The sequence below is a fragment of the Phyllostomus hastatus genome, unplaced genomic scaffold, assembly GCF_019186645.2.
Source record: "Phyllostomus hastatus isolate PE091 unplaced genomic scaffold, TTU_PhHast_1.1 phas_contig_551, whole genome shotgun sequence".
NCBI lineage: Eukaryota > Metazoa > Chordata > Mammalia > Chiroptera > Phyllostomidae > Phyllostomus > Phyllostomus hastatus.
In genome coordinates this window covers 2,255,773-2,806,154 of record NW_025333909.1, presented here as the reverse complement: position 1 = coordinate 2,806,154, position 550,382 = coordinate 2,255,773, and the positions used below count along the sequence as shown (strand labels likewise).

General features: G+C 41.8%; 4 protein-coding genes and 3 pseudogenes across 12 annotated transcripts; 2 read left to right on the top strand and 5 right to left on the bottom strand.

The window, feature by feature from the left end:
- Window positions 1-46,368: 46,368 nt before the first annotated feature.
- On the bottom strand, window positions 46,369-46,970 carry LOC123824252 (annotated as a pseudogene).
- A 54,890-nt stretch (window positions 46,971-101,860) lies between these two features.
- Window positions 101,861-355,719, bottom strand: OPHN1 (oligophrenin 1). 5 transcript variants are annotated; one of them, XM_045847507.1, is made up of 25 exons: window positions 355,372-355,719; window positions 354,675-354,845; window positions 267,962-268,057; window positions 259,614-259,675; window positions 254,605-254,676; window positions 246,487-246,588; window positions 239,541-239,651; window positions 236,441-236,545; window positions 234,939-235,068; window positions 232,398-232,498; window positions 228,511-228,602; window positions 224,005-224,083; window positions 221,011-221,044; window positions 220,199-220,261; window positions 219,166-219,240; window positions 180,523-180,607; window positions 174,858-174,916; window positions 173,653-173,758; window positions 156,124-156,283; window positions 130,385-130,532; window positions 120,750-121,073; window positions 108,603-108,768; window positions 106,749-106,799; window positions 104,348-104,389; window positions 101,861-102,930 (listed from the first exon to the last, which is right to left on the bottom strand). In XM_045847507.1, exons 2-24 carry the CDS (start codon window positions 354,826-354,828, stop codon window positions 104,356-104,358), a joined length of 2,409 nt encoding a protein of 802 aa, XP_045703463.1. In that variant the 5' UTR covers window positions 354,829-354,845; window positions 355,372-355,719; the 3' UTR covers window positions 101,861-102,930; window positions 104,348-104,355. The 5 variants fall into 5 exon arrangements, with proteins under 5 accessions (XP_045703463.1, XP_045703467.1, XP_045703464.1 ...); XM_045847511.1 differs by having other exon boundaries at window positions 108,603-108,765; XM_045847508.1 differs by having other exon boundaries at window positions 355,417-355,719.
- LOC123824241 lies at window positions 168,575-169,322 on the bottom strand (annotated as a pseudogene).
- A 26,802-nt stretch (window positions 355,720-382,521) lies between the features above and the next one.
- Window positions 382,522-404,509, top strand: YIPF6 (Yip1 domain family member 6). 2 transcript variants are annotated; one of them, XM_045847404.1, is made up of 7 exons: window positions 382,522-382,659; window positions 393,102-393,230; window positions 394,406-394,484; window positions 397,913-397,955; window positions 400,637-400,762; window positions 402,031-402,188; window positions 403,933-404,509. In XM_045847404.1, the coding sequence occupies exons 1-7, from the start codon at window positions 382,603-382,605 to the stop codon at window positions 404,046-404,048; spliced, it is 708 nt and encodes a 235-aa protein (XP_045703360.1). In that variant the 5' UTR covers window positions 382,522-382,602; the 3' UTR covers window positions 404,049-404,509. The 2 variants fall into 2 exon arrangements, with proteins under 2 accessions (XP_045703360.1, XP_045703361.1); XM_045847405.1 differs by having other exon boundaries at window positions 382,565-382,693.
- A 22,400-nt stretch (window positions 404,510-426,909) lies between these two features.
- LOC123824236 (germ cell-less protein-like 1) lies at window positions 426,910-428,445 on the bottom strand. Its single transcript, XM_045847364.1, has one exon. The coding sequence runs from the start codon at window positions 428,443-428,445 to the stop codon at window positions 426,910-426,912; it is 1,536 nt and encodes a 511-aa protein (XP_045703320.1).
- Window positions 428,446-478,035: 49,590 nt separating this feature from the next.
- Window positions 478,036-479,060, bottom strand: LOC123824251 (annotated as a pseudogene).
- A 31,105-nt stretch (window positions 479,061-510,165) lies between these two features.
- STARD8 (StAR related lipid transfer domain containing 8) lies at window positions 510,166-549,651 on the top strand. 4 transcript variants are annotated; one of them, XM_045847420.1, is made up of 14 exons: window positions 510,166-510,344; window positions 536,666-536,737; window positions 538,896-538,977; window positions 539,966-540,029; window positions 541,358-542,772; window positions 543,436-543,609; window positions 544,571-544,730; window positions 545,200-545,398; window positions 545,676-545,886; window positions 546,189-546,303; window positions 546,592-546,816; window positions 547,768-547,985; window positions 548,082-548,258; window positions 548,410-549,651. In XM_045847420.1, the coding sequence occupies exons 1-14, from the start codon at window positions 510,227-510,229 to the stop codon at window positions 548,525-548,527; spliced, it is 3,348 nt and encodes a 1,115-aa protein (XP_045703376.1). In that variant the 5' UTR covers window positions 510,166-510,226; the 3' UTR covers window positions 548,528-549,651. The 4 variants fall into 4 exon arrangements, with proteins under 4 accessions (XP_045703376.1, XP_045703379.1, XP_045703378.1 ...); XM_045847423.1 differs by lacking the exon at window positions 510,166-510,344 and adding an exon at window positions 517,281-517,478 and having other exon boundaries at window positions 536,669-536,737; XM_045847422.1 differs by lacking the exon at window positions 510,166-510,344 and adding an exon at window positions 517,281-517,478.
- Window positions 549,652-550,382: the final 731 nt, after the last annotated feature.

Below are 550,382 nucleotides of genomic sequence, written 5' to 3'. Positions count from 1 at the left end.
TTGCACATGTTATAAATTTGACCTGTGTTGGCCTTAGCATAGGTTGACCTAGGACAATGAACTATCAAAGGGTCTGAGCTAGAAAGTACTGATGGATACCCATGGACCATTACAACCTCTCACCAAAAACCCTGAGCTTGCCAACCAGGAAATAAACCACACAAAACCCAGCTGTTCATCCTAATTGTCATCTATCTGGGAGCATAAAATGGGTGCAGTCTTCACTGCCCAGGCGTGTTTACATCTTCACTCTTTTTCAGGAGCCATGTCATCCTTGACCACCCAGATAAAATTTGAGACAGAATTTTTGGGGGGGGGGGGTTTCAAAAGTTCAAGCAAGGTCCTTTCCTGTCTTATCTCAGTGTGAACACTTATGAGATCCCAAAATGAATTTCTGAGCTCAATATATAGGCCATCAATTAGGTGGAACAGATATGTTAAAGAATAATATGAAAGCTCTTTATGCCTCAATGTGCTCACTTGTAATAGAGGTTGACACAGTGTCTCTCTGCTGGACTGGGTTAAGAATGTATGTGACCCAGCTGGTGGGCTTATTTCTCTGGCTCTGCCCTGTGTTTAAATGCTAGCATCCCTAAGAGGGATCCCTTATTGGGCCATGTTTGTCATTGACCACCTCAGAGTCTATGGATTTCTCAAAATTTTCCTGAGAACAGTGCTTAATGGACAGAAGAAAATGAGATTGTTGGCATATGTCTTTGCGTGTGTCTAAGTAAAAGACACAGTGAGAGAGAGAGAGAGAGAGAGAGAGAGAGAGAGAGAGAGAGAGAGAGAGAGAGAGTAGAGCCTCCCTCCTGAGGAACCCCTCTGACTATCATTGTTTAGATTCTCTTCTGTTGGATCTACTGACAGTGACCTAATAGCAACCCCACTTGGTTTCATTTACAACTCAGCCCCTGCCTAAATTGAAAACATAGTTAGCATCCACTGTAGATTTCCAAAAGAGTAGCAAAGCACACAGGTCAGAGAGACAAGGACACCTAGTGGATTAAAAAGAGCCTGGAATCAGGAGTCCTATATATGAGCTAGTGAATAACTATGATTCTGACCTGCTGATATGATGCTGGGAAGCTCGCTTTCCTTTTCTGGACCTTAGTTTTTTTCTCATTTATGAAATGAGTGTGTCTGAAGGTATGGAATAGGACTACATGAGATGGAAAACTCCTTTCAATTTGGACACCATGGTTATTACAAACAGCAACACCTTTCTTAATCATGACATTAAAAGAAAAGGAAAGGGCCACTTGTTATTCCTAGAACATACAGTTTTGAAACTAAAATCCACATGTTTGTACTCAACAAACATTTACTAAACATCTATGTGGTCAAAACAACAATTGAGTTCTGTATAATAGATTCTATCATCTATTGATGAGAACGTCTTGATGGATGGAGAAAAGGCTCAAAAATGAAATAATTTGTTTGTTTAAATAATGTCACAAATAAAGGAGATAAATAAGAGTTAAAGCACAGTCCATGCTTTCAGTGAGTTTATAGTCTATTAAATGTGTAAGGTCAAGCTAGTCCAGGATTTCAACCTATCACAGCCATCCCTCAGACAATACTGGGGTAAGCTTTGATTTACTTTTGCTGCCTTTGGAACTAGAAGGTCTCTTAGCATCTAGCCAAAATTTTTATTCTTCACGTGAGGAAGCAAGGCCAAAAAATTTGTTGAATTTTATAAATTAGGACTCATGGTAAGGGTCTAGCCCTAGAACATTCAGGTCATGGCCCCTTTATGTGCCTGCAGGTAGTATGCTATGGTGGCAGAGCACATGAGAACCTCTACCATCCACTTGCACATTGGCCCAGACCCCTGGTGAGAGACCATTTCTCATCTGTGGTTCCCACATATACAGCCCAAGGATCTCTACTTCTAACACAGCACCTACTTCACCTACCACACACTTCCAGAGGTTTTTTGCATAATACTTCAAAGAAAGGCTAAGAGAAGGAAAGAATTACTATAGGGAACAGAGTAGGGATTACAGAAACAGTGAGAAACATTTAAAAAACACACTGAAGCATGAAAACTTAATTTTTTTAGTTAATGGGCAGATGCAAATGATTCAAATCCTCAGATTCTCCTGCCTCTATTGTTTGTTTTATTTTTTTCAAGCCACAACCTTCCTTCTTCCCTCAACTTCTTTCCCAGGGTGCTTTAGGCAAGGAGAAGGCTATTTGGGGAATTTGGTATGGCTGCCAACCAGCAAGGCTATGCCAGATAAGCTGATTTAAGTGAGAATCTATGCAAACATCCCCCCAATACCCATTGGGTCACTTCAAATCTCAGACCAGAAAACAGGCCAGCAGAGCAGGCAGATGCTCTGAGAGGCACATTCCCTGCCAATTGGACAGTGACACTTGTTGCTAAAGGAAGCAAGCCCTTTTGATGCTTATATAAAATGCCAAGAATGGCTAATGCCAATGATGAACTAATCTTGTAGGAGGATGCCTCCACTTCAAAAAATTGCAGGGACTCCTCACATGGGCACAATATCCAATCATCCCCTCATTTATTTGTTCTTTCTTCTATTCAATAACTATTTCTGTAACCACTATGTATCCCACACACATACAAAACAGACATAGTCACTGTCCTCATGGAACTTCCAGTCTAGTGGAAGAGACAGATAGAGACAGACAATTGTAATATAATGTAATGGGTGCTATGGTAAAGGAAGTTCAACCTTTTGTTGGAGTGCAAAAGAAGGATGCCTAGGGCAGTCTAGTGGAAAGATCAAGGAAAGCTTCTTAGACAACTCTAAGCTGTGATCCAAGTTGAATGAATATGAAGCTGAGGTGGGGGAAAAGGCATTCATTTTTAGACAAGAGACAGCAACCTTGTAAAGAAAACTATAAATACTTTAGTCTGAAAGAAATGTTTAAAGAAGACTATGGTTGTGAGACAGGAGGGTGGAGAAGGAGGCACAAGCAAAGCCACTGAGGGGCCTATGTGTCACACAGCAGACTTTGGCCTTTATCTCAAAGTAAATGTGGAGCCATAGAAATCATTGCCAGCATTTCAATTTCTGGAACACATGATCTCATCTAAACTTCATAACATCCTGAAAAGGCTGGCAGGTCAGGGATCAAGCTCATTATGAAGACAGGAAAACTGAGGCTCAGCATGGTAAAGTAATTGGCCCAAAGTCTGTTGCTGAATAGTTAGTAGCCCTAAATCTAAATGGGAAGACCAGAATCTCCTAATTTCCAGTTTCAGGCCTCTCATATTAGACCAATCTATCAAAGACCTTGGTATCTGGTGCAGTTCTTGGAATGTGTTCAAAAGTCTTTGTGGTGACAGCATACTATCCCATCTGTACCCGCCATGGCCTTGAACTGACACTAGCATGGGGTTCCTGGATAATAAACAGGACATCCCAGAGAGGAGTAGCAGCATCATCTTAAGAGGTAGTGCAGGCTGTGTGAATCCAGCCAAGTTGGTATTCTGTGGTTTTGGAGCCTCATTCACTCATCAAAACAGGAGGTCAAACAATGCTGGAGAAGAAGAGACAGTATTACATCTTAGAGGAGAGGGCATTGGCATCAGAATTTGGCCTTGAACAATGAGATGAAATTGCACAGGAGGGAAAGGCAGCTGAGCAGGCAACCAAAGCAGAAGGAAGAACATAGATAAATGCCAAAGAGGCAGAAAAGAGTATGATTTCTGCTTTGGTACAAAGAATTGAAGATGAGTCTGGACTAGGGGCCACTGTTAAAAGCTTGATTGTCCTGCAAAGTGGAATTTCTTCTGCAGGCCCATCATTCTCAGTTGCCACGTGTGAAAAATAATGGTCACATGTGTGACATATTTTGAAGGGGGCCTCCAGGGTTATATGCAACTCCTGATACACAGCTATCATTTTGCCTCTTTCTCTCCCACTTAAGTAAGCAAATACGAATACAAGTGAGACTGACAGTATTGAAAGGAAAAATTTGCACCTCCTTTAGTATAATTTTAAGAAAATTATCCACCAACTTCAATGTTTAAGATATTACCAATAAATTATTCTCCATACTTCACAACTGATTACAGAATACCAGCTGAGATAATTATGGGTGTTGTGTGTTTTTTTTTTAACAAAGCTGTAATGCAATTAGTTTTGGGAAATAGAAGCTATGCTAAAACATGCTAAAACTATATAAGAATATAGTAAAGTGTAACACAGAGGTTGAATCAAGGGGATAATAATAAGATGATGATAATAAACATATTGAGCATTTACTATGTGCCAGGATATGCTAAAGATAAGCTCTTTATATTGTGTCTTACATAATCTTCATATCAACCTTATGATTTGAGCACAGTTACTCCCATTATATAGATAAAGAAACTAAGGCTCTGACTCAACATTATTTTTTGCTCCCATTCAAGATTACTTCTAAGTAATGAAGCTTGAATTCAAACTAAAGTATGTTGGTTGTCAAAGCCTACAGTGTTGATCACTGCACTATATATTAGCTTTTTCTGAAAAGCTGGTTGAGTTTTTACAAAGAGGCCCAAGAAACTCAAAAATAGACAACATTAGAAATAGTAATAAAGAAGGAACTATGTCACAATGCAATTGTCCTCACAACCACCTACTCCAAGAGTAACAGTAATGTCGAGTTTACATGAGCCAATGGTTTCCACAGAGCAGCCACTTCCTCCCCAAATTTTAGAGAAGTCGTGTTGGAAAAAAAGAAAATGGTCTTCTCCAGCAATACAGTCTTACCAAGTCTTGCCAAGTCTTGCTTTCCTTTCCTGTCTCTGGTTAGAGGTACCTGGAGTACAGCAGTTCACCAGATGTTCAGAGAACTTATGATCATATTTGTCCATAAAGGCAGGCAGGGAAAAGAGCATTGGATAAGGAATCAGGATACCAGGTTTCTGCCACTAACTTACAGGTCCCTCCTCCCTTCTGGGCCTCAATCTTCCCACTTATAGAGCAAGAGAGATATTAGCTGGGCTAGTTTCTTCTTATTCTAACATGTCTTTTTAGATTCTGTGAAACTTTTTCCTAAAACAAGAATTTTGTCAATCTGCAAATTTCCAGCTTTATCTCACTCTAATCTATAGTGATCTTATTCCTAAAATTTAGAATCTGTATCATAAAATAAAGACTAATGATAAAATTTGCTCTACTTCAAAATGTTGAAACACCAGCCTCCTTGACAATACACCCAATATTTCAATGCTTGTTGTTCCACAACAGCCTCCAACCAAAAGTGTGCCATCTCGCCTACCATTCATGCACACCTCTTAATCTCTATAGGAGTATATATTTCTACTAATGCTTGTTGGGGCATTCTGTACCTGGACAATTTTGATATGGGCCAAAGATCCCAGTAGATGTATCTCTTATCCAGAATAATTGTGGACAATTATGGCTGCTTGGGGAATATCTAAGATGGGGATAGTATGGACTTTATTAATTCTGTACCTCATGAACTAGCATATGCTACTGGATAAATACTAATGGAAAAGAGATCAGGTCAAAGGCCTCCCTTTCAAAACAAGGAAATACATTCTATTACCCTTTGTTTATGTGGTAACCTTCATAGGAAATGCCCTCCATTTCTGCCTAGGCAAATTCTTCCAACCCTTTAAGGCACAACTCAAACACAAACTCCAGGATGTTTTTCCCTTATTGCCTCAATTGGAATAAGCTCTCTCTCTTTTAAATTTTGATTCTCTTTCCCCTAATCCCAAACCACTAATTTGGCTTACAGTTCATTATAATAGTGACTCACTGCCATTTACATAGAGCATTATATCTTACAACACTTTGATATCCACTATCTCATGGGAAACTCAGAGGAACACTATTAAGAAAAGGAGAGAAGGGCCCTGGCTGGTGTGGCTCAGTGAATTGAGTGCTGGTCTGCACAGCAAGGGGTCACCGGTTTGATTCCCAGTCAGAGCCCATGCCTGGGTTTTGGGCTGGGTCCCCATTGGAGGGTGTGAAGAGGCAACAACACATTGATGTTCCTCTCCTCTTTCTCCCTCCCTTCCCCTGTCTAAAAATAAATAAATAAAGACTTTTAAAAGGAAAAGCAAAGAAGGAATTATTAATATCTGAGTTAAATACGTGACAAGAGGGAAGCATTGTTATTTTAGAAGTTGGATGGAGACTTCTATTTCTAGCAGTATGTCTTGCTAGATACCCTAAATGACCTTCCCAATAAAACAATTAAAATGCAAAACAAAATATAAAAATAATCTTTTTCTTTTTTTTAATTATTTTATTGTTGTTCAATTACAGTTGTCTGCATTTACCCCACACCACTCCCCACTCCCGCCATCCCCATCACCCTCCCCTGATTCCAACCCCTTTGGTTTTGCCCATGTGTCCTTTATAGTTGTTCCTGAAACCCACCCCCCCTACATCATTCCCTCCCACCTCGCCTCTGGTTACTGTCAGATACTTCTTAATTTCAATTTTTCTGGTTCTGTTTGGCTTGCTTGTTTTCTTTTGTTGATTATGTTCCAGTTAAAGGTGAAATCATGTGGAATTTGTCCCTTACCACCCAGTTTATTTCACTTAGCATATGCTCTCCAGTTCCATCCATGCTGTCCCAAAGGGTAGGAACTCCTTTCTTTCTGGTGCATAGTATATTTTTACTTATTTTATTGTTGTTCAGTTACAGTTGTCTGCATCCCCCCCCACCATTCCCCCCCACCCAGCCAAACCCACATCCCTCCCCTGCTTCCACTCCCTCTTGGTTCTGTCCATGTGTCCTTTCTAGTTGTTCCTGATAATATTTTAAAGAATCCATAGCCAAAATGGAAATGACAGCAGGAATTCTTCAGTGACAAAGCCAAATTTTGCCCTGAGGATTTTACCAGACCCTGGGAGACTGAACTTCTACTTTGATTATTCTAAGAGATGAGGGAAGAAGGCGATAATGACTAGGGCTTGCCCAACATGAGAAGTCTTATAGGAGACTTCCACATACTCTCAATGTAAGGGTGAAGAATTAAATCTGTCTCACAAAAAGAGATAGTAAGTATATTTGGCACTGGGTGGAGGGGAAAAATTAACTTCTGATCAGAATTTAGGACCATAGGTGGTCTTTGTACAGCTTTGTAGTCTTATCAAAAATACTTAACAAAGTCTGAAAAACTAAAAGCTGAGATCCCAGATCAGCAGTTCCCACAAGTTATTGGATAGGGCAAATATTCTTTGGAAGAATGCAACTTTCATGTGGGCCTCAGAAATTCTAATATATGAAGATCCAAAGAAAATGAGCATCTCATGGTCAAAAGTTACAAAACACAGAAAGAAGCAAGACACCCTGAGTAAAATCCCATGGAAACAATAATCATAATCATACCTACAGACTATAGAATGTAAAACTATCACACATAGAGCCCTGGCTGGTGTAGCTCAGTGGATTGAGTGCCGGCCTGCAAACCAAAGGGTCACTGGTTTGATTCCCAGTCAGGGCACAGGCCTGGGTTGCAGACCAGGTCCCCAGGAGGGCGGCGCATGATAGGCAACCACACATTTGTGTTTGTCTTGCTCTCTTTCTCCTTCCCTTCCCCTCTCTCTAAAAATAAACAAGATCTTTTTAAAAAAAGAACGTGAAACTATCACACATAGAATATAAAGTTAGCTTTATCAAAAGTTGTTAAAGAGACTTATAAAATGCTTGAAATATAAATAAGGAACAAGAGACTCTGGAGAACAAGCAAACATTTCAAAATATAAAATAGAATAACTGTAACTAAAAAGTAGAATATTATATTTAAATATATATTGGTAAACAAAAGAACATAAAATACATAACTGAAGAATCAGTAAAACTGAAAATAGATACAAACTATTTATAAGGTAGCACAGAAAGATAATAAAATGAAAAAATATTAGAGGCTCAGAGACATGAGGGTAGAATACATAGATCTAATATATCTAATTAGACTTCCAGAGCACAGTCATGGAATAAGAAAGAGGCAACATCGAAAGACAAAATAGCTGAGCATTTCTAAAGAGTGTTGAAAGATATTAATCTTTAAGACCTGGAATCCTGACAAATCCCATGCTACACAAAATAAATGCACATTAGATACATCATAGTGATTTTACAAAACTCCAAAAAAATAAGAATATTATAAAAGCAGTCACCAAGGAGGGGAAAATAAGAACAAAATAGAATATCTACAAAGAAGTAGCTATTACACTTAAGATTAACTTGTCAATAATAATAATGATAGCAGAGGACAGTGGAAAATTAATTTTTATGTAGTGAGAAGATTCTCTACCTAGAACTATCTTTCAAGTTAGAATAAATATATTTTAATATATATGTATGTATAATCACAACTTCTTCATCTATTCACCTGTCGATGGACATATAAGTTGTTTCCAGGTCTTAGGTATTGTAAATAATGCTGCTATGAACTTGGGGGTGCAGGTATCTCTTCAAAGTACTGATTTTATTTCCTTAGGATTTTTTTCTGCATCTGTAAAAAAAAAAGCTATTGGAATATTGATAAAGATTGCATTGAATTGATCTGCACATGGTTTTGGGTAGTATGGACACTTTAACAATAATTATTCTTCCAATCCATGAGTATAGAATATCTTTCCATTTATTGGTGCCTTCTTAGATTTCTTTCATCAATGTCTTTGTGATTTTCAGTGTAGAGACGTTTTACCACCTAAATATTTTATTGTTTTTGGTGGTGCTGTAAATGGTATCATTGCCTTTATTTCTTTTTCAGATCATTTGTTGTTAGCATATAGAAATGCTGGTTTTTCTATGTAAATTTTGTTTCCGGCAAGTTTACTCAATTTATTGATTAGCTCTCACAGTTTTTTGGTGAAGCCTTTAGGATTTTCTATATAAAAAGTTGTCATCTGAAAATGGAGACAATTTTACTTCTTTGTTTCTTTTATTTTCTTTTATTGTTATTCAAATACAGTTGTCTCCATTTTCTCCCCACCACAACCCTCCACCCTAGCCACCCCCCCTCGAACTTATGCCCTTTGGCTTTGTCCATGTGTCCTTTATGCATGTTTCTTGATGGATTTCCACTCTTTTCCCTCATTATCCTTCTCCTCCCTCCCCAGTGGATACTGTCAGTTTGTTTTTTATTTCAATGTCTCTGATTATATCTTGCTGGCTTGTTTGTTTGTCTTGTTGATTAGGTTCCACTGATAGGTGAAATCATAAATCTGTGGTATATTTACATGATGGAATACTATGCAGCAGAAAGAAAGGAGCTCCTACTCTTTGAAACAGCATGGATGGAACTGGAGAGCATTATGCTAAGTGAAATAAGCCAGGCAGTGAAAGACAAATACTGTACTTTCTTTCTAATTCAGTAGCCTTTTATTTTATTTTTTCTTGCCTGATTGCTCTGGACTTCTAGTATTGTGTTGAATAGGAGTGGGGAGAGTGAGTATACTTATCGTGTTCCTGAACTTAGAGGAAAGGCTTTCAATCTTTCACCACTGAGCATGAGGTTAACTGTGGGTTTCTTATATATAAATTTTTTTAAGTATATGGAATTCACTATGTTGAGGCACATTCTTTCTATATCTGTTAGGAATTTTTATCATAGATGGCTGCTGAATTTTGCAACATTACACTTAAATATCTACATAATATTTTTTTTGGTTTTTTAAAGGTTTCATTTATTTATTTTTAAACAGAGGAGAAGAAAGAGAAAGAGAGGGAGAGAAACATCAATGTGTGGATGCCTGTCATGCGCCCCCTACTGGGGACCTGGCCCTCAACCCTGGCATGTGCCCTGACTGGCAATTGAAATGGTGACCCTTTGGTTTGCAGGCCGACACTCAATCCACTGAGCCACACCAGCCAGAGCTAAATATTTACATAATATTCTTAAAATGACCAGAAAGTCTGGAGGTCAGAAAATGTGAAAATATATACTAGGCAAATACAAAGCAAAGACAAAGAAAACTTGTACATTTATATTAGTGAAATAGAAATAAACTTTAAGCTAAAAGCATTAATATAAATAGATAATAAATTTGTGATGATAATAAGCCTAGTTTACCAGGAAGATAACATCATTTTAGACTTGTATGCCTCTAATAACAAAGTCTCAAAATATAAAAAAGCAACATATGAAAAAAGTAACAGACTTGATATTATAGTGGGATGTTTTAACATATTTCACTCAGGAATTGATAGATTAAGGAGACTAAAAAATTAATAATGAAGTCAAAGGCCAAATAGCAAACTTAAGGAAGTATTTTTTTGCCATATGTACAGCTTTAGATACAACACTGGAAAATTCATGTTTTTTAAAGCACATATCAAACATTTTTTAAAATAGTCCATGTGCTAGGCCATGGGTTAGAAAATTACGGTATTTGGGCAAAATCCAGCCTGATGCCTGATTTTTATTTTATTTTCTCAATAACTTTATTGTGATATAATTTACATACCACATATTTCAGTCATTTGAAGAGTATAATTAGGTAGCTGTTAGTATATTCACTGAGTTGTGCATCCATTGACAGTTAATTATAGAACATTTTATTAATTCAATAAGAAACCCATAGCTGTTAGCTATCACCCTCCAGTCTCTCCATACATATTTCCTCCAGCCCTAGACAATAACTAATCTACTTTTTATAGTAGATAGATTTGCCTATTATGGACATTCCATGTAAATGGAATTATAAAGTACTTGTTTTTTTGTGACTGACTTCTTTCTGTTAGCACAACGCCTTCAAGGTCCATCCATGTTGGAGCATATATCAGTATATTATTTCTTTTTATTGCTAAATAATGTTCCATTGTATGGACATACTGCATTTTGTTTATCCATTCAGCAGTTGTTGGTTTTCTTAAATAACACAAAATTTTGTGTGGACATCTGTTTTCACTATTTTTGTATATATACCTAACAGTGGATTTGCTGAGTCAGATTAATAACTTTGTTTAAAATGTTTATAACTGCCAGCTTGTTTTCCACAATTGCTATAACAGTTTACATTCCCACCAACAGCGTATGAGGGTTCCAATTTCTCCACAGCCTTACCAACACTTATTATCTTTTTGATCACTGCCATTTTGAAGAGTGTAAGCAGTATCTCATTGCAGTTTTGATATACATTTCCTTAATGGCTAATATGTTGAGCACCTTTTCATGTGCTTATAAGCCATTTGTATATATTCTTTGAAGAAATTTACATTTGGATCATTTTCCCATTTCAAGTTGGGGTATTTGTCTTTTTATTATTGTGTCATAATATCCTTTATATATTCTAGATATAAGGTCCTTATCAAATTCCAAAATTCCCTCTGCCCCATTCTGTAGAATATGTTTTCACTTTCTTTTTTTCCTTTTTTAACATTGTAAGTATAGTAGGTATACAATCTTATATTGTTTATATTAGTTTTAGGTGTACAATATAGTGATTCTACATTTTTATAACTCACAATGTAATCCTCTTTTCACTGATCTTCCTGTTCCTCCCATCTGGTAACTATCCATTGATGGTGTGCTTTGAAGGGCAAAAGTTCTCCTAGTTCTGTCTCTTAAGTACTGGTCAATCCCTGTTAGGTGCCTGTGGAAAACCATCTAAAGAATGTAGTTAGCTTTGAATTATACTAGAACCAATATTAACCTCAAATAAATACCACAGTTTGCCTCAAATATTTAAATTCAACAAATATGTGTAGAGCAATCACATGTATCTGACATTATGCTTGATTTTATTATGCTTACTTTCATTGACAACAACCTTCTAAAAAAGGAAGAAGAAGGAGCTATTATTCCTTCTTTACAAAGAATAAAAACTAAGTATTTAGGTTTAGGAAGGAAAGGGATTATGCATACTAAAACTGCATACTAGGAAGATGTGGAATTAAGGTTTGCGTCTTGTTCCAAAGTCTATGCTATTACTGTACCAGCTTGGGAATGATCAATAGTTACTCCTAGAGCTAAAATCAAGTGTAGAAGTCGGGGGGGGGGGTGTAAGAAGGGGTTGTAAGAGAGGAATGGACAGGTGGTATAAGCTCCAGTTTCCCCCTAGCCCAGTTTTCCAACCCAAATTTGCTACCTTCTTGACCTCACTCTCAGACCTTTTCCTGCCCCAGGTCCTGCAACAGTTTTGACCAAGACAGAGTGAATCTAAAATTTTTATCCCCTCCAGTCAATGGAGCCTGGCAAGAAGTTACATTCTTCAGACATGAGACCTTATAGAGTTACTGTATTATTTCTATCATTTTCTTGACACTTGGTGAGTGAGGATGGAGAGAAAGGCATCAATGTAGCACTTAAGTTTCAGTATTTTCTCCCCCACCTCATGCTTGCCCAGTGTGTAAACCCAGCCTCCTGTCTGGTTATCCTGCTTCATGTAGCTCTAGGCCTGGGGCTATAGACACATGCTCATAGCCACCTCCTTCCTTAACCTTATTCTTCTGAGGACAGGTTCTACTGCTAACCCTTCCACTTCTCCCATCTGTTACCCATAGCCAGATCTTGCATCACCTACCCTGCAAGAGGTAGGGTAGTCTTCAATTCTTTTCTGCCCTGTTCTGCCCTTACCAAGCTACCTATTATCTACTGTGTCCTAACATTGCAGTCAATAATGTCTTCCTCAGGGCTATTTTCTCCACACCAGGCCCATGTTACCAAGTTTTTTGGAAGCTTGGAACTCTTATAACTGAGTTTCAAAGAAACCCAAGTTTAGTCTTAAAGGAAGGCCTAGCCTGGTCTCCTCCACCGCCACATTATCATGTTTTTATAGCCACAGTGCAGACTGTAATTAATTAGGTAGTACACATTTTTCAGGTACAGCATAACCTTTCCATGGGGAACTCTGACTGACAGATTCTAATTTATAAGCTTTATTCCAGTGCATAGACAAATACTGTTGAGCTCAGACTGTATCTTTTGAAGGTTATAGCATTTAGACCCCAAAGCTCTTAATTTTAGTGGAAATAGGACAAAAATGTCATACAAATATTTCATTTTGAAACATAATGATTCCAACACACACTTCATACTGCAGTAATTGCCACCCACCCACTTTTATCGTGATCTGAGAGTCAGTCACTGGAGGGCCCAGCTCCCTATTATGTCTGTTTTTTGGTGTCCCAGAGTACTAGAAGTGTTTTTCTTCTTCCTCCATAAAGTTCTGCAGAATATCACCTTCCTTGTGTGTGTGTGTGTGCACACACACTTGTGGGAGCTTTGTTGATTGCAAGTTAGTATTTTGGGCTATACACTGTAAACACATAAGTATCCTTACAAATATGGAGTCACTGAGCCTTGTTTTTAGCCTACAGTCCCCTGGTGGGCCAGCTGACAGAAGCACCCTGATCATTTCAGTCTAGATGGAGTAAATGTTGCTTAGAATGAAGAGAAACCAACAAGCAGGAGGACACAAAATTTGGTAACAAGAGAGCTGAGGGGAGAAAACTGGGAATCCCAGGGGAGCAAATGAATAAAGAGTACCACTGAGAAAGACTGAAAAGTGAGCCTTTAACAATGCTGGTTAAAGCCAGAGTAAGATAAGAATGGAGAGGGAAATAGTGGCACAGGTGTCTGGAAAAGACATGAATTGGGAGAAACACTGGGCATTAGGACTGGAAAGGGTAATAAACAAATCAGAGCTGGCAGAGCTGTCTGAGGGGCAGTTGTAGCCAGAACTCTAGTGGTGGCATCCCAACTTACCAGAAGGAACCATGTTTCTTTAAAGATGAAAAGGGAAAAGTGAACCACCCTCAACAATGAGCTAGAGATAAGGAAAATGAGAAGGCACACTTGCTTCTGAGGTTTTGTATCCAAAAGTTTGGTCTGAACTGTCTATCAGAGTGAGTGCATACGAGTCACTACAAGGAAAGAATTTGTCCTTTTCAGTAATAGAGGCCATGGCTTTGCCCACCAAAACTTTTGCAAAACAGAAAGTTTTAAGGACAAAGGGGGAAGCTTTTCCCACCATTTAATTTCTTATGGGGACACCCCAGAAGTCTTTATTATAGTCTAACATACCTGAGTTCCAGTCCCAGTTTCATCACCAGATGACTATAAGTGAGTCATTTTATCTCTATGAGCATCATTTTACCCTTATGAAAACTGAAAATAATATCACAATGCTGTCCTTTAGCTTTCTCATTAAGTGTTAAGTGAATTAATGAAGTTCAGACTCTCTCCTGCTGGCCACAAGAGGGCAGATACATTAAATCTCAAGAGTATAGGATCACCTGCCTTTTGTTGTTGTGTTGTCTGTGTATTGGGTCAGTTGACTCCTTTATTAGACAAATAGAACAAGGGTCTGACAACCCCGATCAGGTTAAGGATAGGATAGATGTCAGTCAGGGTAATTGAAAAATTACCATAGTTCAAGTTATTCTCAAATTGAGGTGGAGGAGAGATGGCAGTTACAAGAATGCCCAATGCAACGGACAGATTACCTATCATCGGCTCCCCATCTTTACTACTTTTTACATGGAAATAGAAAGTGCTTTGACCTCCATCAGGTGGGAGCTGTCTCTCTCTGAGTCATCTAGGGTTCCTGATACTTGGCTCAAATCCCTCCACTATTCTCATCTGCCTCCATTGCTCTTCTCTGCCTCTGTTCCCACTCATTGGAATAGCTACAGGAACTATCCTCTGTGGAGCTCTGCCAGACCTTCAGATTTCCATTCTCTGTACTAACATTTATAGTCATGTTAGGGAGGGTGCATGGCTACTGGCTTCAAACCTCTCTACTTGTTCTCTTAGCTTAGTAAATGTAAGGAGGCAAGCACCAGAATTTGTTGAGTGCTAAATATATGTTGGACACATTACCAAATATATTATACTATATATCTCATTTAATCATGAAAGGAACCTATTACCATCTTACAGATGAGAAAACTAAGGCTGGAAGGAAGGTGATATACTCATGCAAAGTCACATAGGTAAGAAGCAACAGACTCATGACTTTGGCTTTCTGGCTCCAAATCCAATGCCCTTGCCACTATGAACAACTCTGGGAAAGCCTACCTCTCTTTTTCCACCTCAATCAGGTCTATGTGGCAAAGAGTTCCCTTCTAGTTTCATATATATGTAGACCACCATGTGTGGTAAAGATAAGGAGACACAAGTGACTTTCACTCACACATACACACATACACTAACCATTCTTTTAGTTACCATGCCTCACCTCAGGTAATCAGGGAACAGGTATTGATGACTTCTGTTTTCATTGACACCCTGTGGTCTCTCAGTCTCTCAGCATCTGCCTGAATAAGGTACCTTCCCTGACCTGAATCAGAGACCAGGGACCAGACCCCCTTTTTCCTTATTCCCATCCAGATGCTACTCGCCTCTAGTAATACCAGCTCTCATTCTAATTCTTAGCCTAGAGTTCCCTGACAGGAAGACTGGCAGAAGCACCCTGATTGTTCAAGCCTGGATGTAGTAAATGATGCTTACAGGGAAAGAAATCTCAGTTCTGTACCCATGGGTGCCAGAAATGGAACCTAAATGTTCACCTTCCATGCCCCTCATTATTTTCTCTGTATGAAGCTAGTCAGCAGTTCTAATAAGATAGGCCACCAAAGTCGACTAATTTCTGCCATTTGGCTGTGGCCTGGCCCAAACCTGCACCTTGGAAGGATCATGAGCCAGCCAGGCCTGAGAGTTCAGTCACAGCTGTTCTGGGAAACCACAGCCTGTGCCTGGTGCATTCCCTAACCCTGCAGTTTTATTAGCTTCATTTTTATGTGCTTTTTAACTCCCTGAATGCAGCCAAAACCAACATCAAATAACATCAAGGAACACAAGGTCATGATTCCCCAAAACCCCAGTACTCAGCTCCCAACTCACTTAGAGGCAGGGTGGGCAGAATATGCTACAGTTTTTCCCCTGCTTGTCTTTTCAAAGGGTGTGGAAAACTGCCGTTGCTCTGTGAGCTATTCTCAGACACTGCCGCCTCAGAACTCACTGTGAGAGACGTTTTGGGTCATCATAACCCAAGGAACAGAAGGAGGAAGTAAGGGGGGAAGAAAGAAAACCCAGCCTGCAAGCAATCCCCAGATCTCTGCTCCCCCTGCACCCCACCGAGGCCACAAGAGCTGGACCTAGTGGTCCTAGTCAGTGCCTGCTTGGAGGGACAGTTAAAGAAACCAATCCCCTGCCTCTCTGCCTCCTTCCTTTCCTCTCCATTTTCCCCTTCCTCTTTTTTTAATTTTAATCCAGGGCCAGTTAGGAACAAGCTTTCCAACGGGCCTCCTACATGGGCTGCAAATCCCAGCTACACCAAACAGATTCACTAATCCTTTCCCTTGAGCTTTTAGGTTGGAAGCCAAGAGCTGCAGAGAGGTCTGGGAAGTTTACCAGTACTGAAAACTCAACAATGGGCCTGAAACCAGATGGAAGAGCCAAGCTGCCTGAGCTGAAGGAGTTTCTCCACCTTGATAAATTCAGAAAACCAGTTCAGATTATAGCTTTCCTGATCCATTGTACTGGGAAGTAGGGGCAAGTACCTAGGATTGACTGGACAGAGTCCTGGCCTTTCAGTTGGGAGACATGGGCTCTAGACCTACAGGTATGTTCTTAACTCATTTTCCTCTCTTTGTCGCAGAATCTCCTAAAAATATTGCAATGCTTCTTGAACGTATTATCCTAAAGTGGAAACTTTCTAACTTTTAAAACAGATATGTTGACACTTTATTTGGTAAGACCTTAGTGAAGAGTAATGTAAATCAGTAATGTAAATCAACACCATTTCACAAAAAAATAAAGTAATTCTAGGACTTTTCTGTGCTTCATCCCTTAGCAAACAAGGGCTTAGGCCCTGTTGCTGTGCCCTACTCCCTGTTAGAGTCTGTCTAACTCTCTGGTGTCCATATTTGTAATGTAGCCAGATGGTCTCTAGATGCCCTACCACCCTAACATTCTATTATTATCTAACCTCTGCATTTTCTTCCCTGTCTTTCATATTGTGGATATTTAAATTCTTAATATTCTCCTATGGGGGATAATTATGAATTTATGTATTTACAGTAACTATCTAGATAGTTATCTTTACTATAACTATCTAGATATCTACTTTTCTACCTACTTGCTTACCTACCTACTACCTATTTATGTCTGTTAAACATAACATTTAGAGCATAAATTATTTATGCTAGTGGAAAATAAGATCAATAAACTATATGGCAATTCTTCTCTTGATTGCAATCTCTTTTTTGTGGGCCTTTTTTCTCATAAAATGAGCTCAAAATGTAAGTTAATGAGTTCATCTTGTCCATTGGTAATGGGAACATATAAATAAAATCCCTCTCCTGGCAGGAGATATTTAAAGTATTCAAAGAAAGAAATCTACAACCTAGAATACTTTATTCAGTAAGGTTATCATTTAGAATTGAAGGAGAAATAAAGAATTTCTCAGACAAGCAAAAACTAAAGCAGTTCACCAACTTGCAGGAAATGTTGCCAGGCCTTCTTTACTCAGAAAAGAAAGGGCCATATCCAGAAATAATAAAATACAACAAAGGAAAAATATCTCACTTGTAAAGCAAATATACAACAATCACAGTGAGTCAACCATCTAAAAAGTTAATAATAAGGTTAAAAGACAATAGTAGCAAAATTAACTATAACTACAATAAATAATCAAGAGATAGACAAAACAAAGATATAAAACATGATGTCAACAACATAAAGAAGGGTAGAGAGATTCAAAATGGTGGTGGGGTAGGTAGAAGGTACACTCACTTCCTCCCAGGACCAAACTGGAATTACAAGTAAAATATAGAAAAATTATCCTGAATAATCAACTGAAGACTAGTTGAACAGAAGTCTTATAAGCAAGGACTTACAGAAGAAACCACATTGAGACAGGTAGGAAGGGTGGAAACATAAAAAGGACTGGCCCATTCCCATAGATTGTTGAGATTCCAGAGGTATATGTCAACTAAAAATTTTCCCCCTGAGGGACATGGGGTATCAACCCCATGCTGGGCTCCCCCAGCCCAGGGCACTAAAGGAAGATAGATGCACCCACATAGCATCTGGTTGTGAAAATCAGTGGGGATTCTGTGTGCCAGGGAGAGACAGAAGTCTGCTAAATGTACAGGGATTCTCTTAGAGGACCAACATGAAAAATCTCACTTTCATCTACTTACCCTGGGCCCTGGCAGAAGGAGTGCAGAGTGGACTAGAGTCCTATGGGGAGAGCCTGGGGTTTGTGGCTCTGGGAAGAGAGCTTAAGTGTCAGCCATCAGAATAACTGTGCTAAGTCCATCTCCCACACTCCAGATGCCATCTTTCTTAGGTGGAGCGCTCTATTCTTGCACCATCAGCCTGGGGGAATGCAATAACCCCAACCTCTAGTCTCTCTGTTGTCTTACCCTTAGGAGCTATCTGGACCAGGGATCAGAAATCTGAGCCAACTCAAGGATGTCAGTGACTGAGTTGTGTGGTTGTGGTGTGGGAACTAGTGCCCTCACTTTTTCATGAACTTATGATGTACTAGCTACACCCTCCAGGTTCCCAGTGGCCTCACCCCTGTAACATCTGGTGGCCCCTCCTTGGCAGGAAGCCTGAGCAAAATCTGGAAAAGACTGAATTGTGTGGTTCTGGAGAAGAGCCACAACTCCCACTTTCCCCCTGACCTGTGCCTCCCCTTTGCAGGAAATTCACTAGCCCCATCTTCCTGATTCCTGGCAACCTGCAATGATGAGGTTGGGCTCCTGACAGAATCTTGGACAGGCTGAATTGAGTGGTTCTAGGGAAGGGTCATTTTTTCATTGCATGCCACATGGGTGCAGAGACTTCCCTTCACACAGCCAAATCTCAGGCTGATTGGGCCTGATAAACCCTGACAATTTCTGAGACCCCACCCCAGATAAGGGTCACCTTGGGAATTTTATTGAGTGGCCTCAGACTCAGCACTGGCACCAACTGTGAACCTGTATCAATCTCATGAATACCACTTGCTCCTGCCTGGTGACTTACTGAGAAATTTCCTCATGCAATTTGAGTACTGCCAGAGGCTCTTCCAGTGACTGACCCTAATAGGCAGCCAGCATAAGGATGCAAGCAGAGGCCAATCTTGTGGTATCTTTGGTCTTTTGCTGACCTGCCCTTGGGTTTGGTTGGTGCTGGAGGACTCTGGCCTTGGTGAGCTGTTTGGTCCTTCCCAAACATAGCCAGGAAGAGCAGAGGTAGCCACAGACTGTGGATCACTTTGTAACTACAAAAAGATTTCTCAGGGCCAGTCACAGGCAGCATCTGGCATTGGCCTTCACCAGGGTCCCTCTCAATAAGCTTCAGAACTAGCCACACAGTGGCTAGTTACAGACAACATCAGAGCAAGATTAAATTAGCTTCACAAGTGGCATATCCAAAGAGAAATTTTGGCAGGCACCAGACCCCACTGAGGCAAATTCTGTTCAGACTGGTCAGCACCTGCACAGCAGATCATACACTGTAGTCAGGGGTGATTCTCAAAGTCAGCCAGGCTTAGGGTTTATCTCATATACAAATAAACCAATAAAAATCAAGACTCAATTACAAGAAGAAGGCTCAAATAACCCACACAAGGAATATTCATGGAGCACTCAGCTCAGGTGATAAAGGAGACTTCCCCACTGGGTTCCACAGGACACCTGCCATATAAGGTATCCTACCAAGACTGAGAGAAATAGTAGATCTACATAACACATAGAAACAAACACAAAGAGGTAGCCAAAGTGCAGAGACAAAGAAGCATGCTGCAAATAAAAGAACCAGAGAAATCTCCAGAAGAAGAGCTGAGTAAAATAGAAAAATACAATTTACTATATAGAGAGTTCAAAATATAGTTATAATGGTGATCACAGAATTTAATGAGAACTTCAATAAAAAGATAGCAAATATAAAAGGGGCATAGAAGTCTATAAAAATAACCAGTAAGAAATGGAGAATACAATATCTGCAATGAAAAATACACTAGAAGAAATAAACAGTAGGTTAGGTTAAGCAGAAGATTGAATCGGTAATTTGGAAGACAAGGTAGCAGAAAATATCCAATTAGAGCAACACAATTAAAAAGTAATCTGAAAAAAATTTAGGATAGTTTAAAGGACTTTTGGGAAAACATCAAGAACAAGAATATTCACATCATAGAAGTGTCAGGAAAAGAAAAAGAGCAGGGGGGCTGGCATAGCTCAGTGGATTGAGCACGGGCTGTGAACCACAGTGTCGCAGGTTCGATTCCCCGTCAGGCCACATGCCTGGGTTGCAGGCCAAGGCCCCCAGCAACCGCACATTGATGTCTCTCTCTCTCTCTCTCTTTCTCCCTCCCTTCCCTCTCTAAAAAATAAATAAATAAAATCTTTTAAAAAAAGATATATATAAAAAAAGAAAAAGAGCAGGGGAATGAGAACCTATTTGAGGAAATAAAAATAGAAACTTCCATAACTGAATAAAGGAAGAAGACACACAAGTCCAGGAAGCACAGAGAGTCCCAGAAAAGATGAACCCAAAAAGGCCAACAAAACACATCGTAAATAAAATGGCAACGTTAAAGACAAAGACTCTTAAGAAAGGCAAGAGAAAGACAGTTAGTTACCTACAGGGAGTTCCCAAATGACTGTCAGCTGATTTCTCAACAAAAACACTTTGGGCCAGAAGAGATTAGCATGAAATATTCCAAGTCATGAATAGCAAGTACCTACAACCAAGAGTACTTTGCCAAGCAAAGCTATCACTTAAAACTGGAAGGGAAATAAAGAGTTTCCAAGATAAGAAAAGCTAAAGGAGTTCATTACCAACAAACCAGAATTACAAAAAATATTAAAGGGTCTTCCTTAAAAAGAAAAAAAAAACATAGAAACATAGTTATAAAGAATAAAATGGCAATAAATTTGTAAATGGCTTAACTGCTCCAATCAAGAAAGAAAAAAAAAAGCTCAAAAAACACCAACTTAACTTTACAATTACCAGAACTAGATAAAGAACAAAGAATGCCAAAGTGAGTAGAAGAAAATAAATAATAAATATTAGAGCAGAAATAAAAGAAAAAGAGTCTAAGATGGTGGCATAGGTAAACACAGCTTGCCTCCTCACACAATCAAATCAAAATCACAACTAAAGTGTAGAAAAACTGTCACCTAGAATTATCAGATATCAAGTTGAGTGGAAGTCTGACAACTATGGAATTAAAGAAACCACATCCATCCAGACTGGTAGGAGGGGCACAGGCGTGGAACAGGCTGGCCCCACATCCATGCATGGTGGATAAAAATTTGGGGAAGATATCTCAGGAGCAGAGTTCCAGCCCCACACCAGGCCCTACAGCCAAGGGTACGAGTGTCAGGAAGATAAATCCCCATAACTCCTGGCTGGAAAAAAAAAACACAGCAGGGATTGAGTCCATGGAATAAGCTTTTGGAGTCCCAAGCAGTTCCCCTTAAAGAGCACACACATGGGCTTACTCAGATTCACTCTTTATCGGCTCCTCCAGCACCAGGGTAGCAGCTTGAAAGGCACTGTCATATGGGGAGGAACTGAAGTAGCTGACATCCAGGTGAATACTGGGGGACAGCTTTCTCCCAGAAAGAAAGGTGGACAAAGCCACAGAGCCAGTAAGTGAATGCATATCTGAAAATCCAGCAACCTGGTTAACACTGTTTGCTCTTACCTGGAGATCACCTGAGGCTCCAACCCACCCAACTTATAGCTGTTAACAGTAGCTTTTCCATATGAATGGCTAGTCTTGGTTCAAGGTTCACAACTTCCTAAATCCTTTCAAAAAAGCAACAACTGGCCTCAGTAAGCCCCCAGCCCCTGTACTTCTTGCTAAGTGGTCCCAGGCCTGGTACTAGCAGCAGCCAGCCTTGATTCACACCTTGGCTTTGCCTGGGAATTTTGAAGTCCAGCACAAGTAGCAGCCATCTTAGATTGCTTTATATCTCAGGCATGGCGGCCCTGGGCCCAGGGGCTGACCTTGGCCTGCACTACCCAGAAAACCCCAGAACATGTACACCCAGTGGACAGCTACAGACCACATTGGAACACCACCACCCTGACTCTGAACAGCTGATCCTCCACAAAGGGTGGATGTTGGTGGTCAGGGGTCACAGCCAGTCCTTGCTGCTGACTGGCTTGGTCAAATCTCTTCCATTGATCATCCAACAGAAATCAAGGCTCAAATACAAGAGGAAGGAATACTCAGCTCACACGAAGGGCACACCTCAAGTACCCAGTTAGGGTGATAGCGAAGGCTGTGTCACTGGACCCTAAAGGACACTTATTACATTAGGGTACACTACCAAGACAGAGAGTTATAGCATCTCTACCTAATACATATAAACAAACACAGGGAGGCTGTCAAAATTAGGAGACAAAGAAACAGCCAAATGAAAGAATGGATCAAAACTCCAAAAAAAAAGAACTAAACAAAATGGAAATAAACAACTTAGATGCAGAATTAAAAACACTGATTATAAGGATGCTCAAGGAATTTAGTGAGGACCTTAGTGGCATAAAAACACCAGTCAGAAATGAAGGATTCACTAATTGAAATAAAGAACAATTAACAGGGAAACAAGAGTAGAGTGGATGAAGCTGAGGATCATATCAGTGATTTGGAACATAAAGAAGAAAAAACAACTAATCAGAACAACAAGAAGAAAAAATAATCCAAAAAAAATGAGGATACTATAAGCAGCCTCTGGGACAATGTCAAGAAGTCTAACATTCCATTGTAGGGGTGCCAGAAGGAGAAGAGAAAAAGCAAGAAATTGGAAATCTATTTGAAAAAATAATGAAAGAAAACTTCTGCAAATTGGTGAAAAAAATAGACATGCAGGTCCAGGAAGCACAGAGAGTCCCAAACAAGATGGATGCAAAGAGGACCACACCAAGACACATCATGATTAAAATGCCAAAGGTTAAAGATAGAGAAAATCTTAAAAGCAGCAAGAGAAAAGCAGGTAGTTATGCACAAGAGAGTTCCTGTAAGACTGTCATCTGATTTCTCAAAGGAAACTTTGCAGGCAAGAAGGGATTGGCAAGAAATATTCAAAGTCATGAAAATCAGGGACCTACAGCCAAGATTGCTCTACCCAGCAAAGCTATCATTTAGAACTGAAGGGCTGATAAACAGTTTCCCAAATAAGAAAAAAACTAAAAGGGTTCATCATCACCAAACCATTATTATATGAAATGTTATAAGGACTTATTTAGAAGAAAGATCAAAACTATGAAAAATAAAATGGCAAAAATATACATCAATCAACAATTGAATAAAAAAATAAGCTAACAAGAACAGAAAGGAAATCAAGGATATGGAGAGCATTTTGATGGTTGCCAGATGGGAGGGTTGTGTGGGGGAATAGGTGAATAGGTGAAGGGATTAAGAAGTATAAATAGGAAGCTACAGGATAGCCATGGGAATGTAAATTACAGTATAGGAAATGGAGTAGCCAAAGAACTTATACACATGACCCGTGAACATGAAAAATGGTGGGAGGATTGCCTGAGGGAGTAAGGGTTGCTGGTTGGGGAGGGGAAAGGAGGTGAAATTGGGACAACAGTAATAACACAATCAACAAAATATAATTCAAAAAAAGAAAAAGCAGAAGAGTCTAGAAACACAAAAGATCGATGAAATCAAGAGCTGGTTCTTTAAAAAGATAAACAAAACTTTAACCAGTCTCATCAAGAATAAAAGAGAAAGGACACAAATAAATTAGATCAGAAATGATAAAGTCATAACAACTGACACTACAGAAATACAGAGGACTGTAAGAAAATATTACCAACAATGATATGCCAACAAATTGGACAATCTGGGTGAAATGGATAAATTTCAAGAAACATGAATCTTATCCAAAAATGAATAAGAAAAAATAAGAAAATCTGAATAGACCAATTACAACTAATGAAATTGAAGCAGAAATAAAAAACAAACACTCTACAAACAAAAGTCCTTGGCTGGATAGAATCACAGGTAAATTTTATCAAATATACAAAGAAAAACTAACACTTATCCTTCTCAAACCATTACAAAACTTCAAGAAAGGCAAAACTTCCAAGCTCATATTATGAGGCCAGCATTATCTCAATTTGAGAACCAGATAAAGACACTACCAAAGAAGAAATTATAGGCCAATATCCTTGAGGAGCATATGCTAAAATCCTCAATCAAGTATTAGCAAACCAGATCCAGCATACATTATAAAGATCATACACCATGATCAAGTGAGATTTATTCCAGGGATACAAAGTTGGTACAATATCCACAAATCAATAAAGGTGGTACACCACATATGCAAAATGAAGTATAAAAATCATATAATCATGTCAATAGATGCAAAGAAAACATTTGACAAAATCCAGCACCCATTTATGATAAAATCTCCCAACAAAGAGGGAACATATCCCAACATACTAAAGGCCATAGATCACAAAAACACAGCCAACATCATACTCAATGGGCAAAAACAAAAAGGGTTTTCCTTAAGATCAGGAACAATAGAGGGATGTTGGCTTTCACCACTCTTATTCAATATAGTACTGGAAGTCCTAGCCACAGTAATCAAATAAGAAAAAGAAATAAAATTCACCCATATTGGAAAGGAAGAAGTAAAACTGTCATTATTTTCAGATGTCATGATACAGTGTATACACAACCTTAAAGATTCCACCAAATACCTATTTGAAATGATAAATGAATTCAGTAAAGTAGCAAAATACAAAATAAATATCAAAAAATCAGTTATATTTTAGACACCAATAGTGAACTATCAGAAGTGAGAACCAAGAAAACTGTCTCATTCACTATTGCATAAAAAATAAAATACCTGGAAATAAATTTAACCAAGGATGTAAAAGACCTGTGCTTGGAAAACTATAAGACACTGAAAAAAGACATTGAAGAAGATAAAATCAAGTGGAAGTATACGAGTATACTGTGTTCACGGATAGGAAGAATTAACATCATTAAAATGTCTATACTACCCAATGCAATTCTTTTCGAGATACCAATGGCATATTTCACAGAACTAAAACAAATGTATCAAAAATTTATATGGAACTACAGAAGACTCCATATAGCCACAGCAATCTAGAGAAAGAAGAACAAATTGGAGGAATCACTACTTGATATCAAATAATATTTCAAGGCCATAATAATAAAAAAGCATGGTACTGGCATAAAATCAGACATATCAACCACTGAAACAGAATAGAGAGCTCAGAAATAAACCTATACTTTTCTAATCAATTAATGTTTGATAATTAATTGCCTACAAAGGAGGCAAAAACATTCAATGAAGCAAAGACAGTGTACTCAATAAGTGGTGTTGAAGAAGTTGGATAGAATCATGCAAAAAAAGAAACTAGACTACCTTCTTACAGCATACACAAGAATAAATTCAAAATGGGTTGAAGACGTAAATGTTAGATTTGAAAGCATAAAAATTCTAGACAAAACCATAGGCAGTAAAATGTTGGACATTTCTCATGGCAACATTTTTTCTGATATATCACCTTTGGCAAGGGAAACAAGACAGAAATAAACAAATTGGACTACATCAGGGGTGTCAAACTCATTTTCACTGGGGGCCACATCAGCCTCATGGTTGCCTTCAAAAGGCCTAATTAATTTTAGTACTGTATAAATGTAACTACTTTTTAACTGTCAATGAGTTGAAATTACATTCAGCTCTTTGAAGGCAACCATGAAGCTGATGTGGCCCCCAGTGAAAAAGAGTTTGATACTCCTGGACTACATCATACTGAAGAGTTTTTGCACAGCAAAGGAAACCATCAACAAAATGAATAGACAACCCACTGAATCAAAGCATATATTCATAAATGATATGTCTGATATGTGGTTAATATCCAAATTTTATGAAAAACTCAACTCAACACCAAAACAAACAAACAAACAAGCAATCCAATTAAAAATAGGCAAAGGACCAGAATAGAAACTTCTCCAAAGGACACATAGAGATGCCCAGGATACATGAAAAAATGATAAATGTTGCTAATCATCAGAGAAATGGATATTAAAACCACAAGGATAAAAGGACAGAAACATATGTCATGAATACATTATTTTGAAAAGCAAAAATAACCATATTGACATAAGATAAAGTATACTTCTGAGCAAAAAATTTATTAATGACAAAACAGCATTTTACATAATGATAAAAGGACCAGTGCACTAGAAAGACACGTATTCTTAAATGTGTGTGGATCAAAACACAAAATGCAAAAATAAGAGGTAGAACTGAAAGTAGAAATAGACCAATCCACAACTGTAGTAGAGAACTTCAACATCCTACTGTCAGAGATTGATGGAACCATTGGACAGACAAAAACTAACAAGAAATTCAATTCCAAGTATTATATATATACATATATATATATAAATATAATCTGACAAGAAGTAGTATCTATAAAGAATTCTAAAGATCAATAGTTAACAAACAACCCAATTAGAAAAAGGTCAAAAGCCATGAGGTGGCATTTCACTGAAGAGGACATACAGATGACAAGCACAAACAAAGATGTTCAACATAATCAGACAATGAAGAAATGCAAAATAAAAACCACAATGACATATTACTGTACATCTATTATAATGGCTAAACTAAATGGTGGCAACATGAAATGCTTGTGAGGACATGGAAAACTGGGTAACTCATGCATTTCTGGTGAGAATAAAAATGATACACTGGAAAAGAGTTTGGAAATACCTTAGAAAAATAAACATGTACTCCTCATACAGCCCAGAAATTGCACTTGTGTGTATTTATCACAAAGAAATTAAAACTATGTTCGTACAAAAACCTGTACAGTAATGTGTATAGCAGCTTTATTCTTTTTTAAAAGTTTTTATTTTTTTAGAGGGAGATAAACAATTGATGTGTGAGAGAAACATCAATTCGTTGCCTCTTGCATGCTCCAAACTGGGGACCTGGTCCGCAACCCAGGAATGTGCCCAACTGGGAATCAAACTAGCAACCTTTCGGTTTGCAGACTGGCACTCAATCCACTGAGCCACATCAGCCAAGACAGCAGCTTTATTCTTAATAAGCCCAAACTGGAAACAACCCACATGTGCTTCAATGGGTGAACAGTTAAGCAAAATGTATACCTGTATCATGGAATACAATAAAAAGGAACAAACTATTGATATACTCAGCAATCTGGATGAATCTCCAGGGCATTATGCTGAGTGAAAATAGCCATTCCAAAAATGTCACATACTGTATGACTCCATCAATAGATGAGTCAATAAAGATGTGATACACACACACACACACACACACACACACACACACACACACAAACACAATTCAGCCTTGAGAAAGAAGAAAATCCTGCCATTTGCAACAATGTGAATGGACCATGAGCCATTTCACTGAAATGGCTCATGGTCCATTTCATTTACATTATGCTAAGTAAAATAAGTCACACAGAGAAAGACAAATACTGCATGATATCACTTATATGTGAAATCTAAAAAAACCAAACTTGTAAAAGCAGAATAAAATGATGGTTACCAGGAGATGGGGGATAGGGGAATAGGAAAGATGTTGTTTAGGGGTACAAACTTGCAACAAGTAGTAAACAAGTCCTAGAGAGCTAATGCACAGTGTAGTAAATATAGATAATAGTATTAAATTATAATCGTCAAATGTGCTAAGAAACTAAAACTTAATTGTTTCAACCATTGAAAAGAAATGATAATTATATAATGTGATAGAAGTACAATCATATTATGATATATAAATATATCAAATTAAGATGTCGTATATCTTAAATTTATACAATATTATATTTCAAACATAATTCAAAAATTCAAAATAAAATAAGGTATAACAGGAAATGGAATAAGCTGCCTAAGGAGCTGATAAGAAGGTGGTTGTGATATAATATCCCTCGCTGCATTTAGTCTTTCGTCTAATAGAGTCATAGATAGGGTTGGTGTGAAAGAGAAATAAAACAACCTGAGTAGTCGGGGTCTTTATTACATTGAGTTATGTTCCCTCTATTCCCACTTTGCTGAGAGTTTTTATCATGGATTGGTGCTGGGTTTTAGCTAATGCTTTTTTTGCATCTAGTGATATGATCATGTGGTTTTTATCCTTCATTTCATTTACATGGTGTATCACATTTATTGATTTTGTGAATGTTGTACCAACTTTGCTTCCCCAGAATAAATTCCAATTGATCGTGGTGTGTAATCTTTTTAATATATTGCTGGATCTGGATTGCTAATATTTTGTTGAGAATTTTAGCATCTATGTTTATCAGGGATTGGGGCCTATAATTTTCTTTATTCTAGTGTCTTTATCTGGTTTTGGATATAGGATAATACTGGCCTCGTAAAATGATCCTGGGAGTCATCCCTTCTCTTGAATTTTATGAAATAGTTTGAGAAACAGAGGTGTTATGTCTTCTCAGAATGTTTGGTAAAATTCACATATAAAGCCATCTGGTCCAGGGCTTTTGTTTGTTGGGAGTGTTTTGACTACTGCTTCAATTTCACTAGGTGCAATTTGACTATTCAGATTCTCTGACTCTTCTTGATTTAGTTTTAGAAGATTGCATGTTTCTAGGAATTTATCCATTTTGTCCATGTTGTTCAATTTGTTGGCATATAGTTTTTCATAATACTTTCTTACAATTCTTTGTATTTCTTTGGTGTCAGTTGTTATTTCTCCTCTTTCACTTCTGATTATTTATTTGAGTTCTCTCTTTTTTTTCTTAGAGTCTGGTTCAACGTTTGTCAATCTTCTTGTTCTTTTCAAAAAACAACCTCTTGGTTTCTTTGATCTTTTGTATTTTTTAAACTCTATTTTGTTTATTTCTGCTCTGATCTTCATTATTTCCTTTCTTCTACTCACTTTGTACTTTGTTGTTATTTTTCTAGTTTTTCTAAGTGTAAGATTATTTATTTTATATTTTCCTTTTTCTTTAGGTGTGTCTGTAATGCTCTGAATTTCCCTCTTAGGACTGCTTTTGCTTTTTCCTATAGATTTTGGTTTGTTGTGTTCTCATTTTCATTTGTTTGAAGATATCTTCTGATTTCCTTTTTGATCATATTGTTCACATATTCATTGTTTAGCAACATGTTATTTAGCCCCCATGTCTTTTGTGTTTTTCAGTATTTTTCCTGTGGTTGATTTTATCAAGATTTTATTTTATTTCTTTTCAGAGAGAAAGGAAGTAAGGGAGAAAGATAGGCAAAGAAACATCAATGTGTGGTTGCCTCTCATGTGTGCCCACTACTGGGGGACCTGGCCTGCAACCCAAGCATGTGTCCTGACTCAGAATCGAACCAGAGACCATTTGATTCACAGGCTGGCATTCAATCCACTAAGCCACACCAGCCAGGGTTCCCATTGTTGACCATTGTTTCATACCATTATGGCCAGAGAAGATGCTTCATATAATTTCAATATTTTTAAATATATTGAGACTTTTTTTGTGTCATAACCTGTGATCTATTCTAGAAAATGTAAACCTTAAAAGATTATATATTCTGCTGCTTTGGGGTAAAATGTTCTGAAGATATCAATTAAATCCATCTGGGCTAGTGTGTCATTTGAGGCTGCTGTTTCCTTGTTGAATTTCTGTATGGAAGAGTTATCTACTGATGTCAATGGGGTGTACGATCCTCTACTATGACTGTATTACTGTTACTATCCCCTCTTATGTCCATCAAGATTTGCTTTACATATTTAGGTACTCCTATATTGGTTGCTTAATTGTTTATAAGGGTTATATCCTTTTCTTGGATTGCTCCCTTTATCATTATGTAGTGCCCTTCTTGGTCTTTTACCATTAGCTTTGTTTTAAAGTCTATATTCTCAGATTTTAGTATTGCCATCCCAGATTTTTGCCTTTCCATTTGCATGAATATCTTTTTTGATCTCTTTATTTTAGTCTGTGTGTATCTTTTGTTCTGAGGTAGATCTCTTTTAGACAACATATATATAGGTCTTTTTTCTTATACAGTCAGCTACCTAATGTCTTTTGATTGGAATATTTAAGCCATTTACCTTTAAAGTTATTATTGATGGGTACTTGTTTTTTGCCATTTTATTATTTTAATTATGTTCCCTCCTCCTCCTCCTTCTCCTCTTCCTCTTCTCCCCCCCTCTTCTTCTTCTCCTCCTCCTTCCCTCCTTCTTCTTCTTCTTCTTCTTCTTCTTCTTCTTCTTCTTCTTCTTCTTCTTCTTCTTCTTCTTCTTCTTCTTCTTCTCCTCCTCCTCCCCCTCCTCCTCCTCCTCCTCCTCCTCCTCCTCCTCCTTCTAATGGCCTTCTTCATGGAGGCCCATTAACATTTCCTGTAATACTATACTGATTTGGTGATAACAAACTTCTTGCTCTGTAAAGTAGTGTTGGTTGTAGATCCTTGTTTTTCATCACTTTGAATATTTCATGCCAATCCTTTCTGACCTGAAATATTTCCATTTAGAAAGCAGCTGACAGTCTTATGGGAGCTCCCCTGTAGGTGATCAACTGTTTTTCTCTTGCTGCATTTAAGATTCATCCTTTGACGTTAACCATTGCCATTTTCCTTATAATGTGTTGACCTCTTTGAGTTCGTCATGTTTTTCTGCACTTCCTGGAATGTACTTCCCAGTGTCTGTTTCCTTCACCAGGTTAGGGAACTTTTCAGCCATTATTTCTTTAAATAGGTTCTCAATCTCTTGCTCTCTCTCTATTTCCTGCTTCTGGTACACATATGATGTGGATGTTGTTATACTTCATGTTGTCTGAAAGGTCCCTTAATCTATCCTCATTTTTAGAAAATTCTTCTTTCTTTTTGTTTCTCTGGTTGTGTGTGTATGTGTGTTTTTTTTTTACCTAGATTGTTCACCTTGTGGCAAAAGAGAGAGTGTCTTGTATTAGGGCACAAGATTAGGGAAAAAAGTAATGAGGCCTAAGAAGCCAGCAGTTAACAGTTTTGTCTGCTGGCCAAGGCTTCAAGCTTCAAAATGAAACTTTGAACACCATCCCAAATGGGACCAAAGAAATTTAGGAGCTGTTCAGCATGCTAAAGGGAGCTAGTATTCATATATACATCTGGAGTGTAGTTCTAGCTCTTTAATTCTTGTGATGGCAGGTTCATTCCTTTTACTGGCTGGGTCACAAAACCCCATTCATATTATCAAGGAGTTAGACTTAAACTTTCTAAGATCTCTTCCACCTCTGACATTCTATGGGTCTCTGAAGTTAGTAAAAGAACTACACCAGTTCATCAGAAAATTCTGTAAGATTTTTAGTTATTGTAGTTTCCCCACGGCCTAAAAGGAGTAACACCAACATCCAAAGTGACTGGATGCTTACTTTGGGGGCAGGCAAAAAAAAGGAAATATCTGAGAGGATTATGTTCAAATCCACAGATAGACTCCAACTAGGTATATGGGAGTAGAACCCCAGGAAATCTATTTACTGATAATGTCAGGAGAAGTAGGCAGATACAATTCTGAGGCCCAAGGAAAAGAGGAAAGGGATCCCTCAGAGATACATGGATAAGGCACTCCAGTAATTTTCACAGCAGACTGTTTGATTCACTGACCATATTCTCCTCTCCAGCCTCTCCTATGTCTTACAAAGATAGTCTGAGTTTCATTTGCTGCCCAACCCAACCTTACCACTGTCTTCTTCAATGTGCCCATGGAATTACAGTTTGAAGAGACAAGGTTCAATATATCATTGTGTAGTACAAAGAGTATCTGCTTTTGTGTTAGAGGCTTGAGTTCTAGTCCCAGTTCTGTTCCTGAGCAACTCTGTGGCTTTGAAAGTCCCCCCGACCCCACCCCACCCCCACACAGTCTTATCAGGGAGTCCTCTGTAACTTAAAGGGATTGGATTGCTACTTAATCTTTGTTGTATCACAAACTTGTGAGAATCTGATGAAATTGTTGAATGCAGATGTCACAATTTTGTGTATCATTTCAGGAGACTTATAGACACCTAGGCTAAGAGTTCCTGCATGATAACTAAGGGCTCTTTCAGCTCTGAGTCTGCGGTTCTGTAATCTAGGCATAAAGCCAAGGTCTGCCTGCCCCTTCCAGAGGAAGAAGAGGAGAGTCAACCTTCCAAATATATCCCTTGGCTTGTGCTTCCAGCTGCTTTTTACTTTAACCCATGATACTCTGGGGTATGGAGAATTCTTGCTTCTATCAGAAGTCCTGAAACTGAGTAAAAAGAGAAAGGAAAGGTGTTCAAGCTTTCTTCCAAGCCCAGTGCCTCTGGGCTCCCTTCCTAGTGCCGTTGGTCCCAAATGAAAATTAAAGGCAATAATAGGAGGGCATCTGGTCCAGGCAATAAATTACTACAGGAAGGCTGGTTTGCATTGCTGGCTGACAAGGCTTGTTCCAGACTGTACTGTCCTCTGGTGGCTGTTAACATGTACAGGACCTTAGTTGGAGGCCCTAAGCTTTAATGGCAGTATAGAGACAGGGACCAGCTGGTAGCAAATCCAAGGGAAATCCTACAAGGTGCTTGGATTTTGTCCACAGCTACTGCTATAAAGCAGACTAAGAATGTGGTTTGTGAGGAGTGAGAAATGGGAGCAGTACTACCATCACATCCGGAGGTTAGCCGATGCCAGAACCAAATTTCAACCTTGAAGGCATCATCACTAATTCTGCTGAGACCCATTTTTGTAGCTTCTTGCTATTCTTTTTCTGGGGCCCTGTAGAGCCCCCTATTATGACTGTGCCAATATTTCACACTTAAAGAATGAGGGGGTAGTCATAATGGATAGCCAAACCTCCAATTACAATGGAGACCAGGCCTCCTTCCCCAGTATTAAGACCAATCTCATGTCATCTTTTGGGCTCAGATCTATTTAGCCAACTGCCTGTTGGGCATCAGAAACCTAGATGTGTCACAGATTTTTCCAAACTTAACTCATCATTTTCTTTTCCTAGCCAATTTGTATCACTTAGGAATCTTTAAGGTAGAAGTTACAGAAATTTAAGTAAAATGGATTGAATTATGATAAAGTATATAAACATTTATTATCTTTAACAAATAATCTAGAGATGCTCAGTTATAATGTTGCTCAATTTGGTGGCTCAATAATATCAAGGATTCAGGTCCTTTATATCTGTCTACTCTATTACCTTCAGCATACACGCTATACCTCTTAATGGCTGCAGCAGTGCACAATGTCAAGTTTTCATACAATCATGTCCAAAGGCTAAAAGATATGAGAGTCCTGCATTCTGATCCTTTTAAAAGAGGGAAAAACCTTTCCAAGAAGTTCCACAACAGACTTGTCACAAGTCATTGGTAAGAACTACACCATATGCTTTACGCTTTAGGAGTTAGTATTAGATTTAGCACAACATAGTAGAAATACAAGCAAACAAAACAAAACAGATGACCTAAATATGATAAAATTTTATTTTTGTATAGAACAGAGGCAGGCATTCCAGGGCTGATATGATGGCTTCATGAAGTTATCAAAGATCCAGGATCCTTCTAGCCTCTGTTCCGTTATCTTTAAGGAATTCCCCATACCTATGTGGTCCCAAATGGTTAATGGAGATCTAGTCATTATATCCATGTTCTTGAAGGAAGATAGAATAAATAAATGAAAAGATACATCCTCTCCCTTTTCAAAAGTGTTTCCAGAAGTCCATACAACACTTCCACTTAAATATCACTGGCCAAAACTTAGTGTCATTGCTACAAGCAGCTGTAAAGAAAAATCTGGCAGCAATGTCCCAGCTAAAACTTGGCACTCTATTGCTAAGGAAGAAGTGGAGAATTGATATTGGAGGTTTACCAGCCCTCTGAAAAACATGCCACTTCCTAATCAATCACTAGCGAAGGAAATAAAATCATCGTGATTAGTTTATACCAGTGGTTCTGAACCAGAGGCAATTTGTCCCGAGACAAAAATTCACAATGTGTGGAGACATTTTTAGTTACAACAACTTGGAGAAACTGTTGTTACTGGCACTTGGTGGAGAGAGGCTCTGAATGCTGCTGAACATTCTACAAAGCACAGGACAGGCACCACAACAAAGAATTATCTAGCCTAAAATGTGAGTAATGCTGGGGGGTTAGAAATCCTGGCTTATGCCATACTTTGCCATGTACAATGCACACTTTTTTCTCCCAATTTTTGAGGGAAAAATAAGGATATGCATTATACATGGGTATAATGATTGCATACCATGGGTACGATAATGACATCCATAGTGCACACAAAAACATGGTTGTGCATTATGCGCAGTAGTGCATTATACAGGGCAAAATATGGTATGAGCCAGAGCTTCTAATCCCCCAGCATTATTCACATTTTAGGCTAGATAATTATTTGTTGTGGGGCCTTATGAAGATCTACCATATACCTACTTTTGGCTCTTGGGCTGTAAAAGGGTCCAGGCTTTTTTCTAGGTTTACCTATGTCAGTGAATGGTACTATAATCTATCCAGCTGCTTAGAGTAAAATTCTGGAGGTTGTCCTTCCTCTGATTTAGACTCTACAGTGGCTTCTCCATGCTCTCAGAGTAAAAATGAAAACCCTTAATATGATCTGCATGCTTCTCCAGACCCTACCCAATTTATATACCCCTACTCTCCCTTCTCACTCTTGTGGTCCAGCCATACTAGCCTTTTGTTTTAGTTTATCAAATGTGCTGTATTATTTCCCATCTCTCCTATTTCACTTTATCCCTCAGATCCAACTGTAGTTGATTGATAACATTAATGGTCTCAATTATTCATCTTTCCCTCTACACATACCCATTGGCATGTAACATTATAGTGTCCTTCATTGTGACTATAGGCCTGGCTATATGATTTGCTTCAACCAATGGAAAGTTAACATAAATAACAGTGTGTTGATCTTCAGGCTAGGCATTATGCATTGTGTGTGACTTCTCATCCTTGCAGCCAATGTAAGACAAGCCCAGACCAGATAAATAAAAACATCAGATGACCTGCAGACATTTGAATGAGAAATAAATTCTTATTGATATATAACATTGAGATTCTGCGATTGTTAGGTATCATTATTATGGCAGAAGCTGAGTGATAAATACCTCAGTTCAATATTACCTAGATTTTGTTCATTCTACTGTCTAAACATCTTTCCTATCTGTTGGATTGATTCAGTTCTGACCTTAAAAATGTTCTATCTGGTCTCCCCATTTCTAGGCCTCTCTTCCTCCAGCCAATCCTCCATACTGCTTCTATAATTATCATACAAAACAAAACAAAACAAAACAAACAACAATGATCACATTACTCCCGTGCTTAAAATGTATTGATGGCTCTCCATTGCCTCCAGGATAGGATCCAAATCCTTTAGTCTGGTGTTGCAAGCATCCTTTCTATGCCACTTTTACCTTTAAACTTTTATCTACCTTGTCCTCCTTGGCATACTCCAATCACAAAGCTCAAAAATGCTATGTACTTTCAAGCCTCTAGACCTTTACTCCTCCCTTTGTTTCCTTCCCTCCCCTCATTTCATTAAAATCATTTTTCACAATTCTAACTGGAATGCGAATCCCAGCTCTTTTGTGCAGCCTTCCCTGACTCCCTTTACCTCTTCCCAGATGGAAGATATCAAGCCCTCCCTTTGTGCTTCCATGAGCAGCTGTTTAGCTCACACTTCTTTTACCCTTACATTGTAATTAGTTATTTTTCTTGCACTGTAACAATAGCTTATTTCTATATGACTTTGTTTCAATGTAATATATTATATTGAAAGTTGATTTCCACCAATCCTTTAATTTTACTTTTAATAATTATAATAATTACAATTATAATTGATAGCTGCCCTACTCCCTGTGAGCTTCCTTGTGTTATTTTTCCAACCCCCTTCCTCACTCTCACTCCCTCCCCATACTTAACACGAAACCTGGAACAAAATAAGCACCCAGTAATGTGCTGCAGAGAAAGAATTCTCTAATTTTAAGTTTGTAATGATAGATCTATAAGGTGTTATATTAAAGGCAGCTATATTTCCCAAATTATCTTCCCTTCTGCCTTCACATTTCCAACCATAATCATCCATTGGGCATGATGAGTTCTCCCTTGAAAGTCATGTAATACCAGGGAAGAGGAAGGATTTTATTAATGTGTACTTTTGGTCTTTACTGTCATGTAAGTACCTGAGGTAAGGCAGATAAGCATTTTGTTGTAGATAAGGGTGGTGCAAGGATACTTCACAAAGTTGCCACTCAGATAGACTTGGGATAGGGTGGGATGTGGTGGGGGCTAAGGATAATGACTGATACAAAGGTAACAGGGGAGACAGAAACCAGAGCATACTAAGGAGACCAAGAACGGAGAGTAGAAGTAAAGAGAGATAAGAATACAAAAGGTATGAAAACTGAGGGCTGGAGGCTATAACAATTTTACCATGTGCCGAGTCACTGAGACTGTATTCTGTAGCAATCTTTTTTTTTAACATATTTTATTGATTATGCTATTACAGTTGTCCCATTTTCCCCCCTTCACTCCCCTCCACCCTATACACCCTCTCCCACCCATATTCCCCCTTTAGTCATGTCCATGTGTCATACTTACAAGTTCTTTAGCTTCTACATTTCCCATACTATTCTTACCCTCCCCCTATCTATTTTCAACCTACAATCTGTGCTACTTATTCTCTGAGAACATGATCCAGGATAGGATTGCCTTAGAGAGAGTAAACATACACTATGTGGGTGCTCTGCCTACTAACCCCATAGTGCCAAATACCCTCCACCTTTGCTTTCATACCCAACTTTATGTTTCAAGAAGTTTCCAAATACCTTCTGCTTTGTGTCTCGATTCCCTATATCACCACTGACTCCCTGTGTGACCTTGGGTTCATTCTTTCTTCTCTATGGGCTTCTGGGTCCCCATTTATAGCACAAGGGAGGTTTGATAAGATGTTTTAGAAAGGTTCAACTTGAGAACACTATGTATGTATGATTCCAAAATTTTAAGGTGTGCTTGTGAGTATATATGCATTTGTGTGAATTTGGACATACCTCTGCCCCTTGGGCTCCAGTTAACTTATAAAATGGGGGTACTTGATCCAGATAATCTCTTAAGGCCCTTCTAGTTTTTAGAGGTCATAATTCCAGAAATCTGCAGCCTAGATGACCCCAAGTCAGAACTTAAGGATCTTCCTCATATTTTTTTTGTTTTTTATCATCCTTTTATTCATTTTTTTCTGTAACCCAAGGATGCTTCCGCTCTTGCAACTCTGAGAAAGAAACAAAAATTTCCAGGCCCTGCCCCAGAGCTAGGAAGACAAATTCTTTCCTGGCCACACCACTGTCAGCTCAAAAGAATTATAAAAATGCCAGCTGCTTAGAACCGTATCTCACATTGCTAAGAGGTACCCCCCGCCACACCATTGTCTTGAGAAACTAAATTATTCTCCAAATACACTCCACTTAGGTCTATAATAAATGTGCTTTAAGTGAGAAAATTATCACCATCTGAGGCTGAAGAAAATCATTCCAATCTCTACAGGGAAGAAATGCCATCATTAACCAGAGGGCCCTGGAAAAGGAAAAAACCTTACCCTAGAGATAGAACTCAGAAAAATATAACGGCTGAGGGACTGGAGCGGGCTCACAATTTTCCCCAGCACTCTTGGGGAACACAGGCATTTAGGGCCCATTGATCCTTCAGGGGGATCATCCTACATAGCTCCCATCCCTCACACTGAGCAGCATCTCTTACAACTGAGACAAACGAGATCTCTCTTGTTTGTAAAGGTCTTTGAAAATCTTATTCCACTACTTATGCCATAATTTCAACATCTGTATGATTTTCTAAAGAACGTCAGATCTAACTATCTTTCTGAAGATATGGGGAGACTGAGGTCTAGAGAAGAAAGAGGACTTACCCAAAGTCACACAGTGAATCAATGGCAAAGCTGGAGTATTCCCAGCCTGTGAAAGAGCAGCAACCACATCGTAGTCTAATTTTGCAAATTCTCCCTACCTCATTCTTTGCCCTATAACCTAGTGCTCCAGTGTAAGTATTCCTTGTTAGAATTCTTGGTTTTCTGCAAGTACCCAATCTTTGCATAGAAGGGGAACTTTGTTCAGTCTGGTTCAAATCACTCACCAGCCATACTTGATTGTGCTCAAAACATTGGTAATCTAGCACCACAAGCTTAATACAAACCCCTGGTATTTTTTAATGATTTATCTGTGTTCCAAGCCTCTGTATCAATAATTAGGGACAGCTGCCCCATTATTTCCATAGACAGAAACTACTGTGGTTCCTGAAAGATCCACCTCTGCCCAAGAAACACCTCTAAGAATATGCTTCATGGAAAAAGAATAAAATGGAATGTGTCCTCTATGGAGATCTTGGTGACTTACCCCTCTTCCACCCTAATTTCTGTCTTCCCTCTCATAGCTAGCCCAGTGCATTCTGGCACCATACATTGTCACAAACAAGGCAGGAGTCCTGGAGATACATTTTAGGACAACATGAAAGACACATAAATTGCCATTGGCAAGTCAAAGGTACAGAGATAACATGATTTCTATTGCTGCATTCCTTATTCACCCATTCATCATTCATTCATTCATTTCTAAACAATCACCAAGTGTCTATTATCTGTCAGGCCCCATGCAAGATGCTGGGAATAAGGAAATAAGGCACAGATTGTTGCCTTCAAACAGTTAACAGATTAGTGGGAGCAGATGTGACAATGTTATAATATACAGTGATTAGTGTCAGGTCAGAGTTACAAAGTATTGAGTAAACATATTTAAATCTCTGATTTTGCTTAAGGGACTCAAGCAACACAAAAGAGATAATTTTTGAGTGATTTTGGAAAGATGAATGAGAGTTTGCTGACAAAATGGGAACAGGTGCTCCAGGCAAAGGGACTGCCATATCAAAAGCCCATGGTCAAATTATAGTAGCAAACATTTATTGAGTACCTACTATGTGTCAGATGCTTTATGTACTAACTCATTTAATCCTAACAAACCATATGAAGTAGGTAATATTGGCAGAGAGGTAAAAATGACTTGTCCAATGCTATTTTAACTATATAATAAGAAAGGTTATTGGATTTTAGAGCTGGAACTCTTAACTACTACATTTTGCCTCTTTCAGATGCTGGTGGGAAACATCTTGACTGTCATTTAAGGTTGAAGGAGTGAGGACAGAGAGGATGAAAACGGCAAGAAGCAGGTTGGAGAGATCATAGTCAAAGGGCCATGTGAACAAATATTGAGAATCCATTAGAATGGAGGAGGCATTTGCATTAGGTATGACTCTTGGTCACAAATTCAGGTCTATTTGGAATACCCCATTTATTCATCTTTATGTAATACATTATTGTCAACTCCCAGATTGGCTCCCAAACCCAGAACACTTATGCAATATCCAGAAAAGGGAGAAAAAAGGCCTATAATCTCCATTTTTATGCCACTGCTGACACCCTTGTTATCCAAGCCTAGTCAATGGGCTAAGAATGAGGCAAGATGGAAAGTAGCTAAAGAGACTGAGCCCCAGGTAACTGGTGTCTTTGGCCTTGATTTAGAAAGAGCTTGTGAGGTGCAAGAGAGATAGTATTTGAGATTTGGAAGGGAGCTAGGAGAACAGAGATGTTTCCTGAGTGGTGGTGCCAGCGATGCACCAATGAGTTGCCTCAGTGAGGATATTTGTTTTCTGGCGACAAAGCCATGCTTTGGAAATGAAATAGTACTAAGGTTTTCTTTTTTCATCATCCTTTCTGCCTTTTTCCTTTTTTCACTAGCTACTATTTGTGTGTGTATGTGTGTGTGTGTTTCTGAGTGTAATAGGAGCCACTTTCATTTGTGCTACAAAGAAGCAGAAAAAGTGTGTGGCAGACACTGCTTGTCCTTACTCAATATCAGTTCTCCCCTTCTTCCTAACAGAACTCTGATTTGGGGTAACAGAAGTGAGTCCGGCTTGAAAACAAAACAAAACTACGTCTCTCAGCTTCCTTCATCTCTCAGAGAGGTGGAAAGATAACTTAGTTCTGTAGGAGGTAGACTCAGTGGACACATAATGTTTGCTTTTTCCTGTCCTTTCTTCCCTCAATACAGACATGATGCATGATGCTACAGGAACTAACTCTCTTGTAGATAGACTCCTATACCTTGAGGATGATACCACAAGTAAGAATGGTAGAGCACAAAGACACAGTGGCCTGGATATCCAGTTGGTCTTGGACTCTAACTCTTGATTTGTTGTTATTCCAAAAAATAAACCCCTTACTTGTTTAAATCTCTGGAGTTGTTTATGTGTTTGCTTGCTTTTATTATTTGTGGCCAAATGCAATCTCAAATTGTTGTAGTTTACATACCTTCTTGAGCTGGAGTTTGAAGAGTGGTGGGGCACTGAGGAAGAGGTGATTCTGAGGGGTGACTTGTGGGCAGCCACTACTTGGCTCCTGAAGGCCTTTCTCTCCAGGCTCCTCTTTGTCCAAACGTGGAAATTTTTTGTTCTGATTATATCAGGAAGGCTGTTCCCTTACAAGGGGTAACAGTGTGAACCAGAGCCTTTGAGGGAAAGCAAAACTGAGTAGATAAAATATGGGCATCTGATACAAGCTGTGCCTTTGCTCCTACATCTCTGTCTTTTGGAACTCTTCTCTGGCAAAATCTAGGATGTTCCCTGTTCTGTTTTTTAAAAGTTACAAATGTAATGATTTAAAGACTATAAAAAGATGAAATGATAGAATTGTGCTTCTTTTACACTGGTGACAATGAGATGTTTAACTACAGCTTTCCCATGCAAACTTTAAACAATATTCATGTTGAATAAGGACGCTGACAAATAACTTACAGGTGATGAACACACAAAGTTTGACCAAAACAAAAGTTAAAAAATGTTGGAGTTATTCATATTTTAAAATCATGCTTGCTCTATTTAAAAATTAATAACTATAGAAGATCACAAATTTTATTTTCAGACATTACAGAGAAGGTGTATTCCATTTTCTATATATATTTTTTCCTTTGGCCATTGTTGTTGTCTCCATTTTCCCACCACAACTTTACCCTGCCTAACCTATAGCCACCTCCCACCCTTGATCCTACCCACCTTTGGCTTTGTCCACGGGTCCTTTATACATGTTCTTTGAAGTGTTCCCCTTCTTGCCCTCGTTATCACTCCCCCACCCCTGTTACTGTCAGTTTGTTCTTTATTTCAATGTCTCTGGTTATATTTTGCTTGCTTGTTTGTTTTGTTGATTAGGTTCCACTTATAGGTGAGATCATATGGTATTTGTCTTTCATTGCCTGGCTTATTTCACTTAGCATAATGCTCTCCATTTCCATCCATGCTCAAAGGGTAAGGATTCCTTCTTTCTTTCTGCTGTGTAGTATTCCATTGTGTAAATGTGCCACAGTTTTTTGATCCACTCATTTACTGATGGGCACTTAAGTTGCTTCCAACACTTAGCTATTATAAATTGTGCTGCTATGAACATTGGGGTGCATAGGTTCTTTTGTATTGGTGTTTCAGGATTCTTAGGATATAATCCCAGCAGTGGAATTGCTGGGTTAAAAGGCAGTTCAATTTTTAGTTTTCTGAGGAAATTCCATACTGTTTTCCACAGTGGCTGCACCAGTCTCCATTCCCACCTCCAGTGTACTATGGTTCCCTTTCTTCACAGCCTCGCCAGCACTTGTTTGTTGATTTGGTTATGATTGGCTATTCTGACCAGTGTAAAGTGGTGTCTCATTGTGGTTTTAATTTGTATCTCTCTGATAGCTAGTGATGCTGAGCATCTTTTCATATGTCTCTGAGTCCTCTGTATGTCCTCCTTGGAGAAGTGTCTGTTCAAGTCCTTTGCCCATTTTTAAATTGGATTGTTTGTCTTCCTGGAGTGGAGTTGGTTGAGTTCTTTATATATTTTGGAGATCAAACCCTTGACTGAGGCATCATTGGCAAATATATTTTCCCAAAGAGTTGGTTCCCTTTTCATTTTGCTGAGGTTTTCTTAAGCTTAGCAGAAGCTTTTTAATTTGATATGTTCCCATTTGATTTTTCTTTTCTTTATATCCCTTGCTCTAGGGGGCATATCTGTGAAAATATTGCCACATGGAATATCTGAGATATTCCTGACTATGTTCTCCTCTAGGACTTTTATAGTGGCATCACTTATATTTAACTATTTTATGTATCTTGAGTTTACTTTCATGTATGGTGTAAGTTAGGGATCGTCATTCTTTCTTTCTTTCTTTCTTTCTTTCTTTCTTTCTTTCCTTCTTTCTTTCTTTCTTTCTTCTTTCTTTCTTTTCTTTCTTTTCTTCTTTCTTTCTTGCATATACCTGTCCAGATCTCCCAATGCCATTTTTTGAAGATGCTATTTTCACTTCATTTTATGCTTCTGCCCCCTTTGTCAAATATTAATTGACCATAGAGACTTGGATTTATTTCTGGGCTCTCCATTCTGTTCCATTGATCTGTGTGTCTGTTCTTATGCCAGTACCATACTGCTTTGATTACAGTGGCCTTGTAATATAGTTTGATATCAAATATTGTGATCCCTCCTACTTTGTTCTTCTTTCTCAAGATTGCTGAGGCTATTCAGGGTCATTTATGGTTCCATATAAATTTTTGAAATGTTTGTTCCATATCTGTGAAATATGTCATTGCTATTTTAATAAGGACTGCATTGAATGTATGAACTGCTTTGGGTAGTAGGGCCATTTTGATGATGTTAATTTTTCCAATCCATGGACATGGTATATGCTTCCATTTATTTGTGTTTTCCTTAATTACTTTCATAAGTGTTGTGTATTTTTCAGGTACCAGTCCTTGGTTAGGTTTATTCCTAGGTACTTGATTTTTCTTGCTGCTATAGCAAGTGGAATTTTTTTCCAAATTTCTGTTCTGCCATTTCACTGTTGATGTACAAAAATGCCTTTGATTTCTGCAAATTGACTTTATATCCTGCTGTTTTTACAAATACACTTCTTAGGTTAAGCAGTATTTTGGTGGCGTCTATAGGGTTTTCTATCTACACTATCATGTCATCTGCACACAGTGACAGTTTTACTTCCTCCTTTCCAATTTGGATGCTTTTTATTTCTTTTTCTTGTCTGATTGCTGTGGCTACAACTTCCAATACTATGTTGAATAGAAGTGGTGAAAGCAGATATCCTCATCTTATCCCTGATCTTAGTGGGAAAGCTTTTAGTTTTTGTCCACAGAGTATGATGTCGGTTGTAGGTATCTCATATATGGCCCTGATTATGTTGAGGTATGCTCCCTCTACTCCCACTTTGCTGAGCATTTTTATCATAAATGGGTGCAGTACCTAATCAAATACTTTCTATGTATCTATTGATATGATTATGTGATTTTGTCTTTTCTTTTGTTCATGTGATGTATTACATATATTGATTTGTGCATATTATACTATCCTTGCATTCCTGCAATGAATCCCACTTCATCATGGTATATGATCTTTTTGAAGTATTCCTGGATGTGGTTTTCCAGTACTTGGTTGAGGATTTTAGTGTCTATGTTCATCAGCGATATTGCCCTGTAGTTTTCTTCTTTGTTGTGTCTTTGTCTGGTTTGGGAATCAGGATGATGTTGGCCGGGAGTCTTCCCTCTTCTTGGACTTTTTGGAATAGTCTGAGAAGTATAGGGGTTAGCTCTTTCTTAAGTGTTTTAAAAAATTCTCCTGTGAAACCATCCAGTCAATGGATTTTTTTGTGATGGGAGTTTTTTGATTGCTTGTTGATTTATTGATGACAGCCATACTGACAGGTGTGAGGTGGTAACTCATTGTGATTTTAATTTGCATTTTTCTGATATTAGTAACATTGAACATATTTTCATGTGTCTGTTGGCCATCCATATGTTCTCTTTGGAGAATTATCTATTCAAGTCCTCTGACCATTTTTTAATTGGATTGTGGTTTTTTGGTGTTGTCTGAATTCATTAAAACTTTTAAATACTAAATGCTTTTTTGGATGTATTATTAGAGAATATGTTTTTCAATATCTCTTTGTTTTATTGATGGTTTATTTTGCTGTGAAAAAACTTTAGTTTGATGTAATCCCATTTGTTTATATTTTGTTTCCCTTTTCTGAAGAGACATGTCAGAAAAAGTATTGCTATGAGAAATGTCCAAAAATTTTCTGCCTATATTTTCTTTTACTATTTTTATGGTTTTGAGTCTTACATTAAAGTCTTTAATCCATTTTTAGTATATTCTTCTATATTGTGTAACAAGGTGGTCTATTTTATTTTATTTTTTTGCAAATATCTGACCAGTTTTCCCAGCACCATTTAGACTGCCTTTAACCCATTGTATGTTTGTTTTCTGTGTTAATTATTAATTGACTATAAAAGCATGTTTTTTTTGAGAGCTCTATTTTGTTCCATTAAATTATACGTCTCTCTTTATGGCAGTACCATGCTATTTTGATTACTATTATCTTGTAGTATAGTTTGATATCAGGTAGTATGATATCTCCAACTTTATCCTTCTTTCTCAAGATTGCTTTGACTATTTGTGGCCTTTGTGGTTCCATATAAATTTTTAGATTACTTGTTCTATAAAAATGCAACTGATTTCTGATTATTTATTTAGTATCCTGCTACATTACTAATTTTATTTATCAGTCCTAGTGGTTTTAAGGGGAGATATTTAGAGTTTCTGTATAGCGTATCATGTCATTTGCAAAAAATGACAGTCATATTTTTTTCTTTCCACATTGGATACTTAATTTCTTTTTTAAAGATATTATTTATTTATTTTTAGACAGAGGGGAAGGGAGGGAGAAAGAGAAGGAGAGAAACATTAATGTGTCATTGTTTCTCGTGCACCCCCTACTGGGGACCTGGCTTGCAACTGAGGCATGTGCCCTGACTGGGAATTGAACTGGTGACTCTTTGGTTTTTCAGGCCAGTGCTCAATCCACTGAGCCACACCAGCCAGGGCCTATTTCTTTTTCTTGACTGATTTCTGTGGCTACAACTTTCTGTACTATGTTGAGTAAGAGTGGTAAAATTGGACCTCTTTGTCTTGTTCTTGATCTTCATAGAAACCCTTTGTTTTTTCTTCATTGAGTATGAAGTTAGGCGTAGGTTTGTCCTATGTGGCCTTTATTATGTTGAGATTTGTTCCCTCTATTCCCACTTGGCTGAGATTTTTTTTTAAATAATAAATGAGTGCTGGATTATGTCAAATGTTTTTAGTTCATATATTAGTATGATCATATGATTTTTATCCTTCATTTTATTCCTGTTGTGTGTTACAGTTTATTACAATATGGTGGATATTGAACCAACCTTGCATCCCAGAAATAAATGTCAGTTGATCATTGTATATGATTCTTTTAATATATTGCTAACTTGGGTTTGCAAAAATTTTGTTGCTGATTTTTACATCTGTGTTCATCAGGGATACTGGCTTATAATTTTTTTTTCTTTTTAGTGTCCTTATCTGATTTTGGAATTAGGATAATGATGGTCTTGTAAAATGAGCTTGGGAGTCTTTCCTCCTCTTGAATTTTTGGAATTGCCAAACTCTGTTTCATTTCATTTTATTTTTTATTGAATATATTGGGGTGACATTGTTTTGTAAAACCATGCAGGGTTCAAGTGTACAACTCAATAAAACACCATCTGCACAATGAATCATGTTCCCATAACTCCAAGCAAACTCTCTTTCCATCCTTCTTTCTCTCCTGCTTTGCCCACCTCCACCTACTCCTCACCCCCTTTTCCTCTGGCTATCACCACACTATTATCCATGTCTATGTATTATGTACACTATGTATGTAATACATAGCCACAGATAATACATATTATATATATAATACATATTGCTTAATCCCTTCACCTTCTTTCATCCAGTCCCCCAAATCCCTCCCCTCTGACAGCTGTCAGTCTGCTGCATGTATCCATGCCTCTTTGTCTATTTTGTTCATCAGTTTATTTTGTTCATTAGATTCCACATATAAGTGATATTATATGGTATTTGTCTTTCTCTGACTGGCTGATTTAACTTAGTATAACAGTCTCTAGGTCCATCCATGCTGTCACAAAAAATAAGCCCAATTACAACTAAAGAAATTGAAGCAGTTATCAAAAGTCCTCCAGCAAACAAAAGTACTGAACCAAATGGCTTCACAGGCAGATTTCACCAAACATTGGAAGAACTAACACTTTTCCTTCTCAAACTAATCCAAAAAATGCAAGAGGAGGGAAAACTTCCAAGCTCTTTTTACAAGGCCAGAATTATCCTTATTCCAAAACCAGATAAAGACACTACAAAGAAAAAATATAGACCAATATCCTTGATGAACATAGTTGCTAAAATCCTCAACAAAATATTAGCAGACCACATCCAGAATAGTCTATATTTTAAAGAAATATAGAGGTTCACTCCTTTTCCAGATAACAATGTACACAACTTCTATTAGTGTATATTCCTTCTTTTAAGATTCTTCTTTATACATAACATAAATCTGGAAAGTATTAGGTATGTATATTTTGTTTTTGAGAAACTTCTTTAGGTTCATTACAGTTATTGCTGCTGGATATTGTTAAGTATCATTCATCATTTGCTTCCTCCTTATATTTCTTTTTGCCTTTGTTAGACTTACTGATCTAACATGTTCTGGTTAAAATTTCAATGGATAAATTTATTGTCTCACCAGTTATAATTCTCTTATCTTCACATGCATTCTCTCCATTTTTATTGGAGATGTTGGCAGCATCAGCTAAAGAATGAGCTCCATAAAAATTCCTTTTTGTTTCATTTGTTAAAATATCTGAAACTAATTTGTATAGAGTACATTGGATAGTTTATCCGACCTTATATTCAGGAGTAGAATGGCTTTGTAAACTTGGACATCACAGATGAAACAATATTTGCTGGTCTATAGGTAGCCCATAGTATATATTTTACAGAAGTGTAAACATTCTCTTACAATTTGACATGACCAAAGTACGCTACATAAAGCACACACATTAAGTGGGACTTTAGGTCTGTGATTTTGGTTCTGGTCATTTGATGTAATTTTGCATAATAAAACATCCTGGAAAAGCAGCTGGTGAAAGGCCATTAAATATGAAAGAGATAATAAAAGTTAAAAGTCATTTAACACAAAATGAATATGCACCAAGTGGCCATCTTCAAGTGAGCTGCAGAAGCCACTGTCCATAGGCAATGAGCCTAGCCAGAGAGAAACTGCTACAGCAATACTCATTTCAGGCTGTCTTCCAAGCCCACCCACTCTTCCTCTCACCCCATGTTCCATGTGCCCATGGGAGGGAGCCTGAAGAAGGGGCACAATCATCTATCAGTATTATTCTGTGGGAATGGAAGGTGTTTTTAATACCAACCAAGACTTTCTAACCAACATCTCCCTTATCTTCCTCTCAGCCAGTTTTCTTTTTCACAAGGGAGGATATTTCCTTTGTATCAAGTCAAGAAAAAGAGAATGGAAGGCCCAATAACCTGGTTAGAAAGTGGAGGAAGTATCTAGAAGACAGAAGGAAGGCATAATAATATGAATTATGGTTGCCATGGATTAATCATGTTCTATTTCACAGCTAGTATTCTGTGAATTTTGTTATGTTCATTTATCATTAACCCTACTAAGAACACTATACCATAGGTACACTTGTTGTTTCTCCTTTACAGAAACTGACATATAGAGAGGCTTAAGAACTTTCCAAAGATCACACAATTAGGAGACTAGAAAGCTGCAGTTTAAAACAGAAGTATTACTCGAGTGTATCCTCAAAAATGTCTCCAGGTGCATATTGTCTGTCAGGGAAGTCCACACATTATAATAGATATTCAGGTTCTATTATGATCTGGCCTTAAAATACCTTTCCAACCAAAGGATGCTGGCCAGTCAGGGCTTTAAGTTCCCTTACAGACTATCTAGTCCAATATATCCATCCCCTTGTATAAATGGGGAGACTGAGATCTAAAACTCATACATTAAGTTAGCAGTGATACCAGTACTAGGGTTCAGATCTTCAGGCTCATAGTCCAGTTCTCTTTCTAGTATGCCTGACCCAAGGAAGGTACCTGAAAAATAAATAGGTAAATGAATTAATGTTACACCTGAATGGAAATAAGTGGCTCTAACAAAGTTGTGAGAATAAAGAGAAATGTTTAGAGCAGGATTATTGATCTCAGACCAAAAGATTCCTAGAAAGTAAGAACAAGGTTTTCTGGTCTCTTCCTATATACCTATCTTATTTGAATATGACCCACATACCATCAGGAACCTAGAAAATGCATAATAAATACAATGAGTGATTCTTCTCTCAAAAGATTCTAAGATTCTCTCTCCCTCTCTCTCTCTCTCTCTCTCTCTCTCTCTCTCTCTCTGTCACACACACACACACACACACACACACACACACACACACACACACACACACACACCAATCCCTCTCTTCCCAGTAAATGGGATATTATGTAAGGAAGTTGGCACAGGATGGAATATAAGAAAGAGCACAGGAACTTGAGTCATACAAATCTAGATTTGGATCCAAGCTCTGCTGTTTATAAGCCATGTGACAGACAAATCTCTTAATATTTCTGAGCCTCTGTTCCCTCTACTGTCCAATAGAATAATAAAACCTTCCCCACAGTATTGTTGAGAAAATTTAATGACATGATTTTATCAGTTAGGGTTGTGTTGAGTTTCTGTGAAAGAAATGCAAGTAAAGTGACAAATAAATAGGGACTTTTTATGTCCCAAACCAAAAGCCTGCAAGTATACTACAGAGGAGTGGGACAGGGGTTCCACAGTCATTAATGATCAGATTTTAGTGCTTTTTAGTTAGTACTATCATCCTAAGCATAATTCTCTCTTCCTTGTGCTCTCAAGTTTGCATCACTTTCTAAGCAGGAAAGGGAGAAGGGCAAAAGGCAAAGGGTGTATACCAATGGATTCCATCCATTTTCATATGGGAAAAAAATCTTCTCATTCAAGAATACTTTTCCTTATGCAGAATAGACCAACCAGAAAACTTTTCCTTATGCAGAGTGGACCAAAATTACAGTTGTTCATATGGAAAATAATACAATAATTAATAAATAATAATACAAGAATAAACTCTCTGTTTCAGGTACTCACTACTGTCAACCTACTTTTGCCCTACCCTGTATTTCATTGGCCACAACTCACATTGGCTGCAGGGAGTCTGGTAAGAGAGCATTTTAAGTGGGTAAATTGTTGATCCAAACAAAATCATCATTCTGGAAGAAAAGTGGAGAATGGGTAGAGGGATAGGCAACTTGCAGAGTCTGTCACAATGGTGTATGTGAAAATTTTTACACGTAGGACTAATCTGGCATATGAAAGATGTTCAATAAATGCAAGTCGAAGTAGGGAAATTGGGACAACTGTAATATCATGAATAATAAAATATATTTTAAAAATCTAAAAGTACAATGCAAAAAATTAATTTAATTTATTGGGGTGACATTGGTTTATACAATTATATAGATTTCCGCTGTACAATTCTATAATACATCATCTGTGTATTTCACTGTGTTTACCAATCTATTGATATGATCATATGATTTTTACCCTTTGTTTTGCTAATGTGGTATATTACATTGATTGATTGATTTGTGTGTATTGAACCATCCTAATACCTCTGTAATTAGCCCTACTTGATTGTGATGTATTATCTTTTTAATATATTGTTGTATTCAATTTGCTAGTCTTTAGGATGTTTGCATTTGTATTGATCAATCAGAGATACTCTTCTGTATTTTTCTTTTTGTGTTATTCTTTTTTAATTGAATTCATTCTATTTTTCTTGACAAGTTTTGGTATCAGGGCCTCATAAGATGTGTTAGGAAGTATTGTCTCATATTCTATTTTTTGAAAGAGTTTGAGAAGACTAGGTATTAACTATTGTTACTTTTGGGAGGTTGTTGATAGTTGTTTCAATTTCTTCAGTGTGGATCAGTCAATTTAGGTTTTCCATTTATTTATCATTCAGTCTAGGAAGGTCACATATTTCTAAGAATTTGTCCATTTCTTCTCAGTTATTGAATTTTGTGACATATATTTTTCATAGTATTCTTTTAAATTTAATCTCTATTATATTTTCCATACCATTTAGTCCCCTTATATCCCCCCCTAGCAATCACCACACTCTTGTCCATGTCCATGAGTCCTTTTTCCTTTTTCCTCAATCCCTTCACCCACTAATCTCCCCCTCCATCTGTCATCCTGCTCTCCATCTATGATTCTGTCTCTGTTTTGCTTGTTAATTCAGTTTATTCATTAGATTCCATATATGAGTGAGATCATATGGTATTTGCCTTTCTCTGATTGGCTTATTTCACTTAGCATAATGTTCTCCAGGTCCACCCATACTGTGGCAAAAGGTAAAATTTCCTTCTTTTTTACAGCCAAGTAGTATTCCATTGTGTAAATGTCCCATAGTTGTTTTATCCACTCATCTACTGATGCAAACTTGGGCTGCTTCCACACCTTGGTGATTGTAAATAACACTGTGATGAACATAGGGGTGATTATATTTTTTTGAATTAGTGTTTTGGGTTCCTTTACATAAATTCCCAGAAGTAGAATAGCTGGATCAAAAGGCAAGGAACTCATCAACAAAATAAAAAGGCAAACCACAGAATAAGAGAATATATTTGCTAATGCATCTGATAGATGGTTAATATCCAAAATTTATAAAGAACTTACAAAACTCAACACCAAAAATCCCCACCCAATTAAAAATGGGCAAAGAACCTAAATAGATATTTCTCCAAAGAAGACATACAGATGGCCAAGAGACATATGAAAAGATGCTCAACATCACTAATCATTAGAGAGATGCAAATTAAAACCACAATGAGATATCATCTCACACCTGTCAGAATGGCCATCATAAATAAATCAAACAAGTGCTGGCAAGGATGTGGAGAAAGAGGAACCCTTTTGCATTGTTGGTGGAAATGCAGATTGGTGCAGCCAGTGTGGAAAGCCGTAAGGAGACACCTAAAAAAATGATAGTATTCTTATGTGATTCTTTGTATTTCTGTGGTATTTTTCCTAACTTCTCATTTTTCATATCTGATTTTGTTTGAGTCTTTTCTATTTTTCCTTAGTGAATCTAGCCAGAAGTTTGTCAATTTCATTTATCTTTTCAAAGAACCAGCTCTCTGTTGCATTAATTTTTATATTGTCTTTTTCTTCTTTATTTCACTTAATTGTGCTCTGGTTTTTATTATTTCCTTTCCTCTGCTGACTTTTGGCTGCATTTTTTCTTTTTGTGGCTCTTTAAGATGTAATGCTAGCTTGTTTATTTGGGATTTTTCTTGTTTCTTAAGCCCATAATGATATAAACTTCCCTCTTCTTATTTCTCTTGCTGCACCCCAGAAGTTTTAATATGTTGTATTGTCATTCTCTCTTGCCTTTATGATTCTTTTGGTCTATCCCTTTGTTTCTTCTTTGATCCAGTTGTTTTTTAGTAACATGTTGTTTAATCTCCATATATTTGTGGTTTTCCCACTTTTTTGCAATTGATTTTGTGTCTCAACTGATCGTCTATTCTTTGGAATGCTCTATGTGCACTAGAGAAGAATGTATAATATGCTGTTCTGAGATGAGAATCTGTAAATGTAGATTATGTTCATTTGGTCTAATGTGTCATTAAAGACTGATATTTCTTTATTGACTTTCTGTTTGGAAAATCTATTGATAGCTGTCAATGGGATATTTAGGTCCCCTAGAATAATTGTTTTTTTATCAGTTTTTTTTTTGTTCTGTTAGTAGTTTCTTCATATATTTCTGTACTCCCTAATTGGGTGAATATATATTAAGAATTGCTATGTCTTCTTGATGTATTGACCCCTTTATCATTGAAAAATATCTATTTTTATCTCTTGTTACCTTTTTTACCTTGAAATATATTTTGTCACATGTAAATACAGCTACATTCACTTTTCTTAGGACTCCATTTTCTTGTAGAATCATTTTCCACCCTTTTGCATTGAGTCTATATTTTTCCTTACAACTGAGATATGTCTCATGAAGGCAGTATATGGTTGGGTTTTGTTTTTTGATCCAATATGCTACTCTCTACATTTTTTTAAATTCTCATCTGAGGACATTTTTTCATTGCTTTTAGAGAGAGAGGAAGGTAGAGGAGGAAGAGAAAGAGAGAGAGAGAAAAAAAAACATTGATATGAGAGAGAAACATTGATTTGTTGCCTTCTCATATATGCCTTGAGAGGGGATCGAACCAGCAACCTGGGTATGTACCCTGATCAGGAATCAAACCAGTGACCTTTCATTCCATGGAACAATTCTCCAACCAACTGACCCACACTAACCGGGGCTACTCTGCATATTTTTTATTGGTGAGTTTAGTCCATTTACACTTAGGGTGATTATTGATATATAAAGATTTCCTATAACCATTCTATCTTTTGTTTTCTGGTAGCTCTGTGTTTCCATTGTTTATTTTCTCTTATGTTTCTGCCTGTTGTTTTATTTTCTTGATATTCTGTGATTTTTCTTTCTGTTTCTTCTTTTGTGTGTGTGTTATGTGTCTCAGTTCTGGATTTTTTTAGTTGGTTACCATTAGGTTTATGCAAAAGAAAGTTTTATACATACAATATTCATTTTTCTTCTTAATATGTCTTATCTCCATTCCTCTTTGCAAATTCAGACCTTTACTCCATCCCCTATTATATTTTTATCACAAATTACCCCTATTGATGCTGTGAGTTTATTTCTGAATTGCAGCAGCTATTGTCTTCTTTTTTTTTAAGTTTTTACCTCCTTTAAACTTATGTTATATTTAAGTGTATAATACCCTATTCTGAAAAAGGGCTGTAACATCCTGTTACTTTCTGTCTGTTAGTATTTTACTCATAGTTTTGTAACCTTTTGTTTTTCATTTCAGGTAGAATAATGCCCTTCAGTGTTTCCTATAATGGAGGTCTCAGGGTAGTAAATTCCCTCAGCTTCTGTATGTCTGGAAAAGTCTTTATTTCTCCTTCATATATAAAGGATAACTTTGCTGGGTATATTATTTTTGGCTGGTAATTTCTTTCTTTCAATAGTTTGAATATTGGATTCCACTCTGTCCTAGCTTGTAGGTTTTGGGCTGAAAAAATCCAATAATAATATAATGGGATTTCCTTTAGAGATTAACATCTTATTTTCCCTGGCTTCCTTGAATATTCATTCTTTGTCATTAATTTTTGACAGTTTTAATATAATGTGCCCTGGAGAAGACCTTTTAGGATTGAGGTAATTAGGTGTTCTGGTTGCTTCTTGGATTCGGGGGTCTAGCTTTTTTCATAGGTTTGGGAAGTTCTCATCAATTATTTTTTTGAATAGGCTCTTTGTTCCCTTCTCCCTCTCTTCTTCTTCTGGTATGTTTATTATTCTTATATTGCTCTTTCTAATAGAGTCAGATAGTGTTTAGAGAGTTATTTTTTTTTTTACTTTCAAGTTTCTCCTTCCATCTATGTAATTTCTAGATTTCTATATTCAACATTACTAAATCTTTTTTTCTCTTTGGTTACCTTTATTTTCCAAGCTCACTAATTCATTTTCCATCTCTTTCATTGAGTTTTTGTCTCCAGACTTTTTATTTTTATTCCTTTTGTTTGCTAATTTTGTTTCTGAGTTCATTAAACAACCTATCTCTGTTCTTCTGTCTCATCGACTTTTTTCAGAAGTGCAGTCTTGAATTTTGTGTCATTTAAATCACATATGTCAATGTCTTTAAGTTTATTTTCTGGAGATTTTTAATTTTCTGTCTGACCTGCCTTGTTAGCTTGCTTATTCATGATACTTGATGGATTTCTTCTCTACCTAGACATCTATGGGGATGAAATTTGCTCTTTTATAAGAATGGCACTTTTCTATTTAGGAGGTTGATAAGAAGTTTTTCTTTTGTTTTCCAGCAGGTGGCATTGAATCACAAGTTTTTCAGTTTCTCTTTCACTGCTCTGGCTTATGAGATCTCTACAAGGTGGTAAAAAGTGTCATATTCTCTGGGGCCATTGGCATCTCCTCTGTAACCAGGTCCCCTTAGTCTTAGGACACCACTGTTGTGGGGAAATATGGTGGGAGAGGCAGTTCTCAGCCTGGGAAATCCCAGCATAGTCCCCTGAAACCAGATACCACTGGCAGTGCAACCACGATTGGTGGTGGTGAGGTGAGCTGGGAGAGGCTGGCTGGTGAGTTTGTGGCTTTGTTCTCTTTTCAGTAATGGTGACTGCCAGACCTCAGCTGCCTCACCTCTTATCTCCACCCTTGTCAGTAGGATTAACCACAGTATACAACTGCCACTCAGGGAAAAGTTCTTCTATCTCTCTAGTTTTCAGGACTACAATTAATGTGCTGTGTAGCCTCACACTCACTGCTACCACTTCTTCTGGGTCTTGCTGCTACCTCTGGGAGGGTGTGGGGAAATGAGCCTTGGGAGGATGAAAAGAGGTGGCCAGGATCCATGGCTTTGTTTTTCTGCCTGACAATGGCAGCCACCAGACAACAGTGGCTGCACTTCTGTGCCTTGTCTCTGCTCAAGTCACTGGGTTAAGATACAGCACATATCAACTACTTCAACAGGAAGATTCACCTCACTATATATATTTGCTCCTCTAGGCTGCAGCAAATATAGACGGCAAGCTGATTTCTCCCCTCTTCTAAGACCCACAGTGAGCTCCCAGCTGCACTTAGGGCACCCATCTCGTGTTTTTCTCTTCCTCCCCCACTTGCTTTGACTCACTCACCTTGACGTGTTTCAACATGTGGATCTCTCAGACATGTCTGTGTGTTCAGCAGAGAATTCTATATTGAGTTATAACTATTCAAATTGTTGTGACTTCAGAGGGAGAAACTGGGGAGCCCTCTCTCATAAAGGCAGCTTTTCAAATCAATAGGGAAAGTATAGGTTGCTGAACAAATGGTACTAAAACAATTTATTCATTATTTGCATATACAGTCATGCACTGCTTAATAAGGATACTTTCTGAGAAATGTGATGTTAGGTGATTTTGTCATTGTGTGAACACAGAATATATTTACACAAACCTACATAGTATAGCCTACTACACATGCAGACTACATGGTATACCACTATTGAATATGCAGACTGTAACTTTGTTATGCAGTGCATGGCTATATGTACATAATAAAAGCTATATATGAAAAACTTACATCCAACATTATACTCAATGGGCAAAAACTAAAACATTCCCCCTAAGATAAGGAACAAGACAAGGGTTTCCTTCCACTTTCACCACTTCTATTCAACATAGTATTGGAAGTTCTAGCCACAGCAATCAGACAAGAAAAAGAAATAAAAGGTAATCAAATTGGAAAGGAGGAAGTAAAACTGTCATTGTTTTCAGACAACATGATAGTGTACATAGAAAACTCTATAGGTTCTACCAAAAAAAAACTACTCAATCTAATAAGTTAAGTTGGCAAAATAGTGGGATACAAAGTTAACATTCAGAAATCAAACGCATTTGTATATACCAATAATGAAATATCAGAAACAGAAACTGGGGGGAAAATTCCCAGTCACTATAGCAACAAGAAAGTACCTAGGAATAAGCTTAACCAAAGAGGTAAAAGACTTGTACTCAGAAAACAACAGAACACTGAGAAAAGAAATCAAGGAAGAAGCAAATAAATGGAAGAATATACTGTTTTCATGGATTGGAATAATTAACATTATTAAAATGTCCATAATACCCAAAGCAATCTAAAGATGCAATGCAATACCTATTAAAATAACAATGACATACTTCACAGATTTAGAACAAATATCTGAAAAATTTACATGCAACCAAAAATGACCCTGAATAGCTTCAGCAATTCTGAGAAAAAAGGACAAGATAGAAAGGATCACAATACCTAATACCAAACTATTTTACAAGGCCACTGTAATCAAAACAGCTTGGCATAAGAACAGTCACACAGATCAATGGAACAGAATAGAAAACCCCAAAATAAATCATGTCTCTATGGTCAATTAATATTCAACAAAGTGGGTAGGAGCAAAAAATGGATAAAAATACCCTCTTTTATAAATGATATTGGGAAAACTGGAATGGTACATGCAAAAAAAAATGAAACTCAATCACCAACTTACACCATACACCAGAATAAATTCAAAATGAGTAAAAGACTTAAACAGCAGCCATGACACCATAAAATTCCTAGAGGAAAACAGGCAGTAAAATTTCTAGCATCCCATTCAGCAATATGTTCACCAATATATCCTCTGAGGAAAGGGAAATAAAGGAAATACCAAGCAAATGGGACTGCATCCAATTAAAAAGCTTCTTCATGGCTAAAGAAAACATCAGCAAAATGAAAAGAGAACCAACCATATGGGAAAACATATCTGCCAATGATATCTCAGACAAGGGTTTGATCTCCATAATATATAAAGAACTCAACCAACTCCACTCCAGGAAGACAAACAATCCAATTGAAAAATGGGCAAAGGCCCTGAACAGACACTTCTCTGAGGAGGACATACAGAGGACTCAGAGACATATGAAAGGATGTTCAGCATCACTAGCCATCAGAGAAATGCAAAACCACAATGAGATACCACTTCACACCAGTCAGAATGGCCATCATTAACAAATCAATAAGCAAGTGCTGGTGAGAATGTGGAGAAAAGGGAACCCCAGTACACTGTTAGTGGGAATGCAGACTGGGGCGGCCACTATGGGAAAAAGTATGGAATTTCCTCAAAAAAAACTAAAAATTAAACTGCCTTTTGACCCAGAAGTTCCACTGCTGGGACTATACCCTGAGAATCCTGGAATATCAATTCAAAAGAACCTATGCACCTCAATGTTCATAGTAGCACAATTTACAATAGTTGCGTGCCAGAATCAACATAAGTGCCCATCAGTAAATGAGTGGATCAAGAAACTATGGGACATTTACACAATGGAATACTAGGCAGCAGAAAGAAGGAACTCCTACCCTTCATGACAGCATGGATGGATCTGGAGAGCATTATGCTAAGTGAAATAAGCCAGGCAGTGAAAGACAAATACCATATGATCTCACCTATAAGTAGAACCTAATCAACAAAACAAATAAGCAAGCAAAATATAACCAGGGACATTGAAATAAAAAACAAACTGACAGTAACCAGAGGGGAGGAGGAAGGGGATAACAGAAGAAAAGGGGGAAGATCATCAAGGAACACATATAAAGGACACATGGACAAAGCCAAAGGGAAGTAGGATCAAGGGCTGGAGGTGGGGGAGTGTAGGAGGTGGGGGTAGGTGGCATGGGGGAATTGTGTGAGAAAAATGGAGACAACTGTACTTGAAAACTACATATATATATATATATATATATATATATATATATACACAATATGAATTTACCTAAGTGCAAAACAACAAAAATCTAAATTTACTGAAAAAATTAAAAAATAAATAAATGGCTTTTTAAACACTGAAAAAAAACTACTGATGAAGTTTTTTGTTATTCACAGATAAATACAATGCTTAATGTATACAACTATGGGCAAGGCTCTTTGAGCATGGCCACCATTCCTAAAATAAGGAGAAATGCACATCATTTTGTGGGCACTTGGTAAAAGTAAATTTTCCTGAGAGTTGTCAAGCCTAGTTGTAAAAAAAGTAAAATATACTCTTTATTTCTTAGGAGTCTTTACCCTCTGGAATGCCTCATAAGGAAAAAAAAAAAAAGAAAAAAAAAACCCAGTCCCTGGCTAGTGTAGCTCAGTGGATTGAGCGCAGGCTGCGAACCAAAGCATCACAGGTTCAATTCCCAGTCAGGGCACATGCCTGGGTTGCAGGCCACAGCCCCCAGCAACCGCACATTGATATCTCTCTCTCTCTCTCTCTCTCTCTCTCTCTCTCTCTCTCTCTCTCTCTCTCTCTCCCTCCCTTCCCTCTCTAAAAATAAATAAAAAATAGGAAACATTTTTTTAAAAGAAAGAAAGAAAAACATATTGTTGGAATGATGAGTTCTGATAATAGCCCAATAGGTATTTGAGCCTGGACATGTAGACTGAAATTTCATATAAGATGGCAATTTTGCATTCTCTTTATCCTATCAGCCCTGCCCTGGCACTAGACTAGGAACACACAAACCATATGATACATAATGGCTGTAGCTTTTTTATCCTCTGTACCTTGCACTTTATCTCTGCTTTTCCAACATCTGCCTCCTAGGCAGAAGCCCAAAGTTCTGGTTCTGGCTGGGTCATGGAGTCCTAACAGTTTATTTAGTATTCAAGTACATTTTTGTACAGGCTGTCCTAAAGTGAGTGGGACAAGTAAAGATGAGGGTAAGGTTGAGATTGATTCAAAAGTCAATAATTCAAATAAGCCCAAATCAAAGCCTAGGACAGTCTCAAACCATTTATCCAAAACATTCATCCCAGTCAAGAAATATACAGACTACACACTGCTACTCACAGTCCCCGATCAACTCATACTCTTATTATATACAGCACTACTCAGTCGTGGAATTCTCTCCCATGAAGGCCAGATAAAGCCACATAATCTTTTCCAACATGGTGTATCAAGCAGCCACAACTGCTTAATTTGTCAGTACATGAAACATTATCTATATGTCACTCTTGCATTGGGTAGAAAGGGAGAATCTGGATATGAGGCAGTCAAATGATAAGTGGGGATCAAGACAAATGCAAAAGGAGTAAAATGGAATGCAGAAGTATAGCCTCCAGCAATCATCTGAGCCAAACAGGGTAGGTACAGAAGCTTTGTGGAAAGTAACTAAAGCTTGGCAGGGGTAAGGAGGGATTTGTTAAAGTTGCTGGCCCAGCCTAGATAGCAGCACCTCAACAGTGTTATCTCACCGGACCCTCTGGAGACAAGACTCCTGAGAAATGCAGGGATGAAGGTCAAGTCAGAGAACTGTGATACTGGGATTATGGAGAGGAGAAAGGAGAGGACTATAGGTTTCTAGCTTATGTTTGCTCTATTTTCAAAGAGTTTAAACATCCAAATCCTGCCTCTAGTCTGCCATCACTGGACTGTGGCCTATGACATAATTTTATTCTTATTTCCTCAAATCCTCTCTGAACTGGTTCCTGCACTCTTGGGCCCTGCTTATAAGGCTGTTTTATGTTTTGTTCCTTTAGTTTCTTTGGAGCCTATCAATATTGATTTATCATTCTGTTTCAAGCTCTGAGGCTGATTCTACAAAACTGCATCTGCTCAACTGCTCCTCAGAAAGATATCTTTCTAAAGGAACTTCAGTTCTCAAGGTTAGAACTTGGAAAAGTCCTTCTTTATGAAATCACAGTTATTTGGAGGCCACCCAAAAGCATCCATGTTTTTTTTTTTTTTTTCAGAAACTTGTCAAAACAAGCTTTTTAGAGACAGAGCACCATCCTTTGTTATGCCCCCAAACATCTTTCACAAAATGTGTAATTTAAGGTTTTATGATTGAGTACGTGATTGTTTCTTTTTCCTACTTCTTCTATATGAGCATGCTACCCTACTGGAGGAAATGTTGCCCCCTTGCCTAATTCACTCATTTGTTGTCCTCTGTGTCTCACAGTCTAATGTTTATTGATGATTACAAAGTTGCTTTCACTGTATTTCCCAGAAGGGTTTAAACCCTGATTTAAATAATTCCCTTGGTTTTGGGCTTTGCTACCTCAAAATTCCAGAGGCAGGTATTTATATTAAACCCTCTGCAATAAATAATAATAATAATAATAATAATAATAATAATAATAATAATAAACACAGATGTAAACAGAGTACTACAGGTTTTAAGGCATAATGCTTCCCTGTGAAATAAGTGAATTAGAGCTTATTATCTTCATTTTCAGAATGAAGTAGCTGTTCCAGAAGGGTTATGACTTGTGCCAGGCCACATTGTATGACTATGTAATTCACACTCTACTATATTCTTTGTTCTGACATGGGCCTCTGGATCAGGGTATCTTATACCCATAGTGGGATCAGCTTTCTCCTGAGAAGCCCCTTTTTAGAGGGCCAAGAAGCTGATGGCCTTAGAGCTCATCTGGTATCCAGTGAACAAAGCTTTCAGTGATTGGTGATAGCCCCAGTCTCCAGTCCATTCCATTAGGAGTGTCTGCTTGAATGGCTGGAGGCATGCAGATCTTTGCAGTATGTGAGTATGCAGTGGAAATCTGCTTTGCATTTGCAATTTGCAGACTGAAAACCCCAAAGTACTGGTTTGTGTCTCAAGAGGCATGAGAATATTTGAGTGTGCCTATACTCCAAGAAAATAGCAACATTTCCAGTGCCAGGTACTTGGAAGAAGAGAAGGAAGACACATTTAAAACAGAAACTAAAGAAATGGAAGCAAGTGGATACATGGTTTACAGAAACCCACTTTATACCATTCTCTAGATGACAGTATATTGACTCTCAGAAAGATGAAAGGACATGATTGAAGTTCTACCATCAATGTTTCACAAGTGGTGAGATTTGAACTCAATCTGTGTCCCCCAAACTGGCTCTCTCAACATTGTACTCCACTGCCTCACTAGATAATCTCAAAGGAAATTTCCTATTGTAATTCACATCTTTGTTTCTTTTGAATTTTTAAAAATATGTTTATTGGATTGTTTCAGAGAGAGAGGAAGGGAGAAGATTTGAGGAAGAAACATTGATTTGAGGAAGAAACATCAATTGGTTGTCTCCCATAAGTGCCCCAAACAGGAATTGAACCTGCAACCTAGATATGTGCCCTGAATGGGAAATGAACCACCAACCATTTGGTGTACAGGATGATGCTTCACCAACTGAACCACACCTGCAAGGGCCCTTGCTTTCTTTAAATCAAGGCCTAGAGTGCTCAACTTTCAAGTCCCCAAGAGAAATTTGATAAGGAGTAATGTGGAGCAATGGTGGATGACTTTGTATTCTCCTGTATATGTAATGAGAGATGAGGGTTTCTGCTTCTAGCATGCTCAGAAGGGAAGCAGTTTCAGCTGGTTTTCAGGCTGGATTATTTTATCACTTTTAAATCATTTAATAATTCATAACAAGTGATTTATAATGTGTATGACACAGATAACCAAAAGAAGAGATTTCCAGTAACTTAACTTTGTAAGTGAACTAAATAATAACATAGTATTGGCAAGTTCATACTTGAGGCTTAAACTAGAAGACCTCATAAGTGCTTGCAGCTACGTGTCTGAAGGAGGGTGTTCTGGCTGCATTAAGAACATGAAGGGGTCTCTCACTTCCTTTGTCATTTTTGGATAGTCATTGAAGTCTCTTTGGCCTTTGAGGAGGAGGAGATATTGCTCATTCCTTCAGTGCAGGGTTATGAAGTATCAGAATTAGGTCACATTTGATTTTGCAGTACAACATAAATGTCCAGCCTGTTCCTTGGAGTCAGTGAATATAGTTTCCCAGGCAGTTGCTGCCCCTTCCCAGCTAAGTTTACACTCAGTTGTTTGATTAAATGTGGTAGAAAGAAAGATTAGTGAGCTAGAAGTCAGGAAATCAAAATTCTAACCTTCACCAAGTCTCTTCTTTTCTTTGGGCCATGATTTCCACATCAGAACATACATAGGTAGATTAACTAATATCTAAGGGCCTTCCTATTTCTGACAGACCCCCTTGGGCCTTCACTGTACTCTCATAGATTTAAGAATTTTTTTATCATGGACATGGACAACAGTGTGGTGATTGCAAGGGTGGGGGGAGTAGTATAAGAGGGATAAATGGTAGTGGAAAAATACAGTAAAAATAAATTCTAAAAAGAATTTTTGAAACACTTTATTTTAATTTAAAGAAATTATATAGGAATTACAAGTTCACTGTATGACAATAAAAATGTAAACAACAAAATAAAAAGGATAATTTTTTAGAATTGTACTGTTAAAGATACCTACTGTTAAAATTGAGCACTATCTACCCTTCTGAACTTTTTATATGCATACTTATCTATACTTACATATTGTGTTTTAATTTTATGTTTAAAGTACAATCGAATCATGGCATAAAGACTATTTTGTAATCTGCTTTTGTTACTTCACAATGCATCATGAATGTTGTGCAGAGGTGGAAAATTTATGCCACTCTATTCATTGCTGTGGATTTGAAACACAGGAGATTTCTGTTCTCTCTCCCCATACAAGTTCATACCAGACCGATTTCACCCATTCTTTACTATTTCACTAACTCCTTCTTTGTTCCTTACAATTAATGTAGTTGTTAACTAAGAAAAATTTGGGAAGCCATATATATTGATGAGCAAGATTGCAATACTTGAAGAAAAGAAGTATTCCTCCTTCCTTTCATTTCTTGTGCTTATGCATTTGTGGATTTCCTCCACATCCTATTTCTATAAGGTAAGGACACTAGATAAGAAGATAGAATCTGCCTTTTATCTATCTTTTTCATTCTTTTTCTTTAGCCTACAATTGATGTTTGTGGAAAACTTTTATCCTCTTCCACAGAACTGGTTCTGTAAAGTTACCCAAGCCCATTTTTCAGAGTTAATAGACAGGGAAATACAGCAATTCATCCTTCAAACCTGAATTTCTTTCTGTAAACCATAGCTCTACATTGGGGGTTATATCTATCTTGACTAATTGAATACAATTAGCACTTGTTTCCCATTTGGCTAGTGATCTCTTTGTGTGTTTTCCATTTCTCAGAAATCCGAGGAAACAAAAAAGATGAATAATATTCTAATATTTAACTATATATATGTCAATAACTATCTTTCTACCTTGTCATTTGAAGTGGCTACATGGTATCACATTATAAAGATGTTTCACATTTACTTAAATAATTCTCTATTGTTGGACACTTAAACTGCTTTCCCTCACACCGTTGGATTTATATGATGAAAATTACAAAATACTGCTAATGGAAATCAAAGAAGACCTAAAGAAATGGAAATGAATACCATGTTCATGGGTTGGAAGAATCACTGCAGTAAAGATGTCAATTTTCCAAAAATTGATATGTAAGTTAAATAGAATTCTTATAAAACATCCAAAAAATTGTATATAGATAAACTATTATTTTAAAATGTGAATTAAAAGACAAAAAACTAGAATACCTAAAATAATTTTGAAAAAAGGTATAATATATAGGTGGAAAAATTTTGTCAGATATGAAGTCTTTCTATATAGCTACAGTAATCAAGATTGTGGGTATTGGCTGAAAGATAAACATATAGATAAGCAAAAAAGAAGAGAGAAACCAGAAATAGACCTACACCAATATGTTCAATTTATTTTTGACAAACATGCAAAACAATTCAATAGAAGATGGATAGCCTTTTCAACAGATTGTGCTGCAGCAATTGGATATTCATGGTCCAAAAGTGAACTTTTACACAAACTCATACCTTATACAAAAATTACCCAAAATGTATCACAAACTTAAATGTGAAACATAAAAGTCTAAAACTCTTAGGAAAATATACAGGGAAAACTCTTCACAATCTAATCCTAAATAATTTTTAGAATTGACAACAAAGCCTAATCCATCAAAAGAACATTTGATAAACTAGACCTCATCAAAATTATACAATTTTTTTCTGTGAAAGCACATGTGAGAAGGATGAAAAAACTGCAGAGTAGGAGAAAATGTTTGCCAACCATATATCCAACACATGTGTGCATGTGTGTGTACATACATATATATACACATGTGTATATACACACATATATTTATATTCCCTTAATATCATTAATAGGTTCTGTAACATTAAGTGAAACAACATATAATGAAACCAATTTTATCATAGGCTACTTGATATAAGTAAGAGTTAAATTCCTGTGGTACCTCATTAACATTATAACAAAAAACATTAAATGAAACAACATGATTAAAGGAGTTGCTCTCTATATAATTTCAAAACTCATCAGTGGAAAATTTGCTTTTGGCATGACAGTGTGAAGAGCTCCACTGACCTACTCCCCAGTGAAACTCATGAACATTATTTTAAAACAATCATTTAAAGATTCTACAAATGGTCCCAAGGGCAAAGAGCAAATGAAGCAACATCTATTCAACAAAAAATATGAAAATTAAGAGTCTGTGATAATTGAACCAAGAACACTCCCTCTCATTCTGGTCTCAGATTAACAAGGTGAATACTCCACCAATCAGCTGCAGCCGAGAACACAGAGCTCGCTTTTCTCCCAGCTACTACTCAGAAGGCATTCTTTCCTGGAGAAACAGGGCTTCAACACTTGTCACATTCCCCTCTACCCAGATGCTTGTTCCTGAGTTTAAATACAAATGGAGTTCTGCCTACAGGTGGGGACTCCCTCCTTTTGCCTAACCTCCACTTGTACAATGGAGATTCCTTCTTGGGTCTGACATGCTGAGAACACTGAGGCACCAACAGCTTTTCCCCAATGTGTGAGATGGTGGTTCACCACCCGGAAGAGAAAGATGAAAAGACCTCAGGCTTACTGTCCTGACTTCCCACCACTACTGAGCACTCAGCTCCTAAAATGGGAGTGTCATTCAGAAAGGTGATTGCCATTGTCCCTAGGTCCAGAGCCCCTAGTTCAGAATTTTTGTTTGGTTGGAGAAGCATGGTCTGAAACTGTGAGCTTGTGGTGAAGGGAATCAAGATTAGATTTATATTTCAAGTGAAGATACAGCCTAAACTGTAGACTGGCAAGTTTGCAGGAGAGATCTAGGGAATAAGACAGCTGTGAGGAGCTCTGCTGAGGTCAAAACAAATATGAAACATGGACCACTGAAACCACTCCATAAAATAAATTATAATATGATTATATTAGTTTGTAGATGAAGTTTATGCCCCATTGCACTGTTGTAAACAACAGAACAATAGGAAAGCAATTGGCGGAGCTTAACAAATTGGTGTGATCATAGAAAAAGTAGAAAATTACCTCTGCCATCCCCTTGTGACTATGGACACACCCAAAATTTCACTTCCTTGAGGGTTGAAAGGAAGTAGATGTCACTAAAATAACCCAACCATTCACTAAACAAGTAAATAAGTCAATGATAATAGCAAGCCCAAAAGGTTGGATTATCAGTAAACAGAAATGCTACAATATGTTATCTAAAATACCCCTTTTCCAACAAAAAATATTGCAAGAAATGCAAAGAAATAGGGAAGTATGACCCATGCACAACAAAAAAGTATGGAAAAGAAGCTACCTGTAAGGTAGATTTCTCTTAAATCTCTCAGATTAAGGAAGTTGTGGGACTCACTGGTGCAGTTTCTTTGATCACCTGAGCTGGTGCTCCAGGAATGTCCCTTGTGTGGGTTATGTGGGCTTTCCTATTATAATTGAAGTCTCAATTGGCTTATTTGTGTGTGTGATCAAACCTCAGACTGGCTGACTCTGAGGCTCAACCCCAACCATGGTATTCAACTTGCTGTGCAGGTGCTGACCACAGGGAACAGAATTCACTTCAGCTGTGTTTTGTGCCTTCTGAGATCTCCCTTTGTATATAATGCTTTTGAAGCTTATTGGATCCTGCTGTGATGTCTGAAGCTGGCCACTCAGCGCGTTGGTTCTGGGCCTCTTAGGAGGGACTGTGGTACAGGTCAATATAAGACATTGCCTGTGACTAGCCCTGGGCTACCTGTTTGTACCTAGAAGCAATCCACAGTTTGTAGCTGCTTCTGCTGTGATTAGGCATGTGCATGAAGGAAGAAGCTGCACACAAAGCCAGTTCTTACTAGCACTGGGCCTGGGGGCAGGTCAGTAACAGTCCCAAGGCACCCCAAGATGTACCTTTACCTACCTCCGATTGCCAGCTGCTTGTTAGACTAAGTCACTGAAAGAGCCTCTGGTGGAGTTGGAAGGATGGGTCTAGTGGATCTCTTGTGGGGGAGGGGAAGTGGAGTTCAGGCTTCAGGGAAGGTGATTGGTGAGGTCCTTTACCCAGAGCGCCACAACTCAATCTGTCCCAATTTTGCTCCAACCTCAGCAGGGAAAAGGCACTAGGAGTTTGGCATGTGGGGCCTCCAGAGCCCAAAAGTTGGGTCTGCCAGAAGCCGAGAAGGTGGTTCTATCAGATCTCCTGTGAGAGAGAAGCACCAGTAAGGTTCACAGGGAAGTGGAGGGAATGGCCCCTACCCTAAAGCCAGACAACTCACTAGCTGACAATCCCTGAGTCTGCCCAGACCTCTACACTCTGGCCTAGCAGGGTGTAGAGGGTGTAAGTTTAGCAGGATGGGGCAACAGGGAATCTGGAGTGTGGAGCAATTACTTTTCCCCAGGTTGATGTCACATGTAGGGGAGTGCTTCCCCCTAGAAAGATGGCATTTGCTTTATGAAAGAGGGACTCAGCAAAGGGATTCTGGCAGATGTCTCACAGCTCCCTTCCCAGAGCCACAAACCCCAGACTCTCTCAGAAGACTCTACTCTGCCCTCCTTTTGCCAGAGCCCAGGGGGAGTGGCTGTGAATGCATTTCTGTGTATTGACCTTTTAACAAGGTGCCTATGTCTCTAGTAGACTCCTGTTTCTCCCTGATGGACAAAAACCTTGATGCTTTTCACAACCAGATGTTATGTGGGTACCTCTTCTTGTCTCTGATGCCCTGGGCTTGGGAGTCCAGATTGGGATTTAGATTCCATGCTTGTCAGGAGGAATCCCCCAAAGCTCAGATCCCTTCCAAATCTCAGCTGTGGCCCATGGGAGCAGGGCCAGCCCATTTCGCATCTTTGTCCTTCTTACCAGTCTAGACGTGTCTTCTTCTGTAAATCCTTGATTATAAGACTCTTCTTCAGCTAGTCTTCAGTTGGTTATTCAGGATACTTGTTCTTTAATTTGTTGTAATTTCAGTTTGGTCCTGACAGGTTAGTGTATCTTCCACTCACTCCACTGCCATCTTTAAAATCTCCCCAAACTACTTTTTAATTTTTTATGATTTATTTTTAATTTGGGATCAAGTTCATTAATTTTTAAGTAGTTGTTCTAAGGATTGTGATATGCACACCTAACTTTTCATCATGTACTTAGAGTTAATATTTTTCAAATTCACATAAGACATAGATTAATAAATATCATTGCATTAACTCTTCTGGGGATGAGTTGGACTCTAAGCAGTTAATTTATATTCACCAATACATGAGAGAAGAACTGGTAAACTAGAGTCTATTTATTAATTTTAAATGAGCACTATCACAACTAGAAAATTTTTTAAATGTATGTCAGCTTATTCTCCTCTTAGGAGTGAAACACATGTGAGAAAGCAAATCAAGATCAAAAGTCCCTGAGTGGATACAGTCAGGACATACTAAGTGAATGCTTTGAAGGAGACCATCACATTCTGATAGCTGTGAGTTTCTGCCCTCCCTAGCCACTTTCAGCTGAAGTCATGAATTCCTTCTGCCTGTCTTACCCAGTTTTAGAACTGCAGAACAAAATTCAATAAAACAGGTTGGAGTGTGGGCTTAGTGTTCTTTCCTGCTTGAGTTTTGACAAGATTTATCCAGACACTTGTTGAATCTGAGGTTCTGCTCTGATTGGCCTCCATTCTACCTAGTCAGGCCCTCTTCCAGGGCTGCTCCCTACTGTTCTTTCCCCACTCCAGTCTGTTAGGGCCTTGATGATATGGCTTGTCTACAATCTGGGCTTTCACTGCTGCCAATTACCCCCTCACCAATGGAACCTACAAAAATTATGCTAAAGATCTGTTGAGTCATCTTTTTCTACTGTCATCATCATCATCATAATCATTTTATTCTAGTAATTTCAGTACAGTGTCTTTTACTTACGTGATCTAATGCTATCTTCCTAGTAGCTCTATGAAGTAGGAAAGGCAGATGTAAATGACTTCACTTTATATGTGAAACATCAAAAGCTCAGAAAAGTTATTTACTCAGACAAGTGCAGCTAGCTAGCAATGAAGCCAGAACTGAGATCCATGTCTCTTACTTTTTAATGTCACTTTTCCCTGCAATAGTGTTTCACCGAAGATGCCTATTATAATGATTCCTAAGCCTCATGGTCTTTCATCAGAAAATCAGAAAGGAATTCATCAAAGGATCTTTAAAAGGCCCCTAAGGTCTTTCTTATGAATAGGCAAAATGACAAACATTGTGTAATACCCTGTCTACCTATCAGGGTTAGAAATTTGTGCCTCCTTTCACACATACACTGCTGGAAATATTCTGTAAATGTATTCCTGTTGTCCCAGGTCTTTGAATTACATCATTTCTATTTATTTAAATGTTTATTTATTTATTTTTATAGAGAGGGTATGGGAGGGAGAAAAAAGGGAGAGAAACATCAGTTGGTGGCCCCTCACATACACCCCAACCAGGGAGCAAGCCCACAACTCAGGCATGTGTCCTGGCCAGAAATCAAACCAGTGACCTACTTTGTAGGATTATGCCAGTCAGGACTGAATTATATCATTTTTAAAAGCTCATTTTCTTTGATATGGGCCACTCCAGCTAGGGAATCATGACAGGACAAATGATATATGTTCAGATGTTCAACTAAAGTCCCTATACACTTTTACTTCTAGGATTTCAGTTATAGAAACCTCCAACATTTCTGATTATTTTCAACTCTAGTTTTGCATGAGTCTCAGGTAACTCATATTGTTGTCTTTTTTCTACCCAATGTAAAGTTGATCTCTCTAAATGTTATAGGTTTTGTAGCCAACTTATGTTCTATCATCCAAGGCCTTAGTTTTCCTCTTAATATAAGGAAATTTCCATTGTCCCCCATGGATCTAAAAAGTGCTGGAGAGTTAGAACACCTGCCATAATTTTAAGGAGAATCTGTAGATAAGCTCTTGAGAAATATTGTTTGAAGTGCCCTTCAAGCTGGCTCTTCCAACTTTATAGCTTCCTCTTTCAGGAAAGATATACTCATCTACTTGAGAGACCCATTGTTCTGTCTATCCTTTTAGAAAGCCAAGTGGGAAATAAAAGGAGGACTATGATCAAGAAAGCCACTTAGACCAGCATAGTCTAGGGAAAACAAAGTCCTCCTCATTCTGTAAAGTTTAGTCTCACTAGCACTAAAGTTCAACAGTAAGATTTGGTCATCAAGTCTTCCTTTATCTCACACTGTTTCTTCTGCATATATTTCCTTCTGGGACCTCACAGGCTGACTGAGGACAAGATTTTAGGATCTTATGACCATATTCTCTCTACTCTTTTCCCTCCTTCTCCCCTCCTCTCCTTTTCCCTCCTTTCCTCTCCTCTTCTTTCCAACCCTCCCCTCCTCCCCCTACTCTCTCTCTCTCTCTCATTCTCTCTCTCTAATTTATTCTAATTACAACAGACATGTTCATACAATTCTGTCTTGAATAGATATTCCCATCTTTCTAGAACCATCCCCAAGGATTATAATACATGATAAGATCCAATCTCTCCCTTCCTACTCAGTGCCCTGGCCTCAATATCTTTCCCAATCCCTAAATATAAATCATATAAATCTCCCAGTGTCAGATATTTGCACTCTAGGGCTCAAAGAGGCAGCTGGCTAAACTTAGGGCCAAACTGAGCTTTAGATTAATGAGGAATGTTTAGCTGGTAGAGGAGCAAATTAGAAGAATTGACTGTATTACTCTCTGGATCAATGACCTTAGATAAGTCACTTGAGGGCAAGTTCATGTCATTAAAAAATTATTCTAGTGCATGACCAGCTCTGCCCTTATGGCATTCATCCAATAGATACTGAGCTCACCATAACTTATGTTAACAAAAAAAATCATCTCAATAAATTTGAAGATTGAAATGATTTTATTGAGCAATTCATTAATTGGGCAACATCCCATTTTAATGTAGCATGTCGAAAGGAGCCTGAGAAGTTTTACAATAAGGCTTTACAAGGAAGGCTTTATAGATAGAAACTAAAGAATGACAGTTATTAGCAAAAGAAAATAAAGGATTGTTTTAGGAAAGCTTACTTTCCCTTTGAGGAAGGCAAGGTCTCATCATGCAGATTGCCTGAGATTCCTTTTGGAGAAAAGAAGGCCCAATGACAGATTACTTCATTGGTACCTACCAGATAATACCAGGTTGGCTCATTAAGAGCAAAATAAATGAACAAACAAAATTAAAACAGACTCATAGATATAGAAAACAAACTGATTATTACCAGATGATGGTTGGAGGTCTGGGTGAAAAAGGTGATGGGGTTAAGAACTACAAATTGGGCTTTGACCAGGTAGCACAGTTAGTTAGAGTGTCACTCCAATACACCAAGGTTACAGGTTCCAACCCCAGACAGGGTACATACAAGAATCAACTAATGAATGCATAAATATGTGGAAAAATAAATCAATGATTTATTTATTTCTCCCCCTTGCATTCCCCTTTCTTCTGCTCTCTGTAAAAATCAATAAATATTTTTTTGCCCTAGCTGGTGTGACTCAGTGGATTGAGCGCTGGCCTGTGAACCAAAGGGTCGCTGGTTTGATTCCTAGTCAGGGCACATGCCTGGGTTGTGGGCCAGGTCCCCAGTAGGGGATGTGCGAGAGGCAACCACACATTGATGTTTCGCTCCCTTTCTCTCTCCCTCCCTTCCCCCTTTCTAAAAATAAATAAATAAAATCTTTAATATTTTTTTAAAAAGAACTACAAATTTGTACCTACAAAATAGTCATGGGGATATAAAGTAGAGAATGGGGAATATAGTCAGTAATATTGTAATAACTCTATATGGTGCCAGGTGGGTACTGTAAATATCAGGGGTAACACTTTTTAAAGTATATGATTGTCTAAACACTATGCTGTACACCTGAAACTAATACAATAATATTAAATGTACACTGTAATTTTAAAATAAACTTATTTGTTCATTTGTTGCTTTCAGCTTTATATACCCCCATAAATGCAATTAAAAATAAAAATAAATAAAAATTAAAGTAAACTTTAAAAAATAATGTTGTTATGAAAAGAGATTACAATCCTGAAAGTTGAAATTGAAACTGGTCAGGTACTAAGTCTAGTTTTGCTATTACGATTTTTAGCACAAATGACTCCATTTGGGGCCTCTGGTATTCTTAACAATTTCTGCCTTTTGATCACAGCTCTCAGCTTGAGTGAGAGCTGTGATCGAAATTTGAGGCATTAGTGTCATTGTGAACTATTCCTCTGTAGTTCTCACAGATTTTGTTGATCCTCTGCCTGATATTTACTGGTCATGATGTTTCTGCTTAATCCCTGTGATTTTCAAAGGCTAGGGTTTGCGTTTCACAATCTTTAAGTTGGTCTTTCTCATCATTCCTTTTTTGGGGTTCCAATCTCAGCGAGATCACTTGCTTGGTGGTTGGGAGCTACAAACACACATTTAAAGCTTTTGAAAAAATACAATGCACTAAGGACATTATTATGACACCTATAAACAAGACGATTCTCAATGTTTGGAGTGCCCCATGCAGTCATGGTCCCCAAGACCCAAACCAATGAAAATCAAATAAGTCAGAGAAAGAACCCAATGAAAGAGTCACCCTTTTAAGCCAAGTGGCTTTCTCAGTGATCATATGAAACTGAATCTCAACTTCCCCAGAAGTAGTAATCAAGGTGCAGCAGATAGTGTTTTCCACAGCACAGACACGTTCTTGTTTAGGTAAAAGATAATTGAAGCTTATCCTATTGTCCAGTGGAACTTTGGCCAGAGAATCTAATGATTTTAGGGGGTAGTTATTGCTTTAACAATGGATTCTACAATATTTCAAGAGCTAAGGAGAAGTTCCTGATTATAGCCTCATTTGTATTTACTCTTAACCAAGTTCACAGACTACTAGGTACCTGCCAAAGGTAGTGAATACTGAATCATAAATAACCTTCTTGTAGGTCCTTTCTAATTTAACAATGTAAATTTTGAGGAGCTGATCAATGAGGTATCTCAGTTTGTTTGTGAACAGTTAGGGACACAAATAACCTAAAAAGCATTACCTGATTTCCTGCCAACCATCTAGGCATTCATAGCCCAAGGAGAATGAGAACCACCACAGAAAAAGATAAATCCTGTTGGGCATAAGTCACTTCCACTAAGGCTGCACTGTTAATGGATAAACCTGAGTTTTCAATGAGAAGACCCATGCCTGAAAGGTTAGCCCACCTTAACAATGACCTGGGGTATATAGATAATGATGTTATCTTTCCAGGCCCATGGCAAAGTAAAGAAAACAAGAAAAGGTTTCATGTTTACTTAAAGTATAAAGTCTTGTTCTGGTGTCTTGGGTGGGAACAGTCTACATTGATATCAGCTACTTTTCTTCCTCATCAATTTGATTCATAGGTCTCCAGCATCATCTGTATAGGTCCAGATTTCAAGTGGAGCTTTTTCAGTTGTGAGATGTGTTTCCAACACTCAATGCCTTTTTTGTTTTGCAGCAATGTCAGTGCATAGGAGTACTTGGTAAGGTCCTTTGTAATGGGTCTTGAGAACTATCTTCCTCTGATGATGCTTCCAGAATACCTAGACACTAAGCTTTAGGCTCAGATCAACAGGATGCCTTGCATTGGGATCTGGAAAAGTTTCTTTAACTAGTTGATGATAGGCATGAATATAAGACATTAAAGACTTGCAATAGAGACTTCCAGCCAAGATGGAGGCATAGGTAGACACACTGTGCCTCCTCGCACAACCAAAATAAGGACAATAACAATTTAGAAACAAAATAACAACCAGAACTGACAGAAAATTAAACTGTATAGAAGTCGGACAACCAAGGAGTTAAAATAGACATTCATCCAGACCGGTAGGAGGGGCAGAGTCAGGAAGCCGGGCAGAGAGGGGTTGCAGCACAAAAAGCGGTGGCACCAGGCATGCAAGACCACCGCAGGTGGACCCTGGGTGCACAGGAAGAGGCTGGCAGACCCCAGGCATGGGGTGGCAATGGGCAGACCCAGCAAGATGGCAATTGTGAAGCAAGGCACTGTGCACAAGGCAGCTGGCTGACCGAGTGGTCCCACATTTGTGCGCAGATAAACCAGGTGAAATTGGGAAATGAGACAGACTGCGCAACCCTGGGTCCCAACACTGGGATATAGAGCCTCAGGACACTGATTAAAAATACCTGTGGGGGTTGCGGTGCAGGAAGACACTGCCAGCCTCACAGGAGAGTTCATTGGAGAGACCCATGGGGTCCTAGGGTGTGCACAACCCCACCCACATGGGAATTAGCACCAGAAAGACCCAGTTTGCTTGGGGGAAGCAGCGGAAGGGACTGAAATTCGACAGAGAGTGGAGCAAGCACCATTGTTCCCTCTCAGACCCTGCCCCCACATACAGCATCACAACCCAGTGACTGGGTTGCCCCACCCTGGTGAACAACTAAGGCTCTGCCCCTCATACATAACAGGCATGACAAGACAAAAAAAGGCTCAAAAGGAAGAACAGATCAAAGCCCCAGAGCAAATACAACTAAGTGACTAAGAGATAGCCAACCTATCAGATGCACAGTTCAAAGCAGTGGTGATCAGGTTGCTTACAAAATTGGTTGAATTTGGTCGCAAATTAGATGAAAAAATGAAGGTTACACTAAATGACATAAACGAAGATGCAGAGGGAACCAATAGTGATGGGAAGGAAACTGAGACTCAAATCAATGGAGAGGACCAGAAGGAGAAATAAACAACCACACAGAAAAGAATAAAAAAACAAGAATTCAAAAAAATGAGGAGAGGCTTAGGAACCTCCAGGACATCTTTAAACATTCCAACATCTGAATTATAGGGGTACCAGAAGGAGAAGAGGAAGAGCAAAAAGTAGAAAACTTATTCGAACAAATAATAAAGGAGAATTTCCCCAATCTGGCAAAGGAAATAGACTTCCAGGAAGTCCAGGAAGCTCAGAGAGTCCCAAAGAAGTTGGACCCAAGGAGGAACACACCAGGGCACATCATAATTACATTACTAAAGATTAAAATTAAGGAAAGAATCCTAGAAGCAGCAAGAAATAAGGAAACAGTTACCTACAAAGGAGTTCCCATCAGACTGTCAGCTGATTTCTCAAAAGAGATCTTGAAGGCAAGAAGGGGCTGGAAAGAAGTATTCCAACTCATGAAAAGCAAGAACCTACATCCAAGATTGCTCTATCCAGCAAAGCTTTCATTTAGAATGGAAGGGCAGATCAAGCGCTTCTCAGATAAGGTCAAGTTCAAGGAGTTCATCATCACCAAGCCCTTATTTTATGAAATGTTAAAGGGACTTATCTAAGAAAAAGAAGATAAAAAAAAACATGTACAGTAAAATGACAGCAAACTCACAATTATTAACAACCACACCTAAAATAAAAACAAACTAAGCAAACAACTAGGACAGGAACAGAACCACAGAAATGAAGACCACATGGAGGGTTAGCAACAAGGGAGTGGGAGGAGGAGAGAGGGGGAAAAGGTATGGAGAATAAGTAGCATAGATAGTAGGTAGAAAATAGACGGGGGAGAGCAAGAATAGTATGGGAAATGTAGAAGCTAAAGAGCTTATAAGTATGACACCTGGACATGAACTAAAGGGGGGAATGTGGGTAGGAGAGGGTGGGCAGGGTGGAGAGGAATAGAGGAATGAAGGGGGGAATGGGACAACTGTAATAGCACTATCAATAAAATATATATATATTTTTTAAAATGTACAAATTGGTAGTTACAGTATAATCACAAAGATGTGAATTATAGCATAGGGAATATAGTCAATAATAGTGTAATAACTATGTGTGGTGCCAGATGGGTTCTTGAAATATCTAGGGGACTGCTCTATCAAGTACATGATTGTGTAACAGCCATGCTATATACATCTGAAACTAACACAGAACAATATTTAATATAAGCTGTAATTAAAAATTAAAAATATTTTTTTTAAAGTGGCAATTTTGGGTTTCTCATAGCCTTGACTCTTCATTTATTTTGAAACCATTGTTTACCCATGTGAATTTCTTTGATTTAGGATCTAATCATTGCCACGTTACAAGTACATCAGGATAGCAAAATTCTAGCAATAGGGTCCCTTTTTGTAGAAGCAGAATGGATTTCATCCACATGTGCCACAACCTTTATAGATTCTATGGCTGCTGCCATTACATGAAAGTCAGCTAGGGTATTTCCCTGATACTCAGATTCAGCCTTTTTAGTTTGTGCCTCAATTTTAATGGCAGTAATTCCAGAAGGTAAGAGAATAGCAGTAAGAACATCATTTACTCATTGATCATTTTTATTGCAGTCCCAGATAATATAAGAAAACCCCTTTGTTTCCATAACATTCCAAAATCATGGGTGACCCGAGAGGCATACCAGCTATCAGTACAAATATCTACAGTTTGTCCTTCTGATAACTGGAATGTTTTGGTAAGGGCATGAAACTCTGCTTGTTAGGCTGATTTAGCTTGTGGGATGTTTCCCCTTTTGAGTAAGTCATTTTAGGTAGAAGTAGAATAAACAGCTTGAAACTTTTCTCCTCCAGTTCTATAGTGTGACTCATCAAAAACACGATGAGATCAGGATTAGTTAGAGGGATATCTCATAAATTAGGACCCAGTGTTATGGTGCTTGCCTTCATCAGGTAGAGGTAGTAACATAATAGGATTAAGGGTACTGCAGCATTTAAGAGGTAGATTAGGTGGTAAAAGAAGATGGACCTCATAAGAAGTTAGCTTACTTGAAGAGAAACGTTGAGTCAACTCAGAGTTAAGAAGACTTTGGACAGCATGCAGAGCGTACAAATAAACATCATTTTCCAGGTTTAAATCTGCTGAGACTTAGACTAACTTTGCAGCTACAACTATAGCCTGAAAACAGCTTAGATAGGCAAGAACGACTAAATGAAGTTGTATGCTATAATAGGTAACAGGCCTATGTTTATTACCATGTTCTTGTATGAGCATTCCCAGAGCTTGATTATCTCTTTCATGCACAATTAAAGTAAAAGGTTTTGAATACTTAGGTAGCCCTAAGGCAGGAGGTTCTTGCAGTGTTTGTTTTAGTCATAAAATCTTGCTCATGTTTATCTTTCCAGGGAAGGAGTCCAAGGATTCAATGTTTAATAAGTTTATAGAGTGGAGAGGCTAATAGAGAAAAATCAGGAATCTATAATCTGTAATAACCTGTCAAACCTAGAAATCCATGAAGCTGTCACTTCATTGTGACAAGTCTAGGAAACTCCTGGATTAGTTCAATTTTTTTTCAACACAACTGAATTCCTTCAGTGCTTAGATCATGACCTAAGTAATGACAGTGTCTAAACATAAATGTAATTTTCCTGTAGAGACTTTGTGTCCTTTTTCAGCTATTTATTGCAGCAAATAAATGACATATTTTTAAAAGATTTTATTTATGTTTTAGAGAGAGGAGAAGGGAGGGAGAAAGAGAGAGAGAGAAACATGGATGTGAGAGAAACATCAATTGGTTGCCTCTCACACACCCCCAACTGGGGACTGGGCCCCCAGCCCAGGCATGTGCCCTGACCAGGAATTGAACAGGAGACCTTTTGCTTTGTGGGATGATGCCCATTCAACTGAGCCACACTTGTCAGGACAATAATTGGAATCTTTTATGGATATGTTTTGGGTAACTGAACACATCAAGAGGTCATCTACATATTGTAAAAGGGTTGACTTTCCTGGGAACTAGCAGCAGGTGCTCAAATCTTGGTGAAATACTTCAGAGAAATAAGAAGAAGCCTCAGTGAACCCATGATGCATAACTGTCTATATACATTGCCAATTGTTTCAACTAAATGCAAATATATATTGGCAGATGGAGCTTACAGCATTGCTGAAAAAGGTGAACAAAGGTCTCCAACAGTGAATCATTTTGAGTCTCATGGAATTTGTGACAAAAGGGTGTTCAGGTTTGGAAGCACTGGGACATGAAGAATAACTATCTTATTAATAGCTCTCAAATCTTGGACAGATGACCATTCTCATACATTAGGTTTCTGGACCTGTAAGTTTGGCATCTTGCAGAAGCTAGTACAGGAAATGATTATCCTCTGGACAGCTAGGTCTTCTGCTATAGGTCTGTGGCCTTGTATGGACTCTGGCTTTAATGGATATTGTGGTAATTTGGAGAGAGGTTTAGTTATATCTATGTGAATCTTCCAATGTCAATGTTAAGTCAGCCTACAGATACTTGGGCACCTTTATTAAATTTGGAGACCTTTGTTGGAATTCTTCCTCTTCTATGTCAAGGATAAACTGTATGATTAAGTTCAGTTTGGTCAGGAAATTCTAAGGTGAGGTCTCCTTTTAATTTAGAAAGGAGATCTCTACCTAATAGATGGACTGGGGCTGTATCACATAGCAAAAGAAAACGTTTTTCAGAAAAAGATGCCAGTATCATTTGTACTGTTGAGATAAAAATTGTCTCTGAACTGTGTTAGATACTATCACTATGGAAACCTTTTTACTCCAAGGGATTTGTTGTTGTATGAGGATGGATTTTAAAGTAGAAAATGCAGCTCCAGTATCAACTAGAATTTGACAAGGTTTCCCATTAATTTTAGTTTCTCCTTGGCTCATTAAAGAAATTACAGGTAAACGTTTACTGGAGAGCACGTCAGATCCCTGTAAATTGTGAGGGGGTCCATGTGAGGGCCCTCCTTCAGAGGTAGATATGGAAGTATTCAAGCTGATGTTGAAGAATTTGCATGGGGCCGTTGAGGAAAATCTATTTTCCAGTGTCCCTGTTGATTACAAAGAAGACATTGATTTCTGGATAAGTGATTTAATATAATCCCAAGGGGTTGCAAGGTGAGAGGGTAAGGTGTTGTTTTGTGTCCGAGGCCTTAGAGATTTTATAGCTGTAAAGTTAAAAGCATGGTAGATTTTTGTTAACAATCTTTCTTCAGGATCCATCCAAAATGCTCGCCTATTGTCATGAATTCAGTCAGGTCTGTGACTTTCCGCCCTATTTTATGCCTTTTTAAAATCTACTAATCTCAGCAAATAATTCATTTACAAAGAGGGCAGCTAGGACAATTTGGGGGACCCTATTTATTGTATGGAACCAGAATGTCATCGGAAAAGGACTCCCAAGCGGGCTTTAAAGTCTGCCACAGTTTCATCTTTTTTGCATGTTTAAATAATAGACCAGTTGGTACAGGCAAGGAAGACTCTAGGGAATGCCTTGTAAGAGTTTAGTTTCTATTTTGCAAGCTCTTTCTAAGGATCTCAAATATCATCTTCAGGGTTTTGACACTTTGCTTCCTGCGCCTATTTTTTGGGTTTCATGAGGTCCTACCAGCATGTGAGTAAGCTTATAAAGATCTGGAAGCCTGGGGTTATGAGCCCTGATAACAACACTATATCCGCCAAAATTTTTTTGCTTTCCTCCCTGAGTTTAAGAAATTCCTTAACTATCATTGCCTTTAGTTCAGTCTTTCACCAAGGGTTAATGGATACCTGAGGAAGCTTTTTTCTTTTAAAGGTAACTATCTAATAGCCTCTTCAAAGTGGAAAGGTTGTTCAGAGAATTAGTAAAACATAAGTACTCAGGTGTAAAAGGAAAGTGGGGAGCAGTACGGGTCATGTTAGTATAATTATCTTTTTTCATTTAATCTTTACTATATTTTTTCTATTACCCTTTAGTCCCCTTATACCTTATACTACCCTCCCCCCAGCAATCACCACACTCTTTGTTGTCCATGTCCACGAGTCCTTTTTCTTTTTAGCTCAATGCCTCTACTCCCTAACCCCCCCCCCCGCCACTAACTGTCATCTGTTCTCCACCTATGTGTCTGTCTCTGTTTTGCTTGTTAGTTCAGTTTGTTCATTAGATTCTACACTTGAGTGAAATCTTATTTGTCTTTCTCTTACTGGCTTATTTCACTTAGCATAATATTCTCCAGGTCCATCCATACTGTTGCAAAGAGTAAAATTTTCTTTTCTTTTTTGTATGGCTGAGTAGAATGCCATTGTGTAAATGTCCAATAGTTGTTTTATCCACTCATCTATTGATGGTCACTTGGGCTGTATACAGTACCATTGTCTTTTACCTTAGGTATCTTTTGTGCCTTTAACTTTTTATTAGGCTTTTCATAGTGAATCTTTTAATGCAATTATTTTGTAATCTCAAAGGCTTTTAAAAGCTTCTGCATAGCAATTATAGTAAGCATCCCATTCTGCATGTTCAACCTGGGGTACTTTGGTCTCAAATACACTTCTTTTATTTATTTTTAAACATATTTTATTTTTAAGATTTTATTAATTTACTTTTAAAGATGGTGGGGGGAGGGAGAAAAAGTGGGAGAAAAATATCAATGTGTGGTTGCCTCTCATGCGACCCCTACTGGGGACCTGGCCTGCAACTCAGGCACGTGCCCTGACTGGAAATCAAACTGGTAACATTTCGGTTCACAGGCTAGTGCTCAATCCACTGAGCCATACCAGCCAGGGCCATTTGCCATTTTTTAATTTTTCAATTACAGTTGACATATTTATATTACTACATTAGTTTCAGGAGTACATCCTGGTGATTAGGCATTATATAACTTACTAAGACATTATCCTGACAAATCTCACACCCATCTGACACCCATCTGACATAGTTATACAAATACTATTGGCAATATTGTCCATGTTGCACTCTACATCCTCAAGACTATTCTGTAACAACCAATTTGTACTTCTTAATCTCTTTACCCCTTTCACCCATCCCCCAACGCCCCTCCTGTCTGGCAACTATCAAAATGTTCTCTGTATCCATGAGACTGTTTCTGTTCTTTTTGTTCATTTATTTTGTTTTTTATATTCAACTGTTGATCCATATGTATTCATTGCCAATTTATTGTTTATATTTTTAATTTTTAATTGAATTTATTGGGATGACTTTGGTTAATAAAATTATATAGGTTGCAGGTGTATGAATCTATAACACATCATCTGTATATTGTATTGTGTGGTTACTACCCAAGTCAGGTCTCCTTCCAGCATCATTTATCCCTGCTTTACCCTCTCCTACCTCCTTCCACCTCCCTTTCCCTCTGGTATCACCATACTGTTGTCTGTCAATGAGGTTTTTCCTTAATCCCTTCTCCTTTTTCACCCATAACCCCAACCCTCCTCCCTTATGACAACTGTCACTGTTTTCTGTATCTATGAGTCTGTTTTGTTTTGTTTTGTTTTTAGGAACTCTTACCTTTTCTAACAGCATGGATAGACCTGGAGAGTATTATGCTAGGTGAAATAAGCCAGTCTGAGAAAGACAAATACTATAATATTTTACTTATGTGTGAAATCTAATGAACTAAATAAACTGACAGACAAGGTTCTCCCCGCCCCCCCCCCCGCCGCCGACCCCATTCTTTTTCTTAAAGAAAATCCTTTAACATTTCATATAATACTGGCTTGGTGGTGATGAAGTCCTTCAGCATTTTTTTTTCTGGACAGTTAATTATCTCTCCTTCAATTCTAAATGATAGCTTTGCTAGGTAGAGTAATCTTGGTTATAGGTTCTCACTTTTCATCAATTTGAATATTTCTTGCCAATCTCTGCTAGCTTGCAAAGTCTTTGTTGAAAAATCAGGTGACAGTCTTATGGGAACTCCCTTGTAGGTAATGAACTGCCTTTCTCTTGCTGCTTTTAGGATTCTCTCTTTGTCTTAACCTTTTGCACTTTAATTATGATGTGTCTTGGTGTGAGTCTCTTTGGATTCATCTTGTTCACTACTCTCTGCACTTTTTGGACTTGTATGTCTGTTTCCTTCACCAAGTTAGGGAAGTTTTCTGTCGTTATTTTTCGAAATAGGTTTTCAATTTCTTGCTCTCTCTCTTCTCCTTCTGGCACCCTTATGATGCAAATGATGGTATACTTGATGTTGTTCCTGAGGCTCCTTACTATCATCACTTTTTCTTTTTTTTATTGTTTATGCTATTACAGGTGTTCCCACTTTGTGTCGTTTCTCCCACCTCCACCCAGACCCACCCTCTCTCCTCCCTCAGTCAATCCCCATATTGTTGTCCCTGTTCATGGGTCATGCATAAATGTTCTTTGGTTAACCTCTTCACCATCTTTCATCCAGGCCCCAACCCCTCCCCTCTGGCAATTGTCAGTCTGTTCCATGTATCTATTCTGTTTCTATTTTGTTCATTGATTTATTATGATCAATAGACTCCAGATATTAAAAAGGCTTCAATTTCAAGATAAAAGACAAGCTTCCACTTGATTCACTCATTAACAATCAGTTTATTCAGGACCATAACTTCTTTAAAGTTTTCTTTATAAAATTGTATTTAAATAAAATAATTATAATGGATGTTGTTTTAAGCATTTATTTTAAATGCTACAATTTATAAAGACCTAATGTGTTGACTACTTTTTATTTTTTAAGATTTTATTTATTTATTTTTAGAGGGGAAGGGAAGGAGATAGGGAGAGAAACATCAATATGTGGTTGCCTCTTCTGCACCCCCTACTGGGGACCAGGCCCACAACCCAGGCATGTGCCCTAACTGGGAATCAAACCAGTGACCCCTTGCTTTGCTGGCTGGCACTCAATCCACTGAGCCACACCAGCCAGGGCTGTGTTAACTGAATTTTAATTCCTAGATTAGTTAACTTTAATTAGACCTAAGTTAATTAATATGTAATCTTTAAATGTCTACATAGTTTCTAAAAAGAAAAAACAACATATGCAAAACTTTTGGATAATAATCAATATGTCTGTTTTGGCCCTCTTAATTTTAAATAATATATGATAAATATAGCTGGGAAAAGTAACTGGATGATTTTTAACTTTCTGTCATCTTTGTGTGTGTTCCTCAAAGAAAAAAGGAACAGATTGTTTAATTAAAGATAGTAATTAATGTGGATGATTGTAATAGGTATGGTAATTACAGATTATTACAGATATGTGAGCAGGATAATAGGTGTGATTTTGTTTATTTATTTTAAAAGTTAATGTTCATTCAAAAGATAAATATAATATATATTCTTTAAATATGCCAACTAATTAGTTATATTTTAAAGCTATACTTAAAGCTTTACATTATTACCTATTAGTATGTTTTCATATCTGTGCATGCCTAAATGTATATAAACAAAGGTATATTCATAGAGCCTTTACTACAATTTGTTAAATAATATATCAAGGAAAAAAAGAATTTGGGTTTTTCCTATAAAATTCCCAAATTAGCAAGATGTTCCTTTTTGTTACCAAATTATTCTGATAACTCTCAGTGCTCTTATCATAATTTTTTAAGATTTTATTTATTTATTTTTAGAAGGGGAAGGGAGGGAGAAAGAGAGAGAGAGAGAGAGAGAAACATCAATGTGCGGTTGCTGGGGGCCGTGGCCTGCAACCCAGGCATGTGCCCTGACTGGGAATCGAACCTGCGATGCTTTGGTTTGCAGCCTGCACTCAATCCACTGAACTACACCAGCCAGGGCCTCTTATCATAATTTTAAGTCGTTTGTTAGAAATTCCCTTGGATAGCCCTGGCCTAGATTTATTTGCCCATTTTTTTTTCTTTTTATAATTCTATAAAGGTGGCACTGATTAACAAAATTCTATTAGGGTGACACTGATTAACAAAATTATACAGGTTTCAGTTGCACAGTTCTACAACACATCATCTCTATTGTTTGGTCACCACCCCAAGTCTCCTTCCATCACCATTTATCCCCCTTATACCCTCCTCCACCTTCCCCACTGCCCTCCCAGCAATCAGCACACTGTTGTCCATGTCTATGAGTTTTTTTCTCTTTTTTCTTTTTTGTTCAATCCCTCCACCTCCCACCCAGTCCTCCTATTCGGTCATTTTTAGAAGTGCTATCATAGACCTAAATTAGCTCTTAAAAATATAAGCCACACCCCAGAAATTCAACCATCTCAAATAACTAAAATAATTTCCCTTACTTGGGCCCGCCAGCTGGAAGAATGTAAAAGCAAATATTGACAGTGATAGTAGATGTTCTTTTGGGTTACTCCACCAATTTGGAATGCTTTGGAAACAAAGAAGTTTTTACCCTTAATAAAAAACCAAAGGAAAAAAGGATGACTAATCGAAGAATTCTTAATGCTTTGCTGTTACCTAAGGACATAACTATAATAAAAATAAAAGGTCAATTGAAGTACAAAGACCCAGAATCTCGTGGTTATGCTTCTGAGGACCACCACACTAAATAAACTGCATTAACCAAGATAATTGCTCCTGTAATCTTACAGGAAAAAGGCTATTTACTAATAGTCCAAACCAAGTCCCTGATTCAGAGAAAATAAAATGGAAAAGTTAAGATGTTTGTTGCATGAAGATAATATTTGGCACTCTTAGTGTAGCTGACTTGATAGTATCAACTAATTTAAAAGGGAATTTAGTAAAAATGCTTCATGTCATTACCTGTAATAGAAGATATAAACTGGTAACTATATTAAGTAATCTTTGATTGGGCAATGTTATAGGTATTGCCAAGGATGACCCAAAATATATCCTCCTGCCAACAATTCAGTTCTGAAAAAAAAATTGGTAAGGTAGAACATGAACAGAAACCAAAGCCTCAAAGGCCCTTTAAATACTTTTGAATAGATTTCATGCAAATGCATTCTGCAATATACTATAAATATGTTCCAGTTATCATTTGTTTATTCTCAGGGTGGGTTAAAGCTTTTCCTTACTGCTTTGCAGAAATGTTTTGATTTCATTCAAAAGAATATACGCACCTCAAGGGACATACCATTTACTCACTCTTATTATAGTAAATGACACTGATGCTCTCAATACACTCCACTAGGATACTACTTCATACATGGATATCAGGCTTATACGTGTCAACTGTACACTAACTTATTCTGTGTATTAGGAGTAATTGTTAGAGATTTGCAGACATTTAAAACTACCATCCCTCTAGTAAATCAAGTTTCTTTTTAAAATATTGGCCAGAAGTCTCCATAATAAAACAAGCACAGATTATTCTAGAAATCTTCCAGGAGGTATACTTAATTTCTTTCTCATGTGACCTATAATTCCCACACTGGGAATAATGTGACTAGAAAAGGAACCTAAAATGTGTCTCTGCCTTTAAGCAGAAGTCATTAAATGACAGTATTTCTGCTCTTGAAGTCCAACAAATTCTGATTCTAAATCCATCAATGAGTGTTTTCATGGACAGTGGTATAGCAAACACTTGTTGCATCTGTATAAATACTAAGGACAAATAGAGCAGTCTGTGACTAGGATGAAAAAAAGAACCTGGCTCTATAAAACAGAACCTGCTGGCTTCTGGAACATTTTATTGCCTGAGTTACATATTCTAGGCTTTTGGTTTCAAAATCTGTTACAAGTACTAATAATCATTTTGTTTCTTCCAACTGAGTATATTATATATAGTTGGCTGATATATCCTGTTCAGAATCTCAACTGCTACTCAACAGCCACAGTCATGTCCAGTGGTTCAAAAACTCATCCTATAACAGAAAGAGAAGAAAGATTAACCTTGGGCCAACTACAGATGACATTCAGTGGACACTTTTTTGATACTAATTAAGAAAATATTAGTAGTGGTAAAAATCTGGATATCATGTGTATTTGGCCATAAGGACAAGACAGAAAACAATAGTCAGCCTCTGACATCAAGAACTGATTTGGCACTTGCAGTTGGACTTCAGTATTACTACAGTCTGATCTGATATCATAATCAGGCCATTTCATCCACCTGTTGCACATAAACAATCTTAAATGACACAACCTTAGACAAGGTTACTCTGAGACTACAACATAACAAAACAAGGTCACTTCATAATTTTGTTTAAGCACAGACTAAAACCATTCATAAAATTTGCCCCATTTTCTGACAGCATCTAATCTAGAGCAAATCCCCCCTTCCTGCAACCTTTCACCAAATCACCCAACAAAGCCTAAATCCTGTAACAGTTTCTATCTAGCACCGTCTTTCTAAGAGGAAACCCCACAGTGTGTATCTTCCCTAACTCCAAGGAATAATAAAGTCTAATTCGTTTAACTACAGATGTGTCCCTGGTTACTTTTGGCTAAAGATCATTAATATTTACCTAGCAGGTATTCAATGAATATTTGTTAAATAACTTGTAAAATCTGCTTCTTTTTTCCAACTTGTTCTATACAAGATGACTTGGAATTGCCAAGTCCAGTGCTTATTTATCAGATTAAACTCTCCAACCAAATGCAGCCCTTCACACACTTGACCACTCTATCACCCTCCATACCACCAATATAAGGGTACCATCTTCTGGTTCTCCTCATACCTTTCTGATTTCTTCACTGCCTTCTCCCCTAAATCCATTCTTCAATATTGGAGATTTATTAGATTCTACACATTCTTCTTGGGAGATTTCATTTACTCCTAGGGCTTCAACTACCAACAATATGTGAATAACTAAACATTTTTTTTATTTCCTACCAAGATTTTTCTCCTGCCTGCCCATTAACTCCACCTGGATGTATCAACTTCACAACTGTCAAGTCATTGCCTTATATACTATCCTTTATAATCTTTGCTCTCAACTTGCTGCTTTGGAATCCATGCCTCCATGCTGACACATCATCATCTCTTAGAACCCAGGACAGTAAGATAACACTTTTTATCATCTAAAACATGGTGTGCTAGAGTCTGAAAGCTATTTTCGCTCAAGATTTTCTTTCTACATTCTGAGAAATTAGAACACTGAAAGAAAACATTACCTGTAGTAGTAACAGTCTGCCTTCTAAACTGCTATATAATATAAGGAAAGCAGACCTTGATATTAAAGAGAAAAAATCCACCAAACATGTAAGAACTTCCAAATTATAAATACTGATAGAGAATACAATATAAAATAAAAATAATAAATATTTATTGATTACTTGTTATGTGTCTTGTGCATCTATATAAAGGCAAACTACTTTACATTCATCTTATTTAATCTTAATAATAACCCTATGAAGCAATATTCTAATGAAAAATTAAAGTTTAGAGGGATTAAGTGAATTTCCCAAAGTCATATAGGTAGAAAGTGGTGGAGCCATTATTCAAACCTTGGCTGTCTTGAAGCAACCAGCAGTATTTTAAGCAGTAAACAAAAAGTGTTAAAGACATTTAAAAATAGATAAATTAAATTGTATTAAGATTGATGACTCTGTTAATCTAAAGACATCAACAAGATAGAAGAAAAACCACTCTAGCCTGATTGGGGGGAGACGTTTGCAATGCAAACGTTTAACAAAAAATACATATTCAGATATGTATAGATCAATGACCAAAACGTAGACTAATAAAAAAATGAGCAAAAGTATCAGACACACTTTACAAAACATTTCCAAATGTCCAATAAACATATAGAAAAGGTGCTCAATTTCATTAGTCATCATAAAAATGCAAAAGAAGACCATAATATGTTGCCACTCCAGAAAAACCATGACACATAAAATAAAATAAAAATCTCAAGTATTGGTGAAGATATAAAGGAACTAGAACTCTCACATACTATGGATAGAAATTCAAAAGTGTATAATTGCTTTGAAAAGCATTTTGTAGTATCTACTAAAGCTGAATATATGCACATTCAATGACTCAGCCATTCTATTCCTAGGTATATACCCAACAAAAATACACATTTGTTCACTGCAAGGCATGTAAAGAAATGTTCATAGCAGCACTATTCATAATTACCAATAATCAGAAATAACTTTATGGTCACTGGTAGCCTAATGAACTGGATAAGTATATTGCAGTACATTCACACAATGAAATATTACAAAGCGATGAGAGTAAAACAATAGCTATTAGAACAATGTGGATAACTATTACAAACATACCATTGAGCTAAAGAAGCTGGAAAAAAACAGTAAAGATGGTATGATTCCATTTGTATAAATTACAAAACCAGGTAAAATTAATCTATGGTGTTAGAAGCAAGGATAATATTTTCCACTGGGAGGGTGTGGAGTTACTATGAGGGGACATGAGGGCACCCTGCCAGGGTGCTGATAATATTCTGTCTATTGGTGTAAGTGCCATTACATGTGTGTTCATTCTGTGAAATTCAGTAATCCATACATGTATGATTTATGCACTTTGGGGTATGTATGTTATACTTCAACTTACAAAAAAGGGAGTCTGCCTCCAAGTACCTCACATGTAACCATGACACCCACACAGCCAAAGAGGAGAAAACTGCAGAGCCAAGCTGAGATACAGATGTTGGACCTATGCAATAGCAAGTAACTCATGCCACCAGACCACATTTCATTTAATTCTTTTCTTGGAAATTGACAAATGACTACATGTCATGGTTTCTTGGAGTCACATGCAAGTATCTAAAGCCCTGATTTGTTGAATTTTCAAAACCTAAGAGTTCTGCCCCAGTCATCTGGTAACTGAGAAAGGAGAGCTGGAGCTCTCCTCACAATCCTTGGGTGAGACAGCTCTTACATAATCACAACAATAAATGCAGAATTGTACATTCAATGGAGTGATAGATCACAACAAGGAAATTGCCTGGTTTAGATTAGAGCCTAAAAGCAAGATTTTCTGAGAAATTAACATCTAATCAGTGAGCTACAGCTGATCGATAAAAAGTTACTCATGTAAAGAAATGGTTACAAAGTGTCTAAGTCAAAAGAAAAGTGTATGTGCTAAAACCCTGAGACAGAGAGAGTGACATGTTTGAGAAAAAGGAATTAAGCCTATGTAATTGCAGGAGGGTGAGATGGGGAAAGAATGCTGTGAGAGGAGGCTGGAGAAATAATCTTGGAGGTTAATGAAGAGCTTTGTAGGGCATATGAGGATTTTGGATTTCAAGGGCAAAAGGAAACTATTCCAAGCAGGGGTATGGCATGATCTGATTTACATTTTTACATGATCACTCTGACTGCCATGTGGTGCACTGATTATAGGATGAGATGAGAGTAAATGCGATGACCAGTTAAGACGCTATTAAAGTATTCCAGGCAAGAGATAGTGGTGGCTTAGACTTAAGTGATCACTACAGAGAGGGACAGAGTGCAGACTTTTCAGATACATTTTGCATGTAGATTTGTCAGGGCTGGTGAAGCACTGGAGTGGTAAATGAGAGTGAAGGAGATACAGTATCTACAAGATGCCCAGGTCTTTTGGCATAAGCAATTGGGTAGATGAAGCTACTATCTACTAATATAAGGAAGATGGCAGAAGAGTAGATTTAGACAAAGAAAGAATAAATCAAAAACTCATTTTTGAAGATGTGAAGTTTGAAATGCCAAGGAGACATTAATATGGAGACGCTAACTAGGGAGTCAGATTAGAATATCTAGAGCCCAAAAGATGTATGTGAGCTGAAGAGAGCCTTGAGAGTTGTTGGCAAAAACATACTATTTAAAGTCATTAGCATCTATGAGGCCCTGGGGAGAATGTTCATAAGAGAGATGGAAAGGGCTCAGGACTGAGCTCTGAGGAAAGTCCAATGAGAACCAAAAGAGGAGACTAAGAAAAAGTAGCCAAGTGGCAGAAGGAAAACCAAGATGTTGTCCTGGGAAGACTTTCAAGGAGGAAGGAGTGGACACTGGTATCAAATGTACCACAGAGACAAATAAAATCAGCCCTGAAAAAATGTTGTTGGATTTAATATCACTGAGGTGCATGGTGACCTTGACAAGAACAATTTTTGTCAAGTGGAAAAGAAAGCAAGATTGTAGTGGATTGAGGTATAAGAGGAATGTGAGGAATTTGAGACTATGAGAATAACTAGCTCTCTCAAAAGTCATGAGTATGTACAGAAGAATAACAGGGCAGGAACTAGAGGGGAATAGAGATAGAGGAGAATGAGAAGGATGCAACAGTTGAGGAAGAATTTTTATTTAAGATGGTAGAGATTTGAGTGTATTTTCAGGGATGCACAGAAGTAGTCAATTTAGAGGGAGTTACTAAAACAAAACAGAAAGACGAAGGCCTCATTGGTTGAATATTTTAATTTTTTTCATCAGTACCTGCCACAACATTCACATTGGGGTTTTCTTACTTCAAGTCTTCATTTCTCACTTGTATTATCGGGGACCATCTTTTAACTTGTTCTCTTGTCTCCAGTCACCTCTCCCTTCAAAATATCTCTATACCACAAGTTCTCAAAGAATAGTGTATGGTCTCCTGGAGGTCCCTGAGATACTTTCAGGGTGTCCGTGACGTCAAAACTATTTTCATAGCAATCCTAAGATTTCAGTATTTTAGTATTAGTCATTGACTTTGTTACTATATGAACATTTGCATGGATGGCGACTCAGCATGAATCAAGGTGGTAAAACCAAATGGTACTAGTAGTCACTGGATTCTTTATCTCCACTAAATCTCATAGAAATAAATACCAGTTTCACTTTAAAAAGTCCTTGATTAAGCAGTAAAAATTAGTAATTTTGTCAAATCTTTGTAATAGTCTAGGTGACAAAATTAAAAGTACTCATAAAATACCTCTGCTGCACAACAAAGTATGATGGTTGTCTCAGGGAAAAGCACTTGTGAATTGTGGGCTGAACTAACTGGATTTTTCATGGAACACCATTTTAATTGACAGAGCAAGTAACAGATAAATTGTGGTTATTCAGACATTGGTATTTGGCAGACATTTTCTTGAAAATTGAACGATGAGAGCTTTCCACTTCAAGGAAAACAACTGACTATATTTGTTATCAATGATAAATTTAAACTTTCAAGTGAAAATTAGAATTTTAGAAAATTTGCATCTGCTAAGATAAGCTTGATGGTTTCTCGTAACTTTTTTGATAAGATCAGCGGTCATATTAGAAGATGATTTTAAAACTATTATATAATAATATGTACATGCAAGTCTGCATGACTAAGTGCACTCATATTTTTCAGAACACCAATACATGATGCTACAAAATCACGCCTCAGTAAGCGAAGCATTCGTAGTGCAAGATAGACCAATGGATTTTAATATAATAAAATATGCAAAGCTCATTGATGTGGTTTCTGGTTCCACATTGCAGCTAACTTTTTAAGAACTACACATGGTGAGTTTCAGTGTAGTCTCAAAGAAGACTACCCATGTAGTTGAGTGAGATCAGATTTTCTTCATTTCCTTCAAACAAAACAACACACCATAATAGAGTGACTAGAAACAGCCATAAGAATCTGGCTAACTTCTGTTGAACCAGACAATAATGAGTTTTGCAAAGATCTAAAATGATACCATTCTTCTCATCATGTTTTGTTTTGCATATATATATATATATAATGATATATATATATCATTACAATGTTATTTGTGTTAATAAGAAATTAGTTTATTACTGTTATTTTAAATTAATCAAATTTTTTAAAAACTCCCTAGTTTTAATTTGTAATATAGTAAACATCAATAAATATCGACCACAAAAACAAAGGCTCTCTGAGGTCCTCAATAATTTCTAGGGGTATAAATTGGTCCTGAAACCAAAACATTTGAGAACAGTTCCTCTACTAAACGTGGCATCTCACTGGTTCTTATGCCTCAGTGCTTTACAAGCATTGAAGCCTCTTCACAGATGTGGCTAAAGCTTCCATTCAAGCCTCATCTCCTGTCACCCCCATCCATGCACCCTGTACATCAGCTTCATCTGCATCAGGGAACTTGCTAGTCCTTCAACCTTCCATGCCCTTCCTCACCTCCATGCCTAGCACATCTAGCCCAATTCAAACATCACATTGTCTCTGGAGCCTTCCCTCCTGCTTGGCAAATTTATCAATCTCTTCTTACTTTCTCCAGTGCACTTTATAAGGTTGGTTTCAGAACTGCCATTTTCCCCATTTTTGAAAATAAAGGATCAGGTCAAGAGAAAGACTTCAGTGAGTGAGTGAGTGATAGAACTAGAGCCTAAATTTCCAGCATCTTTTCAAACTTTTCTTCCTGGAAGCTATTGCAGAGGCTTAGAATGTGTTGGAAGCACTGGAGGGAAGGGGAATTAAGTTAAATTGAGTTAAGTAAATGTCCTGGGTTGGAATATTCTTAAAAGAAGTAACTCGGACATTGGCCTCATCTAAGAACTAAACCATGTTGACAGCAGATTAAAAGCAGCTCATGGGAAATATCCTCTCCTTTTTTTTTTCTTCTTCAATTTGTTTCCACACCATACAGTCATTATTCTTAAGTGCAATGGCTGAGGAGCCTTCGGGCATTCTGGAGTCCACCTGAAGAGTATTGTTCCCATCTGAAGAAGTCTACTTAAGGTGATGTTGTTCTGTCAACACTGCCTGGTACAATGTTTGCCCTTATTTGGCTCTTGAGGCTGGGATAAGAAGTCTAGGTGAAGCCTAAAGCAACATTCAGGGATTGATAGAAAATGTAACTGCCTATTTCAGAGCACTTTGCTTTTCCTATAAATTGTCAAGTGGTGGGTATTAGAAATTTTGTCTTTAGAGAAAATTGGTTTTAAAACTTTGGTAAATGTCAAGAGAGAGTTTCTGTGAGGCGTCCAAATGAAGCTAAGCCTAAGGAATTTTGCTTGTTCCACAGCATCTAGCTAGCTAGGAAAGACTGCTGCCAGAGACGAGGGAATACAGGATGTTAATGAAAATTAACTTAGTGTCTAAAGGTATTAAAAACACTGTGCCATGGTAAAGCTGTTAGGGTAGAGATGATCAGTTCAGTTTGACCCACACTATTGCAGCACACCTGAGCCAGATCCTGTGCTAAGAGATTGGAATGCACAGTTGAATAAAATTAGGCCCCTGCCCCTGAGAAGTTCATTGTCACTTCAGGGATCCAAACAAAAATACAAATAGTTACTGCATAGGATTATCAGTGCTTGAATAAGTATAACTGGGGAATGAGTGGCTATAATAAAACAGAGAAGGCTTTCTTAGGGAGGTAATATTTGAGCAAGGACTTGAGATGAATAGGTTCACAGAAAGCCATTAGTTTTAGGGAAACAAATGTTAAGGGCATAGAGGTAGGAAACTTGGTCTTGTTAGCTATTCTCTGGTTATCATCTGCACACCCCAGAATAATTCTCTGCCCTTCTCTTCCCTCTTCTGTGTCCCAAGAGGCTGCCCCTGTAGACTGTATCAACTTCTCTGTTGGATTCTGGCAGGGTATGGCTAATGGGAAGCACTGATAGAACAAGGGTGGGAGGAGAAAATGGTCTTAGCATTTCTTTTCTACTCCTTCCCTGCTTTGGGTCTCATTTCAGGCACTGACTGGAATCTTCCCTGATGATAACTCCTACTAGGAACTTCTCCATAGCTCCAGCTCTCACTAGGCTCAGTTAATACTATCCTGTTGCTTTAGCCCTCTACACCAAGGGTGTAATGGCTTCCCAGTATTCCTAGACCCTGAGTGCTATATTACTCTTCTTGGTAACCCTGAACATGCCTGTACTTCTGAAATTTGTTTATTTTATTCCTTGCAGGACTTTTACCAATATAAGAACACCTATGGGTACAGCTTTCACAGGATATAAAGTGCATGGCTGTGGGTAAGGTGAGAGGAGACAGGAAGATGAGATCAGATCTACACCATGGAGTCTCCTATGTCCCTTTTTATAAAAGACCTTGTGTGAGGAGGTCATGAAGAGCCTTTAAAAATGTTGGCAATTTGAGGCCTCTTTTTAAATTTTTATTTATTTATTCTTTCAATTACAGGTTGCATTCAATATTATTCTGTATTAGTGTCCAAGGAACTCTTGAGATTTGTTGTTGTGTTGCTCCCATGATGCCAGAAGTAATAGCTTCAATTTATTGAACATTTTTTGTGTTAAACACTTTACTTTCATCATCTCATTGAATCCTAACAATAACTTTTGTAGATGAGCATTTAGTGATCTCTATTTTACAAGAGAAAAAACTAAGGCTTAAAGAGGAGAACTAACTTGCCCTCTTGATTGGTAATGAGTTGAAAAGGAAGAATTTGAACACATGCTGGCCAAGTCTAGAGCTTGGGTGCTCCACTATACCCATTTGGGTGGTGAATTGGTCTACAAGGTCTTTAAGGTGTCTTCAGCCGTAGGACTTCATATATCTATGGGGTAAACAGGCATTTCCAGCTGAGGCTGTGGGCTCATCCATTAACAAAGGGTGCTGGTAGCAGATTTGTCAGGTATATGCAAGATGTGAATGAGACCTCTTGGTTATTTCCTGCAAATGTCCCTCCTGCTGGCCATGTCATCCCAATGTCTAGGCAGAGACAGAACCATATGGCTAATTATTCCTGGAAGAATTCCAGCTTTAGAATTGCCAGCCACATCAGCTCCTCTGGTTGAAATCTGGCACTCTAGTAGGAGTGAATGCCATCCGTAGTGCCAGTCAGTGCTTGCTTAGCTCTGCCACAGGCTAAGTTGACTTGGCTAGAGTGTGGATACCACATCATAATTTGGTACCAAGTCTTAGAAAAATGGAAAGAGGAACCACCTTGGAACACCTACTCCAGGCTAGACACTTTCCCTTGGAATCCTCACCATGAAATTGAGAGGCATGTGTCATCACCTTCATATTATAGGTGAGAAAACTAAGTCTTAGAGAAGGTAAGTTACTTGCCAGGATTTAAGATAGCTGTCAAGTATCAAAATAGGCATTGAAATCCATACTCTTCTGACTCCCAAAGCCCATATTCTTTGCTACTGTATCGTGTGGGCAACGTAACAATTAAAAACTTCAGAATTGGGAACTTGGTTTTGAAACCTGGCCCCACCATTTCATAGTTATGTGACTGTGGGGAAGTCACATAACTTCACTATGTCTCAGTTTCTTCATCTCTAAAGTGTAAATGACAATATCTACGTATAGGGTTGTTATGGGGATTAAAAGCATTCATATTTGTAAAGCACTGAGTACAGTGCCTGACATGGAGTCAATGACATATATTTCTTAAATAAATGGAGACTCCTTTCTATCCCTTCAAAATCTCTCAATTCTTCCATTCTCAGACCTGGAGAAGAAAAGGAAGGAAGTAGCTCAGGAGGAAGACTCTCATAGAACGAAATCAGTTTTTTTCCCCCCCTGAAGCTGAGGAAAGGCTAAGGCTATTGAGTGACCTGGACACACCCGAAGTGCAAAGCTTGGGAGGGCTGACAGAGAATGTACATGGTGTCCATGGGTTGTTGTAAATTCCTGTGTCCACCCACAGTTGGTCCCTCATTGCAGCTAGATGTTGCTTGCTCAGCTCTCTCTGACCTCCCCTTCTGCCCTCATATCTGGAGATGGCTGCTAAGATGATGGATAGGAAGAGCAGAGGTAGTTATCTGGAGAACTGGGGTCATTTTTTCTGAAATGATAGAATGTAACTTACAAACGTACATCCCAGAATATAGACTTTTCTTTCTCCTATCAGAAACTACATCTACTCACTTGTATTAGACATATTTTCACATTAATTTGTTATATTTCTCCATCCTTGGCTTATCTGCTTAGTCTTTGGAACACTGGTCTCAGCTCTGCCTGCAAATTAGAATTACCTGAGTGCTTTTGTGTTTTTAAATAAAGGACTGGGACCTTGACCATAGGTTACAGAACTGGGTTGGAGGATCATAGCACTGTCTGGCTCAGCTACATAAGGATTTCAGATCCTTTCACAATGATACCAAGTTAGCAAGAGTAAAGTGGTAGCTCTGCAGCCACACCTCCCTAACCCACAACCAAAGATATATAGATGTGTGTGTGTGTGTGTGTGTGTGTGTGTGTGTGTGTGTGTGTATCTCCATAGAGGCCCTAGGGTTTTCTGGAAGTCTGGGGTGGATAGGGCAGGAATTATGGTCTGCATGTCCCACTGCAGACAATTGTGTCAGCTGATGATCACCAGGGAGATCCTGGCTGCACCTGTATCCCCTCCATCACCATGGCTGGGGTATTACTATTACCCTTTGCCAGGGATCATGGTCCCTTGAACATGATTTGGACAGCTTCCTTATTCTCCAAGACCTGTTGATTGGAAACACACTCAAATGCCCAACAGTTATGTTATGAAGGGACAAAACCACTATATTTGGTGTTAGACATACCTGGGGTCAAATCCCAGCACTGCCAGTTAATATCTGTGTGATCTGAAATAAGTCATTTAACCTTGTAGAGCTTCAGTTTCCTTACATCTAAAATGAGGATAACAGGATCTCTCCCAAGGCTGTTGAAAGGAATGCGAGATTCAGTGTAAAAGTACCTAGTAAAGGGAGTTTCCTTCCACCATTGCCTAATTCTCTCAGCTACCAGCCAGTATCCTAAAGTTTTCAAGCCTTTGAAAATATAAGGTGATACCGGGAATTGAAAGCCCCTCCTTCTCACTAAGTCCCCATAATTCCTTCTCCCTTAGAATCATGCAGACCTTGGTCTGTAAATGACCTTCTAGATCTTATATGGATCTGAGGTAATCAGTCCCATGATTATTTTACCTCCTTTACATTTCTAGGCACCTTCCAGGGTTTTTTTTTTTTTCCTATTGGCATGTTTATTTAGAACACACCCAGGGTTTTTGAATGTGGTTGAGATGGACCCATTAGGGGTGCCTCTGACATTTCAATCACAGATTTGTATATTTATTACAATTTTCTGGCAGATGGCCATAAAGTATCTTGAACAAGGGGTGCTTTTTCTAATTCACACAAAAGGCTCCATATAAGCTAGAGATGGTTATGCACCTTCCCTATCCTCAACTTGCTTCAGGCACTAGCCACACCCTTATTTATTCCCCCTTTTCCCATCCCTAGCAGCACAGCACAAACAATGAAAAGCTGGGGTTTTTTTTCCCCAAACACCAGTTCAACAGTGGGTTTTGGGGTCTCCCACATTAGAGAAGTTCTCAGTAATGAAATTATGCCATCTTTGCGCAGGCTCGGGACTCCCACAGGTCTCCATTTCTATCTTAGCTTTCCCCATTGACTTTTTAAGTATATTTTATTGATTATGCTATTAAAGTCCCATTTCCCCCCTTATTCCCCTCCACCCTGTACCCCCCCTTCCCACCTGCATTCTCCCTAGTTCATGACTATAGGTCGTACATATAGGCTTCTTTGGCTTCTCCATTTCCTATACTGTTCTTAACCTCACCCTATCTTGTACCTACCAGTTATGGTTCTTATTCCCTGTACCTTTTTCCCCCATTCTCCCCCTCCTGTTCCCCACTGATAACCCTCCATGTGACCTCCATTTCTGTAATTCTGTTCCTGTTGTACTTGTTTGCTTAGTTTTAGTTTTTGTTTTTTAGGTTCAGTTGTTGATAGTTGTGATCACCATTGACTTTCTATGGGACTTTGGGCAGGAACAACCTTCTGGGTCTCAATCTCTTTATCTGTAAAATGGGACTAAAATGAGATGGTGGAGCCCTGTCTGGTGTGACTCAGTGGACTGAGTGCATGCTGGGAACCAAAGGGTCTCCTGTTCCATTCCAGCCAGGGCACATGCCTGGGTTGCAGGCCAGGTCCCCAGTAGGGGGCGTGTGAGAAGCAACCACACATTTATATTTCTCTCCCTCTCATTCTCCTTCCCTTCCCCTCTCCCTAAAAAAATAAATAAAATCTTTTAAAAATTAAAAAGACAAAATGAGGTGGTAGAGAGACTCAAATGAAACAATGTACAGCGTTGGACAAGAGTAGGTTTACAGGTGTTTGAGTAGGTGAAACATAGTTCATTCTTGTATATTATTTATTAGTTGTCATATTATTTATTCGTATTACAACTGCAAACCTACTTTTGCCAAACCCTGTATATAAAATGTAGGTAATGTGTCTGCCAGGTGGCCATACCTTATACTTGGGCCAAATCTCCTGGGAAGGCTCTCCCATTTCATGCTGGGTACATGACGGATACTTAACAATGTTTGTTTCCTTCTCTTAGTCCCAGAGGATCCCTAACTCCATTGTGGGGCTTTTTTCAATTCTCAAGGCCCTGAATTCTAGAAACATAAATCATGCAAATGCTCTGGATCAAATCTTCATAACCTGTCCACTTCAGAGTGGAGTCCCTTTTCCCCTGTGTCAGAGTTGGAACAACCTTGCTAATTGGCTGCCAATGCTTCTTTCTCAGAGCTTTTCAAATCTATTTAAAGGATCTTTAGAACCATTTCCTAAGGCATTCTGTGATGTCTTATTCACTTCAGGGAAAATAATGTGATTTCCTGCTGGATATAAATACAACCTGGACAGTCAAGAGCCCAGGGTTAATTTCCAATTAAGTATAAAATCACTCACATCAGGATAGTGCTTCTTTCCTATCTCCCTACAAAGACCACCTACCCCCTCACTGAGTACCTTTGAAGAAACACAATAAGCACAATTGTAATGACAGTAGGAGTGCAAAATATAAGAGGGAGAGATAGGCAAATGTGGGAAAGGTAGGTGCTCCTCTGAATAGCATAAGGGGTACTCAGGAGAGTGAAGGTACTGCAGCCATATCACCCAGAATTGAACTGTTGTAGGAAAGAGCCCATGTCAGACCTTAAGACAGAGGTGGCAAACACAAGGCCCATGGGCCAAATCCGGCCCTCCACCTTCTTTTATCTGGCCCGGCACCTTGTTTCTACCTGGCAGCAGCACTGAGCTCCTTGCCCCTAGTTAAGGAGTAGTTACATTTATACAGTCCTAACATTACATTAAGCCCATTTGAAGGCAACCTTGAGGCTGCTGTGGCCCCTAGTGAAAATGAGTATGACACCCATGCCTTAAGACATAGGAATCCTCCAGACCTGACTGTTGGCAGCTGCACAGTACAGAGTAGCTGGGCCTGGGATTAAACTTGTGCATGAGAGAAGAAAAAAATTGGGTAAGGGAAAACTGAGCCAGGTTTGGGGCCAGATGCGATAGGGTGATGGGGAATCAGGGTGGCTAATTACGGGGCCAAGGGACATGACAATTTCTAGCTAATCGGATTACACTGCATTGAGGAATACAAGAAATCAGGTGGTGGATGACATTTGGAAAGATCTTGAATCATCCACCAGCCTTCAATGGATATATAAAAGATTCCATTCCTGAACAGCAAATGAGGCAGCCACTACCATCACTACTAACACTATCACTGCTGAACAATAATTGAGCATTTATTAAGGGCCAATCATGGGTATTTGGGTTAAATAACATGCCCATGGTGATTGAGACATAAATATAGATGATGGTGTTCAGGTCCCTTCCAGGGTGGTTGAGACCAGGTGTCTTATCAGAAAAGGCTAGCAAAAAAGACACAGAAAGCAGCAAGGTGTCTCTAATTGAGTCTCTAATTGAGTCTCAGTTAGATTCTAATTGAGTCCCTCTAGACCACAAACCCAGAAGGGAGACAGAATTGAGTCCCACAGGATGGTAGTAGGGCTGGAGAAGAGGTAAGGGACCGATGGGATACCCCACCTTCCTCACATTCTGATGGCTCTGGAAACTATTGGGCTGGCCAAAAAGCCCATTTACTTTTTTTCTGTAAAACATAGGACATATTTTTCATTTTCACCAATAACTTTAATTGATTTGGATAGTTTGAGTATGTTGGCTATCTCCCACCTGAGAGAACATTGATTGTTCTCAATTAATGTCTTGATTTGATCGCTATCAACTTCAACTGGTCTACCCAACTGTGGAGCATCATCCAGTGAGAGATGTCCAGCATGAAACTTCGCAAACCACTTTTGATACATTCAATCAATAGTCACAGTACCTCTTCCACACTCTGCATGAATCTTTGTGTGTGTGTGTGTTTCAGCTGCGTGTTTACCTTTCTTGAAATAATAAAGCATAATATGCCAAAAATGTTCCATATTTTCTTCCATCTTCAATATTAAAATGGTTACACAAAAATTCACCAATTTTGATTAGTTTTTTAAAAGGCATGCCGATATGACAGCTGTCACAATAAAATCTAACAAAACTGTTTCAAATGAAGTTAAAGACAACTAAGTGCTACAAGAGCCATTTTACAGAGGAAAAACCGAATTAACTTTTTTGGCCAACCCAACAGAATAGGATGGCATCTGCCAGCATCATGGAACCAAGATGCGAGTAGCTGAGGAAGCAAAAGCTAGAGGGATAAATCCAGGGCTGACAATATTAGTGAAAAACTCAGTTCCCACAGGCTTGCCAAGGGCTGGGAAGTGTGGGCATACAGAAGGCAACTGCCTATTTTTGTTCCCCAGAACTGGGAAAGCTGTCTTTGCAGTCTTAGTTTCAGGCACCGTTTTGGCATTCTGAGGCTGTGTGTTTTCAGGAAATGGGCTTATAGAGGAAATTATACAACTTGAATGCATACCGAAATAGGGAGATCCCCCATCTCATGGGGAGGGTCCCAGGAAGAAATACTGCTCTGGAAAAAGCATTTCTGGGGTCTGACCCATCATGACCCGAACCACCTGGACTGGCAGTCTCCTTGTCTTTAAGCCTCCGAGAAAAAGTTAGGCACCTTCACTTTGCACTCCACTGGCCCCATAAAACCCACCAAGTCTCTAAATTTAACAGACTTTAAACTTCATTAAAACTCAGCAGGGCCGATCTGAATTACCAGAATACCAGGATCCTGTGGACAAACTTAGAGGATCAAAGGTACAAGGGACTTTGAAATCCACTAGGCCTCAATCTTTCCTCTAGGAGAATTTCCCCAGTGTGATGGAAACCACAAGGGATTAGTAAGAGAATGGTATGGGTTTACATCCTGAATTCACCATGTCCTCAGCTGTGGGATCTTGAGTGAACTGTGATAACTATTCTCTGCCTTAGTTTTCTCATTTGTAAAATGGGGTCAATACCAGTACTTACATCACAAGATTATCAGAACAAACTTAGTAAACCTATGTTAAGCACTTAGATATATTCAGCATGTAGCAATGTCAAGCATCAAATGATCAAATGATATGGGGAACACACATCACATCTTGGGCCTTTAGGGAAACTGCTTCTGCCCACCCCCGCCTAGACAGAATGAGACGAGTTAACGGATTGATAACCAGCATCAAGGTGCCATCTAAGAACACATATAATATATGCAGCTTCCAAAGAGCTCATCACCCCTTGTATTCCAGTTACCAGTTTCTTTGGCGTGTTGCCTGTGTGTAGACTATTTCATATGGGAGAAGTTGGGCAACAGCAGGGTTTCTAACTGGCCATATAGACTGTACCTCATCATTAGGATGTTGACAACCATGTGTCTTTATACTGAGAGACGGGGCTTCGGTAGGCAGCTGTTTCATGCCTGTTGTAAGCAGCAGTATGGCCTCCAAGAAAATCCAATGTCCTGTCTCCAGGACTGTGAGTACATGGTCGAGGAGATGTTGAAGAGGCCATTTAGGTTATTACTGACTTTAAAATAAGAAGATTGTCCTGGATTATCTGTGTGAGCCCAATAAAATCACCCCAATGAAAAGTGAGCCCCTAACAGCAGAGGCAAGAGAGGAAATCAGAGGAAGGGGAAACAAATAGATTTCATGTGCCATTCACTGTTTCCTTGAAGATGGAGGGGGCTACATATCAAAAATAGGACGTCAGTCCTACAACAAGGACATGAATTCTGCTAACAAACAACAACAGGTGAACTTGGAAAAGGGGTCAGCCCCAACTGACAACCACGTCCTGGCTGATACCTTGATTTTAGCTCAGTGAGACCTTAAGAGGAGAATCCAACCACACCATGCAGAACTTCTGACCCATAAAAACCCTGAGAAAATAAATGGATGTTGTTTTAAGCTGCTACATTTGTAGTCATCATTTGTTACAGCAGCAGTAGAAAAGCAAAACAATGGTCTTGGGCCTTAATTTGTACATCTGTCAAATGGGGACAAACTCCCTGGTTTTAGCTACTTGATGGGACTATCATGAGGACAAAATGATGGACAAAAGAGCACTCTGCAATTTCAAGCCGTAAATTGGTGGGGATATACACCAATGGGGGGGAGAGTTCAATGTGTTTTGATGCAATTGGGTTGAAGCAATTAAAAGCTTAGAGCTCCTGACACTTCCCAGAAGTGCTGAGTTGGTTTTTTTTAGTATATTTTATTGATTATGCTATTATAGTTTTCCCCAATTTTTCCTTCTTAGCCCCCCTCTGCCAGGTATCTCCCTTCTCTCCAGCAGTACCCCCCTTAGTTCATGTCCATGGTCTGTGCATCTAAGTTCTTTGGCTTCTCCATTTCCTATACTGTTCTTAAGGGGATATTATGTGCTGAGGATTTGGAGGGCTGCGCCTCCTCTCCCAAGGAAGCAGCACAACATAGGAAAACAATAGAAAGCCTAGGTCCCAATCTATTTCCTACCTGTGCAACCTTGAGCAAGTTATGTCACCTCTATGAGCTTTAATGAGGTGAGATAAAACTTCTGGTCACTTCCCCTCTTCCACTGATCTTGCTGGGTAATTCTCACATCCATTAGCTAAAGCCAACTGGCAATAATCTAACCCTTTAAAATGGAGAAACAGACTCAGAGGGAAGGAGAAGGGAAGTGTCTAAGGCCACGCAGTGGAGCTCTGCCTGGATGATAGGGCTGTGTGAGGCCCACCTTATGCAATGAGTGTGCACGTGTGGAAACCAAGTAGTGCCCAGATGAAAGGCCTATTCATCCTCCCCAGTGTGTGCCTTGCTACTGGAAGCAGATATCCTGATTCTGGTAAACCAGTCACCCAAAGAAGTAGAGTGCAAAGACCCTTGGGTGGTACTCTGAGCATCTGTCTTGTGCCAGTGGCATCAGCAAAGTAACACAAGCAACGACACTTGCTCTAGCAGCTTCCCTTGAACAAACAGGAACCAGAAAGGTCTACTCCTCAGATTTCTCACTCATTAGCCCTTTTGTGTTTTCCCATTGATTTAGATGGCAAACAAGGAAGACTAGGAGCTTTTGTCTGGGAGTATTTCACTTGGTGGAAAATAATGTGGGGGTCAAGAAAGAGGGTAAAAGCCAAACTCTCAAACAATAACCAAAATAATAAGCCAAAATAATGACCACTAAAGCTGTCCATCATAATACCCCTGCTAGGTAAGTGTGGTATAAGTGTGGTATAACTGAAACAACCTTGGGTAGAAGTCTTCTTTAGACATGGCTCCTTAACTTGCCCTGCCTGTTTCCCCAACAGTAAACTAGACAGTTAGAGTAAATGCTTTTGCAAGGCCCTTCCAATCAAATACTTTATGGGTTGTAAAAAAAGAGTCTTTTATCTCAAGGCTGTGGTTCTTAACCTTTATTGGGTCACAGGCCCATTTCAGTAGAATGTTATGGACATCTCTCCAGAACCAGCACGTTGTCCTGGAATTCTATATACCATTTCAGAGGCTCCATGATGTTCCTGCATGCATGGGCACTGGGTTAAAAACTGCTTCTTTCAGGAGATAAAAGAGCTTAACTGCAGAAGGCAAACACAATGTAACATGACAGCTGCCCGGCCTCAATCCACCTTGACAATTTTTCCCAGCATTTGACCCCAAAATGGAACTCCTGAAGGACAAGCACAGTCTCCCTTTTTTAAAGAACTGTTTTCAGCTTTTCTTTCCTGATTTCTTGGAAAGGAGGCTGCTAGGAGAAAACAGGCAGACGATTAATTCAAAGAGTCGGAGACTTTGACATGCAAAACGTGCTTTGCAGATTTGTCCTAAGTGGCTGTTGGCAAGAGCAGGAAGGCCACCTTCCTGAGTCCACATGGAAGGTTGTGGGGGGCATCATCCAAGCTGTCTAGCCCCATGGGAGTAGACAGGTTCTTGGCAACACATTGCAGGGCCAGAGCTCCAAGCTGGCACCAGGCTCCATCTCATCAGTAAGAGGCATGTTAGGATTCTCCAATGTTTAGCAAACAATCCTACTTCCCTGCTTCCAGGGTAATCAATGGCCCCAACCAAAGTAGCTTTTTGTTCAGGGTAAGACCTTTGATATCAGTGGTTAGCCCCAAATCTTTGCATTTGATGACCTTTTGAGGAGGCAGGAAGTTCAGAGAAGAGTTGAAAACTGAGCTCCACTCTCCAGCTCAGGTGAATGGATAACTTGGTTTCTGCAGAGTTTGGCTTGAGGGAGGTCTGACATTCAGTCTACAGGAGCTCAACGTAGACTTTCTGAGGGGATAAAGACAGAATACAAAGGAGAAATAAACCTGTTCTAGGACATGTGCACTCTATTTATAGTATCCAAGAGCCTGATGGGGCAGGCCAGGAAGGAGATGCTCTTCAGCACAAAATGACTCAGCACACAAGTGTTTGAAGAAGACCCTTTTAGAACTGGGACAGGGTCTTATGAGGCCAAGGCTTTTACAACCTGAAAGGGAAAGAAGAGAATAGGAATTAGCTAGCTTGGGTCAAGCACTTAATAGCCACTTAGCAGTGAGGCTTCTCTTGGTAGGCAGCTAACCATAAAACTGGTAGCTAACCTTCTGAATAATAGGGGCTGGCTTGGAAAAGGTCCCTGTGATTCTGATCCCATGAAACAGGCTTAAGATGGTGCTATACTCAGGAATAGAAATGTGTGCCTTTGGCCTCAATTCTAATTCCCAAAAAGTCTACAGGGGATTCAGAAGCCTGATGCCTCTGAGATTACCCACCCCACCCCACCATGACATGACTACTGCCTTTAGATCATTTAGAGCACTACAATAATTCCAAGCTTCCTTTTACTGAGACTTCACTTCCATGAAGGCGGATAGAGAAAAAGTTTATGTACCTATGCACCTCTGAAGGCTGGCAGTGATAAAAAAAAGGAAGCCTGGGGAGCATATGGTAAGCTCTGCTTCAGACACTGCGATCTCATTTATGTGTATATTGGTTCATATTATGCCAGCAATCTGATAGTCAAACAATGATAACTCCTTGATAAAGAAATTTCCATCATCTCCATGGCTCCTGTTGACCTTAGCAGTTACTTATCCCCTCTGAAATTCAGTTCCTTTATTTGTTGAGTTAAAAATACACAGTATCCTCCCTATATCTGGCATTTGATGTGGATCAGGTGAGCTGATGAATGTGAAAGTGCCTTACATTAGACAAATATAAAGGCCTAAGAAGGAAGTTTCAGGGGGTAACATTGAAATAGTGATTTACAAAAATTAAGGTTGGACTCTTGGTACCTGCTATAATTCTGAAAGAGAGGTTACTGATCTTCTTATAGACCCAAAGATTACCAGAGTTAGAAGGTTCCAACCTTTTCATTTTATAGGTTGGGTAATTGAGACTCTGAGAAGGAAGTGTACTTGCCTAAAATGTCACACAACCCAGGATTCCTAATGAATTCGATTCAAAGGCAATTTATAAAACTATACTGTAGTCTTGCTAGGGGAGGAAGGAAGGGAGGAAGGAAGGGAGGGAGGGAGGGGGGAAGAAAAGAAGGAAGGAGGAAGGAAGGAAAGGGGAAGAGAGAAAGAGAAACAAGGAAAGAAAGAAACAAGGAAAGAAGGAAAGAAAAGAAAAAGAAAAGGAAGAAAAGAAAAGAAAAGAAAAGAAAAGAAAAGAAAAGAAAAGAAAAGAAAAGAAAAGAAAAAAGAAAAACAATTAACCAAGAATCTCAGAATTGGAAGGCAGTAAGGTTAAGGGTCATATCATTATAGGGTAATGAACTAAGGAATGGAGATAAGTTTCCTCCCTCTGAACTGACACAGTATTCCAGTCTTCAAAAACTCAGATCCCACAGAGAAGGCTCATGTGTAACAAAATTCTGTAACCAGGGGTGGGAGACTACATACCTGAGGCCTCAACTCTCATCTCCAGGAAGTTTGCCTTGAGAACTGTGGGTAAAGGAGGAAAAGACATTTTACTAAGACTCGAAATCAAAACTGGAAAGGCAAAGCAAGGGTAAGGGTAGTCTTTCCATGCCAGTGCCAATGTGGTAATTTTAAGAAATGGCTAAGTGATTCCACCCAAATATTTCAAAGAGTCTAGCTCCATGCTTACAGCTTGGGCTGCCTCTGGCAGATTTAGAGAACCCAGACTCCTGGACACAAGGACATCTTTCATGCACTGGACTTTGAGTGCCAGACTATGGAAGCCTAGGGGAGCCCAGAGAAATCGCCCCAAGACCAGACACTACATTCTGTAATTATCTCTAAAAGGGAGAAGGGGCAAGGAGGGAAGGCAAATGCCATGCAAATCATGAATCCTCCTGTGACTTGAAGACCAAAGCAGCCCTGCCTGGCCTCTTGATGTGCTTAGATCAATCCTGCGTTAGCCTCATCTAGGGATAGCTGGAAGGAAAATGCAATCCTGAAGAGTCAAACCCCATATGGTGTGGCCAGAATATGCAGACAACAGTTGGTCCCAGGGCTATATCTTCAGCATTGTTTTTTTCTTAAGTCTATTTACACCTACTCACTGAGTGATCATATTCCCACCCATGCTCTCAATCACCAACACATACTGAGGACCACGCCCAAAAGAGCATCTATTCACATTTTGGTATATGTGAATGCCTCCATCTCAGAAGTTCTATCCCTAAATCTCTGTAGGTACAGCCCCAACTACTAGTATGAGTTGAGCGACCTAGTGGACATCTCTACCTGGATGTCCCATAGGGTCTTCAAAAACAGTGTCTAAAATTGAACAGAGCAACATTTCCACAAATGCTATTCCTCCATGATTTATTATTGGTACCATCTACTTAATTACCCGAGTTCGATTTTTCTCTCTTAATCCTTCTCCAATGTTCCATGTTTGAAAAGTCAGCAAGATATTATTGAATCTACCTCAAATCTCTCCTTCCAGCCCTGGCTGGGTGGCTCAGTCAGTTGGAGTGTCATCCTGCACACCAAAAGGTTATGGGTTTGATCCCCAGTCAGGACACATGAGAGGCGGCTGGTTGACGTTTCTCTTGCACATTGAATTCTGTCTCTGTGTGTGTGTGTGTCTATCTCTCCACCCCTTCCCCTCCCCTCTCTCTAGAATCAATATATCCTCAGGTGAGGATTAAAAGAAAAAAATCTCTCCTTCCATTTCATGCCTTGAGATCAGGACCTCAGGCAATATCATAGATCAGGACCTCATCAACTCTTGCCAGGATGATTCGCCTCCTAATTGGTCTCCATGCCTCCAGTCTTGACTTTCCCATCTATCTTTCCAATTACTAACAGAATGATTATTTTTACAATTCAGCCAGCTCTGAACATGCATTAAAAGTCTTTCATAACTTCCAATGGACTACTGTATAAAGACCAAACTCCTTAGTATGTCATACAAGGCCTTTACAATCTGGCTGGCCCCAATCCATCTTCTTGGCCTCAGCTCCAGTTAAACTTTCCTCTTCTCACCCCCATATTCTAGCCAAAGTAGAAAGCTAATCAATTCCTTAACCTGTGTTGCATAAGCTGTTCTGCCTTACTGAGCCATCTTCCCCTCCCTTCTTAATGAACTACGTCCCATTTTCTTTTGAGTTTTTTTTTTTTAATTGTCATGGAGGGGAGATGAATGAGGGAGTGAGGTCATTCAAATGTCAGGTGTACAAATGGGAAGCAAAAAGGGATGGAGCACACCTTAAACAGATCATCATTTTCATCCCCACAGATGGATATAGTACGTTCTAAATAAGTAAACTAACAAAAAAATAAGACCTACATTGAGTGCAAAGTTTTTGTAATACCACTTGGCATGTGAGTGCTGAGAGAGAGAGAGGGGGAGAGAGAGAGAGAGAGAGAGAGAGAGAGAGAGAGAGAGAGAGAGAGAGAGAGAGAGAGAGAATGGAAAAGAAACCAGGGAGGCAAAGAGACAATATACAGAGACAGATAAAGAAAGAGAGACACAGGGAGAGATAGAAAGATTGAAATAGAGAGACAAAGACAGAAGCATAAACATAAGTAGAAAAACACAAAGAGAGACAGCAAGAGGCAGAAAGATAGAGACACAAAAAGAAAGAGAGTGTAAGAGAGACAAATAGACTGACAAAAGACAGACCAACAGGTACAGAAAAAAAAAAGCACGGGGAGAGAGACAGAGCTGTGGGAAAGAAAGGGACAAACATAGACAGGAACAGAGAGACACAGAGATACAGATCTAGAGAAACAGAGAAAGAGAATGTAAAAGAGCAAATCAGATGCTAATGATGCATTTATTATTAAAAAGTGATTTTGTTTCTTTTCTGTCGCCTATATCGCTTACCTTCCTGTTTTCCGGGAAGCTGTTTCAAAGAACCTGGTCCTGGAAGCCACCCTGTAAACAGAAGCCAACCAAGCCCCTTGAGTTTCTCTAGAATATGTGTGAGAGCCAACAGCCAATGGAAAAACAAGAGAATATGAACCAGATGGGCCACCAATGCCAGGCCATGGCTTAGCTTGCAAAGGACCTGGGTCTGGGGAAAAACCCAAGTATTAGAACATGAAATGGCTCAGAGACCATAGGCACCTTCAAGGCTCCGGTTAATACCGTGTGTTCCCCACTGGTTCAGAATGGACTAAGTATGTTGCCCACTTAGGCTATTCCTGTGAGAAATAACTGAAAGAAGTCCTAGGTTTCAAAGTATAATTTTTGGCATTGTGTGAATACGAGGGGGGACCTCCAAAAAACTTGAAATTAATTTCTGGAGGGCGGGCCCCCAGTAGAACAGGCTCCTCCTGCTAAGTGAGTGTTGTAGGGACCCATCTGTATCAGTGTACCAGCTGGCCTTGGTGTGAGAGGCTGCGTTCTGCTTGAGTGAATTTTTTTGAAGACCCTTTCGATGGGTTTGCCCATTTCATGATGGGGGATTTACGAGCACCCCTGCCGACACCATGCGGAGTGCTCAGCAGTTTCGGACCAAAAATGGCATGACCCCTGTGCCCTACGCTCCCCACTCACCTGATCTCTCCCTGAGCAACTTTTTTGTTTCCCTGGATGAAAAAAGTCCTCAAAGGGAAAAGTTTTGCCAATGCGGGAGAGGTGAAGCAAAAACAGCCAGAAGCACGAAAAGGCATCCAAATCAATAAGTTCAAAAAACTGTTTTGAGCAGTGGAAAAATCCTCTTGATACGTGTATTGCATCAAATGGAGAGCACTTTGGAGGTGACTGACATTTAAACACGTCAAGATAAATACACAATTTTTATAACTAAATTCTGGGGTTTTGGGGGATTGCCCTTTGTGCAGTTAGCAGTATAATGAGTCAAAATGGTGAAACTTTTTAAAAAATTTACCGCATTTCATAATTATGGAAAACAAGAGACACAAGAAAAAGAAACCCCAGGAGGAAGTATACTGAGATGGATCCCGGGCGCCGACTGAGGAGAGGTCAGCCAGGCCAGCTGTGGCCAAGCCAGGCTGGTCCCTGGGAACTGCTGCGACCCCACTGTAGCAGCTTTAGCTCTGGCTCCTTGGTTTGCAGCCCAGCCTCAGAAAGGCTCACACCCTGCAAGAGGCTCTCTGGAGGATCTGAATCCTTTTGGAAGATTAAAAAAATCTTCATTAAATTACTTTTAAGGACCAGTAGCAATAACAAAAAAAAAAAAAAAGAAAAATTTCCAGAGCCAAGGGAGCATGAAAAGTGAAGGTAATCGTATCACCCCTCGGAGTTCAGGACAGCTAGAAACAATGGGTCTCCTATTAGGCACTAAGGTTCAAACTCTTCAGCTTTGGGGAAATCTCTCCATCTTCAGTGCTGGGTGGAACACTCTAAACAGGGCTGGTCCGTACATTCCCCTAGAGTCCCAGGGGTATCCAGCCTTTTGGCATTTCTGGGCCACACTGGAAGGAGAGTTGTCTTGGGCCACGTATTAAATACACAAACAGAAACGAAAACAAAAAAAATAATAATCTCATAATGTTTTAAGTGAGTTTTCTATTTTTTGTTGGGCCACATTCATAGCTATGTTTGGCCACCTGCAGCCCGTGAGCTGGACACCCCTGCGAGGCTACACTATGAACTGATGGTGCCCCAGGGCTGTGCACTGTCTGCCCTTCACAACCACAGTGGTAATGCTGACAGCATTCCTGGTGGCCTAAAATGGGCTTTAAGTCAAGAATGAGGAATAATTCTACTTACACGGATGATGGGATTTCCCCTGCATTGCCAGCTACAATATCTGGCTTTGGTTCTGTTTTCTGGGGAGTAGGCGCCCTGCAGAAAGGGTCAGGAGGCCTCACCGGGGGACGGATGATGGTTGGCTTTTCTCCTGGAGGCCGCACTTTGCTGAAACTGTCAGAGTCTGCTGGAAGAGAAAACAACAGCAAGAACTTGGATGGTTAGCCAATGGAAAACTACGCAATATCAGAGTTATCTAGGCCACCTCCTTTGGCACCCATGTCTTTTTGGTCACTAACAACTCTGGATTTTTAAAAAATCATTCTTCCAGCAGCTATTCCTGCAGAAAGTCTGTCTGAGCACCAGCTCTGAAGTTCATATTTGTGTGACCTAAGGCATGCCGCGTCCATTTGCCGAGTCTCACTTTTGTTATCTATATAATCGAGACCAATAATATATTATTTCATGAAGATATTGAGAGAATTTAATTAGGTGCTAATATGTTCCATATAGTGCCTGGCACTTACTAGGTGTTTAGTCAATGCTGGATGATGAATGTGAAATTGTTAAAGTCACCATCACCAAACCCCAGGCTTTTTCGCTTAGGCCTTGACTACTGCGGCAGTCTCCTAACTCACCTGCCTGCCTCTGTGTCTCCAGTTTCCAGGTCCGTCCATACAAAATAAATATACATCATTTTTTAATCATTTTTAATAAAATACAACCTTTCCTTTACAGGACAAGGGGACAAGGAAAAAATATGCATTTTTTTAATTGTTGTTCAAATACAGTTGTCTCCATTTTCCCCCTGCCCCACACCCCTCCCACCTCCCACCCTCGATCCTACCCCCATTGTCATCATCCGTGGGTCCTTTATACATGTTCCTTGATGACCCTTCCACTTCTTCCTCCCGTTATCTCCCAACCCCTGGTTACTATCAGTTTGTTCTTTATTTCAATGTCTCTGGTAAAGTATATACCAGTTTTATAAGACCTTTCTGGCAGCAGTGTGGTGAAATGGATGCACTCACACATTGCTGGTGACGCCGTACCCTGGGCTTATTCTGTTTAGACAGCCATCAACAATTCTGGAACAATGTGGATGACATGCAAAATCATACATATGAGACAGTTCACACTCATTGATCCAATTGATCCACTTTGGGGATCAGGTCCAAATAAATTTAACCCCCCAAAAATTAAAAAAATAAACAATTGGCATAAAACCATGCTTAGAGAGTCAGACCCAGCCACAAAGGCTAATAAGCATATGAGCCAATTCTTACAAGCATTTAACTGATATGTATCATGAATGAACTGATAAAGACTTGGGCCCAGTCAAAAAATATATGCATATAAAATAATATAAATGAACAAAAGTCCACAGGAAGTATTCATGGCCTGATGAACACTATCTGGAAATAGACACAACTACGCACAACTATGTAAGGGTGTTAGTAGATCTTAATATTCATTCCATTTTTGTTAGTAAATCTTGATATTCATTAAGCTTTCTCCTATTAAAAAAGTTTAAGGTAAATAGAAAAAAAATATTAACTTTAATCCATATAATACTGTTGTCAGATTTACCCTAAGTATTTTTACATTGTTTTTCTCCTCCTTAGAAAAGTTCTCAGTTGCCATTAAACGTACAGAATAAAGTTCAAACCCTTTAACATAAATTCAAGGCCCTCTGTGAGCTGGTCCCCAATTATCATCCCAGGCACTAATTCTGGACCAACTCCACTCCCATCAAATTGGTCTCCTCACTACCCTGTCAAAGCAAGCCCTTGACTGTTACTTCTGGGTGAGACAGTCTGCTATAGTGGGAAGTACACAGAGTCTTGGGTTGGGCAGACCTGGCATTGAGGCCATGCATTGCGACTTCCAAGCTGTGGGACCCTGGGTGGTTATTTCACCTCCTTGACTCTCAATTTCTTTATCTTGGAAACGGGTAATAACTTCTCCTAAATTAAATGGCCTATAGAGAATGCCTTGCATACAGCAGGGTAAGTAAGTGTTAGACTCTGTCCTACTTGTTCCATATATGCCCCTATTCTCATGTCTTAACTGTATGGCAGGGGTGTCAAACTCATTTTCACTGTGGGCCACATCAGCCTCACGGTTGCCTTCACAGGGCCAAATGTAATTTTAGGCCTGTATAAATGCAACTACTCCCTAACTAGGGGCAAGGAGCTCTACATTCGGCCCTTTGAAGGCAACCGTGAGGTTGATGTGGACCCTGAAGAAAATGACTTTGACACCCCTGCTGCATGGTAACCATTCATCAACACTTGACTCAAATCTTACCTCTCTGAACACTCGGGCTGACACAGCTAACTCCCACCCACATAAACATTCACAAAGGGCTTATACAGGGTCCGGCAGAAGTAACACCTGCTTCAGTGTGGTTGGTAGGGTAATAATATGGGTGTAATAATTTATACTTTTAATTTGAACATTTCACCTAAAATGTCCTATGGTGTGCTTGAGCGTGATATTGTTATGTTACAGAATTCCATGCTTATGATTTTGTAAGAAAACATTTTGTAATAAAAAGGGGCATTATTTGTGACAGACCCCAGCTAACCATTCTAATGAGGGAGACAGATATGAAAAGAAACAATGCTAATAATACAGTGAGATTGGTGTTCTAATGGAGGAATGAAACAGGTCCTATTCATGTACACACATATAAATTCTGTCTCCTCACCTAGACTGTGTCTTGCATTTCTGGCCATGCCAGTCCCCTTAGCACCAGGCTAGGTACACTGGAAAAAAAAATTACCCAAATTATAATAACAATCTGACTTTTCTAACACACTTTATACCAGATCAAAGCACTCTCCCAGGGAACTATTTGATGTTCACAATAAGCTTGGAAGGGAAGATCAGACGGATTTTACTTGTCATCTCCATTTTACAAAGAAGGAGACTGAGGTTCAGAAAGGTGAACTGACTCACCCATAATCACAGAGGTAAATGGTAGAGTGATGATTGCATCTACTGTTCTTCGTAGTGTCTGCTGTTTTGCTATTACAAATCATTAAAAATTACAAGTAATAATAGCAGTAGTCGTAATAAAGTAACAGTAAAATTTTCGCCACCTCTTTACTGAACACCTGCTCTGTCCCAGGCACTGTGATACCATACTCAGTACTTTACGCATAGATTCTCATTTATTACTGGCTACAACCCTGTAAGGTACAAAGTATTATCTCTGTTCTACAGTCGAGGAAAGAGGGATGCAGAGATGAGAGGTAACCTCACAGTTAACTGGCAACAGATCCAGGCCCATCTAATTTCTGAAGCCCATGTATTCCCAAGGATGAGTGGCTTTCAACTGTGGATTCACACTGGGTACATTAAAACCATACAGTACCTGGGCCCAATCCTCAGAGGTCCTAGTTTAACTGACTAGGGTAGGACCTGAGTATAGGTATTTTTAAGAGCTCCCCAGGTGATGTAGTGTGTGGTCAGGATTGAGAGCCACTAGGCTACATGATGCAGCTTGCTCACTGCAGATCACAGATTACCAGAGCTGACAACGTTCTTCCATTTCTACTAGTTACTGGAGGGGATGTTGGATGGGAAGCCTAGGCTGCAGTCAGAGCCAAAAACATTTATCCTAAAGCTGTGTTCACCCTGGGGCTTCCCTAGATGAGAGAACCAGATATCCATCCCCCCAAATATGAACCCCATTCCTTCCCAAGTTACAGCCATATCTAGATGGACATCAACCCAAGGCCTTGGAAAACAAATGTCATTAGCCATGTGTCCTCATAGGTCCTTTACTGGGAGCTCCAACTTGATGATGAATTACAAGTCAAACTTTGAAGTAGCAGCAAAGGGTTTTCTTGGTTGAAAGAGCCCCATGTTTTTCTCTCCTGACTCTTACTCGCCACAATAAAGCCATAATGTCAAACTAAGGAGGCAGGGAGAGAAGAGTAATTTAACTGTGAGTCAAGAGAGCTGGATTCTACTTCCGGCCAAGATGGAGACATAGGTGGACGTACCGTACCTCCACGCACAACCAAGATTGGAAGAACAACAATTTAGAGGCAGAATAACACCCAGAACTGACAGAAAATGTATCTGAATGGAAGTCAGACAGCCAAGAAGTTGAAATAGACCCGTTCATCCAGACCGGTAGGAGAGGCGGAGACAAGCAGCTGGGCGCGGGTTGTGGTGCGGAGAACAGGGAGAGTTGGGCACATAGGGCAACTGGGAGTGCATGAGGCATCTGGGGCACGCAAGATCGCAGCAGGTGGACCCTGAGTACGCAAGCGGCAGCTGGCAGACCCAGTGAAGCGGTGATTGTGGAGCAGGGCAGAGTGCGCAACCCAGGATCCCAGAGAAGGGACTGAGGTCCCACGGAGAAGGGAGCTACCGCCACTGTTCCCTCTCGACCCCGCCCTCACATACAACGTCACAATATAGCGACTGGGGTGCCCAGCCCTGGTGAACACCTAAGGCTCCGCCCCCCCACCGTAACAGGAGCGACCAGACCAAAAAAAAAAAAAAAAAGAGAGAGAGAGAGAGAGAGAGAGAGAGAGATGGCTCAAACAGAAGAACAAATCAGTGCCCCAGAACTCATCCTTCTGAGCGACCAAGAGATAGCTAACCTATCAGATGCACAGTTCAAAACACTGGTGACCAGGAAGCTCATAGAATTGGTTGATTTTGGTTGCAAATTAGATGAAAAAATGCAGGTTACCGTAAAAGAAATGAAGGAAAATGCACAAGGAACCAACAGTGATGGGAAGGAAACTGGGACTCAAAACAATAGAGTGGACCAGAAGAAAGAAAGAAACAACCAAACAAAAAAGAATGGAGAAATAAGAATTCAAAAAAAAAATGAGGAGAAGCTTAGGAACCTCCAGGGCATCTTTAAACATTCCAACATCCGAATTATAGGGGTACCAGAAGGGGAAGAGGTAGAGCAACAGATTGAAAATGTATTTGAACAAATAATAAAGGAGAACTTCCCCATTCTGGCAAAGGAAATAGACTTCCAGGAAGTCGAGGAAGCTCAGAGAGTCTTGGACTCAAAGAAGTCCAAGAAGAAGTTGGACCCAAGAAGAAACACACCAAGGCACATCATAATTACATTAGCCAAGGTAAAAATGAAGGAGAGAATTCTAGAAGCAGCAAGAGAAAGGGGACAGTCACCTACAAAGGAATTCCCATCAGACTGTCAGCTGATTTCTCAAAAGAGATCTTGAAGGCGAGAAGGGGCTGGAAAGAAGTATTCCAAGTCATGAAAGGCAAGAACCTACATCCCAGATTACTCTATCCAGCAAAGCTTTCATTTAGAATGGAAGGGCAGATAAAGTGCTTCTCAGATAAGGTCAAATTAAAGGAGTTCATCATCACCAAGCCCTTATTTTATGAAATGTTAAAGGGACTTATCTAAGAAAAGAAGATAAAAAAATGTATAGTAAAAGGACAGCAAACTCACAATGATTAACAATCACACCTAAAGCAAAACCAAAAGAAACTAAGCAAACAACTAGAACAGGAACAGAGCCACAGAAATGGAGATCACATGGAGGGTTAGCAACAGGGGAGTGGGAGGAGGAGAGAGGGGGAAAAGGTACAGAGAATAAGTAGCACAGATTGTAGGTAGAAAATAGACAGGGGGAGGGTAAGAATAGTATGAGAAATGTAGAAGCTAAAGAACTTATAAGTATGACACATGGACATGAAGTAAAGAGGGGGAAGTGGGTGGGAGAGGGTAGGGTGTACAGGGTAGAGGTGAGTGAAGGGAGGAAATGGGACAACTGTAATAGCATAATCAATAAAATGTATTTAAAAAAAGAGAGCTAGATTCTAGTCTTAATACTAAAACTAACTTGCTGTGTGACCTTGAGCTGACCACTTCCCTACTTGTACAATGTGGACTTGGATTGTTTTCCAGATCAATGCATCCATGATATGTCTGTAGACACATGTTTCTCCCTGCTGATTTTATGTGCTGCTTTTGAGTATCCTGGAACCCAGTTCTGATCATGTACTTAAGCAGCTTGAAAACAAATTTAGATAGACAGATAATTAGACTTAGACTTAGATCTGGTTTCATAGCTCCCTGTTGCCTGCAGAATAAACTAAAATATTTTTTACTTGGAATTCACTATCCTCTTCCGTTTGGTTTCAACTGATGTTTCTGATCTACATTTCCATCACAGTTCTTCACATAGCCTACAGTCCACACAAAAAGTATTATTCGTTGTTCCACGTACATTTCTTACAGTTAATCATCTCATTCCCAGATGCCCTTTACCTTATTCCCACATGCCCAAATTTGCATCATCCATCAACATTCAGCTTAAGTGAAGTATCTTCAGAAGCCTAAGATGTTCCAAGTTCTTTTGTCTGATTCTTAAGGCACTTGTTATCTTGTGCTGTGACTCAGACCTCTTTGTTTTGGTGGCTGTATCTCCACTATTAGGATGTGGATAACTTGAGAGCAAGGTCCAGGTAGTATTCATCTCTGTATTCACCAGAGGCCTAAGCAAATTGCTTTTCATGCAACTGGTATTTAAAAAATATTAATTGAGTCAAGAAAAATGTAGTTCTGCACATTGAAAGGACAATGAAAAAAGCTTTCCTTTTTTAAGTCCCCACTTGTGGCATCTGTGATACACACCTACATGATATACCCAAATTCTGGGGCTATTCTAAAACCTAAATGGAAAGGTGTTCAATATACTGATATTTCTTGAGGGCTTTTGTGCCCAGCCTTATGTTCTCATTAGAAACCCACACAAATGATCTAACATAGACTTCATCCTCCACAGGCTTACAACTGAGTTGGAAAATGAAGTTACTCTTACACCCATATTAGAGGACTAAACTGGGGTGCAAAAAGAAGTAAGGTAAAGGAGAATTTCTGGGGCAGGATTGTCAGAAAGCTTTGTGGAAGGAATCAGGCTTGAGCTGGACTTGGAGGGAGGGCTAAGAATCTTTCCTTGCCTCTTCTCCTCAACAATGGCCTTCCTCTTTCTATTTGTCTGTGACTTGGTCAGAGACAGGCTGAGGGTGGAAAGAGTAGCTCTGAGCTTCAATGGCATCCATATTTGAGGCCTGAGGTTTCTTTTCATAAGTTCCAGAATACAGAAAATTATACCTCTGCCATCTTCCATGTCTGCCATTTCCTGGGAGGATGTTACTCACCCAGTAGCACCACCATTTGTTTAACTCCTATTATATGACCAAATACTTTGTACACCTAATTTATAATTAAACCTCACAAAAACCCTGCCTGCAACATAGGTACTGTCCCCACTTACAGCTGAGAAAACTGGCTCAAGGAAGTGAGGTTTGCCTAACAAAGATCATGTAGTTAGTAATTAGACTCCTATAAAAGCAAAACAACTGCTGCCATTTCACTGAGTACACATCATGTGCCAAGCAAGCATTCAGATATTTCATTGTTACGGCAGCCCTATGGGCACAATTATTATCTTCATGTTACAAATGAGAAAATGAAGGCTCAGAGAGACTGTGGCCTGTCTGAGGTCCCACAGCAAGGATGACGCAGAACTCAAACTAAAATGTCAGAGACCCTAGAGTCCAAGGCCCATTTGAGACTCCACTAAGCCTTTGAGCCTATGGTCTTTTAACCAAACTGTCCCTTTAACTTTGGTCCACAACCTGACTTTTACTACACATTTGACCTCCCTCTCCAGCCCAACCTGCTCCCTCCTTCCCCATTCTGTTAAATGACAACCAAAGAATCTTAGCATTCATAGACCTGATGGCTATCAGTCTTCAACCTTACACAACTGTCTTCCACCTTTCTTTATAGCCATCTACACCCAACCTGAGGGCAAAGAGTAGGCGAGACTGTTTCCTCATGTACATTCCCCCAGTATTCTAGAATTATATCTTTCTTTCTATGACACTGCCCCGACCTCACCTAAAAGCCTTTTACCTCCTTTAGCCACTAATTGCCCTTTTGGATCGATCTGGAGGTAGGCTTCAGGAAAGGCAGAGAATGAAAACCAAACACAGTAGATTTTTAAAGCATAATGAGTCCAAACAAGAAAATCCAGATAATAGCCGGCACAGCCCAACACTGCAAGAGCAAGTCTGTTCTTAATACTTTTAGAGCAGATGTAAATGGCACTTAGAACATGAAACACCCCAGTGGAGAACCACTGGCCCTGGGGCGGGGTAAGGCCTAAAAAGCAGTATTTCTTCAAGCCCAAGAGCACATCATGAGAACACAGTCTTTTCTCTCCCATTAGACAGAGGAAAAGAGCTAAGATGCCCCCATCCCGCCAAACCCTTATGGCATTGGGTCCCAGTGTGGATGTATTCCCCACATTCACCTGAGAATCTCAGACACAGACAAGAGCTCCTTGCCCTCTGCTCTTGCTGGAATTTGCTCTCACCCCTCTGGAACATGGGTCTCACTGGAGTGGGACTGACTGCGTACATGCCAGCCTCACCAACAGCCTCTGGAAAACAGGAACCAAGGACTCTCATCTCTGTCTCTCCCATTGCACAGCACTGTCTGAATAAGTTAACAAATATGTGCAAGTATATGTCTTCCCCTCCCATTCCCCAAAGGAAAGCCTGAAGCCCCTTTGCAGAAGCTACACAAATGCCCTTTTTCCAAAGCCAGGCCTGGTAACAGACAGTAACCTCAAAGGAAGAGGCGAAATTGGGTTTGCATAACTTTGTTTCCCCCAAATGAAAGGTTCTTTCTTCTTCTTATTATTACTTTTATTTTTAAATTTTTTATTGTTATTCTATTACAGTTGTCCCAATTTTCTCTTCTTTGCCCTCTGCCCAGCCCACCCCACCCCCCACTCCCACAGTCCATTCCCACACCACTGTCCATGTCTGTGGGTCACTCATACATGTTCTGTGACTAGTCCCTTCTTAAAAATCAGGAAAGGGAAGGTAGCTAAAACCACTTAAAAATAAAACTGTAGTACCCAAGGAGTCTAGGTTCCAGCCCCATAAGAACATCTTACTACCTGGTTGGCTAGGCAATTTATTTCACTTTGCCGAGCCTCAGTTTCTCCATGTATGAGATAGGGAGAATAAAACCTATCTCATAGGCCTATCATAATGATTAGATACAAGAGAAGAAGAGAAAGCCTGTGGCCCCATGTCTAGAATAAAAAAGAGCCCTTGACAAAGTTACATCAGCAAACAATACTGATCTTATTATAAAGTTGACTTCCACGGAACAAAGCAACTTAACGTGCACCTTGCTGTTGCTATTTTTAATTGCTATGAACAAATATGGAGACTATCAAGTCCACTCGAATGTTGAATCAATACAAGGGGCAAAGGTAGAGGACTGGCATAGTTGGATCACTAAAGCAATGGGGTCTATGCAGTGACCCTCAGGATGACAAGCAAAGCTCTGAACACAGGTGAAAAGGAGTGACAACTGCAAGGTGTAGAGTAGGTCAGCTGGGGTAACAGCTCCCTCCCTCTGACACTGCCATTCAAGCTGCTGGCTAGCATCTGGGACTGACAACTACCACTTACAGCTTGGAGTCAGCTTTTTACAGCTTCAGCTTGATTGATATCTGCTCTCATGCCTATAATCTATCATCGGAGGTACAGCTGAAATGGGAGAATGGGGAGAATAGGAGGTGGGAGCGGGCAAGGTTCAAAAAGGCAACAGCGGAGGTTTGATTAATTTCCCATCAAGGCCAGACCTACCATCTCAGTCACGCTTTCTGTGACCGAGGCTGGAGGCATGGGACTTCAAAAACAGCTGCGTCAGAGCAGCCTGTTGCTAACTTATTTGAGGCAAAACGCAAAGCCAGGCGATGCTGTGGCAGAAATTTCTATAGTCTGGCTGACGCTGAACAGTTACTGTAAGATCAGTACTTATAGTAACTGAAACCATTAGATCAGAGCAGAAGCTACCAGCCATGTGGAGGAAGGGGATGAAGGGAACGCCGCAGGGATTTAGCTTTGCTGCAGAAGTTGGCTTCAGTGGAACTGATAGGGAGGGCTAAGTTACTGCGTGTGCTGAGTTCACAGGATCTGGCTGACTGACCTTAAGGCTTGGCGACAGGCAAGACAATCTTTACTGTGATGAACATAAGCTAAGTTACACAAACTCTCTACCAGATTGATGTGAAGGTCAATATAGGACATAAATTGAAGCAGATGTCTACATAAGAAGTCTGGCCTTACTTGGCTACTTCCCAGAAGAGGCAAATCTTATAGAGCGAAAGGGCAGGGGCAGGGAATTAATAGCACATTTTGAATATTGATTTACGTCAGAAATTTTTTTTGTTATTCATTTTTAACCGTAGCAATAATTCTGAGCAGTGAGCTGTTTCTCCCATTTATAGGCATGGAAACCAAGGCGCAAAGAGGTTAAATAGCTTAACTATAACCATACAGATGCATCAGCGGATTGAGCCAGAGAAGAAATGCAGAGTCACTTAAACATCGGGAAAATCTTAAGGGACCCCCAGTGAAGAGCTTTCAGTGAATTGTGCCCTGTTATATGCAACAGCCTATGGAAGAAAACGCTTCTCAGAAACATTCTCTGGCCTCAAAAGCAGAAGAGTCGTGCTTTACTTGAACAACTGGCTTGTTGTTGTTACCTTTAAAACTTGGACTTAGATAACCATTGTGTTTTTTTCCCTCTTTTTGTTTTCTCTAGAATGTTTGGAGCCAAATGTTCCAGCAAGCGGGGAAGGCTTCACAGCAAACATTCTGAGTATGAACTCCATTCTTTCCATCTTCCTGCTATTATACCATCTCTCCCTCTTGGCCTCAACTTGTCTTACCTGTATTCTAGAATCTAAAGCTGAGGTCAGTAAACTTTTTCTGTCAAGTATCAGATAGTTAACACTTTAGGCTTTGAAGGCTCCAAAGTCTTCGTTGCTGGTGCTCAATTCTGCTATTGTAGTGGGAAAGCAGCTGCAGGCAATATGTAAATGAAGGGGCCTGTGTCCTTGCACATGGAAATGGGAATTTCATATACTTCTCTTGTTATGACGTTATTTTTCTCTTGAGTTGTTTCAACCATTTAAGGCCACGGTTTAGCTAAATCCTGATAAAAGCCTCAAGCAGGCAGGGACCTTGTCTGTCTTACTCTGACATCCTCAACACAGAGATCGGGGCCAGGCACACAGGAAGTACTCAATAAATATGTGTTTATTGAGTAAATCGCTCTTACTGTTTTAAGTTCTTATATTTTTCTACATGATGAAGTACCTTAAACCATTTTTGGAACAAGACAGGATATAAAACATAAGGCATGTTTTTACAAGTTTATCTAGCTAGCAAGTAAAAGAATCAGGGTTTGGATCTAAGCCTCTGAGATATGAAAGTCCACATTTCTTTCCATTATACCATACTATCTTCAGACATGTATACTCCCCCCAAATTCCCTACCTCCCTACATGAGTCTCTGCGTGTAGTAGCTGATTACATTTGCAGAACCAGCCACATCTTGAATTTGTAATTTTAAAAGTTCAGAGTTTTGCAGAGTTTGTGGCCCTGTGTCCCTATTTCTATGAAACTGGAGAGTGAGAAGAAGAAAACAACAGTTCACAGATTCAAAGCTTCTCATATAAAGCTAAAGTGGTAGTTGTACCTGATCGGGAAAAAAAAACAAAAACAAAACAAAACCATAGGCTTCGGTGCCTACCAGACTTGGTGATATTTGGTACACGGCTCTGCCAGTTAGTAGCATCTGGCAAGTCACTTACCATTAGCAGCCTCAGATTTCTAGTAGAAATAAAAAACAACAATAATACATTCTTCACGGTAAGGTTCTGAGGATCAAACATAGCGTTCCAGTACCTAGTACAGTGCCAGGCATGTAGAAGATGTTTAATACATGACAAGAGCAGCAATAATAATGTTAATAAATAATAACATTATTATTAATTTACTCCAAAACTAATGACTGCCCACTATGTGACAGTTAGGCATTGTTTTGAGCACTTAGAATACAGAGGTAAGTAAAACGGGCTAAATATCCCTGTCCTCCTGGAGCTTACATTCTGGTAATCATTGTGAATCGTTTTTATGTTCCTTTACTACCATTCCAATATTAGTGCTAGTAAAATGGAACAGATTTCTACTTAAATATCTCCCATTTTAGAAAGATCTCTAAGTGCAAAGTGGTTATGTTCAGTTCTGGTTCCCATGGGATTTGTAGGCACTTACCCTCCTTGGGATAAGGCTGTGGCCGAGGAGCTGGTCTCTTTATGTGGAAAGAGGGGGCTTTTGTGGGCCCAGAGCCCGGCACAGGTCCATTGGTGGCCTTCGGCATGGCCTTGGTCCCTCCATCCTGCAGCCTAGACACCAACTTCCCGACATCCACTTCAGGGCAGGAATCCAATTTGCCGTCTGAAACAAGCCTGCTTGGCGACTTCCTCCCAGGATCAGCTTCCCCAGTCTTCTGAATAGGCAGGTTGGGATACTGTGGCAGTTTGGGGGGTTCTATACTGTTGGCGATAGTACCATTGGGTGTTTGATGAGGGATTTCACCTAGGGAAAGTTGGTGCAAAGAGGGAAGATTAATGATAACCTTTATCATGTTTTTGTTTTATACATGCATACATGGTATTGAAAAATTATATATACTGGGTGGATAAAATCAACAATATTCCACAAAATCAGTCTGTTCATACCCCAGTTCACATGGGGGGGGGGTCACAAGTCAAATCAAATAGGGAATTCCATTCAAGATCCAAGTATGATTTTCACCACAATACACCAAGATGCCTTTTTTAAAAGGTACATGTAATTGAAAAGGAAGTTAAGAGTCCCTAATCAACTGTATATTCTATTAACTTTTTAAAAAAGACATCGATTACACCTTAACTATTTATATTGCCTTGAAAAGTAATTTGTAAAGATCTCTCAAATTTCAGGTTAATAAATTTGACAGAATTTAACTTCCTTCCTCATCCTCGTTAAAAAAAAAATACCCAACTAGCCATTTTATGTTCTTGTAGCTTTTGTTGTCTATAATTCCCTGTGACAATAGCGCACGCTTCTGTTGTTCTGAGTTTTACTTACTTAAACATTTCAGACTGTAATGAGAGCCAGAGGTACTCTCCCTAAAAAAATTAAACTACAGAAGTACCTGCAAAATTTTTAAAACTAATTTTCAAAACAATATAGTACCCAGAAACTCTTCCTGATTCCCTGCTTGAGAACTCATTCTATAAGGAGACTGTCACCTTCCTTAGTAACAGAAAACCTGGGTCAGAGTATAGTGGTTAAGAACACAAGTTCTAGTCCCTTAAATGAGACCCAGGAGACATGTCAACCAATTGCAATACCTGGATCTTATTTAGATCCTGGTTTTTAAAAACGGGAAATATGAGAAAATGAGAATTTGAATCCTAATTAGATAGGTAGTGATCTTAAGAGATTACTGTTGTTGTTGTTGTTGTTTTTTCCTTTTCTTTTAGGTACAGTGATGGCATTGTGATTTTGGTTAACAAGGGTGTCAATCATTTAGAGCTACACACTGAAACATTTGTGGATGGAGTGGCATGAGGAATGGGTTGGGGCAGCAGGTAGGGGTGTAGATAGAACACGACCAGATGGAGGGTGCTAAATGTCAACGCTGGGTAATAGGTATGCAGGGAGAATGTTATCGTTTCTGTTTTTCAACTTATGTTTATGCTTGAAACTCCGCATCACAAAATGTTCAAAGAAATGCAGGCTCTGAAGCTAGGTACCCAGGTCTGATTCTTAGTGCTGTGTCTTACCGACTCTGGTATCTTGGCAAAGTTCATAATCTCTCTGTACATCAGATTTTCTCCACAGTGACATGGGAATAACAGTACCTACCTCTCAAGGTTGTGTCGAGGATTACAAGAGATGGTACACTTATTTCAGAAGCTGATACATAATAAACACTCAGTAATTGTTAGGTACTATTTATACTCTCATGCCCCAAGTGGGCAGTGAGGCAAAAGTTTCCATGTGGGAATGAAGGGCTAAGTCTTGCTACAAAGATTTCCCCCCACCCGCCCCAAAGAGACTTCTCCTCGGGAACCTCTCCCCAGTCACTACTGCCATCAGCACAGGGGTCAGGGCCAAGAGGAGTTCCGCCACACTTCCCCTGCTCTGGCCCCAGGGTAGATATACTGCCCTGACTGTCTTAATCCTAACACAAATGCTACAACACTAGAGCAACCAAACAAGAAAATTACCAAAGGCTCACAAATATTAGCAGGGACATAAACACAGGAGTGCCGTGTAACTAGGTCACATGCTTCCAGGACATGCCTTGTGGTGAGTGCCACCTTTAAACCTCCAGCACCCAGGAGTGCCTACAAGCACATTTGCCCTCAAACCAAGGAAGTGATCGGTGACAGGAATTCCTTCTCCCATATGCTCTGGGCCCAACACCTCAGTTACATGTTTCCATCTGAATGCTTCTGGATCCTGGTGGAGAATCCCTATAAAGTTCCATCCCTGCTCTCTTTGAGGGGCTACAACAAGGACTGGCCATGCCCTACAGGTCCTGACAGAATCATCATCATCTTAATACAGTGTAGGAGTACGGTCCCACCAAGCTGTTCACCTACAGCATCAGAGATGTCACTACTTCCACATGGGAAAGGATCCTTTCCTAGCTCACAGAAAAAGGGAATGGAAAGACAGCAGCAACGGGGACTCTGGAATTAGGCCCTTAAGCTCAGGGTAACCATTTCCAGTTTTTGCATTATGTTGATTATTAATGATAAAGTGGTGATGATAATTATACTGACAGTGGTAATTATGGTAATGATAACAAATACCATTATTTGAGCACTTTCTCTGTGCCAGGCCCTGGTCTAAATACTATATATGGATTAGCTCATGTAATCTTCAAAACTAGTCTATAAAGTAGTAAGTAAACTCTTATTAGTGTCCCTTTACAGATAAGGAATCTAGGGCACTAAGAGGCTCAATGTTACAAAACCAGTGCTGCAGACCTCATTTTCAAAGCTTGAAGTCTGTTTCCGGAGTCCACACTCTTTCTGAAGAGAGAGCTCATCGCTCCTTCAAATAATGAGAGCTCAGTATCATCCCTTTTTCCTAAACAGACATCTGTTTCCAAAGGAAAACACACAGAGCAGCTTCAGAAACTGCCGAGAACGGGGAATAAATCCTTATCAAGCAGGGAGGCCTCACTAGGCAAGTCGCCAAGTGGGGGCCTCTCTTCTATGTGTGGGTAAGTGGTGGGGAGGAACTTTGAGAGGCTGCACACTAGTCCAGCAAGAGAGATAAATCAACTATTATCACACAAGTAGAATCATGAAAATAAGTGCTATGAGGAGGACAGTACTAATTCTGCCTGATGGGCTGTAGAAGGTCTTGTAAAATAGGTCACATCTGAGCTGGCAGTTCCAGTATTACAATAGGTGGACAAAAGGGAGAAAGAGATTTCAGACACAGAACAACTTGGAGGGGTGAAAGATCATGGTCTAAGTAAATGTAAAATAAAAACAAAAAGCTTAGTGTGGGATGATCATAGAAACCACTTTTTTTTAAGATTTTATTTTTATTTATTTTTTAGAGAGGGAAGGGAGGGAGAAAGAGAGAGAGAAAGAAACATCAATGTGCGGTTGCTGGGGGCCATGGCCTGAAACCCAGGCATGTGCCCTGACTGGGAATCGAACCTGCAACACTTTGGCTCGCAGCCTGAGCTAGAAACCACTTTTAGATGAAAACTGTTGGTAGCTGGAGATGAGGGTTTTCAGGAGGGTTGCAGGCTACATTTTGAAGGGCATAAATGTTATGTTCAGAAATATGAACTTTGTCATTGGAGTGCAGAGGACCCTAAGTTTTTTGCATGGAAATGGCATTATTACATGTGTTTTTAGAGTATCCTTTTAAATTCATTATGAAAAGTAGAGTGGGTTAGAGAAATCAGAGGTAGGAAGACCAGATAGGGGACTGTTGATGAGAAGGATCTAAAATGGGGCAGCAGCAGCAAAGAGAGACAGATTCAAGACATGTTAAGTGGGTGGGCAGACAGAGCTTGTATGTGCAGATATGAAGGACTCCATGATGCTGGTGGAAGCACTGACTAAAATGCTATTGTATATACAATTGGGACAAAAAATTTAGGGGAAAAATAATGAACAGCTACTGGTAAAGAACCATGGTGAGTGCAGGTGAGTCGACAAATTGGTTCCTTCTAAGAACAGTGTTCAGGTAGGTTAAGGGAGTATAATATTATAGTACACAAAGGAGCTCTAGAATCAGATGAATACAAACTGTTACTCCATCATTTAGTAGCTATGGGAATTGGGCAAACTACTCAACTTCTCTAAGCCTCTGGTGCCTTCACTATAAAATGGATTTCAATATACCTACCTCACATGGGAAGTGATGAAGACTGAGTGAGTACGGATTCATACCCACTTAGGATTTCTATAATTCAAAGGATAATAAGTCATGGAAACAACATAAGAGTCTATTGACAGATGAATGGGTCAAGAAAATTGGCTATTTAAGCCTCAAAAAGAATGATGTCCTATAATTTGGAACAATATGGAAGAAATTATGCTAAGTGAAATAAGCCAGACATAGAAAGAAAAAACAACAACAACATGAGCTCATTTATATGTAGGGTCTAAAATGTTGAATGCATAGAAGAAGGGAGAAGAATGGTAATTACTAGGGGATAGGAGGGGTTTGGGGAACAGGGAGATGTTGCTCAAAGGACACAAAGTGGCAGTTATGGAGAACGAGTAAGTCTGGATATGTAATGTACAGCACAATAACTATTGCTAATAACACACTTTGAACAGTAGAAATTTGCCAATAAAACAGATTTTGGCTGTTTTGGGGTATTAAAAAGTAGTATCTATGCCCTAGCTTGTATGGTTCAGTGGATTGAGTGCCAGCCTGCAAAGCAAAGGGTCACTGGTTCAATTCCCAGTCAGGAGACATGCCTGGGTTGCCAGCCAGGTCCCAAGTAGGGGGCCATGTCAAAGGCAACCACACACTGATGTTTCTTCTCTCTCCCTTCCCCTCTATCTAAAATTAAATAAAATAGACTTCATCTTGGTCTGGGGTATAAAGACAGCTTTTGCTAACAGGAATTGCTGATGGATTAGATGTAAGGTAAAAGGGAAAGAAAGTAATCAAGGAAGATTCTAAAGTTCTTGACCTTAGCAACTGGGTGACTTAACAATTGGATGGGGGAGACCAGAGTAAGAGTAAGTTGAGGAAAACTATGGAATCAACAATTGTGTTTTTGTATATTTTATTTTAATATTTTTATTTTATTAAATTTATTGGGGTGACATTGGCTAATGAAACCATACAGGTTTCAAGTGTACACTCAATTATAATTATACATCATCTGCATACCCCATTGTGCTTTCACCACTTAAAGTCAAGTCTCCCTCATGTCCATTTACCCCCCCTGCTGGCTTCTACCTCCCCCACCCCCTTTCCCTCTGGCTATCACCACACTTCTCTGTGTCTATGTGTCATATATATATGGCTAATCCCTTCACCTTTTTCACCCAGCCCCCCACCTTCCTCCCCTCTGAGAGCTGTCAGTCTGTTCTATGCATCTATGCCTCTGTTTCTATTTTGTTTGTTCATTTATTTTGTTGACTAGATTCCACATATAAATGAGATCATACAGCATTTATCATTTCATTTTATATTTTAGTCTTTGAAAAATTTTATTGATTGATTTGAGAAAGACATCGACTTTTTGTTCAACTTATTTATGCATTCATTGGTTGCTTCTTTTATGTGCCCTGACCGGGGATCGAACTCACAACCTTGGCATATCATGATGACATTCTAACCAACTGAGCTACTCAGCACAGGCTGGCATTTGTCCTTTTAAATTGGAGATTCCCATGAGTTATCCAAGGATAACTATTGGACAGGGATTTGAGATAGAAATAGAGGGGCAATAACAGTCTAAGATACATAAATTTGAAAATAATCCTCAAATTTAAGATACTTTAAAGTTGTGAAATTGAATGAGGTCATACAGGAAACAAACAGAGAAGTGGACTTGCAAAAAAATCTGGGACCTTCCAACATGTAGGAGTTGGAAAAAGAACGAAAGCTAGAAGAGCAGACTAAGACAGATATGTCCAGTGAGGCAGAAGGAGCGTTTGGTGTCCTGAAAGCCAAGTAAATAAAATGTTTCAAGAAGGAAGAGTTAATCAACTGTGGCAAATGCTGTGCACAAACTGAGTATGATGAGAACAGGGGAATGGCTGGCCATTTGGTTTGGCCACATGGAGATTGCTGGTAACCCTGACAAAAATGGTCTCAGTAGAGTGGTGGGGAGGGATGCAGAATGAGTGCAGTCTGCATACTAAGCAATTATTCCATTGAATGGCATTTATTTTTTTCACATATATCTCTCTTTATTTAGTCTATAAACTCCTTGAGCACAGAGACTGTATCTTACTTCTACGTAGCACTGTACCTGACAGAGAGTAGTTACTGAATCCACGCAAGCTGATTTTCTCCCCACATTTACTGATATAATTGACAAATAAAAGTTGTATGTATTGGGTTGGCCAAAAAGTTTGTGTAAAAAACAGGACACATTTTTCATTTTCACCAATAACTTTATTGGCTATTTTCAGTATGTCTGCTATATCCTGCATGGTAGAATGTTGCTTGTTCTCAGTGAATGTCTCTATTTGATCGCTGTCAACTTCAAATGGGTGTACCCAACTGTGGAGCATCATCCAGTGAGAAATCTCCAGCAAAAAACTTTGCAAACCACTTTTGTTTTTGCAAACCACTTTTGACACATTCCATCAGTCATAGAACCTTCTCCATACACTGCACAAATCTTTTTTTGCATTTCAGTTGCACTTTTACCTTTCTTGAAATATAAAGCATAATATGCTGAAACATTGCTTATTTTCCTCCATCTTCAATATTAAAATGGCTGCACAAAAATTCACTGATTTTGATAAGTTTTCTTAAACATGACAGCTGTCACAATATAATCTAACAAAATTGTTTCAAACAAAGTTAAGGACAACTAAGCACTACTAGAGCCATGTACAGAAAAAAACAAATAAACTCTTTGACCAACCTAATATTTAAGGTATATAATGTGATGTTTTGATATATGGATATGTTGTGAAATGATTACCACAATCAAACTAATTAACATCCATCACCTCACATAGCTACTGAGTTTTTTATGTGATGAAAATATTTATCTAACCTCTTCACAAACTTCAGGCACACAAACAGTATTATTAACTATAGTCACTACGGTATACCTTAGCTCTCCAGAACTTATTCAGCCTGCATAACTTAAATTTTTTAGTGTTTCATCAACACCTTCTCATTCCCCATCTCCCAATTCCCTGGCAACCACTACTTTATTCTATGCTTCTATGATGTGGACTTTTTTCGATTCCACATGTAAGTGAGATCGTGCAGTATTATTGGTCTTTCTGTCCTTTGCTTATCTCATTTAGCATAAATTTTTCCAGGTTCACCCTTGTCACAAGTAACAGGATTTCCATCTTTTTAATGAGTAAATAGTATTCCATTGTGTGTGTGTATCTCCCATATCTTCTTTATCCACTCATCCATCAATGGACACTAGGTTATTTCCATGTTTTCATTATTGTGAACAATGCTGCAATTAACATCAAAGTGCATTTATCTATTTGAGATACTGATTTCATTTCCTTTGGACATATACCCAAGTGGAATTGCTGGGACATATGGTACTCTTATTTTTAATTTTTTGAAGAAACCTCCATACTATTTCCATAATGGCTATATGAATTTACATTCCTACCAACAGTACATAAGGGTTTCCTTTTCTTTATATCCTCACCAACACTTACACTTTGTCTTTTTGGTAAAAGCCATCCTAACAAGTGTGAGGTGATATCTCATTGTGGATTTAACTTGAACTTCCTTGATGATTAGTGAGGTTGAGCTTTCTCTATATACCTGTTGGCTATTTACACGTCTTCTTTTGAGAAATGACCTATTCAGATTCTTTGATCTTTTAAAATTTGAGTTATTTCTTTTTTGTTATTGAGTTGCATGGGCTCCTTATATATTTTGGATATCCTACCCTTATCCGATAATATTGTATACAAATATCTTCTATCTGTAGATTGTCTCTTTATTCTGTTAACTGTTTCCTTTGCTATGCAGAAGCTTTTTAGTTTGAAGCAATCACATTTCTCTATTTTCCTTTTGTTGTCTATGCTTTTGGTATCATACACAAAAATATAACTGCCCAGACCAATTTCAAGGAGCTTTCCCCCTATTTTTATCTTCTACTAATTTTACAGTTATAGGTCTTACATTTAAGTTTTTAATGCATTTTTGAGTTGATTTTTGTATATGGTATGAGATAATGGTTCAATTTCTTTCCATTACATGTGGATGGATATCCAGTTTTCCCAACAGCATGTACTGAAGGGACTATACTTTTCCCATTCTGTATTTAAACTTTGTTGAATACCAATTGACCATAAATGTGTGGATTTATTTTGGGGTTCATTATTCTCATTCACTGGTCTAAATGTCTATCTTTTTTTTCTTAGCCATTTGGGGTTTTTTTCATCACCATTTATCCCCCACTACACACTCTTCCATGCCAGTATGATACTGTTCGGATTACTATATCTTTGTACTATATTTTGATCTCAAAAAGTGTGATGCCTCCAACTTTGTTCCTCTTTCTCAAGATTGCTTTGGCTATTTGGGGTCTTTCTACTCAGTCATTTGAATGCAATGGTGTCTACCGCCCCCACTGACTAGTACAGTGAAGTCATCATTGTTCACACATGAGCATTCCAGTCCACTCTCCTTGGCTGCCAGGTCACATCGATGTCACGCAAACCATTCGTGTTATATTAACAATGGCTGGACATTTTCTGGACAGACCTTGTATATGTGTGTCAGGTTAAATTGGTTTTATATTGTTAAAGTGAGCTGTTTCCTTATGGATTTTCTGTGTGGGTGACCTATGCATTGCTGAAACTGGGGTACATACTGAAGTCCACTACTATTATTTTATTACTGCCTATCTGTCCATTCATTTCTGTTACTACAATGTTTGCTTTACATACTTAGGTGAGCTCAGAAGTTGGGGGAGGAGTGGCATGAGCAGTGTAAAAATGTCTTGCTGGTCAGGGCACATGCCTGGGTTGAGGGTTCAATCCCAGGTTAGAGCATGTACAGAAGGCAATCAGTTGATGTTTCTCTCTCACATTGATGTTTCTCTTCCTTTGTCCCCCTCCCTTCCCCCCTCTCTAAAATAAAAAAATAATAACTTTAAAGAATTAAAAAGTATGTTCTTCCTACCATATACAATGAACCTTTTCTTATTTTTGTGCTCCACCTCGATGCTATAATCTCTCAGCTGGCTACCATAGCCTTCATGAAGATATTTTGATGCATGGATGGTTGTTCAAATTGTTGTTACTGGGAGAGGACGTGCTCTGGAAACTACTATTCAGCCATGTTTGCTGACGTCACTCCTCCATGTTATTTGCATTTGAAATTAAAATCTAGAACATTCAAAAAGTACATTTCTCACCCATTTCAATGTACTGAGGCACAGATCTAAGAACATCTTGGACCCTCCACTGGCCCCCTAAGGGACCATGGTAACTGGCTTTGCAGGTTTATCCTCGTCCTATCCACTGCCAATGGACTAATTTGCTCTCTGGGCACAAATTTTTAAAACCTTGCTTTGTGTGGCCCAGGAGACACGAAAAGTCTACCTTTGCATGGAGTCAAATGGCCATACCTTTACTTCTGCCCTCTTTGTGTCTAATTACTGTTTTCTTAAGGTGAATTGTAGTACTGACCTTCACCTCCATCCAGGGGAGGAGCATAGAAAATTGTCCTTTCCCGCAGCAAGCGCTTTGAAATCGTGATTGGTTTGTGCCTTCTTGCTGTCACTCGAGGTGGAGGCACTGGGGGTGCAGCACTCTCCTCAGGTGGACCTGAATAGATCTGTAAAGGGGGAATATTTCCAGGAAACAATTAGAAAGGTCAAGTTTTTGCCTCCCTAATGCTAATTACTACTTGACACCCACCAGGATTACATCTATAGTCAGCCATAGCAATTCTAAATGAGTCAAGGAATTGGGGGGACTGTCTTAATCACTCTAGCTACTAGGCTAGTATATAAAAGTATCCCTCCACGTTGGAGGTACAGCACCTGGCATTTCTCAGTGGAGGAAATAATAGGGACAAAAACTCCAACATCAGTACTGGATCTTCCACTTACTGCCTGGAAAACCTTAGCAAAGTCACCTCCCATCTCTGGCAACTGAATTTATGGTTCTCTTTGCCATAGGAGGTTAGTCTGCACCTTAATTAATCCACTTCTCTTTAACTTTCAGGACTCAACTCATGATCCTCTGTATGAAGCATATTCTGACTCTCAAGACAGAGATATGTTTCCCCTTCCATGTGTCCCCACAGCATCTGATGTACATCCTCATCATAGTAGTTATCACATTGTATCCTGAGTATTAGTTGGTCCAACTTCCCTGGCAGTATCATGAGTTTCCCAACAGGAGAGAGTTCTGTTGCATACATCTCTGGAAGGTAGGGCCCTAACAGGGCCCCAGGCAAAAGGTAGCAGCTCAATAATAATTTTTAGACTGAATGGATGAACTTTGGCTGCCAGGCCCCTCAAGGCCTGTGAAATAATAGAGTCTTTTCTCACTTATTCCTATTGGAATTAGGAAAAGAGAGTATAACATCGAGATTAAAGAGTCAGCTATGAAACTGGACCACTCTCTTATACCATATAAAAATAAACACAAAATGGGTTAAACACTTAAATGTAAGGCCTAAAACCATAAAACTCCAAGAAGAAAACATAGGAAGTAAACTGCCTGACATCAGTTTGAGTAATATATTTTGGGATACATCCTCTCAAGCAAAGGAAACAAATGCACAAATAAAAGAAATATGACTTCATTAAACTAAAAAGCTTGTGCACAGTGAAGGAAACTTTAAACAAAACAAAAACACAACCTACTGAATGGGAGAATGTATGCAAATAAGGTATCTGATAAGAGGTTGATATAAAAAAAAATATGTAAGAAACCTATACAACTCCATAACAAAAAAGTAAACCATCCAGTTGAAAACTGGGCAGAGGACATAAAAAGACACTTCTCCAATGAAGGCATATCGATGGCCAACAAAGAAACATATGCAAAGATGCTCAGTATCACTAATAATAGAAAAATATAAATCAAAACCACAATGAGATACCACCACCTATCAGACAGAATGGCTATTATCAAAAAGTCAACAAACAATAAGTACAGGTGAGGATGTGGAGGAAAGGGAACCCTTGTGCACTGTAGGTGGGACTACAAACTGTTGTGGCCCCTACGGAAAGCAGTATGGAAATTCCTCACAAAACTAAAAACAGAACTATTATACAACGTAGTGATTCTACTTGTGGGTATTTATCCAAAGAAAACAAAAACACTAATTTGAAAACACATATGCTATGTTCATTGCATCATTATTTACAATAGCCTAGGTATATAAGAAACCTAGGTGTCCATCAATAGATGATTGGATAAAAAAGATGTGGTATATATACAACAGAATATTACATAGCAATGAAAAAGAATGAAATTGTGCCATCTGTGACAACATGGATGGATCTAGAGGGAAAGTGAAATGCTAAGTGAAATAAGTCACATAGAGAAAGATGATCACTGTATAGTTTTACTTACATGTAGAATCCAAAAAAAAATGAAAACAAACAAACAAAGCAAAACAAAAACACTTACAGAAACAGACCAAAGGAATGGTTACCAGAAGGGAGAGTGGGGGATGATGGGTGAAAAGAGGGAAGGGGTTATAGTCACCAATGTTATGGTAAGTTTACATACTGACAAATGATTACTAGAATCAGTTGAGTGATCACATTGTAAGGTGTATAAATGTCAAATCACTATACTGTACACCTGAAACTAATTTAACCAACATAAGATTGTATACCAACTATTAAAAAAAGAGTCAGCTCTGAGTCAGATTCAGTTGTATTGAGGCTTTGCTGCTTACTAGCTACATGATTTTGGAAGAGGTACTTATTAAACCTTATGAGCCTCAAACTTGAGGCTCACTTTGCACTTCCCAACCTTAGTTGCAAAATGAGTATAATGATACCATCTATCTCATAAGGTTGTTATGATTGATTGAGAAAATATACATAAACAGTTTATTCTAGAATATATAAAGTGTTCAATAAATGGAAAGTATTCTATTAGCAACCCTAACAAGGATTTAAACCCATGATTCCTTAGAGGAAGAGGGAGGGAACAAGGAGATGAAGAAAGAGAGTGGAGTCCTAGCTGATGTGGCTCAGTTCATTGGGTGTCATTCTGTAACCAAAAGGTTGTGGGTTCAATTCCTGGTCAGGGCATATGTTTAGGTCGTGAGTTTGATCCCTGGTCTGGGTGCATATGAGAAGCAATCTCACAATGTTTCTCTTTCACATGGATGTTTCTTTTTCTCCCTCCTTTCCTTCCTCTGTCTCTCTAAAAGCAATGGAAAAAATATCTTCGGGTGAGGATAAAAATGACAAAAAAATAAAAGAACGAGGGTGGAGGAGGGTGGGAGGTTGATATTGGAGCAATAAGGGTTGAAGTGGTTTTGTGGTATGCAAATCAGGAATTATGGACTTGATACCTGATGGCTCTTCAAGGTCTCTTCCAGGTTAAATTATTTCATTTCCCTCCTCCAGTAATACAAATTATTTATTTCTCATTAACATATATCTTTCTTTATGGTGCGGTCTTTTTCATGGAGCTGCCCAACCCCCAAGATGGGCTCATTAACTTCTAGGGTTAGTAGTGAGAGCTGCTAATGCCATCTGGAAAGGGTGCTGTCTACAGGCCCTGCCTCCTCCAAGTAGACTGAGACATGGTTTGGGAGTCTTTTAAGATCAGTTCTGCCAATGTGGCAGTAGGCGGGTCTCAGAGAAGATGCTCAAAAAGTCTAGAAACAAAGAGGAGGCACTTCATAACGTGTATCCCCTCTAAAATTAAAACATGGCCTGGATAACCCTACCGTCAACATGGATTGCAACATCTTCCCCAAAGCTGGCCTACAGATGTAAGCCTTGGAGCCAAGCTTTAATGGGGAAATGTTGGCAATTACTGTGGTAGGAAGATTCCATTTATCTGTCTCTCTGTTCTGCGGGCCCTCTAAAGGCCACACTTCATATCTCTTTTAAATGATAAGCTTTAACCTATCTGTTACTGCTATTCCCTTTGAGAAGAATAATGGAGTAAATGATCGTTCCCAGGAAAGTGTAGGTTCCATGAAATAAAGGCCTCTGCTTTGTGTTCAGGTGTATCCCCTGTGCCTACAACATTGCTGGTATGTAAAAAAAAATCAGTAAGTATTTATTAAATTAATGAATATCATTAGTTCTTTGGAAACAGGACTACCAAGTACAGATATAACTCATGAGTGGGCTTGGGAAGAAAAACCTGGGAAAATCTCCATAGTTTTTCTTAGGCGATGAGAAAAGAAAGAAGATGGGCCCATGATCTCTGAAGTTACTTTTGATAGCCCAATTTTAATGAGGAGAAAACTTTTAGAGATGAAGAAGCAGTTAAGAGGAACCCAAGAAAAGAACTCAACCTGTTCTATTCAGTTCCCTATTGACTTCTTTCTTTAAAAGGTTTTATTTATTTATTTTTTAGAGAGGGGAAGGAAGACAAAATGAGAGAGAGAGAAACATCAATGTGTGGCTGCCTCTTACTAAGGACCTGGCCTGCAATCCCCTACTAAGGACCTGGCCTGCAACCCAGGCATGTGCCCAGACTGGGAATTGAACCAACGACCTTTTGATTAGCAGGCCGGCACTCAATCCACTGAGCCACAGCAGCCAGGGCTGAGCACTGTTTATAATAGTGAACTCCTTCATATACAATCTCTATTATGTGTCAGTTACAGTTCTAAGTGCTTTGCATATATTAATTCATTTAGTGATTGTTTACAAAGTCCTTTCTCTGAACTTCCAAAGAGAATTTGGGGCTAGCACATTCCCTAAATTCCACTACAGAATAAATCCCTCTATCTACCTTTTTCATAGGATTAAAGGAGGAGAGAAATAACTGCAAACATAAATGAAACACTGAAGAAATCATTAAAACTTGACAGAGTATAAGCCCTCACTTTCATTCCTCTGGACACTCGAGTGGCTCTTCCACAGCTGAAGAACCAGGGAGGAATTCTTAGCTTGTGTATATACTAAGTCAATTCACTAGCAAGAAGACTAGAGAGGGGATTTGATGCCAAAGGGTGAGCTAAGAATAAAGACCGTGCACTGCCCAAGGTCACTTGATAGCAAGTGGCAGGGCTATGATATGAACTCAGATGTGCCTGACTTCAAGGTTAACACTCTTTCCACGGGATAACATAGAAAGAAACATTTTACGTTCAAACAAATAATCCCTTGGGGGAAAACAGTATCAGGCAAAACTTATTTTCCCATTGTCCCAAACTCCAGCGAAGAGGACAGAAAAGATTCAGCTCTCTGCAGACTGGCTAAGAACTCGCAGGGGTTTGTCGTCTTTGATAGTGACTTTGAGAAATAGCCCAGAGGATACAGAGAACAGAATAAGGCAAGGCAGTGCTGTTTATTTTCAAAAAACATAGTTAGCACTGAGTGAATGTTAGCTGATTGAATTTTAAAGTCCTGGTCTGAGAGAACGAAATACCCAAGGAAAACGACTTCAACTCTGCTGAGCCTTGGCTAGCTCGCCTGGGGTTGTAGTCAGGAGTCCAATTCCTGGGAATCCTTTTTCTAAAGTTTCATGAGGACTAAAGTTGGATGATAACATCTGCTGGGCTTTGAGACACAACCAAGAGAAGTATGTCCTTCACTGGGGGAGGAGGATCATGAACTGATTGCCTGAATTTGGTCATCTATTAACCCCCCTCCAGTTTCTTCTTTGTCGGGCCTTCAGGTATGAAAGAGAACAAATTTAACATAAGGCATTTTTCAACTGCCCAAAGCCCAGACTCATTCAAACTCTTGGAAATTTTGAACTGAGCCACTGTCCAGATTCTCCCCAGATGCAGCTTCAAGCTGCAAATATCACATTGTTCAAAAAGTACCTTGCCTTTCCATAAATCAGAGCTACAAGACTTGGCCCTGATGAATCCCAGATTTCCACCAAGTCTCCATTTACACTCTGGCTGAGGCTGTGTTGCACTTTCTGGGGGCTGGTTGTATTAGCAAACACTGTACTCTGAACTTCATTAAAAACAAAGGTGGCGATGGGGTCAAAACAACGAGCTCTTAGCATTTGGCAGAAACCACTTTCAACATCAAGTGTGTCACCAAGTTTCCGTGCAGTATGCAAGGAACTTTGAAAATGTCATGTCTGTTGTTATCAAGAGCCAACTTTTTTGTGAGAAAAGTTGTCGCCTGGTCTGTCTTTGGTCTCTTCAAGTGTTTAAGGCCCTTCTAGATGTAACATTCTGGAAACCTATCTACTCTACCCGTATGTTATACTTACAGTGACACCAATGTCCAAAGAGAAGTGATTTACCCAAGGCTCCAAAGCCAGTAGTAGGTGGTAGAACTGAGACCAGAACCCAGTAATTCAAATCCCTAATCTGGTGTCCTATTTCCTTAAAACACGGTGCCTCCTACTCGGAACAGTTTTTCACTCCCACTGATCATACCGGATAGGCCTATAACCCATGCTCTGTCTGCTGATCCACTCACTCCCCTGGGCAGTTGCGTTGGAAAGGGAATACAGTACTGACAGAGAGAAAGCATGAAGTCAGATCCCGATAAGGACACCTCCATCCATTTGCCATGGGTTATGTGGTTTCTGCCAAGAACAGCATGGCAGATTTCAAGTGAAATTTTACTTTTAGACCTGTTTGGGATGCTTTTAGGATTGGGAAGTGAAGAGTTTCTGTATTGTTAACAACCATGAATTAAAAATTACCTAAGGACTTTTAAGAAAAGCCCCTTTGACTATATAAAGACTTAATAAATACCAAGGTAAAAGGATTGGAAGAATACCATAATGAAGATAAAGTTAATCCTGTCCATACAGTCCATGGGTGGTAGCATAGAGCACAGGAGATATGAGAATTTGGTGGGAAATGCTATGTACAAAGTACTTGCCATACTTATCTCACTGAATCCTCCCAACCGAGTGAGGAAGGTCTAATTATTAGCTCCCTTTTTAAAATGAGGCGGGAAAGGCTCAGGGAGGTAGAGTGGCTTGCTGAAGACCACCCAGCTAGCAAAGGATGGGGGTGGAATCCAACTTCAGGGTCGTTGTCTGGTTCCAAAGTTATTTTTTCATTCTTTCCATAATAGTCTCACCTCCAAGGATATTTGGAAAGCCTACAGAGGTAGCCTTGGCATTTCAAGGTTATTTCAAGAAGTCTTAATGCCAGATAATAGCAGTGATCCAGTCATAATCCCCCAAATCTCAGAGCTTCCCCCCCCTAGTGCTCTTCCACTGATTTCTGGATTCTGAAATTCCCATAGGCAGTTATCACCAGACTGAGGAACCTGAGTCTGCTTCAAGTCCTGCTGCCGAAGTACACCTATCTGGCCCTCAAGCTCACTGGCCACAGTCTTTCTGAATTATCCAGACTCTGATGTTCAAATCTGAGACTCAGACCACTCAAAGGAGAATAGCAAAGGTGAAGATATATGATATGAGAAAAAGCACTGGCCATTGAAAGAAATGGACTATAGATCTTGGACATCTTTTTCAAATTCTCAAAAATCTGATCCTATATTTATTCTCTCTGTCTCTCTTTCTCTGCCTCTCTCTCTCTCTCTTTTCTCCTTCCTTGCTCAAGATATAATAAAAACAGATACTTAACTTTGATAGTCCATGACAAATTGAATCCGTCTTGGCCTCAGTTTACCTTTAAGTACAATTAGGGATTATCTGATAAAAGTTGTGAGGATACAATAAGAAGTTAAATGTCAAAACTGTAGCACAGTGCATGGCACATAGCAAGCTCTCAATAAATGCTACCTGTTACAGTTATTTCACTGTTCTTATTATTATTTCACTGCCATATGAAGAGAAGAAAAGGAAGCAGAAGGTATTTCTACCTTTTGCTGAATCTTGAGGATAATTCTTAGGGTGACGAGAATCAAAAGGGTGACTCACAGGACATGTTTCAGCTCTTTGAATGTTGGGGTGGGGTAAACCCTAGCTGCATCCTATACTTACTGCACTATCTCATCAGGCTTGGAGAGACTTATTCATTTCAAACAGGTCTTGACCTCAATTCAAAGTTAAGAAAACTAGGTCTTTGCAAAATATGTGAAAGATCTTCTTGATGTAGACAAAATTAAAAACTTGAAGGTGTTTTCAAAGATTCACTATGACTAATAAACACATCTGTAATTTCTCAATATTAATAATTTTCTGCTGAAAGATATTCTCTTGAAGTTACACGTTGCTCTTAACATTTACTACTTAAAGATATTTTTTTCTGAAAATTCATTTGAAAATGTCTGCCAAATCCCCACCTAGCTACATATTAGAATCTGAAAAAGTCATCCGATTCTTTTAAATAACATACAGGCTAGTAAATGTTATTTTAAATAACTTTTAGTTTAACTTTATCATTTCATAAATGAAAGGCAATGGAGAAGATATCTGGCTTAATTAGATTTTCTGTCTCTCTCCGTGTGTGTGTGTGTGTGTGTGTGTGTGTGTGTGTGTACACAGAGATATATTTTAAAATACATAAAATATAAATCTATAAAGCATAAACCTAAATTTGTATGTACTCCCATTTTTAAATATCTACCTACCTATCTCTTCAAAAAGCAGTAGAGGGAAATATATCTCTATTCTCTTGTTGCCCTCTAGTGGCACACCAAAACCCATATAAAACCACATTTTAGAGAGAAAGGAAGATCGGGCCACGACTAGAAAAGACTGTTTCTTCTGGGTTGCTAGACTGTGTATCTGAAAAATACATAAATCACAGTTGTTCTTTAAAAGGACTCTTGTTTGCCTCTCCAAATCCATTACATGGCTATGATGTTGGGTTTTTCCTGGCCGAGGTCCCATTTGGCCATTTGGGAACATAGGCAGCATTTGAGTTCCCACAAATCCAGCTACCTCTGGCCAATTCACAGGACGAATTGCCCTTAACCATCTCCATGTATACCATTCAGTTCCTTCAACCCTGGCTTCTAACCATACGTCTTTAGAGATAAGGCCAAAATGCACTTTCACACACATTGGTAATAGATTTTCTAATTGCCTTAAAAATGATGAGTTATTCTCCCAGAAAACCATATTTAAGGCAGTAAAGTAAGACCCTGCAGGATTATAAAGTAGCCTCCAACCCAGTGAAAGAGAAAGATTGGCAATAAGGAGAGAACTCAAGGGAGATTAGAAGAGCTAAGTCAACATTAGTGATGCAAAGACAAGTACAACTCGCTGTTGTCTGTAACATCTCACACAAAACAGCCTGTTCCCTGAGCTGCAGGCTAAACCCAACAGAGCGAGACTGAAGTCTTGGCTTTGCCACTTACCACAATTCATCCCTCTGTGTCCAAAGCCAAAAAATAGAAATAATAATATTTATCATTCCCAGAGTTAGAATAAGGACTAAATGAGATAAAAGTACACTGCTCCACTCTGGGCACATAGCCTGATTCCACGTTCCTTGAACAACAAAAAAAAAATCCAAATCTAAAGAGGCAGAACTGCTGGTTCCTAGCTCCAATTCAATGATCTCGGCAGTAGCAAAGGAGGAAAATGGCCAATGCTAAGTTGTGTAACTGAGAAGATGAGTTTGCAAAGGACGAGAGACAACTGGAAGACTTTAGGGCTGCTACCCGAGTTTTTTTATAAATTAGGTGGGGAGAACTATGGGGGTAGGTGGGGGTGTGGTAAATTTCTAAAAACTAGATGAAGAGGAACAGAGTTGGAGAAATACAAATTTGTCATCACTACTGCAGTGTAGAAGAAGGGACCTCATCTGAAAGGAAGAGCCTGGACCAGAAGGTTGTCATTCTCTCTTTCCCATTCTAATATTGAAATGCATCTGTAGTATTTTTCCCTTTAAGTGAAATAACTCGCTGCTCTCAAAACTAAATTGCTAAAAAGTCCTTGCAGAACTGACCTTTCCCTTTCTCTGTAATTACTGATGGTCCCCCCAGCTCTGCAAACTTCTGAAAACACAAGTCAATGCAAATCTCTGGGTCTCACAGTAGTAGCAGGGAGCCCATAGCCCTCAGTAAGATGGGAAAGGAGAGAACCTAAGAATGATGCTGTTCTGGCGGTCAGTGTAGCACTAGATCCTCCCATCACTTACTGCCCCACCAGAAAACATATCATTTAGAGAAGTTGATTTAAATTGCTTTCTAAAAGCCTTTTTTAAAGGACTTAGAAATGGAACCCTTTAAGTGCCAATTATTGTGAAGCATTTAAATTTCATTGACAGACTCTGGATATTCTTAAAAGGGAAGCTGAAGGGAGGGGATGACAGAAACTTAAAACCAGTATGTTTAAGCCCTTTTCTATTAAAGAGCAAGTATAAATGGGAAAAACACATTACCAAAATTATAATATGCCGACTGAAAATCATATCCCATTAAGTGAACGACTTGGCGGGAACATATAATCCCCGATACTTGCAGAGCAGCATCGGCTCTCATATATACTGTCTGTTTTAATCCCCACAACCATCCTATGAGGTTACACCTACAAGGTCCAGAATTTCTGGCACCTATTACTTTGCTCTTTTTTCTAAATAAACAAGTTGATGAATGTATAATAACCTGGGATTTGTTTCCTATCTCCATATATTTCATATGAATAAATTCACAAATGAGGAAAGATCCTTGGTTACCATGTCTTTGTTTGGCAAACACGGTCAGAGTACATCTCTGATATCACACAAAGGTCAAGACTTTGATTATTTAACACTTATGACGGTTGTTTATGCAAGGGCCTAACAACTTCACTCAAAAGCTGACCACCAGGTAGTAAAATTAATCTCCTGTCGGATCATGGGGATAACGGGCAACTAGTACTTTAATTGCTCTTCACATCACCCCACAGATTATGCTTTTCATATCCTGGCCAAAGGCACAGCAGAATCATGCTTTTATGAACTCAGTAGGGAATGTGGTCATTCATTGAGAAATGGATTTTCTGGTAAAATTGAAGTTGGCATTTCCCCTAAAAATTGTAACAACAAAAAACTCTATTTTGTTAGCCTCATGGTAGGAGACTAAGCATGCTGGGGTTAGTCTTGGGTCTACTTATAAATTTATTAGAACATTTAAAATGCCATGAATCATACGATGAGCTTCCATGGCTCTGTACCGCCTGCAGGACAAAGACCAAAACTGCTCATCAAGGATGCAGGGTGTATGGTCTGAGCCCCAAATGCTACGCTTGGAAGAATATCCTCTAATACAAATTCATGGCCTATATGAATGACCCTCAGCAAATCTTGCCTCAGAGTTCTTTGGCCTTCTCATCACCAATGATCTGTACCTCTGTCTCAGGTACCCATTTTCATGAATGGAACAAATATCTGGAGGTAGGATAGTACAGATCTAAGCTGTTTAGTTCCAAATCTGAGCTTCAATACTTACTCTGTGACCCTGGACAAGTCACAGCTTTTCTGTGCCTTGGATTTTCTTATGTGAAATCAGGTATACATGTCCTAAAATGTGTAAAGAGCTTCAAACAGTGTTTGACACATAGTAGGGCTTTATAATTGTTAGCTAATACTTTTTTGTCATCACATGGAAATTTGCTTCATCTCTGATGGTCAAAATACTAGTCTCCATCTCTGATGATAACTTCCTATCCTTCTAGAAACCCCATGCTTTTACTCTCCCTATTCCTGGTCTTCAACACTGAGACCTCTATTCCCTTGATTCTTCCACTTTTTCTCTGTCTACCAATTCCCACACTTCCTCCCCCTTTCTCAGTTTGGTCTAACGGGTGGATAATAAATAGCTACCAACACCCTCACCATTTTTGGCCCCTGTTCATTTCCCACAAGTCCCTAAAAACACCAACGCTGAAAGCAGCACGTAATTCATCTTTTCTAGTTCCACATACTGGCTTTTGAGCAGTGTCGTGGGGTGTGAGGCCTCACCAGGGATGGTGCCACTCTACATTTATGGTTTACATTGTCCTTTAATAACAACTGTTTAAAATGTCCTTCGTCAGCTCTCTCTCCATTCCTTTCCTAGACTGTTTTAAAGCTTCTCTTACTCTCCTTATGCCTTCGGCCCTAGATCCATTTCCCTTACCCTCAGCAGATAAAAATAAGCTTAGTTCTACTTGAGAAAACAAAGTGCAGGAATCCTAATCTTCCTCAATTTTCACAAACACTGCTTCCTCGTGCCCCCAGCTGGCAAACTCATATGCATCTATTCCTATTTCCCCCTCCCTCTTCCATAAAACGCTGTCCAAAGCCAATCTTTCAAGTAATGTGGAGGCCATCTGCTCAAAGCTCCTCAGAAACTTCCGTCCATCAATTATCCTCTCTCTCACTTGGGTCTTGTTTTTTCAATTACAGTTGACATATAATATTATATCAGTTTTAGGTGTACTGCATAGTGATTAGTCATTTATATGACTTAGGAAGTGACTGATCCCCTCAAGAAGTCTAGTACTCATCTGACACCGTACACAGTTATTACAATACTACTGACTATATTCCCTATGCTGTACTTTACATCCCCATGACTGTTTTCTAACTACCAAGCTGTTATTTCTCACTTCCTTCACCTTTTCACCCAACCCTCCACCCCCCTCCCATCTGGCAACCATCAGTTTGGTTTCTGTATCTATGAGTCTGTTTCTGTTTTGCTTGTTCATTTATTTTGTTCATTAGATTCCACATATAAATGAAACCATATGAGTCTTTCTTGGAATTATTTCACTTAGGATAATACCCTCTACATACATACATCCTGTCACAAATGTAAGATTTCATCCCTTTTTATGGCTGAGTAATACCCCATTGTATATATGTACCACATCTTTATCCATTCATCTATCAATGAGCACTTAGCTTGTTTCCATATCTTGTCTACTGTAAATAATGTTGTGATAAACTTAAGGATGTATATATCTTTTCAAATTAGTGTTTTGGATTTCCTCCAATATATAGCCAGAAGTGGGACTGTTGAGTTATATGGTAGTTAGTTCTCTTTTTAAATTTTTGAGGAACCTCCATAGTGATTGTACCAATTTGTGATACCACCAATAGTATACAAGGCTTCCCTTTTCTACCCATCCTCACCAATACTTGTTGTTTGTTGATTTACTGCTCATCGGCAGGTGAGAGGACAGATGGCCAACAGACATGAAAGATGCTCAATGCCACTAATCATCAGAGAAATGCAAATTAAAACCACAAATAGATATCGTCTCTCACCTCAATCTCTTCCTCCACACCAGTTCTACTCCTGGTTTATAAACATGCACAAGTTTCCCAGCCTTAAAAAGATGCTCTCTTGAATCAATGTCTCTCTAGCCACTGCCTCCAATTTTTCCTTCCTTTACAACCAAGCTACCTGACGCTCACTTCCTCACCTCCCATTAGATATTTTAAAATAATTTATTATGAAATATTTCAGATAAATAAAAGAGATTAAAATATTATAACAGAAAGTCCTGTGGAACCACTTCTTGCTTTAAGATCATTAACCTTCACCAGTTGCACGCCCTTTCTCCGCACAGAGGTAAGTACCATCTCCAATGGGCTTTCAGTAACTGAAGATTAAATGGTTGCACAAGAATGATGGGTACATATTCAAATGTCAGCTCAATACAATCTGCCACCCCCATCTCTCAACTCTAACAGACAGCTGTTACGAACTAAAATGTGTCCCCCTGAAGCTCATGTTTTGAAGACTTTACCCGCCACATGACTGAACTTGCAGATAGGGTCTTTGAAAGGTACTAAGGGTTAAGTGAGGTCATAAACGTGGAGTCTAACCCAGTATGACTTGTGTCCTTATGAGATGAGGAAGAGACACTCGGGAAGCACAGGCACAGAGGAAAGACTACATGAGGACACAGCAAGAAGGCAACCGCCTTCGAGCCAAGGAGAGAGGCCTCGGGAGAAACCAGAGCTGACTTGTTTAGCACCTTGGTTTGGGGCTTCCAGCCTTCAGGACTGTGGGAAAATAAATGTCTAAGGTTCAAGTGACCAAGTACATGGTATTCCCTAGCAAACTAATATACCAACTAAAAGGGTGTGGAAAGATACCCAGTTTCATTAATAATTTTTAGTTGATAAATTGAAAATGTATTTGAAAACAGTGAAATGCTTACTTCCCAGCTGGATCACATCAAAATATTTGGTAATACTCAGTTTACTGAAGATGTGAGAAAATAGGCCAGATACTGACGGTGCCAGTAGACATCAGTAAAACTTTTTTTAACTTTATTATTTTGAAATAATTTCAGGCTTACAGAAAAGTTGAAACATAGTACAGTGTTGCTGCATACTCTTCATCCAGATTCCCCTCATGTTAACATCTTATAAGCACAGTGCAATTATTAAGCCAAGAAATTAACATGGGCACGATAATATTAGCTAATCAACAGGTCTGGTTCAAATTTTATCAGTTTTTCAAATTAATGCCTTTTTTATAGTCTAGGGTGCAATCCAGGGTCCCATATGACATTAAGCTGTCATGTCACTGTAGTCTCCTCCTCACTGTGATACTTCGTCCATGTTTCTTTGCCTTTTACAACCATAGCACTTTTGAAGAGTACTGATACTCTTGAAAATAATGATACCCTTCAGAATGATATCCATGATGTCCATAACCCACAGAACCTGTTATTATGTTACCTACATGACAGAAGAGACTTTACAGATATGACTAAAGTAAAAAGTTTTGACATGGGAAGATTATCTTAAATTATCTGCGTGGGCCCAATATAACACAAGGGTCCTTATAAGAGGGAGGTAGGAGGTCCAGAGACATAGGGGATGTGCTGATAGACGCAAAAGTGGGGGAGAGAGAGGAGAGAGGAAGAGAGATAGAGATAGAGATAGAGAGATAGAGAGAGAATGAAATTGATATGAAGATGCTATGCTTTGGGGGAAGGGCCCACAAACCAAGGAATTCAGGGGACTTCTAGAAGAGGGACAGGGCCTAGAAAAGGGAGATGCAGCCTGCCAACTGACTTTGTACGTCTGACCTCCAGAACTATTAAGATAATTACCATATTTTTTGGACTGCAAGACACACTCCCCACCCCCACCCCCTCAAAATTTGGGAGGAATTCTGGTTGTTAATGCTGCTGTTGAGTTGTTTACTTTTACACTGATGAAATATCATGTTATTTATATTATTAAATATTTTACCACTTTTTATGCTTCAAATTTTTTTTCCTATTTTCCTCCTCTAATATCTAGGTGCGTCTTATGGTCCAAAAATGTTATATTTGTTATGCTTTAAGCCACAAAGTTTGCGGTAATTTGTTACAGCAATGATAGAAAATTAACATAAATTGTGGTACCTGAAAATAATATGCTGTTGTAAGAGATACTTAAAAATTTTGGAAGTAAAGATTTTTTAAATATTGTAGAAGTGGCTTTGTAATCAGGCAATGAGCAGATGCTGGCAGAATTTGCAGGAGCATGATCGAAACAGCCTAGAATTCCTTGAATAAACTGTTAGCAGAGATGACCCTGCTAGTGAGGGCTCAGAAAAAAGTGAGGATCACAATAGAAAAAAACACATAAACAGAAGGAAGTATATAGTGCGTAACCTTTGAAATAGGCTTTTTCAGTCAGTAGGATGCCCTTGAAATCTGTCCAAGTCATCGTGTATATCAATATTTCATTCTTTTATATTCCTGAGTAGTAATCCATGGTATGAATTACTGCAATTTGTTTAACCATTCACCCATTGAAGGACATCTGGTTTGTATCCAGTTTTTGTCTATTACAAATAAAGCTGCTATGAACACACTTGTAGTGGTTTTGTGTGGACATGTTTTCATTCTTTGGATAAATGCCCAGGAGTGTAAATAACAGGTTGTAGAGTAAATGCATGTTATATTTTTTGAGAAACTAAATGTGTTTTTTTTTTTGCAGAGTAGCTGCAACATTTTACATTCCCAACAAAGAGTATGACAGATTCAATTTCTGTGTACTGTGGTCATCATTTGTATGATCACTATTTTTAATTATTCTAGCAGATATATAGTGATATCTCACTGTGGTCTTAATTACCATTTCCCCAAGGCTAGAGATCTTAAATGTCTCTTCATATAGTTATTTGTCATCCATACAACCTTTTTATGTCTTTTGCTCATTTTCAAATGGGATTGTTTGATTTTTATTGTTGAGTTTTGAGAGTTCTTTATACATATTCTAGATATAAGTCCTTTATCAGATACATGATTTGCAAATATGTTCTCCAAATTGGCAGCTTGTTTTTTTCTCCTTATTTTTGATAGGGTCATTCACAGAGCACAGGTTTTTAATTTTGATGAAGTCTAATTTCTTAACTGATTTCTGTAATGGTTTGTGCTTTCAGTGTCATATCTAAAAACTCTTTAAAAAGACTTCAAAAAGTCCTGTAGATTTTGTCTCATGTTATCTTCCAAAAGTTTTATAGCTTTATGTTTAAATGTATAATTATTTTGAGTTAATTTTTGGATGTGATGTGAGGTTTAGGTTGAAGTTCACTTCTGTTGCCCGTAGATATGCAATTGCTCAGGCACCATTTGTTGAAAAGCCTATCTGAAATACTTTTCTACCTTTGTCAAAAACAATCTGGCCACACTTTGTGAGATTATTTGTGTATTCTCTTCCATGGACTTATATACTTGTCTATTTGGGAATCTCAAAAGGTCTTGATCACTGAAGCATTAATATTAATACAGTAAATATTAATATATCAATGCCTCCCAGTTTATCCTGTATTTTTGGAATTGTGTTAGCTCTTCTAGCTCCTTTATGTTTCCATATATATTTCAGAATAATCTTGTCTCTACAAAAAATCTTGCTGAGATTTTGCTATTAATTGCCTTAAGCTTAGATATCAAATGGGAAAGAACTGACATTTTCACTGACACCTTCCATTCCAATGAGCACAGAATGTCTCTCAATTCACCTGTGTTTTCTCTGACTACTTTCATTAGCATTCTGTAATTTACAGCATATAAACCCTATAAGTGATTTATTACAATTATACCTAAGCATGTCACTTGTTTTGAGAGGCTGTAAATGTAAATGGTACTTGCATTTTAAATTTCATTTTCCACACATTCATTGCTAGTATATAAAAACACAATTGATTTTTGCATGTTGGCCTTGTCTCCTGTAACACTGATAAACTCCCTTATTAGTTCAAGGAATATTTTTTATGGACTCCTGGGGATTTTGATCCTTTCTGACCTGTATGTGTCATATTTCCTTTTCTTACTAAATTGCACTGGGTAGAAATCCCATTACTGTGCTGAATAGCAGTGGTGAGAGCATTATTGCATTATTCTCAACTGTAAAGGGAAAGCATTCAATTTATCACCATTAAGTATGATGTTAGCTATAGGGGTTCATTTGTGTATGTTCATTACCAAGTTGAGGTCATTATCCCCTATTGCTAGTTTGCTGAATTTTTTTGTTTCTTTTTAAAAATTTATGTTGATTGTTTCAAACATTTAGTCTGCATAAATTGATGTTTGTGTGAGTTTGCTTATTTTGCCTGTTAATATGGTCGATTACATTGTTTGATTTTCTTTGTTTTAATTTCTTCTTCAAGTATAGTTGACATAAAATATATGTTAGTTTCAGGTGTACAACATAGTGATTAGACATTAATATACCTTATGAACTGATCACTCTGGTAAGTCTCGTATCCATCTGGCATCATACAGAGTTATTACAAGATTCTCTAGGCTGTACTGTGTATCCCAATGACCATTTTTTATAACTGCTAACTTGTAATTTTTCATCTCTTTCACCTCTTTACTCATGCCCCCACCCCCTGGCCATCTGGCAACCATCCCTTTGTTTATCCAGCCATAAAAAAAGAATAAATGTATTCCTTATGTTGATTTTGTATCCTGCAGCTTTACTAAATTTGTTCATTAGTTCTAGCAGTTTTGGGGTGGAGTCTTTAGAATTTTCTAAATGTAAGATCATATCATCTGCAAACTAAGACAACTGCACTTTTTCCTTTCCTATTTGAGTAGCTTTAATTTCTTTTCCTTGCCTGATTGCTCTGGCTAGGACTTCCAGTACTATGTTGAATAACAGTGGTGCAAGTGGCCACCCTTGTCTTAGTCCTGATCTTCCAGAAAAGGCTTTCAAACTTTCACTATTGACTATGGTGCTGGCTGTGGGTGTGTCATATATATCCTCTATTGTGTTGGGGTATGTTCCTTCTATACTCAACTTGGTGAGTGGTTTTTATCATGAGAGTATGTTGAATTTTGTCAAAAGCTCTTTCTACCTCCTTTGAGATGATCATATAATTTTTCTTTTTCTGTTTTTAAAAATTTATTTATTTTTAGACAGAGGGGAAAGGAGAAAGAGAAGGAGAGAAAAATCAATGTGTGGATGCCTCCCACGTACCCACACTGGGGACCTGGCCCACTACCCAGGCATGCACCCCAACTGGGAATTGAACCAGCAACCCTTTGGTTCACAGGCTGGTGCTTAATCCACTGAGCCACACCAGCCAGGGCATAATTTTTCCTTTTAATGTGGTGTATCACATTTATTATTTCCCACATATTGAATCATCACAGGGATGATTGATCACAGGGATAAATCCCACTTGATCATGTAAAATGATCCTTTCAATGTGCTTTTGTGCTTCCATTTTCTTTTTTTTTCAATACATTATTGCAATTATCTATTGATTTCTTCCTTGACCTATTGGTTATTCAATAGTATGTTGTTTACTCTCCATATTTGTAAATTGACCAGCTTTGTTCTTGATATTGCTTTCAAGTTTCATACCATTGTGGTTGAAAAAAATACTTAGTGTGACTACAATCTTCTAAAACTTGCTAAGACTTCTTTTGTGACCTATCATATGATCTATACTAAGGAATATCCCCTGTGTGCTTGAGAAGAATGTGAATTCTGCTGCAATTGGAAGTGTCCTGGATATGTCTGTTAGTTTTATTTAGTTCAAAGCATGGTTCAAGTCTATCAGTTCCATGTTGATTTTGTCTGGATGACATATCTATTATTGTTGAAAGTGCTGAAGTCCTCTGCTATTGTATTTTTGTCATTCTCTCTTCAGATCTGCTAGTGTTTGCTTACTATATTTAAGTGTGCTGATGTTTGGTACATACATATTTATGAATGTTATATATTCTTGATGATTCGATCTCATTATCATGTAAGGACCACCTTTGTATTTTACCATTTGGGGCTTAAAGTCTGTATTGTGTGGTAAGTATAGCTACCCCTGCCCCCTTCATTTCCACTCCTATGAAATATCTTTTCTACTCCTTGTGTCAGCACTGGTAGCTAGATGTTAATATAGGAAAGGAGCAAAAGGAATCAGACATTGAAAAGCCTAATCAACTAGGGAGCTAATTTGGACAATAAGCCTGATTAAATCTGGCAGTCACAGCTTCAGACACCCCAGGGGATTTCATGATTGCCTTGCTAAGGGGATTAACATCTCTCTCTCTCCCTTGTAAGGAGGAAGTACCAGCTTTCTTATCTCCCCAGGGTAAAAACAGTCCACTTGTAAGAAAGTAAGTCTATTGAATTTACCTATAATTCTGCTCTTTCTTTTATTCCTTCTTGCTTCATGATATTCCATGATTCCTTCTCTTATTGTATCCTTTCTGTTTATAAAACTTCCTTTAACTATTCTACAATAGGTGGCTGGTAACAAATTCTCTTAGTCTTCTGTTGCTTGGATTGCATAATTTCTGTTATTCTTTTTTTAAATGTTTTCTTTCTTTTTAAATTTATTTATTTTTAGAGAGAGGGGAAGGGAGGGAGAAAGAAAGGGAGAGAAACACCAGTGTGTGGTTGCCTGTTGCACACCCCAACTGGGGTCCCAGCCTGCAATCCAGGCATGTGTCCTGACTGGGAATCAAACCTTTGGTTAGCAGGCTGGCACTCAATCCACTGAGCCATACCAGCCAGGGCTAATTTCTGTTATTCTTAAAGTTCACTTTCTTTCCCCTGTCCTCTCCATTCTACTGTTTAAGCACATCCACTGCATTGCAAATTTTCATTTATTGCATTTTCCAGTTCTAGAAATTTTTAAAAGATTTTATCTATTCATTTTTAGAGAGAGGGGAAGGGAGGAAGAAGGAGAGGGAGAGAAACATCAATGTGTGGTTGACTCTCACACACCCCCTACTGGGGACCTGGCCCACAACCCAAGCATGTGCCCTGACTGGGAATTGAACCAGCAACCCTTTAGTTTGCAGTCTGGGTCCACTGAGCCACACCAGCAGGGCTACAGTTCTAGAATTTTAACTTGGTTCTTCTTTTTACCTTTTATTTATTTGCTAAGTCTTTGTATTTCTCTGGAGAAACTTTCTATTACTATGCTGAGATTTTATATTTTTTCATTTGTTTCAAATGTAGTCCTAATTGCTCATTAAAATGTTTTTATGATGGCTACTTTAAAAATGTTTGTCATATAATTAACATCTGTGTCATCTTGATGTTGCTGTCTGTTGATGGTCTTTTCTCATTCATGTTGATATCTTCCTGGTTCTTGGTAGGGTAAATGGTTTTCAAAGCCTGTTAATTTGCATATTATGAGAGGGAGGTGGGTGTGGGTGCAGTGGGGAGGGGAATGATAGCAGGAAAATGGAGACAACTGTACTTGAACAATAAAAACAAAAGAGTCTTATGCTTACTTATATTTCCTGTTATAACAGGCCTCCTCAGACCCTACCACTGCAGAAGAGGAGAACAGCCAGGATGGGATCTAAGTCCAGGTTTCCTACTTGGCCTCCCTTGGCATACTAAAGGGAGTGAAAGACTCCTTTTCCTACTAGGCAGGAGTAGGAGTTTAGGCTTCTCGATAGCCCTCTAATGGGACCACTCTGGCTGGAGGAAAGGGGTGTCTCATTATTGTTCCCTGTAGAGTCTCCTCTCCATTCACACCCCAGAGTGGCAGTTGTATTACCACTGAGTGGTGGTAAAAGTCACGTATTGCTAACAGGCCTCCTCTGACATCACTTCAGTGCTTTTATGGGGATGGGAATCCAAGTGCTTCACATGGTCACCAATGACAACATAGGGAATGAGAGAGATTGTCTCATTACCACCAGGTGTGGAAGAAAGCTCAGTGTCCCACTTGGCCTTCTTGACACCACCACGTGGGTTTGGGGGAGGGGCGGTCAGCTGCCTTGTTACAGACCATGAAATGTGGAAGTCTTGGGTCCCCATTCATCTTTTGCAGGCAGGGGCAGGGTGGAGCCACATTTTTGTCTGTGGTGTTTTACTGGAGTAGAGTGTATTATCTAACATTTTTCTGTTTTAGGCTGTTCCTTTCCAGGTTCTTTGGCTAAAGAAAGTAGGCTTTTGTTGGGAACATTTTAGACTGCATCTGCTGGTTTTCTTAGGTTGTCAGCTTCCAGACTACACAACGTGGGAGATATGAGGCAAAAACAAATAACAACTGACTCATGGCCATGTCACTGCTCGGGTTACAAGGTCCCTAGCCAGTCTGGTCTGCCTTCTTCCCTCCATATTTCAGTTTTCTTGTGCTGCTTTTATAAATAATGTCCTACAGGTGCCAGGCTAGCTCAGCTGGTACTCTTATAATTAATGTCCAGGGTTTTCAGCTGTAGGCACTAGAGGACTAATGTACATATTAAAATCAATCAAATGTATCAATGCATGTATATGTGTATATATGCAATTTATTCATATGAGAAGCAAGAAATTATTGACTAAGAATTATAACTAGGGGTTGAACATAGGTAAAGGGTGGAATTGTTTCTCATTCCATATTTTCTCTATGGCTTGAAATTTTTACAATAAGTGGTATATGTACCACTTATATTTCACAACTTTAAAGACATTGAAAGCAGTAGATACTTTTCAGTGTTTAAACTACATGACTTAACCTGGGCAACTGAAATTACCATCCACTCTTTCCCTCTAAAACTCTGTCTTTCCAGGAGTCTGGGGCTCCCCTATCTTTTAGTTCTGCTGTTACTGACCATTCTTTCCCAATATGGTTTGTAGTCTCTCCTATCGGCCCTTCAAATATCAGTGCTCTCTAGATGTCAACGCTTCATCTAATATTCTCTTGCTACAAGTAATCCATAAGAAAGATTATTCATTCACATGGTTTTCACCCGTCCCTTCTCTGTTATTGAACACCAACTCTATTTTTCTAATCCTGCTCTCTTCTCTGACCTCAGATGTCTCACAGGCAAATCTATCTTAATTTGTCCCCAACTCCTACTCTTTACTTTCAAACCTGTTCCCCCACAGTCTTATCCATATCAGTAAATGGCAACTTCATCCTTCCAGTTGTTCAGATAACAAAAAAAAAAAAAACTTGAAGCTACCCATGACCCTTTTCTTTTCCCCACATTCCACATATGATTTGTCAGCAAATCTATTGGCTCTACCTCCAAAATACATTGAGAATGTGACTTCTCACCATCTTCACTGTTATCACCCTCATCCAAGGTACAATCATTTCTTGACTGAATTCTTGAAAGAGACTCATAATTAGTTTCCGTGCTTCAACCCTTGTTCCCCTGCAGCTATTTCCACACAGGAAGCAGAACTGTTCTGCTAAACCTAAGACAAATAATGTCATTTCCCTGGCCAAAAACTTCTATCTTATGCAGACAGCAAAGTCAAAGTCCTTCCAATGGATTCTAAATCACTATAGTATCTACTCTGCTTGCCCTTTCTATTTCCTTTCTTAACCCACCTTCTATTTCTTCTTTTGCTGAATCTTTTCTAGCTAATATGGCCACTTTGAACATGATAGCACAATTCTGCCTCTGGGACTTTGTATTTAACATTTGCTCAGCCTAGAATGCCTTCCAACCAGTTCTCTGAATGAACCACTCCTTTATTTCCTATGGTCCTCTGCTCAAAGGTAGTTTTCTCAATGAGGCCTTCCTGGCTATTGTATTTAAAATTGAAAAACCACTGACTTCTGTCAAGATGGTGGTAAATGTTAGACTTGCCTCCTCCCACAACCATGTCAAAAGTAGACCTAAAATACAGAACCGCACTTGCAAATCACCTGAAGACTAGCCAAACAGAACTCTTATATCTAAGGACATTAAAAAAATGTATCAAGACTGGTAGAAGGGGCACAGATGCAGAACAGGCTGGGTACACAACTAGGTGTGGCGATTAAGATGCTGGAAGATTATCTCAGCTGTGGAGGATCACCTGAGCAGGGAGGGGTCCCAGCCCCACATCTGGCTCACCAGCCTGGGGCACCAGTGCCAGGAGGAAGACTCCCCCACAACATCTTGCTATGAAAATCGGTGAGGATTCCCTCTGGGAGAGATGGAGTGCTTCTGGAGTTCCATATGGTCCTCTTAAAGGGTCCATACATGGAATTACCTGCTGACAGATACACTCGCCCTAAGTTTTAGCACTGGGGAAGCAGGTCGAAAGGTGCCAGAGACTCAGGGGGAGGAACTAAACTGTCTGGCTTCAGGTCAAGACTGGAGGGGCAGCTTTCTCTGACATTGTGTTTTTTGTTGAGCCCTCCCACAATAGAGCTGGCAGGCAGATGCCATTTTCACTTTGCTGAACCCTCTCCCTAACCCAACCTTCACATGGTTACCAAATCTGAATCTCCATCAAACTCACCTCACCCTGGTGATACCCAGAAAACCCACTCCATCTAACAGATACACAAGCCTGAACCTCCTTCAGTGGCTGTTATTTATAAGAGGCTAGCCTCAGCCCACACTATGGAATTCCTTGGCCCACAGCATGGAAGCAGTGACAGCTGGCCTCAATTCACAGCATAACCACTCCTCAGTGTCTCCAAGCCCAGCACAGGCAGCTGCCACCATAAATCACTTTGTAGCTCCTACTATGTGGACATGGGACCAGCACAGGTAGAAGCTGACCTAGGTCTGTACTAGTACCCCTCCCAAGAGACCCAAGAGCCAACACACCCACTGACTGGATTCGGAACACACCAGGGCACCACCCAATTAGCTCTACAAATGGCTCACCCACAGGGCCAACTCAGCAGGCACCAGAGGACCACTAAAGCAAATCCCACTCCATGAGTTCTGCCCCTACGTGATAACTCATCCTCTGTAGTCACAGCCAGTCAGCTTGAGGGTTAATTCCACCCACTCATGTGCCAATAGCAATCAAGGCCCAATTACAACAGGAGGGCACAAACAACCCACAAAAAAGTATACCCCTAAAGTACCCAGCTGAGATGGCCAGGGATACTGCACAACTTGGCCCCACAGGACACCTACTATATAATGTCACCCTGCCAAGACTGGGAGACATAACAGATCTATCTAACGTGTAGAAACAAACACAGGGAGAATGCCTAAATGAGGAGACAAAGAAACATGTCCAAATGAAAGAACAGGACAAAGTTCCAGAAAAAGAACTAAACAAAATGGAGGCAAGCAATCTGCCAGATACATAGTTCAAAACACTGGTTATAAGGTTGCCCAATGAACTTAGAGTAAGAGTAAATGAACTCAGTGAGAATATCGACAAAGAGATGGTAAACATAAAAAAGAGCACAGAAACCATAAGAAAGAATCAGAAATGAAAAACACAATAAGTGAAATAAAGAATATATAAGATGGAATCAACAGCAGATTAGATGAAGCAGAGGACTGAATCAGTATTTTAGAGACAACGTAGGCAAAAACACTCAATCAGTGCAGCAAAAAGAAAAAGAATAAAAAATATTAGGGTAGTTCAAAGCAGGAGTCCCCAGTCCCCGGGCCATGGACCAGTAAAGGTCCAAAGCCTGTTAGGAACCGGGCCCAAGGGAAGCTCCTCTGAGCTCTGTCTCCTATCTCTATCCCCTACTCCTCCATAGCAGGAGGTGAATGGTGGTGAGCAAGTGAAGCTCACCTGAACTCTGCCTCCTGTACCTCCCTCCCCCAACTCTCCACCTTCTGTCCCAGCCCCATCCCAGCCACCAGTCAGTGGAAAAACCAGTTCCTGGTGCCAAAAGGTTGGGGACCTCTGGTTTAAGGGATCTCTGGAATAACATCGACTGTAACAATAATTGCATCACAGGGTACCAGAAGAAGAGAAAGAGCAAAGGACTGAAAACCTATTTGAAGGAATAATGACTGAAAACTTCCCTATTCTGGCACAGGAAATAGACATTCAAGTCTAGGAAGCACAGAGAATCCCAAACAAAATTAATCCAAACAGGCCCATACCAAGACACACTGAAATTAAAATGCCAAAGGTTAAAGACAAAGAGATCATCTTTTTTTTTAATCCTCATCCAAAAATGTTTATTGATTTTAGACAGAGAGGAAGGGAGAAAGAAACATTGATGTGAGATAGAAACATCAATTGGTTGCCTCCTGTATGTACCCCAACTGGAGATTGAACTCACAACCTAGGTATGTGCCCTGACTGAGACTGGAACCAGCAAACTTTGATGTATGGGATGATGCTCGAACCAACCTGAGCCACCAAGTCAGATCCAAATAGAGAATCTTTAAGAGCAGCAAGAGAAGAACCCATAGTTATGTACAAAGGGAGCTCTTATGATACACTCAGCTGATTTGTTAACAGAAACTTTGCAGGCCAGAAGGGACTGGCACACAATATTCAAAGTGACGAAAAGCAGGGACCTACAACCAAGATTACTGTTACCAACAAGGCTATCACTTAGAATGGAAAGGTAGAAAAGAGCTTCCCAGACGAGAAAAAGCTTATGAAATTCATCACCCCCAAACCAGTAGTGCAAGAAATGTTAAAAAGACAAGAATAATAAAGAAGGAAGACGAGGAAGACAAGGAGGGAGAAAGGGGAGGGGAGGGGGAAGAAAAGGAGAAGAAAAAGAAGGAGAAGAAAGATTTAAAAATACGAATAGCCCTGGCTGGTGTGGCTCAGTGGCACTCGCCGGCCTGAAAAATCAAAAGGTCACCAGTTTGATTCCCTGGGTTGCAGGCCAGGTACCCAGTTGGGGGTGTGTGAGAGGCAAGCAATCAATGTATCTCTCCCACATTGATGTTTCTATCCCTCTCTTTCTCCCTCCCTTCCTCCTCTCTAAAAATAAACAAAATCTTTTAAAAAATTAAAATACAAATACTAAAATGGTAATAACCACATACCTATCAATAATTACATTAAATGTAAATGTAGATAGTGATATTTTTCTTCTCTAGACTATCTAGCATGGTGTCTGGTAATAAAATAGTTACATAATAAAGCACTATTTGCTGAATAATGAATTTCACAGGGGCAGAAATGCTATTAAATGTCATTGTGCCAATAATGGAATGTCCTCCCATTATCAACTTGAGCCAGGAAGGGAGACACAACTCTAAAAGGTACTAAGGAAAAGTGTTACATGTCTGGAAGAGTGATGGCGTGGACAGGAAATACATACCTTGACAAAGTGCTCAATTAGGATTTCTACCACAATGTTCTGGAATTTGATGTTCATCATGGCAGCCACAGTGTCCTCCTGAGCTCTCATCAGCGTGGGACCAAAAATCACCCCCATGTTGGAGGGGGTCATAAGATTCTCTTTGCTGTGCTCACATACACTGCCAAAAGAGAAAGAAAATGATTAACAAGATTTTCTCCAGGACTCCCACGTAACCAAGACTGTTAGTTGACATAGGGGGTGAGTGAAACTAAAACATAGAAGAAGAGGCCCAAGATGGGAAGAAAACATTAAAATACAAACAACTGGCAAAGAACACAAGACACCATATAGCTAGGGGCCAAAGTGAGACATAGCTCACTTAGTAGCACTGTAGAATAAAGGCAGGTTGTAGGGCTATAGTTACAGAATATTTGGAAAGAAAGGAAGGAAGCAATATGACATTCCAGGCAAGAGGTATAGTATGTATATAAAGTACATAGAAAAAAAAAAGTACAGAGAGAAAGAAAAAAGTACATAGAGAAAGCATATATCGTTAGGAATCCAGTTAGGAATCCAGGCCCTTTCCTACCCTGAGTTACAAGCAAAAAACTCAAATAGCTGACAGGGATTCTTAAGCTTAGCCCTTTATCATCGTCCTCATTTTACAGATGAAAAAACAGAAGTCCAAAGAAGGAAAAATATTTGCCTGAAGTTATGAACAGCCGAACTCCAATAGGGCCTTTAACCCCAAATTTTCTGATCCCTAGTTACCTCCTTGGTTAATTTTCCTTTACTGGTGTCCTGTTTTTTTATAGGACAGGACAAACTCTTATGAAAGTAGCAATTAAGGCCTTCTATGACTGGGGCTCTGAAGCTGATGTGGGTGACTCATTAGCTGTGCAAGAGTGACTATTAGTGACCTAAACTCTCTGGACTTCAGTTTTTCTATTTGCAAAAATAGTATCTACCTCAGAGGGTTGTTGAATAGACCTAAATGGCTTAAGCATGGTATACTGGAAATAACCCATTAAAAGTATCTGCTCTTATTATAACCTCTCCAGGAGTCTCCATCTAGGCACTGCTGACCGTGGACATTTCACATACTATACTGCTGAGGTCAGATTTTCGGGCTAAACCATGTTGTTTCAAGCTCCATGTCTTTGAATTCCTTGTGCTTAAAATGTCCCCGTCCTCCTAGACCTAAAGAATGTGTCTGTGTCCATTGAGATTCACTTTACCTGGTATCTCCTTCAGAGCCATCCCAGCCTACTGTCCTCATCTTGACTTGAAGCAGAGTATATTGCAATTTTTTGTTTATTACCTGCCTCTCCCACTAGGTGGTAAACAACTTCCAAGTGTGTGTGCCTTGCACAGAGCAGGTACCAATTAATTATTTTTTTATTTTTTATTTTAATCTTTGTTCAAGTACAGTTTTCTCCCTTTTACTCCCACTCCAGCCCACCCACCCAACCCTCCCCACTTCCCTCCCAAATTATTATTTTTTAAGGATTTTATTTATTTATCTTTAGAGAGAGGGGAAGGGAGAGAGGGAGAGAAACATCAATGTGTGTTTGCCTCTCCCATGCCTTCCAAATGGGGACCTGGCCCGCAACCCAGGCATGTGCCTTAATTGGGAATTGAACTGGCAACCCTTTGGTTCACAGGCCAGCACTCAATCCACTGAGCCACACAAGCCAGGGCCAATTAGTTATTTTTAATAGACCTGAATGTCTCTACTGCTCTTTCAAATAGTACTAGAGGCATCAAAGTAAAGGATGTGCTGTCCTCTGGTCAAAATAGCTATGAGGGAAGAGAGGTGAGGAGATAAGACAATCCATAACAAACACTAATTTTGAAAACCCATCCAGATCAAGAGAGATCCAATTGGCAGAGTAAGTAGAAGTTGCACTAACCTCCCATGACCACATCCAAATGACAACTAAATCACAGAATAATCAACCTGTATAACCCTTTGAAGACTGGCTGAACAGAAGTTGTAAGGTTAAGGATGTACAGAAGACCAGAAAGAAACCAGTAGGAGGGGTGGAAACGCAAAATGGACTAGCCCTTCATCCATGTGTGGTAGTTGAGGATCCAAAGGGATATCTCAGCTGCAGAAGTCCCCTCTGAGAAACGAAGGGTCCCACCTCTACTCCAGGCTCCCCAGTCTGGAGCACCAGCAAAGAGAAGAGGGGCCCACATGACATCTGCCTGTGAAAATCAGCAGGGACTAAATCGGTTTGGGTGACACAGGATGCTGGAAACCCAGGCATCCACTAAAAGGGACAGCACAGAAAACTTCACTAACTGGCACTCACCATAAACTCTGGTGAAGTTGCCAGCATCATACAGGCTGAGACTCAGTTGTGTGGCTTCAAGGAGAGGGCTGGAGGGATAGCCACCAAAGTCCATGTGTTGAGTCCCTCTCCCACATCGCCCATGGATACCATTATTTCTGGGTTGACCACTGGCCTATGGGGCATTAGTCTGAGGAGCTACTTTAGCCCCATCCTGATGACTCCCAGAGGCCTTGCCCTATGCCCAGGTCACACACAGCTGTGGGCTCTACCAGCGACAGCCTGCCTCAGCCTGTGATGCAGTCCTTTAAAAATCTTGAGGAATTACAGATGAGCTCAGGGAGCAGGGGCTGTGCCCGAGATACACAGGGAGAGGCTGAGTTGTGTGGTTTTAGGGCAAGGGCCATCTTCCTGTGCAGAGCCCTCCCTCCACAGGCTTGTGTTAATCTGTGGTTGCCCACTCTGAACTCTACTGGCTCGACCCTAATGACTCCCTTAGATCTCATTCCACCACAGAGGTCGACAGGACCCAAGTAGGTGGTGGCTGACCTCAGTATGAGAATTTGTGAATGGCCTCAGACCCAGCACTGATGCATTCTGAGTCTGTACTAAACTGATGAACACCACTTGCTCTTATGTGGTGACTCACTGATAACCTACCCCATACAAATTATGTACCACATGAGGCTACTTCAGGGCTGAGGTTAATGGACAGCTGGCAGGTAGATGAAGGATTTGAGGTGCTGTGTGACTTTTGCTGACATGCCCCAGGCCTGGTACTGTTCGCAGATGGCCCTCAGTACACAACTGGGCACTCACACATACACCCAGCACCGGCACAAACAGCTAGTTAAGAGTGGCTCCTAACAAGAAGGATCTGACATTGACCTGCACCAGATTCCCCCTCAAGAGTCTCCAGAATCAATATACCCAGTGGCTGGTTTCAGACCACAATACAGTAAGACGTGATAAGCTGTACAAGCGGCACATCCAAAGGGAGGACTAACCAGTCACTAAACCAGGGTTTCCCAACCCCTGGACCACAGACCAGCACTGGTCTGTGTCCTGTTAGGCACCAGGCCATACAGCAGGAGGTGAGCACTGGACAAGTCAGTAGATCTTTGCTCGCATTACCACCTGAGCTCTGCCTTTTGCCTCCTCCCCACTCCCACCCCACCCCCACATCCATGTAAAAACTCTGTTCCAAAAAACCTGTCCCCGGTGCAAAATAGGTTGGAAACGGTTGCACTAGACCATGCTGGGATAAAATCTGTTTCTGGAGTCAGGGTCTGCCCAGCAACTGGCACACTGGGCTCAACGATCAATCCTCACAGTCAGCCAGACTGAGGGTCAACCTCAGGACAGGCAAAGAGCAACCAGGACTCAACTACAACAGGAGGGCTCATATAACCCACACAAGAAACCAGCTCAGGTGAGCAAGTAGGTTGAGCAATTGGGCCCACAGGACACCTCCTAAATGAGGCCACAATACTAATCCTGGAAGACACAGCAGATCTACTGAATACAGAGAGGAAGCCAAAATGGGGAATCAAAGAAACGTGCCACAACCAAAAGAACAGGAGAAATCTCCAAAGAAAGAAGTGAATGAAATGGAGGCAAGAAAACTACCAGACACAGAGTTGCAAACAATGGTTATAAGGATGCTCAACGGCATGAAAAAGAACATCAAAAGAAAAAAGAATATGAAAAACTAAGGACAGTTTAAAGAACCCCTGGCACAATATCAAGCACAAAAACATCCACATCATGGGGTTGCTAGAAGAAGAAAAGAGAGGAAAAGGGATTGAGAAGCTATTTGAAGAAATAATGACTGAATATTGCCCTAACCTGGTAAAAAAAAAAAAAAAGGCTCACAAATCCAGGAAGCACAGACATTCCCAAAATGAACCCAAGGAGGCTGGGAAAAAGACACATCACAATGAGAACAGCAAAGAATAAAAACAAAGAGAATCCCAAAAGCAGCAACAGTAAGATAGTTACCTCAAGGGAGCTCCAATGAGATTGTCAGCTGGTTTCTCAACAGAAACATTTCATTCCAGAAGGGACTGACATTAAGTATTTGAAGTGATGAAAAGCAAGGACTACTCTACCAAGACTAGTCTACCAAAAGCAATACTGTCATTTAAAGTCGAAGGTAAATAAAAGAGCTTCCCAGACAAGAAAAAGGATAAAGGGGTCCATGACCCCCAAACCAGTATTACAAGAGATGTTAAAGGGCCTTCTTTAAGAAGAAAAAGAAAAACACAGAGAAACACAGTTATAAAGAATAAGATGGCAATGAAAACAAAAAAGAATGGGGGTACCAATAGTTATATATCAGATGAAAAAGACTTTAAAAGAAAGGCTATGACAAACTAAGCAAACAACTAGAACAGGAACAGAACCACAGAAATGGAGATCACATGGAAGGTTATCAACAGGGGAGTGGGAGGAAGAAAGAGGGAGAAAAGGTACAGATAATAAGTAGCACGGATGGTAGGTAGAAAATAGACAGGGGGAGGGCAAGAATAGTATGGGAAAAGTAGAAGCTAAAGAACTTATGACACATGGGACTTCCGGCCAAGATGGAGGCATAGGTAGACACACCGTGCCTCTTCACACAACCAAGATAGAGACAACAATAACAATTTAGAAACAGAATAACAACCAGAACTGACAGAAAATTGATCTGAATGGAAGTCGGACAACCAAAAACACATTTTAAAATAGACACATTCATCCAGAATGGTAGGAGGTGTGGAGTCAGGCAGCCGGGCGCGGATCGCACGCAGCACAGAGAGCAGAGAGCGTTGGGACCGGGCAGGTAAGACATCCGGGGCGCGCAAGTGGCAGCTGGCAGACCCAGCGAGGCGGCGATTGTGAGGCAAAGCACTTTGCGCAGCCCAGGATCACAATGCTGGGAAATAGAGAGCCTCAGGACACTGACTGAAAACACCTGTGGCAGTTGAGGCGCCGGGAGAGACTTCCAGCCTTGCAGGAGAGGTCCTTGGAAAGTCCCACTGAGTGCACAAGCCCACCCACATGGGAATTGGCACCAGAGAGGCCCAGTTTGCTAGGGGGAAGCAGCGGAAGGGACTGAGGTCCCACAGAGAGCAGAGCAGGTGCCATTGTTCTCTCTCGGACCCTGCCCCCACATACAATGCCACAACCCAGTGATTGGGGTGCCCCGCCCTAGTGAACACCTAAGGCTCCGCCCCTCATATGTAACAGGCATGGCCAGACCAAAGGGGGAGGGGGGGAGATGGCTCAAACAGAATTGAAAGCTCCACAACCAGTTTTTTTAAGCAACCAAGAGATGCACAGTTCAAAGCACTGGTGATCAGGATGCTAACAGAATTGGTTGATTTTGGTCGCAAATTAGATGAACAAATGCAGGTTACCATAAAAGAAATGAAGGAAAATGCACCGGGAACCAATAGTGATGGGAAGGAAACTGGGACTCAAAACAATAGAGTGGGCCAGAAGGAAGAAAGAAACAACCTAACAGGAAAGAATGGAGAAATAAGAATTCAAAAAAATGAGGAGAATCTTAGGAACCTCCAGGACATCTTTAAACATTCCAACATCTGAATTATAGGGGAACCAGAAGGGAAAGAGGAAGAGCAACAGATTGAAAACGTACTTGAACAAATAATAAAGGAGAATTTCCCCATTCTGGCAAAGGAAAGACTTCCAGGAAGTCCAGGAAGCTCAGAGAGTCCCAAAGAAGCTGGACCCAAGAAGAAACACACCAAGGTACATCATAATTACATTAGCCAAGGTAAAAATGAAGGAGAAAATCCTAGAAGCAGCAAGAAACAAGGAGACAGTAACCTACAAAGGAGTTCCCATCAGACTGTCAGCTGATTTCTCAAAAGAGACCTTACAGGCAAGAAGGGGCTGGAAAGAAGTATTCCAAGTCATGAAAGGCAAGAACCTACATCCAAGATGACTCTATCCAGCAAAGCTTTCATTTAGAATGGAAGGTCAGATAAAGTGCTTCTCAGATAAGGTCAAGTTAAAGGAGTTCATCATCACCAAACCCTTATTTTATGAAATGCTAAAGGGACTTAGCTAAGACAAAGAAGATAAAAAAATGTATAGTAGAATGACAGCAAACTCACAATTATTAACAACCACACCTAAAACAAAAACAAAAAGAAACTAAGCAAACAACTAGAACAGGAACAGAACCACAGAAATGGAGATCACATGGAGGGTTAGCAACAGGGAAGTGGGAGGAGGAGAGGGGGTAAAAGGTACAGAGAATAAGTAGCATAGATCGTAAATAGAAAATAAACAGAGGGAGGGTAAGAATAGTATGGGAAATATAGAAGCTAAAGAACTTATGACACATGGACATGAACTAAAGGGAGGAATGTGGGTGGGAGAGGGTGTGCAGGGTGGAGGGGAATGAAGGGGGGAAATGGGACAACTGTAATAGCATAATCAATAAAATATATAAAAATAAAATAAAATACAAAATGTAAAAAAAACCTAAGAGACAAAGAAGGACATTACATAATAATAAAGGGACCCATCCTATGAGAGGATATAACCCTTGTAAACATTTATCCACACAACATAGGAGCACTTAAGTATGTAAAGCAAATCTTGATGGACGAAAAGGAAGAGAGCGACAGTAGTACAGTCATAGTACAGGATTTTAATACCCCACTGACATCAACGGACAGATCTTTCACATAGAAAATAAACAAAAAAACAGCAGACTTAAATGACACTTTAGACCAGGTAGATTTAATTGCTATTTTAAGAGCATTACACCACAAATAACAGAATATACATTGTTTTCAACTGCACAATGAACATTTTCCAGAATAGACCATTCTATGGCTGCAAAACAAGTCTCAACAATTTAAGAGGCTGAAATCATATCAGTCACCTTCTCTGACCATAAGAGTATGAAACTAGAAATCAAACTAATTCGAAAGTATATATGCACCCCTATGTTCATAGCAGCATTATTTACAATAGCCAAGATTTGGAAGCAACCCAAGTACCCAGCAATAGATGAGTGGATGACGTACGAGTGGTGGTATATATATACAATGAAATACTACTCAACCATAAGAAAGAATAAAATCTTAACTGTGTGAGAGCATGGTTGGAGCAAAAGGGTGATATGCTAAGTAAAACAGTGAAAGAAAAACAAATACTATGGTCTTACTTATATGTGAAATCTAAATAGCAAAATAAATGAACCAAGCAAATTGAAACAGACTCATAATTGCAGAGAACAAATCGATGGTTGCCATAGGGTTTGGGGGCAGAGGACCGAGTGAAAGAGGTAAAGGGATTAAGAATCAGAGATTGGCAGTCGCACAACAGTCACAGGGATGTACAGTACAGTATAGGGAATGTAGTCAATAATACTGTAACAACTATGTATGGTGCCACGTGAGGACTGGAAATATTGTGGGGATCGGTCTGTAAAGTATATGATTGTCTAACCACTATGCTGTACATCTGAAACTAATGCAAAATATCACTGAACATCAACTGCAGTTGAAAAATAAGATTTGTTTTAGAAACCCACCCATTTCAAAGTCCCTGTAGGAATGACCCAATTAATGAGCAGGCTCCTGTCACTAAGTGGATAATTGACAGGGACAGAATATTTCGACAAATCCTAATGAAGTCCATTAAACTTGTGTCCAAGTCTGTGCACTATTCAGATGATAATGAACAGCAACCATTCACCAGCCTTTGGTGTTTCTGAGTTGTCGGTATGTCCCTTTCAAAAGTTTAAATAATTCTGAAATTAACCCTTGTTGTTTACTGACAGAATTGTTTCAGATGTCACATTTTAAAAGGAGGTCCATGAATGTCACCGAAGGATCCAGAATGGTTAAACTAACAACAGCCTCCAGCAGATGTGAACCCTCTTCTCCTTTTGGGAGCTTTGAAAGTAACTGCCTTTAGCTGAATGTGTCAGAGCTCATTTAATTCTCACAACTGCAAGTGGTGGAGTATTTTATCTCGGAAGCCTATGTCTATGGTGGAGGATAAAGCACTTCATCCAAGTCAAAGGGTTTATGAATACATGGCATCACAGGGATACAAACCCACATGTGTGGAGCTCCAAGTCTTACATTCTTCCATCACATCCCAGTGCCTGCTTGTCTAGTTCCTCTCATGGAACTGAAGCCCCTATAGGGACCCCTGTAAATTCTACTCACCTTCTATTTCTCTGAGGGAGGTTCCTTGCATATGTCTTAAGACAGTTACTTTTCCCTTCTTATGAGATTTGGAAGGTATCCTCTTCTTTGAGGAGATTTCTTTGCATTTGATATCTTTCTTTTTATTACTCATTCTTTTTTTACCTTAATTTTTCTTTCCGAAATTAAGTATTGGTTTTGGGTATACAGCTTAGTGCTTGGACTATTATGTACCATCTGTTCAGAAATAGCCCAGCCATTGTTAATACAAGGAAAATGGTTTGTGTGACACAGATGTAACCTGGCAGCCAAGGAGAATGGGCTGTCATTGTTCATGCATGCATACATGAACAATGACAACTTCACTGTACTAGTCAGTGGGGCATGGTAGACGTCATTGACTGAGCACATGTATTGTGTGGTCATTGCATTTAAATTGTCTGAGTAGAGCAATGACTCTGCATCAAATTTTGCATTAAGCTTGAACATTCCTCTGTGGAAACTATTTGGATGATTCAGAATGCTGCAGCTATGGGCAACTGGTGATTGGCAGCTTCATCATGACAATGTGCCCACTCATGCATCACATCTTATGCAGAGGTTTTTGTGAAATGTCCAATCACCCAGGTGACTCAGTCCTACTACAGCCAAATTTGGTGCCCTGCAACTTCTGGCTTTTCCCCAAACCCAGAATCATCTTTGAAAGGGAAAAGATTTCTGACCATTGATGAGATTCAGGAAAATACAACAGGGCAGCTGATGGCAATTGGGAGAGCTGCGTGAGGTACCTAGGTGCCTACTCTGAAGGGCACTGAGGCATCATTGTCCATATACAGTGTTTCTTGAACATTCTTCGATAAATGTCTCCATTTTTCATAGTACATGACTGGATACCTTCTGGACAGACCTGATATACTCTATACAGTGTTCCCCTTGATAATTCCAATACTCCACCTGGCACCACACATAGTTATCACAATATTATAGACTATCTTTCCTATGCTTTATTTACTTCCCTGTCACAATTTTGTAACACAAAATTGCACTTCTTAATTCCTTCATCTCTTTCACCCAGTGCCCCAACCTCCTCCCCTCTGGCAACCACCAGTTCCCTCTGTATGTATGAGTCTGTTTCTATCTTGTTTGTTTATTTTGTTCTTTAGATTCCACTTATAAGTGAAATCATATGGTATTTGTCTTTCTCTGACTGAATTATTTCACTGACCATAACACCCTCCACATCTATCCATGCTGTCATAAATGGTAAGATTTCATTCTTGGCTAAGTAATAGTCTATTGTGTAAATGTACCACTGATTTTTTATGCACTCATCTATTGATGGGCACTTGGTTTGCTTCCAAATCTTGGCTATTGTAAATAATGCTGCAATAATCATAGAGGTCCATATTTCTTTTGGATTAGTGTTTTGCATTTCTTCAGGTATATTCCCTGGAGTGGGATTGCTGGGTCATAAGGCAATTCCATTTCTAATTTTTTGAGGAAAGCCCATATTGTTTTCCATACTAGCTGCACCCATCTGCATTCCCACCAACAGTACAAAAGGGTTCCCTTTTCTCAAATCCTCACCAGCACTTGCTGTTTGTTGACTCTTTGATGGTAGCCACTCTGACAGGAGTGAGGTGATATCTCATTGTGGTTTTAATTTGCATTTCTCTGATGAGTAGTGATGTTGAACATCTTTTCATATGTCTACTGTCCATCTGTATGTCCTCTCTGGAGAAATGTCTATTCAGATAACATTCTGAATACTATTAAGAGGCTTAAGTCACTCCAAAACCACACCAAAGTGTGGTTTAATAAGATGAATGAAATCAAACAAAGCAATTGAGTAGTGAATTAGAGAGGACCTTGCAATATGATTTGACAGCAAAGAAATCTTAAATTCTTTTGTCCATATGAACAACAGAAAATGAATATAACGTCTTAAATGTACACATTTAAAACAAAGGAATGGGTATCAGGTGGAGGTTGTAAAAACCTCCAGTTTAGGAAAAAATGATTTTGATTAAATGGTTTAGGTCAGGGGTCATAAATTATAATGCCTATAGCTAGCACTACCTTACGATCCAGCAATTCCACTTATGGATATATATCCAAAGCAAATGAAATCTGCATCTCGAAAAGATATCTGTACACCTATACTTATTGCAGCATTATTCCCAATAGCCAAGATATGGAAACAAGCTAAATATCTACAGATGGATAAATGGATAAATATATAGACACAGTGAAACATTAACCAGCCTTAAAATAGAAGAAAACCCTGCCATTTGCAATAAAGTGGATGACTCGGGAGGAAATTATGTTAAATAAAATAAGGAAGACACAGAAAGACAAATACTGCATGATTTCACTAACATGTGGAATCTAAAATAGTCTAACTCTCAGAAGTACAGGGTACAATGGTGGTTGCCAGGGGCTGAGGAGGAGGGAAAAATACAGAGATTTCAAGAAGTACAAAGTTTCAGCTATGTAAGTGGAGTGTGTTCTGGAGATCTAATGTACAGTGATGTGAGTACAGTTAACAATACTGGATTGTATACTCAAAATTTACTGAGAGGGTACATGTGAAGTGTTCACAAAATTAGAGAGAGAAAGAAAGTGGTACCCAAGTGAGGTGATAGAGATATCACCTAGCTTTATTGTGGTGATTCTTTCACATTGTATATATAAATAATTTTTGTCAATTATACCTTAATAAACAATAACAACTAAATAGATTCATCAAGACTGGTGCCATCACTAATGTGTTGTGTGACTTTGGGCCTCTTTTTCCATCCATTCATATATGTTCCCTCATCTGTAAAATGTGATTTTTAGGTAACATAAAGGGACTGCCCACTTTGCCTTTCATTGAATCTAAGTCTTTCTCTTGAAAATAATGAAGAGAAAAGACAGTCACACATTATGAACATACTGTTGGGAGAGCACAAAACCATCTCTTAAGTATGCTTGCCTTCCCCACTCTACACAGCAAAAAACAAACAAAAAAACACCCCCCACCCAAAACACAAATAGAAAAAAAAAAACAGAACCAGAACAAGAGCATGCCTTTTGATCCAACTATGGTAAACTTTAAAACACCAATGACCTATTTTCTTTTTTTTTTAAGATTTTATTTACTTATTTTTAGAGAGAGAATGGAGGGAGAGAGAGAGAGAGAAACATCAATGTGTGGTTGCTGGGGGTCATGGCCTGCAACCCAGGTATGTACCCCGATTGGGAATCGAACCTGCAACACTTTGGTTTGCAGCCTGCGCTCAATCCATTGAGCTACGCCAGCCAGGGCTTATTTTCTTTAACTCAAAAATTACAAGAAAAAAAGAAAGGCATGGGTGGAAAACCTAGAGATTGGGAACACACTAAAAATATAGAGGCTATCCTATATTGCCTGAAGCTTTGGCATCTGCATTGTTTATTAGCCCTCCAAGTGATTCTGATACCCACAAAAGAACTACTTTTATAGATAAGGAAGTCACCGAACTACAACTCTTAGGCCAAATCCAACCTTCCAACTGCTTGTGTAAATACAGTCTTACTGGAGCACAACTATGTCCATTCATTCACATATTAACAATGGCTGCTTTTCTACTGCAAAAGGAGAACTGAGTACTTGTGACAGAGTCCATAGAGCTCACAAAGCCAACAGGGATGTCCAACCTTTTGGCATCTCTGGGCCACACTGGAAGAAGAAGAGTTGTCTTGGGTCACATATTAAATATATTACAAAACGTAATCACACAAAAAAAATCTCAGTATTTGTCCTGGCTGGTGTGGCTCAGTGGGTTGTGTACCAGCCTGTGAATGAAAGAGTCGTAGGTTTGATTCCCAGTCAGGGCACATGCCTGAGTTGCAGGCCACATCCCCAGTAGGGGGCACACAAAAGGCAACCACACACGGGTGTTTCTCTCCCTCACTTCCCCTCTTTAAAAATAAATAAATAAAACCTTTTAAAAAGGAAACTGACTCAAGTCAGTTTGCTTCTTTCTTGGAAACCTCATCAAAATTGCCCACAAGATCCGGAACTTCATCCCCGTCCTCTTCTCTGGTAGCAAGCGGTGCTTTTCCATGCATGGATTGTTTGGGCAGAGCCTCAACCAGTGCCCTTCAACTAGTCCGACTGTCTGCACCAAGCTGGTTTAGGGCGCTGGGCAGCACTTCCATCAGCCACTATGTGTCAGCACGGCAGTAATGCTGACAGTGTTCACTGCCAGAGGCCTGAACTGTAGGGTTGTTAAAGCGGGTAACTCTTCCTTGGTCTGTAACATATGTACATCTTCAATACCAGAGACATTGTTTACCCCTACTTTCTTTAAGGAGAACTGGATTTTTTTTTATCATCTGCTGCAGCTGTTCTGTGAACCACCTTCCTTTTTCTACAAATACGAGCAGCCCCTTTCCCACCAATGCGCTTGTGCCTGCAGTTTGGTGAGTTTCTTTCATCTTGTTGGAGAGGAAGCAGGGCCTCACAGGGGACTATGGTTGGTGCTCAGGGGGTCTGGGGCAGACCAGATGACAATAAGCTTGCACACACTTGGGGACTCAAGATGGCAGCTCAGCAATGCTAACTTTGATCAGTTCATTAAAATGATTTTCAGATAGCTTCACTGTAAAGATACACTTTTCCATTTGTAGTTAGTAAGTAGTCTGTGGGTGATACATTAAAACTATGTGAATATCTTGTTCCTCAACAATCTTTTACCCAGTGGTTTCGATCCATTCCTAAAAGAGCTAGGACACTGAGGTTGCAAAGCAATAGTTTTTCTAATTCTATCATTCCTTCCATATTTATTAGCTTTCATTCTTCTTTAATAAAGAGCTTTTTGTTTTAAAGATTTCAGTTACTTATTTTTAGAGATAGGGAAAGGAGGGAGAAAGAAACATAATGTGCAATCGGTTGCCTCTTGTGTGCCCCCTACTGGGGATCTGGCCTGCAACCCAGGCATGTGCCCTGACTGGGAATCGAACCAATGACCTTTTGGTCCACAGGCCAGTGCTCAGTCCACTAAGGCACATTTGCCAGGGCTAATAAAAAGCTTTCTTCATTCCACCTACTCCCCATAAATTTTTATTTGTTGAAAGTTTATGATCACATATAATATTTACTATTTTTGATATTCAGAATGCCCCCAGATATAATCAATGCCAGCATTTTCAAGTAGATTCCTGTGTTCTTGTGATATGATGCGCTTATTAGTTCTTCAGCTGTCCTTTGCTTACAAAGGCACACATTATCCAAGGCTCTCCCTGTATTTTCATTGCCCCAGAGCTGACCTCAGCCATTTCTCTAAAAAGTCTTGGTCCTTTTGAAAAGGGAATGTTATTTATAAACAAAGATCAGGGCATTATGTGTACCCATTATCTTGCTTTTTGGGGTAGAATCACTTCAGGACTGATTCACAGTTTTTGTTGCTTTGTTTTAAAATTGGGAGTTTGTATACAACTTACCATTATAGAATTTTTTCCTTTACATCTTACAATTTGTATTTTTACCTCTTTTTCTTATACCATATATCTTGGCATCTGATAATATTAATTTAGTTACTTCTTTGCTTTATTCTCGTGAGATATATATATATATATATATATATATATACATATATACACACACACACATTAAATAGTTTCAAATTATAACAATAATATTATAGTACTAATAAATGTACTGGTAGATGCTTACAATTTCTTACAGTTCTGTTTTAGAATATATCTCATTAAAAATGAGTCAGAGAACTGTGTTAATAAGTAAGTTGAAATAACTCTTCTCTGTCTCTATATTATCAATTTGATGAATATTTAGATTTGTTTGCCTTGTGTGTTCAATTTTAGGGTTCGTAATGTTTTACTTTTGATTAGATTTTACTTTTTGGTTCTGTGAAACATCAATATGGCTGAAAAGTCAAATGCACAGAAGGAGGTGGACTTAGAGAAATCGAGCTCTCATTCCAGACCCACTTCACTCTACCACCTGCCCCCCTTAGTAACCAGTTTTATTGATTTGCTGTCATAACAGCTTTATTGAGATCTATTTCACATACCATACGATTCACCATTTTAACAGGGAAAAGGTATAATTCAATGTTTTTTGTATATTCACAGATTTGTGTAAACATCACCACTAATTCTAGCATATTTTCACCACTCAAAAAAAAAAAAAACAAAAACAACTCATAAGCATTGGTATTGGTCCCCATTTCTTCCCATGTCCCCACATCCCAGCCTGAGGCAACCACTGATCTATTTTCTGTCTTCGTAGGTTTGTCTACTGTGGACACTTTGTGTGAATGGAATCACATAATATGTGGTCTTCTAAGTCTGGCTTCTTTCACTTAGCATAATGTTTTGAAGGTTTAGCCATATATCAGTGCTTTATTTCTTTTCATGGCTGAATAATGTTCCACTCTGTGTTTATACCACATTTTTTATGTCTCCATTCATCACTTGATGGTCATCTGGGTTGTTTTTCACCTTTAAACAACTAAGAATAATGCTACTATGAATATTTGTGCACCAGTTTTTGTGGGGGCATATGTTTTCATTTACCCTTAGTAGGAGCAGAATTGCTGGGTCATCTGTTAAATATGTTAGGAGTTTGAGTCATCAATTTATTCATCTTACTGTGCTTCATTTGACACAGAAAGAAAATATGTGTTTATATATTTTTTTAATTTTTTATTTAATTATTTATTTAGAGGGGAAGGGAAGGAGAAAGAGGGAGAGAAGGCATGTGCCCTGACTAGGGCATAGAACCGGCAACCCTTCGGTTTGCAGGCCCGCGCTCAATCCACTGAGCTACACCAGCTTGTGTTTATATTCTTATATATTCTCATTTCTGTCTTTTTTCTTACAAGAAAGATAGCATATTACATGCCCTGCTTTACACCTTGGGCTGTTGTTGTTGTTGTTTTTTGTCTGTTTTACATGCTGGAAATTTGCAATGCATCCTGGAAATCACTACAAAAACAAAGTCAATAGATTTTTCCCATTCTTTGCTATGACTGTGTAATACCACACCATCTGAATATGCCATTACTTACTCAACTACTCCCTTATTATCAAACATCTATGTTGTTTGCAATCTTTTGCTATTAAAAATCGTGCCACAATGATGGACCTTGTGCATACGTTGTTTTTTCACTTGTGGATGTGTCTGCAAAGTAGAGGCCTAGAAGTGGAATTGCTGAGTCAAAGGGTTAACAATATGCAGATTTGTTACATATTGCCAAATTCCCCTCCTCTAGAGGGGAATTAATCAATTAATTCATTCATTAATACTGACAATGTATTAGAGCGCCTGGTGTCCCAAAGTCTCAGCAACAGAGAATGGGATCAAGCCTCATCATTTACCAATAGATGGTTGAGGTTTAATTTCATTTTTGTCTTATTATAAGTGAATTTGAGCAGTTTTTCATCTATTTCAGGTTATCTGTCTTTCTATTTCTGTGTCTTGTATGTTTATGTTGTCTGTCGTTCATTTTGCTCTAGGGATTTTAGGGACCAAGATCCTTAAAGCCGGGCAGGTAGCCAAGCCCTTGGGTAGATGGAGGAAGGTGATGCTCACCTACTGCTAACAGAAGAGTCCCCGACCAAATCCTTGCCTCCTGTCATGTATTCATACTCTTTGAAAATCAGAACTGGAAGAACCTCTCAAGATTTAACTAGTCCAGTTCCCTCATGGTATAGATGAACAAAGTGAGGCCCAGGGAGGAGGTGGAACTTTCTTAAGGTCACACAGCCAATTAGTGCTACAGCTGCAACTTGAACACAAAGTCTGTTTCCCCCAGGGCAACTTCAAATTAACACGCAAATGGCTCATGTGCTGAATTTTGTGCTTTTCCTGAGATTATCACCAACAACTTTTTCAAAAGAAAATGTCTCTTAATAGTCTCTATTTGCCCAAACTGCAAACGTTGGCAATAAATATAAAAACCGGATGGTTTTATATTTACTGTCAGTTCTGCCTATTTATCAACATTAGTGTCTATCATACTCATCAAAAATGAAGAATGTCAGAGCCGGATCAGATCTCAGAGATATCTCATTATATCACAGGGAGCCCAAGGCCCAGTGAGGCAGAGTGAGCAGCATTTATCACGGAGGGAGGCCCAGAGGGCCACCTGGCCTGCATCCTCACCTTCACCAATGGCCTGAATTCTCGGTATTGGAGATCCTTTCCAAATGAGGTTAAAGCATATCATCACAGCATTTTTTGTAAGTGTGTGGATAGCTTTATTTTCTTACATACACTTAAATGCATACATTTTTTTCTAAGCTTATTGTCTCATTTCTTAACTTTTTATGATACCAAGAATGGCCTTGAAACTGGGATCCAGGTTTGTTGATTCTTGGATCAAGTGCTCTCTGTGGCACCATACTGCTTCCAGAGAGGCAGCAGCTGGCTGCCTTTATGAGTCGAGTAAATTCATCTTCATTCACGTTATTGAGCCCTCTGGCCAGGAAGCACCACAGTCGGGCACATGCACCCCTTACACCTACCCAACTTAGACCCCATCAGCAGGCCTACTCTGCGGAATGCTGCTGTCTGTCCAGGCCTGCCACACTCAAGCAAGGAGTCAACCATAAGCTGAACAATGACTCCCATTTCTTGAAGACCACCTATGCACCATGCAGTTTACCTGTGTCCTTCACATCCACACTGCAGTCCTGTTGCACAGTGATCAATATTCTCCACATTTTACAGATGACCAAACAGAGTGTGAGAGAGGTTTGCCTAACATTTTCCAGGTAAATAAGTGGTAGAGTTGGAATTTGAAACCACATTTATCTGAGAACAAGGCCTCTGTTCAGCTCAGTCTACCTGGAGTTGCCCCCCAACTGAGACAACCCCTCAAATGAGATGCTCAACGACTCTGGGAGGATATAGACACGGGTACAGGCAAAATCACCTTCCTTACAGAGCATGCAGCACGCCCAGGATGAAGCAATTGATGGCTAGGACTTAAGAGATGACAAGCAGTTTGTTTTGCAGAGCTACCCTGTGGGCCAGTCCTCTAATGGGAACTCTGCCTGAAGCCCCAGAAGTTACTTACTTGACCAAGTGTCTTATAAGAAGTTCCAGCATCTCCCGGTTCTTTTCTGGTAGCTTATATACCAAGGAGTGAATCGCTCCCAGTCGATAATCCAGGTTGTCAGACTCTGAGAGAGAAGAGAGACACAGTTTTGCCTTCTGGCCAATTGGATCAAGCAAACACACACACACACACACACACACACACACAGATAAACAAGAGACAAGAGAGTGTTATAGAGATGAAAAGAGAGAGAGAGATAAATAGGCACAGAAACACAATGACAAAAATATACGAAGACACAAGACACTGAAACACGGGGGGGGGAGAGAGAGAAGGAAACAGACCTAGAAAAACAAAGGAATTAGAAGAGAGGAGGAAGATGAGAAGAGAGGACAAGACTGTCTCAGGGGCATTCAGAATTCGGGGTATAGCAGGTTGCTCCTAATGTTCCACATGTAAATTTCCAGATGGAAACCCTTGCCCACCCACCATCCTTGTGTTACTGGCAGGTGTGGCTCCTGCCTCTGGGTTCCTAAGAAAATTGCTAACAGGGCTCAAAGGTCATAGGTATCTTGTCTCAACAAAGAGTTATTATGAGGACAAGTCCCCTGACTCTCTTCCCTGTACAGCACACAGGCACAAGGTGGGAGAAGGGTCACATCAAAGTAAGTAGAAATGCTTATACAGGGGCCTCGGCCAAAAAAAATTTAATGCTTCTTCTACTGCCAACTTTTCAGATGATTCTTTATGCCTTATTTCCCATGCACCTCTCCACCCTCACCTGCAGTGTTAACATCCAGAAAAGGTAACCCTAGCAACAAACAGATTAGGACTATTGATTCACAACTCAATTGAAAAGCATTGGAAACAGCAAAGTGCTGGAAACAACCCGAAACAGCAACCATTGCGCTGGCCCCTGGCCTTGTGAGCCAATGTTCTTCCACAAATGGAAGAGGTGCAATCAATCACTCAAGTCCTCACACCTGTCACATCCCTCAAGGTAGCTAGTTCCCTCCAAACCACTCAACTAACGATGACTTATGAAAAACTGTACAATGCCTGAGTGAGACAGCAAGCACGAATACTTTCATTTGGCAGTGAATAAAATCTGTGTGTATGTGTTTTTCCCCTCAATTACTTTCCCTCAAGCAGTTCTGTAGGCTTACTGCTGTAGATATTAAGAAGCCAGGACAACACGAGTAACTGGTAACATCAATACTTACTGGCAGCAGACACCAGCTCTTTATGTAGTCTATAGGTCATGACGGGTTCAGAAAGATTCCTGAAATTAATGAAGACGGTAAGTTCCTTTGGAAAGGGAGTAGCCGACCTCAAATTCTCAGTTCTGTGGTATCAAGGCTGAGGTTACTGAGCCCCAGTTTGGTGTGACTACATACCGTCCTCTCTGCACCTGAAACTTTGAGGAATCGTATTTGCTAGTAATTCAACAGAAGCCCTGCAAAAGTATGGGCTGAGGCCTTCAGCAAGCTCTCCAATTCCTTCCCCCAAATGAAGACAGGCACAGCAATCCTGCGAATTCCAAGTGGACCCCCTCCGAGTGCTACTGTGAAGTCTTTCCAGTTTGATAGTGGCTTAGTTGCTTTCACATCTATCCTCCCATTTGATCCTTCCAGTGATCCCGTGTGGCCTAGCAGTTACACAAATCCCCATCAAATAGAGGAGGAAACTGAGGCTCAAATGGGTTTATTTAGTAAAAATAATAATAATAATGATGATGATAATGATAATAATAACTTAGCACCTATGGCATTTGTGTATAGCATTGTGGCAATATTGGGAATCCAGAGGTAAATTTGATGTAGTCCAAACCTCCAAGGAGGTCATAGTCTAACTGACCACAATGCCAGATACAAAATCTGCAATGCAGTGGAACAAGTGTGACGATAATATAAAGAGAGGTGGTGGGTGGCTCAAAAAAAGAAAGGGATCCACTAAAAACAATAACAAACTCTTCACTGTTCTAAGTGATTTACATCCATTTAACTCATATAATCCTCATGACAACCTTATAAAGTAGATATTCTTAATATCTCCATTTTATAGATGAGGAAACTGGGGTTCATACAAGTTAAGTAATTCATCCAAGACCACACAGCCAGTAAGTGCAAAACCAGGCAGTCTGCCTCGAGTCCGCGCTCTGAATCACTATGTTATACTGTCTGCAACGGTTATTACTACAGTAATCCAGGTGAGAGATATTAAAGGCCTAAATAAAAATTGTGGCATTAGGGACAGAAAGAAGAGATTAGGGGAGTTACTGAAAGACAGTAAGGATAGAAAGAGTAATATGGCTCGGGTGGCTGAGTAGGACAGAAATTGATTCTGAGGTAAGAGGAGATGCTAAGTCAGAGAGGCCATCGGAACAGCCGAAGGGAGCTGTCTTTTAGGAAGATGGATGAACTGACCTTCCAGATCTGAGAAGCAGACATAAAAATCATGAACCTAGGAGAGTGGTTAAAACCATGAGAACAGATCTCTGCTCAAGGAGAGAGAGCTATCTGGCTGCCAAAAGCTACATGAGACTTTCCAACATTTATTTGTGCAGAACAGTGTATAAAAAAAGAAATGGAATTGAATCAGTCACCAGAATATGAAAAATTGAGATATTTCACCCAAAAATCCAGATTTTATGCCTCTATTGAAAAAAAAATGGAAAGATATGGCTGCACTGGGCCCATATGGTTATTTGTGGAAGTAAATATTGCTGTTTACATATAAACAAAGGGATAGCTATACAAATAAAGGTTCCATATGCAATATGTTTAATATGAAAGTAGTCTATTTCACACTCATTTTAAACATGTCTTGGGTCCTGTGGATATTTAAATTTTCTATCCTTCCAGTGCAGTAAAAAGAGAGGAAAGCCCTGGGAAATAGCAGATAGAAAGGTCAAAAATAAGTAGGACTGCCAAAAATGGCCAAAGAGGTGGGAGAAAATCCAAAAGCAAGTGATAGAGCAGACTCCAAAACAAGAGAAAGTTTCAAAACAGGCTGCTAACAGCTTTAAATGATACAAAGAGGTCAAATAAGGTAGAGACTGACAATTGTCCTTTGTGTTTGGCATTGAGGGAGTCAGTGGCAACCCTGACAAGAGCAGCTTCAATGGAGCAGAGGCTAGGAGTCAGAATGCAAACGGTTAAACAGCAAACTGGGAGATTAAGTAGACACAGGGTGAGTATATTCCTTCATATCCTGAAGTTTGGTTTGGAAGAGGGTGAAGTATCTTTTTCATTAGGCAATCGCATCTAAGCTCCTGCCTCCAAATATCTTCTGCATTGTCAATGATTCTCAATTTTTTTTATCTGAAGCCCAGAACTCTTCACTGAGCTTCATTCCTCTATATTTCCCAGTTCCAACTGCCTATTTTAGATCCTGTCCTGATTTCTTCAAAGACATCCTAACTCGACACATCCAAATCCTAACTTGTCATCTCAAATCTAGTATTTTTCTTGTGTTTCCCAAATCAGTAAATGCATGACTATCATTTAGTTGTATGGGCCAGAAACATGGAAGTCATTCTTTTATCTCCCCCATCTTAATATCCAATTTTACTCTCCAGATCTCTTTTTTTTTAATTAAACATTTTTTTCAACTACAGCTTATACTCAGTATTATTTTGTATTAGTTTCAGGTGTGCAGAATAGCGGTTAAGACAATCATAGAGCTAACTCTCTTGACCACACTCATTTCTCCTAACGCCCACTGCTACCCCTCATCCAAGGAGAGGCACAATGTCCTTCCTGGATTTCCTAACAGCAATACCCTGCTGATAGGTTTCCACCTGCACCCATTTTGCTTCCCTCTAATATGATCTCTATTTGTTTTCGTTTTTGTTTTTTCAAAATACAAATCTCATCATGTAATCTCCTGCTTAAAGTCTTTCAATACAGAGTGGGCAAAAGTAGGTTTACAGTTGTTGGTATGGAAAATAATACAACAATTAATAAGTAACAACGCAAGAATAAACTGTTTCATACACTCACAACCATAAACCTACTTTTGCCTACCCCTGTATATTCCCAGTCCTTTTAAGATAAATCCAGACCCCAATACTTTAAGATTTTATTTATTTCCTTTTAGAGAGAGGGGAAGGGAGGGAGAAATACAGGGAGAGAAACATCAATATGAGGGAGAAACACTGACTGGTTGCCTCTCCCCGACCCCAACCAGGGCATGTGCCCTGACCAGGAATGGAATCAATGACTTTTTGCTTTGTGGAGCAATGGCCAACTGACTGAGCTATACTCGGCAGGGCCAGACCCCAATTCTTATAATGTCCTATAAGGCCTGGCATGAAATGGCCTATACATATCTCTCCCTCCCTCTCTACACTCTGTACTCCACCTATAAAAAGGTACATGGAGTTACTTCAAGCAGTCTTCCTCCCTCTTACTTCAGAATTTTGTATGCTCGGTTTTGTCTGGAGCAGCCTCCCACAGTTGCCTCCCATTATAATTCAAATCTCCATTCAAATAAACAAGCAGAATAAATCAGGTCTTCTTGTTCCTTGCCTCCACAATACCTTATGCCTTTCTTTCAGAGCCCTTATTATAGCTTGTTATATTTGTATAATTATTTGTCTTTTGTCTGCCTCCTTCACTGTTCTATAACCTTTTTAAGGTCAGTGACCATATCTACTCACAGCTGTACAACTACACCCTAACACTATGCTAGACTTAGAGTAGGCACTCAGGACATGCTTACTGAATGATTTAGTGAATGGTGGATTGAATGAAGGAGATGGCGCACTACTGGAGTATGTTTATATGCTTGGAGGAAAGAGCCAGATGAATGAGAGAGGTCAAAGACACAGGAGAGAGGAGGGATAGTTTTTAGAGTATTTTTCTGGAAATGGTGCAGATAATGAATGAGTTACATAGCCAAAACACGGAGAAGGCCCACTCTAAAAATACTGATATCTTTGAGAAATCTTAAGAGTGGTGACTGGCTAGTGCCTATTAAAGGCCCATAAATAAAAGTCTTAAGGATTAACATCTCCTATTGGGCGTGCTACCCACTCACACTTTCAGCCTCGATCTTCCCACCTTTCACAAGGGCCACACTTTTATTGAGGGATGAATGGAGAAGATGTAATGTGTGAAGTGATTTAAGCCACACAAAACTTTTAAAAAGTGACTCCTTTAAAGAAGGTTACAGACAGAGTCACTTACACTCACTATTCTTATCATCACAAGTCTCTTGAAAGTATGCATCGTAGATTTTTCCCTATCTTTAATAAATTACCCAAGCAATTCCAAGAAGACCACAGTCCCTGGCGGTAAGGAATAAGGGAAGAAGAGGCTCCAATACACATGGCCTTACAAGACAGAGATATTTAGATTTAAATAATGTGAGCTGTGACCCTGGATACTGCTTAATAGGGGAGGAGATGCACTTCAATTTCCTTGTCTGTAAAATGAGTACTAGTGCCACCTACCTTTTAGAGGGACACCATGAGAAAAAAAAAATGATGTCATCAGTGTATGCAAGGAGAACACTGCCTGGCAGAGAATATACGCTCCAACAACAGTATCTTTTTTATTTGGCAGATGCAAGAGAAATACTTCTAGAGAAAATATTCATGCTTATATAACGTTCTAGAATTACACCACAGCAGGTCATTTAACAGCGATATCTGGAACCCAATCTATTTTGGATTAATGATACTTCCCAGAGCTTAAGTATCTATTTTAATGACTAAAAAGTACAATAATTGAAAAGAAGATTTTAGCACATAAAGTATGGTACATACTATGGAATATAAAGAATGGCTGAAGGGTTTTCAGGAACAACTACAAATGACACATGGACAAAACCAACCGGGATAGAATGGGGGTGGGGGGAAGGTGGGGATAGATGGGGTGGGGGAGAGGTGGGGGGAAGAGGCAGAGAACTGTACTTGAACAACAATAAATTTTTTTTTAAAATAAAGAATGGTAAGAAATGAATGTGTTTAAAAATATTATGTAACACCTGGCTGGTATGGGTCAGTGGATTGAGTGCCAGTCTGTGACCCGAAGGGTCACCGGTTCGATTCCCAGTCAGGGCACATGCCTGGGTTGCAGGCCAGGTCCCCAGTGGGGGGGTGCGTAAGAGGTAACCACACATTGGTGTTTCTCTCCCTCTCTCCTTCCTTTCTCCTGTCTCTAAAAATAAATATGTAAAATATTTTTAAAACTGAAAATATATATGTAACAAATACTTTTATATAATATAAATTTATGCTAATAAACTGAACAATATCTTCATCGTTGTGAATCCCCCAAATGTGCTGGAAAGTAAACTTTTTTCCCCTACCACTGTCACTTAATTTAATTCCAATATTTTTAAGGTTGCATTTTATTGTTTTTTTCCATTATATCAATTAAAGCATGAGATATGAAATCCACACACAAACACATACAGACAAAAGTAGGGTGATTACCAGGCAGAAAGTGGGGTGGGGGCAGGTAGAAGAAGGTAAAGGAGGGATGAATGGTGATGGAAGGAGACTTGACTTGGGGCGATGAACACACAGTACAACATACAGATGATGTGGTATAGAACTGTACACCTGAAACCTCTATAATTTTAGTACCCAATATTGCCCCAATAAACTCAATAAAAATAAAATCAATAAAATAATTTTCTCCTAAAAAAGTCAGTTTTCAATAACAGTTCTATTATTTTGAGGCTTCCCTTGCTTAAATTCCCAGATGTAAAAAAATGTTTTCTAATGCACATTCTTTAACAGAAATCCTTTTCGCTCACTTTTTCTTTAGCAATCTGATCCAATATCCTGAAATTGGGACCACAGTAACTCCAATCTCCACACAGACACATTTTATCAACTGTGAAAAGCAAGGCCCCCAGTCCTATCAGGCATACCTGAGGTAGAATTTCAAGGAGCTGGTGATTGTCTTAATGTCCCAGTCACTATTATGAAAATCAACATCTCCTGGACATTTAGGATCTATTTGACAAAAAAAAATAAAGGGGGGGGGGAGAAAAAAAGTTAATGTTCCAAAGATCTTACCTTTTACCCCTTTAAAAGAAGAATAAAGTGCATCAATTAAAAGATAGTTACTCTAAACAGTTTTCAAGAAATGAAAACTTTACAAAAAATGTATTTGATGTCTTCAAAATTCCCTTGGATTTATGTCAGCAAGGCATGGAAGGAGCTTGGAAATCATCTCTCCCATTCACACAACAAGAAAAAAGAAGTATAACAAGCAAAAAATAAACTTGGTTTAGATCAGAGGACTGAGGTCATACGTAGGGTGAACTACTATCCCCAAAACTGAAGAGGTAGACAGGCATATACAGAGAATCAAAACTCACTAGAGTAGAGGCCCAAGAGCAGAAAACTCCTTGGAAACAAATAGAGGGTTAGGAAAGCCTGATCTGTAACTGATGAATTGCTAGAGGCTTGGTGTGGACAAGTTTGAGATTGAAAAGTTCTACAGGTGCCTAGTCCTAGGGGAAAGGGACCCCATACTTTGGTGAGTTTTACCTCCAGGGGCCCTATCAAGTTCTCACAACGAAGATCTGAGAAAAATCTCTCATGTTCTCATGCTTCTGAGAGGAGGAGAGAAAAAGCAGCCTTTTAAATAATATGCACAGAGTATTTCATTCTTCTACACAAGCCCTGCCCTCCAGAGAAACTATTTCACCAGACCCGAATATACTGGGGTTTTACCAGAGCTTAACTGATCTAGGAAAAAGGAAATTCTCAACTACAGACCAGCTTCCTTTCCTGTCTCTTCTAAGTAGGAAAACCAAAACAAAACTGAGAAGCACTTGTGAAGGTCACAGGCCAGGGGCACAGGCTCACTAAAAGACTAAGCTGTAATTAGAGGACTGTAGAATGCTACCCCTCTCCTGATACCTTACCACCAACCACATCAACAGGCTTCCTGGATGATAACATGGAAATATGACTAAAATAACTATGCTTCTCAGATAGTATTTAAGAAGTCTCTAGGGAAAGCCAAAGAAAACAGGGGAAATAAAAACAAGGGCACCAGAGGTAAGTTTGGCCCCTGACCTATAAATACAGCAAACAGTTAACCCAGACTAGACCCTAGCCAGATAAACAACACATCACACTTAAGGTCTGTTTACCTCAATTCCTTTTACCCATTATATCATGTCTGGCTTGTAACATAAAATTACAAGAGATACTAAAAACAAACAAAAAAAACACATAATTTGAAAACACAGCAAACATCAGAACCAGACAGAATATGAAAGAGATGTTGGAGTTATCACACTGGGAATTTCAAACAACTATGATTACTATGCTGAGGTCTATAATGTAGGCAACATAAAAGAGGAGATGGATAATATAATCAGACAGATGGAAACTATAAGAAAAAAACAAAAGAGAATTCTAGAATCAAAACCACGGTAATAGCCGTGGCTGGCATAGCTCAATGTACTGAGCACCAGCCCGCGTACCAAAGGGTCACTGGTTCGATTCCCAGTGAGGGCACATGCCTGGGTTGTGAGCCAGGTCCCCAGTAGGGGGCATGCAAGAGGCAACCACACACTGATGTTTCTCTCCCTCTCTTTCTCCTTCTAAAAATAAATAAATAAAATCTTTTTTTAAAAAATGCGGTAATAAAAATGAAGAATTCCTTCACTATGCTCATCAATGGACTAGACACAGCCGAGAAAACAATCAGTGAGCTTGAAGAAATGTTAACAGAAACTTCCAAAATTAAAATGGAAAGAGAAAAAAAAGAATGAATAAAAACAGAATATCCAAGAACTCTGGGACAATAACAAAAGGTATAGCATACATGTAATGGGAATACCAGAAAGAGAAGAAATAGAAAGGAAACAGCAGAAATATTAGAAGGAATAAAGAGGGAGAAATTTCCCAAAACTGATGATAAACAACAAACCACAGATGCAGGAAGCGCAGAAAACACCAAGCAGAATACATACTGAAATATCTACACCTAGGCATGTCATATTTACACTAAGTATCAAAAACAAAGAAAAAATCTTGATAGAAGCCAGAAGAAGAAAAAAAATAAACCTTACCAAAGGAGGAGCAAGGATAAGAATAACATCACACTTCTCTTCAGAAACCGCACGAGAAGAGAATGGAGGGAATTATGTAAAGTGTTAAAAGAAAAGAATACCAGACTGAATTCTGTACCCAGTGAAATTATCTTTCAGAAGTGAAGGAGAAATACTTTCTCATTTAAACAAACATTGAGGAAATTTGTTACCAGTACGCCTGCCTTGCAAAAGACATTAAAAGAAGTTCTTTATAGAGGAAGCTATAGGTCAGTAATTCATATCTACATAAAGAAAGGAAGAGTATGAGAGGAGGAATAAATGATGGTAAATAAAACCTTGAATTTCGCTTATTCTTAATTGATCTAACAGGTAAAAGTTGAAAGTAATAGGAACAAGGCATTCAGTGGTTATAGCTTATAGATAAGGGAAATGAATAAAAACAACGTTATAAGGGATTAAAGAGAAGACCTAGGCGTACTCTGCTATAAGGTACTAATACTACTTGTGTAGTGATATATTGTTATTTAAAAGAGGACTCAGGCCCTGACTGGTGTGGCTCAGTTGGTTGGGCATTGTCCCACAAAGGAAAAGGTTGCTGATTTGATTCCCGGTCAGTACATGCCTGTGTTGCAGGTTGAATCTCCAGTCAAGGTGCATACAAGAGGCAACCGATCCATGTTTCTCTCTTGAATCAATGTTTTACTCCCTCCCTTTCTCCCTCCTGCCCCCTGTCTCTAAAAGTAAATATATAAAAATCTTTTAAAAAATAAAAGAGGACTTGGATAAGTTGTAAATGTATGTTATAAATGCATGGGAAAATGCTAAACAAGGTTTCACAAAAAAAGTATCATTGATATGCTAACAAAAGAAACAACTGGAATCGTACAAAATACTCAAATCCAGGGAAGGAAGAAAAAGAGTGGAAGACAAAAAGAGAAACAAAGAATAAGGATAATGAATAGAAAGCAATAAAAGATATGACAGATTTTAATCCAACTGTAACAATAACAATTTGAAATGTCAATGATATAAATATACTGATTAAAAGACAAGAAGTGTCAGAGTGTATTAAAAAAATCAAGACTCAATTGTACATTGCCTACCAGAAATCCACTTTAAATGTAAAGACACTTATAGATTAAATATTAAAAAACAGAAAGATATACCATGCTAACACTAATCAAAACAAAGCAGGAGTAGCTCTATTTATTCCAAACAAAGCAGACTTCAGATCGAGAAAAATTATCAGGGATAAAGAAAGCCATTACATAAAAAGATTAATTCTTTAAGAAGACAACAATCTTTGCCAGGTATACAAGCAACAACAAAGCATCAAAATACGTGAGAAAAAAAAACTGATATAACTGCAATGATGTGAATCAGCTATTATTTCTGGGCACTTCAACACCAGATTCAACAGGCAGAAAATTAGAAAGGATATAATTGAATTGAATTGGACCACCAATAAGCTGGATGTAATTGACATGAATAGACCACTTCATCCAGCACAGCAGTATACACATTCATCTCAAGTCCAGATGGAACATTCACCAAGATAGACCACATTCTGGGCCATAAAATACACCTTAACAAACGTAAAGAATAGCAGTCATGCAAAATCTGTTCTCTGATTACAATGTATTAAACTAGAAAGCAGTAACAGTAAGATATCTGAAAACTCCCAAAATACTTGGAAATTACACAATACGCTTCTAAATAACATGTCAGTCAAAGAAATCACAAGAGAAATTTTAAAACATTTCAAACTAAAGCAAAATAAAAATACAACTTATAAAAACTTGTGGGGTACAACAAAAGCAATGCTCAAGGAGAAATATATAGCATTGTATACATATATTAGACAAGTAGGAAGAGCCAAAATCAGTACTCTAAACTTCCACCTTATGAAACTACAAAAAGAACAAATAAAACCCAAAGGATGCAAAAGAAAAGAAATAATAAAAATTAGAGCAGATATCCATGGAATTAAAAACAGGAAATCAATAAAGAAAATCAACAAAACCAAAGGACAGTTCTTTGAAAACATCAAGAAAATTGATAGCCCTTTAGCTGGGTTAATTGAGAAACAAAAAGAGAAGAAACAAATGACTAATGTCAGAAATAAAAGAGTGACATTCACTACTGATCCCATGGACACTGAAAGGGAAATCAAGGGGTATTATACGGAGCTCTATGGCTATAAATTGGACAACCTTGATGAAATGAACCAATTTCTCCAAAGACACATTCTACCAAAATTCACACACACACACACAAAATAGAAAATCTAAATAGATTGATATCTATTAAAGAAATTGAACCAATGATTAATAACCTGTCCAAACAGAAAGCATCAGACCCAGATTTGTTGACTCATAAATCCTACCAAATATTTAAGATAGAAATTATGCCATTCTTTGCAGTGTCTTCCAGAAAATAGAAGCAAAGGGAGTATTGTCTAACTTATTCTATGAGGCCAGCATTACTCTAATACCAAAACCACACAAAGACATAACAATCAGGGGAAAACTGCATGGAATATCTCTCATGAATATAAATGCAAACATTCAGAACAAAACATTAGCAAATACAATACAACACCGCATAAATCCCACAACCAATTGGGATTTATTATAGGTATACAAGGCTGATTAAGCTTTCAAAAATCAATTCATGTTATACATCACATTAATAGACTAAAGAAAAATATATATGATCATGTGAATAGAAATAGAAAAAGCAAGTGACAAATCTAATACCTAATTATAATAAAAACTCTTAGTAAACTGGGGGTGGGAGAGAGAGAGAGATGGAGAGAGAACACAACTTGATAAAGAACATCTATTAAAAACATACAGCTAGCATTATACTCAATAGTAAAAGAGAAAATACTTCCTCCTCTAAGATCAGGAACAAAGTGAAAATGTCCTCTTTCATCACTCCTATTTAACACTGCAGTGAATACTAGTTAATGAAATAAGAGAAGAAAAGAAAAATGAAAAGAAAAGGCATACAGACTGGGAAGGAAGAATCAGAACTGCCTTTGTCCACAGATGAAATGAACGCCATCACAAACCATCAACAATGACAACAAAATTCCTGGACCTAAGTAACTGCAAGGTTGCAGGGTACAAGGTTAATAAACAAGTCAACTAATTTTGTGTATAGCAGCAACAATTGAAATGTGAAATGAGAAACATAACATCATTTACATCGGCACCCCAAAAATGAAATTCTTAGATATAAACTTAACAAAATATGTACAAGAGCTATATGAAGAAGAGTATAAAACCCTGATAAAATAAATCATAGATCTCTATAAATGGAGAGATATTCCATATACATGGGTAGGAAGTCTCAGTATGTCAGTTCTTCCTAACTTCATCCATACATTGAATGCAATCCCACTCAAAATCCCAGCCAGTTACCCTGTGGATATCAAAAACTAACCTGAAAGTTTATATGGAAAGGCAACAGATAGGCAATGCAATATTGGGGAAGAAGAACAGTCTCAGCACTAATACTATCCAACTTTAAGACTTACTATAAACCTACAGTAATCAAACAGTAAGTGAGTGCCTTGGTTCAGGCTATGATGACAAAATACCAGAGACGGAGTGACTTATAAAGAGAAATTTATTTTTCATAGTTCTAGATGTGGAAGTCCAAGACCAAGGTGCCAGCATGGTCAGGGTCTGGTGAAGACCATCTTCTGTGTTATAGCCTGCAGGCTTCTGACTCTGGAATCCCTTATAACAGCATTTATCTCATGAACCCACATGACCCCCCATCACCTCCAGAAGAGTCCATTGACTAACATCATTAATTCTGGGCAGGGAGGGGGTCAAGATTCAATATGAAGTTTAGGGAAACACCTTCAGACCACAGCACTCTACCTCTGCTGACTCCTCAATTTCATGTTGTTTTCACACGTAAGATACATTCATTTCATCCCTACATTTCCAAAAGCTCATTCTTCCCCACATCAATTCGAAAGTTCAAGGTCAAATGTCACATCTAAATATCATCTAAACCAGATATGAGTGAGATCATTCATCTTGAGGAAACTGCTCTCCACCTGTGAACCTGTTAAACAAGTTAGGTGCTTCCAAAATACAATGGTGGAACAGGCACAGAACAAACACTCCCATTCCAAAAGAAAGAGGAAATAAGAAAGGAATAACAGGTCCTTGTGCATGTCTAAAAGCTTAAGGGCCCACTGGGGTGGGGCTCCCTCCTTCTGCACCCACTGGGGTGCTGCTTCTGCTCCCAAGGTTTTGGACGGCCCCACTCCCATGTGTTTGTCAGGCACAGCCCACACTTCGGCTCTCCTGGGTTAGAGGTCAATGCGTGGGGTTCTCCCAGGCAGGAACTGCAGACAGGTGGTTCGGCTAGTCTGGAAACATGGTGGCAGCCCTGCTCCCACAGCTTTCCTGGGCATCACGCTAGTGGGGGGCTCTCTGTGATGGCTGTGGCCATCACAATGACCATTTGCTTCCATACATGAAAATATACATGGAGATAGCCACACCCACATAACTCTTACACTCTGCATCATGGCAGAGAAGCCACTATGGCAATGCCCCCAAAGGTTTACTGCCTGCACCCTCCAGAGGGGCAACCACTCAGTCTGTGCCTGTGTGTCTCCAGTACACCTACAGAACCCTTTTCTCCCAGAACAGTGTCTGGCATATAGGAGGTAGGCTTCATCTTTTGCAACGGGAAAAGGCAAAGGAATCCTGGCTACAGGAATCAACCTTTCAATTGCTGGAATGAGAAGGATATATCCTCCAATATAAAATGGAGATTGGTGTGCTCTGAAGCACACTGCAGCCTTATTTGTGTAAAATCTTGGCCCCATCCAAGGTCTGGTTCACTTTCAGTGAAAGTTCAGTGGCCATCAATTTAGCCAGGTGTCTGTCCTATTGAGGCTCCTTAATTGGCAATTAAGTGAGTCCATCCACCCCAATTTTACCTCACTTGATTGTAAAGCACATGTAGCTGACAAGATTATGATTCTGCATTCCAATTACTTCTCAGAGAATGCAAATTCCAGCTTTAGATAGCCTAATTCTTTTTTGAAAAAAAAATATTTACTTATTTTTTTATTGTTGTTCAAGTACAGTTGTCTCCATTCTCCCCCCACCACTCCCTCCAGCCCCACCCAGCCCCACCTCCCACTCTCAATCCTACTCCCCTTTGGCTTTGTCCTTGTGTCCTTTATACATGTTCCTGACAACCCTTCCCCTATTTTCCCCCATTACCCCCCTCCGCTCTGACTACTGTCAGTTTGTTCTTAATTTCAATGTCTCTGGTTATATTTTGCTTGCTTGTTTGTTTTGTTGATTAGGTTCCGCTTACATCAGACACTTCTCCAAGCATGACATACAAAGGGCCCAGAGACATATGAAAGGATGCTCAGCATCACTAGCCATCAGAGAGATGCAGATTAAAACCACAATGAGATAGCCTGATGCTTATATACATCTCCATAACATGAGAGCATTTACAGAGGGTTATCTGAACAACGTGCAGTCCATCTCCCCCCTAGGTTGGTAACTGGACTGCTCTTTTCCACCCAAATACAATGCCTGACTCTGACTCTGTGACTTACCACAGTAGCGTCTGTTGGAGAAATTATTTTTCCCCTTTTTTACCCATTTGATCTTGAAGGTTTGGGGCAAGAACTCACATTGATATCTTACAAACCCAAATATGACTCCTGTTTGTCTATAATGCAATAGACCAAACAAACTGAAATGTTATCAGGTCTAGGCAAAGTCGATGTTCAAAAAAAGGAAAATACCCTGATGAATCAAAATACAAGCATCCTCCCTGGAAAAAACATTTACTGTGAGAAAGATTTTAAAACTTTGCTGATAGAAGTTGTCAGTATGATTGAAGGCGACTGCAGTGAAATTCAAATAGTAATAAAGATAAAAATCATTCTTAGCCTAGTAATAGAAGGATATTTCTTCAACCCAATAAATATCTACAGTAGTGCACTGGCAAATGACTAATGGCTATGTTGGCTCGGGGAGGAAAAAAGCCTTGGTTTGTAGCATTTGCCAATTTCCATGGTATGGGGCCGATTAAGCTATCAACATGATGTTAATGAACTTGAAGCGGCGAAAAGAGGTACACGGTAAGGTCTTATAAGCCAGTATGAGCTGCCGCCAGCACCACTGAATGTGTCTCAAATGATCAGTACATGCCACAATTAACGGTGAAACACTGAAACTCAGGACCAGAAGCCAGAAAGGAATCCTGCTTTCACCAGTATGATTTACCATTGAGCCAGAGTGTTTGGACCAATGATTCTCATGGAAACATCTGAGAAGCTTTTAAAAAGGACAATGCCCAGGCTCTGCCTTACATGAATTAAATCAGAATTTAAGGAGCTGAGTCTTGATTTTTTAAACTCTACTGGTGACTTCAATGAATAGCAAGAGTGGTGAACCACTGGGCTATCTAGTGGAATTAAATAAGAAATAGAAACAGAAAAGGTAATAGAACTAAACAACAAAGAGCCAACTACATGTTCTTGTTAGAAAAAAAGAGTAATCATTATTTAACTATGACATAATTGTCTACGTGAAAAACCAACACAAACAACTAAAAATTTGTTACAATTCACAAGAAAGTTTATTAAAAAATTTCTGGTCAGAAAATAAAGATACAAAAAATCATAAACATCCTATATACTAGCCACAATCAGTTCAAAAACTTGATCAGAAAGAAACAATGAGACTTTGTGTGTTATTTATATAATCAAACCTAGGAATAAAGTGTCTATAATTATTCAGGACTTATCGAAAGAAAAGTATAAAACATAAAAATAAAATTTGCATAAATAAAAAATACTGTGATTCTAAATAAAAAGACTACATATTGAAAATGTATCAACTTGGTTCCACTTAAGCTTTAGATTTAATACAATTCATATCAAAATGCCAACAAACATGTTTTCTAGAACAGGATACAATATGTCTAAAGTTTACATAGAAAATGAACTAGCAAAAGTAACAAACAATTTTTTAAAAAAGAGTAATTGTTGAGAATTTGTGCCACTTAATAGTGATACTGTCAGTATTTAACTATAGATACTGATAAAAGGAAAAGGAGCAAAGCAGTAAGACATTGAATTTAATAAACTGGGAAGCATAAGCCTGTTTGCTTCACCAAGAAGCTACAGCTTTTCACGCTCCAGGGAAACACAGCATAGTGCTCTGCCAAGGGGAGTAACACCACTCCTCCCCCCGACCCAGATTATCGGAGGGGCACAGGCAGAGATGCTAGACTAGAGGCCTGTCAGTTCAACTAGGGGGTTGCAAACCATCCAAAGCTTATGAAAGCTTGGGAAGTTGAATGGTCATCTTGAGAAAGCACCTGATTCATCCCAAAAGCAAACTCCTGCTTATAACCCTAGAACAAAGAATCTCTCTCTCTCTCTCTCTCTCTCTCTCTCTCTCTCTCTCTCTCTCTCTCTCTCTCTCTCTCTGTCTTCCACCTCCCCTCTCTCCCCGCAACCTGGAAACACACTTATCCCATGAGCTCACGTGTTCTCTATCGTTAGCTATGTGGCCTTAGCGGCACCAAAGCCAGTGACCACATGGACTCTGCCATTGTACTGGAGCAGCATGGAACAGGCCAGGCTAGCTGGATAGAGACTGAGAGCACTTAGCAGCTGCCTGTGGACTCCAAAGGACTAAGCTTTAATATGAAACAAAAACTCTGGACCCTGGCTTTTGAGTTGGCACCACTGAGGACAAGACTGGACTTTTTCCATGGCGGATGGACAAAGGTAGAACACTGGGAACTCAGGAGGGGAACCCCCTTAATTTCACATCATCAATAAGCCACACCGCAGAGCCACATCCTTCCATGCGGGTCTTGGGATTTTTTTTTTCCTCTAGATATTGCAAAACTCATTTTCCACTTATAACAATAGAAAACTGATTAATATGCTAGTCATACTAGTACAGGAATAGTCAGACCCGTGGAAAAAAAATGAAAAGCTCATGAAAAAGATGATCATGGTAAATATAAGAACTTAATATGCAAAAAAAGCAGCATTATAAGTTAGTGAAAAAAGAAGACATGTTCAATAAATGGAGCTTAGAAAGTTAACTACTTGTGAAAGAGTAAGATAGACTCTTATTTCACAACCAAACAATATATTCAGTGTCAAATAAATGGAAGAGTTAAAGGTAAAAAATAACCTTCAAACAATTCACTGAAAACACAAGTGAATTTTTCTAAGCTCTTGGTTAGGAAATGACTTTCTGAGCATAAAGGAAATGAAGCGTCCAGTGCACTCTGGAGCACACCATGGATATGTTACAAGGCCAAAAAGTTCCAGAAACTGGCAAAGAGATGACCACTCAAGAGCTGTACTGGGATCATGATTTGAGGGGGGAGCATGCAGTGAAACTGTACATGTCCCAAGTTGGCATACAGTCAGGGGCCACACAGCATCGGAGTCATGGGGGAGCTATGTAAAATGTGGATCCTTGGATCCCAAGACAAGAGATTGGCTCACTGGGTCCAAAATAAGGTCTATGAGTTTATTTGTTTGTTTGTTTAAGCATGTTTTTTTAAAGATTTTATTTATTTTTAGAGAGAGGGGAAGGGAGGGAGAAAGAAAGGGAGAGAAAGATAGATGTCAGAGAGAAACATGGATCAGTTGCCTCTCACATACCCCCAACAGAGGACCTGGCCCGCAACCCAGGCATGTGCCCTGACTGGGAATCAAACCTCTGACCTTTTGGTCAGCAGGGCAATGCCCAATCCACTGAGCCACACCAGTCAGGGCCTGTTTGTTTTTTAGTAAGAGCTTCTCAAAGGTGATTCCAGAGTCAGATTGGTTTCCTGTCCTGTAATGTGACCGATAATAAGATTAAGAGTAAAAATACTCACATAAATATCTTGTCAAAGTTATAACCACTCCAAGTGAGGGCACAATGGTCTTTGCCTTACTTTTAGAGGCAAGAAATAAATGTTTTTAAAAAACAAAATAGTAAGAAAGGTACAGCAGGTCCTCTAATACACATGAGTCATGTCAGAGTGTCCAAAGTAATCAAGAAAAGTGATATTACTGTGAAAGTTCTGGATGAATAAATAGTAAGATCAGCTTTGATTACTTGCAGTTGATAAAACTGATCAAGTGAGAGAAAGAGAGAGAAGTGACTAACAGAAATTATAGGCAGAAATGAACCCGTCAGGCTCTGACACAAGTCATGAAGGCAGTAATGACTAACGTGAGGACTGATCAATTTCAACAAGGAACAGGCTCTTGCTCATCCCCCTTCTTTGGTTATAAAATCCAGGCATGTCATCAGACTAAAGGAAAGCTGAAAGAAAGGTCACTTGTTTTGTTATTGCAGTTTATAAGGCATGTTTGTCACAGTGAAAATGGTGAAGGGATTAAGCAGCACAAATTGCTAGTTACAGAATGGTCATGGGGAGGTAAAGGACGGCGCAGGGAATATAGTCAATAATACTGTAATAACTATGTATGGGGCCAGTACTTGAAATATCGGGGGGACCACTCTGTAAAGTACATGACTGTCTAACCACTATGCTATACATCGGAAACCAATGCCAAATAGCATTGACATAAACTGTAATTGAAAATGAAAAAAAAAAAAAACAAACAGGAAAGAGTATTTGGTTGCAGCAACAAAGAGATATGTCATACATTTAGTTTTAAATGGTAAGACAGAAGAGACCCTACAAACAGAGGTTGAAAGTCAATTCCATAGTGAGGAAATACAGCTGTTAAAAGCCCTTCCTCCAAGGGTTTTGAGATTGTACTCTAGAGAGGCTGAACAGCCTCCTGTTGACCTCAATGAGCACCTAGAAACGTGCAGTGACAACAGATTGCACAATATATTGGGTCACGGACATAAAGTGCCTTATAAGTCCATGAAAAAAAACAGCAATCCATCCATAGAAAAATAAACATTATAAACTATGGCAGTGGGAGACCTTTGAATATTTACTAATGAGTCATGGTCCCCAGTTCCATCAATCAGCACACAGTGGTCATAAATGCCAGAAATGGCCACTCCGGTGCCTCCCAGCTATTTCGGTCTTGGTCCACACTATATATGTAGGAGAGAGAGGGGCTACCCGAAAAAAGGTGAAGGCTACGTCACTCAGCAGCTTAAAATAAACACTGCAGTTTTGGGACTATAAGACGTACCCCCCCATACACAATTTAGGAGGAATAACGGTTGTTACTGCTGCTGCTGAGTTCCGTTTATATTTACATTGGTGAAGTATTATGGTATGTACGTTATTAAATGTTTTACCACATTTTTTGCTTCAAAAATTTTTTTCCTATTTTCGTCCTCTAAAACCTAGGTGCGTCTTATGGTCCAAAAATACGGGACATCTGTGGCCTACTGGTTTTCCCTGGATTCAAATTATATCAAGATTATTAATAATATTTGTAGCCCTGACACAACAGCCCTGCTTTGGCAAACCTACCCAAAGAATATGTTGGAATTAACTCATCCATAAATGTATCTTCACAGAAAGGGAAACCAGTGAAATGTTCAACAGAAGAAAATGATCTGACACATTTTGGTTCTTTTAGCTATCGTAGTAATACATAGGCACTAAAATCTTTGAAAAGCATTTGAATTGTATGGGATGTGCTTATGTCAAGGTACTGATGGCCATGAAAACCTAAACCTTCCTCATTCTCCCTAAAACAAAATAGAAACACTGGAAAAACTTAAAAGGACACAAAGCCATGTCCTCCGCATAAAAAAACAACAACAAATTACTAATTACTAATTACTTGTAAGTAGGAAAATAAACACCAAATCCCAGTGAGGTATCACTCATATTCCCCGTCCACTAACGTTTGCAGAGAGCAAAAGTAATGCTGGGAAAAGTTCATTCATGAGAAATGAAGGGCTTAGGGGACTACGATTAATCTAAATGCAGCACCAGAATGAGAGAATCCACACAAAGGGTAAAATTACTGCAAAAATGGCCAGGGTAGATCCCAGCACTTAGAGAAGGGTGTTCTAAGCAGTCTTCCAAAGGCAGTCTCTTAAAGGTATTGCTTCTAGAAAAGATGATGGCAAAACATAAGAGATGCCCTTTGGAGATTGAGTCGACAGAGACACGAAGTAAGAGGAAAATTAAGGAAGGAGCAAAGATCTATGAGGCAAACGGAATCAATATCTGACAAAGTAGCTTCCAATATGAAAAAGCATTAAATGAGACAAACGGTACTTTTTAATGCCGAAAGCCATACTCGAAATGAAAACAGAATAGTTGTAAGTATCTGTGCCTCAAATAGCATAGCAACCAACTCAAAGACACAGGGTACAAGAAGACAGCAATAGAAACACAAATAATAAGAGACTAACATACCATCTTCATTACACAACAGATAAGGTAAACAAAGAACAAGTTAGGATATACGAGGTCTACATAACAAAATCAATAAGGTCATTCTTACAGACACACAGAAATATCTCATTCTCTTGCGCTTTGTTTTATTGCGCTTCACAGATACTGTGTTTTTCACAAACTGAAGTGAAAACTCTCCACCAGCAAAAAGATTATGACTCACTGAATGCTCCCACGATGGTGAGCACTTCTAAGCAACAAAAGTATTTTAATTGAGGTATGTACATTGGTTGTTATACATTATGCGATTACACACTTAGGAGACTATAGTATATACAGTGTAAACATCAGTTTTATATGCACTAAGAAATCAAAATATTCATGTGACTGACTCAGTTGAGATGCTTGCTTTATTGTGCTGGTCTAGAACCAAACCTGCAATTTCACTGAGGTATCCCTGTACATCAAATAATAAACCCACGCCTTTATGGTCAATTAATATTTGACAAAGGAGGCAAAAACATACAATGCATAAAGACAGTCTATTCAATAAATGCTGTTGGGAAAAATTGGACAGATACATGCAAAAAAAAAATGAACCTTCACCACCTTCCTACACTATACGCAAAGCAGATTAAAGACTTAAAAGTTAGACTCAAAACCATAAAAATCCTAGAAGAGAACATAGGCAATAAAATCTGGGACATTTCTCATAACAATATTTTTTTCTAATATATCTCCTTGGGCAAGGGAAACAAAAGAAAAAAATAAACAAATCGGGCTACATCAAATTAAAAAGTGTTTGCACAGCAAAGGAGACCATCAACAAAATAAAAAGGCAACTCACTGACTGGAAGAACATATTCACTGATACATCTGATAAGGTTAATGTCCAAAATTTTATAAAGAACTTATAAAACTCTACATCAAAAAATGCAATTAAAAAATGGGCAGAGGACCTGAATAGACACTTCTCCTTTCTTTTAATTCCATTTATTCATTTTTAAAGAGAAGGGAAGGGGGGGAGAAAGAGAGGGAGAGAAACATCAATGTGTGGTTGCCTCTCGCATGCCTCCACTGGGGACCTGTTCCACAACCCAGGCATGTGCCCTGACTGGGAATCAAACCGAATACCTTTTGGTTCACAGGTCCATTCTCAATCCACTGAGCTACACCAGCCAGGGCTGAATAGACACTTCTGCAGAGGATATACAGATGGTCCATAGACGTGTGAAAAACTGCTAAACGTCACTAATCATCAGAGAGATGTTCATTCAAACCACAATGACGTATCACCTCACACCTCTCAGGATGGATATTATCGATAAATCAACAAAAAACAAGTACTGGCAAGGATGTGGAGAAAAGGCAATCCTCATGCTACTATGTGGAAGCTGACCCCACAAAACAGAAATTGCTACAGCAGTGTTAATTAAGTGCCTTCCAAGACCTCCCTTGGGGTATGCCACTTGCAGAGCTAATTGGGTGGTGCTCTGTCGTGGTCTGAAGGCAGCCCCCAGGTGTGTTGGTTCTGGGGCCTCTTGAGAGGGAACCTGGTGCAGGTCAATATCAGGCCCTGCCTGTGACCAGCCCTGGGCTACCTGTTAGGAACTACAAAATGATCCATGTTTGGGAGCTGCCTGTGCTAGGCTTCGGTGTGTGTGGGAGGAGACAAATGTGTACCATGGCTAGCTGCCAACACTACTAGGTCTGGGACAGGTCAACAAAAGGCCCAAGGCACTCCAAGGCCCACCACCGCGTGCCAGCTACCTGTTAGGTTCAGGCACTGAAAGAGCCTCAGGTGGTACTCGAGTTGCACGAGGCAGGTTCTGAGAGTCATCAGGTAAGGGCGTGGTGGTCATCAGATTAGTACAGAATGAAACTCTGCGCCAGTCCTGGGCGCCACCACTCATCAAGTCTTAGGGTTCACCAAAGCCAGCCACCACCTGACTGAGGTCTGGGGACCTTTGTGGTGGGGTGGGGTGGGGTCTCAGCAAGTTGTCAGGTAGAACTAGTAGAATTCATAAGGCCAAAGGAGATGAAGATCTGACCCTGTGGATCGGGAGCTTATCACAGGAAAGTTGTTGGTGCCTGCTGGGCACAGGGAAGACGGCCCTCATCCTAGAGCTACACAACTCGGTTTTTCCTCTGTCTCTGACACCTGAGCTTGCCTGGAATTCCTCATGAGTTTTTTAAGAAAAACTGCAGTATGAGTGTAGGCTGGTTACTGCTGGCAGAATCTATAGCCATGCATGAGTTGGTGAGTTGGGAACTTGGAAGTCACTGGTGTGGTGCTAATTATAGCTCCCCAAGCCCATGGCATTTGGAGGGAGTGCTTAACCCAGGAAAGATGGCATTCTTGGATAGTGAGGGAGAGGGACTCAACACAGGGAATTTGGTGGCTGTCCCTCCAGCCCTCTGCCCAAATCCACACAATTCAGTGTCTTCCTGTGTGACTCTGGAACCTCCCAAGTCACCGTCTTTCTGCCAGAGCCCAGGATGAGTACCTGTGAGCGAGAGTTCATGTGCAGGCCCTTTAAAGAGGATGCCTGGGTTTCCACAGCCTTCTGTCTCATCCGAGTGGATGGAACCGCAGCTGATTTTCACAGCCTGATGTTATATGGGCTCCTCTTCCTGGCACTGGTGTTCTGGGCTGGGAAGCCCAGTATGGGGCTGAGATCCCTCACTCCTCAGGGGAGACCTCTGCAGCTGCCATATCTTTCCTGATCCTCAACTGCCACACGTGTGCATGGGTCCAGCCCACTTCATGTCTCTGCCCCTTCTATCAGTCTTGACCTGCCTTCTTCTGTACAGCCTTACTTGTAAGACTGCTGTTCAGCTAATCTTAAGACGGTCATCCAGGTTGATTGTTCAAAAATTGAGTGGTCATTCTGATGTAGTCATGGGGAGAGGGGAACACAGCCTCCACCTACTCCACCATCTTGGACTGAACCTTGTTTTTCTAAATAAAGTTTTATGAGAATACAGTCACTCACACTAGTTTTTTTTTTAAAACTTTTCCATATTGTTTTATTCTTCAACAAAAATATCTGTCTTAAAAATAGAAGAAAAGTAAATTGACGCCGCTTACGTTCATCGTTGGCCTAGGCTCCTCTGGCAACATTAGCAGACACATGTCTATGGCCGCTCTCTCGCTACAGCAGCACAGCAGCAGGGGAGTTGAGACAGAGACCATATGGCCCTCAATGCCTACACCATGTGCTCTCTGACCCTTTGCAGAGTTTGCCAACTCTTGTAGTAGCTCATTCACTAGAATTGCTGTGTAGTGTTTCACTGTGCCAATTTACAGCATGCTGATAGACATTTTCATTTCTTCCATTTTGCACTATTTAAAACCTCACTTGTGTTATTTTTGCCTCACCAGCCTCTGTTGTCATGTTTCCTCCCTGCTGCCAGCGGAGATCAAATGGACACCAGACTGAATCTTCTGAAATATCTTTAGCCAAAGGTTGCTGTGCCAAGCCAAAGGCCTGATGTGAGAAGAGCGCTCCAACAGTTGACAGCTCAAATGGTCACAAGCAAGGTATGAAGTGAAAAGTGAAATTTAAAATGACCAAACAAGCTGAAACTTTACAATAGTTTTGAGTCCATGACGAAATGGAGGGAAAGAAAGGACAAGTTTAATATGATCTGTTATATAAGATAAGTGGTACTAAATAGTTGTGGAGAGCACATAATCATTAGGGAGGAAATCACTTTATCTGTTAAGAATTCATGTGTCAATGACAATAAAAAAGTCACAAAGGGTTGTAGAGGATCATGAGGGATGTGCCCAAATATCCAGGCCTGGCATCTACAGCAAAGAGTAAATAAGCACCATGTCTAAGGCCCATGAGATCTTTAAATTCTTTTAAATATTTTATTTATTTATTTTTAGAGAGGGGAAGAAAGGGAGAAAGAGAGGGAGAGAAACATCAGTGTGTGGTTGCCTCTTACATGCCCCCCCCTCCGGGGACCTGGCCTGCAACCCAGGTGTGTGCCCTGCTGGGAATCAAACTGGTGACCCTTTGGTTCCCTGAGCTATACCAGCCAGGACTTTAAATTTCTTTTGAAATCACAATAAAATGTTATATAACCCAGTCTGACTATTCATCCTTATAACAGCCACAAAATAGACCTTTTAATATTTTTATGGATGAATTGACCTAGGAAAGCAAAAGTACCTAGGCCCATGGAAATGATAATGTGGCCTTCCAGACCTTGTGCAACTTCTCAAATTTGCGAGCATCATTATGAAGAAAAACAAAACCACAGTTGAAATTTGGATGATTAAGAATGCCAGACTCCACTAAATAATTCCATGATTCTGTACCTGCATCCATAAAACTCATACAATTGAAATAATTGATTCAGCCAAATTAAAAATTACCACATCCACTGACCTTTACAAATTGCTTTAAAATTATCAAAATAACTATCATTACCTCCATGAGTGGCAGGCTCTAATGAGTGTGGGAAGAAACACATTTAAATGAAATTATAACAAAGTTTTAGCCAACACGCATTACATTAATCTCCAGGCACATCGTTCACGGCAGGTATAAAGGCTGTGGCCCAAAGACTCCAAATTTTCCACCCGCTAGAATTTCCTTATAATCCCTGTGTTTATATGCACCCTGTTCCTTTCTGTTGCAATGGAAAAGTAGAAATGTGTACAAGGATATATCGGCAAAGAGATACACAAAAGGGTAACAAGCACATGAAAAGATGCACATATCATTAATCATTAGAAAAATGTACATTAAAACCACAATGAGATGCCATTTCACATGTACAATGATGGCTATAATTAAAATTAGAAAATTACAAGCATTAGCAAGGATGTGGAAAAATTGGAAACCTTGCACAATGCTGGTAGGAATATAAAATGGTTCAGCTGCTGTGAAAAACACTTTAGCAGTTCCTCGTAGAATTATAGAATTACTACGTCAAACAGAAATTTGATTCCCTGTTACATAACCAAAGAATTGCAAAGTGACTCAGATAAGTACATGTACTGTACATATATGTTCATAACAGCACTGCTCCAAACAGCTAAAAGGCAAAAACAGCCCCAAATATCCATCAGTAGATGAGTAAACAAAATGTATATCCACTCATACAACTGGATATTATTTAGCCACAGAAAAGCATGAGCAATTCATACATGTTACAATGTGGATGAAAATCAAAATATCATGCTAAGTGAAAGAAGCAAGACAAAAGATTGCATATTACACAATCCCACTTACATGGAATCATCTAAACACGGAATATCCAGAATAGGCAAATCCACGTAGATGGAAATCAGATTCGTGTTATCAGGCAAAGTGGGAAGGGGAGAATGGGAAGCAGCTACTTAATGGGAATGGGGTTTTCTTTCGGGGTGATGAAAAAATTTTGGACCTAGACAAAGGCAGTGGTTGTATGACATTGAAAAGTCACTAAATGTCACTGAACTCTTTAGTTTAAAATGGTCAGTTTTATGTTTATGTGAATTTTCCTTCAATAAAAAAGCACTAAGTCACTTTGAAAATGTACATCATTCTCCACAGTTAACTTGAAGAGAGAGTGCACAATTTAGGGTAGAGTGGGTTACAATGGAACAAAATAACATGTTTTTCAGACTACAAGATGCACCTCCCTGCCCCCAAATTGGAAGGAATAATGGTTGTTAATGCTGCTGTTGAGTTCTGTTTACATTTCATTTACATTGGTGAAATATTATGTTATTTATGTTATTAAATATTTTACCACATTTTTTGCTTCAATTTTTTTTCCTATTTTCCTCTACAACTTTGGTGCGTCTTATGGTCCGGAAACTACAGTAATCATAAATAATAGCATAAATCTAACCTATCACTATATTAGTAAGTAGTAAGGTACAACTGCAAAGGTTTGATCAGCAGTGATAAAGAAGTTACTAACAAAAGACTCTAGAGCAGGGAGATTTATAAGAAAGGAAAAAGAACTTCCAAAACACTGTCTGGATTTGAAATGGCATTTGTTTACTTAGTACTAAATTAAGATAAAAAGTCAATAGACAAACGATTGCCCTTGAACTTACCAGGGATTGATTGATGAAATAGATTAGTGAAGATAATTAATTAAGTCATTAGAGTCAGCTAAGTAAAAAAGATGGTAGGACTTTGAAGGAATGGCTATAAAATAGAAGCTTTTAAGGCAATTTCCTCTAAATCACTCCCCAAAGGTGAAACAAGTTGACTCTATGAAGCAAATGAAGTAACTCAGAAAACTCTGTATAGAAGAGTAGCTATAAATACATCTCTGAATAAAATTTTGGGATAAGGAGTGACTTCAAAATTGAAATTCCATTATTATCCTAATACTTCCTATTTATACTTTCACATTGGTGGAACTTACACTGAAATGGCTTGTACTCACTCAGAGAGAGAGAAATGAAATTTCATATACATATATGAAATTTATATTCATAAAAATTCATATACATATATGAAATTTATACATATAATTCGACAGAGAAATTAAAAGTATATGAATTACACGTCGAGTGGGGTTGAAGAGGGTAAACGGGGTCAAATATATGGTGAAGGAAGGAGACTGAACTTTGGGTGATGAGCACACAGCGCAATATACGAACGATGTATTATGGAGGGGGACATTTGAAACTTACATAATCTTACTGACCAATGTCACCCCAAGAAATTTAACTTGAAAAAGGAAAAAAAAATTTAAGTACATGAATTATATCTAACTAAGGAAAAGAATTACAATCCAGAAGTGCAGGACCATTATACCATGTCAGTAAAATAATGGCAGTATGTATGTATAGTACAGCTGTGGCTTCAGTATTCAGACCCCCTCTTTAAATCCAGGGGTTGGCAAACATTTTCTATAGAGCGGCAGATAGCAAATAATTTCTATTTGCCAGCTGCAAAGTTTCTGTTGAAACTGTTCAACTCTGCCATTGTCCAATGAAAGGAGCTGTAGACAATAAGTTTTAAAAAATGGGTGTAGCTTTATTTCAGTGGAATTTTATTTATAAAACAGGCAGTAGACCACAGTTTGCCAAACCCACCTAAGAGGACGCCTCACTGGAAAATATTATCTTTACAGCCTCTTAGAAAGCATGAGTTAACCGGGGCTGAAAAGCTCATGATGAAACACATTCTCTATCATAAAACTATGATAAAACTATTCTGCATCATAAAACTATCATAAAAATGATCCTAAACAAAGGGAGACCCTAAACTCCTTTTATATTCATACTTCTTGTTATTCTCTGCAGTTTTTGAGGAGAAAAACAAATAGTAACAGGGTTCCTTGGGTGAGGTGAGCCCAGCATTACCCACTCCTGCACAGAAACAGCTGTGTTGCTTCACCTGTAGCGATGCGGAAACCAACAAAACTGGGACGCCGGAGAGCAGCTAAGAACAAAAAAAAAAGGGCTGGGTTGCTTACTGCAGCTGGCCTGCCTTTGTGAAACTGTAGAAGTGACACAGCTCAGAGACTTCCCCCCCCCCGAGGCTTGAGGAGGGATGGAACATGCCCATCCACAGAAAGGCTTTGGGAGGCTCCGAAAGTCACTGTCAGGCTGATTGGTGACTTTTTACTTCAAAGGGCCAAATGTAATTTCAACTCCTTCACAGTTAAGGAGTAGTTACATGTATACAGTCCTAAAATTATTCCAGCCCTTTGAAGGCAACTGCGAGGCTGACGTGGCCCCTAGTGAAAATCAGTTTGACCCCCCTGGTCTATGCAATAAATGGTGTTGGGAAAAATGGACAGATACGTGCAAAAAAAAAAAAAATGAAACTAGACCACCTTCTTATACCACATAAAAGAATAAACTCAAAATGGACTAAAGACTTAAATGTAAGACTCAAAAACCATAAAAATCCTAGAAGAAAACATAGGCAGTAAAATCTCCGACATTTCTCATAGCAATATTTCTTCTGATATATCTCCTCAGCAAAGAAAACAAAAGAAAAAAATATAAGCAAATGGGACTACATCAAACTAAAAACACTTTGCACAGCAAAGGAAACCACCAACAAAATGAAAAGACATCCCACTGAATGGAAGGACATAGTTGCCAGTGATCCAACTGATAAGGGTTTAATACCCAAAATTTATAAAGAACTTAATAAAACTCAACACCAAGAAAACAAAAAATCCAATTAAAAATGGGTGAACGACCTGAGTAGACATTCAATTTTTACAAGACTGGTATATGCAGAGGTTGTTACATGTGAAATCTCATGGTAACCACAAACCAGAAATCTTAATAGATACAAAAAAATATAGAGAAATGAATCTAAATATAACAATAAAGGCATCAAGTCACAAGGAAACACAGTAAAAGAAAAAAGAAAGAACTATGAACTACAAAAACAATCAGAAACTATGAAAAATGGCAGTAAGTGCATAGCTATCAATAATGACTTTATGTAAATGGACTAAATGATCAACTCAAATGATAGCGGGTGTGAATAGATAAAGAAAACAAGATCCATATAAATGTTACCTGCATCCCTGGCTGGTATGGCTCAGTGGACTGAGTGCTGGCCTAAGAACCAAAGGGTCACAGGTCTGATTCCCAATCAGGCCCATGCCTGGGTTGTGAGCCAGGTCCCCAGTAGGGGGCACACAAGAGGCAACCACACATGGATGTGTCTCTCTCTTTCTCCCTCCCTTACCCTCCCTAAAAATAAATAAATAAAAATCTTTTAAAAATAAAATAAATTTAAAAAATTTTAAAATCATTATCAGGCATCTTTTCAGACCACAAAGTTATGAAACTAAAAATAAATTACAAGAAGAAAACTGGAAATAACAAAAAACATGTGGAGGCCAAACAACATAGTATTAATCAACAAGTGGGCCAAGAAAGAAATCAAGTAGGAAACTTTTAAAAACCTGTGAGAAGTATGAAAATGGAAACATAAAGTTCCAAAATATATGGTACACAGCAAAAGCAGTTCTAAGAGCTAATTCTATAGCATCACAAGCCTACTTCGACAAACAAGAAAAACCTCAAATCAACAGATGAAATTTACAACTAAAGGAACTAGAAAATGAAGGGCTAATTATAGCCCGATGTTTGTAAAAAGGATATAATAAAGATAACAGCAGAAGTTAATGAAATAGAGACTAAAATGGAAACAGTAGAAAAAATCCATAAAACTAAAAGCTAGTTCTTTGAAAAGATAAATATAATTGATAAGCCTTTAGCCAAACTTATAAAGAATAAAAGAGAGAGGTCTCAACTAAAAACAGAATTAAAAGAGAATTGAAAGAGAAGTTACAACTGATACTGCACAAATGGAAAGATTGTAAGAAAATGCTTATGAACAATTATACACCTAAAATTGGACAACATAGAACAAATGGATAAATTCCTAGAAACATGTAATCTTCCACAACTGAATCAGGAAGAAACAGACAATCTGAACAGATTTCTTAGTAACAAAATTCTGACAGTGATTTACAAACTCCCAACAATATAAAGTCCAGTTCCAGATGGCTTTATAGGTGATTTCAACTAAATATATCATGAAGAATTAATGGCTATCCTCCTCAAACTATTCCCAAAAAAACTGAAGAGAGAAAATGCTTCCAAACCCATTTTACAAGGCCAACATTACCTTGATAATGAAACCAGACAAAAATACTACCGAGAAAGAGAATATCCCTAATGACATAGGTACAAAAATTCTCAACAAAATTAGTCAGCGGAATTCCACAATATGTTAAAAGAATCAGACCTCACAATCAAGTGGGATTATCGACAGGGATGCAAGAAAGTTTCAAGATCTGGAATTCAAGCAACATGATACACTACATTAGCAAAACAAAGAATAAAAATGATATGATTATATAAATAGATACAGAAAAAGCATTTGAAAAAATATAACAAACATTTATGAACAAAACTCTCAACAAACTACATATAGATGGGTAATACCTCAACATACTCAAGGCCACATATGACAAACTCACAAATAACATACTCAATCATGAGAAGCTGAAACACTACCGCTAAGATCAGGATGCCCACTCTCACCACTTTAATTCAACATAGTATTAGAAGTCTAGCCACATCAATCAGACAAGAAGAAGAAATAAAAGGCATCCAAACTGGGAAGGAAGAAGTAAAACTATCACTATTTGTAGGTGGCATGATATTATATATAGAAAAACCTAGAGACTACACCAAAAGTCTATTAGAATTAATAAACTCAGCTCTGGCTGGTGTGGCTCAGGGGATTGAGTGCCAGCCTGTAAAGCAAAAGGTCACCGGTTCGATTCCCAGCCAAGTCACATGCATGGGTTGTGGGCTGGAACCCAGTTGGAGGCCTGAAATTGATATTTCTCTCACACATTGATGTTTCCCACTCTTTCTCCCTCCCTTCTCCTCTCTCTAAAGATAAATAAATAAAATCTTTTAAAAATTAAAAGAACAAAAAGTAAATTCAGTGACATTGCAGGATACAAAACTAATATTCAGAAATATATTGTGTTTCTCTATACTCACAACAAACTACTAGGGAAATTCACAAAACAAGGTATTCACAGTTGCATCAAAAAGAATAAAATACTTCAAAATAAATGTAAATAAGAAGGTAAAGATGTATACTCTGAAAACTATAAGACATTGATAAAAGAAATTTAAAATGATACAAATAAATGTAAAAATATACTGTGCTCATGACCTGAAAAAAATTACTATTGTTAAATATCCATACTACCCAAAGAAATCTACAGATTCAATGCAATCCTATCAAAATATCCATGGTATTTTTCATAGATGTAGAACAAAAAATCCTAAAATGTGGGGCCTTTTGAAGCTACAAAAGATGCCAAATAGCCAAAGCACACTTGAGAGAGAACAAAGCTGGAGGAGTCGTGCTCCCTAATAAAATTATAATAATCAGAACAGTTGGCACTAGAAAAAAGGCAGATAGGTCAATGAAAAAGAATACATGTCTCAGAAATAAACCCACACATATACGGTCAATTAATCTATGACAAAGGAGACAAGAATACACAACGGGGACGAGGCAGGTTTCAATACACAGTGTCAGGAAGACTGAAGTGATGCATGCTGCAAAAAAATGAAATTAGACCATGTTTAAATACCATATTCAAAAGTAAACTCAAAAGAAACTAAAGACTTAAATGTATGACCTGAAACCATACAACATCTAGAAGAAATCATAGGCAGTAAAGTCTTTGATATCAGTCTTACAAATGACTTGCTGGCTATTTCTTGGGCATGGGCAGCAAAAGCTACAATAAACACAGGGGGATATATTAAACTACAAAGATTTTTCACAGCGAGAGAAACCACCAACACAATGAAAAGACAACCTACCAGAAGGGAGAAGATACTCGTGAATGATATTTCCCATAAGGGGTTAAATATCCAAAATATATAAAGAACTCATATAACTCAATACCAAAAAAAAATCAATTAAAAATGAACAGAAAACATGAATCAGTATTTCTCCAAAAAAGAAATACAAATGGCCAGCAGACATATGAAAAAAGATGTTCAATATCACTAATTATCATGGAAATGCAGAACAAAACTCCACTGAGATATCATCTCGCACCTGTCAGAAAGGCTGTCATACAAAAGACAAATAATATCATAACTATGTATTGTGACAGTGGTTTACTAGACTTATGGTGATTCATTTGTCAGGTATATAAATGTCTAATCACTGTGTCGTATACCACAAACTAATATAATATTGTATGTTAACTATAATTTTTAAAAATAATTAAAGAAAAACTCAAATAAGTACTGGCAAGGATGTGGAGAACAGAGGCCTCTTGCATACTGTTGGACGGATTACAAATTAGTGCAGTCACTACACAAAACAGTATAGAGATTCCTTAAAAAAATTAAAAATAGAACTACCATAGGACCTAGCAAGTACACTTCTGGATCTTTACCTGAAGAACCTGAAAACATACACATACCCATAGGTTCATTGCAGCATTATTTACATTAAGCCAAAATATGCAAGCAACCAAGGTATCCATCAGCAGACGAATGAACAAGATGTGGTGTGCGTGTGTGTGTGTGTGCGTGTGTGTGTGTACACATGTGCATGTGTGCACACAGTGCAATACAACTCAGCTAAAAAAAAAAGAATGAAATCTTGCCATTTATGACAACATGGATGGACCCAGAGGATAGCATGCTAAGTGAAATAAGTTGGGCAGTGAAGACAACTAGCATTTGATTGCAGCTTGTATGTGAAATCTGAAGGAGAAAACAAATGTCAAGCGGAACAAAACAGAAACAGACTCAGATACAGAAAACAAACCAATGGCTGCCAGAGGGGAGGAGAGTGGGGAGCCAAAAGGAAAAATACAAACTTCTGGTTATAAAATAAATAAGTCCAGAGGATGTAATATGCAGTATAGAGATATAATCAATAATATCATAATACCAACAACTTTTTAAGGTGACAGGTTATTAAAATTCTTATGGTGATATTTTCATAACATATATAGATGTCAGGCCACTATACTGTAACCCTGAAAGTAATATAATATTTTATGTCAAATATATATTAATTAAAAAAAAACATGTAGAAACTTAGCAGCCACAATAATGCACACACACAGAACAGTATTTTTCCACAGAACAAGATGAATTCCATACTGCCCATGTTAATCAGCGTGGAAATCTGGGTTGTGGTTGGATGGAAATTATCAGAAGCATACCTAGAGAGTGCAGAGTACAGTTTTATTAAAACGGCAAGATCAAGTCAATCTAAAAGAAAAACAATAATTTCAAGTGAGGCAGCTAAATTCTACCGTTCAAAGGAAAAGCAAATACACTGCACAATATAAGAATGAGATGAAATTTGAAAACTCTTCTTAGGCTGTGTATTAGAAAATTCAAATAAAGATCACTACCTAAGCCAATGGTTCTCAAATATCAGCATGCATTATAGTCACCCAGGTTCTCAAGCTCCACCTTCCGAGACTTGGAATCTTAAGTCGCTGCACATTTAACAAACTGTGCAGACCACTTAGACACCAGCTGCCCACCACTTACGGACACACACTGCCCTCTGTAGGCAGTGCTTCTGATATTCTACCGGAAAACTCAAGCCACTTTCTGAGATGCACGCCACAAAATAGGAAGACTAGGAAAATGTAGAAAAATATTTTACCAGTTCTTTGAAACCTATTGCAGAGGGTATACTGTGGCAAATCATTTTATTTTGATAGAAAAATAGAAATAATTAGAAGAGATTTTAACTGAGAAGATAAAGCCTTCTGAGTAACATACAGCAATTGTTATTATCTGCCCAAAGTTGAGTGATGGCCTATCATATACAGGGAATATGTGCCAGCATCACCCATATCTGAAAAGTTTAGTTCCAAATACAACCATGAGATAACAGAGGCCAGGATATAGGTATATACTATGGTTAAGATATGCATTTTCCTATTTTATCACAAATTTCTTTCCTTCTTTCTTTCTTTTATTTTTTTAAAGTTTTATTATTTTTAGAGAGGGGAAAAGGGAGGGAGAAAGAAAAACATCAGTGTGTGGTTGCCTCTCATGCACCCCCCTGTGGAGACCTGGCTGCAACCCAGGCATGTGCCCTGACTAGGAATCGAACCAGCCACCCTTTGGTTCACAGGCTGTGGCTCAATCCATTGAGCTACACCAGCTCAGGCACAAATTTCTTATACTTATCACAGAATTCTTAAAGGAAGTAAAATAAGAAATATGACATTGCCCAAGGCAATGTTTCTGAACAACAACCTTTTCCCTCCCTGCATCAGACTCACCTGGGTTGCTTGTTTAAAATGAAGATTTCCACCTTAGTTCTACTAAATATTGGAATTCCTAAGGAAAGAGGTCAACAAGCGATAGACACACAAACACAGGTATGCACACATCCACAAATATTTAACTGTACAATTCAGCAGCTTTTCATACATTCAGAAAGTTGGGCAACCATCACCACTATGAATTACAGAACATTTTCTTAATTCCAAAATGAAAATCCACACCCTTTAGCCGTCACTCTCTGCTTTCTTCTCCCCCACTGCCCGCCACACTAGGCAACCACTCATCTACTTTCCCTCTCTCTACATTGGTCTATTAGAGAAATTTTGCATAAATGCAATTCTACAACATATGGTCTTTTATTACTTTCTTCTATTAGTATGAGGTTTCCAAGGTTGATCCATGTTATATGTATTAGTACTTCATCCCATTTAATTGCAGAAAGTATTGTGCCGAATGAATATACAAAAATGTCTACTTCACACAAGTATCACATATGAAAGAGGCAATGAAGAGAAAATTGAATGCTTGTTTCCAAAATCAAGTAGAATTCAGGACTTAATCTCATTTCTAGACAACTCTGCAGAACTCCTGCCCTTGTTTATTGACAGCAATTATAACCAAAGGCTATCTGTAAGGACTCCAGAAGCTCAGAGAACACACAGTATGTAGGATAAATGATAACAATGCCAGGAATGCTGAACACAAATAGAAAGTAAAAAAAAGTAAGCTATAAAAAGAGAGCGACCTCGTGGCAAGGCATATGACTCTCTGGAACTGTGCTATCAAGTAGCCATAGCCACATTTGGCTACTTTAATCTAAATTTAAATTAACTTAAATTTAAAACAGAGTTCTACAGTTGCACTAGCCACATTTCAAATCCACAATGGCCAGATGTATATCTAGTGGACCACACTGGACAAATCAGACAGAGAACATTTGTACCATTTCAAAAATTCTGTTGGACAGTGCTCCTGTAGAGAGAGATAAAACTATCACAGCATGACCCACTCATTAACTCAAAACACGGTAAGTGTACTATGTGGCCCTGGCTGCTGTGTCTCAGTTCATTGGCGCATCATCCTGTAAACCGAAAGGTCACAAGTTTGAATCCCAGTCAGGACACATGCCTGGGTTGCAGTTTTGGTCCCCATTTTGGGGCATGGGAGAGGAAACCAATGGATGTTTCTCTCTCAAATCGATGTTTGTCTCCCTCCCTTCTCTCTAAAAAGTCAATAAGCATGTCCTCAGGGGAGGAAAGAAGTCTACTGTGTGCAAGGCACTGTTCTACATACTAGGGATACCGTAACACACAGCACTGATAAAATTCCTACCACTGTGGCGTTTAAGTGTCAATGATGTGAAAGAGAGGATAAACAAATAAAACATATCACACACAATATATAAAAGGGTCAAAATATAAAAAATGTGAGGGAACATGAAAAAAGAGATACTCTCTTAGTTACAACGGTCTAGGAAAGTCTCAGCAATAAAGTGAGATTTATGTAAAGAAGGGTATGAAGACAATGACTCCTCAAATAGAAAATGTTAAAAATAAAAGCAATAGAAATTACTTTCTTATTGAATTTATTGGGGGTGGCATTGGTTCACAAATCCATACAGGTTTCAAGTGTACAACTCAACAAAACACTGTCTACACATGGCATCCTGTGCCCATCGCCCCAAGAGAAGTCCCTTTCTGTCCCCCCATTTCCTCCCCTTTGCCCACCTCCCCCCCGCCAGACTTCCCTCTGGCTATCACCACACTGTTATCTGTGTCTGTGTGTTTCATATATAATGTCTTTTTTTTTTGCTTAATCCTTTCATCTTCTTTCATCCAGAACCCAATTCCCCCCAAAGCTGTCAGTGTACCCAGGTGTCCATGGTTGTTTTTATTCTGTTTGTCCATTTAATTTATTCATTAGATTCCACATGTAAGTGAAATCACACAGCACTTGTCTCTCTGACTGGCTTCTTTCACTTAGCATTACTTTTCAATTACAGTTTACAGTCAGTATTATTTTGTATTAGTTGTAGGTACACAGCACAGTGGTTAGACAGCCATATGCTTTACAAAGTGATCCTCCCGTTTCAAGTCCCCACCTGGCACCATACATGCTTATTACAATATCGATGACTGTATTTCCTATGCTGTACTTTACATCACCCTGACTATTTTGCAACAACCCTAATTTGTACTTCTTTTTTTTTAGCCTCACCTGAGGACATGCTTATTGATTTTAGAGAGGGGAAGGGACGATGAAAAAGAGGGAGAGAAACATTGATGTGGAAGAGGAACGTCAATCAGCCGCCTCTTGCATGCACCCCAACCAGGGACCCAACTCACAGCCCAGGCATGTGCCCTGATGGGAATCAAACCAGCGACCTTTTAGTGTACAGGATGATACTCCAACTAACTGCTCACACTGGCCAGGGCCAATTTGAATTTATTAATCTTTAACTTTTTCACCCAGTACCACAACCTCCCTCTCCTCTGGCAACCACCAGTCCTCTCACTATTTCTATGTATGAGTCTCCTTGTGTTTTTTTGTTCATTTATTTTGTCCTTTAGATTCCAGGTACAAGTAAAATCATACAGTATTTGTCTTATCCTGTCTGACTTATTTCATGTTACATAATGCCCTCTAGGTCCATCCATGCTGTTGCAAATGGTAACAGTCCATTCTTTTTCTTGGCCAAGTAATATGCCACTGTATATATGCACTATGGTTTTTCCATTTATTCATCTATTGATAGGCATTTGGGTTGCTTCCATATCTTGGCTGTTGTAAATAATGTTACAGTGACCATCAGGGTGCATATATTTTTCCAAATTAGCATTTTGGGTTTCTTCAGATATATTATTCCCAGAAGTGGAATCACTGAGTTATAAAGGCAGTTCCATTTTTCATTTTTTGAAGAAACTCCATACTGCTTTCCACAGTGGCTGCACCAGTCTGTATTCCCACCAATAGTGCACTAGGGTTCCCCCTTCTTCACATCCTGGCCAGCACTTGTTCTGTGCTGATTTATTGATGATGGCCATTTTGACTAGGTAGTAAAATGTTTGTTTTATTTAATCCTCACCAGAGGACATTTTTCCACTGCTTTCAGAGAGAAAGTAAGGAAGACAGACACAGAGACAGACACAGAGACAGACACAGAGACAGATAGAGACAAAGAGAGAGAGAGAAACATCAAAGTAAGAGAGAAACAGAGACTGGTTGCCTTCTTGTATGCACACTGACCAGGGATCAAACCCACAAGCTGGATATGTGCCCTGACTGGAAATTGAACTCGCAGCCCTTCGGTCTATGTGACAACGCTCCAGCCAACAAATGAGCCACACCAGCCAGGGCTCTGACAGTTTTCTCAGTAATATTTTTTTCCTACATATCTCCTCAGACAAGCAAAACAAAAGAAAAAATAAGCAAATGGGTCTACATCAAACTAAAAAGATTTTTCACAGTAAATGAAACCATCAACAAAAAGGAAAGACAACCTACTGATTGGGAGTAGATATTCACTAATGATATATCTGATAAGGGGTTAATATCCAAAATTTATAAAGAACTCAGACAACTCGACACCAACATAACAAATAATCCAATTAAAAAGTGGGCAGAAGACCTGAACAGACACTTCTCCAAAGAGGACACACAGATGGCCAATAAACATACAAAAAGATGTTCAACATCACTAATCATCAGAGAGATGCAAATTAAAACCACAATGAGATATCACTTCACACCTGTTAGAAAGTATGTTTTTAATAGGAAAACGAGTCAGCTACTTTTGAGAGCAAGAAAGTAGTTTCAATAATTCAAGAATAGGAAAAAATAGAACTTTAATATTTTGGATTATAAAAATGTAAGGTCAGTGTTGCTAAGAATGGTTCAGAACCATTCCTCAGGACCTAAAACCTCAGAAAACTGTTAAAAGCCCTGGCTGGTGTGGCTCAGTGGATTGAGCGCCAGCCTGTGAACCAAAGGGTCACCAGTTTGATTCCCGGTTGGGGCACATGCCTGGGTTGAGGGCCAGGTCCCCCGTAGGGGGTATGCAAGAGTCAACCACACATTGATGTTTCTCTCCCTCTCTTTCTCCCTCTCTTCCCCTTTCTCTAAAAGTAAATAAATCAAATCTTTTTTAAAAAGAAACTGTTAAAATATTCAGAATTGTGTCGAAAAAAATTAGAAGTCTTATCTTGCATAGTACGGATACAAACATTACTATTTGTGAGACTGTTTCACCTATAAAAATGGAGAAAGAGATTTAGGAATAAACTTTGCACTGTAAACTTAATAATTATGTTCCCTGAGTATATAAAAAATGTCTTCTGAGTCACATACCAAGTATTTGGAAGGCAGAGAGTAATCTGAGTTCACATTTGGTTATAGGTTTAACTTATTTGGCTGGAAAAAATAAAATGTAGCATGATTACAAAAAAACTGTAAGTATTTAAGCCAAAGCAGGTTTTTTCTTCTTTAAATATCTGAGTAGAAAAACAACCTAATTGTTTTCTGTTCAAAATCCAAGATAATATTTTACCCAAAATTTTGGCAAGAAAAGGAGTTTACTTAACTATATGACAATCATGAACTTTACCTGAACCCTGTGCTCTAAGGAAACAGGGATGGTCTAGAATTTTCCCCATCTTTTTGCTCCCAAGAAAAAAACTAACTTCAGTGGACCCCCTGCCCTCACTTAATAAGGCACATCTCCATCCTTTCATATGACTCATGTAAAATTCATGAGAGCTGCCTTTTTATCTGCTTCCATAAAACCACAAATTTCATTCCTCTCCTATGAGATGCATCTTATTTATAAAGGTTCTCCCTGTTCCAACAGTCTGAAAAAAATCATCCCCTTAATTGGTTTGTCTTTGACAAAGCTACTGTAATCAAAATAGTGTGGTACTGAGAGAGTAGATCTTAAAAGTTCTCATCACAAGAGATTTAAAAAATTGTAACTGTGGGGGGAAAAGTACAGTACTGGCATAAAGAGACAGACTAATAGACAAAACAGAGATGCCAGAAATCAATCCCCCCATATAAGTTGAAATGATTTTTGACAAGGGTAGCAGGACTATTCAATGGAGAAAGGACAGTCTTTTGAATAAATGCAGCTGGGAAAATGGGATATCCACAGAATTTGAAATTCCTTATGGAATGTTCCAGCAAAGTATACATAAAGATGTCTGTGTAGCCAATTACCATTCTTGCCGCATTTCTTTAAATAATCAGGTCAAATCTGAAACTAGGCTTTATAAAAAAGAGCCAAAGGAGGGATGACCCTTCATGAGAGATCTTTAGGTTTCAATGAAAAACTATATATCACACCTTTAAGGATCATTACATTTCTAGTTCCTTTCATTGCCTTTGAGCTCCTTTTTCACTCTTGGTAAATTCCATTGTGTGAGTATTTACCAAATTCTCTATTATTCTAGTTTCCTTCAGGATCTGGCTCCAACTCTCCAAATTAACATTTCCAATTTTTCCTAGCCTTCTGTCTTGGCATCACTAAGGACTAAAGCTGTCAACTTCCCAAAGCCCTGCAAGCTCAAACTAGACAACTTGATTAAAACTTCCAAAAAAAAATCAACACAACAGATCATGTATGGGCAACATTCATGCATGCAGGTGCTGCTTGTGTGCCGCTCAGGGCCCTATGAGTTCAACACCTAAAAAACCTCACAACTGGTTGCCCAAATACCAAGTGTCAACAGATGCTTCATCTGCTCCTTAATGCACAAATGGTGACCAAATGACATTGTTCAAAGAATAAAGAATGTCTATTCTTTCCTTGATCAAGGAAAAGGACAGACAGGAAATCAGGGTCAAGATGGAGAATCGGAACATCCTGAGTTCACCTCCCTCCACAACACAGCAAAACTACAATCACATATAGAACTATCACTGAGAAATACTTGAAGACGAGCAAAACACATATTCTGCAACTAAGAATGTAAAGAACAGGCCACCTCCAGACGGAGAAGGGGGCAAAGTCACAGTCTAATGAGGACCCACACTGACAGTGCAATGACCCACAAGTGGTAGGGCTATCACCACAGCAGAGATTTGCCCTGAGGCGTGAGGGATCTGAGCCCTACATAGGCTCCCCAGCCCAACAACCTATAATATCCAGCTATAAAAAACAGTGGACCTTACGTTCAGGAGAGGTGAAGGGCTGTAGGAAAGCGAGACTCCACCTCCTAAAGAGCTCATGCACAAAATAAGTCATAGTGAGGCCGAGCACAGAGGCACCAGTCTGAAAATTGCCTGGGTTATACACAAAGGACATAACATTGACTAATCATAGGGCAAGTGCTGGAGAAGCACGTACTTTCTCTGGGGACGGAAGTGCTGATCGGCACCATTCTTTTAAAGCCTCCTTCAACCAGAGACATTGACATTAATAACAAACTGACAGTACCCAGAGGGGAGAAGGGAGGGGATAATGGGGAGAAAGGGGGGAAGGGTTTTCAGGAACATGTATAAAGGACATATGGACAAAACCAAAGGGAGGCAGGATCAAGAGGGGAAAGTGGGGATGGCTGGGGTTGGGGGAGTGGGGTAAATGGAGACAACTGTACCTGAACAATAATAAAAAATGTGGAAAAAAAGAAAATGAGCAAATATACTATTAATAAATAAATAAACAAACAAATAAATAAATCCTCCTTCAACCTAGCCGGCCTGGTGCTGGCAGGTGCCATTTCTGACACTCCATCTTGCTAACCCTCTTCACCCCACACTGGCACATTGGAGGTCTGGGACACCCAACCTGCCTGCTCCAACTGGCACCCCTCCAAAGTGGTTCCCACTCCACCACAAAAACCAAGCAGCCTCAGCCTACACCAGGACCCACACAAAGCGTTTCTAGCCCTACCCCCAGCGTGTGGATTCAGTAGGCACCGGTCTCCTCAAAAACGCCTCTCATCCATTCACAGTGGAGGAACAGGCTCCTATCTGAGCCTGCACTAGGCAGGCGGCCTCAGCTGGTATCAGCACCCCTCAAAAGTGGCTGCTAACTCGGGAGTAAGCCCCCAGACACCACTGCACCCTCAGCAGTCAAGGCCAAGCCTTCCAGAGAGCAGCAACAAAGGCCAGCTGTTCACATAAGTGTGCCAGAAGCAGCCATGGTAAAACCTAGCAGCAAGCAAGCAACACCAGGGTTCTGACCTGCACGCAAGTGTTCCCACAGCAACCACAGCCAGGCCACACAGGCAGCCAGGGTGCAGGATAGCCCCATCAATCAGAACATGGGCAGCAGTTGTAGCTGGGCCTTGCAGACAACCGGGCCAGAGGCCAACCCTCCCCAACAGTGCACCTACAACAGCCACAGCAGGCCTCACAGGCAGGCAGACCAGGGACCAGCCCTGCCCACCAGCATGTGGGTAAGTGTCAACGCTGAATTTCACAGCTTATGGGCCTGGGGCCAAATCCTTTCCGCCAGCATGCCCCCAAAATTACACCAAGCCAAAACAGCTGAGCATGCACAACATACACAGCGGAAACCGCTGGAGCACCTGGAGCTCATGAGCAGGACAGGCTCTTCCACCAGGCCCCACAGGACACCTTCCATGTCAGGCCACTCTTTCGAGACTGGCAGACATAACTGATCTACATCATACATAGAAACACAGGGAGCTAGGCAAAATGAGGAGATAAAGGAATATGATCCAAATGAAAGTTCATGACAAATCCTCAGGAAAATAACTAAACAAAACAGAGATAAACTGCCTACCAGATAAAGAGTTCAAAGTAATGATTATCATGATGTTCCCCAAATTCACCAAAGAAAAATAAATGAACACAGTGAGAACTTCAACACAAACATAGAAAATATAAAGAAGGACCAAATGAGACTTAAGAATAGAAAAACTACCATGAAAATTATACTGAAGGGAATTAAGAGCAGATTGGATGATGCAAAAAGAATATTTCGTGAACTGGGAGAAAGAGTAAGTGGAAATCACTCACTGGAACAGCAAACAAAAAACATTTTCAAGTGGGGTGAGTTTATGGGACCTCTGGGACATCAAGTGCACTAAATGTGCATTATAGGGATTCCAGAAGGAGGACAGAAAGGAACGGAAAACTTATTGAAGAAATAAGAGCTGAAAACTTCCGTAACGTGGTGAAGGAGATATGCCAGTTCAGGAAACACATAAATTCCCAAACAAAATAAACCCAAAAAGACTCACACCAAAACACATCATCATTACAGTGTCAAAAGTTAAAGATATACCAATTGTCCATCAGTGGATGAGTGGATAAAAAAGCTGTGTACATTTACACAATGGAATACTACTCAGCCATAAAATAAGAAGGAAATCTTACCCTTTGAGGCAGCATGGAAGGATATGGAGACTACTATGCTAAGTGAAATAAGCCAGTCAGAGAAAGACAAATACCATCTGATCTCACTTATATGTGGAATCTAATGAACAAACTAAACTAACGAGGAAAAGAGAAACATAGTCATAGATACAGAGAACAGACTGACAACAGTCAGAGGGGAGATGGGTTGTGGGGTGAGTGAAAAAGGTGAAAGGATTAAGCAAAAACTGATAGACACAGATAGCAATATGGTGAGGACCAGAGGGAAAGGGGTGGGGGTAGCAGAAGAGGGTAAAGGGGGAATAAAATGGTGATAGATGGAAACTTGACTTGGGGTGGTGAACACACAGTACTGTGTACAGATGATGTGTTGTAGAATTGTATACCTGAAACCTGTATAATTTTCTTAACCAATGTCATCCCAATAAATTCAATTAAATGAAAGAAAAAGGTAAAGGTATAAAGACAAGCTTAACAGCAGCAAGAATAAAACAACCAGTTACACACAAAGGAACTCCCATACGACTGATAACTGATTTCTCAGCAGAAACTTTGCAGGCCAGAGAAGATAGATAGCACAGAGATAGCACAATATATTCAAACTGATAAGGGGGGGACCTACATCCAAGACCACTATATCTTGGAAGGTTGTCATTCAGAATTGACTGAGAGATAGAGTTTCTGAGACAAGTAAAACCTGAAGGAGTTCAGCGCCACTACACTGGCATTTTAACAAATGTTAAAGGGATTTACTTAAGCAGAAAAGAAAAAGCCACCTTGGCTGGTGTGGCTCAGTGGGTTGAGTGACAGCCTGAAAACTGAAAGGTCACCAATTCGATTCCCAGTCAGGGCACATGCCTGGGTTGTGGCCATGTCCCCACCTGGGGGTGTATGGGAGGCAACCGGTGGATGTTTGTCTCTCACATCAATGTTTCTCCCCCTCTCTTCCTCTCTCTCTAAAAATAAATAAATACAATCTTTTTAAAAGAAAGAAAAGGCCACAATGATAAATGAAAAATTCATGTCAGAGAATGTCTCACTGGTAAACATCAACGTACATGAAAGGTAGTGGATCAATCACTTATAAACCTCATGTGAAAAGTAAAAGACAAAAGTAGTAAAAACTCACCTATATTTACAATAAGTACTGAAAAGATACACACACAAAAAGATGCAAAATATGACATCAAAACCATAAAACATGCAGCAGCAGTAACAATGCAGTGCTTTCAGAATGTGGTCGGACCTAAGAGACAATCAACTTAAAATAAACTGCTGTCTACATAAGTTACTATATATGAATCTCATGATACCCAGAAACCAAACACCCGTAATAGATACACAAAAATGAAGAGAACAGAATCCAAGCATAATACTAAAAAGTCAACAAATCCCACAGTTAAGAAAGAAAAGAAAGTAAACTAGAACTATAAAAACAATCACAAAATTATTAACAAAATGGTAATAAATATATACTTATCAATAATTACTTTGAAGGTAAATGGACTACATAATTAAATCCCAAGACACAGGATGTCTGAATGGATTTTTAAAAAGCAAGAGCTATACATGCGCTGCCTACAAGAGACTCACTTCAGATCTAAAGACACAGACTAAATGTGAAGGCACAGAAACATATATTCCATGCAAATGGAAATGAAAGAAAAGCTGGGGTAGCAATATTTATATCTTACAAAACAGACTTTAAAACTACCACTGTACAAGAGATAATCAAAGGTACTCCATGATGATAAAGGAATCAATTCAACAAGGGAATATAATAACACTTGTAAGCATCTATGCACCTAACATAGAAGCACATAAATACATGAAGCAAATATTAGTATGTATAAAAAAGAGATGGACAGTGTAACAATAGGGGAGTTTAACACCCCATCTACATCAGTGGATACACATCATCCAGGCAGAGAACTATCAAGGAAACATTGGCCTTAAAAGGTACATTAAATCAGGTGGAATTAATAGATGTATGAGGGGGACCCAAAAAACACCAGAATTATCTTCTAAGGGCAGACCCCTTGTAGTTCAGGCTTCCCCCGCTAGTGTTTTGGAAACCCATCTGTTTCAGGACACCAGCAGGTGTTGTGAGAGGCTGCGTTTGGCTACAGTGAATTTTGTTTGAAGAATCTTTCAGTGCATTTGCCCATTTCATGATGGGTGATTTACGAGTGCATCTGCCCACACCTCGCTGAGTGTTCAACAGTTTTTGACCAAAAACCGCATGATCGCCATGCCCCACCCTCCTTATTCACCCAATCTCACCCTCAGTGACTTCTTTTTGTTTCCTCGGATGAAAAAAGTCCTCAAAAAGGAACATTTTGCAGATGGAAACAAGTGAAACAAAAAACAGCAGAAGCACTAAAAGGCATCCAAATCAATGAATTCGGAAACTGTTTAGTGCAGTGGAAAAAATGTCTTGATAGGTGTATTGCATCAAAAGGAGAGTACTTTGAGGGTGACTGAAGTTTAAACATATAAGAATAAATATACAATTGTTTATAAGTAAATTTGAGGATTTTTTGGGTCTCCCCCTCATATACAGAACATTCCTTCCCAAAACAGCAGGATACACATTATTTTTCAGTGCATGTGGGACAGTCTTCAGGACGGATTACATGCTGGGCCAGAAAACAAGTCTGAATAAATTTTAAGAGATTGAAATCATATCAAACATCTTTTTCTGAGTTCAACGGTACAAAATTAGAGATCAAATACAAGAGGAAAGCTGGAATAAAACACAGATATGTGGGGACTAACCAACATACCTACTACCTTTTTAGAAATCAAAGGGCAGTGAGAAGCTGACGTCCCAACAGTACGCAGAGCTATAAGCACCCAGTTGGAACTGGGCAATAGATAACAGACTGAGTTGAGGGCTCGTTGGAGGCACTGAAGTTGCCTCCTAATACATAACCAACCCCAAATAAGAATTATGAAAATAAAATCATTACCAAAAAAGGCATTCAGCAGCTTCTGAACCTGAATGTTGCTGCCCACGGTACGGTACAATCCCTCTGTCTTGATTCCTAGGAAAAGAAAATCAAATCGAGTTTGCTTATATAGCTAGAGAGCTTTCAGGTACCTCAGGGCATTTCAGAAAGTAGGTGCTCACACACTGGACTGAGTTCAAACAGGAAAGGTTCTTGCTACGCTCTCCAAGCTCTCCGGCCCTCCCCTGACATAAGGGAGCAGTCCTGAAGCATCTCTCCAGCTTGTTCTCTTCATATTTCATTTGGATCGTACCAAGCCCTCATTAATCTAACAGAAGTGAACACACTCTATAATAAATTATAGGATAGGCTCAGGTGGGTAGCAGACGGAGAATGGTGCTGCCATCTTGGAGAGGAGCTTGGATCTAATTGAAAATGTAGCAATATCAACCTTCGAGATGTCCCTGAGCAGTGATATAAAGGAAGGAAAGGCTGGAGTATGGTAGATGTCAAACAAAGGGCCATTTTTTTGTGCATGGAGAAGACTGAGGCAACATTTCAAAGGAAAAAAGGACACTGCTCATACAGTACACTGGCCCCTATTCTACATACTGTCGGAGAGAAACTAGAGAGTATCGTCAACCTGGAAAAATGCTTACACCACATTTGTTTGAGTTTAGCTTTGCCCCCTGTAATTTTTGAACCCATCGCGTTGTGGCAGAAACTAAATTCTTACTTATTTAGGGACTACCATCATAATACTAGTTGAGGTGTGCCAGGTAGTATTTAAGAATATTTTATAAGCCATTTGAAGCTCTTTCTCTTTCAAAGCAGGAAGCCGGAAATGATCCAAATATGCTTGGGCACCACTGGTTCGGAATTCACTCAAATTATACAAATTGTGCCTGATGGTCAAGGTTTATAAACAGTGTCTATTCCTGAAATGGATTCTGACCAATAGGTGACATGATTGGTACTTTCGAGAAACTGCCCCAGGGTAACTTCAGAGTGGTGGGTTGAAATACCGCCAAGGCGAGACGGTTCACTATCTTACCTGTGGTCTCAATGACATTGATGCACTTTCTAACGAACTTGAAGCCCACTTCATTCAGCTCCACTGTTTCAAGCAAAGGAAAGCAGAGTTAGATCCTGCTGCAATGAGCTTCACCAACCAAGCATTCAACCACCATGCTAAGAGACTGCAGTCCGAGAACAGGGGGTTTGTTTGGTCATGTCCAACCACCGCTAAATGAAAAGGTCCTTTTCTTGGGTCAGGGGAAGGGTTTTTACTCTGTGTAACACAGAGTGCTCTTAGTTAGCCCTTTGCATTGTTTCTGCTTTAGGCACGAGCAACATCAAATATGAAATGTTAGGCTGGATATGCACAGGACTTCTATCATGTGTGAAGAACAAGAAGGATATAATGTGCTTCTCTTTATTAGTCTAGCTACTCCCGCCATAAGCTAAGATAAAGAGACTTCCTTAGTTCAATCAATAGATGCATTTTAAAAAATACCGTATTTTTTGGACTATAAGACTCACCCCCCCACCCCCAATTTGGGAGAAATAATGTTTGTTAATGCTCCTGTTGAGTTCTGTTCACATTTACATTGGTGAAATATTATGTTATTTCTGTTATTAAATATTTTACCACATTGTTTGGCTTCAAAAAATTTTCCCCTGTTTTCCTCCTCTAAAACCTAGGTGCATCTTATGGTTCGAAAAATACGGAGGTGTGAGTTTCATTCCACACCGCGACATCCGTAAACACACTGGCATCAATATCACATATCATCGATGACGGCATTCACTATGATTAAGACAGCTGGCAGTTTCTAATGTCAGTAGATCAGAAATTTGACTCACTTTCTTCCTGTTTCGTTATGGGGCTGTGGTAGATCTGCAAAAGAAGAGAAACAGATAATGTTAAACCAAGACCATTAACGACTCAAAGGCTTTAACAAGAAGGAAAAGTGGGCTCAATAGAATCATCTCTGCCTAGGCCCCTAAGCAACAGTTGAAATAACAATCCCTGAAGATTGCAATGGATTTCAAACTGCTTGCTACCACCGAAGTTATAGCCCTCTTAGATATTTACTTAGGGAAAGCTCAGAGACTTTTTCCAATGGAGCAAGAGAGTACAAGAGAAAGAAAGTGGATTTTTTTCATGCATACCTGGGTAATGGGCATTGATGGTGAAATTTACATGTTCCAAACCAACCTCCCATACCCCAAAGGCTAGCTAATAACTGTTTCTCTGAGGAATGGCAATTATCCATCTGGAAGAGATCCACGCACTGACCAAGATTTCTGTGCATCATCTTGAAGTCCACATTGTGATAGCTATGGGGAGACCAAACACCAGATCCTTGGCTCTTCAAGTCTAGTCCCGGTTCTGCCTCTACCTCATTATAAAATCTAGGGCTTGTTATTTTCACTTTCTAGACTTCAAAATTCCTATTTCTAAGATGATCGGGACCGGGGTACATGTTCCGTCAAGTCCCGATCTTCTTCAACACTTGAAAAGCGAAGGCACGCATAATGTGTGTAAGATGAATAGGTTGGGGTGTTAAGTACAGGAGCAATGACATTAGCACTCTGAGGCTGCAAGAAATAAGCCCTCAACACGCCATGTTACAGCCTGCTTTAACAAGCTCTCCTTCTAAAAAAAACGTGTTTGCATATATGTGTAAACGTGTGAGTGTTTCAGTGAGAGAGGTTTCCATGCTGGCCAGCCCTCACTGACACTTCAATAAATAAGATATTTGTGATAAGTCTGCCATAATCAAGTTGGTAAGGATCCACATTCAGTGGGCGCGTGTTCTGACATCCTTCTGCACACAAAGCCTTCAACATCGTTCAGTCTTTAAATCCTGAAGGGAGAGCAAGTTCAGGAGAGGGGATTCAAGAGTCAAATGCCTCGCTGAGCCTCCTAGCATCCGCCCAGAGAAACATCAAAGACATGTAATAGTTAAGCTTCAGATCTCCGGGAGGAGAGGGAGGGGGGACAGGTCCAGGATCACCTTTTGTTGTGGATGGCAGTCCTCACAACATCATTTGTCATTTAAAACTACCTTCTTGGTGGCTATAAATGCAATCTGGGATTTTTGCATTTCCTCTTTGGATTCCAGGGCACCAGGGACACACACAAAGAAAAGCCTAGGATATATTTCCCCTCCTAGCAAGTTTCGGCCTTGAATAAAGCAAGTAGGGTAGAGTGCATCCAAATACTGCTGAATCTCAGCAGCTTTGCACTCACGCTTGACTCGTTAGAAGCACCTAAAACTAATACATCACATTATGGTTGACAGACCGGCTTTCATTTGATTTGTAAAGCAACCCTGTGAGGTAGGTAGAACAGAGATTATTAAAGCCATTTGACTGCAGAGAAGGAAACCGAGCCTCAGAGAGATGAAATAACTCGCTCAAGGTCACACAGCCACTGCCTGGCAGGACCAGGATCCAAATCTAGGTCTCAGGGATTCTGACACTACGAAGCTGATATTATTTCATACGCCACTAGGAGAAAGCTACTGGGAAGACTCTGTAGAAAGGAAGTGGTTTTCAATGGTTTCTGACTGTTCATATTGGTCTTTATAGGATAATCACAGACACTTTTAAAGTATCGCCTGTCCTCCTATGCAACAGCCTCCTAAATAGAGCGGTACATCTTCGGGGCCAGGATAGCAAAATCATCCCCTTCACTACTACAAAGATAATAAGCTGACCTGAGGGTGGAAGAAGGGGCAGCAAAATGATTCTGCATAAAATCTTAAAAAATGTTTGTTCATCACCAAGCCTTTATTTTATGAAATGTTAAGGGGACTTATCTAAGAAAAGAAGATAAAGAAAAAACATGCACAGTAAAAGGACAACAAACTCACAATTATCAACAACCACACCTAAAGCAAAACCAAAAGAAAGTAAGCAAACAACTAGAACAGGAACAGAACCACAGAAATGGAGACCACATGGAGGGTTATCAACAAGGGAGTGGGAGGAGGAGAGAGGGGGAAAAGGTACAGAGAATAAGTAGCATAGAATGTAGGTAGAAAATAGATAAGGGGAGGGCAAGAATAGTATGGGAAATGTAGAAGCTAAAGAACTTATATGTATGACACATGGACATGACTAAAGGGGGGGATATGGGTGGGAGAGGGTGTACAGGGTGGAGGGGAGTGAAGGGGGGAAAATGGGACAACTGTAATAGCATAATCAATAAAATATATTTTTTAAAAAATGTTTGTTCAGTCCCTGACTGGCATAGCTCAGTCGATTGAGCATGGGCTGCGAACCAAAGTGTCGCAGGTTCAATTCCCAGTCAGGGCACATGCCTGGGTTGCAGGCCACGGCCCCCAGCAACCGCACATTGATGTTTCTCTCTCTCTCTCTCTATCTCCCTCCCTTCCTTCTATAAAAATAAATAAATAAAATCTTTAAAAAATGTTTGTTCACAGCCATGCCAATTATTTTCAGTCCTTCTGTATGAGCACATATTAATTCTATAAACTGAGAAGAGGCTTAGTTTTCCTTAAGGAGGTCTTGTCGGCACAGCTGCATAATCTGAAACTGGAGAAAGATGCTCCAAACTCTGGATTCTAGGCCCAGCTTCCATGTCTTCTGTGAGGTTTCTCCTAGAGAAGGCCTCACCCTGTCTGGAACTCAAGTTGCCTTGCTTGTTAAACACAAGATGGTGAATCAATAAAACTGTTTCTAGCTCTAACAATTGTGAGCCAGATGTTGCTGTTGTTACCCTTTAACCACTACACCCTTTAACTGTGCTAAACCCACTTATACCACTAGAGGGCACTCATACACCAGGCTATGCTGCAGAGCATCCCCCAGTGTGAGGTAACTTACAGGCTCTTTCCCATCCATGGCCTCCATCCACAGCCTTCTGTTAGCTTCTGAAAGGGCTTGCAGCGTGATGGTTCCTGGCCTAGGGGGAAAAAAACAAGAAGCTTAAAGCAGAAAACTCACCTGAGAAAATGGAGTCTTGTGATCTCAAGTCCCTCACTGAGGAGGCACAGGCATACAGAAACTCCAATTTTTCAAAATCTCTTTTACTCAGAAAAACAGCAGAACATGTACGGAATAGTAACTTTGGGAACCCGGAGGGAGGTGGTATCTTGGCAGCTTCATGCTAGGGTTGGGCATGGAAATAGGAAGGCAGATGCCAAGATGCCTTACTATACTGTACACTGAAACTGGCCCTATACTGCTGGAGCCCAACTGAGGCTCCCCCTGCCTCTCTCAGAAGCCAGCCATTGGGGCTAGGCTCTAAGGCTGAGCATGCTGGTCACAGACACATTCATCTTCAGGAGAATGGCTTTGCTACTCCCACCACCTAGGATATTGAGGAGCATGTCCAGATGGTCAGAACTCAACAGCATGCTCGGCCCCAGGGACAAGGACAAGGCCTTTTGGCTTAGTTACGCAATCCTGTAACTAGTAACAACTAAGAGTTATTAAATACCCACTAGGTACCAGGTTCTGTTCTACGTACTTTATAGGTATTAATTTATTTAATCTCCCCAGGAAGCCTATAAAGCAGATACTATGGATTTTAAGAATCCTATTTGACAGAATGGGTGAGTGAGGAATAAGAGGTTACTCGCCCGACTTCCCATAGCAGGTAAGTAGAGTGGATGAGGATTTGAACTTGGTAGCTCTGGCCTGACAGCCATGTTCTTTCTTAACCACTGTATTCTAAGGCCTCTCCTGCATGGCAGAGGGCCTCAACTCCAATTTTATTCTGTTTTACTATATTTTGCCACATATAATGCACACCCATGTTTTTGGCCCAAACTTTCAGGAGGAAAAAAATCTTTCATTTTAACTTTTTAATTCAATTATTTATTTATTTATATTTAGAGACAAAACCAATTATCATATTCCAGGGTATTATTTTGCATACGGATGTTATTACTGCTTTCTAGAGTTACACTTGTAACGCATAAGTGTAAGTAAAAGAATTACAAACATTTCTATAGATATGGAATTAGTACTACCCATAAATAATGCACATCCTTATTTTTCCTTCAAAAATTTGGGCAAAAATGTGTGCATTATACATGGTGAAATATGGTACTTGCAGGCTACCTATATCCAGAGATATCCCAAGTTAATATACTATGTATTGTGTTTTTAGACCTTCCAAAACCAAACTGAAAATGTGGGACTAACCATATTATTGCAAGCATGAAGCCTCCTTGCACTCTCTGCCTCACTGGGCCTTTATGAGAAGCCTGTTCTTACTACTTCTATAAGATGAGGTCTCTCAGAGTCATGAAATGATAAGAACAATAATAATATGAGAACTTGCAAAAGTCATTGGGCCTCTCTGGGCCTGTTTCATTACCCATAAGGCTGCTGGAAGATAAGCTGGAGGTCCTTTTCAGTTCTGATATCATGGGATTCCTCTTCCACCTGCCCTTCCAGCTCTTACTTCATTAAACTACTCCTTAAAAAAGCTCCCCAAATTATCTTTAATCAACAATCCACTGAAAACCACGACTTGGCTTTGTACACTACATTTTTTCACTACATTCTTGGCATCTGCCTTCCTATTTCCTTGCCCAACCCTAGCACGCCTTTCAAGTTTACCTTTCTCTTAGAAACACGCAACCTTTGAGATATATCTTCCGGGGCTGGAAAGTCTAAAAATCTTTGTAAAGGCATCTATGCAGCTGAATACCAAAGCCAAAAGGAAGGTGAGCCAGCAAATGGACAACAGACAGAAATGCAGAAAATGAGGACCAGACATGACATTAAAACCATTCTGGAACTCGGCTTCCCTATGTGGGAAATCAAAAACCCGATGTGTGTCTTTTTCAGGCCTTACAGAGAAGCTGAAAGAATAAATAAGTGACTCTTCGCTATGTATTTGGAGATTCCTAAGTGCTACAGAAAGTCAAATTCAAAGAACAATACTGTTAACAACAGGCTGACAAAGTAGAAAGAGCACTGACTTCTAGTCCTGAATCTGCTATTAGGACCTTAGACAAATCCTTTGCCCTCCCTGAGTTCTCAGCCACCCATCTGGAACAAAAAGGCACAGACAGTGTATTTGCAGGAGAATGTACTAATTCTGAGTCCGAGTTTGGAGAGAAGAATGTCTGGATTTACATACTGGCTCTACCACTTTCTAGCAGTGTAATCTGAGATGCTTACACTTCTCTCCATCTCCGGGTCTTTCTTTGTAAAATTGGGATAAAAGTACCCCCTACCTTAGGAGATTGCAGAGACTAAAGGAAATGATTGCTTAAAGGGCTGAGAACAGTGCTTGGCACACAGGAAGCATTCAGCAAACATCAGCAGTTGTGCTGCTGCTGCTGCTGCTATTATTATTATTATTGCCATTCAAACTCAGATGGGCTACGAGCCTGTGGCCTCAAACACTGGTAGGAACACTAATATAAAAGTTATTCTGTATTTCTGAAATATAAAAAAAAGACTTGAACGAGTACAGGTGCCTGATGCCCACGGGGAAGCGCGGCTCTGTTCCTTCTATCAGAATGAATGACTCACCAGGAAAACAGAGGTCACAGCCCTCAGAAAATGCCACGTGTGCGGAGGTGCCTCAGCACCTGCTCAAGGTTATGTTGATCCTGTTTCACAGTATATGTATTTAGTTTATAACAGGCAACAGAATACAACGGAAAAGAACATGGGCTTTGGAGACCTAGAGACCAAGGTCTGACCTCAGCCTTGCCGCTATATGACCTTGATGTGGCAAGTCAACTAAATGTATTCGAGTCTCCTTGACAGTGCCTGGAAAACAAGGGCAAGGATTAAGTGAGGGCGTTTGTTTTAAAGTGCGCAATGGGTGGTGACTAAAATCACAGACACATCAAAACTTGAACTCCTCGGTTCTAGACTCAGAAATCCTCAGCACTCCAGGGTAGGAAAAAAAATAGATTCAAAAAGGAACACCAAATGTATTCTCTACCATGAGCCATGCACAGCACTAGGTACATGATACATAAACACGAATTGGTCTCAGCCTCTAGCCAAATGACCTGCAATTGTTTTGATTCCATAGGAATACTGTTTGCAAATGGCTGACAAATTTAGGTTGAAAGGTAATAAGAATGAAAGTAAAGGCAGAAAATTTTAATTTCTTGTAAGCACCTTCATGCTGCAAAGCCAGCAACAGGTGGCAAACACGAGGCCCATGGGCCAAACCTAGCCCTCCACCTTGTTCTATCCGGCCCAGCACCTGGTTTCTGCCAGGCAGCAGTGCCAAGCTCTCGCTTAACAGTTAAGGAGCAGTTACGTGTATACAGTCCTAAAGTTACACTCAGCCCTTTGAAGGCAACCGCAAGGCTGATGTGGCCCCCCGTGAAAATGAGTTTGACACCTGTGCTGAGTAAAGGTCCATGAAAGGAAAATCATCTTGAATTAGAACATCCATTTTTAACAGCAAAAGAAATTCACATAGATTCACGAACAGAAATTTAAAATGAGGGAACTGGCCAGTAGTTATTTATTCCCAGACTGAAAATTTAAAAAGCCCTCACCTCTTAGACTAATATTTATGATTGTAGTCACTCACTGATAGTTTTGTTCATATAACATTGTAATTCAACATTCAAGTTTTTTTTCTAGGACTCGGATCATTTTGTTAAATTCTATTCTATTACTCAGTACCTAATACATAGAAACAACAGACCGAAATAAAATATAGAAACGCATTCACTGAATTTTGGATCAACCTCCCACCTACGTAACATGTCTTTGGCCAAAGTACTGCAAATGCTCTCATTTTAAAATTTAAAAGCTGAATTCTCCTCTGATAACATTTCCTCAAGCCAGAAAACAAACAAAAAAAGGCACTGGAGAGAAGAAAAAAAGCAACCAAGTTCAAAGTGTACAAGCCTTGGCTGAAATCAGGAAGTTCATAATCAAACTACTTCCACTTACATAACATCTGCAAACTAGGGAAAGTCTGTATGATGTTTGTTTGTACCAAGTCGTGGGGCAGGAGGGAGACTCCCCAGTACCACTACAACCCTCTGTCTCATCTATCTCCTTTTAAAAATGTGTTCCAGGTCACTTGTTCCTATCTGTTACATTTGTAACATCATCAAATGCTGACGTTTTGCATGTTTGATAGCAAATTAAATCCTAGGGATGACTTCTTGTCTAGAACAGATGACGCAAAGCTGACTGAAGCTTATACAGAGAACCAGCTCTGGGCCAGGTCACAGGGATCCCCGTGAAGGGCCACCAGAAGAGCCCGGATGACAATGTCATGAATAGATGTGCTCAATTTCCTGAACAGGAGGTGATGGGGGAAAAGACCTACCCAGGCTCAGCACCTGGCACATGGGGACACAGCAGATCCACACCAGCACAGCTTACCTTTCATTAGTTTCTATATCAAAACAGAACCTCTTGTCAATTGACTCCGTCTTCCTTCTCACGCAGTACTTCAGGGTTAAGTCCAAAGGCCCCTGATGGAAGAGAAGGATTAACAGACCATTTGAAAACGTGCACAAAAGCTTCTTCTGCCTCTGGCAGTGTCCTTAGTGTCACTTGGAAGGCACCTGTCCACCTGTCGTGGCAGCAGGGACAATGTGTAGCCTCACTGAGAACCTTTGTCACTTCAAACAATAGTGGCAGCAAGATGGCAGATGGTTTCTCCCTGCTCCAAAAATCAATGAATGGCTGAGACGAAGAGAAAATTACATGCAGGGTAGGCCATCACTCATTTTCAAGTGGGGCAGATTAAACAGGAACCTCACTGCACATCATGTAGGGAGGGTGCAGGAGAAATAGGCTGCCCAGGTCACATTAAGGGTGCAGAATAAGTATTTTACTGGATGTCTAGGTAGGGAGATTGCAATGGGTAAGCGGTTTTCTGTAACCCTCCTTCCATTTAAGTGGCTGATGGAGGAGGGGAGACAAACATTTGTCCTCCCTACCTCCAGACTCTTGAGAGTGGCAGGGATTGCAAAAGCACCCTCTCCAAAGACAGGGCAGGAGTAGGGAAAATAAGACAATGTGTAATTAGCCAAGGCGGCATCTGGTATCTGATATGTGCACGACAGTTTGTTCCAGTTTAGTCTTGTAGGTACTTCATAAGGCCATTGAAATTCACTTTGTCCAGATGAAAAGTCTCCAGTCCCACATTGTTCAGTTTCCCTCTAGTGTCTCAACACAGGTAATGTGGTACAGGTAAGAGAAGTAACATTTATTGATTACCTAGCAGGTGCCACATATTACACAAGGTATTTAGTCTGCAACTTTCTTTGTAACGACCCTTGGAGGAAGCTCAGAGAGGTAAGATGGCTTACCCACAGTCACCCCAGTTGGTATCGTGGAAATAGCAATCAACTAAGCAACTGAAACCCAGGGTCCTATCTCAGTTATGCCATCCACAAGCTATTTACCCAGGGCAAGTCATTTTCACTTAACTTCACAGACTATTAAATGGGAATAATACTTCCCACCTTGCTGTCTCAAATTCAGAAACACCACCCAAGCGCCAAGTCTATGGCTAAGCAGTGCACCACCTACACTGGCCTGTACTCTCAATACTTTCCTTCCACTGGCTACTCTACCCACAAAAGCCTATTCTTGTGCTGCTCCTGCACCAGAAAACCTCAGCTCTAAATTCATCTTTCAATCTGCCTTCTGTGCCCCAACATTTAGAACATCAAGCAGGGGCAGTCGCTCAAGATGAGGGTGATGAACCACAGCATCATGGACTCACCTTCCCTCTTTAAATGCGCAACTTCCTCCCGTGCGGTGGGATCACAGCTCAGGGGCCTAGGCCTTGCCACCCACTCCAGGTTCGCCTCCAGCCACCCCGATCAGTGTAAAACTACTTCTTTCACACATCCATCATGTGCCTTCATGACTCTATAACTCTGCATATACTATTTCCTCCACCTGAAATGACTATCTCTGCTCTTTGTCTGGCTCAGCTCTTACTCGTTCCACAAACTGCAGCTTCACTTCAATTTCCTCCAAAGCCCTTCCCCAACCCCATACATTGCCCACTATGTGTTTTCCACATTATCCGAAAGCCTTGTTTCCATGGCTGATCTCCCTACTCAACTGAGAACCCCCCAAGAACACGGGCAGTGTGTTCCTCACCTTTATATCTCTAGTACCTACTACAGAATTAGTGCTCGATAAATGTTTGTGGACTACATTATCATCCTTGCCAGTTCTCTAAGAAGGAAGATGACATTGGGCAGCAAGTCATTTCTTCCAGATCAAAAAGCTAGCAGGCCACAGAGCTAGGATCTAAAAGCAGTTCTTGAGACTCAGGAGGTGGCCCTGTTTCCTCTTACACAGCCGCCTGACAGGAAAGGGATGAGAATCTTATAGATCGGTGTTGGGAAAGGCGATCTGTAAAGTGAGCAGCAGCACACAAATGGAAGTCGAACAGACTGAACTAGTAAGGAACAGAGGTGGCTACCATAGTCAGAAAGAGTGTAAATTCCTCCATCTTCAAATCCGGCTAAGCATCTGTCACAGTCCCGCTGGGGGAGCAAATGAGACACGCGACAGAAAGTATTTACCTCGGTCCCTGGCACATCACAGACATTCACTCCACGGTGGCTTTCTACAATACTATCACCATCCTCGTTGACTTACAGCATTTGCCTTTCTAGAACACAAACTGGCAATAGGAAGTGAGTCAGAGAACTAACAAGAAGTCATTTCCAAGTCCAATTGAGAGAAATTCAAGTGATTACTGCCACCTCCGCTTCCTTCTAAATGGAGAAGCGCGTTCCTCTTCTCATTTTGTAAGGAATCCCAGAGCCAAACTGCTGAGGCTGCAGCACGATGGCAGTTTTGCAAGCAGCCACTCAATGAAAAGGGAAGAGAGGAAGAAAAACTCAAAGGAGGACTGGCTCTCTTCTGCCAGGAGGATGTGAAAGTGGCATCTGCGGCCTCTGTGTTGAGCTTTACAGCAGGCACCTCTGAACAGGGGAGACGGGGCCCAAATGAACGTTCTGTCTAAGAGAGGAACTTTCAGGTCCAGCATCTGGGAAGTGATGCGTGTATAAAAAGAAAAGGAAGGGCCTGCAGGTCAGTGTTGCTTATAAACCCTTGCCGGCCAGACACAACGGCTCAGTTTGCACAGAACAGGAACGAGTTCTGTGCTGCAGCACAAGCGGAATTTGACAGAATCACATCGAAAGGTGCTTTGGCAATCAGCAGACTGGAAACCAAGGAGACTTTCGGGGTCATGGATGACTAACTGGGCCACTAAGAGTCATGAACGAAGGTCGTGGAAACCCTATCTGCTACACTTCGTTGGACCGGCATCCCATCTCCAGTCCACATCCGAGGCAGCGAAACAAACAGGTGGTTAAAGACCCCCCAAAAGCAGTTTTCAGCAGCCTGCCACTAAATCCCACTCCCCTCTCGTTTTCTGTGAACAAGCCCCACAAGAGAGATCTGCCATGGAATTAAAATCCTTAAATATCACAACTAAGACCCTGTCGGACAGCCAGTTTCAAAGGACACACTGAACTACTTTAGAACCGTAATAGTCTATCAGCTTTTATCTTAAGAAAGACTTGAGTGTGAGTGTGTGTGAGTGTGTATTTATTCCCAAAACTCGTACAAAGACAGGCACAAGTGAGATGACAGAATACATTTTTTGGCTGCATGGTGTAACGTAACAACATAACGTAACATAGCAGGTTCTTCCAGGTGAATAAACTACATTCTCAGTGTATTAAACCCATCTTGTCACTTTGGGGTGGGGGGGAGGTTTGGAGGGCATAAGAAGATGCATTAACTGCTTACAGATATTTGAATATTACACAGACTGCATAGTATAGGTTATTTGAACTTTAGGCAACAGACTAACTCTTTTAAAAAAAGATTTTAGCCAAAAGGTTTATATTTTAAACACTTGCTATTTAAATATATCCCACAGTACAGCCTTCTTAAAAGCAAGTCATACTCTCCATGCACAATTCACCCATAGTTTTGCAAATTTTCTTTGTACAATGTGACAGGCAGTTGTGATAATTTAATAAATGGTATGAAAGGGTCCAGGCACTGGACAGCAAAGGCCTGACATAATTAACAGAGATCTTTCACTCAACTGAGAATTATCAGTCCCAATGCAAACTTAGGCCAAGGAGAACAAATGAAGTCACGGCTTTACAAGACAGTGACGGATTTATTCTTCGGCACTATGTCAACATACACTCTTTTCTGAGATGCGGTCACAGACAGATGCATTGCAAAAAAATGTGGCACACGAAAGAACTGACCTGCTTAGCACCTGGCTTCTGTTCCATTGGTGTCATGGTGAGTGTTTTGGTCTCTTTCTCATACTGGCAGTAGTATTTCACCCAGGATATTCCCAAAGCCCCTATAAAGACAGGCAAAAGTGAGCTGACAGATTAATTTCTGCATTGCATGGCCAGTCTGCCCCTAAGAGGGAAGCTGCCTACAGCTTGCTCTTCAGGGTTATGCTCCAGACCCAGCCTTCCCCTTCCCCCGAGCTCCAGGCCCGCACTGCTACCTGCCCATTGCACATAAGGAGGTCCGAACCCTCATCCACTGCTTTCCACATCTGCTCTGCCTTGCTCTGAGCCACTCACCTTGCCACACTCCCTATGACTGCTGAGTGCTACCACTGCACATCTTATCGTATGAGCTCAGCACCTGTAATTTTCTGCTCCTACTTCCCTGTTATGTGCCCCGTTTGACTGCTGCTTGGGTTCTGCCCATTCTCTCCCCTAAATGTCTCTCCTTCAGCTGTCTCCTCCGCTCCATCTCTTTTAGAACTCGCATAGTTCAGCACCCTATTGCTGACTTATATTTTTCATACTTTATAGGACATTTAAAGCAAAACAAAAATTCACTATTTCTCCAATGAATTATTTCCATGGCCTGCTCTCTGGTTGCCCCCATCTCCAATCACTCCTTTTTAATCCATTCTCCACTCTTTTGCTAGAGGAATATTTTTAACTATATTTCTATGCCATCCCTCTCATCAGAAACCACCCATGGCTTTTCCAGTCTCTCCAAACACCTCAGATTGGCCCACAAAACCCTTCATAATAAGATCATATTTACCTTTCAACTTTGTCTTCTGCAAACCTTACCTCTATGTTCTTGTCTCACTGAATTGCTTTCAGTTACCAAATTAATAGGTGATCATATAATTTCTCATCCATATTCAAGACATATTTAAGAGTGAATAGGGCACTACTGATAATTATATCAGGGCAATGGATATAAACCAGGACTATTGTTGGCAAACCAAGACCCTACAAATAAAGTATATGCTCACATGCCTCTGTGTGCAGTGGTGTACACCTGTAATTTTCTTTCCCTTTTTCTTTACCCGTCAGGATCCCACTCATAATACAAGTTCCAGTGTGAACACCACTTTCTCAGTGAAGTTATAATGTTCTCAATGAAATTATAATTTCATTATAATTATTGATATACTTTTCTGTCTTCCTCATCACACTGTGTATGTACTTCCTGAGGGCAAAAACGAAGGTTGATTCACTTTTTTGTATGCCTAAAGCACTCAATACTGTCCGGGGGAAAAGGATGCTCAGTAAGCATACATTCAACAGAGTAGCAATTCCGTATCCATTTGACAAATTAGAAAAATGAGGCACAGAAGGATCACATAGCTAACTGCTATTAGAGCCAAGATTTTAAATGTATTAGTCTGTACCTCTTTCATAATACAACAGTGGTTCTCACAGCTGGGGAGAGATGCTGCTAAACATCCTATAATGCACAGGATGCCGCCCCCCCCCCCCCGCCACTGCAGAACCAAGAACTGCTCAGCCCAAAATGTCAATAGTGCTGAGACTGAGAAATCCTGCAATGAGGAGTTCAAGTGATGAACCTGACAAACAGAAAAACACATCTCTGAAAACCATCAAAATTCATTGCTCTCAGGGAGGAAAAGCAAAATAGTATCACTGCTACAGTATCATGTTTTGCAGATTGCTATGGTTTTTGCCACTGGTGACCTCTGGGTAGCCTTTTTGGCCTACTCTCCAGATAGAATCATTCTTGGCAGGGAATGAAATTACAGGCTTTCGGGGCCTTGGGTCATAGTTCATAACACAAATCAAATAGCACACACAGGTCAGCCTAATGTAATTTAGGAAGCAGGAAAGCCTGAGTCATCTGCAGTATTTGGTGACTGCAGAAGTTAACCCATTTTCCTTAGTTATCAACGAACAGCTATCTTGCCCACTGAAATCACAGTGGCTATTTCATGCATTAAGAGCCACCACGTAGTCCTAAGGCTGTGAAACGTACAGAGTACAGTGGGAGAAGCATAGGTTTTGACATTTTTCAGACCTAAGTTTACTCTTAGGCCTGTTCCTTGATAGTTGGGTGACTTCCCAGTGGCCTCATGGGTACAATGGGTATTATAAAGTGGTTTCAAAGATTAAAGGACCTGGTGTATTTAAAGTAGTCAGCACCACACCTAGCACATAGTATATATATATAATAAATACTGTTTTTCTGCCTCCTATCCCCTACTTCCCTTCTTCCCCAGTCAAAGGATTAAATGATTAACAATCCCCATTTGGAATCTCAAAGAAAACCTGACGTCATCACCCCAGAGCCTTCATTAGACAAATCCTCAACTTCTTCCTCCAGCTGCACCATCCTCTTCATGTTTTTCACTATTTCCCAGGCTGCTCTCGAAAAGAGGTGCAGCTGTCAGGGGTCTGTGATCATTGTCAGTGCCTGGGGCTTGGGAAGGCCAAGAGGCGGTAGGTGCCAGCCCACTGAAACCCAGCAGGTATCCCCATATTCCCACTCACATTTCTCTTGAGTATAGAGATAGCCTTCAATGGTTGGCTGTCCTGGAAGTTTGCATGTCTGGGGAGCCTCTTTCATCCTTTTCTTAAGTTCTTCCATCTCTTCTCGGGTACTAGAGAAATGGTTTCTTGTCTGCCAAGACACGATCATCACAATCATTACCGTCATCACCAGCATCATGAATAAATGATTTCTGGCCAGACGCCCAGAGTTTTCTTGGCTTTCGTCAGGTGTTACAACACAGCAAAAGCAAGTGCTGAATGCCACACAGAGTACGAAACCATTATATGGAGTATAACTACTAAAGACTAAAAGCAAAACAAACATAGATGGCGATCTACCCATAAAACCACATTTGGGAGACTTTTTTCTAACAGGCATCACATAAGACTTCAATAAATAAGGACTCTTACAATTCTGAGCCTGAGACTGACCGCTGCTTCACCCAAAGAAAGGCGGTCCCCGAAGAGAATATTATCATGGCAACAACGTCTAAGTTCTGCCTCAAGTAAAGTTACTGCCTACTTGACTCCGAATTAAATTCTGGCCATTAGGATAAAATATGGAGGGTACTGTCTTCGAAGACAAGGGAACGAAATCTTCTGTTTTCATAATCATGAATAACAAAAGCTAATGGTAAGAAGTAATATTTTAAAAATACACAACTAAAGCACAAGGGCAAAACGCAGCTTAAAATATGGGGATGCAAATCATTAGAGCCCTGACTGGTGTGACTCAGTGGATTGAGTACCAGCCTATGAACCAAAAGGGTCACCGGTTCGATTCCCAGTCAGGGCACATGCCTGGGTTGCAGGCCAGGTCCCCAGTTGTAACCACACACTGGTGTGTCTTTCCCTCTCTTTCTCCCTCCCTTCTCTTCTCTCTAAAAATAAATAAATAAAATAAAATATTAAAAAATACAGTGCCTGGCACAGAGTACATGTACACTACATCTATAAACATTCATTACATGTGAGTTAAATAAATAACAAAATATATATGTGACAAGAATGGGAAAGTTGTGCTTATGCCCATCTGTAAGGACTACTACCATGGGAGAGAAGGTGGAAAAAACCTTTAAAGTTAACTTAGTTAACTCTAACAATAAGTAATGAAAAAAGGAAGAGAGGGGAAAATGCGCATTCAGGGTAATAAAATCCACAATGAAAGCATCATGACTGACAAGCAGGGAATTAGCAAAAAACCTGTGCTTCAACAAGTCCACAGCTGGGTTCTGATCTGGGAGCAATGCAGCAACTCAGCAACACTTCATAGACATTGGACAGAGGCATCAGTGGGTGGAAGGCTGGGCTGGAACAACAATCAGCCCCAAAGACAGAGAAGAGCTAAGGACGGTACACTAAAATATTTGTGATCCACACCAGTGTGCCCTGACAAACCGGCTGAGCTGCAGAAACCTAGAATTCCAAGGTCAAGGTCATCAGGGCTTAAATCCAATTGGAATGCAGAGACGGGTGGAACAAAAACTCTTAGGGCAACTTACGTTCTGCAAACTGAGCTGGAGTTTTTGTTTGTAGGGGAGGAAATCCTGTGTGAGCTCCACAGTCAGGTTGTTGGAAATGAAGAGGCTGTGGAGAAAGGCCAAGACCTAGGGAAAACATGTGAAAATAACTTGATCACTGGCACCTTCTCCTTGATCAGATAAGGAAAACAGAAGCACAGAAAAGAAACTCCACACAGCGTTTAGCTAGTGTAGTGGTAAAAGCAGTCATGCAAACAGAAACATGTCTACACACAGCTATTCTCTTACTGGGTTAAACATGGACACTGAACTCAGTTCGAGAAAATAAGAACCACTGACAAATTAATTCTTCATTCAGATCCTTTTCAGGTAGCACATAAAACCATTCATACTGTGGGCAGTAGGGTGATAAACTGTCTTTTCTCTCTAAATCCTCAGGATTGGCACAGAGTAGATATTCAATAAATATTTGTTGAATAGATAACTGAATGGATAAATGAATAAGGTAGGAATGTGCATGTTTATGAAGACTGCCATAATGCTAAAGAACCCAAGGAGCCTGAACCCAATTTCAAATTAGAAATGTCTTGCCCTGGCTGGCGTAGCTCAGTGGGTTGAGCACTGGCTGCGAACCGAAGTGTCGCAGGTTCGATTCCCAGCCAGGGTACATGCCTGGGTTGCAGGCCACGGCCCCCAGCAACCGCACATTGATGTTTCTCTCTCTCTCTATCTCTCTCCCTTCCCTCTCTAAAAATAAATAAATAAAAATCTAAAAAAAAATGTTTTAGGGGGTTGGAGAAGACACACAAATGATCAAGAAAACATTGTAAATGTCCAAAATGTTCAACCTCACTAAAAATCAGATGTCCATAAATAAAGACAAAGCAAATATGACTTTCATCTCTCAAATACAAACATTTTAAAAATAATGCTCAATGCTGCCAATAGAGATATATAACAAGTAGTAGTAAAAAATGCTCTATTCTTTTTAGAAAGTAAAAGGCAAGCACACATGAACATGCACACACACCATACACATATAAACACACATGTACATATAAATACAGACTATCATATTTTGCCATGTATAATGCACACTGTTTTGCCCAAATTTTTGATGGGAAAAATAAGGATGCACATTATACATGGGTAGTACTAATTCTGTATCTATAGAAATGTTTTTAATTCTTTTATTTCTGCTTGTGCGTTAAAAGTGTAACTGTAGAAAGCAATAACAATATCTGTATGCAAATAGCCTGGGATACGATGATTGCTTTTGTTCCTAAATATAAATAAATAAATAACTGAATTAAAAAATTAAAACAAAAAGATTTTTTTCCTGAGCATGGGCCAAACCTGTGCATGTGCATTATACACGGTGAAATACAGTACATGTGTATATATACATAAACGTATATATACACACGTGTGTATATGTGTGTCATGTGTGTGTGTGTGTGTGTTTACTACACACACAATAGTATACACAATCTTCCTGTTACTTTCCCAAGCTTTCCCATCTCAGGAAATGATAACACCCCCCAATCAATCAATCAAACCAGAACGTAAAGAATCACACCTGATTTCTCTTTCACTCACATCTCAATCCAATGCCTCAGTAATTTCTGTCAGCTTTGCTTCCAAACATACCTCTAGTCCAGCCATTCTTTTCTATTTCCACTGCCACTACCTTAACCTAAACCAATCTCTTCTCTTGCTGAGATGACAGCAATAGCCTCCTATCTGGTTTCCTCACTACCAATGTTGGCCTCTTCCAAGCTATTCTCTAAACAACAAAATCAGCTCAGGTCATACCCTCTTTGACACCCCTCAGAGGTTGTCCACTGCCCTTCAACAAGCATCCAAACCCCTTACCATAGCTACAGGCCCGATGCCTTCCTTTCTAACACTATTTGCTGCCACCCCCTTATCTCTCACCATTACCTAAAGGCTCATTCTTTCATTCCTTGATTAGACCATTCTTTCCTAAGTTAAGAGCTTCTTTCTGTGCCTGGAATGTTCTTTCCCCATTATTCACATTGCCCCATCTTCGCTTTCTTGAGATCTGCGCTGACACTTTCAAAAGACCTCCCTGACTACTTGATCTAAAGTAGCTGCCCTGTTTTGTTCTTTGTTTTAGTGCTTATTGCAACTTACCATTATTGTATTTATGTATATATTTTCTTTCCCTTCTGTCCACCTCATGAGAGAGGAGTATGCATAAAGAGAGAAACTGAGTCTGTCTTGTTCACTATAGAATAACCAGTGTTTAGCACAGTGCCTGGCACATAATAGAAGCACAATAAATGTTTATGGGATGAATGACTAAATGCTTGTTAGGACATATACATATACAGATAAATACAAATGACAGATACACATGAACACAGATGTACATATACTCGTGAGCAATATATACATGTCTATGCACACAGGTGTACATACACCCAAATCTACAAGTACCTGGATATAATTAGACACAGGAATAAATATAATAGATACACAGAGAATATGGGAATAAAATACCACAATATAAACAGTGACTATCTCTATATAAGGAATTTGCTGTTTGTTTTGTTTTTCCTATAATTTTCTCTACCTTTTCTGCAACAAGAATACATTCTTTATAATTAAAAAAAGTTGTTAAAATTCAACATAGTGGTCAAATCAAAGCACATCATATTTTATAAGAAAGTAAGGAGATTTAAGTAAAAAGATTAAAGATAGAAGTAAAAATGGTAGAATGGGTAGTTACTGAGTACAAGAGACATGAGTTCCTAGCACAGCATCTGGTATATGAAGGGTATTTTCAAAAGCTTTATGAAAGCACAAGAGGAAGACAGGAAGGAGAACAAGGTAAGAAGAAGGGTTACAGGGAAAGCTAGGGAAAGAAAGAAGAAGAGAGGAAAACAGAGAGAAAGAGAGAGAGAGAGGGAGAGAGGGAGGGAGGGAGGGAGGGAGGGAAGGAGATCGTAACAGAGAGAACAGGGGAGGAAAGAGATTCATTATTAAACACTGACTATCACAGTCTTTGAGAATCCAATTTTATAATCTAAGTTCTCCACATTTGCCAAATACTCAATAAATATTTTTAGAGCATTAATCAACAGATAGAACTTACTGGCTCCACAATATTGAACTTCTTAGATTCCTGAACTTCCTGGATCTGATAGACATAATCGAGGGAGGACTCGAAAAAAATGTGCCTCTCCTTGTCCACCTGCAGGTCCGCCTGTAGAGGAAGGGTAGGTAGCACATGTCACAAACTGGTGTAGTCATTCATGCAAGTCGGTGCTTGTGGAATCAACAACGCTACAGCTAGGGGAGAATTTAAGCACCCAGTGGTGATCTTATACCCTTATTCTACAGATAGGGAACATGAAGCCAAGAGATACAATGGGACTGATGCAAGACTTCTGCTTTCCGGTCCTACGAGTAAGAAGCTTAGAAGTTATCATGCCCATCCTCACACAAGAAAAAAGCTGAACAAGATGGAAATTAACAACTCTTCTTAGATCCAAAGTCGTGGGGAAAACCAATGCCTCGAAATTGTATAGACCTTTGAATATGGAGAATCAGGGCACATCAACCAGAGCAGAAGCCTGGTGCTGCAGCCAGTATCAGACTGTAAGAACTCTGTAGTGGGTCCAAGGTGCTGGCATACATGGATGCTGAGCTTGCACCCTTCCCAAAACACATCCAATATATCCCTATATTTACAGCAATTCCCCCTGAAAGACAACTGAGAACTAATTGAATAGCTTCTGCACAAGAAACAAGAAAGGAAGGGGTTGGTGCATGGAGAAGGCTGAGGAACCGCGAGAGAACTCCGGAAGCTGAGGGAACCCAGGACCAGAGGAACCGGTAATGCCATTGTTTACATTTTCTGGGTATGTGGATGGCAGACAGGAGCTCCATCCAGGTTCTATGACCAATAGCCTGCAGGGCGCTGCAGCATATCCCTAGCCACCACTTTTGGAGTTGGATCCAACAGAGACAGGAGGCCTGTAGCTTGCATAAAAGGAGCTCCTCCACCCACAGACAGATCCAGCAGGTATGACGTGGTTGTGCTTTGCCCAATGGGCTACATATGCGTAAGGGGCTCCCCACCTGGAGAGAGTGCAGAGGTAACAAAACACTGTGGTACCTGGCTGCAGGGCTATCACATCCAGAGGAAGTGCAGAGACAGTGGGGTGCTACTGTGTGCTCATGTGGCACTACCCCTCCTGGAAAGAGTTTGGAGCTGGCCAATGGGCTGTGGTGCCTGGCCACAGGACTGCCCCATCAGAGAAAGTGCGGAGACACGGGAGCACTGCCGCATGCAAACGTCAAATGACTATACTGTCCACCTGCAATTAACGCAACTAGCATAATCTTGTATGCCAACTGTACTTAAATCTTTCAAAATTAAATTTTAAAAATCAAAAGCATGATCCATGAAAGGAAAATTTTATAAGTTGTATTTCATTAAAATTAAAAAACATCTGCTCTGTGAAAAACTTCATTAAAAGACTAAAAAGACAACCATAGATGGGAAGAAAAATCTTTTTAAAACATGTATTGGATACCGGACTGATATCTAAAATATACGGATGCTTCTTAAATGTAACAGTAAGAAAATTAACCAATTAAAAGTTGGCAGAAAATTTAAAGACACCTCAACAAAGATGACCTAGAAATGACAATCATATGACAGATGTTCCGCATCCTATGTCATCAGGTAAATGCAAATTGCAACAGTAATGAGATAATACTACCTACCCATTAGAATGCCTCAAGTAAAATTAAAAGTAAGTAAAATAAATGCTGTGATGGATAAGAAAAAAATAGACACCAAATGGTGGCAAGCATGTGGTGCAATAGGAGCTCTCATTCCTTGCTGGTAGGAATAACAAAAATTGTACAGCCACTTTCAAAGATATTTTGGCAGTTTGTAACAAAACTAAATATTCTCTTATCATGAAATTCAGCAAATTTACTCTTTGCTATTTTTTCAAATGACTTGAAAAGATATGTACGTAAAAACCTGCACACATATGTTTATACAGCAGCTTTATTACTATTTGACACAATTTGGAGGAAGCCAAGACATCCTTCTGTAGAAGAGACTCAACGGCTCAGACTTACTCCCTCTGAGCTCCAGGACCAAAGTAGCACCTTGAAAGGCACCAGTGGCATACTGGGAGAAACTGAAATGTCTGGCATCAAGGTGAGCAGAGGCCATTGTCCCTTTGCTTAACCCTACCCCCACAGAGCCAGTAGGCTAGTGCCATATCTGAGACTCCATCAACCTGGCTAACACTGTTTGGCCCACCTCGGGAGATCCCCAGAGACTTCGCCCCACCCAACTTACAGGCCCACCCAAGCTGCTTCTCCATATGAATGGCTGGTCTTGGCTCCTGCTGCACAACTTCCTACATTCTGTCAAAAAAGCAACAGCTGGCCTGTGTGAGCCCCAGGTCTGGCACTAGCAGCAGTCACATTAGAATCACAGCGTGGCTTCCCATGGGAATCTCCAAGCCCAGCACAAGTAGCAGCCATCTCACATTGCTTTATAGCTCAGGCAGGGTGGCCTCGGGCAAAACACAGGTGGGGGCTGGCCTTGACCTGCACCATCCTGGGATCCCCAGAGCCTGTGCACCCAGGGGACTACAGACCATACTGGAGCACCACCACTCTGCCCCTGCACAGCTGATCCTCTCAGAGGGTAGAAGTTGGTGGTCAGTGGTCACAGACAGTCCTTGCAGCTGATTGCCTGGGTAGATCCTTCTCATTAATCTGCCAACGGCAATCAAGGCTCAACTACAAGAGGAAGGTGAACTCAGCCCACAGGAAGGGCACACCTCAAGTACCTGCTTGGGTGATAGGGGAGGCTGTGCCACTGGACCCCACAGGATGCCTAGTACATTAGGACACACTACGAAGACATGGAGTCAAAGCAGCTCTACCTAATACATAGAAACAAACACAGGGAGGCTGCCAAAACAAGGAGACAAAAAAACATGGCCCAAATGAAGGAACAGAGCAAAACTCCAGTAAAAGAGCTAAACAAAGCAGAGATAAGCAACCTGTCAGATGCAGAGTTCAAAATACTGGTTATAAGCATGCTCAAGGAACTTAGTGATGACCTCGGCAACATAAAGAAGTTCTAGTCAGAAATTAATGATTCACTAATTTAAATAAAGAACAATTTACAGGGAAACAACAGTAGACTGCATGAAGCCAAGAATCAAATCAATAATTTGGAACATAAAGAAACAAAAAACAACCATGCAGAACAACAAGAAGAAAAAAGAATCCAAAAAAAAAATTAGGAGTATAAGCAGCCTGTGGGCCAACTTCAAGAAGTCCAACATTCACATCATAGGGGTGCCAGAGAAGAGAAAAGGCAAGAAATTGGAAATCTGTCTGAGAAATAGTGAAAAAAAAGTTCCCTAATTTGATGAAGGAAATAGACATGCAGGTCCAGGAAGCACAGAGAGTCCCAAACAAGATGGATGCAAAGAGGCTCACACCAAGACACATAATCAGAATGCCAAAAGTAAAGGTAAAGAGAGAATATTAAAAGCAGATAGAGAAAAGAAGTTAGTTATAAGATGGTTGCCAGATGGGAGGGTGATGCAGGAGAATGGATGAAGAGGTGAGGGAATTAAGAAGTACAAATAGGTAGTTACAGAATAGCCACAAATGATGTAAAGTACAGTGTAGGAAATGGATTAGCCAAAGAACTTACACACAGGACCCATGGGCATGAACAATGGTGTGGGGATTGCCTGAGGGAATGAGGAGTGCTGGGTGGAGGGGGGCAAAGGGGGAAAATTAGGACAACTGTAATAGCATAACCAATAAAACATAATCATTTTTAAAATCTAAAAAAGAGAAAAGATGCTCAACATCACTAGCTATCGGGGAAATGCAAATCAAAACTGCAATGAGCTACCACCTCACACCTGTTAGAATGGCTGTCATCAACAAGACAGGTGATAACAAGTGTTGGAGAGGTTGTAGAGAAAAGGGAACCCCCATTCACTGCTGGTGGGAATGTAAACTGGCACAGCCACTATGGAAAACAGATGGAGCTACCTCAAAAAATTAAGAACAGAGTTACCATATGACCCAGTAACCCCTCTTCTGGGTATCTACCTGAAAAATTTGACAACGTTTATTTGTAAAGATATATGCACCCCTATGTATGTTCCAGCATTATTCACAGTGGCCAAGACATGGAAACAACATGACTGGATAAAGAAGATGTAGTACAAATACACAATGGAATACTACTCAGCCATAAAGAAGACAAAATACTGCCATTTACAACAACATGGATGGATCTTGAGAATATCAGGCTAAGTGTAGTCAGAAGGAAAAATTGAAGAGCCATATGATCTCACTCATATTTATAAAGCTGAAAGCAACAAATAAACAAGACAAACAAAAACTCACAGACATGGACAACGAACAGTAAGGTGGCTAACAGCGGGATGGGGTGGGGGTGGTAAGGGGGTCAAAATATATGGTGATGGAAGGAGATTTCAGTCTGGGTGGTGAACACATAATGTAATGTGACTTGAACACTTATATATTTTTATTAATCAATGTCACCCCAATAAATGTAATTCAAATGAATCAATAACAGGAGAAACTGTACGTAGGGTAGTAAGAATGTAGAGGAACTCTCTGTACTTACCATTGAAATTTTAAAACTAAAACCACTCTGAAGATAAAGTCTCTTAATATTTTTTTAAATGTCGCTGACCCAAGGATCCCCAGCATTTTTGTGACTGAACAAGTACAAAGGCCACATCCTTGCTCACAAGGAAAGTTACCAGGGACATGTACAGACAGCATCAAACTGCTGGAACACTCCAGAAGCTTTCATTGCATCTTCCTCAAAAAGACTAAAGTGTGGACAAGTGTCCAGAGTTCCAAACGCCCAGGTTTGGTAATTCCCTAGGATAACTCACAGGACTCAGGATACAGTCCTACTCAGGGCCAAGATTTATTTTAGTGAAAGGACACAGACAAAAGCATCAAACGAAAGAGGTACATGGGGTGAAGTCCAAAGGAAACCAGGTGCATGCTTCCAGGAAGTGGCGTCACACAGGTCAAACTCAATGCCTCCAGCAAGAGGTTAGGACAACTCTCGAAATGCTGTCTACAAAGGAAGCCCATTAGAGACTGAAGGTCCTGGGTTTTTCCTGGGGGATGTACACAGGCACCCTCTGCTGGATGTGTACCAAATTCCAGACTCCAGGAAGAAAAGAAGGTGTTTAGCATAAAGCACAATGTTTGTACAGGCAGGCTAGGCACTCTGAGTCACTCCGTTTAGGGAAACATATCCGTGTAGGAAATGCTTACCAGCCAAGTTCCCAGACACCAGCCATGAGCAATTCCTGTAAGCAGACGTTTTGATGCACAGTGGTCTCCAGGCTGTTATGTTAACTCTTTTGTGCATGGGAACTTTGGCACAGAATAGATGAAAAAGGAAGGAAACCAAATTGTGTGAAAGTAAATGGCAGAAGACCCCAGACTAGTACTCAGTTCCAGTTTATGAGAAACAAATAGTCCTTTGCCTTCTCAATACTAAGTCCATCCATCACTGAGGCTCTTGACTCATCACCTGGAAGCACATCACACGATGTGACGGATACTCACTACATCGGGTGTCCAGGGATGAGCTTCAACTTTGCCACGACATGTGTGACCTTGGACAACATGATTTCTAAGAATATTCACAGCTCATGTGTATTACCTTACTCAATTGGGTTCACCTTTCATATCTGAATCTTATAATATTTCCATGTTACAGAATCTTCTATCCAACACATAGATCCAGTTTTCCATTTAAACAAGTCTTAGTTAATTCCTTCATTCCCTTCCCCAGTGCTTCTCTTCTGATTCAGTCCCTCTCCCCTAGATCACTGTAATAGTTTCCTAAATTGATTTTCCAGCTTCCAGTCTCTCCCTGATCTGATTCATCCTATAGCCCCCACCAGTTTAAGATTCCTGAAGTAGCCCTGGCTGGTGTGGCTCAGTGGACTGAGCGCCGGCTTGCGAACCAAACAGCTGCTGGTTCAATTCCCAGTCAGGGCATGCACCAGATCCAGGTCCCTACTTGGGCACATGTGAGAGGCAACCACACATTGATGTTTCTCTCCCTCTCTTCCTAAAAATAAATAAGTAAAAATTTTAAAAAGGAAGATTCCTGAAGTAAAATTCCACTCATATTGCTTGCACAACCAAAGGCCTTCACTGATCCTCCCAGCGTCAACAGAATTCAATACAAACTCCTGACCCTATTACTCCACAATACGGCCTCAACTTACGCGATCTTAACCTGTATTTCATTACCCTCCAGTAGTAATGCAAATTCTGGTCGAACTATTTCCCAAACAGCCTCTATGTTTTGCATCCTTGGGACCATTACCCTCCACTTGGAGGGTCCATTTCTCCACTTCTATCCATCAAACAGTTTCCCTGTTATTCAATGACCACCTCAAACTGGAAAGCAGCATTCTTCCACAAAGGCAATTCTCCACTTTCAATGTTGTTTATCCTGCAAATATTTTCCCAGCCCTACAAGGGCACCACATACACATTCATGTTACAGTACGTAAAAAATTCCACTTGTGTGAGAGTCAGGTGTATTATGATGGTCACGGTAAACTGCCCTTATTGTCTCTGTAGTCCTGGTGCATCCAGCATAAGGCTGGCCTGTAGTAGGCACTCAATGAGTAGTGACTTCTTTGAACTGAAATCAACGCAAGTCCCATATAAGCTGACTGAATGGGATTCTGGAGATCACTGAGTACCACTCCTCCTTGGACAGATAGGGGAACTCAGACCAAGACAGGAATATCTTATTCAGTCATACCATGAGACCATGGAGGAGCTGGCTTGAAAACTCAGGGTGTCTGAGTCCCAGGCCATGGTTTTAACTGCAAACACAACTATTATAAATGACTCTCAGCTGGGGCGCGGTATGAGGAAAGCTTTGCAACAGGAAGCTGCCATTATTACCAAGGTATAGTTGGCAAGGAAAGGTGGGGACACGCTTCTGAACATACCTCTTGTAACTGAGATTCTTTCTTTTTGGAAGACAGATGTAAGTGCCGATCCAGCAAAGAATAAAACCTCTCACCATCCTTTTCAAATTTCTTTTTCCGCTCCTAGACATGGGAGAGAAGGCACAGATTAAGATGTCTTTAGTTTTAATTCAGTTTGCTCAGAACTGAGAATGAAGAACACAGTGCCAAGTTTCATGTGCCCAATCTCTCTATTTCCCAAGTAGAAAAAGAAAGATAAGAGTATTTGCTTTTGTGTTGGTCTTGGCAGTTTTGATTTCCTCAAGCATAGTCCTGAATCACTCCGCCTATGAACAAAGGGCAGTTCATAGCTAAATTAAATAAGGTAGAGAGTTCCCATATACGCCCTGCCCCCACACAGGAAGAGCCTCCCCCAGTATCAATATCCCCCACCAGAGTAGTACATTTGCTACAATTGATTAATCTACATTGACACATCAAAATCATCCAAAGCCCATACTTTACAATGAAATTCACTCCTGGTGTTTTACATTCTAGTGGTTTGAACAAATGTATCATGCCTATATCCATCATTATGGTATCATACGCTGTATTTTTGCTGCCAAAAGCTCTGTACTCTATCTATTCATCCCTTGCCTTACCAACCTCTGTTCTTTTTACTATCTCCATAGGTTTGCCTTTTTCAAAATGTCATGTAATTGAAATCACACAGTATGTAGTCTTACTGGATTGAATTCTTTCACTTAACAATATACATTTAAGTTTCCTCTGTGGATGTTCATGGCTTTATAGCTCATTTCTTTTCAGTTCTAAATAGTATAGCACTGTCTGGGTGTGCCACACTTTACATTTCACTCATCCCTACAGAACATCCTGGTTGCTTCCGAGTTTCAGCAATTATGAAGAAAGTTGCTAAAAACATCCATATTGAGCATTTTGCATGGACATAAGATTTCAGCTCCACTGGGTAAATACCAAGGACTGCAAGTGCTGGATCACATGGTAAGAGTATATATAGTTTTCTAAGAAATTGCCAAACGGTCTTCCAAAGTGGCTGTACCACTTTGCATTCCCATCACCACTGAATGAGAGCTCTTGATGCTCCTCATGCTCACCAGCATTTGGTGTTGTTGGTGTTCTGGATTATACCCTTCCAATAAGCTTGTACTGGTATCTCATTGTTATTTTACTTTGTCCTTCCCAAATAACATATGATGTGAAACACCTTTTCATATGATTATTGGCAATTTGTATATTTTCTTTGGTGAGGTGTCTGTTACGTTCTTTGACCCACTTTTTAATCCAGTTGTTTCCTTTCTCATTGTTGAGTATTAAGAGGTTTTTGTAAAGTTGTGGTACATATATGCCATGGAATATTACTTGGCCATAAAAAAAATAATGAAATCTTACCGTTTGCAACAGTATGGATGGACCTAGAGGATATTATGCTAAGTGAAGTAATTCAGGCAGAGAAAGACAAGTACCATATGATGTCACTTATATGTGGAATCTATTGAACAAAATAAATGAACAAACAAAACTGAAACAGACTCATAGATACACAGAACAAATAGATGTTGCCAGAGAGGAGGCGTTGTTCAGGTACTGAGTGAAAAAGATAAGCAATTAAGAAGTACAAATCGATAGTTATAAAACAGTCACAGGGATGTAAAGGACAGCATAGGAAATAGAGTCAATAATATTGTAATAACTATATATGGTGCCAGGTAAGAACTGAGAATATCAGGAGTGATCACATCATAAAGTAAATGACTATGTAAACACTATGCCATACACCTGAAACTAATACAAAACAATACTGAATCCAAATTGTAATTGAAAAATAAAATTTTTAAAAACATTCTTTGTATATTTTGGATTGCACTCCTTTATCAGACATGCATGTTGCAAATGTTTTCTCCTAATCTATGGCTTGTCTTCTCATTCACCTGACATCATTTTTCAAGGGGCAGAACTTTTTTTAAAAAACTTGAATGAAGTCTACCTGATATATGAATAATTTGTGGCTGCAAGTGAACAAAAAACCCAACTGACTGATTCAGTCACTTTGTCCCCGGCCACTTTGTCCCTCCTCAACATCTTACTAGCCCTTAAGTTTTAATATACTGAAGCTTCAACAAACCCATTTGTTCATGCAAATTAACAGTTAAGAGTCTGGAATTACCTGTTAGAAGGCATTTAATTTTACACCTTTCTGGTTTATAGTGGGAGTCAAGCAGCAGTAAGAAAATTATACCCATACCATAGAGAACAAAGGGATTAGCTTTTGAAACTGGGGAGACCAGACAGACCTGATTTTAAATCATGGCCTTGCTATTTTTGTAGCCTGTGTGACTGTAGACAAGTTCTTACCCTCTCTGATCCTTGGTTTCTTCATCTATAAAACATGGATAATATCTTCCTCACAGGGTACTTGTGAGAACTGAATTCAGTATAGGCCCCAATGCATAGTAAGTACTAATGAACTAATGTTAGTCCCCTTACCTTCCTCTATAAACAAAATTTTTTCAGTTTTTTCTTTTTTGCTCGATCCTTCCACCATCCCCCTGATCTTCCTCTCCCCCCAGAGCTGTCAGCCTGCTCTCTATCTATGAATTTGTCTCTATTTTGTTTGTTAGTTCAGTTTGCTCATTATATTCCACATATGAGTGAAATCATATGCCATTTGCCTTTCTCTGACTGGCTTATCTCACTTAGCATAATGTTCTCCAGATCCATCTATGCTGTCACAAAGAATAAAATTTTCTTAACGTTTATGGCTGAGTAGTACACCATTGTATAAATGGACCATAGCTATTTTATCTACTCCATTTACAAAATATTTTTAAGTCGATTGGATCTAAACAGTGGCTACTAACCACAGGTAGCTATTAAATTTAAAGTAATTAGAATTAAATAATCTTTAAAATTCAATTCTTCAGTCACACTAGATACATATCAATTGTGCACTAGCATCGTGTGGCTAGAAGCTACTTAGTGGACAACTCAGATATAAAACATTTGACATTTCTTTTATGAAAAACATCCACAAATTATAATCCAATTCAAGGGGTTACGTGCAGTTGAGGTCCATCGTCAACTACCGACTCCGGAGGTGACTTTGCAGGCAGCTGCTATCAGAACGGGGTTACAAGCTTACTTCAGTCTAGCTCATTTGAGCAAGGTCACCCTCGTAAGTACAAATACACCCTAAAACAGTTCACAGAGAAAGGGCACTGAGGTGGAAGAGAGGACTGGATAGTAGCCTCATATTCTTTGCAGAAGGGGGAAAAGCACTTTTGGTATCTTTCTGTTCAATGATGCAATTCCCTTCTGCTGTAGTGAGGGATGGCAAGGGAGCTACAAAACAGACGTGACCTCCTCCCGGGGCAGGGTCCATTCTATACCATTAACAGTGGGGATGACACTCCCTTTTAACTCCCTACTCTCCAAGCTAAATGCAGCTGCTTTTCTATTTTTAGGGGCAGACTACCTTGTAAAAGGATGTGATCAATAACATGATCACATTAGCCTGTGTTTGCAAGAGAGGAGATTTGTCTTCTGTATACAGAGTAGAGACATATGTGCTGAACCAAATCCCCTTGCGTCTTCCTGAATAGGCTTATTTTGCCTTGGATGTGGAGTAAAGACAGCATTTTCGTGCCACCAGTGATGACATCAATTGGCACAACCACTTAGAGATCATGTTGGCAATATATCTCATAAAGATGTGCATGCCCCACAACGCAGGCATTCTATTTCTCGGTTATAAAGTGTCAAACATGCACAAGAAGTCATGGACACCACTTTTATAGGAGAATTGCTTGTACTAGCATAAAATGGAAGCAACTGACTCATCAATCAACAAGAGAATGCTTAAAGAAATCATGATATAGTCTCACAATGGAATACTGTGTAGCAGTGAAAATGAAAGAACTCCAATTAAATGTATGAACACAGGCTGGGCATCACAGATAAGGGTGGGCAAAAGAAGGTTTACAGTTGCAAGTGGGCAAATACAGCTTATTTTTGTATTATTATTTATTAATTATTGTATTATTTTCCAGATGATCAACTATAAACCTACTCTTGCCCACCCCTGTCTATAATTTGGAGTGAAAAAAAAGTACAAAAAGAATACATACAGAATTTTTTCCTTTTTTATAGATGTGAAAAGCAATAACAGCACAGTATGTTTACTATGTGTCAGACATTGTTCTAAATATTCTATAGTAACACTTTTCACTGCTCACAACAACTCTATAAGGTAGGTACTATTATTCAATATAGATAAGGAAGCTAAGGTTCACAGAAGTGAAGTGACTTGCCGAAGCTCAACACCTAGGAAGTTGAGGAGCTGGGATGCAGACCCAGGTCATCATCTGGATCCAGAGTCCGCAGAGTAACGACTGTCCTACGTAGAACAACACTAAATATTGCTTAGGGAAATTACCTCTGTGGGGAAAGCAGCGAAAGCCTAATAGGAGAGGAAGGTTCTGTGAAGGTTATGTGGAAATTATGAGGAGAATAAACCATAGCGCTTCCCTCAACCACTGTCCCCTTACATGGACACACACACCAGAATTTCAATGGAAGACGTGTGGCGAAGAAACGTTAATGTTCTTTTGTGAATGTTTAAAAAATTATGACATGTTATGAAAAATACTCTGCACAAATCTGAATATTCACAGCTGACCACACTCGTGTAATCAGCACTCAAATCAAAAAACGAAACATTAACAATACCCTTAAAGGCTCCCTCGTGCCCGTTTTTGTCACGAACACCCCCACGTTGGCCTAACCGCTATCCTGGCTTCTAACACCATCACTTAGCTTTACCTGTTTTTGAACTTTATAGAAATGGCTCATACAGTAGGTACTACTGCTTTTAGGACTGTTTTTCCCCTCAACCTTGTACAGGGCAGGGCAAAAGTAGGTTTACAGTTGTGAGGACGCAAAACAGTTTATTCGTGTATAATTATTCATTTATTGACTACTGTATTACTTATTATTAACCTACTTTTGCCCAGCCCTGGATTTGTTAGTTTCATTCATCTCACGGTAAACAGCAGCTCTAGTTCACTCATCTCATGGCTGTAAAGTAATGCAAATGCATCGTGATGCATTTACCCACTCAGTCCTTTCATAAGCATTATTCATCTTTTCTTTGCAAGCCTGCCATAGCATCCCCACAAAGCTAGGCTTAGAGTGCGGTGCAGTGGGAAGTGCACAGTTTCTGGAGTAACAAAAATCTGGATGAAACTCGCTTCTGTTAACAACCTGATATTATATATCACGTATGTGTTACTGAACAGTTATTTGGGCATTGTGCATCTTGACTTTCTCATCAGTAGGATATGGATGATAATACTTAGCCATGATAACACAGAGCAAGTACCTAGTAGGCAGTAATCACTATTATCAATCAGGCTTGTAAAATATTTGCTGTTGGCTTGGAAATCACTTATGGAATACTATCACCTAGTTTAGCTCCTGTAACATTTTCCCCTCTCCCAGGGCATGCACTGGCCTTTGGATTGCAGGGCACACTGATACCTTGGGCTGCATCTACCCTATCAGGACTGTAGCTTGTTCCATCTTCTGTATTGTTTTCAGCCCCATCTACCTCCAGAGCAAGTGCTTCTCCTAAACTTCTTTCTATAATCTCTGTTCCCGGAGGAGAAACAGCAACACGCCTGACAATCCCACATCTTGCTGCCAAGGCCTTCTTGGGTGAGAACACGCTATCATAGCTTCCACAACAGTTCCAACTCTCCAAAAAGTGGGCTAAATACATCCTCAGATGTGTTAGACAGTTTGGCCCTGGTCCCACCAGAGACCACACAAAGGCTCAATTCAGTGGCAGTTCCTCTCTGGCAAGGGCATCCTTGAAAGGGAACTGAAAACATCATACTGTGGGCAATTCTGACAAGACCTCAAAAATATGAATCAAAGAGTACAAATGCTCTCCCTGTCATGTGTCTAAGGGGGATGACTGAGTCTTTATTCTGCAGCCTCCAATGGACGGCCCAGCATTCTGCACTGCAGGATGAAAGACCCATTATGAACCGAGATGGACTGAGCCTTATTTGTCCTCCCTTGACCTTGGGGGGGGATCACATGGTGGTGAGAAGGGAAGTCGTGGTGGAAAGGGTTCTACTAATTAAGTGAGAGCTAAAACATACACATGGGTGAGGACCCACAAACCGTGCATGTGCTGGAACTTTTGAGAGATGAGAGGGAGAGAAAGAGTTAACCAAACAGAAGTTTAGTGTAAGTGGGCAAAGAACTCTAAAGCCAGCAGACAAGAAATAGGGAGAGGAGGGTAAAGAAGGGGATCATCCTTGACCTATCCTAGTCACCAGAAATAAATACTTACATTAACCCAATATAAGAAATGTCAAAATGCATAGGCTCAGAGCCAAGAAACCTGAGTTCAAATCCTGGATTTGTCACTTGCTTTTGCCACTGTAAAATGTGCCTAATAATAACTGCCAACAATATTTAACTGAGGTTCCAGGCTAGAAAAGGAACGTCATCAATGCGAACAGTGACAAGTGAGGATGTGGCTGATGGGAGTCGAGGGTTAAAAAGCAGTAAAGAAAGACAGAGGTGCTAATATCTTCATCTTGCAAAGCTATACTCCAAAGTTGACAGAGTAAGGAATAGCAGTTTAAGTATATTATTTAAAGTAACAAGGGAAGCAACAGAACAACGAAAAGGATGTTATAATCATCAAAAATTGGAAGAAGAAGAAAAGAGGGTATGAGCAATGATGTCCTGTATTCATAGCATGAAGAAATAATTTCTGAGGTTGATAAAGCAAGAAATAGCCATAAGCATATTTTTCAAATATATGAAAGCATCAAAATAATAAAAATAAAAATGGTTAAAAATGAATGCCTGTGAGGAGTATAGAAAGACGAAGACTGGTGAGCTTTTCCACGCATCCTATTATACAATTTCCATTTAATTATATGTGGATGTGGATCATATATAATTTAAAATTTCAGAATGCAAAATCTAAGCACCATTTTTAAAAAAGTTAATGGTGGTAAAATGCAAGCAGTCTGATGAAATTGCAGATTACGCATTACAATTAAAAGAAAACCAATGTCACCTAATTGCATAAATATGCAAACTGCCATACACAGGTTGAAAGACATATCCTATTACATTGGAAAAGGAGAGCTATCAGGTTTTTGCATAAAATGGTTTGCAAAATTTTTAACCAATAGACTCTTCTTTTAAAAGAAATATTGCCCCAAAAATCTACCACATAAAACAGATCCAAGGGAAACTGCTCTGGGTAAAGTAGGAAGTTAGTTAGGAGCTGCACCTAAACAGTTTCTCCTGGGTCGGGGGAAACCCTCTAATGGAGATGACACCTGTGAAATCACCTGGCGCATGATTCCACGCTTGGGAAGTCAATCATCCATAGCAATTCAGAAGCTATTGCCTAACATTGTAGGAAAGAAAAATCACTAGCTGGTGTGGCTCAGTGGACTGAGTGCCAGCTTGCAAACTAAAGGTCACTGGTTCAATTCCCATGCCTGGGTTGCTGGCCAGGTCCCCAGTAGGAGGCACGTGAGAGGCAACCACACATTGATGCTTCTCTCTCTCTTTCTCCCTCCCTTCCCCTCTGTCTAAAAATAAATAAATCCTTAAAAGAATAAATAAATAAATCCTGGCTCCTGTCACTTAACTAACTATATAGCTGTGGCCATGTCCTTTACCTTGTCCAAACCTCAGGGCTCATTTGTAAATAGGTCCTAAAATCTAGTCCTTCAGATGTATCTGCTGTTAACGCCAGAACCTTACAGGGTTGTGGGATTAGAGAATGAATGTAGAGCATCTGGCCTGGTGCTCAGTATGTAGTAAGTAGGCTTTAAATAATAGTTATTATTATCAAGCTCCTCATTTGCCAGATGGAGAACCTGAAGCCCCAAAAGAGAAGAGTCTTGTCCACAGATACACAGCTAGTTGAAAGCACAGCCAGAAGCCAATTAATTTTCTCTTTTTTTGATTATGAGGTTTCTTACAAACTCTTCTCACTGCAAAAGACTTAAAAAGTGATTGCCAAACAACTATTAAATTGCTGTAAAAAGCATGTATCTTATGCATGAGGAGAAAATGTACCTTGGTGAAGCCTATTTGCTCCTTCCGAAAAGTTTCCAGGGGTTTGATCAGCAGATCACTAGCATTGTGTACCTAGAGAAAAGAAAGGACACACAAAACAACTATTAAATTAGCGAAAATCACATTCCTTGGTACTAGGGCATGTCCTTGTGACACACCATCCTGCAAAATGTAAACTACTGAGCTGGCTTGTTTAGTTTTGTTACCGTTTTCTTCCTATCTTGGTCTCTTAAAATCAAATGCTTTGAGAGGACATTGGAGAAGGAATATTAGGGGCATTTCTCTGTAATTCTACAATTAGTCTGGTCAGAGATTTTCGCTGATACATATCCAGAGTCATCCAGAAGCGGACACAGGAGGCCTGAAGTGTGTGTAGTAAGAAGTCAAAGGGAATGAAAAATAAATGAAAAGGCCAAGCACAAACCATTTCATGGGAGGCAAATGTGTTGGCAGTCATAGCATCAGGATAAATCCCGGGATAAATTGTTTCCAGTCCTGTCCCAGTGTACCATCAAACCAGAACATCTCCTTTGGAATGTGCCATGTATGAGAACATTACAGAGAATGCTAGACCAGGCCTTCCAATTTCCTCACTGTAGCTGTTCAGATGCTGATAGAAACACCCTGTCCAGGTACTAAAATACTGATATTGATATGCTTCTGGAAATATAAAAACATCATCTCCAAAATGGACCCCTTGCTCAGCGGGCACGGAGAGATACAAAGCTTTGTTTTCATGTAAACCTCTTGGGAGGAGGCATCTGTCCAAGGCAACGAGTAGGGTTTGTTTCTTCAGCGCTGTGAATTATTGGCACGTCATCAGAGGACCTCAGCAAACACATCTGAAGGGCTGGATTTTAGGGCCCACTGCATTAATTTTGATTTATTACAAGATGAGCAAATGAGTAACTGGCTTCCTAGTCAGATGAGACATAAAGTTATCAGTCGGACAAGATAGATCTTCACAGAAATAGAAGACAGAGTAGAAAGCCAATTTTGACTAGTCCCATATACTCCAAACTAGGAAGCCATTTTTAAATTACCACCAAAACGCATGGCGAATTGGGGTATTAATACAGGTATTTTATCCAGGTCCTGAAGGCACTTTGGACCTCCTATTTTGTGTCCAGGTATGATTCAAGGTTCAATTCAGTGGGCAAACTCTTACCCAATCAAAGCCCCACTAGGAGAAAAGTTCCTACCTGTTATCTCAGGGTAGGATCTGCAGGATAATAAATGACATTCTCAACACATTAGTGAGTTTATCTAATCAGGTTTCTATTGAATGAGCCTGAATTAACAATAGATAAGGCATTTAGTGGGATATAGATGGTATTCAATCCCATAGTGCAAGATTGCTTAGGAATCGATGATTAACCAATTACTAAAAGAAGGCAACAAGGATACACTGTTTTAAATACCATGGGCCTCTTTAGGCTATTCTTGGCAGTCCTCAAACACAGACCCTTATACACTGCCTATAAAGTCCTCTTCAGAGTCATAAAGACATCTAAGCACGCATCCCATCTTTAATCACAGAGGAAGTCTGTCGTCCAGACTTTTAAAGGCCACTCTCTGAAGTTCTACAACCTCCCCTAGGATACTGTGGAAGAAGTCACAGCTGGGATGTTCCCCTTCATTACTTTGACACACAGTTCCTTCCACAATTTAAATTTCTGAGAATGACTAGAACATTTGCAATTATCACATGCAAGGGCCTTGAACTTCCTTCCTGTTCCTCCAAAGCTTCTTTTGGACTCTTCTTATAGAAAGCATAAAAAGCTAATTAACACCTCCCACATGATCCATATTGGGGTCTAGGAGTCCTTTTACCACAGTTCCAGGAAATGGGAGAGGTGCAGTCAAGCAATGAATTCCTGGCATGTTGTGAAAGGCCTCATTGAGCCTAACCTCCACAGCATTCCTGAACTTAAATGGGAAATGGGGAGCCAACCCTCAATACATGATTGAAGAGTTGTGGGGACAAAAGGGCACAACATAATTAAAGACAGAAGAAAATGACTCAGCCCTTGGGCAACGAGCCAGCAAGAAGGGTGAGAAAAACAACATCTCAAAAGATGAATCCTACTTCAATATTTGAGAGCTTTGGAATTGGGTAAATAAAACCCATCAAGAAACAACTATGGCTGAAGTACAGCTGAGCTCTCCAATGGTATCTGAATGGAATGGGGGTGAATGCCTTTGAGATCAACATTGGCAGCAGTTCACAAACTCTTCAGGCAGAGAAAAAAAACACTCAGTAGAGTGTGGCTCAGCTAGGGGGTCATCCACCAGGCTCCAAGGAAACTACCCATATTGGTCACTCAGGACCCGTAGAAGCAAATCTCTCAAGCTAAGAAAATTCCCAAGTGAAGTTTCCACAAGCAGAATACTAGGAGCAATGAAAGGTAACTAGAAAGAACACATAAATCAAAGCACATAGTATTTTTTGCTATTAATAAAACACTTCCATACTCCTTATAGCAGTGAAATAAGCGATTAGTCGAAAGTCAAAAAGTGCCATATTTTGCCATGTATAATGCACACCTTTTGCCCAAACTTCTGAGGGAAAAATAAGGATGTGCATTATACATGGGTAGTGCCTGAGATACCTTGTATCTGGTTCTTGTGTTTAGTAATTAGCTGTTACATAAAATTTCTTGTACCATAATATGTTCAATAATAAATGCTAAAATTACCTTATAATACAAAAATAGGTATCTAAATATAAATAAATAAATAATTGAATTAAAAAGTTAAAACAAAAGTTTTTTTTTTCCCTGAAGGTTTGGGCCAAAAACGTGGCTGCGCATTATACACAGCAAAATGTAGTAAATGAGTGGCACAGCCATTATTAGAGCCTAATCGTCTCTAAAGGCTCTACCTCCAAATGACGCCTTCAATGCTACTTTTCTAGAGGTCTAGGTGAAATGAAAGCAGTATCCTGAGAAGTCAGTATCACGGTGCAGAAAAGGAAGAGTGGTTACAGGTGAAAGAACTCTTGATATTAGAATAAATAGGCTTAACAAAACTGATCTTCCTACAGGAAGTCATCTTCTCAGAGAAAGAGAAGGCACAATTCTTTGTTGTCTTCTACAAAGTTCCAACGACTCACCAAAAATGATCTGCAGGTAGCAACTAAACACATAAAAAGATGCACCACATTGTACGTCATCAGCAAAATGGAAATTACAACAGCAATGAGATATCTCCAATATAACTATTAAAATGGGAAAATCCGAAACACTGACAGCATCAGATGCCGGCAAGGATGTGAAGTAACAAGAAGCCTCGTTCACTGCTGGTGGAAATGCAAATATTAGTTATTTTGGAAGACAGTTTGGCAGTTTCTTTATAAAACTAGACTAAGTCTGCAGCAATGCAACAACTGCACTCTTTGGAATTTACCCAGAGGAGTTGAAAATTTACATCCACACAAAAATCTGCACACATGTGTATAGCAGCTTTATTCATAATTTCCAAAAATGAAAGGAAAGCAACCAAGATTTCCTTCAACTGGTGAAAGAATAAACAAACTGTGGTACATCCATATAATGGAATGTAAATATCAATGATAAAAAGAAATGAGCTATCAAACCATGAAAAGAGAAAAGACATGAAGGATCTTTAGTACATACTGCTAAGTGAAAAAAGCAGATCTGGAAAGGCTACATACTCTATAACTCCAACAAAATGACATTCTAGAAAAGGAAAAATGCAATAAAAGGAAAGATCAGTGTTTGCCTGGGGTTCATACGTAAGGGAAGGAGGAAGAGATAAACAGGTTGACAGCAGGGGACTTTTTAGGTTCGTGGAAACATTCTGTATGATGATACTTTATTTGTGAATCCACATCATTACAGATTTGTCAAAACCCATAGAATGTTCAACATAAAGAGTAAAGGCAAATGTAAACTATGAACTATAGTTAATAACACTGTGTCAATATTGGCTCAAGAACTGGGACAAGCCTTGGCTGGCATAGCTCAGTGGATTGAGCACAGGCTGTGAACCAAAGCATCGCAGGTTCGATTCCCAGTCAGGGCACATGCCTGGGTTGCAGGCCAGATCCCCAGTGGGGGCCACATGAGAAGCAACCACACGTTGATGTTTCTCTCTCTTTCTTTCTCCTTCCCTTCCCCTCTCTAAAAATAAATAAATAAAATCTTAAAAAAAAAAAAGAACTGGGACAAATGTACCACACTTGCCAGATGTTAAAAATAGGGGAAACTGGATGTGGAAAGCAGTAGGGTAGGGGGAGAAAGGAAGTCTATGAAATGTCTCTGTACTTTCCATTCAATTTTCCCGTAAAACTAAAATTACTGTAATGATTAAAATGTATTATGCTTTTAAAAATTAGACTTTAAATGTAAGAAAAAAAGTTTTCATGTAGATTTAAATAAAATAATCATATATCAATATAAATAATGCCCAAATTATTTCTGGAACCAAAAATATGAATAAATGAATAATTTGCTTAAGATCACTAAAGACTACAATTTTAGTGGGCACATTCAACAGTCCAGTTAAATGTTCTCTGAAACCCTTCCTCACTGAAATGAATAGGAATAAGACTTCCACACTAATTTCTCTGTACCCAATGTTAAACTCTCACAGCTTGAGATAGAGCTTGAGATAGAATAGCCAGATCTATTTCCTGTCTTTTTAAACAAATATTTATTTTTTTAGACAGAGGGGAAGGGAGTGAGAAAGAGAAGGAGAGAAATATCAATGTGTGGTTGCATCTTGCACACACCCCCCTGGGGACCTGGCCTGCAACCCGGGTACGTGCCCTGACTGAGAATCGAACTGGCGACCCTTTGGTTTTCAGGCCAGCGCTCAATCCACTGAGCCACAACAGCCAGGGCAAATTTCCTAACTGTCTTTACAGTACCAGGCAGCCATGAGACAGAAACCAAATCAGCAAAGTATCCATCTAACCACAATAACAGGAAAAATCCCCAATATCAGCAATGATCTAGGCTCTGGGCCCAGTGTTAGTGACCTACCATCATCATCCTTTCGTTTTCAACTTCACTGAGTAATTCAGCAAATTCCTTGAAGGATTCAGCTGGAAGGATAAAAGAAAAATACATCAAATTAATCATGGTACTTGATGGGAAAGTGGGCAGAGATCTGTACAACAGGAGGTAGGAACCAGTGCGGTACCCCAAGCCCGCGTGGCCACTAAACGAAGGCATCAAATCTAAGGCCAGTAGGAGATTGTGTTTAGTGCCTGCAGAATGTTTCTTTACTTTTTTCTTTTTCTTTTTTTCCCCTGCCAATCCTCTTACCAAAGAGATTTCTTTCTCCACTTTTATTGACATAATTGACATACAACACTGCATAGGTTTAGGGTGTACAGCGTAACGACTAGACATACATATATTGAGATGATTGCCATAATAAGTTTAGTTAGCATCCATCACCTCATATACTTACAAAAATATGTTTTTCATTGTTAGGGGAAGTCTTAGGAACTATATTCTTTATAACTTTCAAATATACTAGACAACAGTGTTAATTACTCTTATCATGCTGTACCATCACCAGTACTTAGTTATAACTGCAAGTTTACACCTTTGACCACCTTCACCCAATTGCCTCACCTAACCCCCAGCTCTAGCAATCACAAATTTGACTTCTTTTTCCATGCGTTTGGTTTTTAGATTTCACACGTGAGATCATACAGTCTTTGTTTTTCTATCTGATTTATTTCATTTAGCTTAATGCACTGAAGATCTATCCTTGAGGGGCATATATGACGAGGTCTTTCCAGAAGGTATCCAGCCATGTACTGTGAAAAAGACACATTTATTAAAGAAGATACAAGAAACATTGTGGAGAGGACAATGATGCCTCAGTCCCCTTCAAAGTAGGCACCTTGGGACTTCACACAATTCTCCCAGTCGCTATCAGCTGCCCCATTGTATTTTCCTGAATCTCATCAACAGTCTAAAATTCTTTCCTTTTAAAGGTGATTTTAGTTTTGGGAAAAGCCAGAAGTCGTGAGGCACCAAATCTGGGCTGTAGGGGGCTGAGTCACCTGGGTAATTTGAAGTTTTGCAAGAAAACTCTGCACGAGAAGTGATGTATGAGTGGGTGTGTTGGGATGTGATGAAGCTGCCCATCACCAGCTGCCCATAGCTGTGGCTTTCTGAATCATCCTAATACTTTCCACGGAGGAGTGTTCAAGCTTCACACAAAATCTGATGTGGACTTGTTGCTCTACTGACTCAGTCATTTCTAATGTAATGGCTACACAATACACATGCTCACTCAATGGCATCTACTGCCCCTACTGACTATTACAGTGAAATTGTTATTGTTCACACACGTGCATTCCAGTTCACTCTCCTTGGTTACCAGGTTACGTCGATGTCCAGCAAACCATTCTCATTATATTAACAATGACTGGACTTTTTCCAGACAGACCTCATACATTCTTTTCAAGTGCACATGGAACATTCTATAGGATAGACCACATGTCAGGACACAAAACAAGTCTCAATAAATTCAAGAAAACTGAAATCCTATCAAGCATCTTCTGTAACCACAATGGTATAAAAGTAGAAATCAATTACAGGGATAAAACTGAAGACACACAAACACATGGAGGCTAAATAAACTGTTACTAAACAATAAACGGGTCAACACTGCGATCAAGAAAGAAATCGATAGATACCTTGAGACAAACGAAAATGAACACACAACAACCCAAAATCTCTGGGACACAGTGAGTGTAGTTCTAAGAGAAAAATCCATAGCAACACAGGCCTACCTCAAGAAGCAAAAAAGAAAAAAACCTCAAATAAACAATCTAACCCTACAACTAAAAGAAGTAGCAGAAGAACAACAAATAAAGCCCAAAGTAAGTCAAAGAAAGGAAATAATAAAGACCAGCACAAAAGTAAATAACATAAAGACTAAAGAAAATACAATGATCAATGCACCCAAGGGCTGGTTCTTTGAAAAGATAAACACGATTGAGAAATCTTTAAGCAGACTCACCAAGAAAAAAAAGAGAGAGAACCCAAATAAATAAAATCAGAAACAAAAGGGTGTAGTAATAAGTTGCATGAAATAAATACAAAGGATTGTAAGAAAATATTACAAACAGCTATCTGCCAACAAATTGGACGATATGAATGAGATGAATAAATTTCTAGAAACATGCAATCATCCAAAAGTGAATGAAGAAGAATCAGAAAATCTGAATGGACAGATTACAACTAATTAAATCAAAGCAGTAATCAAAAAACAAGCAAAAGTCCTGGAATAGCTTCACAGGTGAGTTTTAGCAAACATTCAAAGAACCATTACCTACCCTTTTCAAACTGTTCCAAAACATTAAAGAGATGGGAAGACTCCCAAGCTCATTTTACGAGGCCAGCATTACCCTAATTCCAAAACCAGATAAAGACACTACAAAGAAAGAAAACTATAGGCCAATATGCCTGATGAACAAAGATGCTAAAATCCTCAACAAAATGTGAGCAACAACAATCCCTGTTAAAAAGATGATACATGCCCTGGCTGGCATAGCTCAGTGGATTGAGCGCAGGCTGGGAACCAAAGTGTCCCAGGTTCGATTCCCAGCCAGGGTACATGCCTGGGTTGCAGGACATAACCCCCAGCAACCGCACATGATGTTTCTCTCTCTCTCTCTCTCTCTCTCTCTCTCTCTCTATCTCCCTTCCCTCTCTAAAAATAAATAAATAAAATCTTTAAAAAAAAAGATGATACATGATCCAGTGAGATTTATTCTGAGGATATAAGGTTGGTATAATATCAGCAAACCAATAAATGTAATAAACCACATAAACATAACGAAGAACAAAATTACATGATCATATCAATAGATGAGAAAAAGCATTTGATCAAATCCAGCACAAATTTATAATAAAAACTCTCAACAAAGTTAGAATAGAGGAAACATACCTCAATGTAATAAATGCCATGTATGACAGACCCACAGCCAGTATCATACTCACTGGGCAAAAACTAAAAGCGTTTCCCTTAAGATCACGAACAAGTCCACTTTCACCTCTCTTACTCAATACTGGAGGACCTAGCCACAGCAATCAGACAAGAAGAAATAAAAGGCAACCAAATTGAAAAAGAGAAAGTAAAACTGTCATTATTTGCAGATGACATAATACTGTATGTAGAGAACCCAAGATTCCCTTAAAAACTCTTAGAACTGATCAATGAATTAATTAAGGTAGCAGAATACAAAATAAATATCCAGAAATTAATTGGATTTTAATACACGCATAATGAACTATCAGAAAGGAGTAGCAGAATACAAAATAAATGGCCAGAAATTAATTACATTTTCATACACCCATAATGAACTAACAGGAAGGAAAACTAGGAAAACAATCTCACTTACAATTGCATAAAAAATACCTAGGAATAACTATAACAAGGATGTAAAATATGTGTACTCAGAAAATTATAAGACAATGAAGAAAGAAACTGAAGAAGAAACAAATAAGTGGAAGCACATACTGTGTTCACGAGTTAGAAGAATTAACATCATTAAAATGTCCATATGACCCCAGGTACTCTATAGAGTCAATCCAATTCCTATCAAAATACCAATGGCATATTTCACTGAAGTAAAATTTATATGGAACTACAAGAGGCCCCAAACAGCCACAGATATCTCAAGGGAGAAGAACAGAGTTGGAGAAATCACAGCACCTGTTATCAAACAATAATACAAGGCCATAGTAATCAAAACAGCTTGTTACTGGTATAAAAACAAACATAGATCAATGGAACAGAACAGAAAGCTCATAAATAAACTCATGCCTTTATGGTCAGTTAATATATGACAAAGGAGGCAAGAACGTACAATGGTGTATAGATAGTCCATTCAATTAATGGTAATAGGGAAATTGTACAGATGTGAACCAAAAAATGAAACTAGCCGTGGCTGAGTAACTCAAGTAACTCAGTTGTTTATAGAATCTTGTCATGATACACCAAGGTTGCAGGTTCGATCTCCAGTGAGAGTACATAAAAGAATCAGCCAATGAATGCATAAATAAATGGAACAACAAATCTGTCTGTCTGCCTGTCTGTTTGTCTCTCCCTCTCTCAAAAAATCAATAAAATTTTTAAATGAAACTAGACCAACTTCTCACAGCACACACAAGAATAATCACAAAATGGACTGAAGACTTAAATGTTAGCCTTGAAACCATAAAAATCCTTGAAGAAAATATAGGCAGTGAAGTCTCAAGATTTCTTGCAGCAATATTTTTTCTGATATATCACCTCAGGGTACAAAAACAAAAGAAAAAATACACAAATAGGACTACATCAAACTAAAAGAAATTTGCTCAGTAAAGAAAACCATCAACAAAATAAAAAGACATCCCACTGAATGGGAGAACATATTTGGCAATGACAAAGCTGATGGGGGGGGGCGGAGTTAATACCCAAAATTTATAAAAAGCTTATAAAACTCAACATGAAAAAAACAAACAATCCCATTAAAAATAAGCAAAAGGCAAAAGATGTATACGACCTGAAGAGAACCAGAGCTTTTGACCTAGCAATACCACTGCTGGGACTATACCCTAAGAACTCTGAAACACCAATTCAAAAGAACCTATGCACTCCAGTGTTCACAGCAGCACAATTTACAATAGCCAAGTGTTAGAAGCAACCTAAGTGCCCATCAGTAAATGAGTGGATCAAAAAACTGTGGCACATTTACACAATGGAATTCTATGTAGCAGAAAGAAAGACCCTTCGCAACAGCATGGATGAAACTGGAGAGCATTATGCTAAGTGAAATAAGCCAGGCAGTGAAAGACGAATACCATATGATCTCACCTATAAGTGGAACCTAATCAACAAAACAAACAAGCAAGCAAAATATAACCAGAGACATTGAAATAAAGAACAAACTGACAATGACCAGAGGGAGGAGAGGAGAGGGATAATGGGGGAAATTAGGGGAAGGTCCATTAAGGAATATGTATAAAGGACACATGTGTAACAGGGTGCAGCCAAGAGGGGGGCCTCAAAGAGGGATTTGGAATGGGGTCCAGAACTCAAGGTGTCCAGGAAATATTGTAAAGATATATATGGGTGTCCTCACCGCCCCCACCCACTCCCCCCACAGGTGTGAGTTGAGGGTGGGATACATGGAGCAGGGCCACTGAGTTGTTTTGCATAGCAAGGGTTTTGCAGATAACCTCTAGAACGGTCATTTAACATATCTATAACCTTTAACTGGTTTCATAGATATGCTAAATAGCTGTGGTCAGGCTTTGAGCTAGGGAGAAGGGAGTGACTTCCACCCAAGATGTAACTGGGAGGCAACTCCCCCTGGTTACAGCGTGAGAGCTTGGATATGACTGGCTCCATGAGAGCTTGGAGATGACTGGCTCCATGACATGGGGCCACACCTGCCCAGAGTCATGATGGCAGCCCATTAAAGCTGGAAAGATATAGGATTCCTGGCACATGTAACTGACTGTAGGAGGAGTCAGAAAAGGGGCTGCAAACGAAGACTGTCACAGAGATTTAAACCCAGACACGGCAGCTATTGAGGAGAGGACCACGTGGCTGTGGCATTGAAGAGAGAGCCACGTGGCTTTGGCCAGAGTGGAGACCCCCACAGCTTTGCCAAGGAGAGGACCATGTGGTTTTGGGGTGCTCTCTTTGGCCACATGGCTTAAGAAGTAGGAGAGACTTTGCCTGGAAGAAAAGGGGTGCAAGGACTTTTGTTGGTGGGCCATGAGAAGGTGCCACATGGCTTTGGATTAATTGGAGATCCTAACGGTGATACACCTGATGGTGCCGGGAAGCTGAATCATGGACTGCAACTTTTCCTGCGATATGGTACCCCAGATTAGGGCAGGGGGAGAAGGAAGGACTGTGTGCATCTGTGGGTATCTTAAAAGACTTTAATATTTTAATGAAGACATTAGGTCACTACTTTAAGTCTGAATAGCTTTAAATAAACATTTCCTTTCCTTTTCAGAAATCTCTGGCATTGAGAGACATCTTTCCTCTGGCACCGGACAATGCGAACCTAGTAGGGGTACTTTCAGTAATAGTATATGGTACCCCCCCTTTGGCCTTGTTCTGTAACACATGGACAAAGCCAAAGGGGGTAGGTTTGAGGGTGGGAGGTGGGGATGGGTACGGCAGGGGGTCGCAGTGGGGTGAAGATGGACACAACTGTACTTGAACAACAATAAAAAAGATGGACAAAGGGCCTGAATAGACATTTCTCCAAAGAGGACATATGAAAAGATGTTCAATGTCACTAATCATCAGAGAAATGCAAATTAAACTCACAATGAGATATCACCCCAGACCTGTCAGAATGGCTACCATCAATAAATCAACAAACGAGGGCTGGTGAGAACAAGGAGAAAAGGGAAGCCTCGCGCACTGCTGGTGCGAATGCAGACTAGCCAGTGCAGTTACTGTGGGAAGCAGTATGTAGTTACCTCAAAAAAATAAAAAATGTAATGGCCTTATGACCGAGTGATTCCGTATCTGGGAATATATCCAAAGAAACACAAAACTCTAATTCCAAAGACTGTATGTATCCTTATGTTCATTGCAGCACTATTTACAACAGCCAAGATTTGGAAGCAGCCCAAGTGCCCTTCAGTAGATAAGTGGATAAAAAAGGTGTGGTATATTTACACAATAAAATACTATGCAGCAGAAAGAAAGAAGGAACTCCTACCTTTTTCAACAGCATGGATGGAACTGGAGAGCATTATGCTAAGAAATAAGCCAGTTGATGAAAGACAAGTGCCATATAATTTCACTTATATGTAGACTGGAATGAACAAAGCAAAGTGACAAACACTTTGAAACAGTGTTTCAAAGAAACAGACTCATAAATACAGAGGACAGCTATCAGAGGGGAGGAGGATTAGAAGCCTTGGTGAAAAAGGTGAGGGGATTAAGCAAAGAAAAAACCTAATAGGCACAGACAACAGTAGGGTGACGACCAGAGGGAAAGGGGGGTAAGGGGAGGTTGAAAGGGTAAAGGGGTGATAAATGGTGACAGATGGAGTCTTAGCTTGAAGTGGTGAACACACCATACAACATACTAATAATGCACTATGGAATTGTACACCTGAAACCATATAATTTTATTAACCAATATCACCCCTATGAATTCAATAAAAATTTAAAAATAAAATAAAAATTAAATGAACAAACAAAACAAACACAAACTAATAGATACAGAGAATAAACTGATGGTCATGAGATGTGAGGGGGATTGTGGGGATGGATGAGAAAGGTGAAGCTATGAAGAAGTACAAGTGCCCATTATAAAAAGTCACAGGGATTGAAATCACAGCAGAGGGAATATGGTAATATTGTAACTATGCTTGGTGGCAGATGGGTACGTTATTTATAGGTGGGTCACTCTGTAAGGTATATAAATGTCTATTCACTACATTGTACACCTTAAACTAATATAATATGGTATGTCAACTGTCACTGGAAATTAATTTTTAAAGTACTAGTAATAGCCCTGGTTGGTGTAGCTCAGTGGATTGAGCACGGGCGTGTGAACCAAAGGGTCACCAGTTCAATTCCCAGTCAGGGCCCATGCCTGGGTTGCAGGCCAGATCCCCAGTGGGGGCATACAAAGAGTAACCACACATTGATGTTTCTCTCCCTCTCTTTCTCCCTCCCTTCCCCTCTGTCTAAATAAATGAATGAATGAATGAATGAATGAATCTGTTAAAAAAGACAATGGAGCCCTGGCTGGCATAGCTCAGTGCATTGAGCACAGGCTGCGAACCAAAGTGTCGCAGGTTTGATTCCCAGTCAGGGCACATGCCTGGGTTGCAGGCCAGATCCCCAGTGGGGGCCATAAGAGAAGCAACCACATGTTGATGTTTCTCTCTCTTTCTCCCTTCCTTCCCCTCTTTAAAAATAAATAAGTGAAATCTTTAAAAGAAAAAAAAAGACAGTGGAGGGTAGGATTGAGGGTGGGAGGTGGGTGGGGTGGGATGAGGGAGATTAATGGGGGAATGATTGATGGGGACAACTGTAATTGAATAACAATTAAAAAAATAAAAAGTCTCCTACATCCTGATTTAATAGGGATGACTAATCAGGCCTGATAGGCCTCAGCGGGGGTTTAAGGACTATCTTCTGATTGCTCTTGGTGAGGAAAACACGGGACTGGGAGGAAATGATTCTTTATCTTTCTTGAGCAGTCTCCCGGGAGCTTGGCACTTGAGCACAGGAGATAAAGCTGCCCGGGTTCTGTGCATCCGCAAACCAAGCAGCATGCATGGCCTCAGACCTGCCTTGATAGGCACATGGCCTCCTGCAGCTGAAGACTTACCAATGTTGATCTCGTCATCGGTCAGAGTGTCTCCAATGAAATCAAACTGAAAGGACTGTAGCGTCTGGGAAAACTTCTGAACAGCTGAGGAATAATCTGCAAAGGAAAGGAAACAGGGTAAATTGTCACCATTGCTGTCCTTTGGCTGAGAGCCTCACCTCTGTGAGGACACATCGGAGAAAAGTTGAGGAAAATGCTTCCACCAGGTAGCAACTCGCACCGAAGGATGATAAACAAAAGGTCACTCTGTCATAGAGGATTCGAGCAACCAAAACCACACATCAAAGAGGAAAGCAGGCAGCTTAGTGAAGCCCTTTTAAATTATGGGACATGTTTTTTTCTCCAATTCTTGTCATCTATGACCCGTTCTACCCAAAGCCTGTAGGACCTAAATCTACTTAGTTGTACTCCCAAGAGAGTCTCCTCAGCATTTATTGAATTCTCATTATGGACACTGGAGTAGATGCTTCCACACCTCTCACCAAATAAATACTGACAGACATTTGAGAAAGAAAAAAGCAGGTTTGGGTCCCAGAGCTAGCCTGAGGAGCTGGAACTAGAAGTCAGGTGGTCTGCCCGCCTCTCAAGGGCCCTTTCCTTGACAACATAGGCAATATCTGGACTTTTTACACACTAACCAGGCGACAGCCGGGGTCAGCATACCATCTGACAGGGGAGCAAATCTCACTTGCTCACAGCTTACACTGGTAATGGCCACACGCATGTTCTTCATTTCAGCAAATGACTTGGAATTTTATCACATAAAAGTTTAATGATGGCATGAAAGAAAATCACAAATAGCTACCCTTTTGACAAATGATCTTTATTCAATTTTTATTTATTTTCTTTTATTTTTTATTAAATATTTCTGAATTTTATTGTTGTTCGAGTACAGTTTTCTGGCTTTTCCCCACACCCCGGCCATCCCCACCTCCCTCCCCTGGTTCCAGCCTCCTTTGTTTTTGTCCATGTGTCCTTTATAGTTGTTCCTGTAAACCCTTCACCCTTTCCCCCCCATAACAGAACCTGTACCAAAAGGTCTGGCTGAACTCTCCCCAGTTGCTCAGGACAGCAGCCTCAGCAGCAGCTGGGAGCTTGATGAAAATACACATTCCCCGGCCTCACCCAGACCCACTGAACCAGAATCTGCATTTTCAGACCAATCCCTAGGGGATTATTATGCTCTTTAAAGTTTGAGGAGCATTGCTCTCGGCAACCAAAGTAACTCATTAGAGCATCTTCTAGAAAAACTCAAGCTTGCTGGTTGGTTATTTTTGGTTCCCTGTTCCTATTTCTTCTTTCACTCCCTAGTTCCATCATCTGCCACCTTCACACCTAGCACATACACAGGCTTACTGACATGTTTGCTCTCAGGCTAACAGAAAGTGAGACAATACCAACAACAGCATCTATCCTTTTCAATAAAAAGCTCTCACAGTTAAGCTATCATTATTGAACACAATGAAATGTGTTCGGGCATTTGTCCAGAACAAATTAACCTGCCAAGAATTTTATTACCACCCTGGCTGGTGTAGCTCAGTGGATTGAGTGCGGCCTGTGAGCCAAAGGGTTGCTGGTTCGATTCCCAGTCAGGCCACGTACCTGGGTTGCAGGCCAGGTCCCCAGTAGGGGGCACAAGAGAGGCAACCACACATTGATGTTTCTCTCCCTCTCTTTCTCCTTCCCTTCCCCTCTGTCTAAAAATAAATAAATAAAATCTTTTAAAAATCTGTTAATAAAAAAAAGAATTTTATTACCATCTTGTCTATGTCCCTTTTCCAGAGTACTTATTTTCAGTACTTAAGAGTCCTGACCCTTTGAACACATCACTGATGATGAGGATGATGGCAATGATGACGATAAAAAAAGATTTTACAGGGATTAGCGGCTGCAGACCAGGTTGCCATGCCTTCTCAAATTTCCACAGTTGAGAATCATATCTCCCACTTGGAATCTGGGCCACGGAAAAGAGAAAGGAGCGTGCATACCCTGTCCTCCACATTGCATCAGCAGAGAGAACACAAAGCTGGCTCCGGGTCTGGAAAACAATCGCTTTTCTCTGGCCTACTTGGCCAGCAGCGGAAAAGGGCAAGCCCAGAATTCCCCACATGCTCTGTTTCACTTAGGGAAATCAAATACAAATATTCATTATATTGCCCTTTCATACCTACCAGGAATTCTTAAGTGTTATCTGAACAAAACAAGGTATTGTTATTCATTTCTCTTTAAGAATTATCTGAATATTTCAGAAACCACAAATAATATGATTTTCAACATTTGTAATACTTTTGTACATTAAGGCATGGAGCTACATTCATCTCCTTTTTTGTCCTTTGCACTTCTTTTTAAAAATATTTTTAATTTTTCAATCAGAGTTGATACGCATCATTTTATTAGTTTTGGGTATAGAATCCCTTTCTTCACTCCTCCAGACTTTTGGCCTTCAAAACACTACCTTACCTGGCTGGCATAGCTCAGTGGATTGAGCGCGGGCTGTGAACTAAAGTGTCGCAGGTTCGATTCCCAGTCAGGGCACATGCCTGGGTTGCAGGCCATAACCCCCAGCAACCGCACATTGATGTTTCTCTCTCTGTCTCTCTCTATCTCTATCTCCCTCCCTTCCCTCTCTAGAAATAAATAAAATCTTTTTAAAAAGTGCATTAAAAAAAAACAACACTACCTTAGAGTAGTTTCTGAAAACCCTTCTCCCCAGGGTCCTCTCCCTCCCAGCTATTGTTAGATTGCTCTTAATTTCAAAGACTCTGATTATATTTTGCTTGCTTTTTTCTTTTGTTGATTATGTTCTAGTTAAGGGTGAGATCATACAGTAATATTTTAAGCAAAAAAAAAAAACACTAGCTTACATATTCACAGAACTTGAAGAAATTTATGAAGGTCTTTCTACAAACAGTCCCATTTATTCCTCCAAATGATCCAAAGGCTGATATTACTATTCTTACCTTATAAACAAACAAACATATGAGACAAATCACATTCAGAAATATGAGCAACCATAAGTTAACTGCTCTTCATGGAAGAGGATTATTCATTTGGCCTCTGCACTGAGGGAAGTGCCAGGATAGACTCCTATATTTTAGATAAACGATTTGGGGAACTTCTGGACTCCAAAGAATCAACAGATAACCCAGAAGAGCTTCCCATGTATTGGACATTTATTTTCTTATCATCTTTAAAATCACTGCATCACCCCAAACCACGTAAACTAATCATTTTACTCTCCCCAATGCTTCCTTATCTCTGTCTAACAATCCACTGTCTCACAATTTCTCATACTATCTTTGAGGGTTCTCTCCCCATCACCTTTTCCTTACTCATTTTTAAAAAGATTTTATTTATTTATTTATTTGAGAGATGGGAAGGGAGGGAAATAGAGCAGGAGAGAAACATTAATGTGTGGTTGCCTCTTGTGCACCCCCTACTGGGGACCTGGCCCAAAACCCAGGCATGTGCCCTGACTGGGAATCGAACTGGTGACCTTTGGTTCACAGGCCGGCAGTCAGTCCACTGAGCTACATCAGCCAGGGCCCTTACTCATTTTATAATATAGTTAGATAATGCATTTCAGGCAATTGAAACTCTCTGGGAATGAAGTAGAATATAAAGAGGATTAATTCATTCATTAATTAACTAATACTATATAAACACCAACTTTTTTTTATCACTGTACTTCTCTATGGTATCATACAGAATATACTTTTATGTCTAATTTATTTAGGTCTGCAGCATGTCTTGGAAATATGCCTACATTAAAAAAAAAAAAAAACAGAAGTTATTGGAACCAACATTGCAGAAGCTCTGAAAAACAGTAAAAGGTTTGCTGCAACCAACCAAAGGCCAGGTCAAGAAAAACATATCTTCAAAATGGCAGGAAAGATTTTCAGTATTTTCGTGAACCCCTGCTGTCCCCAGGGGGTAGTGTCTTGGTTTTAAGCAAGCAGCAGCCTGTTTCCCCATTCCCCACCTCAACCCATAGGATGCAGAGTTGACCTCATTTGCAAATTATTGTGTACATCTGTCCTAACCTGTCTGGTCCCTAAAGGACCAGATCCAAGGTGCTCCTCTAAGTTTCACACAATGCTGTGAGCATTCCCTTCTGGCAGGCAGGGAATGCTCACAGAAGATATGAGGTAGCTACAAACCTACTAGATTAGCTCGCTAAGGATTACCATAACAATACAGCATAAACTGGTGGGGGGGCGCTTAAACAACAAAGAATTTATTTTATCACAATTCTGGACGCTAGAAGTCTGATATTCAGGTGTCAGCAGGATTGGTTTCTTCTAAGGTCTCTCTCTTGGGCTTTTAGGTGGTCGTCTTCCTCCTGTGTCTTCACACGGTCTTCCTTCTGTGTGTGTCTGTGTCCTCGTCTATGGTTCTTAGAGAAAGCCAATCATGTTGGATTTGGGCACAACCACATGACCTCATTTACCATAATTACCACTTCTAAAGCCCCAACACCAAATAGAGTCACGACATGAAGTTCTAGGGGTTAAGACTTCAACATGATCATTTTCAGGGACACAATTCAGCCCATAAAAGCCACAGATTACTGGGGCAAGGGATAATCAGTGGAGACATACAATAAATATACCATCTGAGGCCCATATTTGAAGCTAGGGTGAGACTCTTTTGGAAAATTATGACATTCAAGAGCAGCCATTTACATGGAAGAAATTTAGAGAGCACAGGCCAAGGCAAGGCACATGCTCAGAAAAGAGCTGAAAAGAAGCCTAACTAAATGGTGGAGTAGCCCAGCACAAGGCCAATCTGCAAAGACTAGGAAGGAGCCTGGTCTGTCTTCTTTTTCTTACATGCTTTTTGTTTGTTCATTTGTTTGCTTCTTTGATCTCCTGAAATTCAAGGAAATCTCTGTCAAAATGTGAGCTGAAAACAGCTAAACAAACACTCTTCAGTGATCATACAACAAGGGATAGTCACTGCAAAAATAGTTTGTAAATGTGTCAAGACAAATAGACTACAACAGCCTTCAAAAATCAAAAATTTGCCCTGGCTGGTATGGCTCAGTGGATTGAGTGCCAGCCTGCAAACCAAAGGGTCACGGGTTTGATTCCCAGTCAGGGCACATGCCTAGGTCACTGGCCAGGTCCCCAGTGGGGAGTGTGCAAGATGCAACCACACATTGATGTTTCTCTCCCTCTCTTTCTTCCTCCCTCCCCTCCCTGTAAAAATAAATAAATAAAATCTAAAGAAAATTGTTGAAAATTAAAATAGCAAACTCGATGGAAATTGGAGAATCTACTTTGATTTCCTTCATTACCACGTTAAAATTAAAAAATACTCAATTTTCAACAAAAAATTAAAATCACAAGGCATATAAAGAAACAAGAAAACAAAGAAACAAGATAACAAGGCTTATTCTAAGGAACAAAATAATTGACAGAAACCAACAGACATTAAATGTAGTAGACAAAGACTTTATAACAATTGTCTTAAATATGCTCAAAAAGCTCAGGAAAAACATGGAAAAAAGAAGTAAATGGAATCAGGAAAACAACATCTGAATAAAATAAAAATGTTAACAAAGAACCCTGGCTGGTGTGGCTCAGTGGCTTGAGCACAGGCTTGCAAACCAAAGGGGCACTAGACTGATTCTCAGTCAGGGCACATGCCAGGGTTGCAGTCCAGGTCCCCAGTAGGGGGCGCACAAGAGGCAACCACACAACGATGTTTCTCTTTCTCTCCCTTCCCCTCTCTCTAAAATTAAATAAAATCTTTTAAAAAATAAAAAAAAAGAATGTTAACAAAGAGAAAAGAATTATAAAATAAAAACAAAGGACATTACATGTTAATAAAAGGGACAATTTACCATGATGATTTAAAATTATGAGCAGATACCAGAGCCCAAAAATATATGAAAAAAACTGACAGGATTAAAGAGAGAAATAGATAGCTCTGCAATGATATTTCCAACGATAAATCAAAACATAAGATCAGTAAAAAAACAGAGTACTTAAAAGTAGTATAAACCAATTAAGTGATATATAAGGAAGACTCCACACAACATAACATTTTTTGAAGTACACACTGAACATTCTCCAGGATAAACAATGTGTTAAGCCACAAAACAAATGCTAGTAAGTTTTAAAAAGTTAAAACCACACAAAATATCTTTACAGATCAAAATGGAATTAATAATAGAAAGAACATCGGAAAATCCACAATAGTTGGAAATTAAAAAACACACTCTCAAACAACCAATGAGACAAATAAAAAAATCTCAAAGTAAATTTGAAAATACCTTTAGACAAATAAAAACAAAAACAAAAGTACATGGCATGCAGTGAGAACAGTGTTAAGAGGGAAATTTATAAGTAAAAACACATACATGGAAAAAGAAGAAATACCTCAAATCAATAATCTACCTTTATACATTAAGGAAGCAAAACCTGAAAAGAAACCTAACCCCTAAGACAGCTGAACAAAGGAAATAAATACCAGAAGAACAATATAGATAATTAGTAACACCAAAGGTTGATTCTTCAAAGATTACCAAAAATGAACAAACCTTTAGCTAGATTGAATGAGGAAGAAAATAGAAGCCTCAAACTACTCAAGTTAGAAACTGGGATCCTGTGCCTTGGTGCTCCAGCCTCCATCCCACCACCATGCTGGTGAAGTGGGACACTCATCCTTGCAAGTCAGTAACAAGCCACCTACTCCCCACAGAGTCACTAATGTTTCACTCTCAGCCAGCAGTAAAGCGCTCATCCCCTTCCTGCTAGTATAGCGTGTGAGCAGGCCTAATGGAGAGCCAAGACTGGACTTCCACACTCACCTGCCCATCAAGTCCCCATGATGGAGGCCCACAGGAAGCAGTACTGAAGCACTCTAGCCCCTCCCAGAAAAGATGGTACTAGGAAAAGCCTAGCGGGACCTAAATACCTATGCCCCCCTCAGCGCAAAGGATGATACCTCTAGGCTACAAAAGAGAAATAATGGGAATCTTGGACTTCTGCCCCCACTTGGGAGTAATGAAGTTGTATGTGTTCACCCAGAGAAGTGGTGCAAGAGACGGCTTGCTAAAAACCCAAGATTTAAATAAGACCCAAATTCTCATATCATAATTCCCAAAATGTCCCGACTTCAATTGACAATCATTTTTTTAAAAGACCAGAAGTGGTTTTTTTTAGATTTTATTTATTTATTTTTAGAGCAGGAAGGGAGGGAGAAAGAGAGAGAGAGAGAGAGAGAAACATCAATGTGCGGTTGCTGGGGGTCATGGCCTGCAACCCAGGCATGTGCCCTGACTGGGAATCGAACCTGCGACACTTTGGTTCACAACCCGTGCTCAAGCCACTGAGCTACGCCAGCCAGGGCTCGAAAATCATTTGTAATGTCAAATACTGGGAAGTTCTCAGGCTGTATGAGAAAAGACAGTCAACAGACACAGATGGTACAGCTGCTGGAATTATCTGACAATGATTGCAGAGCAGCAATCATAAAAATAAACAATTATCAACATGCTTGAAACTAATGAATAATGTTGTAGAAAGTCTCACCAAAGAAAGAGCAAGTACCATCAAAGAAACAGAAAATACTAAGAAAAGACAAATACAATAAATGAAGTAAAATAACAATCAACAGACTAAACCAAAAAATAGAGAGGAAAAAGAAAAGAATCACAGAACTTGAAAGCAGAACAATAAACATTAGTCCATCTGAAAAACCAAAATATAGAGTGGGAAAGAATCAAAAAGCATCAGAAACCTGTGGGGCTATAACAAAAGATCTCAGTTTCATGACATCAAGTGCTCAAAAGAGAGGGGAAAGAGGACAGCAATGGGACAGTACTCAAAGAAATAATAGCTGAGCGTTTCACAATTTGGCAACAGATGAAAACCTGCAGATTCAAGAAGTGAAACCAAAACCAGACACTCCTCCACAAAATATATGCTGAGAGATATCATTATGAAACTATTAAAACAAAAGACTAAGGAAAAAATCTTGAAAGCAGGGAGAGAGAAATGACACCTTACCTATATGGAAAAATTCTAATGATAGAAGCTTTTGCATCAAAAAATGAAGACCAGGAGAATGTGGCACAACATTTTGCAGGTACTGAAAGAAAAGAACTATTAACCCAGGATTCTACATCCACTGAAAATATCCTCAGGAATGAAGACAAAATGAAGACAAAATCAAGACATTTGCAGATAAAATAAAACTAAGAGATTTCTGTCACCAGAACTACACTAAAGAATGGGTAAAGAGCCCTGGCTGGTGTGGCTCAGTAGACTGAGCACTGGCCTGTGAACAAAGGGTCGCCACTTTGATTCCCAGTCAGGGCACATGCCTGGGTTACAGGCCAGACCCCCAGTAGAGGGCAAGAGAGAGGCAACCACACATTGATATTTCTCTCCTCTTTGTCTCTCCCTTTACCTCTGTAAAAGATAAATAAAATCTTTTTTAAAAAGAATGGGTAAAGAGCCCTGACTAGTGTGGCTCAGCGGGTTGGGCATTGTCCCAAAAACTGTACGGTCACTGGTTCAATTCCCAGTCAGGGATGTGCAAGAGGCAGCCAATCAATGATGCTTCTCTCCCTCACTTCCCCTCTCTAAAAATAAATAAAATATTTTTAAAGGGTAAAGGAAGTTCTGTAAACAGAAAGGAAATGCTAAAAGAAGAAATCTTTCAATATGAAGAAAGAATAGCAGTAATAGCAAAACTATGATTAAATACAATAGATTTACTTCTCTAAGCTTTCTAAATTATTTTTGACAGTTGCAGCAAAACTCACACCACCATCTGGTGTACTTCTCAATGTATGTAGAGAAAATACTTAGTACATGTTGTGTTATAAATGAAGAATGAGAAAGGAACATAAGAGAGGTAAAGAAAATATACCTCACTAGAAATAGTAAAATGTCAGCACCAATAGACAGTAAGAACATATGAGTAGATATATGAATATACTATATACATACTATATTTACACAAACATATATGTATATATGCAAATATATGCATACAGAGTCCAGCACAAATAATGTCCCTTTCTTACTACAAAATCTTTTATTACAAAATCCTACATATGTAATTCTGTAACACAACAATATCACACTCAAGCACACCCTAAGGCATTTTAGGTGAAATGTTCAAATTAAAACTGTAAGTTGTTACACCCATATTATTACCCTACCTACCACACTCCAGCTGTCCTTACTTCTGCCAGATCCTGTACATTTAGAAATATAATATCTTGGCCCCAGCTGGCGTAGCTCAGTGGATTGAGCGCGGGCTGCGAACCAAAGTATCGCAGGTTCGATTCCCAGTCAGGGCGCATGCCTGAGTTGCAGGCCACGGCCCCCAGCAACCGCACATTGATGTTTCTTTCTCTCTCTCTCCCTCCCTTCCCTCTCTAAAAATAAATAAATAAAATCTTTAAAAAAATAAATATAATATCTAGAACAAAAACTTGAAAGAGCTATACAGAGATACATTTAGGATTGAGCACTAAAGAGAGGGGTAAAAAAGCAGGCTTCAGTCTCTCTAATGTTTTCTTTAGAGAAAGTGAGCAACGAAGGAAACGACAAAATACGCATGGGGGGCAGGTACAAGGATGTTTATTGCATGTGTCTCTACAGTTTGAAACTTGCATTAATAATAAGAAGTAATTGGCTTTTCCCTGTGTCTCCTGTGCTCCTTCCACCAGAGAATTTTTTTCAGCAAGTTGCCTATATAATGTTTGTGGCAGCAATTGGCAGCTGGGGTTAGGGCCACAGAGTAAAAGCCAAAGAAAAAGTGCAAAGCTGGCACCCAAATAGGCGCCTGGTGTTGCTAGTGCCCCGCTTTTTTTTTTTTTTTTTTGCTTGCTGTGACTTTTGGAAGTAGTATGGAATTCCAAGTTCACAGTGATGTCCTCGGGGGAATTCTACCTTTGTGATCCTTTCTTATAGTTATCACCCATAATAAGAACCTGGTGCCAGACCAAGGAAAGGTTATACTGCTCGGGTCTCTAATCTGCCCCACAGACCACGGAAGGTCCAGGGTTCTGCTTAGACTTATTAACATCTGAAAAGCTTGTCTTTTGCAGATTTACTGAGTACTGGGCCCTTCTCTGATTCCCAAGGGAAAAATTTGAGTTCTCCTTGGCAGAGACTCTGCAAAGGCTCAGCCTTTGAAAGAACAAAGCAAGAGACTTCTGGGCCAAAAAAAGACAGAGGGAAATCTTTATAACCCCCCACCACCATTTCTCTTAGCCTAATGGGTTATTTGTGTAAATAAAAAAAATCAGCCTAAAGCCTTCAAATCATTAGAACATAGGCTTGCTGCTATGCCCCGCACAAAGATCTACAGGAGGTGAAGCAAACAGATTCTGCTGCCTGGGTGCAGGAACATTTTTGTAACAGTCTTAAGCAACTGAATTTTCCATTACTGGGTAGCTTCTAGGTCCACTAAAATTTTACCGAGAAAGGAACCAAAATGCTGCAACTTGAAGTTCACATTCTAACCCTGCTTAAATCACAATTACGTCACGTATAAAGGTGGCCAAGAAATGCATGTGTGATATAAAGTAATATGCCACCAATATGATCAGTACTTCAAAGCATATACACATGTGTAAACACACACATACACATGTACATACCCCACATGTGACAAAGACTGTGACAAAGTACATAGAATATTCACATTCACAGTGAGTACCTTTCTCTCCGAAAACAAATTAAGTGTCATTAATTTGAGAGTAGCTCCCTCTCCTGACTTTTGAGAGCCTCTAATCACACTTCTAAGGACCAATATTGACAAGGAAACCTCTAATTCAAATGGCATTTTCTATTCTGGTCGGGTACAATCCAATCAGTCTTGATCTTGTATGTATTGATGCTGATAATTAATCCAATTGAGAAAGGCAGCTGCTTCTGTTCTCAAAGTTCACTAGGAAAACAGTCCTTATACCTTTTAATAATCATTAAGTTTCACACCTAAACAACACATCTTAAACAAATAGACTAAAGTAGAAAGGCTAATTGAAAGATATTTTTTGGTAGAACTGATTGTTTTAAAATGAAAAGACTGATGTCCAGGACAAAGTGTGATTTCCCCTACGTGACAGAATTGACTAGTGTAGTGTCAGAGCTAAGTGGGCCGAAACTTTTAGCATCTCTGGGCCACACTGCAATTAGAGTCATCTTGGGACACCCATTAAATACACTGTGACATGTAATCACAAACAAATCTCATAATGTTTTAAGTAAATTTACAATTTTGTGTTGGGCTGCATTCATAGCCATCCTGGGCTGCATGAGGCCCTCGGGTCACAAGTTGGACACCCCTGGCAACGGTAGAACAAAGTCTTTCCTAGGTGAGGTGGGAGAGTGCGACAAAATGCTCTTAGTATTTTAATAAATACCATTTCCACTCTAGCTCGCTTGTTGGATTAGGATAGAGTTGGATATTTTATGTAGTTAGCTTTTGATATAGATGAATTGATGTAAGTGAATTTCAATGTTGTATTTCTAGTTTTGGATTCCAGTACAGTTGGAAAATAAATGGGATTGCTAAATAACTCTTTCACTCCTTATAAAATGGTTAAAGGATAAGTGAGATAACATACGCAAAGTTCCTGGCCCATAACAGATGCTCAATAAATTATAGTTTCCCAGGTTCATAATGATGCCTTACCTGTGCACACAGGCTTAAGAGTTTACAAAGAAGCTTTGACCCTCTGATTAGTCTCACAACTGTGTGAGTTACAGCAATTCTTCTTCTTCACCTTTAAAACCAGGTAAACGGGGCACAGAAGAGATGTGTAAGTTGCCCAGCATCACCCCAGAGCTGGCCAGTGAGAGTTCCCAACCTCACAAAGAGTTCTCAGATGCCAAATCCCACAGTGCTCTTTTCCTATGCCAGTAGTTCTCAACTCTGATGTACTTCAGGATAAACTGAAGAGATGAAGTTTGTTAAAATGCAGTCTACTGTGCCTTACTCCCACAGTCTCTGATCAAGCAGATGTGGGTGCCTGAGATTCTGTTTTTCTAACATTTTGCCAGGTGATGCTGATGCTGCTGGTTAGGGACCACACTTTGCAAACTACAGGTCTATGCCATACTGACAAGTTAGGGAGATGTAGTGTAGTAAGTGTTAAGGATCTCAGGTGTAACAGCTCTCATGCCCAGAGCATCACAGACTGTCAAGAGTTGCAAGGGACCCTGGAACATCTATGCCAGTAGTTATAGCCCCTGGTTTATTATTAGAATAACACAAGGTTTTTAATTCACCTTTGCTTGGCTCTACCCTCAGAGATGCTCGATTCAATTGCATAGGATGGAAACCAGGTTGTACTGAAAGAATCCTTTGTTAGCAGACTTACTTACCTTATAAAGAAAACTAAAGGACTTCTTCAGGCTAAAAAACAACTGACCATAGACAATAATTCAAATTCACATGAAAAACTGAGATCTCTTACAAAATTAACTATGTAATTAAAAAAGAGTATAAATGTATACTTCCTCTCCTTTCTTCTCTTAACTGACATAAAACAATTATATAAAACAATATGTATGTAATTTTGTTTTGGGGACCTGTAATATAAGAAAACATGGTATATTTCACATAAATTCACAAAGGAAGAGGGTAAAGGCAGAGCTATAATGGACTAAGGAAGTGACACAAAATGGTAACCTAAATCACAAAACAAATGAAGAGAACCAGAACTTGAGCTTAAGAAGCTTAATATAACAAATTGTGTAAATGCATGCCTATACGTCCTGACTGGTGTGGCTCAGCAGACTGAGCGCCAGACTGCAAAGGGAAAGGTTGCCGGTTCAATGCCTAGTCAGGGTACATGCCTGGGTTGCGGTCCAGGTCCCCAGATGGGGATGTGTGAGAGGCAACTGATCGATGGATGTACCTATCGCACAGTGATGTTCCTCTCCCTCTTTGTCCTGCCATTCCATTCTCTCTAAAAATAAATAAATAAAACCTAAAACAGTGGTTGTTACAGGCGCTGAGCATGATGGTTACTTTCTTATTTGCACTCTTTGGTATGTTCTAAATTGTTTCAGTGAGCTAATACTAACATTACTACATTGGTGGGGAAAAGAATAAATCTTATGCAAAATGTTCACTCAGGATTTTTTGGTGGGTATCAGGAACTGGGATAGGAACTAGGACTACAAAGACAAACAGGAGAGCAACTGCATTGGCACGAGAAAGACTTCACAGAAGAGTGATAAATATCGGGTTGGCCCAAAAAATCCATATGTTTTTTTCTGTAAAATAAAAGGCACATTTTTCATTTTCACCAGTAAGTTTATTGATTTGGATATTTGGAGTATGTCAGCTCTCTCCCACGTGGTAGAACGTTGCTTGTTCTCAATGAATGTCTCGATTGGATCACTGTCAACCTCAGCAGGTCTACCCTACTGTGGAGCATCGCCCATCGAGAAATCTCCAGCACAACACTTCACAAACCAGTTTGGACACATTCCATCAATCACAGCACCCTCTCCATACACTGAAAAAGTCTGTTTTGCATTTCAGTTATGTTTTTACCTTTCTGGCAATAATAAAGCATAGCATGCTGAAAACGTACCTATTTTCTTCCATCTTAAATATTAAAACGGCTACATAAAAATTCACCCATTTTGATAAGTGTTTTAATGCACACTGATATGACAGCTGTCACAATATAATCCAACGAAATTGTTTCAAATGAAGTTAAAGACAAGTAAGTGCTACCAGAGATATCTTACTACAAAAAAAAAAAAAAAGCTATGTGGCTAACCCAATATTTGGCTGTGACTTCAAGGATAAAGAGACATTCACCCAGGTGAAAAGAGGAGATGGAATATTCCAGGGCAGAGAAAACAGCAGATAAACAAACAAGAAATCTGAAAAAAAAAATAGAAATATTCTGAGAACTTCAAGCATTTGGAAAGTAGTGGGTGGAGCAAGGAGTAGTAGAAAATAACACTGGAGAAGTACCTTAAGTAGAAGACAAACTGTAAAGAATTTTGAATATCACACAAACAAGTTTACATTTCAACTTACTGAAGCTTTTATGAACCAAAGAATGACTAAATCACATGTTCATGGTAGAAAGGGCCTTTTAACATGCCAAGTGTTAACGAGATGTAAGACTGATTCTGCCACATTTTCACATCCCTTAGCCCACTTTTAGTGACTTCTTTATCAGAGATTCTCGAAGTGGCCCTCCGATCAGATTTCAACCACCACGAGAGGGAGGAGAGACAGAAGGAAGTCAGTAGTGAATTTAGGGGTGCTCTCAAAAGAGAATTACAAAATTCCAACTTATCTGTATATAGCACTGTATGTCCCAGAAAATACAGGAGAGCGCCAATTTAAAATATCCCATCCTATTTTTACCATAAACACACAAGTACATTCCTATGAGCAAAAAGTATATATGGTGAATTTTGGATGACTAAGCGTGGTCACCATAGCATGGCTAGGTGTAAATATGACACAGGCCACGTGCTACCCGTAGGCTGGCACTCTGTCCCCTTAACACTCTACACCCAGCACCCAGCACAGGCCCTCAAGGCAGACTCATGGTACCAGTGGGTAAACCCACTTAACAGACTTAAACTTCGTAAAATTTCCCAAAGAATATTCATTTCATTCTTAACAGTTTTCCCTGTCAAGAAGATATAGTAGTTTGTTCCTGGAAAGATACCTTTAGAAGTTTTTATTTCATATTAACCAACAAAGGAAATGGTGTGGGGGGGATTCCTCTCCAAGCCACTTCACCATTGATAGAAACCAGATTATCAGCGGAGCCCACCAATTTGCTGTGCACGCATTTCTCATAAGCTTTTGCCTCTATGTAAAGAAGTCACATCACCAGGCCGACAATTACAATGTACTTACTGTCAGAAAGAGGAGGATGAGGCGCAGACACTTCCCCCAGCTATGGGGAAACAGTCAACTTATTAAAAATAAACACTAGGCCTAAAATGGAAAGCAACTTAGGTTCCATTGGGGGACTTGGATGAAATAGAAGCACAAAATCCTTCATAAAGTCCTTTCAATGTCAGAATTAGACAGGGGGTTTTATAATACAGATTAGAGAAAGAATGTTTTAAAACTGGTTATAGGACAGAGCAGCATCCAAGGGCAGGAGGAGTTCGCTACTCAATGTTTCACAATGAGGAGAGAGAACATTGTTGACAGAGGGAAGACAAAAGTTTCTGAATTAGAATGATAATGCAAAAAAAGACAAATAAAAAAATTTTAAGGAAAAAATCAGAATACTTAGGAAATTAAGTGAAGGCTTTTTAAAACACCTTTATTGAGATCCTCTTCAGATACCATAACATTTACCCATTTAAAGTATAAAAATTACATTAAGGTTGTTTCTGTTTCCTACTTTAAAACAAATTACATTTTTTTAGAAGAGTAATGCTGAGCATCATCAAATAATGTCAAAAATAATAATTCTTGCCCTGGCTGGCGTAGCTCAGTGGATTGAGCTCGGGCTGTGAACCAAAGTGTCACAGGTTCAATTCCTAGTCAGGGCACATGCCTAGGTTGCAGGCCATGGCCCCCAGCAACCACACATCGATGTTTCTCTCTCTCTCTCTCTTTCTCCCTCCCTTCCCTCTCTAAAAAAATAAAAGAAAAAATATTTAAAAATAATAATAATAATAATTCTTCATAATTCTCCCTCAAACTACAGTATTTGGAAGATTCCACTCTAATAATTTTCACTGTACAACTTTTGCATTGCAATACCCATAACTGTCTTAACACACACTCAGTGGAGCTCTACCACAAGGCATGAAGCTAGTCTTTTTTTTCTTCCTAAGGTAGAACAGTATAAAAAGTTAGAAATAAAGCAAAACAGGCAGCCAAATGTTTTAATGCTATCAATACAACATCCCAGATCACAGTGAAAACTCAGCAAACTGGAGGTTCCAATCCAGAAAGTACATTATTCCAAAGAATGAGGCTTCTGATTCACAGATTTACATTTAGAATCCACAAGTATTTAAAATAACTCAGTATATCTATTTTGACAAAACAGCATTGCAATGATCTTAACCATTAATAATGTCTCTGGACAAGACACTGTTAAGCGGCGTTTGAAAAGCTATGAGGACGTAAGGTGAACACTGACTTTGTAGTTCAAATTCTGGCCATACCTCTTACTGTCTGCGTGACCTGAAGGGTGTCCTCATCCCTAATACTTCCTACTCTGAGCCAAGAATTCCCTCAAATGTCAGGGGACACATATCCTAGACACATTTCTGGCAGCCGGCATAGGTAACCCTTTCTTCACACAAACAACTGTTGGGCCCCAAAGTGTGCCCATTTCAGGAGCATCTGACTGGAAAATTTAAGGGAGTAGACTAGTTTCCCCATGTATGATTCAGCCTATATTTATTCAAGTTCTGCTGAACTCCTTACTGCAGACTTTGACGAGTTTTATACTTTACATGCCTCTGACCACAAAAGCTCTTGAGTTGCAGCGCCAAAGGAAAACTTTCTATCTGCATCAGAAAATCTGCTAACTGCATCTAGAATCAGCAACCAAACGGATTCATTTTAAGAAACCAAGGAAGGAAACTGCGTAAGACCAAGGCAGGGATAAAATACAGAAGTACATAAAACATCGCACGTGTCCAATGGGGAAGAGGAATGTCTGCTGTGGAATGTAGACCAATAAAACCTGAACATGGTCCTGACATTTGGTAATTTTAGTTTCTGGCTGATAAATGGGGCTTAATATCTCTCTCTCTCCAGTTTTTTTTTAATCTTCACCTGAGGATACACTTATTGCTGAGAGAGACAGAGAGAGAGAGATAGAGACACAGAGAAACATAGATCAGTTGCTTCCTGTATGTATCCCAACCAGGGATCGAACCTGTAACCTTTGGGTATACTGAATGACCTTCCAACCAGCTCAGCCACCTGGCCAGGGCTCCCTCTCCAGTTTTATTTGGATATAACCAATCTATGGCAGAGACAAAAGCCCAGTTACTTTCAATATGAGATATTTTCCCATTCTAAAAAGATAGGGGAAAAGTCCTTCCTTAGCTGAGCTGTAATTCTGCTGTGCAAGATCAATATTCTCTTTTCTGGGCCATTTCAAAAGTCATATTTTATCTCAGAGAACTTGGTTACCAAAAGGGATTCAAAATACAGCCATTTCTCATATTAATTTTATTTTTTTTTAATTTTAAACGAAATATGCTTCAAATGAAGATAACTCTCAATGTTACATTTGTGGACCTTATTTATGAGGTAAAAAACAGAGTAAGTAGTGTAATGGTTAATTCCATGGCAACTTGGCTGGGCCACAGTGCCCAGGTATTTGGTCCATGATTCTTCTAGATGTTTTCGTGAGGGTGTTTTTTGGATGAGATTTACACTTAAATTGCTAAGCTCCGAGTAAAGCAGACTGCCCTACCTAATGTGCTTGGGCTTCATCCAAAAAGCTGAAGACCCAGATAGAAAAACAGGCTGACCGCCTTGAGCAAGAGTTAATTCTCTAGTGGACTTCACATTTTACTTTTAACATCATCTCTTCCTAGTTGCTATAGATTGAATACATGTATCCCTCCAAATACTAATGTCCCATGTAATAGTGTTAGGAGGTGGACCCTTGCCTGATACTTAGGTGATGAGGGCAGGGCATTCCTGGACAGGATTAGTACCCTTAAAAAGAAGCCCCAGCCCTGGCTGGTGTGGCTCAGCAGATTGAGCACCAGCCTGTGAACCAAAAGGGTCGCTGGTTCAATTCCCAGTCAGGGCACAGGCCTGGGTTGTGGGCCAGGTCCCCAGCGAGGGGCATGCAAGAGGCAACCAGTCAATGTATCTCTCACACATTGATATTTCTGTCCCTCTCTTTCCTTCTCTCTAAAAATAAAAATAAACAAACCTTTAAAAAAAGAGGTGCCAGGGAGCTCCCTTGCTCCCTGCTGCCATGTGAGTTTAGGGCATAGACACCATCTACGATCCAGAAACTGGGGCCTCAGCAGGCAATGTATCTGCCTGCACTATGATCTGAGTTTTCCCATCCTGAAAAACTGGGAAAAAGAATTTTCTGGTTTTTTATAAACTACTCAGTCAGTTTGTGCTATTTTGGTAAGGCAGCACGAACTGCTGCACACTGCCTTTGCCCTCGAACTGCAACTCTTTCCTGAGTTTCTTGCCTGCTGGCTTCTGCCATCAAACCGTGGACTCACCAAGCCTCCACAGTTGTGTGAGACAATTCCTTAAAATAAATATCTTTCTATAGAAATTCATATCCTATTGGTTCGGTTTTGCTGGACAACCCTGATTAATATAATAACGGCTCACACCCAAATGCAGAGCTTTTACAAATAGGTTCTACAACATGGATGAAAGCTGAAAATATGTTAAGTGAATGGAAGGAAGGAAGGAAGGGAGGGAGGGAGGGAGGGAGGGAGGGAGGAAGGGAGATTAAGCACCATTTATCAATCATTGAAACTCAAATATTCATGTGTCAAGACCATGTTCAGGTTTTATCGGTGTACATTCCACTTTTCAGCCCCGTCCTCTTTCTCCTTTTTAAATTCCACCTAGTCAGTCTATGGACACCAGTACTAGATATTTTGTTATAATCACAAATGCTCAGTTCATCTTTTTTTCAGTCTATTTTGTCTCTGTCAGATTGGCTCATTTCTACGGTTCTATCTTCAAATCCTAGGCCAGAGGTAAAAGCAAAAAAGAGTCCAAAACCCATGCTGGAGGTAGCCTGAAGTCAAAGGTTGTTATAACTGAGGTACATCAGTGTAAAAATAAATCACCTGTCTACAAAGAAACCAGAAACAACCACATCTTCTCAACTTTAAATACATACATACTGAATTCCAAGTACATGTTTATGCAGGTTCTATCCATGGTAATAATGTGATAATGAGCATCAAGACTAGAGCCATCTTTTTCTTTTAAAGATTTTATTTATTTATTTTTAGACAGAGGGAAAAGGAGGGAGAGAGGGAGAGAAACATCCATGTGTGGTTGCCTCTTGTGTGCCCCCCACTGGGGACCTGGCCCACAACCCAGGCATGTGCCCTGACTGGGAATCAAACCTGCAACCCTTTGTTTTGCAGGCCAGCGCTCAATCTACTGAGCCACCCCAGGCAGGGCTAGAGCCATCCTTTTCCTGAGAAATTATGTATTAAGCTCTAAGCCAAGTGGCTTATGGGGATTCTCTAAGTTACTTCTCATACCACCTTGAGACAGGAGCCATTAGTTCCATTTGATGAAACTGAAGGCTCAGAGAGGTTAAGTCACTTTTAGCCCATCTTATCTGCTGTCTTATCTACTTTATGAATTACTTTGTAGGCTGATAATTACACTGTTCAGATAAGGAAGCCAAGACTCAGAGAGACTGAGTAACTTGTCCCAAGTCATACAACTGATAAGTAATGGAAATGTGAATCAGACTGAGAAAACCGATGCCCCAAACCCCAGGGTTACTGCTTTGATCACCGCCTCTCACCTGTCTTCTTTTTCTATTTCCCCAAAATGGCAGCCCTGGTATAGTCTGAAAGATGTTTTCTCACCTGAAAGATCCAATGGGGCTAGGGTTTCCATTTTTAAGCCAAGGTTTTGCTTTCTCCTTATTTCTGCTTTATTATTTCATTCATCCTCACTCTTCAGCAATGGTGATCTCCCTTTAAGTATGAAAAATCATTTTGGTCCCTGGATGGTGTATCTCAATGTATTGAGTGCCACCCTGTGAACTGATGGGTCACTGGTTCGATTCCCAGTCAGGGGACATGCCTGGGTTGCAGGCCAGGTCCCCAGTGCGGGGTGTACAAGAGGCAACTTATCAGTGTAGCTCTCTCTCATCGATGTTTCCCTCCCTCTCTTTCTCACCCCCTTCCCCTCTCTCTAAAAATAAGCAAATAAAACCTTTTTTAACAAAAGAAAAACCACTTTTGACACACCCACACAATTCTGGATCCTTTCACGCAATTGTACTTATAATATATACTATCTACCAAGTAGGAAAATTCAAGTAACATTGTTACTTATTATTTACATAAACTTTAAAAATAGTGGTCACACTAGTGCTCTGCAGATAAGGTCTGGGGTACACATGGACTTGTAGACACTTGACAATACATGTGAGCTTCCAGGGGTCTCATACCCATAGGTCCCATGGCTTTCATGAAATACGGTGGCTGGAAGGGAAATGAGTAGCTTTCTATTTTTGTAAGGAAGCATGAGAGATCACAGAAGGAAAATATACGAGTAAGAGATGACTGGATAGGAAATTCCCCTGAGGCACAAACCTTCTAGAACAGTTTACAGACAGGCCCAAGAAATGGCATGTCCATCCCCATGCCACAGTCAGAAGTATTCTCTCACCATTGGCTAGGAATCATCTAGAAAAGAAGAGCCAGACTGTCTAAATTCAAATCTCCTCTCTGAAAGTTAATAGCTGTGTGCCCTTAGGGAAGTCACTTAACTTCTCTGCTCCTCAGGTGTAACTTCCATAAAATAAGCCTCATGCTAACACTAGTATTACAGGTTTTCCTGAAATTATTAAACAAGTTAACATGTGTAAAGTACTCATAACAGTGCCTGCTATATAAGAACTACTTACAATTTACAAACTCCGTAAGTGACACACATTTCAACTCTCTTAAAACGAGTGGCTGAAGCTATAAACATTTTTGAGAGGTCTTCCTGGTTTCCAGTCAGTCATGTAAGAAGCTTGGAAGTAGGCACTGCAATTCTCACAAGAAGAAACAAATGAACAAACGGAAAAAAACAACAGTTCTTAGAGTCATCAGATAATTGAGGTGAGGCGGCAAACGGTTGCCCCAAATTTGGAGACAGACAGAGAAGCGAATACAGAGATTCTCATCTTAGTGGGGCAGAAGGGGCTGAAGAGCACAGACCCTCATGGAAAGGACAAAGCTGGCGCCATTGCTACCGTGGCACGGTTTGCAGAGCAGGCCTGTGTCCTTGTGAAACACGACTGCCATTTTCCTCTTTAGGGCTTGTCCCCCGGGCTGGAAAATACTGGAAGCGAGAACACAATGGTGACTAACCGCTCCCCACAGCTGCAGGTAGAAGATAACATTGGAACAAACTGCAGCTCATGCAGAACAAACCCAAGCCTCCTGTGTGACAGCCCCCAAGAGCCCAGGGGCCGCGCAATGGCGACCTCCGCACCCCGTACCCTTTTATAATCCAGTTATAATACAATAAGAGCTCAAGGTCCTCATCCCTCACTGCTGCTGTATCTCTCCACACCACACCCCTTCCCCTCCTCAGAAAGTGAATAAAAAACTGCTCTCTGCATTTCCTTCTCTTTGTGACTTCTTTCACAGCCCATGTTCACTGACCATCCTAACACTCGCTGGAGGCAGTACTGGTGTCAAAAATCTTAAAATTATAATTGGTGAATGTCTGGAGAGCCATCGTGGAAACGTTTCAGATTTGAAAGCTATGGGTGGCAGTCTCAGGGCATGCCCTAACACTTCTGAGAGTCTGACCACCAGCACCCCTACCAAGTTTGCACAGTGAAGATCAGAGAACCGTCCCCCGCCCATGTTTCCAGCAGTGGGAGGGCGGGAAATAACCATTTTGAAATACACCCAGAGCATTCTGTTCTTATCCTCAGAGGAAACTATTTCATTAGAGTCTAACTACCAAGGGTTTTACCAAAGCCTACCAATTCAGAAAAAGGAAACTTCACAATTCCAGCCCCGTTTAGCCTTCTCCACAAGGAAATGGAAATACTCAACTGCAGCCACATCTACCTTTCCTCATGGGCAGAGATAACCAACTCCAGCCATCACTAGCTTTCCTGCCTAACCTACGGTGTGGAAACTGAGAAGCACTTGCCCAAAAGATCAAGAAAGCTAACAAAACTTCTAGCCAAATTAACAAAGGAAGAAAGGCAGGACACAGAACTTACTAATGCCAGACATGAAAGAGCAACCATCACCAGTGATCCCATGAATTTAAAAAGATACTAAAGGAATATTATGAACAACTTGATGCCCACAAATTTCATAACCAAGATGAAATGAACCAACTGCTTGAAAGACACAATGTGCCAAAATTCACACAGAGATATAGAAAATTTAAAGAGGCCTGTAACTACTACAAGAAGTGGAATTAACAAATAATAAACTTCCAAAAGTGGGAGTACCAGGCAGAGAAATATACAAAGGTGAATTTTACCCATTATTTAAGGAAGAAATCATCCAAATTCTTTTTAGTACATTTATTGGGGTGACATCGGTTAATAACATTATATAGGTTTTAGGTGCACAATTCTTTACTATATCATCTGCATGTTGTATTGTGCTTTCACCACTCTAAGTGAAGTCTCCTTCCACCACCATTTGCCCCCCTTGCCTTCTTCCCCTTCCCCCCACCCCAAATGCCCATCAGTAGACGAGTGGATAAAAAAGCAGTTGTACCTTATATACTATGGAATATTAGTTGACCATAAAAAAACAATGAAATCTCCTCATTTCTGACAACATGAATGGACCTAGCAGGTGTGATGCCAAGTGAAATAAGTTAGTCACAGGAAGACAAATGCTGTATGATTTCACTGACAGGTGGAATCTGAAGAACAAAATAAATGAACAAGCAAAAATGAAACAGGCTCATAGACAGAGAGAGTGAACTGATGGTTGCCAGAGGGTGGGGGCTTTGCTGGGTGAAAGAGGTGAAGGGATTGAGAAGTAAGGCTGGCAGTTATAGAATAGTCCTGGGATGCAAAGCACAGCATGGGAATACAGTCACTAATGTTGTAGGAACTATGCAGGGTACCAGGTGGGTACTGGAAATACCAGGGGCAGTCACTGCATAAGTATATGATTGTCTAACCAGTATGCTGTTCACCTGAAACCAATACAAAGTAATACTGGAAGTAAAGTAAATTATAATTGAAAAGTAAAAAAGTATAGCATATACACTTCTGTACAGTACATAATACTGGATAGTGGTCATAAATGACTATGTTAGTGGTTTATGTATTACTATGCTATACTTTTTATTGTTCTTAGTGTATTGTCTACATAAAAAAGGTTTGCTGTAACACAGTACGCAGTGTTACACCAGCAGCAGCCTCTTACACCCCGTGCTTATTGCATCTCCTGATTGCATCACTCTCCCCTGTGCTTGATTTAATCCTGTGTTGTTCTGTTTATTTGGCCCCTAAACATAGAAAACCCACTACTAATGTTGTCAGTAACCCAGTAAGAGGTCACAGCTAGTGACTCACTTGGAAACCAACTCAAAAGTGATTAAGGACTACTAAGGTGGCAGATCAGTGACGGACAGTTATTGCTCACCAGCCAGGCATGTCCCGTTGCGCCACAGCTATGATCTTGATGGACAAGAACACGCTGACCTGGATTGAAGATCAGACACTGAAGCGGATCCCTCTCAGCACCATGACAATCACACCAAAGCAAAAAAAAAAAATTGTGATGTTGAATGAAAAGGCTGGATTGAACAATGAAATTGAATTTACTGTTAGCTCTGAGTGGTTTCATGATTCAAGAATCATTTTTCATGACAGAACATGAGAGTGAGGGGTGAGTCTGCAAGTGCTGATGCGAAGGCAGCTGAAGAATTTTTGGAAACTCTAGATAAGCTGATCTGGAGAAAAAAAAAATACTTGCCAGAGCAAATATTTAACATGGATGAGACCTCCCTGTTCTGGAAACAGATGCTTAAAAAGACTTTCATTCATAAGGAGGTCAAGTCGGTGCCAGGTCTCAAGGCTTTTAAGGACAGGATGAGAGTCTTGTTTGGGGGCGATGCTATAGGCTGCAAATTGAAACTCTTTAGGATCTGGCACGGTGAGAACCCCAGGGCCTTCAAGCATATCAATACGTACACACTGCCAATAAACTTCAGGAGCAACAAGAAGGCATGGACAGAACAGCTCCTCTTCCAAGATGCCCTCCTAAATTGCCGTGCCAATGAAATTGAGGAGTATTGTTTATAGAATAACATACCTTTCAAGATTTTGCTTATTTTTTTAAAGATTTTACTTATTCAGTTTTAGAGAGAGGGGAAGGGAGGGAAAAACAGAGGGAGAGAAACATACATATGTGGCTGCCTATCACACACCCCCTACTGGGGAACCTGGCTCACAACCCAGGCATGTGCCCTGACTGGGAGTCGAACCAGAGACCCTTTGGTTCGCAGGTCAGCGGTCAATCCACTGAGACACACCAGCCAGGGTGAGATTTTGCTTATTTTTGATCATGTTCCCAGACATCCCTCTTTTGTTGGTGATCTTCATTCCTATATCAAAGTGGCCTTTCCCACTCCAAACGCTACCTACCCCCTTCGGTTGCTGCCATATCTTAGCTGTTGTAAATAATGCTGCAATGAATGTGCTATAGTTTTATAAGGCTGGAAGTGCAGTAGGACTGTTTACACCAGCAACACCAAAAACAGATGGCTAACGTATTTCACTACAACATTACTATGGCTACAACATTCCTAGGAGGTAGGAATTTTTCAGTTCCTTAATGTTATAGGACTACCACTGTGTATGGGGTCAATCACTGACCAAACTGTCATTATGCAGCGCATGGCTGTACTTGGGATTTGCATTGAAATACTCCAGAATACTACTGCGCGTGAGCGTGCATGCGTATGCTTGTTGGTGGGGTTGGGTAGGGTGAGATATATAAAATAAAATGGGGAAAAATGTTGACTGATGGGTACATAAGATTCATTATACCAGACTATGAAGTTGTATATTTTGAAATTTTCCATAATAAATATTTATTGAAATATGTGTAGACTGAAATAGCAGAAGAGCTCAAAGTTTCCTTCCAGCCCTCAGGCCCTTTGATTCTGTATAGCCTGAAATATGCACAGACTTACTCAATGCATGTGCTGTGTGGGAGCTGGGTTTTTTCAGTAATCAAGAAAAATGCACTCTTCCTCAATCCTTAACATCCACTCACAAGAACAGCCTGCTGTGAATTCTTCTCTGGGACTTCCTTACATATCAGCAGCGACTTTGGTCACTGGGTGGTTTCATAATATCTTGTTCCTGCAGCCCAAAAGCAAGATGGGATGCTTCCTGGCTACAGCATCTCTGTGATTTTAAACTTCTTTTGGAATAATTATTTCTATATGTTTGTGTTTTAGCCAGAGCAATAACATTTCCCCTGCGGTATCTATTGCAATCTGTTTCATTTCTGTGCTTTACAGTTCATAGAGTAGAAAACTGGATTTTAAAGTCATGGCAAAGAACATTTATTACCAATAGTAATTTTCCCATTTTTAATAGCTTTAATACCAAGTCTAAACAATAATGACAGGCTGCTAAAAATAAATATAACCATCTTAAGGAAAGGTGAGTTTTGTTACTATCAGGGTAGAATTCATATTCTTTGATAGAAATGGTTGGTCAAATAAGAACAGTTGGGGAAAAAAAACACTCAGTTAGACAGACCCAAGAGAAAATCCTAGGCAGTCATTAAGGGATCAGAGTTTAGTTTTCTGCAAGTGTCCATTTAAATTTAAATTCATTAACATAAAATTAAATTCACAATTCAGTTCCTCCATCACTATAGCCACATTTCAAGAACCCAATAGCCACAGTGTGGCTAGGAGGAGCTACTGTACAGAAAATCCCAGGGTGCCACTTCTGGTTTAAGATGGCAGAGTAATTAATGTTGTGCTCACCTCCTCCCGTGACCACATCAAAATGACAACTAAATTATAGAACCACCACCCTTGAGAACCCACTGAAGACTACCTGAATAGAACTCCTATAAATAAGGATAAAAAGAGGAAGCCACAACAAGACTGCTGGGAAGGTTGGACACATGAAACAGGAAGGCCCCACACCCAGGTATGGCAGTTTATAATCCAGAGGGATATCTTAGCGGTGGAGGTCCTACCTGAAGAGCGAGGGATGGGGGCAGCCCCACACCAGGGTCTCAAGCCCAGAGCATGACTGGCAGCAGGAGTCCTCACAAAATCTGGGTGTGTGAAAAATCAGCGGGGACTATATCCCAGTGAGATAAAGGGCAACTCTAGACCCAGGTGTCTTCTTAAAGGGCCTGAGCACAAACCCACTCATTCACACTCACTCACTCTAAGCTCTAGTGAGGAGGGGACAGAAGCTCAAAACACATCAGGGACATACCCAGAGGAACTGAATTCTCTGGCTTCAGGGCGAGGACTGGAAAAGCAGCTCTTTGGGGACTAAAATGCTGGCAGGTGCCACTGTTCCTTTGTTGAGACCACCCCCCAACCCAACAGCAGGTGTTGACAGGCACCCAGTCAGAGTCTCCATTAACTTGGCTACCACAGCTCGCACCACCCTGCTGATGCTCTAAGACACAGCCCCACCCAACCACACACTTGGCCAGAACCCCTTTCAACAGCTGTTCCCCACAAGTGCGAAACTCAGTCCATGCTTCAGACTCTCCTAAAATCTCTCAAAGATCCCAAAACCCCCAAAAAGCAGTGGCTAGCCTTGGCGTGCACTATACAACTCACAAAGTGGCCCCAAGCATAGCACTAGAAGCAGCTGGCCTATCTGTTCACAGTGTAGCCTCTCCCAGGCACCTCAAAGCCCAGCACAGGCACCTACCAAAAGGAGACCACTTTGCAACTCCTACCAGGTGTCCCCAGGCACAGCATAGGTGGCAGCTGGCCTGGGCCTGCACTAGTGTCCCTCCTAAAAGGCCCCAGAAGCAACACACATAGTGGCAGGCTTCAGACCACATGAGAGTACCACCCAATTGACCCCTCAAACCATACACCAAAGGGTGAACTTGGCAGGACCCAGAGCCCCGCTAAAGCAAATTGTGCTCCATGAGGTCAGCACCCACACTTGCTAAAATTTGTCAGCTGTAGTCATTGCCAGTCCTCCCAGGCAGACAGCCTGAGAGTCAATGCCACCAACCGATATGCCAACAGCAGTCAAGGCTGAACTACAAGAAGAGAACACACAGAACCCACACAAGGGGCACACCTGGAGCACCCAGCTCAGGTGACCGGGAAGACTGTGCTGCTGGGCCCCACAGGACACCTGGTACAGAAGGCCACTCAGCCAAGACTGGGAGATGTAACAGATCTACAGGTGTAATAGGCCCACCTGTCATACATCACAGAGAAAATGCCAAAGATCAAGAACAAACAGAGAATCTTACAAGCAGCGAGAGAAAAGCAGCTAGTTATCTACAAGGGACCTCCCATAAGCTGTCAGCTGATTTCTCAACAGAAACCTTGCAGGCAAGAAGGGACTGGCATGAAATATTCAAAGTGATGAAAAGCAGAGACCTACAACCAAGATTAAAGTGCTAAGCAAGGGTATCATTTAAAATTGATGTCCAGATAAAGAGTTTGCCAACAACAACAACAAAAAGCCAAAAGAGATCATCACCACCAAGCCAGGATAGTATTATAAGAAATGTAACAGGAATTGTTTTAAGAAGAATTTTCAAAAAGATAAAAAATAAGAATAAGAAACTATCCAAGAAAACTATCACTGACAAAGGCAAATACATAGTAAAAGCAGTGGCTCAACCAACTCTAAAGCTAGCACAACGGTTAAAAGGCAAAAGTAGGAAGACCATGTGTCATTACAATAGAAAATTATGGAACACATAAACACACACACACACAAAAGAAGTGAAAAATAAGGATATAAACATAAATGTGAAGGAGGGGAGTGAAAATGGTAGTATTTCAGAATGTGTTTGAACTTACACAACCATCACCTTACAAAAGACTGCTACAAACATAGTTTAGTGTACAGGAAGTAAGTGGTCACCACGAAAATGAAAATCTACAAGAGATATACAAGAAATAAAGAGAAAGGAATCCAAACACAACATTGAGGATATCACCAACGTACAAGAAAAGAGAGCAACAGAATAAGTAAGGAACAGAAAAAAAGTTTTAAAAAATCCAAAAGCAATTAATAAAATGGCAATAACTACACACCTATCAACAATTACTTCAAATGGTCCCATCAAAAGACATAGGGTGGCTGAATGGATAAGAAAACAAGATCTGCACATGTGTTGACTACAAGAGACCCACTTCAGATCGAAAGACACACACAGAATGAAAAGAAAATGATGGAAACATATTTCATACAAATGGAAACAAAAAAACCTGAGGTAGCAGTACTTACATCAGACTAAACAGACTTTAAAATGAAGACTATAACAATGGACAAAGAACATTTCACAATGATAAAGGGATCAATCCAACTAGAAGGATACCACTCTTATAAATAGGAGCACTGAGATATGTAAAGCAAATACAGACAAAAATGGAAAGACCAACATTAATACAGTGATAGTGAGTGACTTGTTAACACCCCATGGACTTCAATGGGCGGACCATCCAGACAGAAAATCAACAGGACAGCAGTGGCCCAAAATGAAACACTAGACTAGATGGAATTGATTGATATTTTTAAAACATTTTGCCCCAAAGCAGCAGTATATACATTCTTTTCAAGTGCACATGAGAAACTTTTCAGTAAAGACCACAAGTTAGGACACAAAACTAGTATTAATAAATTTAAGAGGACTGAACTCATAGAAAGCCTCTTCCCCAATTGAAATGGTATGAAACTAGAAAACCATTACAAGAGAAACACTGAAAAGCACACAAACACACATAGGCTAATAACACTCTGTTGTTCTACAACAATGGACAGGTCAACCATGAGATCAAGGAATCAGTGAAAAGATACCTTGAGATGAATGAAAATGAGAACACAACAACCCAGAATCAGTGGGACACCATCAAAGCAGTTCTAAGAGGGAAATTAAAGCAATAGAAGGATATGTTAAGACACAGAAGAATCTCAAATAAACAATTTAACCTTACACCTAAAGGAACTAGAAAAAGAAGAACAATGGCCTAAGTGAGTAGAAATAATAACAGAGCAGAAATAAATGAAATAGTAAAAAAAAAACCCTCAATACAATATAGATCAATGAAACCAAGGGTTGATTCTTCTAAGAGATAAACAAAATTAATAAATCTTTAACCAGACTCATCAAGAAATAAAGAGAGAACCAAAATAAATAAAATCAGAAACAAAAGAGGACACCACAGAAATGCAAAGGATTATATGAAAATAAAATGAAACAGTATATGCTAACGAATGGAACATCCTGAAAGAAATGGATAAATTCCTAGAAACATACAATCTTCAAAGGCTGTATCAAGAAGAAACAGAATATCTAAACAGACTAATAAATACTACAGACATCAAATCAGTAATCAAAAAACTCCCAACAAACAAAAGGCCTGGACCATATGGTTTCACAGGAGAATTTTACCAAATATTAAACACTTTTTTTTTATTTTGGAGACAGAAAGGAAGGGGGTGGGGGTGGGAGAGAAAGGAAAGAATGTGTTGCTCCACTTATGCGTTCATTGGTTGTTTCTTGTATGTGTCCTGACTAGGGAATCGAACCTGCAATCTTGGTGTATTAAGATCATGCTCTAACCAACTGAGCTACCCAGCCAGGGGAATTTTACCAAATATTAGAAAAGAATTAAGACCTATCCTACTCAAACTATCCAAAGAAAACTGAAGAGGAGGGAAAGCTCCCAAGCTCACTTCATGAGGACTGATGTCAAAACTAGAGTCACCACAAAAATAGAAAATTATAGCCCTATGTCCCCTATGAACACAGGAAGCAAAGATACTCAAAATATTAGCAAACTGGGGACAGAGGGGGAAGTTAAGGGCGAGGGGATAGAACAAAAAGGAAAAAGGACTCATGGACATGGACAACAGTGTGGTGATTGTTGGCGGGAGGATGGTATAAGGGGACTAAATGGCAATGGATAAAGATACAACAAAGATTAAATTAAAAAAATAAAAATGTTTAAAAAGAAAATTTTTAAAAATATTAGCAAGCTGAATTCAGCAAAACATTAAAAATATCCCACACCACAAAGAAGTAGGATTTATACCTAGGATGCAAAGTTGGTTCAATACCCACAAATCAATGAATGTCATATACCACATAAACCAAATAAAGGATAAAAATCACATCATCATATTGATAGATGCAGAAAAGATTTTGGGTAACTTCTCTAATCTTCATTCACTCTTCCTCATCTGTGAAATGGGAATTACAATGGCATGTACTTCACAGGGTGAATGTGAAGATTAGAGTGGGTGTTTGTGTGTTTGCGTGTGTGTATAAGTAAATAAAACAGTAAATTTAGCTATTACTATTATTGCCTCATGTGCTAGGCTCCTATAATACAAAGATGAAATATCCACTGTCAATGCCTTCAAATGAACACACTCTCTAATAGCGGAGAAAAACATTTAAACAAATCAATTATGACATGCTATACCATGTACAGGAATAATGCTATTTCCCTGAAAGCATCATCTAACAAGAGGAGAGGCTTAAAGAATATGCAGGTGTTTTCCAGGTACAGAGAGCAGAAAGCACTCCAGGCAGAGAGAAATGTGAGCATGTTTAATGTGAGGCAGCTTCTGAAGCAAATATCAACAGGAAGCAAAAATCTCATAATGTACCAGGTGAAATCATGAACTTATCATTGTGTTCATTTCCCATAAACGGCTGTGCTCTCCTCATCACTCAGCATTTGGAATGTCTCTCTGGACAATCACAGCTTACAGCTGCTACCTCTTCTTCAGCTACAAGCAAATTCGCCAAGAAAAATAATGGTAATCTAATTCTATGCAATCATAATCATAAACAACATTTGGGCTGGGAAGGGCGAAAGTCAGTGAACCAATTGCTCCCCAAGAAGTAGAAAAGAGAACTAGCATTTAGTGGTTATCTACCATGTACCAATCATTATATTTATAAGTGATACAGCTTCACCCTCGAAACAGCTCTGTAGGATAGCTGGTATTCCCATTTTTGAGATTTCGGCTCACTCTATTCAGCTCACAGACTTTATTTATTTATTTATTTATTCATTTATCTATTTTTAATTTTTTTTTAAGATTTTATTTATTTATTTTCAGAGAGGGAAGGGAGGAAGACAGAGAGAGAGAGAAACACCAATGTGCAGTTGCTGGAGGTCATGGCCTGCAACCCAGGCATCTACCCTGACTGGGAATTGAACCTACGACACTTTGGTTTGCAGCCCGTGCTCAATCCACTGAGCTATGCCAGCCAGGGCAGTTCACAGACTTTAAATGGCTGCCCAAGATCTCGTGGCTAAAAAGTGACAGCCGAGTCCCACAACCTATGCTTTTAGAAAAGACTCAACTCATTCTGCTAGATTTTAGAAAATTTTCCTTTAAAAAAATACCCACAATATTCTACTTCCTCCTTTTCTTTCTACTTTGAGGATAGCACTGATAAGACACCTAAGCATACCCACAAACACTGAGAAATTACCAGGATATTCTTCCTAAGGCAAACTGCCAGCTTCAAGACACAACTGGGCCTTTGACACCATGGAACAGAAATCAGGCGACCTGGATTCCAGATTTGGTTAAGAGAGAATTTCCTACATATATGTGAGCAAGTCACTTACACAAAATAAACAAGTGAGACTACATCAAACTAAAAAGCTTCTGTAAGGCAAAGAAAATCATCAACGAAATGAAAAGGCAACCTACTGAATGGGGAAAAAATACTTGCAAATCACATATCTGATAAGGGGTTAATATCCAAAAAATATACAGATCTCATATAACTCAACAACAAAAAAAGGTGATTAAAGAAATGGGTAGGTGATCTGAATAGACGTTTTTCCAAAGAAGACATATGAGTAGCCTACAGATACATGAAAAGATGTTCAATATCACTGGCCACCAGAGAAATGCAAATCGAACCACAATGAGCTACCACATCACGCCTGTTATAACGACCATTATCAAAAACACAAATGAGTGTTGACAAGGATGTGGAGAAAAGAAAATCTTTGCACACTGTTGGTGGGAACGCAAACTGCTGCAGCCACTATAGAAAACAGTACCTGGTTCGTGTGGCTCAGTGAATTAAGCACTGGCCTGTGGACTGAAAGGTTACTAGTTCAGTTTCAGGTCATGGCACACGCCTACATTGCCGGCCAGGTCCCCAGTTAGGGGTGTGCGTGAGGCTACCAATCAATGTTTCTCTCGCACATTGATGTCTCTCTCCCCGCTTTTCTCCCTGCTTTCCTCTCTCTCTAAACATAAAGACAATATTTCTTTTAAAAAGAAAAACAGGATGGAGATTCCACAAAAAAGTGAAAAATTGAACAATCACATTACCCAGCTATTTCATTTCTGGGCACTTACCCAAAGAAAACAAAAATACTAATTTGAAAAGATATCTAGGGTGGGTGGGTTGGGATGGGAGTAAAAGATAGAAAATTGTACTGCAACAACAATTTAAAATAAAATTTAAAAAAAAGAAAAGATATCTACAATCCATGTTCTCTGAATCCTTATTTGTAACAGCCAAGATATGAAAACAACCTAAGTGTCCACGGATGAAAGAATAGGTAAAGAAAATATATATACATAATAGGGTGCTGTCAACCCTCAAAAAGAATGAAATCTTGCCATTTGTGAAAACATAGATGTAACTTGAAAGCATCATGCAAGGTGAAATAAGACAGAGAAAGATGTATACCAGGCAAAGAGCCGGAAGCAGTGCTGCAGCACAGCAAGAGCAAGGGGCCGCCACCCACACCACCTGGCTGGCTTAAGAGACTTCTGCCAAGATAGAGGCATAGGTAAACATGCTTCACCTCTACACACAGCTACAGCAAAAATTACAACTAAACTACAAGACAAACATCACCCAGATTCATCAGAAAATTGAGCTGTATGGAAGGCCGACAACCAAAGATTTAAAGAAGCCACACTCACCCAGGTAGGTGTCTTTTCTGCAATAGGCCACGCTACTAAGACAGAAAGTCAAAGCAGCTCTACCTAATACACAGAAACAGACACAGGGTGGCCGCCAAACCAAGGAGACAAAGAAATATGGCCCAAATGAAAGGATAGAACAAAATTCCACAAAAAGAATGAAACAAAATGGAGAGAGCCAACCTATCAGATTCAGAGTTTAAAACACTGGTGATCAGGATGCTCAAAGAACTCACTGGGTACTGCAACAGCATAAAAAAGACCCAGGCAAAAATGAAAGTTTCATTTAGTGAAATTTTAAATAATCCACAGGAAACCCACAGTGGAGGGGATGAAGCTACATTCAAATCAACAATTTGGAACATAAAAAAAGGACAAAAGCATTCAGAACATGAAGAAGAAAAAAGAATTAAAAAAAAAACAGAATAGAATAAGATGGCTCTGGGACATCTCCAAATGTGCCAACATCTAAATCATAAGGGTGCCAGAAGAGCAGAAAGAGCAAGAAATTGAAAACTTAGTTGAAAACATAATGAAGGAGAACTTCCCTAATATGGAAAAGAAAATAGACTTCAGGAAGTCCAGGAAGCTCAGAGACGCCCAAAGAAGTTCGACCCAAGGAAGCACACACCAAGGCACATCATTATTACATTAGCCAAGATGAAAGACAAGGAGAGAATCTTAAAAGCAGCAAGAGAAAAGGAGACAGTTACCTACAAAGCAGTTCCCATAAGACTATCAGCTGATTTCTCAAAAAAAATCCTTACAGGAAAGAAAAGGCTAGAAAGAAGCATTTGATGTCATGAAAGGCAAGGACTTACTTCCAAGATTACTCTCTCCAGCAAAGCTATCATTTAGAATGGAAGGGAAGATGAAGTGCTTCCCAGATAAGGTCTAGTTAAAGGAGTTCATCATCATCACCAAGCCCTTATTATATGAAATGTTAAAGGGAACTATGTAAAAAAAAGATCAAAACTATGAACATTAATGGCAACAAATGCACAACTATCAACAACTGAACGTAAAAAACAAACTAAGCAAACAAGCAGAACAGGAACAGAATCACAGATATGGAGATCATATGGAGGGTTATCAGCTAGGAGGGGGAAGGGAGAGAATAGGGGAAAAGGTGCAGGGATTAAGATGTACAAATATGTAGGTACAGAATAGACAGGTAGGTGTTAAGAACAGTATAGGAAATGGAGAAGCCAAAGAACTTACATGCACAACCCATGCACGTGAACTAGGGAGGCAAATGATGGAGGGAATGGGGGTAGTGGGCGAGAGAGGCAAAGGGAGAAAAATTGGGACAACTGTAATAGCAAAATCAATAAAATACATTTCAAAAAATATGAATACTGTATGATCTCAGATATAAGTGAAATTCAAAAAAAAAACCTCATAAACAACAAGACGGGTGGTTGTCAGAGGTGAGGGAGTAGGAGTAGAAAAAAATAGGTGGAGGAGGGCAATAGGTACAAACTTCCAGTTATAAAATAAACAAGTCATGGGAATGTAACATATGAGGAGGGACCCAAGAAGAACAGAATTTATTTATTAAAAATTGTGTATTTAGCCCTGGCTGGTGTAGCTCAGTGGTTTGAGCACGGGCTGCGAACCAAAGTGTCGCTGGTTCGATTCCCAGTCAGGGCACATGCCTGGGTTGCAGGCCATGGCCCCCAGCAACCGCACATTGATGTTTCTCTTTCTCTCTCTTTCTCCTTCCCTTCCCTCTCTAAAACTGGACGAATAAAATCTTTAAAAAAAAATTGTGTATTTATTCTCACATGTTTCAATTTTAGTCACCTTCAAAGTATTCTTCATTTGACACAATACACCTACAAGATATTTTTTTCCATTGCTCAAAACAGTTTTTGAACTAGTTAGTTTTGATGTCTTATAGTGCTTCTGCTGTTTTTTGTTTTACCTCTTCCACATTGGCGAAATTGCTCCCCTTTGAGGACTTTTTTCATCAGAGGAAATAAAAAAACATCGCTCAGGGCAAGATTAGGTAGAAAACCTAATATAGAAAACCAAAAATAGAGAGGGTAGGGCATGGAAGTCATGCCATTTTTCATCAAAAGCTGTGGAACACTCAGCTCAGTGTGGGCAGTGCACTTGTAAATCACCCATCATGAAGTGGGCAAATGTATTGAAAGAGTCTTTAAAAAAATTCACTGAAGCCGAATGCAGCCTCTCACAACAACACCAGTTGGTACACCAATACAGATGGGTTCCTAGAACACTCATCTAGTAAGGGAAGACTGTACTACAAGGAGCCTGCTCTCCAGAAGATAATTCTGATTTTTGGGCGGTCCCCCATTATATATACATATTATACACAGTTTATATATACTTCTGTATATATAAAATATTTGTATTATTTGGGAATAAGAAATGGCATACTCATATCCATTATCACATGGATGAACCGTGAAAATACTATGCTAAGTGAAATAAATCAGATAAAAAGGCAGTTACATGATTCCACTTACATAAAATATCTAAAACAGCCAAATTTATATAGACAATAGATTAGAGGTTCCTACGGGCTGAGGGGAGGGGATAATGGGGAGTTACTTAGTGGTTAGTTTCTGTTTGGGGTAATGAAAAAATTTTGGAGACATAATGCTGACGATGGTTATACAACATTATGAATGTAATTAATGTCACTGAATTATGAATGCACAATTGTTCAAAATCACAAATTGATGTCATATTCTGCCAAGGTACAAACATGCAAGAAAAGGAAGCAATCTGTCTCAGAGCCTATGCCATTGACCACTATGAATATTCTGACCCCCTCTAGCTCCAACTACCTGACAATTTCCATAGCTGTAAAACGTGAATAATCCCCACCCTACTTTTCTCATGTGTATTGTAAGACTCAAATTAAAGAAGAATCAGCACAGGGATTCCTAAACTGCAAAGAACTGAAGTCAGGTGCCATTATTATTTTGGAGACTTATACAAGAACGACAATATTATGTTGGTCTTCTGTACTGTGCAATAAAACACATTTGTTTGCCTGTATCCTGCAGCTCTGAGGCCACTTCAATTGCACTATCAGTTTCCAGTGATGCTACTCCAAGCAGGTCAAACTTCACATTTGACCAGACTGATAGGGACCTCTGGTCAGACTGGTTGCGACTCTGACTTTTCCTGTTAATAGGCATTTCCTCTCAGGGTATTTTGCACATGCTTGTCACAAAATACTAATTTACCTAGGCTCTCAGAACACTGATCAAAGAGGAAGTAAATACAAACAAAACAAAAAACAAAATAATTGAAGCTGCCAGCTCTTTGTCTAGGAGACTAAGCAGAGTTCCTGGGGAACCTACATGGCATGGAGTAGCAGAGAGCATGGTGACGATGGCCAAAGTGGCAGTGGTATTCAGCTTTTTTCTTAAAGATTCTATTTATTTTTAGAGAGAGGGGAAGGGAGGAAGAAAGCAAGGGAGAGAAACATCAATATGAGAGAAATATCCATCAGTTGCCTCTGGCATGCCCCTAACTGGGGACCTGGCCCGCAACCCAGGCATGTGCCCTGACTGGGAATTGAACCAGCAACCTTTCGGTTTGTGGGACAAAGCCCAAGCCACTGAGCCACACCAGTCAGTGTAGTGGTATTTGATTTCTGAAATGGCAAAGACCTACCACAAGTACAATCAGTCTCCTGAGGAAGGTTCTTCAGCCTCTTCAGCTCAGCTGAGCAATCTGCTTTAGAAAGACTCCTCAAAGGGCATCTGGCACATCACCAGACTAGTGGCACCAAAGCAGCAGTGCTCACAGCAAGACACAGTCTTGGACTCAATTCCTTTGGAAACCAGAAGGCAAAAGGCTCCCCACATAGTGTAGGAATCCTGAAGTGAAAAACCAAGGCCAACACCTTTCAGCAGGGCTGTGAGGCCAGCACTAAGTAAGAGGGTACGTCTATACCCTGTTTTATTAACACTCGGGGTCCAGAACCCCTTTGCCCTTACCCATTTAATAAGGAAGAAGTTTTTTAATTCTTCCCGACATCCGTAACATCTGACTTCATTTATTTATTTATTTTACTTGTTGTTCGAGTACAGTTTTCTGACTTCAGTTTTTATTTCCTCTTTTTAGCTCCACACTCTTGCTTTGTACTGAACTGGCCTTCGCCTCAGCTCCCTTCTCCACTGGAAATTGCATTGACCCAATGCCTCACCACCCTTTGAACAGACTAAAAGGGACAATGTATTAGATGTGATCAAATTTAGTAAATTATAAATTAAAATCTCAAAATTGGAAACTCCATAAAATAAGTAATATTAATGGCTACTACTATCTACTGTGGCTAGGTATTTACACATATAGTCTGGAATCCTCACCTCAACCTTAGGAAGTAGGTCCTATTATTAACCCATTTTTTATTAGACTTCTTTATTTTTAGAGAGAGGGGAAGGGAAAGAGAAAGAGAGGGAGAGAAACATCAATGTGTGGTTGCCTCTCACACGTGCACTACTGGGGACCTGGCCTATAACCCAGGCATGTGCCCTGACTGGGAATTGAACCAGCGACCCTTTGTTTTGTAGGCTGGCGCTCAATCCACTGAGCCACACCAGCCAGGGTCATCATCCCTTTTTTTTAAAAAAGTTAAGTGATTTTGCAAGTTTTTACAGTTAAGAAGTGGCAAACATTTTTCAACAAATGGTATGGAGCAACTGGATATCTACAGAACAAAAAAAGAAAAAGATTAAAATCTTAGTGACCTAGGGGTTATGTGACATGTTCTTAGGCATTACTCCATAAGCACAATCCATACAAAAAAGTAAATAAGTTAGATTTCACCAAAAGAAAAAACTTTTGCTCTTTGAAAGACCCTAAAAAGAGGATTTCAAAAAGACAAGCCATAGATTGCAAGAAAATATTTGCAAATTACATATCTGACAAAGGACTCATATCCAGAATACATAAATGGCTCACTAAACCCAAAAGTAAGATCAATATGCAAGACAAACTACCCAATTAGATAATGGGAAAAATACTGGAATAGGTACTTAGGCAAAGAAAACATATAGATGGTAGGTAAGCTAATCAAAAGATGTTCAACATCATTAGCCATTAAGGAAAACCAAGTTAAGGCCCAGACGACATACCACTACACACCTATTACCATGGCTACCACAAAATATGGCGAGAATACCAAGGATACAGAGAATTGGCATTATCAAATGTCCCTAGTGGTGATGTAAATTGCTAAAGCCACTCTGGAAAATAGCTAGGCAGCTTCTTACAAAATTAAACACACACATATATATATAAATCCACAATCTCACTCCAGGGCATTTGTTCTTTAGAAATGAAGATTTATATTCACACACACACACACACACACACACACAAAAACACCCCTATATGACAATGTTAAAAGCAGGTTTATTTGTAACTACCCAAAACTACAAACAATCAAAATGTCCCTCAACTGGAGAACTGATAAACAAATTGGTGCATCCATACAATGGAACACCAGTCAGCAATTAAAAAGGAATACATTATTGATATATTTGGATGAATTACAGATATTATGTGGAATGAATATAAAAGCTGATCTTAAAAGGTCATTTACTATATGATTCCATTCATACAACATTCTTGAATGACAACATTATATAGAGGACAGATTGGAGATGCCTGCTGAAGTCTTTGAGAAATGTGCTAGTAGCTATACATACAAAAATAACGGGAATTCTTTATTGAGTAATCACATAGTCAACTATAGAAATCTTAAAATGGCAAGGATTTTTACCAAGGAAAATCTTTCCAAACAAAAAGGGAAGGCCCCTGAAGGCAGCAGACATCATGTTTGATCCACCTCAGTCTCAGTAGCTACACCCCAGAGCAGGCACTCAGGAAATGTTTGTTTGCAGTAATGCTGAAGTTAAAGAGTTCACAAGACTTCTCCTAAAGGCCGTTTCATCCATGAATATGCCTGGTTACTCTTCTTGATCTTCATAAAAAGAGCTAGTGTTTATACAGCATTTACTATGCGCCCGGAAGTATACATGCACTCACACACAGAGTTAGGTATTTCTATCCCTGCTCTACAGAAGAGGAAACAAAGCTTAGAGAAGTGAAGTGATGAACTGGCCAAGTCCAAACAAACCATCAGGCTCCACATCCAGTGCTGCTTTTCAGCACACCACAGCTGCTAGACTGAGAGAAGACAGGGCAGCTTCCACTTGCCTTTGACCTTCCTACCTGCCACTAGGCCTCTCCACACCTCACTTCTCAGTCTAAAGCGCTCCTCCTCTTAGGCAATCCCAAAGATAAACACTATGAAAAGTTTGCCAATGGCCCTCTGCTATCTAAAGGAAGAAATTCAAACTCTGTAAATGGGCAGTTGCCACGCCCTGCACCAACACTCTTTGTTGCCCTTCTCCGCCACTGATCACACCATCTGACTTCAGAACTGACTTGCTTTGCATCGACTTCCCCAAAGACAATTCAGGTTCTTTGAGGATGGGAATTCTTGTTTTTCCCTCACTGCTCTTAGCCCAAGTGTTTGCATGAGTGCTTGGCACATAGTTAGTGCTCAATAAATATCTGTTCAATGAATGAATGTTGTAACTTCACAAAATCTTCACATGACCTTTTCTCTGTTCTTTTCTCTTGATTCAAGCTGGCCTCACCCAGCACCCTAACTCACCTGCCTCCTTCTCCCTTGCAAGTCAAGTCCCTTAATGTTAAGCCCTCAGGACTGAGGACCACAGAGAGAGAATTTCAATTAAACTAGAGATAACATCTAGGCTACACTTGTTGCAGCTCCAGGCCCAGAAAAGTGGGGAAACCATCCTGGAAGAAGTGACGCCATGGCCAACATCAGGGCCTGCTGCACTGATCAACCACCAGCACTGACCAATTAGTAGAGACCACCACCCTGACCATGACCTTGACTCCCTCAGTCACCACGATTAAGGATTTCCCCCGCCTCATATAACTCATCCTCTGGAAGCCATCAAGGAACCAGATCTTAGAGCACTAGCTCACCTGTGACTGCAAGCCATTTCCTCAAGTAATAAACTCTGACTTTATTTGCTGAAAGCTCCTGTTTGTGTCTTATTGGGCTTGGATGCATGAAGGCAAACAGACCCCTTTCCTTCAGTAACAGTTTTTTACCTGACATTCAGTGCCCTTCACATTGTGGCTTACACAATGGAATCCCCACAACCATCTCTAACACGCTTCCTGGTATTCCCACCCCATATGCCTTTGATCTTATCCCCATCTAAGTTGAGCTAGAAGCCACTTCTTCAATCACCCAGCCCACGTTAGTGTCTCCTTCTGTAAGGGGGTATAGGCTGAGAGGTCCAAAGGACCCCCTAGAAGCCTAGCTTGGGGGCTGGGAAAAGCAGCAGCACAGAGATTAAGAGTAATTTTGCATGTCAATAACAGCAGGCTAGCTTCATACCTATATGTAAAAACAGTTCTTTTGCATATCAATAACAGCAGACTAGTCTCCTGGCCTGAGTGGAACCAGAAAGATATGCATAACTTTAACCCATGATATAACTGGGAGGCAGCTTCCTGGTTACAGCACTTGCCCTAGAGCTTGGAGATGGTTCAGTCCACACCAAGGGCCATGCGTGCCCGGACTAAGTATAGCAGCCAAGAAAGGCAGAAAGTGCAGGAGTGCTGGTAGGTGAATCTGACTGCGGGAGGAATCAGAAATGGGGTTACGGAGGAGGTTCCAGGCTGGGATTTAAACTAAAGGTGGACCTCCACGAGGGGACAATGCAGAACAATGAGGGAGACAGCAGAGGACAATGAGAGACCATGCAGGAAGAAAAGATTTGAAAGGAATCTCACTGGTGGGCCATGAGGAGGTGCCACAGGATTTTCGATTAAGAACTGGAGATCACAGAGACGACACAGCTGATGGTGCTGGGGACCGTCGGAGACTTGCCCTGCCAAGCATGGATTACTGGGAGGAACCAGGGGAAGTGAGCTGTGGACTTCTGTTCTAAAGGTCAGTACTTCTGATTGGCATGTTCTGAGACTGGCCTGACTGGGCAAAAGGGGAAAGGCAGGACTGTGTGTGTGTGTGTGTGTGTGTGTGTGTGTGTCTGTGTGTGTATGTGTATTTTAAAGGGACTCTGAAATATATCAGCGACATTCCACCATTACTCTACACCTGTATAACCTTTGAATAAATACTTCCTTTCCTTTTCACCAAACGCTGGCATTGATAGCCACAATTCCTGACACCTGACAGCGGGCAAGAAGAACCATAGTACAGAAAGACCCCGGGAGAGGGGGCTTGTTTCGGTAACAGTATGTGGGCTCTCCCAAACGGGTTAATTCTGTAACACTTCTACTAAGATGAACAGTATCAACCGTCTGTGGCATGTGTATGGCATCTCTCAAGTGTGGTCCTACATTATGAACCACTCAGCAAGTAGGCCGAAAGCTTCTTGAGAATACATCTCTGCCTTGGGCCTTTCTGCATGGCACACTGATTCTGTCCCAGTAACTGAAATGTTGCAAGTGATCAATACATACAGGTTCACTCACCTGTTAAAGATACAACATCTCAAATCATATTTCACATTGATGAAGGAAAAACTGTGCTTGGTCCTGCCACATGACCAATGTGATAGTGGGAAGATCTTTTCAAAGCTATGGAGTCAGAAGGTCTGGGTTTTGAATCCAGGCTTCACCACTTATAATCTGTCCGCTTCTGAAAAAGTTTTAAATATCTATGTCTCAGCATAACAGGGTACAGCCAAGAGGGGGGCCCCAAACAGGGATTTGTAATGGAGTACAGAACTCAAGGTGTCCAGGAAATATTAGAAAATATATACAGGATGTCCTCAACCCCCACAAGTCTGAGCTGGGAGAACAGGACACATGGAGCAGGGCCATTGAGAGTTGTTCTGCATAGCAACAGCTTTGCAGCTAACCTCTAGAACAGTCATTTAACATATATAAAACCTTTAACTGGTTTCATGGATGTGTTAAATAGCTGTGGCCCCCTTTGAGCCAGGGAGATGAGGGTAACTTCAACCCATGATGGAACTGGAAGGCAACTCCCCCTGGTTACAGCGCCTGCGTGAGAGCTTGGAGAAGACTGGCTCCATGCCATGGGGCCACGCCTGCCCAGACTTGCTATGGCAGCCCAGAAAAGCTGGAAGAATACAGGAATGCTGCCAGGTGTAACTGATTGCAGGAGGAATAGGAAATACAGCTGCAGAGGAAGATTGGTGCAGGGATTTAAACCCAGGTGAGGCAGCCATACCAGGGAGAACCTCACAGCTTTGGCAGAGTCAGGACCACATGGCTTTGGGGTGCTTCCTTTTGCCACGTGGCTTAGGAAGCAGGAGAGACTTTGCCTGGAAGAAAAGAGGTGAAAGGACTCTTGCTGGTGGGCCATGAGAAGGTGCCACATGGCTTTGGATTAACTGGAGATCATGGCAGCAACACAGTTGATGGTGCCGGGAGCCTGAATCACAGCCTTCTACTTCTTTTCCTGAGATATGGTACCCCAGACTGGGCAGAGGGAGAAGGAAGGACCGTGTGCATCTGTGGGTATTCTAAAGGACTTTAGTATTTTAATGAAGACATTAAGTCACTACTCTAAGTCTGTATAGCTTTTAAATAAATCCTCCCCTTTTCACAAATCTCTGGCATTGAGAGATGCTTTTTGTCTGGCGGCAGGCATAGCAAACCTAGTAGGGGGGACCCCTGGAGGAAAAAAGGGGGGCCTTTCAGTAATAGTATATCATACACCCCCCAGTCTGTTCTGTAACATCAGTGTCCTCATCTGTAAAATGAGGATAATATCAGTCCCCACTTCACAGGGTCGTGACATGTATTAAATAAGATAACACATGCAAGTACCCAGCTCAGTGCACAAAATGAGATCTCACCAAACAGAAGCAATTATTATTGACATTCAACCTAGAGTTAAGACTAGGCCTTTGTAATAGATACAGGGTTTCTTTTTGGAATGATGAACATATTCTAAAATTGACTGTGGTGATGGCTACACAACTCTATGAATATAATGAAAGCCATTGAATGGTACACTGTACACAAGTGAGCTATATGTATGTGAATTATATATCACTCAAGCTATTTTTTAAATAGTCCCCAAAAGAGAAGAGGTCTTGGACCTATTGATGGGCTGGAACAGAAGGTAGAACATAAAAGAGTCTCTCTCCAAAACTAAGTTATAACACTATTTGCCCAAAGCTTATAGAATCCATGGGGTTCACTTTCCTTTCTGGTGAGAGGCAAGATCTTTGTAGTATTTGGCCCACCAGGAGAAGTGAGGGTCACCCTAGTAAGCATGAAGCTTACATTAAAAACACTACTGAATGGGCCCTAGCTAGTGTAGCTCAGTGGACTGAGCAAGGGCCTGGAAACCAAAGGGTGGCTGGTTCGATTCCCAGTCAGGGCACATGCCTGGGTTTCAGGCCAGGTCCCCAATAGGGGGTGCACAAAAGGCAACCACACATTGATGTTTCCCTCTCTCCTTCCCTTTCCCTCTCTATAAAAATAAAGAAATAAAATCTAAAAAGAAAATACTAGTGGATGGGATCAGAGATGAAAGCAGTGAAAAACACATCACCTCTCATCGCAGGCCAAATGCAGACTAGGTGCACGGGGAAAACTTTCTGGCATGGTCAAAAAGGAATTAAACAGGCAGCACAGAGGAAAATCCTCTAAAGGGAAGCTCATGTGGAAAACAAGGGAAAAAAATGGATAACAACAGGTTGCCCAGAAGAGGACAAGCTCCCAAGGATCCTCAGAAAGCTCCAACGTGTTCTTTCGATTCTTTCTTCCATCTATAAAATATCCAGTCACGTGTTCAGTGCTTAGAAGAGAAGACTGTTCAGTGCTTATGTCAGTGTTACTTGTGACAAAGCCAGAACTCAGCAGCCACCACTTGACGCTGGAGTGAGTTCAGCATCACTTCCCCAAGCAGGAAATTTCAACAGGCACCTGAGCGGTCTACACTCTAACCTGGGCTAAATAACTAGTAAATGAGGAGACATTTATATGTCTTCTACACCTAATGGCGGAGGAGTCAGTGACTGAAGAAGAAATATAGAAGCTGGTGATTATACTTGATCCCTAGTGAATACTGGGAAGAGGCTCTGGAGAGGAAAGGAAAGAATGAACATGCATTTCATTGCATTTCAAGCTTAAAAGATTACTCACTAGATCCTTAAGTAACTTCCTCATATCACTAGCCCTTCCCATTTATATTATTTCAAAAGTAGAGAATTATGAGAAGTACCATTTTTCCAAACTGCTGTGCAAGTTACACAGCAGACATGCACTAAATTTCTTAGAGGAATAAAAATTGGGGTATACATACTATTCTTTAATTAAATTCCAGATTCTACTACCTTTTGACCATATGTATGCCTAGGAACACCTTCCCACCAGTCAAAAACCTCTAAAAGCACAAAGATATCAGCATAAAAATATGTAAATGGGCCCTCCAAAATATAGTACAGGAAAGAACACTAGGCAAGGTTTTGGGAGAGCTGGGTTTTAGTAGAGTTTTGTCAACAGTTGTGTAACTCTCAACCAATGTCTCTGGCACTCAGTCTCCCCTCTGAAATATGAGAGGTTTAAACTAGATCTGTCGTTCTCAGTCTCAAGGTAGTAGTACTTACTGGGAGCATTTGAAAAAGTGTAGGAACTGAGGGTAAAATAAAAAGGACTCATGGACGCAGACAGCAGTGTGGTGATTGTTGGGGGGAGAGGGTGGAGGGAGGTAGAGGAGAGTATAAGGGGAATAAATGGTGATGGAAAAATACAATACAAATAAATACACGAGTGAGTGATGGTATCAATAGATAGATAAATGTGGAGGTGATTTTGGTTGGCACAATGACTCAGGGGAACACCACTGGCATTTATGTAGGGTTGAGACAGCTAGAATATTAGACATCTAGCAGCACCCCAAACAGATAAACAGAATGAACTATCCTGTCAAAAATGCCCAGAGTATATTACTCAACCCCTCCCACAAATAACTGGATGGAATAATTAAGATCTCATCAACCTTTAAAACCCTCTGCCACAGGCCAATGGAACAGAGAACACTGCTACACTGAGACTGTCCTATTATGTCTGAAAGTGGGGAAATGTGGGTCATCATCTTCTTGGGAAATGAGGAGGAAAAAAAAAGAAATTACTCTGCATCCCATGCTCTGAAACACGTAATTAACAAAGCCTCTTAGAACCCAATGCAGTAAGAAGATTTGAATCTGGAAATGAGCCTTACAACTGAAGACATGTTACACACGCACGCGCGCGCACACACACACACACACACACACACACACAGGAGGAACTTTATTAAGTGCAACCAGATGTTCCTTAACAACCATTTGTTTAAAAGAAAAAAAAACCACAAACAGTAAATTCCATTACACTCTGTTGTTCACATTTAAATCCATGTGAGTCTGCATTAGGGATAAGAGAGAAAACGTTTGAAAAGTGTTCACAGAACAGCAAAATGTTCGCTCTGCTGGATCCATGTGTTTCGGGCCAATGACAAAACATGGGTGGGTGGCTGTCAGTTACGTCCCAGGAGTCAAGAGGGTGGCCTCGAAAGAGGCTTTGCTTATTAATATCATTTACTACTTTTAATGCCAGCTCTGAAATTCTTCCCACAAATCTGCATGGTGTATTCTGCCTTACAGATCAGAAAGAATGACCACTTTGTACCCACTATTTATCAATTTAAAGGTAAATCAGTGGAAATCAAAATGATAATTCCCGGTCTTAATCACAAACTGTCATAAGATGACAATGAACTCACTGATACAATACCAGCGGCCAAAGAGACAACAGGAAGGCCTCAAGCACCACAACAGAAGACAACGGGTCAAGTGTTAAATTGAATCTTTTGAGAAGATGGCTTTGAGAAAATATAGCTTTTCTCTTTTTTTCCGGGTATTTTAGACTTCATGTTTGGTTTTTTCTTCTTTATTGAATTGATTGGGGTGACATTGGTTAATAAAATTATAGAGGTTTCAGGTGTACAGTTCTACAACACATCATCTGTGTGTTGTACTGTGTGTTCACCGCCCCAAGTCAAGTCTCCTTCAATCCCCCTTTCCACCTCTTCCCCCTTCTCCCACCCCCTTTTCCCTGTGGTCATCACTATCCTGGGATTAAACCCAAAAAACAAAAAGCTTTTCTAATTTCTCTGGACACAAATTTTAATAACTACATCCAAACCCATTGCTTATGAAAGCCAAATTTAACCCATTCCTGAAACAAGCCAAGAAATTGTAGTGAATAAAACCGTTTCCTTTTAAGGATGTCTTTCAAAAAGCAGTTATTTTCTGTGGCCAGCCCCACCTTGGCAGCAGTCTCCTAGAACATGGCCTGGAGTTCAAGAAAATTTAAAATCCTGAATCTGCACGAGTAGTTTTTGCCAGTGGCCTCACTGGGCTGGTGTCCAAACTCTAGGTCTAATGTTTCAAAATAGGGCCAAACCCAATACTGAACAATCATTCTTACTGCTTAGCAGTGTCTTACTTCTAAGAATATTTTGCTACCAGCAAATTCTTGTCTATACCGGGGAAACTGATATCCACATTTGGCTCTGGCAAATCAGTTATTTTCCTTGCCACCCACCAATTGACTTCTCCTAGCCAATCTATCCTCAACTGTTATTAACATTCACAGGCCCAGTCAACGCTTATTAAGGGCCAGTTGTGTGGGTCCATTTATTTTGTAAACTGAATACAGAAGGGGAAGCATCAACATCTTGTCTCCATCTAACATTTGCCAAGGATGGATTTTAAGAAAACAACTTAAACTCTTAGCAAATTTAATGCATCAGCGAACTGATTTTTAACTTGCAAAATGCCGGCTTCTCTCACCTCTGCTCTTAAGAATCAGTACAATAAGCAAAGGGGAATGAAGATTTGCTCATGCTGTGCAGTTGATAAGCGTGTTACACTAACAAAAGCTACCCTTGTTTTATTCATTTCAAATAGGCATCTCAAATTTTATGATGTCCAAACAAAACTCTCAATGTCTTCTCTCTCCCAGCCACTCCCACGTACCCACATGCCCCAGATGCTTGAGCCAAAAACACTTATGACTCGTCCTCTCATCCTTGATCTCTCTCCCTCTCTCCATCCACCCACCCTTCTCCCTCCTTCTCTCTTTCTCCCTTTCTCCGCCCCCATCCAACCCCTTACCAAGTAATAAATAGTGATGGCCCCACTTTCTTGGTATATACTGAATCCCTACACCATTCTCACTACCCCCACTGCTTTGGTCCAGGCCACCATCACCTTTTCCCTTGGCGAAGACAACAGCCTTGTAATGCATTTCCCTGTTTCCACTCTTACTCCTATAATCTTGTCAACTCACAGAAGCCAGAAATAACTGTTAAAACTATAAAATGTATGATACTCTCTGTCCCATAATCCTGTTGTATTTTCTTCATTGAACTAATAACTATAAGAAAATATCTTATTTAATTGTTTATTAGTGTATTATATGCCTCTACCCTTCGTGACAGCATGGATGGACCTGGACAGCATTACGCTAAGTAAAATAATAAGCCAGGCGGTGAAAGACAAATACCATATGATCTCACCTATAAGGGGAACCTAATCAACAAAACAAACAAGCAAGCAAGATATAACCAGAAACATTGAAATAAGAACAACCTGACAGCAATCAGAGAGGAGGGGAGAGGGATAATAGTGGAAGGGCCATCAAGGAACCTGTACAAAGGACACATGGACAAAGCCAAAGGGGGTAGGTAGGTTCGAGGGTGGGAGGTGGGGATGGGTGGGGTGGGGAACCATGGTGGGGTGAAAATGGAGACGACTGTACTTGAACAACAATAAAAATATAAAAACAAAAATAACAGGTAGAAACAAAAAAATTGTTTAATAGTGTATTGTACGCCTTTCCCCATTAAAACCCAAGCTCTGTAAAAGAAAGCACCTTGGTTTGTCTCTTTCACTACTGCATCTGCAACACCTACCACAGTGCATGCTGTATAGCAGATAGTCAATAAGTATTTGCAGAATGAATGAATGAATGAATGAGTGAATGAATGATTCTTTGACAAACTTTTCATGAGCACTGATTTGACAAAGCTGTGCTAGGTGCTATGGGTGATGAAGACAAAGGAGACGTAGTCACTGCCTGGGAGCCACAGCCACTAAACAATGACAACAGCACGTTGTAAATGCAATAATAAAAGTATAAATCTAAGGTACTGGAAGAATAGAAGGGTCATCTGATGATATTTGGGTGAGATGCAAAAAGCTTCACAGAAGAGAATACATTTGAGCTGCAATCTGAACAATGAGTACATTTTCCAGGCAGAAAATGTGCAATGGGCGTGGCAGGTGAAGGGAACGGTACCGGCAAAGAATGGAGTCTTAAGCAATGAGCGCAACGATGCCAAGTGTGTTCAGAAAACAATGACTCGTTTAGTGGGCAGAGTGGAGAACAGATATGGGAGGAAATAATAGAAAAAGAAACTTGAAGAAATGTGTTACAGAGAGATTACAAATAGTCTTACATGCCTAGTTAAGGAGTTCAGTATTAGTTCTTGGAGGCAGTGGGGACTCACCTACAAGCAAAGAGTAAAGGGGATTCATCCATTCAACAAATATTTACTCAGTATATGATCAGATTTTTTTAGGAAGATAACCCAGACAACAGAGGCAGAAGTGCACTATAGTAAGGAATAAACCCGAGGTATGCAGAACAATGAGAATGTAGCTGCCAATTCAGCCAGGAGATTTATGAAATACCAGAGGTTCCTAGTGCCAACCCAGAACTATTAATCTAAATCTCTCTGGATGGAGATCAAGACTCAGTCTTTTCTTTATTTATTTTCATTTGAAAACAACACATGTTCATGGAAACAAATAGTCTGTACAGAAGAGTATGAGTTGCCAACATGTCTCCCCTCCCACCTCCTGCAACAACTACAAGTGCTCCCATTACCCCTGCCCCCTGCCCCCTGCCCCCTGCCCCCAGCTAGGTATGCCCCATGGCTGCAGAGTGCCCAAGGCTGAGAACTACTGCACCACGAGCTCCATTAGCTGGGCAGTTTTCCAAAATGTCACTGATAAGAAGAATCGCCTGGGATACTTTGCTTTTTAAAGACAGCTAACCAGGCTTCCCTCGTGCCCCAGACACAGGGGTTCAGTGGATCTTAGTTGGGCCTGGGAAACAATTACTCCAGATGAGCTTCATCAGGTAACCAGGACACTCAGAATGCTAATATACTCCATGGTGTCCCCAACTTTAATATGCCACGGGAGTTACCTGGGTATCTGGCACAACGGCTGACTGGAGTTCAGTAAGTGTGGGGCATGACTCAAGAGTCTACATTTCCAACAAGTTCCCGTGTGATGCTAATGCAGCTGGCACAGGGAGCACACCCTGCTGAGCACTGGTTCTCCACCCTGGCTGCCCATCAGAATCACCTGGGGAGCTTTTAAAACTCTCAGTAACCAATGCTTTGCAAACTGCTCCTCCCCAAAAAAAGTTAACACTCCCTAACTGATTCTAGGAGGCCAACATTACCCTGATACCAAAGCCAGATGAAAACATTACAAGGAAAGAAAACTATAAGCTAATATCTTTTATGAATACTGAGACAAAAAAAAATCCTCAGCAAAGTAGTAGAAAACCAAATTCAACAGCACATTAAAAGGATCATATGCCATGACCAAATAGGTTTTATTCATGGAATGCAAAGGTATTTCAACACACAGAAAATAATTAGTCAATGCAAAGCACCACATAAATAAAATGAAATAAACACATGATCATTTCAATCGATGCAGAAACAGCATCTGAAATGATATGGAGAGATGTTCATGATGTGATATTTAGTAAAAAAAAAGTTATCAAAACCAGCATATACAGCATGAGCCAATTTTTTAGGATACCATACAGCATCACAGTTAGGAGTGTTAGATCTGGAGTCTGACAAATCTGGGTTTCTGCCCCTTACAAACTGTGTGACCTTCAGCAAGGGACATAATAATAGCATCTGGCCCTCGTCAGGTTTTTGTAAGGCTAAATTGAAATAATGTATGTAAAGCACTTAAAAAGCTATTATTATTATCAGCTACACATGGCAAGAGCTACTTTGGCAAAGCAAAACATTGGGAAAATCTTAGTCTCTAAGATTATACTAAAATAAGTTATGGTATATTTATTGATTTAGTAAATAGCTATTAAGGGCCCACTATGGAAATATGTGATCAAACATAAATAAAAGGCAGCTAGGCTCACCACTACATAAAACCCAGTTGTATTTCTATACACTAACAACAAACTACCTGAAAGAGAAATAAAGAAAACAATCCCACTGACAATAGCATCAAAAATAATAAAAATATCTTAGCAATAAATTCAACCAACAAGAAAATTTCTGCATGCTAAAAATTATAGACCCTGAGCCATGGCCAGTGTGGCTAAGTTGGTTGGAACACACCGCAGGCCCAAAGGTCACAGGTTAGATTCCTGGTCAGGGCACATGCCCGTGTAGGTTGTGTGTTCCATCCCTGGTGGGAGGGTGGGAGTGGAGGAGGTGGGGCGGATACACAATAAGGCAACCAAACAATGTTTCTCTCTTATATCAATGTTCCCTTCTTCCTCTCTCTCTCCCTTCCTCTCTCTAAAAAAAAAGCAATGAAAAAAATGTCCTCAGGTGAGGATTAAAAAGAATTAAAAATTATACACACTGATGAAAAAATTGACCAACACAGAAATAAATGGAAATATGTCCCGTGTTCATGGATTTGCAGGATCAAAATTGTTAAAATATCCATATTACACAAAGCCATTTACTGCATATGAAACCAAAAGTACAAACAACAAAAGCAAAACAGACAGACGTGATTGCATCAAACTAAAGATTCTGTACAGCAAAGGAAACAATCATCTGAGTGGAGACAACCTACAGAATATGAGAAAACATTTCAAAACCATCCATCTGATAAATTAGTATCCAAAGTAGATAAAGACTCTGCCCCTGACTGGTGTGGCTCCGTGGGTGGAACGTCTGCTTATAAACCAAAAGGTCACCAGTTTGATTCCGGGTCAGGGCACACGCCTGGGTTGTGGGCCAGGTTCCTTGTAGGGGGCATATGAGAAGCAACTGATTGATGTTTCTCTCACACATCCAGGTTTCTCTCCCTCTCTTGGTTGCTCCCTTCCCCTCGCTCTAAAAATAAATAAATATTTTAACTTGATACATAATTATGTCTAATCTTTATTGAGCATTTACTAAGTAGGCCTTCCTTTGATACATTAACTTTTTTCGCTTTTTTAATTTTTTTCTTGTTCAATTACAACTGTCCCAATTTTCCCACATTATTGTCCCCTGTCCTATCCACCCTCCCCATATTCAGTGCTCCCCCTCCCTTGTCTTTGTCCACGTGTCCTTTATATACGTTCCTTGAGTTGTCCCTTCCCCTTGTTTCCCCTATGATGTCCCTCCTCCATCCCCTCTGGTTACTGTCAGTTTGTTCTGTATTTCCATGTCCCTGGTTTTATTAAAATCTTTTTTAAAAAATAATTTAAACAATTTGATAGCAAAGAAGAAAAAAAGTAACCTGATTTAAAAATAAGTAAAGGACTTGCATAGACATTTTCCCCAAAAAGACAGACAAATGCCTAGCATGTTTATGAAAAAATGCTCAACATCACTAATCATCAGGGAAATGTAAATTAAAACCACAGTGAGATATCACCTCACACCTGTCAGAATGGCCATCATCAATAAATCAACACACAAGTGCTAGAGAGGATGTGGAGGGAAGGGAACCTTAGTTACACGGTTCGCGGGAATGCAGACTGGTGCAGTCACTGTGGAAAACAGTATGGAGTTTCCTCAAAACACTAAAAATGGAACTGCCTTGTGACCCAGCTGATTCCACTGCTGGGAATTTACCCGAAGGAAAGGAAATCACTGTTTCAAAGTGAGACCTGCTCCCCTTCGTTCACTGCATGGACAATAGCCAACACACGGAAACAACCAGGTTGTGCAGATACAGAAAACGTGTGGTGGTCACCAGAGTTTAGAGTTTGGGGGAACTGAGATGTTGGTCAAAGGCTACAAAATTCCAGCTATGAGATGACTTAAGTTCTGGTGATCTAACTTACAGTATGGTGACTGTAATTAACAGTACTGTATTATCCACATGAAAGTTAAGAGAGTAGATCTTAAATGTTCTCACCACACCAAAAAATGGCAGTTATGTGCAGAGACAGAGATGCTAACCACCCTTACTGTGGTAATCATTTCACAGTATATAAGGGTGGATAAAAGAAGGTTTGCAGTTGTCCATATGGACAATAATACAATTAATAAATAATAACACAAGAATAAGCTGTGTTTCATGTACTCACAACCATAAACCTACTTTTACCCCACCCTATATGTGTGTATATGTGTGTGTGTATATACATATATATATAAAATCATCACATTGTGCACCTTAAACAAACATACATGTCAGTAATATCTCAATAAAGCTAGCAAGAAAAACACAGAAATGGGCCCAGCCCTTCTGTAACTTACAGTCTATAGAATAAGGCAAATAGCCCTGGCTGGTGTTGCTCAGTGGATTGAGCATGAGCTGCGAATCAAAGGGTCACTGGTTTGATTCCCAGTCAGGGCACATGTCTGGGTTGCAGGCCAGGTCCCCAGTAGGGGACACTCGAGAGGCAACCACACATTGCTGTTTCTCTCCCTCTCTCCTTCCTCCCCCCGTCTAAAAATAAATAAATTTTTTTAAAAATAAGGCAAATAGATAAATAATAACATTAAAACAAGGAGGTGTCACAGTATTTACATGAAAAAATGTTAAAGCATGTAGGAAAATGCTTATCATTCAAACACACTGCATTCCTTTCTTAATGTTACTGTTAACAAATGACCACAAATTCAATATTGTTAAATGACAGGCTTATTTTCTTAGGTTCTAGAGATCAAAGTCCAAGATTTCGGTCCTTCCCCTGTGTAGCTACTAAAGGCTGTGCACATTCATTGCCTCCTGGATGTATGTACCACTCCATGTCTGCTTCCATTATCACGTCATTTTCTCTCGCCTGGCCCTCCTGCCTCCTCCCTCCCTTGTGAGGATCCTTGCAATGACGTGGAGCCCACCCAGATAGGCCAGGACCAGCTCCCTATCTCGCGATCCTTCCTCACATCTACACAGTCCCTTTGGCCATATGTGGTAGCATATTCACAGCTTCTGGGAATGAGCGTTTGAACATCATTGGGAAGCTGTTATTCTGCCTGCCACAGACATGATTCTGTACAGAAAAAAATAGAAGGAAACAGATAAAAAATACTAACAGTGGTTGAGTTTGGATGGATTATGAATGTGTTTATGTTTTTCTCTTTTTGGCAATATCTAAAATCTCTACAGTAAGCATATGCATTGTTTTTTTAAATAGCAAATACAGACAAACACAAAAAGTAAAAGACACATAGAGGAAATTATCTTCGTGTCACCCTTGTCTCTCAGCCCCTAGAGGTGGTCATCATTAGCAGTTTGTTTTTCTTCCAGAGAGAGGGTATGCAAGAGCATGTCTACAGTAGGCTGAATAAAAGACCTCAAAGGTGTTCATGTCCCAATTCCCCAAACCTGTTCCTATTTTACCGATCACAGCAAAAGGGATCTGCAGCTGTGATTCAGGGTCTTCGGATGGGGTGATGATGAATGATTACCTACATCGACCCAATATAATCACAAGGGTCCTTATAAGAAAAGGGAGGTAGGAGGGGTAACAGGACAAGGCAGAGATGGGACAACAGAAATAAAAACCGGAGTGATGTGCTTTAAAGATGGAGGAAGGGCCCACACACCAAGCAATGCAGGTGGCCTCTAAAAGATGGAAGAGACAAGGAAACAGATTGTCCCCACAAAACCTCCAGAAAGAACCTACCCTGCTCATGTCTTGACTTTTTAGCCCAGTGAAACTATTGGGCTGGCCAAAAAGTCCGTAGGTTTTTTTTTTCTGTAAAATAAAAGACACATTTGTCATTTTCACCAATAACTTCATTGATTTGGACATTTTAACCATGCCGGCTATCTCCCATGTGGTAGAACACTGATTGTTCTCAATGAATGTCTTGATTTGATCACTATCGTCTTCAACTGGCCTACTCAACTGTGGAGTATCGTCCAGCAAGAAGTCTCCAGAACAAAACTTCACAAGCCACTTCAGACATGTTCGATCAGTCACAGCACCTTCTCCATACACTGCATGAATCTTTTTTCTTTTTGCATTTCGGTTGCATTTTTATCTTTCTTGAAATAGTAAAGTATAATGTGCCAAAAACATTGCCTATTTCCTTCCATCTTCAATATTAAAATGGCTACACAAAAATTCACCAGTTTTGAAAAGTTTTTCTTAATGCATGCTGATATGACCTGTCACAATACAATCTAACAAAATTGTTTTGAATGGAGTTAAACACAACTAAGTGCTACTAAAGCCATCTTACGGGGGAAAAAAAGAAAGAAACTTTTTGGCCAACCCAGTAATTTTGGACTTAAGACCTCCAAAACTGTAAGAAAATAAACAAATGTGTGTTGTTTTAAGCCACTAAATTTGTGGTAATTTGTTACAGTGACAACATAAACCACCTTTGTACATATATCTTTTTACACATATATGGATATATTGGGTATATATCTATAGAATAAGATCAAACAAGTAGAATTCCTGGGTAAAAGTATATGGATTTTTCATTTTTATTTAAATTGCCAAACTCCCTCCACAGAGGTTGTGCCGATTTCCACTGTGGTGATGTATGACTGTCATTCCTTTGGGTTTTGACTTGATTCATGATGTTCTTTTTCCATAAAGAAATTTGCCTTTTGTGCTCTCACAGATACCATCTTTTCCTTTTACTTGTTCTTAATTTCATACCATATTTTAAAAATCCTGCCCTGGCTGGTGTGGCTCAGTGGATTGAGTGCTGGCCTGCAAACCAAAAGGTCGTGGGTTTCATTCCCAGTCAGGGCACCTGCCTGGGTGCCAGGCTGGGTCCCCCCAGATGGGGGTGTGCAAGAGGCAACCAATTGATGTTTGTTTTCCTCTCTTTCTCCCTCCCTTCCACTCTTTCTAAAAATAATATCTTTTTTTAAAAATCCTTCCTCATTTTAAAATTAGTTTTTAAACACTCCCTTTTTTTCTTAGAAGTTTTATGGCCCTATTTTTTACATTTAAAACTTTGATTTATCTGTAATTTACCTGGGTGTTAAGTATGACATATTTTTCCCCAAATGGCTTCCAAGGTGACCCAAAAACCTTCAATAAAATAATCCATCTATTGCTCACTAATCTGAAATGCCATCTTTACCAAGTGTGAAATTTCTACGTGATTTCAATATATTGCTAGACTTTCTCCTCTGTTCCATTGATTTGTCCTTATAAATCATGTACTAGTACCATACTGTTTTAACTACTGTAGCTTAATAAGATGTTATTTTTACTTTCTAATGAAACTAAAAACCGCTAACTACTCCCCTTTTTCTAATGTCTCTGGGTTTTCATGGTCACTTGTTTTTACAAAGGTTATTTTATAACCAGCTTCACCAAAATTGAGTTTTTATTTGAATTGAGTTGAATTTATCCTCCTATTTACTTAAGTGAATTAATATGTTTACATTACCATCCACTTAAGAACATAGTATGTCTATTAGTCTGTATTCATTTGTGTTCCTCAGTAATAGTTCTTTTTTCCTTCATATGAAACTTATATATTGCTTATTAAGTTTATTCTTAGGTATTTTCTTTTTTCTGTTGTAATTCAAAAGGGGTCTTTCCTACCATTATATATTCCAATTATTGCTACTTCATATAAAGGCAATTTCAGGATGATTTCAGAAAACCTGAGGAGTGTAAGATTTGTCTTTCTCTGAAGAAAGATTCAGGCCAAGAGATTGAGGGTAGAGGCAGACCGGTAGAACCCTCAAACATTCCTCCCTGAGACAGAACACAGTGGGGCTTCCCTGTACAGCAATAAGCATCAAGGCTCTGGAGCTTGGGGGAATCTACATGCCTTCTCCCCATGTCTAGGGCTGGAGGGACTTATGTAAGGTACCACCAGCCAATCTCTGAGTCTGAATACTAATGAGTAGCCTGATTTGAAGGTTGAGCCCCTTTCAGCAGTAACTGGCTAGAAGGTTACCCATCACTCCCCATCTTCCCAGGGAAATTTGCCCTCCAAGCTGTGCACTAAGAGGCTATTGGAAACTGCAAATAACTGGATCCCGTGCCTAATCTTCTCTGGGCACCAAATAAAAACTACCTCGCCATTGTGTGCAGACCTTCCCTTGGGAATAATACCAGGACTGCTTAGCAAGTTGGAACAGCCTCCAGCACAGTTCACCCCAATTTCTTTCATCTGCTCTGAGACTGTAATGTAAGTTCTATTTAGAGAAAATCATAGCAAGGTTGAAAACCTTTTCCTTGTTTTGCTTTTTTGCTTTTAACTTCTAATTTCCTGTAAACTGGGACCACAAGCCGTTTGCTAAAGGATTCCCAGCAAGTCTACAAAACAGGCCTCTTATTAGGGAAGCCAATTGCATTTCCCTACAGGCCTGCAGTTTCCCAGGTACCTAAGTCCATGTGCGCAGAGTGGCCTCGGCAGAGCCTAAAAGCCTGTTTCTTCTGGCTTTTTTTCCTGTTAATTTGATAGCGCTCTCTCTCTCTCTCTCTCTCTCTCTCTCTCTCTCTCTCTCTCTCTCTTTCTTTTCTTTCAAGATTTGTTTATTTTTAGAGAGAGGGAAAGGGAGGGAGAAGTAGAGGGAGAGAAACATCCATGTGTGGCTGCCTCTTGTGCGTCCCCCACCGGGGACCTGGCCTGCAACCCAGGCATGTGTCCTGACTGGGAATCAAACCAATGACCTTTTGGTTGGCAAGCCCATGCTCAATCCACTGAGCCACACCAGCCAGGGCTACATTAGCCTTTTCTTAATTCCCTGGGCTTTTTTTCTTTATTACCACCATCTTCCTTTTAGCACTGCCATGTCTAACATTGCTCTTTCTTGTTACTTTTTCTTCTCAGATCAGGCTCCTTCCATCCTCTGAAATGAACAAAGATAACTTAATGATCTTGCTTGGGGTTGGCATGGGGGGCAGTTGGTTGCTTCGAAGAAAGACTGATCAGCCAGCTGTGCCCGGACCACAGCATCTACAGGAAAACTACCAGACTGGGGCACCACATATGGCAAAGAAACCGGAGCTGACTTTGATCTTCTGTTACCTCCTACCCCCACTTCCTAGCTTTTATTTGTTAGTCTTTCTAAGAGACACCTTTATAGTTGCTCATGACTACACGTGTGTGCATTTTCCACAATGGGAGGTCCACCTAAAGATCAGCCCCTTCCACAGGGCCCCAATGCTTGAGTGATCTTTGGATGTTTCGCATTTTCATCTGCTGTTCCATTAATTGATTTTAGCTACAGCTACAATAAACCTATGGAATGGTTTCCAAAGGTTTCAAGCCAACACATTTTTCACTTGAGAGTTTCAAACCCACAAAAATGTTCTCCAGCCCCTTCTATGTGTTCCATTTCTGCAGTGATACTGCATTTAAGTGTAGTAAAGAAACCATCTAGGACATAGGGCTGTCTGGCTTAGAAAGAAGTCACTTGCTTTGGTCCCCCTACCTGGAATAAGGATTGCATTTCCACAATATCAGAGGGCTAAGGCCCTAACCTGGAGACAGTGCGCTGCCTCAGACCGTGAGTCAGGAAGGTTACTCAACATATATACAACCTAACATCCAATCCTCCCTACAAAACTGGTCCTCTCAAGCATTCTCCATCTCAGAGAATAGCCTACCATCCATCTAGAAACCAGGTAGCACCCTGACTGATGTAGCTCAGTGGATTGGGCCCAGGCTGCAAACCAAAGGGTCGCTGGTTCAATTCCCAATCAGGGCACATGCCTGGGTTGTGGGCCAGGTCCCCAGTGAGGGCCACATGAGAGGCAACCACACACTGATGTTTCTCTCCCTCTCTTTCTCCCTCTCCTCCCCTCTCTCTTAAATGAATAAAATCTTCAAAAAAGACTTATTTTTTAAAAAATAGAAACCAGGTAGCCATATGGAACACCTCCCTCTTTCTCACCTCCCATAAATCCAACCCATCACCAAATCCCAGTGATTTAAACTCATAAATATAGAATACACTTTTGTCCATCTCCACCCTAAACTAAGCCATCATCATGTCTTGCATGTTCTACTGCAACTACCACCTAACCAATGTGGCCTCATCCATTCTTGCCCATCTTGAATCCATTCTCCAAAGTACAGCCACGGTAAGCTCAAAATCCTATCAACTCAATCGCCCTGTTTTAAACCCTCTGATGGGTTCTCAAAGGTTCCCTACCTGACCTACAGGCTATAAATGATCAGGGAACTACTCAAGAACTTCCAACCACCTCACTCTTCTTTTAATATCTTAAAGGGGGGGAAATCTAGCTCTTTGCAACCTCAGAGTCTTTGCATACATTCTTCCCTCTGTCGGGAATGTCCTCCCCAACCCAGACCTTTGTGTGATGTGTACCTTCTTATCATTCCATTCTCAAATTAAATGCCACCTCTTCTAGGAAGACATCCCTGACCACAATACCAAAAGCAAGTCCCCTCTGTTATCCTCTCAGCCTTTGTTTGGTTCCCCTTGCAATTGTTATCATGGCTTACCATTATTGTATGTATCTGATTACTTGTTTTTTTTTTTTCGCCAGCCTCTGGAATAGAAGTTAGCTCCCTGAAGAAAGAGACCACGTTAGCCCTGTTCACCATACTATCCCAGGGCCCAGTATATAAGAGGTGCTCAATAAATATCTTTTAGGGACTTAAGTTCCAAGATGAACACTCCTTTATTCCTCTGCCCTGCCCATCCTAAGCACCTGGGTTGGGTTTTTGCCATATCCTTTTCATAAAGTCTTTACCATCTGTGATAGACACTACTGTTGTTAACCAAATAATATGATTCTTCCATCAAGGCAACCAGTAGGGTTGCACTTCCCCTCCTCCTCTGAAGGCAGCTGTGGCCACGTGACTGACTTCGCCAGCATAACATGAGCAGGTGTGATGTGTGTCGTTTCTAAGCAGAATCTTTAAAGGTCGGAGAGCAAACCTCATGTTCTTTTCCCCCTGCCCGTGATCATAAAAATGGAGCTCCATCAGCCTCAGACACTGAGTATCTAGGGCAAGCGGAGCACCCAACCAACCAAAGTGCCATGCATCATGTTAAGGAAATAAACCTTTGCTATAAGCCACTGCTATCGTGGAGGTCGTTCAATACTTCAGCATAAATGTAGACCATCCTCACTGATGTATGTTATCACTGATTGTTAGTACTAGATTAGTTGTACTAACTACTACAACTAGTACTAGTACTAGTACTAGTACTAAAGGAAGGAAGGAAGGAAGGAAGGAAGGAAGGAAGGAAGGAAAAAGAGACATGGACACATGGAACAGACTGACAGCTGTCAGAGGAGGGGAGACTGGATGAAAGCAGGGGAATGGATCAGCCAAAGAACATACATGCATGCCCCACAGGCACAGACAGTGCTGTGGGGATGGCCACAGGGAAGTGGGGGTGGGGGCTGGGTCAGGGTAGGCAAGAGGGCAGGAAATGGCAACTTCTGTAATTGTCTCAACAATAAAAATAAAGTTAAAAAAGAGAGGAAAGGAAGGGGGAAAAAAGAAAGTAAAAAAAAAGAGCTGTCTTTGAGGTTTCAAGTCTGGCCAACTGGCAGGATGGGGACACCATGAGCCAAAATAAGGAAGTCAGCAGGATGTGGGGAAAATGCTTACTTGCATTTTGACTCAAAACAAAGTAAATGATGACTAAATGTCAGTATAAATCAAATCACTAAACCCCAGGTGTAAATAAATCGTGCTGCATACCTCATGTTGACAGACCCCGTGATCTGCTCTCTTCAAAACAGCCCGGTAAGAGTTTTAGATATAGTGCTACGCCCAGAACAAGAAACCAAAGAAATCAGCCCTCATAAGATATTCAGAGGAGTGCTTACAAGAGCAGGTTTGCAAATTATTCCCCACAGTTTCATAACAAAAAGGGCCAAGGCAGCTTCTACATATGCCCAGTAGTTTTGAAAATTTGCGAATTGATTGAACACTAGGGACTTGCACCCTGAGAAAAACATACATTAGCACATACACATTAATATACAAAATCAGGGTGGGGGGGTGTTTCCATAAAAACTCCATTACTAATAAAGAATAGTAATTATACAGGAGTATTAGTAGTAAAGATTCAACACTTGGCTAGCCTGCTTAGAAAGAATGACCGTGTCGTAGAAGACTGGAACTTGAACAAGCCAGCACTAAAGCACAGGAGGGTGAGATGAGATGATGGAGAAAACTATGCCTAAAACGGAGAATCAGGAGACAGTCCCAGTTGCCAATTGTCAGTGTGTGCTGAAGAGGAAAAGGAGCACTGATGCCAAAGTTTCAAGACTGTCAACTCCAGTAGGACACTGTTTATTCATAAATCTATGGCTTCAGGAGCTTGTCTTAGAAGCTATCACACCAGCAGCCTCAAAGCCCAGAGGCAGAACTAGCGTCAAATGCCTTTAACTTCAGCAGAGGGGAATACCGAGATGACCCTTGCGAAGGCAAAAGGTGCACAAAATGAATTCAAAACCAAATCTAAACCACTCATATTGGGGAGACAGAAGTCCTAGAAGGAAGCACTCCTACCGAGAAGGGTAGTGCTCATCACAACTGAAATATAAAAATCATATGCTGTTTTTGGAACGGTTACTCTTTCCTACAGATCAGCGATCTCTGTGCACGTGGGCAGGCGTCTCTTCATTTTGGAGGAGCTGAGGTTGAAATGATATCTGCTTTAAATCTGCAGAAATCTAAGGGGGTGGGCTCAGTGCTCAGCAACTAAAATCAAAGCCCAATTGTGCCTTCAACTCTAAAAAGGAAAATTCTCTACCACTGACCTACTGCCATAGAGACTCACAGAGCTGTGCCAGTTGGCCGCTTCCTTACGTTCGCCCTGTGTGCGATCGCAGGCTCGAGAGAACAAGGCAAAGGAGCAGTAATGAGTCTCAACTGAGGTCGCATTCTGAAAGCTACGAAGTCAGGCACTGTACCAGACATACTACTTGATGGATGGGGTGTTTCGTGAGCAACGGGGCAGCTGCAGCACACAGGCAAGTTCAGTGCAAATTCTAAAAAAGTGCATTATTTATGATAGCCAAGACATGGAAACAACTAAGTGTCTCTTGATAAAGGTTTTTATTTATTTATTTATTTTTAGAGAGGGGAAGGGAGAGAGAATGAAAGGGAGAGAAACATCAATGTGTGGTTGCCTCTCACGCATCACCTACCAGGGACCTAGCCCACAACCCAGGCATATGCCCTGACTGGGAATCGAACTGGTGACCCTTTGGTTTGCAGGCCAGCACTAAGTCCACTGAGCCACACCAGCCAGGGCTGAAACAGCTAAGTATCTCTCAATAGATGACTGGAAAAAGAAGATGTGTGCTGTGTGTATGTATATATATAGTGGACTACTACTCAGCCATAGAAAAAGATGAAATACATATTGCCATTTGCAACAATACTGATGGATCTTGAGAGTATCATGCTAAAAAGACAAGAACCAGAGAACTTCAATCATACGTGGAATATAACACAAAAATTGTCAACAAATTAACAACATAAACAAAAACAAACTCAGAGCTACAGGCAATGGAACGGTGGTTATCAGAGAACAAAGGAGATGGGGGAGGGTAAAGAGGGTGAAATATGTGGTAGCAGAAGGCAACCAGACTTCAGATGGTTACCACGCAACAGAGTGCACAGATTCTGAATTATAATCATATACACCTGAAAATTATGTTATTAACCAGTGGCACCCTAATAAATTTAATTAAATATAAGTGAGATGCCACAATCACATCTGAGGATCTCACAGGGATAACACAAATAGAGTAATAAAGAAGGAAATGAGATACTGAATACAAAATCAAAAGACCTGACTTGAAATCTCAGCGTTACAACTGGGTAACTGTACACTGAAGTCATTTCCCTTCTTTATCTGTACAACAAGGTTAACAACAACAACCCTCCCTGTTTCACAGAATCGGTATGAAATGCAAACATCATCAGAAAACCGATGCGTATTATTTTCCTTGAAATAATTAAGTCCTCCACAAAGGTACAACATTTACTTTTCCATCAGCTATCCCCCTATTCCATTCATTAGTCTCTGAGATTATTTTCTTTCCTCTCTTACTTGGCACAGCCACCCTCCTGTATTACATCTGAGATCAAACCTGTGTGAGCCTGAAATTCCCTAGACATCAGCAGAAGAGCTGGGAGGGGCCCACATCCCCACCTGTGGGAGGGAAGCAGAAGCTACTACAGAGTAAGCCATCTCTATATAGACTTCATCAGGTCTGGGTGGTACAGAAAGCTTCACAGAAGGTGTAAGCAACCTGAGGTGAGCGCAAAAGAAAGAGTGTCCATGTTCCCATTTTTGTCATTTAATTCATTTTATGTACGCCTTTTATACAAGAATCAACTGATGAATGCGTGAATGGGTAGAACAACAAATCTCTCAATCGATCAACCAATCTCTCTCAAATCAATAAATTAAAATAAAAAGACAGGAAAAAATAGGCATCATTTTATAAAAACGTAACGGACAAATAAACAATCCAAGCTCATAGATACAGAGAACAGATTGGTGGTTGCCAGAGGGGAGGTGGAATAAGGGTGGGCAACATGGGTGAAGGGGGTCAAAAGGTACAAAATGCCATCCTGACCAGCATGACTCAGTGGGTTGGACACCGTCCCACAAAGCTAAAGATCACCAGTTGATTCCGGGTCAGGGCACACCCCTGGGTTGCGGGTTTGGTCCCGGTTAATGCATGTAAAAGAGGCAATGAATCATGTCTGTCTCTCACATCTATGTTTCCCTTCTTTCCCCTTTCCTTCCCCTGTCTCCAAAATCAAGTAAATGAAGTATTTTTAAAAAGTATAAACTTCCAGGTATAAATAAGTAATGGGAATGTAATACACAGTATGGTGACTATCATTAATAATACTGTACTGCATATTTGAAAATTGCTAACAGAGTAAATCTTAAAAGTCCTCATCACAAGAAAAAAAATAGAAAATAAATTTTTGCACCTATGTGTGGTGACAGGTGGTATCTGGACTTAGTATGGTGATCATTTCACAGTATATACAAATATCAAATCATTATGTTGTGCACCTGAAAATGATGTAATGTTGCATGTCAATTACACCTCAATGATGAATTATTTTGTTTCAAAAATGTGGAAGCAATGCAAGTGTCAACAGATTAATAAATGGGTTAAAAAAATATGTGGTATATGCACACAATTCAGCCCCCAAAAGAAAGGAAATTCTGACACATGCTACAACATGGATGAACCTTGAGGACATTATGCTAACTATAATAAGCCGGTCACGGAAAAACAAATACTGCACAATTCCATTATATGAGCTACTAGAATAGTCAAATTCATAGAGACAGAAAGTAGAACAGTCCTTGCCCAGGGCTGAGGGGAGAAGGAAATGGGGAGTTAAAGTTTAATAGGTGCACAGGTTCGGTTTTGCCAGATGAAAACAGTTCTGGAGACGGATGGATGGTTGCACAACAATAGGAATACATTCAGTAAAACTGAGCTCTACACTTAAAAATGGTTACAATGGTAAATGGTATGTTATGTATATATTTGACCACAGTTAAAAATAATTTTAAAATTATATCTCAGACTCTATTAAACATACTTCTTTTCTGACATCATAAGGAGGGTTGCAAAGGAGACAGCAATTTTATAAAGTGGGAGAAGAACTTGTCTAAAACAGTAGAAAGAAAGAAAGATACTAGGCCCATCTCAGCTGCGTGCTTCAGACTTAAAAGGGGAAGAAAAGCAACTGAGGAACTGAGGCTGGCTTTTCATGTGGAAGCATTTACTGTATTATTCCAGTATTAATCTTTTAGAGCATTTCCCTTTTTTATGCAAGTGCCAGAGGCATCTGAAGGTAGTCCAGATGTCAGGTCAAGAACCAGAATTCCTGGGTCCCATCTGCACCATGGCCAAGGTGCCCTACAATCAGAATGAGCCGCTGCAGTGACTGAAAGCATGACGGGAAGCACAGGCAGAGGAAAGACAAGCCAAACAGCCTGCCGTCTCTGTGAAATGATCCTGCTCCAACCTGTTTAGGCGCTGTATGTAATAGACCCTGTTTATGTATTTCTTCTGAGGTTTCTAAATGACTTCTGAAACAACTGGGGCATAGTGTGAAATTCAAAAAGAAGCCAGCTTCCTAGAGACAGTGGACATCTGTATATTCGGACAGAATTTCTACATACAGCTCCACTAACGTGTTGTATGCCTGCCCTGTGGCTCCATCTATCAGAATAATCACTTTGAAGTTAATTAATGCCAAGTCCCTGGGGAACGTAGGCAGATTCAAGGATGAGGGCTATAGAAGGAGACATACTCTCTACACCCACACCCACACATTATTGCTACTGTGTTTTCCTCTGAGCCAACACCATCTGCCTATAAATTCCAAGCCATGGCCCTGGCTGGTGTGGCTCAGTGGACTGATCGCCGGCCTGTGATTTGAAAGGTCACCAGTAGGATTCCCAGTCAGGGCATATGCCTGAGTTGCGGGCCAGGTCCCCAGTTGGGAGCGTGTGAGAGGTAACCAATCGATGTATCTCATGTACATCAATGTTTCTCTCCCCATCTTTCTCTCTCTCTCTAAAAATAAATAAAATCTTAAAATCCATGCCATGACTGCCCATCCTTCCCCACAACCCCACCCTGGCCCCTTTGTTCAACCTCAGCTCTGATGAAACATACAAAAAAGGTATGGACAGTCATGGCCCACGTTTGTTACAATTTCAACAACTAAGAAATCATAGATAAAACACTGTACTTCGAACTGCCACCTGGCACTCTCATTGCATTTTAGCCTCCTCTCCTAATTTAGGTAGAAGCAAATCACCAGCTGGTAAGAGGGAAGGAAGTCTCTCTACATAATCCTGCAGAATATGCATGAGGCAAGTAGAAAACCGGCTGGAAAGGAAAGGATCTGTTAAGAAACCAAGGCAGGAGACCAGCTCGCATTACAGATAAGCCTACAGTCTCTGTGTTAATCCTTGGTTAAGCCATTTAACTGTTCTTTGTCTCAATTTATCTGCTGTAAAAGAGGATTTCATTATTCATTCAAAGAAAATACTTGGAGAATACTGAGGGCCAAGGACTCTGTCAGGCCCTCTGACCAAAGAGTGTTCCTGTTCTCCACGCCAGCAGAACCACAGGGGACATATAACGTCACCTCAAGGACACCAAGGCCAGGCACACTGGTACCTTCTTTGTTAGTGAACTTTCTTTTACATGCTATCCCAGAAGGCTTCCTGATCGGTCCCTACTTTACTCTCAATGAAGTGTCTGCAAGGCTGTATGACAGAAAGCAATATGACTTACATTCCTTTGCTCTTCTCTTTGTAAAATGTATTCTTGAATTCTCGTGGAATGATCCAAATCCAAACTCTGATCAAGTTACCAATGACTACATTTTTTAAGTTTTGTTGTTGTTGTTTTTTTTTGGTTTGGGTTTTTTTTTCTTTTTTTTTCTTTTTACTGATTGTAGAGATAGGGGAAGGGAGGGAGAAAGAGAGGGGGAGAAACATCAATCAGTTGCATCTGCCCCAACTGGGAACCGAACCTACAACACAGACATGTGCTGTGACCAGGAATCAAACCAGTGACCTTTTGCTTTGCAGGACAATGCTCAGCCAACTAAGCCACACCAGCCAGGGTTTAAGTTTATTTATGGCACAAGCATTGCCATAAATGCTTTTTCAAAATAGACAGCAGTGACTAACATTTAATAAGCGGGTGTAATTTGTAAATGTGGTATTTCTTTAATACACTAAATGACCAAGGTTAGTATCACTGCCTCCATTTATAGCTGAGGAAACTGAGACTTTAAGAGGCTGGTTGCTTGCAAAATGCCACCCAACTAGTCAGTGGCAGATGTGGAATTCGAACCCAGGACTGTGTGGCTCCAATGTCAATGCTCACCCTCGCAATATCATGCCACTATACTAAGCCTCACCATGTCATTTGTTGGTAATGAACTTCAATTCCTAGACAGAGAATATGCTGAAACCTAAGCTCAGTAACAGAACTCCAGCCAATGCTATATTTGTAACTACTTTAGTCCTTAGTGCCCTTTAGGCAAGATTAAAAAAAAAAATAGAAGACTTCTTAGTTAAAGCTCTGGGGTCCAGAAGTTATATTTCCCTAACAAACTAGTTTCAAGTGCTCCCAAAAGGACAGAGATTAATGATGGAAAACATCCCCCAGGGCAACAATCTAATTTCATTGCTTTTCTCACTCTCATGTATCTTGACTGATTTAAGTGGCTGGAAAACCGAGGAGTTGACTCCATGAGCTCCCAGACTCCTTCTAACACTATAAATTCTGATTTTCTTTGCCCTACTTATGCAGGGGAACCTGTGGTCATTCTCTAAAACTGGGGTTTAGAGGCCAGATTGTTCCAGATTGAGGCCAGATTTTAGTAAAGATACCACAAGTAACATGAAATAGCACCTAGCAACTGCCACACCTTTAGAATTCCTGTGAAATCATACCAAAATAATCCTATCAAAATACCAGCATCACACCAATCAATCTGAAGGAATAAATAAGAACCAGGGAGGTTGAGAAATACTCTTATTCATAACATCTCATTTCTTTAGACCTCGGTGAAATATTATCTGACAAGCTAGAGAAAGCCTGGCTGGGCAACATGCCGTGTTGTGACTTTTGTGGTTCCTGCCCCATCGCCTTCCGTGCTTGGGATATTACATCACTGTTAACTATAAAGGGAACTGCTGCCTGGCCCCTTTCATTTCCCAACTCTGTCAAGGAAAGGGAAAGGCTCCTGTTATCTTAGTACAAATAACAGGTCAGAATGCATGGGTTTCCCTTCCAGCAGAGCCATAGGTTACTCATGTATTACTTAATTGTACACCATACACCTTAGGGCTTAATACACCAATTCGAAATTCAAAACCAAGAAATGCATACAAACCACGCAGGGGCTCTGTAAACTATCTCAATGACTGTCTATAATGGGAAGGAGGAAGCGGGTTGGTGACCACATGCCGAAAGACAACCAAGAGGAGTGAAATATTTGCACTACAGAAATAACGTGTTTCTGACTGGTCATTGGGGAAAGCAGAACCCCTGGACGACAGATTCCTGAGACCAGAGCCAGGTTTATGTCAGGCCCTGGACTGGGCACTGGGGTTACATCACTGATAGTGAAGACTTCGCCCACTCAAACAGGAAGACTCTGAGTAGCACCATATGGATTCGAAGTCTTCATTAGGTATGAGGAAGTAGGCTATTTCCGAAACTACTTCCTTGCATATCTCTCTATGAAAACCCAGCTAAAACAGGATGAAAATAAGAAGGTCCACGGAACATGCACAGAACGCAATGTTGCACCCTACCCAACAACAGCCAATTAACGCTGCACAGCCTACTGTAGTCTCTGTGGGCTGTTCTGTCATAATTACTCAACTCTGCCATTTTAGCACAAAGAGCAGCCATAGACAATATGTAAACAGGTGGGCATGGCTATAGGTTGATAAAATGTTATTTACAACAACAGACATTAGTTACAAATCAGGTGGTGGGCAGGATTTTCTCCATGGGCCATAGGATGGGGACCCTTGCTTTACTGGAAATAGAGACACCATGTTTCTATACCTTCTCCCCTCTCTCTCTTGCCCAGGACTGCTGAGGAGTGAAGAACAAAGGTCCAAGCCTAAAAAGTTTCCCTCAATCAGTTATTGTCCAAGTTAGAAGCTACAAAAACACCTCAAAGTAAACAATGCCTGTGAGTACCTATTCTACTTACTTGTACTTGTCACCATTAGAAAATAAATCTCTTAGCCAGTCCAATGGAGAGCTACCTTCTCTGAAGTGCCAGTGGATGACACATGCTTTTTATGAAACATCATGCTATTAACTGCCGCCTGATGCAGAAACTCAGAGAGTATCCTATAAAAAACACCAAAGTCATAATTGGCCAGTAGCCTTCAGAACACGCAGAGCTCTTATAGGGCCACACTTTGGGAAAGCCAGTCCTACAAGGGGCTACTAACTCCATGAGGGTGGGACTGCTACCACAAAAAATTCTCCAAAAAAAAAAAAGGAGAGAAGACTTGCCAAGCAAGTGCCTCCTCTGCCCAGTGGCCAGCTCAATGCATCAGTGGGCCAGATCCTGCTGGACCTGTTCAACCGGACAAAAGAACAGCAATAGCTGTGGCAATAATGCCAGACGTGGGCCAGGGCAACATGGCCTGCTGCAAGGCAAACCTACGTAATCGGCTCTGTGCAAGAAACATGACAAATTATCCCCATATTGCCAGGGGAACAGAGGCCAATTAAAGGCACGAGGGTTAAGAGAGAGGCCGAAGGATGGGTCCGGAATATCACCGTGGCACAGATGTACTTATGAGCTCTTTTGAATGGGGGCTATGTAACATGGGGCATGAGAGGGTCCAAAAGACTTTCGATCACCATTTGGAGGGTGATGAGTGACTCATGGGAGCAGGAACAGGTTGCTAGGCACAAAAACAAACCACAGTGAGGCCAGGTCTCTGAGAGAGCTTCCTAGGGTCCTGGAGGGAAAAGGAGATGGCAGCAGTCAACAGGCAGCACTGAGGGAAATGAATGGTAGGGTTTTACAGGCAATGAGCTACACAGGGAGATGGTGTGGGGAGGGATGGTCCAAGGAGCAGGAGAGAGCTGAGTACAAAGCCAGGCCATAGCTGGCCAGACATCAGGAATAATCAGGTAACTAACATGGCCAGGGACCATGCAGAAAAGCCCAGAGACACAGACTTCCTAAAGCCACCCTTCAGGGCATAATCACTGAGCCCCTGCTACAGAGAATACATCAATCAGAATACGGTAGCAAATTTAGAGGCATTAGGAGCCAGAAGATCTGGGTTTGCACCCCAATTTTCCCCACACCAGCTGAGGAACTCGGAGCAAATCACTTCACTTCTCTGAATTTCTATGTTCTCATCTGTAACACTGAGGGACCATTACCTGCCCATGGCAACTTCCCCTTGTACAAGAGGAACACTAACAATCTCCTTCCTGATTAGCTCCTAAGGTTGTTGTAAAGATCAAATAGAGATCATAGATCAACCTGTTTGGTGAACTGGAAAACACTAAGAAAGATATTATACTTCACTATTTTTATGAAGCATTATTGCATATGGTATCAATATAAACACACAACTCCATCTGAGGATGAAACTGGTTTCAAACAAGATGTGTATTAGCCCCAAAGCTCACTGTTCACAGATAACTTGGGCTAAATAATGTCTGCATCATCTAGGAAACTTCTAGAATAGAAAACAAGTGGCCCCTATGTTTCCTCCTTACTAACAACTTTACAATATTTCCGTTTATTTTCCATCCTAAAGATGGAATGAGCCCTGGCTGGCATAGCTCAGTGGATTGAGTGCAGGCTGTGAACCAAAGGGTCACCAGTTTGATTCCCAGCCAGGGCACATGCCTGGGTTGCAGGCCATGACCCCCAGCAACCGCACATTGATGTTTCTCTCTCTCTCTCTCTCTCTCTCTCTCTCTCTCTCTCTCTCTCTCTCTCTCCCTCTTCCTCTCTAAAAATAAGTAAATAAAATCTTTGAAAAAAAAGATGAAAAAGGCCCAGGGTCACCCCCTCCCCTATTAGCAATATGAGGCTTCCCCAACTTTTTTAACCACTCCACTGGCTTCAGATTAATTCTCCTTTAAAGACTTCTACCTCCGTGTGGACTGTCTTCTCCGCAGCAGTCCTCACAGGACAGCACACAGTCTGGCTGATGACACAAGCTCCAGTCTATCAGTCCTGTCAGCTTCCCACGCCTCTACTGCTCAATTTCAGCTTCCAGGGGTGTCTATCCCATGGCCCGCAGGCCACATATGGCCCAGGATGGCTATGAATGTGGCCCAACACAAAATTGTCAATGTACTGAAAACCTTTTCCTTGCTCATCAGTTTTCATTAGTGTTTGTGTATTTAATGTGAGGCCAAAGACAACTCTTGTAGTATGGCCCAGAGATGCCAAGAAGTTGGACACACGTGCATGACCACTTCCTGTGTACACACGTACTGGCAGCTGCTCCCACTTCTGCACAGAATTCCCCATGTCTCTTCGTCATACCTCTACTTTCTGAACCACCTGTTCCTCTGAACAGCACTTGTGTTCTCTTTCCTCATTAAAGGGAATAAAAGCAACGTGCAACAGTGGAAAGAATACTCACCAAAATCTAAGTCTTAGCTCCACTACTGATCGGCAGCTCGAAAGTACTTTGGCTCCCTCAGCCTTAGTTTCCTCAACTATAAAAATGGAAATAATGACACTTTCCTTCCCAGATTAATTATATATGTGAAAGCGCCTTGCATACCAGAAAGCATTTTGCAAATGTTACTTGATACTCATATGTATGTTTACATCCACATCCAGGTAATCAGTCTGAGCAAGACCCCTTTCACAGACCCCATCCTGGGTGTTGCACTGCACAAACATTACCGTACCTACACCCAACCCAATTTCTATTAGACTTGCTTCTTCCCCATTCATAACTGCATTCTCTAAATTCCACGTATCTGGGGAAGGGGCTATTATAGCAGGGCTCTGTCTTAATATTCTATTTCATGAAGCTCCTACTGGGCAAGCGCCAACCAGAAAAAGTAAAGCAGTACATTCAGACTCCCTGCGCTTTCCTCCCCTCCATTCCCGCAGGTCTGTGAAATGCTTGGCTCATTCAGGCCAACATTGGAGGTACATTCTTGGCAAGCAGCAGTAAAGAGAAAACAATTCTTTTCTTTCACAAGCTGAAAGTGATTCTACGAAAAAAAAAAATCACAGGCTCAGCAAAAAGATGTTGGTGAAGGGTAGAGAGTTTTCATGAGGCACGGCGACACTTCAGAGCCCTGGAGTGGGATTGAGTATTTGGTTCCAGTACAGACTGTGATTAACCAGCTCTGCCACTTTGGAGAAGGACGATGCCCTGTTAGGTTTGCTGTTTCTCTGAAATATGAAAGAGTGAAATGAAATGTTCTCTGAAGGATTCCCTTAGAATTCTCTGAGTCCATTAGCTGCAAGATGCTGCCCATTAGTCAAAAAGAAAAGAAAATGGTTAAACAGCATCTGCTTTTCACAAAGGAAAAAGCAAACCAAATGCCAAGAATCCTCAGCTTTCCCTCCCCTTCCATTCTGCTGGTGTGGCCATACAATGCCTGGCTGGGCTGTTACCCAAACAGCACACTGGTACCTCTCGCTTTCCCATTTGGTACCACAAACAGAATAAGTAGTCCCGTAAACCCTGGAATACTAGGCACGGATTCTAAAAGACAGACCTGTCCACATAAACCAAATATGGAGAGGTATCAATATTTCTCATGCTAAGAGTGAGAGAAATTCAGCATGGTGACGAAGGTGGCAAGGGCATTCTCTTTACAACCCTATTTTCAGTTTTAGTTTTGCCAGTCGAAATGCAAGTTGTAAGGAACAGCTATAAAATACCTCAGTGGCTTGTTACTCCCCCGCCTCTCCCCACCTAGTAAATTCAGAATGGATGAATTCAGGATTGGTCTCCAGCTGTCAGCTGCCACATACATAATACATATTTTTCCAATCACAGGGAGAGGCTTTTCCACGACAGCCTGGCTCTGCAAAGAGAATTGGAAGCTGAAATGTGGCCCTCCTGCATCTGGGAAGTCCTTAATGAAAACCTTTCGCAAAGAGCTGCCTTGAAGTCCCTAATATGGTGCTACAGTGCCGGGCAGACTGCTTACCACTTGTGAGAGATTCCATGCTGCCTTAGAATAAAAATAATAAATATGTCACCCTTTAGTAATGCCACACAGTTCCCAATATACACTATCCGCTACATGGAAAGCAGCTGCATTTGCCATAAGAAGTCGATAGATGAGCAGACAAGAGGGGAGGCCTCTGGAAATGCCCAACCAGCTGGTGGAGGCTCTTGGGGCCGAAAACAAAGAGGACAGGTGTCACGCCACCAAGAGGTACTGCTGAAGAAAAGAAAATACAACCCGACCCTCATTAACCTGGGGCTAGATTTCTCAACAGGAAAACCATCTGATCTCAGCAGTGCTAGTTCAGGAAAGAGAATATAAGGGAACTTTCCACTGGCACAGTTCTTGGCAGCCAACTGGGTCATTTCAAACAAAAGCACCCTTGACCCTAATAAGGAACATCCAGGCAGTTTTTTTAAAGATTTGATTTATTCATCTTTACAAAGAGGGGAAGAGAAGGAGAAAGAGAGGAAGAGAAACATCAATGTGTGGGGTGCTTCTCAAGTGCCTCATACTGGGGACCTGGCCTGCAACCCAGGCGTGTGCCCTGACTGGAAATCAAACTGGTGACCCTTTGGTTTGCAGCCTGTGCTCGATCCACTGAGCCACACCAGCCAGGGCCCAGGCAGTTTTAATGCAAGGTACCTGCTCTAGATTACAGTGCAGAAACAGCCTTGAGATGGAAAACCAAGAAATCTGATTCTTGTCCCAATCCAGACTCTAACTCTAGGTCCCTGAAAGAGTCCGTTCTCTCCCTTAACTTCCTTTTCCCTGGATATAATCCCGACAGAGTGCATGTGAAACTTTCTCAACAACCCTCCAGGTATGTTGCTCTGTAAGGAAGAGACCAAGGAAGGTACAGGTATATTGTGGGTATAACACACATCGGGCCCCTCCCCGCCAGCAGTACACAAGCACAAACATAACACACTGAATGTGTTTAGTGTTTTCACAATAAGGGAGTGGACTTTTAAAAAACTATCTGAATCTATTTTGCTAACACTATGGGTTTTCTCTTTTTCCAATTATTTGTTTTATTACATTAACTACATCCATTGATTTTCAGATGTTAAATTAACTTTGCATTCCTGGAATAAATTCCACTGACTTATAGTGCATATTTTTTTAATATGTTGCTGGATTTGGTTTGCTAGCATTTTGTTGTGGATTTTTGTATCTATACTCTTCAGGGAATTTAGTCTATGGTTTTCTTGTGATGATGTCTTTGGTTTTGGTATCAATACTATTGGCCTCAAAGAATGTGTTAAGAAGTGTTCTCTCCTTTTCTAATTTTTGGAAGAGTTGACTAAGTATTTGTACTAGTTTTCCTTTAGAAGTTTGGAAGAATTCACCAGCAAAGCCATCCAGGTCTGGGCTTTTCTTTGTAGACAGTATTTTGATTACTAATTCAATGCCTTTACAAGTCTTGTTATAAGTCCATACAGATTTTGCACTGAGTGTGAATTAAATTTGTATAGTTTGTGTCTTCCTAGAAATTTGTACAATTCATCTAAATTTATTGGTATAAAGTTAGTCATAGCATTCCCTTTCATTCTTCTTTTATTTTAGTGTTGGTAGCAGTGATCCTTTCTTCATTCCTGTTTCTAATAAATGTCTCCTCTCTTTTGTCTTTAGCAATCAAGCTAATGGTTTCTCACTGTTATCTTTTTAAAAACAAAATTTTGATTTTTTAAAAATTTTCTCTGTGGCCCTGGCTGGTGTTGCTCAGTGGACTGAGTGCAGGCTGCGAGCCAAGGGGCCACTGGTTCGATTCCCACTTGGGGCACATGCCTGGGTTGCAGGCCAGGTCCCCAGTGGGGGTCAAGTGAGAGGCAATCACACATTGATGTTTCTCCCCCTCTCTTTCTCCCTCCCTTCCCCTCTCTCTAAAAATAAATAAATAAAATTTTAAAAATAAATAAATAAATTTTCTCTGTGGAGCAAAAAGGAAAAAGAACTCATGTATATGGACAATAAATAGTGTGGTCATTACTAGGGAGAGGGGAGTATAAAGAGACTAAATGGCAATGGAAAAAAATACAATAAAGATCAAATCAAATAAAATTTCTCTGTGGTTTCCCTATCCTTATTTCATTTAATTCCACTCTAATTTTTATCATTTCTTTCCTTCTACTTACTTTGGGATTAATTTAGTCTCCTTTTTATAGTTCTATAATATAGAAGTTTAGGTTATTGAATTGTGATGTTTCTTTTCTAATGCAGGCATTTAAAGCTATAAATGTGCCCCAACCATGGCCAGTGTGGCTTGGTTGGCTGAAGCATCATCCCATGAACCGAAAAGTCGTGGGTTCAATTCCAGCTCAGGGCACATGCCTGCACTGTGGGTTCAGTCCCAGGTTGGGCAGGCAACAGATGGATATTTCTCTCACACCTCTCTCTCTCTCTCTCTCTAGCCCTTCCTCTCTAAAAGCAATAAGTGTATCCTTGGGCAAGGATTAAAAAACATAAAATAAAATTTTTTAAGAACATTTTTTTAAATTTTCAAATGTGGTTTTTAAGAAAAAGCTATAAATGTTCCCCTAAGCACTGCTTTTGCTGCATCCCATAATTTTTGGCATGCTGTTTTCATTTTCATTCATTACAAAGGGTTTTCCAATTCCCCTTGTCATGTCTTCTTTGACCCACTGTTTACTTAGGAGTATGATAGTTAATTTCCACATACAGGGTGAGGCAAAGGCAGGTTTACAGTTGTGAGTACACGGTTTATTCTTGCATTATTATTTATTAATAACTGTATTATTTTCCATACAAACAACTGTAAACCTACTTTTGCCCGACCCTGTATTTGTGAATTGCTTTCTGTTGTGAACTATCCTTCTGTCATTGATTTGTAATTTCATTTCACTATGGCTATCATACTTGGTATGAATAAATATATTCAGGCATGTTTTTTGCCCTAGCAGAGGAATAATGTTGCATGTGCACTTGAAAAGAATGTGTATTCTACTGTTGTGTCAAGTGTTCTTGTAAAAGATCTCGTTGGTTCATAGTGTTGTTCAAGTCTTCTAGTTTCTTGTTGATATATATTGAGCTATTCCATCCATTACTTAAAGTAGAATATTAAAATCCCCAAATATGTGTTATTAGGTATCTATTCATCCCTTCAATTCTATGTATTTTGGGGCTCTGTTTATAATTTTACACCTTCCTGATGTATTGACTGTTTTATCATTATAAAATGTTTTTCTTTGTATATCATAGAAATTTGTCTCAATATCTATCTTGTCTGATATTAGTATACCCATCCTAATTCTCTTTGGTTACTACTCTTTGCTTGGCATATTTCTCTATCCTTTTACAGTGGAATCTCAGTTCTCAAACTTAAAGATTTAGGTTTAAAAGATTTTAAATATCTTTTAAAAAATTAAAGTCTTTTAGAGATTTTATTTATTTATTTTTAGAGGAGAGGAGGAAAAAGAGAGGGAGAGAAACACCAATGTGTGGTTGCTTCTCATACTCCCCCTTTTGGGGTCCCAGCCCACAACCCAGACACGTGCCCTGACAGGGAATCGAATGGGCAACCCTTTCGTTCACAGGCCGGCACTCAATCCACTGAGCCACACCAGCCAGGGCTCATCTTGCTTCTTTCAAGATCCTCTCTTTGTCTCTGGATTTTGTCAGTTTGACTATAAAGTATCTAAGTATGGATCTTAAGTGGTTCCAATTCCATTGCACTTTTGGATCTGGAGATTAGTGCTACTCATCAAATTTGGGGATTTTTTTGGCCATATGTCTTCAAATAGTCTTTCTGCTCCTTTCTATGTCCTCCTCTTGAGACTCCCATTATGCATACATTAATACACTTTATGGTGTCCCAGTTTCTGGGGCTCTGTTCCTTTTTACTGATGAGAGAGAAAGAGAGAAAGAAAGAGAGAGAAACACTGATTTGTTGTCTCACATCTTGATGCATTCATTGGTTGATTCTTGTATGTGCCCTGACTTGGGATCAAACTTTCAACTTTGACATAGTAGGACACTATAACCAACTGAGCTACCCAGCCAGAGCCTGTTCATTTTTTTTTCTTTCTTTTGCTCTGACTGCATAATCTCAATTGACTTCTCTTCAAGATTTGTGGTTCTTTTCTCTTCCAGCTCAAATTTATTGCAGAGGCTCTCTAGTGACTTTTTCATACCAATTATTTTCCTTTCAACTACAGCATTTCTAGCTCATGCTTCTTCATCATTTTTATGTCCTTATGTCTTTGGTGAGACACTGTTCTCTTGCTTTCCTTTAAATCCTCAGACGTGGCTTCTTTTGGGTCTTTGAATATATTTACATTACCTGATTTAAATCTTTGTCTAAATTCCAACATTTAGGCCCTATCAGGACAGTTTACACTGACTGCATTTTTCCTGTGTAAAGACCATACATTTCTTTCCTTTGCAGGTCTGAACATTTTTTTGCTGAAAATTGGACATTTTAGACAACATAACATGGTACTTCTAAAAATCAGATTCTGACCTCCCAGGTTTTATTGCTATTGTTGTCTTTGTCATTGTCATTGGCATTATTTGTTTGTTTGTTTAGTATCTTTTTGGACTAACTCTGCAATGTCTATATTCCCTATAGCATGGGTGTCAAACTCATTTTCACCAGGGGCCACATCAGCCTTGCAGTTGCCTTCAAAGGCCTGAGTGTAATTTTAGGACTGTATGAATGTAACTACTCCTGAATAGTTAAGTGAGAGCTCGGCACTGCCGCTGGGTAGAAACAGGGTGACGGACCAGATAAAACAAGGTAGAGGCCCGGATTCGGCCCGTGGGCCTTGTATTTGCCACCTGTGCTATAGTGTGTGGCCACTAAAGTATCCACTTGGTTAGCTTAGTGGCCAACTAGTGAGTATTCAGAGATCTCCTTAAGTGTCTGGAACCATTAAGCCTCCCTCTTTTCGCTGAGAGGCACAGTGTTCAACACTCATTCAGGCAGTTTACAACTCTACCTCACGTTCAGCCAAGGGAGAGAAACTGGGGCCCTTTTGGGTCTTTTCTAGGCATATGCACAGCCCTGAGCATGCACCCTGTCTTCTAGATCCCCAGGAATATGTCAGAGCTTTTCAAAGCCCCCTATGGATACCTTACTCCCCATTTCTTCCTTTTATGTTTTTGGCCAGGCTCTTGCTCCTCCTGACTCATATTATAGCTGCAGGAAACCATAATGTTAAACACCCAGATGACAGAACTTTTCTCACTGAGCTAGCTCCAAGTCAGGTGACGTAGTGAGAAGCCCTATGAACGGGGCTTTTCTAGGTAGCTGTGAAACAGGTTAAGTAGTGACAAGACTGTGGGTATGTGAGTTTTTGAGTAGGAACAAACTGAGTCTTTCCCCTAAGTTGCTGAAAGACTGCTGGTTTCCACAGCTATTGTAGTTATGAAGCTGTTGTTTTTCAAAGCTGCCCCAAAGGTCTGGAGAAGGAAATGGGAGGCAGGGTAAGATAAAATGCCACTATGCGAATTACTTCAGAGGTTCAACATGCTTTCATCAGTAAGTACTCTTCAGACTGTTGTAAACTTTTTGGCTGATTTCCAGAGGTCTGAAAAAGTTGATTGTGACGATTTTTGCCAGTTTGTTTGTTTGTTTGTTTGTTTGTTTGTTTTTGCCTTTCTAGAGATCTTTCTAGAGATCTAGAGATTTCCTGAGATCTTTAGCTAGCCATTCCCTCCAAGTACAATCTGAAAGGAATCTGGCCACAGTGTGGTGGGGAATTTGCCTACCATGGAACACAATCCTGAGAAAGCAGAGATTGACAGAAGTATTGGGATAAAGTCTTTTTAAGGATAAACAAACAGTTGTCCGTTGTTGCCTCTAAGGCAGAGAAGTGGGGAACTGTGCAAGGGAGGAGTGAAAAGATTTTCCCTTTTGTACCTTTTAAATTTGGTATCCTGTTCAAGTGTTACCAATCCAAAAAACCATTTTACTAGACTTATAAAAGAAGTAAGCAGTGGGTACGTTAGGTTTTCCCTAAAGATCCCGTGATAGATACCACACCCTGTCTATTTCTGAGAAATTCTTCATTCACTTAAAGTCTTGCTCATTGCCAGGGCCTTTACCAAGTCATTAAAACAGTGGGCTTTGACTTAGGAACTCTTCCTCCCCACTTTGTAACATGTGACAAAATATATTTCATACACTCACCTTCTTCATAACTCTTCTCACAAGTGTAATTAAATTATTGGAGTGGGTAATCAGATGTTTAATGTCTGCTACAAGAAGGCAAGTCCATAGTATTCTTATTCACCATTTTATCCCCAATTTCCAGGATAGTGCCTGACACATAAGTAGGTGCTTAGTAAATCCTTATTGAATTGCCTGTACAGGATGCATGCCTTTAGCACTTGATGCAAGCCAGATAAAGCATCATGAGGCCATCCACTCCACTAGAAAAGAAAATCAAAGCCCTGGCTGGCATAGCTCAGTGGATTGAGCACAGGCTGCGAACCAAAGTGCCGCAGGTTCAATGTGTCAGGGCAAAAGTGTCAGAGCACATGCCTGGGTTGCAGGCCACGGCCCCCAGCAACCGCACAGTGATGTGTCTCTGTCTCTCTCTCTCTCTCTCTCTCTGTCTCTCTGTCTCTCTCTCTCTCTCTCCCCCCACCTTCCCTCTCTAAAAATAAATAAATAAAATCTTTTAAAAAAAAGAAAATCAGCTCAAGATTTCCAGAGTACTCCCCTGGAAAAACATGCATCTTTCCATCCTCATGGGCTTTTAGGAAATTTCTGTAGTAACTGATTACAGAAACAGATGTCATATTAAACAAAAGGGCTGGCTATGCTGTAAAAAGGAGGCTATAAAAATTTTAGCTGAAAAGTAATTTTCCTTCATCACTCTTAACCCTGACTGAAAATCTTTTCTTAACGAGCAGGTCAAGCCATAATATTCCCTACCCCACTCTCAACACCATCCCCCGTCACTTTAAAGGCTGGCTTGTTTCGATTTTCCACGTTAGTTTCCACTCATGCCAATATGTCAATATCATGTCAATATCATTTCCACCCACTTCTGTTTGACACTGCTTCATATCTACTAACAGCAGCACCACAAGACATACTCATCACACTGATCTGAGTTACTCTGGAGAGTATCTAAAATAACTCCATGTACCCCAAAGCCCTGGGTAAATAGCACTGGGATAATGATAGAATGTCTGCTGACTGATAATGTGTATTACATAACCAACTCCTCTCCGTATACCATGGCACTACAACCACCCCAAAGGGATTAAAGGTTTTGGTCTACCTCACTGTAGAGCTAGTCAGGAGAGAACTGAAGGGCATCAGGTTAACAATGGTCAAGATTCATTGAGAGGATAATCAGATAGGCTAGCACAATTCCAGTCATCTACTGGCGCAGGACCTATCAGTTAGATTTTCCCTTTGTCCACACTCCCAGATTAAAGAGAAATTGGCTCTAAAGTTTATGATAGAATCCATTTAGGTTGCTCTATTTCAGCAAGATAGTTGGCAGCCCAGATAATGCCAGGAGGAACCCTGAAGCTCACTGACCAAACCTCTAATTTTACAAATAGGACAGCAGGCTAATGAAGCACAAGGATTTTCCAATGTTATATGGTTAGCTAGTTGGCATGGTTGGAACTGATACCCAGGTTCTCTGTGTGCCAAGCTAAAGATGGTTCCACTAAGTATATGCAGTATCAAATCTGCCTCATGGAATCAACCCATCCTTCTAGGAAAGCAGTCAGCTGCCAGATATGTGCCGCAGGTATCAAAGCAAGAGCTGAACAGGCAACCCAAAAGATTACCTTAATATAAACATCTAAAACTCTTGTCTTTAAAAGTATAACATGTAAGAAAGTGACATTTTTGTAAAAATGTAAGACTAGATTGTAAACGTTACATCAATTATATTATTTCAACTTTATTAAATTATGTACATTTTTAGTACATAATGCATACTTATATTCTTTTAAGATATATGTGTTCATTTGTACAAGACAGACTAAATATGCATGATTGTGCATGTATATGTGTGGGCTTAGTGATACAATTCTTTTTCTGATGTCTTTCTTATGTATAAAAGCATACATACACATAGAGTATATAATCCTTGGTTTGTTGACATCTACTTAATTCTGAAATTTCTTCTTTTTAATTAAATGCTATCATGAACACTAAATATCAATGTTTATGTTAGCATAAAGTTAGAAGCTATAATTGGGTTATTCATTTCCCAAATGACTCAAATACAATAGGAAATGAAATTTTAAAAGGCATGGAATGTTAGACCTATTGAAAGTGAGCTTATAGATCCCCTAACTAACCCCGCTTTTCTAAAGCTGCAGACCTGTGGCCCCAGTGAAAGACCTCACCATTGTCACAGATTCCATCAGGAGCAGAACTAACACTATACCCTGGTATCTAGATGTCATTTCTAGGGTATTTCCCCATTATACCATCCTTCTGCCTCTGCCACTTGCAAGCAGTGTCCAGTGATACTTTCCCAGAGAAATCTGTATCTGCAGACTGTCATCTTCCATATTCCTAGCCCATCAGAGTTCAAAACTCAGACACTAATAGAGCTAAATCATCCAGCTCAGGAGTTGCAACCTAATTGAATTTAGGCTGTGAATATATTTTATTTAGCTAGCACATTTTTAAAAAAGGTTTTATTTATTTATTCTTTTAGAGAGAGGAAAAGGGAAAGAGAGATGGAGAGAAACATCAATGTGTGGTTGCCTCTCGTGCACCCCCCTACTGGGAACCTGGTCCACAACCCAGGCATGTGCCCAGACTGGGAATCGAACCAGTGACCCTTTGGTTCACAGGCCCACAGGTCCATGCTCAATCCACTGAGCCACACCAGCCAGGGTGGGTAGACAGTAAAGACCTTTTGAATGGGGTGAGGCCACTGTATTTCATCTAAATCACTCCAATCCTATTAACCCACTTCCAACAGCTTCATAGTTTTCTGTTTCCTCCTTGGCCTCTCACAGCATTTGAGTCTGTGATCCCTGAATCCAGAGCAGACACAATTAACAGGACAGCAAAGTAAAACTACTTGATGGGAAATGTGAAATATTCTTCCAATAGGTATATTCACTGCCTTACCAATAAAAATCCATTTAGGTTTTTTAGGTTAACCCGTTATACCAAAGGTATGCAAACTACCAGTGAGACAAATCCAGCATACCACCTATTTTTGTATGTTCTCTAGCTGAGCTGACAATGTTTTTTATATTTTTAACCAGTAGAAAAATTCAAAAGAAGAATAATATTCCATGACATGTAAAAGTTAAGTGAAATTCACATTTCAATGCCAATGAAGTTTTGCTGGAATATAGCCACTCTCATCTCATATGTGTATTAGCTATAGCTGCTTTCTCATAACAATGGCAATTAATCAATTGTCACAGTGACTGCATGGCAATCAAAGCCTGAAATATCACCTTTTACAGAAGACATTTGCAGACCCCTGAGCTATATCAAAGAAAATTTAAAGCTGCCAATCAACTGCTAAAAAGTCGCAAGTATCTGTGTGAAATTGCTAACCCTACTCATCACTCTCAGATGAATCTTCACACAACACAGTTCAAGCCATGGCTGTCTCTCACCAAAATGTTTTCAGTACTCCCTGCCTACAAAGAAAAGTGAATTGCAACATTATTCACAGTGCCCAAGACATGTTAAGTAACCAAAGTGTCCTTCAATAGAGGATTCGATAAAACAGATTTGGTAATATACAATGGAATAGTATTCAGCCATAAGATGAAATTCTAAATGGACCTCGAGAATATCATGCTAAGCAAAATAAGTCACAGATAATAAGGTAAGAACCATATGATTTCACTCATATGTGAGATATAACACTGAAAACATCAAATGAACAAACAGCAAAGACAAAAATGCATACCAGAGGAAAGAAGAGTGGGAGGTAGTGAAGTGGAAAGGGGCTCAAATATATGGTAACAAAGGAAGATCTGACTTTGGGTGGTGAACCCAATACAATACACAGATCATGTATCACAGAAATATATACTTGAGCCCTGAGTGATGTGGCTTAGTGGATTGGGTAAAGTTCTACAAAGACGAAGATCACCGATACAATTCCCAGTCAGGGCACATGCCTGGGTTGTGGGTTCACTGGGGCTGCATGAGAGAGGCAGCCAGTTAATGTCTCTCTCTCACATGGATGTTTCTCTCTCTCTCTTTCTCCCTCCTTTCCCTTCTCTCTAAAAGCATAGTCTTTAAGAAGAAATGTACACTTGAAACCTGTATAGTCTTATTAACCAATGTCACCCCAATAAATTTAATTTTTAAAAAGTCTGAAGTATTTAGTAGTTCCTGGTTAAGGAACATGCTACTAAGTAGCAGGGTTAAGACCTCAACCTTCCATTCCACCCTCATCCCCCAAACCTCCCTTCCTGCATCTCATATTCCAGATGAGCTGAATTATCTGCTGTCCCTTTACACTGTCTGTGTCGCTAGTACTACAATAAATGCCCAGTCCCAAATACAGTGCAGTGCAGTAACATAAGCAGGACCTGTAGAGTCAGGTCTGGGTTCTAATTCAGACTCTTGCCCTTAGTAGTTGAAAAAGTTACTGAAGACCTCTAAACTTCAGTTTTCTCATCTGTAAAATGAGGATAATAACCCTTGCATCTTAAAGGCTGGTGTAAGATGTTAAGATCTGGCACATGGGAACAGCTAAACAAGTGGTGAAGGTATTAATTCTGCCCAATCACAATGCTCCTTCATCCTCTGTTTTCCCTTGTCCTCCCATTGGGAAATGACCTCTTCTTCTGATGTACACACCATGGTATCCACCTGTCCCACTCTTACGGCTCAGATCTGTATTTACTACCTTCTGTGACATTAATCTTTATCTATATCTTGTCTGGGAACTCCTTGAGGGCAGGATCCATCTGTGACTCACTCTGACACACCCTTGACAGCCCTGAGAACAAAGACTTGAATACAGTAGGGACACAAGAATTTACTGAATGCATGGTATGTATCCATTGAACTATATATAACACTTAGGAGGTGTATCATGTTCCACTGGGATGTAAGCAGGAGCCACACCACTGGCTCTGAGTACTATCCAGCCTGTGTGCTTAGAAAATGTTCAAACCACATCAGGAACCAAATTTCCCAACATAAAAACAAAGGACAAACAGAAAAATAGCCAATATTATATTATTCAGTGTTTTTATTTTCGTTACTTCAAGTTATAATCTTCATCTTCCAACAACTATAAATAGATCACATTTACGGGGGGGGGGGGGGAGGTCGACCATTTCCCTAAGGGAGACATGTTGAATATTATTAATAACCAATTACTTCTCAGTGTAGATCTAAATCAATCTAAATATTCAAGCAGGACCTACATTTAATAAAGCAAGCATCACACTCAGTTGTGACTAAAACCTCACCCAGAGCTGTGTACTAAATCAGACACAAGTAGGATACATGTAAGAATCAAGTCGCACCTGGACTAACAACTGTCACGGAAACTGAGGCGGGGGTTCGCAGCAGGATGCACCACGTGCCATTAGTTGCTAGAAATACTAGCCATCTGATTTGATGGGCAGCTTCATAAATTAAAAAAGATGTCAGTGATTTTCCTGATTTTTTAAAAAATCCTCACCCAAGGATATATGTTTTTTTTATTGATTTGAGAGAGAGCAGAGGAGCGTAGAGAGAGAAACGTCGATGTGAGAGAGAGGCATCTATCCATCACCTCCTGAATGAGGCCATGACTGGAGACCACCCCTGCAACCTAGGTAGGTGCCCTGACCGGGAATTGAACCTGCAACTTTTTGGTGCACAGGACGACACAAGTATCATGACCAGGGCTCATTTTCCTGACTTTTAATACCAAATTCCAAATGCCAAAATGAATCCACACCCAGGAATACAAAATGAACTGCTGAGACATGCCAATGTGGGGAGGGGCATTTTCCAACAAGATAACAAAAAAGTTTCCAACTACATTTGTTGATGCATTTCCCTTCAGAAACCTCCTGACAAATACACACTTCACCAGCAGATATATTATTAAACTGAAGATGTATTACAAACAAATTACAATGTTTAGCTGTCAGGAAGCACTTCACAAAGCACTTGTATAATCCATTAATTCCTTGGAAACTCACAACGACCCTGTGAGGTGGGTATAATTACCCTCACTTTACAGATGAAGTAATTTGTGCCATCTTATCCCAAGATGGTAAAGCCAAGATGGTAACCCAAGTCTTAGAAATCCAATTCCCAATCTCCTAAGAAATCGAAAACATTAATTTGAAAGAACACATGCATGCCTAGATTCATTGCACCATTATTTACAATAACCAAGTGTGCACCAGTAGATGAGTGAATAAAAAAAAACTGTGGTACATTTATACAATGGAATACTACACAGCCATAAAAAGGAAGTCTTACATTTTTGTGACAGCATGGATGGACCTGGAGATTACTACACTAGATGAAATAAACCATTCAGAGAAAGACAAATACCAGGTAATCTCACTTGTATGTGGAATCTAATGAAGAAAATAAACTGATGAACACAACTGAAACAGAGGCATGGATACCTGGATGAGACTGACAGCTGTCAGCGGGGAGAGGGGTTGGGGGACTGGATGAAAGAAGATGAAGAGATCAAGCAAAATATATATATATATATATGTATATCACATAAATACAAGTGTGGGTATAACCAGACAGAAAGGGGGTGGCAGCTGGGTTGAGGTAAGCAATGCCAGGGGCGGGGGGTGGGGGTAGGTGGGTAGGGGGGGTGGGGAATGGAGACATTTGTAATAGCGTCAATGATAAAAATAAAGTAAAAAAAAAAAAAAAGACGTCCAATCCCCAGTGTTCTCTTCTCCTTTTTTCTCCACACAAAGCAAGAGGCTACATTTGTTTTCCTCCCACCACACTTACTCAAACCATCGGCCAGCCAGCACTGCATGAGGAAGCAGAGTGGGAGTATAAACATTACTGTGGTCAACACAGCCAAAGACATCCTGGCTCTGCCTCTTGCTGATGACGTTTTTAGAATCATGCAACTTAAAGGAAAGAAATGGAGTGTGGGTTAACTACTGGGTTTTATTTCCTACCTGTCCTATTTTGGGCTGTTTATGTATACTCAGAAACAGACAACCACCATAAATATGAAGAAGCCCCCAGGGCCAAATTATCTCTTGGATCTTTTGTGCATATTCTAAGGTCTAGGCCTGCATAACTGTTGAGTCTTACCACGTTCAGTTTGGGAAAGGGAAAGAATAAAAAACCCGCAACTTGCCCTGGGCTTACAAAAATTTTGCCTTTCCTCAAATGTTTCCATTGGAACACTTTATTTTTTTTTCTCGTGAATCTTAATCTGTCTGACGTGCCTTAGCTGCTCATTTTTTAGCACACTTTGTTTGAACTTACAGTAGACTTCACAAAACCACTCCCTCCGTGGGCCTTGGGAGGCGCTTCCCTTGACTATGGATACTGCACCAAGCAGTGTACTGTAACAAGTAAATAAAAAGAAAATCCGAACACTCCCCTACCTTTCCCTCTTCGTGAACCCTCACCTTTCTAACCACTTTTGTGGCACAACCTGCATATCTTTAGCCTCTCAGTGAATTCTTCAGTGCAGACACACCCCATAGCCTGGCCTGTGCGTCTCTAAGGATCAACATCAAATACCCCATCTTTAAGGTGCTGCCAAGACTTTACTCCTGTTTGGGCTGCAACAGGACAAACCTTTAAATGAGCAAAGTCCATCAAATGACCGGCGGGCACTTAGACAATTTTATACATTCTGACTAAGGCAGGCAGACAGCATGTGCCGGGACAGCACAGACTCCAAGGGACAAATCAGAAGAGCTACACAACAAATCCCAGCTGGTAGCAGTTACCCTTGCGCTAACAGTCCAAGCCTTTCTCCCTGTTCTTGGTTGGCTGCATCGCCTTAAGAAGGTCCGCACACGGGACCTAGATGCAGTACGTGTGGGATGAATCCACTCAGAACAAAGTTATAAACATACAGGGCACTTTTGCCAGTGAGTCTGACTTTATTTTTCACAATCATCTTTCAGCCAAGAAAAGAAAAGAATAATTATCACTCCACCCAATCACTACCAGCCATTCTTCTGGGTATATATTTTTGGCACAAAGGGCTGGTTTGCCTGCACTCTTGGTGGGGATGTTTATTATTCTTTCTCTCACTCCAAACCTTCTGCCAACGAGCAGGAATAAAAACTCCACACACATGGTGGGGAGGGAGGGGGAGTCCCACAGCTGTCAGCTGTGACCACTGGGAAAGCCAAGCTAGGTGAGGTCCCTTGAGTCCCATGGGTCCCAACCTTGGCTCTGTAATTTGCTCCCTGGGGGCTGGGCTCCTCCTGGCAGGGACCAGACAGGTCTTTGTTTGTTCCACCCTCAAGCAGAATTCAGTGGCATGTGAGGCCATCCAATAATTCTGAGCTTAGAGTGACCCTAACCAAAACCATAGCTCAGTAACTCCAAGAAAAAAAATCACTTGGGGCAAAGGTGCTTTCTTTAGAAAACTAACTTGCCCGGGGAATGTTTTACTCGCCCCCACACACCTAGAGACCAGCACAAAACCACTGCTCAAGCTGTTGACTTGAATTCCCTGTTCTTTAGGGGGCGCTGAGGCAGTTACTTGATCAGCTTGGATGGCCCCTTGGAAACAGAGGTGGGTGCTTAACATGTCTGACAGTACAGGCACACTGTCCCTTTCCAAAAACAAGCAGAGCAAGAGCGTCCCTGGCCCAGCTATAGATTCTGTCTTACAAGGTCAAGGCCCCAGAAGGGAAAGGCCCAGTGTTCTGAAATCTCCTTTCCTCCTGTGGTGTGGAGGAGCTTAAAGGCAAGAGGCACCGGATCAAGGAAACACCTCATCGAAGGCTTCTACTTACTTCTCATCGCGCTGATAAGAGCGTTGCCGTCTTTGATCACGTCCTTGATGAATTTATTGGTCCTCTCCAGCTCCTGCTCATAACACTTGAGCCTCTCGCGGAAATTGGGGCTGTCCAGGTAGCAGTCGCTGAACTCCAGAGGAGGATGCCCCATGGTTCTGATGGCAGGGTCTGGAAGGAGAAAGAAAAAAATACAAAGACCAAGAGCATCAGTGGTACAGTAGAGGGAGTAGATGGGACGGGTAGCTCGCAGCCTCCCTCCCTTGGGAGACAGGTACCTGTTCTAAGGAGATTCTTGGGGGAGCTGGCTGGTCAGTACCCGCCCGGCGCCGACGGCCTCAGGTGACTGGAAGAGCTAATTAATGCAGTCGGATCCCCGCGGGGCGCAGTCTAGTAATCAACATAACCCCTAGCAATCGCCTTCCCAAAAAGGCAGCAGAAACCGCAGCCCGGCTCGCTGCGGAAGACCGGCTGGATCCTTCTAAGCAATTGCAAACTTGACACTTCGGCCCGCCCAGGGTGTAGGCGGGGGTCAGGGCTGGGGATGGGAGCCGCCTCTCTTCTCTCCTCGCTGCTCCTCGCGTCCGAACTAGCAGATTTCCTTCGCCGAACTCCGCGGGCAATCCCGATTGCACCGTCCCTTCCCCCTCCCCCTTAAAGCCCGAGCCTCTGCCCCACCCCAGCGAAGCCCTGGTACCGAAAACGAGCACTCGAGCTGCTTCTCCAGCTGTCTTCCACGCACCCTACGGTCCTCAGGAGTTTTCCCTGGTCTCAGGGAGCCGGCCTATTGTCCTCTTAGGCGCCGGAGGGGTTAAGCCGAGGCGGCAACGAAACGTAGCCTGCCCCCACAGACATCCAAGCGGGAAGAGGAGGGCGAGAGCACAACGTACAATAGCTGCGGTGGCCGGGCGCTTCCCTACGGAAACTGGGGAGCAGTCAGCGCCCTAGGACTCCAGCTGGAAAGCGTGGCGGCCTGGGAGATGTAGTCTTTCCGCTTCACGCCCCTTGACTCCTCCCTGCGATCTCCCGACCACCCCGCAGGGACCGCCGCCCTCCCAGAAAAGCTTCCCAGCCTGCCCCAGGCTCGCGGTCCCGGCCCAGCCTCCAGGGGCAGGTGCGCAGCACTCTGGTGTCTTAAGTGGAAACTTTCCGACACTGCCGCAGAACCCGGGAGGAGATTGCGAGAGGCTATCTCTAAGTTACCATTATTTGGCTGGATTGTTTATTTGTTTTTCTTCCAGCCTCCCTCTGACCTACCAACTTCTTTTTTTCTCTACCCTTTCCCCTTTCTGCTGCTCCTAGCGCTCTAATTCCCATGGGCCTTCGACTTGCAGGGGTGACTCCTTCTCCAGGACCTCTGCGTCAAGCTCAGAACCTCCTGCCAATAAATAAATAAATAGATAGATAGATAGATAGATAGATAAATAAATAAATCATAAGTAGGATTTCACTTTTTCCTGAACAGGAGGACCTCAGAGCATGGTGTTTGTGACCCAACTCACTGCACAGGCTGTTCATTAAAGCACATGATTTTCCATGTTTAAGCGGAAAACCTAGGAAGAGGATGTTATAAATTGTCTTGCAATTAACCTAAGAGGAGTCTCGTCCATGGTCCATTGCAGGGGAAGAGGGGCTACTATTAGCAGGTGTCTGCCTTGAGATTAAGCATAGGTAGGGGCTGGAAAATAGTGTGTGCATGTGCAAAAGGATCCGTTGTGATTTTGGAGAAGTGTTTAAGAATACATTGCCCTGTGAAGAAAGTTTTAAAAAGCCAGAAGTGAATGGGGTTGTAAATGGAGTAATAATAGCAAATTAACCTGTATTAGTGCCCAACTGCTACTAAAACAACCACAAATTTGGTGACTTAAAACAATGCAAATTTATTTTTCTGCAGTCTGGAAGTCAGAAATCAGAAATGGGTCTCACTGACCCAAAATCAAGATGTCAGAAGGGCTGAGTTCCTTTCTGGAGGCTATAGAGGGAAAATCCATATCCTTGCCTTTTCCAGCTTCTGGAAGCTGTCCACACCCTGGAGGTAATAGCCTGCTTTCCCCATCTTCAAAGCCAGTGGTGGCTTATCAAGTCTTTGTCCCTCTACATCGTTGTGACACCGACTGTCCTGACTCCCTCTTTCACTTGTAAGGACCCACCAAATAATCTAGGATAATCTCCCCATCTCAAGATCCTTACCTTAATTGCATCTGCACAATCTCTTTCATCAAACAAGGTAATACTTACAGGTTCTAGGGATGAGCACGTGACATCTTTCGTGGGAACATTCTTCTACCTTCCACACAAGGTATGATCGATAACCCACCTCTCTAATCCTTGAAACAATCCTATGAGGTTAACATGGTTACTGTGCCCATTTATTTATTTTTTTTGTATTTTTTAAAATTATTTTATTGTTGTTCAAGTACCGTTGTCTGCATTTACCCCCCACCCCAGCTATCCCCACCTCCCTCCCTTGCTTCCACCCCTCCTTGGTTTTGTCCATGTGTTCTTTATAGTTGTTCCTTGCTGTGCCCATTTAAAGATGAGATAGCTCAGTCCAAGAGAGGTTAAATGACTTGCCCAAGAATGCACAGCTTGAACCTGAGCCTAGCCTGGCTAGTTCTAGAGACACTGCTCTTAACCACTACACTATATCACAGCATCCTGAAGAGTTTAATGAGGAAACACCTTCTGAAAATTAATAAATAGCCACACCCCAGAGTAGGATTTTATTTCAGACCCTTTTTATGTTTATGAGAAAATGCTCAAAATGGGTTTTAAAAAGCACCAATGCAGGTACCAAGGGAAAGTGCCCAATGAATAGGTGCATGGTCTTTGAAATTCCAGCAAGGTTCTCTATAGCATTCATTCAGTAATTAGACAAGCATTTATTCAACATCTGCTATATGCCTTACAGAGCCTATACTTATATTTTCGTCACTATGAACTGTACCATTGATGTTACTGATGGTAGGTATAATCATGCTCATCTAACTTCCAATACTCAAAGTATTTTATGGTCATCTGTGTTATTCTTTGTCTACACAATGAAAGTAAAGTGCAGAGGAGAACAAATGCCGTGGGCCAAATCCCAAGGAAGAAAGAGGGTTAAAATGAGCACTCAGTCCTTCAGATAACAGCTGCCTTAATTGAGCATTATCCCAGATGCTTTGTGTGCATTATACCTTACCCTTGAAACAACTGGATAGGATTGGGGTCCTCAACTTCTTACTTACATAAGCCCTAAAAGAATTTTGAGAAGCTCTGCAGTGCCTCACACATTTGTAAGTTGCCATCTATATGTTAATGATGTTTAAAATGGTTGCAAAAGGTACGATTTCTACCATACTATACATATTGACAATTTAAAATAAGACTGTCATGCTTTTAAAGATTTTTGTTGGATTTACCATCACACATTAAACACAAAGCACAACAAAAGTGTAAACTTCTCTTTAGCCTTCAGAAAATTTACATTATTCCTGTTTCTTCTTGAGGTCAAACGTCCACGACATTCTCCCCACAGAGTTGAATTCTGTCATAAACTATATTTGTACTTGAAAGTCCTCTATTGATCGCCATATTGAATTTCTCTGCAACAAAACATGTCCATTAGTAGAACATGAATTACTTTTATTTCCTTTTGACCATAAGGCTCCAAGTATAAAGCCTCCTGGGTGGAGTTATAATTTCAATTACTATGTATGCACAATAGGTAAAAATAATATGAAGATATACATTATGATTATTGTTATTAAACATAAAACAGAATTTTAAAGCATTATGCTAAGTGAAATAAGCCAGTCAGTGAAAGACAAATACCATATGATCTCACCTTTAACAGGAACCTAATCAACAGAACAAACAAGCAAGCAAAATATAACCAAAGACACTGAAATTGAGAACAGGCTGACAGTGACCAGAGGGGAGAGGGGAGGGAATTTCAGGGGAGAATGGGAAAGGGTTTGCAGGAACAAGTACAAAGGACACACGGACAATAAGAGGAGGTGGGCGGAAATGGGAGGGAGGTGGGGAGGGCTGGGGTGGGTGGGCTGGGATGGGGGTAAAAGGCAGAAAACTGTACTTGAACAACAATTAAAATTAAAAAATGTGAAAAATAAATAAATATATTCTCATATTTTAAAAAATTTTATTGGAAATGAATCTCCTAGTGAGATGGATGGGGAAGGCGCAGGTTATAGGACCTTGAGTTAAAGAAGATTCTTGGATATAAAAAAAAAAAGAAAATGAAGTTTACTGGATATCAATGTTTGAAATTCTTGCTCTGTTTAGCCCCAAGGATTTCTACACCCTGGGTCAAATTACCATAGTAAGATGTGTGGCCTTTGAAAGGAAAGAATGTTTTCCTTCTGAGAATCTAGGTAAGAGTAGTGAGAAAGGGAAACATGGGGGTAGTTCTCAGGCAAATAGTTTTTTAGAAAATAGTACTAAAGGAAGTAGAAGATTTGGAAATTTGATTCCCTTTCAGCTTTATTCATAATTACCAAAACTTGGAAGGAACTAAGATTTCCTTCATTAAGTGAATGAAGAAATAAACTGTGGTCCATCCACACAATGCAAGGAATGAGCTATCAAGATGCGAAAAGACATGAAGAATCTTAAATGGCCATATTAATAAATGGAAGGAGCCCATCTGAAAAGGCTGCATCCTGTGTGGTGCCAACCATATGACAGTGTGGAAACGCCGAAACTATACAGACATTAAAAAAAAAAAGCAGTGTTTGCCAGGGGGTGGGGACCAGAGGGAGAGGGATGGGTAGGTGGAGTACAAGGAGGTTGTTTAGAGCAGTGAAAATACTCTGTACGACACTATAATGATGGATACATGTCATACATGTGTCCAAACCTGTAGAATGTAGAACACCAAGAGTGAACCCTAATGTAAAGTAGGGACTTTGGGTGATGACGATGTCTCAATGCAGGTTCATCAAGTGTAACAAACGTGCCCCTCTGAAGGGAGTTGGTGATAATGGGGGAAGTTACGCATGGGTGAGGGGCAGGGATATACGGGAAATTTCTGTACTTCCCTCTCAATTGCTGTGACCCTAAAGCTGCTCTAAAAATACATTTTTAAAAATGTCCAGGAACACAAATTCCATTTCCCATTTCTTGTATGTCAAGGTAACAGCACCTCCACAGTCTTAATACAGGACAGCATGTCTTTCCTAACCAGTCACTCTGTTTCAGCTGTGATACTGTAGAGAGACCACTGACCCTGGAGCAATACCAATAGTACAGACCTGAAGCTCACTGTTCTCTCTCTGAAAGATGGCACCAGAGGCAGAGAGGAGTCAGATTGCTCACAATGATATTCCTAGAAAAGCATTACTATTTATAAACCCACACAACTTGATCTCTGCTCATTATCATCATAGGAAATGAAAAAGCCATGCTCAGGAATGTACATTTCAACTCACTAGAAACTGCTGCCTTGTTTGTGGTCTGGTTAATATCCTGTCACCACTTAGGGCAGTGAAAATACTCCCAAGGTCTGCAGCACAGTGACATGGCCAAGGCTCCCCTTTGGAGTTTAAGAAAAGGAACCTGAAATCCTGGAGCTTATCATTTCAGCAGATGACTCCAAGGTGGAGTTGCAGCACAGCTGTAAGTCTCGGCACTGTTCAGCTCAGGATAGCAGATTCTCCGCTTCATGTGTCTGTCTGTCTGTCCTTCATGCTGGAATGAGAATGAACCATAATCCTTTAACCTAATGAAACATATCAGCCTCCTATACATTTCAAATTGCTTTCACAACTTGAAATATATAAGGAGAGGGGAAGTAAAGAGAACAGATGTTACAGGTTCCTAGGAAAGGCAATGTACATGCCCAAGAAGACCAAATAAATATCCAGTATTGACTTAACATGGCAGCTTTTGCTTTATCTCTTCCATCTGGGACCATAGCTAGCTCATTAAAACATTTCTTTACAGTACTTATTAATCATTTGCTCCTCTCCACATATGAAAAATACATAAGGAGTTCTTTTAAAAGTGGTCTGGGAGCCTGAAAGGAATGGCCATTTTCCAAATGACATTTGTTCGGTTTCATTAATTTATGAGATTTATTTTAAAAGAGTTTTATCTTAAGGATGCAAATTAATATTTGATAACCCCTGTGCTTCTTATAAAGAATCCTGAAGCTCTTTGTCTTAAAATGCTACAGTCCTTTCACAAAAAGGTAGAGAAGATCCAGACGTTAACTGGCCTATATCAGTAACAAGAGGAGAAACCTGAGCGGAAGAGTGAGAAGCTGGGGGAGAGGGGCCAGCATCGGATGAGGACTTAGGCCAGGCATTTTACATAAATGGTCTCATTTGCTGTGTACACCAAATCAGCGAGGAAGGTTCTGTTGTCACCTTCATGCAACAGATGAAGCAACAGAAACTGAGAACAGTTAAGCTACTTGGCCAAGGTCATGCAGAAAATAAATAATGCACCAGAGATTTAAATCTGGGTCTGGTCTGACTCTGAAGGCTTTTTTTTTTTTTTGCCACTGCATCACACTGCACTTCAAGTCCAGTGCATCAATATCTAATCCCCATTCTCTTCTGCTTATGTGGCTGGGTGTACTTAGTGCTGTATGATGGAAAAATAGTTCAGGGTCATTTGTTGGTAATTGCGGCAAACGATTTGAAATGATCCCAGGTTTAGCATTAATGAAGGCTGTTTGTTGAACTTCTCTGAAGAGCTAGCTGACAGATCTGGTTCCCGTGCCACATCTGCCCAACCCTTTAGAATTTCCATATTTACACTGCGAGGAATATAAGACAAAGTACATGTCAGCTCCCCGGCCTCATCACATGGCTAGCCTTGCCCCTAGTTGTAGCCTAGCCTAAATCCTGTACTACCGTTGGCACCAGTCCCAGACCCAGTCTTGGCTCAGGCCCATTCTCTGCTTTGACTGTGCTTGGCCTGGTTCCTTTCCTTAGCCTCAGCCAAGATTTGAGGAGCCCTAAGTGACAAACGGTAGAAAAAAGGGGAAATCCTTTTCCCTAGTTCTCCATACATCCAAATCTCCACTTACAACCCCTTCTCTTCGTGTCTCCCCTTTTGATGTTTTTTGGTGAAAAACAGCCATCAATGTACAGCTTTACAAATGTGATCTATTTCAATCTCTGTGATAAACTATCAAGCTTTTTTTTTATTTATAAGATTCAGTGTTTCCATTACCCTGTCATGCCAGCAGGACCATATCAAAGCTCTCTATTGTCAAGGACCTGGCGATTTTCTCCCTGTGGCCATTTTCTGTGCTCATTTTGATTTCCAACTATCCACAGTTCAGAAAGGAAATCCAAACAGATTCTATTTCAATTCTGATAGACTTTATCAGGGTGACGAAAACATGGCTGTTTACTTGTAAACTCCCAGAAAGATATCAATACCCACCAATCCAGAACAGTCCTCACACAATGGTTTTCACTAATAACATGAATGCAGGTTTCCACTCCTCACTGTGGCAACAGTTAAGCTTTCTGATTTCCATACTACTTCACCTTACATCTGATTCTAAGTAATAATTAAATAAATATGATTAAATAACTGTGCATTGCATATCATTTTACATGTGGTCATTTTCACTCACATCAAACAGCATATTACACACTTTTTAAAAACAATTACCACAATGACAACTTGAATAAAATAAAACAACTGAAATATTTCTGATAGGTTTCTGACCCTGGGGGTGATAAAACATGAAGAAGCCTTCAGATAATTGACCTTAGAAAGTTCTTCTAGTTTCTCCTAAAATAAAGCAACACAAGATCAAACATGCAATTCTTTTCATTTTTAGAATCTCTTTTTTCATGATTAAAACAAGCAGTAGATAAGTTCTCAGAATAACGTCGTTGACTGCAAATGGATATGCATTTATACTTAAGGTAACCTATTAAGATATAAAATAAAGAATTCTAATAAGGCCCTGGCTGGTGTGGTTCAGTGATTGAGTGCCAGACTATGAACCAAAGGGTCACCGGTTCAATTCCCAGGCAGGGCACACACCTGGGTTGTCAGCCAGGTCCCCAGCATGGGGCGTGCAAGAGGCAACCACACATTAATGTTTTTCTCCCTTTCTTTTTCTTTCCCTTCCCCTCTCTGTAAAAATAAAATATTTAAAAAACAATTTTAATAAAGTATTCTAGAATACTATACATTGGTCCATTTTCCATGAATTTGCAATGTCAGGCTAGTGATTTTATAAATGGGCCCATCACACAATGGACACCAAGATGGTTGTCTCAGAAGGCAACATTACAGTGGCAATGCCCTGGCAAGGAGCTAGTGCATGACAACCGTGATTTCTCTCCTTCATTGTTAACACAATATTACCACAGGAAGGGGACTGGTTTCACATCCTGACTAAGAAAGATGGTGGCATAGGTAAATGTGGTTCTCGCATCCTTCCACAGCCACATCAAAAATACAACTAAACTATAGAACAACCATCACTCAGAACCACCTGAAATCTAGCTGGAGGAAGAAGTCCTACAACTAAAGATATAAAGAAGAAGCTACATCGAGATACCTAGGAGGGGCGGAGATGCAGAACAGGCAGAACTCATTTCCACGTGTGGCAGATAAAAATCACGTGGGACATCTGGGCTGCAGAGGTCCCCCCCCCAGGAGTGGAGGGTCCCAGCCCCACACCAGGCACCCCTTCCCTGGGTTCCTCTGCCAGGATGAGAAATCTCCATAACTTCTGGTTGTAAAAACCAGTGGGGATTGAGGCAGAGTGAGAGGGAGGGGGCATCAGCTATGAATCAAAAAGAGGGCTCACACAACCATGCTGGCACCTAGATCTTGGGCAATCAATCAGCTTCTCTCAGAACTGTAAGAAATAACTTTCTTTTGTTTATAAATTACCCAGTCTGTTGTATTTTTTTAAAGATTTTATTTCTTTATTTTTAGACTGAAGGGAAGGGAGGGAGAAAGAGAGGGAGAGAAACCTGGATGTGTGAGAGATACTTTGATCAGTTGCCTTTCATTCACCCCCCACTGGGGGCCTGACCCACAACCCAGGCATGTGCCCTGACTGGGAATCCAACCGGCGACCTTTTGGTTGGCAGGCCGGCGCTCAATCCACTGAGCCACACCGGACACGGCAAAATGTGGAAGTTTTAAGGGGAAAAAAAGGTATGAGTGGGCGAGTGAATGAAGGGAAGAAATACGTGTTATCACCAGGAAGCATTAAGGGTCCATAAAGCTTTCTGGTTATTTAAAGTGAGACAAGTCAGCACAGTTGTGTGCTTTATCCCAACTGCATGTAGCTGACTATGCAGGCACCAAGTAGATAGGGTGCTGGGTTTAACTAGGGTTGGACTTTCGTCACTTCCACTTGATAAAGCAGAAGGTCAAGTATGTTGAATGTTGCAAGGGAGGGATTGTGGTTATCAATGGAGGTTAAGTTGAATAATGAACAAAGAGAGGATAGCAGTGGGATGAGGGACAGTAAAATAGTTGATCAATGAATTTTAGATCTCAATATGATCAGAGGATATGAGTGAGGTGCTCTTATTGTTCCCTGAGCTTTAATTTATTCTTCATCACATATACTTTAAAACAATGGGCTTTTCTAAGAAGTCACACATAAACCGAAATAGGATAAAATTTGGAGGGCTGGACTGACAATTAAGTATATTTTATTTTATTTTTTAAAGATTCTATTCATTCATTTTCAGAGGTGGGAGAGGGAGGGAGAGAAACATTGATGTGAGAGATGTGAGAGAGAAACATAGATCGGCTGCCCCCCACATGCCCCCAAACGGGGACCCGGTCTGCAACCCAGGCATGTGCCCCGACTGGGAATTGAACTGGTGACCCCTCAGTTTGGAGGATGATGCCCAACCCACTGAGCCACACTAGCGAGTACAGATTTAAGTATACTTTGAATGTGCATACAGGTAGTTCAGATATTAGTGAATCACGTACTCATCCTAAAGGAGTACAAGGTGTAAGAAAATCAGTGGTCTCTGTCCTACTTTCTCATGCCCACTCACACAATTCTCCTTCCTCAAGCCTATTATAGAGGAAACCTACTCTAAAATGATTCCTGTATGGTGTTTTTCACATTGCAGATTACTTGAAACAAAGTACAGGAAAAGTTGCTGTTCCCAGCTCCTCAGGGTGTCCTTTCCTTGTCTATCTTTCCTCCTTTTTAAAAATTTTTTGCCGTTGTTCAATTATAGTTGTCCCCATTTCGTCCCACTTCCTCCTTCTTTTTTTTTTTTTTATTGACAGCCTTCCTTTTTGAAAAAGAGATGTTGGGGAAGGGTGGGAAGAAGAAATGTGCAGTCCAACAGACACATTCCCTTTGCTGTGTTTGTAATTTTAGTGGCAATTGAATAGTATAGGTTTTGTTTGCCTTCCAAAAGTGTACTTTTCAGATGAACTTATTCAGAACAAACATGACTAGACCTTCTGGGTTTTTTGTTTTGTTTTGTTTTGTTTTGTTTTGTTTTAGTTCTTTTGCCAAGTAGGCCAAGAAGTTCCTCCACAGTAGCCCGATGACCTCCTTTTTCTTAGTTACAAGAGGGGGACGTATTGCTGCTAAGAAGCAAGATAGTGAAAGACCAGAAAAGCAGGCAGAAGGAACAACCAAAGGAGGGAAGGGAAGGAACACCTCCCCTTAGCTAGCTACAGCCTGACATTAACTGCTCAGTTTATCTGAGTTCCATTCCGCTCCTCAGCTTCCCTCAGCCCCTCAGCCTGACTTTGGTGACAAAATAGCTTGATGTTACCTTGCAACTGCTTGAGCCCAGGGCTTGCCATCTCAAGATCCCATTCAGGAGCCTTGCTCTCTCTGGCCCTTCACTGGCAATGTGGGTTGCTTTTCTGTTTCTTGAAAATGAAAGCATTCTAACAGATACAGGACACTTAACATCGTATTGTATACAGTTACGTATCCTGAATCTTTTTTTAAAGATTTTATTTATTTTTAGACAGGGGAAGGGAGGGAGAAAGAGAGGGAGAGAAACATCAATGTGTGGTTGCCTCTCAAGTGCCCTCTACTGGGGACCTGGCCCACAACCCAGGCATGTGCCCTGACTGGGAATGGAATCAGCAACCCTTTGATTTGCAGGCCAGCACTCAATCCACCGAGTCCCACCAGCCAGGGCTGTATCCTGATTATTTACGACAAACATGTATTTCTATTAAAGTACTAATAGCTTACACTTAGCTTATTTAGTGCTCACAAGTCTATAGGGTAACTATTGTTATTTATCCCCATTTTACAGGTGATGAAACTGAGGCACAGAGATGTTTAGTAACTTGACAAAAGGGAAGTAAAAGCTAAATGGTGGGGTTGATTTTCATACCCAGCTTTTCTGGTTCCAGAGCTCATGTGCTTATTCACTTCATTGAGTTGACCCTGTTTTTATAAACAAAAATATAAAAAAGTAAAGAACAAGATGAAAGCAAAATTGCCTCATTGGCACTCCTGCTACCACTGTTTTCAAAATGCCAATCCTCTTGTGTTCAGACCAGGCATCAAACAGCTCTCGTGCCTTGCCTCACATCCTCTCAGCCTACCATTCTGCAAGCAGGTGGAACATGGCAGCACCTCTCTATGCTGTGCTGTATCTCACTTTCTGCCGCAGGGCTGTGGGAATCTGTTCTGCCATTCTGAAGCATGCATGAGTGTGGATGTGCAGGAGAATTAATGCACGATGTAGTGAGCCTTCACTCATGGATATGGGAGCTGCAGAGAAATGTTCCCTTCTTCTCTCCCACCAGTGGACAATTCTGAAGTGCCTTCTACATGGCTCCTCAGCGGGATCTACGCCCAGTTTTGCCACTTGAAAACATACCCTTCTAATGACTTTCTTTTCATTTCTGCTTCACTCTTCCCAGTTTCCTACCCGTTGCCTAAGTTCACTTCCCAACATTAACATGTATATGAAAGTCCTTGTCTCAGGCTCTATTTTCTAGAGGAAATCTAGGATAAGGCAGAACACTAATCCATAAGATATATTTAACTTGACTTTTCACACTTTGCTACTTTCTCCTACACTTTCACATTTAAATCTTCAAATTTTACTTTGAATGAACTTGGTGTTGATATTACCTCATTTTTAAAAAGATTTTATTTATTGATTTTTAGAGAGAGGGGAAGAGAGGGAAAAAGAGAGGTAGAGAAATATCAATATCTGGTTGCCTCTCGCATGCCCCTTACTGGGCACCTGGCCCGCCACCCAGGCATGTTCCCTGACTGGGAATTGAACTGGCAACCCTTTGGTTTGCAGGCTGGCACTTAGTCTCCTGAGCCACACCAGCCAGGCCTATATTGTCTCATATTTAATAAATATATTTATATATTATAATCATATATGTGATGATTGCTTAAAAATTACGCACAGAACATGAAAAGACCATCTTTGGCAAATGGGTTTTTGTTTTCATCTTTTGTCTTTTGATTGCAAGTTGGCTGTTGTACCTAAAGACATCATGTCTGTGTTCAAGGCCAAAAGATTGGGAGATGGAGCAAGCCATGCAAGCTGAATCTATCTTTTCTATCTACAAAGAAGTCATTTGTTCACATTCCCAGAAGATGTCCATTTTGTTCTCATTAGCCAGACCAAGATCATACAACCCTCCCTGTTGGCAAAAGAAGTTGGGAAATTTCAGAAGATTGCCACAATTGGCTTGACTCGATCATGATTCAATACTCAGGTCTGGACCCATTTCTGCACTGAACAAAAGTTGGCTGCTGTTGAGGAAGTGTAAGGGGGAAATGAAGATTGTTTAGGGAATTAAATCTGTATGTCTACATTAATCCTTATATTTAACATAAATGGTATTTTTACAAGATACCCCTTTCATTTAATATATCATGGATATCTTTATATGTCAATACATAAAGATCTTATTCTTTCAAAACAACTCACGCTGAAATGTTTAGGTAATGCGGACCCCAGCTTGTGGGGTCCACCACATTGTGGATGAGATACAAGATAAATTCACACGGACTACCCAGTCCTGTAGAGGAAAAGGGACAGCATGGCTTTTCTCTCAAGGGGAGAAAAAGCCTGGGCCCTTGCCGTGACAGGCCTTTATTTCTTTTCTGGGCACATTACATGATGGTCCTCATTTACTATGCACAGGTTCGCTTTAGGTGGTTACCTTTTACAGAAAACGAAGGAGATGCTGCTGCTAGTCACATCGCAGAGGAAGGATATTTGCAAATGCAAAGGGGAAAAGTGGTTGAACCGGTTACATTCCATACTAGGGAGTTTTAGCATGGATTTTAGGAAGTTACAGTAAGCACTTGCTGTCTCAATTCAAGGTGAGAGAGTTTTAGCAAAAGCAAGTCTCATAGCAGTCTAGGTACAATGCAGGCCTGATTCCCCACAGGAGAACCTATCCGTGGGCATGGGTCCTGTGCATTAGACCTTGCTTTCCACTGGGAGCTGGGCCCACACCATGCAGAATGGTCTCCTACCTTTAGGTATGAATGTCCATAACTCACTTTGAAATGTATAAAAAACAAGATAAATGATGCAGGAATGGATAGATGGGCAGATAGATATAATGGTAATACAGAAACAGGGAAATGTTAATTGTAGAAGCTAAGTGGTATATATATGGGTGCTTATTGTGCTATTTCACATTTTACTACTCTTTCAATTTCTCTCTATATTAAATATATTCATAATAAAATATTGGTGAAAGCATTAACCAAATTGAATATGTACCAATGTGTATAAAAATTGGAAAATGATCTCTTTTGCCATAAAATTATAATTAGGACACATGCCAAGTGTGTGAATGTAATTTTATGGATTAAAAAGCACATGTCAACTGCTCTATAGAAATGCCCATAGTTTGAAAGAGAATAATTAATGCAGGTGTAGGAGATTAAAAATTGTAACAAAAAAATACCATGGCAAATCCTAATCTGTGAGTTTGTTCATATCTTTCACATGTGTTTTTACCTTTAGAGTGACTTTCGAGTTTTTGTGGATTGCTTATCCAAAAATACAGATACTTCATCTACTCTACTTCGCCTGACACCAACCTCCTATCCTGTTTGTTAAACAGAGACCAGGCATATGTAGACGGAAAAGGCATGTGGGTAACCTGAATACTGACTGAATCTACAATTGCTTTATAACGTGACGTCCTCCGAGCCCAGTGGCAAGGCAATCTTGAGTCAGAAGCGCAGAGAAAGCCTAGCAATGAATTAAGTGAGGATCCTCACTTAACACTGTCAACAGGTTCTGTGACTTTAAGAGAAATGACACATAACAAAACCAATTTGACCATAGTCTAATTAATACAAATAAGAGTTAGGGTCCTATTGAATCTCATTAATGCTTTAATGCAACAATGATAGTTGAGGACCTGTTGTACATGGTAGAGGAGTTAGATAATTTAGTGTCAAGATTGGTGTGGAAATAAAAGTTATAAAAAGTCTCAGGGAGGTAGGCACGAGGGAAGGGTTGGGCCACAGCAGGAAGGGGAAAGAGGGGGGAGGCAAATAGACTGGTTAGGGAGGGGTTTATCACTAGCTTCTTACAATAGGGAAGAAGATAAACTATGTTTATACCAGGAAGAGTGGCGTGCTTGTACAGGGGAGTGCTATACTTTGGAGAGGCAAGTGCCAAAAAAGGAAATACTGAATCTAAGAAATATGGCTGGAGTTCATAGGGCTGAAAGGTTGCTTGTACACTGTATTGCAGAGAGAGGGCTAAGCTGGGGCTCATGGGTGAGAACATCCAGGGGACCAATGACCTTAGAGAGAATATGCAAGGCCAGCCCTAGCCAGAAGAGGAAGAGTCAAATTGCATTGTCTAGCACTTCCAGAGCAACATGTCACATAATAGCGGTGGTAATAAGCATTCTTCTCTTGTTCTTGGCTTTGATGGGAAATGCCAGATATAGCATGATGATGGCTTTTGGTTGATGCAGATTTCTTTATCATATGAAGTAACTACCTGTTCTGTTCAGGAAGGGAAAATTCCTCCGCCCCCTCACTGCCTTCTTTAGTTCTTATGGCTGGACTAGCAATAAAATACTAAAATCAACACAAGACTAGATTAACAGGAGAAAAACTAATTAAATACCTTCTCACCAAAGAACCACAATGTTCAGATCATAACATGAGGCTCAGAAAAATGACAGAACCAGGCACTCTCTTATGCTTTTTAGACAAGCAATAAATGTGTGAGAAATTGACAGGACAAAGAAAGTTAGTGTTCATGGAAAGCAATCTAAGCAAGGTTTGAGCATTTATTATGAAACATTTAAACAAAGTAGTACACTTAAAAAGAGGAAGTAAGAGTTGATTATAGAGACTTTTTGGCTCTGAGTCCTTTAACTCTAGCAATAGGGGAGTCTTCCAGGTTGGGGTAGGACACCTTTCCCAGGGGACATTTATTTCCTGCATTCAAGGAGAGAAGGGAGGGCCAAGGTGCTCTTCTGATACTGGCTGCTGGTCAGGTAACTTTAACTCAAAATGATCAATATGCCACTTTGGGATATTTTGAGGTGGCCAGTCTTGGACCTGACATTTCCCTCCTTTGGAAGTTCCCTGGATACTTCACATATTAAAAGCAGGACTGGCAGCTATAGACACACACACATACACATACAGAAAAAACACTGAGTGGTAAGAGATCCAATTAGAATGAGGACGAACGAAGAAAACAACCCCATTAAAATAGTCCCCATTCTTGGGAACGTGTCAGTCCAAAACAATGTCTTTCCTTCATTTATCTGACAGAAAATTTTAATCTTTTCTATTAAGCTAGATACTATTTGTCCAGTTCGGCTGATATAGAAGCAACATTTTTCACTGATGATCGCATAAGGTCCTCCTTGCCGGGCCTGTCAGGGTATCTAAGGCATGACAATTTTGCTTTGCTTTTAGTTTTTATTGGCTTTATTGGGGTGATATTGGTTAATAAAATTATATAGGTTTCAGGTGTACAATTCTATAATACATCATCTGTACATTGTGTTGTGTGTTCACCATTCCAAGTCAAGTCTCCTTCCATCACCATTTATCCCTTTCTTCACCCTCTCCTACCTCCCCCCAACCCCCCTTTCCCTCTCGACTTTGAAGCACAACTGAGGCTAAGCTCTTACCTTCTGAGCAATCCCAGAGTTTACACAATGGTGTTGAACTCTTGTTCCATGATCACAGAGAGCTTTAAGATTGCCTTCTGTAATTCAGAAACTGAAGCTGAGGAATGAGACCCTTAACACTGAAAAGAACTTGGAGCTGTGATACACAAACGGATTTTCTCTGATTTCTCTACCGACGTGTTTATGTTGCACAGCTTTATGAACAAGGGAGCCAAAATGGGCGATCTGACTGACATTCGGGGAGAACTGTTTGGTGAGAAAAGGAGCCAGGTATCTGAGTCCATGTCACATTCTGACCTTTGAGATGGGGAAACTTTATTACAGGTTGCTATCACATAAAATAGAAACACCAGTATGGTTTACAGACAAGGTTCAGGTGGAATCATGGAATCTGTAATTCCTAGGATCTGAAGTATTTCATGGTTTATGTTAGTATGTATACATCCTGTCAATCTGTGACTGCAGAACAGATTGCAAAAAAAACATGTATAGAAGGCCTTTGGTCTGGTTTTGGCAGCCATAAACATTGGTTCTGTCACCCAGCCGAGTAGGTCCAGATTTTTGGCCCATCTACAGAGAGTCCGTGGTATTGGGCAGTTTAACCAGGGGAGCAGCTTCAATACTCCCAGTTGCAGAAGGGTGGCTTGCAAGCCATCCAAAACTTTTGATGATTTGGCAGACATTTGTGTCAAAAAGGGTAATGCTGGTGTCACTTACAATTTCCTTGGCAAATGTGACAAGGCCACCTGTAGAAGCAAATCACAGAGTTTGTCACCCAGGAAAAGTCTAGTATCGTGTCTGTTTTTAATGTAAAGGGAAATAATCTCATTTATTGTCTTTCTTCCAAAGATTTTATTTATTTATTTATTTTTAGAGAGAGGGGAAGGGAGGGAGAAAGACAGGGAGAGAAACACCACTGTGTGGTTGTCTCTCATGCACCCCTTACTAGGGACCTGGCCTGCAACCCAGGCGTGTGCCCTGACTGGGAATCAAACCGGCAACTCTGGGCAACTCTGATTTGCAGGTTGGTGCTCAATCCACTGAACCACACCAGCCAGGGCTCATTTATTGTCTTTATCTGGATAAGAGACAGTCCTTCGATCTCTAAAGAGTTTTTCTTCTGCCCAAATGGCTCAGCAGAAGAAACACAATAATGTCCCTCTGGTTATAGGTGCCACACTCTCTCATTCACCTGCCTTCTGTACTTAGTCCACTGGGTGTTGACAGTGGCCAGAACAAACAGTAGTTCAGAATTTTTTGCACTAGTGAGATGTTGACATAACCAAAAATTAGATCAATTAGCTAATATGGCCAGCCTTTAGTAATCTAGCTTAAGAGTATCGATTTGTGCCTGGCCTGTTGAAAAAGACAGCAAGACACAAGAAAAGAGTCCATGGTGAAAACCTAAAGAGGGAAGATAGGATAGATGGAGACAAGCATTCTCCAGTTAGCCTCCTAATAAAGGATTAATAAATGTAGAAAAAAGGTGCTCATTAATTGCATATATTTTTTTGAAGGGAATGGTAATACGTGAAAAATAAGTTTTTTGATCTGTGATCTTGGGAAAAGCTGTCCACATCATGGTGTCATCTGTTTGGGGGCCCTGGAAGTCCTAGTTTAAGGTCCCCTGTAGAGATTCTTTCCCAGCTGTCTTGAGAGAGAAGGCTTGGGTTTATTTTGGCATGCCTTCCATGGATCCAGGGGAAATTTTCTTTTATTTTGATGGCCATGTAGGTTGTTAGTGGTACCTCATAAGATCCTCTCCAGCGACATGACAGCATGCGTTTTCTCCTAAAGACCTTCATGTAGCCCTGGCTGGTGTGGCTCAACAGATTGGGTGCTGGCCTGTGAACCAAAGGGTGGCAGGTTCGATTCCCAATCAGGGCACATGCCTGGGTTTTAGGCCAGGTCTCCAGTAAGGGGTGCACGAGAGGCAACCACACATTGATGTTTCTTTTCCTCTCTTTCTCCTTCCCTTCCCCTCTAAAAATAAATAAATAAAATATTAAAAAAAAAAAAAGACCTTACCTGGCTGGCGTAGCTCAGTGGATTGAGCACGGGCTGTGAACCAAAGTGTTGCAGGTTCGATTCCCAGCCAGAGCACATTCCTGGGTTGCATGCCGAGGCCCCCAGCAACCGCACATTGATGTCTCTCTCTCTCTCCCCCCCTTCCCTTCTTTCTCTAAAAATAAATAAATAAATGTTAAAAAAAAAAGACTTTGATGTACATCCAGTCTCATGATTGAAAAGGGTGGTAAGTCACTTGGGGGAGACCATGCTTCTTTTACCTGTTGGTAATATACTTCAAGTATACTAGTTAGTTCTTGTATATAGCTAGTCATAGCATCAAATTCCCATAAAGGTCACTTAATCCAGGAATGGGAGCTTTAGGGATGCCCGTAAACATTAGGTGTCTAAATATTACTTTGAAAGGGGTTACTCCATGTCTCTGATTTGGAACTTTTTTGGATCTGTATAAGGGGCAAAGGCAAAGTTTCTGGCCACTTAAGTTTGGTTTCTTTTTTTTTTTTAAGATTTTATTTACTTATTTTTAGAGCTCTTTAGAGAGAGGGGAAGGGAGGGAGAAGGAATGGGATAGAAACATCGATGTGTGGTTGCCTCCCATGCACCCCCAACTGGGGACCTGGTCTGAAACCCAGTCATGTGCCCTGACTGGGAATCGAACCTGCCACCCTTTGTTCACAGGCAGGTACTCAGTCCACTGAACCATACCAGCCAGGGCTAAATTTGTTTTCTTAATGGATGTTTTATAAAGTCCTTTTTATGTCTAGATTTTTAATTTTTGTTTGCCCTGGTGATTAAGGATGATATGGGGTATGAAACTTTAATGTCTATCCCAGTTTTTGCAAGTAGATGGTTAATTTCTGCTGTGAACTGAATTCCTTGGTCTGAGTCAATCCATAAATGAACGCCAAAATATGTAATAATTCCAGTTATTAGTTTCATTACCACTGCTGTGCCGTTCGCATGTCTAGTCAGGTACCATTCAGACCACCCACTAAACATGCAGACAATGACCACACAGTGAGAATAGCTGGGGTTAAGTCTATAAAAGCCATTTGGAGCATGGCAGAGTGCAGTGTGGTCCTAGGAGGACTTCCTGGAGTATACTGATTCCAGTATAAACTTCCAGAAGTTTGTGAGATTTATAAGTAGTGCCCTGGGAAATGATTCGATCAAGAATTTTGTGGATGCCAAGGCAAAACTAATAGTCTTTTGGTACCTTAACTATCCCCCATCTGCACATATGTCCCATTCCGTGGGTGCAAGTATAAACTGGAAAGTCAAAAGAAAAGGAGCTCTCGGATGTCCATTTGGCCCAGTCTATAAGCCATCTAATAAGAGCTTGCCACCCTTTTGTATCCATTTTTTCTTTTTTAGACTGTGGGGCATGTGCCTGTTTGTTAATAAATATCAGCGAGGGATAAAGGCAAGTTTAAAAATTGGGTAGAGAAGGAAAAGGGAGGTCCATTTTGAGCTGCATATTTAGCAGCTTTGTCAGCCCTGTCATTTCCTAAAGATAGAGTACCAGTTTCCTTAGTGTGGGCTGAGAAAGAATGGTGATTTCAGAAGGGAGGTAAACAGCCTATAATAGAACAGCAATTATATGTCCATTAGCAATAGGAGCTCCTGCAGAAGGTAAGAATCCATGGGATTTCCAAATTGTGCCAACAGCATGACAGACTCCTAAAGCACATTTAGACAGAAGCAGTTTTATGAACCTAGTTTTTCCCTAGAGTTCTATAAAGTATATCCAGTTTAGTTTTATGATCTTAAAGTTGTCAGGAATCTGTGTTCAGAGTTCTTTTTATGAGTCTCATTGAAGATGAAGCACTTCTGTACAAAAGCATTGGAGTGAAACAATAACTTCCTATAAATGACAACAGACTTAAAATGGTATGGTTAAAGATTTGATGAGAATGCAATTGACAAGGAAATTTAGTTGTTTCTGTAATACACATGTTAAGATAGTGGCTAAAATTATGACTGATAACATTATACCAAGGCATATCAGAATTTTAGGAATTATATATAATTTTAGAACATTTATCTACTTATATATTCATAACATAAAGAAGGCTTAGTATTATTTCTCATTGGACAATGCTCCCATGTAGTGTAATATATCAGAGAAGCTGAATTAGCTTAACATTTCTCTTTTAAGGAGAGGAAATAAATCTTTGAGGTGCTCTAGGGGCCCTCTGGTAAACCCCAAAGTTATTTTTAGGTCAATGTGACTTAATTTAGAAACTGATTTTGGGAAGTTTCTCAAAAATATTAAAAGGTTTTAGAATATTTGGTCACATAGGGTCATAGCTTACTAAGAAACAATACATAGATAACCATTCAGTCATGGCGACAAAGTCTTCACAGGCAATTACAGTAAAGTTACATGGTTACAGGTAAAAGGTAGTGCTCTTGATGTTAGGCAGACTCAATTTTAAGCAATGAAAGACTGGATGAAGACAGTGTGAAGCACAGTTAGTAAGACACAAAAACTTTGCTTTGTAGGCAGAAAACTTCTCATAATATTTTATCTGGATCAGACTAATAGGGCAAGAAAATTTTGTTCCTTTAGCAGATGAAAGAAAATTAAGTTTTGTTTTTTTATAAGTACATTATTAATATTAAAGTTTTCTTAAAAAACTCTATAACAGCCCTGGCTGGGGTGATTCAGTGGATTGACTGTGGGTCTGAGAAGCAAAGGATCACGAGTTCAATTCCCAGTCAGGGCACAGGCCTGGGTTGTGGGCCAGGTCCCCCAGGTTGGAGGTGAATGAGAGGCAACCACACATTGATGTTTCTCTCCCTCTCTTTCTCCCTCCCTTCCCCTCTCTCTAAAAATAAATAACATATTTTTTAAAGCTGAAAATATCAGTCAGGGACATTTATTTTTAAAAAACCTAAAAACGTTTCCAGCTTAACCATACATAAAATTTATTTTCCAAGATTCCTTTTTCATAAACATTTTACAAATTTCTGGGTCCATTTTAGTTTGTCCCTTGTTCTTTGCCCATTCAGAAACAACTGACTTCATTTAGGACAAAATCATTTTCACTTTCCTCAATAAAATGCATCTTCATAATCCAATCTTTTCTTAGCCTAAAAACACATCTTATCATTTTAGTAGCTTTAATAACCTATATTAGAATGTTTAACCCTTAGAAACCTTTACTTTCTAGTGAAAACTAAGAGGTAAACAATCAGGAACTGTTCTTTACTGATAAATTTATTAGCATGTGCCATGATTTTTAGAAACACGGTTTGCCCTTAAACAACATGATGGTTAGGGGCGCCAACCCCATCTCCCATGCTATCGGAAATACACATAACTTTTGACTCCTCCCAAACTTAACTACAATCACCTGTTGGTATCTGCAGGGGATTGCTTCCAGGATCCTTCACAGATGCCAAAATCCATGGATGCTCAAGTCCCTTCTATACAATGCTGTAGAACAATGCCCCCAGTCAGCTCTCTAGATCTGAAGATTCCCAAACACAAATCAAAAATACCCATGGTTGCTTGAATACAGACACAAAACCCAAGGATACAAAAAGGGCTGACTGTATATTTATTGAAAAAAATCCACTTAGAAGTGGACCCACACATTTCAAAACCATGTTGCTCAAGGGTCAACTGTGTATGCTTCTTCATATTTATTTATGAATATTTTATGGGATATTAGACAAAGTCCATTATTATCCCAAGCTATTTTATTTTTTATATAAATATCATCTTAAAAAATTATTTATTCATCTGACAGAGAGAGGGGAAGAGAGAGACATTGATTTGTTGGTCCACTTATTCATGCACTCATTGGTTGCTTTTTGTATGTGCCCTGACTGGGGATCAAGCCTGTAACCTTGGTGTATTGGATGAAGCCCTAACCAACTGATCTACCGAGGCACGGCCCAAGCTATTTCCTCTGTTGACAAGTGAAACTGACTTTTAGTACACCTAAGCAGAATAAAAATATGACATTAAATGTGGATAACTTTAAATATACGCATTAAAAAATAAACCAAGTTAAATTAGCTTTACCAAATATTTTTCTAGATCATGTGAATTTGAAAAACATCAGGGTTAGTTTTTATTCTTTCTTAATGTATATAAACACTTAATTCCTTTAAGCCAATTAAATAGAGCTCTTTACAAACCATTTTTAGAAATATCCTCCGGAGGCAGAAAATATCATAGTTTTATAGTCCCACATACAAATATACACACATATATAGACATACATGTAAATAGACATGCATACAAATATTTATATAGATGCAACCAGAAACCTGATAGTTCATTTTAAAATTTTAGCCAGGAAGCAGGTGCAATAATGCAAAACTCATTAATTTATAGATAACAATTGGAAGAAGTTTATCTGCTCAAAGGTTAATTAAGGCTTTTTATTATTCGTGGAGGAGACCTTTAAGATTTGTATTTATTTGTCCCTGAAAAACAAGGGAACTGGGAAGATACTAAGGAAAATGGGCTAGATTATGGGGAATAAAGCCTTTCTAGCAATTTGTACGTTTTTTTAAAGACCATTTTTTTCCTTTATTTTCTGTGGGCTCAGGTTTCCTGGTTGAGTACACTGGGCTCAGTCTCAAGCAGTTGTGGGACGTTATCTCCTGAGGTGTTTACATTTTAAGGACATGGTAAAATTTATGAGTTCAAGGGAGAGAAGAAATGTGAGGGTTTTTTTTCCCTTCTAGGAGTTTTAAGGTAATTGCTGTTTCAAATTTCCTTCCTTTACATACAAAACAATTGTACTTCTTTCTTTTTTTTTTTTTTATAAAGAAAGCACTGGAGGAAGATCTGAAAGTCATCTCTTTTGTTAAGATTTTATTTATTTATTTTTAGGGAGAGGGGAAGGGAGGGAGAAAGAGAGAGAGAGAGAGAGAAACATCAATGTGCGGTTGCTGGAGGCTGTGGCCTGCAACCCAGGCATGTGCCCTGACTGGGAATCAAACCTGCAATGCTTTGGTTAACAATTGTACTTCTAATGTCCTGAATTTTATCATATCTGCAAATGTCTGACGCTAAATAGGAAGGTGTCTGAGTGAACTTTGATTTTTGTTTTCATTTCTGTCCTTCCATTTTATTAGGGAGTCTTAATGGCTAGTCATTTTATCAATATGATAAGGTCTCTAAATTTCTTTTCAAAATTTAGAAGTTTCTCTAATTAATCTCAATAGTGACTTAAGCCAATAAGCCTTTTATGGCTTAACCAAAGCACAAGATCTAGAAAATTTACTCCTACAGTTAGCCAAGAAAGATCACGTTTTACCTCCTTTGAACAGAACAGAGTTTTAGATTCTCTAAGCTTACATCCACAGCTTATTCGGCTGTCTGCCAGGTATGCACATCTTCTAGCTGGAGGAAAAAGTAGACAGAAGAAATCAATGACCATCTCTGCAAAGAAAAGAATCAATAGAAACAAGAGTATTCAAACCAAGTTTTTATCAAAGCTGCTATATCCAAGGAACTAGTTCCACAAATATTTTCTCCTGCTAATCTAAATTTTTTTTTAGGATTTTATTTATTTATTTTTAGAGAGAGGGGAAGGGAGGGAGAACGAGAGGGAGATAAACATCAATGTGTGGCTGCCTCTCTAGTGCCCCTTACTGGGGACCTGGCCCACAACCCAGGCAAGTGCCCTGACTGGGAATCAAACCAGCGACCCTTTGGTTCACAGGCCAATGCTCAGTCACTGAGCCACGCTATCCAGGGCTTTGTAAATTTAGAAAGAGAAAAAAATATCATTTTCTTTTTCACAGCACCCACAGCTAGAGGTTTTAGGAGGCTGACAAGGTAAGAAAAGCTTACCTGTTTGCTGGTTCTGTTGTCAGACACCCAGGACCTCTTAGCTGCAACTGTCTCAGAACAAACATTCAAAAGGGATGTTCTCTTAGCCGGCATGCCAAAACCACCAGGGAGGCAGAGAATTCCTCCCCACCCCAACCCTTCTTCAGTTCTTATGGCTGGAGTAGCAATAAAATAATAAAATCAACACAAGACTAGATAAACAGGAGAAAAACCAATTGAATACCTGCGCACCAAAGAATCACAATACAATGCTCAGATTATAAAATGAGGTCCAGAGACATGGTAGAACCAGGCACATCTTGATACTTTTTAGACAAAAGAACAATACATTTGTGATAAATTGACAGGACAAAGAACGTTAGTGCTTATTGGAAAGCAATCTAAGCAAGGCTTGGGTATTTATTAATGAGACATTTAAACAAAGTAGTAGATTTAAAAAGAGGAAGTAAGAGTTGATTATAGAGACTTTTTGGCTCTGAGTCCTTTAACTCTAGCAATAGGGGAGTCTTCCAGGTTGGGGTAGGACACTTTTCCCAGGGGACATTTATTTCCTGCATTCAAGGAGAGAAGGGAGGGCCAGGGCGCCCTTCTGGTACTGGCTGCTGGTCAGGTAACTTTAACTCAAAATGATCAATATGCTACTGTGGAATATACTGAGCCATCCAGTATTGGGCCCCAACGTAACCCTCTATTCCTATTTTATTAATGTGTTTATTTTCAGGAATGGAGTTGAATTTTTCAGCATGTTTTTTTTTTTGTGGACCTATTAAAATGATCAGTTATCATCACTACATTTCCTACTTCTGAACGAACTTTATATTTCTGAAGAAAACTCTACTTGATTACTGGGTGTCATTATTTTGCCAGATTTGACTTGCTAACAGTTTAAGATGTCTGTACCTATATTAATAAGCGAGACTGATATATAGTTTTATTTTTTAAAAGATTTTATTTATTTATTTTTAGGGAGGGAGCGAGAGAGAGAGAGAGAGAAACATCAATGTGCGGTTGCTGGGGGTTATGGCCTGCAACCCAGGAATGTACCCTGGCTGGGAATCAAACCTGGGACACTTTGGTTCCCAGCCCGCACTCAATCCACTGAGCTATGCCAGCCAGGGCCTTATTTTTTAACATCAGTGTGTGGTTGCCTCTCTTGTAGCCTCCACTGGGGACTTGGCCCCCAACGCAGGCATGTTCCCTGACTGGGAATCGAACCAGCAGCCCTTTGTTTGGCAGGCCCACACTCAATCCACTGAACCACACCAGTCAGGGTTACAGTTTTATTTTTTAGTACTGTGTATGCCAGGTTTGATGCCATGTTTACACTGGTCTCTAGAATTAATAACTTTTCCTTTTTCCTCTTTGTAAAAATGTGTCTAGTGTAGAAATTATGTGATCCTTGAGGACTTGATGAAAAGCCTGTGAAACCATCCAGCCCATTGGGAGTGGGAAGGGAAGATATATCTTTGGCAGCTTTTTTTTAAAGTAACACATGTATACGGTAACAATTGCAAACTGCATGAAGGGTCATACACTGAATAGTTCTCCCTTAAAAGTCAATAAATAGTCCCTCAGCTTCTTCCCCCAGAGGGAAGCACTGTTATAATTTCTTGCTGTTGCCATTAGGAAACTGTCTGAAATATTCAAGCATATAAATATAACAGGGTGAGCAAAAGCAGGCTCACAGTTGTTCATATGAAAAAATATATAAGAATAGTCTCTTGTGTTTCACATACTCACTGTAAACCTTTTTTCCCACCCTTGTCTATTCCCTTCCCCTAGATGGTAGCATACCATACAAACTGTTCTTGCTTTTTGTGTATTTAAATCCTTTCTTTTCAAAAATTGTGTCATGATTAAATTCCCTACCTCATTTTTTAGTTACTTTTTATCAGTTTTTCTAGGAAACTGCCTGTTTTCTCAGTATTTTATTTTTCACAGGGTTGTATGTTACACTGTCCTGTAATTTAGAACTAGTAAAGTGCTTTATACACATTGGCCTAAATGTTAATCCCACTTGCACCACTTACAAAGTTTCTAAGTAGTTCTGGGTAAATCATGAGAGTAATGCTGTACCATGAACAGCCATAGCCTGACAGAGGGTAATGACTGCAAGTGTATTGAAGAATACTGAATTAGTCTGGCAATTCTGTGACATCTATTTGCAATGAAAAATATAAAACCATTCCTATTTTAGGAGCTGGTCCCTATGCCTCTCCCTTCCTTCACAACTTTCCAGGATAGGAGAGTTTCTTTCTTCATAGCATATTACCTCACACTCAACCTATACCCTATTAGCTAAGAAACCGGCATTTTTAGTCTGAAACAATGCCTAGGTAACCTGAGCACTGCCTGCCTCCACTATTGTTTTATGGCCTGTCCTGCTCTTCAACCAGCATCAAAGCCATCTAGAAGAGTGGCAAAGAGGCGAAGAGATGAGGTTATGTGACAGAAGTTGGGGTTTGAGGTTAGGGAGAGAACTAATTTTAGGGGTTATCAATGGCCTTAGGGAAGTGGGAAGGGATTTGGTAATCCGATAATAAGTGCTGGAAATGGAGGGCAGTGTCATTCAGGGCTGGGGGGCGGGTGTTGTGGTAGGGGTAGAGTGGCTATGGGAGGCTGAGGCTGGGACATTACACATAATACTCGATTGTAATTTTAAAAGGCTGCAGCCCTGGCTGGCGTAGCTCAGTGGATTGACTGCGAGCTGCGAACCAAAGTGTCACAGGTTCGATTCCCAGTCAGGGCACATGCCTGGGTGGCTGGCCAGGTCCCCAGTAGGGGTTGTGTGCGAGAGGCAACCACACATGGATGTTTCTCTCTGTCTCCCGCCCTTCCCTCTCTAAAAATAAATAAATAAAATCTTTTAAAAAAAAGGTTTCATACCTACTGGTCTAAATTTTAATATCACTCTCGTCAGTATTTGCACAAGTATTGAACCTATTGTTGGTTTGAAGAATTTTAAGAATATTTAAACAAAACCACAGACACACAATTCCATCACTTAATTAACTCTGTCCCATCACATTCCAGAATCTATCTCCTTAAGGTTATCCTTCGATGTTTTCCTGGACTGCTAATTCAAAAATGTAAAGTACTTTATTTCACACCTTTCTCCTTTCCTGTTTTTTTTTTTCCTCCGGTTGTTTTTTTTTTTTTTTTTAAGCTGAAAACTGGTATTTACGTCCCCAAAAGGGTTGAGGTGAACTGGAGTCAGAAACACCTAGAGAACCCCGTGATCCGGTTGGGACATGCAGGATTTGAAAAAGTTACTCTTAATAATCACCCTCTTTTAGACTTTGAACATTTCTAGTCCTTGCCCCAAATCGCTTAGCACGTTTGGAAGTTGTAGCGGGATTAAAGTTTTGCCTGGTGTCTAGAGAGAAGCTCCCGCCGTCTCCTCAGAGAGGGTGAGGGAGAAAAAGAATCCTGGAGGTCGGTGTGCAGACAATACACAAGTCTGCGACATTCGAGAACGTGGGAAGAGGGCAAGGAGCGAGGTGAGGAGCGCGGGGAACCAGCCGGGCTGGGGCTACAGCGGCGGCGGGAGCGGCAGGTCAGGGAGAGCTGGCGCCCGGCAAGGTGAGCTTTTCCGGCGGCCCGGGGCGGGGCAGCCGGGTGCAGCGAGCCGCCGAGCTGGGGACGGCGCGCCCCCAGCCGACCCGTGAGAGCCGGGACCGGCGCGTGGGGGCGGGGGACAGCTGGCAGCCCGGGTCCGGAGACCTCAGAGCCGTCTGAGAATCGGAGCTACGTGTGAAAGGGGGAGTGTGTCTGGCGCGAGAAGAAGCGAAGCGAAGAGACACGAACCTCTCCTCAAGACCCGGCGGACAAAGGACAGCGACGAGCCCGGAGCGCCAGCCGGGGATAGGCGCCTTTCGGTGACGTAGTCCTCCCGCGTGACGCCGCGACGAGCTGGGACCTCCACGTCGTCGATTCCGCAAAGGCCTGTGGGAGCGACCCAGGAGCCGGCGGGCCAAGATGGCGGAGGCGGCGGAGTCTCCTGGAGACCCGGGCACAGCGTCGCCCAGGCCCCTGGTGAGCGGGGGATCTGCGACGAGAGGGACCGAGGGTGAGGCAGAGTGTCCCTTAAGGAAGTCGGGTGCTGGGCCGGTGGCCTGAGAGAGCCGGAACCCCTTCCTCCCGCAGGCCCTTCCTGTAGCCGGTCCCAGATCCAGTCCCAGCCACTGCACCTGTTCTTGGGGCTAACCGCTTCGCCCCTCGCCTCCCTCGTACCTTCCACGCCTTCTTGTGAAACTCCCATTCACTTTTCCGTACTCTCAAAGCTTGTCCTCTTCCCTTACATTGTGTTAAATGCCGAGCTTTAAGCAATCTGTTAAGTATGTTTGTTTCTGCCGTCCCCTAATTTTATCAAGACCCGTCACCAGCCCGTGTTGGAGTAGCAGCATTCTAGGGTTCATGAGAGATTGGCAGTGTAACTTGGTTATTGATTTCGGTGACTCAAGTAGTCTTGGTTTGATCCCTGCCCTCCTGTCGCAGCTCCTTGCAGTCCTGCTCATGATGCGCTCTCACTCCTGTTTGCACAGCGGATAGGTAGTATTTCTATTGAAAGTACAAGCCTAAAGCCTGGACAAGTATTTCACAACACAGGTTTTGGAGTTAAATTTACCTGGACCGGAATCACCCACTCTGCTGCTTGTGTGAATTTGGGCAAGTCATTTCATGGAGAGTATTTCTTCACCTGTAAAGTGGAAATTAAAAAATACATGCCTCAAAGAGTTTTTAGGAGGGTGAGATGGCATAATTTATGTAAAGTATCTAACACAGTCAGTGCCATGAACTGAGGAGTGTAATTAACATTCTGCCCCCAAGTCCCTTATCCTAAGCAGGGTTCAGTTATCTCCCACTGTTTAGTTATGTAGCAGTTGATCAATGAATGGTACATCCCATTCCTGTGTTTTAAATTGGCACCATAGTAGAGGACTGGACTGGGAGTTAGGTGACATTGATTCTAGTCCTCGATCTATTTACTAGCTCTGTTTGTTCATCTCTTCGTTCAACAAGTATTTATTGAGCATCTAATATGTCCCAGGCAATCTTAAGCACTGGGGATACAGCAATGGAAAAGCGTGAGTAGGTCCAAGTTGTGATGGAGTATCTGTGACCCTAAGGAAATCACATGGAACTCATTTCCTCATTTGGAAAATGGGGATAGTAACCCATCACAGAATTAGTGAGAGTACTAAATGAGCTAATTATACACATAATTCCTGGAGTGACATAGTTACAGGTGCCAAGCTACTTTTAGTTCTTGTCTTTCATTTAAACTACTCTGCTGCTCTTTTAATGAAGTTTTCCTCAATTAGTTTTAGTGGTCTGGTCACTCATTACTCAGTATCCATTCTGCTTCTATTCAACGATGTTTATTGAATTTCTAAAATGTGTAATGTGCTGTGCTAGTTGCTTTAGGGACTACAAATATCCTGCTCTAAATGGTGTTTACAGTCTAATTTGTAAGGATAAGGCAAATGTACATATTAATATAAGGCAGGAAATATTAAGAAAATGTAAAAGAAGATGCTATAATGTCTAGTTGGGGTGATGAAGCAAGCTACAGAAGTTGTATTAAAGAGGTTCTCAAAGGATGGGTAAGATTTGAAATTCCAGGTGAGTGTAATAGTTATCGATGATTGAGTGCCTCCTACATGCCAGGATTGTGCTAAACATCCTCTGCATATTTTCTAAACTTCACAGCAATCATTTCAGTAAGATAGTTTTTAAACTGTGTTTTACTTGCAGATGAGGAGATGACTTTGAAATGTTTGACAATTTCCCACTGGTCTCACCAGCAGTTAGTGGTCAGGCCTGAAATTTGAACCTAGGTCTGCTTCTGAAGCCCAGATGATTTCTAGTAGCATTACACAGACTCTTATCAGCGAAGGTACAGAGGTTGGAAGGTACTGATGCATTTCTACAAAGAACAGAGAGATCACTTTGGCAGGAGCACAAAGAAGTATTAGGAGGTGAGCCCTAAAAGACAGGCTACTGAATTAGAGAGGCAGTATTGGAACAGTGGTTAGGTAGGAATATGAGATGTGGGGCCAAATTGCCTAGGTTTGATTCTAAGCTCTATTCTTCAGCTAGCTGTGGAATATTGGGGAAATTACCAAACCCCTCCATGCCTCAGTTTTCCCATCTGTAAAATGGAGATATAGTAACACTTAGGTAATAGGGGCTTTTGGTGAATTAAATGAGATAACCCATATAAAACTTGGTGGCGTGCCTGGCACATAATAATCATTCAATAAATGTGCTGTCTTACTGACTACTAAGCTGGGAGGTTTAATAGGCAGTGAGGCACCAGTGGAAGTTTTTGAGGAGGAAAGTTTAAAATCATTAATTTGACAATATAATGGAGGAAGGTTATCATGGGGAGTGTCTGGAATCTAGGAGACCAGCAGAACTGTTGCAGTAGTTCTAGGAAGAAGTGATGACTGCTTGGACTAGCGTACTGGCGGGAGACATGAGGATTCAAGAAAGGCAGAATCCTTGAGGATTTTCAGTGCTTGGGAGAAAGAGTCTTAGATCAGTTTTGCAAACTTTCGTGTGCATACCAGTCATCTGGGGGGATGATGTTAAATCGCAGATTCTGATTCAGTAGGTCCAGAATGAGGCCCGAGATTCTGCATTTCTAACAGGCTCCCAGGTGATGCTGCTGCTCTTGATCTATTTTTGAAAAGCAAGTCAGCATTTATATGGGAAGATATAGTGGTGCCCTGGACAGAAATACTAATCAGAGGACAAGGGCCCTAAAAATTGATTCCCTTTTGTACGTGTTTACTTTGAGCTATTGGCAGGCCATCCAGTAGATAGCCAGTAGTCAGTTGGACTCTAAAACCTGGACTTTAGGACTTGGAAGAGGTCTGAGCTGGAGATATTAATTTATGAGTCATCTGCATAGAGTGGGAAAGGCGGAGTCTTGGGTAATGCCTATCTTTTGCCTATATATTTAGAGAGCAGGAAACAGTTGTAATAATGGCTTTAGCCTAGAGTCTGTAAGAAGGCTGGTCCCAGGTGAAGGGGGTGACTAGAGACCATGCCACGGGCCACCCCCTCCCCACTTCTTGGAACCAGGCCCCTTGGACTGAGGTTTCTGCTTGATGCTTTCCTTACCCCGCCCTTGTTGATTCATTTCTTTCTCCAGGATTTTAGTCATTAGTATAACCCATCTGCTCCCAGCCACTTAAAGCTGCAGTCCCTGCTTTTACCATGTGTTTTTGACCCTGCCTCTACCTGCTCCCCTTGTTGGCCCAAGCCAGGCCACAAAGTGAGCACGTGTATTTCTGTGCACACATGTACATATATGTGCACATGCCTGCCTGCACAGGGGCAAGGGCAGGGACATGGAGTCCAAGCGAGCTTTCATCCCCACTGAGGGACGGTTGAAGAGTAGGGTGCGCTAGCTGAGGGCCTGTGTGCCCTGTCTGCCTTACCTGGGGCTGAGGGCCACAGATCCTGGCTCAGCTCAATGAACAATGTCACTAATTCTCTTGAGAAGAGATACTGAGGAAGGATTGGGTTGAGGAATAAGATGGGAATCACATGACACTTGAGTGACTGCAGTGACTTCTGAAACCAGTTAGCTGGAGTTAGGTCAAACTTCACAGCTTGAGTCTCCACAAGACTGTCCTCACTTTAGACACCAGCCACAGACTCAGAGGTTCCCAGAACCATCCTCACTTCTGACGTATTGGCTACAAATTTAGGGAGTCCCATGATCCCCTCAGGCTCCGTAATTCACTAGAATGACTCACAGAGCTGAGGACAGTACTATATTTAAAATTACAGTTTTTATTTTATTTTATTATTTTTATTATACCAAAAGGATACAGTTCAAACCAGCAAAAGAGGGAGAAGCGAAGGGTGAGGTGTGGGAGGGTCCTTAATACAAAGCTTCCTTGTCTTCTCCCTAGGGAATCAGGGCCCTGTTATCCTCCTGATACATCAAAGTATGACAAGATGCAGAATATTGGCAACTCTTAGGTCCCACTGTGAAAAACAAAAACACTATCATTTGGGAAAGTAAAAGGGTTTAGAGGCTAACTCGCAGAAACAAGACAAAAGCTAGGCAAATTTTTTATTACACAGCAGTGACAGAACTAGAATTGACTCCCTGGGAATCTTGACCTTGAGTTAACATTTATGTAGCCCCTGCTGCGAGCCTGCTAAGTGCTTTACATGTATTAATGCATTTCTTCCTCAGAACAACCCTGTGATAATGGTACCCTTATTTCAGTTTTATAGATGAGGAAACTGAGGCCCAGAGAATCTGCTCAATGTCTGTCACACAAGTCGTAAATGATAGAACTGAAATTTTCACCCAGGCTTTCTGGCTCCCAGTGCCTGCACTCGCAAGCGATACTCTCCAAGTATACAGTACATTGAGCACTGACTATGTGCTAGGTGTTATGCACGTGTTATCTAACCCTCACAGCCCTGTTTGTCTTTAAAGCCCATTCCTTCTGTGCTGCCCTGCCTCCCCTAGCAGCAGCCGGCAGCAAAGCAACTCAAAACCAAGCAATCTGGGAGCTTGAAAAGGCAGTGTCATAGGAGTGAAGAGAGAGTACGGGTTCAGAACAGGGGGGTTACCATTAAGTGCTGCAGAATATTCGAAGAGTGTGAAACTGAGAAAGGATCCTTTATTTCTTGAAGATGAGGTCACTATTAGCAGTGTCAGTAAAGTTGTGGGAAAGCCAGTGGCAGATTACAAAGGACTAAGTGAGGGGAAGAGTGAAGAGCAGTTTGGGAAGAGGGGCGGAAGGAGGGTACTTGGAAGGAAAGGCAGGAACAAGGAAGTGATATATTTTTAAATTTTATTACTGAAGCCTTAAAGTACATAAAATGAAGTATAATGAAGCCATTGTACCCATCAACATTCAGCTATTTTTATTTCATCTGTCTTCCACCACATTTTTTTTTCTGGAGTACTTTTTTAACCTTCCTATTTTGAACTAATTTTAGACATGCAGAAAAGCTGCAAAAGTGGTAGAGAGTTGATGTATGCCCCTTTCCCCACTTCCTCTAATGGTAACATTGTGCATAACCACAGTGCAATGATCAAAACCAGGAAATTAACATTGGGGCAACACTATTAACTACAGATCCTTTTTTGTTCCAGGATCTTATCCAGGATCTCGCCTTGTGTTCAGTTGCTATTTTTCTGTAGTTCCTGTCAACCTGTAATGGTTCTTTAGTCTTGTCTTTTCTTTCGTGATCTATTCTGAGTGTTTTAAAACAAATCCCAGGCATATCACTTTACCCATAAATATTTCAGTGCCTTTCTCTAGCAGGGAGGGACTCTTTCTCTGTTTGCTTTCTTATCACACATAACAAAAGTAATAATTGCTTAATATCATCTAATCTATGTTCATCTCCCCGTTTTCTAAAAAGTAAATGTGCTTTTACAGTGTGTCCGAATTAGGGCCCAGATAAGGTCAACAAGTTGCATTTGGTTGGTGTCTGTTAAGTCTCTTCTAATACATCTGTTCTTCTCTTTCTAATACTTTTTTTTTGTTGAAGTTCACTCATTTGTCTTGCAGAATTCTACTTTCTGTATCTTGTCGATTGTATCCTTGTGGTATTTTTAGTATATTTGTCTCTCCACATATTTCCTGTATACTCTAAGATCTAGAGGCTTTGTTATATTTAGGTTCATTCTGGCTTGGAGGAATGAGGGAAGAATAAAAAACTTGGACGACCCCTAAAATAGGAATGTTTAGGGTTTTTTAGAACGAATTTCAAACATACATAAAAGTAGAATGGTAAAATGGGCCCTCATGTACCTGCCTTCAATAATGATCAATTTATGGCAATCTTCTTTCTTCTATACCTTACCCACTTCCCTTCTATACTCTTCTGATGCAAACCCCAGGCATCATTACATTAGTAAACATTTAATGTGTATCGCTCAAAGATAAGGATTCTGTTTTTAAAGAACATAAGCACAATATCATTAGTACGTCTAAAAATTAACAATTCCCCAATATCAAATATATTGACACATTGCCATTTTGAACATTGCCAGTGTTCAGATTTCCAGTTATCTCCTAAATGTTATATTTTTATCATTTGAAATATGGCCCACTGCCTATCTTTATAAATAAGGGCTATTGGAACACAACCATGTTTGCTTATGTATTATCTTTGTCTGCTTTCACGCTGTAGCAGTAGTGTTGAGTAATTGCAACAGAAACTATATGGCTTTCTAGGCCTAAAATATTTACTATTTGATATTTGGGCCCGTTACAGAAAAAGTCTGGTAACTCATACTTTAGGCAGCCATTTTTAGGACAATTAATAAGAAGAAAAATGTTTTGATATTTACCTTCATTCATTATCACCACTTCTGATGAATCTCATTTCCTGAAGAACTTCCTTTAACATTTTTTGTAATGAATGTCTCAGCTCTGGCTCGTCTGAAAAATAGTCTTTATTTTGCCTTCATTATTCATAGCTATTTTTGCTGGGTTTGGAATTCTGGGTTGACAATTTTATTCTTTAAGCACTCTACAAGTGTGTCTATTGTGTTCTGGCTTGTGTAGTTTTGGGTGTGATGTGTGTTACTAATCGTTGTTCCTCTGAATGCAATGTGGTTTCTTTTCCCTTTGGCTGCTTTGAAGATTTTCCTCTTTATCTTTGATTGAGAACCACTAGGTTCATGGTTTTTTGGTTTTGTTTTGCCTTTAGGTATTTATCTTTTTTTTAATATTTTATTTCTTTATTTTTAGAGAGGGAAGGGAGGGAGATAGAGAGAGAGAGAGAGAAACATCAATGTGCGGTTGCTGGGGGTTATGGCCTGCAACCCAGGCATGTACCCTGGCTGGGAATCGAACCTGCGACACTTTGGTTCGCAGCCCGCGCTTAATCCACTGAGCTACACCAGCCAGGGCATAGGTATTTATCTTGATTGGGGTTCTCTGGACCTGGATCTGTTATTTGCTGTCTTCCATTATTTTTATGTTATATTTTCAAATATTTTTTCAGACCCATTCTCTCTCTCTCCTGGGATTCCAATTATATATATATTAGATACCAGACCAGTTAATGTTGACCCACAGCTCTTGGATGCTTTGTTTCCCCCCTCCCCAGTTTTATTAAGCTAGAATTGACATATAGCATTGTTTAGATTTAAGGTGTACAACATAATGATTTTGTATATTTAAATATAATAAAACCAATAAAAATATATACCATATATTTATGTATTTATGTAGTATCTATTTTTATATGTTTATTTCTATTTAAATTCTTGTTTTTGTTGTCATTTGCATAATTTCAACTAACCTGTCACTGATTTCTTTCTTTGTCTGTGTTGTGTCTACTGATAAAGGCCATTGAACACATTCTTCATCTGTAATTCTGTTCATTCATTTCTATCATTACCATTTGACCCTTCCAGTTTCCATCTCTGCAGAAATCCATCGTAATTTGTGCATACACCTTTTTACTAGTGCTTTTAACATATTAATTATAGTTACCTTAAAGTATTTTTTCTGTGAATTATAACATTTGGGTCATCTCAGAGTCTGGTTTTATTGATTGGTGTCTTGTCACAGTGGGTTGTTACTTTTTTCATGTGTGTATATACATGGGACTGTATGTTTTGCTGGGGGGTAATTTTTTATTGAATGCTGGCCATCATGTCTAGATCAGTAGAGACATCCTGGAAATGGTAAAAGTTTTCTGCTATATTGTTACTAGTCAGTCTAGTCATGAGTTGAACTTGTTTGGGTTTTGTCCTGCATATGGGAACCTTCAGTGCATCACCAGCTTCAAATTCCTCCCCTCTTACCTTGTGCTTAGGGTGGGTGCTAGGTTGTCCCAGGACTTAATGTCCCTGTTCCATGCTCAGCTTTCTGTGTTCCCTTTGTTCTTGCATAAAATAATGAGTCTCTCCTTAAGTTCTAGCCCCTCCCCTAGCAGTAGACTGCTGTTGCTTATGACTCCATACTTGCTAGCCTGGTTGTGGGGACCCAGGACAGGGGATTCTTTGTTGTCTTGGTCCAGCCTCCGCCTTTGGTAGACTGTGTGTCCTTGGGTCTCCTGGGTGGGACTTTGAAAGCAATGCCGGCTGAAGGAGACTCTGATCGTCTGGCCTCAGGATGGTTTTCTACTCTTCCCCCTGCCCCCAGCTGTAAGGGGTCTTGACCTGTGCCCTGAAGACAGCAGGACTTGCTGATCTCCCCCCAGCAGCTTTAAGGCTCTTTTTTTGTAGCAGAGAAGGATCAGAGTGGGGCTCTGTGCTTTTTCTCGGATCACTGGAAACCTGTTGGAGAAGAGCCTGCAAATGGGTGTGAACTCCTCTTTTGTCTGATGCTTCCTGGAGCTCTGTACTCTCATACTGGTCTACACTTGGCTTTTAGCAATGCAGTTTAAGTTTTAGATGAAGTCTTAACTGTGTCTGTGATGCCCAGTGTTGCTCTCTTCTCATGCTCTGCTGCAGACGAGTTAGTGTTCATGTCCCAACTCTTCTTGGAAGCACCTGTCTTTCCTTAGATTTCATTCAGGCTACTTGGTAGCCCTACAACCTCAGCTGTCTAATGGGTTCAAGGAAAGTTATTGTTTTGTTGCTTATCTTGTTTTTTTCCTCAGTGTTCTGGTAGGATGGATGCCCTTTCCAGCTTTCTACATCCTAATGAGAATTCACATTACAGTGTTATCACGGTGCTTGAAATAGTTGCTTTCTGTGTGGTTGTGTATTTAATTCAACATACAGTGGGTTCATTTGTCTTTCCATTTTTAGGGAGTGCTTTTAAATTTTAATTTCATTTCATAACTGTGTGAACTATTTGTATGATTTCAAGTCATATATACAGAACGGTGTGTATTCAGAGAAGCCTTGATACTCCCTGTCTCATCCACTTTTTTTTTCTCCTTTCTTCAGGAGGCAGCCTCCTTTTTAAAAAATTGTAACTCAAGTTATATTATATACAATTTTATACATTTCTTACATTTAAAAGATAATACTCAGATGTGTATAAATATTTTGTTAGAGAAATGATAGCACATCTACAAACTTTTCTCTACATTATTTTATTTTATTAATTTTTTATTCCTCACCTGAGGATATGTTTATTGATGTTTAGAGAGATGGGAGGGGAGGAGAGGGAGAAAGATGGATGTGAGAGAGAAACATCAGTTGGTTGCCTCCTGTATGTGCCCCGGCTGGGGATTGAACTCAAAACTCAGGCATGTGCCCTGACCAGGATCAAACCCACCACCTTTTGGTGTAGGGGATGAGCCACAACTAACTGAGCCATGTAGCCAGGGCTCCATTTTTTAAAAATACAACATTTCACAATAGTTCTTTAAAGATATTCTCCTTTATGTGGACATACCATACTTTGTTCCACTTGTCCTTTGTTGATGAGCTTTTGGGTTATTCTCAGGTTTTTGCTTTTACAGAGAGTGCTGTAATGAAGAGTCTCATATATGTCTTTTTGTATTTTAGACTCCTAACAGTGGCATTGTTGAGTTAACCAGTGATTCATGTACATTTGCTAGATACTGCCAGATTCATCTTCAGTAGAACGCAGTACCGTTTTGTATCCCCATAGAAGTGTGTGAGCATTCTTTCCCTTAGTTTCAACAGCAGAATGTGTTGTGAGACTTTAGGATTTTTACCAGTCTAACAGGTAAAGATTTTTATTTCAAAAAGTTTAATTTGCATTTCTCTTAAGAGTGTGATTAAGAAGTTGATTTTTATAAGTTCTTTGAACAACCTTATTCTTAAAATTTCAGTATACTGTCTTGTATTTCACTTACCTACAGCTGTTGCCCATGAAATATTGGGCCCATTGAGCCAAAAAAAAAAAAAAAACATGAGAAGGGATTGTTTCTGTTTTCTTGGGGATTTGAAGATTATAGAGCTTCAGTCACCATCATCAAATTTGGCAGGTTAATATAAGAGTTGAAAGGTTTGCAATCTCGCAGTTCACTTGGGAAATGTTATTTGATCTGTGACTGCCAGGTAACCTGGTTAAAGAGTGTAGATCAAGATGTATTTTGCTGTTTCCTTGTTCTTCCCACCTTTGCTTTAGGCTTCACATGATGCTCCATTTCAGCCAGCAGAGGCTGCTAAGGAGCAGAAGTGCAGCAGCATTGTGGCCATGCTAAGTAGGATATGATTGCTAAAAGGGCACAAATAGCCCTGCAGCCTTGCTAGCTTGTGTCGCATGAAGATTTCATGCTGGAATAAACCAAATATTTGAAGGCAAGATGTGTCTTCATTATTTGCGCGATGATTTTTTCCATCATGTGCCATGTCCTTTAAATGGAAAGAAATAAGCATTTGAGTGTTTTTAGTTAACTGCATTGTTTATCTAGTGAGCTTTTACTTCACAAACTGTAAAACACCCTACAAAGAAGCATAGTTTCCACTCTCTAGGAAATGATGATTTCTTTGAGGAATGCCACAGTTAATTACAGGCTTTAAATGTTTTTTTTTCACCTCTTCTCAGTTTGCAGGCCTTTCAGATATATCCATCTCACAAGACATCCCTGTGGAAGGAGAAATCACCATTCCTATGAGGTCTCGCATGCGGGAATTTGACAGCTCTACATTAAATGAATCTGTTCAGAATACCATCGTAAGTTAGACTAGTTGAGAGAATTTCTGTTCAACATCAGGGAACTAAACAATAGCACTGTGTAATATTTTTGTTTGGTTAATGGATTTTCAGGTTCTTTCCTGAGAATAATTTGGTACAGCCTTTTTGGAAATCAGTTTGACTATAAAATGGGTATTAAGAATTTTAAAATTTCCAAATCTTTTTAAGCTGATAGTTCTGCTTCTCCAGATGTAGTATAAGGAAAAAAACTAAAGACAATATTTTTTATACTACCGAAAAATATTTATATGCAGAGATGTTCATTACACCATTCTTTATAATAGGGGAAGTTGAAAACCAGGTTAAGTAAATTATGTTACATCTGTATGGTAGAATACTAAACAACCATTAAAAATCATGTTTATGCCCTGACTGGTGTGGCCCTGACTGGTGAGGCTCAATGGGTTGGGCATTGTCCTGCAAACTGAAAGGTTGCTGGTTCAATTCCCGTTCAGGGCACATACCTGGGTTGCAGGCCAGGACCTCGGTTGGGGTTGTGTTAGAGGCAACCAATTGATGTTCCTCTCCCTCTCTTTTTCCCTCTTTCTAAAAACAAATAAATAAAATCTTTTTAAAAATCATGTTTACAAAGTATTAGTCACATGAAGAAATTTCTAGGTGAAAAATTAGGATAGAGTTATCTCAACTATATTTTGAGAGGTTATATTACCATACCCTTCTTCAAATATCTTGATTATTAGTTAATCTGGCTTCTAGTATTTATTGGCCAGTTAAATTGGGAATGTTGAAAGTTAATTTTATATATTGTGAAGAATATAGCGGCTAGGGAGCAGGCTTATTGGTCCTTGGGATGTTATCATGTATAAACTGAAAGTCCGATGCTATGTTTTACAGAAAAGATTTTAGTTTTTATAAGTTACATATTGGGAGGGTTATGTTTTCTCTTTTATGGAGTTTTAGAAATCAAAACAGGATTGGTGGGTGTGGTAGTAATGATGGCTTAAGGAGTTAATAGAAAAAAAAAAAACCTGCCTTTCTAGTTTGTATAGTGAAGGGGTTGAACTCGAATTTACCTCTAAAATTCAACAAAGGACTCCCAGGAGATTGAAATAAAAGAAATCTTAGCAAATTAAGTTAGGGGGCTGCCTGGCAACCTTGGTTCTCACGATACAATAGTTGTTTATGTCTTTCAGATGCGTGATCTAAAAGCTGTTGGGAAAAAATTCATGCATGTTTTGTACCCAAGGAAAAGCAATACTCTTTTGAGAGATTGTAAGTATATGAGGTGTTTGAGGGTTTGCTGCTTCTCATTGTATGTTATCGTAAGTACTTCATGAAGCACAGGCTCTGTGGTAATAAAACTGGCATCATTTTACAGGATGAAAAAATACACAAATGAATATATAAGTAAAAACTTTGGAAGAAGTTAAAATTTTCGAATGGCATTTCAGAGGTTACAAGATTTTGCTTAATATATTGTCCTCATTGATAAATATAGAATGTATCCTCACCTGCTATAATAGACACTGTAAATAATATTTCTGGAAGCTGTGAACACACAGAGACTTTGTTCAGCCAAAGAGCTAAAAATTCCTAAGAGAAAGGCAAAATGTTCAATTGTTAAATTATAATAATGGCTAATTAAGGATTAACAAATAGTACCTTTATTGATGTTACTATTTCTAGGACTATCTCTTATTTTGGTGACTGCTTTCTTTGTTCAAGATTTCTATCGACAGTGTTTGCAGTAAATCATGCTCTTATTTAGAATTCTTAAAATTGTTAAGTCCTTTTTCTTTTCAATTATTCTTGGTTTTCTTAGTACTATCACAAAACTTGAACTAGTTGCCTGAGAATAGCAACAGTTATGTACATGGGTGTAACCTTTTATTTTGCCAGCATTTCAGTTATAATATAGGGATGTCAAATGTGTGGCAAAGGTGCCATCACCCTGAGTTAAGACTGGATGTGGCGTCAGAATTATTTTCAACATAGTACACTGTGGGCCGGAGCTGACAGATGATTTGCTACCACTGGTACATAGTGGAAAGAACATGGACATATCTGGGCTTAAATCATGGTTGCACCACCAGCTGTGTGATGTTGGATAAGACAGCTAACTTTTCCGAGGCTCAAGTTTCTTCCTCTGTTAAAGTGGAGATAATAACATGTACCTAATGGTAAGGGTTAGAGATCATAATGCGTATCAACCACCCTCTACAGTATCTGGCACTTAGTAGGTACTTCATACGTGACAGCTGTCAACCTAGTGCCTTTCTGTTCCTTCAACACAATATTTTTTTTAATCCTTACGACAACCTTTTGAAGGAGGACTTATTAGGAAAATGAGTCTCAGAGAAGCTGAGCACCTTATCAAGATCACACAGGCAGGATTAGAGCCTAGTTTTCAAGTGCAGTGCCCTTTCCAGTATACCACTGCTACCCCAGATGGGAAGATTCTTTTAACAGCTGCTGTGGTTCAGTTCAAAGCAAGGTTGCTTCTCCCAGCACAGAACCAGTGTGTTAGTTTGCTGATTAATGACGAATATTAGCTTATGTCATATGTTAAGGTCCATTCTCAAACCTTGATGGAGTGGATAGATGGGCTGGCACAAAGGCTGAGCCAGTCATGGACAGAATTTGCACTTCGGCCCTGCCCTGTTATCATAGCCTTTGGGAAAATGGCAAGGAAAAAATTCACAACTTAAAAAAAAATAATCTGAAAAAAAAAAACCCAACAACACGATGAGATACCACTTCACACCCATTAGGATGGCTGTTACCAATCAGTCAAAGAAACAGAAAATAACAAGTGTTTTTGATGATGTGGAGAAATTGGAACCCCTGTTTGTTGCTGGTGGGAGTATAAAATAGCGCAGCCACTATGGAAAACAGTATGATGGTTCATCGAAAAATTGAGCATAGAATAATGCCAGCAATTGCACTTCTGAGTGTATGCCCAAAAGAGTTGAAAGCAGGGACTCGAACAGATATTTGTACACTCATATTCACAGCAGCACTGTTCACGGTAGCCAAAAGGTGGAAACGTCTTAGACATCCATGGATGGATGGATGGATAGACAAAATGGGGTATACACACCATGATACATACCATTTATGCATAGACTATTACTGAGCCTTAAAAGGAGTGCAATTCTGACACATGCTACAACGTGGATAGCCTTGAAGGCATCATGCTATGTGAAATATGCCAGACAGAAAAGTACATGTATTCAATGATTTCACTCATATGAGGTACCTGGAGCAGTGAAGCTGACAGAGAAGGAAGGTAAAGTGATAGTTGCCAGGGGCCGAGGGAGAGTGGGCAGTTACTGTTGACTGGATTGGAGTTTCATTTTGGGGAGATGAGAAAGTTCTGGAGACGGATGGTGGGGATTGTTGTGCAGCAATAAGTGTGCTCAATACCTGTACCCTTAAAAGTGACTAAAATGGTGAATTTTAGTTTTAAAATACTGTTACAGATTTTTTATTTCTTAGAAACTTTTCAGTGCATTAAAAACATGAGTGCATTAGTGTCAGTTGTACTTGAATTCAGTTTTTCATTTGATAAGTTAGAAAATTTTAACGAAAAGAACAGTTTTATTAGAGTTTTAGGATTATAATTTCTTTTACATCTTTTCCAAAATTCACAGCGGTGTCAAAATCACTTATATAATTAAACAGTATAAGTATGTACATATGCATGCTTCTCTTATTCTCTTAGGTAAAGTTAATGTATATGTGAAGTTCAAGGTAGAGGTGGTATATGTACCCTTTTTTCATATTAGTTGAGGAAGGTAACTGTGCTCTGAGCTGTATATTCCTGTCAACTGTTGGCATATTAATCATCCAATCACTATGGACTGAGAACCCTGATGGTTAGACCTGACGTTGGCAGAGCCTTTTATAATTTTCAAAAAGCTTTCTTGTTACTTGTTCAAGTTTAACCTTATGAAACTACCAGTACTGGGATGATTTTTCATCTGTAAGAACAGCATTCCGTTCTAGTTCAACGTAAGAATGAGACAGAGGAAGCAGTGTGGCAGGGTGGGGGGACGTTTGCAGTAGGAATTCAAAGACCTTGGTTCTGGTCCCGTGTCTATACCTAACTGTTGAAATAAACTTGGGAAAGTGACTTCCCTCTCAGCCTTACTTTTTATCTTCATGAGATGGGCCTGAATATACTTGCCTAGTCTAACGTAGTCTCAGATTGGTGAAGGGACTTGACGGCAGTCCTCTCTCTGAGGGTGCAGGATGGGGCACTCCTCGTCCATTGGTGTTTAACTATAGCCTGCTGGAGTGTGGCTTAGTGGGTGAGGAGAGGGGTGATTTGTGGAATATGAAGTGAACAAAACTTAAAGGATGTACAAAGAAGGACGGTCAGACTTGGGGAGCAGAGACAGCAAGTAAAGGGGGGTAGGAGAGGAGGGAAGGCTTGGGCCAACAGACTTTTACATCTTTTCCAAAATGCACAGCGGTGTCAAAATCACTTATATAATTAAACAGTATAAGTATGTACATATGCATGCTTCTCTTAGGTAAAGTTAATGTATATGTGAAGTTCAAGGTAGGGGTGGTATATAGACAGACAGAGCCTTCATGTCTGAATTCCAAGAGTGGGTGAGGTAGATATTGGAATAAAGATAGAAAATACTGCATGGTCGTTTCTTAACAATCTTCTGCCTTTTCTTGCCTTGTAGGGGATTTATGGGGCCCTTTGATCCTTTGTGTGGCACTCGCATTGTAAGTACACATACAGGGTCCGGCAGAAGTAACGCCATTGAGTGTGGTGGGTAGGGTACGTCAGTGTCTCGCACGAGATGGACAGCAATTTGAACATTTCACCTAAAATGTCATATGGTGTGCTTGAGTGTGATAGTGTTATGTTACAGAATTATGTGCTTATGATTTTGTTATAAAAGATTTGGTATAAATTACCAGCTCATAAAAATGAGGTGTTATTTGTGCCAGATCCTGTATTTCCTTTGTCATTTGACATAGCTGCAGGAGTGTCCAACCTGTGGCCCGCAGGCCACATGTGGCTTAGGATGGCTATGAATGCGGCCCAACACAAAATCATAAATCTACTTAAAACATGATGAAGTGGTTACATGTTGCAAAGTATTTAATGTGTGGCCAAGACAACTCTTCTTCCATTGTGGCCCAGAGATGCCAAAAGGTTGGACACCCCTGGACTAGAGTTTTTTGTGGAGTTTTAAAATTGAGGGGAATTTTGACTGAATATTTTATTTAGGGCTTCTGTGACATATTGTACTCCTTATGAATTTAAATCTAAAAAGTCAGATAGCTTTCCAGGTCAGTTCAAAGAGTGATGGAATTAAAGATGTAAAAATCATGCCTACCTCCATCTACCAGTGACTTCTTAGCCTGTTTTTGTCATTTCTATTCAACAAACTTTTATGTACTATATACACTTCCCCATCACTAAGTGAATTAAATATCTGTGGTTTAAGCACTGTTTATTTGCAAACAGAATTCTTTTTAAATCTTACCAAAATATGAATGAGAATGAGAACATACAAAAGAGAAGTGGTGGAGTTCAAAGCAAGATCATGTTTTCCAAGTGCTTTGCTTTCCATATGCGTTGAATGTAAAGGGACAGGGCAGAAGAAGAACCAAGTTCCACTGGTGAGGGGAATATCACGATTGGTGGAGTGGAAAAAATATTGCATTAGGATTCAGCTCTTGATTCTTATCCTGATTGCTATCAGCAAAGTGACTTCGGGCTATTAATAACCAAAATTTGTCTAATGACTTTTCCCAGTTACAGAAAACTTAAATACCTTCCCTTATTTTATCCTTATAGCATGAAGTGAATGTCATTTTCACTTTTCCACAAAAAACCTTAGGTTCATAGAAATTGAGGATGAACGAAGAGCACATAATCAGTGGTAAACCTGGGAGGCAACCTCAGGTTTCCTTGCCTGCCCTTTCTCTACCTCTGTGAATATTACCCATCTCCTGCTGCCTCACCTCTCTGGGTTTTCTCTTCTGTATCTATGAAAAGAGATGGCTGATGGTCTTTTCCAGTACTAACCTTTTGTGATGCTAAATTCAACAAGCTTCTTACTGGCTTCTCTACCCATTTTTTAACGTGTCAAGCATACGCTAATTTAGGTAATAACATTGAGTGCTATTTTTATGCCTTTAATAACCATAAGAAAGAAAGAATTCAGTGCCTTGATGGAAGGGTTTCTCTCAGAAGCTGTAAGCATATACCTTTTTTTAAGTTTGGAAAGATTAACCCTAGAAGTTATGTCATTAAACTCCACTTATTTGCAGAGAAGAAAACTGGAGTCCCGAGACATCAAGTGATGTGCTCCAGTTTACATATCTAGTGACAGCACTAGGATTGGTATCTGGCTCTTCTGCCTTTCAGGCTAGTTATTCTTTCTTTCATTATACGATGCTGAAGTAATAGGGCTTCCAGCAACATGTGAGGATAAGTGCTGGCATTCCGTGCATCAGATTGTCAGGACTCCGAATGGAGCCATAGAATACAAAAGGCTGTACTGGCAAACAGCACGGCAGGGCAAGGCTTACTCTGTGATCTCTCTATACTATGTCATAGGAGGTTGTGAGCTTGATGTTACGTATTATTTTTCTGGAAAAAAAAATAAATAAATAACACTGGTTCCAAGTGTTCTATGAGACATTTTACATCTGAAAAATTCTTACACAAAGAAAAGCTATTTAAGTGACTTCAACTTAATTTGAAAGCAAAGGCTTTTAGTAATAATCTGTATATTTCTATTTAAAAAATCATCAACTAAATAGGTTTATAGACTATTTCCATTTTTAAATGTCAGAACTAGAACCTTTACCCAAGGGGTTACACATTGAAATGTGTCCGAGGGCTAGAGAAGGGACTTGAATGCACGCATGGCGGATTGCTGACTGGAAGCCCCTTGCTAAGGAACCGGCTGCTCTGTCCACTGCGCCTGATTGTCGCAGTGTAGTGATGCCAGCACAGTGTTGGAAACGCTGCTCATTTTGAAAGAATATCCATCATTTTTTATGTGAAACCTCTCCATTTTAAAAATGTCAGCTTGAATTTAAAACCATTTTGAGTATTGTGTGGAACAACAACCTCATATCTATGAGCCACATTTGACCTTTCAATTTGTAAGCTCTGCTTAACCAAAAAAGGTCTTTAGTTAATCCACTTAAGCATTCCAACAAAGGCAAGTGGAGCACCCCTTGTACTCCTGAGGTATTTGGAATTTGACAGAAGGGAGCCTTGCCAAATCCTTCTGGAATTTTCCATTTGCATAGCCTACATGTTACAAGATCTTCAGGTGAGGTATAGGGCAGCTCCCTGATTCAGACTTTGGGAATCCACACCTTCACTTTATTGCTCGAAGTAAAAGAGTAGGCAATTCTCATGCCATTTCTTGTCACAGAATGCTTCAGGGAGGCTCTGCAGACAGCGAAAATGATGGCGGGCCCCAGTTTGCAGAAGTGTTCGTCATTATCTGGTTTGGTGCAGTTACCATCACCCTCAACTCGAAACTTCTTGGGGGAAACATGTGAGTATTATTAGACGCCATTTGTTTTCATTTGCTAGGTAGCGTAGCTTAGATTTTTAAGGGAGCCTGGCTAGTTAACTAATTTTTTAAAAGAAAAATCAAAATAAATGAAGGATAAAGAGAATATTCTCTTAAACCCACTGAGTCCTGACTGGTATGGCTCAGTGGGCTCAGTGTCATCCTGAAAAGCAAAAGGTTGCTGGTTCCATTCCTGGTCGGGGCACATGTCTGGGCTGTGGGCCGGTCCCTGGTCTCTTAGACATCAATGTATATCTACCTGTCTTTCTCCCTGCCTTCCCCCCTCTCTAAGAATAAATAAATACACTCTTTAAAAAATAAAACTACTGAACAGAGATTAAGCTGGTTTAGTTAAGTTATCTTAAATTATCTGGGGTCCTTTGATAAGCTTCAGATGCTCTCTCCAGCCCTGGAATCGTAGGCACAATGTTTTGTGTTAGAGGGTTATGTCCATTTTGGGGAACAGATGGTCCATAGCTTTCAACAAATTCTCAAATAGGTATATAAACTAGAAAAGATAAAGAAACCCTGTCTTAGCCCTGATTGGTCTGGCTCAGTGGGTTGGGCATTGTCCCATAAACTGAAAAGTTGCTGGTTTAATTCTTGGTCCAGGCACATGTGTGAGTGGCAAGCCGGATCCCCGGATGCAGGCGTGTGAGAGGCAATGTTGCTCTCCCTCTCTTTCTCCCTCGCTTCCCCTCTCTCTAAAAATAAATACCATCTTAAAAAAAGAACCACTATCTTAGAGGTTCAGTGGGAGAAAGAGGTCTTTAGTAATTAGAGTAGATCACCTGGTATCTTAGTTGGCTGACTTTTTTTGAGAGATTTTATTGATTTATTTTTAGAGAAAGAGAGGGAAAAAGAAAGGGAGACAAACATCAATGTGTGGTTGCCTGTCACAACCTTCCCCCCACTGGGGATGTGGCCCACAAGACAGGCATGTGCCGTGACTGGGAATCGAACTGGCGACCCTTTGGCTCACAGGCCGGCACTCAAATCTACTGTACCATGCCACCCAGGGTCAGATGGCCGACTCTTAAGGAATATAAAAGGAGAAAAACAAGAGCAAGGATAGAAGAATTAAAGCATGTCTAATGCAGAGGCCCAGCCTCATAAAATCAGTGTTGGGGTATATGTCTTATGTATCTGGAGGGAAGTAACAATCCATGATACATAGAAATCTGTATAATAACTACTGTGACATGGGTCAGCTGTATTTATGATTTTTACAGATGTGTATTGTTTCTTAGTTCTTTTTTTCAGAGCCTGTGTGTGCTGGGTTACTGTATACTTCCCTTGACAGTGGCAATGATGGTTTGCCGGCTGGTACTCTTGGTCAAGCTAGGACCGATAAGTTTTGTGGTCCGGCTTTTTGTGGTGATCGTGATGTTTGCCTGGTCTATAGTAGGTAAGAACATACTGATCTTTACAATTACAGAGCAGACAAAAGCGTGTGTTAGAGACGAAGACCACATGAGAAGCAGTGTAACTCCTAACTCACATGTCAGTAATGTGATTCTTGCCAGTGTTGCCCATGGAACCCTCTGTTCTAAGTGGGATTGATAGATGTGTCCATCTAATCTGAGTTGGGTATCTGGACTTCTAACATGTGGGGTCATATCTTTTTAAAAAAAAAATCCTTAAATAATGCGAACAGTTGGAAAAGGAGATTATACTGGGTCTAGCTCAGCCCTGGCTTATATAGGAGGCATAGGTGACTTGAGAGATAATGGGTCTTTTCCTGACAAAGTAATCAGAATGAAAACAATAGTTGCATTTATAGATTGTGTATCATAGGTCAAGCACGATATACGTATTATCTCATTTAAACCTCAACACTAATAAATAAAAGCTATTATTAATAGTCCCATTTTTGTAGATGAGGAACAGACACAGAGAGGTGAAGCAACTTGCCTTAGGACGTATTACTACTCAATAGGGGAATCAAGTTTCCAACCCAGGCAAATCACATACCCATTTGGAACTTGACTGTACTACCCCCAGTATAATTGGTTAAGTATCATTATATAGTGCTTTCCTGCTTCAGTGGAAAATTGTGCTAAAGATTAGGAAGAGCCAATAGAAGTGGCTTTGAATGCTGTGTGCTCATTGTTCTTATATCCCTAAAATTCTCTTACAATTCTAACTTAAACTAGAAGTGTTCACTAGCATCTTATTAAATGGGAGAAACAGACGGCCTCATATTTTTAGTGCAGTAACATCTCTTTGCTTGAAACGTGGTTAAGAGCCAGGGAGTAATCCAGAAAGAGGTCTGACAGTGCCAGAATTGATATTCCAAAGACTGTATGCAGACTAAGCTTGGTTTCTTTACCCAAGGGAGAGCCCCACATTTCCTCCCTTAGAGTCTGATCATTTATCACCCATGTAGTTCTGAATAGCGTAGTTATCCAGTATCCAGGCCCATAGCAGTTCAGAAAGTAGCATCTTAGAAGCATTCATTCTTTAATTTGGCAAATATTATTAAGCACAAACTATGCATCAAGCAGTGTGCTGGGCATAGTCTTTGTCCTCAGATCCTCAGAGTTCACAATCCAGTGGGTCGGCCAGACATGTAAACACGTCAGGACAATAAAGTAAGTGTTCCCGGTGGGAGACAGAAGTCTGTGCAGGTCACATAGGGACACAGAGGAGGGAGTGCTGTCTGCAGTGACAGGATCCTAGCCAGTTGTTCGGGAAAGGTTTGTTTGCAGGGTGATCATTGATAGGTGTTTCCTGGGTGGACAAGAGGGATGGCATCAAAAAGAGTTGAAGAACGGTTACTCAGGCAGCACGGCAGGATAAGGCCATTTGGCATAGTAGCAAAAACCTGGCACATTTTTGCAAACCTGTTCATTGTAGTTCACTCACTTCTCAGAAAACAGTAAGAAGCCCCTTTTAGAAGGGTTTCCATCTGAAATGTGCAAGGCTTTGAAAGCTTTGGTGCGTGAAACAGGCAGCCTCAGCTGTCGGAAAACCTGTGCTGCCCAGAACCTTTTTCTCTAAGGGCTGCAAATATCAGTGAACTTTTAGTATAATTCTGTTCTAGACTGTGCTGAGCACATTGAAGTTAGTAAATGTTAGTAGTTATGACAGTCTCATTGTATTCAGTATTCTCTTTTGATTGGTTTTCTTTTCTTTTCTTTTCTTTTCAGCCTCTACAGCTTTTCTTGCTGACAGCCAGCCTCCAAACCGCAAAGCACTTGCTGTTTATCCTGTTTTCTTATTCTATTTTGTCATCAGTTGGATGATTCTCACCTTTACTCCTTAGTAAATCGGAAAATGGAAATGAAAAACCAATGGATTGAAAGCTCATCTGAACAATGCAATTCACCACGGCGCTTTGCCTCTGGCCCTGTTCTAATTTTGGAGGCATTTGGTAACTGGCTGTGTGAGGAGATTACAAGGGAGCCATAAAGAACTATTGCCACTCATGTAAGGAACTGATGTTTGAAAGGATGTTCTTTTCCTCTTAATGTTATTTCTTTAAAATACATGTGCATAGTACACCTGGTGTAATGCCTTCTTAAGGTGTGATAGTGATCACTGTGGTCCATTAGGGTGACAGCCAATGACACGGAAAGCACATGGGTACATCCTGCAAGTTGAATAGATTTGGTAACTGTATTTCCAATTTAGAATACCAGTTCAGGTATAGCTCTTAAACACATTGCCTTATGACTATTAGAATATGCCTCTCTCATTAGAATAAATAAGAATGGATAGTGTGTATCCATTTTCTTTTATTTCTCTCCGAACTTTAAAAAGGCAATGGCAGAGGTTGCCAGGGGGTTCATAGATGTGGGAGGAGAGAACATGCACTAACCAGTATTCAGATTTGGGTCATAGAAAATTCTGCACTTGTTGCTTTAAAAAAAGCAAACGACATTTGAAGAATCAGCTTCTTTAATCTTTCTGTATGGTCACCTAACTGCCGTGCTTAACAGCACTTCAGTGACACTCTAGTTTTGATCTTACACCCTGACTCGGGTGTGCAAGCGGCCACGTGTACTTTTCCTTTGACCAACACTCTCGGCGGTCCAGTGTTTGAACTTATCCAAGTAGACCACCTCCGAAATGTCCATTGGTGGGTCCCTAAGGCATATTTGTCATGTGGGTACATTCCCTTAAAGGTAGAATGAGGCCGTTTGAATATAGGGTAACTATAAGGAATTCTTCATTATTCTGTATACCGTGGCCAGTAACTAGGAAGTCAAGCTAAATCACAACCCTGCATCTAACCATGCGAACAGGGAGTGATTTAGTGTTCTCACGGCTGATTCCCAGCAGCTGGATGCTTAGAGCACGATGTAGGATGAGGTGGCTTTCGAGCTGCCGCCTGCTCATAGTGGGCGCAGCAGTTTCTTCGTTAGATGTTCTTGGGTCGGGGAATAGCAATTTATTGTCTTGGTTCTACACTTGATTTGTAAAGCTAATTAGCTCTCCTTTAGACAAGTACTTTTTTGCACATGTGCACCTACTCGTATTCTCAGCTATTTATGCACATAAGTGTGTAGGCTTTTCAGGGAGAGGAGTGTCTGGGGCAGGCTGACTCTGAGCTCAGCAGGGCTCCTTTAACGTGGTATGAGCTGCTGCCTTCTATAAATTGCACATTGAAGAACTCTTAATAGGCAAAGACTAGCAGTCAGGCAGGAAACATTTATTGTAAATATACGTGTACTTAGAAAGATAGGAATTTCTTATTCCACAATTTTGCTTTGTCATAGAATTTAAATATTTATTCAGTTTGTATTTAAAGACTACCTACACATAGATCTATAATTTTAAAAACACATTGTCTGTATCCCCGGATTAACCGAGTGAACGGTACTTGGACAGTTGTGTTTTTAGAATGATATTCAACTACAAAAGCATTACAGAGTTGGCCCCCTCTGTCCCAGCCTTGGCCACAGTTTTCAGTTATATACTTTTATTTCTAATTCCCTTTTAGATTTTAAAATAAACTGTGTGAAGACTAAGCCACTGCTTTAGTATTGAATTGGTAAGGAAAATATTTTGAAACTGGTCCTAATTTTGAAACTAGTCCTAGAGTATCATCCATATCCATTGTCTGAAATTTTCCAATAGCAAGTAAAAAGATCTTCCAAAGTTGGTGTATAATCTGTCCCAGTGATTATAATGTACAATTAAAGAAATAACCATGCTTCTCAAAAGGGAAGTGTTTACTGAATTTTATGCAGGCGAAATACTTGGTCAGAAATTCCTAAGGTCACAACTCCAAGGGGAGTTTGAGTGTGCATGTCTGGGAGGGCATTATACATAGTGGGTATGAAGGCATCTTGTTCTGTGTATTGATCTGTTGCTCTTGTATGACTTAGGGAATGGTTTTACTTGATTTAAATGAAGGCGGTAAATGGAAATTGAATGATCTTTTCGAGAACTTGTAGTCAGTTTGAGGGTATACATGTTTTCTTATTATATGCAACAAGTGCATTGCCTTCTGTGACAGAAGACCTGAGTACATGGAAGCCGTAACCCTCAACACAGCTATCCCTGATTTGCTGCAAAGGCACATGGCTTATTATAGAACGGAGGACTAGAAGGGACGGGCACTCCAACAAAGCCAGCCCTGTTCCAGGAACTGGGAAGTTTCATACTTCAGATGAAATTCAAGCATGCGGGCATCATTGCTGAATGCGGTGCATCACTGCCATCGTGGCTTATCACTTGCTGCTCCTACTTCTGAGATTGAGACTCCTTTGTTATATTCTTTAGCAATAGGAAAGGTGAAGAGTGGATTTAATCTCTGTCCAGATTATAAACTCAATTGCGAACATATTTGAATATGCAGTGTAGTTTTATGAGTCAGTCATTCATTGTGAAGTTTTTTACCTCGTAAGAGGCTTATAATATGGGTTGAATTGGGTCTTTTCATTGTGTTGGGGTTTTCTGTTGTTGGACAAGGTGGGGGTCACAGGGCACAGGACCAGACGCATTTTACTGTTGACTACATTTGTCTTTTTATAAAGTGCCCCTAAAATGTGATTAGAAGGCTAGCAAGCCTGTATTTGTGAAGACTTAACTATGTACTTTATATATTCTCTTTACCTGGACTTCCTGTTTACTCCTAGAGAGCAAAATGAAAACTTCCTGTCATTTCAGAATTTTGAGTAACATCAAGTCATTGGGATTTATCTAAAACCTACGATGATATGCTCAGATGTCCACTGCATGCAGCTGTAGTATTCCAGAGCAAAATACCGAAATTGTGATTCTCAGACTGTTACTTTCTGAGGCAATTTAGATGTCTGAATGTTAATCCATGTATGTAAACTAGAAATACTTTTTTAGATTCTGTGGACTTTTATTAAAAATAAAGAATTTTTAGGGATTTACTTAGGCCATAGATGGCTGACTATTAATGACAACAATATTACTACTAATAATAGCTGACATTTATTGGGCACTTACTGTGTGCCAGGCACTATTCTATTTTTTTAAGAATTTTTTATAGCTTTATTGAGATACCTTAACCATAAAATTCACCCTTTTAAAGCGATGTACAAGTCAGTGATTTTTTTTCCAGTATAGTCACATAATTGTGCAGCCATCACCCCACTCTCACTTTAGAACACTTTTATCACTCCACAAAGAAACCCCCTACCCATTAGCAGTCATTCCCTGTCCCCCTTCTCCAAGCCCCTGGCAACCAGCAGTCTGCTTTCTGGCTCTGTTGATTTGGCCAGGCACTATTCTGAAGTGCTTTTCATGCATCTCTAATCCTCAACATAAAGCTCTACAATTCTCATCTTACAAGTAGAAAATTGAGGCACAGAAAAGTTAATAAGTAAATTCCCCAAGGTCCTGTAGTCAATTGGTTTAAAATAGGAAAAAACACATTAGGATGAGAGCATAGTAGGGCACAATTTTGAGTTGCATTATTATGTGCATGAAACGAATACACCACCTCCCCAGGGCAAGTTCCCTGTTATTAGCCATTACAACCGAACATAAACAACACTCAGTCTTTCTCCCTGAGTGTACTAGAACACTATATTAGCAGCATCAGAGGAACAAGAGCAGTGTACATTGGGAGCGTTGGCTTTGACGCCCTCATCCCTCCTCCAACCCCTTTTCTCTCCCCTCCACTTCCATCACCACACACATGTACCCCTCCCCTTTTTCTTTTAAAGTCTCAAGGATAAAATAACTTCTGCCTCTTCTTAATTCTCCCAGAAGGATCATTAATGTATCAAAATTTAACTTGCCTTTTCAGGTGTTTATAGTCCAGGGATGCATCTGGTTGCTTACGGTAACGGTTATATTCCTAAGGCCTCAGCAGTTGTGTGAGAATAGAATGCCTTTTTATTTGGGTTAAACTAGGTGGGGGGAAGAAATAACAGAGGAAAGGCTTTGCCTTAAGGAAGTCAGGGTTCCTGCCTGGTAGGAAGTGGCCACACACTGCTCTTGTCCACTCTGTTCTTTTTGCCTTTATACTCTGCGCCATCCCTCCTGCTGGTAATTTTTTGGAACCATCCAATGCTCCATTTTAATCCTGATCTTCCCTGTAAATAATGAATCTGTGAAAAGAGTAAATCTGTAAAATTATTTGTGAATGTTAAATGTGCAAATAAAAAACAGTGGAAAGGGAGAATTGGTGTTTGCCTGTTCTTGTGCCGAGAGGCACGAAGATGTTTGCACCATCCTGTGTTCACACTTAATGGATTGTCATCAGACAATATTGACGGCCGTGTAGGACTGCACAGGCAGCCAGTTAGAAAGGGAGGTCACACTGACTGAGCAAATACTATATGCCGGCCTCTTCACTGGCTGCTTTATAAACAGAAGCCTCTCATCACAGCAGCCTTTTGAGGAGGGTGGTATTTCCTTGAAGTTGAGGGAGCTGGAAACTCAGGGAGGTTAAATAAAGTGTCCAAAGTCACATAGTAAGTGGTACATTGCAGATTCATACTCAGGTTTTGTGACTCTAGTCTTTTTCCTGTATCAGTTGTTTGCCAAACTAAAATCACACCTACCCTCCTGAAGGAAATTAAGTGAAGTCTGAGGCAGCCTAAGAGTGTGGTGAGAAACTGTTTCCAGCCTTCTGTTGGGGACTATACCAATTTCTGATCTCAGTTTCCAATCTACTTGAATAAACCCAATTCCCTGCCCCTCTGCAACACACAATAGTTGAAACATACTGTGCTCCTTTTTGGTACCACGTGAGGTAGCGGAGTGATCAGTAAGAACGAGTTGTACACATACTTGTACAAGTAGGTAGACACAGAGTCAAGGATGTTCAGTGCCTGGTGATGTCACCTTGGAGAAATGCACCAGATTTTTTCCGCTGGGCAGGTATTGCAATGACTGCCAAAACAATAGCCAACAAGGAAAATATTTAAATTACCTTATATGAGTTATATTAGTAAAACTGCTCTTAGCCATACTCGAACTAAGCAAGGTGTTTCAGAGATTTTTATTTATTTATTTTATTACTTTATTGTTCAATTACAGGTGTCTGCATTTTCTCCCCACCCCCGGTTTTTATTTATTTTTAGAGAGACGGGAAGGGAGGGAGAGAAACGCTGATGTGTAAGAGAAACATCAATCAGTTGCCTCTCACATCCCCCCAACAGGGGGCCAGGCCTGCAAGTCACACATGTGCCCTGACTGGGAATTGAACCAGCAACATTTCAGTTCCACGCTCAGACCACTGAACCACACCAGCCAGGTCTGCTCTATGGTTAATACTTGTTATACTTGGGTAAAATACCTCTTACTTGGAGCACTATTTAAACTTCTACCTGAATCAGTATATTCCAAATATTTATTATATACACACATATGAATAGGTTTGGGCTTTCTTTTTTCTTAGTTAATCATGTTCCTGGAAGAAATCTGTATAAAGGTATTTTAGGACATACCCAAGAGCTTAAACTCTGTAGCAAAATTTATACATATGAATACTAAATTTGGTGAAGATGACAGATTCCACAGTGAATGAATCAATTTAAACTTTCACTACTAGAGAGTTCATATTATTATATCACAAACATTCGATATGATGTGCCTTTTGTAAAAATTAAAATTGTTTTATTTCCCCCATCCCCCACCCACATTCCTTTGGCAGCCATCAGTTTATTCTCCGTAGCTATGGGCCTGTTTCCATTTTGTTTGTTCACTTTTTTGCTTTTTAGATTCCATGAGAAGTGAAATTATAGAATATTTGTCCTTCTGCGTGACTTATTTAACTTAACAGCATACTGTCTAGGCTCATCCATGTTGTCGGGAATGGTAAGACTTCATTCATTTTCATTGCTGAGTAATATTCCATTCTATAGGCTCCAGCACAAATAATGCCCCCTTTTTACTACATCTTTTCTCACAAAATCATAACCATGTAATTCTGTAACAGAACAGTATCACACTCAAGCACACCATACGACAGTTTAGGTGAAATGTTCAAATTGTCCACCTCGTCTGAGACTTTCACACACCCTATCAACCACACTGAAGCAAAGCCTTACTTCTGCTGGACCCCATATAATACATATGATATACCCCATAAAGGATTAATAGAAAAAATATGTAAGAAACTCATATAACATCAAAAAAATGTGCCAATTTGTGCTTCTTAATCCTGTCTTCTTTCTCTCCCATCCTCCAAACCCCAACCATCTGGCAAACATCAGTTTGTTCTATCTATGAGTTTTTCTTGTTTGTGTGCTTTTTGTTTGTTTCTTAGATTCCAAATATTGTAAAATCATGTAGTATTTGTCTTTCTCTACTTATTTCACAGAGCATAATACCCTTTAAATTCACCCATGTTGCTGCAAATGATAGGATTTCATTATTTTTATGGCCAAGTATTATTGCATTGTGTATATGTACCACATTTTCTTCATGCAATCATCTATTGATGGGCGGTTAGGCTGCTTCCTTATTTTGACTGTTATAAATAATGCTGCAATGAACATAGAGAGGCTTATATCTTTTCAAATAATTGTTTTGGATTTCTTTGGACAAATACTCACAAAGGGGTGGCTGGGTCGTGTAGCAGTTTTATTTTTAATTTTTTGAGGAAGCTCCATACTATTTTCCATATTAGTTGCACCAAGTTGCAGTCCAACAACAGCGCACAAGTGTTTCTTGTCACTAATCATCAGGGACATGTAAATTAAAATCACCGACGGATATCACCTCACATGTCAGAAGAGTTATCATCAATAAATGAACAAACAACAAGAATTGGCAAGGATGTGTATAAAAGAGAAACCTTTGTCATTTGTGGCTTTATTACTGGTAGTCATTCTGGCAGGTGTGAGGTGATGTCTCATTGTGGTTTTAATTTGTATTTCTCTGACAATGATTTTGAGCATCTTTTTTTATGAGTATTGGCCATCTGCAGATCCTCTTTAAAGAAGTATTTTTTAACATCTCCAGCCCATTTTTTAATTAGATTGTTTCATTTTTGGTGTTGAGTAGTATGAGTTCCTTATAAATTTTGGATATTAACCCCTTATCAGATGTAGCATTGCTGAGTATAATCTATTTAGTAAGCTGTCTTCATTTTATTGATGGTTTTCTTTGCTGTGCAAAAACATTTTAGTTTGATGTAGTCCCATTTGTTTAGCTTTTCTTTTGTTTTCCTTGCCTGAGGAGACATATCCCAAAAAACATTTAAGAGAAATGAGAAAAATTTACTCCCTGGGTTTTTTCCTAGCAGTCTTATGGCTTTGGGTCCTACATTTAAGTCTGTCATCCATTTTGAGTTTAGTCTTGTTATATGGTATAAAAAAGTGGTCCACTTTTATTTTTTTGCTGGCATTTGTCCAGATTTCCCAATACTGTTATTGGAGAAACTGTCTTTATCCCATTGTATATTCTTACCTTCTTTGTCATAGATTAATTGACCATGTAAGCATGGGTTTATTTCTGGGTTCTCTGTTATATTGTATTGATCTATGTGTTTGTTTTTATACCAGTGCAATACTGTTTTAATTACTATAGCCTTGTATTACAGTTTACTATTGAGTAGGGTGAGTCCTCCAACTTAGATTTTCTGTCTCAAAGCATTTCCCTATCCGCCATCTTCTCTCCTCCAATTCTGAATGATAACCTTGATGGATAAATTATTCTAGGTTGCAGGGTTTTTTCTTTCAGCACTTTAAGTATGTCCTGCCACTCCTTCTGGTCTATGCAGTGCTCCTGAGAAATCAGCTGACAGCCTTATGGGACTATTTTGTTTAACTAGTTGTTTTAGTCCACCTGCCTTTGAAATTTTCTCTTTATTTTTAACCTTTTCCATTGTAATGACAGTATGTCGTGGTGTTGATCTCTTTAGGTTCATCATTGGAACTATTTATATTTCTTGGACCTGTATGTCCGTTTCCTTTCCCAAGTTAGAAAAGTTTTCAGCCATTATTTCTTCAAATAAAGTTTCTTTTTTATTCTCTCTTCTTCTGGGAGCGCTATAATGCAGATTTTTTGTGCTTGATGTCATTCCAGAGGTCCATTCAACTATCCTATTTTATCTCTTTTTAAATTAAATTTGTTGGGTGACACGTTAATAAGATCATATAGGTTTCAAGTGTACGTTTCCATAATACATGATCTTCATATTGCCCTGTGTGCCCACTGCCTGAGGTCAAATCATCTTCTATCACCATATATTTGACCCCTTTTACTACCCCCAACCCCCTTCCCTCTGGTAACCACCATATTGTTGTCTGTGTCTATGAGGTTTTGCTTGTTTTTCTTGTTTGCTCATTTGTTGCTTTCAGTTTTATATCCCACATATGAATGAAATCATATGGTTGTTAACTTTTTCTGTCTGACTTACTTCACTTAGGATAATATTCTCAAGGTCCATCCATGTCACAAATGGCAGTATTTCATCTTTTTTATGGCCAAGTAATATTCCATTGTATAGATATATAACATCTTCTTTATCCAATTGCCTATCGAAGGACACTCTGATTGTTTCCATGTCTTGGCCACTGTGAATGAATAATGCTGCAATGAACATAGGGGTGCATATGTCTTTGTAAATGAATGTTTTCAAATTTGGGGGGGTAGATACCCAGAAGAGGGTTCACTGGGTCATATATACCCCTATTGTTAATTTTGTGAGGAACTTGCACACTGTTTTCTGTAGTGGCTGTACCAGTTTACATTCCCACCATCAGTGAATGAGGGTTCCTTTTTTCTAAAACTTCTATCCTCATTTTTCTTTTTTATCTTTTTGCTGTTCTGACTGGTTTATTTGCATTAGTTTGTCTTTCAGTTTACTGCTCTGTTCTTCTGTATTAGTTAATCTGTTGTTAATTCATTCTAGTTTTTTTTTAAGTCATTACCCAGTGATATTTATTTTTCATTACTTTTAGAGAGAGAGGAAGAGAGAGAGGAAAGCAGAGAGAGAAACATCAATATGAAAGAGACTCATTGATTAGTTGGCTCCCATATGCACTTGGAACAGGTATCATATGTGCCCAGACCAGGGATTGAACCCACAACCTATGTATGTACCCTGACTGGGAATTGAACCAGCAACCTTTCAGTTACAGGACAGTGCTCCAGCCAAGTGAGCCACACTGGCAAGGGCCATTCTAGTTTATTTTTCATTTTAGTTATTGTATTCTTCAGCTCTGCTCAGTTTGTTATTATACTAACTCCTTGCTAATTTTTTCTCTAAGGTCCCTATTCCAATCTCAAGTTTTGTGAGCATCCTTACAACCATTTCTTTATATTCTTTGTCTGGGTAATTACTTACCTCCATTTTAACCTGTTTTATTTTGGGAATTTTTAATTTATATGAGAGAGATTCTTCTCACTTTTCATTTTATTTGACTTTCTATGTTTATTTCTATGAATTAGACAAAATAGGTATCTCTCCCAGTCTTGAAAAAGTGGCCTTCTGAAGAAGTGACATCTGTGTATGCTGTGTGTGCTGGGTGGTTTGGGTAGGCCAGTTGGAGCCAAGCAGGTGCCTATGACATCAGGGGCAGGGGACTAGCAACTTGGAGTGGCTCCCGGTGGGGAGGCCAGGTGCTTTGGTAACACCCAGTGGATCCTACTTGTTCCCTAGATTCAGAGCTGAAATGAGATCAAGTAACGTGTTTGGGAACACACTGCGGTGACCTTGCAGGTAGGCCAGAGCACCTGGATAGAGCTCCCGCCCATGCAAGTCAGGTGGGGAGGAACATATACAATAGTGCTCACCAGCCCTTCCAACCCTGGAGAAGTCCCACAGTTTCCAAAGAGCCCCCACCACTCCCCAGCCTTTTCTGTAGGTCTCTCTCTCATTTATCGTACAGAAAGTGGCCTTGCACAGTAGCAGCATCTCTGTAGGCCGTGAGTGCTTGGTTTTGTCAGGCCAGTTGGAGCCAGGTGGGCACTTACGGCACCGAGGGCACTGGGTTGCTCAGCTGCTGTGGCTCCAAGTAGGAAGGCCAGCTGCTTATTGTGAAGCCCTATTGATCCTGCCCTATTACTCTGGTTGTTTTAAAGCCAAAAATGGGCTCTTTGCAGTATGGCTGGGGACAACTGTGGTGATCTTGTCGGTAGGCCAGAGCACTGGGATGAAGCCTTTGCTACAACTCTGTTGTGGTGGAGGGAGACGTAAACAACGACATTCAGCAGCAGCCGGGATCCCGGAGACATCCCAGTTACCCAGCCTGCTCTTTTTGTTTTTTTGGTGTTCTTCTCGTTTGTTCAGAAGCTGTTTAATCAGCCCTCAGTTGTCTCTCAGCAGCAACGGTTCTACACATAGGTGTATATTTCTATGTGCTCCTGTAAGAGGGCAAGACCAGCATCTTCCTACACAGGCTCCATCTTAGACCTGTCTGCTAGTTGAAACGTTTGATTTGGCTGCTTCATTTCACTCCAACAGCCAGGGCCTAGGAACCCCAGCCTCTCCCAGCACCTGCCTCTTGCTCTCGGTCCCTGTTAGCCTTACACGAAGATACACCCACTGTGCACAGTACCCAGTCCATCGGCAGTTTTCTGACAGCTGGTGCCCTTCAGCCGGGGGAGCTGAGGTGGTCCCTGGCGACCCACACAGACACCAGAGGTCATGGGAGCCTTCCCTCCCCGTGCTATACTTGGTCATGATATGGACATGCTGCTCTTTAAAGACCTGGGCTTCTCCTGCAGTCAGGAGGTCCAAGTATCTGTCATTGAGGGAACCACGGTAGGCCAGATGAAGACCCCACCCTGGCAAAGTTAAAAATTTAACTTTATGTAGCTCAGACTTTAGGGGGAATGTGTACCCTTAACTATGTTAGGACTCTTAATGAAGTATCTGCATTGTATAGAAAAGCCAGGCATGGGCCCCTTCCACCTCTAGAGTTGCCTTTTGTTCTTGGTCCAGGTTACTCTGTCCGAGGGAAATAGGCGGCTGTGCAGTATCAACAAAACTCTGGCAGATGCCACCCCCCAGGCAGGTCAGCTAGGGGCAGTCCACAACCTGTGCTGCAACTTCCAGAGGTCCTGGGAACTTTCCTCCTGCCAGTGATAGTCAGTTTTTATTTGAAACACTGCTCTGTAAGATCTCAAAGTTTTCTTGCAGTCAAGAGGTCCAGTTGCCTAGAGAACCATGGCAAGCCAGTGCACAGACCCTGCCCTGACAAAGCTAAAATATTATTTTGGGTCAGCCCTTCAGGGGGAATGTGTGCATGTGAGTAAGTCAGAGCTTTTAACTTGGCTTCTTATTATACTGCAAATGCCAGGGCTTAGAAGCCTCAGCCTCTCCCAACACTTGCCTCTAGTTCTTGGTCCCTGTTAGCCTGACTGAAGGCTCTACTCACACACACAGTACACCATTAGGAAAATTCTGGCAGCTCATGCTTTCCAGGCAGAGAAACTAGGGGCGGTTCCCAACCACCTACACAGCCTGCTGAAATGCAAGAAGTCTTCCCCAATCCCATGTATAGCCAGGCCTCATTTGGAAGTACTCCAAGGAACGTCCTGTTCGTCTTTAGCAGTCTAGATGTCCAAGTGTCCCTTACTGAGGGAGCCGTAACAGGCCATCCAACACTGGCAATGCAGATATGTTCAGCTTAGCTCATACTTTAGGGAGAGTATACACATTTAAAAAGGTGACGCTTTATACTTAGGCATATGCATTGGACTCCAAAAGTCAGGGCCTGAAACTCCTAGTCTCTCCCAAAACCTTCCTCTTTTTCCTAACCTCAGTTACCACTATCCCAGGTGGTGTGTGTATGGGCAGCATGTACTCAGGGATTCTCTGGAAGCTGATGGTGTCCATGCAGGAAAATCAGGTGCGGTCCCCAACCACATGCATGGCCTAGAGAGGCGGCAGGTGCTTTCCCCAACCCAGGGTTACTCAGCCCCCATTTAAAAGTCTTCTTTGTTAAATCCTGGGCTTTTCTAGCAGTCAAACCATCCAGGTTTCTCTTATTAACAGAACCATGGTCGGCCAGTATAAAGGCTCTGTCCTGGCAAAGCAAGGAAGTTACTTCTTTTCAGCTCCAATTTCAAAAGGAATGTGTGGATTTGAATAGATTAAGACTTTTTAACTTAATTTGACTTTGTTTATTGAATTTACTAGGATGACATTGGTTAATAAAATTATGTAGGTTTCAATTTACAATTTACAATAGATTAAGACTTTAAATTGGCAAATGCATGATACTGGAAAATCCAGAGCTTAAAACCCTCAGCTTCCCAGAGAACCTGACTCTTCTTTATTAGTCTGACTCAAGGCGGCACCCACATGAGAAGTACTCACTCAGCCTACCTCTGGTACCTGATGCCCTCCAAACAGGTGACATAGGGGTGGTCCCCAACTACTCATACAGCATCCTGGGGTTCTTGGAACCTTCCCCTGCCCGAGGACAGTCAGCCTCTATTTGGATGGCTTTTCTGCAAGTTTCTGGGGTTCACCAGCACTTATGAAGTCCTGATGTCCCTTCCTGAAAGAACAATGGCAGTATAGCTGAAGGACCTCATTCTGGCACAGAAAAAAAAAGTTTAACTTTAGTTAGCTCAGCCTTCAGGAGGAATATGCATGCACACTTGAATAGGTTAAGGCTTAATAGGTTAATGCAGCCCCTACCTGGTACTCAAAAAGGCAGCATTATGAATCCCAGGCCTTTCAACTGACCTGCCGCTTTTTCCTGGTCCCAATTAGCCTTACATAACAAGGCTGCTTACGTGTGTGCAGTAGGCACTCTGTCAGCGAGCTGCTGGTAGCTGCTGCTCCACAGTCAGGGAGCTGGAAACGTTCCCAGCCACCAGCACAACCTCGCAAGTTGGAGGGATCCTCCCCTGACTTACAGGTAGTCTGTGCCACTTGTCAATCCTGTTTGGTCAGGTCCCACACTTCTTCAGCATTCAAGACGTCCATGTATCTCTTATGAGAGAACCTCTGTTTGGCCAGCAAAAAAGCCCTGCTCTTGCAGAGCAAGTATATTATGTTTAGTTTTAGTTCACATTTCAAACGGAATGGGCATATTTGAAAAATCAAGGATTTTAGGCGTCTGCTGCATTATACTAAAAAACGCCATGGCCTGGGAACCCCTGTCTCTTGACAGGTGCCTCTTGCTCTTGGTCTTAGGTTGCTAGACCCTGAACAGCACACGCTAGCTTAGTAAACATTTTGTCAGTGCTCCTCAGGCAGGGGACTTGGAGGAAGTGCTCAAAATCTCACCGTGCTTCAAGAAATCGCACGAGCTTTCTCCCACCCAGGGATAGTCAGTCCCCATCAGGCACTGCTGTCTGGTAAGTTCCCCAGACTTTTCCAGCAGTCAACACATTCAGGTGTCTCTTATTCAGGGAGCCATGGAAGGCCAGCCAAAAGGACCCCTATGCTGGCAAGTCAAATACTGTATTCAATGTGTGTGCCTTCTTTTAGATCAGACTCCAGGCTGAATATTCACATTTGAATAGGTTAAAGTTTATAAGTAGGCATCTGCATTGGACTCCAAAAGCTACAGCCTAGGACTCCCAGCTTCTCCCAGCACCTACCGGTTGTTCCTGGTCACCATGATACCAGGTGACATGGACATCTGTGATACTCATTCTGACGGTGATCTCCCTGGCAGCTTTGCCTCCCAGTAGGGAAGCTAGGGGCGGTCCCTAACCACTTGCACAGACTGGAAAGTTGGAGGAAGCGTTCCCCAACTCGGGGATGGTCGGTTCACAATTTCAAATGCTCTGGGTTAGGTTCAGGCTTCTCCAGCGTTCAAAACTGTCCAGATGTCTCTTTTGAAAAGAACCATGCCCCCACCGGCAGAAAGGCTCTGCCCTAGCAAGGCAAGGATGTTAACTCTGTTTAGCTCAGACTTCAGAGGGATTACACACATTTGAATAGATTAAGACTATTAATTAGGAATCTGCGTTGTACCAGAAAAGCCAGAGCCTGAAACCCTCTGCCTCTCCTGATGTCTGTTGTTTATGTTCCCAGCTAGCCTTACCCAAGGCAGCCCCACACTTGCAGCGGTCAGTCTGTCAGCTTGCCTGTGGCAGCTGGTGTCCTCCAAGTAGGTAACTTAGGGGTGGGCCCCAAGCACTCACACCTCATTCACAGGTCCATGGAGCCTTCTGTCCCCCGGGGATAGTCAGTCTACCTCACGGCATTCCTGCAAGTTCTTAGGCTTCACCCACAGGCACCTTTTACTGAGAGAACCATGGGAGGCCAGTTGAAAGGCCATGTTTTTGAGCAGGAAAACATTTAACTTCATTTAGCTTATCCTTCAGGGGGAATATGCACATTTGAATAGGTTAAGGCTTTTTAGGCGGCTCCTGTATTGTACGAAAAGAGCCAGTGCCTTGAACCCCAGGCAGCTCTCAACACACCTGCTTCTTGTTACTGGAGACAATTAGCCTTACCCTAGGCCACAGGTGGCAAATACAAGGCCCGGGGCTGAATCCGGCCCTCCACTGTGTTTTATCTGGCCACCTTGTTTCTACCCTGGGGCAGCACTGAGCTCTTGCTTAACTGTTAAGGAGTAGTTACATTTGATACAGTCCTGAAATTATATTTGGCCCTTTGAAGGCAACTGAGAGGCTGATGTGGCCCCTGGTGAAAATGAGTTTGACACCCCTGCCTTAGGCGATACACACATGTCCAGTAAGCACCCTGTCACTAAACCTCTGATAGCTGGTGAGCTCTAGGCAGGGAGCTTAGAGTGGTTCTTTTTAAAAAAAAAAAATCACTGAATTTATTGGGGTGACATTGCTTAATAAAATTACAGAGGTTTCAGGTGTACACTTCTAAAATCCATCATGTGTATATTGTTTTGTGTGTTCGTCATCCCAAGTCTCCTTCTATCACCATTTATCGCCCTATCCCAGCTTCTACCTTTCCCCAGTAATCATACCTCCTCTCCCTCTGGTAATCATCACATTGGTGTCTGTGTCTATGAGGGTTTGTTTGTTTTTTTTTTTTTGCTTAATCCTTTCACCTTTTTCACCCAGCCCCCAACCTCCCTCTGCTCTGACACTGTCAGTCTGTTCTCTAAGAGTCCGTTTCTGTTTCGTTCGTGAGTTCAATTTGTCCATTAGATTCCACACATGAGTGAGATCACAAGGTATTTGTCTTTCTCTGAGAGGCTTATCTCACTTACCACGATGCTCTCCAGCATGGATGCACTTGGAATGGTTCTTAACTACTGGCACTGTCTTCCATGTGGGAGAGATCCTCCCTTCACTTATATGGAGTTTCTATTTGAAAGTTTGGCCAAGTCAGGTCTTAAGCGTCTCTAGCATTTAGGATGTCCAGGTGTCTTCTATTAAGATGAATATGCCAGGCCAGCAAAAATATCCTGCCCTTACAAGGCAAGGATGTTACCTTTATTTTTAGCTCATATTTCAATGGGAATATGCTCATTTGAATCAATTCATCCTTTCATTTCGGCATCTACACTGTGCTTGAAAAGTCATAACCTGGGAACCCCAGCTTCTGCTGACATCTGCATCTTGTTCTCCGTCCTGGGTTGCCTGACTCAAGGTAGCACAGGCATGCACAGTTCACATTTCATGCACGATTCTCTGGCAGCTGGTGTTTTCCAGGTAGGGGAGACAGGGGTGGTTTAAAAAAACTGGCACAACTCCCAGGAATTGTGGGAGATTTACCCCACCCAGAAATAGGCCCCATTTAGAAGTGTTATGTGGTCAAGTCCCAGGCTTCTCCAGCAGTCTAGATATTCAGGTGTCCCTTACTTAGGGCACCAAGGAGGCCAGCTGAAAGGCCTTGCCCTGGCAAGTCAAAAATGTTTACCTTTTTCAAAGCTCACACTTCAGAGGGAACATGTGCATTTGAGTAGCTTGGGCATCTGCACTGGACTGCAAAAACCAGGGCCTGGGACTCCCGGCCTTTCCTGACCCCTGCCTCTTGTTCCTGATCCTGGTTAACATGATCCCAGGCAATACACACATGCGTAGACACACATTTTGTTGGTGATTCCCTGGCAGCTGGTGCCCTGCAGACAGCCACTGCCCAACTCCCTGCACAGCCTATAAAGGCAGAGGGAGCCCACCCCAACACAGGGGTGGCCAGTCCCCATTTAAATGTGCTCCATGTTTAGGTACCAGGCTTCTCCAGCAGTCAAAACTTTCAGGTGTCTCTTATTAAGAGAAACATGTCTTGCCAGGCAAAAGACCCTGCCATGGCAAGGCAAGGCAAGGATATTGCCTTATTTTAGCTCGCTTCAAAGGGAACATCTACATTTTAATAGATTAAGCCTAACTTGTGACTCTGAACTGTGCTGGAAAACCGAGAACTTAAAACACGCAGCATCTTCTAACAACACCTGACTCGTGCTTATGTTCCCCAGTAGCTTGACTTAAAGAGGCACCCACGTGCCCAGTAATTAGTCAGTTTGCCGCTGTCAGCCAGTGTGTTACAAGCAGGGAAGTTGGGGCAGCCCTCAACTGCTTACACTGCGTCCAGAGGTCCTTGGAGCCTTCCCCAACCCTATGATGGTCAGTCCTTATTTGGATGGATGTTCAGCAAGTCTCCAGGTTTGTTGGGATAGCTGAGTACAAAGGAAAACAGGTGGGTGATGTGTTGTGTCTAACATAACTCTATTCGATGTGGAAATGCTCAGAACTTAAGGTCCCTCCACAGAGAAGGAGGAAGACGAATAGAGTGTTTCTCTAATATTCTGGCTCCTGGTGTTGCACTAGACAACAGAGTGAGCAAAATATTATGGGCTCCTGAAAAAAGAAAGAAAGGAACCACTACATTTCTCTAATTAGAAACACTCACACAAGTCCAGAACAGAAACATTTATAGAAAAGTCAGAGGGGCTCCCAGAATGTCAAGCTGTGCTGGTGAGTGGAGTTCTTTACATGGAAAAGCAAGTCCATAAAGACTGTGACAAAAAGCTGTTTCTTCAAATGTGCAGACATCAGCGTTAAGCTGCAACAAATACAAAAACCAGGGAAACATGGAACAGTTAAAAGAAAAAACCTTCAGTAACAAACCTTAAAGAAAATAGAAATTAAAGAAAGTAGATCTATAAATTATCTGATAAAATTTTAAAAATTATTTGTTTTAATAAAGCTCAATATGTTACAAAATAACAGATACTCATTAAATAAAATTACACAATACATGAACAAAATGAGAGTATCAGCTAAGAGATACATATTATGAAAAAGAATACAAATTCTTGATTTGAAAAGGACAAAAATGAACTGAAAATTCATGAGAAACTTCAAAAACAGGCTTAATGTTCAGAAAAAAGATATCAAACTTAAAGATATTATTGGAAAGTATCCAACCAGAGGCAAAAAAGAAAAAAGAATGAAAAAGAGAGAACAAAATATATGGGAGATACAGCATACTGTCAAAAATATATACACATTATAGAGGCACCAGAAAAAGAAAACTGGCAGAAAGATTCTATAAGAAAATAATGACTGAAAAAATCCCAGATCAGTAGAGAAAAATGGACATTCAGACTCATGGAGCCCAAAAGAATTGAAATAGAATGGACTTAAAGAAGGCTATGTGGGATTTAATACAAATTAATTGTGAGGTCATACAAAGAGAATTTTTAAAGCATCAAGAAAAAGTGATTCATCATTTGCTAAGGTGCCCCTATAAGCTGCAGAGTAGGTGGAAGCTACACTCACCTGCTCCCGGCCCCAAATCAAATTTACAACTAAATTATAGAGCAATCAACCTGAATAACCAATTGAAGCCTAGCTGAACTGAAATATTATAACCAAGGATTTACAGAAGAAGCCATGTAGAGGCTAGTAAAAAGGGTGGAGATGCAGAAAGAGCTGCCCCCTGTACCCAGGTGCAGCAGCTGAGAAGCTGGAGGGATAAGTCAGCTGCAAAACCCCCTCCGCCACGAGCATGTGGTCTCAATCCCACACAGAGATCCCCAGCCCAGAGCAACAGAGATGGGAAGAGGAGCAGGCATAGCATCTGGTGGTGAAAATCAGTGGGGATTTAGTCCACCTGGGAGAGAAGGGCGTCTGCTGGAGCCCCAGACACCACCTCACCTCCCCAGTTACTGGCATAGGTAGTTAGCTAGTCATTAATAAAGAGGGGACGCAAAGGGAATCAGGCCCTGAGCTTACTAAACTAAGGAGCTAAATAGAATATATAATAAACTGGAAAGCTGAATCAGTTGTCAGGACAGTGTTCCATTAAGCTTGATTTAGTAGGAAGCTATAGCATTTACAGACTCATTCAGACGCTCCAGGAGACCACAGCTGAAGAGTCTTGATCCTACAAGCAGGCAGGAAAGCCTCCCAGGGGTGCTTCCAGCTGGGTATTGTATTATTGGAGGGAGGAGGAGGAGAAATTCCTCCACTGAGCACATGCGCAGTAGAAACCAGGTGACGTGACAGAAAGTTTGGACATGTACAATAGAAGTCCAGATGGGCAAGAGGAGGAGCTTCTACATTCAGGCATGTGCAGTAGAAGCAAAAATGGTGACATGAAAGGGTGGACTCTAGCCTTGGAAAACCTAGGGAAAGAATCAGATTGGATAGGGGGCACAGAACCCTGGTGGGTCCAGGAAATGTTAAGGGGAGGGCCCAACTCAAGCCCAGAAAAAGACAGGAAGTGGGTTGGATTATTTGAAAGGCACCTTGCTCAGGACCAAGAACCAAGGAAATATGTGCAGGGTTATTAGGAGTCTCCGAGCAGCTGCTGCTAGAGTCTGCCCATCCATTACATCCCCAAGGGTGTATTATTTCACTTCACTCCAATAAGATCTTACCGCTATGTTTAAACTTCTTCATGCATGTGCCCTTTAAAATTCCTTTCTCGAGACACAGCGAAAGAGCCCACTTTCACTGGCAGTACAGTGACAAGCACCACTATTGTTACAGTACCAGCCTGGGAGTGCACTGCTCAGTCCACTGACTGCTGGCAAGGCCACTCTGCTGTGCTCGGGTGCTGCAGAGGGGTCTGCTGGCTGCACCCTGTAGTGACGTTTAGGGTGCTCTTTTTCTTTGGAGGCTCTTGGCAGAGACTCAGACAGTGACTAAACTGTGTGGTGTTGGAAAGGGGACCGGCCTTCCTCACCTTGAGTGCAGAGCCAGTGCCCTTCCCTGCCATCCGGCTGAATCACTTGGCCAGTGCAGGCCTGCTGAGTTCAGCCGTGTAGGCAGAACAGACCTAACACACATCATAGGACATTCCATCTGACAAGAGCAGAATACACATTCTACTCAAGTGCACATGGAACATTATCCAGAAGAGAACATATGATAGGACCCATAACAGGTCTTAGAGAATTTTTTAATTATTTATTTATGTATTTAACTTATTTATTTTTATTGAATTTTTTCCATTACCACTTATTCCCCTCATACCCCACCCCACAATCACCACACTGTTGACCATATCCCTGAGTCTATTTTCCTTTTTGTTTGACCCCTCCACCCCTAATCCCCAACAGCTGTCATCCTGCTCTCTATGAGTCTGCCTCTATTTTCCTTGTTAGTTCAGTTTATTCATTAGATTCCTAATGGAATTTATTGGGGTGACATTGGTTAATAAAACTACATAGGTTTCAGGTGTACAAGTCTACAATATATCATCTTATACTGTAATGTGTGTTCACCACCCCAACTCATCTCCTTCCATTACCGTTTATCCTCCCATAACCTCTTCTACCTCCCCTCACACCCATTCCCCTCTAGTAATCACCATGCTGGGTGTTTTACTTTATTGTTATTGTTTACACCATTACAGATGTCCTGATTCCCTACCCACTTTGCCCATTTCCTCTACACCTCCACCCCTCTTCCATCTGGCCATCACCACACTGTTGTCTGTGTCTATGGGTAATGCATATATGTTCTTTGGCTAATCTTTTCACCTTCTTTTATCCAGCCCCCCTCCCCCACTCCCCTCTGAGATCTGTAGTCTGTTCCACGTATCCATGTCTCTGTTTCTATTTTGTTCGTTATTTTATTTTGTTCATTAGATTCCATGTGTAAGTGAGAGCATATGGTATTTGCCTTTCACTGACTGGCTTATCTCACTTATTGAAATCATAACAAGCATCTTTCCATCAGTGTTAGGAAACTAGATATCAACATGAGGAAAGCTGAATAAACTGTAAATATGTGGAAACAACAACACACACCTAAACGGCCACTTTATCAAAGAAGAAATAGAAAGGGAAATCACAGATTATCTCAAACAATTTAAAATGAAAACACAATATATTAAAACCTATGGGATGCTGTAAAAGCAGTACTGAGAGGAAAGTTTATAGTCCTAAATGCATGTATGAGAAAGCTCACAAGCAATCAACCTAACTTAATGCCTCAAGGAACTAGAAAACCAAGAACGCATTAAAGCCAAAGTTAGCAGAAGCAAGAAAATAATAAAAATCAGAGTGGACGTAAATGAAATAGAGACCAGGAAAACAATAGAAAGTCAATGAAACTAAGAGCTGGGTAGCCAAAAAGATAAACAGAAATGACAGGCCTTTAGCAAGACAAACTAAAAAAAAAAAAAAAGGGCAAGACAAATAAAATCAGAAATGAAAGAGGAGAAATTACAACTGACACTACAGAAATGCATGGTATCATAAGAGACTACTATGAACATTTATACACCAACAAATTAGATTACGTGGAAGAAATAGATAAGTTCCTAGAGTCATCCACCCTACTGACACTGACCCATGAAGAAATAGAAAGTCTAAGCAGACCAATAACGAATAAGGAGATCTGTATCCAGAAAAGACACTGGCATTTGGGCTGCCTGTCACTACCAAATCCAATAAGCAATGACAGCAATTGAATCTTTTATGGGCACTTTATTCAGATGGCCGGCGATCCTGAGAAGATGGTGGGTTCATACCCTAACAAACCATCTTCCCTTCTCTTTCCTGGCCAGATCTTTTATAAGGGGGTGGGGGAGGACAAATGAGGTATGGTGAGGGCTTTGAGATTCAGAAGCTGCAACATTCCTGTCCTGGGCAGTTAGCTGTTTCCAAGGGGGAGGGGTGGTCATCTGCTCTTCCTGGAATGAAGGTTCAGATGTCTCTAGGTGGTAATCTCTAGCTGTGCCCCAGGAGGTCGGCTGTTTTTCCCAGGAGCCAGGATGGGCCTTATCTGTAGCTTCTGAAACAAAAACTTTAACATACATATTATTTGCTAGGCTCATAACTTTTTACCTTAAGCTAAAATTTTCCAAGTCTTGAGTCCCCTATCAGATCGAATCACTAATCAAAACCACCCAACAGAGAAACCTTCAATAGACTACTTCACTTGTGAATTTTAACAAACATTAAAAGAAAAATTAATGCCACTCTTTCTCAACTCTTCCAAAAGCTTGAAGAGGAGGAAACACTTTCAGACTCTCTTTACAGGGGAGCATTACCCTGATACCAAAACCAGCTAAGGACACTACAAGCAAAGAAAACTATAGACCAAAATCCCTGATAAACATAGATACAAAGACTCTCAACAAAATACTAGAAAACTGAACTAATGGACTCGTTAAAACATTTATCTACCATGACTAAGTGGAATTTATCCCTGGGAAGAATGGTTCAACTGATGAGGGTTCAACTCCTCAACATTGGTTCTGGCAATGATCTTTGGATATGAAAACAAAAGCATAAACAGCCAAAGAAAAAAAAATCAACCTGTAGGACTACATCAGCCTTGAAAGCTTCTGCACTGAAAATAAAATGATTAACCTACAAAATGAGATATTTGCAAACCATGCATGAAAATGGATTAACATCCAAAATTTATAAAGAACTCATGCAACCCAATAACAACAACAATGAAAAGAAGTGGTCGGGTTTAATAATGGGCAGAGGAACTAAATGGACACATTTCCAAAAAAGTATGCAAATGGTTAACAGGCACATGAAAAGGTGCCCAACATGACTAACCATCAGGGAAATGCAAATCAAAAGTCACAATGAGCTACCACCTAACACTGATAAAAGTGGTTATTATCAACAAGATCAGTGATAACAAGTGTGGGTGAGGATGTGGAGCAAAGCAAACCCTTGTGCCCTGTTGGTGAGAGTGTAAACGGCTTCAGCCATCAGGGTAAACAGTGTGGAGTTTCCTCAAAAACTTAAAAAGACACTCTTCACTTGAAGAATGATCAACAAACAAAAGGAAGACCATAAGTGGAGGCTGGAGGAGTTCGCAGAGTGAGAGACCACAGAAAGCAACTACCGCACTCAGTGGCAGGAAATGGGAAGGGGGAGCAATCCAAAAGGAGCCAGTGGTGGTGGTGGTCATGGGTGGGGCAGGGCAGCTCTACACGCAACAAATCAAAGAGAAGTCAAAGTATTCCTTTAACATTTATTTCATCAAACTAAAGGCAAAGAATTAAGCTAAGACTAGTAGAGTAGGTAGGCTCAGAGTTTCTCTGTAAAGTCAATTGGTCTTTTTTTCTCAGAAATAATGCAGGGTCAGGAAAGGGGGTCGATGTATCTTAAACCAGGAGGAGGAGTTGCCACATGAGCAGCATGAATGAGTTCTGCAGGTATTTGGGGGCTTCAAAATGCATCTTCTTCCTAAGTGCCAGTAAACAGTCTCAAACTTTACAAACCACAGGTCAACAAAGCCTCTGACAGTTGGTCACCAGAGATGGGCAAGGCCAGTTGATCCCAAAGAGGGAACTGGCACCTCCAGCAAGCTGGGGCTGCCTTGCCCAGGGTGAGCAGCTCAGCTCTCTGAGCTTTTGCAGATTCTCACTCTGAGCTGCGCCCCTCTCTGGGGATGTACAGGAAGTTACAGGCCACATATATGGGGAAGACCACATCTTGGTCCTCCAGGTTCATTACCTCCAGCTCTTCATCTCTTCCCAGGGAAAGTACTTGGTATTCTGTGCTCTTCCTGAAGGTGGCTCTTCCAGTGGTGTCCAAGGAAACCACACACAGGCGGAAGGCAACCTTTCTCTGCCACAGTAAGCTGACCCCGAGGCCATGGGACTTGTTCTTGGCGCTGCGCTTGAAGATGATTCGCCGGTTGGCGTAGCACACCACTAGGTCCCAGCCGAAGTTGAAGCCGACCCACCGCCAGCTGCACCGCACTTCCTTAGGGAGATGGTGTCCGCACCGCATGCTGTTCCCGGGTAAGTTGCGCACATGGACGTCGGTGGGCCCAACCCCCTTGCTTTGCTCGGCCTGGACCAGGGCAAGCCACTGGTCTTTGTATACTGGGGTCAGCCACGCGGCCGGAATCAGCGCATCCTGGTCAATGATGCGTGCTGACTGTAGGTCACAGATGATGTAGGCCAGTCGCAGATTCTGGAACACTGGCACGAACACTCTGCCCTCCTGGGTTTCCAGGAAAGGGGTGCCTCCCGACTCCCTCTTGGACCTGGCAAGCCACAGGTTGGCGTCGGGCAATAAGGCTCTGCGGGAGCCGCTCCATCCCGGCTGCAGCTGCAAGTACATCCACTTTTTCAGCATGGCGTACACATCCATCTCCACTTCCATCACTAAGAGCTCTGAAGAGGCAATGAGCTCTTTCATGACATCCGGGCTTAGTTGTCTCAGTAATACCTCATCACTGCGGTGAGTCATCAGATTGTCCAGCAGCCACTGGAAGCACAGGGTCCTGATGTTTGGAAGGCCGTAGCTCTCAGCAGAGTAGTAGTAGCTGCATACGGTGTAGACAGTGACAGTCTCCTTCATGACCTCCCCACACTGCCGAATCAGCTCGTCCAGCTGCAGCATGCTGGCCGTGGCCAGGATGGGCACTACGTGCCTGGGTGGAATGTATACAGGGCTTTGGTACAGGGAGCCTAAAGCCTCGTGCAGGGCCTTACGGTCAATGTTCTCGTCAGGCATCTGCAAGTCTATGGTATTCATGGTTGCCTCCCTCCACGCACCACTGAACATGCTCGCAAAGTATCCAGACTGGCACAAGTAGGCCTTGTGCAAGTTCCACACCTCCCCTAGTGCACGGATCTGCACATCGCTGCCTTCCCCCATGAGGAAGAGTTTCTCATAAACGGAACCTGAAATGCCTCTGGCGCGCTTCCGGAGGCGCCCTACCGTGGGAGGCCCTCCTGAGTCCGTCTTCCGTTTGAAGCCGCCCTGACTGGTGGAGGGTCCGGCCTCTTCACTCTCTTCCTCCACTTCGTCACCCGCTGCTGCAGCTGCCCCAGCCACCTCGGCCACCTCGGCCACCTCAGCCACCTCCTCCCCACCGGCTCCTGGCTGGTCTGGGGCATGTCTTCCCCGGCGCCGCCACGGCATCCGACTGCTTATTATTCCCATGGCCTGTAGGTACCACCAAAGCACGTACCACAGACAGACCCTCTGTCACTTCTTCGTGGCTTTCCCCGGCACAGGTTCAGCCCAGAGTGCTTCTGGGTACAGCGGACGGACGTCAGTCTGCTGTCCCGCCCCCTAGGAACCCACGCGAGAGCTCACGGGACCAGGAAGACCACGCTGCGTGCATGTCCTCCTGGGGCTGTGACTCTGGCGCCCCCTTCATGTCCTGGTGGTTTTATATCTGCCCAGGGAGACCACGCTGCATGCATGTCCTCCTGGGGCTGTGACTCTGGCGCCCCCTTCATGTCGTGGTGGTATTATATTCGCCCGGTGGGTGCATTTCCGTGTCCTTTCAAGAACACAACTCCCATCGGCCCACCTAAATATTGCGTGAACATTCGGGGAGGGATTGTATATTTGTCCTTCATGGAAACACAAGCTTCATTCATTCAGGGAATAGTGATAGAGCATCCAGTGTGAGCCCGGGTTTGTGCCGGGCACTGGGAGTGTGAAGACAAGCACAACTTAGTCAGGTTCACGGTGAACCGACTTCACGTAACAATGACTAGAATCCCCTCGGAAATTTGGGTAACTCTGGGAGCATGGAGGAAAGATGTCAGGGCCGTGTCCTGGAGAGGCACTGGCTGAGTCATGGGGGGTTGGTCAGGCAGCTGAAGCGGAACACCGACCTTCACTCTGTGACTTTAAAAGAGACCTACACCTCTTTCAGGCTCAATTTCCCCAAGCACAAGGAACTAAGAGGTTTCAAAGCCAGTCAATGTGCAAAGTTCCTTCCTGGAATGACACCTGGATGCCAGCTTTGTCCTCCAGGCACCAGGCACCAAACTTCCCTCATTAACTTCTAAGGCATTCTCATCCCCCAAGGCCGTGACCATGACGCCATGGTCTGCATTAAAGGTGGTAACATCTGCCCCAGGCTTTGCTTTGCTCTTGCACTTCTCTTTGTAAATAGTGCTTCTGGTTATAAAACCATTTTAAACTCTGTGTGCCTGTGTGTGTGTGGGGGGGGGGTTGTTTCCAATTCTGCTGCTTTGGGGCTCTTGCCTTGGTTTTAAATAGATTGCTTGAGTTTAGGGAAGATCACAAGTTCCCAGAATACCTTTCAACCTCATTTATGTTCCTCCCTCTCCACCTGTTTGGACATCTTGAGTCCTCTGCTTCTTGTATTTTTGTTTCTTGCAAACAACTACCCATTTCTCAATGTCTGAGATATGGTTCAAAGACCACTTTTTCTCAGACCTCCAAGGAATGGAGACATACATCTTTCCTCAATTGTAATCCTGTTATGCCTTGATCAAACATTTATCCCCACATGGCTACAGGATTCTAGACTACCAGCACCAGGCGCCAGGCCAAGCACATAACAAATTCACAAGGAGGGAAAATGAAGAATGAATGACATGGTTTTTCATTTCTGAAGAATGAGGAATATTAAATACTGCACGGATACTAAATGCTCTGAATAAATTTGTGTTGCCGAGGGAGTCTGGTCCTTTTAATGGCAAGGCAAGTGCATTATGAGGGAAAATACAAACATCTTCTGAAGTAGTAGTATGATTTATTGAAGAGACACAAGTCCCAGAAATGTTATTTTAATTCCCCCCCCTAAAAAAAAGCCAAAACCAAAAAACCCCAAAACACCACAATTGTGACATGGGGGAGCCTTTTAGGTCACTTGACACTGCCTGAATAGAATGTTTCCCACATTTGTACATTGCAGTGTAACATTATATTTCATTTTAAATATTCTGCATGGGACTCTACAGAGGGGGTGATTAGGAAGGTCTAAGTAAAGTCTGCTATAGGAAAATATGTTGAGAGTGTACAAAAGAGAGGGATATACATAGCTTAAGGCCTCAAGCCTCCAAAAGTGATCGGCACCTATAAGAGAAAAGGTCATTCCCCAGAGGCTCTGGAATGGAGACAAGGTGGGATTCCTTGACTGTGCTGGGCGTGGATGAGTGATGAAGGAAGCTCTGCTCTCTCAAAAGCAGATGGCTCTGAGCCACACACCCCGGGGAGAACACTGAGATGCAGCATGGGTTGACACGGTTGACAAACAATAACCACATTAATTTAAAAACAATTGCAGTTGCTATAAAATTAAATATGAAAAATTAGCTTTCCTTTTTGCAAAAGGGAAAGGTGTTTCTAATCAGTCTCAGTTGTCTCACTCAGTTCCTAATGAAACCAGAAGAGACACTGGAGCTTGTGCCTGTCACTTCCCAAACCCAATAAGCATAGACAGAGATTGACTCTTTATGGGCACTTTACTCAGAAGGCTGGTGATCTGAGAAGATGGTGGGTTCACACCATGAAACAAACCATCTTAGATTTTCTTTCCAGGTGAATGTTTTTATAACAGGGAATAAACAAGGTGAAGTGAGGGGGTTTGAAATTCAGGGAGAATTAGTTGAAAGAAACTGCAGCGTTCTTGTCCTGGGTAGTTAGCTGCTCCCAGCAGTGGGTGGTCCTCTGTCTTTCCCTGGAACACAATGGCCCGGATGCCTCCACTTGTCCTCAGGCAGTATCTTTAGCAGTGCTCTGGTAGGCCGGCTATTTCTCCCAGGAGCCAGGATGGGCCTTATCTGTAGTTTCCGAAACAAAAGCTTTAACACATACATGACTTATTAGGCTTATAACTATCACCTTAAACTAAAATTTTCCAACTCCTGAGTCCCCTATCACTAAGAGACATTTTTTCAAGTATGGGAAAGCCAAAGGAATTAAAAAGAGTGATATGTGAGGATTCAGTCAGAGACATGCGATTAAAGTCACAAAAAGCTGTTCTAGGATGACTTTCACAGGAATTCAGTAGACATGCGAGGTACCAGAATTCCACACTCCTACCATCCAGCTGAGTTGTCACTAAGTGTGCAGAGCCGTGCAGCTACTACTGCTGCTCTGCAGAGACCTATAGCCTCAACAGCATCAGGACCATGTGCCTGCACGGGCTGCTGGACAACAGGATGACCCCGTGTAGTGAGGAGCTGCTGCGAGAAGTGTGCCAGTAGACACAGGAGTGAAATAGAGCTTATGGTCTGGGCAACCACTTTTTTCAACTGAAACTACTGGGGTCACATGGTTCCCAAAGCCATACAAGGTCTCAAGTGTACCACTCAATAAAACGTCATCTGCACACTGCGTTGTGCTCACATCTCTGCAAGCAAAGTCTCTTTCTGTCCCCATTCGCCTGCTTCTTGCCCACCTCCACCCCCTTTTCCTCTGCTTATCACCAGCCCGTTGTCTGTCTTTCTGTTATACATACAGGGTCTGGCACAAATAAAAAATCTCTCATTACAAAATCCTAAGCGTGTAATTCTGTAATACAACAATATCACAAGCACGCTATATGACATTTTAAGTGAAATAATCAAATTAAAACTATAAATTATTACACACATATTAGTACCCCACCAACCACACTCAAGACAGCATTACTTCTGGTGGACTCTGTATATATACTTGTGTGTGTGTGTGTGTGTGTGTGTGTGTGTGTATTTTTTTGCTTAATCCCTTTACCTTCTTTCATCCAGTTCCCCAGTGCCCCTTCTATCTGACAGCTGTCAGTCTCTTCCATGTTTCCATACCTGTATTCCTGTTTTGTTTATCATTTTTTGTTCATTGGATTCCACATATAAGTGAGATCATATCATATTTGTTTTTCTCTGACTGACTTATTTCACTTAGCATAATAATCTTTAGGTCCATCCACGCTATCACAAAAGGTAAGATTTCCTTTTTTATGACCAAATAGTATTCCACTGTGTAAATATGCCATAGACAGCCAGGAATATGCTGTAAGGCAAGGTTCTTATTTAAAACTGAAGGAGTGTTAAAGAAACTTTTCTAAGGAGTAGAAAGAAAAATAAAAAGAGGAACATAAGTATGTACAAGAAAATGGCAATAAATATGTACCTAGCAATAATCACTTTAAATGTGAATGGATTAAATATACCCTTAAAGACACAGTAGAACTGAATGGATAAGAAAACACTCCCCATATATAATCTGTCTATAAGAGAACTACTTCAGATTGACAGACGCACACAGACTGAAAGGAAAGGGGTGGGAAAAGAATATGGGGGGAAAGCTGGGGTAGCAATACTTACATCTGACAACATAGACTATAAAACAAAGGCAGTAATAGTGGACACAGAAGGACATGACATGGCAGTGAAGGGATGAGTGAAACTAGATAATATAACCCTTGTAAACACCAATACGCCCAACATAGGAACCCCACAATATATAAAGTGAATCTCGATAAACATAAAGGTAGAGATTGACAGTAATACAGTCATAGGAGGGGCCTTTCCCACTCCATTGACATCAATGGATGGATCTTCCAGAGTCAAAATCTGCTCCCCCACAAAGAAAAATCTAGGCATCCTTAAATGATGCACTAGCCTAGATGAATTTAATGGATATTTGAAAAACATTTCACACCAAAGAAGCAGACTATACCTTTTTTTCAAGGAATGGAACAAAGTCCAGGATAGAACATATGTTATACCACAAAAAAATGTGTCTTGATACATTTGAGAAAACTAAACTTATATCAAGCACCTTCCCTGACCACAGTGGCATGAAACTAGAAATCAATTACAAGAAAAAAACTGAAAAACACACAAACAGACGGAGACAAAATAGCATTTTACTAAATGTTGAATGGGTTAATGATAAGATAAAAGGGAAAACACCTACATTTTAGAGTGTGATAATTTGAAAAACTAAAAATTTACAATTAGCTCTGGCTGGTGTGGCTCAGTGGATTGAGTGCCACCTGTGAACCAAAGGGACACCAGTTCAATTCCTGGTCAGGTCACATGCTTGGGTTGTGGGCCAGGTTTCCAGTGTATAGGAGATCATTCTGCATGGCGTGGGCCCAGCTCCCATTGGAAAGCAAGGTCTGATGCATAGGACCCACGCCCACAGATAGGTTCTCCCGTGGGGAATCAGGTCTGCATTGCACCTAGACTGCTATGAGACTTGCTTTTGCTAAAACTCCCTCACCCTGAATTGAGACAGCAAGTGCTTACTGTAACTTCCTAAAATCCATGCTAAAACTCCCTAGTATGGAGTGTAACCTGCTCAACCACTTTTCCCCTTTGTACTTGCAAATATCCTTCTTCTGCGATGTGATTAGTGGCATCATCTCCTTTGTTTTCTGTAAAAGGTAACCACCTAAAGCCAACCTGTGCATAGTAAATGAGGACCATCATGTAATGTACCCAGAAAAGAAATAAAGGCCGGTTGTGGCAAGGGCCCAGGCTTTTTCTCCTCTTGAGAGAAAAGCCATGCTGTCCCTTTTCCTCCACAGGACTGGGTAGTCCGTGTGAATTTGTTTCGTATCTTATCTACAATGTGGCAGATCCCACGAGCTGGGATCCGCATCACCAGTGGGGGGCACATGAGAGGCAACCACACATTGATGTTTCTCTCCCTCTTACTCCCTCCTTCCTCTCTCTCTAAAAAGATCTAAGTAAATAAAACCTTTAAAAATTAGAATGAAGAATCTGTACCACACACCCACAGACACACTATACCCTTATGTGCCTGTCAGAATGGCTAAAGTTAAAATGTCACTTTTAGGAAGTGCTGGCAAAGATGTGGAGGAACTAGAACTTGAATATACTGCAGGGGCAGGGGGATGCAGAATGGTATAGCTGCTTTGGAAAAGTGTGGGCTGATCTGTCTTAGTCCATGCAGGCTGCTCTAAAAAACTAATGCAGGCTGGATGGCTGATAACGGAAATGTGTTTCTTTCAGCTCTGAAGGCTGGAAGGTCCACTATAAAGGAGCCAGCATAGTCCTGTTGGGGGAGGGGCCTCTTCTTGGTTGGTCCCAGGCATCTCCTCACTGTGTTCTCAGGTGGTGGAGGGATGAGCTAGCTCTCTGGAGCCTCTTTTACAAGGGCATTAATGCCATTCACGAAGCCTTCCCTATCATGACCTAGTTACCTCCCAAAGGTCCCACCTCCCAATGCCATCACCTTGGGCATAAGGATTTTTTTTTAAAGATTTTATTTATTTATTTTTAGAGAGGGAAGGGAGGGAGATGGAGAGAAACATCAATGTGTGGTTGCTGGGGGTTATAGCCTGCAACCCAGGCATGTACCCTGGCTGGGAATAGAACCTGCAACACTTTGGTTCGCAGCCCGAGCTCAATCCACTGAGCTACGCCAGCCAGGGCTTGGCATTAGGATTTTAACATATGGATTCATGGGGGAGACAAGCATTTGGATCATAGCAGGCAGTTTTTTAAAAAGATTTTATTTATATATTTTTACAGAGGGGGAAGGGAGGGAGAAAGAGAGGGAGAGAAACATCAGTGTGTGGTTGCCTCTCGCGTGGCCCCCACTGGAGACCTGGAGACTAGACTGAGCTCCTCACTCTTTGCTTCTCCCTGCAAGTGATCTCTTAGGGCAGTGGGTGTTGTGCCATGCTTTTCATTCTCTGAGTAACTGTGAGTGACACACTCTTCGTTCAAAGGCAGTGGCTTTCTTTCCATCATCTTACCACACGTGAGTGAAACAAATCCTGGGTACATTTTAAAACAGGAGACCAGCAAGCCCAAACCCTGTAGGCTACGCTGGCAAGCTGGAGACCAGAAAAGAGCTGATGTACAGAATCCTTCTTGATCAGGGGAAGGCTTCTTCAAGAAGCCTTAAGTTAATCATGCATTAAGGGGATGCAACCTGCTTCACTCAAAGTCCACCAATTTAAATGTAAAAACTCACCCGAAATACTCTCACAGAAAACATCCAGGATAAACTTTGATCACACAGGTGGGAACAGTGACCCAGCCAGGTTGACACGTAGGATTAACCATCAGAAGTTCACCCCTTATCACCTTGGTACCCACGTGCATCTCCTTACACTGTACTGAATCCCCAAATAAAGACAATGACAAAGTCATACTTCCACCTATGAGGCTACAACTATCCTGTGCACAAATGAACACACCCTACCCTTTTCACAATGAGAGGAGGCAAAGTCCTTGGGTGATGTTTACTCTCTTCTTGTTATCTTCTAACTCAGATTTTTTCAACTGGTGTGCCACCAGAATTTTTAAGACACGCAATACCTGGTTACTTAGTCAAGGGCACTGAACTCTTTTGCTGTAAACTGATAAATCAAAAAATGGCAACAGCCAAAAGAACAATAGCTGTCCAGTGTGAAGGAATCAAAATTATATCTATTTTTCAACAGACCAGCAAAAAATGTTTTTTTGGTGTGCCACAGAATTTTAGTAATGAGTTTATGTGTGCCATGAGATGAAAAAGGTTGAAAATTGCTGCCCTAACTTACTTACTGTGATGCAAATTTGACACTGCTTAAATAATATGATACCGGGTCAATATATCTTATGTTACAAGATAGGGGGATAGCAAAGGAGGAAAACTTTATTGGGTAGACAGACAGGAGCTTACTTAGGAACATATTCATAACAAAATAAGAAATACTCATAACAGTTAGTCTCCCTTTTTGAAGCTGGTCACAAGGCCATGGCAGGTATTTATAACTACCTTCATCTACTGCCCATTCCATATTCCCTTTGCCCTCAGCAACCACCCCAGCTAGTCATGGTTCTTTATGTGGCCAGGTGCCCGGGCCTCATTCCTGAAGGGAGGGCCTGGGCCATTAGTAACCCTGCCTAATCTGATTGTTAGAGTTTCCATTGAGTTTAGTCTCAGGGCACGTTATTACTGAGGGATGCCTTCAGGGATCTCCTGCATTCCGGGCATATTCTACCATACCTCTCTTGTGGACAGGCTGTCTCACTTGCCCTTGACAGTCAGTATCAATAACCTCAGGCAGCCCAATAACTTCCTTCTTCGCCTGTCAATTCAGAGGCATCACAAGTCCGAAGTGGCCAGGTGGCAGTCTGCACTTTCAATTCCATGGAATCCTTGTTGTGCATCTGGGTGCAAGCATCCCTCCCTTTGGAACTGAGACCTCTTCTAGCCCAGCAGACCATCAGGTAGTGTGGATAGGAAGCCAACTTTGTGCTACTGTGTCACTGGGTTGTGACAGTGAGTGGTCCCACACCCATTTCCACACCTTGAGTCCTGGGCCCATGAACCCAAGCGATGGCAGAAACAGCACCATACAGTTCTGTCAAGAAAGTATGCAGCCGGCCATGTAATATGACAAATAGACACATTTACTGAAGAAGATTCAAGATACAAGAAACAATATACATAGGACAATGATGCCTCTGTCCCCTTCAAAGTAGGCACCTTGGGACCTCACACAGTTCTCCCAGTCATCATCAGCTGCCCCGTCATATTTCCCTGAATCTCATCGACAGTCTGAAATATCTTCCCTCTAAAAAGTGATATTAGTTTTGGGAAAAATGAGAAGTTTTCACTGGAGGGGGCTGAGTCACCTGGATGATTTGATGTTTCACCAAAAAACTCTGCATGAGATGTGATCCCTGAGTGGGTTCATTGTCCTGATGAAGCTGCCAATCACTAGTTGCCCCTAGCTGTGGTCGTTTTTGTCATGTTGTGTCTCTCAACCAATGAAGAACATTGGAGCAGTACCCTTTATTAATTGTTTGGCCTGGAGGGGCATACTTGTGATGGACAACACCTTCCCAATCAAAAAACACAGTTAACATGGCCTGGATCTTGCTGTGACTTTGCTGCTCCTTCTTCAGGTGTGGAGAACCAGGCGACTTCCATTGGGACGTCTGGGCCTTCATTTCCAGATGATAGCTATAGACCCACGATTCATCTCCGGTTATGATCTTGAGGAAATCTGGTTCATTGGTAGTAGTTGAATCAAGTCATTAGCAACTGCAGCATGATGTTCCTTCTGCTGTGGTAGCAGAAGCCGTGGAACGAATTTTACCATGACAGGTTTCATGCCAAGATCCTGTGTCAACATCTTGGACACAGTAGTATTTGGAATCCTGAGATCAGCTTCTCATTCTTGTACTATCAATCGCTGATCTTTGTTGATTGCAGCCTGTACATGTTCAACATTCTCAGGTGTTTTTGCTTGTTGCAAGACTTCCAGAATGTGGATCACTTTCAACAGATTCTTGATCATCTTTGAAGCATTTGTGCCACACTTTTATTTGTGCTGCACTATTACATCATCCCCAAAAGCCTTCTGAATCATCCGAATAGTTTCCACAGAGGAATGTTCAAGCTTAACATGAAATTTGATGTAGATTAATTGCCCTACTTGCTCTGTCATTTTGAATGTGACGGCCACACAGTACACATGCTCACTCAATAGTGTGTATTGCCCCTGCTGACTAGTACAGTGAAGTCATCATTGTGCATGCATGCACATTCCAGCCCACTCCCCTTGGCTGCCGGGTTACATTCATGTCACATGAACAGTTCTTGTTATATTAACAATGGCTGGATTTTTTCTGGACAGACAGCATATGTTGGATGATGAATCAGAGTATACACAACTGCCTGGAGGACCTTGCCCCAGCCCTGCAAGGAATTGCCACCTAGCTGGTGCTGTATCTGAGCCTTCAGATGGCCTTTCGTAAAGGGACTTGACCTCCCCTACATTCCAGAGGTTTTAGGTCTATAAACTGTCTCAAGTCTGGGAATTGATTCAGGAGCTATGACTACCTGTTATTTTTTTCTAAGTTAGACTTGTGTTCTCCTGATTTAGAATTTTTTCTGGTAATACAGATCAAGTAAGAATTTAGTAGGCTTCCTATACACTTCTTTCAAGTAACAAAACTCACAACGAACTAGGCAACTCCAGCGGTCTCTTGGAGTCAGACTATTCTGACTCTGCTGTCACTCTGCTGGCCACTGTGGGACCAATGCCTGCCTTACCTCTGGAGGCTGAATGATGCCACTTGGCCCCTGCCACCTGGAGATACAATCTGCCACCATTGCCTTTAGATTCCCCAATTCTGTGGCAGCGATTCCCACTGTAAGTTCTTGTCTACAGAGAAGAGTGATCACGGAGCTCTTCAAGGATGCTGCAGCTCCCCTCAAATTTATTTCTCACAGCTGTGGTGAAGGATGTGCCCTGCAGACCCTCCCAGGATGGGTGAGCAGGTCTTAAGTACCAAATGTATTCTAACACTCCAATCTCCCCACCCTTTGAATCCTTTTTTTCTATGGTAAAGCAGGGGCAGGCCTGGCATTTCCAGTCCACATGCCTTTGGCCACATTTAGGTCCATGTGTTAGCAGACCAACCAATCAAACTCATAGAACCCTTTCTAATGCTCTAAGCTGCAACAATAAATGCAGAATCTCTGCTTAGTGGGCCCAAGTCAGTAAATTCTCTCTGATTCAAATTTATGTTCCTTTCACTGCTATCCCGCACCCTTAACACTCAAGCCCATCCATGTCTCCATGTCTCTGTATAAATTAGAAAACTCTAGTAGCTCTTTTGGAGTACAGTATACCCCCTCACAGGTTATACTTTCTTACCTCTCTGTAAGGACCCTTCTGTGACTGGAGTCCTGTTACAGGTCTGGAAGCAGAGATGGGTGGTGGGTCCTGAGAAGCAGCAGCAGTGTCTTTCAAGGACATTTCCTCAGGGGAGGACATTACACTTCCCTCAGGCAATTCAGGGCTAATCTCCTTAGACTGGGGCAGAAAGGCTGTGTCTACAAGGTTTGAAGAAGCTACTTCCACTGGTGAAGATGACTCATGAGTGTTCAGGAGCTCAGTGTTCCCTGCTTTATCAAGGTCTTCTGGTGTGTTCCCATTCCAACACGCAGGATCCCATTCCTCCCCAATCAGTGCCTTCACTTTCATGGTCGATACACAGAGAGTTCGGGAATTCAGTTGGCATTATACTTCAGCCACTCACTGAATGAGATTCTGGGTTTTGTTTCCAGCAAGCTCGGCCTCAAGGCTGCAGAAAAGAAGACTCTTTCAGGGCATACAAAGAAGCTTTCAGATCACTTAAGAGTGTTAGAGCAGGGTATTGACATCTCTGAGCTCATCCTTTTCTTTTCCCACCTGGTTCAGTGCCATTAGGAGCAACCAGACATTCTCATTACACTCTGTAGTTTGACAGAAATGTTTTAGGGTATCATATGCATGGTCACTCAGTTCCTTGCCTCTTACAAGCGCTTGATTAAGAGTATCCAATGGTGAAATTTTGTGTCTCTACTGCCACATCACACCACGGGCTATCAGGGGGCTCTTGACTGCTGGAGATGGAGTAGTTAGTGCCTTTAAGTATAATCAGATTCAATAGCCAAATCTAGAACCCCACAACCAATTAAAAAAAACTTTATTAAGGGTCTGTTCTGTAGAAACAGTACCAAAGTTTGAATGAGACAGGGTTCTCCAGAGAAACAGAAGTAATTAGATACACAAGTGTGTGTGTGTGTGTGTGTGTGTGTGTGTGTGTGCATGAGCATGTGAGTGCACATGCACAGAAGGAGAGAGACAGAGATAGACAAAGAGACAGATTTATTTCAAGGAATTGGCTCGTACAATTATGGAGACTGGCAAGTCCAAAATCTATAGGATACACTCACAAACTAGCTACTGAAGGGAGAGCCGAGACTGCAATTTATATCCAAAGGCTGTCAAGCTGGAGACAGAGAGAGGAGCCCACATTGCAGATCAAGTCCAAGGGCCATCTGCTGCAGAATTCCCTCGTGCTCAGAGGAGGTCAATTTTTGGTTTTGTTCTCACCTTCACCTGATTGGATAAGGCCCACCCTCATTATAGATGGCAATTCATGTAAAGTCTATGGATTTAAAATTTATTCTCATCCAAAAGCACCCACGTAGAATCATCCATAATAATGTTTGACTACATACCTGGGCACCATGGCCCAGCCAAATTGACACATAAAATTAACCATCACTATTTCTCTTTCAGTCTTTTCTTTTTTATTCCCTCTTCATCTGTTTCTTTTTAACACAGATAGTGTTGTATGGCAAGATGTTCATGGCCTATGGTTTACATAACTTACTTTGTTCACATGGAGTATTCTACATAATTGCCACCACACCTTTGTGAACTAGATAGGGCATCTATATTTTCTTTTTACATGTGACAAGTCTACATCTCAGAAAGGCGATGTGATTTGCTCAAGGCTAAACAGACAACATTAGGCCATTCCAGGAGTCAAACCCAGACCTTCTGAGTTAAGATTCCTAGCTCTTCCAAATGATTTTTAGCTCTGAAAACCTTAGCAGAGGGTGCACTCATGATAGCAACACTGCCCATATTTTAAATCACTTATTAACGAGCTACCCTGACTTTTACTGTGTGTCATTTGCATGATGTGGGGCATTGCAAGGGTAGGCATGCTCGGTTCCATTTTCTAGATGTCCTTCTATTTTTTTGTCTGTATTGTTAGCTTTCTATTGCATTGGACAGTAAGCAGCAGTCAAGAGAGGCTGGCGTTAATGGGGTGGTTATAGAAGGAACAAGATGGATGAGGTTCTGCTTTGTGTTTAGTCCACTGACCTTTCAAACAGGAACCGCCAGTGAACTGGTAAGAAAAGAGGCCCTGAAGCATTTTTGTCCTCTCGTGAGACTGCCAACTTCTTTACTCCCCAGCTTAATGTTATTACCTCTCGTTGTGGGCCTGGATGGACTCTGCTGTCTGGCATTCAGTTCTATTTTGTGGCTGCGGCAGCAGAGATTTTATTTTTAAGCAATAAGCCCATGGATCAGACAGTATACTTTAAACCTGAATTAACCTCCAACTCTTGAATAATAGGAATGAAATACTATGCTTCACAGGATATATGAAGTGCAAAATAGAGAAAAAGAGATAAGCAGAACCTGATGGTTTCAATAAATATAATACGAAAGGCTCATTAAATTAAACCTTAAGCTTGAACTAGTAATTCATATCATATTTTTTTCCACAAAGCCTTTCTTCTTGCATAAAATACACCCAAACCAGGAAAATTTCATGGATCTCCACGATGGCTCCAAAGCACTTTCCTGTGCATCATGAAAACAACAACAGGCGACTCAAAAGGACATATTGAACCCAGCTCAGTGAATCTCCTTAGCATCTCCTTCACACCTGGCACAGTGCCTGCAACTGTATGGAATTCAAGGATGCGACCACTTTGAGGGGGAAAAGGAGGCATAGATTTAATCCACAAGTGTGCATGTGTGGTGGCCCTTCATACAGCCAGCACTGTTCCAGGCAGAATGATACTCGGAGAGGAAACTGAGAGAAGGGATAAACATTCACTCATCAGTGGCCTTAGAATCCAGCTGGGAATAATCGCGAGACAGAAAACCTTACACATAGGGAAGAAGTAGGGTCGTCATTGATCATCAGGCTGTAAGTGCAACTAAGTTTCTGAGAAGGAAGACATCGAGGTGGACTTGTGCATTTGGAATGGGGGGGGGGTGGGAGGGAATTGCCAAACCGGGACTAGAAAGGTAAGATTTACATAGCCAGGAGAGAGGAGAAAGTATTCCTAGGAGAATGAGGGAAAAGTGAACACAGACACTGAGATGGGAATGGGCACGGTCAATGTGGGAAGCAGCAAGGAGAGCTATCAGGACATGAAAGAACGATCTGTTGACTGCATCAGGGAGTGGCCTCATGGGGCCACGGAGAGCACGGTGGACTAGGGGTCAGAGGGCTGGCTGGAAGGTCCAGCGGTATTATCTCGGCTCTGCACTCAGTTCATGGGTGGCCTCGGGTAGGTCAGTTGGCTGCTCCCTGCCCAGCTCCCCTGCCTTACTCTCTCTGATGTGAGGATATGGACAGTAGTGTGCCACCCTCTCACGCTTGTTGTAAAAACAGTGAGAGATGATGCCTACAGAAGTGGTTTTTTTTAAAGAGTAAAATAAAAACCAAGAACCCTTTTCCCATTTTGTATTATACCAGCACAGTGAAGAAATGGTTCCTGAGTGTACAGTAAGAAGGGTTTGCTTTCTTTTGGCCTTCAGGCAAAAGGTTATTGTGTGTGGCGAAGGGCTGGGGGGAAATAGGGGGTGCTCATTAATTGATAGGAAGGCAATTTTTGCCCCTGGAGAGTGCCATGCCTGGGAGTCAGGACACAGGGGAGACAGATGAGCCACACGAACGGTGTTTCTTGGGTTCTCTGCCGGGTTGTATGAGACCATGACCTCTCTGAAGGCGGTTGCTAGTCTCTGACGTCAGATGACACAGGTTACGGAACTGTATGTGCAGATCAGTGAAGCATGGTGGAAAGAAACCTGGAGCTGGAGTGAACTTTATCTGAGGTAAGTTTAAGGGTTCACCTCATACTAAATATTTGAACATAAGCAAGCAACCTCCTTTCTCTGGGCCCTGGTTCCTCATCTGTCAAAGTGAAGTAAAAACAGTAGCTGTCCCACTTCCTTATAGAGTGGGTTGTTGCAGGGATCAAATGCACCAGATGTGAGGGGTTTCTGTAAACTCAAAACTGCCGGGACAACGTGGCTCATTTTTTCTCATTAATAAGTGAAAACTGAGTGTTCTGATGACTTACAATGTACTCTTTGAGCGTGCTCTGCCATCCCCTGCGGAAAGGCTGATTTCAGAAAGCTAGCTGCACCTTAGCAGGTATGCTGTGCTGGCACTGAGTCAGAGCAAGAATGAAATGCAGCCCACTCCCACCCGCGCTTAGGGAAGCCTGCTTGCTGCAATGGGATGACACGTAGACAAGAACTCAGGCAGGGTCAGGGCTCCGTCACAGCATCACCAAGTTCCCATATAGAACACACTGAAGTGAAGCCGAATTCTTCACGTTTCTATATAATTAAATCTGAAGCTCCATTTAGGGTGAAGATCAAAGAGCTATTTGAAAAATAAAGAAGGTTTGCATCTACAGTGAAACACAAGGAAGAATTGCCCGAGCTCTACTTGCTTTATGTAGGTGACTAGAACAGTTACTTCCACAGGGTTTTCACAATACTGGAGCCACAAACGGGTTCCCACTCAGGCTCTCTGGTTTACAAACCTCACACTAGTCTAGATGAACCTGTACCAGTGTAACGTCCTCTCGGTACTAACCTTCTAGCCCTGGCGGGCTTCCTGTGTCCCTGTGCAGGAAGACAAAACACACAAGAAAAACCAAAGACCCAAAGGCAGCAGGCTCCTTTGATTGGGTCTTCATTTCATATTGGTTGCCACATTGCCTGAATCACACAAAATGCCTCCCTCCCAGAGAGGGCCCGCAAGGCATTGGAGGAGGACCACGGTTTCGCCAGAGAGCAACTAGACAGTGTCCTCAGAAGGCTGTGGATCTCCCCAAGCAACAGAAGGGGACGGAAAGTGCGTCCTCTCTTTGCACGCACTCAAACAAGCAGGCGCGTCTTCAGGAAGACCGTTCCTAGAGCTTCCTGCGTGCCCCTTGGCCAAGAGGGACCCAGAGGCTCGGGAAGTGGCCCCAGGCACACATGGCAGAGCTCTTAGGCCCCGCCCCCTCGCTGGAGCTGCCTCTAGGGCACCCCGCTGTGACGTCACCCTGAAGCCACGCCCTGTTTTCCAGGACACGCCCAGGCCACCCGCATGAGTCTCAGAGCTCAGCCCCAGAGTCCTTGGTCCCTCTGACCGGAGACTGTCCTAGAGTGAGTCCCCTGCCTCTAGAACTGCCCCCAGCCCTGCAGGCAGATTGCCCTCACTCCTTCTGAGAATGGAGAGAAAGGATGGCCTCCTGAGTGAGGCTGCAGGGGCCAGACGCCGGGAGGTGGCCGTCTCAGTCTCCCGCCAAGCCTGGCTGGGAGACCTGTTGCACCTGGAAGGTGGAGACTGCCCCCGGGCCACAGTCACCAGCGACGCAGGTGGACACCGGACCCTGAAAGCCACGGCGGCAGCAGGAACCCAGGGAAAGGCGCCCAAGAAAGTCATCGCCCAGAGGGTGAGCGGATCCGTCAAGTGGTACCACGTGAAGTGCGGGTACGGTTTCATCATAAGGCACGACACGCAGGAAGAAGTGTTCGTTCACTGCTCGGACATCACCCGGAGCGGTCCTCGCAAGCACTGGCGCACCTTGGGCACCGGGGAGGCTGTGGAGTTCGACGTGCTGCAGGGTGAGCGGGGCACCAAGGCTGCCAACGTGACCCGGCCAGCTGGCGCCCCGGCGAAGGGCTGCTGCTTCTTCAACATGTACCTTGGAGCGCCACAGCCTCTCTGTGGTGCCAGGGGCCCCCAAGAGGACGTCGTCGACGGCAAGGCCGGCAGAGGAGACTTCGCCGCAGCCAAGGGCCAGAGGTACTGCCTGACCAGCAGCCCCCACACCCAGCGACAGCGGCGCTTCCTGCCCTTCCAGGAGGCCCCGGGCACCACCCGCAGCCCTGCCACCTTAGCTCCCGTCAGTGGCCGGTGGGCTGTGCACCTGCCTGCGCCTGCACCAGCCCCAGGGCCCGAGGGCCCACCCCTGCGCCGGGGACGTGGGCTCAGCTACAGTCTGAGCCGCCCTAGGGGCCGAGGCACTGCCCCTTATCGGAAGCCCTCACCCGACGTCACCCAGGAGCTGGAGGCAGAAAAGATTGAGAGCTGGAGCGCTGCCCACCGCCTGCAGCAGGGGTCCCCACCACGCTGTGGATGGCACTGCCCCAACTACCCCTGTGATTGCTATCGCCAGCAGCAGTCGCCTGACGAACAAGGCCAGACACCCGAAGGAGGAGAGGGTGAGATCGGGAAGGGCCCTGCTGGGAAACCCGCTTGTGTCGCCCAGAAGACCAGCGCCTCCGAGGGGAAAGCCGCAGTAGCAAAAGCCTCCTCTGCTGCTCAGGCCCATTTACAGCCCGGCTGCCTCCCAGGGACTCCCAGGTCTGGAGGGCAGGTGATGTCCCCTCCAGGAGATGGTGCTCTTCGGCGTCATACCGCCCAAACATGCATATTGTCTGGTAGGTTTGTGCCCTGAGAAAAATACATGCTCCTTTCTCAAGGTTTGAGGGTAAATGACAAGATCTGTATATTTCTAAACTCCTCCTTCTTACCATCTGCCTTAGTGGTGTCCACACACACAGAGGCACACACGCCTCTGATTCCATTCTTTTAAATTGTCTGACCAGGATCACAGCTATGATTCTACATCCCCAGGTGAATGAGGTGTAGCATTTTAAATATTTGTGTGTTATGCCAAAACAAAGATGATCTGATATTGAAAATCATCTCATATTGTGTGGTATTTCTCACCTGAGTGGTCATTTTCTCAATAAATCATTTCACTTTGCTGTTATCTGTTATCACTGTTGTCTGATTTTTTTAAAGCCTGCCAGTACAAAATGGTGCTGAGTCCTTTTATCAGAACCAGTTCCAGCAAACATCATACTGAAGACTAAATCTGGGCTTAGGATTGAACTTCTCCGGATATTGTAAAGGATGAGAATACACGGAGAGGGAAGAAGTGTCCCCATCACTCCCTTTTTCATCCTCCCCCCTCCCCCTACCCCCATAGAATTGGCCTCCTCTGGAAATAGTTTCTTTCAGTGGATTTGATCTAAAATCACTTAGGTATCTATAAGAAAGTGGACATGAGGGGTAGAGGGTGGGGGAAATGGGTTGATCTTGGTCCAAAGGAACAAACTTTCAGTTAGGAGATGAATAAGTTCTGGGGACCTAATCTACAGCATGCTGACTTAGGTAAAGATACTCTTTAGTATACTTGAAAGTTACTGTAAGAGCACAAATAGAGGACTCATGGGCACAGACACTGGGGTGGGGGGGATGGGGCAGAGGAAAGCAATGGGGAAAAAGGTGGGACAACTATAACTGAACACCAATAAAAAATAAATGAAGATTTGAAGAGCAAGAAAAAAAGAGTATAGCTTCAGTGCTCTCAACACAACAACTGCAACAAAATGGTAATTATGTCAAGGGTAGGATGTGTTAATTATCTTAGTAAACATGACATGATAAATGCATATATCAAATCACCATATCATGCATCTTAAATTTACAAAATGTTGTACATCAATTATATCTCAATAAAGCTAGGGAAAAAGCTGAAGAAAAAAATGGCCATGGAAGCAGGTACAATTATTGTTGGGCGTGCCTCTGGAGCTGCAGAGAAACACCTAGTCCATAGTTTCCATCTGGGCTTCCTGGCTGAGTCCATCCAGGGGGGCTGTGGAGGATTCCCGGAAGGCTGCACAAGCGAGGTTTAGCCCAGCTCTGGCCCTTTCTGGTCAGACAAAGAGGCTCTGACTTCCCTATCCTGGTTTTCCTTTGAACATACGGTGGGGTTGGTGGGAAGGAGGCAGGGGGCTGGGTTTGGGCGGGGAGTGAGTGGTTAATAAATCTGAAGCCAACAGGAGTCTTTAAAACCTCATTTTACAAATTAAAAAACGGGATTATCAATAGCAAAATCAAAGTACTTTTCTTGTGTTAAAGTTGATGCATTGTACAGCTCGTTATAGACTAGCATAAGAGATTAGGAGAGTGCATATTCCGTCATTTGGTATGACCAGATATCGTCAATCAGTCTGAGCAGAAGCAGTAAAATTACTCATTCAGCACATATTTGAGTGCCGACTTGTGCCAGACACTCTGCCAGGCATAGGAGTTGCATCATGGTGAAGAAGATGGTCCCTGCTCTCAAGGAGCCCAGCATCTGGTGGAGAGTGACACAAAACTGACAATGACTGCATGCTGGAGGGAGTGCTCTGCTGAGAGAGGAAAAACAGGTGACCCAGGTGATGGCGGGCTTGGCTCCAGGTTAAAGGAGTCACCGCTTGATACTTGAATTAAAAATTTTATCTTAGAGTCAGCTCCTAGATGGCAGAGTAGGACGCAGGGACTATACACCTACGTGTAGAGCAATTCCTTCTAAACAGCAAGTGAGAAAGGGACCACACAGAGTTGTTGCAGGAGAAACTGAGGTGGGGTGACCACGGGAACCTCACCCCAAAGGGGAGACTTGAGGTGGAGAGAGATATCACTTGAGTGGCTGGCGAGAGCAGAGTAGCCTGCCACAAGGCACAGTGATAATACAGAGATTTGAAGAGCAGCTAGACTATACACCACAGGTGGCAAACACAAGGCCCATGGGTCAATCCAGCCCTTCACCTGGTTTTATCTGCCCAGCACCTTTTTTTCTACCCGGCAGCAGCGCTGAGCTCTCACTTAACTGTTTAGGAGAAGTTACATGTATACAGTCCTAAAATTATATTCAGCCCTTCGAAGGCAACTGCGAGGCTGATGTGGCCCTCGGTGAAAGAGTTTCACACCCCTGCTATACACGAAGGAAATCCACTTACTAACCCCAAGGCACTTGCCTGTCAAAGAAATGTGCGGGGAACTTGCAGGAACTCCCTTGGATCTGAGGAGCTGGCAAAGGCCGTTGTTGACATTCCTCCTCCCGCTAGATGGCGCTCCAGCCACCCTGCAAGGCCTCCGCACTGCACCCAGGACTACGTTGCCCTGCATTAGCGGCAGCCTCAGGGAGACTGCCTCTCTTGGCGCCCCCGAGACCTTCATCCTAGGCCACCTTGCTCCGTGACTGTTACAGCCCAGGCCCGCTGGCCTGCCAGGGCACCCCAGGCTCCCTGCAATCCAGCCAACTCAGCCAGCACCCACTGCAGCCGCAGTCAGCATTAGCCACAGCCCCAGCCTGCCAGGCCCCCATGGGCCCCCAGAGCTAACTCAGGGAGCATCTGCAGCAGGCCCTCTCACCCGGCCCCCAGTAAGCACCGTGGAGCCGCATAGCCCGACTACCTCGTCCTGTGACCCTTGTGACCCCTGTGACCCCAGCAGCCGGGCCCCTAAGCAGACTCCAGCGCCTCTGCGTCACAACGCCCCATGTTCCCTGCAGCCCCAGAAAAGCGGCCCACCAGCAAGACCCCAGGTACCCCATGCCCCTGGCAACCTTGACCAGGTCTTATAGAAGGCACCCCCTAGCTACATGCCCAGGGCTATCTCAGGGGGAGACCACTGCAGCCCTGCCTCCCAGGGCAGAGAGCATATGCATTGTGAAGAGGGGAGTTCAGGTAAGCGATGGGGAGCATATCTGCAACTTCTCACCAACTCCATGAATTTAGATTTAAGTTTAATGTATACGGACCTCACATGAGCTTCCTAGTGTAAAAAGTAATATAAACAGAGCCACTTTAAAGAGGAGCTGGAGCCGCCCTCCCAGAGGAATTGCCTTACATGTCTTATGCCGCAAACCTCTGAAATGTTAAAACAGGGTCAAATAACCATTGGACTGGGCCTAAAGCAACAGTATGCCCCAAAGAGCTGTTTGCCACGATAACAATAGGGACTACTGGACTGATGGCTGCTGCACTGAAATTTTTTTTAAAAATTGTTCAGAACTGGCACCACTCATGTTAGCTTACCTGCACCAATAAAAAAACAATGCTTTTCTTGTTTTGATGTAATTATTCCCCTTCGATTTCTCATAATTACCCATTGCCTTTGTGTCCTAATTGGAACACTATTTGGGCTTCTGCCTGAATCACTGCTTCCTGAAGAACTATTTTTTCTTCTGTATTTTTTAAAAATCTCATGTAAATGCTTGTTGCCTCTGACATTGAAGGCCTTTTATGTTTAGGTTAACTTATCTGGCATCTCCAGCAGGATCTAAAGTGGCCTCATTTCCATGGACTGGAGTTCCCTGGAACCAGGTATGGGAACCAGGTCCTCTTAATAAAAAAGGATAAAGGGAAAGCACAAATTTTATGCATTCTTAAGAAAATTCCTCGTGTCTTTTCTCCTCAGTCTATAATGCTTCAGGTAACCGAGTCTTCTCATTGTTAAAAAAGCTAAATTTTACTCACAACCATTTAACTTTCTGTGTTTTCCTGAAAAGTCTTTAGTCCTCACCACGATTAAGTGAATAACGTAAATATTGTTCCACAATGACTTATGATTCTATTTGACCAAATGTTAACATAATTAGACTTAGTGGTATGTTAGATTACATGGGAAGCATTGCCAAATAAATGGTGCTAAACCTTTTATTACATAAAATTCCTAAAATTCTGACATACCCTGGTATAATGCTAAAAAACTTGCAGTATTTCTCTGTCTTTTAAAGTTGTAAATCCTATCATGTCTTTGAAACGTAAACACCCAGGAGCTAACCAAGACAATGCCCACAGAGACTGGAGGGGAAAAAGGAGGACTTTTTCAAATGCAAAGTGTTCCTTTGGCAAGGAACCCATACCTTGCCAAAATTGACTTACAAAAGAAGTAATGTTTTTTACAAAACTCATAGATAATAATTAGGATGAAACAAAATGACTTTATGTGAAAAAAATCAGATGTTCTATTTTCAACAAAAGAAATTATAAAGCATGGAGATGCACTTTTGTTGAGAGGAAGGAAAATCGAGTGTGAGTTTTGGATAAGGAAGGACGTAAAAAAACCACGAGTTTGGGGGGAATAAGGAAGTAAAAATTAATTTTATCCTAAAATAAAATGACTTTTAAAAAAAGAAAGGAGCCCTGGCTGGTGTGGTTCAGTGGATTGAGTGCCGCCCTGCAAACCAAGTGTCGACCATTTGATTCCCGGTCAGTGTGCATGCCTGGGTTGCAGCCAGGTCCCCAGTAGGGGGCGTGTGAGATGAAACCAGTCAATGTATCTCTCACACATTGATGTTTCTCTCCCTCTTTTTCTCCCTCCCTTCCCATCTCTCTAAAAGTAAATAAATTAAATCTTTAAGAAAAATAAAATAAGAGAAGAAAGAAGAGGAAAAAACCTGAAAGGTACATGAAATTTGCAGAAGGTTTGTGGGAGTTGCAAAAGGGTTATGGAAAAGGGATCTTAAGAATTTTATATATGGCCAAGGAAACTAAGAATGAGAGATATAATTAAGGCAATTACATTATTTTTATGTATGTGCATGTAAACTCCCACCAGATCTTTAACCATGGCCAGTTTTAAGTCTTCCACATTTACAGACAATTATATGGTTTTACTCGGATGCTTTGGGCAAAAAATGTTCCTACAGGTGCATTTCACACTGGAGAGATTAATGTTAAAAAATCCCTGACAAGTAGTCTACAATGTAGGCTTGTGATAACTTTAAAAACATAACACTCAATTGAGTAAAGATTTATGGAAGTGTAACGCAAAACCTGGACTCATAAAACTGCTAACAAAAAGATTAAGTCAATAATATTGTAATAAGTATTGATATGTGTGGTGCCAGGTGGGTCCTTGAAATACCGGGGGAATCACTTTGTAAAGTTATAAGGATTTTTTAACCATGATGCTGTACACCTGAAACTAATGCACAATGATACTGAATGTGTGTTGTAACTGAAAACAAAATGTAAAAAAGACAAAGATTAACAAGAACTAATAACATGAGACTAAGAAAACAGATAAGGATGATCATAATTTTATGACTTTTTATATAAAATATCACTGTTTTTAATCTTTGTGAGATACAAGAAAGGTTTTTTCCTCCTATGCTACCTATGGCCTACGGCAATTTGTGAAATTATACCTATGTATAGCAAAATTAAAACATTTTTCTTTTCCTCTCTACCTGAGCCTTACAGGATTTCAGGTATCTTAACTAAGCCATGTATGACAAAATCTTAAAATGTTAACTCCTGGATTCATGATTCCCATCTAAAGAAAGCTCTTGAACCTAACTGGGCTGTTCAACCAGCAGAGGACTTGAAATTTAAAATCACTGGGAAGTGAAGCAGGTGCCATCTGTTGTGGACAAACTAACCCCAAATCCCAGACCGGTCCTGTGTAATCTCCACCTTCAGCTTTCCTTTTTCCCCTTCGCTTCTGTTGCTTCCTATCTCACAGATAACATGAGAGGCCAAGCACTCAGTAAAGTAAATGTCACTTACTTGTCCCCAGTAATTTCTCACCACAAAAACAACTCAACATTGGGCATCATTGTTAAACCTACCCCTCAGGTTAACACGTGCAACTGGTTCCACACCCAGTCAAGGATGTTTAATTCCTAGTGGTGTCAACCTCAGTAAAGGTACCAGATTTGAAGCAACACTTTTTTCCCTTGGGCAGACATTACAGTGAATAAATACCTAATTAGAAAGTTACCAAAAATCTTAGAGGTATTGCAATGACTGGCACAACAATAGCCAGCCAGGAAAAAATATTTAAATTTTATTGCATGAGTTATACTAGACAATAAAGTGACTCTTGACCATAGCTTAGCTAAGTCAGGTGGAGCCTGCTTTGTTATCCATACTTCTTGTTGGGCTCAGATAAAACACCTCTGGTGAAAATAAAGCTGGCATTAAATAAAGTCTGGCACAAACAAAATCAGTAAATACAGTGTCCACTGAAATCTCATGGTTCTTTAACATCTTTGGCAGCTGCTCCCAGGTCATGCCTATGGGTTCCAATCTATTCTGTAAATTGGACTCAGCATTTTGTTTGTTAATATAGAATTTGTTGCTATCATAAAACTTTGTTTTGCAGAGCTCAATGTTATAAAAATGCCAATCTAATGATGGTGGCTCAGCGTTTTGAGATGATCACTAAGGCCTGTGAAACTTCACATGAGTAACTTCATGAAACTAAAGAAGATGTTTGCCCTTAAAGAAACATGACATCAAACTTTCCTCTGTTCTGGCACTTGTGTGGCTCAAATGTGGCCTAAGGCTACTAAAACAAAACAAACAAACAAAAAACCCACTTTCCCTCCTATGTGGCACATGACATATCCAAAATGTGCCTTCCTGGCAAGAGGGGCCAATAATGACATAATGTACCCCCAATTAGCCATCCCAACAATGAAAGATAAATGATGCTTTTAATCACTGATCAACACTGCTCTCCAATGATTGATCAGCAATACCTTCAAGGATCTTGATCAAAATGGAGAAGATGGACAAAATGAAAACAGAGCCAGAGCAGCCCTCTCAGAGGACCAGCCCTGCACACTTCAGGCCTCACGCCTTTGGAATGTCACAACAGGGCAAAATAACCTCAGGGCTGGGTCTGAAGCAACAGTCTGTCCCAAAGAGCTGTTTGCAAAGATAACAAGAATGCAGATATTATGACTTTTGGATAGATGGCTAGCGGACTGAAAATTTAAAAAATAGTTATTTAGAATTAGCATCACTTATGTTGCTTATCTGTATCAGAAGAAGTGCCTTCCTTCCACTGATGTGATTGTTACTCTTTTTTCTCATAGATACCCCTTGCCTTGGTCTCTTGATCAGAACACTGTTTGGATTTCAGCCTGAATCACTGCTATCTGAATCACTATTCTTTTTTTTTTAATCTCAAATAAATGCTTGTTGCACTTCACTATGAAAGGCCTTTTATTTTGTTTTATGTTTTTGCTCATCACTAGTTGCCTGGGTCTGAAACAAACAAAAGTAATCCCTAACTTCTACCCACCACTGCTGGCAACCACCAATGCGTTCTCTGCAATACATATTATTTTATATCCTCTCTCACTGGCCATTATAGCATGACCATTTTAAAATGTCACAAAATCTTTCTCTAAAACAGGGTGTCAAGTGGCTACATCATGTCCTTTAATTTTTGCTATACTTGACTGGGTCACTCACATCTCTGACTGCTCCATGCCTTCCTCTCCCTCTGCCCCTTAAATGTTGATGTTCCTCAGAGTTCCACTCCATCGGTCCTTATCACTTCTCAAACTCTCCTAGAGCAGTCCCGTCCACTCCCATAGCTTCAGCTACTCTGAGAGTTTCAATGAAGTGTATATACAGGGTTTAGCACAAATAACGCCCCTTTTTATTGCAAATTCTTTTATTACAAACTCATAAGCATGGAATTTTGTAACGTAACAATAGCACCCTCAAGCACAGCATAGGACATTTTAGGTGAAACGTTCAAATTAAAATTATAAATTATTACACCCACACTATTACCCTACCAACCACACTCAAGCAGGCCTTACTTCTGCCGGACCCTGTATATTTGCAGTCATGATGCTCCTTTACTCTTAAATACTTCGGTGTCAATTTCCTATGAAGAAAGACATTCTCTTATAGGAGCATGGTATAATTATTAAAATCATGAAATTAACATTGACAACACTATCATCTAATCGATAAACCTTATTCATATTTTACCAATTGATTTCACTAATATATTTAGAGCAAAATAGAAATAAATTCTCTGGTCCAGTATCCAATTCAGTCACCTTTCATTTGGATCAGTGCCCCATCTGTCTTTCTCTTTCTTGACATGACCTTGCCAGTTTTGGAGAGCACAGGCCATCTATTTTGTGGAATGAATGGTCCTCACTTTGATTCTGCCTCATATTTCCTCAGGTTTATGCTTGGGTTACATGTTTTCATCCAGCATACTCCAGAGGTGATGTTTGTCTTTCTCAGTGCATCATATCATCAGGTATGAGATGTCTAGTTGTCCCATTGCTGGTAACGTTCACTTTAACCACCTGGTCAAGGTGGTGTTTGCCAAGTCTGTCCACTTTCAAGATAATGCATTTTCCTTTGTAATTCATAATTAGCTTGTGGGGAGATACTTGGAAATTATATAAATATCCTGTTTCTCATCATACTTTTACCCACTAGTTTCAGCATCCATTGATGATTCTGGCCTGACACAATCATTACTGTGATGGATGCCAAATGACAATCTTTAATTCCAGCATTACTTCCACCTTTATTGGTTGGCTTTCTACTATAAGGAAGAGCTTTTTCTGTCTCCATTTGTACATTTATTCATTTATTTACATCAGCATGGACTCATGGATTCTTATTTATTCTATGTATCATAATCTGTACTTTCATTATTTATTTTGATATTCAAATTGTGCCACATTTGACCAGTAGAAGTCTGTTCGAACTAGCTTCTGTGTCCTTTTGACGTGCCCCCAACATTCTTTGAGCATGTCCTTACTTTTTGGCACACCAAGATGTTCCAGGCTCATTTGTATTTTGTTTTTTGCTCTAGTCCTGAAACTAGCCATTTCTTTGTGTTTAATGGACAATGGTACGAAACCAATACAGATGGAGTTCTCAGAGGATGGAGCTAGAATAAACACAGGTATAGACATATACTTAAAACTCTACTGATACCTCCAATTCCAATCCAATATCACATGTTTCATTCTAACCATCTTCTTTCCCATATTTGTAACTCTTTTCTTTAACAGTGAATGTCATGACTCCCATTTTCCACAATATATTTACTTATGAGCTCAATCTTCAAGCACACATAAAATACTTTTGGAAAAAATAAATCATACCACTGTATAAGAAAACAAACCAACTAACTAGAGTTTGATATTTTCTTAGATTTCTGATTTTATCTTTTGCCTGAGAATTTACAGTCAAACTTCTGTGTCTAAAAGTTATATGGGTTATTTTTTTTTCCTTCTTCAGTGAGGTTATGTTATTTGAATTATATTTAGGTTTATTTTGTTTCTGTTTGTATTTCATTTTTGGTTTTCCTTCACTCTTCTTGATTTTATTTGTTTCTAACCAGGCTTTTAATACCTTATAATAAAATATGAATGGAAAAATCAAGAATGTTCAGACAGATGATGAATGTGTCCAACACTGTACACAATAGATAAACAGATAAAGGGATATAAGAGAATCAATCCCAGCAAAGCCTTGAAATTCCAGGATGATCAGAACAGTGCATCTGGCCTACTGACCAATCAATTCAGCTAGAAGCAGTAGGGTGGTGTCTGATTCTGCGGCGGGGGTTGGGGGTGGGGGGTGGGGGTGAGGGGGTGGAAGAGAACTCAGGATAAAAAGGAACTGGCTAGAATACCTAATATACTAGAGAGTTTGCAGGAAATTACTGATGATATGATCAAAATAACTTTTCAAAATGATGGGAAGATTAAGGCATAAACAAAAAGTTCCACAAGAAAGAAAATGTATGACAGTTCACTGTTTGGCTCCTCAGTGATTAATATTTACAAAGAAATAATGGTGTACTAAGTTTATTGCTTTTCAACTTTTCAAATTAGCATCATTTTGTTACCTCTCTTCTAATAAACATTGTGTTGTGCACGAGAGTTAACTTAGGGAATTCCCACTTACATAGCAGCCCTCAACAAAGTGCAGATTCAGCAACATGTGGGTCTTTTTTTCCAGAGTAACTTTGTAATGCTTCAGATTTATTCATAATTGTTTGAGCTCACTGCAGTTTAAGCTCACATTTCCAATTCCTACAGTTTATTCTTGAGTTCATATTATATATTTGAAATAAGCTTTGATATTACTGATTATTAATAAAGTGTCAGTGAAATGTTCACTCTGTATTTCCTTAGTGGCCATAATTATCATAATTATTAATAAAAACAAATTTCTATATAGAGAGGGAGGGGTGTTAGAAAATTATTCCCCCTTCGTCTTTCCTTCAGACTTTCTCCTAACTATTGCCATCTGTACTTTCACTTTTACATTGACGTGTTGATGATATTTATATCATTTCTACTTTGTTCTATATCAACATTTGTCTCCTGTGCTATTTCCTCCTTGCCTAATGGGGTGGAGGGGGAGGGAGAGTGGTGGGTGGAATTCTTAGAACGAGAAGCCGGCAGGGAGACCTGTAAAAGCTCAAGCAAGTCACTTGCCCTTTCAACCTAGTGAAGAGTAAGTCCCTATTTCCCCAGTATGTATTTGTTTCAGAATGGGTCCTGGGGTTCATGAACACTCTCCCTCCCTTCTATACCCCTCTAAATATAAATGCACCCCACTCTGGAGGACTGCTTCAGAGGACTAGGAGTGGGCCCCTGCGGGCAGCAGCAGGGCCCAGTAAGGTGAGCCTTCAGGGTGCAGCTCCTTGTGTGTGTCAGCTGGGAGCAGAGCTGAGAGATTCACTGGACCTTGCCCCCAGTTCCATCCCACTGTTGCCAACAGACATGTATATACACCAGGAGACGTGGTACATCCCACAGAAGTGTGGCTCCTTTATACCACATTCTTGCCACATATGCTATCGCCATGTCTTCACACAGCAACCCCATGTGTCTTTTTGCTCTTATTTTATACAGGAGGAAACTAAAGCTCAGAGACGGGAATGTGAGTGGCAGAAGTCTGGGATATTACTTCCAAGGCCACATGAACTTGATTCCAGGCTCCAGAGCCAGGGAGAGATTCATACTCTACAGTTTTATGGAGTTGCCTGTGAGCCCCTGCCACTCCCTCCACAGGAGAATTCTTAGGCTGTGATGTAGAGTAGGGGGCTTGGGTCTGCAGAGATGCTCCAGGCTGGGGTTTTGGATCTGTCTCCCTCCCCCTTCGCTCTCTTTTCCTTGTGGTCAGCCCTGGGTCTGGTTCTTATACTCGGAGGATGAAAGCAGCATAGAAAAGGTGGAATGGGAAACAAATCATGGAAGAAAGCTGCAAACTGTCCAAAAGCAGCATTCTTCCACGGGTAAGCAAAATGGAATGGGCTGATTGTTACACAAGGTGACATTAAGTGTCAAATAATTGACTGCAATGTGAAATGCCCTTTTGAAAAATTCCAGATGAGGAATAAAAATGAGTCAGGCTCAAATGGATTCAAAATTCCAAAAGGTTAGAAAGTGAAAGGCTCTGTGAAGTATGTTTCTCTTTTTTTTTTCTTCCTCCTACGAAGAGCTTTCCAGAAATCTTATCTTCCAATGAATGCCGAGCAAGGAGAAAATACTTTTAAAGGTGCTTCTTACAGTATCGTTGGAGTTGCCTGTTTTGTTATATGAAAGGAATGTCTAAGAGACCAGAATGCAATTACAGAATGAGCCATGTCTCAAATCCATAAGGAGATGTGGATTTGAGCCCTAGCCCTGCCATGAATCCTCTTTGTCATTCCGGTCAGTTCTGTCTGATCCATCATTTTCTTATTTCTTAAATGGAAAACAAATGGTAGTGACAAGGGAAGATGTTCAACTACATGATTCTTAAAGTCCTTTCTGGTCCTGGACACCCTGCCCAGCCTGTCTTTCACCTCTCAGGAGTATAGTGTCCTTCTTACAAAATAGGAACATTGCGCTATATTCCCTTGAAGGTCTTGTCCCGTTTTCCCATTTGGTATCTGAGATGAGGAGACACTCCTGGCCCAGCCGTTCCCTTCTCCAGACCCCCACAGTAGGCACCACCCTCTCTTTGAAGCTGACGGAGCACCCCAGACTCATGGGGTGTACGTGTGTCCAGGCAAGGAGGGGAGGAGGAATTATGGTGTGGTGGAGAAAATGCAGAATCGAAATACAGAAAGACGGATTCAAATTCCAGCCTTACCACTTCCTGGGTGATTTCAGGCAAGTCACATAACCTTTCTGAGCCTTAGTTTACTTATTGTCAAAACGTGGATATCTTCTACCTTGTGGGATATTGTAAAGATCGGCTGAAAGAAGATATGTGAAAGAGCTTAGGACAGTGTTCATTGCTCTACACATATCACTTATGGTCAAGTGTGAGGATAATCAATGGGTTCACACTGGGATGAAGTCCCTTCTGATTAGTCGGAGCTAGTGCCACAGCAGTTGTGAAATATTTGGAGTATCACTCCCTGGTGGTTATTATTATCATTACCCAGGGTCTCTAGAAGGCCAGTACTCTCAGGAAAAAAAACCCACAACAACAACTGGAAGGATCTTCTCTGCAGGCCTCAGCCAGTCTTTGTTTCTTTTCAAGGCAGTTTGTTGAGATACAGGTAAAGAACAATCACCAGGCATGTGCGCTCCCTTGGGCTATGCCATTACCAGGTGTTTCCTAACGGAGTTAGGTTGGAACTTGGCAAACCACAGCCATAGGTGAGATATGATGAACACCTTGAACAGACAAGTTGAAAAAGACATGTGAAGTTGCTGAAGACAAGTTATAGAATGGTTTTCCATAGAGATTTTGGTGAATAGAAGTCTCACTTGCTTGGACTTGAGCAAATGCCATGTCTTTCCAAGGAGAGATGGACCGACTACTATGTTTTTCAAACTGAAGTGTGCACAGGAATCACCTGAGGATCTTGTGAAAATGGAGGTTCTGATGCAAAGGTCTGCGTAGGGCCTGAGACTTTACATTTCTAACAAGCTCTTAGGCACTTCAAGGAACAAGTTGCTAGATGACCTGATTGGGATCATGTGCCCTGAGGTGATTACTTCTCTTGGGAACAAAAGACTGACTGCTATATTTTTGGTTTGTCTACTTCTCATCAAAGTCAGATACTGGTAGTCAGGAAAAAGGGGACAGGTGCTTACTCTGGCCAGAACAGTGGTAACCAGATTTGCAACATAAATGGATTGAGGACCTCTACTATCCATAGAACCATCCCCTTTTGTGAGTTTTGAAGGTCCAAACTAGCATGGGCTGAAGCAGAACATTCAGAGAAATGGACTATTTACTATCTCCTACCCCAGCTACCTTGGTTAGTTCATTCATTCACTAACCATCTAACCATCCATCCACTCAATAAGCATTTGCTAAGTCTCTGAATGGTGTAAAGACTAGTGATGAGCACATTCATTCAAAAATGAATCATACACAGCCTCATCCCTCAAGGTGAATCACAGTCTAATGGGAGAGAGACACATGGATAAATTGCAATTATAATAAAATATAAGCAAGATAAAATGGATTCATGAAGGAGAGATGTTTGCCATTTCTGGGCATAGGCTGATGGTTAGAAAGGCTTCGTAGGAAAGAAGGTGATACTTAAGATGGGACTGGGTGCTTGAGTATCTGTCACATGGATGTGGTGGGGAATGCATTCCAGGTAGATTGAGGAAGCGGCAGGCACAAAGAAATGTACTAGTAGTGTATTCATGCAATTACAAATTGTTGGATATGGTGTCTCTCAGTCAGGATACTTTCAATTGCAAGTAAGTGGATATCCAAGTAAAAGGGTCATGAACACATGAACATAAATTGATGCATTATCTCACATGTTAAGAAGCCCATAGGAAGGTGGTTCCCAGGTAGGTTGAGCGATTCAATGTGGTCACAAAGGACCTATAGGCTTTCTTACTCTTCTGCTCTAGCAGCCTTGGTTTGTCAACAGTGTCTTTCTTTTGGGCTGCAAGATAGTTACTGCGTCAAGTGCAGGCACAAGCACATCCAGTGAAGGGCAAGAGGACCACTTTATTCCACATGTGTCCTTTTAGTAGGCAGCAAATCCTTTCCCTGATGTTCCCCATCAGACATCCCACAAAGACCCTCACCTGTGCCCTAAATGCAAGGGAGGCTGGGAAGGTGAGTACATGGCATTTTCAGCTTCTTACCTATCTAAGCAGGAGGCTCGACCGCAAGGAAGGGATGGCAGGAAAAGAGCCTAAAGAAGGCCTTACATGCCTGGCTAAGAATTTTGCATTTTCTCCTGCAGATGATTTGGGGGAACCTGAATCAGAGGAGAGATATAATCAAATCTGCACTTTGGAAAGATCACATTGCTGTGTACATACGTATGGATGTAACTACACAGAAAAGGTCTGGAATGATAGTTGTCAACTGATACTAATGATCATCTCTGCAGAGGGGAGTGGGATTGGTGGAGATAAAGGAGGCATGCACTTTTTACTCTATAGCAGTGGTTCTCAACAGGGGGAAGTCTTGCCCTCCAGTGGATATTTCCCAATGTCTCCAGATGTTTTTTTTTAAGTTTTCACAGCTGTCAGGGTGCTACTGACAATCAGTGGACAGAGGCCAGGGATGTTGCTAAGCATCCTACAATGCATGGGACAATTCCCACAGCAAAGAAAAATTTAATCCAAAATGTCAGTAGGGCAGAAGCTGGAAGACCACACTCATAGACTTCTTCATTGCTTGGACTGTTTACTGCAAAACCATATTCATGTAGCATTTATGTTTAAAAATGCTTAGAAAACATCATTGCATAAACCACAATTCATATGCAGTGTAGTAAAGCAGATTGGAAGGATGGAGACTTGAGGCAGGGAGGCCAGTTAGGAAGGTGTTACAATATTTAATTCAATGGTTTTCAGTTTTCTTTGTTTGTTCTCCCTTCCTCCATCCTTCCCTTTCTTCTTTTTCCTTCTCTTTTTCTTTGTGAAGTAGGAGCCTTTATTCAATGACATTTGCCAGGATCTCAGTATACAAATCAAGAACAAATCACACTGGTCTGGTGGAAGCAGGAGTGGGGTTAAGTACCCCAGCTTTTGACATTGGGCCTCTCCTCTCATGGTGGCCTGACATACTTCCACAGAGGACTCTGAATGGCGCCCCCAGGTCAGGCCTGAGGCCTGACCCGGGCCAAAGGTGCAAAGGATGGAGAGGCTGAGAAGATTCAAGAGTTAGGTGTGTGTACTTAGTGTGTTTGCTAGACCAGTCATGATAGTAACTTACATAGCCAATTACAAAGTGTTAATTACAATTTTGTGAGCAAGAAGTGGCATTTCTGGACCATTTCTAATTTGCAGCAAATAACTCCCTTAACATTAATACCAAGTAAAGGGGAAAATGGGCAAACCAAGAGAGGGCAGCAGGTGAAACTGATGGAACACAGTGGTTGGATATAAAAATGAGAGAGAGAAAACTTGGAGGATTCCCAGGTTTATAGCTTAGGTTACTCTGTGTGTGTGGGGGGGGCGGTGTGCTGCTAGTCATTAAGGTGATGAATATAGGGAAAAGGAAAATAATGAGTTCAATGTCAGATATGTTTGCATTTGATGTGTCTGTAACATATTCAGGCAGAGCTGTTGAGTTGGCAACTGGACACGGGGGTCTGAAGCTCAGGAGAGGTCTGGCATGCAAACGAAGGTTGGGAGTCATCAGCACACACATGGTGGCTGAAACCTTGGAAATGAGTGGACCCAATTCAGTTAAAAGTACCTTAGACAGCCCTGGCTGGTGTAGCTCAGTGGACTGAGCACGGGCTGCAAACCAAAGCATTGCAGGTTTGATTCCCAGTCAGGGCACATGCCTGGGTTGCAGACCACGGCCCCCAGCAACCACACATTGATGTTTTCTCTCTCTCTCTCTTTCTTCCTCCCTTTCCTCTCTAAAATAATAAAATCTAAAGAAAATTATCTTTTAAAAAAGTACCTTAGGCAAAAAAAGTGTAATGTAGGGTTGAAGAACTAAACCTCAGGAAAGGCAGGGATACAGCGGGGTCTCAGGAACAACTGGAAGCAAGGCCTTGAACAGTGCCAGGACTTGAATCCAGCTGGATCTCACGCATCAGCTTCTCTCTGTGTGTCACCTTCATTATCTCCTGCTGCAAACTGTCCCTCCTTACATAATAGCATGACCTCTGTGCCCTGTATAACCAGACAGTAACTAAATCCCTTTAGAAAAGTCAGTTAAGTAGTTCAGGCTTAGGTCAGCCAATCACCCCTAGACCCGTCTCTGTGTCAAGCTTTGGTCAGGAAATATGTTTTGGGAAGCAGTGATAGTACTGAGTATCTAGGAATATGACAGATTTTATTTAAAAATGGAGGATAGAGCATTTATCAGAAGAAGGGGAAGGAGAAACCTCACTGGCGTGTGGCTCAGTGGGCTGGGCATCATACTCACAAAGCAAAAGTTCACTGGGTTGATTCCCAGTCAGGCCATGTGCCTGGGTTGCAGGTTCAGTCCCTGTTCAGTGTGCATACAAGAGACAACCAATCAATGTTTCTTTTACACATGGATGTTTGACTTTCTCTCTTTTTCCCTGTCTTCCCCTCTCTAAAAATAAATTAATTAAATCTTTAAAAAAAGAAGGTAGGGGGAGAGAGTTGCTGAGCAGACAAAACAATTGAATGTGAGAGACTGGGGAGCAGTCCCTGAAGTCTTTGCTCTCCTGAGACTTCACATGTGTCCTCGCACTTCTCCCCCATCCTCTCCCCAGTGGAGACACATCTGCACACAGATGTGGACACAGAAGGTCATGTGGAGTCTCTAAGGCCTGCTGGTCCTGCCCTCATTCTTGCATACAAATGTCAAAGAGAGGGATTAGATAAGTTCTACTCTTTAAGCTGCCAGATCAAGCCCCTCTCCTCCTGAATTGCTCTCTGAGGGGAAGCTGACCATCCCCTCCTTACTAGGACCCAGACTACTGCATCCTGGTCTCCTTCTCTGTGGACCGCAGCTGGGCCCCAGGAAGACATCCCATCCTAACACTGTGGCAAGGCGCTCACATTGGATGCTAACATGGCCTGACCTGCCAGGCAATTAGGATCTACTAGAATGCCTAATTCCAAATTAGAGGATTCTAGAAGGAAATGGAATGGAATCTACTACACTTGATAGTAAAAACACGTGTCCACAGTGTTTTTCCAATTTACAAAGAACATGTCACATGCATTAACTTGTTTAATCCTCATAGTTAGGAACAGCTGATGTCCAGTGAGAAAAGTGTGGAATCGTATCTAATCATTTGCATGTTTAAAAAGCACCAGTGAGTTTTGCATTTACTTTAAATGTATAACTCAATGGAGGTTGGTGTTAAAGTCAAGCTGCTTTCATAAAGAATTCCATTTTTTATGAAAAAAAATGTGTACGTGAATTAAAAAGCACAACACTCTCCTCGCCTTAGTTAACCTTTGCCATAGCCAGCTGAGCTGTTCAGACCAGGATAAATACCTCCTTTCATTTGTGTGGCACTTTATAGGTCTCCAATACTTTCATATCCATTCTATCATTTAAACCGAAAAATAACCCTAGCAGGTGGGTGGGACAGAGATGGCTATCCAGATTTTTCAGAAGGGGAAACCGCAGCATGAAGTGATGCCAAGGTTTGCCCAAGATCACTCAGCTGTAAGGGACTGAGCTAGGACTAGAAGGAACATCTGCTGCCTCTCAGCCTCTGGCTCCTTCCTTTCCAATACAGATATCTGTGTTGTCTCTGAGACTAGATTGCAAGCTCTTTGACAGCAGGATTGTGTCTTATTCACCTTGAGTAAGCCCACAGTGGCTGATGCTCCAAAAAATTGCCTACTGCCTGACTTTCTGAATGGGGCCTGGATATATCTCCATCTGAAAACTGAGGGGCTCACTGCTAGTGAGCTCTACAAACTTAGGACAAAACTGGCCTCTTATCCATTGGTTGGCCTTGCCACCAGGGGTCAGCACTGGTGCTCAGGAGCCTAGGCAGTGGGGAGCTCACAGAGAAAAGACAAAAGCCAGCAAGCTGCTATCCCTAATGGCTAGTGAAGGAATTTCCACTGCTCATGAGAGAACCAGCCCACCACACGCGCTGAGCCCTAGCCTTGGTAGGATGCACCAAAACCCAGGGCTTAGTGACATGTGGACTAGAGGGTGAGGAGACAGAATAGGACAGTGGTAGGAAGCCTGGGCTCACATAGAGAGACCCAAGCTCCTGTTCCAGCACTGATGCTCTGATCCGGTTTGTGACTTAAGGCAGACTTTTGACTCTTCTCAGTTTCCCTATCGTTACATAGGAGGTTAAGCCAGACTGTTGGTTCATATGCAGACTTGCTTATCAGCATAGTCTGAGGAACTTATTTCAAAACGCACAAGCCCGCAAGACTCCCACTCCAAATGTACTGAAGCATTAATGCAGAATCTCCAGGAGGTGGCTCTGCCATTGCGTCTCTGAAGACAGCTTCCAAGCTGATACCACTGCACAGCCCTGGCTTGAGAACTGCTGGTCTGAGTTGTAGCTAAGTGCCCTGCCGGCCATGTATCCCCTGCCTCTTCACAGGCAGTCTTTGGCAAAGGGACACCTTCTGAGCCTACCTTCAAGCTCTTCTACTCTATTCCCAGGGGACACACTGGCTATCTAGGGAGGGTCCTTCTGCCACTGCCTTCCCTCATCACACTCTAGCTCTATGACCTTACTTTATGGAAGCCACGGGGCTCCAGAAGTGCCACTTCCCCCTGCTCATGGGCAACACACCCCAGGCCATCTGCTCTGCCTTCTTCTCGGGAAGTGTCCTTTGTATAAAGGAGAACTTCAGAAGCCTCTGGGAAGGAACTGTCACAGGACTGGCAGAGTGAAAGGAAACATGTATGAGACAGGAGCTGGGAGAAAGGGGTCTCTAATGGCAGAAAGTAAAAAGCAAAGAACAGACCTTCTGGGCACTAAGGATAAGAGTAGGAACCATTCCTTCTGTCTGGACAGTCTTACACTTTCCACTGTGCTCCCATAGTCATTAACTACTTTATATTTTGAGCCTTAAGAGCAGCCCTTGGAGGTAGGGACCATTACGCACAGGTCTTCAGGCCCCACTTTCCTGGGCTAGAAGAACCCCCACCCCATACTCCATCATTTTTCATCTTCTTCCTCATATCTTTATACCCTTATCACTAGGGCAGGGTCTCAGTGACACTCCCTGCACAAGCTGAGTTGTGTCAAGCACAGGAAGGCACACACTTCTGGGCTGGACTTCGCACTGTGAGGGGTCCATTATCTAAAGTTGCCCGGGACCCAGCCACTGCTGGCCTCCTTTCCCCATAACTGAAACCTTCTGACCCACCTGCAGGCCCAACCCTATGCCTGACACCATCTCCACACCGGGAGGCCCTGGGCCCATCTGCTGGCCTCACCATCATACCCATGCTATGTCTTAGCCCTGTGCCCTGGTTCAACTCACTGGGCTTTGACTGGTAACAGTGACCAAGTCTCCACTTGGCCCATCCCAGTTCTGATCCCTGGTACCATTGTTGGAGACCTGAGGGCCAAGCCCTTCCTTGCCTTTGTTGGTCTCCCCACAGGCTAGAGTTAGGCCTTTGCCCCATGTTGGAGCCCTGCTGCCACAGGCCCAGTTGCCCCTCAGAGTGCTTGACATCACCTGTCCCCAGACTCTTTGTCAATTGCCATGCCCTCTCCTAGGAAACAGGCTGAAGACCTGCTCTCCTGGGTGTCCCCACTTCTGGCGGTCACCTCAGCTCTCCAGAAAGACTGTTCTTCCTGCCTTACAGCAGGTATAGCACAGTCTGTCCCATGGTGCCTGCCCAGGTCCTGTCATCTCTCAGGGCATCCAGCTTTGTTTCAGCAAACTGTGGGCATAATCTCCGGAAAAGGAATTTGACCTCACCCATCAAAGCCTGGTGAGGAAGTTCCTAAGCTTTAGTTGCCACTAAATGCAGTGTCTCCCTGAGCTCCTCCCAAGGGGAGGCTATCTGGGGGCCCTAGAAGGAAGTCTCCACTGGGTCATTGGCTCAGACCTTGTTTTGAGCCAATTTGTGTCTTTCTTTTACCATGTTTCTCTGTCTCCCTACCTCTATCTCTGACATGTCATTTCTTTCCCTCTCCTCCCTTGCTGGCCAGCGTTCCCAGCCTGCGCTTAGCCCTGCCTAGCTCTGTCTGACCCGTGAGAGCCAAGACACCAGCCCTTCTTCAGAGGCATTTGGAGCTACTGCTTGATGCAGAAAATTGCTCATGTGCTCGCCCGATAATGACTGATAATCCTGCTGATAATCAGATGCTCATGGAATTCAGCCTTGGTTACCACCACTTCCTGTGAGGCTCCATCAAGTCAGCTGTGGCCCTGATGGGTCCCCGCACTTAACAATGGAGCTCAAGACTTCCCAGGAGAATTGGAGTGGGTTGGCCCAAGTTGGAGGCTGCTAGGCCTGGCTAATAAACATAGCTGAGCTTGGTCCTTGGAGATCTCATGCTCCTTTACCTTCCAGGCTGGCTGGGGTAGAGGCCACAGGATTTAGGAGGTACTGAGCTGACCTACTTGTAGGCAGAGGCAATGTGGTCCCACACTGGGAAGTCTGTATTTCCCATCTAGACCCTGGTGACTGGGAGAGCAGACTTTCCAACAGCAGGAATTTCATTTCTCTAAGGGACATCTAATGTCTTTTCTGGAGATCTCATTCAGACCTGCCTCAGTGTCTGGCTGCTTGCTTTGACGGTCCTGTGCCACACAGAACCCCTGGCTCTGTTTCATCTCCCAGCCATCTGTGGGCCCCTGCCTTGCGCAGGAAGAAATTCCTGCCAAGGTAAGGGGTATTTTACAGAACTCCCCATAGTGTGGCATTTCACATGGTAGTCTTCTCTGTCTCTGGGAGAGGAATGAAAGGGGAATTCCAAAGTCTTTTGTGTTGGGCCTCTCTGGTGAGAAAAACCAGTGAACAGAAGGGGTTTAGAGAAATCAAGATAATATAAAGGTATATCTTGCCTTACCAGCATTGTCAATTTTTGGATTGGTCATAAGGAACGTGGGAGCAAGAAGGACTTTTACAGCCATCCGGCCCATTGGTTTCCAAACCCAGCTATTCACCAGCTATTCTCTGGTGGTCAGAATCACCAGAGAATCAGAACCTACCCTTTAAGGTTCTGATTCAGGAGCAGCCTGGCAATCTACATATTTAAAATACAGATGTACAGCCAGTGGTCTAGTTCAGTGCCCCACATTACAGATGGGAGACACTAACACTCAGAGAGGTATGTTTTCAAGGTCACTTGGCAACTATGTAACCTGCCATGATCTGGTTCTAGTCTACCTTTTCTCATTCTAGCATCTCATTTATGCACCCATAGGGTTGCTGTATAAAATACAGGATGCCAGCTAAATTTGAATTTCAGACATATTCATACTAAGAAATTACTCATTGTGTATCCGAATTTCAAATTGAACTGAGTGCCCTGTACTTATCTTTGCTCAGTCTAGCAACTCTGTGCACCTTATACTGCAGAACACCTGAATGAACTTTGTCACATGTAATTTCTGAATTCTTGCTTTTACGCCTTTACTTAGGCTGTTTTATCTGTTTGAAATAATCATCCCATTATTTCCCCCAAATCCTGCCCATTCTTCAACCAGAATGCCTCCTTTCAAACTTTCTTATCCTTTGAGCTGACTTTAGTTTAGCCTCTGATAACACTTTTCTTTGTCTCTCTACTTCCACTTCTTGTGCTATCTTGGATCAGAGTTCTTTATCTACTTGGCTTAACTCTCCTGTGGAGCATGAGCCAGCCCCCTACCAACACAGGGGCCATATCTGAGCAGACAGTAATGAGTAAAAGCTTGGGCTCTGGAGTCAGGTGAGTTTTGCTTCATTTCAGCCCTTCTACTTACTAGCTGTGTCACTTTGGGCAAGATTGTCAACCCATTTGGGACTCAGTTTCTTCATCTATAAAATGGAAATTATAAGAGTAATTTCTGCATATGACAGGGTTATGGTAAAAACTAAATGAGATAAATCTTTGAGAGTGTTTAGAACAGAGCAAGTATACATAAAGTGCTCAGCTATCAACTATCATCTCTTCATCCTCAGGGTCAAGCCCAGAGTCGTGATCAGTCAAGTCTATTCAGTGAATGAATGAATGGATGAATGAATGAACATGAACAAGTAAAAGGCCTGGACATAAGATCTTGTGCCCTATTGACTGAAAGTGCTAGATGTTTATGTGAGTGGCTTCGCATTGAAAATACATGTGCACTGGAAACACATGTTCCCTTGAGAGAAAATTTCTGCCCTGAAGGAGCTGTGTATAATACATTATTCCTCTCTAGGAGAGTAATTTGCTGTTAGGAGATTGTTACACAAATGTTTGTCTCATTGGAGTACTTCTATGTTTCTATTCTCTGCAGGAATTATTGGAAATGAAAATCTACACTTGTGCCTTTCAGCCTGACCCTGCCTTCCCATGGACTGCTAAGAAACTCTCTTCCTCTGGTATAGTGGAATTAATTGATTGAACGATTGGCAAATACTTGGAGACCAAGAAAATATATTTAAAAAAGGTGTCAGACAACAGATTGGTGGTTACAAGAGGGGAAGGAGTGGGGGAGAGCAAAATGGGTAAATGGGGTCAAATGTATAGTGAGGGGTGGAAGTAGACTTTTGACAGTGATAATGCTATAGTTTATATAGATATTGAATACTAGTGTACACTTGAAACTTATGTGATATTATTAACCAATGTTACCCAAAGAAAAGGAAAAAAAAAAGAAATACAAGTGCCAAGTTCTGTTTAGATTTACTTTTCTGATTCTCCACCATTACCTCCCGCCCCTCCCTGTCCAATAAATGCAGTGGTGGAGGATTTGCTGGGTCCATGGCATTCATCAAAATGGGCATAAAATGAACGGGTAGAGAAGAGGAAATGAGACAAGTGGTTTTCTGATGCAGTGAGATGTATTATTCTCATCTGAAATCATTGATAGCTTTTTTGAAACCAAGTACCCAGCATATTGCCTGCTGTATAGTAGTTGTCAAATAACTATTTGTTGAATGAATGAATGACTGGACATTGTTGAGTGAAAGGTAGAGTATAATAAATACATACATAAATTGATTTGATTTTTTAATAAAATAAATATAGAATCATTCTTCTACCCCTTCTTTCTTCCTACCATGTTCCTTGTTCAACCTGGAAAAGTGACTGCTCAGGCCTTGCCATAGGAACCCTATAGTTTGTTACAAGGACCATTTATAGTCACCTCTGTTGGGCTTCTGAGACTCACAGAAACATGACAGGTTAGCTAGGCCTGCATCCTCAGAGTCAAGCCCAGAGTCAGGATCAGTCAAGTCTATTCAGTGAATGAATGAATGAATGGATGAATGAACATGAACAAGTAAAAGGCCAACGTTTCCCCTGTATACACCTAGTGACAGGGAGCTCACTACTTTACATTCTTTGCTATGCTCTTGATCTATGTTGTCATCTTTGAATACTCTGAAAAGCTCTTATTGCTGCATCAATAACAGATCTGGTACCAGAACCCAAACCTCTCTATAACCCAGACAAGAGCACTCTCTGCTGTACTACCCTTGGAATTTCAAAGCTGTATTTATTCAAAGGTGGTGGGAAAAGAACTTTCCCAGGAAGCAGGAGACCTGGGTCCAAGTCTGAGCTCTACCTTTGACTTGCTCTCTCGAATTGGCCAATCCCTGTCTTTACATTTCCTTTTTGCACAATGAGGGGTTTTGAACTGGATGTTCTGCAAGAATCTTCAGGCTCATCTGTTCCAGGCTTCACTAGTGAGGGTTCATTAAGACCTCGTAATAATACAGTGGTTCTCAAAGTTTGGCCCATAGTCCTTAGGATTCTCTTAACACCTCTTTCAATTTGCATACCTGTAGGAGGCAGGACTTTCTTCATATAGTACTTCAACCCAAATAACATATCACAACAGACTGAGTGCAGAAGCAGCTATCAGAATTCAGCTTTTATTAAGCCAGACATTAAAGAGAATTGCAAAAAAAAAAAAGTAAAACGATGCTACTCTCCTCAGTAAATTTACTTTTGTTATAGAAAATATTGTTATTCTGTATAAACTATATTAAAATATGCTATAAAATATGTCATTTATGTTAACATGTTTTTAAATAAATGAAGAAATGAATGAATACCCCTTAAATGTCTCCATCTTAGTATATAATATGATAAATATCCATAGATATAACTCACATTCATAACAACTCCTTGGTCTTTAACAAATTTTAATAGTGTAAAAGGGTCCCGAGAACAAAATATTTGAGAACTGCTGTTCTATAGGTCTCTGACTTGCTGTCTCGCCCTGTATAGCCTTGTTCCTCCAATGGTCCCAAATGGAATCTGTTCCATATGTGACAGAGGGATGGACACAATGCCCTTGGGAAGGGGGCCATTCTTCCTAGCTCACAGGTCTCAGCCATGCCAGGCTTCTCCCCTCCTTCACCTGGGTTCCTTGGCCTAGGCTGTGACTCGGACCTTAGAGAAGACATGCCATGTCAGGCAGTGCCAGCTCCCGTCTGAGGAAATAAAGCAGTTGATCCATTGAAGGTTCATGTGATAGTCTCCCTGCCTGTCTGCACACAGGTCCCCAGGCCCTTCTGGTTCCACCTGCCTTAATTGGTACACTCTCCATGTCTCCGACCCCCAACTCCCCAGACCCTCCCCCAGCCCTGCCAGCAGAGAAAGCGGATATGAGGCAAGGGAGCCCCTCCTCGCATTCCGAGCCCCCACAGAGTGTGGGGGACAGAAGGAAAAGTGAGGAGGGAGGATTTGTGTTCACTGAAAAGAACCCACTGCGTGTCAGGTTCTTCATGTCCCTTCTTCCTTAATGACAAGCCTGGCAGGTGAGTAGGGATCTTTATCTTCATCCTCACATTGTAGCCAGGGAAACTGAGGGTGGGTGCCAGAGATAAAAGAGTCTTGCCTAAGGTGGTTCCACAGCCCAGAAGTATCTGGGCTTGGATTTGAACTCAGGTGTAGATGATGCCAAATCAATGCTCTTCCTGCAGGGAAGGTCAGGAGCACCCAGGATGGGAAGAGGGAGCAGAGGAAACTAAGCAACTAAACACTAGCTATGTGCCAAGCATGGCGAGTGTGAACGTGTCATCTCATTGACTCAGCAGTAGTTTCCTTACGTAGCCACTGAGCTCACAGTTCACAGTGAAGAAACAGGCTTCAAGAAGTGAAGTGGCCTTCCCAAGGGCACACGACTACAAGGTCAACAGAAGCAACATTCAAATCTAAGTCTGTCAGGTCCCAAAGCCTCAACGTCTTCAACAATAACAAATAACAGTTATTGAGACTACTTTATGCTGGGCGCCATACTAAATGCTTTAATTCACTCAATTTGAACCTCCAGACGAGGTAGGTGCTATGGTTAATCTGCCTGTGGGGGCAGAGGGCACGTGTTCAAAGGAAGGGACACTGCTCTGCTCTGGGTCTTTGTATCACTCCCCTGCCACGCGCGGTGGCTTCCCCTTATAAATCGGTGTGCAGTTGGAGGTGGGTGGGAAGGAGCCAGTCTTGCCTCTGGCTATCATCCTGACAGGGTGCAACAGAATGGGCTAGAGAAAACGGGAGAGATCAGCTATCACAACCTCCCCAGGATACAAATGGGAAAACTGAGGGCCAGAGAGTAGCAGAGGGATCCTTAAAGAACCCTCAGGATAAATCTCTGGACCATGCCACTAAGGAGCAAAGTCCTCAAAGATGAGCATAGGCTTGGTCAAACCAAGCTTAGGACCGTCTAGGGTCCCAGCATTTGGCCCTTTGCCTGACCATCTCAGGTCTCTGTAAAGGAAGTGAGGCCCCGGGGAATAAGTTATTCTGGGCCTTGTGATGACATGTGCCCCCAGAGATCCAAGCCTGGCTTTTTGCCATGGAGTCCCTGGGAGCCTTCTGGCTGCCAGCCATGGCACCCTGCCTGTTGAGGCTTGGGAGAGGAGGAGTCACTGCTTCTCAGTGGCTTCCGGCCCAAAAAGTCTCTAGAACTGCTTAATGCTAACTCTTTCCACCGAAAGAATGGACTTCAGTGCATTCAGAGTGATCAGGTTCAGATACTATGCTAAGTTTCTGTATCTGGAGGAGTCTGAGCATGGGAATGATTAAAGGAGGGACATCATGTCCTCAGAAGATGTTCAGAGAAGGACACACACCCAGGCCATCTGAGCTGGGAGAGAACCACAATGCTCTGAGTCAGAGGGATGGAGGAAATGCCTTTGGGGACTTAAATTCTCACTGGGGCATTACCTGACTTCCTGTGGGCTCCCAGGGCAACACAGGAGTTCTGAGCAGGACTGTGATTGTTGGCCAGAATGGAGATTTTTTCCAGACTTATCCTGTCCTTTACACCAAACAGGAGTCACATAATAGACTTGAGACCTACAGACTTGTGACCTTGCCTCTCATTATACAGCCAGGAAAACTGAGGCCGGGAAAGGAAGAGGACTCCTGAAGGTGCCAGAGTGAGTCACAATTCCTGACTTTAAAGCACAGTTGGAGAATGATCCTGTAACCCAGGGTCCAGAGCTTTCAGTCTGAGGTTTCCTAAGGCCACAGCTTTTCCTCACGCACCGACTGCTTTCACACCTGCCTGGGGCCTGCCTGGGTGGAGGGCTCTCTTCTCTGGGTTCTTTTCCTTGACACTTTATCCACAGCCCCTGTGTGGTCCTGGTTGTACCCAGAGGCCCCCAGGGTGAGCTGGTATGTCATTGGGCAGGAGGAAAGCAGGCAGGCGGGCTGGACACTCCAGGTTTGGAAACTGTAATGTTCAGGGAATTTCAATTGGTATTGCTGTCCGGTCCCAGCCAACTGATTAACGGTGCCGAGTTTGAATCAGTGACCCGCCTCCTGGTCCCTCCTCCTTAGCTAGCCTCCTCTCTCCCTCCCTCCTTCCCTTCTTCCCTCCCTCGGCCAGCCCTCCGGGAGGCGCCTGGAGTGGAGGCGAGCTGAGCTCTGGACAGCCGTTGCTCTCTGCTTCTCCCCTCTCCATGCAGGGCTGGCTGATGGAGTGCAGGGCTAACACTAGCTCTAGCTGAGCCCCTGGTCCCCTGTAGCGGAGTCCCCAGAGAGGGAGAGGCCTGTGCCCAGCAGAGTTCTGCTTGGCTCTGCCAGCTCCCCACACCCCACCATGCCTCCTCTGCTGGACGTTTTCTGGGCTTGCTTCAGGAAAGTGAAGGTAAGTGGCTGCTCAGACCCAGCCCACCCCACTGCTCAGGGGGGAAGGAGGCAGCTGGGGACCACTGCATGCGGGCTGAAGGGCAGATGGGCTTCTGAGACTACCCTGGCACAAGAAAGGCTTGGAGTTCAAGTCTCACCTTTGTCATTTAACCTGCTCTGCGATCTTTTCTGCTGCTTTCCCATGAAAATGAGTAGGGTCTTTTTCACAAAACTTGCCCCTGTTGCTTCCCTGGCCTTGCCACTAAGGCAAGATTCTTGACCCCTTTGAGCCTCCCAGTTTCCTCAGCTTTGAAATGAAGACAATAGTGACACCAACTTTATAGTATGAAGAGGATGGTGTTATTATTTGTATCTTCAATGCTTACAAATGTAAGAGATAATCTGTGTAAAGTATGTAACATGATGACTGGCATATAGTATCCAAACGAGGAGTGGAAACTATTATGATGATGATTATTACTAATGTCCATTAACATATAGCAAGCACCTACTCTGTACTAGGCACCATAGGAGTTACACAAAGGTGTAAAGGAACATAGCTTCTGTCCTCAAAGAGGAGGTAGGAAAAGTGACAGATATTTATTAAGCACCTACTCTATGCAGACACTATGCTAGATAGTCCCATCAGTTAAGAAATATTTAGTGACTGCTGCTGTCTCCTCAGACACAGGGGATACAGCCACACAGCAGGACCCACAAGGCTGCGTAGGGCACTATTTCTGCTCCCAAGAACCAAGGAACTGATGTTGATTTAGCATACTTTAGGTACCAGACATAGACACTATTTTTTTTTTTAATTTGGGGGCACTATTTCTTTAAAAGGATCTTTTCATTAAAATACTTGTATCTATGCACTAAGACAACTTGGAGAATAGAGAAATAGAGAAGAAGAAAAAAACTACCATCCATTATTTTCAGTACCCAGGAAAATAATTTTTAACATTTTAATGTATTCCTTTCTGTCCTTTGTTTTTCATCTGCAGTTCTTACTTTATCTTTCAAAGCTGTGATTCTTCACTATGCCTATATTATTTTTATTCTGATGTGAAATTCATTTAGCTCAAATTTCCCTTAAGCTATATTTTAATGGGTGTGTAATATGTTACAGAGTTAATTTACTACAATTTAGTTAATCATTGCCCTATTGTTTGAACACAGATTTTTTTCCTTTTCTTTATCATGGTTTTAAATAACACTACAGTAAACACCTTTTAAGTCCTTTTTTTGTTTGTAGTGATCCCCAAAGATGAAATTTCTAAGCTAAAGGTGTATGACCAATTTTTTTATGGGCCTGGATATGATTACTAAGTGATTTTATCAAAAGGTTCAAGGGATTACACTCCCACTGGCCATTGGATGAGCTCACAGGTGCCCCAAGGCTACAGTGACCTGTCCTTCAGAGGCCAGATGACAGCTCTCAGGCAGTAAGCTCTGTGGGCTGCTGCTAACGATGCCTCCAGGCAGAGTGGAAATCAAGCCCTCAAATGTTTGCTGGCTGGGCAGTAGCTGAGCGAATTGGGTCAGTGCCGCTCCTCTTCTCTCTTCCAGGCTCATCCAGCGATTCAGGAGATGCCCATTTAGAAAACAAAAGCTTTTGATGGCAATAGGGGTAGAAGGAATGATGCTCCCAGTGAGGACTAAGCAGTCATCTCACCAATGCATTCACTGTAGTGGTAATTTGCACCACAATCCATTGTTTGCCTGCTTTTATAGATGGGGAAAGGGCATTGGGAGTGATTGAGAAATGTTTACAAGGTCCCTCAGGTATGACTGGTAGAGTAGGGGTCTGAACTCCTAACTTCATACTCTTCTTGACACCGTGTGGCTTCACACATTTCAACCCAGTCAGAAGACTTTCAAACAACTAGCCTGACTAGGAGAGGATGAAAGTAAGGCTGGGACCCTTGGAAGGAAAGATCACTTCCAGCTGGAGGGACTTGGAAAAGTTTCATAGGAGGTCACATTTGGGCTGAGACTGAGGCTTAAAGGAAGAGTCTGTCAGTCCAAAAGGGGGGAAGGGCATTCCAGACATGCCTGGCAGAGGGAGATTCATGAGCAAGAGTGTGGAAGCAGTCAAGTGGCGGTGAGTTGGGGAGCCCTGTACCTCAAGTGCAGGGTTCGAAGGGGGGAGGAACTAGAAAGGGGGAACCAGGGGCTGCCTCTCATAGGCTTTGCAATTGATGTACAAGTTTGTGGTCCCAAGTGAGATTTTCACTCATCTGTGGGGAAATGAGAGAAAAGTAAAGATAATGTAGTGCAGTTTTCAGAAAGCTAAATTAATTCAACTCAAAAGGCTATTCTCAGCCCTGGCTGGTGTAGCTCAGTGGATTGAGCACGGGCTGTGAACCAAAGCGTTGCAGGTTCGATTCCCAGTCAGGGCACATGCCTGGGTTGCAGGCCACGGCCCCCAGCAACTGCATATTGATGTTTCTCTCTCTCTCTCTTTCCCCTTCCCTTCCCTCTCTAAAAAATAAATAAATAAAATCTTTTTAAAAATGTAATTGCAATCTGATAATTGCTGATTCTTTAAAAAAAAGAATGGGTACAAATGGGTTCAGAGGAGTTTAAGGAAGAAACAATTAGAACATAATAAATCTTTGCTATGTGATAAATATTTTAAAAAAGGCTATTCTTTATTTGGAGATTGTTGTAGCCTTATGGTGGTGGGATTCAAATGATCTCTTTCCTTTATGAAATAGGAGTGAGACATTTTTTAATTGTCTGTCCTCAGAAAAATAAAAATGTTTGCGACCCTCTGACTGTTCTCCTATTTATTTGTTTATTCATTTAAACACTGTCTTCCTCATCCATGAAATTCCAAAGTCTGGAGACTGTTGTGTTAGGGGACAGGGGAATTTTAGTAGAGATATAATTAAATGGATGGCTCTAAGAGAAGCACTCCAGCAGTCTCAGGTGGGGACATTGTAGAGAACCACGTGGTGATGCAGAGTCTAGTAAGGTGGCTGTGATGGTGGGGAGGAGATGAGAGATGGGTGTAATGATAAGGACAAGGCAAGGGGAAGCGACAGTGCATGAGGGGTCTGATGCCTGATTAGCACCACTGTCCACTACTCTGGCCAACCATTCTGAGTGCTTGGCATGGATTTAAATCCCTTTATGCTAATTACCCCAATCTTTTCAGACTCCCAGCAAGCACTATCAGCCCATGCCAACCTCTTAGAAATTGTTGGGGTGGGAAAACTCTAAGAAAGGCCAAGGTTCTCTATCCCAGGTCCTAGACACTACTACTCACATGCATATTCACTTCTGTGCATGTCCACAAACACAGAATGTACATGTGTTTGTGCACACTCTCAGCTACACATATATGTGCATAGACATGCCATTCAAGCTTATACACACACAAACACATGCAAATGCCCATACAGTGCACAGCCACAAGCATGTAGACTCACAGACATATGCCTGCATGTGCATATAAAAGTAGCTACACTTAGACGCAAATACATGCCTTCTCATCCACAAGTATACAGAAACAAATGGACCCAGGGAGATACACAAAATTGTGTAGGCATATGGAAGCATGCACCCAATGCAAAGGCACATGTGCAGGCACATATACACCTAGGGCTGTGGCAGACACCAATCAACACACAGTTAGATCTCAGGGTGAGAAGGCAGCCTGCCAGACCCACACACACACTTCAGTTTCATGTTTCCATTTCCAGTGCTATTGCTTTGAGGCCCCAATCAGACAGGCAGCCCTTCTGGGCTTGTAAACCCAGTTGAGGGCATGGGCTGCTCTGAGCCCCCTGCCTTCTATGAGCACATGGGAGAGCTGATGGCAAGGATGGGCATGGCTCTGGCAGAGCCTGCCAGAGCTGAAAGGGCCCTGTCAGATCATCTCATTCAACCTTCTTGGAGACCTGGTGGGGAAACTGAGCCCCACACCATATGGAGCTGTCCCTCAGCTGGAGAGAAACGAGGAGCTGGGAAACAGAGAAACTTTGGTTTGAATTCCATCTGACCCTGCCCAACACGCACATACACATACTAGCTGTGTGTCTTTGAGCAACTCCTCTCTGAGCCTCAGCTTCCTTGTCTGCAAAATCAGTTCCTGCCTCACAGAAATGCCATGAGGGTTCAGGCAGGTTGTCTTTAAAGTGACTGGCATGGAGTAGGTTGTCAACACACATGACTTATTAGAAGCAGATTTTCTGTACACTGGAGGCACCAAAGCAAAGAACAATGACTATTCCATATTTGGAAACTCCGGGATTAAGGTCTCAGGTCATGTCTGCTTTTCTGCCACAGCCTCCACATCAGAAGCGACCTATTTGGGAGCTGAAGGGTGACACCTTAGAAGCCAGGGATACTGGGAAGGTGGCAAAAAGCCAGGCCAGGGCCTCAGTCTGCTTTGAGCTGCCCTGGGGCTTAGGGGCAGCCAAGGGACAAGATGCTTGGATGTGAGATGAACCAAGTATAAATAGTTCCATACGTGTCTGGTGTGTCTTCCTTGGAGGCCAGTGGGCCGGGAGGGTATCTGTGGTCTCTGCAAACAACCAAGCACACATATGAGTACATCGCCCAGCCTCACACTTTCACACGTGCACAAACAGGACTGTTTTTTCAGTGTGTCCTTTCGCCCCCTTCCAGCACCTAACATGGTATTATGCGCATAGCAATTGCCCAGAATGTGGATCTTTTCTTATGTTACTCTCTTGTGTTAGGTGGGCATACCAGTCCTTTGGGGACACTGGCCTGGGAGGTGGAGAATCTGGCTGGAATGCTATCTCAGCCATGACCTCGAGATGACTTTGAGAGGGTCAACACTCCCCACTGTCCCTCAGTCTTTTTCCTCTTATAACATAGGTAGTCACACAATATCAGATATGGAAAGGCCCACAGAAACCACCTGTTCCTCCATTTTTTTCTCTCTCCAAACTACTGATGAGGAAACTGAGGCCCAAGAGAGGAGGAGATGTGCCCAAGTTCACACAGGGGGCCAGGGCACAACTGGATGCACACATGGTCTATGTAATAGATCATAATTTCCTCACTTATTTTGTGGCAAAATCTCAACACAATCTTTTTCTGGTAGTATCTAACAGCAATCCCAGGCGGGTCATCTAGACACATGCCACACACACATGCACACATCCATGCATGTGCTAATAACCCTGTCTCATTTGCTCACATGGCTTCTATGGGAAGCAAAGCAAATCATGGACAGTAATGTCCCTATTAAACTAGGAAGCCTTGTAGAGGTTAGCCACCCAGTCATGGTCCAACAAGGGACTCCAAGCTTTTCCCAAGTCATTGTCCTCACATACTTTTTTTTTTTTTAACTTTTACCAAAGTGACTTTTATTTGTATTTCCCACAGAAACAGTAAGTGGTAATTCAGGGCACTTAGTAATTTCTCTAGGTACAAAAGAAGATGTATGAAATCAGTAAATGCCATTTTGAAGAGTTTTCTGTTATAGATTCAAGTTGGTCTGTTCAGCAAAAGCCAATACTACTCCTTCAGTACTTTATAAACTGAATCTTCTACTTGTATCCATTTCCTGAGGCTTATGGACCCATTCAAATTCTCCACCTTTAGAATCAAAGGTTCTCTTTCCTGAAGAGATCTTAATTTTAAGGTAAAATGTCGTCTAAGTCCCTGAATTCCCACTTTCCTTTCACTCTTAAATATGTACCTGTGAAATCCAAAGAAGATATAATCCTGTTGACTGTGGAATGTGGCAACCTGTCTTCCAATAAACTGAGGATTGTGGGGGAAAGAGAGATGCAAACATTCATCCAACAGAATGACCATGCTGTGTTGTAAAATTACTCAGATTATTTCAGGTTTGTGTTCAGTGGGGTCCTTTGCCTCTTAATTTCTTTACACAGACAAACACTGCTCATTTTAAAATAAGCAGTTGGTCCATTTGGAAAGTGACTCAGAATTAATCTATCTGGTGTTTTATGATCTTCATCTATAATGATCAGATCTGTGAAATCTCTTGAGATGCGCTGTGGAATAACTTTTTGTAGAGCCAGCTCTCTTTTGTAATAAACTCGTGAGTTTGGTATAACTGTGGAGAGCTGTACACTCGTACTATTCTCCCATGAGGTCTATCTGATGTTGTAATGAGAATCTTGGGAGAAGTTTGTTGAAGTATGAAGCAAATTCGTTTGTAGCTTCATCATCAACAACCTCTTCATCATTAGGTTCCCCTGTGGCTGCATCACACACGCGCTGGTTGCCAATATTCTTGGGCAGAGGCTTTGGTGGAACCTTATCACCAAGAGCCTCTCCCTCTTTTTTCATCTTTTTCTTAGCTGCCAACTTTTCCTTCCACTGGTGCTGTTTCCACTGCATAAACGTTAAGTGTTGCCACTTTGGCTTTTAATCTCTGAAATGCTGAAGCCTGGAGGAAAGGCAGACATGTTTGGGGGTTAGACCCTGCTTTCCATCGCCCCATCCTCAATAACTGCACCCTCCTGAAGGTTCTTCAGTAGCACCTTTGCATTTCAGGCCTTTCTTTCTGTAGCTGCTGGTCTTCTGCATGGTGTTTGCTCCTTGAAGTCTGTATGGAAAACTGTCCTCACATACTTAGTTGCGCATAGGAGTACATATGTGTGTGAGGGCTTATCTGTATTCACCCAAGGACACATTCTGAAGCATCTTGTCCTGTTCAAGAGCTATTACAGTGCGCATGGGACTTTCAGGTGGCTGCCTGGGCACCTGTTCACATGGAGGTGTGCTTTTACACCCCCTATGCAGGCTCATCTTTGTGCACATACATGTGCTCATGCATGCACATGTGTTCACTTGTGCTTGTTCACACCCTGGGTCCTCTCTGTCCCCAGGCCGGCTTACAGCTTCCCAGTCTTTGCTCAGAATCAGCATGTCAGGTTACAGGGTGAGAATGTGGCAATGGCTGGTGATTCAGCAATTCCACTCCTAGTCCCCAGGATGTCTCTACTTTTCCAGACCTTTGTCATCCCAAGCAAGACTCATTTGCCACATGCAATGTGTATTTGCTGTGAGAGGGGCAGGAGGGATATAGGGAATTCAGAAGAGCACATGAATGAGTAGAAACCCTCACGTACTTCTGGATGCCATTCCCACATTCCATGTCAATGTCCTCTTTACCAAGTAGGTGGCCAGGCACTGTTGCACACCTCCAACAATACGGGGCTCACTACCTCTTTAGATAGCTTGTTTCATCTTAAGGTACTACCACAGGTCTGTTAATCAGCCTGAGTTTAGGTGTGTATATCTGAAACTTGTACATATGGCCATCTCTCAATTACTGGGTCCAAAGAAAGGAGTTATGACATAGACTTTCAGGTTGTGGAAAAACCACTTAGCAAAGGGCAAGAAAAAGCCCTATACCCCAGAGAAGGAGGTTTCACCCCCAGGACCTCTCTCTGCATTTTCACAGACTAGTCAGATTTTGTGTCAGTTGAGTGGTGGGTACTGGCTCCAGCACAGGTGAAAAATTCACACTGTGGATTGTCTGTGTGTAACTAATTGTAGATCATCTAGATGCTGACATATGCTCTGTATATGTGAGGCATAGGTCATTGGCATAGATGGTGTAAAAGAGATGTGAGTTCATTTTTGGGTGATCTAGGAAGCTTTCTTAGAAGAGTCTTCTCGTTCCAAAGAGAAGGCAGTTTGGTGTGGCAGAAAGAGCACTGGACATGGCGTCAGACTGACCTGCACACAATGCCCAACTCTGCCACATCTAGGCTAAGTGGACCTGAGCAAGCTGCCTCTCCTCAGTGGGTAAGACTTGGTGGAGTTACAAGTGCAATGCTGTACATACAAGCCTGGTGTATGGTGGACATGCACTTGGATTGGAATCTGAAGGGATGATTCATAAAGGAAAAGATAAGGGAGACTTCTTCAAGGACGAGTAAAGTTGGAGACAGGAGAGGGAGGAGGCAAGGAGCCAGGAGAGTTGCTCTGGGTGTAGACATTGAGAGTGAAAGGTGATAGATGAAGGGGCCAAAATGACAGACTTGGAAATCTGTGTGTGGGAGGTTGACCTTGGTATTCTTGGTGCAGGAAAGGACCAAAACCTCTAGCGTAAGAGGGCATGGCATCCAGCCCTTTATTATTTGAGCCACAATTCACTAGCTGTGTGACTTTGAGAAAATCACTTCGCCTTCTGAGCTTTAATTCCCTCTCTGTAAAATGCAGCTAATAATAGTACCCACCTTGTAAAACTGCCAGTGGGTTACTACACTAAGTATAAATGGCTTAGAAAAGTATGTGGCACCCAATCATCAAACATTAACCATTGTTATTATTTGTATACTGGAGAAAATTAGAATTCATACCTTGTAAGGCTGTAGTGAGAGTTGCATGAAATAATGATGGCAAAGCCTGTTGATATGTCTACTTGGTTTTTTATCTTGAATGAAAGCGGGGGGGGGGTTCCTTAGGCTGAGAATAGGCTTCAGGAATTCATACCTTCATTCAATTGAGCAATATGAATTCAAGTCCTACTAAATGACAATCCCTGTGTTAGGCCTTGGGCAGATGGATAATGTTTAGCAAAATAGCTATAGGTCCCTACCCATGGAGCTTTCTGTCTAGTAGATATAGCATGAGAGTTTTTCACACTCACAACCTCCCCACCCAAGTACCCTGTGGATGGGTATAACTGATTTAGTTCAGAAAATGTCAGAATAGAAATTGTCTGATCAGTCAACAACTGTAGCCTATCTAGCACCAGTGTGTGGCAATCCCACCTGGTCTGCAAGGTCATGAGATGGCTAAACTTGGGTCAAGGGTACTTCCTGTAGCGACACAGCCAGAACAGCCTTGAAAGTGGGCCCAGTCTGGGGATGAGGATGGGGACCTCTAGAACTTGCCTGATCTCAGTTCACTCCTAATGCTTGCCCCGCCCCCCTTTGCCCATCTCAGGAAAATGAGTGTGATTTGCTCAAGAGTCACCTGAAATTGGACAATGTTTGTTCCGGGGAGTGGGAGAGATGGGGATGGGCACTGGGAAGGTGAGATGAGAAGTAGAAAGCAAGGCATGGACTCTGACTGATGTCTTAGACACAAATTCTTACTTTGCCTTTAGCTTTTTTGGTGCCAAAGCAATATGAGTAGGAGCTGCTCAGGTTGGGGGGGCGGGTTATGTTGGAAGACATACCTGACAATATGGCTGGTAGGAAAGGCTGCAAATTGGCATTGGCAGTTTTTTTTTCTCCTGCAGAGTACTAGAAAAAGTTAGAGCTAAAATGAGCTAACATTCATAGAGCACCTATTATGTAGTAGATACTGTTTCAAACCCTTCACATATATTAACTCACTTCACCATCACAATAACTCTGCAAGGCAAGTGCTATTACTCTCATCATCTTCATTTTACTGAAACACAGAAAGGTTTGGAAACTTATCCAAACTCTTAAGTGATAAACTTGGGATATCAAACTCAGGTAATCTAGGTCTAAAGTCCATATTCTATCCACTGTATTTATGTTATCTGTGCCTCTGTTTCTCCACCTATAAAACAAAGGACTCTCTGAGAGTCCTTCCTGCTGTGGCACTCTCACTGTATTTTTTCTTACTTTTTAATTAAATTTACTGGGGTGACACACTGGTTAGTAAAATGTATAGGTTTCAGAGGTACACTTGTATAATACATCATCTGTACATTGTATTGTGTGCTCACCACCCCAAGTCAATTCTCTTTCCACTACCGTGTATCCCCCCTTTACCCTCTTCTACCTCCCCCTGCCCACTTTCCCTCTGGTCATTGCCATAATGTTGTTTGAGTCTGTGAGGGTTTTTTTTTTTGCTTAATCTTGTCACCTTCTTCATCCAGCTGCCCCAAGCCACTCCACTCTGATAGCTGTTAGTCTGTCCTCTATTTATGAGCCTGTTTCTATTTTGTTAGTTTATATTGTTCACTAGATGCTACATATGAGTGAAGTCATATGGCACTTGTCTTTCTCTGCCTGGGTTATTTCACTTAGCATAATGTTCTCCATGTCCATCCATGCTGTCACAAAAGGTAAAATTTCCTTCTTTGTTACAGCCAAGTAGTTTTCCATTGTGTAAATGACCCACAGTTGTTTTATCCACTCATCTACTGATGCACACTTGGGCTGCTTGCAAATCTTGGCTATTGTAAATAATGCTGCAATGAACATACAGGTGCATATATTCTTTTGAATTAGTGTTTTGGGTTTCTTCAGATAAATTCACAACAGTGGAATCACTTGGTCAAAAAGCAGTTCTATTTTTGAGGAAACTCCATACTGCTTTCTGCACTGGCTGCACCAGTTTGCATTCCCACCAACAGTGCACAAGTGTTTCTCATTCTCCACATCCTCACCAGCACTTTGTCATTTTTTGATTTATTGATGACAGCCATTCTGGTGAGTGTGTTGTGATATCTCATTGTGGTTTTAATTTGCATCTCTCTGATTAGTGACATCGAGCATTTTTTCATATGTCTCTGGGCCCTCTGTATGTTCTCTTTGGAGAAGTGTCCATTCCAGGTCCTTAGCCCAATTTTTTATTGTTGACTTTATTACAGATGTTCCCCATTCCCTCCCATTTGCCCACCTCCAACCAGGCCCTGCCCACCCCCTCTCCTGGCCTTCATACTACTATTATTATCTGTGTCCATGGGCTATATGTATATGTTCTTTGGCTAATGTCTTCACCTTCTTTTATCCAGCCCCCCCATGGCCCTCCCTCCTGAGATCTGTCCGTCTGTTCCAGGTATCCATGCTTCTGCTCCTATTTTGCTTATTAGTTTATTTTGTTCATTAGATTCCACATATAAGTGAGATCACATGATATTTGTCTTTCTCTGCCTGGCTTATTTCACTTAGCATAATACTCTCCAGGTCCAACCATGCTGTTGCAAAAGGTAAGAGTTCCTTCTTTTTCACAGCCACATAGTATTCCATTGTATAAATATGCCACACATTTTTTATCCACTCATCTACTGTTGGACACTTGGGCTGTTTCCAGATCTTGGCTATTTTCCTTTTCTGATTGATGTTTCAGGATTCTTAGCCTTTGCCCATTTTTTAAATTGGATTGTTTCTCTTCCTGCTGTTGAGTTGTATAAGTTCTTAATAAATTTTGGGTATTAACCCGACATCAGATGTATCACTGGAGAATACATTCTCCCATTCAGTGATGTTCTTTCATTTTGTTGACGATTTCCTTTGCTGTCTGGCACTCCCATTATATTTCATATATAATTCTCTGATCTTCCAGGCCAAGTGAAAAAAAAAACTGCTCCCAAAATGTCAGTGATTTCCACTCAAGGTCCCTGGGGAGGACAGGAAAGCCTGGGTCAGGGAAACGAGCCTGCACTGAAGGCCAGTCCTCCCAGCGGCCCCTGGGTCCTGAGAACAGCTGGAGGTTTGGGAAGTCCTGGGAGCCAGAGCCTGGGCTGAATTTCCAAGTCACTAGTAACAATACCAGGGAGCAGCAACTCACATGACCTGGACTGGGATGTAGGGTCAGAGGTTTCACAATAGGGTCGGGGAGTTGAGCTCTTTGACCCCACCCATCAGGCCCACCTCTGAGCTGCTGCAGCTGCTGGTTATCACCAGGGATCTCAGCAACCAGGTAGTTCAAAGGTTGGGGCTGTTAAGGGGAAGTCTTGTACTTAGGGAATGAGGCTGGAAGCCCTGGAAATGGGTGTGAGTTGATTTTCTCTGGCCCTTCCTCTAACCTGGGCTGGGTCACCCTGGGGCCTTGAGAGAAGAATGTGGTATGATGATAGAATGCAGTAGCTGCTGGAAATGGGACAGTAATCTGGTAGCTCAGCTTTAGCCTCTCCTTTCTCTCTCTCAGCCTCAGTTTCCTGATCAACAACATGGCAGCAGATTTCCTACTTCATAATTGATTGCAACAATGACATGTGCAAAAGGACCCACTGTGTGTGGTTGCTCAGCAAATGCAAGTTCAATTTGAGGAAAGTTGATAGGTTGCTCTCTGTGACCCTGGGCCCATGGCTTGTGCCCTCAGTTTTCCTATCTATAACATAAGAAATTATACCTGCTTGGGGAGAACCTAGAATTGGGAACATCCAGTGGAAGTAAAAAGAAAGTAGGAAACACTGGTGTTAGGACCCTGAAGCTCAGAAAGTGGGTCGTTTAGGTAATTCCCTCCACTCCTCCTAGCCCCACACCTGGTCAGACTAGTTCAGAGTCTGGAAAATAGGCTTCATTCCACTCTGGAACCACTGTGTGTCTCCCCTCCGGGCTTTTTCCTGCATTCACCCTGTATAAGGCCCCTCTCCTGGCAGTACTCCCAAGCTCTGGTCAGGAAGGAGGGTCCCTGTTGGCCAGTGGGAAAGTTAAGTCTTCGGGATATGACATTCCTGAGATTATCCAGAGAACCCCTGGGGGTTGCAGCTGCTAGCTCACTCTCCTTCCTGGCCCAGCTCTTGCCTGCTGTGGAGGCAGGGAGTCAGTAGGCTAGAGAAGGCTGGGGGAAAAGGGGCCCATAGGCCAGAATCTGGACCTGGAGAGGCCCTGTGGGCCAGGAGAGGAGTGGGGAGTAGGGGAGGTGGAAAGGAGGCCCTGCCAGGACTGGCAGGAGGAAATTAAGGTGAATAGAGTTCAAGGCAGCAGGGATTTCTGTCATAGGGTGAGTTATAAAATGACATGCAGATCAGCATTCCTGAGGCTATAGGTCGGGCACTCTTTTGGGGGTGGATGAGTGTGTAGTAGACCATGGTAGTCCTGGGGCATAGGCAAGAGGAGTCCGGCCTTCTGAAAGAACCCACACTCCATGCTAGTGGGGACAGCTCATACCCTCTGAGAGAAAGCAAAGGGAAGATAGAACCTCTGGGGAGTCCTCAGAAAGGCGGTCCCAGACTCAGTTCTACCAAGACCTTCTAGAATTCATTGCTTCCATTGACCTTTCCTGGCTGGGATTGTTCCTTACTCTTTCTCTTGTGAGGAAAGGATAAGCATCATTAGGGACCCACTGTCACTATAGGCAACAAGTCTGAAGCCCAGCAAAGAATTGGTCAAAGTCACATGTGTTGATCAGTCCTACTCTGAACTGGGTCTCCTCTGCCCTTTCCAGGAAAGAGATGGGTGTCCCTCAGGGCTGCAGCACCCGACTCCCAGCAGACATCACACCCTGAACATGAGTTCATAATCCCAGATCCCTGGGATGGGGTTTAAAAGTGGCCCCATGACACCAGTACTCTAATTTAGGACTCAGTGGCACACTCAATCCAGCTCCAGCCTGCATCCCACCCTCCATGCACCCAGCTGTCTCCACCCAGGACTGTGAGCACCTCAGAGGACCCAGCCTGTGTCTTATCTGCCCCTGTATCCAGCCCAACACAGCCCCTGTTCTAGGCCTAGCCTTGAGGAGTTGGCTGAGTGCACAGAATACACTCACACACTCATGCACACACAAGTGGCCAAGCTCTCTGCACCCCCTCGCAGTGGAGAGACCTCAAGAGACATCAGCTCCTGAGGGGTCCACAGAGCCTACTTCCCACAGTAGCCATAGCCTCTGCTGGCAGAACATGGGGCTCAGCCTGGGGGCGGTGAGAGCTCAGTCTGGAGGAAGGGAGGGTCAGGCTGTGAATAGGGCTCTGTGTGGCTCAGCTGAGAGGGCCGGGGGAGGCTGGAATGTGAAGAACGTGCTCTCCTGACTAGCCCCCAGGCTTGGGCCTGTGGCATAGAGCTGGTCAGGAGCTCAGGGGAAGCAGAGAAACCAGGCAAGGAAAGGAAGAATAATTTCCCTAAGCTTGCCATTAGATGGTAGGATAAGGGCTAGTCACAGCGCTTTCAGGTTTAGCAGAGACCACGCACGGATAGTGAGCTCTGTCCCAGCCACTTCTGGCTGAGAACTCCTTGGTCTGCACAGAACCTGTCAGTGGCATTTGCACCCTGTCTCCGAGTCACCTCTCTCAGACTTCCCAGCTTCTTGAACAGCAAGTAGCTTTCTGCCTCCACCCCCACTTTTGGCTCTCTGTCCGTTTCACTTTTTCAACATGGCTCCCTTTAATTCTCAGAAACTCCCTATCTGTCTTTTTTCTGTCTAGTCACTCTATCTGCCACTAGATTGCAAGCTGCTCAGGGGCAGGGGCCATGCCTGCTTCTGTGCAAATTTGCACCTGCAAATCTACCACAGTGCCTACTGGACAGTTCTGAGTGGATGCTGCACAGACTCTCAAACCCAACAGGTCCAAAAGAGCTTCATTACAAAAGGAAGAACCGCTCTCCCCTGGCCCCAAACCACATCTTTTCTTCTGTTCCTGACCTCAGGTCCCGTATTTTGCTGTGTATAATGTGTATTTTTTTGCCCCCAACATTTTTTAAAGGTTTTATTTATTTTTAGACAGAGCAGAAGGGAGAGAAGGACAGAAACATCAATGTGTGACTGCCTCTCGCACGCCCCCTGTCAGAGACCTGGCCCATAACCCAGGCATGTGCCCTGACTGGGAATCAATTGGCGACCATTTGGTTCACAGGGCAGCACTCAATCCACTGAGCCACATCAGGCAAGGGCATTGCCCGAATTTTTGAGTGAAAAATAAGGGTGCATATTATACATGGGTAGTACTAATTCCGTATCTATACAAATGTTTTTAATTCTTTTATTTATGCTTACGTGTTAAAAGTATAACTCTAGAAAGCAACAATGATATCCATATGCAAAATAATATCCTGGAATATGATTATTGGTTTTGTTTCTAAATATAAATTAATAAACAATTGAATTAAAAATTAAAACAAAGGATTTTTTCCTGAAAGTTTGGGTCAAAAACATGGATGTGCATTATACATGGCAAAATATGGCAATAGCCCCTGTCAGCCACTCTGTTTCCCAGGCCAGAAATGGTGAATTCATCCTCGACACCTCTTTTATCTTCCAACATCCTACCATTGACTTTGGTTCTAATGAAGAAATAGTTTATATATTGCTCCTGTCCTTTCTATTCCAAAGACCACTGCCCTGATCTGCTCCGTCCTTATCACTAGTTTTGCCCAACTTCTCCTACCCCCATTCCCAATCTATTCTTTACAGATAGAGTAACATTCTGAACTATAAATCTGACTATGTTTCTCCCATGTTTAGACCTCTTCAATGGCTCTCCATGGGGCTCTGAATCAAGTTCAAGTTTCTTCATGTGACCTAGAAGGTCCTTCATGATTTGACTCCCACCCACTGCTCCAGACTCATTCCTCACTCTCTGTCTGGCACTCTGCTCTCCAGCCGGACTGCACACAGTTCTTCAAACCATATGCTTGCACATGTCCTTGCCTTTTGCTATGCTCTTGCTTCTGCTTGCCATGCTCTGCCTCTTTGTCTGCCTCATGAACTACTATTCATCCTTCCAGACCTGTTCCAAATGCTGCTTCCTTCCCAAATGTCCTCATGACAACGCACCTGCACTGTCAGCAACTAATTATTCCCTCTGCTCAGTTCCACAAGGCTTTTATACTTTCCAACAGCACTCACATGCAATTGTGATGATTTGTGCACGTGGCCTACCCAGCCCCCCAACTTGGCTGTGAATTCCTCAAGGGCAGGGAACATGCCAGTTTTAGTTGAATCTCTGATTACCCAGCACAGAGCCTGGCCCTGAGGAGGTTCATAGTGAGTGAATGAATGACCCACTGGGTGGGGAGATAGTCAGCACTAATCATGGTCTTCTTCTAGAATAGCTGTCTACAACCAGAACACAAAAGAAGCCTTCACTTGGTAGCAGAACTCTGATGCAAAAGCTCATGTCTCATCTTACCCTGTAAGCCCCTCAGCTAACAAAATAGTGGCAGGATCAGGGTCCAAAACAGAGTGGGACTTGTAGTTCTGGCCCAGTCTGGGTTATCCTGGGCCGCAGAAAAAATTGGACGCCATAAAATTGGCAGCTGCATAGGCTTAAAGTATAAACTTGGTGCTGACATTTACTAACTGTGTGACCTTGGGTAAGTCATTTCACTTCTCTGGGCCTCATTTTTCTCATGTATCATATGAGGATAATAAAACCTACCATGCAGAGTGGTTATGACAGTCAAACAAGCTCACTTATTTGTAACTTGTAAATTCTTGTGTAAATTTAAAGCCTTATTAGCTCCCGAACTAGCTTTAATTCTGTTATACCTATGACAGGTTGGGGGGTAGGGTGGGAGAGGAGGTATTTGATATGAATAGAACAGGACTGCAGAACAGTCTGTCCCACCTGTCAGTTCTCCTAATTTCCCAGAATTGTCACATTTAGGACTACATAGGGGCTTATTCCGCCTTCTCTCCCACTCCTTTGTCTTTTCTTTTTGCTACCCTTTGTCCACTAGTGAGAAGTATATTGACTTGCTTAATCCTAAATAGGTCTGATTCATAGCTTTGTAGGGGAATTTCATATTTGTCTCTCTTGAGTGGTCTTTCTTCTCTTTTAAAGTCTATGTCATTCCAGAATTTTCTATTTCCTTCACTAGTATCCCTCAAGGGCTTTGTCAATGAACACCTGGGGATCACCTCCTGCCCCTTCTTCTCCTGTGGTCAATTGTGGGTTGAAGATTCACCAGGTTGTCTTGTGGTCTACAAGGGTACGCCTGACCTTTAGTCATTTTAGGGTGATCTAGGGCTGAGCCTAATCTCCAAGGATTAGAGATCATTGTTGTCTGTACCTGCTGTGGCAATCATTGTTCAGAGGATAAGAGAGATGAAAAATACTGTGGCAAACTCTTTTCCTGATAACTGTTGTTTGGTTTAGAGGCTGACGGCACAAAAGCAAGAGAATAGGTAAGAAGTCCCATCTATCTCTAAGAGGAACCCTCTTTTCTTTCCTTCTTAACTATTGAATTAACATTTCTACCATTACTATTTTAGGCCAAGCCACCGATGTTGCTTATCTAAACTATTGCAAAAGTCTCCTAAGAGATCTTCCTGTTTTCAATCTAGCCCCACAATGCATTCCCCACACAGCTGCCAGAGGGATCTTCAGAAGATGGGATCACATCTTGTCATTCTCCTGCTCTACATCTCCCAGTAGCTACCTGCTGTCATTTGAATCAAAGCTGAAACCCTCACTCTGGCCTTCAAAGCCCTGAGTGATTTGGCCTCTGCTGTTCTCTTCAACCTCTGCCTAGACCCTTCCGCACCTAGACCATCATATTGCTGGCTCCTTCTTGTCATTCAGGACTCTGCTCAAAGTTCAACTTCTTTGAGAGACCTTCTCTGACCACCATTTCTAAAGAAAAGCAATACCCTCATTCCTCCTGCTCTATCACTCTCTACCTCATCCTGTTTTGTTTTGTTTTTTTTTTCAATTTCCCTTTCCTGGTTCTTAGGGCATCTGAAATGTCCTTATTTATTGATTGATTGACCTGTTTATTATTTGCCCCTACTCCACGAGGACAGGGACGTTACTTGTCTGGATTACTGCTATATTCTTAGCATCCAGAATAGGGCTTTGAGGGGCATTGATGCCTTAGAAATATTTCCTGAATGAATGAATTTATAATGTACTTTATCATTTTTAAAAGTGCTTAAAGGTACATTAATTTCTCACTAAGCCTATGAGGCTGGGATTATTACTATCCTAGTATTGTGAATGCAGAAACTACAGCTCAATAGGTTATGTCCAATGACACATAACCAGTAAGTAGAAGGTGGCTCTGAATTTGAGGTTGCCAATTCTACATACTACTGTTTCCACCAACACACCTTTCTTCTAACCTGGTTGATGCTATACCAAGGATGGTATGTGCCAAGCCAATGCTGACCAATTCTTTCATAATCCTTATTGTCAGACCTTGCAACAGTACCATGAATTGTGTAGATTGTCCCCAACCCCCTAACTTGGTGCTGCTCCCTATGTGGTGAACTGAAGGAGTTAGCAAGTGAAGTGAGAGAAAGTATATTATGGTGGGCCGTCAAGAGTCTGGGCTTCTAGGTTCCATTTTCCTCCACTTGTACTTCATTTTCCTTTTCTGTGGCCCTCAGTGTGTTTTTCTGTAAAATGGGCAGCTTGAACTTGCTGACTGCAAAGACCTCTTCCCATTCTGACATTGCATGGGTGTCTGCAATGTTTTGATTTCTTCTCTGTTTCCTTTGCAGTGCTTCCCGATACGGCATGGGAGGAAGAATGCTGGTAAGTGTGTGAGGTGGGGCTCACGAGTAGCATGCAATGGGCCAGAGCTTCGTGCCCCTATTGGGCTGGCTGATTAGGTTCCTGGGCAGTATAGCCAATGACTTAGGTGCAGAATCTGGAGAGGATCTGTCTCCCTCCAGTGGGCATTTCCTGGGCTACATGGGCCTGGCCTCTTGGAGGTGAGTAAGCATGCACAGCTTCTTCATTTCTAGGATGGAGGGTTTTGTCTGGTTAGAGAGCCAGAGGAGGATTTCCTTGAAGAGCTATCAGCAAGTGGCAGCTACCCATATGCTTCCCTTGTTCTCAGAGGCCTTTATCCACTGAGGAGGAAGTATGTTAGGGTTGGCAGGTATGCTGAGAAATGCAACAGGTAAGTGGAGGGTGAAGGAAAGAGACCTGACATTTGAGCGTTATCGGTTTTGCTATTTCCACAATTTGCTTCATCTGGAAGCCTACCAAGATGAGCAGTTAGCACTTGGGGGATATAGGTAGCCTTGAGAGAGAGAAAAAAAAATCCTTCCTTTTTCCCCTTTAACAAGTTTCTTTGAGTCTGATTCCCTGACTGCCAATTTGCCTTCTCCCTCTGGTGTCCTACTTGGGTGTGGACAAGTGGGTGTCATTCTGGGAGCAACTCCCTTTGTTAAGGAGGACACAATCATCCAGAGGACAATGGCTGTTTGGGGGAGGAAGAGGAAGGAGAATACTGGCCAGGAATGCGTTGACTGCCAGCGTCTAAACTCCTGCCATCATCTGGACTTTGCTGAGGTCGTCTAGGCCATCCTCCTGACTCCAGCCCCATCTCAGCCATGTCTATTGGCTCCAGTTTTTCATCATGATGAGCTCATGACTTGAATGAGTACAGCTTCTAGGTGACAGTAAGGGTTGAGGATCACATGGAACAGAAAATCAGTAATTAATGAGTGACATGCTAAGGACCTGTGTGAGTCCTGAGGACCTCCCGGGTAGTTGGAGCTAGTTTGGACACAGTGTTACCAAGAGGCAGACAAAGGATCTGATGACCTCCCAAGGACTTTTCCACCTTAAGACCACAAGTTCTTGGGTGGTGGTTGCTAAAAGGGAAGAAGAGCCAACAGGATGAGGTGTTTATTTGCATTGCCATGACAGTAGATGAGAGGGGACCTATTTTGAAGCAGGAACACTGCTTTGATCAGCACACAACATACATCTGCTTCTCCACAACCCCCTACCTCCCCCCAACACTATTCCAGGCCTTTTTGCTGAGCACAGTTCCTGCTTTGCAGCAGAGACTTCTGGGGGCACAAGATCTGTGGGCTGCCCATACTTGGGGAAGGACAAACTTCTCCATTTCAGAGACACCAGCTGCGAAGGCTAAAAAGAAACCCCTTAGGCCCTGAAATAGTGACCCTCCCCCCAGATGAATGCCTTTGCAGCTGCCAAGTTGCCTCATTAGAATGCTTGTGCCAGGCTAAGTAGCCAGTGCTGAATCCTGGGAGGGTGGGCACCAGGTGGCTGAGTGGTCTGTGGCTTCCAGAGGACAGACACGTGTGTTTTAGGGGGTGGTGCCAGGCAGAAGAAGTGGATACCTACAGAGCTGAGCTGGGACTGGTTGTGCTAATTCTTTAGGTTAAAGTTTTGAAAATGTCTATTTAAGGGCAAATGTGAACACATTGGTTCAGACTGATCCGAGGATAATCTGGCATAAATCATGAGCTTTGGATGTGGCTATGGAAGCATCAAGGCACTGGGGATCAGGAGCCTGGATTTTAGCCCAAATTTCATTATTGATTCACTGTGTGAGCCCAGGCAGGGAACTTCCTGTCTCTGGATCACTGTCCACATCTATAAAACGGGGCAATTTATTGCATGGGGTTCTTCTACAGATCAGGAGATAGTGCATTAAAAACTTCATAGTGCTAAATCAGTGTGATTAGTTTTGAGATTTAGCTCAGGGAAGAAACAGAACTCTTTGTTTTGCTATTTATTTTTGGACTAGGTAATACCTTCACATGTTTCAAAATTCAACAAGGCCCAAAATACAGCCTTCTCATTTCTGTCCCTTAACCACCCAGAATCCTCCTAGAGGTGACCCATGTTACCAGATTCTTGGGTCTTTGATGAGTTCAGGTCTAAAGAAAGTGAGCTGTGCCAGACAAGACTTCAGTGGAGACTGCAGCTGCCTGAATTGGGGTGGGGACGTGGTTGAGGGGAGTGTAAGGAAAGGGCAATGGAGAAGGACATGTGGGGCAGTGGTGGAATAAGCATTAACCTGGGAGTCAAGAGACCTGGGGTCCAGTCTTGACTGTGCCTCTCATGGTTGAATGATCTGAAGAACATTCCTCTCTCCAACCCTTAATGTTCCATTTGCACCTTGAGCCCATTGTGTTCTTATATGCCGTTCTTATAAGTTCTACCACAGTGGAACAGAATTAGTAGAGGAGACGACCAACCAGGGACTTTTTAGAGAAGAAAAAGCTGAGACTCTGACTCACAGGTGACAATTGCATGTGATTTGCATATGTAATCGTCTTGCTATTAAGATCAGTCAATCAGAGGTTTCTCTGAAATGCTACTGCTTTTGTCCTACATGGGGTCATTGACAGAGAAAACCTTTGGCACTATCTTCACAAGAGACCATTAAGAATGTCCAACTGCTCCAGCAGGGCAAGCACAGCGTCCACGGAAAAAAAAAAGACAAACAAACAAACAAACAAAGAAACAAACAAACAAAAAGAATGTCCAACCGGCCCTGACCTGTTTGGCTCAGTTGCTTGGGCATTGTCCTGCAAAGCAAAAGGTCACTGGTTGCATTCCCGATCATGCCTGGGTTGTGGGTTCTAGGGGCACGTATGAGAGGCAACTAATCAATGTTTCTCTCTCACATTGATGTTTCTGCCTCTCCATTCTCTCGAAAATAAATAAATAAATAAATAAATAAAATCTTAGGGGAAAACTAAAAGAATGTTCAAATGGCTTCAACATATGTAGGGCTGCCCAGGCCCTGGAGTATGGCCTGAATGATCTTTGATGGTCCTGCCATCATAACCCGAGAATCCACTAGTACAATGTTTTCCAACATTTGCTTATATGTGAACCAACTTCACAATATTTGCCATCACTTTATCCTGTGCCATTATATGCTTATTGTTTTTCTGAAAAGCAGCCCAATTTTAAACAACCTCACTTTAAGCTCTAATATCTATAAAATTAGGGTTTGAAGTACTAGTTATATTTCTTCTAATACATACTGAGTTCAATGTGTATCTGTCACAATATAAGATGTCAATGTCTTGTGTGAAATCATCCCATAAATACAGGGCCCAGCAGAGGTAAGGCCTGCTTAAGTGTGGTTGGTAGGGTAACAATATGGGTGTGATAATTTATAGTTTTAATTTGAACATTTCACCTAAAATATCATATGGTGTGCTTGAATGTGACATTGTTATGTTACAGAATTACATGCTTATGATTTTGTAATAAAAGATTTTGTAATGAAAAGGGGCATTATTTGTGCCAGACCCTGTGTAACAATACCAAACATTGGAAAACACAGAGCTGGTTATGGTAGCACAAACCAGTGGGTTAGGAGATGGTTCCGGCATTTGGGACTCACTCCAAGACTCATTAGGTGCTCTTGGGTTCCCCACATCACTTCATAATTTTTCCAAGTCCTCACATCATGTTGTTAAGCATGAGTTGCTCCTCAGATGAAGATAGGTTCTGGAGGCTTCTCCCTCTAAATGAAATCCACAATTCTGAACTGCCTCGTAAGTACTGAAGTGAGAATCAGAAGCTCTAGGTTTCAGTTTTGAGTTTGCCCTTTGCCAGCTGTATGACCTTGGGCCTGTTCCTTCTCCTCTCTGGGCCTTAGTGTCCCCAACTATAAAATGAATGGGTTGGTCTAAATGATATACAAAGTATCTTGCTGCTCTTTAAGTCAATGACTTCTTGACTTCCAAACCCCACACTTCTGCTTAACCCATTAGCTCTCCTTCCCAGCAGAGAGCAGAGGTGAGGAGGCTGCTGACCTTCCCTCCCTTGCACCTCCCTTGCACCTCCCTTGCACCAAATCTTCCCTGAGGCCCCTTGCTCCCAGTGCACAAAAGTCCTTTTGTTGCCCACAGCCATTCAGGCTTCTTTCTGGGCTCCTGCTGAAGTGGCTGAGGCAACCTGGGGGATAATAGTTGGCCTGTAATAAGAGCCCGGCTCCCCAACCCAAGTGGCTCCAGCCTGGCTACAGGCTTGGCCTCAGCACCAGATTCTATCCATCAGCTACTCCAGACCTTTCCCTCCAGCTCTGAGGGCACTGGGAGACCAGTTTAAAAGGGAGAAAACATAGAAACAAATACACTTATTTGAATTGCGATTGGGCATCACTTGTAAAGCTCAGGAAGGCAGTAGTAGACTGAAATGCTGAGTCTATAAAAATCATCAGAATAATAATTCCATTAACTTCCTTTCTTTTGAAAATGATTAAATAATTCTTGTAACTAATTCTTGACAGATCTGGTCAATTAGGATTTGTGATTATGTGAAGAACATTTGCAGGTCATAGCTTATCTATCATTTGACAGATATTTTACCTAACAAGTTGGAATAGTAGAAAGATCTACTTAGTTAGGGGGTATCTGGAATTGATTATCATTTGAGACAGGAAATCTTTCAACCGTGATCTACAGTGAATTCCTTCCAGGCAAAAACACTGGACTGTGAGTTGAGAATTCTAAGATCTAGTCCTAGATCTGACATTAACTTCTTCCATGACCTTGAGTTAGTTGTCTCCCCTCCCTGAGCCTCAGTTTCCTTGTCTGAAAAATGAGAAGATTGAACTAGAAGGTCCCAAGGTCTTCTGCACTCTGACTCTGTGTCATCCTTCCCCACCCCCCGACTGCCACCCGTGCCAGAGTCAGACTGAAAAGAGGGAGAGGCGGGGATAAGGTCAGTGCAAAGGGCAATTTCAAGATGTTCCTTGTGATGGGGAAAGATTTCCAGACCTGTGGAGGAGTGTAACAGCTTTCTTTGTGGTCAGAAGGAGCTGGGAAACCCAGGTTCCTGATGCAGGAATGCAACACAGAAAGTCAAGCCCAGGCTTACAGATGTAGATCAGGCAAATGTTCTGAGACACAGCCTCATCAGCCATTTTCACAGCCTGGGCCAATCCAGAAGGTCAGGGCAACGGCTGGTGAGCATGCGATAGCTACACAGGGGCTCAGGAAGGAGTGAGGATTGTAGATAGAAAGATAGGTCTGGGAAGGATGTGGGAAGTACTATTAGACACTTTCACCAAAAGGTTCTACAAGTACTTCACACTCAGCACTAAAGATCAAAATTCCTCATCATTCTTTTGGAAACCTCATTTTCCAGGGCTCCCTTTCTTGGTTAAGTTACCATCATCCATCCAGTCACCCAGGTAAGAACCATAGGAATCACCTGGACTCCTCCATCTTTCTCGTTTGCTGCCATCCAGTCACCACATCATACCCATGAAACTTCTCTGTAACGTTTCCTGAACCTGCCCTTCTTTTCTATCAATGCTACTATAGCCCTCCATCTTGGCCCTTGGTAGCCCTGGCATGGATGGATATTTGCTACAGCTTCTGAACTGGTTTCCCTGCCACCATGCCTTTGCTTCCAGTCCACCTTACATACTGCTGCTGGAGTTCTCTCTTTCAAAGAAAAGTTTAACCTTGCTCAAATACCTTTGTTTGCTCCCTACCTTTGGTCAAAACCCAACTTCTTTGCATTGACATTCCAGGTCCTTCACAACTTAAACAACTTATCTTTATTTCTTCATCTCTTACCACATCTCCACATTTCTGAGTTCCATGGGGCAACACATTATTTTCTATAAGTATAATGATTCTCATATTACATTCTCTACTGGGTGTGTCTTGGCAGCCCCTCTACTTGCCTGTGAAGCTGGCTTCTGGCCTCCCTTCACATCTTGTCCATATTTTTATTATAACACATCACACTCTTTTGAATTTGCCTCTTTTCTGTATCTTCCAAAGAACATGAGGTCATGATGTAAAAGGACTGTATCTGACTGACCTCCATCTTGGCAGAACTAAGCACAGGGCCTCACATAAACAATGAATCTGCCAAAGAGTGTCTTTTATTTTTTAAATAAATTTAAAAGATTTTATTTATTTATTTTTAGAGAGGGAAGGGAGGGAGAAAGAGAGAGAGAGAGAAACATCAATGTGCGGTTGCTGGGGGCCGTGGCCGGCAACCCAGGCATATGCCCTGACTGAGAATCGAACCTGCGATGCTTTGGTTCACAGCCCATGCTCAATCCACTGAGCTACACCAGCCAGGGTGAGTGTCTTTTATTTTTGATGGCATAACAAAGGAGCTCCTGGTTATTAGATTACTGACTTCTTCTCAGAAGCCTTTCTTCCCTATTATTTCAGCTCTGAACTGGCTATTACAAATTGGCTCAGGGCCCCGACTTGTTCCAGATGACAAATTGTTTTGAGACAGAACCTTGAGGGTCCAGTAGTTTCAGCCACTTGTGTAGAACAATGTAAAAAACATTTCCACCAAACCTTTGAAACTTGGAGGTTGCCCTATACCTCAAGCCAAGAAGTTGTACTTAAGGATGATATGAACTAGTGGTTTCCAAAGCTGGTACTGAGGGACTCTAGAGTTCCTAGAGATTCTTTGTGGGAAGTGAGGGCAGAACGGAGTTGAGGGGTGTTTTATTCAACCGAATAAATATTCAATCTATTTTATCTTCTTGAGATTCCATGAAGTTTTCATTTGGAGACTGTAGTTGGCCATACAAAAGTAGATGTGGGAGACCGCTGCTCTAGTCCAGTGCTCAAAAGGCTAACAATCTGCTTTTTATGCCATTCCTACTATGTGTCGACTGGGGCTTGCACCACGCTTTCCAGGTATGGTCAGTGGAAGTTCTTCTTTATATTGACCCAAAATCTGCCTCACAGCTTCCACTTGATAGTCCTTTTTTTACCCTTTGGTGTCTCATGAAAGTCACATGTTCCTTCTTCCCTATGACTAAAGTGCTGGCATTTAGAATTTTCCAAAGCCTGAGATGGAAGGTACCTGGTAGCTCATATAGTCTGATGTTCTCATTGTAGCTGGGGAATGTGAAGCCCAGAAAAGGTAGGTGATCTCCTTGCACAACAGCAGACAGCTTATTTGTGGTAAAACTGAGACTTGAACCCAAGTCCCCACACATTTATAATGTCCTTCCCAGAATTGTCCTTCCCTAGAGTGAAGAGGTCCAGCTCCTCAAATGATTTCTCACAGTCCTGATGACTTTCCTCTAAACTTACTCCAAATTGGTAGTCACCAATGGCTGAAGATTGGCATTTCAGCTGCTGGAGGCTCTCTGGTACCCAGGCTTTGGTGGGGGTGGAGGGAGAAAAGGTAAGGGCAACGGCAAAGGAGAGCAACCTGGAGCCAGAAGCAGAGCTGCTCCCTCCGCACAGCCTTCCTACTTGTCTCCTCCTCTTTCCATAGGACTAAATTCCTTTCCAACAGCCCTCCTCCCATGCAGGACAGCCAAGGGGCAGCTTTCAAAGGCCCCTTCTGACCTGTTTTGCTGGAGAGTCCCTGCTGTGTGATCTTCCACATCCCAAACCCAGAAACAGGAAGAGCTGGTTTGGTTTGAGTTTTTTGAGAAGAAAAACGAAAACATAGGAAGTTGAGCTCCTGAGAACAGAGGCTTCCAATTCTGTGTCCACGTGCCCCTGGAGCATGATATTTCAGGGAGTACATTCCACAGGGGAAGGGAACGGCCTTGTTATTAAAAGCAAAACACAAAGCCCTCCAAGGTTTGGAAAGAGGAAAAGGCCAAAAGGAGACTGTCAAGGAGGTTCAGAATCTCCCCCACCATGCGCCACTTGTGGCTGTCATCCTTTGATCTCACTGCTGTTATCACCACATCTGGTCCCCAGAGATGCCCTGCTCCCTTTAACCTATGGCCCAAGAGAGAGGCCAAGCCCCTTTGCTTGTTTCCTTGAGGATCATCAAAGTAGGCTGGGACTCAGAACCTGCCTTTAAAATCAGGAAGAAAACAGACATAAATTAAGTACAGAACAAGCAAATGGTAGAACAACATTCAGGCTTTACAAAGCATGTGCTTTTGCCTTAAGAAAGCCAGCAAAAGCAGGGAAGCACTTTCCCAGTCCCCAAATATCTCTCAGGGTAACTATTTTGCCATGTATAATACACAGTTTTTTGCCCAAATTTTGGGGAAAAATTTGGGAAAAATAAAGATGCTCATTATACATGGGTATAATGAGCACATATCACAGATACAATAATGGGCATAATAATCCCATGTATAATGTGCACAAAAATGTGGTGTGCATTATACATGGCAAAAAAAAACAGTACTTTATCATCCCACACGACCTGCTGTAAGTTTGTCTGGCTTTTTCTTCTCAGGTCTCTGTCACTGGGCAGTGGATGCCATCTTGTTTTCCAATCACAGTTACTAAAAGGGCCAATGCAAAAGGTATTTTAGAAAAAAAAAACCCTCCAGAACCCCATTAGTCCTCCCCAGTTCTGATTTCTGGGCTGCAGAGCATGGCTAGTTCACAGCTAATTGGTGGAGTAGAAGTGTGGATCATCTGGGTGCGAAAGCAACGTGGTCCTGAAGGAATAGTTTTGGCCACCTCTACAGCTTGTACAGGCACATATATACATGCACCACATATGCCCAGAGCCTCTTTCCCAAACTCTTAGTTTTTCACAGTAACAACACCTTCACCACACAAAATCTTACCTTTGTCTGTTGCTTCTCAGAGGAGGGTATTTTTCACCCCCAGGCCAGACATAAGCATCCTGGAAGATGTTTTCAAAAGCATCTGTTAGGGATGGTCCATTTTCCCTAAAAGATCTGGGGGCAAAATATCCTTTGTATAGTATAACGAGCATAGATATATGGTATGAAATGGCATGCTATAATCACATGAATTAATTGTAAGCTAAAAGCAGAGGCTTCAAAGGAATTGCTCACTTGTGACTGGCTGCGTGGCTTCTCTAGCTCCTTCAGGCTGTGTGGAGATGTTTAGCCATTTGGGGTACTTTGGTGCAAAAGTCTGAGAGGCACTCACTGATACATTGGGCTCCCAGAGGTACAGACTCTGTCTCATTCCTCTCTGCATCCTCGTGCCTAATACAGAGCCGGCCACAGAGACAGTGCTCAGGAACTATTTAGTCCATCCTTTCACTCATTCATCCTTGCTAAGAAACAAGCAAAAAAAAGGTAGCTTTAAACTATTGGAAAGAGCTTAGTTTCTGGAAAATTCATACAGTTCTCAGTCTGAATTCTGTCACTTACGAGCTATGTGATCACCTACCTCTCTGAGCCTCAGATTTCTCAATTTTAAAATGAGGATCCAAATACACAACTCTTAGGTTGTCGTGTGAACTAAGTGTGATAGTGGGAGGGAGAGTGCTCTATAAGCTCCCAGGTAATACACAGATTATAGTTATGAAATGATCAGAAAGTGACCACCATAACTAGCTCAGGTAGTAGGGTGAGGGAAGGGGCAGATGTTTTCTTCAGTTCAGAAGTCTGATCTGAGATGAAGAACACAGGAGCTGAGGCCTCAGGAATGAGCCCCTGGGCCTGTAACAAGGGAAGGGCCCAGGTTGAATCATGACTCTGAAGCCCCACCCCCACTGCTGGGAGGCAGCGTGCAGGCCAGAGGGCAACTTTGGGTGGAGTGATGGAAGGGTCAGACGTGTTTCATACACCTGAAGTTTCCAAAGACCAGATGTGCTTGCTTTCTCATGTCTGCCAATGAGCCCCTTGGAAGCCCAGCTCACAGCAAAGGTCATTTGTCAGCGAGGGCTAAAGTATAACCAGACACGATGACCTGGCTGCTAACAAACTCTGCGACCTTGGGCAAGTGTCTTCTCCTTCTGGGCTCCAATTTCCCCATAATTAAAATGAAGGGATTGGATAGGGTCGTTTTTAAGGTCCTTCAAGGTCCTGCACACGATGGTTATGTGACCCTTAATTGGAGACGGGTTTGACCTTGATTTTCCAAAAGTGTGATTTTTCAAAAATGTCATCTGTCATCTGATTGTTTGATACTTAATTCTGAACCCTAGAGAAAAAACAGTGAAAAGCAGTGTGGGGAGGCTTGGCTGCGTGGGGCCCCTTTCTGTTTGTAAGTATGCTGGTTCCTCTGGATCCTTCTGCCCATGTCTGGCTGGACTGCCCCAAGCTGGACATCTCCAGAGCAATCCACGATCACAGTCCAGGTGAGGGGCGGGTGGATGACGCAGATGTTTCCCAAGCCCCAGGTTCTGGCCCAGGTAGCTCACAGTATAAAATAAGGAAAGGAAGAAAACAGGAAATTCTGCCCACTATATGCACCTAATTGTTCAGGAAGAATTCCTTTTAGGCAGGCCCGTGGCCTCAGAAGCCAGCAACAGCTGCTGAGTTGGGAAGTGGATGGCTGGAGTCTCTGAGATTCTGTGACTCCCCTGTAGCGATCTCAGTCTGTTTAGATCTTTCCCATTCTATGAAATTCAGTTCAAATACTGTCCCCTCCCCCTTCATGCCCTCAGAATACTGAATATGTGTCTCACAGCATGGATCATGTTGTGCCTTGTGTTGCAGCTTTTCCCTTTCATATATAGGCTAGAAATAAAATACATCCTCTGAAGAAAAATGTCTACCTGTATATCTGGATGTGAAATGAATAGCCGAAGTTCCATAACCCCTCACTCCCACTTTCCTCAGGAAGATTTTTTTTTTTTGGTAGTGTCCTAGGAAACTTCTATTGTCCAAGCTATTGAGAATGCCAGAGCATGATGCTTTGGACAGAGCACTGGCTCTGGAGAGCAAACACTTGGGTTTGTGTCTCAGCTCTCCACTTGCTGCTCAGATCAGCCTCGGTGAATTCTTTCTCTACTTTCACTCTCAGTCCTCTGCTCTGTAAAATGGGATAACAGTTCCTCTCCTATCTCACAGGCTTGTTGTGAAGACCAAAGGAAAACCAATGAAAGTGCTTTGGAAACCACAAGAGGTGCTCTATTTATCTCCATGCTTGTCTCTGTGACTTGACTGTAAGCACCTTGAAAACAGAAATCTAACCCATCTGGAGCCAGGCCCCGACTGCCCTGAGTCCAGATGACCTATGTGAACCAAGGTGTGGTGAATGCCAGGGACATGAGCTGAATCCCAGGCAGTGTGCCATACCTAGAGGGGTCAATGCTTTGCTCCTGCCCTGGTTCTGGGCACACCATTCCTTGACCTTCATTTGGAGCCAAACCCAGCTGAGGGGGCCACTTTCCTAAACGTTCTTGGCTTTCAAAATTCTGCTTCACTTTGAAAAATCTGCAATTACTGTTGACACCTTCTATCTCCCTCAGCTCCCATTTCTTCAGATTCTGGCCCCAACTAATGCTTTCAGAGTTGCCCCATGCACACGTGTGAGCACATAAGTGTGTGTGTATGTTTGTAGGGAGGGAGGTAGAGAGAGAGAGAGAGAGAGAGAAAGAGAGAGAGAGAGAGAGAGAGAGAGAGAGAGAGAGAGAGAGAGAGCGAGCGTGAAAATGGGCAGGAAGATTCCATTTTCTCAATGGACCAGATGTAAAACTGTGGGAAATTAGAGCTGGAAAGTTCCTCAGATGTTATTTAGTCCAATCATTCCCTTTCCACCTTTAACAGACAGAGAAACTGAGACCCAGAAAAGGGAAGGACCTTGCCCTAGGAGTTGGTGGCCAAGTAAATGCAGGAAGGGGCAAGCCTCTGGTCTGAAGGGCTGAGGTTGAGGGAAGTAGCCTGGGAAGGTGGGTGGGACCCAAGAAGAGATAAATATGGCCAGAGAGGGAGGGTCAATCCAGTGAAACAGTCGGGACCAACTGCAAAATTCGCCTGGAAAGTGGAAATATAAGAAATATGAGGGTTGTGGTTTAGCAAGTTATTATGGGTCTTGCTGAGCAAGGAGAGGGAGGAGAGATGAAAGGAAAAAAAGAGAGGAGGCCAGAAAAGGAGAAAAAAGGGAAGAAGGCAGGCTGAGCCAGGTAAGTGGAGGACATTCACAGTGGTGGGGTCAGTAAAGGATGAGTGTAGCACATCAGTAGTCTTGTCTCATGCAGGACATCTAGCCACTTAATCAGTTCCCAGTGGCTCTGCCGCTTGGTTTCTTCTAGGCTTTGAGCTTATGAGCCAGTCTTTCTTTTCTTAGCAAACTCAGCATTTTCCCCCTGCCCACTGTTTGGAGAAGTAGCCCCAGAATGCAGGCTTTACCTCAGCAGATTTGGCACATGAGGGCATCAGGCAGCCAGGCCAGGCTGCCAAAGCAAGAACACACCCACTCTCCAGCTATGATCTGATGTTTAGATACACAGCCACAATGCAAAGTGAACTCAGCCCATTTTACAGATGAGGGTAACATAATTTGCCAGTGAAAATAACAATTACCACAGGAGTAATAAAAATAACTAAATATGTATTGAGAACCAATAATTGTACTGATTAAGAATGAGAGTCCTAGGGCCATACCACATGCATTCAAATCCTAGTTGCATCTTTCAGTAGCTGTGTGATCTTGGACCAGTTGCTTAATTTCTCTGTGCCTCAGTGCCATCTATAAAATTAGGATAATAATAGTGTTTTCTTCTTGAGAAGGCTTTGGAAGGATCAAATGAATTCACCCAGGTACAACTTTTGAACAATGCTTGGCACATAGTTGCTGTTCAATAGATGGTGGCTATTGTCATCATCATTATGTGCTGGGCACTGTCCTAAACATTTTACTTATATTATAGCATGTTATGATCACTCAGAAGGTAAGGTACAAGGGGAACATATATCTAGTCCATTGGTTTTAACATTTTTTCTTTTTCCTCCCCAACTGAATCCGATATGGAACCCCAATATATAAAAACAGATACAAAGTAGCATGGCTCTGATTTTAGGAAGATGGGAGAAGAGTGGGGGCCTAGAGACCCCAGACTCAGCCTCCCCTTGTTCTGTCTTCCCCAACATCCCCGAGGTAGGCCTTGAGGTTGCTCCCCTGCCACTGTGAGGCACAATTCACAAGCCCAGATCTTAGGCATCGAACTGCTTTATGCTCAGGTGAAGATATCATTGACCCTAAATGGGTAAGTAACATGCCCAAGGTTACACAGTAAGTCAAAGCCAGAGAGGAGTGTAGTGGCTCCCCCAGGTGTGGAGGATAATAACTAGTCAAAGAGAACAGCCTCTTTGGTTAAACTACAACACAACATCCAGGCTTGGGAAGAGAAGAACTGGGGGAGGAGGGTGAGCAGGAGGGAAGGGGACTCTGATCCAGAGGCCCTATCCCTGGGCCTTGGGTTTGAGCAGCCAGTTTGGACCCTCCTACCCTGCTGGAACTGCTCCATATGTCAAGACAACAATACAGCGCCTGTCCTCATGGAGACTCTTCCTGCACAGAGTTTGGGGTTCTTTTTTGACACGAAATGTAGTTTCCTGACCCTGAGGTCTCCAGTCTGGAGGATGCAGCTGACCTGGGGCTAAATCCTGCTTTGTGATTGCCCCAAGTGGCCATTTTCACACAGCTCTTTCTCCTCCGGGGTTCCTGGATGGCAGAGCCTGGCTTCCAACCCATTATTGTGGGGAAAGTACAGGGGACTGGCCTGGTGCTGCACCCTTCCACAGCTATGTGTGGATGCCCCTATCCGGTCAAGGAATACAGTTTTTATCTAAGAACCTGTGCATTGCCAACTTCTGTTTCCAGCCTTCAGCATGGCTTACCTGAGGACACTCCAAGGAGAAGAAATCATAGGAGAAGTTTTTCCTAAAGAGCTTTGGGACTTCTCTGGAACCCCTTCTTCTGACCTGATTGCTTGAACTGCTCAGGGCCCGAGAGAGAGAGAGAGAGAGAGAGAGAGAGAGAGAGAGAGAGAGAGAGAGAGAGAGAGATAGTTCTGGGAGACTGAATCTCTAGGGCAGAACAAGGTAGGCACAAATACTGGAGGGCAGAGCCCAGGTGCAGGGCTCTGAGTTGCTTGCCCCCTCCCTGGGTGGAACTCTAAATCTCCAACTAGACCATGAAAGGGTGGAGCTGATGCTCACTGAAAACCAACCAGGGCCAGGCTGGGCTGCCATGGAGGTTTGGGCCACTCAGGGGGCTCTCTTGTGACTGGCCTGGAATCCCAGGGGAACGTACCAAATGATGGATGCAAACAAAGCCTGCCTACTGCCACAGCTGGCCAGCCCTCCTGGCTATCCACAAGGGGGTGGGGATACGGGAGGCCGATTACTGACCCCCCAAGTAGCAAATTGTTCCTCTGACACAAAAGCAGCTTTTGTTCATGACCAGGCCAGCCACTCAGATGGACAGAGCCTTGACCCCTGAGCCAGATTGCAGTGCATGTGTTACCTTGGGTAGGTGTTACAATTTTCCAGGTGATGGGAAGAGGAGGGGGGCTCCTGCCAGTTCTGACTGGGTGAAGGTGTGTGTACTGAGGCTAGTGAGTTGAGGGTGAGGGACAACTGTGGGTAGGTGCTGTAACTACTTCCCAGACAAAGGCAAAATTAATAAGCATGAGAACTGAGCAGCCTGTGTGATACAAGGACAGGAAGAAAGCAATAAGGCAGGGCAAAGGACTAAGTAGAGTGAGTTCACCACTGACGAGCAGGTCTTATCAAAGCTTTTGTATTCGATCTACATAATAGTCTAGGGAGGTAGACTATTTTATTGTCTCCATTTAATAAGCGAGGAAACTGAGGCCCAGATAAGTGTTACATGTCATGTAGTAAGTGTTGAAGCTGGTGTTCAAAGCCAAGGCTGCTTTGAGAGTTGCAGTTCTTGGGGGAGGTCCTGCCTTCTCTGGAGCTGGTAAAATCCACACGTCTTATTATGGATTTGTTTGCAAGAGCCGGTAAATGATCCTTTCCTCCTTCCCATTTTACTAAGGCTCGGAAAAGGCTGATGATTGGGCCATAGGCCTACACAGCCAGGTGGAGACTGGGAAAGGCTGAGGTCCAGGCCCTTGACCTTTTCTGCCTTCAATTAGAAAGCTGCAGAACACTGCTAGAAGTAGCACTCCCCCTGCTTTACTCTCTGTGGCTGGTCATTTCCATTTACAAAGTACTCTCAGATCAGATCCATTATCTCGAGGCTTGCAGGGCAGAAAAAGTTACTTGTTTGTTAGGTGGAGAAACTCAGGGTCAGTATCTTGCACAGCTTTTTTTAAAATGAATGATCCAGAGTTGTGCTCCAAATCCCCTCTACTCTTTCACAAAGTGTACTCGGCCAGCAAGGAGAGGACTGACCAATGTCGCTGAAGCATAATGTTTGAGGCCAAAAGAAGCAAACCCCAACTCCCCAGGGTGACATTTAAGCCCTTCTCTCTTCTCCATATAACCCTCTGAATTGCACAGGTAGTCTTGGGACGTTTGATGGGGCAACACAGAAGCCAGTGAGCTCAGTTCTCCAGAGTGGACCCCATAGCCACTGGGCTTCGTGGCTTACTAGGTATCCCATCATCCCAAATGGCGTTGTGGTCAGAGTGCCAAGTTTGGTCCAGTTACCTGAAGGGTAGGATGGGGTGGGAGACCTTCTCTCTCTTCCCCTTACCACCTGTGGTTGTGTTTCATGCTCGGCTGTTGAGCCGTATTTACATTCTTCCACCCCAATGACACTTGGGGAAAGAAAACCCCAAATCTCTCAGCCACCATTTGGTTTGGTCAAGACTACCTCTGGGTCACTCCCTCACTCACAAACTCTTCATTCAGTCCTTTAAGAGATAGTCCCCTAAGTGTCAACTCTGTGCCAAACTCCTTCCTCAGCAATGAATATGGCATAAACAAGAAAACACAACCCCTTCCCTCAGAGAGTTCAAACTCCTATTAGACAGGGAGACATATAAATAACTCAATTCAATATAGAATGATTGCTGATGTAACTGAGCTGTGGGAATCCCCAGAAAGGGAATGGCTTATGCTGTTCATAGGAGGGCCTGACAGGCCAGGTGCAGGGGATGGAGCAAATAACTTCACTTCTTCGCGCCCCAGCTTCCTCATCTGTAAAATGGGATAATAGCACTTACAGGGTTTCCATAAGAAGTCTGTAAGTTAAAATGTGCCAAGAGCTTAGAACAGTGTCAGATGCATTGAAAGCACCACATAACTGACCGTGAAATAAGTTCAAGGAAATAAGGATGAGCATTTTTGTGAAAGAGAAAAGCATACAAAAACACATCTGGAGGGTAACGGAGTTAAGTTAATGAAGTTCTAGGAATGCCAGATGATTTGGCTGGATGACCTCGGGCAGTGCTCTGAATATCCATCTTGAAGTGTGGACTTGTCCCTATCGATGGGTGGGCAGTCATTTCTGAAGCTGGATCTTTGCTATGAAGTGTGGCAGGGGATTCCTGCCTGAAATTCTGGGGCTCTATCCACCAGCCCTATAGATGCTAGGTCCAAGAGACTGCTATAAGCCAGGAAGCAGTCAGTTGCTGTATATAAATGAGCAGCCCTGTGCACAGCCCAGCCTCTTACATAGCATCAATGTGGGGAAGGGTGAGTTGGGTGGAGAAGTTCCACATCTGTGCCCTTGAGGAGCTGCCGATCTAATTGGAATAAGGCCTATGTCTTCCAAGAAGCAACCCAATCTTCCTGGTGGAAAGTGGTAGAGACAGGTGGGGGTAAGAGAGGTTATGTTGTGGCCTGAGAGGTGGTATATATCGTGGTTACTACCCAAAGCTGACAGGCTGGGCTTAAAGCCCAGTGGTCACTTCCAAACTGTGTCACCATGAACAAATTACTTGACTTCTCTGTGCTGCAGTTTTGCCATTAAGAATGAGAGCGATGATAATAATTTCACCCCCTCAAAGAGTTATCATAATGATTAAATCATATGTGAAAAGTGCTTAGAATGCTGGCTCACATCAAAAGTGCTTCACAAACATTGGCTCTTCTCAGTGACTGAGGGCCTACTATGTGCCAGGTGTCTGGCACCCTTTCAGTAAAAGGCAGTGGCCTGGAGCATAGAAATGCAGGGACTAATGTGGTCCATCTTCTTGGAGTGCCAGCTTTCCTCAAAGACAACAGGAAATTCAAGTAGATGTTTAAGATAAAAGCGGGGACTTCAAAGACATTCCCTGCATGGAGCCGAAGTTTCAGGGTCCATTTTCAGCACTTGCCTCCCGAGTTTCTTTACATTATTTCCCCATTGGCCCTTAGGGCTTCTTGAATACAATAGTTCCAGGCACACAGGCATATGTGAACTCATTAAAATTTTACGATGGGCCATTCCCTGGGGCAAGGATGATGACTGCCATCACAAAGGTGACAAATGAGCTTCAGGGCTCCAATTCTGCCATCACCACTCTTAGTTGTGTGAATTTAGCAAGATACATTAACTTTGTTGCCCCTCGGTTTTGCCACCTATAAAATGGGGGTGGTAGGAGGTTGTGGTAAGAATGTTGCTGGGCATAGAGTTAGCACTCGGTACACATTAGCTTTTATTAAATCCTTTCTCACATTTCCTCCCACAACAACATTGTCAGGTGCATGTCATCCTGTCATTTTATAAAAAAGGAAATTGAAGCTGTAAGAGGTTAGGTCAGGTTTGCTAACAGAGGGAGAGCATTCCTGCAGTTGGGAGGGGGTGGGAATAAATGACCTTTGGGGTCCTCTCCAGTTACCTGGTTCTGTGATTCCAGTTAAACTTTGGAGCCCTTTCACATCACTGTTCTGCCTAAGGCCGAAGCAGCAGAACTCAGGAAGTAGGGGAGGGACCGGCCAGGGAGGGAGATGCCTTAGCAGGGTAGGAAATGGCCGCAGCCGCCCTTCCTTCTAGGCTGCTGCCTGCGGAGGGGTTGTGTCCCTGTGTCCCATGTTCCCGCCCCACCAGTGAGCAAAAGGGAAACTCCTGTGCGTGGAGGAAGCTGACTGAGGCCTCCTTTTCCCCAGAGGGGAACTTGTCCCTGTAGTAGGTGTAGTGCAGGGACTGCTGGAAACTCAGAAGTCAAAGGGTTGGCAACAGCAAGCTAGGCACAAACAGGAGCCTTCCGATGGCTGTTCATCCTGGTTGAGCTGGTCCAGAATGGGGACTGCTGACAGACCAGAGAGTGCTGGGAGAGAGGAATGGGCTTCCCATGGTTTATGATCCTATAGAGGAAAGCCAAAAAGAATTCCATGAAGCAGCCTGACCTAGTAGAAGGTGAAGTAGACAGGAGATCTGTCTTGATTCTGAAACAGACTCACTTGGGCAAGTCCTCTGCCACAGGTGAAGAACACGTTCATTCAATAAATGTTTTGGGACACACATGTAGTGTGTGCCAGTGCTGCCTTGGAGAAACGGATGACTGACAGGAAGATCGAGATGTTAATCTCGTCTTCCCTTCCAGCTCTGACATTGAGTCTAGGGGACAGTGGGTGAAAAATCTCTTGCAAATAAGCACATCTCAGTTCACAAACTCATCTTCCCTTTCCTAGCCTGTCCCTCCATCTTGTGGTTACTTACCTCTACTCTTGTGGCAGAAGGTATGGAGATGATAGAGGGATGGGCTGTGACATTCACCTGTGTATCCCCTTATCGTAATTCCCTTGGTGTCGTAGGATTATTATCTTGTTACAGATGGGGAAACCGAGGCCAAGAGAGGACAAATGAGCCAGGTTATACCACAGCTAGTGCACAGACTATTAGAATGTTGCCCCCTTACTGTCGGCCACCAGATGTGGAGTGGAAATGCCAGGTCTGAGAGCTGGCAGCTTTCTGTCTTCCCTCCTTTGTAAACAAAGGCAGATCAGGTAATGCAAGTTTGCTTGCTGCATGTGGAGGCCAGGGCTAAGGGAACTTAAGTTATATAACTTAGGGTCCTGGGTCCAGGCCTTTTTCATGGTAGACCTCCAGAGTGGATCTCTTGGAGAATAAAAGTAAATCTTCCTTTACAGACACTGTACTCGGACACCATGCTCAGCCCCTTTGTATCCCCACAACAGTCCTGCAACGTAGAGATAATTGTCCTCCTTAGATAATTGCCAAGTCATTTGCATTCTTGGGCCTCAGTTTTGCATCTGTAACATAAGTGAGTCTATAAGGCATGCTTCCTCTCATAAAGTCCAGGGTAATCTTGGTAACAGAAGGGTTTCACGGTGTCTGTGCTTGGACCCTAGGTCCCCGTGCTGTGGTCAGAGATCCAGAGTAAGTGGCGAGAAGCGATTGAGTGCCTAGGTGGTACAAGCCACCTTCCTTCTCTATCTGCTGCACAAGGTCACATGTTTGGTGACATTTGGGGTTAAATAGGTGGCAGACAGGCTGACCTGTGGACAGAGAAGACCCTCACTCTGTCACACTGAGGTAACAGAGTAGGAAGGAGTGGGATTTTTGAGGAGACACCTCTAAAATAGGGGACCAGGGTAGAAAGGGTCAGATACGAGGCTCAGTGGCAGTAAGGAGCCGGAGTATAGGAGCTAAATGACTTGAGGCCAGTGTGGGATAAAGAAAGTGGGGGGTGGGTTCCTGCTCAAGGTGGGGGCGTGGAACTTTCTAGCTGCTATGAGGGGCGGGGCAATAACCAGGCCTTGACTCCCTCAGCCCCGCCCTCCCTTGGTCCTTCCCGGGCTGTGGGCTCAGTCTGGGTGCAACCACCCGAGGCGCCAGCGATCCAGCTCACTGCCTGCAGCCTTCGGAGCCGCCGCCGACGCATGGCTGAGGCGCAGGGCTGGGGGCCGGCTGTGCGGCTTCCGAAGCCACGGACCTGGGCGCCAAGGACGCTGTGGGGTGTGAAGGGCACCCGGGGCGACGCGCCGCGCTGGAAACCAGGTGAACACAGCGGGGCGAACCCTGGCGGGAGGTCAGGGCTCGGCTGCATTTGGCTGAGAGTTTCGGCGCTGCCGTCCCCGTGGCTCAGCCCAGCTCCCAGCCCTTTCGTCTTCCCAGTCCCGTTTCCATCTGGTAGTCCTAGGTCCGTTTGTTGAAACCCCACCCCTGGCTGTTAGTCGCCCTTTTTCAGACCTTACACCTCAGCATGCCTGCTTTCTTCTAATTCTTAGCTAGCTCTTGCTCTGTCCCAAGGTGTCTTGCCCTTTTATCCCAACTGTCTGGCTTCACTCCTACCCACCTCTCTCCCTCTGCCTTCATCCTCCACTCAAGAAAAAGAGACATTATTTTGGTTATTAACACGTAGTAGGTGTTTAATAAACCTCTTACTCCTGCAGCACTTTCTTTGTCTCTGCCTGTGATGTCGCACTTCCACCCTCCTGTCTTCCTGTCCCACTATATGTCTGACCCTCAGTGGGTATTTTCACCTCTTCATTCGCTTGTTTGTCCATCTGTCCTTCTATGTCTCTTTTTATCATTATATTCTTGGGTAGCACTACCTATTTAGTAGCTTCCTACATTTCCCATCCTTCCAACGGTCCTTTACTGCCTAACTCTGTCCCTTAATTTCACGACACAGCCCAATTCCCCTGGCAGCACATTTTTGGTCAGCTCGAATTGACTAAAAGCTCCATTCCAAGGCCTGTTTGCACTCTAACAGGTCTCCCAGAGCGCCTGGCACTTTGTCTTTTTAAAAAATATTTCTTTGAGCACTTAAAAAAATTTCCAGGCTCTGCCTGTTCCTTTTCCCCAGTAAATTGTCCCTTGCTCCTGCCAAAATGGCAGGGTGGAAATGGCAAATTGGGTTGGGTTTCTCAGCATAGATTTGTCATGGAACATGAATGCAATGAAGGACAGGGCCCGCAGAGATGCTCAGATCAGACCCTCTAATTGCACAAATGTGGACATAGGGACCCAGAGAGGGTGAGACTCTCAGCAAGGTCACACAGCACATCTATGGTAGAAGCAGAGTAGAAGCCAGAGTTGCAGTGTCCTGCCCCTGATCCAGAAGCCTTGGTGGAGGTGGGGTGCAAGAGCCACTTTCTTGGTGTTTCCTGGTGGGGGTGTAGTCCTGTTCATCCAGAGACATAAGGTTTCCAACCTGGAAGCATCACTGCCCTACCTCTCACCCTATCCTCCGGGACCTAACCTGTCTGCCCACCTGCCTGGGTGGGCCATTCTCCATCTGGGGCTGCTGTTGCTTCCCTTAATGGCATGGCAGTTCCAGGAAGACAGAGACACCCCAGCTGTTGGGCCTATCTGCCCTGTTTTGTGCCCTAGCCCCCTGTTGGCAGCTGGGTGCCCATGTTGACTGACACGTTGATACATATGCATAGGGAAGCCCTGGTCCTGGATGACAGTCAGATAAGAACGTTTATTGAGTGAGTGAGGGGGCGGGGGGAGGGCCGGAGGGACAGAAGGGGTATTGGGGGAGTGGCGGTGGAAAGCTGTACTTAGAGGAGGGCCCACTGTGAGGGGACAAGGACTCCAAGACCAAGAGGAGCCCATATTGTGTGTTGAGTGGCCCTCAAGCCTCACCACACGCCCCAGGTTCTTCCTCCCTGATGTTGTCCTGGTGCATCTGAGGGCTGTCTTCAGGGTTGTCCAGGGGATGGGCTGTGTCTGATTGAATTGAGATTGCTAAGTCCTAGAGATGCAGAATCACAGGGGTGGAGTAGGCCAGGCTCTGGGCATAGTCTGTAAAAGTGCCTCCCCGCTCCACACCCCTGCAGCCCTCCAACTTCATGGGCGCTGGATTTGGTTGCACCAGAGGTCAGGTTGATTGATGGGGGAGCCTTGGGTGGTAAGGAAGAGCCCCATCTCTCCTCCTCTTCCAGGTCCTCCTCACCCTCCCAGGTTGTGTCCTGGGAGCTCCTTCCCCAGAGGGACATGTGGAAGGGTCCCAGGCATGGGGGCAGAATCCTGAACTCTGTTTAAGGGCTCAGGGTGTCCACTGCCAAAGGGTGAGCTGGGGGCAGTGTTGGAGGCGGAGACCTGGTCCCCAGCCTTCTAGGCTGGGTTGGTTTCCTGTCCTCTGCCTTTTCACCTGAGCACCCCCTTCCTTTTTTCTCACTTTGCTTTTTCTGGCCTGGCCCCCAGCTATTACCCATCCTCAGAGGACCTTCATTCCCTCACCCCCCACCCCCGTTCCTCTGCAGAAGCCCCGTGAATGTTGCCTTTCTGGGAGCACCGCTCCCACGGGAACACACAGAGAAGCTCACAGAAGCAGAGAATGTGCTGGAAAGAAGGGACCCTAGACAACCATGGCCCAGCCCTGTTTATTTTCAGATGAGGAAACTGAGCCTAGTCAGGAAGGAGCAAGCTTGAGGGCTGAAACTAAATCAGGCAGAGGAGATTATTGGGGAGGGGGGTTGAAGGAGGGTTACCCTAACCTCTGCTGCTTGTATGTGAGCGTGGAGAGGATGCAAGGACGCTTGGTGTTAGAAATGGATTTGCCTTTATTCATCTTCCCTCACCACCCTGTGACCTTCTTCTGAAGGACAGAAATGGGGTGGGGTGTGGAGTGGGTGGACATACTGCTCTGGGTGTCAATGCTACAGTCCCTAAGTGTTCTGCCCAGGGCGACCTCACCTATTTGTTTGGGCCAAGGCAGGCAGGCCTCCCTGAGGGAACTGGGGAGGGGAAATGCTCCATCTGCCTACAGTGGACAGCCTCTTGCCCCTTTGAGATGGACCAGTGAAGCCAGGCCAGGGACCCATCCTGGGTGTGAAATGGGGCCCCTCAGACTATCATGGCCTGGTGGGTCTGTTACATGGAGACTGGGGGCCAGCCCTTCATCAAGCTGACACTTTGGTGTTTGTTGTGGGGAAAAGGGACAAGGTTCGGGGTGTCTGGGGGAGAGTCAGGGACAGTGACTGAGTGGACCTGGATCCAGGTACCTGGAGGCCTCATGAGCTGCCCTAACACTTTCTTCTCAATGGCTCTAGGAGGCGGGTTGGAGGGAATGAGTGCCTCTGGGTCCTTGCTTAAGGAGGGGGAGCCCAGAGAGGGTGAGGGACCCCTGAAACTCCCTTGGCCTGTGCTTGGCTTGGCCAGTGCTCTAGCTCCCCACACAACCAGCCCAGGGTTCCCAGCCTAGCACAGAAGTCCCCCTTCCAAGGTCTCTGGTGTGTGGAGTGGGCACCCCTACAGTGGTCCCTGGACTGAGAAACAGTCTTTGTACTCCTCTCAGGACCTAGCTCTCCAGCCTCCACCCCCCACTTCGTAATGCTCACTCAGTGAGGTGCCTGTGTGCCCCTCACGGTTGCAAGCCCCTCCCACTACCACCTCTCTGCCTCCCCATGTCTAGCCCTACCCTGGCTGCTCACACCCCCCTGCCATGGCCATGGCTCCTGAGGATTTTTTTTTTGATGAGGTGTAATAAACTATCCCATGTTGTAGGATCCTGATCAATAGCCCCCTTTCATGAGGCTGGGTGGGCGCCCCGAGCCACCAGGGAGCTGGTCTTTATTCTCCCAGGCCTGACGGGTGGGCTTTCGATGAGGCATGCAGGAATGTGTGTGCAAGTGTGAGGGCACCCGTGGTCATGTGCTGGATGGGCCTGTCCGAGTGTAATTCATTTTCCCCTCAGGCTTCTTCTCCCCTTTTGTCGTTCCTGGCTGAGTTTCCTGGAATTATTTGCTGCTGCTTCTTGAGCTCCATGGAAAAGAGTAGTGGAAAGGTCTGTTTGGTTTCTCCCTGAAGTTACTCTCAGCCATTCCAGAGTAGGGCCAGGGGTCTGCCTGCAACAGCCTCAGGAACCCCCATTCCTAGGCAGGGAGGTGTGTAGGGACTGCTGCAAGCCCTCAGATAGGCACTTATTGGGAACCAGGTGTCTTGGAATGAGGCTCAGGGTAATAATAGCATATGGAGTTTCTCCCTGCCACTGCCTAGGGGAAAAAAAGGGCTGATTAGCCCTGGAGAAAAGCTTAGCTCTGCAACACATGCACTGCCATCCTGCCACCTGTTCCCACCCTTTACAGTGAACCCTCATATTCATTGTCTCAACTCAGCCTGCTAGGGGTTGTGCTCTACCTTCATTGGACAGGTGAAGGGACTGGATGTTGGAGCACACAATGACTTGCCTTGGGCGACACAGCCAGAGAGTGGAGAGCTGAGACTAACACCCAGCTCTCCTGCTTCCTGATCCAGGGCTTCCACTGCGTCTAACACTTAGAAGCACTTTTTATGTGCCAGCCAATATTCTAAGTGTGATTTAGCCCAGAGGATCTGTTCAATAGCTGTATAAGGTCAGGGCTGTGATTATCATCCACACTTGAGAGATGAGGAAACTGAATCGCAAAAATGTTGAAAAGTAATTTGCCCAAGTTCACACAAGTAGTTACTAGCAGAATTGGGCTTTGTACCCAGGCTGTCTTGCTACAGAGTCCATTGTCCTGCCTTTTGCCTGATGCAGTTGTGGTAGAAGGAGGGAAGCCCCATGCCTTGGGCATACAAATGCATGTATGCATGCATGCACCCCAAAGCTTTTTTACCGGCCCTCAGCCAGCCCTCATGCACTCTATGTTTTCCTGTCTGGTGGCTGAGCAGGCACCCAGGACAGTAGCAGCGGTACTATGGGACACACAGGCAAGAGTGGGGCTTGTGGGAAAAGTGATGCCAAGGATCTAAAGGCTCCAGTTCTAAAGGCTTCAGTTATCTTCAGGGCCACTCAAAATGCAGAAAGGAGCTTGTGAGGAGGTACCATTTCCTCATCTGTTCCAGGCACCATATGCAACACTCTGGCATAGTTTGGAGTTTGGAGGGTTAGGGGTGGCTTGGGGAGCAAGAGATGGTGGTGGTATTGAAAGAGATGAGCTCTCTTTGTCTTTCTAGAGGTTGAGCTATTTTTGCCTTTCTGAAGCTCATGGGATAAGAGAAGGAGATCAAACAAGACCTAAAGAAATAGACCAGACATCCCTTGGGCCGGTTCAAAATGTCACAGTATGAATGGCAGGTATTAAGATGGTAATTTTTCCTGACAATTGTGTTTACTCAAACAATTCAACGTGTATTTTTATTGAGTACCTACTCTATGCCAGACACTGGGAAGCTCTTGTTCTAGTTATTTATAGCAATTGCTCTTTTTGTACCTTTTGTACTTGTTGTACTCTCTGTAGTTTTCTGGTTTGATTGCCCTAAAAAAAAAAAAGAACTGGGTGTCTCAGAGCCCATCATATCTGAGTTAGTTAAATGTATCTACTGAAAGATAAATTGGGCTTGCTCATTATTCATACGATTGTAATGTATTCATGGTTGCTCCTTGCATATCTTTCACAATTCACTCATCCATTAGTAAGTAAACATTACTGAGAAGCTGCTGTAGGCACAGTGCTTGGCGCCATGGGGTGGAAAGAATGGGCTGTGACATGGTTTCCTGCCCTTAGGGGAGCTGTAAGATAATTGCAGGGCCCACACTGTTAATATCCTTGCAACATTTTCCTGAAGCAAGATAAGTTTGGCTCCAACTCAGAGCCTTGGGGATGCTTAGAAATGTAACAGCCTAGCCTCAGAAAAGAGGTCGTCTTTCTTTCCACCCATCATAAGTGTACCTGACTCTGGGTAGGATTTTGTATCCTGGAGTGAGTCCTGGTGAGCCTCATCCCCATCCAAGACCCACAGGGATGTGGCTCATCTTGAACAAAGTGCCACCTGTAGTCTTGCCATTGCAAGGAAAGGAAGGGTACCCACTTGAGGTAGCCTTGTTTCATTATTTCTCCTTTGATTCTCACCAGGGACACTAGGGAAGGAAAGCAGGAGAATTCCAGTTTGGCTTTATGGACTGAAGGTCAGGCAGGAAGGGGCGCCTGGCATTAGGTCTGGCTCTGCCACTGCCTCCAGTGACCTTAAGAAAGTTGCTGTGCTAAGAATCACTAAGTTTTGCTCTCATCTGTGTTGGGTACTCTAACAAACAAGTTAGATGAATGCAGTACCTCCTTTCTAGGAACCTTAGCTTCATTTCTCCCATCTATTAGGTATGGAGAAAATAGCAGTGTGCAGGTATTTTTCCTGTCATGGATTTGCTGGATAAACTTAAGTGATCATCTATTCTCAGTTTCTGTACTTGTAAGTGTGGAGGATGGTGGTTGGATGTATGGGCTCTTGGGTACTCCCATCCCTGACTAATAGGAGTCTGAAATTCAACAATGAAATCAAAGTTGTGAACTTGTGTTTCACTCTTGTGAGGAAAGGCAAGAAAGAAATGAAATCTTAACACTTTCTTAATGAATTTAAACTGGCTTTCTTGTGGTACTTGCCAGTTACAACTCTTGGGAGCTCTCTCCTGTGCTGATTAATGCAGATGCCCCCAAGTTTTCCATGCATTTCTCTGCGGAGGTAGAATTTGCATTTGGGATAGAAAGATGGGGGGAGTGGGGAAGTTGCAGAATGCTGGAGCCTGGCAAGGGGGTAATGGCAACTTCCTGCTCAAACATCTAATGTCTCTGTTCTCTCTTGGTTGCCTCTGTTAATTAGATCTCGCAGGGAAGCTGTGTCTTCTGAACTCCCGGTACATTATCCTCAGCCAGCCACTGAACCCTCCCGTGCACATGGCACATGCACTTAAATATCCCACACGGTGCCAGACACATACAGATCTCAATAAATATTAGTGTGTGTCGCTTGGCCCACTCGCTCCTTCACCCAGTCGCTGGCTCTGGGCTAGCTCCTTTACCACCACCGGGCGCCCCCCCCCACCTAGCGGTGTGACCTGAGGAAGAGGCAGCCGCGAGAGGATTGGAGGAGCTAGGAGGAAGAGCCCCGCCCACTACAATTTGGACGACTTTCTGAGTAGCCTGGTGGGCCGGACTACATCCTCATTGGTCGAGGGCCCTGTAGGTGGGCGGGGCGTCCCGACTGCCCTACTCCCGGCTGCTCCCTCCCCACCTGCGCTGAGTGGCCTCCGTTTGACAACAGCTAAGGAGCTGCGGCAGCTGCTTCACTGGCTGGCACCGTTACCCCCGCCCGACCCCAGGCTCCGCGCGTTCCCAGGACGCGGTAGTCCCGCCTGAGCTCGCTTCCTGCCCGCTGGCAGCTGTGTCTGGGTCTCTGACCGAAGGCAGTGGACGCGGCCTCCAGGTAGGAGTTGGGGTGACAGCATGGGAACATCCGGACCTACGCAGGGGAAGCGAGCCAAGCTACCTTTGTCCCGGAATTTGGGGTTGGAGTCGCCAAAATTGGGGGACTCCCTGAGCCTGTCGGCCGGGTTTCTCCCAGCGAAGCCTCACGAGTGGGGTGGTGGAAAGCAGCTGCCCGCCCGTTATCCCCGGGCCTGGCTGGAGTCTGGAGCCATCGCTCTGGGGTTTCAGAGGGGGACTAGAGCTAGACGGGGGTGGCAGGGCTCCTGGCTCTGGGCCCAGGTCATGTCGCTTCTCCTACTGTCTCCTCCTTCCTCCGTGTTTGAGAGCATTTCCAGGAAGCCCCTGGTCGGGCGGTATGGGCTTTCCCTTTGCCAGTGCCTTCCCTTCTGAGAAATGCCCGGACTTTCCTGGTATTAGAGTAGCTGCCCCGGTCAAGTGAAAACCTTTGGATAAGTCGCATATTTCAGGGCTCCGTTTCCTCATTAAGTCCAAAGTGGTTTTGGGTTAGAGAATCCCTGAGCCTTTTAGTAGAAGTTCTTTGGAATTTCCAAATTAGATCGTCTGGGATTCTCTCAATTTCTCTTCTCCCTAGACTCTTTAAAGTTAAGTGCTGAATTATGACTCCAGAAACTGGGGTTCAACCACTAATTCACCTGACCTTAGCAGAATCATGCACCTTCTGTGTGTCAGTGTTTTCAACTGCAGTTCAGATGCTGGGGTAGCTAGATTTTGAGGTCTAAAGGGCTGGTCTCTTCCACCCTGACATTTGGTGACTCCATGTGTGGCTCCGGGCTCCTAACTGGCAGGTGAAAGTTTGTTTCTGAGATGCTTGGGGTGAGAAGAGCTATGCAGGTGGAGAGCTTTGTGGTGATTATGCAGCTAAGCTGGCTAGAAAACTAGTGGCGGTGGGGCGGGTAAATGGCCAGATTGAAGGTGGGGAGGGGTGGAGTCAAGACAGAACTCGCTGCCCCAGAGATTGGGCTGGAGGCCCCTGACTTGTCTCCTTCCCACTTGGAGCACCGAGGTCTGCCGACCAGAGAAGAGGGTGATGAATCACACCCAAGGCTATTTTCAAACCCTGACTCCTACTGTGGGACCTGTTCCCATCCCCACTCTAGTGGTTGTTGTTCCCACCCACCATCTGTCTTGTTGCTTTCTGAATTTTCCCTTCACTTTCATCTTCCTGGAATGGAGGAAGACAAATTTTGTGTGGGAATGAGAAGGCAGCCAGCCCAAGGGTGCAATGAAGGTGGGGGTTGCAGGTGGCTTCTGAGTGGTTGATGGAGCAAGTGGGAAGAGTGTGATGGGAATGATGATGTTGGGGGCAGGGGACTGTTTCACCCTAAAACCACTGCTACTATATCACTGAACATTCTGGACTGGTCCTCATTTCCAGTATTTGGCCTTTGTCCAACTATGCTCTGGATTTGGGATTTGGGATTTTTGCTCCCAGGACCCCTGTAGTTAGGGCTACAAAATACGATATGGATAGAGTTCATTTGGTCTCCCCTATTTGCTTGCTTTCTTTCTACCCCTTAAGAAACTCTTGGAGAATCATGCTAACCCTGTCTGTGTGTCTGTGGCTCCCCTACCTGATATGGGGACAAAAGGCTGTTGGGAGGTGAGACATCTGGAGGTGTTTAGAGCTAGAAGAGGGGTTGACATTGTGTAAAGGGGCTGTGTACCCTGTGTGCGTGTTGGGGGTGAGGCTTCCATATTAAAGCACAATACCTTCTCAGTTTTAGCAGAGGAGCAAAGAAAGTGGCACACGGAAGCCCAAACTTTGACCCTTTCTCTCTTCTTGAAGTTTTACAATTTCATTTGTAGGGCTACTGATTCGAGAAGGAGCAGAGGACCCCTGGAGCCAGGTATAGGGATAGCAGCAGTGACAGGAAAGGCAGAAGGTCTCAAGAGGAGAGAACAGTCTCTCTGATCAGGATGCTATTGCAGCTGCTGGTGCGTTTTGGCTAGGAGACTCCTGGAGCTCCCTTTTGCACCCCTGGAAAGATGAGATTCAGCAAAGGCAGGGCCAGGAGTTTCTGGCTGAAAGGAGTTGCCACTGGCTTGAATACAATGGGGAGAGCTTTTTTCCCTTGTGCTGTTTTCAGTAGGATGAGTATCATAGCCCAGGGTCTTTGGGAGACTTATCAGGTAAAATAAAGAAAGATAAAAGGGTTTTAGGAGGGGAAGTGTGAGTTTCACCCTGCAACCATAAACAGAGTAGTTGAACAATGGGCTGTGCATACAGTTGTTGTGTCAAGTGTTTATTAAGACTCTATTCATCTATGACTTAGGGTCTTGGGGAGTGTGTGTGTGTGTGTGTGTGTGTGTGTGTGTGTGTGTTTAGGAGGGGTGTTGCTCCTGGTAAACTTGAATCAGTGGGTTGAAAACTACAATGTGGATTATTGTCACAATCTGAAGTGCTGTGTTTGTATGTTAAGTCTCTTCTTGCCCAGCATTCTGTCTTGGGAACTGGCATGCTGACTATTGCTGTACCTGTTACTTCAACCGGCAGGGACTGTAGAACTGATGGAAGTGCTCGGGGTGGGCCAGGGTGGTATGCAGCAGAGAACAGGGGATCCAGGCTGTGCTGCTGTGCTTGACCTCTAAGACTCTCGGATTTTTCCCCCACTTATTCAGCTTTGGTGGATTAAAAGAGGTGATCCATTGCCAAGTGCTTTGTAAACTACCAGGTTCTGTACAGGTGATTTAAGTCCAGGCTTGGTGCTCGGTTTTGTGGAGGACACAGGTATAACTGCATCTTTAGGGAATCTACCATCTAGTTTGGAAGTTAGTGGCATAGATAATACGTGACACACCAAGTCTTCACTTTGGTGAGGGCTTTAGAAAAAATTATTATGAAGAATTTCAGGACCTGGCTGGTGGAGCTCAATGGATTGAGCATGGGCTTCAAAACAAAGGGTCACTGGTTTGATTCCCAGTCAGGGCACATGCCTGGGTTCTAGGCCAGGTCCCCACCCCAGTAAGGGGTGTGTGAGAGGCAACCACACATTGATGTTTCTCTCTCTCTCTTTCTCCTTCCCTTCCCCTCTGTCTAAAAATAAATAAATAAAATCTTAAAAAAAATAATTTCAGCCCTGACCAGCATGGCTCAGCTGGTTGAGTATCATCCCGCAAAGCAAAAGGTCACTGATTCGGCTCCTGGTCAAGGCACGTGCCTGGGTTGTAGGCATGGTCTGTGGTTGGGGCGCATGCGAGAGGCAGCTGATTCACATTTCTCTCAGACATTGATGTTTCGCTCTCTTTCTTCCTACCTTTTCCCTCTCTAAAAATAAATGAAAAGGTTTAAAAATAATTTCAAATATATATAAAAGTAGAAATGTTGTTAGTTAATAAGGCTCCATGTACTCATCACCCACCTTGAACAGCCATTAGTCCATGGCCCATCCTGCCTTAATTGTACCTCCATCTTTCTTGTGATTTTGAAATAAATCCCAAACACCTTATCAGTTTATCCATAAATTGTTCAATATGTAGCTCTACAAGAGAGGGCCTCAAAAAAGATAGCCATGGTACCACTAGTGCAATTAAAAGCCCCTAAATACCACCATGTGTCCTGGCAGTGTTCATATTTCCAGTTGTTTAGGAGGGCTTTCTGCCCTGGGAGGCCTGACCAGGGAGTGAGTGCTTTTGATTAAGGGGAAGGTGATTGATTGATAGAGGCAGTGACATTTGAGCTGAACCTTGGAATAGAGGCTCAGGAAAGGTTCGAGCTGGAGGGACTATGGAGCTTTAGCCTTCATTTTACAGCACGGCCACCCTGTCTGTGGGGCGTCAGCTTCAAGGCTCCGTCATGGAGGCTTCTTGTGCAAACTCTGCGCCCTGGTTCTGTAAGTGGTAAGTGGGAGTTCTAACTCTCCCATTTGCCTCCCCAGATTCAGGACCATCCAGGAGCTTGAGGTCCGCAGACCTGGGAGAATTCCTGGGAGGCTACTCTCCTCCCAGCCCCTCCCCTGTTCCTGGCCCCTGAGGCCAGTTTGGAGCAAAACAGGATGCATTCAGGATGAGCGTCTTTCCCAACTTGTCATCTAATCGCCATGGCCCAGCTTTGAGCTTCCTCTCTCATTCATGATAAAAACCCTCACTGTCTCGCTTTTCCCTCCCGCCCCAGTAAGGGTGTGCTGACTTCCTCTGTATCCGGGCCAGCCCTCCTCCACCCTCGCGTGGGGCGAAGGGAGAACTTCCCTGTCTGGGCCTCTCTTCCCACCTCCCCAGAGCAGGCTGTGAGAGGGGCGGACAGACCCCACAAGCACTCTCCCTGTCTGCGGCCTCCTGCTCTTGGGCTGTCCTTGGGAAAGAAGTGGCTTTTTTCCAACAAGCCTGGGGTCCTGCCACTGCTTGGTTAATGATTGAGCTACATAATAACCACCTTGGAAAGTCACCTCTTGGGCATGGCCATTAACCAATTCCTTGTCCACCTCAGGCCTTAAAGGGACCCCATCCTGAACCGTCACCTTACCCCAAGGGGACGTTAACAAGCATTCATTCAGTCATGGGAACTTCTGGGGCCAATTAAACTTCTGCCCCTCTGTCTTCGCTTGGGCAAACAGAAGTAGTTATTCACATGGCTTCAAGGACACACATTCAGCTTAGGTAGTGAAGGAATGGAGTTGACAGGGATTCCTATGGGCAGTGGGGTGAGGGGTTTTTGTAGTCGTCAGAGTTGGGGGGCAGGGGAAGGGTGTTTCCAGGAGCAGTTGATCACCCTGGCTCATTTTAAAAGTCTGAAAGAGTGGGGAATGCCCACGCAGAGGATCTGCCATTACTTGGAGTGGGATGGGGCCACATGTATGTCTGTTCCAGCACAGCTATGGGGCCCTCCACACCAGGCTGGGATGTGAGCTGCCAGCCACACTATCGCTGCCAGGCTGCAAGAGGAGACCTGCCTCAGAGAGCCTGCATGTTGACAGGCAATGGGAGTTGGGAAGGGTCAGGCTAGGACCCAGGTCCAATTTAGAAAGCTCTAGACCACAAGCCATTTTCCGCAGTGTCAGCGAGAAGAAAAGGAATCAACATTTCATGAACCCTATGGGCCTCACTATCTAGTCAGGAAACCTGGCTTCTAGGTGCGCCTCTCCACAGCCACCTCTTCATGAATGATGTTAGAGAAGACTTTTGCTTTCTCTGGGCCTCAGTTCCAACATCTTTAAAATGGGAAGGGCAGCTGACACAAACTCAGCAGTCTCCCAGGCTCCCTTCCAGCTATGAAAGTATATGTTCCCAGTCAAGACTCTTTTCCTACCCACAAGGCAAAGGTAAGCTGGCTTCAAATTCTGACAGACCCAGTCACTAAATATCCTTGCCTGGCTGATCAGTTTGGGCTTGTGGGGTATTGTACTGCCACAGCTTGGGTTTTCCTTGAGCATGGGCTTTCGTGCAGTCTGATTTCTAGTCCCTCCTCATGTTTGTGTCTGTCCCAGCTGGCTACCCTCTGACCCATGGAACTGCAAGTTAATGAATGACCTGTTCCCCCTGGGTAGTACCAGCCCAAGGCGCTGCTGGGATCCCAGGTCTCTGTGGGAACCAGCTGAGGGCCTAGTCAGCTCAAGTCACCTTTATGCTTTCTCCCATAATGCCCCAGAGGTAGGAAGCAGACAGAGCTCAGTGAAGGAGGGCCTTTAGAGGGCATTCGGTCCAACTGTCCTTCTACAGTTGGGGTCTTCCCGCTAAACACTCGTGCGATTCCTGTTCATGCATCTTCAATACCTAGGAGTGCAGTGTTCCAAGGCAGTTGCTTTCGTCCGTAGAATGTCCAAAAGTTTTATTTTATGTTGAGCTGAACTCTTTCTCTCTGTGATTTCTACCCCTGGGCCCTTGCTCTTCTCCCTATGACCACCTAGACCCTGTCTGCTCTCTCTGACCTTCAGAGTTCTGAGGACAGAACCCAAGTTCCCCTGCATCTTCTCCAGGCCAAACAGCCTCAGCTTTTCCAGGTGACCCTCCAGGGACCTGAGATCAGTTTCCTTCACGTCCTCTGCATATACTACTGTTTGTGGCCTTTGGGGTGGGAAATGGGGCTCTAGAAGCTCCTCACTATACTGTTTATGTCTAGCCTGAATTTTTCCAGAAAAGTTCTCCATGATCTTTTTCTGAACTACAGAATCCTGGGTCCAAGCACCTCCTACAGCTCTCTCTCTGATTTGTCCATCATTCAGGTCCAGCCAGCTCCCATGACTGGGGGGCCCTTGGAGAGGAAGGCCACCTTCCTGTGCCCCCATAGCACAGGCCAGTCCTGGTGAGAGGAGGCACTCCCCTTGATGAGTTGACTACAGTGTACTGTGTGGCAGCTGCCAGTGTATACTGTTGTCCTGCCACTTGCTTTCTTCTCTTGAGCTGGTGGGGGTTGGGGGAAGGGGATATTTTAAGGAGCATTGAAGCCGGAAATGAGTATGAGCCATGCCCACAGTGGAGACTAGAAGGGTGAATCAGACCGGGAGAAACACCAACCCAGTCATTCCTCTTGTAGCAGTCAGTGACCATGACAACGATGAATCCTCCCGTGTCTTTCAAGTATCCCAAGCACTTTCACTTCCATGGTCCCATTCTGTTGTCAGAGCAGCGCAGAAAGATAGATGGTGTGATCCCGCAGAAAGATAGATGGTGTGATCCCCCAGCGTGAGCCTCATGATCTCCACCTGAGGCCCAGGCAGGGGGAAGGGCACGGTCTCCGGGGAGGGAGCAGTTGGAACCAAGGTCTCCTGACAATCAGTCCTTTCTGTTTCCCCCAAACCACCCCCGCCAGCCAAGGCAGCAGAGGAACCTGTGTCCAGGCTGCACTCTGTTCCCATGGTTGAGGGAGCGACCTCCCGGGGAGGTGGCTGAGGATTTCCTGTTCTTTATCTGGGCTTGCCAAAGGCTGGGCTGTCTGAGGTGTGAGAGAGGCACTTGCAGCTAGTGTTTCTGCTCCAGACTGAGGTCAATGCAGCTGGGGCAGGGGCAGGGGCAGGGACAGGGAGCTTGTGAAGCCCTTGCCTCAGACATCTGAACTGAGTGGCCCCCACCTGAGTAGGGCCTTCTAAATGGGAAAAACAAAGAGGGGTATGTGGACCTGAGTTGTACCCATGGTCCCTGGGGCAGGAGAGTGTCATGAAGAGCAGGTGCTCTGGTGTATGTGACACTGAGCAAATGTCTTAACACCTGTGAGTCTCCATTTGATCAGCTCTAAAATGGAGATATGTGCCTACCTCATGGGATTGTTCAGTATTAGAGCCAACAATATGAACAGAATTCTTCTTGTTGTCGTTCTTTAGTAATACTTTTTTTTTTTTTTCACTGAACTGGGGGTGTGCTGTGCTCCAACCTGCCACCTCCTTGACCTTAGGTCTGGATTTTTCTGTCACTTCAGAGTCTGCCTCCCCCATCCAGAAAAGCTGTCCCTGGCCATGCTCACCCACACGGCCTTCCTCTGGCTTCCTTTACTGGCAGTTGTGACACTGCAACAGGCTGTAGTACAGTGAAACACCCATAACAATAGTGAATGCTTCTAGATTCTTGACACATTTGAAGTTACTTATCTCCCATGATAGTGCTATAAGGTAGGCTCTCATCATCCCCATTTTACACATGAAGAAACGGAGGCAAGGAAAGGTTAAATGAGGAACGTATCCAAACTCATGCAGATGGGGATTGATGTAGTTGGGATCACCACCCAGGCAGACTGACCCCACTGCCCATACCCTTAGCCACTGTACCATGCCTCTCCTTGCCCTTTTCCAGATGCCTGCATAGGAGGTCAGAGCTGAGGCTTGGGTCTCCCTTTGGCCCCTGACTGCTCATCACACCCACCAGTGATCAGTCTCTCCTGGGCAGATAGTACCCAGATCTATTGTCTGATCCCCTCCCTAGGTAGACAGATGGACAGGAGAGAAAACTTGAAGGGCTGGGTATTGATGCTCTGAAGCAGAGCTGCATTGAGGTTGGGGGAGGGTGTGCAGGAGGGATATGGGGGTAGTTCTGACAGCAGCAGCAGGCTCACTTGATTAGCACCTTCCAGCACTGGCAGGTGGACACCAGGGTGCTGGGTGGCATTGGGGAAGAGAGGCATTTTAATGAGCTGTCTTGACAACTGGGTTGCATCATTTAGAAGGTATGGGTGATTAGGGATAGGCAGGGGGCTAATTGGATTAACTTTCTGATCCTTCCAGCTGGTGTGGCCCATACTAGAGTTGGGTATATGTTGGGGGGGGGAATTAGTTTTGTCCAGAAGCTATAGCTCTCCCCACAGTGTTCCTACCTCAGGGCCCTTGGGTGCTGCAAACTTCCTTCCATCAGGCTGTCCCACCTGCCAGCTCCATTGCTTTTGAGCTCATTCTCTGTTACCTTGCATCTAAACCAGTTCCAGGGGCTGCTACAAAGGACAGTTCATCTTAGTAGCCTCTGCCTCCCTGCGAAGGATGGGCCTGGTAGCATCTATGGCCAAGTACTCCAGGGGAGTTTGACTTTTTTACAGTTTTCAGACCTTGGTGCCAACATACATAGGGTCTAGCACCAAGTAAGTGCTCAGGTAAAATTAGTAAGTGCATAGCCAAGGGGGAGTAGATTTGATGGGAGAGCCTAGGGAGACTGACATGGTTACAGATTAACAGGAGGGCTGTGAACATTTAGGTGGGCTCCTGGCCCCATCTGCAGTCCAGTAAAAGCTACTTGACCTTTCATAGCCTGAGTTTATCCACTTGTGCAGTAAGTAGGCCTGCTTTGGACAGGGCTGATGTGGGGACCAAATGAGATGTGGGGTGACCAAGTGCTTTCTCCACCGATAAAAATTTACTTCAGGCTAAGGATTCGTTACTGTAAATACCTTGGTATTTGTGTGTGTGCGTGTGTGTGTGTATGTGTCAGGTGATTTCTCCTATTTAATGAGGAGGCTTGTAACTTGGTGGCTCTGACTCTGGAGCCAGATTGCCTGGATTTGCATCTTGGTTCACCACTTCTCAGCTGCTGACCTTGGGCAAGTTACTTGCTATCTCTGGGCCTCAGTTTTCTCGTCTGTCAAATAGATGATCAGAGCACTTACCTCACAGGGTGGTCGTGAAGATTCAGTGACTTAAACCATATAAAAAGGAGCTAAAGAAATGCCTGGGACATAACAATGACCTTTTGGCTGTTATTATTATCTCATTTTATAGAAACCCCATGTTGATGGTGCTATGATCATATCACAATTCTACAGATAATGACACTGAGACATGAGAAGTTAAGTTTTGCCCCATACAATCTGGCACATAATACGTGCTCAGTAAATATTAGTGTCTACATTAATTACTTATAATTACATTCAGTGTTATAAATATTGTCATCAACAATCAGCACAGCCAGGACTAAAAGCTGTGTCTTCAGACTGTCAGCCTGTTATTCTTCCCACTGTACCACCAAACTTCTATCATCTTAGGTCTTACACAGCCTTTTGGCCACCAATTTGAGCTCTGTTTCCGTCTGCTCCACCGAGGTCTGAGCTTGAACGTTGTCACCTCCTGCCCCCAAGGCCCTAGGGACTCATTGTCTCTTTGTACTCAGCATCACAGCCCTCCCTTTGCCTGGCTTGGCTGGCTGACCACGGCACTCAGGAGAGGGGTTGTGTCCCTTGCTTCCAGAGGGAGAACAGGCCCAGGCTGAGGAGGTTACCTCTCTCAAGCCCATTTCCTCTGTGTCAGGGACAGTTTTCTCTGGATCTCAGGGTGGGGACAGGCTCCTTCAAGGCATTTCCTGTCCGGGAGTTTATATTTGGCCTCAGAAAAAGGAAAGGGAAGTAGGCAAGGGGGTGGGATGTAGAAGTGGTGGCACAGGGTCAAAACGGGTGACCGCCAAGACTTTTCAAGCCAAGAGAGGGAAGCAGGAGATGGCGCATGTCCCTTCTGTCAAGTGCTCTTGGGTGTCCTTGAAGGAGCTGGGGATGGGAGAGCTAAGTGCTCCTTGAAGCCAGAACGCCTCTACCCTCAAGGACAGTTTGTTTTCCCTTCTCATATCTCTGGGCCTGGGTTCCTGGCCCTGTGGTTTCTGCCCCGGGGCAACATTCTGCCAGTCAGCCAGTACCCTGAGGCTCAGGTGTGTGCTCAGTTCTGTGTCCTTGCTGTGGGGATAACCAGAGAAGGGGTGGAGTCAGAGGCCCACACACACTGTTTAGTTAGGAAGCAGGACTTCCTGTCTGGGTGTTGCCAGAACATTCAGTAGCCATTACCACACTGCAGTGAGGATTCAGAGACCAGTAGGACCCAATGGAGTTGAGCTTTGGTTGAGTTGGGGAGATAGACTCTTGTGCTTTTGAGAAGGTAAAGGAAATATGTAGGGAGCCACTTTATTTAACTGAGCCATTGGGTGGTAGGAGGTTGGTGAGAGATCAGGGAAGGAAGGCTTCATGGGAGGGGACATTTGGCCTCCATCTTGATGAATAATAGGAGTTTGCAGATTCAAGTCAGGCTGGATCTAGAGTGTGGATAACCTCAAGTGCCAGGTAGAAGGCAGTCTGATATAACTGCTCTGGGCTGTGGGCCATGGGGAGCCTGTTAGGTTCCACAGTAGGAGAGTGGCCAGGTCAGAGCTGGGCTCTCTTGGAAGCAGAAGCTGGCAGGATGACCTGTTGAAAGGAGAAGCTGGAGGCTGGGAACTTGGAGGACTGAAATAATCCAGGCATGAGAACCTAGAGCACGACTGGGTGTGGGAAACCGTGACCATTTGACGGAAAAGTTGATAGAACTTGGTGACTAAATACACGAATGAAGACTGAAAACAGACCAGGATGACTGGGGATTTCAGCGTAGATGTTTGGTGCCTTTGGAGGCAGGAAATCAGGAGAGCTGCATTGGGAGGGGAAGATGGGTTTGGTCTCGGTTCCCTGCTCCCACACCGAGGACTCTTACTTCAGTCTCCCAGAAGAGAATGTGCAGGGGGAGGACAGCACCCTCTACTTAATCACCCACTGCCAATCACACCTACCTCTGCCTCAGGTCTAGATTTTGGTCAATGGTCATTATTAGGTGGGGAAACTGAGGCTCAGACAGAGGTAGTAGCTTGCTCAAGGCCAGAATGTAGTTCTCCTGACCTACAGTCCAATAGTCTTCCGTACCACAGTGGAGAACAGTTACCACTGGTCTAACATCTGCCCCAGACTGGTTAGGCTGGCATCTCTTGCCTCCAGGTTGGAGACTGGAGGTGATGGAGTAGCATGTGGCTTATTAAAACACCTCTGTTTTCTTGTTACCATGACCTTGTCAGAGCACCTGGGACTGCATTGGGGGTGGGACCCCTTGGGGGCAAAAAAGCTAATGAGGAGAAACTGCTGCAGAACAGGTGGCAGCTTTGACCTTAGCTGTCACAGGGAAGCCCTGGGCCAGGCAGGAATGTCAGCTGCCTGTTTTGGCCCTGCTGTATCTAGTGCTAGCCTAGCTGACCACAGGCTTGGCTGACTCTGGATCCAGATTTTCAAGCAGCCTCAGCAGGCCAGAGGTCTACTTGAGCCACAAGCCCTTATAACCTTCCCTTCTGACCCTCACTTACTGCTTCGTGCTGAAGCTCAGCCTACATGGTCGTGGGAGGAAAGGCACAGCTGGTGGTTTCTTGTATAAATTCCATATTTATAACAACTCCAAACTAGAACTGCCACCTCTCCCTGGCTGACCCTGCAAGGTGTCCACAGTGTTCCAAACATAAGGGCCCTCTATTGAATATTGCATCCATTCTTTGCCTCACCCTTCAGGACACGCCCAGGGTGGGGTGGGGCTGCTTGGAGATGTCTGAGGCCCCCCCAGGTAAGGTATCCTACTTCATGTCTGGACTCAGACTAGTTTTTGTGTGCAGGGGCTGTCCTGTGTATTCTAGAATGGTAAGCAGCATCCCTGGCCTATACTCAGTAAATGCTAGTTGCACCACTTCCCAGTTTTGATGATCAAAAATGTCTCCAGGTATTGCTAAAGGCTCCCTGGAGTTAATTGTCCCTGGTTGAAGAATCCCTGTGGCCCTGTGGCCTTGGGTATGAAGTGTTGAAGAGAGATTGTTGTTAGAGTGGAGAGCCACTCGTGTGAACCTGCCACTGGCCAGCAAGAAAATTCAGTGGCTTCATTCTGTTGCCACCCAGTCCCACAATACTGTACCCTCCTGGGCCTTTTGCCTTGTTGGTGCTTCAGTTGTGAAAGGGAGACTCTGAAGTGTTGCTCACGTGGGCCCAGGAGCTGGCATCTAGCTGGAGCTCTGGCTGAGACTGAGGCTGGCATCCAAACAGGTGTAGTGGGGCCCCAAGTTCTGCCCGTCGACCTAATGAACCAGAGGCTAGCCAGTGTCTGCCACTGCCAAGCTAGGCTGCTTGAAATCCGGCAGCCCTTGGTGTGGTGCCCCTCCTGTGAGGTTTGGAATGTGGGATGAGAGCTATTTTGGTCTTGTCCCCCTTCCTCCCTCCACCTCCCTCCCCTGTAAGAATCTAGTTAGAGTTATAATTCCAGCTAAGAGCAGTGGGTGCAGGGAAAGACAAGAGTGTACCCAACTCCCCATAGACAGGGCATTGCAGACCCCCCTGAATGTCTACTTCAGGATCCGGAGGGGAAATGGTGGTGGTTTTGTAATCCATGACAGCTTTTAGCAGGGTACCTTGTGAGGGCTCCTCTCCCTTGGTTCCCCAGAGAGAGAGGTGGCCTAGCCAGGCAGTCACCTGTTGCAATCTCTCTGCCAGGGTCACTGCCATCCTAGAGAGCCCCTCTGTGCAAAATCAAATGGAACACCACTTCTCAGGGTCCAAGGCTTGAGGATGGGTGGGCTCGCTTCTTGTGGTGTAGGTTCTTTAGTGTATCCTTATGGGAGGGTGAAAGGGGCTAGTCTAGTCATAGGCACTTGGGGCCGAGTGAGATGTAAGTCCTCTGACAAAAGGCCAACATCTCCTTAAGTAGGTCCTTCTCTACGAGTTGGGGTGGGCAAAGGCAACAAGCCTTGCATCAACCACGAGAAGTGATCTGAGAAGCTACTTGTCAGGACCCAGCAGTTGCCAGGTGCAACAGCAGGGCCTGGAGTGGTAGTCAGCCCCTCTGCCTACCTTGGTACCAGCTTGGCCTCACAGAGCCCACTTTGGGAACTTGGGTTTCCACAGAGATGGTGGCAGTGCAGGCCTTTCTCCAATGCTGTAGAATGCTGGCTTTCCTCTTGTGTTCTCTGAAGGTGGGAGAGGCCATGCTGATAACAGATCTTGTTTTGGAGACAGTCATCCTGCCGTGAGGGCCATGGAGGAGATGCCTTTCCAGATAAGCTAAGCACAGTAAAGGAAGCTGACACATTGGCTGGAAGCTAGCTGCCTTATGGAGTGGGTCACAAACACCCACAGACCTGCCTGCCCCCATTCTATCATGTGCATTCACATCACTGCTCATTGCTCTCTCCTGGTCCTGTACTCAGCCCTACAGAGAACATGGACCAGTCTCTTTTTTCTTTTAATCCTCATTTGAGGACCTCCCCCCGCACCATTGCTTTTAAAGAGAGAGGTGGAGTCTCCAGCCATACCACCCTGGACATGCTCCATCTTGTCTAATCTAGGAAGCTAAGCAGGGTTGGAGAGAGATAGGGAGGGAGAGAGAAACACTGATGCAAGAGTAGCATTGATTGGTTGCCTTCTGTGTGCACCTGGACAGGGGATTGTGCACACCTGGACCTGGGACTGAACCCTCAACCTGGGCATGTGCCCTGACCAGAAATCAAACCTGCAACCTTGGTTATGGGATGACACTCCAACCAACTGAGCCACACTGACCAGGGCTGGTTTTCTATCTTGGCTCTACTTCAGAATCACCTGGAGAGGTCTCAAAAAGAAACAAAAAACTAATCCTATCCCTAAGGATTCTTTTTTTCCTTTAAACTTATCTATTGATTTTGAGAGAGAGAGGGAGGAAGGGGAGAGAGAGACAGAGACAGACAGAGCTTTGTTGTTCCACTTCCTTGTATATAGCCTGACTGGGGATTGAACCTGCCATCCTGGCTTATGGAGACGATGCTCTAACCAACTGAGCCAGCCAGCCAGGGTTTCACTTCTTAACTGTGGGCTCAGCAGTGACTTCCTTTTACAGAGTGCAATATGGGAAGGGGAGGGGACTAAGTTTATAGCGGAGAAGCCTGACAAACATTGTCAGCCAGCTGACTGAGAGGTGACTGAGGGTAACGTCAACTGTAACAAAGTTGTAACTTTAACATCAACTGTAACATCAGCTGTAACAAAGACACTTTGATCTGGGCATCTGTGACATCCACCCATTGCTGGTCCTGGGCCCTGTGTCTTGCCTGGCCCCTTAATCACCAAGACATATGTCCCTGACTGCTCCTCTGGGAGGGGACCTCAGGGCCTCCCAGCTCTCCATGGAGTAGTAAGTCACATTGATAGTATATACTCTTTTCTTTTTTTTTTTTTAACAATTTTTTAAAGATTTTATTTATTTATTTTTAAAGAAGGAAGGGAGGGAGAGAGAGAGAAACATCAATGTGCGGTTGCTGGGGGCCGTGGCCTGCAACCCAGGCATGTACCCTGGCTGGGAATCGAACCTGCGATGCTTTGGTTCGCAGCCCACGCTCAGTCCACTGAGCTATGCCAGCCAGGGCTTTATACTCTTTTTTTTTTTAAAGATTTTGTTTATTTATTTTTTAGAGAGAGGGGCAGCCTGGGCAGGCTTGGAGGAAGAAAGAAAGGGAGAGAAACATGGATGTGTGAGAGATACATTAATCTGTTGCCTTTCATGCACATACAACTGGGGACCTGGCCTACAACCCAGGCATGTGCCATGACTGGGAATTGAACCAGCGACCTTTTGGTTCACAGGCCAGCACTCAATCCACTGAGCCATGCCAGGGTGGAAAGGTTCTCATTTAATTAGTCATAACTGGAGTTCTGATACTGGTATTTTTAAAAGCTCCCCAGATTATAATGTTCAGCCTGAGTCGAGAGGTTACTACTTCAGCTGTAACAAAGGCACTTTGATCTGGGTGTCTGTGACATCCATCCATTGCTTGTCCTGGGCCCTGTGTCTTGCCTGGTCCCCAGGCCTGGGCTGGACTTTGGGTTGGAAGGGAGCGGACTGAACTAGGGCCTGGGCATCTCTCTCACAGCCTGCTGAGTGACCACAAGGCATAAGGACTCGAGTTTCCCAATAGCGGCATGAAGAGGGTAGAGTTGGTGACATTAGCTTGGTGAGTCCTGGCTTCCCAAAGCTTAGTTACCCACTACTTTGTCTTTTCCTCCTAGCTTTCTCTCTCACTTCTTTACAAGTAGGACCCAATCAGAACTGAGCCTTAAAGACTATGTGAATATAAAGTTCAAGTAGTCCTAACAAAGGAAGTCCCCTCTAGTGATAGCCTTCCTATAGATAAATTCAAAACCAGATAGAACCTGGCCACATGCAGACTTGCCAGGAAGGTAGGCAGGAAAGTTACTAGTCCTCACTATGTAGATTTGAAAGCCAAAGCCTAGAGAATGAAGAAAGTTGTCTAATGTGACTTAGGCAGCAAGTACAGGAGTGGCTTAGTTGGAAAACCTTTTTTTTTTTTTCCAACTGAGTTATCATATTTGGGCATTATTGCATCTCTCCTGTGGGAAATATTGCTGCTTTTCTCCTGGGTGCATACACTCTATCCTCACTCATAGATCATGGCCTAAGGACAGAAGCGCTGCTTTTCTCCTCATTGTATCCTCTGCACGGAGAGACACTCTGGTCTCTGGTACGTGCCCTGTGTAAGCATCGCTGCAGATACCATCACTGACCTCTTGGCTTCTGCTCAGCCAGTCCTCCTTTGATGCTCCCTTCAGGAGACTTGTGAGTGTGATCCTGGGGCCTGATTAGACTTCAGAGCTCTGTAGTTTACCTCTCCCCCAATCTTTTGGTTCAGTTCAGCTGGGCCTCTCCCCAGGGATAGAGTCTGGCCTTAACTCTCAGTGGAATCCAAATTGTGCCAGCTGAGTGCTATCCCTGACCTGTCCTGGTACATCACCCTAGCCTTGGCCAGAACACAGCTTGCATAATACAGAGGCTGAAACTACTGGAATCCGCACATCTGGACACAGGCCGGACTAGGGGCTACAGGCAAACATTCCTACATCACTCGCCTCAGCCTGCCTGGTGTCACTCTCCCCGCCGGGCATATAAGGCAATCTTCATTCTGGGCCGCCTGGGCCCCAGCTCCAGGTGAATTAACTCTTCTAGGGCTGGGTGGTCACCTGGCTCCCAGCCTGGGCAGGCTTGGACGGGTGTGAGGGACAAAGGCAAAACACCTTAGGGTTAGCCCTTAATCACCAAGACATATGTCCCTGACTGCTCCTCTGGGAGGGGGCCTCAGGGCCCCCCAGCTCTCCATGGAGTGGTATGTTGTCGGGAGCCAATGTCCCTGACATCCTGTTGGGCAATAACCTATTACATTCCCCAGATTCCTGCCAGGGACGGCTGCTGGGGATTCAGTCTGGAGCCCTGCTTCGGACTCCTTGGCTCCTTTGTGTTTTTGAGCTGTTGTGGCCTCTGAAACTTCTGCCTCATAACCTCACTTTCTTGAGCCATTTGGCTTCCAATTCTGACAGTGATATGGATGTCACTACTTTCCAAACCCAAAGGGGAATGCTTGCTGGGCCTCTTTCTCCCATTTCTTCATTTTCCTTGGGAGACTTCAGTCACGGTGGGAAGGGAACTGAACTGGTGGGTGCCTAGTACTATACGTCAGGGTATGTTTTCCCGGTCCAGTATTTGATTGAATGCTCTTATTTTACAGAGGAGGAAACTGAGTCTTGGAGAGGTTAAACAATTTGTCCGATGTCAGAGAGCTAGTGACTGACAGCCCCAGGATTTAAACTCAAGCCTGTCACTCCACTAGGCCAGAAGGGGCAGAACACAAGTTTGAGGGCCCCGGGTTGGTTCCTTTGAGTCCAAGGCCCTTAACGTAGCATCTGATGGCAGGTATGCATAATGCCAGGGCAAAGAGTGCTGGGCATGGAATTTTAAGATCAGGGTCATTATCTCAGGTATAACACTTAACTGTGTGACTTGGGGAAGTCCCTTGGGCTTCAATATGCCCCATACTGTAGTTTTTTAAAAATACCAATTTGGAGAGTTTCACCACAGTCCAATAAAATCTGCCTCTGGGGATGGGGCCTTGGGGAATTGGTATTTGAAAAACCTCCTAGCTGATTGTCATGTGCATCCAAAGATGAGCATCCATGAGCTAAGTGATTTAGGCCAATGCTTCACCAACTTGAATGGGCTGCACATCACCCAAGGATCCAATTCAACTGAGATTCGATTCAGTAGGTCTTCGACTCTTCATGTCTAACCCACTCCCAGGTGATGCTGATGCTGCTGGGCCACACTTTGAGTGGCAGGGGCTAGAGGGCCCTAAGTATGAATGAAACAACATGGTGCTCACCCGACTGATCTGGTCCCCTTCCCACTAACCCTGGCTAGTGCCACTGCTTAGCATTAGGGGAGCAGGAAGCCCTGCCACTCTTCTGTGGGCCTCACGGCTCAGGCATGAGGTCCACAGGTGCAAGGTACAGGCTTTCAGCACTGTACTGTCCCACCCCACTTCGGCTTAGGGAGAAGCATGGGAGTAATGACCAGGCAGGTGCTTCTCTCTGCCCTTCTCGTCCTCTCCTGCCTCAAACCGTGAGTGACTGGGGGCTGCCGTGGGGTTAAAGGGTGTGATCCTGACATGTAGGCCAATCCGTTAGGTTTGACTCTGCTGATCCCGGTGGCCATGCCAGACTCATGGCCCTTTAGGTGTCACTGTTTCCTTCTGTAGCCACCTTTCTGGAAACTCTGATCTGGTCTCCTTTTGCCCCTCCTCTTTGTCTTAATGACAGGAAAGCAGAGCTGGCTGCTGGGAGGGACTCTGAGGTGGGGAAGGCCCTTCTCCAGAGTGTCTGGTAGGTGTAAGAGATGAGGGGGTGGTTGTAGCAGCTGGCTCAGCTGTCCTCTCAGTGAAACTGTGTCCCCCAAATGCTCCCTGGGTGGGTGTGAAGTCCCTCCAGGCTGCCATTACCACCTCCCATCCCCCAGACCACCACCTGCCTAGTCACCTGGACACTTTCCCAGCCTGCTTTGCCCCCTGCCAGAGGGGCTGAGGTAGTGCTAGCTGGGCCCCGTGGGGACAAATGCTTCCCATGTCCCAGCCCCACTGCTCCCTGGCACCACCTGGGTAGGGAACAAATAGCTGCCCGGGCAGTCCCAGGACTTTGCTGCTGGTACTCAGCCTACACTGGGCCAGGAGGGCCTCCTCTGTGGCTTCAGTCCAGCTGCACGTCTGCACTGAGGCTGGCAGGGGTGTCCCGTTCAGGGCCGGGAACTCCCAGAGCAGAGGCAATTCAGCCATTGCCCTGAGAGAGACCCACAGGCCAGCACTGTGTCAGCGTGACAGTCAGCACTTGGTTATGCTGCAAATAGGCCAGCCTCAGGGGAGAGCTGGGGCAGTCCTGGGAGGCTCCCAGGGGAGAGAGGGCTGGAACTTGATGAGTGGTAGGGGAGGAAGAACACTGGGGCAGCCACCATGTCGGAAGATGGAATCCTGAACTGGAGTCAGACTGAACTTGGACTCTGGCCCTAGCACTGCTACCCTGCCCACTGGGAGACTATGAATGAGCCGTTCCTTTCTGAGCTGGTTTCGAGATCTGGGAAATGGGGAGAGTAAAACCTTCATAGCTTGTTTTATGTGTTCAGAGAGAGGTGGTTCTTCTCAAAGTGCTGGAGAACTTTACGTGTGATGAGGAGAAAGAAAATAATGCTTGGTGAATATTTTGTCTCCCTAGCCAGACTAGGACAGTCTACGCAGGCTGTGGAAGGGAATGGGTCCCCAAGGAAGAGGGTTGAAGACACAGCTGCATCCCCCTGCCCCAGCAGCACTCCTTGACCCCAGATGGTCCTGGGAGGCACTGCTGTCGGCAGGTTCTGTTCTTGGGCAGGGGTAGAAGAGTGGGAGGGGATTGGGACAGGTGAGGAATGAGGCTGAAGAAAGGGGTTCCAGGACATACAGGGTGTGCAGCCTGGGAAGTAGAGGGTAAATCCTCTCTGGCTGTGACATGAGGCAAACGCGCCAGCCTCTCCCTCTTAACTTCTTTTGCCATTTCCAGATCACCAGAACTCGAGGTGCCTGCCTGCTGGAGGTGAGTCAGCAGACACCCATCACCCAGCTAACCCCGTTTCTCTGCCTCATTTTGTCTCTGTTCTGTTTTAGAAGCTGAGGCCAAGAAAGCATGCGAGTGGCTCCGAGCAACAGGATTCCCTCAGTATGCTCAGCTGTTTGAAGGTAAGGCGCCCCCTCCCCCACCCCCAAACTTCCCTATCCTTCTACTCTTCATCTGTCAAGTGGAGCAAATCAGATTTCTTTCTCCGATTGCACAAGAAGCCGTGTACCCTGGCCCTGCTTCTATAGCCACAACTTCTCTCTCCTACATTATCATCTCTACTACATGGCTCTCGTCAGCTCTCACAAGCTCTGTCTGCTGTTGCCACTTGTAAAATACCTTGTCTGGACTAGGGTCATTGCTTTGTACCACTCCAAGGATGCCAGTTGCATAGATGCAGCAGGGGCGTGTGCCCTGGTGGCCTGCCCCTTACCTCGTCTTCCCCATGGTTTTCTCTCTTTGTTTCCCTTCACTTTCCCAGTCTTCCTTAGCATTGTTTATACTAGCTGTTTCCACTTGCCCTCTTCTTCCCACACTGCCACTGCACCCTGGCTTCCCCCCACCTTGCCAACAACAGTCCTTGTCAAGCTCCTCCGTGGGGTCAAGTTCAGTGGTCACTTCCTAGTCCTTACTTAATCTCTCCAAAGCATTTCAGTGCAGTTGGCCACTCTCTTCAGCTTCTAGAAATGCTGCTCTCTTGACTGTTTCTCTGGCTGCTGCTCTCAGTGTCCTTAGCTGTCTCTGCTTCCTCTAGAAGGTAGCTAAATGTTGGGGTGTCTCAGGGCTAAGGCTCAGCCCCTCTTCTCTCTCAACATTTCTTCCCCAGGAGATTCTTGTCCAAGTACCATCTATATTCTGGTGACTTCCAAATGTCTCTCTGTCCAGACCTCATTCCCAGGCTCCAGATTTATCTAATCAACTGCCAATCACTGCCTGTACTCAGATGTCGGCCAGGTGCCTCGGATTTAACAGGTCTGAATCTGAGCTCCCCACGGCATTACTGACCACTCAAGCGCCACATCCAGGAATCATCCTCAATTCTTCTTTTCTGTCATCCACCATAGCTAACCCTTCCGCTAGCCCCTTCTCCCTCCAGAATATTTCTTGAATCGGACCACTTCCTACCATGTTCCCTGCCATATCAGTGTGACCTGCTGTCACTGCTCACCGGGCTTAGTGTGTCAGTCTCCTTCCTGTACTCCTTGCTGTACTCTGAATTTACAGTGGCCAGAGGCCCCGTGAGTGTAGGCCTAGTCTGTCACTGCTCTGCTCTGACTGCGTTACACCACTCCCAGTGCACTTAGAATGAAGTCAGTCCCGGTGCTTCACCCTCACGGACAAGACTGTGTCAGCCAACTGCCTGCCCTTTCTTTACTCCTCTCTCCCCTTCGCCGACCACACTCAGGCTCCTTTTTATCACCTGCTCCCTCTGGGCCCTTTTCCTCTTCAGAGCCTTCGTGTTAGTCCTGCCAGGAACTCTCTCCCCAGGCTTTTTGCACGGCTGGCCCCTTCTGTTTCTTCAGGACTCAGCTCAGACGTGTGACCTCTGCCAGCCACCTCTCTAGGAATAGCCCCCACCCAACCTGCCATGATGTCTTTTGTCGCATTTATTACTGCATTCTCTTGTTTGTTTCATGTATTGTTTATTGTTTCCCTCCGCAGGAGAGTGGAAAGCCCATGAACGCAGGGATCATTTCTGTCTCCTTTGCTGTTGTATCCCCAGTGTCGGGCACAAAGTAGATGCTCAATGAGTCTTAGGAAATGAGTAAATAGGCTGGTTTTACCAATAAGGCAGAGAAGTGTGGGGTTTCCTGACTGCTCTCACCTTCTTCCTTGCTCCTTCCTCTTTCCCCTCTCCTCTTTAAACCCCAGGGAGTGGGTCCCCTGTTCTGGGTAGCAGTGGCAAGTGTTTCTTCTGTCCTCACTCTCTCCCTGCTCCCCCACTTCACCTTGGGCGAGGGAGGAAGTTCCTCATTTGAGCAGCCCAGGATTCAAAGGGGATTGAGACCTGCCGTCCCTGCGGGACCTGCCTCACTGACTGGTGATGGGTCCTCTCATCCAGCTACCCCTCCTGGCCTCTCCCCAACCTTTCTGCTGATGGCCACCTCGAGCTTCCTAGGCTCCTCCCTTCCCGCAGACATGCTCCTCCTCCTCTGCTCTTGTTGGGTTTCCTCTCTGCCTCCCCAGCTTCTCCAACCTCCCCTTTCCAGCTCTAAGGGCCGCTGGCAGAATTCCTGTCCAACCACCCTCAACTCATCTTGGCTTCTCTCTGCCATGCAGAAGGTTCATTTCCCCTGGATATTGGCTCTGTGAAGAAGGACCACGGTTTTCTGGACGAGGACTCTTTGGGGGCCCTGTGCAGGTAGGGGGGCTGAGGGCCAGACCTGGGAGGCTGGGGCCCAGCTTGGGGCTTCCTCATGGAAAAGAAACATCCCTGTGCCCCTAACAGAGGAGGAGCCCCACATATCAACAAAGCTCATACACTGCAGTTACCCTGCTTACTCTGTCTTCTGGGTCTGTGACACCCTCACCGACCCAGCACTCTAGCTGGAAAGCCAAGGTCTGGCTTTGATTCTCTTCTCCCTTCAGTGAGATTCCATAGACAGTCCTCTCATTTGTCCCCTCTCTACTTATACTAGCTTGGCCCTTGTCTGAGGTCAAACCATGACTTCTTGGATCCATTACAGCCTCCTACCTGGCCTTCCCGCCTTCCATCTCTGCATTCCCCTCCTCGGCACAGCACAGCTGCCCACTAGCCACTAGAGTCAGTTTCCAGACAGGCACTCCTCTGCCTCAAATGTGTCGCTGCCTAAAGGGAAAAATCCAAAGCTTTTTAGCATGACACCAGAGGTCCTTCGCAATCTGGTTTTGACTGACCTTATCAGCCTGGGTCTCGTTTCATAACTACACTGGTCTGTTTAATGTTGTTCTCTCTACCTTGTCCCAGGCTCCTGTTGAAACCTGAGATAGGAGTTCCTCTGTCTCTGTTCCTCTGAATCCCATTTCTGTCTTCCAGGAAGCCTTATCTGACTACAACCAGTCTGTTCACGGAACTTCCTTGTCCCACCCTCTGTGTGCCTGCTCTGCCTTCTGTCTACTCTGGTTCTTGAACCTTTCCCATCTTTGTAGTGGTTTGTTTCCACATCTATTAGCTCTCAGAGGACAGAGGCCATAATCTCCTTAGCATTGTGTCTGGCACTGAGACCCTTGGGAACACTGGGCTTGGGAGACATTTCGTTGGCCGGGCACATGCACTAGTGGATGACATCTTGGGAATATCTTGGTAGGTTATGTGCTACAGGCTTTGGGGGTTGGGGTTCTTGGGTGACCACTGCTTCGTTTCCTTGCAGGAGGCTGATGACCTTGAACAATTGTGCCTCGATGAAACTGGAGGTTCATTTTCAATGCAAGCAGGTGAGTCATGGTAACAGTGGAGTCTGCGACCTTGCAACGTGATGGGAAACTTAAGACGTGCACAAACCACTTTCGAAACTAGTTCCAGTGTCCTAGGAGTCCAGGACATCTGCAGCAGTGCTTTGTTCCAGCCTGGGGGCAGGGTGTCAGGGTTAGGCAAGCCTGGTCTAGAGGCTGAAGTATGAGAACAAGTACCCCGGCCCTTGATCTCACCCTCTGCCCGAGCCCACCTATACCTCCTGGGTGTACTAATAACCTGACGCAGAGATGGCCCTTCCTTAGGGAAATCCATCTGCCTCCACTCCCTACTCTGTGATGGCAGAAATTCCTTGACTAGAGGGTAGAGACAGAATAATGTGATGGAAAAATCATGGCCTATATGGTGTTAGATGTCAAGGTCGTTAATTCCACCCACCCCAAGTCTTTTCCCTCTGGACCTCATTTTCCTCATCTCTCCCATGAATGGTGGGGAGGGGCATCCATAGCTTCCAGAAGCTTCTGTGCCTCAGCCAATCTGAGATTGCTGAAACTGTGAGGACTGTCAGTCTGCACGTAGCCCTGGAATGTGGACCTGATGATCCCATCCTGCCCTGGGGTCAGGTTCGATGAGTTTCTTCTGAGGCTTTCTGCCCTAGAGGTAGGTTCATCAGCCCAGTTGCCAGAGCCCTGGCCTGAGAAGAAGGAAACTCCTGGGACCTAGTCCCCACTGACTGCTCAGTGACCTTGGGTGAGCCTCTTCCTCACTATGGGCCTTAGTTTCCCCACCTTGCACATTAGAAAAGGAGAAAATCTCAAAACTCCTCTCAGCTCTGACATTCTGTGATTCTGCAACCCAGGCATGTGCCCTGACTAGGAATGGAACCAGTGACCCTTTGGTTCGCACGCAGGCCAGCATTCAATCCACTGAGCCACACCAGCCAGGAACATTCTGTGATTCTGACCTAAGACTCTAGCCCACACTTGAGAGGTTGCTGAGACCAAGAGGTTAAGATACCTGAATTCTAGGCTGGCTCTGTCCCTGACTTCCTGCATGACGTATAACCTTGGACAAGTGGCTTCTCATTTGTGGGTCTGTGTTTCACTGTGTGTAAATGGGGAGGGATTGGATCAATCACATGACCTTTACCATCCATCTGGTCTCTATCTATGCCTCCTGGCCTCCTCTTTCTAGCACTCCCAGAGTCAGCTCCTTCTCTAGTACATGTCCCCAATCAGAAAGCAGGGAGGGCCCTTTGTCCCAAAGTCCTCCAAGTGTTTGGAGGCAGAGTGCAGCATAAGCAAGGCTGGTAGGTGGACTTCTCTGACTGACCCTGTGGTGCCCTTCTCAGAATGAAGACTCAGAAGAGGAAGAGCAATGTACCATCAGCAACCCCTGGTCCTCACAGCAAGAGAGTCAGCGCTGGTCTCGCATGGGCTCTTCTGACCTGTTGGCTCCACCGAGCCCTGAACTACCAGTGACATCCAGCTGTGAGAGTGTCCTTACTGAGCTTAGTGCCACCTCCCTGCCGGCCATCACCGTGAGCCTACCACCTGAGCCAGCAGACCCACCCTTGCTAAGCCGTGCCCCAAGCCCGAGTGACCGGACCCTCCTCAGCCCCAACCAGGGACCAGAGCGTCCCCAGGACAAAGCCAAGAAGCGCCGTTCCCGTAGCTTCCTCAAGCACCTCGAGTCTCTGAGACGGAAGGAAAAGGGTGGCAGCCGGCAAGCTGAGTCTGAGCGTAGCCCAGCCACTTCAGAGAAGGCCACCAAAGCCTTCTCTTTCCGTAACCGCCGTGGCTTCCTCTCAGCTGGATTCTACAGGGCCAAGAACCAGTCACACACCTCAGCTAGGGGCGGTGGCACTGAGACTCAGAGGGCCTGGGAGGCCTGGTCTGTGGCCACATTCCGGCATCCTCAGCGGGTACACAGGGATAACTACCTGGTGCATGTGCCTGGGGACCACAAACCAGGCACATTCCCTCGCTCCCTATCCATCGAGAGCCTGTGTCCTGAGGATGGACACCGTCTGGCCGATTGGCAGCCAGGTAGGCGCTGGGGCTACGAAGGGCGCCGGGGCTCCTGTGGCTCAACGGGCAGCCATGCCAGCACCTATGACAACATGCCCGAGCTGTACCCAGCTGAGCCTATACTGTCCGGGGCTGAGGCTGAAGATGAGGAGGAGGGAGGGGGCAGCTATGCCCACCTAGATGACATCCTCCAGCATGTGTGGGGACTGCAGCAACGGGTAGAGCTTTGGTCTCAGGCCATGTACCCAGGCATGGAGCCTGGAGATAAGGAGGAAGAAGAAGATGAGGAAGAGGAAGATGCCACTTCATCAGTAGAAATAGCCACAGTTGAAGCTGAAGGTCAGCCTGAGGCTCTGGCCCAGATGGAGGCTCCGGCCCACAGGGAGTCCTCAGCCATGGGTCAGGATGAAGTTCAGACCATTCCCTCAGCTCATGCTTCAGCTGAACTCCAGACACAGGCCAAGCTGCAGGCTCGGGCTGAGGCCAAATCACCGGGCCCAGCCCAGGAGAATGAGCAGGAGGTGAATTCAGGCGGGGAACCCACCTCTGCCTCTAGCCTGTCTATGGAAGAAGGACACTCCATTTCTGACACTGTGGCCTCCTCCAGTGAACTGGACAGTAGCGGGAACTCCATGAACGAGGCTGAGGCTGCAGCGTCGCCAGCTGCACTCCAGGCATCAGCACCCCGTGACCGACGAGATTCAGGCGTTGGGGCCTCACTCACCAGACCCTGCAGGTGGGACTTCAGGGTAGGGGTAGGGGCAGGGGGCTTGGTTGTCTGTGTCTCTTCCCTTCCCAGTTCCTTCCTTTGCCTCTCTCCCCTCCCCCTATCTTCACTAGCCCCCAAGCCAGTTTCTTAGTTATGTGGCCCAGGGACACATTCTTGGGAGCTGGCTGATTGCTTTTAGGCACCAAGGCGCAGGAGGAAAGGAGCAAGAGTACAAGACTTGGCAGTCCGGAATGTTAGCTTCCAGACCTGCCTCTGCTGTGGTCTTGAGCAAATACTAGCTTCTACTCGGGCCTCAGCTTTCCTGCCTGTAAATCCACAGCATTAGAAGAGATGATCTCTGATCCCCAGTTTTGCAATGCTGGACTTGTCACTGCAGCCCTGGAAAAGGGTAGGGGCTGTTACTACGTGATGGCCCTAGATGGACCTGAGCCCTGGGCTATCTCCCTGATTGCATCTGGGCCACCTCCCTGATTGCATCTGGGCCACTGGGCAGCCCAGGAAACTAAGACTAAACTTTTCCTACCCTGGGGCGTAGCGGCTATGCTGACAGTGGTCACGTCTCTCTGCATTTTTTTTTGGTGGAGGGGAGGGGCCAGAAGAACACAGCCCTTTCTAAGGTTGACCCAACCCTGCTCCTCGGGCTTTCTCCACCTCCTCATCCCTGACTAGGAAGCTCCGTTGGCACAGCTTTCAGAACTCGCACCGGCCCAGTCTCAACTCGGAGTCGCTGGAGATCAACCGGCAGTTTGCCAGCCAGATCCACCTGTTGCACAAGGGCTCCCTGCTGCGGCTCACAGCCTTCATGGAGAAGTACACTGTGCCCCACAAACAGGGCTGGAGCTGGTGAGTGCTCTGGGGCCACGGTGGGGGGGGGGGGCTGCTCACCCTAGTCCCGGCTCCCTCCCTGCCCCTACTCTAAGGCCCTGGGAGGGTCATCTCCAGAACTCAGGTGTAGATAGGCAGAGCTCACCGGGCAATGCAGTGGTGGGATGTTGCAAGAAGCTGGAGGGACCATGAGCTACCTGAGAGGTAGCTTGTGTGGGTGAGGGGTGCGCATCGGATGCATGGGAGTATGCGTGCCATGTGTGAGGGAGGAACGGGGGTGCAGAACATGAGGTCCTTGAGCTGTACCTCCTCTACCCGAACATCCATGCTACCACCAGTGATATTATCTGAAAATGCAGCTTTGGTCGTCACTCTCTTGATAAGTACCTTCTGTCGCTCCGCACTGTCCAAGTTTTCCTTCCCACCATAATCCTTTCACGTTCTGGCCCTGCCCCATCTGTCGGGCTCTGTAGCTTCCTACCTGTAAGAAATGCCACTGTATGGGCCAATTGCCCTTCCCCGAGTGTGCTGTGTTCTTTTCCTGGCCTCTTTACCTTTGTCCATGCTGTTCTCTTGGCCTAGGATGTCTTTTCCCCATTTCTCCTCTGGGACAAAGCCTACTAAAATTCTCAAGAGCCTGCTGAATTTCCACCCATATCTGAAGCCTTCCCTGACCCACTAGGTACAGTTCCCCTCCCTCGTGGGTCTTCCGCGAAGCTCTTGGCTCACTACTGACAGCAAGTATTGTCACTGCCTGTTGACATACTTATCTCCTTCACCAGACTGAGCTCCTGTGTTCCTATGTGACTCTGTAGGGCTGGCCCCAGAGAGGTGCTTAGCAATTATTGACTCGGGGGATATGGTGTGTTTCTTACCCTGCTCATTGCTGCCTACGTTCCTCAAGACTGCCGGTAGTCTCCAAGCTGTGTCCCAGCGTAGCCCGTGCCCCTTCCTGATCTTTTGTTACTCCTCCAAACAGGCCAGTACCCAAGTTCATGAAAAGGAACAAAACCCCAGACTACCGAGGCCAGCACGTGTTTGGGGTGCCACCCCTTATCCATGTACAGCGCACAGGCCAGCCGCTGCCGCAGAGCATTCAGCAAGCCATGCGCTATCTGCGCAGCCAGTGCCTGGACCAGGTGAGTCCCACTGGGGAGCCTGCGGAGAGGTGGTGCTGGGGGGCACGTCTGAGGCTAAGAAACTGGGGAGGGAAGCCACTCTGCTCTGCTTTTTTCCCCTGGCTTGGCCCACCAGAGACCTTTTCTAGCCTTAAAAAGGCCCAGCGGGAATGGAGCCAAAGCGCCTCTCTTCCCAGCTCTGTCCCAGCCTCCTTCTTGGCCTATACTTCCCAACTTCCAAGAGTCTGCCTTAGCCTGGGTCCCCCTTTGCCTATTCGTTTCCACCAAAGCCATGTTTCTGCTTGGCCCAAAGCTATAAAAACACATTTTCTTCGGTTTTGCCCTTTCTCTCCAACTCTGTGCAGAGGAGGCCTGTGGGTTTGGAAGTCTCTGGGGTAGCCTATGCTTGTGACTCCTGGTCCAGCCCCGGTCTCACAGTCTCCCTTCCATGTCTCCCTTCTTCCCTCCGTCCCTGATCTTCACGGGCCAGGTGGGCATCTTCCGCAAGTCTGGGGTGAAGTCTAGGATCCAGAACCTGCGCCAAATGAATGAGTCATCCCCTGACAATGTCTGCTACGAGGGCCAGTCAGCCTACGATGTGGCTGACCTGCTGAAGCAGTATTTCCGAGACTTGCCAGAGCCTATCTTCACCAGCAAACTCACCACTACTTTCCTGCAGATCTATCAGCGTGAGTTGCCAGTACTCATCCCCAACAATCTGCCCCCTTCTCAACCATCCTGGAGAGAAACCACATTTTATTCCCCAAACCCACTATATGGCAGGGGCTTGCCTAAGGTTACAGCACACATTTGAGTGGAGCTCGATCTTGCACCTGGAGACCCCCCAGAGCCCACCTTTGCCGTTCCCTCTCACTGGAGTCCCTTGGGACTACTGTTTCTTCTGTGTTCCTGGGCACAGTAGGCTCTAGGGAATAAGGAAGCCCTTCTGTCTTTCCTTCCTGACAGTCCTCCCCAAGGATCAGTGGCTGGCAGCAGCACAAGCCGCTACTTTGCTGCTCCCTGATGAGAACCGAGAGGTGCTGCAGACCCTGCTGTATTTCCTAAGTGACATTGCCTCTGCTGAGGAAAACCAGATGACAGCTGGCAACCTTGCTGTGTGCCTGGCACCCTCCATCTTCCACCTCAACGTCTCCAAGAAGGATAGCCATTCACCCAGGTGAAACAGGGTGGCATGTGGGGTGGGGCCGGGCAGGGAGGGTTTGCCCACCCCTGCCCCACTTGGACTTAGGGCCCTCGATGCCTGGTGCTGCAGTCCCAAAACATCAGCACAAGGGGTTAGCATCACTCTTCAGGGGCCTGGGACTGCTCGGATGCTGTGAAGCAGGGTCTTCTAAAAGACAGCAGGTTGTTTTGTGTTCAGGACTGGCAAGCTGGCTTCCTGAGAACTGGAAACCAGCCTGTCAGCCACATTACCTCCTGCCATTTGTGCCACCCTCTCCTCTCTGCCCTTTCCTGTAGGATCAAGAGCAGGCGCAGCCGCATTGGCCGGCCAGGCCCTAGGGACCTAAGTGAGAACATGGCGGCCACCCAGGGCCTGTCACATATGATCACTGACTGTAAGAAACTTTTCCAGGTGAGTGATTCCAGGCCATGAGGCCTACCTCCCAGACCCTGGGGGAATCATCAGGTCTGACCTTTACCCCCCAAGTCAGGGATAGGGCCCAATTTCACACATGTCCCTCAACCTCCTACTTCCAGCTCTTTCTGCAAGGTTTCTCACCTACCTCACTGCAGTAGCCAGGCCTCCCCACCCCACGAACATGAACCTGACAAACTCTGTGGGCTCTGGGACTGAGGGTCCCTGACTCTCTCTGCTGCTTGCTCCTCATGGCCCCAGCCCAGTGTGTGTGTGCTCTGCCAGGTGCCCCAGGACATGGTGCTGCAACTGTGTGGCTCCTACAGCGCAGCTGAGCTCAGCCCTCCTGGCCCAGCCCTGACTGAGCTGCGGCAGGCACAGGCTGCTGGTGTGAACCTCAGCCTGTACATGGAAGACAGCGTCCAGGAGCTGCTGCGCGATGCTGCTGAGCGCTTCAAAGGCTGGATGAGTGTACCAGGGCCCCAGCACACAGAGCTGGCTTGCAAGAAGGTGAGTACCACACTTGCCATGGTTGCCGTGGGGCTGGGAGAGGACTCAGTGCAGGCAAGGGGCCTGGGATCCCAAAGGAAGGGGCTTCCCTGACAGTCTCACTATAGCTCGGCCTGATACTTGGACAATGTCAACCAGCAAAGCCAGAACCAAATGAGACCAAGGGATCTCCCTTGGGGACCATTTGACAGAATTACCTTCCTAAGGCCCCACTGTAGACATGTCACTGCTTTTACAGCCTCACCTCCCATTTCTCTCTACACCACAGTCACACGGTGCTTCTGCCCCTGATGTCGTGCTACTTGCACTAACCAGCCCCACACATTACATTTCCCCAGCTACTGTAAGCCCCAACTTGATATGCCCCCTCCTCCATTCAGAGCCTCCTGCCATGCCCTGGGCTGGAGATGACTTCTCTCTGTCCCTCTCTTGGCACTAGCCATATTCTTTCTTGGACTCATTATGAATAAGACTGCACATCCGAGGACTGCCGTGTATAAAGTGGTCATAATGAAATTTCCCTTATGGGGGTGAGGTGAGCAGCCAACCTGGCACCTGGCGTGTACAAAGGGCTCAGTGAGCAGCAGCTTTTGTTGCTTTGCACATTTTCTACTGTGCGCATTAGGTGGTGAGTTCCTCAAGGACTATCCCCATATCTTCTTCCATTCACATCCAGAAATTCCCAGCACTGTGCCTATTTTATGGTAGAGCCTTGAAGGCCTCCGAGAATGTGTGTCTGTCATCTCTTTGTGATCCTGAGCGGGGAGAGAAGCAGACATCTGGAAAGGAGAGACAGGACAGGGGACACAGGGGTGGTGACACGGGTTGGCACAGGAGCCCTGCAGCCTTCCCTCCTCTGGGCCTGGCGTGAGGGCAGGCCAGAATGGGAGGGTGAGTGGGAGCTCTTGAGCCCTGACAGCTGCCTCCTGTCCCCGCTCCCTTGACCTACAGGCACCAGATGAGCACCCCCTGCGTGTGTGGAAGGTATCCACCGAGGTGGCAGCCCCTCCAGCTGTGGTGCTACACCGCATTCTGCGGGAGCGGGCCCTCTGGGATGAGGACCTGCTGCGGGCCCAGGTGCTGGAGGCCTTGATGCCGGGTGTGGAGCTGTACCACTATGTCACTGACAGCATGGCACCCCACCCTTGCCGTGACTTCGTGGTGCTTCGGTGAGAGACTCCAGCTGCTACTCTGCTGTGCTTAGGGGACGGGTGAGGTGGGGTGGGAACCAGCATCAGGAACCTGAATGTGTCCCTTCTGCACAGGATGTGGCGTTCCGACCTGCCTCGTGGGGGTTGCCTGCTTGTTTCCCAGTCCCTGGATCCTGAGCAACCTGTCCCAGAATCTGGGGTGCGGGCCCTGATGCTCACTTCCCAGTACCTCATAGAGCCTTGTGGCCTGGGCCGCTCCCGGCTCACCCACATCTGCCGTGCTGACCTAAGGTACTAGGCCCCCTTTGCCCTGGTGACCTCCTTGCCTCTGCCTCATGCTGTTGATCCCTGGGGGCTGGGGGCCAGTCTCTTCTCCCTTCTGCCCGGAAAAGGCTCCTGGTAAGACCGCATGACTCATTCCTGCCTGCTTTTCTCTCCCCAGGGGCCGTTCTCCTGACTGGTACAACAAAGTCTTTGGGCACCTGTGTGCCATGGAAGTGGCAAAGATCCGGGATTCCTTCCCAACCCTGCAGGCAGCTGGCCCGGAGACAAAGCTGTGAACCTCAGCCTGGTTCCAGGGTGACACCGCCCCGCCCCCTTGGTACCACATGATTAGGGAGGATCATAGCACAGCAAACCCCATATGCTGCTTCCAGGGGCAGAGCCATTCCCCGCACCCCAGCTACCTGGTCCTGTCCCCTGAAGTTCCTCTGCACATACAGGAGAATTTCAGTGTCCCAGCTCCACTCCACCCCCACCCAAACCCTGTGTTCCGCCTTCCTGACAGAGTAGAGCCATTTTAGGAGCAAGAACACCGCCATTGCCCTCAGGCCCACAGAGCCACCAATCAGCTTGGAGCCTTATCAGCTCCCTGCCTGCAGGGGACAGAGGGAGAGGGCAGTGTGTACTCCCAGCTCTCTGCCGGTTTGAGAGGCCAAGCCATCCTGTTTGGTACTAGGGTCCCTTTGAGATTGGACAGGAGGTTCTGGCCCTGCCTTTGGGCCCAACAATGGCTCTAAACTAGCTTTTCCAGAGAAATTGGATGGGACTGGATAGGCAGGTGGGCAGAGCACAGGGCAGCCCCAACCACTGTGGAGCGTTTTATTTGTGTAAATACGATGCTGATTTTTATGAGGCTGATTGAAAGAGTAGGCATAGATGGGCCCCTAGTAGGCGACATGACGATTTGGGATAGCTTGGGACATGAGAGTGGAGGAGGGACCCTCCTTTCTCTGATCTCAAGAGACCAATGAACCAGTTTCCCCTGGCTTGGGTCCCATACTTGATCTGCCACTTTGTGGGGTCCCGTGCAGCCTTTGGCCACGAACTGCTACATCTGGAGAGTAGACAAGCTCACTCCTACCACGCTGGCTGAGCAAAAGCAGATGGTGGCAAGGAGACACCTAGCTGTGTCCACGTCCCTTCTCCTGCTCTTTGTGCCTACAGTACCAGGCTGATATAATAGCCCCTTCAAGCAAAGACCTGGCCTGTGGTTCAGGTGTCCAGCCAGCCAGATGGCAGGGCCAAGTGTCATCTCAGCCCACTGGGGAGTGATTCAAACCCGACCTATCCCCACCCACTGGCTATCTGGGTTCATGTGGAAATTCAAGTGCCATTCTAGCATCAACTCATGATTCATTTTTCTTTAAGCTCAATAAACTGAAATGAGATGGTTCCTAGCCAACATTGTACTTTTTTTAAGCCTGTTTTACTTGTACCTATAAATACTGTACAGTCAGGATATATATATGTATTTGTGTACATATAGGTACATATATACATACATACATCTATATACACACAGCTTTGGTCTATCATGAGTATACTATAATCTGTGGGTGGGAGTGTTGGGGCAGGGCACCTAAGGTGAGATGGGAGAAGTGGAGAGCAGGAACCACGTGGCTCCCTCAGCAGAACAATAAAGCATTACTGGAGATGCATGCCGACTGTGTGGCTCTTTGCTCAGATGCTGGGTAGGGCCTGGGCTCAGTGTTAGGGTGAGAGCTCTTGAGCATTACTGGCCTGGGAGTCAGGGAGGTCACAAGAGGAATAGGGGCAAGGCCTCGGCTTTTCTATTTAGGAGGGGATTTGAGGGTGGGGAGGTGGGATTCCAAGAAGCCACAGCTCGGGCACAAGCTGCAGGCCCCATCCCCTGTCTTGGCCAGGGTCCCTCATTTGAGTGGCCCACGAGCATGACCTCAGGAGTCCTGACAGTAGCATTTCCTTGGCTATGCTGTCCTTTCCTCTGCTGCTACACACAGCTCAAGCTGAAAGATGAAGAGTGGAGACCCGACCCTGGGAGGCTTAGGAAAGCTGTTGCACTCAAGAAGCCGGGTTATGGGAGGTCTAGAGTGCCTTACGGCAGCTTCTGGCCTGGTTTTGGTGGCCAGCAAAGCTCAGGGGGCCAAGAGGGGC

What these genes read in the sequence shown, in the direction of transcription:
- LOC123824236 (XM_045847364.1), bottom strand. Translation starts at nt 428,445, where the DNA reads ATGGGAATAATAAGCAGTCGGATGCCGTGGCGGCGCCGGGGAAGACAT.
- YIPF6 (XM_045847404.1), top strand. Translation starts at nt 382,603, where the DNA reads ATGGCGGAGGCGGCGGAGTCTCCTGGAGACCCGGGCACAGCGTCGCCC. An exon ending in CAGCGTCGCCCAGGCCCCTG is followed by an intron (nt 382,660 to 393,101) that starts GTGAGCGGGGGA and finishes ACCTCTTCTCAG; the next exon opens with TTTGCAGGCCTTTCAGATAT. An exon ending in AAACTTCTTGGGGGAAACAT is followed by an intron (nt 400,763 to 402,030) that starts GTGAGTATTATT and finishes ATTGTTTCTTAG; the next exon opens with TTCTTTTTTTCAGAGCCTGT.
- OPHN1 (XM_045847507.1), bottom strand. Translation starts at nt 354,828, where the DNA reads ATGGGGCATCCTCCTCTGGAGTTCAGCGACTGCTACCTGGACAGCCCC. An exon ending in TCTTATCAGCGCGATGAGAA is followed by an intron (nt 268,058 to 354,674) that starts GTAAGTAGAAGC and finishes TTTCCTTTGCAG; the next exon opens with ATTATTCCTCAGCTGTTCAG. An exon ending in CATAACGAAACAGGAAGAAA is followed by an intron (nt 220,262 to 221,010) that starts GTGAGTCAAATT and finishes TGCTTGAAACAG; the next exon opens with TGGAGCTGAATGAAGTGGGC.
- STARD8 (XM_045847420.1), top strand. Translation starts at nt 510,227, where the DNA reads ATGGCTGAGGCGCAGGGCTGGGGGCCGGCTGTGCGGCTTCCGAAGCCA. An exon ending in CGTGACTTCGTGGTGCTTCG is followed by an intron (nt 547,986 to 548,081) that starts GTGAGAGACTCC and finishes CCTTCTGCACAG; the next exon opens with GATGTGGCGTTCCGACCTGC. An exon ending in ATCTGCCGTGCTGACCTAAG is followed by an intron (nt 548,259 to 548,409) that starts GTACTAGGCCCC and finishes TTCTCTCCCCAG; the next exon opens with GGGCCGTTCTCCTGACTGGT.